Source organism: Miniopterus schreibersii (genome assembly GCF_964146895.1).
Source record: "Miniopterus schreibersii genome assembly, chromosome: 5".
Lineage (NCBI taxonomy): Eukaryota > Metazoa > Chordata > Mammalia > Chiroptera > Miniopteridae > Miniopterus > Miniopterus schreibersii.
In genome coordinates, this window is record NC_138106.1 from 23,317,282 (window position 1) to 23,893,997 (window position 576,716).

Below are 576,716 nucleotides of genomic sequence, written 5' to 3' on the forward strand. Positions count from 1 at the left end.
TTACAGGCAATCAACAGTTGAGTAGAGAATGCTGAGAGTCAAATCAGTAATTGAATATGAGCAAAAACCACCCAACCAGAAAAACAAAAAGAACAAAGAATCCAGAAATATGAGGATAGTGCAAGGAGTCTCTGGGATAACTTCAAGTGACCCAACATTCATGTTATTGGGATAACAGAAGGAGAAGAAAGACAGCAAGAAATCGAAAACCTATTTGAAAAAATAATTACAGAAAAATTCCCCTACCTGGGGAAAGAAATAGACTTACAAGTCCAGGAAGCACAGAGGGCCCCAAACAAGAGGAACTCAAAGAGGCCCACAGCAAGACACATCATAATTAAAATGCCAAAGGTTAAAGACAAAGAGAATCTTAAAAGCAGCAAGAGAAAAGCAATTAGTTACCTACAATGGAGCACCCACACAGCTGTCAGTTGATTTCTCAACAGAAACCTTGCAGGCCAGAAGAGAGTGGCAAGAAATATTCAAAGTGATAAAAAACAAGAACCTACAACCAAGATTGCTCTACTCAGCAAAGCTATCATTTAGAATTGAAGGTCAGATAAAGAGCTTCTCAGACAAGGAAAAACTAAAGGAGTTCACCACCACCAGACCAGTACTACATGAACAGTTGAAGGGTCTTCTTTAAGAAGAAGCTAATGAACAAAAGAACCTGACAAACAAAATAGATCCAGAGACATTCACGCATGCAACAGAAGATCATATTTCAGAGGGAAGAGGGAAGGGGGGTGGAAGGTGGGAAGAGATTAACCAAAGAAGTTATATGCATATATGCATAACCCATGGACACAGACAATAACAGAGTGAAGGCCTGGGGAGGGGGTGGGAGCGAGGTAGAGAGGATCAATTGGGGGGAAAAATGGGACACCTGTAATACTTTCAACAATAAAGATAAATTAAAAAAAAAAAAATCCCAGCAGGTAGGTATAGAGAAGTCGATTATAAATTTTCTACATCCATGTTTATAGCAACTTTATTTATAATTTCCCCAAAGTGGAATCAACCCAGGTACCCATCAACACCAGGCATATGCATACAATGCCACATTATTCAGCAATAAAAATGTTATATTTATTAAAGTTATGAATACTCATAAAAAATTGTGAATGTTCACAAATGACATGATCAACCTTAAAATTCAGGTTAGCTTTTATGTTATCCCTGCAATTTCATTTTTATGATTGGTTCAAAATAAGCAATTAATTACCAGTTTACCCAGTTTTGTCCTATTTTAAAGGTAAGAGCAAACACTATTTCTAGCCTCCCACATCACTGAAATAAAACTGTAAACCTCTGTCAAGTTTTAGTCATCTGTTAGGTTTTCTTTTATGTGTAGATAGGCTATGTCCTCTGTATTTAAAAAGCTTTACGTAATTTTAAATGTTCCTATCTTTTATTTCATATCTACATTTCCCTCTCTAGTGCCATGAACTGGCCTTTGGCTTGAGCAGTTTCTTTCATTCCCTGTGTTCCACACCTCCTCCCACCTTAGTTCTGGTTCCATTCATTAACCTCAACCAATAGGGAGCAATAGCATGGACCTTGAGAATATCATGCTAAGGTAAATAAGTCAGACAGAAAAAGTTAAAGACCATATGACTTCACTTATATGTGGGATATAAAACTGAAAGCAACAAATGAATAACTAAGAAAAACAAACAAACAAAAGCTCATAGACACAGACAAGAGTATAGTCGTTTACCAGAGAGAAGGGGGGTGGAGGGATAGCAAAATGTAAAGGGTATCAAATACATGGTAACAGCAGAATACCTAACTTTGGGTGGTGGGCACACAGTGCAGTATACAGAGGATGTATCATGGAATTGTACACATGAAACCTGTATTATTAACTAAGGTCACCCAAATAAATTTAACAAATAAAAGTAAAAAAATTACATCCGAATTTTCCAGTATTCATTTTAGTATTCACACATATCAGAATTCACTTCATGAAACATAAGTTTTTAGGAGGAAAATATAGGTTTAAAGCTCATTTAACTCATAAGTTTTCCAAGTTAATGCAGAACCAGTGAACTAAGAGACTACTCCCAGTTATCATGGTCACCACATTTTGAGAGTTTTTTTCCCAATAAAAAAATTGTATTTACTTAGAAGCATTCAGAATATCAACAAAACAGCCGCAACTTTGTTTTTTTGGTGTTTTTTTTGCAGTTACAGAGTGGTATTCAGTTAACAGAACAATTATTTTGTATAAGCTGCATCAGAGACAACTGAAAATGAAAAACACCACCATCCCCATATATAACTAATTTGTGCTATGCACCAACAGGGGCTGATTTCCAATTTCCATGCCAATTTAAAACTCCCATACTGCACCAGGCAAGGGTAATGGCTATGGAAAATACCACCAGGACAGGGCTCTCTGAAGCACAGTTGGTAGTGTGTCAACTATACAAAAACAAAAAACAAAAAAAGACACTGTAGTGTTTAAAAATAAATATTACAGAGCCTTACAATTTAATATTTTTCCTTAAAGGAGTGATTTGTGTACAGGGAGGCTGAATGCTTTTAGATAAGAGAAAGAAAACTGCACCAAAACCAACTTATTCATCATTGTCATGTTCTTCATCTTCTTCTTCCTCCCCTTTCTCCGTTCTTTTGCTCTTTTTAGCCTCAGTGACTCCCTTTGCTGGCCGCACCAGGCTTTCCTTTAGCTTGGCATGCAGCAACACACTTGTCATGCTTCTCCTTCAGCTTAGCAGCCTTCTTTTCAATTAAGATTGCTTGTCTGTCATCTGCAGCAGTGGGGCTCCATACTCTCCCAGCTTCTTTGCAGCATCACCAATGGATAGGCCTGGATTCTCCCCTTTGACTTTTGGGCAAGAGTCAGAACAAGAAAGAGGCCAAAGGAGGCCTCTTGGGTGCACTAGGATTCTTGAATTTCTTTTTTGTTTCCCTTTTAGGAGGAATATACGTTTTCATCTCTTTCATAACGGGCCTTGTCGGCCTTTGCCATGTCTTCAGATTTTCCTTTCTCTTTAGTAGACATGGTTTTCCACCTCTCTGAGCTGACTGAAACATCTCGGTGCTTCTTCTTGTGCATAAAGAAAACATATGATGACATTCTGCCTCTTGGCTTCTTAGGGTCTTCTTTGGCTATGTTTAATTACTCTCCTCAGCCAGCATACAGTCAACCAGTGCCATCCAGGTTGCACTCGCCCCAATGCTGTCTCTATGGAGCTCAGTGTACTGCAGAATATTTTGAGATTTTTATGACCACTCTAGTCTATTAATATGTTACCAATGCCAGCTTTGCATCAGAGGATAAAGAAATGAATGGTAGCCCCACTTCTACAGTCACCGACCCATAAAGTATGTAGGACCTTGCACTGGGTGCAAGAGTCTTAAGTTACTAACCTCTTTAAGACACAATTGAACTTCCCAATAAAACGAGAGAACAGTGTATAGTGATACCATTTTATGTTATTAGCAAATTTCCCTGATGTTTTCAGAGTACACACACAAAAAGGGTTACAATAATATTGTAATTATTTTCCAAAATGTTGGAGAATCTATAGCTACAATATAAAGTCAGACTGATAGCTGAAGTTCTACTTTTAGGTTTACACTACATTATTTGAATTAAGTTTAAAAAAAACCTAATCCAGCAAAAATCCACGTGTTGCATGTCATTATATCTCATTAACTGCTCTGCTGGTTCCCAGTAAACTGAGGCAAACACCTCTGAAAAATTCTAATCCAGGGCTTTGGATAGCTACTAGGTTGCCAGCACAAAACTGAAAACTTGTTGCAAGACATGTTTTGGAGGGAATATAACATCAGCTTTTTCCACAAACATTGCATTGTTAAGAATTTCTAATTGTGTCAATTTGGGCAACATGATTTCTCAAAAAGTAGTTTGTTTTACTCCAACTTCAAAATGTGGAGATTCCAGCTTCTGCTTCAAATATAGAAATCTGGAAACATCGCAATGCTACCACTTTTACAACAACAAAGAAGTTGGATAATCTTCAAAAACACATCATCAGCAGTTGATGGGTGATGGGTAAATCTGTAACCATGAACTCTAAGTTAAATTAGAAGAATGCAAGGAGACACAGGACACCAATATTTGCTCATGTGGATTAAACAAACACCGGTGGCATGCAAGCCAGTAAGAATTCTGATAAAATTTGTAATAAATTGCTAAAGGCTGAGTGTGGGATATAATGGCAGTAACCCTGGGAACAAGACAAAAGGGGAATTTTCACCTACACACAAAGTCCTCTCAAGCATAGGACTGGGGATTGGTTAGTCTTAAGAAATCCTGCCTGCTGATGCTGGCGTAGTGGAAAGAGATAGATGCCACTGCAAGAAAGGCACAATATTCCACCTTCTCTCTCAACTCCCCCGCAGAGAAAAGGCCTTCAAACCCTGGGAAAAGGCAGTGAACTCTGGTGTCTTTGGGAAGCTGCAGACCTATGGAAGCTGCAGGACAGGGCAGGAATATGTCTTGCATCCAGACAATGAGAAGGGTTACCCTCCAGCTGGATAGGGGAAGAATAACTGAGAAGGCCAGGCCGCAACCCAGAGATAGAGCACCTGTGTAAAATAGACCTGTCTGAACCAGAACAACAGAGAACATTTGCTCCCACCAAACTGGCTAAGAAGCATTGAGAAACAGGAAACAGGTCTACTGATAACAGAGTTCAAGAGCATGGAGGCCTCTCAGGCACAAAAGAAAAGATAACACCTGCAGCTAAGGGTGGAGCAGGCACTGAGAAAAGCACATTCTGTAACCCTGTGCTTCCCCTCTCTTGTTTGGAAGTGAAGGCTTTTCAAAGGTAATGTAACTATGGAGAACTTTGAGGCTTGTAGTGCAATTAGGGTAATCATAGCAACAACAAAATCCAAATAAAGTTTAGCTCCTGACTTGATTGATGTAACATTTCACAATAAAGGACTAGCAGGAGCCAAGACATACCCATTTCCAAGACAAATACCATTCATCTTAGTCTCTGCGATCTAACAAAAGATATGCTACTTTACTTTATTCAATTTACATTTTTTTAAAACTTATTTTTCAATTATAGTTAACATACAATATTATGTTAGCTTCAGGTGTACAACACAGTGATTATACATTTGTATACCTTAGTAGGCAGTCACTCCCATGTCTGGTACTCATCTGACACTAGTTATTAATTTTCCAAATAATAGTTACTAATATATATCCATTAGATCATGTATGACATATGAGCCTTCTCTATTTACCTATTTAATCAATGTATTAATTTTATATTTATTGATTAAAATGTTATATTGAAGCCAAAACTTTAGTGATGCAATTAGAAATATATTCATGTTATGAAGCTTGAATACCAGGAGGCATTCTATAAGAGAAATGTCAGCCCATGCTTATACATATTGAAGGAATTAAAATTCTTCATAAGTTATTTTAAATCAAGACAATGAGAGAAAAATCATATACTTATCTCAAAAAAAATGAAAAATGAAATAATATTTATAAGAAGCCTGCTGATAAAATATAAAGTTTAAAGACTGTGAATCGAATATAAAGACTTGCCTTTAGGAAAGTCTTATCTGTGTGTTCTAGTAATTTCTGACTGAACATTTCTAAAAGCACTAAGAAAGAGGATAAATATTTCCACAAATAAATATAAAATCTTAACTTGAACTATTATCAGGACTCAGGTTGTGAAGGTCAAAATTGTGTTAAGGAAAAAAATGTATCTAATGTTATCAAGGTTAAATATTTGACAACCTATAAAACTCATTGCCAAATAAAATTCATAGTGCATTATTTAAAAAATAAACAAAATTAATCTAATCATGATTTAAAAATTATACCAGAGCAAAAGCTACTGACAATGCAATTTAAGAAGTGAAGTGCTTGAAAATTAAATAGAACAGGGTCTTATTATTACTGGCCATCACGGTGCTATACATTTTAAGGATGAATCTTCACTTCACAGATGGTTTATGTTTTCTTGCTTTTGTTTTTTTTAATACCCTATCCTCTTAATTTTTGGTATCTAATGTTCCATATCAAAAATAAAAAAGCAACTGATACTTATTTTCTACTTATTTTGTAAATTGAACTGTTTTATAATATTAACTATAATAGAGTGACATTATAGAGTTTTATATTTGGAGCTTTTCCCAATTGTATATTTTGTCTATTACACTGTTTAATCCATTTAAATTGAAATGTTTTTTAAGACAATAAACATGAAATAGTATAGTTTATTGTTCGGTTATTTTTTGTTATTTTTATTATGTTTGCATTGTCCATGGTACAAATTACCATGTTTAGCACACAGAAGAAATCAATAAATGTTAGAAAAAGTTAACTAATAAACACAACTAAACCTAATACAACCTGCCCCCAAAAATCATTTATTCTTTCTGCTGATGTTAGGAAGATTATACTGCAAAAAACTGTAAGAAGAAATTGACTTCTCTTACTGATCTTATAAAATTTAAACAGGCTGATATCTATAAGAAATGTAAGTTTAAATTTTTTAAAACATTAATTTTACACAAATATATGCACCCCTATGTTCATTGCAGAATTATTCATGGTGGACAAGACATGGAAATAACTGAAGTGTCCTTCAATAGATGATTGGATAAAGAAGTTGTGGTACATATGTACAATGGAATACTACTCAGCCATAAGAAAAAATGAAAAGTGAAGATGTATAAAATCCCAGAAATAAATATGATTTTATCTAAAAGGCAAAATGTAACTTGGGATCATTTAATAATATGTTTTAGCTCACTGGAAACAAAACATTAAAACCAGAAAACTGACATGAATACACATTATCAAGATTATGTTATTATCATAAAAATAGGATGCTCTCTATATCAGAATAGACAAATTGTATACATTTGAGAGAGTACCACTGTCTCTCTAAACTGACTACTTGATAAGAATTGTCAATGATTTTGGTTACACTCCCCTCGTGGTACCTCAAGTGCTATTCTCTATTACATGTCCTTAATGGTCGTCTGAACAGATGGTATATTTAACAACTTCCAGCAAAAAAGGCTGGTAAAAACATACCTGAATTTCACCCTCCTGTGCATTTCTTGTTTTCTGGTCTCAAACGTGAAACATAGATTAGGTTGAGTGACAATAACTCAATCACATAACCCAAGAAGTCCTGTGTGTGTGTACGAGCATGCAGTGTGCACACATGTTCAAAAACGAATGCAAGTACTCTAAATAGTATCCATTATCCTTTTCTTCTTATATAGCATTTTTCATCTCTTTTAAAACAGGCATTTTTGGAGAATATGAGAAAAAGATGCTGGAAAACAAATCATTAGAATGTATATATTCAGTTTATGAGATGAAAAAGACACCTGAGATATTACATTAAGTCAAGTACTTTCAACATGAGGAAAACTAATATTAAGAATTCAAGTTAAATAAGAAAATAGTCAAAAATATTAGTAGCCATTATAAAATTGAGGGGAAAATAATTACCCCCTCAATCTTGAAATGATTTGTTCAACTTAAAACAATAATTAAATCATGAATGAAGCATTTGATTATATTGATGGTCATAATATCCACACCCCTAGACACAAGTTGTCCTAATGAGCAAGCACTGGACATAAATATGACTGTCCCTAATCATAATTGACTGCTAACTAAAAGTATTTAAGAATATGGAATCATTTGCATTCTATATAACTTTTTTATTAAAAATTAGCAATACGAAATAAATGTATTTTCAGTTATAATTTAGGTTCATGAAAAGCAAGGCATTCTGTTTAAAGTTTACCTTAGACTTTTTCAGAAAGTGCACATTACTAAAACATAAGGATACTTTCCTGTTCCTCAAAGATTTCCTGTACCAAAAGCATACAGTATTTTTTGGCGGGGAGGGGAGGACTTCTGATGGAAAAAAATGTACCTATCTGATGTATAAATGAAATATTTCTTTGTACCAGTATATTATTTAAAATATAATTAGAATTACACCTCTATTTTCCAGATTGGATATTAAGGAGATAAACTAGAGAAACAAATTTAGGAGTTTTTAGTTAGAGATGACAATTGAAGGCTGAGTTCTCCGAGGGACAGGATGTTGAGGAAGGAGAAGAGTTCCAAAGTAATTCTGAAAGTCAATAAAACACATTATAATATATATATATTTTTTGCTATTCTATCTTTTAAGATTTAGCCCATTATTGCCTTAACAATCACAAAAAATATGAAGAGCCTACTTTCTCCTAAAATGATTCAAGATCTTTTACTGACACTATTTCTATAGTTACCATCCTCAAAATCTATTCACCATCCTTCTTGTTTCCATTCTTGCATGGAGTGTTTTTCTTATCTAAGCTCTTTTAAGAGTTTTCATTGTATCAGTATTTCTATAACCACTTAAAAATACATTTAAAATTAGGTAAATCTTATTTTGTTCCCTAGTGGTGTGTAGTACTTAGCCATGAATATTGTGTGCTAAATAACATAATCTTTAATGTTTACCGAATGCTGCCAAGTGGATTTTTCATTCCCACTTTACAGATGGTTGCACTGAGACTGAGAGTAATGTCTACCCCAAAATAACCCAGCAAAATTTGGGTGCAATCCTACATTGATATATAATTTGAGAAACTTTCTACATTATATGTTTTCTCCCCTTATACCATGAAACATTTAGTTTTTCTTTAAAGTCCACTCTGAAAACAGAGCAGATACTTAATAAACAATTGTTAGTTGACTGGTAAGTTAATGAACATGAGTCTAGGATAGCAAAAATGAAGCTGTTCTATTTGATAAGTAACTAGCTTGGAGGAATAATCATTGTGCATACAGGAATTTATTCTGAACTATTTAAGTCACAATTAAAACCCAATGAATCAGAGTTTATGAGCCCAGAGTAATAAAACTCTGAAACCAAAAGACTGGTTGCTAATGTTAGCATGTAAAAAATATATAAAAGCAAATATTGAAGAAGGTGTTCAAAAAGGACACCATTGATTAATTTTAAATTGTGCGTAATGCCTCTTGTATAATATTTTTTCTCATTATTTTATTTTAACCAAAAAAGAAAAAAAAGAAAAAAGAAAAGAAATGAACAGTTGTTCTGAGATACAAGTGGAGAAAACAAGGTTCAATGTACACAGTAAGTGGAAGAGCCAGAGGTTTTTCTATCTCGGAAGGCCATGCTCTTTGCTTTAAAGCATGAGTAATTTTGAAGTTTAGCCTATCATATATTTGGAGCAGGAAATAATACATCTGTGTATAACCTGGGCATGAATAATTTATTTAACACTATCTGAATTACCTGGGTGAAGTCCCAGAGTTCACCAGGTCATTTTTATTTATAACAATATTATCTTGATAGTGAAAGTGTGCATGCAGGAATCACATGTTATAATAGTGACTAGTTTCCGATAAAGCACTTTGCCAGGGAAAGTATATATTTCATTTCTCTCTCAACTAGCAAGACTAGAGATGTGAAAAAGAGGTGACAGTTTTTGAATTAAGTAGATAATAAAAATGAATGCAACAGGTAAATACTGTTGCATATCTAGGGGTGTTTGTATAGTCTATCTAAGACAGCCCACCCACCTCCAAAATTTTTAAAATAATCTATATTCAAATAAACCTGTGGATTTCCAAATGCCAGCTCTAATGTTTAATGATCGACTCTTCCTAACTATGCTACTGTTACATCTTCTAAGATTTTTCATGGACAGGTGTTCCCTTTTGCTGACTAGATTTTTTTACCCTATCTCTTTATCACTAATGATTAACTAAATCATACTTATGGAAGTTGCATTAAAACAAATATTTAACTAAACAACTTTATATGATCAAACCAGTACTCACTGCTTCCAAGGTAACCCAAGAGCTTATGACGTATTACAATATCTCCCTGATATGTGCTGAACTTGGAGAGCAAAGAGCAGACAACTATTAAATAGTTTATAAAATAATGTAAAAAAAAAAAAAAATCTGGATCTTAAAGTATGCATTTCAAGTCTGTGGGGAAATTAAAGATTTATTTAATAAATAGTGTTAGAAATCAAAAGTAATCACCTGGAGAGAAAAAATATTAGATTTAGACCTAACCCCTATTCCAAAATAAATCCCAGATAAATAAAAAAATTTAACATTAAAAAAACACACATAAAAGTACTAGAAGAAAACAAGTTCTCTTATCCATTTTCTTCTACTTATTAAAGAATAAAAACTGAATAGAGAATGCATCTAAGTGTATTTCAAAACTCAAAAGCTATAAAGATTGAAAAATAAAATATATAAAAATATAATATCTTTTTGCCCTAAACTCTTTAAACAAAAAGAAGATTAAAAGACAAATTGAGAAAAAGTTGGGCAATTCTTATCAAAGCTCACAGTTTAATTTCTGGAATTAAAAAAAGTTCCTACAAGTCAATAAGAAATAGACTGATGGCTCAATCAAAAAAATGGCAAGAGATGTGAACTGGCATTACCCAGAAAAAAAAAAAAAATGGCTATGAGAAAATAAACAGGCTCAAAATCATTCATGATAAGAGTATAAAAATTAAAACTGTCAGATCATGTTTCTCCCTTGAGCAATAAAATAACTGGATAACACTGCAAGAGGGTGTATAGAAAACTCTTTCTCGTATGGGCAGCTGGGTAGAAAATTGGTGCCAACTTGGTAAACAGCAATTTTGAGAATATTTATTAAAATTTAAAATGTGTGTTTGTTGACCCAGCAATTACACCCATAGGTCTTTCTTTTATACATGTATAATTGCACACACTCAAATGATGAGTATTCACTGCAGTTTTGTTTGTAATAACAAAAATTGAAATCTATGTTTATTTTATAACTAGTTAAATAACTTACGGTGCACATACAAAAAAGAATATTGCACATCCATTAAAAAAAAACACACAGATATGTAATGACTCAATTGGCAGTTCCTCCAAGGGGAAAAAGCAAGGAGCAAAATAGTGTGCATAATATGCAGCATGTACGTGTATTACCAGATTTGGGGGGAAACACTAGGTCTGCTGAAAACCACATATATAGAGAGAGATAAATAAAAATCACATATATATTTATAACTTGTATATTGTGTGTATATATGCAACACACACACAAACTCTCACCCAGCATTGTTTCTAGAGTATTTACTTTAGTACTGCTAAACTCTATGAGGCATTCACTTTGGTAATTTGCTTGGTACAGAAAAAAGGACTAGAATCAGAATTAGAAGCTCTTTATACAAGTCTCTCAGGTTTTATATTTATCAACCCTATAATCTTGGTTATAGGGTCAGTTTATAAACTGACTGTCTCAGTTTACCTAAAGTATAAAGCAAAGATAAAATCTTATTTTTTTATGAAAAACTGTGTTATAGTAAATCAGGTCATGGGCCACACCCAAGTCTAAGGTTTTGTTGGTAGTTCTTGGCTCTTTGTCCTTGATAAGTTACTTAACCTATCTACACTTAATTTTCACAATTTACAACATAATTTATAAAATAACAGGATCTACCTCTTAGCAGTGCCAATGAAGACAATGACTCAGAAAGGTTAAGTGATTTAGTCAGAGATATAAGATTATTACAAATAGATCTGTTGTATGATTAATTTTAATAACATTCAAAACATAAAGTATATTCTCAAACAGAATTTCCTTTATAGAAATGTAAAATGATAAATACACACATAAGTTTTCTTAAATTGTTCTTGATTACCACGAACTTTTAGTTATCATTATATAATGTAAAAGGGACTTGAATACTTAGGAATTAAAAGTATATTGACTTTAGAGGGATTTTTAAAACTTTACTTAAACCTGTGAAAGCTGAAACATAATGCCATTCTTTTTTAAAAAAATATGTTTTTATTGATTTCAGAAAGTTAAGGAGAGTGAGAGACAGAAACATCGATAATGAGAGAGTCACTGATTGGCTGCCTCCTGCACGCACCCTACTGAAGATTGAACTCAAAACCTGGGCATGTGCCCTGACCAGGAATCAAACCAGTGACCTCCTGGGTCATGCCAGAGGGACTCATGTCACTTGTTTTTTTTTAATTTATCTTTATTGTTGAAAGTATTACAGATATCCCCCCCTTTTTCCCCCATTGATCCCCTCCAACCTGCAACCATCCTCCCACCAAGACTTCACTACAGTATTGTCTGTATCCTTGGGTTATGCATATATGCATATAAGTTCTTTGACTAATCTCTCCCCACCCACTCCCTCACCCCCACCTTCTCATTGAGATTCATCAGTCTGTTCCATGCTTCTGTCTCTGGACCTATTTTGTTCCTCAGTCTACTTTGTTTATTAGATTCCACATGTAAGTTAGATCATGTAAAACAGAATCAGTAAGAATCAGGAAACCTGAAAAGGCGAGTAGCAACTGATGAAATCGAAGCAGCAATAAAAAAAATCTCCCAGCAAATAAAAACAAAAGCCTTGTTCCGGACGGCTTCACAGGGGAGCTTTCTAATTCTTTAAGTTTTGTAGGGTTAGTTTACTAAAAATTTTTCTTGCTTTTTGAAGTAGTGTTATGAACTTCCCTCTTAGAACTGCTTTCACTGTGTCCCATAGATTTTGGATTGTGTGTTTGTTTCCAGGAAGTTTTTTCTTTCTTTCTTGATCTTATTGGCAACCCATTCTTTGTTGAATAACATATTATTTAGCCTCCATGTGTTTGAATGTTTTTGAGTGTTTTCACTCTAGTTGATTTCTAATTTCATGCCATTGTGATGTGAGATGCTTAATATGGTTTCAATCTTCTTGAACTTGTAGAGACTGGTTTTGTGTCCTTACATGTGGTTTATCTTTGAGAATGACCCATGTGCACTTGAGAGAAATGTATATTCTGCAGCTTTGGGGTGAAATGTTCTGTAAAGATCAATTAAATCCATCTGATCTAGTGTGCCACTTAGAGTCACTGTTTTCTGTATTGACTTTTTGTCTGGAAGATCCATCCACTGAAATCAGTGGGGTGTTCAAGTCCATGACTATGAGTGTATTACTGTTAATCTCTCCCTTAAAGTCCTTAAGGTTATTACTGGTAGGTCCTTTTTTATTGCCATTTTAATTCTTTATGCCTATGTTTCTCTACTTCTTATTACAGCAGTCCCTTTAATGTTTCCTGCAGTGCTGGTTTGGTGGTGATAAACTTCTTTAGCCTCTTTTTGACTGGGAAGCTCTTTATTTCACCATCTATCTTGAATGATAGCCTTGCTAGATAGAGTAGTCTTGGTTTCAGATCCTTGTTTTGCATTACCTTGAATACTTCATGCCATTCCCTTCTGGCCTGTAGAGTTTCTGATGAGAATTCAGCTGACAGCCTTATGGGAGTTCCTTTGTAGGTAACAATTGCCTTTCTCTTGCTGCCTTTAATATTCTCTATTTGTCTTGAATTTTTGGCAATTTAATTATGATGTGTCTGGGCGTGGGTCTCCTTGGATTCTTCTTGCTTGAGATTCTCTGTGCTTCCTGAACTCGTGTGAATTTTCCCTTCACCAAGTTAGGGAAGTTTTCTGTCATTCTTTCTTTAAACAGGTTCTCTAACTTGCTTACTTTCTACCTCTCCTGGTACTCCTATGATGTGAATATTGTTGTCTTTCATGCTGTCCCACAGCTCCTTAGACTGTTCTCCTGTTTTTTAATTGTTTTTTGTTTTGGGCTCTCTGATTGATTTTTTTCTACCGTCTTCTAATTTGCTGATCTGATCCTCAGCTCCCTCCAATCTGCTGTTTATTCCTTCCAATGTATTCTTGATTTCTGCTGTGTCATTCTTCATTTCTGATTGGTCATTTTTCATAGTTTTCATATCTTTTTTCATGCTGTTGAGCACCCTTACAATCAGTATTCTGAGCTCCATATCTGATAGATTGCTTATCTCCCTTTCATTTAGTTCTTTTTTTTTTGTTGTTCTTTCATTTGGGGCCTGTTCTTTGGTCTCCTCATTTTGGCTGCCTATTGTGGTTTGTTTATATGTATTAGATAGGCCTGCTAGGGCTCTCAGTCTTTTTGGAAGGTCTCTGGTGCAAGCCAATGTCAGATGCTGTTTGTGACCAGTTGTGAATACTCTAGAGCTATCAATAACACATGGCTTGAGATCCCCTCTGTTGGGGTTTGGGTGCATTTGGACAGGACCACGATGCACATCAAAGTTTGCTTTTCCAAGGCCTGGTTGCAGAAGCAGATCAGGCAAACACTCAAAGCACTCCGAGGTCTGCCTCTGCCTACAGGTTAATCAATCTGATTCTCTTTATGAGCCTCAGGCTGCAGAAACTCCACGGACTAAGGTGAGAGGTTTTCCAGCAAGGTGGGGCAATTGCCTACCCATCAGGCAAAAGCTGCTTAGGAGGTAAATGTCTGCCTCAGCAATATGGGGGAATAACTCAGCACAGGAATCCAGAGGGGTGCCCTCTGAGCTCTATATCCAGAGCTCACAACACTAGATTCTCCTCCCATAGTTGCAGTCCACTCTGCCCTCCGTCTGCTGGAGCCCAAGGTGAGTGGCTGCACATGCAACTTTGTGCATCGGCAACCTAAGAGGGTGCCTGTATTTCCAGACGCCTTTCCCTGGCAGACAGAAATCCAGCTGCTTTTTGCAGCCAGATGTTATGTGGGCACCTTTCTCAGTTCTGATGCTCTTGGCTGGGAAGCCATGCCTGGGGTTTACGCCCCAGAGTCTCAGTGGGAACCCCCCACAGCTGAGATATCCCTCAGGACCTTCAGCTGCTGCCTGTGGGAGGCAAGCCAGTACCTCTTGCACCTTCCACTTCCTACCAGTCACTATGCAGTCTCCATTTTTCCTCCTTGGTTATGAGGGTGCACTCCAGCTCATCTTCAGTTGCAGTCGATTATTCAGGATGGTTTTTCTATATTTTACTAATAATTCCAGTTTGGTCCCGAGAGAGTATGAGTATAGCTTCCACTCCATCCACTGCCATCTTTAATCACATCATTCATTTTGATGGTATACTTTTCCAGCGTCTTTTTATGAAGTATTATTTACCAAAATGATTTTAAAAGTAAAAATAAGTAGGATTTAATTTTTTCTTGGATTCCTGTTGGAGAGGGGGTTTAGAGGTAAGTTTCAGGATAACTGACAATAAATGACACAATATGGTCTGGAAATTAGTAAATTCAACAGGTATGTTAGTTTTGGTCAAGAGGATATGTCCCTTTCTATGCATTCTTTGACTTTAAATTGTTTTTGGAATATGTGAAATAACTTTATTTTCCTCAAATGAAAACAGTACAATAAATGCTACATAATAAACATAAACTTTAGGAATTACTCTGGCTAGAACGCATTGGCAATTCACAGTCGCTTTGACTAAGAAACTGTACCCTAACTCTTTGTATGAGTTAGGGTACAGTTTCTTAGTCAAAGAATTCATATTTAGAGCACCAGTGTAGAAGGAAGGCATCCAGTGCCAAATCCAATTCAAGGCTACCATATTTTTTCCTTAAATCTGTCACATTCAACTAATAAGTTCATTTAATCAGGATGAACTTGTGCCTCACTCTTATTATCCAAAACATACATTTTCACATTCATAAACATTGGTCTTAAATCAAAGTTAGGTTATGAAAAGTCATTGAACAAAGAGAAGAAACTAAAGGGAAGAGACTGCAGTACCTTATGCCCATAATTACAAATTACAATTGTTTTATACTTTGTTTAAATTACAATTAAACAAAGTATAAAAGCTTCATTGATATATAAAAAACAAAAATAAGTAGTATTTTTAGATTTAAAAAGTCATAAAATTACATTTGTAGTGGACTAAAAAATAAATTATTTCCATTTATGTATAAGGTGATTCCAGTAAAAGACTATGAAGTGAAATAAACATCACTCCAGGACAGTCAACAGACATTTATTTAAGGACAAAATAAATTATTCAAATGCATGTTACTTACAAACCATACCTTAGAATTTACAAACTTATATTTGAAAAAAATTTCAAAATCTACTGAGCATTCTTAATCACTGAGTTAGAACAGTTAAACACTGAATCTATGCAGTCATTGATGACAAATATAGATCAAGGCTATTTAATAAATCAAAAAAAAATTTATGTTTACTCTTGTTAAGCAAATATGAATGAAATAAAGCCATGAGTTAGTGTTGTTGAGTAGTGTGTTCTGGTTTTGAACAGGTTTGCTGGGTAAAGATCTGAATTGGATGATGTTTGATATCACTGTCTACTCTCTACTACCTATTCAGTTCACAACACCTAGAATAAGCATATCTTGATATCCTAAATGATTGTGAATTGCAGGAGTTACATAACTTTCAGAAATAACATGGCAATATGCATAGTATTCTGTAGCTTTGGCAAAAGTCTCATAAATTTCTTCAAAATCAACATAAAAGGCAATCTGACTGTGGTTTATAAAGATGACCTGCATAGTATTCTTTAGTCCCTTTGTCAAAATTGTTAAGACTGTTATATTTTTGAAAAGTAGAATCAATTCATTGTAATTATTGAATGCTATGTCTCTCAGTGGAATGTCTTCAGATGTGGAACTTTAGCTCAACATTGAAACAAGGACATGTAAGAAGCTCAAAGAAAATAATTTGTTTTTACCAAAAGAAATCAGATTTGAAGGCACCCATACTATCAAAATAGTCAAACTATTGGAAGTTATCAACAGATGTCGCAAGGCATTTTCTGAGGCTTTCTGCTTTTAAGGTTTTGAAAAAAATCAAATGGAGAATGATTTTCAATTTTTAAATGAGTAATAACTATTTTCTCAATACATTAATATGAACCAAATATTTCGTTAGAACTGTATAGAGACAAAACTTATTCAAAAGCACACTTAAAATGTGAACATCTTATTGTATGAGAATTGTACTGTAAATAAAGTATATAGAAACTACAAAAGCACTGTGAGTATAAACCTAATAAGACTCACCTATATTTGCTGGCCAGGGTCATCAACTCCTCCCAGATTCAGCTGTGAAGACTTTTGCAAACATATTCTGTCCAAACTAATGCTGTTTCAGTGTTTACCAAAGTTACGTGGTCAAAAAAACGCCTGTGCAATTGTTAAGCATATAGATATCAGGACTCACCTGTATTTTTACAGGCCAAACCTGTATTTTTAGCAACTATACTATGTGATTCCGTGAATGGGTACATTTGAGAAACAGGACTTTGGTTTCCCCTGCCCCTCTTAATAATCATTTTTTTTCTACTCAGTTTTCTAAGTAAAATTCTTCCAGTTGAAATTTCTGTTCTCTTTGAATTGTCCAATTTTTTACAGACCTGTGCTTTCTAGAATTCCAGATATGGTGCACTGATGACATCCTAACTGAGAACTGAAAAAAACCGCACACAGAATACAAGAAAAAAATGAAAGATTTCCTATTTTGGTTCATTATATCAGGTAATGGAGTAAAAGAAAAGAAAATTATGTATTAGCACTTCTGGTGTCACCTCTCTAGGCATAACATAGTAATAATACCAGTACTCTTACCTCCCAACTTATGATGTACTTTGCTCAAAAACAAAGAAATGGTTCAAGCATTTTGATACTGATTCAACATCTTTGAATCAAAACAAGAACAATATTACCACCAAACAAACAACATTGTATAATTTCACTACTTAGAAAAGCAAATTCACTAATTTAAAAAGGAATTTTAGGCTACCAAGTAGTTACTGATTTCTGAGTGCAAAAGAATGCATTATAATTCACACACGTTTTGGTTATCAACACTTACTGAGGTTAAATGTACAGTGAATATAGTTCTCATTGAGTAATGTGGTCTCAGTAATTTTAACTAACTTTTATCTTCACAAATTCTAAATTATTGAATTATTTTAACAATGGTTACAGAAAATTGTCCAAACTATGCAATACCTGAAATTTCTGATGCCCAGAATAGGCATTACCACAGAAGCAACCTCCTGTCTTATTATCAGCAAGGTTTACTTATGTTTTACTAAAATGAAGGACCTTTAAAAAGCTACATAGGAAGTACTTGGAGTATGCATCAAAACAGACGCCTAGACCTAGCCCCAGAAATAATGGATTCAAATCTTAAAGGCAGTGGGCCAGAAATCTGCATTTCAACTAGATTCTTAGGCAATTCATATGCTAAAACAATTTGAGGAATCTATATTTTAAGAATTCTAAAGCTGATCAAGCTGATTCTTCTATTATCACTAAGGTCACAGGGACTGTCATAGTGCAGAGGCACAGATATGTGACAGTGTTATGTTGACTATCTATAAAAACATTTTCCCCAAAATAAACAAATAATAAGGCAATCACTAGAAAACCTCCCTCAGAACCATCTGACACTAATTTTTTAGCTACTCCTTTGGAGGACTTACTAAAACCACAAACTGAAAGAAGCAATGATGTTTTCCTTGAATGCCACATTGCTAAAGCAGTCACTTGCTTTAGTCAATTGCTAAAGTGTGTGTGTGTGTGTGTGTGTGTATCTTCTCCCCTATGCCCCTCCACTCACAGAATCAGTTTTTCAAGAGTATTTTCTGGCTGGCAAAAATGAGTCTGTGGTAAGGGAGAGAGGATATTATACACATAGGCACAGTAATTTAAAATTTAAAAATTGTAACACTGTTACAAATATTGTCGCAAATATCAAGGAAACTTAGAGAAAAGACCAGATAACTAAGAAGTAACAACACATTGTTTTGTTGAAATACTTTTATTCTTCACCTGTTTACACATAATATTTCGTTACTGCTTACCATCCTCCCCTTTCTCCTCTCTCTCCTGACACCTGACTTTTCATCCCACGTACACATTTTCCTCCTCCTTGTATTTCCTAATCTGCTTGTAACATGACCCTTTATGTTCAGGTGAACAGCTCATCGGATTTTTACAGTATGTACTTTAAAGATTTGAAGGACAAAATTTGACACAAAGCTGATTCCACTTGGTAACAAGCCATATTATAACAGCATTATCCTGAGCTTGTCTTAAATTGATCTTTGTCCAGTACAAAAATCCTGTGATAATCAGCTATAAAAATGATGAGATAACACATGCAATTATGGGTCACCTTTTCCCTGTGTGGTGGAAAATGTGCTTTCATGAGGCACATGTACTAATTAAAAAAAATAACACAACAAAAAGCTCAGAATACAAAATACATTTGGGGTGGATATATATATAGAAGGCTAAACATTTTATTCATTTCATTTATTCAACTTTTTGCTTGTATTTTTTAAAATACTTTTAAGAATGGCTGATGAAGAGGAGCAGTCAGCACTGGTTTGCACAGAAATCGGTGCCCTATGAAGCCATTTACTAAAGAGCACCGTGACAGCCTGAAAGAGTCAATGCATCTCATAAAGAGAGGTTTCCAGGAAGCATAGAGAGGGTCTAGCAGAATATTTATGCTATGCCATTTTAAAATAAGCTAATTAATTTATTAACGTGGCTCCTTCTTTCATACCTTTTGAAAACAGAATGGTTTTAAAATTGAATAATCATTTTAGCAAGGTGAATCCTTCAGAGATAACAGCAAAAAACCTTGAAGAGATGCGATGAAAATTATGGCAAAGCACTAATTAAAAATTGAGCACATGTTCCAATATGAATGCTCCTACTCATAAAATTACATAATAGAAAATTACATAAATTTTTTATCTTGATCATTTTATTTGTTTTTAAATTTTGAATAATGACTTTTAGATCTATGCATATTCATATATTGTTAAAATTATGAAATTACTGTACCATTCACAATGGTTTTATTCCCTAGTTTTAATTTCCATATTTAGAAGTTTCCCTTAAGTCTCCGAAAACTATATATATACACACTATAAGTAGTATGTATGTGTGCATATGAAATAGATATATAGGTATATTTTAGTAGATATACTAATTATATAGGCATTTTTATATACGTAATAGGCACATAAGCATGTGTGTGTATACATACATATATATGTATATATGTATATGTAGAAGCGGTGCGGGGGGGGGGGTTCATGTAGACTTTGACTCCATATCTTAGTATAATGTAGGTTCTCAATAAAGTTAATGAGTGAATCATGTTCCAAAAGTAAGCACTAAACTTTAACAGTTAAATCTTTATACATCATTAAAAATAAACTATTCTACTTCAACAAAGTGTTGATGTTTCAGCTATAATCAAATATAAAATTTTCTTGGAATCTCATGCCATAGGCTTTATCATTTTCTTGTGATTAATTTTTACATATTTTAAACTCTACATAAAAATCTTAGTACTGTTTAACAGCCCTAATGAATTTTACTCTCGAATAATTAAAACAGATACCTCCCCATCATATACCTTTTTATGCAAATTTTTTATTTGATATATTTTCCATTAGCTCCAGTTTAAAATCATGCTAATGATGTTCTTCAAAGAAATATCATATCCATTAAAATCCAGGTTCCACATAACCTAAATGTATTTTCAATTCACTGTACAATAAGGACTACTACCTATTACATAATTGAAGCTAAAATACACCATAATAGGACTTTTCTTTTTCTAACTTCAAGGCAATTTACCATGAGCATCCATCCTTCAAACTGATCCTTCACATGTTCTGCTTCACAGGATGTTATAAATAGGCCATAAGACTGCAAATTCTCATTCAGGTAAAACTTTTTACTTTTTATTTTAGTGACTATAATGGTAATATAATATGCAACACAAATTATATAAACCTAATAAATGTGATTCATTTATTTTAAAAAGTTAAAATTATGCTTCCAAGCACTGCTCTAAGAACCAGAAATATCAAGACAGATATGATTCACGTTCCACTATAAATTAGACGATTATATTAACAAGAATATGATGTTATTTACCTAATGATACAACACTATCCATAGTACATCTTGAGATACAAGCATTTAAAATTAGCAAAAGATTCAGTTTACCTGGCATAAAACAGCTGTAAAGATATTACAAAGTATATACTAAATATATAATACCAAGTTTTATACTAAGATATCATCTAGCTTTATTATTTTATGTGTCAGTGATTTTACATGATCTCAAATTCCTGCCCTGAGCACCTGGAGACCAGGCCACTGATCAATACTGACCGCCCATCTCCCCAACCCCGATCAATCAGAGGATATTATCATCTTAGTTAAATACCAGGGAATGTTATAAATCTCTCTGAACAAATTCCTTCATACTGCCCTGTTTCACTTCCCCTGTCAGGCTTTGTTCCTGATCTTCACAAATTCTCCCACTCATGCTAATAAACTTCCAGGTTTCTCAGTATTGTTAAACTACTGGAATTAAAAGCAAACAAAAAGAATGGACTCCTTGGCTAACATCAGTCAGTCACCTGCGCTGGTCCGAGATAGGGGTGGGTGGGAGGGGAGCGGGGACAGAGGAAGGCACCAGCAGGAAGGGGGCAGTGAGGAATCCCAGAGCTACAGGAACTTTTTCTCCAGAAAAAGCCCAGCCCCGCTCAGAGGCAAAAGCAGAAGGAAGTCCAGGCTCCCATGGTCTTACCCATGAGGGCATGCAGCCTTCCAAGCTCAGCAAGCAGTGCAAGAAGAACATGGCTGGGCCAGGGCGCAGGAACACAGCCAAGACCAACAGCCCTTGGGCAACTCTGAGGCTCACTGGCAGGAACACACAGGACCACAGCATGGGCACCTGGGCCCTGGGGTGAGGACTGCAGCTCCTTTCTGCCTTAGCTGGCTCACCCTTAGGGATCCTGATTGGCTGGGCAGCTGCCACAGGTCTGGGCACCAGGAGCCTTTGTGTTTTGGCACAACTGGTTTGTTGTGGGTAAATTTACCTTGTTTAAACCCTTCGGCAGTGACAGGGGCAGTTGAGCATGACTGGCTTTTCTGGCCAAGTTCTTGGTAATTTCGTTTCTTCATGTCACAGTTTCCTGGCATGTTGTATTTACTGTGGTGGGGGGAGAAAGAAAAGTAGAAATCTTAACTATTTGTAGGAGACATTTTCTACTTAAATCGTGGTACTGTTTAACTTCATTTATTATCTTTGCAACGAAAGAAAAATCAAGATTGTTAAACTTGATTCTGCATAAGGCAATTAAAAAGCACTTTTTTTCAAAACAAACAAACCAAAGAAAACAGAAATCCTGGGAAAGTCCCATCGTCTGGCTTCTCTGTGTCTAAACTTGAAATGCTGAAGGCTGCTGAAAAAATTCACTTGTCCAGGATCAGCACTGACACTGCAAATTCCACAGTGCCCCCAGTCACAACCACCCCGCCTCTGCCCAGGGCTGCGTCCAAAGCCCCACAGGAGGGGCTAACTCCAAGATCTCCAAGTTTAATTGTGTCCTTAAGGATGCTCGAGCATCCCCGTATTTCTCAAATGAGCTTTTCCAACCAACTACTATGCGATCCTAAACTCAATGGGAAAACATTAAAAAGTTTCAGCCAGGGAAGTAATATAATCAAGCTTGCGTGTTAGAAAACTCTCTCTAAATGCATGTAAGGGGATCCAGTGCTTCGTGTCCAGACCGAAGCTCTTGCAGGAACTCGCATGGCTTGAATCTAGACGACAGCGAGCCAGCGAAAGAGCCAGCTCTGGAGTAGGCCGCGGACGTTCTCTGCTAAGAGCCGGGTGTTACAGACAATGGAAAAAGACAAAAAACAAAAAGTAAACTAATAAAAAGTTACAACGCCTACCTTCGAAAGTGAAGAGTAGTGTGAACAAAGGACGAACAAGCAAGGACAATGCCACGGGTGGCGAGCCGAGCGTGGGGGCGGGCGGTAGGCGGCGAAACTTCCGGCTGGCGACGCCCCTGGGAACTGCGGTTCCCGTAACACCTGGGAGGCGCGGAGCCGGCGTCGCACGCAGCGCTGGCGCCAGGAGCCCAGGCAGAGGGCCGGGACTCCGCAGAGAAGCCAAGGAGGCACCGAGCCCGTGCGGCAGAAACAACCCGGAGCAGGACGCTCGGCGGGGCCCCTGCACTCCGGCTGCTGGGCGCTGCTCTGGGCTCTGCTCTGGGCTCTGAGCTCCGGCTTCCGCCCGGACTGCCTCCTGCACCCTGGCACATGCCCCGCACGCCAGCTACGTCCACCCTCCCACCTTTGACCTCCACTTCCGGTTCCGCCCCAGGGTCCGAGGTGCTCCCCGGGCCTCCAGGGCCTCCGTCCCTGCTGCTCTGGGGCAGGGTTGAGGTGAGTGTGTCCCCGCAGATGCGCAGGGAAGGGGCTGGCCAGGTGGAGGTGGGCCCGGGGTCCCTGCGGGGTCCCTGCGGTGCGGGCCGAGGAGGGCGGGAAGGGGAGGCGCAGGCTCTGTGTTCCTTAGGAGCCCCGCGGCCTGAGGAGGAAGCGGGTGCGGCCGGCGCGGCCCGAGGAAACGGTGCGTGGGGCCTGGTCCGACCGGCCTGGTGCTAAGACAGGATTTCGGCGTTTCGCTGAGACAAAGGGGAGCTCTCTTGGTGGTGTGTGGAGAATGAACAGCAGGGTGTCGCTTTCCGAAGAAGAGACATCTCTTGCAAGAGTTGAGCGGCATGATGGTGATTGGACTCAGGGGAATAGTAAGGAAGGTGGCAGGGAGTGGGTTCCGGAGATGGACGGGTAGATAGGTAGTGACACAAACCAAATGCAGGCAAGAGTCAGCTTGTGGCCGTCTTCTCGGCCACAGCATCCGGTTCCGCGTCTGCTGGGAAACCAGACACCCGGATGGCTTCAGGTGCGACCGCAGCAGGAACTGGCTTAAGTTAGGGTGTGTTCCTCTTCCATCGCTGTCTTACTGATTGCAGTGCATTCAGCGTCTGGCAGAGGGGTTGGAAAACAAAGGAAATATTTATTCTGTTTTGAATGGTTTAGTTATTATCATTTATTTTGAAATTCCCAATAACATCAAAGGAAACATACGTGATTTTTACATTTGTTAAGAGGGACCCCAGCTTTCTAAAAGACATGGAAGCACTGTATCAAAGGATTATGTAGTAAGTGGTGGTGTCCAGTTCTTCTCATTTTTCCATCCCATGTAAAGATTTATGATCATTTATGATTAATGTTTTACAATTGTGTGGGTTTTTTGTTTTGTGTTGTTTTTAATATAGTGAGAGTAACTTTACTGTTCCACTTAAAAGAAGAAACCTTTGGTGGTGGGGTTAGTGTCAGGGAAAGGAGGGAGAGAGCTAGTGATTTGATTGCTTCATTAAACTTTTTTATTTTGAAATCATTGTCGATTCACATGTAGTTTTAAGAAATACTACAGAGATACTGCATGTATCCTTTACCCAGTTCCCTGCGATGGTGACATCTTGAAAAAAGCTATAGTACAATACTACGACTAAGATACTGCTACTGATGCAATCAAGGTGCAGAACATTTCCATAATCGCAGGGATCCCACATGTTGTCTTTTTATAGGCACACGGCACTTCGCTACCAATCCCTACCTTCTCTTAACTCCCAGCAGCAACTACTTATCTATTCTCCATTTCTATATTTAGTCATTTCAATAGTGTTACATAAATGGAATCACACAATAAGTTATGTTTGAGAATTGGCATTTTTCATTCAGCATAATTCTCTGGAGATTTATCCAAATTGTATGTATCAGTAGTTTGTTCCTTTGTATTTTTTAGTAGCTTTCCATGCTATAGGTATACCACAGGTCATTTAACCATTCACCAGTTAGACGTCTGAGTTGTTTCCAGTGCTGGGTTATTGCAAATAGAAATATTCATATACAGTTTTTTGTGTGAACATAAGTCTCTATTTCTCTGGGATAAGTGCCCAGGAGTGCAATTTCTGAGTAAATGAGAACCCTCCCCCTCCCCTTCATGTGTCTGTGGAGACCAAGTGGTTCCGGAAACCTGGACTTCTAGCTCCATGTGCAACTACCATTTGGATTGTTTTTCCCTTAGAGATACAGAATCATTTTTCTTTGACTGCTTTCAAGATATTTTTCTTTGTCTTCAGTTTTCATCTTAATTATGCTGTCGTGGTATGGATTTCCATGCCTTTCTTCTGTTTAGGGGCCCACTTATTTCTTGAATTTGTAGGTTTATGTCTCTTGTTACATTTGCAAAGTTTTTAGTTATTATTTCTTCAAGTAGTTTTTTAGGCCTACCATCTCTTGCCTGTCCTTCTAGGACTCTGATGACAAAAATGTTAGATCTTTTGTGATAGCCCACAGGTTCCTGAGGTTCTGTTTTTTGTTTTTATTTTTTTACACTCCATTTTTTTTCCTGTTTATATTTGGTAATTTTCATTGTTCCATCATTCATGTTATTGATACTTACTTTTGTATCTTCCATTCTAGAATGGAGTTCATTCACTGTGATTTTAATTTTTGTTACTATGTTTTTTGGTTTTAAAATTTCCATTTGGTGATTCTTTATATGTTATTTCTTTAGCAAAAGTTTCTATTTGTTGAGGCTTTCAATTTTTTTCGTTTCACTCAAGAAAGATTATAAATGCTTGTTGAAGTATTTTTATCGTGGCCACTTAAAAAGTCTTTGACAGTTCATTCTAACATCTCTGCCATCTCAGTGTTGGTATCCATTAGTTATCTTTTTTCATTTAGTTGGAGATCTTTCTGGTACTTGGTTGATGAGTGATCTGATGTTGAAACTTGAATATTTTATATTATGAGATTTTACATTTTACTTAAACCTTCTATTTTAGTTGGCTTTTTTTTTTTTTTTTTTTTTTGACACTGCTCACTGCATTGGGGGAAAAGAAAGGTACCTTCTCATTACATCTTGGTAGAGGTAGAAGTCCAGGTTTCCCCACTTGGCTTTCATTGACACATGAAGGGGAGGATTCTCATTTTACTGAGAGGCAGTGGGAGTCAGTGGGATTTCTGACTCCCTGAGTGGTCTCTACTGATGCTACAGTGTGTGTGTGTATGTATGTGTGTGATAGTAAACATTTTGACTCCTTTAAGACTTCTTTGACACCATGCCAGAGGGGAAAGAGAGAGGGAGTTGGGCATCTTATTACTACCCAGTGAGGGTTCAAGTCTAGCCTCCCCATGAGGTCTCTGAGACCATTCCAACCAGATTGTAGAGGTCTTGCATTACATAATTGTGAGGGTAGAAGTCTATGTTTCCCCCTGAAACTGTGCTAGTGTGGGTGGGCTTGGGCCATGGTTTCTTTTTATTTTTCTGCAATACAGTATTTATTTTCTAAAACTACTTTTTTGGTCTTCTTAGGCTGCCCTTTTCTAGGGATGCATTTCTGTCAAAAAGTTAATTGCTTATGGCCATGTGATATGAATGGACTGAATATCAATATGTAGAGTTAAGTAGGATATCATATTATACTAGAGGAGAGAAAATGTACACTAAAATAAATTGTAGTGGAGATTGAGACTCAGAATCTCCATTAATTCACAGCTACTGCCACCAGTACTTAGATTCCTGGGGTAGGAGGAACATGGAAGTGCTGAGAGAATAAAGAAACCTAATCATGTAGCACTAGTCATGTGGGATCAATCATTTAAAGTCTCTCATCTCATTTTGTTCATCTAAAGAATGAAGGGGTAGGATTGGTTAATCTCAGTGATCTCTTCTATTAGTGTAGCTATTCAATTCTATTATGTGATTCTACACACAAGAAGAAATTATAATGACCCTTTCCCATTGAGCTTAGTGAAATTAAAAGAAATTTACTAATGTTTAGTTGGGCAAAGAGTAATGTGATTCAGAAATTATTCAATATTAGTGATAAAATTTGAGGATACATTTTCAATCAATGTAAGTTTTAAATAAATTATAAAATTGCTAAAAGTTGATGAATCTGTTAGAACCAATCAAACTTGTTGTTGTACATAACTACATCATTTATCTTAAAAAAAAGCACCTTTATTATCCATTAGTAAATCATTACGAATCTAATATACATGGGAGAACTAAAAACCCAACTCTGGAAAGGACAAATTCCACAGATACTCTTCATGTGATAGAGAACACTCTTTGGTATCAGTAAGATATAGTCCATTTAAGTTACGTGTAGCTGAATACTAAGCTGTTTATATTTCCTTAGTTACTCACTTATAGTGTGACCTCAGACAACTCACATTTCTATCTCCTCAATTGTACAATGATGGCAGTTTTGCAAGTCTGCTTTAGATAATCCATTTTAGCTTTAAAGCTTTGTGATTCAAATTAACCTGTTAGTGATGTAGTTATTTGTAGTAAAACGCCATGGGTCAAACTCCATAACTAAAAGAATGTGTTAATCTCCTTTATCACAGCCACACCCAGTTTTATTTGCCACACTGCTTTACCTTCATGCCCTTTCTGGCACCTTTACTTTATAGTTCCTGAAAGTCCTCTACTTGAAACCTTCACAACTCACATGCACAATTGTCTCTTGGACCTGATTACCTCTTGAAACTGCTCCATTTCCATAATATTAAACTCAGAATATTTCCCTGCTATTCTCATATTCCCTTCATTTCTTCTCCCCCAATTCCACTGACTTCACATTTTTCTTCTTCATGTTGTTAAGTCCCATGATTCTAAATACTACAGAAACATCACGTAATTGTCAGTTGAATCCCCTAAAAAGTTAAATAAACAATTTCAGAGAAGCCCTCAACTGTACTAATCAATTACTTTATTTATGCACAGTCAAATTTCAATTCACTATTAGATCTAAAAGCATGGTCACGTTTTTAATAATTAATTAAAAAATCCTTGTTTCTACTGAGCTCCCATTTAAACTTTCATAACGCCAAGTTTATTGAACTTACTAGACTATCATTCAATGTTTCATTTTCTTATACATTATCGTTAGGTTTTTGCATTGAATATCTGCTCCCATCCCTTCCATGAAACTCAAGTCTCAAAGCTCAGACCATGGAGTTAAGAACGTGCATGGTGGAATCAGTGCCAGACAGTAGAAGAAATAATCTACTAAGATAGACAAAAAGGTGGTAGACATCTATCAGTAATAATTAATGAATAATAACTAATAGCTTCAGTTTTTATTGCTGGCTTTATACCAAACCTGTGCTAGGTGCTTTACATATACTCAGTTCTTTAATAATTTTTATAAAAATCCTACATTGTACGTTCTAATATTTATTAGAGCAAAAACTTGCCTGAAGTTTTTTAAGTGGTGAAATGGAAAATAACACTAAGTTATTTTGGGCTTCTATTATAAACATGTTCACATTATAGGTAGTATACTTTATTTATAATAACATGAAAGAAAGATTTTAAAATCCTGAGTTAAAAGTAATGATACACACAGGTGAACTTTAAATGGAAAATAATTATTTACAAAGAATGCTTTCTAAATATGAAATTAGAGATTAGATTTTAGGTACAGAAAATCCTGAATGTAATAATATATCTCACACAATATATATTGTTAAGATGCTTTAGAAACTTAGCATTAACACTACTTAGGGCTAGGACTGGTGAGGCAAAAAAGACACAATGCAAAATTTAAGGAAGCACCCACTCTCTGGTTCCTGCAAGTGCAGGGTCAGCATTTGTACTGGAAAGTGAGTACCTCCTTAAATTTTGTGCCTTAGGCATTTTGCTTGCCTCACCCTAGTCCAGGTCCTACCATTTGTCAAATTCAATAACATGCTCTAAAAATCTTACAAAAAGTAATGGAGCATAGAAATTAGAAACTCCTGCTAAGGTATAATAATGTTATATGTGCATAGACTCTAAGACCATATTGCTTCATCATCAAATTGTATACAGTGTAAATGTAGTTTAAAATATTAAGTAGCCAAGATGAGAATGGTTAGATAAATCAGAATGTATATTATACAACCATTAAAAGCATATTTAAATAAAGTTAGTGATATTGCAAAATTAGCATGTATAATATTAAGCAAAGTAAGGAAGTTCCGATCCAAATTATGTAATATACATATATATTTGAATATATAGAGACGTGCATTTTAAAAAAACAGCAAATTTATCAAAATGTAAGTTTTTCATTTTGGTTTATAATCTTCCTGGAGTTTTAAATATTTCACTGTATATTCTATATATCCAACATTTTCTTAATAATCCTGGATTAAGAGGAACAAAATAATTTTAAAAATGTGTTTATTGAATACCTAGTATGTTCCAAATACAAAATATTTTGGGATTAAAGGTAAATAAAACATAGTCCCTGCCTTCTTCAAATCCCACTGTCTAGCAAAGGAGACAGTTCACACACATACAAACAGTTATGATGTAATATAGTAGAATGCATGCTGTAATGCAGAAAAACTCCCTATGTGATAGCAAAATAATATGTTCACTTGACAAAATACAATTCTGTGTGAAAACCATGAGTTGCGTGGAACTACTCAACCCAAAGCATATTTTACCTTTTTTTCTTCTTAGACAGTTTTCACTACAAGTAGTATTCACTTCTGGAAAGTTATCAGTTGATGCCTAAACTTTAATGTGTGCTTCTCTATACAGCAAAGAATGATCAATGAAAAAGAGGAAATGAATGATTGAACATTTAGTTGATAATCATTGTAATGTTACTTCTGCCCATTCAAAGAATGTAATGTTTATTCTCTTTCATTTCTATACATGTTTCAAGAGAAGTTTTATGGCTTCCAAAATTATCCACAGCACATAGTTAGTGAAGATGTGCCTTGTACTTTTACTGACCTCAGGCACTAATTAAAATTACTTATTTCCTTGTGGCTGGGTGTCTCTGATTTTTATGTTAAACATACCTCTTTCTTATAGGTACATTTGCCGTTCTGTTTTTAATACCAAATAACACAAACATCTATTATGGCATCAACATTAATTTTCCTATTATTTTTAACCTCAGTAGAAGCTCCTAAAATCTCAGAGAGCCACTATCTTATTAGTGAACTTAAATGGCTTTTAATTAGTTATAGTGCTAATTTTTTAAAATTAATTGACTCTTTATGACTACTCAACCCTTACAAATATGTTAATTTCTACTAGCTGAAAGTGAAACAAGTGCTTTAAACTCATATAACCTATTTTTGAATAAAGTATGTATTCTGTTGCATTACAACGTAGATTTATGATACAACATAGGTTTACAGAGTATCATAAATACAGATTTAAAATTTTACAGTTTGAAACAGATAGAACACATGAAAAAGGCCATTCTAATCTTTATCTTATTCACCCTAATCGCTAATATTTAAGCACCAACTTATGGTGCTTAAATATTTATCACTAAAAATCAAACAAATAACCAGCTACCCGATTATAAAGTCCTGTCTCATCTCAGTGTGTCTCCTTTGAGACTATCAGTTACGTCATCTCATTCATGCCAAATTTTAAACACCCTCCCATTTCCAGTTTTTACTGTAGTCTAATCTCACAAGTATAATCTCTGTTGTACATTCTGGGGAAGTTCTTCCTGTCTCTCGTCTAGAAAAGCTTATTATTCTATTCCAGCACCTTCCAAAATTTAGCCCGGTCTGTCCAAATCTGTGGAGTCCCAACCAACAGAAACAAACCATGTCAGTGTTGCCAGTTAGTTTGGGAAAATTTTCTACTATACATCTCCTTGGTCTTTGCTTTCCCTCCTTAGCCAGCACCATTTCTTAAGTCTTTTTTTTCAGTTATTCGGACTCTTTCTAGAAGTACTTACTTGGCAGGTGGATGGATCCTAAAATGAAAGATAGGTAGAAAATTTGTTCCAATATTACCATCAGCAGAAGCAATAAGTAAAGGCACCTTCAAGTTTCTACTATAGAACTCATGTTTATTCATCAGAGGTCAGGAATGGCTTGAGTAAACTGATGAAATTTATTAAAGACATTAAACTGTCCCTGAGAGCATTAACTTCTTGAAGGTGTCTCTAGATATTTGTTACAATCATGAAAGCCCCTAACATCAGGTATTTGTATACTATCACAAGAATAGTATATATATTATTTTATAGTACTTTTAGTTAGGGCTCATTACAGCACTGTCTTGTTTTCAAAACTTCTTTACAGCTTTTCTTAAGTCTACATCCTCAACATATACTTCCAACTAATCAGAATTTATGACAGAGTTCACATGGGCTCCACCCTTCATGTGACCTTGGGGGGAAAAAAGCAAGCTAATTTTATAACCATACACTCTCATAATCTTTGTGGTAGTGAAAGTAGCATACATTTTACAGACAATGGAGATATATTATTGCACCAAAATGTAAATTTCAGAAATATTATTCAAACCTGTAATCCATTATCCCTACCTATGCAAGCTCTGAAAGTTATAAGCATACATCAACAAAACAGCAATACAGAGACAGACATACAGACTTTTTTGTCTTTTAGGAAAACCTTTGGTTGGTTAAGACTGACACATACAATCTTATGTAGCCGAATAACTTCTCTTTTTTCTTTTCTCTTGAACTTGTTTCTCATTCCTGATGCTTGGCTCAAGCAGAGATCATTAAGCCACGGTTTAATGGAATGATATGAAACACGCATGTTCCATATCAACACCTAGCCATTCTGTCTTAGTCCATTTGGGTTGCCATAAAAAATTACCATTGACTGGTTGGCTTATAAGCAACAGAAATTTATTTCTCACAGTTCTAGAGTCTGGGAAGTTCAAGATCAGGGCACCAGGAGGTTTGATATCTGGTGAGATCCTGCTTCCTGATTAATAGACTGAAGTCTTCTCACTGTGTCCTCACATGGCAGAAGGTGAAATGGTGCTCTCTGGGGTCTTTGAGGCCACAAGATGGTCTCTACCCTTGTGATCTAATCACCTCCCACAGGCCCATCTAACACCATCTCATTGGGCTTTACATATGAGTTAGCGGGGTAGGGGGACATGAACATTTAGTCTATAGTACATCCATAAAGAGAAGGCCAGCCCACCTACTGGATGTATTCTCAGGCTTAATATAATGATTCCAACAATATGAACCCACAAGATAAAGCCTTCCACAGGTGTTCTACCAGTTTTTGGAGCACAAATCCAGAGTGAATCACTTTTATAAATTTTTGCACTCTTTATTGATGCTATATAGTAGTGGTTCATATGTATTTTTTATTTAGATTCTTGTTAGAAATATGTACTGATTTAAAATTTCTTTTTTATACCCAGACAATTCATTGTTAGCAAATTCCCTGAATAAATATTAGGCACTTGTGTTACAATAGAGCTTTCCCCTTTAAATGAATAACCTGCTAACTTGTATAGTGACAAAGTATGAAAGACAAAGTGCAGTTGAAAATCTTTCCCACTAGCATTTCTCCCCCTTAGGAGAACTATCATACAGATGAGGGGATAATGATATTCATTACCTTATGCTTTAGAAGTGTATCAGAAATGTTCCCTTATACAATTGTTTTGTGATCATCTCATATGTATTTAAATATGCTTAAAAAGTCATGATTTCATCTCACCCTTTCTAGCCCATAACATAACATTTCTTAAATGGCTAGTTAGAATGGCAAAACGCATTGCTTTAAGGAGCCATAGCACTGAAGCTCTGCTCTACTAACACTGAATAATTAATGTGGGTTCCTTCAAAACCTTGATTTTGGAAAAAAATAGTATATTTGAAAGTTTGGAACATTTCATATCATGTAAAACATTAATTACATTTTTTCATAACTACATTCTGTATTTTTTTCCTCCAGTCGACACTGGTGAGCATATTATCTTAAAGGGCAGATTTGGCTCTCCCATGAGCCTCAGAAACACCATTTTGAGTAATAGGAACAGAATTCTGTAAAGCTGAATACGGAATATGACCTTCTGAACAAGGAATTTAACTTTTTGTGAGGAAGGCAAGATCATTACTTGTTGCTATCTTACTGAAATGGGAAAAAGGTCTCAATATGTTTTGATCCTTGTTTTTACAGGTACATGCAGTATCTGTCTCTTCTCCAGTGCCTGATATCACCATAGACTTTTCTATGAAGAGAGAATCCATTACTACCTGATTTTTGTTTGGGGTAAATGGAATTGCCTTCCATTATTGATTTGAAATAAAAGTTTAAAGACAAGCTGCATTAAAAACAAATAAAACTTTTCAAAGGCACTAATGCAACTTGGAATATCAAACTAATAAATTGAAATAAAAAATGTAATGATTCAGTATTGAAAAAGCTTTTCAAACACAGATGTCTGTTTCTTGGAAGGTATAACCTCAGATGTAAAATAATCCACAAATATAAGATTATTAATCAAAATAAATGTTTTTGATAAAAAAAGGAATATATTAATGCAAACCATTAGAAAAATTTAGGGCAGCATATTTATGTGGAATTCAAGTTTTATGGTTTTAATTTGGTACCTGTGTTCTCTCACACTCACAAGAATACCCGTCAGTCAGAGTTCACTGTTAACCATTAACTACCGTTCAGAATTTAGAGAGGACCTTGTGATTTTAAGGAAGCAGGAGCCAGCCCTAGCTTCATTTGTGGTGAAGATAGATGTCCCAGGAATTTTCTTTCTCAAGGACTCTATATATTGATGCAAAGATTATGCTTTGATCTCATAACACCTTGATCAAAACACCTTAATAACTGACATTTAGGCATATTAATATTGGTTTGCCATTTTGTAATCAATAACTTTGCCTCTAGGTCTGTTAAGTTTTGCTGAATTGAAATTCATCTTATCCTGTGACTCTTGGGTCTTTGTGAGTTCCCTCTGATTTATTATCTGCAGCAATTTTAGAAAGTGGGAAATTTTTATCACACTTTCGAGGTCACTTTATTCGCTCAGCTGTGGTTCCTCACATCATCTTTTTTTAATTTTGGACATTATTGCTTTATTCTTATTAGTCAGTTGAATTTTCAGTCTTTTGTTTTCTGTTAAATATATTTATTTTACACACACACACAAATACACACCTGCCAAATCTTCAGGCACACTCTTTAATAACTCACTTGTCCCTTCTTTTCAGTCTTATTCCAGTCTATTAATATAGTTTTAGCCAACAACTCAAAACCAGTATTTGACTGAGTTATGTAAGAGTTTTTTACTGTACAAACTTAACCATTTGTTCCTGTGCATTACCAGTAACACTATTATTTCTGTATGCTTTGAACTGCTCAACATGACTTCCTTTTACCAAATTATTATTTTGTGCTTTATTATAAAATATTGACTTGATAATCGTGCTCTTGTAATCTCCTATTTCAATAGCTACTGTTATAGTTTGTCCCAAATGGCCACCCACCTGCCTAAAATACATGTTTAAGAGTGTATGTGAACTGAGTCATCATCCTCTTATTTCCATCACAATGTTCTTTCTCTTTCCTCTGAAGCAGTTTCTATTTTTGAAGTCTTAAACTTCTCCATTGCATAAATATTGTTCAGAACCTTTCACAAGAAGTGAGCATCGTTCAGTTGTTATTATACAATTACATACAGTATTAAGTCCAAAAACACTAATTACTTTTATTTGATGTCAACATTTGTATCAAGGCCTCCCTGCGGAAGTGATTTTTAAGCTAAGACTTTTAGACAGTAGGAACCCATTCTGGAGGTGGGAAGTAACTTGAATATTTTAAGCAATTGATAGTGTAGCTGGAGCTTAGTGAATGAAGGGAAGAGTGAATAATGAGGAAGGGGTAGAGAGAAGGATTTGGTAGATGGAGACCATGCATCTCCCAAATCCTGAATATATTGCAGATTTTGTACTTTCTAAGAGAGGACTATGGGGAGTAGTTGAAGGGTTTTTAAGGAGGTGATTAGAATTGCATTTTTAAATGATTAGTTTTGCTGCTGTTGAAAAATTGTTTATGTGGGTAGGGTCAAGAGTAAATATGCTTAGAATAATTAGCTATTGCTGTAGTTTAGGAATAAATTATGATGGATTGAAGCATGGTTTCTTAGAGATGGAAATAATTCCAGAAATATAGGTATCCCAAAAAAATGCATATATAAACTTTGATTATAAAGGCAGTATTTATTAAAATACATTTTATTTTCAAAATTGAGCTATCAGCTGTTTTGGACACCCCATGTTTGGTATAGAGAATCATTAGGCTATTATCTTGTCCCTTTCATGGATTCCTGAAAGTATACCTAAATCATTCTGGCCAAATGTGATTATATAAGGTACTCCTCAAGAGAAATAACTGTGTGGATTATTATGCTGATGACAAATGTTTTCCATTATGAAATGATTGTATTATGCTTATGATTTTTACCTTAAGAACCTCTAAGTTCTAAGAATCAGAATATTGCTGACTCCTATAGATTTACTGCCAAAGATCCGTAATTATTTATTGAAATTCATAGAATATTACAGAATGATGAGAGCAGTGATAGCAACCTGGAAGATTCTGGAAAAATCTGATCCCCAACTATGCAACCACTACAGCCTGAGTCTGTCTCTCATCTCAGTGTAAGTGCGTCCTATTCTACCATTCCTAAAAGGCTACCTGGAAACAGTGATTATGAAACAGTCCAGAGATAATGATGGCAATACAACCAAATTCAAGGCCCTGGAGTTTATTTCCATGAAATATTCTTCAATGAATATTTTAAACCATGATGATAAGAGATTCTATTTTTTTTCCTTGCAAAAGGAGTGCTTAATGATTCAGAAGCAGTTTGAACAAGTCGGCGTTTTTCCAAATCCAGAACCCTTTTCAAAAAATTGCAAGTGTGAATAATTATAACTGTGTCTTTATGTGATCTGCAGCTAAGGCTTTTAAGTGTAGGATTGTGGTTATTCTTTCGTTCTAATAATTTCCATACATTGCTGTTCTACACTCTTTCTTAGTAGTTGAGTTGAGCCTATTCACAGACTGAAACAGAAATGAGCTATGATCAAGGAGCTAAGGTCATATTTTTCAGCATTTCAAAAGGTCTTTGCTCAGGGCTGACCTCGGTGTTGAGGATATCAGATTAGATAACGTATGACTTTCTGTCAAACAGAAATTTAACTCTTTCTTAGTTCCTATTATGTGTTCTGTCTATAGCCATAGTTTTTATACCTTTCAAGAATTTTGCGTGTGTATGTCACAAATCTCCCCAAAACTAGTGTATCATTTCCTTGAGATCATATAGTTCTGTATTCACAATGGCTTGCCTTGAAGCAGTCAATGTCCAATAACTCTGTGCAAGATATGGTACTATATATTCTTGTCACTACCCCAGCAACCTCTTAATAGGAAACTTTGCATCATTCCCAGAATACACCTAAAAGTTACATTTTAATCATAATTTAGGGGGCATGATATAATTTTGTTCATAAAATTATTGTATCTTTGTTCCCTGTATTATTGCAAGTTTAAAATTTAAAGTTATGGAATTAAATTCTTCGTGCAAAACAAGAACAGATAAAAAATAAGGGGAACATTACTGGTGAAGAAACAGGACAAAGGTGACTGAGAAAACTCATGCAGCAGTATCACAGACAGCAATGTTAACTTTAAGGAAGAAGAAGTCTATAGAAGCTTATCCAGAAAACTTCCAAAAATATTTTTAAATGACACATGTATTATTGTAGGCTCTTTTTCTCCTATTTCTGTTCAAACACCTAAATTATGAAAATAGTAGATTTTTCTGCTCAACACTGTTGTGACTGTGTCTGCATAGGAAAAGCAAAGAGAGTTGAGACCCGTGTTTCAAATAACATCAGCTAGATTAAATAACCCTGTGGATTAGAAAGGAGTGGGGATGTTTTTAAACATCACACTCTCATCCTGTATGTGGAGTCAGTCTTTATTGGCATTTTGTCTGTTGCCGGGGGCTGCAGTTAAAAGACAAAATCTGCTAATGGGATTCATGGCGCAGATTCTACTGTGGTAGCTCTGAATGAAAAAATTCATTTTTCTTAATAACATTCCTTTGCTTGTAAATGCTCTAAGTCTTATTTATTATTCTCTACTGCTTAGCATGCACGTGTGCTCAGAGAAAAAAATATAAGCAATTCTGATAAATAAAATATATTCATAACGCCCAATAAAAGAGAGTAAATGTAAGATTGTAAATAGAAAAGTACGTGAGGTCAACTTCAGTACTTCCTGTACCATTCCCACTGAAAAATCAGAGTCTCAGGTCCTACCTACATCAACACAAATAATTCTAGGCAATGTGTATAATCCTCAATAATAAGAGTGCTTGCAAAATATGAATAGAGTATGAAAGGTTATTCATAGTTATGAAAGAATCTTTACTCATTTGTTTTATGTCCTTCTACCAACTTACATTCACTCGCCTTCCATCTAATGAATGGTAGAATAACTCTTAATTTTTAATATTTTAGTATGTGCACAACTCATTTCCTATTTTTACATTCAGCAACACATTGAAGCTGCCCTTTTGTTCTCCTTCATGGCTCAAGGTACATGTAGAATGAACCAAACAGAAGATTGAACATAAACTATATGATTCCAATCAGAATATCTTATCATTGGCATGGAGGCTAGATACCTGCTGACATTTGTAAAATATGGGTTATTTGGCTACGTACAGCACAAAGAACGTGTCCTATAGAATCATGAATAGATACTGCCTTTTCTTAAGCTGCAGATGCCTCACATTTTTGGCTCAGCCAGAATCAACTTCTGTTATTTTGCTCTGAATAAAACTTATGGTAGGATCTACAATATTTTACCATCCTGCATAGGAAATTAAGGGTAACTCCTCATTATTTTTGGCACATGAGTTTTCTCACTCTCTCTGACTTGAAGGGAATGATTTAAGATGGATAGGGGTAACAAACATCATAATTGAATCTTCACAGCATCCCTGGGCCCAGCATAGGACCCTACTAAATATTTCTATCAAAAGCAAAAGTGATGTCTTTTGCTAAATTTACCATTCTCATCTTCAAGATACTTACTACTCTGAAGAGCACTCTGGTTAAAAATGGACTGAACATCAGAAATCATGTTGCTGATAAGAATTTTAACATTAGAACTTCATTATTACATTGATGTAGTTTTCCCACTGATAAGATCTTGATACTATAAAATTTTATAATCTGCCCTCTACTGGGATGAATTTCAAACTCTTTAGTATGTGTTTAAGCTCTTCTCACTGTGGTCCTATTTTGCCTTACTAATCTGTTCTTTAACCATTCCCTCTAACTCACCAAACTTCTCCCACTTTTTTTTTTTTTTTACATTTAATGCCCTGTATACCCTATGCTTTTGTCAAAGCTGTGTAGTACCCTCTCGACTTGGCATCTTACCTTAGAGCCGTTTGTACTACAGGGTCTCTATTTAGGACCCCAATTCAGGATAGAGAAGAATGGGAATGTTATATGCACACTCTTCCACAGTCCCAAATAACTCCTGGCATTTCTAGTTTAGGTCTCTGAAAACTTTCATAGAGCAAAAAGTGTAGGACCAAACAGGAATGCCTCTCTCATTGTTAGAAAGTAGAAAGTTTCTTTGCAACCTGAAGCAATACTGAAATTATTTCCTGAAGATAATGATGTTGACAATGGTGATGATGATGATAAATATCTCATAGTGACCATCATTTATTGAACAATTACTATGTGACAGCCATTGATTTAAATGTTTTACGTACATTATTGCTGATACCTCTTAAAAGGTCTAAAATGAAACTGATGGGTTTTGATTTCAACATGTTTTCATCCTACCCTCCAGTAATGCTGTCTTAATAAAAGTCACCACCATTCACTCAGTTCTTCAAGCCCAAACTGCAAACCATCCTTGATTCTTTCCTTTGCTTCATGGCTCATGTTCATTTAGTGACATACCCCATTGTCTCTATAACTTCAGCTAATGGTTCGCATCAACAGTTGTCTCTCTTCACTGCTACTAGCTAGTCCAAGCCACTAGTACCTTTAGGCTGGAATATGGAGAAAATAAAAGTGACACTAGTAAATGCAATGTGACATCCTGGGTTGGACCCTGGAACAGAAAATGAATCTTAATGCAAAAACTGCCCAAATTTAAATACTGTCTGTATTTTAGCTAATAGTATTGCTCTAATGTTAATTTCTGAGTTTTGACAAATACACCATTTGTCTGTGAGATGTTAACATTAGGGGTGTCTGATTAAAGGATACACAGGGAACTTTCTTTACTATCTTTGCAACTTTTCTGTACATCTAAAATTATAGCAAACAATAAACATTTTTAAAAACCTTTTCTTTGCTGACATTCTATTCCTTTCAGTCTATTCTTGATAGCAGCTAGAAGTGATCTTTTAATAATATAAATCTGACCATGTAACTTAAAAAGTTTAAGCAGCTCAGAAAGATTAAAAGAGCCTGTCCAAGATTATGTACGTATTAATGGCTGGACAGGGATTCTCACCCAGATTTGAAGGATTTATTGTTTCTTAAGCATTATGCTACTGGGTTCTCTATATGAATTCAGGAGTTATAAGGAAGAATTTAATGTCTCCCATTTTACATATATCCCATTCAGGGTTTAAATTTGTTCTGATTTAAAGTTCTAAAAAATCCTTATCAATACCAAATAAGCTATTAGGCCAGGAGAGTGAGAAAGAGTCCTTTAAGCTTTTCAGCTACAATTCAGTATAAAAGGTTTGAGATAATACATGATTTGACATTTTCGCCTGGTATGAGAAAAGGTCTTCCTGTGAAGTTATTGCAGTTACAGTTGCCTTCACTATGATGGCTTGCAGGAATAGGCATTCAAAAGAGACAGACTTATGTATACAGACAACAGACTGATGGATGCCAGAGGGGAGTGGGTTGAGGGGCTGGGTGATAAATGTGAAGGGACTAGAAGTATGAATTGGTAGTTACAAAATAGTCACAGGGATGTAAAGTAAAGCACTGGAAGTATAGTCAACAATATTGTAATAACTATGTATGGTGCCAGGTAGGTACCTGAAATATGGGGAGGAACACTTTGTAAAGTAGATGATTGTCTAACCGCTACCTACCTATACACCTGCAAGTAACAAAATAATGTTGAATGCAAACTGTATTTGAAAAATAAATAAAAAATAATGGAAAGTACACAAAAAAAGGACATACCAGCAGAATGGCTATTAGCAGAGGTCCCACATTCTGAGTATGGAGCTTCATTCTCTCCTCTCATGTAAAGCAATAGCTGGATCATGAAGACATCCTCTTAAAGTTTAGCCTCACCCCACATTCTAGAAGATAGTGGAGAACTGAAACTATATAAAAACTTCAAGGATTTTCAAACTACATAATTATTAGGACAAAATGGAACACCAGCATCCCAAGTCCTGTTTTTGTAGGAACAAAGGCATTTAGTAGTTAAACCTGTTATCTCTGGTTATCTGTGGGATCCTCTTTAGACTTAGCTTTCTATTAAATCATAGCAGCTTTATTAGAGAAGCTTGGACCAAAGGATGAGATTAGAAGCAGCAGTCATCTTTTCTTATCCAGTCATCCCTCTATCTGATAATAGCAGGAGGCAGAGGAAATCTAAGTCCCTACAGTATTCATTTAACAAATATTTTTAGTTGTTGGATTTTTTTAAAAGTATCTTTTGTTTGTTTTTGACACTAGTCTTTTAAGATAAGAGCATAATCCATAATGAAATATTGACTCAGAGTAGAGGAGATCCTCACCTATTTAAAACAAATTTGGTTATACCACAATTTCAGAACTATAAATAAAGGAACGACAAAGTACCTAATAATAGGCAGTACAAAAGTCTTTGTGTTTCTTAGATATCAGTGCTCTATAAAGCTCCAATAAAACTTACACTTTGCAAGCATTTTTAAGGCATGAGGAAGCTTTCTTTGGGAGTTATTATTACCATATCTGCCCTTAGTACAGCCTCATGTTTTCACACAGCTGGTTATTGGGAAAAAATTCAAGCTGAAATATTTACTAACTTTTACAGTGAGTCAAGAGATGAAATACAATTATGTTCATAGCTTTTTTAAGGTGTATATTAACTTTTTAATGTATTGGCATAACATTTTTATGAATGGAAATAGTAAAAGTATGTGGGATATTGGTACAAATATATTCATATCTATACATGTGACTATTTTACTTCAAAATCTCAATATGTTAAATAGTCCTAACATAAAATATGTTTAGATTTTAATTTTATATAAGCCTACTTCATGTTTGAGGAATTTATTATCTTTACATCCCTGATTCCACTGACTATCAAGATACTCTTATGTTACATCTTCTAAGACATGCTGGGTTACATGCAATTTATTTGCTTTGACAACAGTTTGGAATTCTGCAATCTTTTTTTACAACATGTTCTAAAATACTTGATTTATACTCCAAATGCACTAAAATATGTTTACTCAAAAAATGATTCAGTTTAGGACTTTTTTTATAATTAGAGTTCAAACACAAATATACTTTAAAGATAATATAAAATATTAACAGGATTATGCAATTTTACAAAAAGTCAAACATCCAAGGCAGCCAAGGTGGAGTACCACAGTGGCAAGCTTCCAGATACCCAAAACAGACTTTGAATTTTTACACGGCTATACATAGTTTTGATGAAAACAAATGCTTTCAGTTTATAAAAATCTATATGTATTTGCCTTAAATGTTTCTTATTAGCCTAAATTTATGACCAATTAAAGTCTCACTGATTATCATATCCTTTGGTACAATAGAAGAGAGTATGATCATAGTAACATTTCCAAGATTCAGACTTTAATAAGAACACAGATGCTCTTATTTCTCTGTTTAAAGTCTGACTTTACCTAAGTGAAAATGCGGTTAGCTGTGCATTAAAACTTGGATTTTGCAAGGTAGTGATATATTTTATACATTCATCCATAAGGTCATCCACCCAATTCTTTATTCATTATCTAATTTTACCCCACCTTCAGGAGTCTGAAATATAGGAATAGAGCTAGTCATATCTTGTCACTCTAAGTAAAATCTTGTACTTTGGGCTGGTATAGAAGAGATGAAAATATTTTAAATTGAATATCTATCTAAAGGAAGGTGGTGTGTATAATACTTGTATGTATGCCTTGTTTTATTTAATACTCGGCTGGATTAACATTCCAGTAGAATTTTCAATAAAGTGATAGAACCTTCAGCTAAACAATTTTAGCAAAGACAGTATTAACAAAGACTCCTGAATTATTGCTCTTATCTGTAAACATTTAAGCAACTGCGCCAAGCTTCACTAATACTACATCTGCATACTACTAGGCATGCTCCTTTTTCTGTTTTGGCTGCTAATGAAGAAGATAAAACCAGGGTTTATCCTCCCTCCCTCCCTCCCTTCCTTCCTTCCTTCCTTCCTTCCTTCCTTCCTTCCTTCCTTCCTTCCTTCCTTCCTTCCTTCCTTCCTTCCTTCCTTCCTTCCTTCCTCCATTAGTTTCTCCCCAGAGATATACTACTGCTTCCTCAATCTTATTTCTTTGAGGTCAATATGTATATAACCAATAAAGAAATCCGAGAAAAGTAGTTATTGCATTCCCCATGCTGTCATACTCCTTAACCACCTTTCTTGCACTCCAAAGTCCTCCATCACTTTTCATTATTTCTCTGGGTCACATACCAAAAAGCTATCAGTTTTTGCAAGAACTAATAAGCCACACATATTTTAGAACTTCATTCAGTCAACAAATGTTTATCTAGTGTTTTTTGTCAAGGCTGGATGTTATAAATGAAAGGAAGAACGGTAATAATGTTGCTCTTCTAGAAACATAGTAAGATCCATGGAACTCAGAAGTTTTATCTGAATCTATTTCTCATAGCTGTGCAAAATATAGCCCCAAACACTGGGCTACAAAACACCTTGAAGACAGCCTGTGTTCTCAAGCACTTACAATATAATTGAAAAGCCAGAACTCTTGGCACAGACAGGAAAAGTGGCTGAAGGACACTTAAATTGAAATATTCCAACTTGCCCAAATTACCATAGAGTATATATTGTGCAAAGCTCTTTGAGAGAATATTCAGAATTTATTGATTCTGTATCACAAGGCCTGCTGGACAAAGGAAGTTTGAAACTAAATTTTGATGCCCATAGGAGATGTATATTTTTAGAAAAATTAAAAAATAACCACAGTGATTTGTACAAACATAGAAATTAGCAAGCTGCATATACTGAAAGATGATGTATTTGCTTGGTTTCTACTAAAGATACTTGCTGAGAACAGTAATTCCCGCAGTGGGGGTTGTTCAGTGGGCATGTCAGAATTATGTCAATAGCTTTTGCCAACTGCCTACCTATTGCCTTTCCTCTCCATTTTCTGTTTGCAACATTTCTTACATTTCTTTCCATTATTCTATGCTGCTCCCTTGGAAATGAGTGGAGCTGTTTATGTTGCAATTAGGATAGGTAGAGACTATTTTGCAAAAAAGTTCCCCAGAATCACGATCTCTACCCTGCTTTTAGCACAAAGGATTTGTAGACATTTTAACTTACATTTTTGAAATGAGTGAATGTGGTATCTCAGAACCAGGTATCCATGTTTGAATTAACATGAAATGAGGCGATTTATTGTCAAACTCAAGCCTGGTTTCTTTAACAAATAAAACACTAGCAACTAGTTTTTATATGTTGTTCAGAATTCCACAGTGTATCTCACCCCATTTTGAACCTTAAAACCTCTTTTTTTTTAAATTACAGCTGTGCAATAATGCATTATGCGAACTGTCACTTATTTGATAAAGATGTTAGTAAATAAAATATATACCCAGAATTCATTTGAACAGTGTTCAGCTATCAGTTATCTACATTTATAAAGAGAAGGAAAGTATATGATCCAAATTAAACTATTTCAATATCACACTGTTAAGATTCAAATCATAAATACAAGTAGAAGAGAACGATATTGCAGGTAATAAAAAATTCTTTTAAACTACATATGTTTGGCTCTGGAATAGTATCTCTGGGATACATTACATAATAAATCACCTTCAGTTTTTGATAAATAATTAAATATTCTTAAATAAGTATTAATAATCAGGTTATATTACTTAAATGAATTCTGATACGGGGCTCAGGAGAAAGTTATATTAACATGGCCTAAAAATTAACTGGGTGGTAATGAAGAGTTCTTATATTTGTACAGGAAAAGTTACTAATTAAAAAAGAAAGGAAGACTTCATCATTCGTTTTACACATCTATATCATGAATTAAAATGAATGTTTTAATATTAATTGTTACCTTAGTTTATTCTTGTGATTTCTTTTGCATCAGAATTTACTTTAAAGGAAGTTGGTTTAGTTACTCTTAAGGTTGGATTTCATGTCCATTGACTGTGTTAACAGATGGTAACTGAAGTGCCTTAGAATCATCTTGAAAGATATAGTGAACCGATATGGGATTGAGGCTCTTCCAAAGATAGAACACCAAAAGGTTAAGACAGACGAGAGTCTAGTTCAAACTCGCTGTGTTAAACCTTCATCACCCGGCCTTCAGAAAGGGAGAGCATTTTCATTTTCCTCCCTTCTCTTGCCATTGTCCATCTTGCTGAGAAAGGTTTTTGTGAAGGAAAAGTGAGGGATTCATGAGTCTGATTATTCCACAGACAGGTTATGCGTACCTATTGGTATTTTCTAATCCACTTCCCTTATATCGACAGCTAAAAAAGTAAAGCATATAATGAACTGTTCATTAGAAATGGAAGTACAGATTTCACTTCTGAACTCAAACCTGGTTAAAGAGAGAACAAGTAGGGAAGACCCAACTCAATTTACTACATATAAAATGTCTGATTTGGATAGACTTTAGGGTTTCTTTTTCATCCAATTACAGTATGTGGTTAATAATTTACATATTAACCGGCTTGTTTTTGTTGTGAAGTTGGTTACCAAAGGCCAAAAAAAGAGACATTTTTAATAAATCCTTTCACCAGAATTCTGTGGGGAAGCAAACAAACTTGGCATTCTAAGCAACAATGTACCAGCTGACTTAGTCAGAAGGTTTACACTGTGAATAAAGGAAAGCTACTGAAAGTGGGTGGATTCAGGAAGAGGTGGTGGTCTTCGTACAATTTTTTTTTTTTATTTGTATTTTAATTTTTTAGTTATACCAATAGTTTAGATGCCACAGCAAAGACAAAGCTTTTCAGAGGAGGAAAAGCAAGGCTTTGAGGTTTTTAAAGAAAGCTTCCATATTTTCAAAGCGTTGGCTGATTTTCTTTGGATTCCCAGAAATAGTTCTAGTTTTATTTTTATAGGTTCTAACTTTTTTCACCATTTTTATAAATTACTTTACAATGAACGGAGATATGTTGAATTATTTTCTCAGTCTAGGAATAAAGATAAGCGAATTGGACATTTTATCATTGGGTACAAGGACTCCCATCCATCCCTGGTCTTGCCTTGGCACCTACTTTGAGCTCAGTGAATGTGCCCTTAGTCACAGGAATATCTGTCCTGAACCAGAAACAGAAGTAGAAGTGGGGCTGTCAGCAGCAGTGAAAGGAATAGGGCTAGGGGGAGAGAACTTCCTCCCATTTCTCCATGCAGTCAGATGATATCTTTGTTTCAGCATCTTTTTTTCAAAGCTAACTTTGCCACCCCCAGGTAAGGAAAATTGTGCTCTTGTTTTAAATGCTATCAAAAATCATTATGTTCTCCCATTACTCAAACAAACTAACTCTAAACTTAAAAGTTTATAGTAAAATGTGTCAAAATGCTATATTCACATACAATAAAGTATTAGTCATGTGGTATCTTTCATTAGAACAACCCACTAATTATTACAGTTTAATTAAAGTATTCAGGGTTTTTATTATTTTTTATTTTTTACTGGTCATTAGCACATCCTTTTTGATGAAACTGATTTTGATACAATTTTGTGCAGTGCAGCTTCTATCTATGCACTGTACTACTCATTTTATAAACAAGTGGGTGGATTAAGTATACTGAAAAACATTGAATTAGGTGTGCTGGGCCTTTTTTGTTGCTGGGTGGTAAGGAGCAAAGTCTTCTTACTAAAGTTCATTTGTGTTTTAATGTTTAAAGATAATGTAAGAGTCGGATAAGCCACAAATTTATTATTATGCCTCTTTGGCTATATATCATTGAAGGTTCACCACAAGTATTATTTTCTATTAGAATTTTAAAAGCAGTTGAAAAGTTATCTGTAGCAATACAATAGAGAAGAAACAATCAGATTCTCAAAAATATGTATGTTATTTTCATGAATAAGTATTATCAAAATTAAAGAAGCTACCCGAGCGATTACCTCTTCATAACTAGCAACCCCTGGTGTACACCTTCTTTCTTGATTTGAAAAAATGTCCCCTCCAATTTAGATTTTGTAAAAGCATACTAAAAATGACCATTTCTGTTTATTATCATTACTTATATTATTATACATTTTAAACGAAGGATGATCTTAAAGGAAGTAAAATACGATGATGAATGTCTTTAGTTTCTTTACTTCTCTTCCATTTACCTTCAAGATTTCACTTTTTCTACACACCTAGAAAAATTACGAAGGTCTTATCAAATTAATAAATCTACTGAAATTGTTTTACCTATAAAATTTATTCTAGAAATAGAAAAATGAAGGAGCACTTGTTTTCCATTTGACTTATGTTGCATATTTATGAGATCAGTTTCTTTACTTTAAAGACTTAAAATAAATCACAATTTGACTGGAATTTCTCCTCTATGACTTAAGTAACAAAATGAAACAAATTGGAAGATAAAAGAACTTTTAAATTCAGAAATATTAATTACAGTGTTACTTTTTACACGTGACTCATGATTTCATCCAGCTTCACTTGGACAGTAGCTAGACAGAAGCAAGGAAAATAAATGCACAAAACTGAAATTGTTATACATGTGAGAAAATGCCTAATTTACATGTAAGTATAATCCAGCATATATAAACTATATACATGCATATACAGTGTATATACACATATAATAGTACTATATATATATGTATACACACATACACACACACACATATGATTGTGTTATTGCTCCTATTACTTTTAAAAGGCCTATAGGATTTTAAACGGAATACTTATATGGTGAAATCAGTGATAGCTATTTATGCTCTGTTCACCTGAACTTTCACAGTTGAGGATTTTGAGCTAAATATAGGTTATAACTAGCTCAAATCACCTAAAATGGAGAGTTCTTTTATCACCATTTCTTCTCATATTATCTGGACTCGTTATAGTCAGGTGTCTATATTGTGAAGCATTTCATTAGTGTCATAGCCATTTTACAAAAATGCAACATTTATTGGCTTAGACAATGTAATTTTCAAAGGATAGGGCTGCATGAACAATGAATTTACACTCAATAAATCAAAATAATGTGTTTCAGTAAAATCTTTATCTTCTGCAATTGTATTATCAGTGGTCATAATGCTAAACACAAATATTTTCAGGTATCAAGGGTTTACGACTAACATTTCTAGGTAAAGAAAACTTTTTAAACTCAGTCATTAAACTTTTCTTGTGATCTCTCTCTCTAAACTTTTATTTAAAATATGGTTGCCATCATCCTCATATTTTTAGTATTTTGCAATTAGATGAAATAATATAGCTTTTTAAATAAAAACATAAAAACAATCACAAATAATACTGTATATGATATGTTAAAACTATTACTGAATCAGACCAGTATTTCACTTTCAATCATGTTTCACTCACCATCTTATAAAGGGACATTACAATACATTTTATTATTTTTAAATATTATTACTAAAATTTATAATAAAAACAATGAAATACTAGCAAATATCTCCTGGATCTGGGTCTGCTTCAGTAGAATTGACCATCACTGTGAAGTGAACAGCAATGTGCCTTTTTCTCAAAACTAAGCATTTAATGCAGCAAAAAACATGGAACAAGTTCTAATTATAGTACCTGTATTAATACCCATGGTACTTTAAGAAAACATATCTGGCATTATAAATTAAAGTTAACTTAAGTAATTCTAGTACACAACAAAAATAAGTGGCCTAGCCAAGGGGTAGAAAACTCCACGTATGCAAATAATTATCTTCTTTAATACAAAATTTCATTCTCATAAATTTATTTTCACTAAATAAATTTATTTCTCATTCAAGGGTAAAATTATTACCTATATTTAAGACAGCCTTACTTTCTGTATTTAATAAATAAAATATAAACATCACAATTATCAAGTTATATTGTAATTCAGTATGGTTTATGGATACTCATTTTTCAAATGTCAAAAGCACCAGGATCATTAGGGATTGCACTTTAACCTGATCTGTATAATTTACCATGTTATGAATGTGTACACAGCTCTTAAGGAAACGATGAGCACTGTCAGAAGTATCTAGCTCTGCACTTCGAGTTTTTATTATGCACATGCTTTCTACTATTCACTAGAATATTTAATTAAGAGGAATGAGAACATGATAAATCGCTAGTTTAGAGGGACTCCATAGATAGGTCTTAAAACACTTAAAGTTTATTACTGACTTTCCGTGCCTTAGGAAAAGACTTTACGTGAAGGAAGGAGAAATGTTTAAAAGGAATGGGGATGGAGGAAAGTGAGGTTACTATGAAAAAGTTGACATATGGGAAAGTGAAAGGGAGAAAAACACAATGACGCCTGTTTAATAGTGGGTCTGATTCTCTTGCATAAGAAGAGCTGCATTTCAATATTGCATGTAGAGAAATAGTGAATCATGCCTGTGGGCTTTCCTTCATCTGAAGTAGTTCCAAAATATACAGCAAATAATGGAGGGCAAAAGTTTTAGGTACAGTGTGCCAAATGGAAAGCAGCCCTGAAAAATTGCTTTTTTATATTGATATACTTGTGTTTCTTATTTGATCCATATCTATATCGATACTCATGTATAACTATTCAAGATATAGATTAAGTATAGACATTCGCAGGGCTTTTTTTTTTTTTTTTTTCAAGTACAGTGCCTTAGTTTTATATGTTACACAGCTTTAGAAGCTGCTAGTCTCCTTTCATATGGAAAACAATGTGATGTAAGGCATCAGTGACTTGTGAATTACATTCAACACAAAATGGTCATTTCTAAGGGCAGCTTGAAGAAACACTAGCAGAGAACACGGGTCACTGCACAGTTCTGCAGGCACGGGGTCTGTGAATCTCTGGAGCTCTGCTGCCCTCTAATGGCACAATGAGATCAGTGCCTCCAAGCTATCAGTTTAGCTTCTTTCATAAACAAGATACTGGCACCTTAAAAATCCGATTTTCTTTGGTTTTGCTCACATAGAAATGGATCATAACTTGGATTATTGTCAGATTAATTTTGAAACATTTTTATGTCATAAAGGATGAAAAACATTCAACATCCTCTTTCTTAGTTCAACCTTGCCTGGGCCAATTGCAGTATGTGGTTGAAAAAAACAGTAGCTAAATATAAGTGACAACTTTCACAGATAACAGAATTCTGACAGCCAGATTGGCTCCAAGGCCTTAGATTTTTATTGGGGTATGTGTGTGTGTGTATGTGTAATTTTAGTGCACACTTTTTTTATAAGAATAGCAATATTTTCCTTTTTATCATTTACTATCTTAAGATGCCTGGATCTTTGATTACCTCCTCTTAATTAATTCTGTACTTCTTAGCAATCCAGTTACCTTATTTTTTCCCAGTTACATCCTGCCTAGGAATAGTGGTGTATCATCGGGATACTGTTTGAAATACATAATCCAAGAGACAAGAAGTGAACTGTATAAATCAGATTTTTTAAAGTCCCAATTGCATCATGGTATGGGATGGGGCAGGGAGTTATAAGATTTATCAACATCACAGTGCATCAGACTTGTTAATAAACTAGCTTTCTGTATAACAAGTAAAAGAACGCTTTTTTAATGTGATCACGAAAGGCATGGCATAGCTGGAGTTTAAGGTTCAAGCTTTGTATCTTCTATATATAATGTATTATGTTTTTCAAAAACATTTTATTAGGAAAGCTATACCGGACGCATAATCACTATACAATGATTAAACATTACCTTTACAATTTATAACTGAAATTACAGAATAAATATATGCACATTTCTTCTGAATCTGTGTGTGAGAGAAAACATTAAAAGTGCTTCCTACAAAGCTGTTAGTGATATATACCCAGTTGCTTTTTTGTTTTTTGTTTTTGTTTTTTTAATATTATATATATATATATATATATATAAGAAAGTGCAGATGTTCTCCAAAATATCTTGGCATCAGGATGAAGTGTCACAAAGAGGATGCTCATCCCTAGGTGTGTGCCTCCGGCTTTGAAACCACCAGGCCTCCACTTCTGTAGGATCCAGCCTAGAATATGACTTTTCCTGGGTGGTAGGAAAGATGTTGTGAGCTGTACACTAGAGGTGAAGGGAGGGTAGAGCTATGGAGAGGAGACAAATGGATCAAACCCGAAATAATTAGATTGATTTGAATGGTAGTAGTGTGTGTGCGCGCACGCACACACCTCCGTGGTATCTGTGTGTGTGTGTGTGTATGTGTGTGCTCCTGCCCCAGAAGCAAGAGGCTGCAGGTTTGGGGACCTGCGTGCAAGGATTTGTGATTTGCTCATGGGTATGTATGGGAGAGAAAAAGAGTGGGTGAGAACATTCGAGCAAGACCCGCCCCCTCCCTCCCCGTCTGCAGTTTCCAGGCATGCAGCAAACTGCATTGTTAATACATGTACAGAATCTGTGCCATGATGGAAGAGGAAAGAGAGCCACGAAGGTCAGTGTTTTCTCAGCTCCCTGTCGAACAAAACTGAACTAAAAGAAAAGTTACTGAAAATAAAAAGATACGTTGAATTTTACTTAATTAGGATCAGTACAACGATCCCCAATATACCTTATACATGGCACAGTCAAAGTCTCAAGTTTCAGTATAAAAAAAATAATGATAACATTTGCTGGCAAAAGTCTGCGAAGGCACTTCATTGATTAATGATCTGAGTATGGCCCTTCCTCCAAACCACATCGGAGACGGGAGCTCATACATCTGTATTTTCTAGTTATCATGCGGTTTTAGTTCTGTTCACGGCAGGAAAGTTTGTGAGAATGGATTATTGGGGAAAGTGTAAAGGGGACAAGGGATATATTTTTCATTTTTTTCTTTTGGGAAAAAAAAAAGTACTAATTTATTTTATTTATTTATTTTTTTTCTGTTAGAACCTATATGCTGTCTTCTCCAGGACTTCGAGGTAATCCGGCTTGGTTTGAAGTTTGGCCCTTAACTCGAGGTAATCATTTTTTTGGGTTTGGTGGTCTGTGAAGCCCTTTCCAGCCGAGAAGAGAAGGGTTTCTTTAAGCCTGGCGTCCTGCTGTAAGTCTGGGTATTGCATGCCAGGAGGGTGCACGTGCAGTTCCTTTAATTTGGGCACTGTGCCATAGAGACAGTCCACGAACCCCACTGTGCAGGGGGCGGGCTGTGGCCTCTCACGGTCGAGCAGCAAACTGCCACCGCTACAGCCTCCCCCGGGAGGAAACAGCACCACCCCACCATTCTTCTCATGGTGGCGGAACCCAGCCAAGTCTCCCCCAGTTCCTGCCACTACCCCTGAGACTCCACCCACGGCTGGGTGGTGAGGGTGAGGGTGGTGATGGTTGCCTGTCACTATGGTGTTGAGCTGGGAGCTGGACACCGCCAGGGCCCACTCCTTCTCTTTCTCCAGCAAGGTCCGGTAGTTGCTGTGGTTCTCCTTGGGTGTCTCAGCGAACTGCTCGCTTGCCAGGAGAACCTCACCCACCGCCGGCGGTTGTGCCCCAGCACCCCCGCGCTCTGCACCCCCTGCTTCCTGGGCCGACGCAGCGGCCGCCTCCTCCTCCTCACGCGGCTTATAGATGGGGTTGTTGCACATCTGGGTCACCGGGTGCGGGATGTACTCATACACGTGACCCACAGGAGGGGCCTTTTCTGGGGAGGAAAGAGTGGGTCGACCACCCCCTCCGCTCCCACCTCCACCTCCTCCACCATCCTCAAAAAGCCGGTGGCACTGCATCTGGATTCCAGTAAGGTCCACGCCTTCCTGCCGCTTGCTCCTGAAGGGCAGCTTCTTCCGGCGCCGGCGGAGCACATAGGCAAAGAGGCCTGCAGCAACGAAGACTGCTGAGAAAAACAGAACCAGCAGGCTGAGAATCAACACAGAAAGTGGCACAGGGCCCCCGGTGGGAGAGAACTCATAAGGTGATGCGCTTGTAGGCCCCCCGGGAAGGTGAGGATCCCCAGGCTGGGCCGGTGACGCTCCAGCAGGTGCAGTGCGCAGCATCTCCGGGCAGAGGACTTCCAGCTCGATGGTGCGCACGTCACGGTGAGTGAGGTTCTCCGGGCTCCGGCAAAGCACATCACCCACTACACTGACTGAGCTGATGGTTTCGATCCACTGTTTGAAGGGGACCAGGTCACAGGTACAGTCCCAAGGATTCTCATTAAGGTCTATCTGGACAATGGCATTCAAGTGTTCTAGAACACCGGCCACGGGAAGGTAGAGGAAGTAGTTTTTCCTCAAGTTGAGCCGAGCCAGGGATGTGCCTGCAAAGGCATCCGTTGGCAGAGTCCTCAACAAGTTATTGTTGAGGAATAGCAGCTTCAAGTTGGGCATGAGGCTGAAGGCTGCAGGCTGGATTTCCCGGATGACATTGAACTCGAAGTACAAGTAGTGCAAACTCTGTAGGCCTCGGAACATGCCCGGTGTCAGTTTCTCGATATCATTGCCATTGAGAAAGAGGCTCTTTAGATTGGGCAGGTTGATGAAGGCCCCATCCTGGACATAAGAAATACGATTGTTCCCGAGATGCAAGAGATCCAATGAAGAGAAATTCCAAAAATCGGAGCGGTATATTTTCTGAATCAGATTGCTGCTCAGGTACAGTTTCTTGGCATTCAGCGGCCTTGGAAGAAGTTCAGAAATATTATTAAATCCTCGCTCTTTGCAGTTGACAGTCAAGCCAAGGTCATTGATGTGCAAATTACAGGTACACCCAGTAGGGCAAATAATAGGAATGGGTGGTCTGGTCTGGTAAGGGGCGATGGGAGGTTGGTTTGGACCAGGATAGAAAGCTTGGGATGTGGAGGGTGGCCTTGGTGTTCGGGGCTGTTTGGTGGGCTTAGGCTGTTTATTGGAGGACTTGTATTCAACAGAAGAAGCAGTAAAATGGACGGAGGACAACATTGAGGAAGGCTTCGTTGGCCATGCATTCTCCTTGTTTGATGACAAGTGGGGAATCCCCAGACTAGCCTCTACCTCAGAGTCAGACAACAAGGGACAGAGTTCTGTCTTCCTGATTTCTCGCAGGTCCTTTCCATGGAAGTGGAAAGGGGTCTCACAGGTGATGTCTCCCACCAGGGCAGTGTAAGGAATGCGCTCCAGCCAGCTCTTCAGTTGCACAATCTCACAGGTACAGTTCCAGGGATTTTCTTCCAGCTGGAGTTCCATGAGACTTCTGCCAATGTGGTCTAGCATTCCTCGATAAAAAAGAACCTTCAACCTGTTTCCACGTAGGTCCAAATGTGTTAAGGAGACAGCCTTAAATAAATTGGTTGGAAGCATGGGGATGAGATTATCATTTAAAATCAGAACCCTCAGTTTACTTAGGTTCCGAAACGCACCACTCTCAATACGTTTAATTACATTGTAATCTGCTTGCAGATATTCGAGACTTTCCAAGCCAAGAAAAGTGTCATTTCTGAAGACATCTAGTTTGTTCTCATGTAGATACAGCCTCTTTAAAATCTTTAGACCATTGAAAGCTCCTGTTTGAATGTCCTGCAAGGCATTGTTCCCGAGGTTAATAGACACAGCATTATTCAAATGAAGAAAACTGTTGGTATACAATTTCCGCATTGAATTCCTCTGCAGATACAGTTTAAAAGGTCTGGACCAGAACTCGGTAATCTGACTAATATTTGTAAATCCTTTACTGTCACAATGTATATGAAAGAGGCTTTCTTTGACTTCACAGTAGCATGGATCAAAACAGGGCTCATCTATTTCCTCTGAGTCCTCTATCAGGGGAATCGGGGTAGTCCATCCTAGAGCAATTGTGCTTAGAAGAATAATCCACAGCATCTTCCCTCGGTGAAGCATCTCAGCTATGGAAGGTTTCATCATTCGTGGTTGATTACAAAACTGCAACAGAAATAAAGATGCAGATTTTTAGCTGTTAGTCATATGCACTATTCTAATTGACTCCTACGTTGGGGCTTTTTAAGAGTGAAATAAAAACCTTAGCAATTGTTCAGCTTACACTGAAAACAACATCTCAACATGCCTAATTTGTCCTATATTTTAAACTTAGGAAACTGAAATACTGTACCATGTGATGACATTATCCTGCCATACTTGGTAAAGGGCATGTCATACAAACAAAAGAAGCCTTCATTGCCACTTACAGCAGGCAAGGGAACTGGTATACAGTGATGCCTTTTAGGTACAGGAAGATTCAGTAAAAATGGCAATAATTTGGCCATTACACCTGCTTCCTGGTTGCTTGTTAAAACTCACATTGATATCAGAAGTGCCCATTATAGATCTGATTGGAACTCTGATGGGGAAAAAATATTCCTTAAATTATAGGTTTCTACTCATGAGAAGACATGATTAAAATAAAAGTTATTAGATTAAAGAGTGAGCTCATTGCCCAATATCAGATGTTGAGGTATATAAAATGATTGATATGTTAGGAAATCTTAAGATTTTTCCTAAGAAGTGATCACATCATGCCTACTTATAGTGTCTGCTCAGTAACACACTATACCCCCATCTCCTTTGCCCAAACACAGATTATTAACTTCTCCTTTAGTTAAATATTTTCTATATATGTGTATCATTTGGCTATTTAAACCTCTTAGAAGTGATTATCCTTTCTAAAGAACAAGCCCGTGCACTTGTCAGAGCTAAAGATAGTGAGAGTGGAAGGGTGCTGGACCTAGGAGTGTCTGTATTAACAGCTTATCTGTGCCTTCAAGATCAGCTGAAGAACCCTGTCAAAAGCTGGAACTAGAACAGCAGGTGGCTGTTTAGAAGACAGTTGGGTAGTTAAAGCCGAGAAAGGGGGAAACCTTGACACTTACCTGCTGATAAATGATCTATCACATGAGATACATTTCAAGGAAACACATCATTCCTTTTCAATCAGGAGAAACAAATACAGTGCACAATACTAATAATACAGAGCCTTCCCCATGACTTTTTTTTCCCTTACCTAATGTCATCAGTATATGAAAATGCATACATAAATAAATTATAATAATGCAGCTTTATTAGATTGCCCTTTTGGAGTCACTGAAATGTCCATCGAAATTGAAAGGTTGTTTTTAATCAATAAAAAGCAACTGGAGTTTTTAGCATATATTTTCTCTCCACACTTAGATACATGCATTAAGGAAATATTCAGTCAACCCTCTAACTTAAAACACGATGTTATAATTTATAGGGAGAGTGAAAAGAATAAATCTGCACATTCAACTTGAATATAATGTACACAGCTGTAAGGAAAGGAGAGCCAGTGAGAAAGCAAAGAGAAATCAGCCTCAGGCATGCAATACTCAATTTTTAGAAACAATTAAATGGAAAAGAGAGAGAGAGGGAGTGAAGGCAGATGAGACTACATTGCAGTATCAGTTTCCCTTATAAAATATTAAAATTTACTTTAGTTCTTTCTCCACCATTTTTTAATTTAAATGATTTTCTTATTTTTGAAGTCCCTGAGATTTAGGTAAACAAGGATGTATATGTCTTTGACTTACCTATTTTGCAGGAGATTTTTTATTTTTTATTTTTAGCATTGAACATTGGGGGGAGGGGAAGAACAGCTTGGAGTTTAAGGATTCTCCCTCTCCCTCTCCCTCTCCCTCCTTCCTTTTGCTGAAGCTCGAGCAAAGGGGGATAAATGGGATGGGGGAGACTAAAAGAAAAAAAGGCAGCAAGCTTGAGACGTGCTGGGAATGCAATGGGCCCTTCAATGGGCTGCTTTTGGATGCAGAACTGCCACTTGGCACACTCAGTAGAGGAGGGAGGAGAGGGGCTGCTGCAGGCTTCCAGCTCCGTTGTAGCTGCTGCTGCTGCTGCTGCCGAGGCTGCTTTCTCTGGGTACCGGCAGCTCAGCATTGAATTGGGCGCTGGGTGGAAGGCAGGGAGGAAGGCAGGCTCAATCACAGTGCAGAATCTCAGACTTCTCTTGCGCTGCCCTTTTTTTTTTTCTTAATATGTGCTGTAACCCTGGAACCGGCTTTTCACGTCACGCAAATAAGCTCCAAGAAGGGGAACGCGCACAGCATGGGGCCGGGCACGAGCACTAGGAAGCCCAGACTAAATATGTGTGTGTGTGTGTGTGTGTGTGTGTGTGTGTGTGTGTGTGTAGCAGAGAGAGAGGAACTAGAGAGGTTGAGCTAAATTATCAACATAAGCAAGGAAGAAGAGGCCAACCTACCCGGAAACATTCCTTTAGTGGGAAAGGCAGAGGTGCTAGAGGGGAGAGGTGTAAGCATTTCTTTTTTCTTTTTCTTATTTTAACTCTCAAGGAAACTATCACCTGACTGCTTTGCTCCTCTAGTTTCCAAAGCTCCTTTCTCTAGCGTAGACAGGGTTCAAAACTATGACTGTCTTTTGGAATTATCCTTTTCATAGCACAGACACTTCTCTCCAAGGAGGGGTAAAAAGAAATTCTGGTCCCCCAAACAGAAGAGCTGAATCTAGCTAATTCTGCTTGGGTGTCCCGAATCAGAGCTCAGGCATGCCAGCGACTTGGACAGAGTTTGTCCTGCATTTTGCTTCGATCTCTTTGCACCAGGAATCCTTTTATTGCGCTGCAGCCCAAAGCCTTTGATTGTCCCTGGATTCAACAGCCATGTGTTCCCTTCTACCTTTTTAAGAACAGAGAGAAGCCAGCAGTCTGGTGGAGATGATGAACACTTGAGTAACAATGACACATTTCACTTTCCTCCACAGAGAAAGACCTCAACGGGGTGGGGAGAGCAGTTTATAAATATATATGTGTGTGTATGCATACACACACACACATATATATTTGGTCCAACTATTTTGGGAAAGTGGATGGTAGGGAATCATGAGGTGGGGATGATTGAGGGAAGATGTTGCAGTATAGAGAGGCTACCAGATTATAGTTCACACAAGGCCTTTTTAAGGGGAATTTTTAAAGGCTCAGTGGACAGTTCCTGCAGTCCTACCTGCTTGGGGGGAAATGCATCTTAGTGGAGAAACTGGATAGGGGCAGGTGTGCGGCAAACAAGTCCACTTAGCTAGCGGGAACTGTGTGTCCTCAAGGCACACCCTCAACACACACACTGACACACAACAATCCTGTCACCAACTCATGGGGAAGGGAGTGACTCTGGTTGCTAAAATCCTTCACTGAACCTCAATTGCCCAAGGGCTCAAAGTTAGCCAGTAGAGGTGGCTTTCCCCTAAAGTTATTTTTACAAAACCAAATTTTAAAGAAAAACACAGTTTATGTGTCAATTTCTTACCATCCTAAAAATATGTATGTAAATCACCCAAGTCAACAAAACATCCCTTTAATGTCACTCATAGTACATTTGCATGATATTTTGCATTTAAAATGACCACACAAGTGTTGGTTGCTCCCTGGTAGCTAAGATTGGAAGCAGCGGTCAGAAACCAAGTAAGCAGGTGGGCAGGATTCTGGAACACACTAGGTCCCTAATACCCCAGACCCACCCTCTTTCTCAGATAGGTCTCAGGCCAACACCGACAGCCTGAGCTCAGAACCAGAGCAATCCCGTCTCCATCACCAGCTGCCAGCCTCCCCCCTCCCACGCACGCGCGCGCTCGCGCGCGCTCTCTCACCACCTTTTGTACCCAATGTGCAGAGGCGGTTACTGTTTCACGGATTTTATCGCAACCCATGATGCGATGGAGTCGATGGGTAACCGGGGAACCTCCCTCAGCATCCCAGTGACGGTAAAAGGGCCCTCCTGCAACCCTTCCCTGTTCTTTCTTGAACTACAACCCCATAAATTCTTGCTTTGGGCCATGTCCTAAAGGATATTTCACCCGTGTCCTTTCCTTTATCTTAGTACAGCGTGTGTAAGCGACAGGAAGAGCTCCAAAAGTTGCGATGCAGGGCCCTGGGTCCCCGGGTCTGGCCGCTTCCCGCTGGGAGCGCCCGGCGTCGTTTGTGCGCGGGGAGGACAAGAAGCCCTTTCTCCCAGTGCGCCGGGTCCTGCCTCCCTCCCTCTCGCCTGGTCGCCAAGCCCACCAGTTCCCACGTCTCCAAGATGAAATGTTCCAATATGGAAGCAAAACTATCTCCCCTGGAACAGTAATTAAAATGCTGCATCATTCATTTTCTGACGAGCTCTGAGCCTTCTACAGATCGCTTTCTAGTCTGCTGTCGCCAGGCGAGACCCACAGTGGGTCGGTGGAGATGGAAAATGATGGAAAGCCCGAGCCGTCTTCCTTACCACACGAGCGCGCGGCACTGGGGGAGGGGCCCTTGGCTCCTGCACCTGGCCTAGTTGGTGGAGTTACTTACGGTTTCCTCCCGCAGAAAAGGGGTCCGCGGTTATGTGGGTCTCCAGCACCTCTCCTTCTACCATCGTCCTTACAGCTAAAGGATCCAGTTCAAAAAATGCAACAACCCCCTGGCACCTGTGAGCGTACAGAAGCCACCGCGGTCAACTCCATGCGCTCTACAGTGCACATCCTACATTCAAGAAACACTGGTTTCAATCAGGCAAAGTAGGGAAGGGTGGCGGCGGGTACCTATCAGGGCAGAGCGCTCGCGACCTCCCAGGTTTGCTCCGGGGGACTTCCCAGCGGGAGCCGCAAACTCTCCGGAAGGCTGAATTGTATCCATCGTGCCGTAGCCGAGCAGTTCCTCCTCCAGCCACCAACTTCTAGAAAGGCCACGAAATCACGCCTGTAATCCTGAGCGTTTCCGCCTTAGGCTCGGGGGACGGTCGCTGCAGACCAGCGGCGAGCGGGGCGCTCCCCTCGCGCGGCGAGGCCGGTGGCGGAGCCCACGGCCACCGCTCCCCACGCCCGGTGGCAGCCAGGCAGCGCCAGTGTCCCAGAACTGGGTTTTGTTTGTTTGTTGTTGTTGTTTGTTTTTTAAATTTAAAATCTCCGTGCTCTCGCTTCAGCGGTGAGCTCCGCGGTCCCGGAGAGCCCTGGTCGGCGTCTGGGTCTCTCGCGCTCCCGAAAGGCGGTCCCTCCGGCGCGATCCCCGCCCGCGGCCTCCTCGGTCCCGCATGGGACTAGCCCTCGCCTTCTCCAGGTGTCTTTGCTCTTGATTCTTTGGGTACGTGGGAGTGGGGTTGGGTGGTGTGTAGACGAGAGAAGAAGAGGGTGGGAGGGGCGGGAAGGACGCAGGGAGGGGGCGACTCGATCCCAGATCCCAGCATTGGCCAGACGGAAGGGGTGGGGGTGGGGAGGAAGGAGAGAAAGAGGGTACAGATACAGCAGTATGGCTGTGCACCGGATTCGACTGGGAACTGGGGGCGCGGGCAAGGCTCGGAGGGGCCGCGACGCCGCTGGCAGAGAGGGAGCCCCTGACAGCTCGCCGGGCGAGCGCCCTCACTTCCCGGCGGGGGCGGGGAAGGGGACCTCGGGGCGCTCAGGCCAAGGAGACGCTCGCGCCGCCAGCATCTCTGAGGGCTGACCTGCTTTAAAAGTGCCACTTTAATGGCCTAGGAAATAACTAAAATCGGATTACACGTTACTTACCAACGTCTGCACCCACACTGGGAGCGCCAGGTCGGGTGTTAGGAGGCAATACGCGGAGCGCCAAGCTGGAACCCGAATGCAAACCCATCAGCCGCCCCAAAATCGCGCACGGAGGGAGAGGCGCTCGGGAGCCCCCAGATCAGCCCATCGCCGGAGCCTCCGCCAGCCCCCCCGCACCCCCGGCCCCTCCTCCGCGCCAACTGTGTAAATCAGTCGCCGCAGTCCTCTCGCCGGCATCGCAGGCAAATCCCTGCTTAGGCAGCGAGCGAGGCTCCTCTCCTCTCCTCTCCTCTCCCTCTCCCTCTCCCCCCGTCGGTCACAATCCGGCAGCTCTACAAAGAGAAACCCTGTAAAACTGAGTGACAGGAAGTCAGCATTCTCTATCTGTGGATTGATTTTAACTTTATTTGCAAATGAGAGATGGCTGTTTGGAAAATTACAGCCCAGGCCCGAGGAGGGGCGGGCGGGGTGACCACATCCAGGGCGTCCGAGCTGCCGGGTGGGCGGTGTCGCCAGCGCCCCAAGCCCTTCCCGAGGGGTTCGCAGGAGCCCCCTCTCATGCTACACAGGCGACCGGGGAAGTACACATTTCCTCATCTGTTTACACTTGCGAGGCAGAGGAGAGAAAGCTGGCGTGAGGGCAGGTGGGGGGCATGTGCGGGAGAGATGCTGGATACCGTTTCTTGACAAATTAAATAAAGGCACTAGAACAATTATTGCCCCTATGTGGAAGCATCATTGCACCGTTACATACCCACGGGAGGCGACCACTGCCCCCACCGCGGCCGTCCTAATGCAGTCACTCAGTGCTCCTTTCAGCCTGCAGTGTGAGCCCGCGCAGCTCTAACGGGTCCCTTTCATCAGCCACCGCGCGGAGCAGGGCTGGCCCCCGCCACCTCCCGGCCCAAGGCCGAAGGCCGAAGGCCGAAGGGAGGCAGTCCCGGGAGCCCTCCCCCTCTCTCGCCATTCCTTTCTGAAGTGAATGCAATAAATTGTCCAAGACAGCGAAGTTGTGCAGTTATTGTAATTGTAGACATAAAATGAACTCGACCTTATTTTCAAAAGCTTTCAAAGGAACTCTAACTCAGCCTTTGCAAAGAAACAGTGCACTCTTCTAATTTATATACGAAAGCCTTTGAGAAACAGGGCTGGAGGTATGATTTTAGCACTTATTTAATAGATTTTCTATATACCATGTTATACTATTTTGTTACTTTATATTATATACATAAAATGACATAAGTCTAGTGGCCATATTACCTTTATTAAAAGAGAGGAAGGGATAGGACTGGTCACTTAAAGCCAGGGGCCTGTGGAATTTTTGGAGTGTGTGTGTGTGTACCAAATTCAGTAAGGCAGCTGTGCTGTTATGCTTAAAGTTTGAGTACAGAGTTTAGAATGCTTTTTTTAAATACGTTTGCAATGTTTCAATTTTTTTATTCCAAAATACTCAGTGTTCTTTAAAATTATTTAGATTAACAAGGTATCTACAAGGACCCAGAAAGTTTTAAAAGCACCATGATATCAAAACTCATTCTTTTAAACATAGCTTTTATGATCTACTGACATGAATTCCAAAGCTCTCTTCAGTATCTTCTTTTGAAGAAATGCCTCCATGAATTTTACATATGTGAAGACATGTATATGAAAAGGACATTCCTTGGATTTTTCACTCACCGAGTCTCCAAGTTGAGATGTATCCAGGAAAGGTTGCAAAAAAGATCTGTTCCTATAACAAATCAGTCTGATTTAGGAGAAACCAAGCTACATCAGTAGACGGATGAGTCACAGAGATGTTTCTGGCCTTTTCAGGTAGTTGCTTCACTGGAGGAGAATCACGCCCGGGTACACCATATTCTGTGTGGGCAAGTGTGAAATCACACACATGCCCCTGAGCCTCCTGGTTAGAGGGTATAGAGCAATCCTGAAGGAAATCATCCCTAAAATAGCTGAATCCCTTCAACTTTTGGGGACTATTTTTATTTGATTTGATTTTCAAGGTTATTTGTTGATGAGAGAACTCTGAATATGTTAATAGATTTACTCTGAGCAGATGCTGGTATGACCTGATGGTTCTGGGGAGCTATGGAAGGTTAAATAGCCAGGATGGGCTGTTAATGTTAAAGGTGAGTACTTCCAACACAAATGTGTCAGGCCAGATGAAAATGTTGCGGGGTAAGTAATTGTGATGGACCTCTGAGTGACTCTATGTTCTGGCTTTTTAGTGCATTCTGCAAAGGCATTTATTTACATGCCCATAATTTTATTTTAAGCAAACAATTTACATTGTGAAAAAGAACTCTCATGGGGGAAAAAAAGTGTCCTTTATTGATGATGCAGAATAGATAAAATGAATACAGAGAAATAACATACAAGATGTACTTTTCAGTCAACAACAAAAATTCTGTTTATATTGCTGATTGACATGCATATTTTTAGTTACAAAGACATTACAGTGTTTCACACTTTTTTAAATGACTGTCATTTTCCAGGCAGGGACAGTGGTATTAAAGAGAGTCAAGGAGGCATATATTTTTGTCTAGCATATATTTTACCCACTCTGATTTAAATAAAATAAATGAATGCATCTTTTGAAAGATTTACTGCTAATTTAAGTAGTACTAGAGATCTTGTTGAATAATGGAGCATTCACCCAAAAAAGTTCCAAATTCTATGGCAATTTATGACTCTACACAGGATGCCTAAGTTATCTCTCTATTGTATTCATCTGTTTTTAACCATTACACAAGGATTCATGAAGCCTACTTCTTTCTTTCTTTGTCGATTCCAAATCATGTTTAGGCCAATAAAATACATGCTTGGTAATTATCAAAAAACTAACCTTATCCTTATTTGATTAACTTTTGATACCGCTATTGAAACAATTGTAAATATAGTTACATGTATCATTTTATAAATGGAGGTATTGCCTGCAAAAAATAAGAAATTAAAAATATGATAAAAATGAAATTAAATGTTTTTCCTTTTGTCTTATTTTGGAACGTGTTAGTATTTATTGTAAGAATTCAAAGAATTGAACAGTTCTAACTGAGGGCTATGTGGGTACATGAATGCTTATTTCAGGATCTTTCTGTGCCTTCCTGGAAGAAACATGTTTGCGACATTTCATGTCATGTTTAAAAGTTCCAGAGCAAGTGATAAAACTTTTTTACAAAAGTGTTTTATAAAATTTAGTGAGTCAACATAAATTTGTCAGCGATAGCTGCATTATTATTATAAGAAACTATAAATATGGCAAAATTACAAGATATTCAATTAGACATGAATCTTTTCTATCTTGTTTCACTAAAACATTTAGATACACATTACAGGCATCTGCTTAAGGAAATATCAATTTATTTTTGAAGTAAACATGCATTTTTAATAGTTAAGTGAACTATTTTAGGACTCCCAGAGTTAATCTGTGGAATATGAACAAAGTTTTCAAAGTTGTATTTGTCATCTGGATTAAGTATAGAAAGTTATTGTTTCCTTTATAGGAGACTTTGTAAAATTATTTTGAATTAATAGGTTGTAGATGTTAAGATTAAAACTACTGAGAAGAGGGGGAAAGGCTTAAAAGACAAAGATATGGAGAAATTAATATTTGTTGAATTGTACTGTTGAATAATACATTAGAAAATAAATAATAGGTGGAAATGTAGTGGAAAGATGTACATTACATAAGTTTTAACAGTGAAGAAATTTTTGAATGTATATAATGAGAGAAGGGAATGAGAATTATTTTATAACATCACAGAATCTCAGCATTAGGAGGGACTTGAAAAGTTACCCAGTCTGAATAACTATGTGGTGTTCAAGTCCCTACTTCACTATCCCTTGCCAAGTTGTTATCCAGACTAAGCTTTAATTGCCTATAATGTGGAACTTAGTACATTTCTGAGTAGCCCATTTTTATTTTTGGACAAATCTAATTGATAGAAAAAAACTTAAGCAAGCTGAATAAAGTTTTCTTTTACTTCCCGTTAATTTGTTTTAGTTACCTCTTGAGGGTCTGTTTAAAAACATAAGGTAATAAGCTTTCTACTTATTTGAGTTAGGTTTATAATCAAGCAGAGAAACTCACCTGGCAGGTAGAAATGCAGAAACAACCTTTAAGAGATGAGTTCTGGCTCTGGAAGAAGTCACTTAAATTGATCAGATAACTGAAACCATGAAGCTATAGAATTTGTAACTCCTAACACAACAAAATGTTGGACGGCATTAAAATACTTGAAAGTTGTTACTGAAATATTCAAAATATTTTACTTGCTTTTCATGTAAATACATTTTGGGCCACATTTGAAGTTTGAGGAGTTTGCTCTTAATCTTCTAACTTAAAATCAACTGCCGCCTCACAGAAGCATCCTATACTGGCATCAGCTAAAAAGCCCAGAAAGCCCGAACAATACACATGGACATTTAGAAGAAGTAAAAATTTCTCCTGGCCTTTGGATTTTTGAAAGTTATTTGAGAAAGTGAATATGAAATGAGTATCTTAAAGTGAGGCTGGTTTCAATATAAAGCCTGATGAAAAATTCCCCACCAATCATGGGACAAGAAAAGGTTTTAATATGATTGTGTGCTGGAATTTATATAACAAAAAATCTTATGTACCTCCTTGCATTTTAAGGATAGAACAAGAATATTATGAAACACTGAAAATATATCTGAAGGTAAGCAATTCCTGAAGTGACTAAAATTCAAAAAAGTAAAGTTTCTTTGAATTTACCTGCCTTTCCTGTATCACTCTACTGAGATACTAAGGCATAGACTTTAATTTAGCTTTTGTGTTCACTCTGAATTGCTCTCCGCATTTCCGTGTTGTTTAACAATGAATGTTTAATGATTCCCATATCTGTAGGTCTTTCTTTTGAGTACTGAAATTGGTGTTTTATGGGTTTTCTTTTTCACATTTGGGTGTCGAAAGGTAAATTTATGATTCCTTGAGTTCCAGAATTTTCTCATCATATCCAACAAAACACACAGTTCACAGGTGAATGATCTGAATTTTATTTCCTTTGATGATAGTGTTTTTAAGAATTTGGTGAATGGGGAAATGTTTATTTCAAATGTTATTTTTAACAAATATTTTAAATAACAACAAGAAAAAAATAAACATGTGGCATAGCTAAGATACCATTCACTGTTTTTTAAGGATGTCAAAATGATCAAATAATGCAGAACCTATGATGCTATAAATTTACCCCCTCCAAAAAACTCATCTAGTTCCTTTTAGAAAGCTTCACCAAAAATTTGAATAAAATATATAGATATTTGCATATTTTCACATGTATTTTAATGTTGACCCTTAAGATTTTCAAAGGATAATCTGATCTAAAACTAATCTTATTTCTTGTTTCAGTTGGATATTTTCATTGAAAGGGTAGTGTTGTAATGTTTCATGAGATCAAGACAGTGACAGAGTGTTTGCTAACTTCCCCTGCCTCCCATTTTGAAACACTTTATGATTGATTTTGTAATATTTTATTTGAAATGCCATGGAAAGTAGTCCTAATATGCCTACATATATACAAAGGAGACATGTTTCTCTCTGTATGTACGTGGGTTGGGAGTATACAAAATTGGAAATTGATGGAGTCTTTATAAAATCTTTTAATTGTTTTGTCTCTAAAATTGTTTTGTCTCTATAAAGGGAAACATAGCTAGTTTCACAGATTCTGTAGTATAACAAAATAGGTATCCATGAGATGTTAGAATTGAACTATATATTATAAATACCCTTTCATTGATATTGGATGATAATATTCATTATGTTAAAAACTTTTGAAACACTCATTTCACAAAGAATCAGATAGATAGTCTTTAGGAACTGATCTTTTTCTATGGGCTTAAAAGTAAGTACCCTGGAAAAATAACTCTGGTAAACAATTTAATAGGCTGACATCAATCAACTTCCCATGTACAAGCACTTTCTATCATTTATAAAAAGGTTATTTTTAAAATTCTACTATTTTTAGCTCTTATGGGAAAATATATGAAAATACAAAATATCCAATTCTTGAATACTTTTAATATTCCTTAGAATCTTTGGTAATCTAGTTTAAGAAAAGGGGGGTTAAAAATGATTTACACTGTTATCTCATGGAAATTCAAAGACTGAGACAAGTACAACCAGACTTCATGGGAAACATAATTGGAAATTAAGCCACACTTTGTCTCTCTCAGGGTCCACATAGTCTTCCTGTCACCTCCCTCACTTACCATCTGTTCTCTACAGCAGCAAGGACAGTTCTTAAAACAAAAGTCTGATGTTATCGTATAGTATTCTTTTGGTGGCTTCCCATCTCTCTAGGTAAAAGCCAATCTTCTGACACAGGTTCACAAGCCCTATGTGATCTTCTTGCTCACTCTAGATGTAATTTCATACCCTTTTACTTGCTCTCCTGATCCCACTATCCCAGGCATATTTCCCCCTTACTATTCCTTTGACTCACCAATCACACACCTGTCACAGGGCCTTTGCACCCACTATGCACTCTGCCCAGAACAGCCTTTCTACAAATATCGGCATGGCTGGTGCCTTCACTGCATCCCATAGGCTTCTCTGACCATGCTACCCAGGTAGTAATCGCCCCCCCCCCATTACTTTTAAACTTCATAACCTGACTTATTTTTATATCTACAGTTTTATGACCTAATGAAATATAGTTTGTACACTTGTGCATATTTACTATCTCTCTCCCATCACAAGAATAAGCTTCATGAACACAGGGACTTTTCTTTATTCATTGGGATCTCCCTGGCATCTAGAACAGTGCCCAGTATACCTAATAGGAATTCCATATCAACGTATTGAAGGAATTGAACGAAGGAATGTTCTCTCTAATCTCTACTTCTTTTTGAATCTGCACCATTTTTGTTTCTTTCTAAGTAAGCTGCTTTCTCTGCATCAGCTAGCACAGAGCTCAGAATTGCTACATGGCCTTCCAGCTGCAGTATTCTCCACCAACTGGCAACTTCTCTCTCTTATTTTAGTTCAAGTTCCTGAAAATCTAATTGGACCGGCTTAACTTTCCAGTAAGGCCACAAAAACCGCAAGTTTCTGGCTAGTCTCTGGATGTACTCTTTTTGGTAAGGTATTCATGCTCCTGGTCTGATAAAGCTGAGCAACTTCACTGCATGGATGATTAGGAGGGAAGGGCTCTGGGCCGGCAGCCAGGCAACACAAACATGTCTAGTACATAAAGCCATTGCAGCCACCTTGACACCAAAGCTCTTTATTTTTCCAAATCCTGCTTATGAGTATGACATCACTCCTCAATGCAGCGTCCCTTCCTGATCAAATGACTTCTCTAACTTTTCTTCCTTATGTTTCTTTGTTAGATATAACTATGCATCTACAAAGCTTCTCTGATTAATATATCCATGTCTCTGCCTTGATCCTAAGGGCAAAGAAATATCCTGGCAGTGCCATTTCCCCTAGGCTGTTCCACTTATACTTTTAAAACGCAAAAAAAAAAAAGGAATCCCATGTGTTTTTTTCAGAGATCCTGTTGTGGACACACCCTAAGGTGACTCCCAATGTGTCACACCTTTGCATAATCCCCTCTTCTTTAGTTTAATGTGGGAGGAATCTGTGACTTGCTTCTACCCAATAGAAAATGACAAAGATGAAGGAATTTTGCAGATGTAATCAAATTTCCAAATCAGTTGATTTTGCATTCATCAAAATGGAGATTATTCTGGGTCAGCCTAATTGTATCAGTTAAAAGTCCTTTAAAAAGAGACCAATGCCCTCCAGGGTATGAAGACCCATTTTTCTGGTGGCCTTGAAGAAGCCCAGGAAACAAATCCTGCCAAGAACCTGGCTGAATTTAGAAACACATTCTTCCACCTGGCTGGCGTGGCTCAGCGGTTGGACATCGACCTATGACCCAGGAGATCCGGGTTTGATTCCAGGTCTGGGCACGTGCCCAGATTGTGGGCTTGATCCTCAGCACTGGGGCCCTGGGAAGCAGCCGATTGATGACTCTCTCATCATTGATGTTTCTGTCTGTCTCTCTCCCTTTCTCTTCCTCTCTCTGAAATCAATAATTTTTTTTTAAAAGGAAACACATTCTTCCCTAATCAGTTCTCCAGATAAGAACACAGCCCAATTGATACCTAGATTGCAACCTGTGAGACTCTGAGCAGAGGATTCGTCTAAGCCATGCATAGCCTGTTAAACTACAGAAACTGTGAGATAATAAACCCGCTAAGGTTATGGTAATTTGTTATGTAACCGTAGAACATGAACACAGATTCTTCATCCTAGATCACTGTAAAAGACATATTTCGAGTCCCCATGTTATTTTAGTCCTTGAGACTCCACTCTGTTACTTTGACTTGGGCCTTTTTACTTTCTTTGAGCTTTACATGCTAAATAGTAGAAGCAGAAATATTTACTTCACTTCCTTAGTATATTCCTATTTGGAAAGTTACTCTTTTCCTATATTTTCTGCTGTCTCAGTGTCTTAAGACCAACTTTAGACCTTCTTTCAGAGAACACCACATGACCATAATGCTTTCTTCTGCCCCTAGCCACACAGCCATCTCTTTTGCATATAGTGTCAACAGCTATCATTTTCAGCTTTTACTTCTGATGAGCATAGACACAATGTCCTTGGCTATGAAATTTACATGTCTATTCCTCTTATTAATGTCTGTGTTTTTTTCTGCTTATGCATGTGAATATTTAGTTTTTAATAAATTCATTCTTGAAATTCTGGTGAGATTTTGGACTTACGAAATCATTTTTTTAATGATTTTAACATTTATAATGGAAAATTTTATCCCATAATTTATCTGTTTGTTACAGCTAAATGTTCATATGTTAAATTTACTTGGTAAAAGCTGGGCATATCTGTGTTCTGTCGGTGTTAATTACTATTTTATGAGAAGTTTCCAAGCATCCTTTGTTCTGCTTACAATCTTCAACTGTATATTTGAGTGTCTTGTCTTTCTAAGAAGTTCTATATAACACTAACCATAATGCAGAATATAAGTCATATAATTTAAGAGTCAGTTAACTCCTAAATAGATTTTTATATTCCACAGTGCTCGAATTTGAGGGTATAGAGACATGATGAGTTAAGATTCTTTTTAATCCCACCAGTACATAAATTTTCAGAGACTTTACAAAGTCATAAAAGTCATGGCTTAAATATTTGGTACATGTACTCTCCACTTAAAAGAAAAATCTTACTTTACTTTAGAATATTTTTAATGCTATGTGTTTGAAAAGTCAATGTGTTTATCACTTACATGGAAGTAAACAATTGAGATGAAATATTGATGAAACAAATTTCTTCTATGTTTATCCTGCCAGAAATTCTCAAACACTGATTTGAAATTGTAGTTATTAAGAATTTCTATTTCCCAAGGGGACTCCACGGGGTATGTAATCAAGTTCTGATCCTCATTTGCTTGGAAAAATATACAATCCCTGTAGATGGATCTTTTATTCAATAGTTTCAGAGTCAACTTTTAATTTTGAAGGAAAAGTGAAACCCCCAATTTTGATGCCTGGTATAAGTAGGAATAGGAATGGGAAATAAGGATAGTGACGCATGTTCATTCTGAACTGTAGGGAGTAAGGAAACATCATTGGATGTTTTTAAATCACGTTTTTAAATGCATAGCACCGTAGATAATTTTTTAAATGCTCTATGCAATTAATTAAGCCTATATCTCATTCAGGTATACAAATTATCCTCTTTAAGGGAAAGAAGCTTTGGGAGATATATAGAGGGAAATTAATTTGAGGAGCTTTGGTTGAAATATTAAAGTCATATGAACATCTTATCACACGAACTATAACAAAAACTCCGTTTCCTTGTTATACTCAAGTCAGTATAATGCATCGAGAAGGAACACAGTAAACATTTCCAGAGGTAAGGTTTGTAATTTTTTAAAGTAGCGAAACATGTTTGACACGCATGCTATGTGTTAGTTCAGAGGTATCAGATTCTCTTTTGGAAAGCTGCCTGTGAGCTAAATACCCAAATCCTGGAAACTCCTGGTAGAATCTGGTGTTAATTACTTTCCTTTGGGATGAGTCAAGAAGTAGATAATTAATCTTCCGTCTCTTATTTGTACCTACGTGAAATCACAATTTTTACTTTATTGTGAAGTATGAAAAAAATAGAACATTCATAGGCAACAGAATGAGGGTTTTTGCGTGCTTTTTGTCATGTGTACAGGAAAATGTAAATAAAAACAGCATGCTGCTTTAACAAAGAATGTGCTGACCTGGTTCTACCGAGGTGTTCCACGATTGCTGTAGCTGCCCTAGGCGCCTCCAGGTGGCGCCCGAGTGCCCGTTCTGGCCGCGCGGCGGCCGCCCGGGGGCCAGCAGCCGGGAGGGCGAGCTGGGAGCGGCCGCGCTGAAGCCGGCGCGGCGGAGACGCGGGTGGCCGGGGGCTCGGGCTCGGGCTCGGGCTCGGGCTCGCGGGGCGCCCGCGGCCGGGCCCCGCCCAGCACCCGAGTTCAGCGTTGCTGAGCGCGCCGGAGGAAGTTCCGCGGGCGGCGGCGGGAGCGCACGTGCCCTGTAGTGTTTCGGAGCGGCGCGGACCCCGGCGGCCGAGCGGGTACGTGCGGGCCGGCGGGCGGGCGGGCGCGAAAGTCCCGAGGAGCCGCGCCGGGTGGGCCCGCGGGCAGCTCTCTCCCGCGCCCGCGCCCGCGCCCGCGCCCGCCCGGAGCCGGCCCGCATCGCGCGCTCCGCTCCGCCGGGCGCGGGGGGCGCGGCCTCTGGCGCCGGCGGCGCAGCTGAAGCTGCAGGAACTGCGGGCGACGGGGGGAGCCGGGCGACGGCCCGCCGGGGAGCGCCTGAGGACCGCACCAGAATACTTTCTATGGCTCTTTGTCGGAGAGAAAAGGGGGGAAGTAAGCCTAAACCAGAGTACCCTGTAGTCTTACCAGATAGGACTTTTAAAGAAAATAGCAATATAGATAGATAGATGATGATAGATAGATGATAGATAGATAGATAGATAGATAGATAGATAGATAGATAGATAGATAGATAGATATAGATACATAGATGATAGATAGATGATAGATAGATAGATAGATAGAGATAGATAGATGATAGATAGATGATAGATAGATAGATAGATAGATAGATAGATAGATAGATAGATAGATAGATGATAGATGGATAGATAGAGGATAGATAGATAGATATGTACATGGTGTCCCAAAAAAATGTATAACATCCAATAATCACATTTTTAAACGCTGATGGCTCAATTGATGTTTCTTTCTTTTTAGCTTTAACCCATTGGAATTAATAATGGCTTAAAAGTGTGTATACATTTGGGGAGGACACTCTGTATATACATTTAACTACTGTAGACTAGATGTTAAATCATTCTACCTGTGGGTGCAGACATAAGTACACCTGTAAGATACGAATGCTTTTTACATCGATGTGCTAGAAAGAATGCTGTGTAGCTATGCAAACACTGTGATGAAAAATACATGTGTATTTACATTTCGTATGGTCTAATATGCCATGTGAATGTTTTATGTATGTGTAAGTAATATATATATGTTACCTAGAATTATTGTACAGTTATAAAAGTGATTGTGGTGTATAGGGGCAGATTTTTGTGCCTCCACAGACAATATTTCTAGCTAGATAACTTAGCATGAAGATCATCTTTTGACAGAAAAAAAAATTTTTTTAAAGTGTACTTGTATTTTACATTTCTACAGTTTCATTCAGCACTTAGTTTTCTCTGCTTTTAACTTCTGGGGAAAAGTGTTGTTTTTTATATCTGAAGATAAAATATTGGCTGAAGTGATTATATGGAAATAGGATGCATAGATATACAAATATAGAATCTCTGGACTTAAGGTTATTATAGCTGCAATCCACAAGAGCGCTGAACACTTGAGAGTTCTGACTGGGAATTTATGTTAGAAATTAGCCAGAAAATTGAAAGATTCGAAAGTTCAGAACTAAACTGGAAATAAAAGAGACTTAGGTTTTACTTAGTATTATTACTCTGAAACTAACGTTAGTCTACTTATAAACTTGCCTGTATTCTCTCGTAACAAATGTGTACATGAAGCAGATACAAAATTTTATGTTTTGCCATTTCTTGAAAGCAAATATGACACAATTCAACATAAGAAATATGAATTGGGAGCTATGTAAGATAATATACTAAACACAGCCTGAGATACCAAGAAAACGTAGAACAGTCTTTGCTTTCAAAAAGCTGCCAGTCAAATGACTGTAATGGACATGTTCATGAATGTGATTGTACAGTAAAATACAAATCAAAATAAGTGCTCTTCTTTTGAGGGCATGCACAAGGTGTATAGCACTTAGACGGACAGAGAAATCTGACTTAGGGATTTTAGTAAGGTCTTTCTGTTGGGAGGCACTCCTCTCAGGGTGGAAAGAGCAGTTTCGGTGGGTGAGGTTGGTAATGGTCAGTCAGATATTTAGTTTGTGGTGGATACTGCCTTCTTCACTGGTCTCAGATGTGAGTAGTAATAGATAACATTCTACAGGTAGGTATGGCCATATTGGATATGGCCCTGAACATCAGGCTGAAAATTTTGGATTTCTTCATTAGGTTCATACCCACTACCACTAACAATACAGCCATTTGGTACTCTTTTTAGAAACACTGAGTGCTGTGCATAATAGTGAGAGCCAGTACAAAGTTTTACAATAATTTTATAATTCACTTATTGAGTGTCTACCATTTTAGAATATAGGTTCTAAGACATGGAAGTCTTTTACAATATCATATGCATAGAATCTAGAAATTTCTTGAAAAATGTTTATCTGCCATAGGAGTGAGTAATGGATGATAAAATGATGATAAGGCCAGGATTCTATTTTATTTACATTTAGTTTTTCTAATAGTCATCACTGATTCACATCCTCAAAGTTCACCAAGTCTTTGAAGCTGCTGCTCCAGCTGATTCCCTTATGGCTCAGGTAGCACAAAGCAATATCCCTGGAATAACCACTATTGATGTTTAATCTTACTCTGTTTTTAACCTCTTACATTAATAGTCTTGCCTTCACAATTTTAAAAGGATTATTAAGACAATTACACACTGCATGATTACTCAGGCTGAATTCACCAATTCATCCTTGTGTCTCTGCAGTAGACTTATAATGGAGCTATAACACATGTTAAGCAAGTGAATTCAGAGAAACAGTTGAAGAGTTTGAGGAATGCCTTTGTACTCTGCAATATACATTTACTTTCTTATATGAATGCTCCAAATACTTGGTTGTTTGCAACTTAATTCACGCTCTCTAGAGTCTCTTTATAATCCTAGGGGTGCAAAGTGACCATTTGCGAGATCCTTAGCTGTTTGGTACCATAGTTTGGGGGTGCACTAGGGTAGCACGCTTGGGGTCCCAGCTTAGTATACATAGGTAGGTCTTTTCTCTGTCCCTGTGTAAACAATGACAGTGACAAGCATATGTAAAGAAACTAGTAAAGAAACAAAAAAATATTTGAAAGGATACTAAATAAAAATAAACAGGCATTTTAAAGGAACTTATCAATGTGGCTCACTCAACTAAGTTATAAATGCATGTATGGTGTTGAACACATAAAAGGTGAAGTCATCAGTGTCATTGAACCAGCAACATTAAAAAATAAACACCTGGAGTTTCGTCTTTTGCCCAAGAGAGACCTTTCTACTGTGATGATGATTTATATATCTTAATTTACTTTAATTCATATAAAGAATACAAGGGTGGAGTTTCTCAGTTTAAAAATGTATGTTGATGGGGTTCATATGTGTGAGTCAAACTGAGGATGCAGGATTTGTTTCACTTTGAGCTAATCTGCACAGGGTCAGGTTTTTTCTCACATCAGTGTCAGTGACAAATTTCTACACCAGTCAGTGACAAATTTCTATTCCGCTGGACCTGCTAATGCTTTATTTTTAGCTTTTTGAAGGGAGGCAGTAAAATACAGTAACCCAAGACTTTCACCTGTTCTAAGCCCTGGAGACATGGCTTGACCTGGAGACTAATGGATTAGGGGAAGCATATCTTGTTCAAATAAAACTGGATATTCAGTTTCAGAGAAACATACTGTAGTACGCACTGCAGGTTTTCCCCCTAGTGGTTAACTTAAAGCTATTGTGTTTCTTCTACCAACTAGAATAGACTTTTCTTCATACACTGGAGCTAGTTTGGTCAAGATTCTCTAACTTATACTTTTAAAAACTTGTTTCAGGAGAGTGTGTGATTTTGTTTAAATAATCCTTTTTTTTTTTTAAGATATCTTTATTGATTTCAGGGAGAGGAAGGGAGAGGGAGAGAGAGATAGAAGCATCAGTGATGAGAGAGTCATTGATCGGCTGCCCCCTGCATGCCCCCGAGTGGGGATCGAGCCGCAACCCGGGCATGTGCCTCGAATGGGAACTGAACTTTGGTCTCCTGGATCCTAGGTGGATGCTCAACCGCTGAGCCACGCCGGCCAAGCCGACTGATCCTTTTGAAGATACGAATACCATGTCTTGGAAGACATGCTGGGCACTTTTCTTTATTGTTTGGAAGGCTCAGCATTCAAAAATATGCAAATATAAAATATTCACAAATAATGAGCATTTTCTACTCCTGGATCCCATACTGTGCTCATCTTTCTTAGTGTAGAGGAAAGCTCTCTAATTCCTTCGGTGTCCTGATGTCACTATGGTCAGTGTCACTGAATCAGTTTAACATGATTTTTAGCCTTTTCAACCACACTGGAAACCCCTTAAAGGGAGGAAATCAATTTTGTGCTCCCTTTGAATCTCTCTGTTATACTAAAGACACTGCCAGCCACAGTGAGCACTGAAGTTTGTTTGTTGACAGTTAAATGAAGATTAAATTCTTTTTTTTCACACAAATTCAAATAAGTAGATATAGACATATAGCAGTGATTTCTAACGGGGAAAATGGAAGTCTTTATAGAAGCTCTGTATACTGGGGGTGTTACACTCGGCACCCCATGGTAGAAAGAGAAAGTTCCTTATCCTCAAATCAACTGTTTGAAACAAGACATCTTTTTAAAAATAATATTTGAAATATGGAGGTATCTAGAAAGGCACAAAGCTTGCCTTCACTTGGTAAAGCTATTTCCATCTGGAATAGATGCCTCTGGCATACCTATGTCCCTGGGGTGTTGTGTAACTGCAGGTAGAATATTGAGAAGTCAGAACTGCTGAGAGTTGGGGCAAATCAGAAGAGCTCCTAGCAGCAAGAATTAACCTTAGGGAACATTAGGGACATTGACATGCGTTAGAACTGTTCTGGGGGGGGAGAAATCATGTACCTGTATTTTCAATAATGAGTATATTTCTAAGCATACAACAACCTGCCACCAAAATGTATGAAAATGAGAATTTAGTAGCAGCAAACTTCTATTTCAGCAAATGCTGGAGGAAAATAACAAAGGATTTGTGACTGCATTGCTACCAGGAATGAAGGGCTACTCTTGTGTTCCTGTTCCAAAGGCTAACAGTAGAGTTCTTGGTTCCTAAGATGTGCTCTTTTCTGGTCTTGGGCTCACTGACGGTGGAAGTAGGAGGGAGAGGGTGGACAGCAGGAGCTGCAGCTGTGGGCGCTCAGATCTTTGTCACCTGGCACGAAGTTAGTGCTGGCGGCTCTGGAGCTCCAGCGCAGAACACCAGGGAGAGAGTGCCAGCCGGCTGGTGTTTCTCACCCGCTTGCGGGCCTGACTCGGCTTCATTCTTCAGCTCGCTGCTGAAGTGTTGCTTCCTTCAGGGAGCGTTGCCCAGCCTCTAGAACACCCTTAGCACCCTTCTTGCCGCTGTCACGGCCTCATGGTCTCATCGTTGCCGTCACGCTTAGCGCTTGAAGACCTGCCTCCCTAGTCTAAAGGCGAGAGCCGAGTCTTGTCCAGTGTTGCTCAGTGTCTGTTTCTGGTTTACTGTATGTTTGTGAATATTGATGAATCTTATCTGTTGCATGATGTTTAAATGACTGTGTGTGGGCTTTGATGTCAGTAAGAGTGTGTTTGTTAAAGTCCCCTGTGAGATGAGAAGTAACTAAACTCAGACTCAGTGTCTTCATCTGGTATCTGGGGCACCTGTACACCTTCCCAGTCAGGCCAGGGCACGTGCCCAGGCTGTGGGCTCCATCCCCGGTGGGGGGCATGCAGGAGGCAGCAGATCAATGTTTCGCTCCCACTTCAGTGTTTTTCTCTCTCTTTCTCTCCTTTTCTCTCTCTCTCTAAAAGTCCATTTTAAAAATTTAAATACTAAATTGAACAGAAACGGCAGAGGGTAAAGGTTGACCGAGCTACTTAGGATGCACTTTAAAGTAGGTCGATTCCCAAAGTGGGTCCTTGATCCTGTGTATTGTAATTATAAGTACACTACCTTCACTAAGAAATCGGATGGGAATTTTGATTTTACTATTTTTAAAAACGATTTTTTTTCTTTGGCTTTTTAAGAGTGGTATCTTAGGAATAGCTCCTACTTTCTCTGCATTGCCACTGGATTTTTTCCTAGCCTTTCATACTGGATAGCTGTTGATGAAATGGATCTTGTCTTCTATATAGGAGTGCTCCCTCATTCAAAAAGGACTTTCAGGGAACAGTTTTTGAGTGAATTAATTTTTGACCCATATTTTAATTATATTTAATAGATGACAGAAACATTTTATAACTTTTAAAAAAAGTCATTTATTGAAAACATTTGTTACAAACTCTTTAAAATAATACCAAAGGTTTTAGGACATTTTTTATTTTCTGTATTGTGTGTATTAGATGTGACTTTCTAAAGAAAACATTTCTCATATCTAATACCAGTGTTTTCTAAAACTGTGTTTTTTCAGAAACTAGTAAACTCCTTGATATTAATGTCTTTAAAATTATTATTAAAAGTATCAAATTTCTTGCAGTCAGCAACAGAAAAACTTTCCATTGTACCAATTAATTTTATGGATCTGTTAATGTTAATGAATAATAAAATATATGAAAGCTACATATTTTACTGATAGGAAAAATGTCATACTTAGTTTATTAATAGGCTTTCTCTTATTAAATATAACCTGTAAGTTTTCTATAGCTGTATTTTGAATTTTTCCTTAACACCTAATCTTAAAATCTTAGAGGGTTAAAGAGATTGAAAAATGATTTTCTGGATGAGACAAGATCTCTAAAATTTCAAAACACTTTCAAGGTAGCTAGATCGTAACTTCCCTTGCTAATCCGTCACCATGTGCTGTTACCTGCATTGCTGTGAAATTCTTCGTTAAACCCTTTTCAAAATCTCTCCCGCTGCGATATAAGCCCACGTCTTTTTGCTTGATCTTAGTAGAGACTGAGATAAGCTAGTCACTGTCCTTTTAATACATGTCATTTAGATATTAGAAGTTATTACAGAAATCATCTTCTGCAAATATTGCAGATGAGTTACCTGTGCACCTGTGTTTTCCTGATGATTTTCTTCTGCAGAGGGAAGTGTTGCATGCTTCGCATTCAGGTAGCTACAAGAGGGGCTTGTCCAGGCCTCCTTGCTTTCTTATTTCTACTTTTAAAAATCATCTCCCCTAGTTTTGATTTTATCTAAATTTTTTTAGCTGTCATTTCTTGACCTGATCCACTTCCACTTTTGACCAGCCGCAATCAGAAATGAAAAACTTGGCAGCTGAATCCTTAAAAAGCGCTTTACAGTATGATTTCATATATTCATGATTTTATATGTGAACTTCAGAGACACCTATCATCGCTGCCTTTTAGGCATGCAGTATTCACATGCAGATCTTTGTGCAAAATATTAAGTGGGTTTATAAATAATGCAAAAGAGTGAACCTTGCCCTTGAGGTATGTATGCATGCAACAGTAACATTAACATCAACACCCACTTGCTGTGTATTGAATCCCAATAACAATCCTGATGCTCCATAATACTATGGATAGAATGGAAGAAACAAGATAAAACAAGATATTGTCGGATGAAATGACCATGCTGATCAGTTAACCTGGTTCCTGAGTAATGATTTTTTGTCAAAGTAAAGACCACTTCTACCCTTTAGCTTAAAACTTTAACCTGATATTGCTGTCCCTTCAATATGTCATCTTTCGTCATTTCACCATCATTTTGCACTACCCAGTTCTAGTTACCAAAATTTTTCTAGTTACCAATGTTTTTTTCCTCATTTTTTTCACTTTGTAAGACACCTTCTATTCTGGCATGTTTATGGATTTTTCAGTTTGGTAAGGTTGCTGGGGTCTCAGTGACTGCCACTCTTTTACACAGAGTCTTCTAGCCAGTGTCAAATGAGCTTATTATACGTATATCTCGTCTGCAGGGAGTGAGACTCACCGCAGGCTGGCTTTGCCGAACTCGCACCTGTGTATTAACGTTGGGTATAATCCAGGCACTAAATGATTCTGCTATATACTTATGATTTCATAAGTCAACTTCAGAGACACTATTCGTATCTACCACTACATTTTCTAAGCATACATCTTTTTCAGCTTTGAAGATATATTTTTCAGTTGTTCCTATTCTGGAAAACAAGCGTGGAGAGTCACCCTATCCTTTGTAGTACTGCAAGGCTGGGCAAGTGACGAAAGGCCAAAGAGATAGTGTACTGAGTTTGTGAGCCATGAAAACCCGTGTCGTAAGGAAGAAAGACTGTCTGATTCGATGACCCACAGAGCGTGGCATCGAGAAGAATATGAGGAATCCAGGTTTGTGTAATTGCTGGGCTGGATATCAGAAAGTGATGCTTTGCAGATGACTCTGCCATATTGTTAACTTTCATTTACTGCTGATAAACAAACCGCCGAGCTTGAGGAATTGCTCTGTTTGATTTTGCCTAAAACTGTACTTAAGCAGGTCAATTACTGATTTGGGTTTTATTATGAAAAGCATTGTTGAGGAGGAAATTCCCTGTATGGAAATTTCCTGTAGGGAATGAAATGTTCCAAAATTGTTATTGTGAAATGCTTTCTGAGGGTCCGGTAACAAATTAAATTCTATCATAACTAATGTGTTACAAAGATAAATGTAAAATGCAGGAGACTGATAGAAACAAAAGAATGTCAGCCAATAAAACTCCAGGAAATACGCTTTCTTTTTAAATCACAGTGATGACACAGATATCTTAATTGATGTCTGCGGCTTCACTTTGATAGAGTGGTCTATTAATAACTATGTGTGCATGAAGGCTCATTTTCAGATATTAAATCTGAACAGAATGCACCAAATTATATTGCCGAAGGCAAGAGTAAGGCCTGGGAAACAGAAGAAATACTTTCACCCGATGCCCCATTTTTGTTTTGTTTTTATTTCTATACAAGGCACTCACTCCCCTGTTTTCTTTCTTTCCTGCTCCGTCCCACATCTGGAACAGTTTGGCTAAAGACGGCCCTGAGTAAAGAACTCCATTAAGATTAGGACACTGAAAATAAGGTTGTGGCGGTGGGGCAGGGAAGGCAGCTGAAAGGGTTTGTTTGCATTCCAAAATAGATCCTCTGCACCTGCAAGAAGACTTTTGCCATCACAGTCAACTCCTTATTATTTAGAGAGCTCTCCCTTTGTGGAGATTTGGCTGTAGCCCCAGGCTTGCTTCCCTGGAACACCTAACTTTGCTCTTGGCTGCCAGCAGCATGGTCTCCTTAGGAAGAACTCATTTCGGCACTGTGGAGGACAGTGTTCGAGTACAAAGGCAAGTATAAAGGATTTGGGTGCACTGTGTTCTGCTCTCAACAATGTGCCTCTTTCCCCACCTTTTTATTAAAAGGGATTTTGAGATTTGTGTACCTTTAACATATTTCAGTGCAGTGCATACTCAAATGTACTTCATGAGGTCTCCCTTAGCTTCATACTTAACATTTAACCATCAATTATTTCACCCTGGTTACATGCATTAGAGAGTCAAATATTTGTTTTCCTTTCAGTGCTACCCTCAAAGGACTATTAGCTTTGCTACCTTCCCTGGAGAAGTTTTAGTACTTCATTAAAAGAAAGTGTAACATTCAGAAATGATTCTCTCACTCGTCCAGTGGGAGGATACAACACGTGATGGCATTCTGGATTCCTCATCTTTGGAAGTATTTATTTGTAAAATCTGAATATCTTTAAATATTGAAAAGTCAACCATAAATGGCTCCAAACCAATTAAACAGCCATAATCACTATAGTAGGGAAAGGACCTTTTTACATTCCCTTTCTTGGTATAGTCTCCCTAGGAATGTTTACACAAAACCAAAACCCCATCCTAGACAAGATTCTGTTTATCTAAAGATAGTGATATAATGGGACATACTTAATGTGAATGCTTGTCTGTTTCATCCATAGGTGAAAACATATCCGAGCTATGGACTCTCAGTATTTATAAAGACATTAAAAGTGTTATAATCTAGTATCCAAGGGGAGGAGGAAATGGTATGGGATGAAACTGTTGAGAGAACTTGGTCTCAGTTAGTTTAGCATCTTCTGTATCAATTCAAAGTTTGAACATTTATTTATTGGACACAGGAGGCTTCCCCGTGGTTTCTGCATGGGATAATAGGAATATTGCTTTTGTGCTCCAGAAAGATAATTCTAGCAACAATGTGAAGGATAAGTTAGAAAAAAAAATCTTGTTGGGAGAAAATATAGACAGAGCGAGGTGAGTAGCAGTAGTGATGGAAAGGAAGGGGAAGATTTAGAAGGCCATTTTAGAAGTAGATCAATAGGCAATGGAAAGTGAGGAGTTAAAATTGACTACAGGATTTCTAGGTCATAACATTGGGTAATTAATGATGCCATTAATCGTAATATAGAGTAACCACTAAGCTTTATTGAAAGGAAATTTCAGATTTCAAGGGGAAATCAGGATAGTGGAGTAGAGATAGTGAGTTTGTAGTGGGTCATGCTTAGTTTGTTACCTGTTGGACATATATGTTTCTTAACCTTAGTACTATTGACATTTTGGGCTGGATAATTCTTTGCTGTAGGAAGAATTTTAGGATGTCTGGCGATGCTAATAACAGCCCCCTCTCACTTGTACCAACTAAAAATGTTTCCAGACTGTTCCAAGTATACACTGAGGCAGGGACAAATCACCTTCAGTTGGGAACCACTGATACAGGGATAAAAAGGAGGGTGGTACAATTATGTGACAAGAGTTTAGGATACTGATGAGACATGAAATCAATATTTAGATTTATCAGTAGTGGCAACTTAAACAATGTGAGTAGGTGAAATTGTGCAGGGGAAGAATACAGATGATTATATAATTGACCCGTGAGCAACATAGGTTTGAACTGCACTAGTGCACTTACATGTGGATTTTTTTCAATAAATACCTCTACTGTTTTCTGTCTGCGTTTAGGAGTCTGCGGGTGAGGAGGGCCGACTGTATACATTGATCTATGCCATTGTATATGGGGAACTTGAGCATCCATGGATTTTGGCATCTGTGGGGGTTTCTGCAACAAATCTTCCATAGATACCCAAGGAAAACTAAGTTTTACGGAGTCAAAACATACACAGTTTTTTGACTGCATGGGGGGGTCAGCACCCCTAACCCTCGTGTTGTTCAAGGGTTAACTGTAAAGTAATTTTGTTTGAACAGTTCCAGAGACTCAGAATTACTAAACTCACAGGGTAAAGTGAGGCAGCCCATTTTATTTTTGGATACTTTCAAATATTTTTATTGTTATTATTGTTCTATGTTGTTGCATTTTAGCCAAATTTCTTATATTGAGTCAAAATTAATCTTTCTGTAACTCTTCGCTTTGGTTCTGTGGTATTGTGACTTATAAGGAATATATTTTTTATATATATTTGGTCTTCATCCATAGTTCCTGGCTCACAGTTCCCAAAACATTAGAAATTTCTGACCAATAAGAGCAGTGGGAGCATCTGTTATATAATATTTGGTTTCTTGTCCTCAGTTTCTGAAAATGGTTGAGCCTTTAGTTGAAATGTATGTCTTATTCATAACAAGCCTTTACCAGCAAACTGAGTTTAAGTTAATGAGGGTACCTTTTGGAAAACACCTAAAGGTGGGGTCTGGTTGCTGGGGAACCAACCATGGATACAGAGTTGAACTTTCAGTTCCACTTCATCATTTCCAGAGAAGGGGAAAGGGCTAGAGTTTGAATCAATCACCAGTGACCAGTGAGTTACATGACTATGTAATGAAACCTCTGTAAAAACCCCAAAAGAGAGAGCTTGGAGAGCTTCCACTGGGGACCCAGAATGCTTCCATTCTCCACTGTGCTGGGCCCTAAACTCCGTGAGGACAAGAAGCTCCTTTGTTTGGGACCTCTCCCTATGTATCTCTTTATCCGGCTGTTGATACATATCCTTTAATATTCTTTGTATTCAATTGGTAATCTAGTCAGTAAACAAATTCTTTTTGAGTTCTAGGAGCAGTTTTAGTAAATTAATCAAACTGAAGGTGGAAGTTGTAGGAACCTCTGATGTATATAGGTAGCCCGTCAGAAGCACAGGCCACAATCTGGACTTGTGATTGACATACTGAGTTGGAGGGAATCGCTGGAACCTCCAGTTTGTAGATCAGGTCTAAAGCACAGGTAACCTGCGCTTGCAGTTGGCCTCTGAAGTGGATGACGGTCTTGTGGGGCTGAGCCCATAACCTGTGAAATCTTATGCCCTCTCTGGATAGATAGTGTCAGAATTGAGTTGAATTGTAGTACACCCAGTTGTTGTCCCAAGAAGTGCTTTTTGATGTGGGAACCGCCCCTCCCCACATTGGTATTGGTGCCAGAACCTATTTAGGTCCTAATTTTGGTTTCATGGAACACAAAATAAGTCCATTGGGACAAGTCAAATTATTTTTCCTAAATCCTTTCATGTATTTTAATACAGCTATTGAATTATTTTCTAAAATTTACTATTATTGCCTCCTGGATAAATATCCTTAAGATTTTTAACTTGCCATTTGTTATATTTTGAGACTTTTTGCAGTATGAGCACTCTATTAGAAAGTGACCTTTGAAATATCCTTTTAAAAGTATAAGCAGAGAACTGAACAAACTCCATGTTTGACCTGTTCAGTTTAGAGGAAAACAAGCCTGCCGGTTCCTGGCTTTTGTCACAGTATTTTTATTAAAACATCTCAAAATTGCATTAGCTTTTCTGTCAGCCACAGTATACCATCCTCTTTCTGTTATTTTTATTTTGCATGAACTTTCTGTTAAATCGCATCCCATATCATCTACTCGCGATGCTTTTTTGTTTCTAACTCAAGCATGGAAATTTATTTTCACCCTTTTAAAAGTGCATTCTTCTTTCATTTAGCCCATGATTTCAACCTGTCTGCTTTTGGATTATGATTTCATCATCCACCGTTTTTATTGTTTCTCCCAGTTTCATGCCTTCTGCACAGTTGACCAGCAAACCCCACCGACACATTCATCCAAGTCATTAATAAAAAAAATGAGTAGGTTAAGTCCAGAGTTAATGGGATTACATAGTGCTGTGGATTTTCTTATCGGTGCTCTTCCAGCTATATTTTACTTACAGGGCTTTTTATTTTCATGAAGTACGATAGAAATGAGAATCATATGAATAAACATTATGTTCAACCTTTCCCAAACAAAACTTCCAAACATAATCCTCATATAAGAAATGGTAAGGTTAATTATGTTCCATTTATATACTGGAATGGCATATTGTCACATGGAGAAATGATTTTATTAAGTGATAAAGGCAAGCTATAAATTTGAATACCAAATATGGCATCACTATATATAGATAATATAGATATAAATATAGACCACTTTTTAGATATATCTATAGAGAACACCAGGACCTTAATGATAGTTGCCTCTAAAGTGGTCATTATGATTGATATTTTTTATTACTATTTTCTACTCTTAAATGTTACGTGAATTTGCCACCTTTATATGAACAACATAAATATTAAAGTATACGTCTGTATTATATATTTTTGAATCAATAAAATTAAAAATAGAATCGGGAGGAAAATGCTTGTGTTTCTGATGACCAAAAGCCTGACCTTTAATGAAAGGAGACATCTTTCCAAGGACGCCACAGGTTTTCAGTATTCCCTAAGAAGGGGAGCTGGAGTTGTACTAGATTTCCCATCAGCAACACTCTGCCCCTGCTTACGGATGTCTTAGATGACAGATGTGGCTAGATAGGCCACAACAAGCTGTCAGATGGGGAAACATACCTTCCTACCTTTTTAACAGGATTGTTATAAAGCTCAAATGAGATGATAAATATGAAAATTTGTACACGATACTTATGCAAGGGTAAGTTGGTGATGAAAGGTGTTTAAGTTGTAGTTAGTTTAATTTAAATAAGCATTGTGTTTCATCAATATATAGTAGGAATGCCTGACTGCTCTACAGGGGAAGTTCCTTGAAGGCAGGACCATGTCGTATTAATATATACATCTCCCAATACTTCCCACATGACCTTATACCCAGGAGTAAATATCTTATGCATGGATAGTGGATGAGTCTCATTGCTGTCAATATTTGCAAAATCATGATGATTTTTTATCAAGATAAGATAAATGGAATGATACATAGCGCTATTATAAATGATCAAGAACTAACAGTGCTCTTCTGCCATCTTGGCAAAGCAGATGATCTGTTGATATTATTGCTGACTGATAAAGAGCATTTGATGTCCTCCTCTTCTGCTTCCGAATTTTAGGCGCTCACTGAGATTTTATGTTTGATCCCGTTCATCTTTATATCTGTATCATTTTTATTTTATCGATTCGTGTGATCTAAAATGTCTTCTCTGTGCTGATGACTTAAATTCGCCTTGACTTTTTTCAGTCCTACATTTCTTGACTCTTTGCTAACCATCTCTTCTGGTTATCTTCATATACTCAAACTCAACATTTATAAAACCCGACCAGATCCGCAGCCCTGCACTGAGCACCCACCATGCAAATGCACATGCAACACGCCCAGTCCTTTAGGTGTCTTTTCCCCTAAGAACACTCATCTTTCCTGGTCACCTAGAACCCTTGTTCCACTTGGTCCCCTTTTTCTATCCATTATCCCCATCATAACAAAAAGTTTTAAAATCTCAATGATTTCATCTCTAATGATATGCCTAGAATACTTTTTTCCCCTTATTTAGTTCTAAAACCAAGTTCAAGCCTTCATAATCAATAATCTGATCATCACAATACTGGATTCTAGCTGTCAAATCAGAATAACTCTTGTTTTATTCTCAGTTCAAAATCCTTTAATGACTACCCTTTAACAAAACAGGTATTAGTGCGGTAGATGATTTTAAGCATTCCATTTTGAAGTTGTGCTGGGACTTTTCTAGACTTTTGCTACAATTCGTGGAAAAATCAGATTCTAGGAATCATATATTCTGGTCTGTGACCTTCTAGCCATCCAGTGCCTTGGTCTCAATTTTCTGCAGCTGTGCAGAGTTAAAGTGCCTACTAGTATCTGGTACACAGAGTTAGAGTTTAAAATAACTACTACTTCTTACCCCACCCCTTAAGTCCTTCATACTACTTTCCACTCTTCAAGAACAAATCTCCATGAAGATGTGATCTGAGCACGGTTTCCCTGTAAACCCTTCAGGGTGTAATTTGCACATTTATAGAAGACTATGTAGATTTAAAGCCATTTAAACTAATAGTCCATCTTTACTTAGAAAATGATCTCTCCTCCCTGAGACCATTTCTTTGAAGGAGTCAATCTCTGGTTTGAAACAAACAGAGAACTCTAGTCAGAGTCCATAAGGAAAGAGTTTTTGCAACCTTGACACGAAGTTAGCGCCCAAGGAATTCTCTCTGTGTTCTGCCTGGGGTTAAGGGTTCAAGGGAAGCCTCAGGGATTTAGTTGACTTAGTTGCCCCAAAGACCATTTGTGAAATTCAACAAATCAAAATTAACCCGAGGCAGAGGTCATTTATTTGTCATTTATTAATTTTATTTTAATATCTTGGAAGTGTTGAGAGAAAATGTGAGAGGAGGATCAGACTTTTGTAGTGGAGACTATTAACCATCTCCTTAGTTGACAATTATCAGATGAAGGGTGAGCCACAGAGCAGGGATAGGTAGGATAAAAGGACGTAGTTCTTTTTTGACCCGGGTGTTATTTAGAAGTGTGTTGTTCAGTCTTCGCGTATTTTGGGATTTCCCAGGTGACTTTATGCTATTAATTTTTAGTTTAACTCCATTGTGGTTTGAGAGCCGATATTGTGTTTTCTCTTGTTTTAAATTTGTTGAAGGTCTCTTTCTTTTAAGGTTGGCCTTGATCAGACATGCGCCAAACCAGGAGTTTTATAATTCATAAAATTATATAAAGATATTTCAAACAGTATAATTTAATTTTGTATATAAAGGCATACTCCCACATGGCTCCAATAGGTGACAGTTGCATTTCCATTGATGAGTGATTTTTATTTTCACGTGTAAAGTATTTCTTCTGAATTCTTATAATCAGCAAACACCATTCTTCTTTAATTCCCGAGTCTACTATACTTATGGAAAATAAATTAATTGTAAATAAATTCTGCAATATGATCCCACATTCTTTTTTTCTGCTTGGTATTTCAACTTAAAAATATACTATAGAAATACTTACTGAGCAATATTGAAAGAATATGTAATACAAGTTTTAGAGCATTTCATTATTTTTTAATCATCTATATATAATTTTTAAACTTGTTTTTTGAATGAATTATTTTGGAAAGTAACTGCTCCTTTAAGTGATATCACAGAGCTTTCAAGTACCTTATGTTAACTGGACATTCCGGGTTAAATAGCTTACACAGTGGTTCCTCAAAGTACAGTCCCTATACCAGCAGATGACCATCACTGGAAATTTGTTTGAAATTGAAATTTTCAGGCTCATTCCCTAGAGGCACTGTATCTGAACCTCCTGGGGAGAAGTCTGGCAGTCTCTTTTATTAGCCCTCCTGGTGATTCTGACACAGCTAAACTTTGAGGACCAGGAGTTTGTAGCATCAAATGCAGGCAATAGATACAAATTAACAAAGAAGGCCTTGATTTTTTTTAAATGTGAATTTCTTTTCTTCTAAATTTCTGTTATTTGAATTTTTTCTGTCAGGTTTCTATTAGTGCCCATGATTTCTGTTTTCAACATTGCTAAAGTGTCCTTAACTGGATGTCTTTATTGATTTCAGAGAGAGGAAGTGAGGGGAAGAGAAAGATAGAAACATCAATGATGAGAGAGTCATTGATTGGCTTCCTCCTGCACGCCCCTATTGGGGATCAAACCTGCAACCCAGGCATGTGCCCTGACCAGAATCAAACCATGACCTCCTGGTTCATAGGTCGGTGCTCAACCACTCAGCAACACCGGCCAGGTCTGAACTGGAATTTTTAACAAGTTTCTACTATGTTTACTTTTTCTTTTTCAAAATTTTATTTATTTATTTATTTTAAATTTATATTTTTTGTTGAAAGTGTTACAGATGTCCTTTTTCCCCCATTGTGCCCCTCCACCCTGTACCCCCAGTTCCAGGCCTTCACTACACTATTGTTTGTGTCCATGGGTTATGTATATATGCATATAATGAGTTCTTACGTTATTCTCCCCAACCCCCACCCACCCACCCCTGCCTTCCGTCTGAGATTCCTCAGCCTTTTCCATGCCTCTATGTCTCTGGATCTATTTTGTTCATTGGTTTATTTTATTCATTAGATTCCACATATGAGTAAGATCATGTGATACTTGTCTTTCTCTGACTGGCATATTTCGCTTAGCATAATACCCCTCAGGTCCTACCATGTTGTCTCAATTGGTAAGGGACCCTTCTTTTTTATAGCTGCATAGTATTTCACTGTGTAAATGCCTGAGAAGATGCTTGATATTTCAGTCTCTTAATGAGTCTCAAGCTGTAGAAGCTCCTTTCTCAGTTCTGGTGCTCTGGGCTCAGAAGCCAGCTTAGGGGTTAGGCTCCAGAGTCCTCAGTGGGAACCCCCCACAGCTGAGATATCCCTCAGGACCTTCAGCTGCTGCCTGTGGGGGCCTGGCCAGCTCTCTGGTGCATCTGCACTACCTACCAGTTTCTATATAGTCTCTGCTTTACATCTTTGGTTATGAGGATGCTCTCCAGTTAGTCTTCAGTTGATTATTCAGGATGGTTTGTCTATATTTTAGTTGTAATTCCAGTTTGGTCCTGGGAGGGTGTCAGTGTAGCTTCCAATCAATCTGCCACCCTAGTATGTTTTCTTTTGTTCTCTCCCTGAACTTAAATTTCTATTCAGTAGTGACAAATCTGAGTTTAATTTTTTGCTATGCCATTAATTATGTTAGTTTGGGAAAGTGGCTTGATTTTTCTGAGTCTTAATTTCATTGTCTGTAAAATGGAAATAATGTTACTTTGTAGATATTTTATGAGGACTAAATGATGTAATTTATGTCAGTTAGTGAAGTGCCTGGCACATAGTAAGATCCATGTTAATCTATCATCTGCCTCTCTTGATATGAAAGTAACTTCAGTCTGTTGGATAGGATACAAATATTAGTAATCGTCAGTATTATGGTGATAGACGATATTTGTAACGTTGATTTTCAGGGACAATATATTTTAACATAACTGAAACATGGCCCTTTATGTTTTTTTCTAATGCTTTTGAATTGTCTTAAAGGTATTACTATATACCAAGTGTTTGTTTTGTTAGTGATTCTGGACCAACCTTAATGGTAAATCATTGGGTTCCAATATTACCAATTATTTTTTACATTTTCCCCCTCACTTAAGACAACTTTATCTCTCAGCCATAGCATGGTGTGCATGTGTATCCTCATTTTAAAACTCTTACCCCCCTTTTCCTTCCTTTGACTGATTTTCTAGTTTCTTTTATCATCTTATGCCTCAGTAATTACAGCATCCTTAGTTCAGCTAAAATGAGCAAGTATATCATTATGTTTAAAGTGTGGAGCAGTACAGGAAGCTGGGAGATCATGGGTTGTTTGGATTTTGTTTGATAAAAATTATTCTGGTTGTACTGTGCTTCTATAGAACAACAGAAATGTCATTGAAAACAGCATCAAACTCCACCTTTGGTTTTAAGTTAACTTTCTTAGTATGACAAAAAAATTCACAGCTTGTTGATTGGGTTTTCTGAAATGATAAAACAAAGTGAGAAAAACTGTGAAAAGAATGACTACTGGAGACAATAAAAAAAAATCCTTAGTTGATGAAAATGATAGAGAACCAATAATTAGACTAACTTTAGAAAGTTGAAAGGTATGCATTTTAACTTCTTTAAAAACTGATATCTTCCTTTTGTCTTAAAACATAGATGTGGCCCTAGCCGGTCTGGCTCGGTGGTCAGAGCATCGTCCGTCGGACGGAAGGGTTCCAGGTCTGATTCCAGCCAAGGGCACATACCTCGGTTTCAGGTTTGATCCCTGGCCCTGGTAGGGGTGCGTGTGGGAGGCAACCAATTGATGTGTCTACTTCGCATTGATGTTTCTCTCTCTCCTTTCCACTCTCTCTGAAAAGCAATGGAAGATATATCCTCAGGTGAGGATTTAAACAAAACAAAACAACATAGATGTGTCTGCTGCCTTATAATTTTTTAACTTCCTATCCCAAATTTTTAAGTCTCTATAGCTCATTGCTTTACAGTCAGATTGTTCAGTGCTTTCTATTTCCATTTCCATCTTCCCTCTTCTTAATTTCATGAATTCTCATTTCTATCCCACACCTCTATAGACCACTGCTCTCATGAAAGGTCAGCCCTTGCATAGGCAGGACTGATCTTCATATATCACTTGCCCTTAACACAGTGTATTGGGTTATAAACAGTGTGGAAAGAGACCCCAGAGACTACTTAGTTGAAGCATTTATTTTACAGATGAGGAACCCAAAACCTAGAGAGGCTAAGAGACCTACTTAAGGTCCCTTAACAAGATGTGTTTTTAGAAGTGCTATAAGTTATGAGACCCAAAGAGCCATTGGTCAGTTGAAGTTTATATGCTATTCTGGAGCTAAGGAAAATGGGTGTGTGTGGTTTGGGATTTATAAGGGCAGGAAGGTGATTCACATGGGCATGGGAAAGCAATTGTTTGGTATACAAATGTTTCCTGGGCCGCCTTTAACAATGGGACACAGAGAGGACTTTCATCCCAAGATCCTTGCTAGGTTCGTCTCTATCACACACTTATTTGTGATGTTATCTTCCTTCCTGGAGCAGGCCCTCTATCTAAATTTCTTTTAGGGAGTTAGGGGGAAGGTCAGAGGTTTTTATTGAGTCTTTTGTTCCTTAGTAAGCAGATTAAATCAATACCCGAAAAGGCCTATTTTGGAGTGGTAAACTTTGCTTCCTTTCACAGCACAGCAAGAGACAAACAGGAATTCTCTGCCCTGAGTCCTCCCTGCTACATGTAGGAGTTGCATAATCCTCCATACTAGAACACTTACTACATACTTTTAATAGAAGTTGATATTTGAGGCATTAATTAATGTTTGCAAATGAAGAGATATTTCCCATCATGATTCTCATTAATAATGGAAATCCTAAGAATGATCTTTTCAGTCTTTCTTTGTGTATCTGGGAAATCGAATTCTTCCAGCTAATAATTCCAACATTGACAGAACTAGAAACAACTTCTAAATATAATCCAATACAATCAAAATTAACATTTCTTTGAAAGTATATAATATTGAAAAAAATGCAAATTCTGATTTCAAATCCCATTTTCTGCCTATTTTATACTAAATTTCTCCTACTTCTCAAGTTATTTTCTTTCTTTTGTTGAGGTGTCCAACTTTTTAAATTTCTCCCATATTTAAATCACAGATTTACATCTATTTCTAAAAGCCTGTATGAAAATCATCTTAAGAAGAAATCCATTTTATCTCTGTCAGTAACAAGATTAATCTCTTTTTTTTCTTCATTCAACTTGTCAAGAACTTACGAGAAAAGTGAGAGACTAGATCCAGTTGGTTCATAGGCCTGAGATGAGTTTGATGAGTGTGTTATCGGTGTTGGTCACTGATATTAAGGAATGGTCCACATTATTTTACTTAAAGTTGATTCTATTTTTTATTATTTTATAGTCTCTGAAAAGTTTTCAGACGCACTGGAGGTCATTTTGGTTGACCTACATATTAAATGGAAAGAAATGTCTGAGTTGAAATTTACTGTGCTAAGCTTTGTGCATATTATTCATGGGAGTGCAAGTGAAACACAGAATACTTTGTAAAGACGTGAAAAGGGGAAGAAGTTTGAAAGTATTTCAGAAAACACACACACAATAAATAATATAGAAAGATTAAAACTTCCAAAGGCAATGAGTTATAATTTTGCCAGACAAAAATACTTTGTGAGAGTTTTTATAAAGTTAGATGAAGATGAAATGTAAGACATTAATATTTTGTATTAACTTTCCAAAGACAAAAGAAATCATGCTGTGCTTCTGTTAGAGCTGCAAATCCTTAAATCGTTATGGTGCTCATTGAAACTTGTTCTGAATTTAAATCTCTGTAATAGTGTGCCTGAGTAATACTGAAAATAGGGGTTTGTTACTGTTAAATGAGTTCTTTCCAAAATGTGTTTAAAAAAACAGAAAAATCTGTTAATTTGTGTGTCTCCAATGTACTTTTTGAAATTTTTACCCAGAGATACCCAGGAGTGTATAATGTTTAAAACATCCAAAGAATATCCATGGCATGAAAATATGTCAATCATAAAGATTACGTCCACTTTAGAATGATCTTTGAAATGTACATTATAAAACTCAAAACACCATAGGGAAAAATTGAAAATCATTCAATTTAACCATTACCTTCAATTAATAGAAAGTAAATGTTAAAATTTAATGTGATTAATTCCTTGACCTGACTGCTTGTAGTTCAATACTGAGATGCCATATGCAGTTCTAAATCAGTAAATTAAATTGTAAAGTCAGAATATCAATCTTTAATTTCCTCTGAGCTTCATTTTTTTCACTTTACTCATCACAAAAATATGTGAAGTAAAACTGTTAAAAAAGGTTTTAGTAAATGTATTTATCTTTACTGATTGCAGAACATTTTCCTGACTGCCAGTGTTCTAACAACAACAAAATTAATAAATATTTTTTAAATAGGAAGAGATCTCACAAATGTACAAACCCCGCCACAGCATAAGGCATTTTCTGGTGACTTTCTCTGCTTTTACCTCTGTCCAGTCGATTTCTTCTGTTCTTGGAACGTCATTTTACTTTTTTAGGCACTACCAATTCAGGCAAATTTTAAATTAGGTAAAGCTTATCATTGCTGTTGCCTTTGTCACCTTTTCCTTTTCTCTTTTTACACTCGCTCTCCATCCCTGCTCTGTAGAGCAATAGCAGTGATGTTGTAAAATTTAGATCTCTCTCTATTCTCAGTTCATATGACTCCTCTCATTGTTTGCCATGGTCCAGCCACACTGGCATCCTCCCTGTCAGTTGAAAACACGAAATTCTTTCTTGTCTCTGAGACTGTGCCCTTCTTCTTACCTCGGCTGGCAATACGCTGCCACCTGCCTCTCCATGTACATGTACTGGCCCTTTGCTTGTCCCGTCTCAGCTCAGCTACCCTGCCTGTGAGTGGTCTTTTATGTAAACCAAATACGTGCTTCCTATATGTCTACTTTATCACTTCATAGTTGATATTCCTTCAAAGTACGTATCATTCCCGGCCGGGTGTGGCTCAGCAGTTGAGCATCGACCCAGGATCCAGGAGATCGGGGTTCGAGTCCCGGTCAGGGCACATGCCCAGGGTGCAGGCTCCATTCTTATCAGGGGCGTGCAGGAGGCGGCCGGTCAATGGCAACTCTGTCATCGTTGATGTTTCTATCTCTCTTTCTCCTCTCCCTTCCTCTCTCTGAAATCAATGAAGATATATTAATTTAAAAAAACACACACAAAAAAAACAAAGTGCATATCATGATGTGAAATCACCAGTTGTGGGTAAGAACTCTGTATGTCTTGCTCACCTCTGACTCCCATGTCCTGAAACGGCGTTTGCTATGGAAATAGGTCCTTCATGACTGTTAGATAAATAAGTGAATAATTCTCGTTCTGTTATGTTCTTTTTATTCAGTTCAGGTACTTCTCTAAACATCTGCTGAGCATACAGTGTTCCAGTTATTTTCCTAAGTGTTAGTGATACAGTGAAGAAAATACAGCCTCAGCTTCCAGGACATTCATGATTTAGAGGAGAAAGACATGTTTAATGATGTGTTAATACAAGTAGGATTTTGATAGGAGAGGAGGTCATTATAGGTTGAGAAACATATGAAAAGGCTGGTGTGAAAGAACCTGATATGTTGCAAAAACGGTGATACTCATTGAGATTCGAGCGTAACTTTACCCACTTTGAATTGTTCCAATAATGGAAGAAAGTCACAGGATATAAGAAGCAAGGAAAGACAAGAAAATGCGACAGTTAATGAATTACTAGAAGGACTATAAAGGAAAAATTTTCAATAATGAAGCTCAAATTTGAATGTGCCTATGAATAATCTAAAATCTTATTATCTTGCTTGCAAGATAGTCTCATGACCTTCAGAGATTACAACACTTCTCCACTCACCCCACCTGAATACAAATAAATGAAAATAAAAAAACAAATAAACAAAAAAGCCATGCAAGCAAACAAAAATTAAATTAAAAAAACAACAACAAACAAAACACTGTGAAAGACAAGACGCACCAAACAATTAAGGGTATGATTTTATTCTGGCTATTACAATTGGGAGAACGTTCATCACTGTGGAACATCTCAGAAAAGGACCCAGCTATGGTTTTCATAAAACAATGGTGTTATTGAGAAAGTACAGAGATGGGTTTTATCTTAGAATATGCATGTGCAGGGTGGCCTCTTGCAGTTTTTTGGTTCAAAATTAACTTTCTAACTACCTGAAATCATGTCATGTCTGATTAAGTCATTATGTAATTCTGACCCTGTATCTCATACTGAATTTTAATAGGACCAAAAGGGTCCTATTAATAGCTATGATGCTCCATAACTATTTACTAATGATGACTATAATGATTTACAATATAGCAGAAATAATATTACTAGATATTAATAGTCTTTCAAATTTCATTTAAAGTTCATATGTAAAATCTATTTCTTAGAAATGAGTAACCATATCCATTTAGAAAGGACTACATCAATGGTCCTCAGCAGGGAGTAATTTCACTCTCCAAGGGACATTTGTCAATATCTGAAAACATTCTTGATTATGACTACATAATTTGGGGGTACTACTGGCATCTAGTGGGTAGAGGCTACTAAACATCCTACAGTGAACAGAACAGTCTCTTAATACAGAGAATTATTTGGCTCCAAAAATGTCGATAGTATTGAGGTTGTGAGTCCCTGGGCTAAGTAAGTTTATAAACAGATAGAGCAAATATGTGGGTAGATATCTAGATAGTGTGTATCAGTATGTGTGTTAGTGATTCTCTGGAAATTCTGAAATTCTGCCCCTCCTCTTATTGGCTAGAAAGCTCTAACAATGGATGACCATCTCCTCTGAGAATGCTGCAATATTGGTTGGCAGTTGTTCTCTAATGACATGAATATTCTCTAGTTCCAAATAGAATGAGCAAAGGAATGACCTTCGTTCTGAGATTAGACCCCCTGTCCAAAATAATCACAAAAATGGATGATGGAATACAGATGACACAGTACAAAGTTAAACGTTCAAGTTCCAGAACATCATTACGTGTGACCCCTTCACACTTTGTCAGTGTGGAGTGAAGCGATAAAAAGAAGGCAACTTTGAAAGTTATGTCATTAAAACATTTCTCAGAAATAATTTTTCTCTTGGCATATTTCAGAGAGAGTTTCTTCTTGTCTTTAACTTAGAAATTCGTATGCATAGACATGCAACCACCTGAAGACAACATTTCAGGTTGGGGGATAGTAATTGTCTACCACAGGAAGTGATCAAAGACAGTCAAAGAAAACGTAGTCAGTGAAGTTGGAGGCAGTTCAAAACAAAATTAGAATGGCTACACTCCTATATCTGACATATTTTGGATTGTATCAAGAAAGATACTTCATAAGTTGTAGTCACCCACATCAGAGCATTTGTAAAGACAAAATACACAAAACAAAGCCAGTGGAAAGTGTCAATTATCTGAAAGTTAAGCAAGAACAAAGAGAAAAGATGACACTGGGAGGAAATAATTTCTACTGTGTGTGCACATGCGCATGTATAAACTGATTTAGTTAGTTCCTTCTGAATTATAATTTACAAGACATATTGACAGTTGAAATTCATAAACCATCTCTATACCCAGGCAGTGTTTTCTAAATTAGAGTTTTCTTTCTTCACATATTTTTTCTTTTCATTCTCTTTTTCCCCACCTCCCATCCATGTCCTTAGTTATTTTCTAAAATACTTGGACTGTGTACAGTTCTCCTAAGGTTGACTCTGATCACTTTGTAGAACTGGTTTTAACACAGGTAAAGTCAACAGGGAGACCCATAAAGAGCAAGCACTGGAAATGTAGCTTCTGGCTTTCTTCTCACATGTCATGAAGGGATGCTACCCAGTTATGCTAAATATTACAGTTTTAATTTTAAAAATAACCAGAATTTATATTTTAAACAAAATCACCCAAATTTTTAAAAAGTTCTCCCTCTCTCTCTCTCTCTCTCTCTCTCTCTCTCTCTGTGTCTTTTCCTTTTTCCCTTTCCTGTTTTCTTCAGGATATAATGAATGTATCATCCATATCTGGGAGCACTAGTTTGAAACTTTTGATCAAAGTGTTTGATGTTTTTCAAAAAGGGTACTATAAGTAAGACTGTATTAATGTTATATTAGAAATCTATTAGGAATCTCTTCAAATGGTTGGCACTAGAATTGATATGCCAAGAACAGCATTTTCATTAAAGAACCAGAATGTGGCTCTGAGAAACTGTCTAGCCAAGCAAATAAATCTTGCATAGAATCCCCAGAATGCTATTGTTGACTGAGGCAGAGGCTTGCAAGATTTTATTTATAAGAGTTGTACTTCAATCTGTCAACTGTGGACTTTGAGAAGGGTTTAGGTAAGACATTTGAAGCAATTAGTGTGTATTCTCAGGTTCAGAAGTGTCTCCCTTCATTATTATTCTCTAAACACTGAAATCTCTAATTTTCTAAACATCTTTTTTCTTTTTTATTGCATGAAGTGGATAGATAAACTCAGTAAGCCAAATCAGTAGACACAAAGGAAGGAGAAGAGGCACCCACTATATGTTCTCCAGGCCTTTTAGAAAACACAGAGTTGTTCCTTTGACCACATACATGCGCATCTATAAGAAAGGTGATACTGTGGACGTCAAGGGAATGGGCACTGTTCAAAAAGGATCGCCCCACAAATGTTGCCATGGCAAAACTGGAAGAGTCTACAGTGTCACCCAGCATGTGGTGGGCATTGCTGTGAACAAACAAGTTAAGGGCAAGATTCTTGCCAAGTAAATTAATGTCAATATTGAGCATATTAAGCCCTCTAAGAACAGAGGGAGCTTGCTGAACTGTTTGAAGGAACATGATCAGGAAACAGAGGAAGCCAAAGAAAAAGGTACCTGGGTTCAGCTGAAGCATCAGCCTGCTCCACCCAGAGAAGCACCCTTTGTGAGAACCATGGAAACGAGCCTGAGCTGCCGGAACCCATTCCCTATGAATTCATGGCATGATAAGTGTAAAAGAAAAGAAAATCTCTGTACTGATAAAGTGTTTCTCTTAATTGAGTAGAACTGTGGTGCCCCTTCCCCCCAAAATAATTAAGGAAAACTTTGTGTCCTAAAAAAATAAAAATAAACATTTTTGACCCCTCAAATGTATAGAATCTAATGATGAAAGTCAGTTATAAGTAAGTGAAGTCTTAAAATTGCTTTGGTAGAAATATGCCAATAATAATAGGGAAAAGCCAATTTGATTTGGAACTTAGTTGAGTTCTAGGAGGGAAAAAAATCATCCAGGAATTGTCCCTTGAGTGAACCTGAACAATAAATAGTTATTTTTGGCCAAAATAGAATGGAATACTTAGGAGGGATACAGTCAGCATGGGTGAGGACAATTTGTCCACCTTTGAACGACTAAAGACAATCAACCTGCACGTAACTCAAAAGTTAATTTTACTCACTAAAATTTAGTTCATAAACATTTGTTGAGCTTTCTTGTTTTTATTCATGTCAATAAATAAATAACTTTACAATTTTGATTATACCTGTCAGAGTAAAGCTTTCATACTTTAATGTACATCATAATCATCTGGAGGGTTTGTTAAAATACAGAGGGCTGTCCTTCATCTCTGTTTCTAATTTATTGGTGGGGACCAACTTTGGCACTTGTCCCAAGTGATCCTGATGCTGCTGGTGGTCCAGGGACTACACTTTGAAACACCACCTCCTGTATAGAATACCAGACTAAGTGGTCTGTCCAGGGCTCAGGCAAGGACATTTTCAGTGAACCATTTCCTCTTTTTGAAGCTGCTCATTTGTAAATCAAAGAGTTTGGACTGCATAGTATCTATGACAAAGGAATATAGGCACCCCATATAGGCTGATAATGAGTATCTTCTCAAATGGAAAATGTTGTTTTTGGAAAAATGAGTTTTTATGAGAAAAGGTCAAAGAAGTAAAACAAAATAATCTGTACTCTGACTCAAGCAATTCAGTTCAATCCTTAAACTTAATATCCAATCAGCAAAACAAAACCCCAGCCAGACCCACTATCCTTTGATGATAGTTTAATGAATATTGTTTCTCACTTGGTTATTATCATATCCTCTCAGAACTGCAACCTAATTTTTTTTCCTTTGTTATTACTATTTTAATTTCTTTATCTTTATTGTTGAAAATATTACAGATGTCCCTTTGTCCCCTTTTTATCCCCAGTGAATTGATCCCCTCCATCCTGCTCCATCCCACCCTCAGGCTTTCCCCATACCAATGTCTGTGTCCATGGGTTATGCTTATAAACATATAAGTTCTTTGATTAATCTCTCCCCACCCATTTCCCCCTCCCTGCCTTCCCTCTGAGACCCCTCAGGCTGTTCCATGCTTCTATGTCTGTGGATCCATTTTGTTCATCAGTTTATTTTGTTTATTATATTCCACATATAAGTGAGATCATGTGGTACTTGTCTTTCTCTGCCTGGCTTGTTTCACTTAGCATAACACTCTCCAGGTCCCTCCATACTGTCCCAAAGGGTAAAAGATCCTTCTTTTTTACAGCTGCATAGTATTCCATGGTGTGAATGTGCCACAGCTTTTTTATCATCTACTGATGGGCACTTGGACTGTTTCCAGATCTTAGCTATTGTAAATTGCGCTGCTATGAACATAGGGGTGCATAAGTTCTTTGTAATTGGTGTTTGAGGTTCCTTAGGATATATTCCTAGGAGTGGGATCACTGGGTCACATGGCAGGTCAATTTTTAATTTTTTGAGGAAACTCCATACTGCTTTCCACAGTGGCTGCACCAGTCTGCATTCCCATCAGCAGTGTACTAGGGTCCCCTTTCTCCACACCCTCGCCAGCACTTGTTTGTTGATTTGTTGCTGGAGCCATTCTCACAGGTGTGAAGTGATACCTCATTGTGGTTTTAATTTGCATCTCTCTGATGATTATCGACATTGAGCATTTTTTCATATGTCTCTTAGCCATTTGTATGTCCTCTTTGGAGAAGTGTCAATTTAGGTCCTTGCTCATTTTATAATTGGATTGTTTGTCTTCCTTTAGTTAAGTTGTATGAGTTCATTATATATTTTGGATATTAACCCTTTATCTGATGTGTCGTTGGCAAATATGTTCTCCCAGACAGTGGGCTCCCTTTTCGTTTTGTTGATGGTTTCTTTTGCTGTGTAGAAGCTTTTTATTTTGATGCAGTCCCATTTGTTTATTTTCTCCTTAGTTTCTCTTGCCCTAGGAGATGTATCAGCAAACCTATTGCTATAAGAGATGTCAGAGATTTTGCTGCCTAGATTTTCCTCTAGTATTTTTATGGTTTCATGTCTTACATTTAAGTATTTTATCCATTTTGAATTGACTTTTGTGTATGGTGTAAGTTGGTGGTCTAGTTTCATTTTTTTGCATGTACCTGTCCAATGTTCCCAACACCATTTATTGAAGAGACTGTCTTTACTCCATTGTATGTTCCTCCCTCCTTTGTCAAAAATAAATTGACCATAATGTCATGGGTCAAATTCTGGGTTCTCTGTTCTGTTTCACTGATCTATATGTCTGTTCTTCGGCCAGTACCAGGCTGTTTTGATTACAGTGGCTTTGTAGTATTACTTGATATCTGGTATTGTGATCCCTCCAACATTGTTTTTCTTTCTCAAGATTGCTGTGGCTATTTGGGGTGTTTTTTGGTTCCATATAAATTTTTGAAATGTTTGTTCTAGGTCTGTGAAATATGCTGTTGGTATTTTAATAGAGATTGCATTGAATTTATAGATTGCTTTGGGTAGTATGGACATTTTAATGATGTTAATTCTTCCAATCCATGAACATGGTATATTTTCCCATTTGTTTATATCTTCCTCTGTTTCTTTTCTCAGTGTCTATAGTTTTCCTAGTAAAGGTCTTTTATACCTGTGGTTAAGTTTATTCCTAGGTATCTTATTTTATTAGTTGCAATGGTAAATGGGATTTTTTTATTAGTTTCTCTTTCTGAGAGTTCATTATTGGTGTATAAAAATGCCATCGATTTCTGGGTGTTAATTTTGTATCCTGCTGTCTTGCTGAATTCATTTTTTAAATCTAGTATTTTTTTGGTGGAGTCTATAGGATTCTCTATGTAAAATATCATGTCATCTGCAAATAATGACAGTTTTGTTTCCTCCTTTCCAATTTGGATATCTTTTATGTTTTCTTCCTGTCTAATGGGTGTGGCTAGGACTTCCAGTACTGTGTTGAATGAGTGGTGAAAGTGGACACCCCTGTCTTGTTCCTGTTCTTAAGGGAAATGGTTTTAGTTTTTGCCCATTGAGTATGATATTGGCTGTAGGTTTATCATATATGGCCTTTATTACGTTGAGGTATGAACCCTCTACTCCCACTTTGCTGAGATTTTTTATCAAAAATGGGTGTTGGATTTTATCGAATGCTTTTTCTGCACCTATTGATATGATCATGTGATTTTTGTCTTTCAATTTGTTTATGTGATGTATCACGTTTATTGATTTGGGAATATTGTACCAACCTTGCATCCCTGGAATAAATCCCACTTGGTCATGGTGTATGATCTTTTGAATAAATTGCTGGATCCGATTTGCTAATATTTTCTTGAGGATTTTAGCATCTATGTTCATCAGGGATATTGGCCTGTAATTCTCTTTCTTTGTAGTGTCTTTATCTGGTTTTGGAATTAGGCTAATTCTGGCCTAGTAAAAAGAGTTTGGAATTGTTCTTTCCTCTTGGATTTTGAAATAGTTTGAGGAGGATAGGTGTTAATTCTTCTTTAAATGTTTGGTAAGACTCCCCTGTGATGCCATCTGGTCCAGGGCTTTTGTGTGCTGGGAGCCCTTTGATTACTGCTTCAACTTCATCAGCAGTTATCAGCCTATTTAGGCTTTATGACTCTTCCTGATTGAGTTTTGGAAGGTTGTATTTTTCTGGGAATTTATCCATTTCATCCAGGTTGTCCAGCTTGGTGGCATATAGTTGTTCATAGTATTTTCTTACAATCCTTTGTATTTCTGTTAGGTCAGTTGTTATTTCACCTCTTTCATTTCTGATTTTGTTTATTTGGGTCCTCTCTTTGTTTCTTGATGAGTCTGGCTAAAGGTTCATCAATCTTGTTCATCTTTTCAGAGAACCAGCTCTTGGTTTCATTGATCTGTTGTATTGTTTTTTTAGTATTTATGTCATTTATTTCTGCTCTGATCTTTATTATTTCTTTCCTTCTACTTACTCAGGGCTTTTCTTGTTGTTCTCTTTCTAAGTTTTTAAGTTGTAGGGTTAGAGAGTCTATTAGAAGTTTTTCTTGTTTTTTGAGGTAGTGCTTGTAGTGCTGTGAACTTCCCTCTCAGGACAGCTTTCATTGTGTCTCATAGATTTGGAGTTGTGTGTTCATTTTCATTTGTTCCCAGGAAGTTTTTGATTTCTTTCTTGATCTCTTTGGTAACCCATTCATTGTTTAAAACATGCTTTTGCCTCAATGTGTTTAAGTGCTTCTTAGTGTTTTTATTGTAGTTGATTTTTAATTTCATGCCACTGTGGTATTCTCATATGCTTGATATGATTTCAATCTTCTTGAACTTGTAGAGACTTGTTTTGTGTCCTAACATGTGGTCTATCTTTGAGGATGTCCCGTGTGCACTTGAGAAGAATGTATATTCTACAGATTTGGGGTAGAATGTTCTGTAAATGTCAATTAAATCCATCTAATCTAGTGTGTCATTTAGGGTCACTGTTTCCTTGTTGATTTTTTGTCTGGAAGTTTTTTTATAAATTTAGGTGCTCCTATATTGGGTGCATATGTGTTTATCAGGGTTATATCCTCTCCTTGGATTGATCCCTTTAGTATTATTTAATGACCTCTCTTGTTATGGCCTTCATTTTGAAGTCTATTTTGTCTGATATGAGTATTGCTACCCCAGGTTTTTATTTCATTTCCATTTGCATGGGAAATTTTTCCCATCCCTTCACTCTCATCCTGTGTGAATCTTTTGTTCTGAGGGGGGTCTCTTGTAGACAGCATATATTTGGGTCATGTTTTCTTATCTATTCATCCACCCTGTATCTTTTTATTGGGGCATTTAATACATTTACATTTAAAGTTATTATTGAAAGATAGTTATCTACTGCCATTTTGTTTCTTTATGCCTATGTTTCTCATTCTCTTTATTTCTACTTCTAAGTCTTCATTTCAAATCCTTGTTTTGCATTACCTTGAATACTTCATGCCATTCCCTTCTGGCCTGTAGGGTTTCTGATGAGAAGTCAGATGACAGCCTTATGGGAGCTCCTTTGTAGGTAACATTGCTTTTCTCTAAGATTCTCTCTTTGTCTTAGATTCTTGGCATTTTAATTATGATGTGTCTAAGTGTGGGCCTATTTGGATTCTTCTTGCTTGGGACTCTCTGTGCTTCCTGAACTTGTGTGACTTTTTCCTTGGCCAGGTTAGGGAAGTTTTCTGCCATTATTTCATCAAACAGGTTCTCTAACCCCTGCTTACTTTCAACCTTCTCTGGCACTCCTATAATACAAATATTGTTATGTTTCATGCTGTCCCACAGCTCCCTTAGACTGTGCTCCTGTTTTTTGTTTTTTGGTTTTGGGTCCCTGATTGAGTGATTTTTCTACCCTGTCTTCTAATTCAGTGATCTGATCCTCAGCTTCCTCTAATCTGCCGTTTATTCCTTCCAATGTATTCTTTATTTCTGCTATGTCATTCTTCATTTCTGATTGGTCATTTTTCACAGTTTCTATATCTTTTTCCATGCTGTTGAGCATCCTTACAATCAGTATTATGAATTCTATATCTAAGAGATTGCTTATCTCCGTTTCATTTAGTTCTTTTTCTGGAGACTTGTTCTTTCATTTGGGGCTTGTTTTTGGTATCCCCATTTTGGCTACATTTTTGGGTATGTTTTTAAGTGTTAGGTAGATCTGCTAGGACTCTCAGTTTTTGGAGGGTCTCTGGTACTGGCCAGTATCAGACACAGTTTGTGACTGGCCCTGAGTGGAGCTTCAATGACTCTAGGCTTGAGGTCTCCACTGCTGGGCTGGGTGTGTTTGGACAGGATTAAGATGTACAAGACTGTTTTTCTAAGTCCCTGATCCCAAAGCAGATCAGGCAAAGACTCAAGGCACCTGGAGGTCTCCCTCTGCCGCAAACTGATTACTCTGATTCTCTTAATGAGCCTCAGGCTGTAGAAGCTCCACAGGGTGGGGTGGTTGGTTGTTAGCAGTCTCTTAACAAGCCTCAGGCTGTAGAAACTCCTCTGTGCGGGATGAGAGGCTTTCCAGCAGGGTGGGGCAATTGCTTCCCCCCTCAGGCAAAAACAGAAAATTCCCAGCCGGAGAAAGATGTCCTCCACAGTCTGGGGAAATGACTCAGCACAGGAATCCAGATGGGCGTCCGCTGATCTCACTCTCAAGAGCCCACAACCCAGACTCTCCCCAAACAGCTCCAGTCTACTCTGCTCCCCCTCCCCCGGAGCCCAAGGTGAGTGGCTGCACATGAAACTTTGTACATTGGCCCTTTAAGAGGGGTGTGCAGTTCCAGCCGCCTCTCCCTGGCAGACAGAAACCCAGCTGCTTGTCACAGCCAGATGTTATGTGGGCACCTTTCTGAGGTCTGGTGCTCTTGGCTGGGAAGCCCAGCCTGGGGTTTAGGTCCCAGAGTCCTCAGTGGGAACCCCCACAGCTGACATATCCCTCCCAACCTTCAGCTGCTGCCTGTGGGAGCCCAGCCAGCCCTCTCGTGTCTGCACTTCCTACTAGTCTCTGTGCATCTCCACTTTTCCTCTTTGGTTATGAGGGTGCTCCCCAGCTCGTCTTCAGTTGGTTTTCAGGATGGTTTTTCTGTGTTTTAGTTGTAAATCTACATTGGTCGTGGGAGAGTGACAGTGTAGCTTCCACTCAGTCCACTGTCATCTTGGATCTCCTACAACCTACTTTTTAGAGTGTGTTTTCCAACCTCCAGTCTTTCTCTCCCTGAAAGTTCTGGTATTAATAGGTATTTCTGCATCTCATATTTCCGTTGAGATCCTAGTACTCTACAGAGGTTGCCACCTCTTAGCTGCTGGCTGAGTCACCTTTTGATAGATTATTTCTGAATTCTCAAGCAACTCTAGCTTTCCTGTGGTCTGTATGCAAACTTGGTAGTAGGGGAACTCAAGTTCTTCTGGCCAATGGCCAGAAGAAAGTGACTTTAGACTTCAGGTCATAAAATGATGGTTGGGCCAGTGGAGGGAGCTATTTACTTGAGAATCACTGACTTTTTTCGGTATACAACATGCAGAAGCACACTTTTCATTGCTAGTGAAGAGCCTAGTGCTAAAACATATTGCTCTGAGTCAGCATTTGCACTGAGCTGAACTGCTCATTTCTTTGAATTTGGAGAGTAAAATCACCTTATATCAATGCCTCAAAGGATTGTATTTGCAGTTGGCCTTTGCAACTAAGTAGAAGTTTGGTAGGAACTTGGCTTGAAAGGAGGTGAAAATGGGATGTGAGAAATGCTATTTGCTGAATGCAATAATTCCTTATTGAGTAAGTGAGGTTGAGGGTGCTCAGCCCTAACTCATATAAGGTATAAAGTATTTAATAAGAAGAGTGAAAAACAGTCTTTCTGTCTTTGTGCATATGTCTCTATAGTTTATAGATACATATAGTTTGGAGTTCCACAGTTAAGCAGTCATTTTAACAGAATGAGTAGATTTAAGTTGATTAAATATGCAGTAGTATTTGAGGACTGATGAGTAATGCCACTAATCCAAAGAAGACCAGGTGTGTGAATAAAAATGAATATTTAATGATGGCTGATAAAAATGTGAGGCTTCCATAATATGAAATTTACCTTTAAACTCAAGTTTAAAGTTTTGCTATATTCCTACCGTAAAATGCTTTTCTGTGACATGATATGGTTTATGATAGTTCAGAATCTGATGAACTTGTAATTTATAAATGTTTTCTTTACTGAATATGTGTGAGATTGTTAATGATAAACACTGCTTAGTTTGTAAGTCATTCAATGGTTTGCTTCTATTTATCCAACTATATAAACTTTTAGCATAGTTTATTAGTATTTAATTGAAAATGATAGCCCAAAGGAATGGAGAAAAAATAGATTGGTCATCAGGAGATGTTAGGTCCTAGAGCTGGCTTCTCACTGGACTTCAACCCTTAATTTAAAATTATATGTTTCAACTTGTAGGCCTTTTTATTTTCCATATACATATGGAAAATATTTTTTATTTTTTCAAATGATCTTTCTTAGAGTCAGGCTACTTGGTATACCAAAGTAAACTGCAAAAGTGCCCATATTTTAAAAGCACATTGTTTCAAAAGCAGATTTATATGTGAAAAATATTCTAAATTTAAAATTATATGGTTAAGAAACAGATATTTTATCTTATAATTTTTGTCACTTAGTCATTTAAGAATATCACTAATATAATTTTTACTAGTATGATTTTAATTTTGTTTAGTTATTGAAATTACTATTTTCTCTTAATTCACATAATGTACTTTTATAATTCTTACAATCTAGAAAAACAAACAAAACAAAAAACTAAAATATCCAAGAAAAAGATTATGGTTTAGTTAGAATTAAAAATATATATATATATATATGTCTAGGTTTATATAATGTCGAAGAACTTTATATTATGCATCAAATAGTGCTAAATTTTATTTTTCAGTAAGAAAACTCTAAATGTGATCACGATAAAATTATTGATGGAAACAGAAATGCTTAACCACAATTTTAGTAAGCTGAAACCAGGTTTTTGAAATCCTCGTAATGCCTCTAAAATATTATTATGCCATTATTATTTAGACCAAGAGAGCCTTATAAACTGCTTTTCCATTTAATCTAGTAGATTAAGCTCTATGAATCCTTTGGTTGTGATTTACTATTGATAGCTAGTGGTTGTCTGTGATTAAAAAAAAAAAAAATCAAGTTCAGAAGCCTTTGCAGAGGAATCTGTTTGGTTTTGTAAGGTGCTCTCTTCCTATGAAAAGATTAGAAATATGGCCTGTGATTTGCCTCTCTTGCTGAGAGGGTTATTCATGATAATATACAGATTTGGATTTTGAATCACATTGCAGGCAATCAGAGATGTCACTATACATCTTATATTTTGTGTGTTGGTAAATGTATAGTTTTTTGTATATCTCATCCCCAGGAAGCATTAATATGATATTCTTAAAGTCAAGTTTAGGAGAAAATAATGGAGAATTATGGGCATAGTCATTATTCATTATTATTAGCTTTTATACAAAGTAATGTCTGAAAATGTTAGTTGGGCTTACTTGACAACTTCTTTCTTCTATGTTTTCTTGTGTCATTTAAAAAAAAAAGTTATTTGAATTTAGGACTAGAACCCCTAGCTTCTTATGTAAAGAAAGTTCTAAGTCTGATTGTTATCTCTTAATTTTATATGCTTCCTAATGAATTCAGAATCATAACTCTTAAAACTTCACCTTGGCAGCATGATTTCAATTTTATTGTCTCTTCTGCTGGCCTGAAATCACTAATGAGAGCCTGAATGTCACAAGACAATGAGGATTGGCCATCAGTTGCAGAGCTTAGTCAACTGTGTAATGAAGTCCTGTTTGTTTGCTTCCTTTTGTGTAGGACTTGGTGAATCTCAGCACATTTCAGCAGCTTAGTGATATTGCTCATTTCATCACTTCTCCTAAACTTTTTGCATCATTTTACTAACCATTACTGAACTTTGTTTCATTTTGTATACCTACCAAGGCAGTGCCAAAGTAATTGGAACTAGAGCAGCTAATAGGCACTAAAACTGGATAACAACACTACTGCAGGGGAAAGCATCAAAGATGCTAAGAAATTAGAATCTACATTTACCATATTTCTTTACACTTTTAAAAAATATTTCAAGACTAAAGTAAAAGGCAAATAGATGCTTAGTATTAAGAAAACAAATGCCCGTCCTTTGTGGTTCAGTTGGTTGAATGTGGTCCCGTGCACCAAGAGGTCGGGGGTTCGATTCCCGGTGAGGGCACATGCCCAGGTCGCAGGCTAGATCCCCGGTGGGGGGCGGGCAGGAGGCAGCGGTGGAAGTTTCTCTCTCATCAATGTTTCTATCTCTCTCCCCCTCTCCATTCCTCTTTCTCTGAAATCAATAAAAATATATTTAAAAAAATAAGTAAATGAATGCATATATAAGGGATTATAGAATAATATGTGTAAATCCCCTTTTGATATATCTCTCCTAGTCCTATTTTAAGGAGTCTCTTTTTTTGTTTCCTTTCCAATGTTTTTTCTGTGTGGGCTCAAGGCCAGACATAATTTGAACTAAAGAAAAAGAAATAAGGTGTCATATATTTTACAGAGGAATCCTCTCACCGAAATGTAATGTCCCTCAAATTTGTAATTAAGATGTATTTTATGGTTTTGATTTTAATAAGTCTGAAGTGTTCCCTAAGACAAACATAGCATATTTTATTTAACCATTCATTATTTATGGACATTGAGTATTTTTCAGTCTTACCAAAAGCGCTGTGAATAACATACTTTGTAGATATATTGAGGTATAAAGATATTTCTGTAAGATAGATTCCTTTCTGGAAAAAAGAATATGCACATTTAATTTTTGCTAAAAAATATATATATATTTTAAAAATGTAAGAACAGAGAATAAAGCAGGAGAGATTAATTAACAAAGCAAAGCTCTTCACAACCGAAGTAGAGAAGAAAGAGAGTTATTTCTGAAGTTATTTGAGAGATTTTATTATTAATTTGGGCTTAAAATTTAAAATGTTATTATAGCTAATTACTTCATTTTACCTTATGCCACTATTCACCTTTTTTTCTTTATGCTACAGCCGTTCCCAGTCTCCTCCTGGTCACTCACATTACATAAATGATCACTTTCTGATGATAGCATGTTTCTAAAGCTGATTATCTGCTTTTTATCAGTCTCTTTTCATTAGAATATAAGGTATCTGAGGACAAATAATGCATTCTTCTTCTACTTTTTTCTTCTCCTTTTATTATTATTATTTTTTCTATTTCCCTAGAAATAAGAATTACATCTAATATATATCAAGTATTCAGTTGCCCATTGGGGAAAAAAAAGTTAATCTGCTAAATACCGATGGTTTTCATGGTTCCCTACAGTTCACATTTTTATGAACTGAGGTTGACTACTTCACCAAAATGCGACAGATCCCGATTCATAAATCTCTTTCATTTCCTCTATACAATAGTGGTGTTTTGGTGAATTTAATCTCTGCAGATGTGTGTCCCCGCCTGTGTTGCCGAATCTGTTGTGCGCCCCCATCTAAGTGAGCCGCGCCCGGTCCCCTTCCTGGGTCCTGTCTCCTGTCTCAGTTATGAAAGCCGCCCCCCCCCCCCCCCCAAGTCACCTCAGCCAGAACCTTCGCGTCGCCTTTGGCACCTCTGCTCTTTTTAACTCCACGGATCACCAACTCCTGCCAAGGCCGTCTAATAATATATCCATTCTCCCCCTTAATTCTTGCGTCACTGCTGTGTTTCAAGGGTTCATTGTCTGTTTTCTGGCTCAGTGCGAGGCTGTCTGAACTGTCAACTTCAAAGTTCTCTCTTTTAGCAATACTATTATGATGAATAATTTCAAACATATGTGAAAGCAGGGAGAAAAGTATGATGAATCTCCACAACACCTATTTGAAAATATTATTTTGCCTTAATGCCAGGAAGACATTCTGTGAGTCTGTCTACTTTTCATTTACTCTCCCCCACACCATTTTTGATAGTCGTGTGTTTTTAGGTTATATAGACGTGGTGTACTATTTAACTTCCTTATAACTATCATTTAATTTCAGGTATAATTGATACTTAAACTACTCAGGGCAGGGCTTATTGGGGGATTTTGGCCAGGGCAGAGGAATTGAGCACAAAAGTAAAAAAGGAACAATATTCTTTGTTCACAGTAGTTTGTAGCTTATTGACTGGAGAGTAAGTTTGGTTGTAAATAAGATATTTGGCTCACATTTTCTTTCCTGGAGTTTGATAAACATATCATTCTATTGTTTTCTGGCATGTTAAGTTTAAATAATCTGGTAGTAACCTGATTTCTTTTTTAAGTCACTTGTTCTTTTTGCTTATAAGAAAAAAATAGTCTTGTTTTTTAAGCCCAATGGCTTTACCAGTGTGTCTTGTTTTAGCTCTTCTAAGTCAATTTTTCCAGGTACATAGTCTGCCATTTCAATATGTTGTTCCAAGTCTTCTTGTATTTCAGAAAAATGTTTCTTAAATTTTATTTTTTAATGTTTATTACATTTCATTGCTTTGATTTTATCAGTCTGTGTTTCTCAATATCTTTTAAGTACTTTGTATCTATTTAGTCTCTTCTTTTTAATTAAAACAATTTACTTCTTTCCATCTTCTACTTCTCTTAAAAGGAAATAGAAAACTTCTAGTTTAATTTCTATTTCTGAAATGGTTTCTTTTCTTCTGATTATTTTTAAAATTATGTAAGGTCTCTTTGCAATTCTATCTCCTCCACTCACATCATATGTGAGTTTTTCTAATTCAAATGGTTCTTTGTCTTTCATTGTTCTATCATTTTATTGAGTTTCTTTAGCTTGTTTTGAAATAAAAAGTCAAGTGGTTGTTTTTCTTCATATGCTTCTCTTTGTTACAGGTAAGTTATTCTGCTCTTACTCTTATTTCATTTGTAATATATTTGCATGGGCTTTCCGACAATTCTTTTCTATTTCTTATGTACAAATAAAACATTCTTCCTTTGTGTACTTGTATTGAAGAATATATATCAGCTTTCCTACCTCCATGGCTCTAGAACTTCTTCTCTTGCTGTTATATTGAAAAATTATAGCCGTGTATTTTTGAAACCTGTTGGCTTTCTTTTTCTTTCCCAATTCTAGCTGAACTTTCTCAATTTAGATTCAATATTCTATAGCTTCTCTGAATGTGTGGCTGTTTTGGAAAGGATATCTGGTTAGTGGTTTTCATGGTCCGTAGGACCCAGCCTCTTGCATCACAGGCTTTGCACAGTCCCCTTACACAGGCCTGTGCGTCAGAATGTGCACAACCCTGAACCAGTTTTCGCTGCTGTTTTCTGATTAGCTGGCTAAGTTTTTAGAGAGTATCACCTAGAGGTGACATGAAGGTTCTCAGGCTCGCAGGTCTATTCAAATTCCCTTTATGATCCCCCTTTTTCTTTCCTCAGAGCTGTTGATACCATGTGGATCTTGTTTAGTCTGTTTTGTTGTTGTGTATGTGTCTGTTTTCTAACAGCTTTGTTGAGATATAATTCATATATGATAAAATTCACATTTTAAAGTGTACAATTCAGTAATTTTTAGCATATTCATGAAGTGCAACTACAGTGATCTAATCTTAGAAAAATTGTGTCACCTCAACAAGAAACCCATTAGGATTCATTCCACATAACCCTTTACTGCCATTCACTGGCAACCAGAAATTTCCTGTCTGCTCCATAGATTGGCCTACTCTGGACATTTCATAAAAACAAAGTCATAAAATGTGTGTGTGTATGTGTGTGTGTAATTGGCTTACGTCGCTTAGCATGTTTTCAAGGCTCTTCCGTGTTGTATTATTTTTGTAATGCCGAATAATATTCCATTCTATGGATATACCACATTTTGTTTACGTGTTCTTCAGATGATGAACGTTTAGTTGTTGTATCTAAGTCATAACTTTACTTTTCAATTTCTCCTTAGAGAATTTTATTGCTCCTAGATTTCTAAGATTTTATTGTACCAAACTTTTAGTCACCTCATCAAGTTTTATTTTACCTAAAGAAAGGCTATTTTAAATCTATTTAAAAATGCAAATTCAGAGAAAAATACTAGTATAAGTGAAAGTAAAAATAAAAAGTAAGATTTAAATATAATTCAAAAAGTTGTAATTTAGAAACCATAGGAGGTTATAAGACTCTAATTTAAATGGGCTGTATTGTGAAGCTGTGTTTCTTCAGTAGGAATTTTCAGACAGTTATTGGATGACAACCTATTAGAAATGTTATAGAGAGGTCCCTGCATTAGTCTGGAAGTTAGACAAAAATCATCAAAGCCATGTATGAACCAATGCAGTTTCCACATCATATTGACATTATTCTTTCTTGCCAGTGGTATTTGACTAATCCTTAATCGAAAATAAACATTCTAACAGAAAGGATCCATCTTTCAGAACAAGCTATAAGTCAAATATAAATCAGCTAAGAAATCTGCTCTGGTTCTAAAATTTAAATCAAAACTTAAATCAGTTTCAGAATTTTCAGGAAAACAAAATTATGTTCTAGTTATTGAGAAAGACTTGTCAGAATAGTATTTTACAAATCATTTAACTGGAATCTAAGGTGAGTATACACAGCAGGAGAAAAATGATATTTTGTCATATGGCACTAAAAATGTTTAAAATACAGATTATTTCTGAACAAAGTAGTTGTTTGAACCATTTAAGTAGTGATATAAAACAGAAACATACTGAGAATGGTTCACTTAAAAATATATATATACTATATAAATATATATTTCAAAGAATGTATTATCAAAATACAGCCTTAATAACTCTTGAACTTTCAGGGTTCAAAGTGACCTACTGAAATTTAAACTTTGCTAGCTTGTTTTTTTACCCTTAGTCTATTTCTGTCAACTTTAGCAATGTGGAGCATACTGAATTGTAGTATTTCCATTAATACCTTTTGTTGACTGGGGCTGAAACAGGCTCAGACCCACTACATGTCTTTGGCAACTAAGAAGGAAATCCTTTCATATTTTATTTCTGAAAGGTATTCTTTTAAGAGAATATAAAATACCCTACATGTCAAGAATTATATTTAGAAGTGTCTCTGAAGGATTTGATTGCCTTATTGAAACCCTGCACTGGTTTCAGTGAAATCATCTTGAGATATACAAATACTTTACAGAGTGTTTCTTATTTTGGAGTAAAAATAGAGATATCTTGAGCTATGACCACAGTAGAGTGATATTACCTGATACTCTCTTCAACAAACTGACAGTAAAAAATACTTTTTTCCTTAATCAATATCCATTAAGTTATATTTCCTAATTTCTCTTAGGGGCACAATTGTGTTAAACAATGCTTCATGCTTATAAAATTTAAGATATTTCTAGCACACAAAAAGACACATTCTTTGGATTCACAATGCATGCTTTGAATATATAGTGCAAACAGCTTCCTTTTCAGAAGTAAAGTTGGACTTGCTTTTGAAAAGGGCTATCAATATTTATTTTATTATTTACATTAGTATTATTTTTAACAATTTATTTTATTATTTTTTAAGGCTAGAAACTGTCAGATGCATAGCCTATATCTCAAAAAAGGAGGGGATGTTGTTGAGGGGATATTGCAGGCAGTCCCCACCATGTATCCTCTTTTGTTTTGTTCCTTTCTTAATCTGAAGTAATTACATTCTATGCTAGTTTACACATTCACCTGATGGATTTTAAAAAAGTATCATAATAGCCTGGCCAGCATGGTTCAGTGGTTGAGCATCAACCTAGGATCTAGGAGATCACTGTTTGATTCCCGGTCAGGGCACATGCCTGGGTTGCGGGCTCGATCCCCGCATCAGGAAGCAGCTGATCAATGACTCTCTCATCACTGATGTTTCTCTCTCTCTCTCTCCCTTCCTCTCTCTGAAATCAATAAAGACATATTTAAGAAAAAAAGTATCATAATATATGTTTAAGACCCTCTCCCATGTACGTCTTTAGCAATTACTTATTATATTTCAAGTTAGTTCAATGAATTTTATAGTTATTGAGCACTTAATGTTCTGTATGGTGCTCTGTTAATAAATGTGTGGGCAAGGTGGACGGAACATGGCTACCACAGATACTGGGGTTGAGTCATTGCAAAAGAGCTCCACAAGTTAGAGAGTCTTGAATAAAAATAAATAAATGCAATACTAAAGAACACACGGTCATTTCTGCTCATCACACCCCATAATCTTAAACATTTGCTCTCATGATTGACACAGTTCAGTTCCCAGGAAAGCTTCATTAACTATCTTGGCACTTGTTCTTAAAGCCAAGGGTAACTGCATCCAGTGTTTTGAAGATTTCTGGCCTACACCACTGCCAATGTCAAAGACTGACATACTGCTTTGGAGTGCAAAGAAAATTTGAGGGGTAGAAGCACTTAAAAGAAAAAAACAAATTAATTCATGTTTAAAATCCTTTCTTTCAGCTAACATGAGTAGTTTAGATTCTTACATAATGAATGTATTATTTTTCTTGAATGCCGAGTGTTGATTTTTTTGCATCTCTTTGTTCCTAAATTTGTGATTCTTAAATATTTAATAATTAGTATACACTTAACTTTAAATAAATTTAGGTCTAAACGTAATATGCATAAAGCATGATACCAATTCTTTACGTAGGTGAGGAGATGGACACTGATGATGAACTGCATATATATAGAGAGAGAGAATGAAAGTGTACTTGTGCATCCTAACAGCAGCAGCTTACCAGACAGCATCCAGACATGTGGAATGATAGCTATAATTATTTATCTTTGATATATTGCTAACTCAGTCTTTGAAAAAGATAACTTGACACATATTTTTTATTATTTCATTAGGAAGGTAAATTCACTAAGGTAAGAGGGTAGAACATGTATTTTACAGCTTGTTAGTTTAAGTTATAGTTTTAAATATTAAAATATATGATATGTGGGTCTGCATTTGTACTCATGTCCCAGGTCCTATTAATGCCAGGAGCAGACAAGATTTGCTCTTTTAGGAGACAGCAGTTTAGTTGAGGAGAAAATGTTCACAACCACCCAAGCATGTATCTGTGAAGAGCTCTAATGGCATGTTCCAAAATGCCAGGTACGCCTAGTCATGACAAAAAGTAGACTAATATGACAAAATATACTATATTCATTAGTGCATTCCTTGTGTTACAAACATGAATATTCATTGTGGATTATTTGACAAATAGAGGAAGGTATAAAATTTTACAGATAAAAATACCCACAATGCCAACATCTTGAGAAAACTACGGTTAATATTTTAGTTGCAGTTTTCCAATTTTATTTAGTTGTGATTATTTTCTATATATAAAATATTTACCTTTTTGACTTGTTTTCCATGCAGGAAACCAAATTTTCACTTTGAAAAATGCGTACAGTAAAAACACTAAAAATGGCCTAGAATTTAAATAACAACTCAATATTTACAGCATAGTTTTTAATATACTACTCCTGTGTATGCATGTGCAGTTACATATTAAATATAAGGATATATTGAAGGAATACCACTGGTCTGAGATTCAACAGGATATGCAAAGGGGGCTAACTAACAATATCACATCCTAAGCTATATATTTATATTTTTTCAATTAAAATCAAAGCAACACAATGGATCAAGTAATCCAATATGAATTTTCATTATCAAAAAATATTAATTAAGTTTGTTGGCTATTAAAATGCCTCTTATGCTGCTCTAAGCAAACTAATAACTTTGAGAGAGGCAAACAGAACAAAACAAAACTTTGGTTTGAATAATTCACTGAGCCTAGTAGCTCAATTGTATATTTTAGGTATTATTAGCAAGTGCTTGAAGAAAAAAGCATGGCTGTATGTTTTCAGCTTCTCTCGACTCAGGAAAAAGATTCCGCCTGCACTCTTGATGAAGGATGTGTGCTCAAGAGGTATTTCCTGGTGCTGGAAAAGAGCAAAAACACAGCTGAAGGTAGAATTACAGAATTAAGCCTCACACCTTAGGCCGTAGAATTGACTTTGACTTTAGGGTCCAAACAGAATAAAAAGTTCTGTAAATACATTAATATGACATTTTTGGTAAACTATAAATTATTATCTACCTCCTGATTTTTTGGACTTAGATTCAATATATTTTTATTTTCAGTTTAAGATTTATTATTCCCATTGGCCTTGAGACCATACATGTCTGAGGATGTCTTTGAATTTCTTGCATGAATAGAAAATAACTTGAAGGGACATACAACTTCTGATTTTTAACATTATTTTAAAAATCCTATCACATTCTATTTTCTTCAGAAAAAGGATCTGAAATTAACCTGTTATTTATTTTTCTGTAAGAAAGACTCAGATTTATTTATCTTTATAAATCAACATTTGTTAGGCTACCTATGTTTATATCTTTGTGGGGGTTTTTTTCTTAGAATGTAGTTATAATTTGGACCTGCATCCTCTTTAATCTGAAAAATTTTATGATTAATCTATAATATAGATGATTGCTTCTGCTTCAGTTCTTCTCATCTCCGTTTTGGACGCATGTTCCTGGAAACATCGCCACGTTCCCTGTCCCTTTTCCTTGCTCTCGGCCGTGGGGAGTGCAAGTTCCTACGTGATCTCTGCACTCGATTCCTCGGTTCCTCACGGAGTCTGCTTGTCTGTCCTGGGCTCTGTGCGCCTGCTGTCTGAGCACAGGGATTGATCCGGAGTCCTTGGGACATTTTTCCACCCTTTTTCTTACCTAGGACATAAGTCTCATTTTATACTCTCCTAATTCCCAGTGATATATTTCTAAACTGGTCACTTGCCTCTCACTCTCAGTTCTTCAATCAAACTCTTCTTACAGTAGTTAAAACATTCTTCAATACATATTTTGAAAATATTTTAAAGCTATACCAAAAGTAATGATAAAATAACCACAGCCTCTCCAGACAAAATGAGGGTATCAAATATATTTTGATTTTATTTAAAATTGGAAACACTAGCCCGGCCAGGCGTGGCTCAGCGGTTGAGTGTCGACCTGGGATCCAGGCGATTGGGGTTCGATTCCCGGTCAGAGCACATGCCCGGGTTGCGGGCTTGATCAATGACTCTCTCATCACTGATGTTTCTATCTCTTTCTCTCCCTCCCCTTTCCTCTCTCTGAAATTAATAAAGATACATTTAAAAAATAAATAAATAAAATAAAATTGGAAACACTAATCAGATGTTTCATAATGTCTTCTCTCTGTATTATTTGCTACATAATGTATTGGACTTCTGAAAATGTTAAATATCATTCTGTTTATCTCCTTCATTTAGAATTACCAGGTGATGAAACCCTGGAGAGATTAAGTTATTTACCTCTACCTCTGAAGTAGTTAATAGATATGGAACTTTTGTACCTTGCTCAAGGATTTCATACTAAAATATTACCTCATCTTGGGTGAGAGATGTTTGGCAGGTGTATCATTTTTAGACTTTGCTTTCCCTCGATTTCCAATTATTTTAGCACATCTTCTAAGAAAACTGGGTAGAGTGGTTCTAACAGAAAGGCAGTGGTAAGTATCTCTGGTCCTTGTTTAGCTGGGTGTCATAGGACTGGACTAACATTGGCAAATATTTAATCATCTGTCAGCCTCTCGTGGGTGACTCTGAACTAATCAATATCCAATCATGCATTTATGCCATCTGTATTCAGTGCAGCTTCAACTGTGGGCCTGATTCTATTTAGATTGGTTTTGAATCTATTCTGCTCTGTACTCCTGTTATCGCTGTTGTGTATCTCTTATTACTGTAGTTTTCTGAATTCTTCTTGTCTTCCTATCAGGCTCTCTCCTTCAATGCTGACTTAAGATGTCTTTAAAAAAAAAAAATCTGATCATAACCACAAAGCAAAAGCCTGGTTTCAGAGATGTAAACCACCAATTAAGACTGAGGATTGCAAAATTGAAAAAAACCATAGATATCTTCTAATCCAGGGCTATAAAGTTCTTCTAATCAAAACCTAGGCATCTCTGAGATTCTTTCTGGAATATTGTGAGGTCAAGACTAATTTCATAATGATTTTAGGTGTTATTTATTTTTAACTTTTATTCTCACATGATTATATAGTGGGTTCTCCAGAGGCCACCTGATTTAGTGCCAAAGATTTGTCCAGCTGCCTTCTACTGAGCCAATAAAGAGATTTATGGAAGGGTAAAATAATGTCATGCTACCGAGCCACACCAACCAGGGCAATAAACACATTAAAAAAAAAATTCTCAGTTTGAACTTCTAATGGAGTAGAAGTCATCATCCACTATAAGCCCTGTGTTTGATTTCTGACTTTAACATTTACAAGCTGTACAACTTAGGGTGAGTTAATTAACCATGCTAAGCCTTCTGTTTCTAAACAGAGGACTAAAATAGGATCAACTAAACATGAAAAATGTTATTTATTATTAATAAGTAAGATTTAGGATATTTATGCTCCCTTTTCTTTTAGAAATTGTGAAATCGTTTTGTAAACGGTAAAGTTTTATAATATTTTAGCTTATTGTCATTAGCATTCAAGTCTATAGATGCCCTAAACTAAGTTCAAAGACATAATTTCCAGAATTAGCATTCCAGGAGTCATGTTAAATTGTCCACTGTTTCTGTGCCTAAGAATAACACTACTTTACCTCATGGCTCTCCATTTTCTAAATGTGAATCTAGAGTTATGGAAAATTACACGTCTCCCAGCATTCTAAAAAAATATTTCTAATACATAATATCTGCTCAGTCACAGAACCACTCAAATAAGCAAAGTAATGAACTATTGATTATTTGCATAAAACATTTAAGAAAATTCTCTATTATTTCTTTAAAGATTTCCCTTTTTAATGTTCTTTTAGGACTTCAGATTGTAAAGTTTCCATTAAGTCTTATTTTCTTTAATGATCATCACTTCTCTTAATCTCACTTTAAAGAGAGGGGTGAATCCTGGGGTAGCAACCTGCAACAACTAATTACAGGTAACAAAGTGATTATAAGATGGGCTCTATTCAAAACCAGGAATCCTGAATGCATAACTCAGGGGAATTCCTTTGAAAAAAGAGAAGATGGAACATAGCAAAATACATTTTCAGTGGTAAAGATCTTTGCTTTGGGCTTATCTTTTGTATTATAACTTTAGTACATATGACAAAAGGATTTAGTTTTTAACTAAAAATAAACATAATTTAAGCAAAGACAATAATAACTTTGTGCTTCACTAACTTTTGTATAAAAGGTTCATATTAAAACACTATTCATTGTAATCGTCTCACCAAATCAGATTGCGTCTTTCACTGTATTGCTCACATTGGTAGAGAGGAGAGGCACCCATCCTCACAGTGTCTATTGTATTCTGCACAATGGCATGTTTTGCCTGATGACTTTTAGGAACAGTTCACATCTAGATGGGCAAAGAGCAAATTGGTCAACACTGGAATTAAATCCCTGCTTTTATCACTAACAGTGAAATGCTTTAACATATTTAAGGAAAGTAAATACATATGAAGCAAATCTTTGAATTTTAACTCATTTTATAGCGTGGATGTACAGAGAAAAAGGAACTGCTTTATTTTTGCTATAGTAATCTGTGCATATTTCTCCGGAACCCCAACCTTGGAACAGTGTGTGTGCAGCTGGGGAGGGGGAGGTGGGAGGAGAGGAGTGTCTCCCCAAGTGCTTTTGTAAAAAATAATTAAATTATTTAAAGTATCATTTAGTAGTTTGTTTATTTTGGCACAATTTAATTTCTCAAATTACCTCTTTGCCCCTAAAACCACTATCATCCATATAAACTAGGAGTGAGGTTTTTGTGTCTTTGTAAATCGGAAGATAAGGGGACATTGCGTTGGTCTTTGGGAGTGAAGAGACATTGTGTTGGTTTTTGAATGTGTAAAAGCACCTACAGGCCTCCAGGGCGATAACGCTTTTCTACTTGCTCAGGACACATCCTGCAGGTGATTTTGCTCTATTCTTTTGGGGTGGGTACTGAAGACCCTACCGCCATCCTCCTGTTAAGGACTCACCTTCCCCTCCACACTTGACCTGCCAACCATTGGGGTGTGATAGATGTGAGCTCAGGACATCATGGCAAAGCCATGGGGGGGGGGTGTCCTCTGGCTCTCAATTTACTTCCAGTTCATACACGAAGCTAAATCAGCCTGAGAAAGGTAAATTTCAGCTTCTCTCTCCTTGAATACACTTTAGGTTATTTATGAAATACCCTGCAAAGTCACCTCCTGACCATGGTTTAGGTAGGTAGTCAGGAGAGATTTTCCTGCTGTTGCTACTTTTTCCAGCAAAGCATTTCTTTTTCTATAATTTTTTTCAGGATTAAAATGAGGTGAATTTTTCTCTTACTTCTAAGTCATATTTCTCTTCTTCCTGAGTTGAGCCAAGACTTAACGTCAGACATGGAAGGAGACGTTTTTGACAGTGACTCTGCAGGCCTGTTCTTGGTGATTTACATTAAAAAAAACCTGGTAAAGTATTTTTTAAGACAGTAGCCAGGCTTTCAAATTCAACATGTATGTATATATGCTTGTAAAAAAAAAAAAGTACAGGATTAAGACAAAATAGAAATGTCTCAAGATATTCAAACTCTGGATGCTGACGTAACAGACCACTGTTATCTATGCTATTACTTTTCTTTATTTCCACAGTTTGCATTCCTTTATTGATCAGAAAAAAAATGTACTAAAATATCTCTTTATTTTTAGAAATACCACTAAAATGACTACTCCCAGGAACCTCTAGAGCCCACCTCACTTAAATAACATAGAATAGAAAATGGAACAAATGAAAAATAAGACATGATAGGGATTATTGGCTCATAGTTGAGAACTTGTTTAGGATAACTGTAACTTATAGATGTAATTTATGAACATTGAATCTATGTGTGGAATTCTAAACAAACAAACAACAAAAACAATCTTTTTTCTTTCCCCAACATGGTAATCTCTGATTGAAGTACACCACCAGTTAGCTGGTCCTCCGTAATAGTGAGATAGTTTATGTAAAGAAGATATAAGAATCTCATTTGTGTCCCCAAAAAAGAAAAACTTTAATCAGAACAAAAGAGATTTTTCAAAAGGTAGCATCTTTCTGAAATCCCTTTTTAATCTCTGAAATGAAAGGGATGGGCAAATGATCTCTGAGTTCCCGTTCGACCTGGTGCTCTGATAGCGAGCAGGCCGGCTCCTTAACGAGGATAATGCTGCGCCGAGTCAGGATAAGAGGTTTGGTGATAGAAAATATGAGAAACCCCTGTTAATCAGCAGACTGAAGGAGCCTGGGACTGGCTTACGACTGATTATTTTTCAGAATTAACTAAACCCAGTAAACTAAAACTGTAGCTGAGTTGAAATGATGCTAAAACTCTGTGTACATGTGAAACCAAGGGTTTCAGTATTTCAGTTTTAACATTAGATTATATTGCACATTTGTAATTATTTAATATAGTTAGAATGCTGTGGTTTTATCAAAATTCAAGGATCTGGTCTTATGCACTTCCGTGTCCTCAGCTCCTACCACAAAATCGAATGCTTTTATTAAAGTACTGGCTTTTTAAAAATTGTTTTTAATTATTTATGCTGATTTTAAAAGTTATTTTTAAAAACATAAAAACACGTTGCATAACTTACCAAACAAGGCACAATTATTCAAATGTTTAGAGAGATGAAATAGAGGCATATAGGGCTTCGTGCCCTTTCTATTGCTGATGAAGGCTTTTCTAGTCTTACCCTATTTACCATGACCAACTAAGCTCGTATTGGATTCGTACACAGCACATGTCTTCTGTGAATGAATGGAAAGGAGTGTGGTCTCGGGTTTTCCATCTAGGCATGTATGTTAAGGTTGATCACCAGCAGCTCAGCATTAAGGTTTTATATTCGAGTGTTGTCATAAATATTATGGATAGTTTCTGATTTATTTATCATGGTCTTTTATTCCTGCTTTAGTCTTCTTTTTAACCAGTCAAGGTTTATTTTTCCAAGGATATGATTATCTATTTATGCATCTTTATCTTTCACCTAGAAGAGATTTTGAAAATATAACCACTCTTTCACCCTTTGGCTTCTGGATGAGTCGTTTCCTGTTTCTCTTCAGATCAAACTCATGTCCTCTACATTGAAATCCACCAAATAACTGCATAGCAGATAGTTTATCCATTCAGTCTTTGCATGAAAGAAACAGAAGTTGTTTATGTGAAACCACCAATACAGGGGATATAGCAAATGCATGGAACCCTTCCGGCATTTTCAAAAAAACAGAGAACCTTGCCACTGATTTCAGAATATCCAGGTCCTGTGGTCTCTGATGCCGGCTTCAAGCAAACAACACAGCAGTGTGGGTAGAAAGGACTTGATATTTTTAAAAATACCAAATAATTCTGTAAACAAATCTAAATCTCCGCCACTTCCAACCATAAAAGGCCATCAAATTGCTCTAAGATTTAAAACGGCCAGTATGACAAACAGAATTCTCATATATTTAATCTATGGCAATAATTATAGGACAGAAAGCATATTGATCTTGGAAGATTGCCCTAAAAATTACTGCAACTCTTTTTTGCTCAGGAAAGGCATTTTATAAAAACATGGTCATTTCTGTCTTTACTCCATAAGTAGAATTTATTTTTCTTTATTTTTATGTTTTGTTTTCCTTTGCAACTTACATTTGTGTTTTCATTCCTTTCTCAATTAGAAACTCACTAATTCAGAAGCAAGAAATACTCCAAAATTAATAGAGAAATCAGGTCAGATTTAGAAAGTGTTAACAGAGGAAACAGAATTAAAAAAAATTTATATTCAGGAAGTTAGAGTCACATTTGTAGAATAAGAAGTCTGCTATAAAAAGAGGCAAAGAACACTAAAAATTATTGTGTATTAAGAATACCATTGCTAAAATAAAACAAATAACTAATGAAAGAGCTAGATAAAGGAATAAAAATACCAAATAAATTAGTCATCTAGAAAATTGAAGCAAAATATTGCCCCACCATCATTGTTTTTGTTTTTGTGGTAATTGTCGTACGTTAAATAAAAATACTCCCAAATTATAATTCATTTAAGACATACTCTTCAATCATGTTATTGACAAACAGAATAATTATAAAGATATTAAACCACTTTATAAAAAGTTTTTTTTAAGCCTTCTAAAATACTCCTGGATTAAAGTGAAAAGCAAAACTCTATTTACAAAATAATTAGAATGAAAATGCTACCAATCTACACTCACAAAGCAAGGCCTGTACAGGGTTTAAGAGAAAACTGTTATCTTTCAACATATTCCTTATGTTCACACTAAAAACGTGTGAACCAAGCACTCAACAACAGTTAACAGCTGAAAAGAGAATAGCGAATGAAACCAAAGGAAGATGTTGGGTTAGTATGTCGAAATTAACAGCATTCTTATACCTAATGGAAGAAAACATTAAGGAAGAGAGAGAAAGACAGACTTCCTAATAGAAATAGGAACTATATATATTTTAAAATATATCTTTATTGATTTCAGAGAGAGGAAGGGAAAGGGAGAGAGAGAGAGGAACATCAATGATAAGTCATTGATCGGCCGTCACCTTGCATGCCCCCTAAACATTGGTACTTGGTCCACAGTTCCACTGTTGCTTAAAACCATTTTAATACATTTGAAAAATACTCTCAATTGCCTTCATCATTACTTTAAAATTTTATTTTATTTTTAATGTTGGTAAAGTTGCACTTCATTAAAACATGAGATTTTCTAATTCTGGATATGTTAAATTATGGCCATTTACTGTTCTCACATGACAATGAATCCTTTACCTCTTTCTGAGTAAGGTAGAAACTATATTGTTCTGGACCTTATCTTGTTTAATCTGTTCTCAAGTTATACTTTTACTGGGGATTATGCACTCAAGCAAGTGTTTTTCCTTTTTTCTTTACTTTTCTTTTTTAAAGGAGAAGAACCTTTAAAAAAATGTGTAATTGTTGCATTTATGTTAAGAACTGCATCACAAAGAATAAGCACAATTGGAGAGACTACTTAGTATGTGAGAGTGAATGGTGTTGGCTTTCCCAACTTTCAGAACTTAGCGATTAATAATTATTCAACAAATAATTGTAGAATGAGTAAATATGATTTCCCCTGAGTTAGCTTAATGTCTTGGGAGAGATTAATTGGCGGACGGGCAGAGAGGAGAATCACTTGAGCCTGCCTCCTGCACCCTTCTACCCTTTGGACCAGAATGTGATCAAATGTATCTTTCTCTTTCCCATCACAGTCTTTTCACAACTTGTAATCCTTTTATTTGCTACTTTGCTTATTTTGTGTCTGCCATCTCTACTGGGGTTTACTCTCTGGGTGAGCTGAGGGCCATGTCTACTTTGTCCAAATTTTTAGCCTGGTAAATGTGAAGAGGAAGCACTTAATTAAAACATGTTGATGGAATGAATTAGCTTTGTATAGGTATGTTTTGATTCTATTAGAAAAGGGAAAGTGAATCTACATTAGAAACTTTTTTTTTTTTTTTTTGGTCTGGTGTGTCTACCTGGTCTGTGCACCAGCCTTTCCATGAACTCACATTGGCCATCAACTCTTCAGTGTGTTTTCAATGACAATTCCCCTCAACAAAACTGTAATATTTGGTTACTAGGCTAATTATTTAACTGAATATGTAGTGGCATTTGCAACTGCCACTCTGGAACTACTGAAAACTAGTTGCCTAAAAGCCAGTTGCCTCTCAGATATTTTGTTGGGGAATTTTTGCTTGCAAGTCTGGATCCATGTTAGACGTCTCAGTAATTGAAGAATTCCTAAGTTGAGGGACCCTAACTTTTTATCTGCATTGAAAATTTGACAGGAGACAGCGTGAGAAAGGCACCTAGACTAGTAAGAGAAGAATATCTCCTACAGTTACCAAGAATAGTATAGTTGAGAGAAACAATCTCATGACTACTGGGCTTTCTCCAAAAATAGGAGATGGCCTCTGATAGCTGAAGCAGTTGTCAGCTGTGTAGAGTACACAGAAAGTGCAAAACCGAGAATAATTGGTATAGCAATTATTCAATGCAAAAGCAAATGAAGATTTCATATGGTGCAAATAAAGTGCTTTCTAAGGCGCATCAGGTGGCCCTTGAAAGATTTCAGCCATAGAAGCACGCGGAAAAGCTGACACTTGTGCTCTCACTGTTCTTGACTGAGCTTCGGAGAGCCTCTCGGGTGGTCTGGCTTCTCTACACCTTCAGTGTCCCTGCAGAGTTAGCCTCTCATCATCCCTTCCTGGGGCTTTTGTAACTGTTTACCCTCTGGTCTACCTCGAAACTGCTTGCCCTTTGGTCTTCCTCTTTGTGGTCATTCCCCTTGTTAATCGTCTTCCACATTAGTTACTTTTTAAAAAAGGTATTTACACTCCCCATTAGCTTACAGAAGTAAATCAGAATTCCTTAGACTGGCAGATAGGCCTTTTCCTACGTTGGTCAACCTCCACCTTTGTCCAGTTTCTTGCCTTCAGTCATACCCCTTGTCTTCTCCCCCATAAACATTATGCTGTTTATATGTTTCTCACTGATTTACAAACATGAGACTTTTTCTTTGACTCTGCCTTTCGCCAGGTCCCTTTTCTCCCCCCTCTTTGGAGTCACTTCCCCCGTCTTCACTTGGCAAGCTCTGCTTTCAAGTGCTATTTAAATGCCATATCTACTGTGAGGCTTCTTCTGACTCACACAGAGATGAGTCCTCCGAAGCATGACATTTACACCCCTGTCATAGGAAGACTCACTTATATTGTAACTCGTTTGTTTACTTGCCCATCTTCACTGCTAGTCTGAGGACTCAGTAAATTTTCTCCGCCAACTACTTCGTCTTTGTAAACCTGGCTTCTCTGCTGATCCTCATCAGGCTTTTGTTGAGTGAACAAATTACCTTGGGAGACCAGCTCCTCATAAAATAAAGAACAATAATTTTTCAGCCTTATTGGAAGAATTCTCTTGGAAAAAAATGGTCTAGAGTATTCAAACCAAATTAAATAACATATTGTTAAAACAAAAATCTTACAGCAAGCACAGTCAGACTAGAATCCCAGAAGGAGTGCACAGCAGGCTTGAAACAATTGCGTACTGGTTTGAGCGCTTCCTACCATTTTAGGTAGAAATATTGAATGACATCTTGAGGAGCGTATGGACTATCCTAGTAAAGAGGTGTTAACTCACCAAGGCTTTAGCTTCCACAGATGTAAGTGCTACTAATAGATTCTTCCAGATTTGGTGTCTGGAAAAAATCTAAACACATGGATTTAAAGTGAATGTGAATTAATTGGTGGCTTGGGAAGATTTTATAGATGAATAAATGCAGAGGGCTGAAATGGAAACTTGAGCACCAACAATATTTTTGGAATTGTCAGAAGAAAGCCATTTCCTGCACAAATTTAAGTCTGCTAGAGTGAGTTGATGGATGAGGGCCCCATCTAGCTATTTAATTATTTACTTACTTACCATTTATCTCCTACTATTTACCTGATTGTGCTTAAAGGGCATTATAGAAGCATATTTGCATATGATACTCTAGCATCATATTTAACTTAAGACATTATCATCATTATCATCTGAAACTTGCCTGGATCTCCCAGACCCAATACATGCATTTTTCGCCCTCTTGAGCTATTATACTGGTACATTAAGCCATTTCCTGGCTGAGTCTAAAGCAAAACAACTTAGAGATTTGGAAAATTACCAGGTTCCAATGCACATACCCAGGGCTATTGGCAGATTATGTCCTAGGAATAATTCTGGAAACCCATATTTCCCAAATTTAAATTCTAATATTAAACTCTAATACTCCAGGGTACTGATTAACTTGGGCTTTTACATACGTATTTCCTAGTACAAATGTGTACATTTACACATAATTTTTTAATCTAGAGCATTTTGACTTTAATAAGCAGGTGTAATATCATATAAGCATTAATTCATTTCTTAATTGAGGACTAGGAAAATCCTAAAATAAGTTTCTTTATATGTGGTGATTCTATTCAATTAATTAAATTCTAGAATGTGAAGTCTGAGAGGGTATTAAGTTGTGCTTATGTTTCTTTGCATGTATCAGAATTCACAATTCAACTTAATTATATTATATTTAAAATAGGATACATTTTCACAATTGTAATTTTTAGATAACCAGTATTAAAATATTAAAATTGGTGATAGTTTTAAATATTTAATGGACAGTCTCCCTAAAGTCAGAAAAGTATATCTATAATGAAAACTTTGATACAAATCTATGTCAAATATAAATACTATCAGTTGTATATAATATAGACTATAACATGAAAGGAAACAAAAAATAAAGCCTTTTGGTAACTGCTTAAAACAAGTATTGCCACTGTGTATGCAATAATTCCGTTTAGTTGTGTTGAACTGTTATTTTTTGGGTACCTTGTTCTTTACATGCTACTTGGTATAATCTGTGTGGCAGCCACAACTCCATAATATGATGTGACAGAAAACACATAGGAAAAATCTATTCACTTAATGTGTCTAGAATGCTTATTTTCAGTTTAAATCAGAGCTTTGCGTTATGAGTAGAGTTTACAGATGGAGGCAAGAGTAGGGCTGCTGGTTTACAGGCTGCTGTCCCTTTGGAACACTTTTATTTTATCTTAATAGACTGTTTTGCGCACTTTTTTTTCTTTAATGCAATTTAAAGAACTTATATTCATGTATGTATTTCTTAGTAAATCACATTTCCTAGGTACAATTTTTTAACATAGTTGGAAGCTTACGCTGTTGACTTATGAAAATTCCATTTACCAGCTTCATATTTTTGTAGGGTTAAATGTGTAACTGATTTACTCACAGAATCTGTCACTGGGGCATTATAGGATGGTCTGTTGTGCTGTATCTCCCAAGAATGTCTGTAATTTTGATGAAATATGCTTTATTTCAGCAAATTTAATCTATGTACTCTTTATTTTAAAAGAGATTTTGTAAGTGAACTAAAACAAAAGATTTTATATTTTTGTATTAAGAATTATGTTTTATGAAAGCAAATAGTAATTGTCTTATGAACAACAAATATCACAATATTGATTTTGTAATATATTTTAACATAGTACATTTTAATAACTGAAATGGTAATTTTTTGCATTGCTCTTAATGCCTGGGGCTTTTTCCTATTCAGCACCAGCAGAATAGGAAGTAAAGTCAGAACTATGAAGTGGAAGTGATTATGGTTCTATCTTACAATAAGAACAATGTAATAATGTAGTGATTAGTGGTGATTTCTTTTGTATAAGCCCTAGGGATACAATTCTACTATATCATACCCCTGCTAATCATAGACTCTTGGCTGGTAGGAAACAAAGATGAATGTTAGGAGAACCTTTGTTCGATTAACTCTAGTAAAGAAAAACTCACTATTTCATGAGTTCTCAATTTCTCTTGAGATGTTGACAACTCCATTAGCAGAATATAGTATTGAAATGTGTCAGATGTGCCTGAGTCAAAGATCTCCAAAATTAATTTTGAACTCCAGCTAAAAATAAATAAAAAAATAATGAACTCAAGTCTTTGAAAGTGATTAGTTCTGATTACATTCTGTAGTGCTAACACAAGTTAAATCAACTTTTTTTTTTTTTTTTTTTTTATGGAAGTAAAATATCTAACAATATAAACAATAGATGACATCTTTCATTTTGAGAGAATGAATAACACTTCTCACTCCACTGCTTTGCCCTGGCTTAAACTGTTAAGATTTATTGAGTAACATCAGTACTACATGTTTCATCCATTATGAAACAGACATGCTTTGAAGTCCTTAGGTTCTGCATTAACCAAGCTCTCATGTGTCTGCCTTCATAAAACTAGATGAAGAATATTATTTGCTAATTTATCATTTCAATAAGAAAGTTTAAAAGATAATCTCTGTGTATGATTACAGGTTGTCAGTGTATTTCTGTAGACATACTATGTACTTGTAAAAATTAAGTAGTCATTTATTAAAAATACTCATAATTTTATTAAGTCTATAATTTATATTCTGCTTGAGGTCGTTGGTCTTTGAGATAGTTAGATAACAATTACTTTAGATAAAAGTAGTCAGATTGACCTCAATTTCCTAATGAGGTAAAACACAAGTAGTAAGAGAAACACAAAACTATTATAAATCATATTTTTAGGGGATAGAAAATTTGTAAATCAATATTTCTAAGCCTTGTAAAAATGAGTTACAGGTAAAGAAGGAAATTATTTGTTGTCCTCAACATTGTTTCTTTCAATTTACCGTTTGCTCCAATTTCAGAATGTATTTATTTATTTACAGCATGTATTTATCTACAGCATGCATTTATTTATTTATTATGTTAGTATTTATTGCAGTATATATCTTCTGAGATACCCAGTTATTTCTCTCAGGAAGCTTGGAATACAGAAAATTAGGGACCACATGAAAACAAAGAGCTACAGTAATAACAATATGTGATAATTGCATATATATGTATGCATGTACTGTGCATTTTAAATCTTTTAAACAGATAAATACATTGTAATAAATAATTTAATATTTATAATAAAAAATGTCATATACATTTTAACTGTGAAGTCATATAGCACCTCACTTTTCTCTTCTGCAAAAATGTATGGTAAAAATAAGACCTAACTTACTGACATAGAGTTATCTTTTTTTTTTAATCCCCACCTGAGGATGTTTTTGTTGATTTTTAGGAGAGAGAGAGAGAGAGACATCGATGTGCCAGAGAAACATCAATGGGTTGCCTCCCTGTAAGTTCCCTGACCAGGATTGATCCCTCAACCTGGAATCGAACCCACAGTCGTTTTGGTGTATGGACGACACTCCAACCAGCTGAGCCACCTTACCTGGGCTAGAGTTGTCTTGAGATTAAAATGAAATAATAAAAGCTTGTATCACAGACTTGTTAAGTAATCATCAATTATTATTAAATATTTCTAATAAATTAGTTTCTATCAATACTTCCTAAATGTAGCTCTTATTTCTGTCTTCTATGGATTTTAATTAAAATTATATGTAATTTTTTTGTCTATTAATGCCACATTTTAATTTTCTTCCACCATCCCTTCAGCCATACATTGAATATGCACACTGAAAATATTCTTATTTTCTTTAGTAGTATAGTACAGAGTGAAGAATGTTGGGTAAACAGGCAATAAGATTGGAAATAATAGAAAAGATCTCTGTCCTCAAGAAGGCAGCATTTTTGCAGTAAAAACAATATTCACTAGACATTACAAAACGGTTTCTACTAACTGGGAGAATAGTCTTGCATAAGTTACTTCATTATAAGCTTTACTTTCTTTTGTAAAAATAGAGGCAATGTGCTAGATGGCCTTTAAGTGTTATAATTCTAAGAGTCCTACAGTATAAATGGAATAGACAAGTGTATTACAAAAAGCTTAAGGAAAATTCAGCAACCAACCTAAAGCAAGCATATTTAAATTATAGAAGCAAATGAGTTTATGTTTAATTATTCACTTTAAAGAAAAAAATAACAACTAATGATCTTCTTTCTAAAAGTGCATGCATGCATTCATTCTGCAGATGAATTATAATTTTGCAGCAGCTCTGCTGTCTCATCTACCTTGGGTTCAAAGCCATGCCCTGGTTCTCTTTAGAGATCACAATATTTTGGGATTTATCCCAGCTAATAATCAATGCAAGACCCTGTGGCAAAACCTCAACACAGATGGATGCTGAGCTTGAGATGTCTGCAGAATTTCACTACCTCTGGTTTAGCTATTAATAAATAAATGCCTGGGTAGTTTAATACAAAGGACTGAAAGCAAGTAGAGGTGATGGCCCCAAGATATATCAAAAATGGTAAGTGCTAAAAACCTAGAAATGTAGCTGTTGATGATCTGGGATAGTGTTCCAGCACAGTGAGCCCCAGAAACCGGCAGCCAGATACCGAAGTGGGAATGATCACTTCTAGATTTTTACATCAATAGGGGAAAAAAGTCTTTGCACAGGAACTACAGAAGTATATTAGCAGTGTGGCATGAAACAGTCATTTTCAAAGGCAACAGGAATTTGTGATTTTGTGATAACTATTAATGCACAGCCATGATAGATTTTATATACCAGAGGAGATGATCTTTGCTGACCGTGGCCCTGAGATCAAGAGTTTATAAAATTTGTTAACTTTCTCAGTTTAACCTCATTGTATTACCTAATTTTTCTCATTAAATCTTCTTTTGGGATGATTGCTTGTAAGAACATGGAGGACATAGACCAATGATCTAATCTTTCTGTCCCTTTGTAGCCTAGGAAAGGCTTGTCAAAGTAATTAGTACAGGATGGGCCCGCAGTAACAAAGCTTTATATTTAGAAATGCCCTCAGACACATTTACATACCCTTTTCTTATAACACTTTCATTATGAAAACAAAACAGATGATACTCATGTTTTACATAGGAAAAAAACCTGAAGTTCACAGATTTTACATGATTTGTTTGAGGTCAGCAGCTCCTAAATAATAGAGCTTTATCCATCATATCCATGATTTTCCCCCATTTCAGCAGGTCTGCTGACATATGCTCTGAAACCCTAAATGGTGTGACATCGCTGACAAGGAGGTGAGCCAGAATGCCAGGCCACAGCTAAGTAAAATTTGATGGGGTTCATATTATGATGGGGCTCAGAGTGAGGATGTTGAAAATAAAAATATATCATTTGTTTTTTATCTTTATTGTTGAGAGTATTTCAGGTGTCCCCCCTTTTCCCCCACTGTTCCCCTCCACCCTGTTCCTGCCCCGCCCTAAGCCTTTACCACCTTACTGTCTGTGTCCATGGGCAATACGTATATGCATATAAGTGCTTTGATTAATCTATTCCTGCCCCCCTCCCCACTTCCCTTTGAGGTTCACCAAGCTGTTCCATGCTTCCATGCCTCTGGATCTATTTTGTTCATCAGTTTATTTAGTTCATTAGACTCCACATAGTGAAGTGAGATCATGTGATATTTGTCTTTCTCTGACTGGTTTATTTCCCTGAGCATAATAATCTCCAGGTCCCTCCATGCTGTCGCAAAGGGTAAGAGATCCTTCTTTTTTATAGCTGCATAGTATTTCATTAAAATATTATTCTACTGAACACTTTAAATGGGAATATACTTTGTCTCTGGAGAGCCTATGTAAAGAGATTCCTAGCTTAATTTATGTCAGTTTCTTTTGGCATTAAAAATAAGATAATTTTAGAAGAGGAAAGTGGGAGAGGAGAGAGAGAGAGGAAATTATGTGAGGAAGAATACTTAACAGTATATGTAGTGGACCAATAAATAAACTATCTTCTGGCAGATAGGTGACAAGTTATTTCTTTCTCCTGAATAGGTCACATCCTCATTTGTAAAATGGGTATAGTAATGTGAAATATTTTCTTGTACTAAGTGGAAAGGTTGATATAGTTTACATATACTTAGCCTTTCATGTATTAACTCTGTATAACTTAAATAAGACTAAGATAAGCCATTTGGATATCTTTGTTGCTATACCTAAAATAATCTTGCAATAGTTAGGGTGACCTTAATGATAGTAGACTTAGGTTATGTAACTAATTCCTCTTGGATGATGGCTACTGCAAGCTATGTTCTCTAGGAGTTTCACTCTGTTCCAGCAAACCTGAAAAATACATGGACATTGCTTTGTGCCCAGAGAGTTAGCCAAAGTTGCTTGGACACTCTCAGATTTACTTATATGTTTGGTTCTCTCATTAGAGAGCAAATCGCTGTGATAACTCTAGATATGAAGGTTAGCACTAAAGCATAAAGTTTGGAACAATCTACAAAATCCAGGGTTATGGGCACCTAATTTCTAGCTCTAATGATATACAAGTTAGGAAATATATCACGGTTTATCTTCCTCGCCATACCTCCCCTTTAGTTAATGTATTCTGTCCTAGGCTTTCCTGTCACCTCTCTAGAATCCTGAAGCCCTGTCTATGCCTGAATGCCCTTGGTTCCCTTTGTTTTGTTCTCTATCTGACATATTACAATTTTAGGATCATAAATGACAACTTAATTGTAAAATTCTTATGAAAATATTAACTTTATCTTTCTTACCCAAACTGAATTGATGTTTTTCTCTTCCATTGTAAACTCTCAATAAAAGCATTGGTAAAATAATTCATGCTAAGATCATTATAGTTACTCCTAAGTGAATGTGTAACCTTAAGTACTTGCACTTAAGTAGGGTATTGACTAAACCCCAACTAATAGTGAAATTTCCTGTATCAGCACATATTGTGCTTTGGTAGGATGTGCTTTCATATGTGAGCATATATAATCAGCATCCCTCAAGCACACTGTCTTGGCTAATCACCTTTCCACCCGCTCTGTAAAGCCAGCTCTTCCTCCAGCTCCAAGATGTCCATTAGAGAGCCGGCTGCTGTCGGCCTACCAGGCGTGCAGCCAGTTGGCTATAAACCTGCAGGTTTTAGTGCCAGAATGTCACCGATCCTCTCGAAGTTGTTTAGTAAAGTGTGGACTGAGATTGCCTACAATATTTGCTTTCTTCTCCTTACAGAAATATGTCATGAGAATAAATGAGATAATTTAGGGAAAGCACTTTGAGATCCTAGGGAAAAAATGCATTTTATTTATTCAGGTTATTGCTGTTTTTAGTATTATTAATAAATGTTACATTGAAGTTGGCCTAAAGGTAAGGTCTGAGACTTTACTATTACTGTATTTGAATATAAAATTTCTGCAAGATTGGTTGCAGTTTGCTTTCAGGCGACCCAGATATGGTGGGATCTCTCAGTTTATTGCATTTCAAGTTGGGGAATAGCTTCCCTTTCTAAATCTGTTTGTAATGTAAACAATTTGCTTTGTAAATAAACGGCATTTTTCATAGTTGACAGGCTGTAATTTCCAATATAAATGTAAGCTAAATTGATGAATTCATTAGAAAGCATATAGAAAGGTAATACTCATTTATTTTCAAGGGATGCATACTATGTGAATGCCTACTTTGTTTTCAGTTTTATTGTTTTCATTCTGTGCAAAACAACAAAGAAAACACAAATACCAATGGAAAAAAATAGACAAATAAAAGCTTGTGAATGGGGGAAAAACAACTCTTGCCAAAGAAAAAACTGTATTAATTTGAATGAACTCTTCCCTTTTTTGTGCCTGTACAGAAGGCAGATCCTTTTCTGTTCTGTTGTCTCAGATTAGCTCTCCTACTTCCCCTATTGTCCAAACCCTACAGAAAGATACTAGTCGAGGCTGCTCAACTTAAGAGTATAAACACAAGCTCTGAACAGCAGGAGGTCTGAGCCACTACTCTGACCTCATGACAGGCCCGATTTTTTCCCTTTAATCATCTCCTTCATTCTCATTGGGTCGTTTGTATCTGACAGAGAACAGCCTGCCTCCTAGAATAGGAACGTTTTTATTTATCCCTGAATCAGACCCTCTTGGAAGGAGAACTCCCTCCTCAAGAACAAGTTAGGGATTTGTTTTTACACTTGACATTTCCAGATTGACAAAAGATAGTTTTTCTTTATCTTAATTATTGTTTTTCTGTGAATAGGCTGAATTCCACAAAGTGTCACAGTGAGTTCCTTATTTGAAATGTTAAAACATTATGAAAATAATTGTAACCCACCAAAATAATGTCTTAGCAAAATTCATATAATAAACAAAAATATAGCAAAGGTTCTGAAATAATCCTTATATAGACATAAGGATTCAGTTCTCTTTGAATTCAAGTGTATATATCAAGTGATACTCTCCCAAATATTGGGAAATGATACGAATTATCTTTATGAATAATTATAATAATACCATTTCATGTCTGCATTCTAGTAGCACTATCAATATAATGTATTTATATTATTAGAGTTAGAAATGCTTATTCAAATCTGCATTACTTTATCAGAAAATATAAAAATGATGCCAAAATCTGTTTTAAGAAAATGAACCTAAAACTACAGACATTTGTAGTTTATATTTCCAAATAGTTGGCAAAAATAGAGAAAGAATATATATACACACACTGATAAGAAGATGAGTATTTTAAAATTGTGTGGGAATTTATTATTATAAGCAAGGGTTTATTTTTTTCTATGCTTGAGTTACATTTGGGTGGGAAATTATTCATCTAAGAAACCATCAATTCTATTCGACCTCTAGAATCTCTTGTAGTTCAAGGCTCTCCAAACTTTGGGACATTTTTTGATTTCTTCTAAATTACTGATTGTGTATAGATGCTCATTACAATGCTTCCAAACATAAGATTTGGGGGCAGGGAGTGAAGAGTAAGCTGAGAGTCTCCTGCTATGCCCTCTCTATTGGACGTGACTGCAATCTGCAGAGGGGGAATATGAGGGCCATCTTTCTCCAAGCTTCTTTTATATTATGAACAGCTTATTTTATACTATGTTGAAGGCAGAGTGTTGCAATAGCTGCTGACCTATGCTCAAAACATACAAATTTTTAAAATTTATTGTTGAAGGATCTTTGATTTAGTATATTATTTCTGTTTCTTAATAGCAGATCCATGAGTATTAGAACAGAAACACAGATACACACACACATGTAGGTGTGCATATAAACTGCTTTATTTATTTGAATATTTATAATTATATAGCAATATTTCATCTATAATTTGATTTTGACCTAAATACAGTAATTTTTAAGTAAGAAACATATATTCAAAGAAATATTTTATGAATATAGGATCCCTTCTGTGACAGTGTAGGCTTTTCTCCTCAAACATTTAGGGAGTGACACTCACATTTTTGTCTACATAAATGATTCCCCTATGTATATAGTCAGTGGAACTACCAATGTGTTTTTTTCCCATCACATAGAGCCCAGTGTTTTTGTCGGTGAAAAAAAAGAATGAAAAGAAGTATAAAAAACATGATTTTCATCAGTGAGCAAAAAAAAAAAAAAAAAAAAGTTTTTAGTTAGAAATTCATTGCTATAAATTAAAACAAGTAGAAAGTAACTAAATGCTGGAGAAATTCAAGAGATTAAAATGTGAGAATTTGAGTAAATGATGGGGTCCTTGAAGAAAATGATGCATCAGCCTGGCCAGGAAGGATATCCAGATGTTAATTGATACAGAGAATACAGAATTGATACAGAGAAAGAAAGAAGATTAAGATGAAGACAATTTTAAAAGGAAACCTATGCAGGGGGATAGTGAAAATACTGGCATGACTGTAACTGTGTGTGTATCTTGGAGACTAATTGCTTATTCTGCCTTGGGTAGGATAGGTTAAACCAGATCATGGCAACTCGTGAAATCTAGACAGAAAAGTTTAGACTTGATGTAGCTGGCAATAGGACACTATTGCAGATTATGGGAAAGAATAGCAATGATTTCAGAAGATTAAATCAGTGATAGGAATAGAAACTTTTGAGAAAGAAGTTTCTGGAAATGGAACCAGATTTCAGGTATTGAAAAGATAATGAATGGGTTGATGGCATTAAGGAAATAATGAGGCATATACCATAGTTTGAAGGGTTTTGTCACTGCTAGAAAACCACTGAACACTGAGAAAAAAAAGAAATTGAAAGCACTCCCCCATTTCCTTTGATTTGTTTAACATTGAAGGACTTCTTCATGTGTGTATAGTAGAAATGAAAGGAGACCTTGAAGAAAACCTGTTGGAAATGTTAAAGATGGACTAGAAAGAAGCCAGGGCTGGGTTTCCAGAGACACCTGGAATTGATGAGTTTAGAACATTGTAGGGAAGAAAGAGAACTGAGTGAAAATTATAAAGTAGATGTAGGAACAGTGGTTTCTAGGAGTCTGTGAAATAGAAATTCCTAGTTATAATGATTGCTGATTTTCAAATGATAACCGAGAGTACAAGAACTTCTTGAATTGCTTTCTAAATCTTCTGCAGTAATAAAGTTGTGCTTAAATTAGTTTTAGTGGATACCTATGTATGTTAATTCTATGAAAATAGATGCCACATATACATATATGAGAACTTTATAGAAACCAGAATACATGAAAATTGAAAACCACTTTTCCAAATGAAAATGGATGATAGAGTTTATGTATTATTGCTTATTCCAAGCAAGCATTAGAAAACATTTAACTTATTCAACATAATTCTGAAAAGTTTAATTTTCTTTGTTATAAAAGTAATCTTTTACACTTAAACTTAACTTATGAAATATTTTGTTCTGCAGACCTGGGGGAACATCATTTTCTTTTGACATAAACTTCAAAATTAAAAAAAGGAAGAACTATTACTTGATGGAGCTGAGAGGAAAATTTAAAATATATTATTACATTTACAGTAATAATAACATAGCCCTAATAGCATAAAACAGGATCCTAATTAATGAATTGCTGACATTCCAGTTTTGCAGTTATGATTTTTCATGATATGTCTTTTATCCTTATATAAACAAAAATTAGGGAAAAAAAGGCAGGTTTAAGAGAAGTGGTGATGACCATGTCAGGATAAGACATCTAAGCTGAGGTTTATCAGTGAGCATTTGCTTCATGCTAAGCACCATGGAAGTTCTTGTAAATATCAATGCTTTGGCAATCAGAACCGCCTTCGGTTAAGTATGCCATGGTATATCTATGCACTTCGTAAACCATGTGGCGTGTTTATATCAATATTCAAGTTTTTACATCTTACAACATTGTACAGTAATTTATGAGTAATTTATGGGAATTTCAAAGACAATTTTGATTACACATGATTTTTCCATGGTGATTTTATATCATAATTTCCATAGTACAGACAACTATATATATACATATATATACACACATACATATAATATATACATGTATATATATATGTATTTATTAGAACAAAAAATATTTAGTAAATGTATACATGAACCAGAACGAACGTTTCTAGACCATTGTTTCTGACACGGTAGTACTCAGTCTGTGTCATTACTACCTAAGCTGTTACTGAAATAGCAGATTCCTGGGTCCACCTCAGACCAACTGAATCAGAATTTTTGAGGGCTTGACCCGTGGATCTGCATGTTTAACAAACCCATGGCTGATTTCTATGCACACTAAAATTTAGAAGCCTCATGTTATATTCTTAGTCCCAAACATTCCCACGTTGCCCACAGAAGGGTTACGTTAGCAGCTGTGTAAGGTTTTCCCTTGTTTATTCCAGCTATAACATGATGTGAGAGATTCCCCCACATACGAATCAGGAAGAAAACTGTCTTGAGAAGAAAAATCCGAACTGTTGGAAGCAATTGTTTTCTTTTTCTCTTCTTTGTTTTTGAAGAGTGTCTCTTAGGAAGGCAAACCTAAAGTGCTTCTCTTGCCCTCACATGAAGAAAATTTTGTACAATCAAATTAGGTAAATAGCTTCAAGAAGAGATGGCACATTTGTCTGTGTTTTGTACTGATTTCTGCTTCCTCTATCTGCACAGTCCATCTCAGTGATTAGTGGAAGTTCGGTCCTCTTTTGTAATGGCCTCTGAACTGCAGTCATGGAAATCATCTTAAAAGGTCATCTTGTCCTTCCCTTGACCTCCAAGCCTCATATATTTGAAATTCTATTTTTAAAAGATTTCCACAATTGCTATGCTCTGAAATCCCTTGGGAACCCATTTAGCATTGAGCAGCCTTTTCCATTATCAAAAGCTTCTTTCTTTCGTCCCTTGTTTTGCTATTAAAATCTATTTTTGTCTGTTACGTTTACAACAAAAATGAAAATAGCTGATCGCCACCTCTGCGGAATAACCTGTCTTTGAAGACCATTAAAAAAGACTTCAAGCAGCTCTCCTTTATCCTAAGTAACATAAATCTTTTTAACCCTTCTTGGAGTTCTCATTTTCTAACTTTTCAATCATTTATGCTCCTCAATCCTAAACTGTCTTCGCCCTTCTTAAGTTCTGGGCCGTGAAACTAGACACAGTAGGATCTCAGCAGTGCTGAATATAACAGGAGGATTACCTTGCTGTCTTATTTACTCTACTTCTACTTATGCATCCTGGAGAACTCTGAGAGGTGCAGATAAGATGTAAATGGGTGTCCTGATGCTTGTGGTCTTGAATAATTTCACAGCTCTTTTCGTAAAGATATGGATGTCCTTCCCAGGAACCCGGGCAGTTTGTATCATAGGTAATTACTTTCCGCCTATCTATAGCATTCTAAGTTTCAATTAGATGAATTATTCTGCACATCTACTGGTAAAGCCATTACTGCAAAAAAAGTTGTTTGAGCAGATCAAACAGCTCTGCATTTTAACAAAGAGAGAAAGGGCCATTTTATAAATATCCTGTGCAGAGGCTAGCATCCCTTAGGGGTATGAAATACAGTAATACAGTCCTGCTTTCCCAAGCTAATATACACGGTCCAGCATTCTCTTTATATTTTTCTCTTATATCCTTACCTTGCTTAGTTATTTTAAATTCTAACGTAAAAATTTACCTTGAGAATAGCTTTCATTCACCAACTGCAGTGAAATTTTAAGCAAATAGTTTTTAAAATAGAACATAAAGTCATAAAAAGTATAAATCAGATTTACACCTGTTTCATTAATTTAACTAAGGCAGAGGACTTACTTTTATTTTTGCTTATTTTTTGTTGTTTCATATTGGAAATGGCCAAAAAATTGTATGTTCACTATTCTATAAAGATATATTAAATACTTATTGTGTCAGTGCATGCAGTTAGTTTGGCTACATTCTTTTCACTCTCAAATTGGCATATGGGAACTTAGGGGAATTCTAAGGAGAGATTGCATGTTTGAGGAGCATCTGAAAAACACAGATGCCATCGTGCCATTCCCACACCTTTAATAAAACCCACTGCCCCAAGCATAAAATCTACACTCTTTTATATACACTTTATAATTTGACCCCATGCTATGCCAAACTAGTCTCCTTTCCAGTTTCTCAGGCCGCCCCCCAAAATTTTATTTTTTAGTTTATGCCATTGTACCCTTGTTCTCTTAAATGTCTCCCAATATGGATGAAAACTGATATAATCATACCTTTATTAAGGTGCAGTTCGTACATTTAATGCATTTGTGAAATTTCTCTCAGTTCCCATTAGCAGAATCTTGTTTCATTCTTTATGTTCTTATGGCAATTAAAAAAAATGCTTGCTATAAAATTTAACACTTTTAACATTTTTTGTTTAGTAATCTGTCCTTCGCTCTAGAAAATATGTCTTTAGATTTCAGGACTATATAATCATCCATCCATCCATTCATTCATTCAATATTTTAGGACAGACTAGTAGTCAAGTATTATTTTGAGTGATATAACACTGATGAAGAAAAAAGAACCATGTTTTTATGGTGCTTTTATTCTTTCTTTTTTTGAAAGGAGATGGCACATAAGTACAATAAATAAGTTTATTTCAGGTTGTTATAGAAATAAAACAATAATGTAATAAAAGGCATTTTAGACTTGGTACAAATTAAGGGAAATGTTCAGAAAGATCATATCTGAGTATGTGATCCTTAAAGTGGAGCTTGAGTGATGAGAATGTGTTAGCTGAATAAAGACCCGGGAGAAGAGAGTTCTAGACAAAGGAAACAGCAAATAATGAGGCCTAAGCATCAGGAGTGAACTTGGTGCTTTAAGGAATCGAAAGAAGGCCAGTGCCACTAGGATACAGTAAAGGTGGAGGAACATAGAGATCATGCAGCAGAGGTAGCCAAGACCACATGAACCATAATAAGTTCAGTACATTTTTTAAAATAATAATTGGAATTGATATTAATTTAATATGTTTTAACTGTGTAATAAAGAATACCAGATAAAAAGAAAATGGATTAATAGATTTATATCCATTACCTTTAAACACAAGTTGATCTAATGAAAAAAATAAAGTGACTAACAAAATAGATCCAGAGACATGGAAGCATGCAACAGACTGATGTATTTCAAAGGGAAAGGAGGGGGGGGGTAGGAAGAGATTAACCAAAGAATTTATAGGCATATATGCATAACCCATGGTCGGGCAAAGTGAGGTGAAGGCCTGGGGGGTGGGGGGGGCGGGCGGGAGCAGGGTGGAGGGGGTCAATGAGGGGAAATAAGGGAACATCTGTAATACTTTCAACAATAAAGATAATTTTTTTTAAAAAGTAGATTTAAAGTTGTGAGTAGGCAAAACACAGCTTATTCTTTTATTATTATTAATTATTGTATTATTTTCCATATGAACACCTCTAAACCTACTTTTTCCAACCCTGTATTTCAACCCAATAAGGGCCAAGTACTGTTATACATAGTATAGTGTAGTGTAGTGTAGTGTAGTATATAGTATCCATATCAGAGACAATATACTTTCTGCACCATAATTTTTTAAAAATGTGTCTGAAGCTATACAAAATGTTACCATAGACATGTTAGTCATGCACAAAAGAACCTTTGATATCAAAGGAAGAGACACATAAAGATGTGAAAACAAGTTGGGGAATTTGTGAATATTAATCTTTCTATGGACATAGTCAAAATGTATTAGACTATCTCACTTAAAGGTAGGAACTATATGTGTTTTATTAGTCTTTGTATAATATTTGACTATCTTTTACACAGATATTTAATTAAATAAATTCATACACCAAATTATGTCCTAAAAGTTCACCTTTGATTAAAAAATTAAATTATTTTTTAAAATCTCAAAGATTGAAATATAACTTTTTTCTAATTAGTCTCATCAAAGCAATGTTAAATAATTTTTGCTATTTTTCTATACAATGGATTTAGATCAACTCCAAAATAATTCTGTGTATTATTTTTTCTTTTATAGAAAATAATTATTGAGGATGACCTATCATAATTAAGAAGCAAAAATATCACAAAATAATATTCTAAAGACTGCAAAAATTCAACATTACAGGATTGTTTTCCCTCATTAAGCATTAGGCAGATGGTGGAGATCACTGTGGTTCCTGATGAGTAGAAAGTAAGAACATTTCCATGTTGTACCCATGGAGAAGCGTCAGCTCACAAGCACTTTTTTTTACTGGAATATTTGATAGAACCTAACATTGCACTTTTATAGTGAAGTGTTTATGCTCAAATAATCTCCAATTGGAGGTTTTCTCATGATGCTTGATCCATATCGGAGGCCGGGAATTCCTAGCAATATTTCATTAGGCTTGTCAACCAAATCTATTCATAAATGAGAATAAATGAGCATGTCAGCATAAGTTATTGTGGTAATTTGTGAAACTGTTAATGAGATATTTTCAGAGCTCATAAAAGGGAAGAGCTATGTCATTAAATTACTGCACAATAATTTGTTTTGATACAGTAAGTGAGCCGATATTTTATCAAAAACGACACCCTGATGCATCAGTGAACTGAAGATGAACAATTAAATGTTCCAATGAAAGAGGTCTGATGTTATTTAGAAGTAGTTAAAACTTACAAAGGAACATGGAGTTAAAAAATAAAAAAGTCATTATTTTTAATTAATAGGATGTTTTTAACTTTTGGAAAGTAATTCATGAATATTATAAAACATATCAGTAATAAGAACTATCTAGCTCTCTGTTGTCCCTGTGCGGCAAGGCTGCTGGGGAAACAAGATGGGCAAGCCCCAGACCTCTTGCAGGTGATCCGCCGCTGGGCTCTGTCCTGGTGCTCCTCCCCCTCCCCCAAGGCCACTGGCACTGCCAGCCCCTGTGCCCAAGAAGCTGCTGCTGATGGCCGGGCTCCAGCACTGCTACACCTCGGCCAGGGGCTACACTGTCACCCTGGGCAACTTTGATGCCATCTCTAAGACCCACAGCTGTCTCACCCGGGATCTCTGGAAAGAGACTGTGTTCAGGAAGCCCCCCATCAGAAATTCACTGACCGTCCTGTAAAGACCCGCATCGGAGTTTCTGTGCAGAGGACCCAGGCTCCAGCTGTGGCCACCACATCATTTTATACAAAAAAAATCAAGTGAATTAAGCCTGTTTAAAAAAAGAAAAAGATACACTCAAACATTTAAACATTTTACACTATAGCAAGCATGTGGCGTTCTTGACCCAAACATTGCTTACAGGATACTCAAGGGATAAATAAGGCTTACTCGGGACAAAACAGGCACAGACAGATACCCGTGGCTGTTAAATTCGGGCTTTGCTGTGCTGTCCTGAAGGGAAAGGACACAGACACAAGAGAAAGAAGAATATGAGAGTTTGTCTCAAGTGGGCAGTGTCTAAAAATAAACTGTATAAGCAGTCTAGCAGGGTGGTAACGTGAGCAGATAGCACACATTCTATCAGAAGAAGGGAAAAATAAAATCTATGGGAATGGAAAACATCTCCAGCTGAGTGGAGACAAGGGAAGCCCAGTGTTTTACTAGATACTGGCACTGACAGGTTTTTAGGGTTTATGAAGAAACCGGTTCATTAAACTTGTCCTCTTCAGCCCTGTGGTTTCATATGTGTAGTACCCAGGAACACAGTTCAATGTATGATATATCTAAGAGCATTAGTTAGACACCAAGTCCTCAAGGTTTGCACACTTCGAAGGCAATGCAGAAAATATTTACAGCCTTTGTGTGTGTGTGTGTGTGTGTGAGGTGTCACTGAGTCAACCCTAAGGCTTGGTGACCCTATGGATGTCTACAGTGTCCAGTCCTCAACAGCCCTGCTCAGGTCCTGCAGACCCATGCCTGAGGCTTCTTTTATGGAGTCGATCCGTTTCACATTTGGTCTTCCTCTTTTCCTGCTGCTTTCTGTTTTTCCCAGAATTGTTATCTTTTCCAGCAAATTCGGCCTTCTCATGATGTGCCTGAAGTAGGGCAGCTTCAGTTCTGTCATTTTTGCCTGCAGCAGTCTCAGGCATAGTTTGCTATAGGACGCGCGTGTTCATGTTTCTGCTGCTGCAGAGTATCTGTAGAGCTCTCCTCTCCCACATTTCAAATGAATCCGTTTTTTCCCTATCACCCTTTCTACATTCTGTTGCATCTGCACATAGTAAAGAGGGTGTAGATGACCTTAGCCTTGGTCTTGACACATCTTTACTCTTGCTCTTTCCGAATTCTTCCATTGCTGCCATCCCAACGATCAGCCTTCTCTTGATTCCTTGGCTACATTTGAATTGATGACTGAACAAGGTAAGCAAAATCTTTAAAAATATCAGTGTCTTCATCGTCTATATTAAAGTTGTGTATTTGTTTTGTAGTCATGATTTTTGTTGCTCAAATGCAGTCCTGCTTGAGCACTTTCTTTTTTCACTTTAATCGTAAGTCATATGAAAGTATTACTACTTTCTGCCAACATAATGGTGCTATATGCATATCTTAAGTTATTGATATTTCTTCCACCAATTTTCACTCCTCCTTCCTCTGGGTCTAGTCCTGTTTTTTGTATGATATATTTTGTGTGAAGATTAAACAAACAGGGAGATAAATGCAGCCTCCGGGTATGGGGACTTAAGAGTCCAAACAGGAAAACAGGATATAGGTAGATCTTCATGATATATTAGTTTACATATAGCTCATAAATAGACTTTCCTTTTAACTGTAGTTTCATTTTGTCTACTTTAATGTACAAGGTAGATGAACACCTTTCTAAAATCTCTCCTACCTGTGGCTTTTATATAACTCAAGAAGAAGATCATTACTGGCTCTCTTCCCTAATAAAACCTAGGTCAGACCCATAAGGCTCGGAGTTGACTAATCTTAAACCTGAGTGATGAGAGTAATCATCATTGATTTGATCAGAAAATACCTATTGGGTGCTTAATGGGATCAAGGCCTTAGGTAAGAAGCTAGGGATGCACTTAGATATAAGAGATTGCCTGATCTATAGAACCTAAAATTTAAGTGGGGAGATAGGTGACACACAAAAAAAGAAAAGTGATTTATAAGCTAATGGAGTGCATTAAAAAGCACCATAATTCTTTAGGAAGGCCACAGACATAAAGGTATGGGATAGTTACAAAGGCTGTGTGGAGAGGAATGGCTTCAGTTGGGACATAAAGAAAAGGCAGTAATAATTTTAGCATGTTTTACGGTTGTGCAAAAATTATACGAATGTTGTTTAATTTGCTTTTTTAGAAAAATCACGAACATTATTAACATTTTGAATATTTTTTTAAGCTACTGAACCTCAAGGAATTTCGCAATGGAGCTGGGGATCAAACTCGGGCACTCTGTTCTGTTGCTTATCCTGTTTGTGACCCAATGCCATTCAGTAGAGGACTTAGACCATCAGGAAGGCCCTTTCTGGGAAACTTCATTACCAAAGTCATGGAGGTATTCTAAGGGTAAAGAGCATGGGGCCTGGCATTCAGATCCTGGCCCTGTTCCATTTTAGCTTTTGGCCTCTAACAAAGACCACACCTGCACTTCATCTATAAACCATAAAAATAATCTGACTCATTCGTAGGGTGGTTTTGAGGATTAAATAAAATAATACCTGCAAAGTGCTTAGAGTAGTATTTAGCTTGTATTAGGCTAATAGTTCTCAAGTTTGGGCTTTTAGGGCCCTTTCATAAACTTAAAAATTATGTGCACCCTAGGTAATTTTTATGTGGGTTATAGCTTACCATATAAGAATTTTAAAATATTCTTTATTAATTAAAGTTTTAATAATAAACCTATTACAAGCTAAAATAAATAAAATTTTAAAGAAGAAATAACGATATTTTTCAGACAAAAATATTTAGTGAAAAGAGTGGCATTGTCACCTTGTTATATTTCTGCAAGTCCTTACTGTTTGCCTTAATAAAACAGAGCTGGATTATCACATCTTCTTCTGCATGTGGTCTTCTTTGATAATATACAAAAAGTCAACAAATGAAAGCTTCTTAAAGGTTAATTGAAATGTAGAATGTGAAACAATATATAAATGAACTTTTTAAACACTGTCATATCAAAGTCCATTGACCTATCATGTACTTTGAATGGATATTTTACCAATGCTCAGTTTTACAGCATTGTGTGGTCATTTGAAAAATGTTGTTTAACTGAATTAGGTGGATCTTCCAGATGTTGACACATTTCATTATACTCTATCAGAAAATCACATTCAGTGATGTCACCCACCACTAATCACATTAGAAAGGTCTTCAATTATGGGGAAGTTCTTAAGCTTATGAGATAAATGCAAGTTTTTTATATTTCTTGTTTTTGCTTAACATCTTGAATTTCATTACTAACAAATAACATCGGTTTTCCTTGAAGTATAAACTTTCTTTGTCTATTTTTGAGAAAATTGCCAAATACACATCTGAGGAATTTTAGTTTATCTGTCAATTGTTTTTTCAAGTAAAAATGATTTTTCAAGTAAAAAGCAGCTAGTACCACTCTCAATTCAAATAATTACACAACTGATATGTCTGGAGATGACTTTAGTACGCAGAAGTGCTTATGCAAACTTTCCACTTGATCACATGGAAAAGTAAAAAAGACATTCAAGGATTGTGGTTCAATAAAACTAATTTTTGCTAATTAGTGGATACTCTTAAGTGAATCTTTCTTTTTTCTTTTAACTGTGTGTGTGCTGGTACAAGATTCAGTCTTAATTTGTGCAAAAACACTATCCGTTTTCTCCACCATTGCTTTTGCACTCTATCACAAATGTAAAGCTACATTTTCATATTACAAAAAGTAATGTTGACCTCATGAACCCCATGCAAGTGTCTTGGGGCCCTCCAGGATTTTTACCCTTCTTTGAGAACCACTGTGCTAAGCATTCATTTTAGCTGTTATCACCATTAAAGAGGAAGAGCCATACTCCATGCAAGAGTAGATAAATGTGAATGGCAGATTCATGTAGGAAATACCCTTGGAGATGTAAGAGCCAGATTGTAAAGTTCTGTTGTATAAGGGGTTCTGTTGTATTAAAAACATTAAACAAAACAAGACCTGGCATTTTACTTGCTTTTCAAGCTGTATCAGGATGTCCCCATAAAGCAAAGAGAAATGATCCTATCCAAAATGTGTACATCAGTCAAGTGGATAGAGGCCATGTAACTAAATAGTCCTCACAGTGTTTGTGACTTTGGGCTGTTCGCTTTTGTTCAAATGTGCTACTTTCATGTATGTAGTTTTGTCAGCGTAGATGTGCTTGTCTTTACATGATATGTATCTTTTATGGCACCCAGCCTAAAGCACACGTTAATTACCTATACTTACTGAACAATTACCGACTCCTATGCAACACCTATTTTATAGTCAAACTCCCTGTGTACTTCAGTAACATAAACCCAGGAAGAGTGACTTTGTTCTTAATAGATGTAATTTTTAAAAAAATATATCTATTGATTTCAGAGAGAGGGAAGGATTGAGAGAGAGAGAGAAACGTCAATGACGAGAGAGTCATTGACCAGTTGCCTCCTGCACACCCCCAACTGGGGATCGATCCCGCAACCCGGGCATGTGCCCTGACCAGGAACCGAACCCTGATCGCCTGAATCCTAGGTTGACGCTCAACTGCTGAGCCACGCCCAGCCAGGCAATAGATGTAATTTTTGAAAGGTATAACTAGGTGGCATTTCTTTTATATGCTTCTAAAAGGGGAGCATTATCTTATCCCTTCTATATGATCTCCTATTTACAATTACATTTATCTGGAAAGGAAAATGCATCATGGTGTTCACCTCCATTAGATTAATTGTACTGAAACCATCTTTAAAATTTAGAATTAACTTATTTATATAGAACTTTGTATTTTACAGTAAATATTTTGGCTACATCATCTCATTCACCAGTCTTAAGAATCCTGTCAAATCTGATTTTTATCTTCATTTAACTGTCCTTTCTAAATGACTCTCAGGTCTCAAAGCTGAGAACTGAGAATCAAGTCTTTGGCATAGACCTTCTGATTTTTGTTTAGTCCTAAAACAAATATACCATGGTTACCTTCATTTTATATTGAAAATAAACAATTTATCCCCCCACTGTATACAATAAAAATGTTAAAACCTTCCCCCAAATATACTTTTTATATTTATTTCTGATATGGTCAAATTATATTGTAAAAGTAGAGTAAAAATAGGTGCAGCTCAGCCTCTGGTTGCCAGCAGAGGTTGCTCTTAAGTTAGTAATTACCCTGAGATTACACTATATCAAGAATATTAAACAGCTGATTGGAAGCTATGTTATTTAATTATGCAAAAGTTAGATTTACATTGAATGATAACTACTTGAGTGACTCTCACATATGTCGATCTCCACATCATCAGAAATTGTGCTTTTTATAAAGATATCTCTGTAGCAGAGCAAAAGTTGCCTTTCTTGAAAAGAAGACAGCTTATGGATTGCCAGGAGCTAAGAATTGCTCATTTTAAAGAATCAGAAAAAAATTGAGGCACATTGAGATAGAATTATAAAAACATATACATATTCTAATCATAGCATTTCTTTGGTTGACTAAAAAATGTGCAAATCAGTGCACATCTGTTTAAATAAATATAAAAATACAGGTAATGGCACATATATGAGAAAATATTTCATTATATATATTTTTAAAATTTTAAAAAATACTTGCTAATAACAGATAAAACTAACCATTGATATAGAATAGACTATTTTTGCATATGTACATGAAGGCACCAAGTTCATTTAACAAAGAACAATTTGTAGAGTTTGAATTCCCTTGTGGTAATTCAGATATATAAAATTAATTAAACTAAATATTTCATTAAAATGGTACTTTAAAAAGCTATTTTATTTTAGAAGTTTTAAAATGTTAGAGAACATTAAGAAATATAACTTTTATTTTTGTGAAGAATTTGAAGATTTGGAAACTATAGTAATACGATTTTTTTTTTTTACAAATATGCATTTGAAACCAAGAAGCATTTAGGGGGTCAACAGTCTTTTGCTGTAAAGACCTAGATAGTACATATTCTAAGTTATGCAGTTCATATTTTCTCTATCATAATTCTTTAACTGCCATTGTAGCACAAAAACAGTCATAGATCATATGCAAAAGAATAAATATGGCTTTGTTCCAATAAAACTAGAGTCACAAAACAACTGCTGGATCAGATTTGGCTTGTGAGGTGCAGTTGGCCAATCCTTAATCTGTGTCATAACACAGGAAGAAAACGAAATGATTTTTGTCAATAAATTTTTATTTTGATACATTCTCATTGTTTACAGCATCTGTAGGCACATGACATCTATCTTTCTATTTATGTTACTGTTAGATTAATTTGTTTCCATTATCGATATTTTCACCTGATGCCATGGATTATATATTTTTATATACTTTTTCACATTCCAGTGTTACTGTTTTTGGAAAAAGGTGTGGATGGTCCTTCTCTGTTGCTAGTGGGGGTGGAGTCCTTATGATATGTCGAGAAAAAGAATTTTCTGAGACTGGCACGGGAGGATGAGTGATTTTTATTTGCATGGAATTACATCCCTCGGTTTCTAAAGTCCCATTTCCCTTAATCCAGTCCTAGAAGCTGTGCAGCTGGGGCTTCAGCAGAGCTAGGAGCAAAGCTAGCGTCCAAAGTTCCCCTTCTGTGGTGGAGTTGGGTAGGGTTTAGCATTAGGCCAGTTGCAGTCCATTAGTCCAGAAATAAATATATTTTTAGCATCATCCGCATACAGCCATTAATGATGATTAAATCCCAAGAGAGGAAAGGTAGAAAGAGAGAAAAAACACACACAAACAAACACTCTTTGAGCTTCGGGGAAGCTCGTTTGGGAGGATGGTGAAAAGAGAATGTGGAGCAGAGTCAGAGAGGGAATGGCCTGCGTTCAGGTAAAAGGAACTCTAGGGACGTGCAGTGTTGGGCAAAATGATCTTTTTCAAGACTGAGGACTGGGTCAGTAGCGACAAATACCGCAGCAAGATTTGCAGGAACTAAAACCTAGCAGAGCACATCTGATTAGTCAACAGGAAAGTAATTTGAGATTTAAAGTGCAGGTTCATATACTTGTAGGTGAATAAGCCAGACTGAAGAGATTAAGAAGAGGAGGGGATTGTAATAAAACTAGTGGACACAGAACACTCAGCTGAGGATTCTCTGGAGAAATGTTTGCATTTTTGCCTTTTAATGCTGAGCATCTCACTAGCCCCCTCACCGGGATTTATTTCACCCAGCATCTTTCTTTTTTTATTTTTCTCTTCTTTCATTTCAAGCCACTGTAGCTGATTAGGGAGCCAGGGTTACGTGCCTGTTTCCTAACAGCAGTGGAGGCTGGAATCATAAAGCAAGAAAGTTCTTCTAGCACATGAAGTGTGTTCAAAGGCACTGGGCAACCGAAAGGACCTTAGCAATGTCTACTGTGACAGTGCGTGTCCATCCCTGTTTCAGTGGAGTATAGAGCTCATTTTGGGAAATCGTGTAAAATACAGCTGCTCAGTTCAGGAGAGTCTCAAGGATTAAGACTATTTGGCAAATGATGGTACACTCAAGGAAGCAAACTATGAAATAGTACATTGTTCCCAGAAGATTGGCCTGCCAGTAATATATGGAAGCGAAAGAAGGAAAGAATCAATTAAAGTAGTTAAGAGATTTTTGCAACAGTCAAGATGTCTCATGAGTCCTGCTTCTCAGTCACGGAGGCAGCAGCGTTGAAAAAAGGTGGGGACAGGCCCATGATATACATACTGTGTACATAGTTTTAAAGAACTTGGCAACTGACTTGAGGGTAAGTGAAAAGAAATGGTCCAAAAGTTTAGGCTGGTTTACTATATTAATTATATGAAAAGAAGAGAGCCAGGTGACAAATTCAATTTTTGTCTTGATAGGGTTTGGGGTAGAACATTCTGGTAGACATTCAGTTTTGGGGCATAAACATTGGTGAAAAAGGGGCTAAGTGTATGATAAGTCGAGCATTTAAAAATACAAATTTTGGGATTGAAATTAGAAGAGAAACACCTTTTTCTCTGAGGCCAAATATAAGAATAAAAGATAAATAGGGTAAAAGTAGTTTCCTGAGTTTGGGAAAATATTACCTGGAAAAGCTCACACTGGAAGTTATTACTAAAATGTGCATATGTTAATTGGGAATTTTAAAAGACATGGGATATGTAAATTTTGGTACTGCTTCCTTGGGAGTATGCTAAGTAATGAGAGAGAAAAAATGTGTGAATTAAATCATGTTTTGCATTAGTGAGTTCCCAGTAAGAGATGAATGCCATGTTGGTTTTTTTTAGGGTAGTTTGGCTTAATGCATTTAAATCTTGAATCAACAATAATTCATGTCCTGGAAGCAGAGAAAAGGCAACAAACTCTGGGGAAATGTTTTCAGTGGTGGAAACAAAGGTCATGATGAATTCTGGAGTTGATCATGGAGATTAAAGAACTGAGTAATGTGGCAGGAGTGAGAGGAGTACATACTGAGAATTTTTTTTTTTTTTAAAAAGGCAAGTTTAATGAACCTGAAAGAAAAAAGAAAGATGAAAGAAAGAAAGAAAGAAAAGAAAGAAAGAAAGAAAGAAAGAAAGAAAGAAAGAAAGAAAGAAAGAAAGAAAGAAAGAAAGAAAGAAAAGAAAGAAAGAAAAGAAAGAAAGAAAAGGGTTTATAATAATGAAGGGAAGGCACCTCATTTGAGATCTCGATGGAGGAGAGGTTCTGTGTGATGCCCATGCTGATGAGAGTACGATGTGGGGCTTGTAGGACATACTATGACTCTGGGTTTTCATTTGATCCTAGGTCTTCTCTTGATTCAACTGTTTTCTCTTTCAGATTATATATATTGTATATAACAGGTGTCAAGGAAAGAAGCTTCTAGGTAGGAAGTGATTGGCAGTAGGAAAAATGGCATTGAAAAGAAGATGGGGAAGATGGAAAAAAATAAAAATCATCCAGGGGCTCATTTTCCTTTAGCTAAAGTAACATAGCATGAAGTGAGGGGTCACCTTCCCCACTGGGTGCTGCTGGGGATGGAGCTCTCACGATATCCTGAGAAAAAGAATTTTCTGAGACTCGAAAGGGGAAAGGAGTGATTTCTTTTTGCATGGAACTAAATACCCAAGTTTCCAAAATCTCATTTCCCTTAGTCCAGTCACAGAAGTATAGGCGGGGTTTCAGTAAAACTAAAATCAGAGTCAGTGTTCAGAGTTTCCTTTCCACGTTGGAGCCGGTCTCATTCGGCACCAGGCCAGCTGCAGTCCACCAGCCCACTGTGTGTGCGGGGGTCCACCCGGCCAGGGCCATGTGGGCGAATGCAGGGGAGCAGCAGCGAGAGCCCCACAAGCCTGGTCACATGAATTCCCACAAAGTCAGGAGCACAAGAGCATAGGAGAGCGCACTCCTTTTTAGGGGGTTACCTATCTCAAATCTCAGCAGGCTTGTAGTGACCATGCACATTCTGGTCAATGACCTCTGTTCCCAGGTGTGACCGACAGCAAACACCTTCCCTATGTCACCCCAACGTTACTGGACATGCGCCTATTTCCCCTTTGCCCAGTCCCCTTCCCCCAGTGTTTTGCAGGGAACATGCCTACAATGTCTGACTTTTCCTTTGCTCTTTTCCTTTTATTAATAACTAGCTAATTACAATGGTATCGAAAGGAGTCACATTTCTGAGATATTCTATTGTTTAGTAGATGGGAAGGTTACTAAACCTCTAGAATGATCACAACCCTTTTATTTGAATATGAGTGCTCAGGGAGAGGCTGAGCTTTCATAGTTGCAAGCGCACAAATTTATAAGAAGTGTTAGAGGTTTAAATAGGGTGAAACTGAGAGGGTGAAAGTTAAGAAGTTATTATTTTACAGTTTGGGCACCCACCTTTTCTACCCACATCCCCTTTAAGGATATGTCTCCTAATTGATATTAGAAGCCAAGGGGAAGGAGAGTTCTTAAAGAAATCATTTCGAAGTCCATGTTCTCTTGTTCTAAGAATGCCTATGTATGAAATGAGACAAACATGCATATATGTATTGAGTAGGGATATACTTTTAGAATATAAGATTGTATGAATGTATAACTTTATTCAACAATAATGTATCACCCAATCATCTGTTGTACTTTCATCTTCACCTACTTTTTAAAAAATACCCTGAATTCTCAATTCTACTATTTTCTGTTCACAAAACATATTCCTTTGTATAATCCTGAGCATGAACCACTATTCTTGCTTTTTTTCAGTATGACAGGCTTTTCCCACCCTGCCTCTCCCCAATCCTAAATGTTGAAATCATAGATATCATTTATGAAACCTATTTATTATTTTCTGAATTCTTCAACCAAACACACATGATGTCTCTTTCTCTTGATCCCCGCCAGCAGTTGTCAATATTTTCATGTTTACTATATTCTGATTTTTGTGCACTTTTATTTCTTGCATACTAAATTGTAAATGTATTCATCTTTGTATACCCTGAAGGGCTTAACATGGAGTTTTATAGATAATAAGCTCCCAAATTTGTTTGCTATTACAGAGTCTATAGTTTTTCATTTGACACTATGTCTCCTTTTTGTTTATTCAACTATATCTTCAGATTATAGCAGATATTATCCAATGTATTAATATAGTGTCATCTATTTTCTTTATATGTCTCTATAGCTCAGGGAATGTTTTAAATGCAGTAAAGATAATCTTTGTTCTGGATGATAGTTATATTAACTCACTAGGAAATTTACCGTTAAATTTTTCTATGGCCTATGGTGATATTTAATAAAAAGAATGGCAGTAACGCCCTGGCTGGCGTGGCTCAGTGGTTAGAGTGTTGACCTGTGCACCGGAGGGTCACAGGTTTGATTCCTAGTCACCGGCACGTACCTGGGTTGCAGGTTTGACCCCCACCCCTGGTCGGGGTGGGTGCAGGAGACAACCAATCGATCTGTCTCTCTCACATCAATGTTTCTCTCTTTCTCTCCTCCCCCCTCCTCCCATTCTCTCTAAAATCAATGGAAAACACGGCCTCACTAGTAAGGTAAGGATCAAAAATAAAAAAGAATGGCAGTAACAATAGTGATAATGTACTTTGTTTCCCAGAGTCTCCAGTACCACTCACTTAAATGACTTAAAAGACCCATGTCTCCTCCAACAAATATAAATATTTAATAAATCACAAACATCTAAAATTAGTTTATAGAATGTTTACAAAGGGCTTTTATACCCATGACTCTACATTCAGTGGATATGGCTTCCAGGAAGGGTGTAACCTTGGGAGAGATGGGTCTGCAACTCAATCCATTACCAGCTGATGGCTGTAGGCTTTCTGCTCACAGCTCTTCTAATAACTGGGGCACAAGAAGGAGCCTCTGAGCAGAATGCCTCTATATCCATGACAAAGTTTCATGACCAAAATCACGTAGTTACTGAAAGAACCTAGATTCAAACCAATCATGTTTATCTCCAAAACCTGTGTTTTTAACTGCTCTACTGAAATCCCTTGTCTCCCTCTCTTCTGCAGGTCCAGTAGGCTGAAAGCCTTTACCCCCAGCCTCACCATCACTCCCACTGGCAGTGTCATTGCTCTTTCACTGCCCTCCACTGATCGTAGGTCAGGACTATAGAAAGATAACCGTCACATATTCATGAGACCATTCTATTGAACTTCATACTTTCAATTCGAGAGCACTTGGAGTTTATATTATGTGTATATAAATATATTTGTTGACTTATTGAATCAAACATTTATTAAGTAACTACTATTTGCCAACAACTTAAAACCTTAGCTTGTGAATAGAATTAATAGGATAGCAGAATGGTCTTGATTCATAGCTTTTTAGTTCACTGGTTCTTTAAATTGATCACAGTTGCCTTGCTTTTAGATACCTGAAAATAAGGTCAGACCACATATTCTTTGCTTACCCACTTCTACTCTAAAAACCATCTCCTTTCCCTGGTACCCACTAGCATCTTCAGACTATGTACCTGGACTCCCTATCTCAAGTGGGGTTTCTTTCTCAATGTTCTTGTCCCATGGTGGATAAGAGTCATTGTTTTGTCCTGATTTTTGGTGAACCATAGGACTCAACTAAGTATCTTTCCCATAGGACTCGTAGGTGTTCACATAAATAAAATCTTAATTAGTCATGGTTCCCCACCAGTTTTGCACCTACCCAGACTTCGGGTGTGTCCTATTCTTAAAAATCCACTCTGGGACCTGGATATGGTGAAATGAATTTGATAGAACTTTATGGTAATTATAAGACAAATGTTTTTACTGTGATGGCCATTGGTTATTTGGAATTTTCCATTGTAGTTTTAGACATTTCAAAATGAATTGAAATGTATTGTAAAAGTTATTCCAGGGGAAATTGGTCTTGCTCTCTTTCACTGATACTTTTCTTCACCTTTCTGCATCTATTATGGGCAGAGTTTGGCTATTAAACTTGCAGACAACTCACAGCCCAAATGTGTCAACAACTCTTTCACGGGTGTTATTCTTGATTCTTACACAACACTCCCAACTTCCTTCTTCTTTCTCTTCCCTACTATATAACTGAAAAACACAAACACTCATTTTTCCAATCTTTTTACTCATAGGAGAGGCCACGTTACACAGTTCTGGCCAGTGTCTGCTGAGAAATTTCTGAAAAAGCTTTCTCTTTTCTGATCAAATATCCAGATATAATAGACACAGACCTCTCCTCTTAATTCTTGCCCTGAATGCTGACCTCATGCCTTAAGCTGAGCTAACTATTTTTTGACCACAAAGAGAACGTTAATCTAATCACTGGTCTCGTCCTGGCATTGCAAGCTATAAAACCAACACCAGCTCATGGCTACCTTTAATCTTCTTGTTATGAAAGAAAAATTAACCCCTATGTTGTAGCCACTGTTGGTCTGGTGTTCTGTCATTTTTGGGTGAAAATATGCCTGTTACAAACAATTGAGTATAAATTAAATAGTACTTTATAAATTTATAATGAGAAACTTATCAAACTTATCAGAATACTTATTTCAATGTATTGAGCTGTATCCTTGTAGGAGAGAAAACAAAACTATAAATTGCCTGGAAAGTATGGATTCTTCACAAATGGATTTTTTTTAGAAGAAAAGAATGTCTAATGACAACAGAGTAAGATAACCTGACCCACCACTGCCACAGTAGGAGTAGCTTTGCCTATGGAATGAAAGAGTCCATTGGATGGGAATATGTTTACTCAGAACTATGGTAGGATGAGCCCTGAACATTTTTGCCACTGTGACTCTTTCTTTGTCTAACTTGGTTTCAGCACTAACCAGCCAAATAATGTTGGGCAAGTTTCTTTTCCGCTGTGCCTCAGTTTCATATGATAATAGTGATATTTATTTCATAGTGTTTGTGTGAGAGTGAAATATAAGATACTTTTAAAAGTTTAGAATACTTCCTGGAATGCAGTAAGTGCACAATAATTTTAGATTTATCTCATGTCTAGCTAATTCTCTTTCTTAGAGACATATACTTTTTCTATATATTTTAATGTACCAGTAAAGATAGCATCAGGTCTTGTAACCTCAGATCCCTTCTGCTTTCTTAAGATGTTTTGCATGCCTTTGCTCTGATTAATTATACATTGATATGATTAACAAATTTAATGTCCAGAGAGGAATTATTTTTCTTCTCAACTATTTTTCAATTTAATATCTAGATAAATTTGTGCACTTTTGGGAAAAAATGGAGAAATACTGTTTATACACATGCATATAGGTATATTTCCTCATAAATTTTGGGGTGATCCAGTATACAGTGGATGCCATGAAGTTAGGAGGCAGGGACTTATATTAAGGGTAGTTCAGAAGTTCTTCTAAGTGGCAAAGGAATTGTCAAAGCTCCCTGTTCACAGCCTGTCGCAAAGTGCTTCCTGCCCAGCACTCTCCCTGCTGTCCAGCAGGGCTCCAGTGTTCAGAGATAACCCTTTGTCAACCATGAGTCTTCTGCGCACTTTAAAAAGTCCCCCACAAAACTTTAAAATGAAATAATGAGGCCAGTTAAGAATTCTGAGAGGCCTCCAGATGAAAAGACCTGTGAAAAGTGTCACAAATTGAGGCAAAATGTTTTTTAACTGCATTTAAAAAAAAAAAAAAATTAACATTACCAACCTCATGCTTCAAATTGATGAAAGCTCATTCAGAATAATGGGTGACAGTCTGCCAAGATTAAGTACAAAACTGAACTGCAACCTCGCTGAATAACATAAATTTAAAAATCATATTTAAAACCTAAAAATCTGAATGAAGAAAACAGAATAATGCACATAAGGACTAATGGTCAAGGCTGAGATTCTGTTAGGTATTAAAGATGATGTTATTTTGTTTCATTGTGAAATTTATATTCACTTGTTCCTATTTAAAGTCTCTTTACTCTTCACATTAATATCGAATGTAAGAATGGCATAGCTGGCTTTTTAAAATAAGCAGATTTTTAAAAAATTAAGTACTTTTTAAATCCTTAAAGTTCCTGAAAATCCTTTTCAGAGAAACTACACATCCCACTGAAAGATGGGAAAATGTTTCTGTGTAAAACCAGTGTTTCTGATAACTCCAGTGTGGTAAATGTAAGGGTCCATGTCCCAAGACTGTGTTCATCAGCTATTTGGTGAAAGGCAGTGGGCATAGAAAGATGGTGATGATGACCATGGCAGTGCTTGCTGCAACAAACTTGCTACCAATACTTTAGCACTTTTTATAATCCAGAAAATATGTTAAGTAATTAACATACATTTCTCAATTAATTTAACCAACAAATAAAGTAATTTTACTTTCTGCAGTTTCTAGATAAAATTGAAGCTTAAAAGTGTTGTTATTGAGAGTAATTTAGTCAATAAATTCATTTAAACTCAGATCTTTGGACCGAAAAATCTGTGCTTTTAGCCAGTGACAATATACTTCATTATGCATATGAAATGAATAAATAGAGCTTGCTTCTCACTGTTTACTGTCTACATTCATTCAGGTTTTTCAGACCCACCTAAATATTAACAAATGCTAAGTACTTTCAAATACTCTGCTTTTTATCCCCTTTAACATTTTATAGGGATTATAAATGCTTTTGAGAATTTAAGCATCTAAGTGAAAACCCCATCGTAACTTCCTGAAGTAGAAATAGTAGAGATGCTAGAGTCAGGGGTCTTATCTTAAAGAGAACTTGGTGAGATATGGGCAGAATTTCAAGTTACCTTTAGACATGCATTACTAAAGGTTTTGCTTTTGCAAAATATGTACTATCTCTATCTCTTCAGCCTCTACTATCAGTAGCTAACTAGTTGCCATCACTTACTAAACTAATGACCAGAAATTGTATAATTTTCATTATGGTAACACTTCATTTCCAAAACTGATATACGGTGTTGGGCAAAAGTAGGTTTACAGCTGTGAGTACACAAAACGCAGAGTTTACTCTTGTATCACTATTTTTTCATTATTGTATTATTTCTTATCTGAACAGCTGTAAACCTACCTTTGCCCCACCCTGGATGTGTTGCTCAGGACAGGTTAGAGTATGTTGAAGAATCAACTAAACCCAAATGTTGACGGCCTCATACTTTAAATGTTAATTCTTCACAGAGACATAATCTGATTCATGCCCGGTGTCTCTGCTGGGTGTCTCTCCTCCAAGCACTGCCTCATGTACTTAAGCTCTTTCCATCTTTCAGCCATGCTCTTGGAAGAGCTTGCTTACAAGTCACCGTGGCAGAAGAGAGGGGCAGAAGGTCTGACGGAGTGTTTTAAATGGCCAGAGCAGTGAGTCTCTTACATCTCTCTGTCTGTGTTTCATTGGCAGGCACATGACCAATGTGATAGCCAGGGTGACTAAGAAACCTAGAAGAGCACGTAAGAATAGCCTCTGCCACAGTTTCTTTTTGAATGATCGTATTGAACTCCAAAGTCTGATGAGACCCATCAAAGAACTGTACTGTTAACATAACTGGAACAGTTTTGGACCAGAAAATCTGTGAGACCCACCTCTCGACACTTGACTGTGTTATGTCAAAGCACACAATGCCAATTATGTTCAATTATGCTCTTCTGTGCCCCTTAGAAGCTGCAGTGACAAGATTAACCTTTATTAAACTAGCTTATAAAATCATGATTTTATGCACAGAAAAGAGGGACCAAGGTGGTATAGTAGAATAGGTGTTGGGAAAGTGGGAGGCCTGTGCTGCAGGGCCAGATCTAACTGTGATAACACCTAACGCAATATGCGACCCGCGCTCGCCTCAGTGTCTTCATGTGTAAAATGAGGAGGGCAGCGGAAGTGTTCTCCAGATGCTCTTCTGCCCCTAGAATTCTGTGGCTTCAGCTGTCCCCGGGGGCAGGGCAGCGATGGTCAAAGGCATAAACTCTGGTGTCAGGAGGCCTTGGTTTTAATTCTGGCTTAGCACTTATTAGCAGCATGAATTAAACCTTTCATGTTCTTCAGTTTTCTCTTTCACAAAGTATTGCCTCATATGTTTTTTGAGAAGATTCAATTACTTAGTACATGGACATCAATATGCCTAGAAGATAATATTTAATATTTTTTGCTATTATCTCCCTCTATTAAAGACACTGAAAGAAAGCTCGGTGGCTTGTCAGAAGTAACAGCTATTTGAGAGCAAAATTGCAAATATAATCCTTGATTTTAGTTCTATTTCTACTAGACAACGTTATTGCTAAAAATTCTAAATATTTCTATAAAATCCTTGCTTCAGAAGTGATTTTTTTCTATACAAATGAAAATGTAACAGAAAATATGAAAATGTAATCATCCCGTCTATAGGAAAATATTTACAGGTTTTTCTGCAAGTGTCTATATACCTATAACTGTGGGGGTAAATGTTGAGATCTTTTGAAAAAAAAAATTATTGAATGCTTAGCAATAGGTCTTAATTCAGACCTAAATTTATAAAATGAGATTTGAAATCTGAAATACCCAAAACTGTACAAGGTGGCCTGTAAAGCAATTGCAGAGACAGGATAATGGGGTATTTTTTCTGATTGTGAACATAGCTCCGTTCCTTTGATTCATTAATGTTTTTTAATTCCAGTGTTTTAGCAGTGTTTATTGCACTTGCTTAAAAAACTAATTGTTACAAATAAAACTAGTCATATTTTAAAATAAGCATATAGTATTTCTTTTACAGAACTTAAAGAGAAAGACATTTAGTGCTAGCTCCTTATGATAAGTTTCTCACTTGCTTTCAAGTTTAATTTTCACAGTCAAGCTCAAGAAAGGGTATTTTTACCCCCTGGTTCAGACAAGAGAATGAGCTCACACAGCTTGTGCATAGCAGGCCCAGGATTTATTTAAGCCCAAATGCTAAATCCTGGGTTAATTCTGCTGAGCATCAGCCTCTCCCTTACTGTCCAAAACAGCTAGGGCTTGATGGAATAAAAGAGGCATCCTATGATGGATCCGAAAGAGTGTGGGGTCTGGAATTAGAAGGTCTGACTTTGAGGCTTAGATTTGCTCTCATTGCCCTCAAAGCTGCTGAAATTTTCCCACAAAGAGACTGTTCTTCTGAAAAATGTATATGAGTAGCTGTATTTGGAAATAGTAAAATGTCATGCATGTTTCCAAAAATGCCATGCACATTTTTCAAGTTGGAAAATAGTAGTCACTCTTAATTTTTCTCTCTCCTTCATTGTCTAAATGTAGGTAGTTTCCAAATATTATTTATTCTAATCGTTATGCAGATTTGAAACCTTTCCCTACTTTCTATTCTGACTTCCACTGCCTTGGTTGGCATCTCCACTGATTCTTGTCAGATCTATCACAGTAACCTTCTAAATGGCTCTTTACTTCCCAAGCCTTCAGGCCACAAGCAGCAGCATTAATCTGGTTTGCCTTCTTCAAATAGAAATATTAATTTAAATGTAATCTACACACCCAATACATCACAATACCTAAAAAAACCCTCTCACAAGCCTAGCGACATCATATTAAAAAGTGGAACCCTGCAGTCAGAAAGACTTGGGTTAGCGACTGGCGCAACCATTTAACTAATTGTGTTTGAGTTTAAACGAATTATTATTACTTTAAAGAACAGGATCCCTATCTGTAAATGGGATCATAAAGAAATGTTATGACAGTTCGAGTAAGTATATGTAAAACACCACAGTGTTGGGAACACGGGAGGTATTTAAAAATGGTAATTGAGGTTTTTCTAACACATTGCTGCCCACCCTTACCATCAATAAAACAGATTTTCAGCATCTTTCAAGTGTCTGGTCCTTTCTTATCCACTTGCTCGTGCCATTTGCTCTGCCTGAAATACCCTGTTCTACACTGGTTACTAAATAAATTCCTCCTGCTCCATAAAGATTATATCTTACCTTTTTGGTGAATCATTCTCTAACATTTGGAAAGCATTTGTTTTGCTCATAGTTCGTTGTCACTTGAGGTAGGCTCCTGGGTAAGAAGGCACTCTCTCATCTCTCTGGCACCTAGATTATTTATGTATTCACTGAATATTTGCTAAATGAATGCAATATTATCTTTCCACAAATGCCTATATTATAGAATTTTGCCCAAATTCAGTGGTAACTTTCACTTTTTATCCTAGTCATTTCCTAAAATCTAGCATTTTTACCTCTTTTATTCTGATTCTTCAAGAATTTATCCCCAAACATTTTACCACATTAAAAAGTTCCAGAAAAATATTGCCATGAGTATGAAAGGGCTTTGATTTGTTTGCTTTTGTTATTTTTAAATGGCAAAATGGATATTTAAATGGTAGCAAAAAAGTGAAAAATAGGTACATCAAATATAATAGACAAAAGTAATGATTTATTATACAGGGACAAAGTTATATGGTAGAAATAATACAAGCTTATAAGACAGTCTGCCTAGGCCATCTCTTGTAAGAGATTTGTGATTCTTGGTAAGCTTAGTAAAACATTTTTATTTAAGTTACTTGAATGGAATTAATAATAACTAAGGTTAATATGAAGATTAAAGGTAAAGTAAATACGTGAAGTTAGCAGATAGTACTTGGAATGGAGTAGGCGTTGTTGAATTGTCAAATCTCACCCACATCCTCCCCACTTCTACTGAAATTGAAACAATTTCTTCAGATTTATTAAAAAAAACATAAAAATTCAAATAAGTAAGCAAAGGATAAGAAGAGACAATTTGCAGAAGATGCATTAATTAATCAACATAAATATATAATATTCAATTTCTGTAAAAACTAAAAATGTGAATTAAAGTTACCTTGACAGAACATTTTATAGTTATAAAAATTGCAATGTTTTTAAACATAAAACAACTAATTCTAGAATGGTTTTGATGAACCTAGTGTATTAATTTATTGCTGTTTGCACTATAAAGGTATATTACCCCTTTTAAAAGGCAGCTTATTATATGTAACAAGACCTATAATGGTATCTATGACCTTTAGCTTGATATATTTCTTCCACTTTGCTCTCATTAAATAATTTATGGAAATAGAAGGCTATAAACATTAAGCTGTTCTCCAGGATTGGAAAAAACTTGATAGAATCAGCCAGAATGCCCAGTGTTAGAATGATTTAATAAATAAATACTGCCATCATTTATTATATAGAAATATTATTTGAGCATTAAAATTAGAACAGGAATATTATATAGTCCCGCTCTGTTTAAATAAAATATTATGTTAGCGAAGAATGCAATTTAAATTTTTCTAGTAGCCACATTATGAAAGAGGTAAAATTTATCTTAGTAATATATTTATTTAAGCAAATATCCAGAATATTTTTATTTCAAATTGTAATTAATGTAAAGGACATCAATAAGATATATATACACATATACATATACAATACATAAGTGTGTGTGTATATATATATATATATATATATATATATTTTTTTTTTTTTTTTTTTTTTTTTTTTTTTTGGCTACTAAGTCTTTGAAACCTGGTGCATATTTTACACTTACCACACATTTTAATTTGGACTGACCACTTTTCTAGTCTTAATAGCCAAACTACTATCACTTTGGATGGGGAAGATTATTGGTGTATATTCAAAAGAAACAGAAATATTCTTAACATCATAAACACTATTATTTCAACTATTAAGATGAAGTATTCGTTTCATAATTAGTGCACAAAAGAGTAAAAAGAAGAGAATGAAAATTTGACTCTGTACACAAATTTAAATATTCTCGTATTTTCACTGTTTTTTCAATACAAAAGTTTTAAGCCTTCAAACAAGTTCCTAATTTGTAAGTTATAGTCATTCTGATTATATGCCTTAAAAGAAAATAATGGTGAGCTTTCATTTGGATTACATTCACCTTTTAACACTGTCTCTATGGAATTAATAAGTCTTCCCAATTCAGAACTGTTTGATATGCAAAATAGCCTGAACATTTTCACATAGAATAGCAAATAAATGACCTTTCTGGATTAGGCCAGTCTTACAGCCCACTTTTTCCACAGTTCCAACAGTCTATATTTGGTTGATCCTATAAGTAAGTAAAGTAAAGAAATACATTCAGAACCCTGTTTTAAAAATGTCTAGCATTGTGCCTTGCACATTTTAGACACAGAATGCATCATTGTTCATTTTATTTGGTTTGTTGCTTCTTGCCGTTGAATTGGAGATAGATTTGTTGAAACTTTTTTCTTGGTAAGATTTGCTTTTTCTTAATCTATTTCACTGTGATGCTTCCTGAGGAAGGAAAGCCAGAAACATGGGTCACAAAAGTGTGAGAGCTTTTGACAGCACTGGAGGTGAACACAGAATTCTTCCATATAACCATTTTTCAGCTAAACTAGTCTACATGAATAAAATATGTCAAGATTTTTGAATTTGGTTTTTTATCATTTTATTGAGGTATGATTAAAATGTAAAAAGCTGTTCATATTTCATATGTACAATTGGAGGTATTTAAGGGTGAGTATACACTCATGAAACCATCACCACCATCAATGTGGACACAGACGTTCCATCGTCTTTAAAACTTTCCTCCTGCCCCTTTAAGTTCTACCCTCTTTTAAGTATTGTTAGTTATAGACACTATGTTATATAGATCTCCAGAATTTATTTATCTTGAATAACTGAAACATTGTACCCTTTGACCATCACCTCCCCATTTCCTCTTCCCCACCAACCCTGAGTTGTAAGAGTTCCTTATGTATTTTTGAAATTATTAGATACGTGCTTTGCGTATATTTTCTCCCATTCTGTGGGTTGCCTTTGCTGTGCAAAAGTTTTTCTAGTTTGGTGCAATACCACCTAGTTATTTTTGCGTTTTTTGTTGTGCTTTTGGTTTTTTGTATTCAAAAAAATCGCTGTCAAGACCAATGTCAAGGAGCTTTTTTCAGTGTTTTCTTCTAAATGTTTCACTGCTTCAGGTCCTTAATCCATTTTGAGTTGATTTTTGTGTATGGTAAGATATTTCAATCTTTTGAATGTGGATGTATCATTTTCCCAATATCATTTACTGAAGGGACTACACTTTCCCAATTTTGTTTTCAAGGAGCTGTTTGGCAGATTAGTTGGCCATATATGCATGGTGGTTGTTTTTTCTTGAAGTCTCTATTTTGTTCCATTTGTTTGTATATCTGTTTTTATGCCAACACAATACTCTGTGGATTACCAAAGCTTTGTAATAGAATTAGAAATCAGTAGCTGTGATGCGTTCAGCTTTGTTCTTCTTTTTCCAAATTACTTTGGCTATTTGGAGTCTTGAGGTTCCATATGAATTATAGGATTGATTTTTCTGTTTCTCTGAGAAGTGCCATTAGAATTTTGTCAGAGATTGAATTGCATATGTAGATTAATTTGAGTAGTATGGACACTGTAGCAATATTAATTCTTTCAATCCATGAACATGAGATATCTGTTTGTCTTCAAATTCTTTCATCAGCTATTTATAGTTTTCAATGTGTAGACCTTTTATGAGTTAAATTTATTCTTAAATATTTTATTATTTTGATTCTATTATAAAGGGGATTGTTTTCTTAATTTCTTCTTTGGACATGTGATGTTAGCATACAGAAACATGACTACTCTTTGTATATTTATTTTGTATCCTGCAAACTTACTAAATTTATTAGTTTTAACAGTGTTTTAGATTATTTTTTAGCCTTTTTATATATAAAATCATGTAATCAGTGCAAAGCGTTTCCCACCTTTATTCCGGTTTGGATGCCTTATTCATTATTCGTATTCATCCATCATTTCCGTCTCCCTGCCCCCGCGGGCCCTGCCGCACTGCTGACCGCGGGCCGTGAGAACGGGCCTCTCACCGTGTCCGCGGTCGTAGGGGAAACGTTGTTTCGCTTCTCCCGGTTTAGTGCAGTGTGACCGTGGGCTCAGCGTGATGCCATGACCTGGATTATGCAAAGGCTCATTCCTTCTGCACCTGCTTCGCTGAAAGTTTTTCATCTAAGCTCTCACTGGCCCTCGCCATCCGGGCCGCGTCGAGTCCCGAAGGCCGGTGGCACCAGGCGCTCCTGCTGCCTGGGGGGGGGGGGGGGCCTGCAGGGGTCTAAGTCCCCCCATCCCCCCAGGACCGCTCCAGGAGCAACTGCGAGGTGTCCTAGACGGGCGGGCGGGCGGCGGGCGCGGGAGCGAAGCCTCGGGCTGGGGAAGCCCCTTCCCGGCGGAGCCGCGGGGCCTGTGGCCCCCAGATCACCCCGGGAGCCCCGCGCGGTGGGCGGGGTCTCAGCCTGCGGAGCTGCGATTCTCAGCAAGCCCGCGCCCCACGGGCCCCCCTGGGCGCCTCGAGGGAGCTGCCCCGGGCCCGCGGGGCCTGGGTCACTGTCTTATTTTTATAGAAGGCACTTCACCACTTTCGTACCTTTTTGAAGGCCCGCCAGGGAGCCTCAGTGCAGCCGCGAGGTGAGCGAAGTCAGGTCTGTTTGTGGGGGTGGCCTTGGGACCCTGGAGACGGCGGGACTGGAGGCAGAGATGGGGGGAATCCACACCGCGCGTGGGCTGGGGACCATGGGGCCCGGGGGGCACGGAGCTTGGGCAGCAGCCCGGCGCTGCCCCAGCCGGCCCTGCCCTCGGCGCCCAGTGGCCCGCCGGTCTGAGCGGGGGTGCGGGTGCCGGTGTGGGTGCGGGTGTGGGTGCGGGCCCGCCATGTGCGGGGGCCTGCAGCTCCCGGGCCGTATCCCTGTGTGTCTCGGGGCCATGGCCTCCAAGCCGAGGCCTGCGTTCCCGGGAGAAGGAGAGGGCACCCCGGGCACCCCCATCCCTCCCGGCGGAGGCGCCGTTGGTCACTTCACACGTCTCCGCGTGAAGACGCAGAGCCGCTGTCCGCGGGTGGAACACGGCAGGGGCCGCCCCGCGCTCTGCAGGCTTGGGCTCTCCCGGGCGCCTGGACCCCACCCTCACCGGCCTCTGGTCCCTGACCTTGGGGGCCACCCCACAGCCGCTCCTTGGCCCGGCATCGCCCCTCTGTGAAGTCACGCGTCACTAGAGCCACCCTGACCGGGTCCTTGGTGATGCGCCTGGGGCAGTGGCACAGGGCACCTCCTGCTGAACCGCGCCAGCCCTGGGCCGGGCCTGGCCTCCTGCGCCCGCCGGCTGCGACTCCCCGGCCACGCGGGCGCCAGCGCGGCTCCCCCTGCTGGGCTCCCCCTGAGCCTGCGGCCCCCAGCCTGCGGCTCCCCCTGCTGGGCTCCCCCTGAGCCGGCGGCCCCCAGCCTGCGGCTCCCCCTGCTGGGCTCCCCCTGAGCCGGCGGCCCCCAGCCTGCGGCTCCCCCTGCTGGGCTCCCCCTGAGCCTGCGGCTCCCAGCCTGCGGCTCCCCCTGCTGGGCTCCCCCTGAGCCTGCGGCTCCCAGCCTGCGGCTCCCCCTGCTGGGCTCCCCCTGAGCCGGCGGCCCCCAGCCTGCGGCTCCCCCTGCTGGGCTCCCCCTGAGCCTGCGGCCCCCAGCCTGCGGCTCCCCCTGCTGGGCTCCCCCTGAGCCTGCGGCTCCCAGCCTGCGGCTCCCCCTGCTGGGCTCCCCCTGAGCCTGCGGCTCCCAGCCTGCGGCTCCCCCTCCTGGGCTCCCCCTGAGCCTGCGGCCCCCAGCCTGCGGCTCCCCCTGCTGGGCTCCCCCTGAGCCTGCGGCCCCCAGCCTGCGGCTCCCCCTGAGCCTGCGGCTCCCCTGCGCTGGGGGAGCCCCGGGGGAGCCCAGTGCCTGCTGTTCTGGGGGGCGAGGTGGGCAGGGGAGCCTGGGGACCCCGGCGGAGGCCTGGCCACCAGCAGCGTCAGGCAGAGGGAGACGCGCCTGACCTTTTCTGCCAGCGAAGCCCCCTTTCTTTGGACTTTGAACCAAAGAACATGGACTATTATTTGAGGGTGTGGACCATCTTACGTTCAAAACACAAACACCCCCTTTGCTGCTGATGATCGCACCATTCCTGAGCTGTCTGGGATGTGCTGTGTGTTTTTGTTTCTTTGTACAGTAAATGTAATTCATCTCTGACCCATTTTATGTGAATTAAAGTCTCTGGTTTTAACTGGGGGAAAAAATAAAGGAACGAATGTTGAATTTTGTCAAATGCTCTTTTTTCCATCTATTGAGATGATTATTTAATTTTTGCCCTTCATTATGTTAATGTGGTATATCATATTTATTGATTTGTGAATGAACCATCCTTGCATCTCAGGGACAAATCCCACTTGATCAAGGTGTATGATCGTTTCAATGTGCTGTTGAACTCAGTTTGCTTATAATTTGTTGAGTACTTTTGCATGTATGCTTATCTGGGATATTGGCCTGTAATTTTCTTTTCTGACAGTGTTGGTATCAGGGTAATGCTGATCTCACAAGGTGAGTTTGGGAATATTTCCTCCTTTATCTTGCGGCGAGCTCCCTCCTCTTTCCGGTGATCCCAGCTGTCTCCACTGCCTGAACCATCTGACTCCCTCAGCGTACTGGGTTTGGTGAGACGGAATTGAACCTCCTGGGCAGTGCCTCCTGATGCCGGGGAAGCCAGGCGCTCACTCAGCTTTCACTCTTCTCCACAGGAGAAATAACTGGCCGAGGGGTCTCCCTGGTCACTGAGCTGCGGCACCTTGGAAGAAGGGCGACGCCAATAAAACGAAACTGTTCTTATTACCTTCTTTCTGCATCTGTTTTTGAATGTTTTGCTGTACAGAGGTGCTTGAACCTTTCAGTCGCACGCTGGGACTCCCATAATATTATTCTTGTCTGTGAGTTGTTCAGATTATTGTTTCCGTGAGGAGTTGGGGGCTGGAACTTCCTAATGCACTATTTTGTAACATCACCGTGAGCATTTCTGTGCCTTTCATGTTTTATTAATGATTATTTATTTATTAGTGATCTATAAAAATATTTCTTTAAATTGCAATATAATTCCTGTTTTGTAGGAATTACATTCCTATGTGATTTTAATTTGTTTTCCAAACCAAGTTTCAAGATGCTTGAGGACAAGACCATTCTCTCCTCTTCACAACCCCAAATTTCCTCACATGGTGCGATGCCTCATAAAGTCTTCAAGTGTATTAATTTGATTTGATCTATAAACACTAAAGTAAATGCAGGTAGTAAAAGCACGATAATTAAATTTATGTTTTTCATAGACAGTGCGATGACACAGCTTTTAAGTAATTTTATATAATGTGCTATAAAACGTCTAATACTGAATAATCAGGCATTTCATTAAGAAAGAAAAAGCAGAAAAAGTAAAAAGATGGCGATGATACAGTGTTATGTTATTTGAAAATGTTGATTAAGTTAAATAAAAGTGTTTCTTTATCGCTCTCTGTGTAGAAAAGTTTTTTTATCACAGCAACTGATTTTCAAGTGGACTATGCCTTCAGACCAGTTGGTGATACTTGATTCCCTTTGCATCCACCTGCTGCAATGCTTCTGATATTTTCAGTCTCAGTTTTATTACTGGTTTCCTCTGCTCCCCTCCTCTTTACCACCGCAGTGTTAGGTCATTGTTCAAAAGAATAGTCAGAACCGAGTTTATCTAAGCTAAAGCAGATTTAGATTGTAAAGAATACTCTACTAGAATTTATAAGCATCCCCGGTTCCAGAAACCTGGTTTCATTTGTAAACCCCCAGAGTGCAAAGCCAGAAGGAGATTACACATATTTTATAAAAGGGGAACTGCTGACACCCTAACCCACTATTTATTTCCTTGTGAAAACTTAGTAGTATGTATGTGTATGTGTATATATAGGTATATATGTAGATATATATCCATAACAGACACTGCTATATGTCTAGTAATTAGTTTTTAAGTGACTGATTAAATATATTTTTTTCTTACAACACAAAGTTGACTTTCCCCAAGAGCTATCATAATTTAGGCAGATTTTTAAATAGAGTCTCTTCATTATACTTTTTTTTTTCAGTCATCTTAGAAAAAATATAATAACATTAGTAAGATGTTTTCTTCTCGAAATAAAAAACTTTAGAAGATTTTTAAGCTGTTTAAAGATCAAATTTAAAGGAAATTATAAACTGGCTAATTAGTTATGGATAATATAACAATGCAGTAATAAAAAGATAGATAATAAATTGATTGATTGATGAATGGATTAATTGATAGGTGCTGGTGAATTTCATTAGTGTGGATCCACTGGGTTTCCATTCAGTTGTTTTAAATGCTGAAACAGGTTTTCAGGTTGGAACTTATAAATATCGTATGCACTGCAATAGTAGAGGTGTTGCTGGTGAAAATAGGATGCTTCCACGGAACCGTGAGAAATGCATTTCAGGGACCCATGCAGAGGAGTACTTGAGCCATGGTGGTAAGATTTATTGGAACGAAAAAAAGGACTGCCCTAGGTGCTCTGTGTCTCAGACCAGGTGGCTCAGCGCCTTCTCACTGCAGAAGTCCAGCTTCTGGGATCTCAGACCTGCACCCGCGCCTGTCAGGCCCAGGAGGGCCAAGATCCAAAGATGCAGAAATCCTCTGTCTCGTTTCCCCATCTGTACCCCCAGAGCCAAGGCCAGATGACACCCGGGGCTGAGACCAGTGCTGCGCTTGGGCCAACAGCCGCCAGGCTCACAGAGCCACTAGGGAGAAAGGGAACAGGAAGAAACAAACTCCCGCCTTTGTTAAGCTTTGATTAAGTCTCCTCAGGCTTGGGAAAGGGCAGGCTTTTATTCACACTAACCAGTCTTCTTCCCAGTTCTTTGCTGGTTTGTGCTGGGCTCTTCCCCTGCCTAACCAACCCCTTTCCTGAATCTTCCAGGGTAGAATCGCCTTGATGATTGCCATTTGTCTCCTACCGGCAGGCCTCAGTTCTGTCATCTGGCTTCTACCCTTCAAGCCTCGACAGAGGCTTTTCCCTTCTCCGTCTACCCCTCAGCACCCAGCCGCTGCAAAGCTGCCGCTTCCTGCTGAAGCAGGCTTAGTGTCTGATTCCTTTGGCTCCCTTCCTTCATCAGTAACTATCTAGCTACCTATGCTAACGGTAGCATTTAAAAAGAAGACCCTAAATTCCTCATGGCAATGAAGCATATATTCTAATAGATGTCTTAGTGTAAATAAAGTTTTGCTTCGTGCATGACCTGGTAACTGTGCTGAATTTCCTTGCCCGGATCAGTACTAATGTTTCAGTTCTGCTCTCAGAAAATCAAGTGTTAGGCCTTAAAATATCAGAAATTAAATGTAAGGGGTTTTTTTTTTGTTTGTTTTTGTTTATTTTAGAAAATAATCAGGGGGTAGGAAACATGCCAGTTGTACTTCTTCTAAATGATATGACTTCAGATTTTTGCCTTCACAGAGTTACCTACTTTGATTGAGAACATAATTCCAATATCTGGTTTTGGTCTGATCCGGTGGTTTTGATTTCTACATTCTCAGATAATACTGAAGCTTCCTGAATATGCCCACTTATCAAGACACAAGGTAATTAAAAAACTTCTAAATGTATAATTTTCAAAATATACATTATCTCCCAGGGTTTGGTCCTAGGTCATCCATTCTTTCCTATCAACTGTATCCCTCTAGATGACCTATTCAGTCCCATAACTTCTAATATCATCTATGCTAAACAATTTACAGCCTCTATTTCTCTTCTCAGCTTCAAATTCGTACGTCTAAATGTCTGCTAGATTACTTTACGTGGGTCTCAAAACCTAATCATGCTGTTACCTTCCCTCTTTCTTTTTCCAGTCTTCCTCCTATCACTAAAGGACATCATACCCACTCTATGGATTAATCTAACCTAGGAATTATCATTACTTTTCTTTCTCTCAGCTCCCATCCCTTACCCAGCAGCAAAGCCTGTTGTTTCTTACCAAAATGCACCTTATTTGCATCTACCTTAGTCCAAGAAATCCTCACTCACCTGGGCTAATGCAATCGTCTATGTAATGGTTCGCCTGGTTCTACTTTTGCTCCCTAATTAGCACAGAGCAGCCAGAGTGATGTTTTAAAATTCACTGCATCCTCCTGCTCAGAAGCCTCCAATGGCTTCTCATTGCACTTAGAATAAAATCCAAGCTCCATCCAAGCCTCTACATGACATGGTCGCCGCCGCTCTCTCCAGTCCCAGGCTTCCCTCTCTTACCTTCTCCCCGCCTTCCCTCTGACCGCGCTGGGACACTTCAGGTGATTGGAAACACCCAACTTATTTCCACCGTTGAAGCTTTGCTGCTTTTCCCTCTACTTGGAGCTCCCCGGCCCCCGATCCGCGTCCGCGTGGTTTCTTATTTTTATTCTGGTCCCAGCCCAAAAGCCATCTTCTCTGAGACACCGTCCCTGACAATCTGTCCAAGGCTCTCTCAGCTCTCTCCACTTACCCACTTTTATCTTGACCATAGCACTCGTCAGGACTTGAATTTATCTTACTTGTATATTATTTTTTATTCTTTAATATATAAACTCTATTTGAACAGTGACCTTTTCTGCCCTTTCGTCACTGTCTTTAACCCCTAGAAGAATAATTAGATTATACTTAGTATTTATACTGGGAAGGTATTGGCACATAAGAGACAGACAGAGAGACAGTTTGGTGACAATATGGTATGGAAGTGATTGACATTTAATCCATATTCCCCGAATCTGGTTTAGGTAGATGCTGGTCTACCTAAAGTACTCTTAGATAAAAAGTATTCCACAGGTAAATGAGTTTGTAGGATTCTATTAGAGAATTATAAAATGTTTTAGTCTATTATTCTATAAAATTTTGCAGCAAAGAAACTTATTTAATGATACTTAATTAAATGAATCCCAAAATTAGTTGGCCTGGGAAATATTTTTTCCACATTTAACATATTAACCTTTGAAAATACTGGTCTAAATCAACACAGTATCCCCCTGGAAAATAAGGTAGCAAGAGGGCAACATCTTTTTATGAAAGTTTTTTTGTTTTTTGTTTTTTTTAATAAAGACTCAATAAATAAGAAAAATATCTTTGTTTTGGGGAATGTAATAGGGAATTAGAAATAACTGCATTGAGAGAAGAGAAAAAATATGCAGGTAAGTTACCAAGAGTAGAAATCCACAAAACAATAATAGCAAAATTTTTAAAAAATAATAAAAAAGAGGATATTTTCAATTAGTTCCAGATTTAGAAGAATATTAGAATATTATTGGGAATTTTTGAACAGAAAGTAACATAGTCAGATAAAAAAAAGGGTAATTATCCAACTTGTTTTTTAGGAAGTCTGAAAAAGATTGGAAAACATCAATGTGAGCATCCTGGTTATAGTTAGGGAAAGCGAGGTAAAATCGGAAATTCAAAGTTAAGTCAAGGAGGAGATTAAACTGAGAGGAATAAGTGTATAAAATCTATATTTAACTACATTGTGGATAGAGGGTTTTGAAAAGCTGCTCTTTAAAAAAAATGATTTTCAGCTACTTAAAATTTTACCAACATGGCTGTAGGGCTTTGAACTTTCATTACATATTTATATTTTGCTTTAAGGCTTAGATGAAGAGCACATATGTATGTTTCAAAAGGTTTATCATAGATAGGGAGTGTATTTTAACTCCCAAATGAAAAATATATATTTATTTTGAATTCCCATGTCTCTATATCGCTCTCCACAGACACTGTTATATTTTTAAACTTCATTCCTGGAAGCACTGCAGATGTCAGATCAGTTTAAAAAGCCAAAGAGCACCTCTGGGAATGACATGGCAGCAACTGCAATCGTATTTGGCCGAATTAAGAGTGTATGCCAAGGATGCCAAAAATCACAGTAACCTGGCAGGTATGTAGCTATTATTCAACTGTATGATCACTACTGGTTTCTCTACTGGAAAACTGTTGGCCGTTTGTGCAATGAAATGGAGCACATGATTTAGGCAGAGTAGCTCTCTATTTTGATGTCGGTAGTAGTTTATTGGGGATTGTACCCAATCACAAAATAGCATTTCTCCGGAAAACCATTTGAAAAAACTAAACATAAAAAAGCTTTTTAACAAAGTTATATTATAGCTCAGAAACAAAAATGGGAAAATATCAATTTAGGGATAATTTTTGGCTACAAAATTGAATATTTAGAATGGTATTTATGTTCTGGAATACTTCTGTATTTCCTTCTTTCTAGTAAACATATTGCATGATCTTAGTGTTTACTAAAGAATATTTCAATTTTAGATGTGTATTATGTAAGAAAACTAATCACATAATTTTAAATAATTTTCTCTAAAATGTTCACGGTTCCGGGATCTCTGCTTTCTCACCTGCATACTGGTCTTAAGGTCAATGATGTAGTTTAGAAAGAATCCACTCTCATAGTTCTTAAAATCCCAAATTGGCCAAAGCTGTCTAAATGTGGAAATGCAGTGTGTGTTCTTAAATTTAGGAGAGTTAATAATATGTATAAATAGTCTTTTTCTCTGGATATACATCATTCTCCTCCTAACTCATAATGTTCAGTGGACTATATTATATATATAATTTAAAAAAAAATAAATTATGAACCCTGTTAGAGCTCTCATCACCTGATTTCCCAAGTTCCTTTTTCCTTTGTTTCTGTAGAAAAAATATTCTATTTATATGTTTTGGTGTCAATAATTTCAAATTTCTAAAATTGTCAAAGTAGACATTTTTGACAATTTAAAAAGATTTCCTATAAAAAATTTTGAAAAACAAGTGACCAAAATTTAGAAAAAACCCTTTACAACATAGTTCAGTATCACTGTACATGCATATGTTTTGACAAATGTATGCACCCATGTAGCCATCATCCCAATCAAAATAGCAAGTATTTCTATCACCCCAAAGAGCTCCCTAGGTAACCACTGATTGACTTTTCATTATTACAGATAATTTTCACTATATTAAAATTTTGAATAAGTGTAAACATATAGAATGTATTTGGGGAGTGACAGTTGCCAAAACCTACTTAGCCATTCTAATCCATGCGCAAATTTGGAAGTACAAGGGAGTTAACACTCTATAGAATAAAAAGGGGTCTTGACAAATAGGAACAACAGCCAGTAAGTAAATACTTCCTTTTTCCATTCCTGGAGTAGATAAATCTTAAACATGCTCTACATAGCTCCTCAGAGAGTCTCCAATGGAATCTACCCCGGGCTTCTACTCAATCACCATCCTAGGATTGATTGGGTTTCCCTCTTTGCTTTTCTCACCCTCCCTAGTTGCCCAGTTCCCTGCTATAATTTATTTGAAAACATTTTCCAAAATAAGCTTCCATGAAAGCCTCTTTTAGCCTTTCCTTTTTGGGCCAAACCATGCTAAGATAAAGCATATAAAGTAAGTGCTCAGGCATAACCACACAAGAAAATGAGAAGATCTCTCAGATTTTCCAACCCCCCGAGAGTATTTTAGTACAGCTGAAAACTATTTCTTCACATGAATAGTTCTGGGAATGGTACTTGACAAGAAAATATATGTATTTTCTACATATTGTGTATGCTGCTCCAAGTATGTCCTGTAGATCATTTGTTAATTTTGCTAGTCAAATTCAAGTTGTCCATATTGGTATATTATGCTATCAGTGGTATTACTGCCATCATTTAGAAATCTGTAGGAGAAATGTGTGTTTTAGTGGTTACAGTTATGGTGGCGGCTGTTGTCATTTTGTTAGTGAAGGAGTCTAGAGACACTAAACATTATTGCAATGTCTAAGAGAGTGCCCAACAATAAACAGAATGCCATCTGACTGAACCTAAATCCTAACTTTCTTTTACGTGCACCAAGTACCTGATCAGTATTTTGTACTACACTGAGTTTCCCGAGCATACGGTTACCTTAAAGAATAAGGGAAGATAAAGTCAACGCAGGAGGCAGGGTGGAATCAGGAACTGGGTCCTTGATGAACTCACTCAGGGCTGAAGGAACTGATGCAAAAATTGCTCTCATTTGTGCGCTGGTTATGTGGGCTAATACGTGTTCTCATTGGGTAAGCCCGTTTCACTTGTTGAGTTTTTTCAATATATTCAGCCAGAGACAACCTAAAGGTTCTACACAAAGATTTTTATAATGATTATATTGTATCTTTTATTGTCTGCATGAATTATCACTCAGTTATTATTCCTATAGAAAAATGTAAGAAAATCTTAAGATTGTTACATTTATTTTAAATATAGGACCTTTAATAAGCTTCCTAAACAAAGTACAATCAATTTACTTCCTAGTTATATAATTATACACTCACTGATAATTATTTACCATTTTCAAAAACTGTACATGAAGTATTGAATTTATCAAATGCATGTTGAACATTGAGATTATGACATTATTTGTAAAAGGCTCTATTGTACTTTTATAATTTTAAAATCATCTATGCATTCTGAGACATTATATTATTCATTTGATAGCTTTTTATTTGCTATTTAAAAAATGTCTTTTAATTGAGGTGTCCTAAATGATTTCCTTTTTTATACTACATTCATTGGTTTCCATGCTTTCCTATGCCATGCAAAGTTTAAGTAGCATCTGATTTTTCAAAATTACCAGGAGAAATGTATTATTTTATAATTTAAAAATATCTTTTGTCTCTCATGATTACCCTAAGTCTATTTCTTAATTTTATTTAATTTTCTCCTAATTATAATTGCCACATTTTTACACATATTGTTTCCTACTTTATTTTAATGATCCTGTTCTTTAATATATTTACCAGTTCTGTTTTTTTATGCTTTTATAAAATCCCTTAAGCTCTACCATTATTTTATTATTTCTAAACAAAATGTGGTTTATAGTATATTACTATTTTGTTTAACATAACCCTTAATTAATATATCTTTATAAATGTGCCATAATTTGCTATTTGCTTAGTTTGAATTACTTATGCTATTTCTAAATTTCCTCTTTATTGTTATTACATATAACATTGTGATAAATATCATTATGAACACTTCCTTGTGAATTTCTTAGATTATTTTCTGTGGGAAAATCCCTATAAGAAAAATTGCTAGTCTAAATACCTTCTCTCTTCCTTTTGCCACTTTTGTTATGCATTGGTAAATTAATTGCCTCTGAGAAAGTTTGTAGAATATCCATTAGTATACATTTATAAGTTTGCTTCTGAAGCATGTGGAAATAGACTTAGATAATATTTGACTTTTTTTCCAGCTATCACTTATTAAAGATATAAATGGGACTGAGTGACCCTATAATTCCTTTTTTGCAGTTTAAAAAATGATTGAATGAGTTAAAAAAAATGAATTTCAAAGATACTTAGTTTTAGAATTCTCTTAACATGGAGAAAAAACATAGATATGAAAATAGTAAATTTCCGTAGAGATTTTGGTGCTATCCACAGAAGAAATAATTTAAGTGATTTAGCCCTGAGTTACAAACTTTGAACTCTAATTTTTCTGTAAAGTCATGCCTTTACTTTATTATATAAATAGGGGAAGGGAAATGTATCTAAAGTTGTTAATCCTTTCTCTGAGATAAGTGAAGGAATATCATTGGGGAGAAGCAGAATGAGGCTGTTCTCTGTACTTTAATAACCTCTCCCCTCAACTTTCAGTTTCTCTTCTTGTCAAATTCTCTGTACTCTCTCCAAGGACACTCTTAACAGTGGAAAAACACATTTCCACATAATTTAGAATTAAAAAAAAACACAGCTCTCCTGGCCTGCCTTGACGTAGGCCTTCAGTTTTGTGTATTGTAATGGTGGCTTAGGAGGAGGGAAGATAATTTTATACTGACACTCTCAATTGCTTATGTATTTTTTTGTTTTCTGATAGAAGAGATGGGAATATATAAGCTGTTGGCTTTGGAGTTAGAAATGCCTGTGTTCAAATTTGCTTTTGCTACATATTAATTTAGTGACTTTGGGAAAGCTAATTAATATCCCTCAGTCTCAGAAAGATTTATTGGTAGGATGGAGATTTATATGAATTCATTTTCAATCTATTGTTTATTTCTTTGAAAATATGTTTTCACTGTTCAGTTGTGTGTGTGGTACGTGTTTGTGTGTGTTTGTGCTCACAATTTAATAGGTTCGAGAATCGTAAACATGTACAGCAGACACTTTTTCTGAGAGAACTTATTGAAGGGAAACTCAGATACAAATTTCAGATCTATCATCCATTAGCTATATGACCTTGGATAAGTTACTGAATTTCTCTTCTGTTTTATACCCATCTCCTTTCCATGTACTGCCCAGGTGAAGAAATGGCTTAGGTAAAGTGAGTTTTATTCATGGAGCTGATTTTTTATCTCTTCCAGATCTTTTATTATACCCTTGCTAACCATCTCATTATGCACACGGCTAAGGTCAGAGAAAGGATGTCAAACAGCAAAACTGTCCTTTATCTTTCTTTGTCATTACTACCCATGCAGTATATGCTTTACATTTACACTAAACTACCACTTATTTATGTTTCTTTCTTCTGCCTGTCAATACTGGTCTAACAATGATATGTAATTTCTTGTTTAAAATTGTATACCAGCCTGCTTAGAACACGTTAAACTATTCCTGCAGAGCACCGGGCGAACCAGCCCCCAAGAGACATCTGTACTGAATCAAAAGCTCCCCAGAGCTATGAATATTTTTTTGTTTTGTTTCAGTAGTTTCGGGTTTTTTTCCTTCATAATCTTTACTTGGGAAAAAATTGCATTGAACTCACAATCAAGCTTATTCTGCTCTTCCCAACACAATAGTAGAAATGAAATAAAATATATAGCTAGCATATTGTCGATCCACAGCTACAGTAATGCTTGTGAATGTGGCATTTACATGCCTGATAGATGTTTGCTTATGTAATTATTTAGAATTACATTTTCCATTGCTTTTCTATAATGTCTATTATCAGGAAACCAAAAGCTACAAATTTACCTCTGAATAAATTTTTCATTAATAAAAGTATTATAAATGAATAGTCATTTTTATTTTTTTATCATCAATTACATCGGATTGTGACATTAAATGTCTGCCGTTAAGGTCAACCACCTGACTCTGCATCACCTTCTAAACATGAGTCCTTCATACCCTTCCTCCACCAAGGACTACTTTCTGTAAAATATTTTTTTCTTCCTCAGTAAATTGCATTTTATATATAAACTGTTATTCACTCTCAAACTGTTGTTTATTACTTATGTACAATATTTCATTTTTCAATTGATATAATTTTCTGTTAAAAATTATTTGGGTATGTTGGTTTGGGATGAAATGCATCATATTTTTCCCATTAAAATGAGTAGAGATTCACACACATACATATACATACACACACACAAACATATGAGCATATGTGTACCTGTATATATGCAAAATTTTTAGGAACAAATAAAACTTGTTAACTGAAAAATATAAATTTTATCCTTGAGAGATTCAGAAGCCAGTCTAGCTTTTATTGTCTATAAATGTAACATCCTTATTAAATGTCATAAATGAACCTTTACATTAAATGTCACTAGTTATTAAATTTCATGAAAAGCATGCTACATACATGTTACAAAGTATACATATAAAGGCATGTGTATAACTGCTGTTATAAATTTCAGATATTATTTGTCAAGTAAATTATATATGAATCTTAACAAGTGTTTTAAAAATCCATAATTTAAAAGTGACAAAGTTTGATAATAATGTATCTGAGTTAAATTTAAATATGTGAAACAGAAGACCAATAACACGGAGCCTATTTTTTCTTCCTAGAAATTTGGATTTTTAAAAGAATTTTAGTCTAGTAATTTAATTGCTTTATTCTGGTAGAGAAGTGAAAATTCAAAATTATCCATTGTGTTATCTACTTAAAGTGAATTTTTTAAAGAAACAAATTGTTTTAACATGGAATTTATTGCCAGTGAATTTGAAAATCTTTTCATATACTTATTGACCACTTATTTTTCTTCTGTGAATTGTTTATACACATTGCTTATTTTACTTTGTTTTGTTTTTTTGTAACAGTACCATAGTGCTTTTTAAAATTTCCATTCCCCTATCGCCTCCCCTTTGGCAACAATCAGCTTATTCTCTATATTTATGGGTCTATTTCTGTTTTGTATATTCATTTATTTTAGGGTTGTTTTTTGTTTTAGATTCTACATATAAGCGAGATCATACAGTACTTGTCTTTCTTTATCTGACTTATTTCACTTAGCATAATATCCTCTAGGTTTACCCATGTTATCACAAAAGTGATTTTTTTCTACACCCCATTATTTACAATAATGGTTTCTTCTATACAACCCTCCTTAGAATACATATTCTTTGGGGGCACTAGGGAAGTCATGAAGGCTTTAACAGCACTTATGTCTTTGTCATTGTAAACATAAATAAGCTAAAATTTGGATAGTGACCTTGTCCATTCATCTCTCCATTCATCTGTCCATCCATCCATCCACCCATCCATCCATCTCTATCTCTCTATCTACCTATTGTCTATCTACATTAGGTTTATTCAATTCTTAAGAAAACATATTTACTTGAAGTTCTTTAAATGTAATAAAGTGAAATCAACCTTGCTTGAAGAAAGGCTCCATAAATCTTTTTGAATGCTTCTATACATTATTAATGCTTAGGTTATTTAATTGCAGTAGCTTAATTTGTTGAATAAAAATAGGCATAGTTTTACTGTATTTTTTAACAAGTTGTTGACTTCATCAACATCTCAGATAGAGGCTATAAATGTTAAAACATAAACCCTTGAAATAACCAATTTACCAAAATCAGAGAAGAGTAACAAGAAATGTTCAGAGATTTTGTTAACTCATGAAGGAAACATAGATATTTTAAACATGGGAAATATTCACTGAAGCTAACTGCAAAGTTAAGACTAAGATACCAATTTAATGGCTTTGGCATTAGAAGAACTTGACTCTTGCTCTGATAGCAATAATAATATTGAATGCTAATATTAATTACTATTTCTACTCTCATAGCTAGCATTTGCTAAACACTTAAACTGGCCATACATTGTGCTAAACTTTTTGCCTTAAGAATTTTATTTGATTTTTGCATTCCCAATGTGGAAAATACAACTATTGCCCTCTTTTTTACCAAGGAGGAAGTAAGCTGAAAAAATTAAAATAAATTTACCAACAGTTTCCAGCTGATAAACTGAGATTTTGGGATCCAAAGCCAGGTTGCTTGACTATAGAATCTACTTTCCTAACCACAATTATCTATTATTCTAGAAATAATCAACTTTTTAGGTCCTTGTTTGTTTTTTGAATCTGTTAAACAAGATTATTGTATTAATAATACCCAAAACATATAGCTTTCTTAAGTATTACAATGTCAGTAAACATTTAAGGAGAAAACCTTTAGTTAAAAATTCTTTCTAGTGGTAGCACAGTGTGTAACCTAAATATTTGTACCCAAATACTCCGTGCTTTTCCTTGACTATTGTATAAGGAATTAGAAAAATCATTTTATGAATGTGTAAAGAACACTAAATATGCAAAATAGTCTCTTTTAATTCCATGTTCCTCATTTATTGTTTTGTAATAATGTTTTCTAATTTCAGCCCAGTTATCCATTTTGAGATTTCTTTTTTGACATCAAAAGCACTCAAGTGATAAATGAAAGATCTAAGATGTTTAACGAAATGTAATTTAATTCAACTGAAATTATGAAAAAAGAAACAAAATTTCATGTAATTCTTGATATACTTAGGTCAGTCTCAGCATTATAGCTCTCAGAGACTTTCCAAAAAGGTAGATATCTTACTGATGGCATTAAAAGTTGTGTTTTTTTTTTGTTTTTTGTTTTTTAATTTGAAAAAAGCAAGGGAATCACTATATAAGAATTTTAAAGTTTTTTGTTGTCTTTTTTATTTCTCCTTTCTGGTTGGCTGATAGAATGACCCCTATCACTGTTTTACTTATAAAATCAATTACTAGGTAAGGGATTAAAATTTGAGAGATAAATTCTAGATGATATTTTTAAATATTCCACACCCTGGGTTTAAGACTTGATCCTTTAGTCTAGAGTAACATTTCAGTGTGTTAATGATAGAAAACAATCTAAACTGTTCTACACATATGAAAGCCGTCTTGTTCCTTTCCCAGTACATGAAAAACCTTTTCTTTGATATTTCTGTGGTAGCAAGTAGTAAACTTTATTTCTCAACAATATATAAAGTGAATTGGAGTTTTTATTTTCCAACAGCTAAATAGTTAAACTAGGCAAAACTAAAATGGGGAAGAGTTTTAGTCAAAATAACATATTTCAAGTCTGGGATTTGCTTTCCCTGATCACAGTTAAACAATGCTAGTTTTATGGGGAATAAGAATAATTTCAGCACACTGCTGTGTCTTTGGGGTTCCTTTTCATTATTATTTTAAACAGCTGTGGTAGAAAGCACATTTCAGATATAAAATGTGTCCTAGGTTTATTATATCCCTTTTTTACTGATTGTAGACACATTATCTAAAATATTATGCATAAACATTTGATGGCTATATGTTTATTAATGCATTTTATTTCTATTATAACACATTTATATTTAAAATGCACTCAAAGTTAAATAAACTCCTAGATGAATTAATGTCATCCTGACATACCATCACTTATCTAAACTCACTTGATATAACTTGTTATTCTAATTAAATTTGCTCAAAACATCATTAACTGTAATTTATGAGTAATGTTTTTATTAGTAGGTTGCACATGGCTAAGTCAGTTACAGTGATTTTAATAACTTTATTTGGGATAAATTTTTGCTAGAAATTTAAATTATCAAATAAATTAAAAATTATCAAAGAACTGAAAAATATTAATTCAGTTCATAATACATCATATCTGTTATATTTGTTCCATGCCTACTATCAAAAAGCTTTTAGCTAACATAAAATTATCTTTTGTGTGTATGTTTTAAAATTGAGTCAATTTTTTTAAGTGTGAAATTGAATAGGCTTACAGACTCCACACTTAGAAAGATTACTCAGCAGAGGGCAGAGTGCCTGAGGTATATATGTTGAAGTCATAACTACAGGGGTAGGCAAAAGTAGGTTTGCAGTTGTTTGTATGTAAAATAATACAATCATTAATATATAATAATACAATAATGAACTCTATGTTTTGCATACTCACAACTGTAAACCTACTTTTGTCCACCACTGAACATAAACAGAAAGGGGGGTGAATGTTCAGATATGTATTCAGCATGAAAGAACTACCTTCTACACTATAGCCTGTTCATGCGAGGGGCCTGACAAGGGTGGGACACAGATGGTTAGAGTACAGCTGGAATAATTAAAAACACTTGAACATCAATGACATCAATGCTGGACAACTTACAGTCACAAATTTTAAAGAGAAATAAAATAGTAAAAGATCAGATCCCTTAGGCTCCTTCAGCAACCTAAGCAGTTTCTGGAATCCTTGCTTTTGGAGGAACTAATTTTTATCAGGCACAAAAAGGGGTGTCTATCAAGAGTATGAGAAGATAAGCCCCAGACTGGGAAAAAACATTTACAAAACACATTTCTAAGAAAAGACTGTTATCCAAAATATTCGAAGAAGTTATAAAACCCAACAATTAGAAAATAACTCATTTTTTAAAATAGGCAAAATATCTAAACAGACACCTCACCAAAGAAGGAAACATTTGGCAAACAATCATATGAAAAGATGCTCCACATCATATATCATCGGGGAAATGCAAATTCAAACAGCAATGAGATACCACTGCACACCTATAGCATTGCCAGAACCTGGAGCACTGACAACACCAAGTGCTGGTGAGGATCTAGAGCAACAGGAACTCTAATCCATTGCTCGTGGAAATATGAAATAGTACAGCCACGCTGGAAGAAAGTTCATTGTTTCTTATAAAATTAAACATATGCTTACCATACAGTTCAGCAATCATGCTCCTCGGTATTTACCCAAATGAGTTAATAACTTATGCCCACACAAAAACCTACACACAGATGTCTATAGAAGCTTTATTCATAATTTCCAAAACTAGCAAGCAACCACGATATCCTTCAGTAAGTGAGTGGATAAAGTATTTCATCGTCTGCTTCTACCACAGTGTATGACGGAGTGTTATCAAGCCATGAGAAGATATTGAGCAGACTTTAGTGCATGTTACTAAGGAAAAGAAGTCAATCTGAAAAGGTGTACACTATATGATTACAGCTATATGACATTCTGGAAAAGCAAAACTATGGAGGCAGAAGGAAGCTCAGTCCTGGCCAGAGTCTGAGGGAAGGAAGGAATAAGCAGGCAGAGCACAGAGGATTTTAAGGCAGTGGAACTAATCTGTATGAAGATAATGTAATGGGGACACATGTCATTACACATTTGTTAAAACCCACAGAATGAAAAACCACCACATGTGGACTCTAGTGTAAAATATGGATTTGGAATTATGATGATGTGTCAGTGTAGGTTCATTGATGATAACAAATACAGCAGTCTGGTGGGGATGTTGATGGTGGTTGATAGGGGGGAGGCTGTACATGTGTGGGGTAGGGGTAGATGAGAACTCTGTACTTTCCACTCAGTTTTCTGTCAACATAAAACTGCTCTAGAAAATGAGGTCTGTGGAGGGAGTGAGGGAGAAAGGAAAGGTAGGAGAGAAGGAGAGAGGAAAAGAGGGAGGCAGGGTGGGAGAGAGAGCCAGGCAGAGAGAGAGAGAGCCAGAGACTAAGAGAGAGAGCCAGAGAGCCAGGGAGAGAGAGAGCGAGCGAGCGAGATTGAGATCGAGAGCGAGAGAGAGGGAGAGAGAGAGAGAGGGAGAGGGAGAGATGGTGGCTCTTGGGGAGTAAGGCCAACCAATGAAGCCCAGAAAAATTAAATCAGAAATCAACATAGGCAAAAGTGATAGAAATTTTGCCACACTTCTGGAAATCAGGTCGGCAATAGACACATTCCTGTTGGACTAGGAAATATGAATTATTCAAACCCAATTATGAGACCCCTTAGGCTCTTTCAAACTTTTTAGATCACGACCCACATAAAAAGTACATTTTACATTGTAATCTATTATACACAGACACACATCAAACACCTGCACACACAATTGAAAGGAAACATTTACTAAGCAATTTTAAACTTAATACATGCATTGCACTCTGATATTTTCCATTTAATTCAACATTATCAAGAAATATGTGGAACACAATTCAGTTAACTGATTATTTATTTATTTATTTATTTATATTTTTTGCTACTCCAGTTTACCAAACATTGCTTGGAAGCCAGTGTAGTGATCCCATCAGAAAATGTGTTAGGGCCAGTCACACAAACGATCGCTGCTCCTTGGTGTTTTCCAGGCCCCAGAATGGAGGACAAAACTAACATGCTCTTCTGTCTGCCTGGACATTTAAGCACCAAGGGACATCCTCGGGTTCAGTGCACACATGGAGAACAGGGCTTGGTAAAGACCCCATCTTCCTCCTCTGGGCAGCCGCGCGTCTCTAGAGACAGTCAGGGAGCCCTGACTTGCCAGCGCTTCCGTGGGAAGGGTGGGGGGCCAGGAGCGCCCCCGAGGGCAGGCAGCGAGGAGGGCCGCGCCCCAGGCCCGGTTACCAGAGGGAGGGCGCTGTACACGGGAAAGGGCCGAAGGAGCCTGTGCTGGGCCTGCGGGGCAACGCGCAGTGGCTGTCGCTGGTGGCACTTTACCCCCGTGTGCTACACTGTAGGGATTTGACTCTGTAAAAAGACAGGGTGCCAGGCCGGGCGTGGCTCAGCAGTTGAGTATCAACCTAGGATCCAGGAGATTGGGGTTTGATTCCCGGTCAGGGCACAGGCCCAGGTTGTGGGCTCCATCCCCAGTCGGGGGCGTGCAGGAGGCAGCCGATCAATGACTCTCTCATCACTGATGTTTCTCTCTCTCTCTCTCTCCCTTCCTGTCTGAGATCAATAAAGATATATTAAATTAAAAAAAAAAAAAAAAGACAAGGACAAGGTTTGCATAGGTGTATTCAATGCTTTATTTCTTCCCATGGCCACTGAGGAGAATTTTACCGTTATGTACTCAGGATTTTCTGTCTTTCATTTCTTTTTTCTACCACCGGGAGCCCTTGAGAGCTTCTCCCACCACCCAGGGACTGCCCTGCACGAGCTGGGAGTTGCAGCTTCAGTTGCTTTGCCCCAGACCAAGGCCACATCAGAGGAGCAGCGGAACTCGCACTCAGGGCATTGGTGGTAGAGAATCATCTCCACCAGCTCCCTAACTGACAGAGAAAGGGGACGGGAGCTAGCGAGATGGGAGCCTGCCCCGGGCGAGTCAGGAAAGTGCTCTTCTGAGCTTGAGAGGGAGAGAGGATTCTAAGGAGACTATCCTGCTTATGAGGGGAAGAACAAAAGACAAAGACATTTTATGGCATGTTGCCCTAAAAAATAACTCTATTGGTGATCTCTTCAGAAATTGCAAGAAGATTTAAATTACTTGCAATCGTATTTTGGTAACCAAATTGTGTTGTCGTTTCATTGTTATATTAGTAGTAGTAGAAATAATAATTACTACTACTATTATTATTTTCAGAGTACTATGTCAGGACTTTTCTACAAACTGACAGGAGTTAACTACAAACTAAAAATTGAAGGTGTTAAAATCTCATATAGTTATTTTTTGAAGACCATGCAATGCTTAGGATTGCTCTTTAATGCACCTTTGGGTCTCAACTCACAGTCTGAAGTTGCTGGTAAAGGGACAGATTTAGAATATTAGTAAACCTAAATACAGCTCAGGAATAAATTCAAGGAAGCTAAATTCACTTATTGAAAACACATTTTTAAATATGAGTCATTTCTTTTTTTCTTTTTAGGAATGCAATTCAAAGTTCTAAAAGCAATATACAGTGACACTCAACAACCACTGAAAAAATTAAGCCTCAAAACTTAAAGTAACAAAGCAGATAGCCATGAGGATTTAGATATATTTCAATTTTACAAAGTTTTCTTTTTAATCTCTCAGTAGTTGATGGCATTATTAAACATATTTTACTATCTACCAGTTCCATCAAAAAGTAGAGAAGACAGGGAATATGAATGGAGGTCTCTATTCCTTATGGATTATATTGACTGATATACTATAGTGTTTTATGTATCTCTGCTGAGAAATGGATATCTTTATTTTGTCTTTTTCATCTGATTTATAACACTATTGAATTCAGAAATTGCACTTAATCCAATATGATTCCTCATCTGTCTCTCAATTTAAAAATAACAACCAAAACAAAATCAAAATCAATGACTGTTTAAAAAAATGGACTCAGTTATAGCCCTCCTCATATAAGAAAATAAAAAATGAAAAGCATTTTCTTTACACAAATATCACCTGGCCGAGAGAATCAAATGGCAGGTTACTGGTTTGGGAGATACCAATGTCCAATTCAGCATTATATTTTGTTTTTAGTTGTGAAATCTTAATATTAGTAAAAATGTCATGTGACACACAATCATAAACCTTCCTTTGGTGTGATAACTGAAGTGAAATCACACCAGTCGTGTGCTGGGTTGGGCTGGGGTGGAGAATTGTGCTTCCTCCTTGGAGGCATTCTATGTCAGTGTTTCTCAAAGACTGTTCTAAGGATTATCTCCATTAATCACTTGTTAAAAAAAATTTCTTAATCCTATCTCTAGTCCTACTGACAAAGAAACTTTAGGAGTTAGGACTCAGAACCTACATTTTTAAAAAGTACCTCTTAAATAAGAAATACTGGCCTGTGTTTCAGAATATTCACATATTCCATAAGAATCTTTACCTTATTTTAAGTGACTAGATTAACAGTCAAGAATGTTTCAATTAATAATAGCAGATAATTTACAACTACACAAAGTAGAATTTAAATTATATGTTTAATTCATTTTGAAATGTCTTAATATTTTAAGAAATATAACACTATTTTCTTATAATACAGAAATACGTATTAAATATTTTATTGTTTAATAGTAATTTAGAATGTAATCAGTTATAACTAATATGTTATATTAAAATTTAATTTTTAACATTTAAAAATATACTAACATTATATATTCCAAAGTGGGTTAGTGTTTAATGTCCCCTACTAAAGATTTGTGCCAAGGAATTAATTTTTAAAGAGATGATAGAGATTATCAGGTATTATGGGTAGAGGCGGTTTTGGGATTCACTAGCCCAAAACTTGCACTTCAGTGATGAGAAAAGAGAAGCCCTGGAGGCAGCAGAGCTAGGACCGGTGCTTGGCTCCCAGAACATTTTCCATTAGTGTCATCCTGACTTGTCATACATGTGCCTTTCAAATCAGGAAGAAACTGTGCCTAAGAACATAGAATTTGTAGTCAGCGAGATCTGGACTTGAACACCAACTAATCTATTTTTGTAACATTAGAAAAGTTATTTAATTCCCTGTTTCTCAGTTCCTCAGCATATTGGGGAAAATAGAACCTACCTCATTAGATGGATATAAATATTAAATGAGACACATGAGACACACGTACTGCTATCTACCTTATATATTTATATATACTTATAAATATTTATAGTTTGGATGTAATATCATGTTCAATGGTTATACATTCAAGCAGTTGAAAAAAATCAAAGCAATATGAAAAGCTATGCAGTAAAAATTCTCCCAACTTGCCCCCACAAGTATCCTTCCCCTTATCTATAGATAAGTCACACTTATTTGTTAGCATGTTTCTGCTTCTAGATTTTCTTTATGCAAATACTAGTAAGTATGAATTAATATCTATTCTTATTTTTCTTCATACATTAATGATGGCCACACTGTTTTATATGTTTTTTTGTTTTAACTGAACATTATCTTCATGTGAAAATACAGAGAATATCTTCATTTCTTTTTTATAGTGGTAAACATTTTTATGGTAATTAGCATGCATGAGACACTGTTTTAAAGGTTTCAGGTGTTTTTCATATATTAAGACATATGTTATGGCATATTTTTCAACACCATACTAGGTAATGTGTATTTGTTTCCTCCCCATTTATAGATGAAGAAGCCATGTTCATGGATCTTACCCCAAACCTCAAAAATATCAAGGGGTAAAGTAGGAATTTGAACTTGTTAGTCTTGCTGAATCACATGGCAAGTGTTTTGTAAGAAACTGCCAAACTGTCTTTCAAAACCATTTTTAGTTCTTACCAGCAATGAAAGAAATTGCTCCAAAATCTTGCTAGAATTTGCCATTGTCAAATGTTTGCATTTTGGCCATTCTAATAAGTGTGTAGTTGTGTCTTACGATTGTTGCAGTTTGCAGTTTCTTAATCACAAATGATGTTGAGCATCTTTTCACATGTTTGTATGCCAGTGGAATATCTTCTTTGGTGGGGTATCTGTTTAGATCTTTTGCTCATTTTTTCAATTGGGTTATTTGGTTTTATTTTATTGTTGAGCTTAAGAATTTTTCATATATTTTGTATAACAGTTCTTTATCAGATATTTGTTTCACAGACCTTTTCTCCTAGTCTGTGGCTTTTTTAAAATTTTATTCCCTTAACAGTGTCTTTTGCACAACAGTTTTTAATTTCATTAAAGTCCAGCTATTGATTTTTTTACTTTTATGGATCATGCTTTTTATGTTGTAGATAAAAACCCATTATTACACCCAAGGTCACCCAGGTTCTCCTTTGTGCATCAAGGTAGCAACAGTTCAGAAGATCTGGTGGAGAATTTCCATGCGGCGCTGGCTCTGTCTTCAGGGAAGGCAGGGATTCTAGTCTGTGACTTAGAGCAGAGCCTTCGCGCAAACATCAGGAAGGGGATACATATTTGATCATGAGACCACTCATTTATTTTAAAAACTGATGCTGTCAGGGTGGAAAAAAGTAAATTTCTCTATTGGGATACAGTATAACTATTTTATAAGAGTTTGAACAATATGTCACATGAAAGGCAAAAATATTTTAGGGACAGTGAGAACATCAACCAAACTCCAGGGCCTTCTCAAAAAAGAATACAATTTTTGAAATATTGACATTAATAACCCTTTCCCTATAAACGTAACCTAAAGAAGGCAGGTGTCTCTTCTCATTTGAGAGTTTTCCCCCATGTTGTTCTGTAGGGAAAGTGAAAATACACAGGCTTTCTCGGCACCTTCTGCAGGCCAAGGCCGCAGTTATGTGAACATGATCCAGCACAGTCATCAGATGCCCTGTTAGCTGTTGTCCCGCAGTTTGAAGTCTGTCCCCCAAGGGTCCGATTATTCCCCTGGGGTGCAGTTTTGCTGCGCGTGCCCGGCGTATGCCCGGCTGGCCGCCAGGGAGACGGTTTGCTTCTCTGTGCGTCAGCCTGGCCATCAGCGCAATCAAGTAAACGTCTCATCCCCCTTCGGCTCCACGGCCTTCTTGGGACTGTCCCTGGATCTAGAGTGAACCTCCCTGGCCCTGAGTGGCCGCTACACTTGGCATAGTCCTTGGCACGACAAGTTCTTACAATGGAATTGAGCTAATTAAGAAATATAAGGCCTGCCCCACAAACTCAATCATTCTACAGCCCACCTTCATTTTACAAGAGGAAATAACAAATCTTTGTGATTTTCTTGGGGTTGTCTGGAAAAGCTCAAAGATAATGTTGGCTATGAAAGATAACGTGAAATTTTTATTTTATTTCAGTTTTTAACTTAGGATCTGACCTTGGGAAGGAAAAATCAAAAGAACTGTCAAAGGAGATTTGGTTATTTAATAAAGTTAAGATCTTAGATGCCTCAGAAACTGTACTTGTGTACCTGTTTAATCAAGGTGATGTAATGTTTTAAAATAAACATAGAACAAAGTAGCAATTTTATAAGGAACTCTAGTTTTTCACAAAAGAGAAAACTTTGTTCTCTGTGTTTTTATTCAGTGTGGTCATATTTATTGTAAGTAATCAAGGATATAAAAAATGCACAAAGTAGAGAAAATTATCCTAGAGAGACCTGGTATCTCATCTCTATCTGGGCAAATTACACAGCAGGTAAAGAATATTTCTTTAAATTGATTTTAGAGAGAAGAACAGAGAGAGATAAAGAGAGGGAGAAAGAGAGAGATGTGAGTGACAAACATCGATCCGTTGCCTCCTTCATGTGCCCCGACCCAGGGACTGAACCCGCAACCTGGGCATGTGCCCTGACCAGGAATCAAACCCACCACCTTTTGGTGCACAGGACTGTGCTCCAACCAACTGAGCCATACTGGCCAGGCCAGAAGGCAAAGAGTAATTTTTTTAACATTCCATATTAACAATTCTAAGACCAATTTATCATTTTAGTGGAGATAAAGTCAAATGTAATATTTGGCAGTAAAGAATACAGGCTTCTTCCTTATGACCTATCAAAACAGGGCGATCTTTGGCAAAATTTTAACGCATTTCATTGCTTTTTCAGACCTTAATATCTGCAGGTATTAATTTAAACTAAAGCAGACAAAAATTTCCATTCTTCACACCTACAACTTTTAGGGCTATCCAGTTTTGTGTTTCATTGAACTCTCACATTCTAGACTGCAGACAACTTAAGAATAACTGCTTTTTATTTTGATGAACAAAACATATGCCATTGCTTTGTCTCCACATTCGTATGTCACTGCCACCGTTGTCCCAAGTATAGTCTCAACTAACTATTAATTATAACTTTTACCAAAATAACTAACTTCAATTTTGTACGGCAAACTGAGAAGCAGGTAATTGGTATCTCTCATATATAAGTATTTTACTATACCACCAAAGCTGACCCAAAGTGCCTACAAGTCAAGTGACACCATTTTAAATTTGCAAATATGAACTCATTCATTATCATAACCCAAAGATATGGCCACTTTATAGTACATGAAGATAACAAAAACTGTATAAATTTAAAATAATGTTTAACAATCATTGCTTCAATATTGAATTATACTCTGAAATTAAGATTCCAACAATTATCCATGGTTTTAAGCTGCCTCAGAATCTTGAAATTTATGGTTAGTCTGACATAATACAAATATAATTACTGTTATTAACAAAGTTTGTTATAATTATGATTCAATTTAGTCAAATACAAATTTACTTTTTTATAACATTAAACATTATGTAAGAGTAATATTAGCTTATTTGATTAATAAATCAGTATAATAAGTTTAGGTAGTTTAGATTAACTAGTCTCTTCATGAAATAATAATCCAAAATCTTTAAAAAATAAAATGTATGCTCACATTGAACCCATACTGATAAACCCAAGGCAAAGACATAGAGATATGATTTATATTTTTAACCAAAAGTATTAAATAAGCCTGATTTGTTCAAAGAATTGCTTTAACTATGTGATTTGAATTTTTTAAATGTGTCTGAGATAGCAGTTTCCATAAGAATTATTTTTAAGATGTACAGCATCCTTAAGGTATTAGAAGCTCACTTTCCTTATTTTCTGTGAATTTCAGGAACATTACATTTATACGCGTGTATTTATCTTTACAAAACAATCAGAGCCGAGCTACTTTAAGAAACCTAATCATCTCATTTGTTTTAATGCCCTCTGGTGGTAGGAAAAGACGTCACTCTCACACCAGGAAAGGTAAAAGCTTGTCTGAATTCCGGACACCCAGAGAGCTTATAGTTTTAGTTCTGCATCAGTCCAAGTCAGAAGTAAACCATAACCACAGAACCCACCAGTTCAGATATCAAAAAGCTATTTCCCTTTCCAGTGGATACAGTATTCTTCAGAGACTTGAGTTCATAAGTAGATAACAAGCATATAAGAAAACTAACATAACAATGTCATCCTCTCTCACCCAACTGAAAGTAGATCACCATCATCCATCTGACAGAGATCTTCAAATGCTCAAACCATAAAACCAAATTCGCAAGTACTGCAGCCATCAGTGGGAACGGTTTATCAGCTATGCACAAGTAAGATGCAAACGTAAATTTGCTAGGAAAAAAATTAAAAAGCACAACTGGAAAGTCAGGAAATGTAAGGTTCTGGACTTCACTTTGAAAGCCAAAAAAAAGAGACTTGCTTGGGCTTAAAGCGCCCATGAGGTGTAATTTTCTGGCAATGCAATTTTTCTTGACTTCATCAAGTAAGTTTACTTGGGCATCAAAGTAAATGACCCCCACAGTTGTTAAGGGTTAAAAAACATGACTGTCATGCAAATATAAAGTAAACCGGTATCAAAGATTGTATTCAACTTAATGAGGGAACCAATACCATGATAAAGCCATACCAAGAAGCATTTAAGTAGCTAGAATGTTAAGATGAAGATAACATAAGATTGCTGGGTTCGATTCAAACTGGTTAATGTCCACAACCTGTAAGCTTTGGGGAGATCTTTTGCAACAGAAAAAAAAAAAAAAAAAGCCTAAATTTCTACCAATCAAAAATTCACACATTAAGCTCAGATCCTTTATATTTGTTAAAGAGCCCAGGAAATAGGAAGTCCGGAGAGTCAAGCCCAGCGCTGCACTGCAGAACGCTTAGTACTCCCCATGTTCTGTCTGTCTTCTTTATCTCCACATTTTATGTAGTTTTCTTTATCAGGACCTTTCTATTTCAGATTGTTCCTTTTTTATTATTTGTTTTCTTATGGTTTTATTTTAAATGTCATTAGATGTAGTAAATAGAATTTTTCTATGTGTCCAAGGGTCATTTTTTCCATTTTCAATTTTTTATTCATTACATTTACTTTATTGATTTTTTTCCTTCAGTGTCCAATGTTCCCTGAGTCTTCATTCACATAATGGGTGAAATATGCTGATTTGTGTAAGGGACTAGCAATAGTCCTTATTGTGACATTAGGGGTATCCCCTTAATACCTAATTTTTGCAGTTTTTCCAAAGAGGGCTTTGTAAACATTAGCTAATAAAGTCAACCGTAGTCCCTTAAAACTGTCTAATTACATGTGATTCTGTATATATCATTCTCAAATATGACATTCCAGTTAAAGCCTTGATAATATGATCAATTTTCCCAGGTATGTTCTAAGAAGAACACATTCTCATTGAATTTATGCAAATAACTATATTGCCCTGTAAGGATGCTTAAAGAGAATATTTAATGAATTCTAGAAGGATCAGACTGGGAGAAAAGATAAATGTTTTACCTCTGTGTGCAAAAGTATAATCTACAAAATTTGTATAAGCTATAGACAGCTTAAGAAAATGAGAAAAGGGGTTCCTTAAATCTGAAGAATAGAACATGAAAGAACAAGTAATGTTCCAAAAAGATTCATAAAACTTACAATAATTATTTATTATTTTATTTAATCCCAGGTAATTCTTACTTTTCTTGATCTTAGATTAGTAGTTTCATGAGCCCAGCAACTTCTCCACCAGAATTCTAGAAATCCTTACTCAGCCCAGTGGTATAATTTCAAAGCTATTAATGCTATCAGAAGCATATACTTCAGAATACCTGCTATATAATCTTTTCCATGGGTCTCTGAAACAGTGCCTTTTGTTGAAGATGAAGCATTCTGACTTGTAGCTGATTGCAAAAAGTTTTGGGAAAGCATCAGAATACAATAATTATTATCTTGAGTTGAAAAATCTAAATAGAGCTCATTAAAATAATGCAATTGACAAGGAAACTTTGTTGTTTCTATGATGTACAACATTTTAAATAATAAGTAGAATTATAAGTGATAATATTATACCACTGTTTTGTACTATCAGACAAAGTATCATAAGGACATATTATGGGCAGCAAGGGCATTACAATTTTCCTAGGAATTTTATATAATTCCCAAAATATTTATAGTGCTAACATAAATATCCAAACAGTGTAACCAAGAGAAGGTTAAGCATCTCTTCTTACTTGACAATGCTTTTCATGCCAGTCAGAATATCAAATAAACCAATTACTTAAAAACATGTCGCTTTTTACAAGGTAAAAAAAAACAAACTATTTGAGAATTTTAAGGGCCCTCTGGGGAACCTCAAAGTCAGCTCAAGACCAATATTTTATTTAGGATTTTATTTTAGAAATGCAAAATATCAAAAGTTGTCAAAAATGTCAAAAGTTTTAAACGATTAAATAGGGTCACAGGTCACTATAAAACAATTCCTAGTTATCTAGTCACCCAAAGCGAGAATAAAATATTTATGAAATATAAGTAGGAGGTAACATGACTGTAGAACAAACAAACAAAAACAAATCTTTTAACAGATAACTTATTTCTCTTAAATAATGGGGAAATGGTAACAACATAAAGCACAGGAAATCATTCTGATAAGACACTGAATTTTTCCTTCCTAGGCAGATGAGTCAATAGGTAAATAAAAAGCTTTTATTCTCTTATTAACAGCATACCAATTGTCTTTTTAAGAGCGAGAAAACCAAGTTTTGTCTCATACACTTTTGATATTAAAGCTTATCAAAAATATAATTAACCTTAGCTCTCTTGATCACATAAGATATTCTCCCCACCCCACCTTTTTTATTTTCTTTACAGTAGACCCCTTATAGCTTTCTATAGCTATATAGGCTTTTCTCTTACACTTTCCTTTTTCTCACTTTGGAACAAACTCTAACCTCTAAACAACTACTTTAGGGCAAAAGTACTCTTTAACCCTTAACAAAAACACATCCTATATTCCTTGAATATTTTTTATGGTGGTTAATTTTGTGTGTCAACTTGACTGAGGCATAGGATACCCTGATTAAATATTATTTGTGTGTGTGTGTGTGTGTGTGTGTGTGTGGTTGTTCCTTGATGAGAGTAGGATTTGAATTAGTGGATTGCATAAAGTAGATTGCCTTCCAAAATGTAACTGGGCATTGTCCAGTCCATCGAGTACTTGAGCGGAACAGAATGGCACAATAAGAACAAATTCACTCTGCCTGACTGATGAACATCAGTCATCTCCTGCCCTCTACTGAAACTTAGATCATTCATCATTGGCTCTCCTAGTTCTCAGAACAATACTACCTGCTTTTCTGGGTTTCCAACCTGGGTTTCATGATCATGTGGAAGATCATGAAACTTATTAGCCTTCCTAATTGCAGCCAATTCGTGATAAAAAGTTTACAAGATACATACATACTTATATATTTTTTATTATATATCTATAATGTTGTCTCTCTGGAGAACCTTTACTAATATACTTTTTATACAAAGGTTTTTCCCTTCATCCTTGTTGTTTACAGTAGTTTCATTTGTATATTTTGTTTATAATTTTATTAGTGACCTTCATTTTACAGAGAAAACTAGGAAATAGATGATTATGAATCAGCAGTCATATCCAACATTCTGTAGTAGATTAGCAAATGTTATGACTATATCATTTCACAATTTCTAGAGACATATACTTCTTTATAGTACAATTTTTCAGCGTGATAGAACATGTTTATTAACTGACCCAAATTTCCTTACTCTTCACAAGAAGTCAATATATATATATATTTCTTATGTTTAGTAACTAATGCATCAGCATTTTAACTTATTTTGAAATAATCTCGGTATAGTTTTTAATATCTATTACTTAGAACAGCTCTAAGGTTTCAAGTTATCGAAAAGATTTTTGAAACTACTTTTAGGCAGACATATAATAAAACAAAATTATTGTTGAAATAAAGTTTGTCAGGGAAATGACTCAATTTTATTAAAATTAAATCTATAAATGTTATAATCTTAAACATCTAGTAGATATAATATTAGCTCATTTGACTAGTAAGCTTGGGTAGAATACAAATGTATGGCTGTATGATAGGTAATGCTGGCAACTCTGAGGGCACACCAGCTTTATTGAACCAACAATAGTCAACTACTCTAGTTTACCAAAGGTTTATCTAAATCACATGAATTTGAAAAGCATTTAGATTAGTTCCTATGTTTCTGAGAGTTTTAGAAATATATAACTTATATAAAGGCTTATTTTCTCTAAGTGAATTAGAATAGAGCTCCTTTATTAATTTAGTGGAAAAATATCACATATACATAACATATACTGATAGACAAATGCAAATAGAGATCTTTATGACTTTCATTATAAAATTTTAGTAATGAATAAGTCATAAATACAGTAATAAAAATTTACTACTTTAAATATGAGTTGGTTCTCTTCTTCGACCACTTTATATTTTTATCTGAATTGTGCTTCTAGCAGATGGAAGAAGTTGTTACCGGCTCAATATGAGAGCTAAAACTTTCCATGAATATTTCTGAAGACTTTCTAAAGATTTTTTTGTCATGATATACAGTTTTATGGAGGTTATGGACTAAATTTTGTTACCAACTATCCCCCATTTTTTGCTTTTTATGAGGGTTCCTGAGTCCCTCTGAGGCCCCGAGCCCCTGAGAGGCCCTGAGGAGGTAGAGTAACAGGGTGGCCTAAAGTTTCAGTAACTATAGGGTGCTGAGGAGCTGAAGTAGGAAATGAAGGTCTTAATAGAGTCTGTTTGGAAGACATATGTTTTCTCAAAGGAGCCATTAAACTTATAAACTATCCAGTAAGTGCTTTTATGGCTTAATCATGGGCACAAAAGGTGTCCCCAGAGAGGGCACAGAAGATATAGCCCATATACTCAAAATCAGCCAATGAGAGAGAAAGCAAGGACCCTCACTGCTAAAGTCAGGAATGAGACAAGAGTCCCATTATTTAGACTAAAACAAAATTCCTAAGAGCTGGCAATGGTCATTAAGATATCAGCTGCAAATGTGATATCCGGGCTGCCCACATTTCTGCCTGGTTGGCTAAAAATTCTTAGGCCCCCAACCTGCCCTCTAATCACATCTTACAATCCGCTCCTCAACCCCACCCCAGGAAGGCAGAAAACCAGAGAGAACACTCTACAGATCCAAGCCAAGTTCTTAGGACACCACACTGAGATAGAAGGAAAAGCTCATCCAGTTTTATTGGTGACTCACAAACTCACCAGTGAGCTATAACAACAGGCTTTAAGACCTATGCCTGTGTTCTGCCCAATTATTCTCCTCCTTATGACAAGCAACAACACAAAAGAGACAAAGAGGACACCAGGTATATACATATATTATGAGTCACAATATTCAAGGAACTAGCTCTAACCTTAAGTTTTCTGCTGTAAATCTAACTTTTGAAAAATCCCTTTTAGAAAAGACAGGGAGGGTCTCTTGCTGCCCTTGCTCAACCAGATCCCAAACAGAGATCCAGGAGTCTGACTGGTAAAAACAGTTTACTTTTGCTGGACTGGCCAGAGGTCTTGGGATCTTAGCTGCATTCCCTGGAGCTAGCAGAAGAGTCCCAACAATCCTAGCAGTCAACAAAACTGTTAGAAAGAAAAACGCTTTCCTTTTCCAACTTGGATCCAGTGATGGGGGCCTGCAAATTAACTGACAATAGTTAGATTAACAAGAGAAGAGACAAAGTTTATTCACATTTACATATGGGAGTTAGTGATAACTCATTGAATGGCTAGAGATAAAGGTTTATATACCAAACTTAACAGAAGATGGGAGGGTTTAGGGCATCAATTGGAAGCTATAAAAGGTTATATTGGGCTTTTTTAATGTTAATTGTAATGGGCGGTCTGTCTCTGTGGCATAGGACATTTCCTCAGAGAAAGGTTAATAGCAGCTATATTTCCAGGAGGTTCTGCTTTAGTCAGATAAGAGAAGTTCAAATAAGATTTCTTTGTGCATCCTCTGTAACTCAAGTGGTTTTCCATTATATGTTTAAACCAACTCTGTAGTCTCAGTGGGTCCCCATGTTGCTGGCGGAAATGGGATTCTCGCAGTGTCACGAGGAAAGTATTTTGGGAACCACACATGGGAGGATGAGGTCTGGTGGAAAGATAAGATATATCGAAAATGGAGCCAACAGAAAGGACTGTCCTGAGTTCAGCTCTATCCAGCTGTGGAAGAAGTTCAGCCTTGTCTTCATCAAGCCCCCAGGAAAGGCCAAGGACCAGAAATCCTGTGCCACTGGTTCTTAGTTCATGCCAAAGCTTAGCCCAGTTCAACCTTAGTCTCTGCCCAGCCAGCATAGTCTCTGTTCCCAGCTGAGCTCTGGCTGAAGCCCCATTATTTCATCCGAACCCATGCGTGGAGCTTCCTGGCTACCTGGCCCAGGTGACCACTAGGCCTGTATATACGGCTATTATAAAGAGAGAGAATGCTCAAATGAGCAGGGCCACTCTTGCGAGTGAGAGAGTTTGCCTTTGTTAAACTTGAGTGACTGTGTGTTACCTCGTCTTTGGGAAGGAGCAGGTGCTCTTTTAAACTAACCAACAATTTCCCAGTCCTTCACAGGCTGTGGGGGCCCTCCTCCTAGCCATCCATTGCCTAGATCTTTTGGGTGTCTGTATCCCTTATCCAATCTGATCCTTACCCCAGATTCACAGGCCTTTATGATCTACGTCTTGGCTCCTGTTGTGCCTGCGCCAAGCAGAGGAGTTTCCCCTTTATTGTTTCTCTCTCCCTCAGGGGTCCTGGCTAAGATCCTTCCTGCCTGCGTCCTGGATTAGGTCCCGAGGGAGTGAGTGAAGCTGTAGCTTCCTCGTGAAGCAGGCTTACGGTCCTGTTCAGCTCCCCATGCATTAGGCTTCTTAGTGTCTGACTCCCTTTATCCCTTCCTTTATTAATGTCTAGCCACCTACTCTGACCCTGACAGGGGCTTGATATGACACTCAGAACTCTTTAGTTAGGTTGGTTAAATTTAAACAATAGAACAAAAGCATGCAAATTCTGGGGTAGAGTTGAGAATTAAAAACAAAATTAATTGTTCAGGACATAACACAGGAAAAAAAAGTAGTAAATTATTATAAATATACAAATACATTCTAGGAAAATTTTCTCCAATATTCCTTTTCTCAGTTTATCTGAACATATGAAATAACGATAGATATAAATGAATCGAATGCTAGCTAATTCTTTTCAACAATAGAAATGTAAATAATACTGATATGTTAATATTTTGAGTGCTTGAATTAAAAAAATATTTTACAAGAAGACTTAAAAAATTTTAATAAAGATTAAGTCTTAAGAAGAGAATGGTGACCATGACAAGAACTTGAGTGTGACTCTTTCTGCTCAAATTCTATTATGAATAATACACTTGGCAGAATATCTGGAGATATATATATATATATATATATATATATATATACACACACACATACGTATATATATGTATGTATATACGTATACCTCACAATTGCTTTTATTATTTATACTACTGTTATAATACGAAATTTCAAATTTGGAACATGATGAGAAAATTTCAAATAGAATGATATATGCATTTTTTTGTGTTACACATTTTTTCAATAGATAAAATGACAATTTCCTGATAATGAACTAAAGCTTGGCAGTCTGAGTCTTCCCTTTAGTTATGCTTTGCTAAAATTTACTTTGTTTCCAAAAGTCAAAGAGTATCCTTGTAAAGACACTATTGGAAGGACACGCTCTTGCCTGTTTGTGGCTGTGTTCATGATAAAATATGGAACACAACCTTCCTGTTAGTATATTACACTTCCCCTTACGCTTTCTTTTAAATATTTTTTAGACTCGTGCTCATAAAATCTAAGTCTTACTGCAGTAGGACAAAATGCTGCCTGAGATTGAGTCTCTGTGAGAGGGAACAGCCGAAAGGAGAGGGGAGAGGGGCGAGTGGGACGGGAAGGTGGGGCGAGGCGGGAACACGGGCCCACGGCGCTCAGGAGGCCGACAGTGCACTCGGGGGACAGAGGTGGCGAGCAGCGCAGGTGTTGGCAGCTCAGTGCAATCGGAAAGAAGGCTGACAGTAAAGGACATGTGACTTTCTTTTGTTTCTGTTTATCTTCACCGGGTGTTTGCTCTGCAGCGTACTGAGTCTTGCATTTTCAAAGGGAAATTGGGGTCCGTCACTCTCTCATTCACTGCTCTCTGTCTTTAGAGGGCACAGAGGAGGCATTTGTTGTCATTGACATATTGTTGGCCTATTATTGTCGTTCTTATCAGATGCTTTTGGTAATTTCTTTTTGAAATCCAGAGTCTGTACATCTACAGCTGCTTTTTGTTTTCTCTTTGCACTAAGTTACTGAAAAGCTTTGCTTTCCCTTTCGCTATTTCCTCACACCGATCTCTACTCATTCTGAGATTTTGTGCAATTCTGTGTCACAAATACCGGTGAGTTATGTTTGCCTTTCTTTCTTGTCACACTTGGATATTTTGTTGCTGGAAAATCACCACCACTCCTGATGGCATATACTTTTCTATCAAACCAATTTAGTAATTATTTGAAAATATTTTTGGAACACCTGTTAAGGTAATATTAGAAGGTAATTTTCATATAAAGGTAAAGTGGGCTGTGTGTTTACTAACTCTCATGAGGTGGGTTTCCTCAGGTGCTATTTAGTATTTAGCTGTTAGCTGTATTTATGGGACTCTCATGTGGTATCGGTTTTGTGTCCACTTACTGGGTCCCTTGATTTTAAAGTTTCTTAAGTGCAGTGTAAATCTTCTACAGATTGTTTGGAGCTGAAGGCAGCCGGGAACCTGCAGGCAGCTCAAGAGAAACGTCTGCCCCTTCTTAACTTCCTAGAAGTATTTGAATTAGAGGCCTTGCCATAATGAGATTATCCAAGAGAACCTGTCTGTCTGGCAGGCCAAATTATTGATTGCTGATATGTGCTCTCCCTGCAGCTGCGGAAGCCCCAAGGTGCCTCACCTCAACCCTAGCTCAGAGTGTCTCCTATACCTCAGTTTCCCTTTCTGTCTCTGACCCTCTCCTGTGTGTGGGGTTCTCATACATATGTATCTAATTAAATTTGATCACTTTCTCCTGCTAATCTGTCTCTTAAAGTTAAATAATTTAACTTTAAGAAATGGAAAATGTTTGATTATTAGACCAGCTGAAAGAACCTTAAGGGTAGAAGAAAGTTTCTTCCTCCCCGACAGCAGAAAATCCTGAATATGTAGCCAAGTCATCACTGGTATTTTAGATTAGCTTTTAAAATATTATATATATATATATATATAATTATATATATATATATAATTTATATTATATATATAATTTATATTATATATATTATAATTTATATTATATATATATAGATATAATTTATTTTTAGGGGAATTCCTTACTATAGTTAATGAGTTTGAATTTATCTTTATATGTTTTTAGATACACTTTAAATTCTTCTCAAATAAAACTGATTTATGATTAAAATACTTTATTTACTAAAACATTTACATTACATTCTTTCTATATTCCAAATCCCCTTGTCATTTTTTAAACCACATAACTCTTTTTAACCTCATAATTTTTTTTTCAAAAAAATTGATCTCTCTATTTTTAAAATAGAGTAATAATTTTTCAAATATTCACTACTTCAAGATACTACCAGGTTTTTTTAATTTGTCTAGAAATAATTAGAAATAATTTAACAAAAATGTTACTTTTACAAAATCTAAAAGGACATAGCAAAATATACTCCTGCCCCTTCTTAACTACGTAGACTTAAGATTATTAGAGCGGAGGCCTGGCTGGTGTCACTCAGGGGATTGGGTGCCGTCCTGTGCACTGAAGGGCGCTGGCCGGGCTGAGGGCTCAGGCCTCGGTGGGGGTGGGAGGCAGCCGTCAATGTTTTGCTCTGACGTTTCTTTCTCTTTACCCTTTTTCCTTCCTCTCTCTCTAAAAGTCATTGAAATATCTTTTTAAAAAAAAAATTAGAGCTGGAAAATATGCCTTAAAAATCTTTATGTTATTTCTTTTCAAGTCCGAGTATGAAACATTTCCACCATTACTGAACATTTTAAAGAGGTTCTATTCATTGCATGGTTCTTTTTATTTTTTTAAAACTATGTTTTTATTGATTTCAGAGAGAGGAAGGGAGAGGGAGAGAGAGAGAGAAACATCAGTGATGAGAGAGTCACTGATCGGCTGCCTCCTGCACGCCCCCGACTGGGGATCGAGCCCGCAACCCGGGCATGTGCCCTGACCGGGAATCGAACCCCGATCTCCTGGATCCTAGGTCTACGCCCAACCACTGAGCCGTGATGGCCGGCTGCTTTTTGTTTTCAAATTCAGTATTTTTAAGATAACTAGGACATTTAGTAAGACTTGGATCACTAAACAAAAGTTGTAGATGAAAATCCAATCTATTTATATTTACATTACTTTTAAGTATAAAAATATAGAGTATAGGCACATATATATGCATTCATATTTATACTGAAAATAGTTTTGAATTTTAAACTGAAGTAAATAATTTAACTTTAAGAAATAGAAAATGTTTTTTTAAAGCTTCCTGCAAAATTAATTATGATATCATTATCTACATTTAAGTATTACAAAACATATCAGCTTAACACTTCTTTTTTCTTCTAATCTTTATTTCATTTTTTCCATCACCACTTATCCCCTCTTTGCCCTCTACTCCCTCCAATCCCCCTGCAATAATCACCGTGCTGCTGGCCATGTCCAGGAAACTGAGCACTTTTTATCTATGAATTCCACTTTGTAATTCTCATATAAACTAAATTAATACTTCTCTGAAGTAGAACAGTGCCTGACGTTTACACGGAAATGTTTATCAAATAAGCAAGCAGGTGCAAAAATGCTTTCCCAACCGGAACTGTATGTGCATATAAACTGATTTTTAAATGATAGTTTCCCTTTCAACTCTTAGGATGATAATACATTTCTGTATGTGGAACAGTGCTGCTTTGTACTTGTTTTCCTACTGCAACTATTTAAATATGTCCTTTTATTCTTTAAAATAGGCAGTGCTCTGGAGTGGGTAATTGAATTATGTGCTTTTTCTACTTATATTTAAGTGTATATATGAGAAAAGAGAGAGAAATATCCAGCTTGCTTCACTATATTTCTTTCTTTCCCAAACCCTGAACTAAATGGCTTTCCTGTGTGGATGTAACCAGTTTCTGTCTCAAAATAATACTTTGGTTACAAAACTCTAATGCCCAAATTTTTATATAATCAACTTATTTGAGTAAAGACATGATTATCTGTCTTGCTTGAATTACATGATCTGATAAACTAGTTTACCTTCCAGGAAAACACTAGTGAAATGGAAAGGTAATAAGTAAGTTTTAAAACCCTGCATTAAAATTATATATAGGATGTCTGCTTATTTATGGGCCATCACCAGTGTAGCTTCCTAATGTCATCTGTAATGAAATAATGTGTCAGAAAGTGATTTGTAACTTATAAAATAATCATAAAACAGAAAGTAGGTGACAAAAGTAGTCATTACAGCTGTTTACTAAATATGTTCCACCCTCCTGCTTCTGGACATACAATAGAATTGTCCTTTGTTGTCTCTTTGAAGCTAAATAAATGGCCAAAACAGGAACTTTATAAGCCAGTGCATGGTTTTTCACCTTCCCTTTCCAGCTTCCCTTTCTCCTGACTCTATCTACCAGCCCAGGTTACACAAAACCTATATATAGCATGTATTATAAACATGACAGAAGAAAGAAGACTGTAAAGATCTGTTGACCTTTGATTTGAAAGATTCTTCTTTGAGTGATAATGTCTGAAGAACGTCAGATTATGTTTCTTTCCATATAGATCCAATCCTACAACTTTTAGAAAATTGGACACTTATTCATGTGATCTTAGATTTTAAGGGCTGTTTAATGGCCATCCTCTTTTAGAAAATGTATAAATAAAGCATAGACAAGAAATATAATTACAAGCTGGTACATAAATACTAGATATTAATTTGTATAAGTAATTATTATATGATTAAATATACATTAATTTATTCATATGTAATACCTGTATATAATTAAGGTTTATGAATACCAAAAATGAAAATAAAGATTGGGTGAGAAGATGTTGAAAAAAGTATAAACATGATATCTACTTTTTCTTTTACTTTTCAAGATTTCTCCAAAGACCACAAAGTTATTGTTTATGTTCGGTTCTCTAGAAGCACAACTGCAATGGAAAATCTTATGCTCATAATTTATTAAGGGGGTGTTCTCAGGAGAAATTAGTAAGTGTATGAGAGAAGCAGGATAGGGATTGGAAAGGAGATGCACAAGATGTCATTTTAGATATAGTCTAGGTTATAATCCCTTAGGAGCTTTAGAGAATAAATGGCAAGGTGGTGTGTCATGACTTGGGATCAAGAAGCAGGGTTTTTGTACATCTCCAACAGTGAAGTTTGTAATTGACTATGAGTCACAGCATGGAGGAAGGGAGAGGGTGCCTTCTTTATTCCTACTTACTTTTAGGAAGCTGAATGTGTGGTTAATTTTACATGTCATCTTGTCTGGGCCACTGGTTACCCAGACATTTGGTCAAACATTATCCTGGGTGTGTCTGTGAGGATCTTTCTAAATGATATTAATATTTGAATCAATAGAGTAAAGCAGATTGCCCTGACTGGTCTGGATGGGCCTCATCAAATCAGGTGAAGGCCAGAATAGAACATAAAGGCTCAACCTCTAATGAGTAAGCAGTAACTACGATATGACTGTTTTTAGCAGGGACATTCAGTTTTTTCCTGCCTTCAGACTTGAACTGAAACACCAACGCTTCCCTGATCTCAAGTCTGCTGGTCCACAGACTGGAACTACACTATCGGCTTTCTTGTTTCTCAGATCTTCAATCTACTATAGGAACTACACCATCAACATGCCTGAGTCTTCAGCTTGCCAGCTGCAAATCTTGGGGCCTGTCAGACTTTATAATTGGGTGAGCCAATTCCTTGTTAAAACTCTTTCTAGATAGATAGATAGATAGATAGATAGATAGATAGATAGATAGATAGATGATAGATGAGATAGAGAGAGAGACAGATAGATAGATATAGGTACATGTAGATAGAGATATAGATGATATAGATATATAGATAAAGATATATAGATATAGATGCTATAGATATAAATATCTATCTATACAGGGTTGGGCAAAAGTAGATTTACAGTTGTAAGTATGCAAAGCATACTTATTCTTGTATTGTTATAAATTACTGTATTTTTTTCCATACAAAAACAACTCTAAACCTATTTTGTCCCACCCTGTTTTATCTATCTTATTGGTTTTGTTTCTCTGAAAAACCTAGACTAATTTACCGATAGATAGATTCCGCGGAATCCACCAGAAAACGTCGGTCCTTTTGAGGCAATGGCAGAAGCACACCAGGAGGCAGTAAGAACAGTCTCGGGGCATCTGGTTGGGGCAGCAACGGCATGTGCTGGAAGCTTGCACCCTGTTTTCATTAGAGGACCCAAGTCTCCCCAGGCTGTCCTGTATATTATTATAGATGAAGGACATATATGCTTTATATAGTCTAGGAAACCGCCTGCATATAACATCCAAATAGCTTCTCCATCTAGTCTTTCTCCCCCAATCCATGCTCCAGTCAGTCTTTTGTGAAGGTTGTAGTTTTGTATATGCACTTATAAAAATCTTGACTTTTTCAACTTTATCTTATAGCAAACTTTGTTTCATATTAATTTTATTCCCTCATTTAGCTCAAATCTATTCTCAAATAATTTTTAAGATTTTAAATTCACTTAATTTTTATGCAGTTCTCTATCTTTTACCCTTAGCAAAGCTATTCCCTATGTCATATTACTGCAGTGTTCTTCTTGGAGACTTATATCTCAAAAAAATTCAGAAAGACATATAAAAATACCAAAAATACCATAGATAAGTCAAAATATGATCAGTCTGTTAATTAATGCTGAAAACACTTGTATCTTAGCAAAGATTGTGGTACTCAGTTACCTGTTATTGCGAGCGCAAAAGCTAGCTCCCTTTGAAAATGATAAAGTCAAAGAAGACGACCCTACAAGAGGTTGGGACTGGCAGCTGCTAGAGATCCTCTTGTCAATGTCCTATTTCTTCATATAAGAAAGCTGAGGAAGAGAGTAGAAAATGAACTGAGAAGTGGACAATATGTGTGAGATAACTTTTTACTTTACATTTTTAACACCTTGATCAGCAATTATTTTTACTTGGAGTTCAGTATAAAGTCATTTATATACAATACATTTTTAATGTTGAAACCTTATTGCTCATGGCTCTAAACTCAACTCAGAAAATGCCTCAGATGCAATTTTCTAGTAAATGTTTTATTTAAAAGAATGCATTGTTTATAGAGAACAGACTATTATGAAAAAAATATAGCCATGGATTTTTTAAATAGTCTATCATTTCTAATTTAAAAAATAATAATAACAATGGTGGTGGCAAACAATATCATCAGCATAAGCATATTGACATATTTGTTCTCCACACAATCCCATGAGTTCATTCCTTTTACATATGAGCAAACTGGGACCTGACCCCAGTCACTCTGGCTCAGAAAATTGACTTTGCAACTAGTATATTCATCTGTAAGACAAATTTACTCTGTACACCTAACTGTTGCTTAAAATGGTTGAATATACATTTAAGCCATTTTCATATATATTTACCTAGAAACTTACGAACTCATAAGTACTCTTTCCCTGCTTTTCTTGTTTGTTTGCTTGTTTGTTTTTCTGAGAACATCAAACACTGAGCATTTATTAGCTATAGTCTCATGATCAAGTGGAAAAATCCTGTGCTTCAGCACAACTCTATTATTTTTTGAGTAATGCAGTCTGCTATTTGAAGATGGAGATGATGGTTCTGATCTGCTGTCTAAGGGCATACGCGTGGGTTGATTTTGCAGTTAATGAGGGATTGTATGAGCTATAACAATCCTTCTAAGAAGAGAGAGCAATGGCACAGAAGTTGGGAGTGGGGGTTGGCTTTAACTTCAACTTTGTAAGTAGCCATCTGTCTTTAGCCAAGTCACCTAAATCTATAAGAATCATTTTCCTCTTCTTAAAATGAGGACGTTGGAGTTTTGACCTAGATCAACTTGAAGATTCCCTCTAGGTATATTCTAACATTCTATGATCCTAGAATCTAAGCCTCATTAGTAGTGGGTAATAGTCAAAATGAGGCCCAAATGAAATACATTTGGTTGTTTTCTATATATAGCAGATACTGTTGGCTTTGAGATTTCCATTTTTAATTTCTATTTTGAGATCATCTTTTTCCTGCTCTATGATCTTTCAGAAATCTTACTGTTAGAAAAGAACCAATGTGCATGGAGAACAGAATTTGTTGAATATTTTTAAAGTTATTTAACAAGTTAAAGTACAAGGATTTAAGAAGTTAAGTGCCTAAATTTCAAAAACAAACCTTAAGTCAGCCACTCAATCAGTTGTTTCCTGCTGAACTAGAATGGCAAATAAAATACATTATCATACCTTATCCATGTAGGCAAGTTATGCAATGTGTCAAAAGAGAAGAATGACTTTGGACCCACCCTCTGGAAAAGATACCCTTACTTGGCCTTCTTTGCCGTGATCCTTGAACAGTGTGCCCCAGTAGTTGGACGCTGGCTGGAAAACACTGAATTAGTGGGAGGTAGGGGAGGTCTCTGCAACAGATGAAGCAAAATGAACTTTTCTGCCGAGGAAAGCAGCTTAGTTACAACTCTTTGAGCTTAGACATCAATCCATCTGCAAGCAGGACAAGTGTGGGTGATATATGGAAAGGATATTTTAAAATCTGCTTGAGCTTGCCAAACTGGAGATTCGCCCAGGAAAGAGAGCCTCAGAAAAAATCATGATGGAAACAAGCAAATTTTATTATGTTTATGCAGAACCACAGAGCCATAGAAACTAATTGGACAGACTACCATTGCTAAGCAGATAAAAATTTCATCATTAATAATTTCTATGACAAAAAACCTCATTTAACTATTTTTCTCTAATATCTGTGGCAGAAATTCAATAAGTATGTGCATTAGTTTTGTGTGATAGCGTGATGGAAAAATAGTTTCCTCACATGCCCTTATAAAGCTAAACCTGCTCTCTTGTAACTTGCTGAACCTATTAAATCAGTTTTCAAGCATTGCTATGCTGACAAATAGAAGTGGTGGGAGCATATTTTTCTAAAATTGGAAGCATTTCATGTTGAATGCTCAAGCAAATCATAAAAGCCAAGTCCTTCATTCCTTTCAAATGAAGGTATATTTGACATATTGAATTATGCAAAATATTTGTGACACTAAATAGTAATAATATACCTCTTCTTTAATACAAACAGAATCTTTTTGCCAGTAAAGTGAAGCACCTTATTAAAAATAATATTAATGCTCGCTGGCAGTGCATATTATTGTCTTTTGCAGACATCAGTTGAATCACTGTGATTTATTCCAAATGAGATATTTTTATTGAAAATGTATCACATAGACAAGCTAAACCATTTTCAGTAATATTGTAGCAGCTTCAAAAGGAGATACCATGGTGTTAAAGAGAAGCACATGATTCTTGGCGTCAGTGCCAGAGAGCTGTAGTTTTAATGTGTTGAATCAATTACAAGTGATGACATGAATAATTTGATTTTACAATAGCAACTTAATTAGAAAGGAGACATTTTTTTCTCAAGGACTTTGCCAAAATTTTATAACAAAATTATAAAGAATTAAAATTTTCCAAAAAGTTTTTGGGTAACTTATTTTTAATAAAAATTTAACGTGTAGTGATTAAGTTCATCAGTAATATAAGACTTTTAAGTTAGCAAATGTATTGCAAATGCAGTCTAGAATTTATATTTATCTATGGAGAAATATTTAATATTTAACTATTGAGAAGGTTATCCTAAATCTTATTTATTTAAAGGATTCTAGCATCTCAAATTACAATGCTGCTTTAGGACAGATCATATTTGTTAACAATTGAGATATTAAAATAATGGAATTCATAGCACCCTAAATATGATAAAATTTACCAAAAGTTTTATTAGCCTATGCTTTCTTGGAATGCATCAGTATTGATGCACTCACTTCAAATGACCAGCAATAACACTCTGAGCCCAAGAATCATAGATCACTGCTGATAACCAGACAGCAATTACTACTGCACGTTGCCAGTGAAGCTATTGTTTCCCTAGTTGCACCATGGAATACATTCTGACCAGCTATAACAAATTGATAGAAGCTACATTCAAATGAAAAATGATATTTAAGAAAGACACACATTGATAAAATGTTAGAAAGTAACTTCTTTTACCATTATTTGGCATTCTTAAACCACCTCTAAAGGTAGTATAGTTTCTACTTTACTGTCTTTACAGAGTGGCATAGTACATTCTTTAGGAATAGATTTGTTGTAGAGAATATTACTTAGTTTTGGTAACTCTAATTCAAAGTGTAATTGAATAATTCTGTAGTTGTTGAATGTCTGCCCTTCAGCAACTAGCATCCTTAAGATTATAAGCTCCATGAGTACAGCCTTGGTCCCTAACACAGGGCTTTTTTAACACTGGATAAGAGATTGTTCCTTAAGTTCAGTGACTGTGGGCCCCCAGCCACTAAGTGAGAGGGAAAGGAATTCAAGTTCAAGCTGCTAAGTCCATGTTCAGTCTTTTTAGGAACTGTTTAGAATTAGCAAGTGACAGGGTATGAGCATCGAATTCATGGATATATTTCTCAGTGAATTCAAACATTACTATTGAATAAACTATGTGTATAGTGAGTGGCTTGACCAAATAACTTGATTTGTTCTTGTGACATGATTTTATGGTTAGCTATTTATGGAAATGCTTTTAAGTTACTGTTTATGCTGTATACCATGATTCTAGAGAGTTCATGGCTACGGCCACTGATTCAATTCTCAAAGGGAAAATTAGATTTTCTAGGGAAATTTTCCCCCAGTAGAGTTTATACACCCAACTCCAGTTGAAAATGCCTGTCTTTTTCTAAAGGAAAAATCTGGGACCCGATGTAAACAAACTTCAACCATATCCCATCTCTAACCCTAAATCACCTGTTGACTAGTTGGGCCACTGTTAAGGAACTGTCTTAAATATTGTCTAAACTTCTTTCCAGTTTGAAATTAATAGCTTTCAAGTATGTATAGTTTGTCTCTTTTCATTATGAAAACAAGTCAATGAACTCAATATTGACATACCAGTTTGAGATGAAGAAGGTGATGCTGAGAGAAAATTCAAGCCTAAGTCTTCCCAAGTTAACACAATTTAAGTTATCATTCAATAAAATAAAGACAACATTAAATATACAATTGCTCATAGTATTTTATGAACATTTGATAGAAAATATTATGATTAATGTGATTTGTAAGCTGAGAAGTAATGTCTACAACATAAGCTATTATTAGTGTCATTTCATCCAGGCTTCCAAGTACTGTACCTGGGGACAAACATCCTGAGTTGATTTGAAAATCTACAAATATAAAAATTATGCATGCTTCAGGATTATAAGAGCTCTCAAATATTTGGGACTTAACTCTTATGATTCTGTGATGTTTTATTCTTTAAATAGTGTAATCTTTTCAAAATATAACAGTGAATATTATTAGCACCGTGTAAATGGAACTCTCTGGGCATTTTAGGAGGCCTGGATAAACATTCCCTGGAGGTGAAGACTAGTCAGGCCAGGACTATACCTCTTAGAGCTTCATCTAGGAAAGGGGATCATATAACATGTAAGGTCATATTTGTGACCCAGCATTTATTATTATTATTTTTTGTATGTTTGCCCTCTATATTTGGCAAAATTGATGCCAAACAGAATCCAAGATTGAATTTCCGTGCACCCTTGGCAATAAGAGACAGACATTTAACCAAGTGAAATGAACCTCCACAGTGCTTCAATTCAGCAGGGGGTAGGGGGTGGAAAGGAACAAGCAGGATTTTTGAGAAAGCCAGACATGATAATATGGCAGGGCTTGGCATGGACACTGAGTCAGAGAAGTAACTATCATAGAATTGCTGGGGCAAGAGTCCCATGTTCACGGATTATAGTGCCTGTGCTGGAATCAAGCCTGTGAGTGGTTTAGTGGTGTGGTTTGGGTATCATTTCTGGCAGCATAATTGCTAAACCAAATTTTCTGGCCCTCCTGGAACTTCTGAGGGCTAATTTATATTGTTTCATAAAGCCATCCTCTGTTTCACTTACTTTACTCTCTTCTTGCCACTAATAAACCAGACAAAAATAAGCCTATCTCGCACAGCAGGCTTGTGCTGGGGACAATAATTAGCCCCCAAAGACTCTCATCTCCTAATCTTTGGAACCTATGAATATATGAAAGGGATTTTGCAGATTTGATTAAGATTACAGACTTAGAATAGGGAAATTTTCCTGGATTATCCAGGTGGACCCAATCTAATCACATAAATCTTTAAAAGCAGCGATCTTTTTCTGGCTAGTTCCAGAGAGCAAAAGACAGACAAATGTGACAGAAGGAGGAGGAGGGATTTTAAGCCTGAGAATAAACCTATCTTCTGTTGTTGGCTTTGAAGATGAAGGGAAGGTGCCATGAACCAAAAAACGCAGGCAACCTGCCCGACAGGTGTGGCTCAGTTGGTTGACCCACTTCCCATGCTCCGGGGGTCCCGCTCCCACTCCGGGCCAGGGCACACCCGGGGTTCAGGCTCCATCCCGGTAGGGGCGTGCAGGAGGCAGCTCACGGATGCTTCTCTCTCACTGATTTTCTATCCCTCTCTATTTCCCTTCCTCTCTCTGAAATCAATTTTGTAAAAAAAGAAAGACATAAGGAAAAAAACACAAAAAAACAGGAATCTCCTGAAGCCTGGGAATGGCACAGGGCTGACAGTCAGCAAGGGAATGGGGACCTTAGTCCTACTACTGAATGAAACCGAGTTCTGCTAATAACCTGAATGACCAAGAAAACAAAATTTACTCTAGAGCCCACCAGGTTGTAACACACAAAACTGTACAATAATAAATTTGTGATTTTTGAAGCCACTGGGTTTGTGGTTATATAAAAAGCTAATACAAAGCTAGAGCAAATTCAGTAGTTCACGGAGCAGTGTCTGACTGGCAATATTTTCCGGCGTCTGTACAAAGCCAGGAAAGTGAAGTCAGTCTCTGGAGACACTGATAGCATGGAGAGCCAGATTCAGAGTCCCAACACTGGTAATCATTTATTCTTGCACGGTCTATTACGTTACCGATCATCAGGTGTGCTGCTGGATTACGGAGCCAGGACCCAGTCCACATGGCCCACCAGGACTGTCACTTACGCCTTGATCCTTACAACCAGCTTCATGTTCGACTCTTCTTTGCTATGGATCCTGCCAAATTCTGTTCCTGTCACTCATTCTTTTGTTTGCTGCCTTGAACCTGACCACAACTCTACTGGCTGTCACCTTGGCTATGACATAATCCAGCCCCAGCTTGACTATGATTTTGATTCTTCCGCAGACTGCTTTGTTCCACTGTCTCCTCAGCCTGCATCTGACCCTCGCCTCGACCTCTGGGCCCAGATTCTAAGTCAGAAAGGTCTCGGTGCCTAATATCAAGAAGCAAAGTATGGGGCAGAAATAAGCAGTGGGATTGGTATATGGCGAAATTTGGAGGAGATAAGATGAAATGCAAGATAAGGGTTGAATCAGAAGGTACTGAAATTAGTCAGCGCTAGCAACACTGGACAGTTCAACTGACAGTTTACTTGCTATATATAAATTTGGATAATACTAGCACTTCATAGATTGCTGATAATACTGTGTAAAATAATATACTTAAAGCTCTTAGTATAGTTCCTGGAACATAGTTAATGTTTTATAAGCGATACCTATTTTTATTGCTATAGGGCGGGTGCCAGTGCACTTAGCACACACAGAAAGCACACCGAGGGAGGGGAAAGGCAGGTTTGTCTTCTTAACATTTTTTTCTGTGAGTTGAGCTGTTGTTTTTATAAACAGTCTTGATTTTGAAATATACCTGTTGCAACAGTAAAAACTATGTTTATGCCTTTTACATTTTGTTTCATGATTTATAAAATGGGGGACAATACAGTACCTACTTAATAGGGTTACAAGATTTAATGACCTGTATCATTAATAATTAGAAAATATATGCCAAGTTTCCTTTTTGTAAGTTGCCTGGCTAGTAATAATGTTTACCAAATGCAAATATGATCGGTATTCTTTTTTATTAGCCCATTCCCCTACCCAAGCCTTCCTCTTCCCACACGTCCAAGAACCCTGTTTAAATAATAGCTATACAATAACTTGGATGCTCTGGTGCAATTAATCATTTGAAATGGCAGCCAAAGTGGATCAGGAGGAGACTCAACCCTGTTTTGTTCCTCTTTTGGCTGGAGCATTAGGAAATAAGATATTCGGGGCTGTGAAAAATTACTTTAGTCTACGAGAAGGAAGCCATAATACCATCTAAAATGAGAAAAGACATAGATTAAAACATGTGGATTTTTTTAATCTCCTAAAGAATTATAAGTATAAAATGGAAAAATGAAGGCCTAGCCTAGATCCAGTAGGACTTGGGTTTAAATTCTATTTTTCTTACTTACTATGTGACTTTTGGCAAATCAATTAACTGCTCTGAAGTTTAGTTTCCTCACCTATAAGCGTCCACCTCAAGGGATTGCGGTTCCTATTAAATGTAAACACATTTTTCATGCTGTCTGGCACATAGTAGGCATAATATCAGCAATTTTTCTGTCTTTTCTGATTTTTAGGTACATAAATAAGGTGCATACCACAGGTACATCCTAAATATTAATCTGTCTGTCTTTGGGGATCTTCCTTACCCTCTTCACATTGTTGACTAAGGCCGTGTTATCTGTCTTCAGCTTGTCTGTGAGTAACAGAAACAAGGACTTCCATGTACGCATGTGACAGGAAGGTTCAGCTATATGCTACGGAGCGGACTAAGGTCACGTAAAAGTAGAGTTCCAAGTAGAAGAAGGGAACCTGGAGGGTAAGGGGTAACTGATTGGAAAAAGGAGAAGAGGGACCCTAGACATTGATGGAAAAAGATGAACTAGCACCTTTGTTTTCAAGGACAAGAGTCACAAGGAGAAGGGGCTGAGTACCAACATTTATCCACGTTAAGATTCTTCACCACCAGCTAGAGACAAAACTGTCCAGTAGCCCTGGGCCATTAAGTGTATCACGGGGAGAGACTGAAGGAGTTAGTATATTGGTGACTAAAATGAAACCAAACACAATTAGAGGTGATTTCAGTATAAACCATAGCAGCTGTGTATACGCTACCAAGGATAATTCTTGTCTGGATCTTGCTCAAAAGAAATCAGAGACAGACCAGAGAAAGATGACTGAGGCTTCATCCTCAAGTGAACCTGATACCGGGACATGGAAAACCTTAAACTCATTTAGTTCATAAATTTGAGTGACTATGAGTGCTTCACATAGGCACAAACTATAAAATTATTAATAAATATTATATAATATTTTAAAGGCATATTTTATTTGTAAATTATCCTAATGAAATTATTATATTTTTGCTGATATATTTGGATACATGTATATAATAATTGTTTTAGCATATACGACTTCTATATGTTCCTTTATTGTGCTGTTGTTTTACTATTTTAGGCATCAGAACCAAATAAAACAAAGATATATCATTTTACATTGATAGCTGTTTTATATGCATCTTTGTAGTCACCTAAGGTAAAAGTAGCCACTTTAAAGTAGCCCCTGAGTTCTTTGATGAAAATTCTTTTAATTTTATCAAATACATTCAATTTTATAAGACATATTGAAAACTCACAATATACCCAGTGCTATTGATTGTGCCAAGACAATAACAATAGAAGAGATATGTTTTTACAAGTGCTGTGTTTAATGTAGGAATATGTGTAAAATTATAATAGAAAATTCTATGAAAGTGTTTCTGTGCTCATATGTTATGATGTTAAAAACACACACAACTAATGTATGCTTCTCCACTTTGCAGAAATGTTCCTTTTTCATACTTTAGAAATATATCAACTGAAAATTATAAAGATTATGAAGACTTTTGTCTTGATGTTTTACTTCATGGTGTTTTAAACTAATTATTCAGAGTTCAATTTTTTGTAATAGTAGATTACACTGTATTATTCTATTTATATACAAAATCCAACACTGGCGGATTTAAACTAAAGTCTCAGGTATTAGGGAAATGATTGCATTTGGGGAGGAGGAAAGTGCTAGGATGAAGAGATGCAAAGGGACTTCTCTGGTCCTGGTCTGTTTCTTGACTGAGATGATTGCTACATGTTGTTCTCTGATAATTTGTTGCATTATAGAGTTGTTTTGTACACTTTTCTGTGAATTATAATTCATAATATAAATAAATAGTAGAAATGCATTTTAAATAAATATTTTGGCTACAAAGATTAAGGCATCCTACTAATACAGAAAGTGTACTAATCCACTTGCTTAGTTAGGTGCTGCACTTGTATGTGTGTACAGAAACCCGTAGTAACAATCTCCTTTATGTCCACCTGGCAGCACCCTAACTTTTTCTGGCCAATAGAGGTTATTTAGAAAATTACTTTTTCAAGTGAATTAAATCAGCCAAATAGATTTGTATAGCCTTTCATGCCAAATGTAACTGGTAAAGCTGCCTCTACATTTAGGATTAGACAATGGAGGCTGACTTGTTTGAAAAATTGAGTTTCATCTGCCAAAAAAGGAAAACAGTGCCATTAAAAAAAAATCCAAACACAATGATGATCACTTGTATTTCAGAGAAATTGTATACAGGTCCTGGAGTAAATTCTCCCTTTTCTTTTTTTTATGAACTCCTCTTGGCAGATGACACCTATTCTTGCAGAGGTACATGAATATTATATTGAAAATACATTCCTCAGAAAAATGCAGAATATGTTGCTTTGTTCAGGAATTTGGTGCTCTATCAAGACATATGAAGTCTGTATAGATTTCTTGTGTTATTGCCAGTAAAATTAGCAGTCTATGTCTAACACTATGAACTCCCTACAAATTCCCTCTGTCATATCTTTACTATTGAAGGAAGTACAATAGAGGGTGGGAAAATGATCTGGTTGAGTGACCACAAATATCTACAATGAAGACAATTATGAATTACTTTCCTAATTAAAATAAGCATAAAGTCTACACATTTAGAATATAAAAATTAGCCAACTCAATCAAATATTTGTTTAGAATTTTTATTTCTTTATTATTTAAAAATAAACAGGTTTTAAATTGATCTTCATTTAAAAAACAACAACTCAACACTAACTTGTTTTAGGGAGAATTCATTCTTTCGATCACAGGATAAATATAAGCCACCCCTGGTATGGTTTATTATTTAATATGCTACAAAACAATTTTAGTCTGAAATTACGTAAACTGAGATCATAAAGAAATACAGTTTCAAGCCAGGATTCCAAATACCTTGTTGTATAATTACTTTAGTATTCAAGAACTTAATAGATGTTCACAATACCTTCTAGATGTCACACACACACACACACACACACACACACATATTTCTCAAGGAATTCTAAAGATTTTCTAAAAATTTTATTATAATAGTTAATCATGGTGGGGGAGGTCATCAGTTGCACTCTCAGAAATTTGAAATATTAGCAAAAGAATCTTTCAGCAATGCCAGTGCTGCTAAGGAGTTAAACCATTGCAGCTACTCGCAGATGAGGCACCTAAGTCTAAGTAGGAAGAATGTGGGCAGAAGTAAAAATGGAAGAAAAATTTTCTCCACTGATTATTTGAAACAGTGACCATAAAGTTTCCAGACTATAAAAAGGAGCAAAAAATTTTAAAGACTTTCAAAGAACAAACAACAAACAAAACCTTTCAGTCCAGGGCAGAGACATTTGTCTTACCTCAACCAAAACCTTCTGTACGAGTATATATTTGCGTGTTTGCAAACCATGAAATGTAAAAGGGAAACAAAAACAACTAGTATTATCATTTGCAGACATCTTTATTGTTCAGGGGCTTTTGAAACTTGAACTTCTTTCAAATACTTTGTTCCTCTGGTCCTTTGGTGAACTAACATGTATTTAGGCTTCAATAGTAGTTAATTATCTGAACCTAATTTCAGTTAATACCTTTGCCTGAAAGTAAAGGAGACTATGTTCATAATCAACAGCTATGCTGCCATCCCTTTCCAAATTTCCTCGCACCACCCCCACATTTGGCTCTGAGTGGTTTTGATTAAGTCGTTTTGTTCCAAAGTGAGAAAGAAGATTATAGACATGGGGTGTTATTTTGAGGAACACTCCAGAAAATTTACTAAGACTTGAAGCAGACACAGATATGAGAATACAAGGAGTGGTTTATTTCAGGAAATCTGGATACTTGAGAAGACTGATAAAGGCTTTTAAATAAGGTAGATCCCAGCCTCTAAATATCCATGGTATTATTATTATTTTTTGGAGTAAGTGTTGTAGGACGTGAAATTGGCTCATCATTTCTAAGAAAGATGCAATGAAAAGGAAACTGGCGCTAATGGTGCATCTGTTCTTTCACTAAACGCTCTCTATTTGCATACCTGCTATCACCAGCTAATATACCTCTATACATGCATCTTCTTCTTTCTTTTTTTTTCTTTTTTTGAGTTGAGTCCGATATTGTGTTAACAAACAGCACAGGACTTAGTTTCATTAGTTTAGTTTTGTTTTTTGTTGTGGTAAAAAGACATAACATAAAATTTGCCATTGAACTATTTTTAAGGGTACAGTGCTAACCACATGCACCCTGTTGCACAATAGATCTCTAGAACTTCATCTTGCAAAACTGAAACGCTTTATCTGTGGAAAAACTCCCCTTTCCCCCCTTCCCTCAGCCCCTGGCAACCAACATTGTATTTTCTGTTTCTAAAAGTCTAGACTACTTGAGATGCTTTATAGATTTAGAATCATGCTGTACTTGTCCTTTTGTGACTGGCTTATTTCACTGACAATAATATTCTCGTTTCATCCATTTCGTAACATGTGACCAAATTTCCTTCATTTTTAAGGTTGAATAATATCCCATTGTGTGTACATCCCACATTTTCTTTAGCCATTAATCCATCGATGGACATTTATTTGCTTAATTAATGTGGACAAGAATGAGGCCATGGAGGTTATTATAATATTTTCAATTAGAAATAATGTGGGAATTTAAATACTATGAGAATGTAAAGCCACAACGGGGTATGGTCAGTAATTGAATATGGGGGCAAAGGAAAGAAAAAAGGTAGTAATTATATCCTTATTTCTGACTCAGTTTGGTAGGTGGACTGGAAATAATAAAGCAGGGGAAATGTAATGCCAACTGAGGGAGGGTTATATTTTACGTAGGGTAGTTAAGGAAGCAGCTCTAGGAAGGTGGCATTGAAACAATGAGCCAAAGGCATTGTTTAAACAGGCCATCCAGATATCTGGGTAAAGAATATTACAGGAAAAGGGAAGAGCAAATGCAAAGGCCCTGTGCTGTGTGCAAGTGTGGAATGTTTCAGCTTTTGCAAGGAGGCTGGGTGGGTGAGGGGGGGAGCAGTAGGAGGAAAGGGTAGAGAGATAGTAGGGTTCCAAAACATGTAAGGCTGTGCAGGCCTTTGCAAGTTATTTAACATTTATTCTGGATGAGACAAGTTTCCATTGAGGAGTTTTGAAAATAGGAATACTACTATATGACTTATGTCCTAATAGCATAACTCTGGCTATCCATTGAGAATAGACAAATGGGTAAGATTGGATAGAGGGAGTTCAGTTGGAGACTATTGTAATAATTCAAGTTAGAAATGGTGGTTTGGGCCAAAGGTAGAAGTGGAAGTAGTAAGAAGTGATGGGAATTGTTTAATATACGGAAGATAAAAATGAATGATTTGACTGGAGAATTGGAAAATGGTTATTAAAGAAAAACTTCAAGGATATCCAAGTACATTGGACCCCTTATTTGTGGTTTCACTTCCCACAGTGAGTTACTCATGCTCGACTGCAGCCCAAAAATATTAAATGGAAAATTTCAAAAATAAACAATTTATAAATTTTATATTGTGCCCCATTCCGAGTAGCACGATGAAATATTGTGCTGTCCTGTCCCATTGCTCCTGGGATATAAATCACCCCTTTGTCCAGGATATCCATGCTCGCATATGCTACTCTCCCTACCAATTAGGCACTTGGTAAAGCTGTCTTAAGTTATAAGATCAACTGTCGCAGTATCCCAGTATGTGTTCAACTAATCCTTATTTTACTTAATAATGCACATTTACATAAGTTTTATCACAGTATATTTTTATAATTGTTCTATCTTTAGTTATTGTTAATCTCTTACTGTGCTTAATTTATAGATTACACTTTATCATAGAAAAACTGTATATGTAGGGTTTAGTACTATTCATGGTTTCATGCATTCACTGGAGATCTTAGAACATTGCTGTGGATAAGGGTAGACTACAACATGTAGGCATAAACAACTGAAATAACTGAATGACTGTTTACCTGAATAATGGGGAAGAAGACTGGAAGGTGCAGCTTTATCAGGGGTTTTCCAGGGTAGGGTGGGGGTGGGTCAGGTTCTCAGTGTCAGGCATGCTATATTTGAGATGTTTGTTAAAACATCCAAGTAGTGATGTTAAAAACAAAATTGTATTTATGAATCTAGAGTTCAGGGAAAAGATTTGGCTGCAAATATAAATTTGGGAGAGATTATGTAGATACCATGAGTTTGAACAAATTGCCTAAGAAGTTAATGAAAATGGAAGAGTAAATAGGTCAAAGGATTGAAACTTGAACCATTCCAATATTTAGAAGTCATAGAGTTGAAACAGGAGACAGAAAAGGAGACTGAGAAGATAAAGTCAGAGATGTAGGAAAAAGATCTCTATCTACTGGGCCATTTCTGTTAGCATACAAATGTTTTGGTATTTCTTCCATACTATTTCCATACTTTCCTCCAGCTCTTACCACAATTTTTTTTTCCATCTCTTTAAGCAACACTTCTTGAAAGAGAAGTATTTTCTCATTGTCTCCAATTTCTCTCTTACAATTGTCTCTTGAACTCACTCAATCAGGTTTTTGTTCTACCAATCCACCAGAAATACTCTTTTCAAGGTGCCTAATGACATCCTCATTGCTCAAGCAATGGTTAATTCTCAGCTCTCATTTAACTTGGCCCATTAGTGACATTTGATACAATTATATAGTCTTCCTTCTTTTTCTTTTTTAATATATCTTTATTGATTTCAGAGAGAGGAAAGGAGAGGGAGAGAGATAGAAACATCAATAATGAGAGAGTCATTGATCAAGCCCGCAACTGGGCACGTGCCCTGACCTGGAATCGAACCCTGATCTCCCAGATCCTAGGTCGACGCTCAACCGCTGAGCCATGCCCGGCCGGGCTCTTCCTTCTTTTTTAAATGTTGGCTTTACTTGGCACCTTGTCCACCCACTCCTATCCTGCACAATTCCTAACCAAAGCCTTGGTTTCCTGAATATTACTATCTTTCTCTCCTTATTTTCCTTCTACCTCTCTAATGGCTCCTTTTCATTTTCATTTTCTGGTTCCTCTTCATTTCCTTCATTTCCTCATGGCTTAGGCCTTGGAATCCTTATTTTTCAAATCTACAATCACTTTCTACATAATCGTCTAGTTTCACAAATCTATCTGCTAATGGTTCCAAAATTTATGTCTCTATTTTAGACATTGTCTTTGAACTATAGACTTCTGTATAGAGCTTCCTAATAAGTATCTCCATTTAAATGTCTGTCTTCTTAGTTTATTCAAAACTGATCTCATGACATTTGTCTCAGATAGATCTGTTACCGAAGGCAGTTTCCACTGCCTGCCTTAAGGAAAGCCAATACTCATGAGACAGGTGCAGGTGAAAAGAAAATAGGTTTGTTCAGTTGCCAGTGACCCAAGAAGATGGAGGACTCCTGTCTTAAAAACCATCTTAACAACTCTGGTCAAGCCGGTGACTTTTATAAGGAAAGGGAGGGAAATAGGGGTGTTCAAGCAGCATTCTACTTGGTTTCAATAAGAATCTTGGTTTCAGCATGTTGAATTGATCTGCATCATTTGAATTCCTTTGGTCTATCAGCTCCTATATAGGCAAGAATTTAAACTGCCGGTCCCTGCAATGTACTAAAATAGAGGCTAAAATAGAGGTTGTTAGCAAAAAATTTTCTTTTTCCTGCTTTTATTTCAACAGGTTTGTTAGTACATTTATTTTGGTTAATACAAGATTATATATTCTTTGTTCTCTGTTACAGATCCACACTCAGTCTTCCATATCTCGGTAATGACAACTCCATTCTTCCAGTGCTCAATTAAAAATCCATACGTCACACTTGACTTCTTTCTCTCACATCCCATATTTGATACATCAGCAACTCAACCTTCAATATATCTTGAAATTATTCTATTATTCTGCTCAATATCCTCCAATGGCTTTCCTTTGCATTCTGAATATAAACTAATAGCCTTAAATGATCCACCAAGCCCACAAGATCTGACTTCCTATTTATTATCACTCTGATGTTTTTTCCACATTCTCATTTACTTGACCTCAGCTCCATTGACCTTTATGCTGTTCCTCAAACATATCAGGCATGTTCTTGAATTATGATATTTGCAGTTGCTGCTCTTTCTTCTGGAAAGTTCTTCCTCAGATATCCACATGACATTGTGCCTACCTTTTTTCAGGCCTTTACTAAAATATCATTTTCTCAGTGAGACCTTTCCTGACCACCCTAGCTAAATTTGCCTGCATTAATTTCCTTTTTAGTAAACTGATAAATTGTGTATTTTATTTAGTGCTCCCTGTTTATTATTTCTACATCTGAGCTAAAAAATGTGTTTCATATCCCGGGTTCTAGACCAATGGCTGATGTGTAAGATTCAATTGATAGTTGCTGAAAATTGAGTACTATACCTAACCTCTTTCTCTCACATTATCAGCATCTCCCTCTTTTCTAGATCGTCCCTACCAGCATACAAACAGAATTTTAATATCTCTCATCTTAAGAAAAGAACCTCCCTTAAATCTCTGACTTTCCCTCATTACCACCTGCTTTCTCTGCTACTTTAATAGCAAAACTCAACATAAAAGATATCTCTGTATAGTTACTATTTCCTCTTTTCAACATTTTATGTTATATATTACTCAAATAAGGCTTCCTATTCCCTTGCCTCTGTTGGCTTTTTTGTTGCCAAAATAACATTCACTTCTTTGTCTTCTTTGTATTCAAACCTCCTAGCAGCATTCAACACAGTTGAACATTTTCTCCTTCTGGACACACACTATTCTTTTGGCTTTTTGGATGACACATTTATACCTCTTATCTCAGATTTTGCTCTTCTGTATCACTCTGTCCTTTGTATGTCTGATTGGCGGAACCGAGGTCACATGCCTGATCTTCAACTCCAAAGAAGGTGGGAAAGTGAATTTTTAGACTTATCTTTTAGTCAGAAGGGACTCATAATTGGCAAATTAAAAAATGGATATATGTTCAAATGTGCTGGAGGCTAAACTATGACAAAAGTTCACTACATCTCCTCAGATCTAATTCATTATGGAAGATTCTCTGCCTTATTTTAAAAATATCTCTTATATCCATCTGTGCCTTTAGCTCTACTGCATCACCTCAATTCAAGCTAACATCATCTCTTATCTGGAACTAAAATAGCTACCAGATCTTCTGTGGCCACATTGTCCCCTTCTCAGTATATTCTCTACACAGTAACTAGAATGATCTTTTTAAAAATGTATCACTATTTAGGTTCCAGATCATTCATTAAATAAGAAAACACATATAAAACCACTTTGTTATTTTAAGAAGTTTTTTTAAAACCTAAGGTGCAGAGGGTCACAAATGTTCTTTGTAAATTATAAGCTATTAGATGAATTAAAGTTAAATTATTGTTATAAAAAGTGTTGACATCTAATACTTAGAAGGCTCAGTGGTTTTTCACTGTTCTTTCAGTAAGTCTAAATCCTCACCACATCATACAAGGTTCTATTTTATCTGGTTCTGTTAACTTTATATAAGCCTCAAGGGCATTCCATAATTTTCCTAATTTTATGAGGTTTTCTATCCTGATTTTTTTACCTTGTTCTTCATTTTCCTACAATATTCTGCTCCTGACAATGTGCCATTGTCATCAGGCTAGTTTCTTGTTACCACTCAGTTCTCATTTCAAAGGAATTACTTCAGATAAATGTTTCCATGCTACTCAAAATAATTAGCCCCTCATCCTATCAGCCAGTCATTTTTTTAACCTTTTTCACATCATTAATTAATTAATTTTTAAATTTTGGGGGATTAATTTTTAAATTTTAAAGTTAATAGGATCATTAACTGGATCAGTCAGTCATTTTAATCTATCACTGTTTTATTTTTTCCTTTGTCACTTAAATTGACCTCTGCTTTTTCTACTCTCCTCTCTCTAGAATGAAAGCTACACATGTCCGCACCATTTCACCATAGCCTAAACATGGCACATAGTAGGCACCCAATAAATTATATCAATTTTTCCATTTCTGCTTTAATTTAATATTTAATTGAAAAGTGCATAGGAACTCAGTTCTTGGAACATGGGTTTGGTCAGCAGCCTCCAGGATGACCACCAATGATCTTCACCTCCTGGCATGTGTGCTCCCTGTACTTCCCCTTCCCTTGAGTATGGCTGAATTATTGACCTGCTTCTAATGAATAGGATAATGCAGGCTGATGGGTCATCACTTCTGAGGTTAGGTTATAAAAACACTGTGACTTCTGCTTTGGGTGCCCTCTAATGTACTCTCATTCGCTTGCTCTGAGGGAATCTAGCTGCCATGTTGTGAGGAGCCCATATGCAAAAGAACTGATATTTTCAGTCCTAAGCCACCAAAGACCTAAGATCTGCCAACATCTGCATGAGTGAGTTTGGAAGGGATCTTTCCCGAGTCAGGCTTTGAGGTGACTGCAGCCATGAAACCACTGAGACAAGCAGTATACAAGTTCCTGACACAAAGAACTGTGAGATAATCGATATGTTTTATTTGAAACAATTAAGCTTGGGGAAATGTATTGCACAACTATAGTTAACAAATAAAAGGGAAAACATCTTCCATATAGTGGATTTGTGTGGGGTGTTTAATGGGAGATTTGTAATCAGAAACCAGAATAAGGAAAGAAAATTAAAACCCTGCAATTCAGAGAGGGCCACAGCATAGAAAACTGCAATATCTATTTTATTTTATTTACTTTTAAATGTTGCCTTGTTTCCACCACTTTTTAGATGCCAAAGCATTTTTAAAAATACCTTTCAGCTTTTTCCCCCAGCCACCTACTTAGCTGTAAGTGTAATAGAGGGACACAGAGATGAACTGGAGCATTAATTTGAACAAACAGCAAACAATTGCTAGATTAGCTATAGTATTATATTTTAATACAATCTAAGAAGAAAGTACATCTTGCATAATGTAGTTTTTCTATATATGGGTTCTGATTATAAAATACAATTCTGATTCGTAAAGAAATATTTTCATGGGATCTAAAGTAAATTCAGTTGTTTATTTCCAGTCAGAATATCTGAGACATTTCAACTGAACTTCGAATATTCATATAAACTTCATTGTTTATATAGGAAAGTAAACAGTTTGATTACCCTTTACAAAGATTACTGTTTGAAAAGTTATCTTTCTGAAAGTATTGATAAGTGTGTATTTCAAGAGCATTAAATTATGAAACTGAAAATTATATGAGTTGTCAGTTCATTATGCTAGGAAGATTTGAAGGGTGAATTAGATTTTATAAAACACATTGAATGTACTATATATTTTCACCACATCTTTAAATTACTTCAAATGTATGAAGAGAAAAAAATCATTTTAATTTTCTGTCTCCAAAATGCAATTTTATTTCTGGGCTCATTCAGCAGAGGAGAAATAATTTTGACATTTGTAGTTTCAATATATGGCTTAATATAAGAATAAAAGTCTTTGTGGGAAATTTGTGTTTGTGTTTATGTTGAACAGTTTAAAAGTATGAGAACTACTTTTACAGTTCAGAAAAAAATCAGACATTTGGAACTGAACTGAAGGTCTGAATTAACAGAATGGGGAACCTCTGCTCATACGATTAATATAGACTTGCCTGTGATATTACTTGTAAGCACAAGTATAACATCACAGCACCTATTTCAAGAAAAGTCCATGCCTAGGGTCTTGCCAATAAAGACTAGGCGATAAGGGGTGATGGGGTAGTGGGGGAAATGACTTATTTTTAGCAACTCTTAAACGGGCAACTCATATGCATCTAATAAAATTTTTATATTAAAACAAGTTTAGTCTATAGTGGTAATCATACATTTATCTTGACTTTTAAATTGTATAACCTTTTATTTTGAAATATGTAAGTTTGTTTTATGAATTATGTCACGTTATTTACAGTAGACAGAGTAGATCTACTCAGTTGAGGATTATATCAATATCATAATGGGTGTTCTATAATAAACATTTCAACTCAATTGTCCTTTGTGACTAATGACCACAAAGTTTTTGCTTAAGGATATAAATTTGAGACTATAATTTACCAGTGTGAAAAAGTTAAGCATGAAAGGCAAATGTGAATTCATTAATGCAACTCAGTTAATGTTTAGAACATATTTTAAGATTAAAAAATAACAGTTACATAAGAAAAATAATCAATTTTCATATATTCTCATCATGTACTTAAAAACACTTAAAATTTCTTTAATGATAATGATCACAATTATATATATTGTCAGTACTAGGGTATATCCAGAAGTTAACAATATTATAATCTATCATGAAATGCAATTAGTGCATCCAGTGGTTATAGAAATAAAAATATAAGTTAATGTAATATACATACTATTTTTCACAGTTGATACTTTGTTTATAATTCTTTGTTTTTAAAATATTTTTTTTACATTTATCTGTTCATAATTTTTTGTTGCAGCTGGGAAAGAATTTTCTTTATATCTGAGTTAAATTCACCATTTGGGAATAGAATGTTTCTCAGAAAGATTAAAGCAGCACTTTGAGCCATTGAAAGTATAATATTATTTTGTAAAAAACATTTTAAGAGGTTTATATAAAGTAAATTGTATCTATAGTCAAGATAAAGTAAGAATTGTGCTTCCAGAGATCACTGCATACATTTTTGTTGAAAGGAATTTCTCTGTGGTTTAGTTTTATTAAATTATGTGAGTTATGAGCTTTTGCATTTTCTTTGGAGTCATCTATCATTGACCATGTCACACATGGAATTTGATGATACTGTACACCAGGGGCATAGTGTGCTCCACAGGGGCATTGTGGGGATCACTGAGACTCAGCCCATACTCACAGAGATTCCCAATCTAGTAATAGTAATAATAATGATAGTTATATTATTATTATTAAAACATTGCTTTTATAGACTTAGGGTTCTTTGATATCATCTTCCTTGAGTGTATAAAATATTGTATCCCATTAGAATGCCATTACTTTTGAAGATTAATTAATCTTCTGTGATGATATGTTTGTAATAATTTCCTATAACCCTGCACTGACTGAAGAGAGAGAGAGAAAGAGAGAGAGAGAGAGAGAGAGAGAGAGAGAGAGAAATCTATGTGAGAAAGAAACATTGATTCGGTTGCCTCTCGTAAGTACCCAACCTGGATGGAAACTGCAACCTACGTATGTGCCCTGATGGAATTGAACCCCCAGCCTTTTGGTGTCTGGGATGAGGCTCCAGCCAACTAAGCCACCCAGCCAGGGCCAGAAGTTGTAATGGAAGCATTTAGTTCTAGGATTTTATGGCTTTGGAGTGAACCACTAATTATTGACTGTATTTAATACCAAAAATAAAAATAAATAAAGAATACAATTCAGGAAAAGCAAATCATTCACATAATTTATAAAATTCTATGGTTGTCAGAATTTGCTACTTACATACGATTTTGCACCACAGAGTGGTAAAGACCTCCACCAAGATTCTGCAGTGTTCTTTTTCTTTCCTATTGAAACATCACAGGTAAAAATTCATTATATAATTATTCTTGTGTTTATATTTATTATTAAATCAAACAACTGCATTTGTTTTTTGTTTGTTTGTTTTCCAAAAACTCCAGGGACAATCAAAACAAACAAAAGATATATTCTGAATTTTTAGAAGTTTATTATAAAAAACTCATTTTTAATTTCATCCTCACAAACACAAGTATTCACTTTGGAATTCTCCTAGATTGATGTTTACCAGAAGATCCATCCATTAAGGATAACTTGAGTTATATTTTGATAGCATGCTTGCAGGAAATTACCATGTTTACCATTTTACTAGGTGTAGGGCTACCTGTGTAAGGTGACCATTTCTATTTTGTCTGTAGATTACAAATTGTGCTTACCTGCGTGGCATTTTCCAATCATGCCATACCAATTTTTGATATAAAGTCTCATTGATTAGTTTTTGTCTCTTGGGTTCAGGATGTCTTGCTGTTGTCCTCCATTCTGGTGACAGCAGCTATGAGTGCTATCTCTTGTCTCTTTGTGGATAGTAATAAACAAAATAAACCGATGAACAAAATGGATCCAAAGACATAGAAGCATGGAACAGACTGAGGGATCTCAGAGGGAAGGAGGGGAGGGGGGAGGGGGTGAGGAGAGATCAATCAAAGAACTTATATGTTTATAAGCATAACCCATGGACACAGACATTGGTATGGGGAAGGCCTGGAAGTGGGGTGGATGCTGGGTGGAGGGGATCAATGGAGGAGAAAAGGGGACATCTGTAATACTTTCAACAATAAAGATAAATTTTAAAAAAGAATGTACTTGTCTAATAGCTTTTGTTGAAATTTTGGGACAGAAATTTTCTGGATGTGTCTGTCTTATAAATTTTTTTAGAAATCATTATTGCAGTTATCACTATTTTGAATCATGATAATTATTTCATCCTGCAACTACAAAATGTGCAACTCATGATTATTCAAACAATCACAAATTACTATTAACATAGAACTTTACTATCAGATCAGTAATTAGCTACCAGTGCGATCTCGAACTAAACACTTCATTCTGCTTTTGCTTTCTGGCCTCTGTTTTCATCTTTGTCTCTTTCCACTTAACTTTCCAAGAATGTGTCTTTCTTTGTAATGCTGTCCTATTAAATATGTGAAATATTTTCAAAAGAAGGTTTATAAACACAAATATCTGGATAAGTTTTTCTCAATATTGTATTTTAATTATGATTGAGAATCTATAACATACCAAGAATCCATTAAATGCTTCCTTATTATATATATTAGCAATCAAATAGGGATGTAAATCATAATATTTTGTTTTTCCTTTATTATTATGTTATTATATATCTTACTATATTATAAAGAATTTCAGTTGTTGGAAACTTATATTAGCTCTATTGTTAGGTAACTTGGAGAAATACCCACACACAAATACAGATAGAAACAAAACATCTGAAATCTAAATAAAATATTTCATTCACCTTAGTAGTCATTTTTACGGCTAGATAGTATCTGCAGAAGATCGTTTGTTACATTTGAATTGTATGACTACAGATCTGATTAGAGAAGGAAAACTCTTGAAGTATTCTGGGAACATGTTGAATCATCTGCAAAAAGCTATGGGAAATAAGTTACATAATCAATTACTACCATCTATTAGTATGAATAACTACTAAAGCATTTTGTGCGAAGCTTCTTTGTAGAGCAAAACAATAGTATTACATATTCTTTACCAAAGAATATCATCTTCATTTTTACTTGAATTTAATAGGAAATATGGCTCTTTGAAGAATAACTTGATTTTAAGTTTACGTCAAATAAAAGTATCTCTCTTGTCCTGCAAAATCTGAATCTTTGATCTTTCCAATTGCAACTCATTGTAACTCCATATAAATATTCTGTGAATGCCCTAGCCAGTCTGACTCAGTGGTTAAAGCATCGGCCTACGTGCTGAAGGGTCTCAGGTTCGATTCCAGCCAAGGGCACATATATTGGTTGCAAGCTCGATCCCCGGCCCTCATCAGGGTGCATGCAGAGAGACATTGATGTGTCTCTCTCACATCGATGTTTCTCTCTGTGTCCCTTCCACTCTCTCTGAAAAGCAATGGAAAAAAATATCCTTGGGTAAGGATAAATAAATAAATAAATAAATAAATAAATATGCTATGAACTAGATATTAACAAAGTAAAGAAAATTTGATGTTGATATTACATAAATTGATTTTTTTAGCATCAACTTGCTAAAAGCAAGCTTTCTTTATACTACATATATTTTATAACATGTCATTAAAAATGAACTAAAATAGCCTTGGAATAAAAGGAGTTTTTAGAGGTCATTATCTAGTTGACTGAAAGTACTGCAACTAAATCATCTCTGACAGATTGGCTTTTTTCCTACATTTATAGACCTCTAGAGACAGAGAGGTTCTATATCTTCAACAGTTCTCACTGTGAGAAATGTTTAATTACTCCTAACCTAAAATGTTCATGTTTCAGTTTCAGATGATAATGATGATGGTGATGATGGCGATGATGATGATTATAATTAATATTTGAGTTCTGGTCTCAGTATAGCTGAAGAACAAACTTTCTCCATCTTGTACTGATAATTTTTTTATTTATGAATTTATTATTAAGTTACACCACAGTTTTTTCACATATTTTAAATCCTTTTATTATTTCCTTACCATTTCAACTTTTCTATGAGAAATTGTTATTCTTTGCAGAGTGACTTCTACTTTGCATATAGTAGATATAAATATAGATATAAATTCAGATATAAATATAGATATAAATATAGCTATAAGTATAGATATAAATTCATATATCATGTCTGCAAATTTCAGCCTGATTATGTTACCACCTCATTAGAAATCTGCTAAATATATTATTAGCAAGTTTGGAGAGTATGTTTTGGATGGGATATTTTCAAAACTGGCAGTTAGCATACCCCAATTTTGTTTTTTTGGAGCTCAAGGGCAACCTTAAAAGAAAGAGACTATCATCTTTCAACAGCATTGAAAAATGAATCTAAATTCTCATCAAATTTAGTGACTATGTTTGGAATGGTGTGAGTTAAATTATGTGCTAGATGAAGTATACAAAATTCATTTGAAGGGTATGGTCTAGAAACACCTAAAAGACAGTCACTCAGCTGAGCAGCAAACATGAGGCACTGTAAGAAAATTTTCATAGAAGATTTGACTTTGGGTGGTGGGCTCACAGTGCAATATACAGATCTTGTATCATAGAAAGGTACACTTGAAACTTATATGATTCTATTAAACAATGTCACCCCAATATAAAAAACACAGAAAACTTTTATATTTAATGCAGAGGGACAATGTGTATTAAAATGTCATGACCATTATCATAGGAATGAGGTGTTGTTATTGACTGGGAATGGGTATGAGGGAGCCTGCTGGGAAGCTGGAAATATGCTCAAATGTGGCTTATGATATAAGGGCATATAAATAAATATGTAAAAACTTACTTAAATGGCTTATGCATCTTGCTGAATGTCACACCTCCATTCAAAAAAAAAAGAAATCATGCACAGAGAAAATAAATAAGGGTTTAAATAAAAATCACAACAGCAGATGCTCAAAATTGCAGGTACTGATTTTCAACTGCACTCTTTACAATAGTGGCAACTCTAGGTAGCAAGTTGCAGAGTAAATGACCTTAGAGGTTTGTTCATGTAATCATAGCTAATGATTTCTCAGAGCAATAACAACCCAGCTAATACATACATGTGTGCATGTGTGTTTATATAAGTGTAGATGTGTGTATGCCTACTTTATTGTAAAAACTTTATTGCAAACAAGAAATAGCCAAAAGTATAAAATTAAAACCAACATAAACCAGTTCAAAATCATATTCAACAAATCATTGCTCCAATGTTTCATCTTAATCTGCTCGCTTGAAAGCATCATTATATACTTCAAATTTGTTCACAGCTTCCACTGGGGAAATATTTAGTATATTGGATTATGAAAAATTCATCTTTATGGGTATTATCATTAATAAAAGTCTTGCAATATACAGCCTGCTACATTCTTAGGGCTGAAAGTTTTTTCACATCATTAAAATCATAAGATAAAATAAGATTATATTAATGGGTGAAATTTAGGGAACAGAGTACTTTATTTAATATTTCTTTCAGCTTTATTGAGGTATATTTAACAAAACTATAATATTTTTAAAGTGTATAATGATGACTTGATATACATATGCATTGTGAAAAGATTCCCAATATCACATTAATTAACCCATCCATCACTTCACATATTTACCTTTTTCCTTTTGGGTGAAAACATTTAAATTCTACTTTGTGGTTTTAAATTACTTATTTCTTATAATTAGTGATGTTGACCAACTTATCATTTACCTATTGGCTATTTGTATGCCTTTTTTGGGAACATGTCTATTCAGGTACTATGCCTATTTTGTAATTGTCTTTCTTTTTTCTTCTGCTTTTGAGTTGCATATGTTAGCTGTATTATTAACCCCTTATTAAATAAGCGGTTTGCAAGTATTTTTCCCATTCTACAGGTTGCCTTTCCATTTTGTTGAAGGTTTTCTTTGCTGTGCAGAAGCTTTTTAGTTTGATGTAGCCCCACTTGTTCATTTTTGCTTTTGTTGCCTTTGCTCATGGTGTTGAATCCTATATATATATATGGCCAAGGCCAACGTCAACACACTTTTCTCTGCTATGTTTTCTTCTAGGAGTTTTATGATGTCATGCCTTACATTTAACTCTTCAGTCCATGTTCAGCCTACCACATTGCATATGTCAGGGGTTTGTTCCTTTTTATTGCTGAGAAGTTTACCTCAATTTGTTCATCCGTTCACCTGGTCCAGTTTTTGGTTATGAAAAAAGCTACTGTAAACATTAGTATATAAGTCATTGTGCGGACATTCTGTCTTCATTTATGTAGAGTAAGTAGTACCTAGGCGTGACGTTTCTGGGTTGTAAGTTATATTTCATTTTACATGGAAGTGCCAAATTGTTTTCCATATTGGCTGTACCATTTTCTATCACCCCCAGCAATGTATGAGTGCTCCACTTGATCAGCAATGAAAATTCTCAAGGATTTTTTTCCTTTTTTTTGTTTTTGTTCTTTGTCTTTTGTGTTCCATTCCAGTAGGTGTACGGCTATCTCACTGAGTTTTCAGCGGCATTTCTCTAATGGAGCTACTTGCACTCATGCAGGGTCATAGGCAAAGGAGACCTGCCTGAAAGAAGGAAAATCAGTGAAGATGAGAAGTAGAGATGTGGAGAGAATACTCTCAGAGTTTCCTCCAGCCATCTCCACAAAGAAATGTTTCAAGTTTTTAGGTCCATCAAAGTTCTTTGTACATTTTTGAGTGATTTAGCCAATCCCTATAATAAACACTATTTTGTTTATGTGTATAAACTAGTTTGAGTTGCCAAATGTTTTACCAAGAATCCAAATTAATACCCAAAGTTAGGAGTTGTAGGGATCAAATTATTTCAACATATAAAACATTATTTTATTGGGAGATTAAAAAAATTTTTTTTTAAATATATCTTTATTGATTTCAGAGAGAGGGAAGGAGAGGGAGAGAGAGAGTAGAAACATCAATGATGAGAGTCATTGATCAGCTGCCGCCTGCACGCCCCCGACTGGGGACTGAGCCCAGGTCGATGCTCAACTGCTGAGCCACGCTGGCTGGGATATTGGGAGGTTTTTGATAACAGATTCAATCTCCTTCCTAATTATAGATCTTCTTAGTCTTTCTGTTTCCTATTATGTCTTGATAGGTTGTATGTTTCTAGGAACTTACTCATTTACTACAGAATCAAAATGAATAAAATACATAGGAATAAATTCAACCTCCAGAACTGCAAAAGAATAAATTTGTGTGTTTTAAGCCAGTAGATTTGTGGTAATTTGTTCCAGTAGCAGTAAGATACTAATACATAAAACAATACAGATTAATGTGAAAAGCATCCTGGTAAGTGAAAGAGAATCTGTAGCTGGATAAATTAAATTGAGTGTTGTATTTTGCATATTCATATACCCATCCCGATGTCAAATCTAATCAATGTGATTAGCGTGAGATTCATGCTATGTTTGTTTATTTTTTTCCTTTTCCTCACCTGTCATTATCCCTGCCTTCTTCTCTGATTGTAAACTTTATTTCCAATATTTATGCACCAATTTTCTATTCTGGGGTTGAATATTGTATTGAGGCTGCTACTAAGAGGATATCACCTATAGTCAGGGTTTATTTTTCCTTTTTCTACTCAGCCCTTCTTTAAACTTCTTTCTTCTCTAACATATTTGGAGTTTTTTCCCCCCATTAGCTCAGAACTTTTTGGAATTCAGTGGTCTCTAAATAAGAAAATCCATTGGGTAAAAATATGATCTTAGTATTTCTGTTTATTCTTTCTAAAAATAAAAAAAAAATGAGTTTATATTTACTGATATTTAGTATTGCTAGAATTGACACTAGTGCACTTAGATGGGCCATTTATCAGATGGCCAAGCATGATAGCCTTAGTAAGGAAGGTGGCCTGAGGGAAGTATGAGCATTCAACTGTAAAAATGGGCTTGATTTACTTTAAGTGGATTTCGTCCACTACCTAGACTTATAGATTTTATAAACTTAAATAAAATTTTAAAAGAAATTCAATATTTAACAATGATATGGATCCAAGGTCTTGAAAGTCAGCTGAACATACAAATATTTGCTGGTAATTTAGATCTTTAAATGTTTGCTAGTAAGAAGTATCAGAAGATTTTTTGAGTTTAAAAATGAGCTACTAATTTACAAATAATATTTTTTAATATCTGCTGATCTTTCTATCATAGAAAGTGTTTTTGTAGTATAATAACTAGAAAATATTTTATAAAAAATAAATGGAATCGCTTCTTTCTACGAAAAAGTGAAGTTTTAACAATGAGTGCTAAAGTAAGTTGTTTTTGTTTTTCAAAAAAATTTTGTGTTAAACAGTTCTGGATATGTAGGTTTAGAGAATGTTCTGTCACCTTTACATTTATTGGAAAAAATGTAAGCACATTATCATAAAAACTGACATATTTAAATTTAAAACAAACAAATGTTGTTATACAGGATTATCTAACTTTAACAAAAATCACTCAAAAGAAAACTGTAAGTGCATTTTAAGGAAAAATATTTTTAAAATATTAAATAAAGCTTGTTAGTGTGCAAAAACAACTGATTAAACTCAAGGATGAAAAGTTTTCAGCCATATTTCATAGATACCTGCATGGTTGGTGGTTGAGATTTAAAAAATGGTAACATGACTCTTTAAAATTCCCCCTTTAAGAAGCTCTAAAACACATTTTGTACATTTTAAGAGTATAAAAAATAACCACTTAGAAATTATTAGAAGAATGTCAGAGAAAAATTAACAAGAATTAATATATAAACAAAAAGGATTTTTTGTAATTTATATTGTGTTTGAAATGTGTATAAGTTAAACATCACTTTGATGCTATTAGGCCCATAATTTATTACTTCAAAATAGAAACAGACCCATAGATACAGAGAAGAGACTGACAGCTGTCAGAGGAGAGGGGAGGCGGGGGGGGGGGGTGTGTGTGAAAAAAGTAAAGGGATTAAGCAAAACAGTATGGAGATTACCAGAGGGAAAGGAGGGTCGGGGGAGCTAGGAGAGGGTAAAGGGGGGTAAATGGTGATGGAAGGAAACTTGACTTGGGGTGAACACACAATACAACATAGAGATGATGTGTTACAGCCGTGGCTGCTGTGCTCAGTGATGAGAGTGTTGGCCCATGCGCCGAAGGGTCGCACGCAGGTTCAGTTCCAGGCCCTGGTCTGGCGCTTGTAGGAGGCAACCAATCAATGTGTCTCTCTCACACCAATGTTTCTCTCTCTCTGTCTCCCCTTCTCCTCCCCTCTCCCTCCCTCCCTTCCACTCTCTCTAAAAAATCAATGGAAAAAATATCCTTGAGTGAGAATTAACCAAAAAAAAAAGATGATGTATTATAGAATTGCACCCCTGAAAACGATATACTTTTATTAACCAATGTCACCCCAAAAAATTCAATTAAAATGTATGTTTATGTTATTTTTGTATTTATAAACCACATTCTTATAAAATTGTATATTATTTTACAAATTCTCCAATATGCATAGTGCTAGGCTAATACATGGACTAAATTAACATTAAATTACCTAGCTTCCAGCTGAGGTAGATGCGCAAAATTATTAAATAGAACCTCATGTTTCCTTCTCTCCAACAGTTCCTAGATATGGGCATAATTTAGAAAAATAAAAGATATTGGGGAAAACATTAGAATGAAGAGTTGTTTATATTTCTTCAATATTCTTCCCACATTTTTGGATGTATTACTTATTTCTCTTACTTGTAAACTCTTCTGAGGTTCTCTATACTGCTGAATTAAGCTATATCTATGTTTGTAGAGAGTAAGAAATGTGGAAACTTAAAAAGGGTTGTTATCACTGCACTTCGTAAAATGTCTAGTGTTTTAGAGGAGGATTTTAGCCAAGAACTTTCTTTATAATTGGGCAGATATCTGTCTCATTCATAGTGGATGCCCTATTATAGTTTTTATCTCCCTGGTTTAAAACACTGACGCTCTTTTTGGCTTGGCAGCATTCTCCTCTATTTGTGTTTAGTTTCAGTAATTGTGCTCATATCTACATGTAAAACAAATCTCATTTGATTACCAAATCAGCTTATTTGTATACAGAACCCCAAGGGATTAGAATTTAGTCCCTCCGGTACTTAGCATTTCTTGTGAGTCAGGAACAAAGCTAAAGCAAATTGATGATCAGAGACACCAATGCTTAAAATCGTGGGTAGAGCTGACGGATACACTCTTTGTTCTAGTAAAAGCTTGTAGACACATTATTTTTCCCCTCAGTAACTTCCAAGAGAGACTGAGAATGAACACAGCGCTAATGCCAATGGAAGAATTTTAGCCATTAGCAAGAGTGTATTGATGGTCTCCTATTAATTCTTTAAACTCCTAAATTTAAATGAATGGTGCTCAGCAGGAATTTCTACTCGCTTTGCTTATTTTGAAATAAAAAGACGCATACGTTATCTCTATGGCTGTCTTCGCTGCATAGTTTCATCTTTGTGCAATTATCTGAAAGGAAGAAAATGGCCTTATTTGCTAATCTTCAGTTCCAGTTCCAGTGTTTGCACTGTGCTTGGATTTTTGTGCATGTCTATATTCGTATATACTTAATCTTCTTCCCCTCTTGAATTGGGAAGGAGTCAGAACTGGTGATGACTCATTAGAAAGTGCATGGTAAAAGGCTGACATTTACTATACATATGAAGGGCAACTAAAGTAAACACTGGCTACAAAATTCAATAAAACCAAAGCAAGAAAAGGGAGATAAGAGGCAAAAACAAGCTTTTAGGAGACCTATGTGTGGCTAGGGTTAAAATAGATTTTTGTAAAAATGGTAAATTTGGAAAGCATTTCATTAGCTTGGAGGCAAGTGGGTATAGAATTTTTTTATGCCATATCCACAATCAATGAGTTTGTCATAATGAGACTGGTTCAGTAACATATGATGTATATTTTTTCAACTGGCTTGCGTAATATTCCTAAGAATTTTTTTTAAAAAATTAGTCTCGAGGTCAAAGATGGTTTCTTTGCTTTATTTGCCAATGATATGCAATCATTAGTATATGTTAATATATAACAGGCCATTACCCTGTTTCAACTATTTCCCAGAAGTGTATATAGGCATCGACGGGTAAGGCTACGTCTTCTTTACAAATAAGTGAATTGCTGTAGCTTAGTGCAATTCCCGGTCCTCCCATGATCTTTCAAAATGGATTTGCTGTCATGTTACTAGGTAGATGTGAAAACAGACTCTTGTCGCTCAGATTTTAAGTCGGTGGGCTTTCCCTTTTACCTCCTAGTAATTCATGACCTCAAGCCACAGGCCAATACTGGTTAATGCTATGGGGGCTGCACCTTTCTCTTGCCACTGTGCTCAGAATTTGGGGGTTATATGGTCCCTACTTTTAATTCCTAAATCTGGGCCAATCTTGAATCTGCTGAATTATATCTTTCTAGGTCTCAGTATTTGGCTCTTTTTTTTAGATTTTTCAGCTTTGTACCAGTTTAACTTTGGACCATCACCTGCTTTGCCAGGAGTCTCAGCATGTCCTATTTCCTACAGTGTTAATCAGGACCATGGCGGTGTATCTCCAAACATTTCCTCTTCTCTGCTTCTTCTCCCTAGCAGAAGCTGCCATCATAGTTTTCCTAAACTATGGAAGGAGCCTCTTCAATAGTCTCCCTCTTCCAGTCTTACCACACAGTAGTCTGTCTTCCACCTGATAACATTTGTCATCTTTTTCCAAAAAAATCAAATCGCGTTACTAATCTGCTTCAAAACAGTTCAATATCTTCTCATATGGGCAAATTTTATTCTCCAAAAGTGGTGTCCACATTCTGATCTTGTAATGTGACTTGATATTTCTAACACTTAAAGGTGGGAGTTTGTGTCCCCTCCCTTTAAATCTGGATGGTACTATGATTTCAGTGGAAGTGACATTATAGGTAATAAAGTTAGATAAAACCATTCCTGGATACTCTCTTGGACACTTGTTTTTGAGCCCAGTCCCTATGTCTGAATAAGCCCAGGCAGCCTGTGGAGAAACCCATATGGAGAGGAACTGAGGCCACCAGCCTCAGCTAAGTTCACAACCAATTACCAGTATTATTTTGCCAACCATTTGAGGGAGCCACCTTGACACCTGGAATGGAGATGGGCTATCTACATCAAGCCCTGTTGAGACTGCAGAATTAAGAGCAAAGGAAATTGTTGTTGATGTTTGAAGTCACTATGTTTTGGAAAAGCTTTATTTTTAAATGCAGCAATATAAAACTAACACAGGTTTTGGTACTTCGGAGTGGAATGCTGCTGTAAAAGCCCTAAGACATGTAGCACTGGCTTTGGGACAGGACATATGAGGAAGCTAGAAGGCCTGGCAAAATGTTAACAAAAGCCTAAGATCCTTGAGGAGTCTGCCTTTGACAGCTCAAAGAAAAATAAGAAAAATATGATTGGAAGATGTTTGTAGAGATGGAGATGTTGGCAACAATATTACCTGAAGTAACAAGGAAGATAGAAAATTTTCCAGCGAACTCAATGATCAAGCTAAAGGTATTTTCAGGAAAAATATTTAAGGTGTCACCTGGATTTTTTTTTCATTGCCTGTGATATAATGTGAGAAGAGAGAAATGAGCTAAATATGAAACCTTAAAAATAAAGAATCCAGAATTTTTTTAGTTTCAAACAAAATCTGTTTCTCTTCCTAAATCTCTCTAGGTGGCAAATGATGCTCAAATTAAGGCCTGGCTTAAGAAAGAAGATTAAATGTACTGTAAAATTTATATTAATTTCTAAGATCTGAGATGGTTCTTTGTAGAACCTTTCAGACAGACAAAAGCCCTTCTAAAGATCATAATGGTATAATTTGCAGTATTCTCCATTATACTATAAGGCTTATAATCTTCTCAAGGATGTGACCCCACAGCAGTGACTTCCTTGAGGTCAAGGAAGGTAATCACTTATCTGGGAAAGATTTGTGGCTATAGCTTTAGTCCAGGGAAGTGAATTATAAATCAATGTATAGAGAGCCCACCAAAATGCTAAAGGAACTGTATCTGCTTGTAATAAAAGAAAAAGAAATATCACAACATGAGAAAAGGCCCTGTACCCTCAAAGTTTTAGAAGCAGGACATAAGCTTATGAAGCCTTAGGGAAAGGAAGGTGGACTCAGAGGAAAAGATCAAGAGCTCACTGAGTTGAGCCGAGAGCCATGGAAAATAGCTTCCGAGGACTAGGACTGAGCTTTAACCAAGGAACTGGCAATGTGTGCCTGGCCGGATTTCAGAATTGATATGGTCTAGTGACTGCTGTGTTTCTTCCCTTTTCATGCAATTTGCAATGGGAGTGTCTACAGCAGTTATTCAATGCCTGTTCCACCATTTTCTTTTGAGTATTTGGACACCTAGAACAATTATCCGTTTAGGTTGGATGTGTCACACGTCGTCACATCGTAAAAAAGAGTGCTCAAAGAACTGTATATGAGTAACTGTATATAAGGAATATCACCTATACATTGATCTAATTTAGATAATTGGATTCTTTTTTTTTAAATTCTCACCTGAGGACATGTTTTCATTGATATTTAGAGAGATTGGGAAGGAAAAAGAGAGAAACATTGATGTGAGAGAAAAAAATCAATTGGTTGCCTCTTAGTAGGCACCTTGATACGAGATTGAACTTGCAACCTAGGTCCGTGCTCTGATCCGGAATCAAACCCACAACCTTTTGGTGTATGGGACAGTGCTCCAACCAACTGAACCATCTGGCCAGGGCTAGATAATTGGATTCTTGACTTTGAACTGATAGAATTATGGAATTGAGACTTTTCAGTCTTGGGAAAGGTAAAGAATATAATTTCCATGTGAAAGGCATATACATGTAGCCAGAAGAGAAACTGGCAGACTGTATTTTTCAAAGATGGCTTTAACAAGACCTCCTATCTCAAAATTTTCCTGTTACAGTATGACTTTGATACTTCTCCCATCAAGAGCCATTTCCTTCCCTTGAATCTGGGCAGATTGTGACAATATGACTTTTAAGATAAGGTTATAGAGTGTGATACATCTTTCCAGTTTACTTAGAATGTTTGCTCCTAAAACCTAACTTCTATGTTTGTATAATCCTAAGAGAGTGCCCTGTGAAGAAGAACCTGGGCCCCTGGCTTACAGTCTTGACTGAGCTCCAGTTGCCAGCGCCAATATGGCAGTCATGTGAGTAATCTATCTTAAAGCTCCCAGCCCCCAGTTAAGCTTCCAGCTGATGCTGCAGATTTGTGAGCAAAGTAAATTAATATTGTGATTTAAGTCACTAAGTTTTTGAGTGTCCTGTTATATAAAATAACCATGTCATACAACACTGAACATAGAATAAAATAAAACACCTACCCTATCATATGAGGCCCTGTAAGATCTAGTTTCTATCTATTCCCCAACCTTATGTCATACTATTCTTTACTGCGCTCTCTTTGTTAATCACACTGACTTCTCCTGTTCCCTACAATCTAGCTAGTACTTGTCTTTAAACTTTGTCCTTGTCACTCCCCTGATAAAAAATATTCTTTCTTTTGATCTTGTAATTCAGATTGAAGTTTATGGATTACCAAGAACTCCATCTCATTTACCTATTTCTTTTTATCATGGCAAATCTATCTACCTATCTATACAACATCTATCTATCATCTATCCATCCATCTATCTATCATCTATCTATCTATCATCTATCATCTATCTATCTATCTGTCATCTATCTATCTATCATCTAGCTATCTAATCTATCTATCTATCTATGTATCTATCTACCCATCCATCTATCATCTATCTATCTATCTACCCATCCATCTATCATCTATCTATCTATCTATCTATCTATCTATCTATCTATCTATCTATCTATCTATCTATCTATCATCTATCTATCTATCTATCTATCTATCTATCATCTATCATCTATCTATCATCTATCTATCTATCATCTATCTATCTATCTATCTATCATCTATCATCTATCTATCATCTATCTATCTATCATCTATCTATCATCTATCTATCTATCATCTATCTATCTATCTGTCTGTCTATCTATCTATCTATCTATCTATCTATCTATCTATCTATCTATCTATCTAATCTATCTGTCATCTATCATCATCTATCATTCATCTATTGTCTACCCTATCCCTCCCACTACTAGAACAAGCTCTAGAACAGGGACATTATTATTTTTATTTTCTTCTCCATCTTCATTACCTTGGCATATAGTATTAGTTGGGCTAATGAATCAATGGAAATAAGTATTATACCATAGAGACAAATAGAAATCTAAGATTTAATACATTTTTCTAGAAAAAAACAGTACTTTCTTTTTTTATTAAATCCATTAAATTGACTTAGAAAAATGTTCACTATTTTGTGATATTGTGTAAAAATAAGTTGATTTCTATACCACCAGAATCATCTCTATAAGTTTTTTCATATAAAAAAATAGAAAATATATCAAATTTTCAGATAAAGCTAGACATATTTAGTCACTTGGTTTTTTCTCTCTTGATATAATATTTTACTTTCCATAAGACAAAAAAACACAATTCTGAAATTTTTCTTTTTAATATTATGTTTGGAGTTTAGTATTAAACTAAAAATTATTTTCTAGAGAGGAAACATGTTCAGGTAATAGTCAATAAAATAAAAGACTCCATTTTCAGGAATTTTGGATATGGACCTTGGCATAATAGTGATACAGCTTTACATTTAATCAATGTGTCAAATAGAAAAATGATTTTAATTTATTTAGTTGGAATTTACTTTTTTTTGTACTCCAAAGCCTGGGTAACTGAGTACACAGATACAGTTAGAATAATCCTTCTCACTTAGAATTAGCCATATAAGTAAGAGGAATTGCCCTAGTGATTTTCTCCCTAGGAGGAGCAGTAAGCTGAAGTCTCATTAGTATCTAATTCTGAAAGAGGATCTATTTATATTATAACTTAATATTTGCAACTTACTTCACTATTCCTTGGGATTTTCTTTTTTCTTTTTTTAAATATATCTTTATTGAGTTCAGAGAGAGGGAGGGAGAGGGAGAGAGAGAAACATCAATGATCGGCTGCCTCCTGCACGCCCCCTAGTGGGGATTGAGCCCACAACCCGGGCATGTACCCTGACCAGGAATCGAACCCCGATCGCCTGGATCCTAGTCGATGCTCAACCGCTGAGCCACGCCCGGCGGGGCCCTTGGGATTTTCTTAGATATATCCTTCATGAGAGAGGTACACCAACTTCTTCAAATTTGGGAAGCATGAAGAAGAAGTCACAGCCTAGGGCCCTCAGACAAACTTCTACTCTAATCTACATCCCTGTTCTCAGCAACCTCTATTATTAGCTCTTGCACAAGAATCTCTTGGGATTAGTAGTTGTAGACTCTAACTGGCTATTATTTTTTGCTCATTTTCTTACTTATTTGACAAGAGTGAGAGGTTGAACCTTCAATAGATTTTACACTTATGTCTTATTCAGTTAACAAAATCATAATATATTCCACTTAAGTACAAACACAGCGGCAGCAATGATTACTTAATTCTAATTTCTAACTCACTGTAAATAAGTCAGCCCCCACTTTAACTAATTTCCAATGTACATAAATATTAACATATTAAGTTTATCACAGTGCCTCTCTCCGTGATGGGCAAAGAGATTATATTTACTCTCAGTTTCACAAGATGCCCCATTAATTTCCCTACTGTCCCCTTAAGCTATTATATACAGCCGCTTTCCCCATCACCTGCTTCCCACTCTTTATCTTTGTCTTCAGGCCCTTGCTTGGCCTTGTTCCTCTATTGGTGGCATCTCCTTTGGTGATTTAGCTTCCTTCAATTTCCTTACCTTCAGATAATCTCATAGCATACTTCATCACTCTCCATATATGTAATTTGCCTCATGCCATACTATATTTGTAAAATACATAAAAAATTGGTAGTATTTTTATTTTATAGGTGATGAAACTGAAGTGTAGAAGATAAATGAATGCCCAGAGGCCATGATTTGTGAGCCTTGTAGTTGGTTTAATGGGAAGAAAGTAGAGGTAAAATGTCAGAGTAGAGAAGTTAGAGAGATCTGAGATGAGTGATAGAGACCTAGGAAAGAGGGAGTTAAATGGTCCAGGGCACAAAATGACCTAAGGAACAGTAGAAATAAAAAAGAGGTGAAGACCTTAAAATTGATGATTTCTGTGTTCTGATAACTTCAAAGTACATACAAATTTGAAATCTCTATCTGCTCATTCATGGGGATGGATGAAAACACATAAACAAACAAACCAAAACTCATACAGAATATTTCTCTCTTCCTGAAACTTCCAAAATTCACAAATTTCCTAAAGTGTAGAGAGAAAGAAATAATATGAACATCTTAATTTTATATCAGTGATCGCCATTTCTGTTTATCTCTCTAAATACATTTCATAAACTCAATTTAATATATTATTTAACCTTATCTACCTAACATGATATTGTTGAGCCGACACATTCTACTTATTAAATATTAATCACACATATTTTGTTGGCCTATGATTATGCACTTCTTATACTTAACTTATTTGGGAAGAAAAGTGACTTCAATAAAAATCATAGTTTCTAGTATTAGCACTTGCATGGTCATATCATCAGCAGTGGACTTAAGGTTGCTATTACTATACTTTTCCAAAAGTTATCAATTTTCCCTGGTCCTCTCTGTTAGCCTCCAGGTTGGGCATCTGCACAGCCCTTTCTTCTTTCTTGTTTACAAGGCCAATGGGAACAGCTGCAGAGCTTGTATATGAGGCAAGTCCAAGGGATGCCCCTGGCATTCGGAAGTGCAGAATCTGCACAAATCTATCTAATGGCCCTGCGTCAGTCCCATAAAGCACAGTTTCTATTAGGCCTCTCAGCAGAATGTACTCTAATCACTACAAAGAGAAAACAAACTTATTCCTGATAATAAACAGGGTATTTATTTGATCGGTGTCTACCGTGAGGCAAGCTGTGTTATAAATGTTGGGCAGTCAAAAGTAAATAGTACAGACCAGACCCACTTTCATGGAACTTACATCCTAGTATGGGGAGGGGCAAATAATAAAATAGAAAATACAACACAAGATTGGGAGTAGTAAGCTCTATGAAGGAAAATAAAGAAGGGTAATGGGATAGACAGACATGGATGCTGTTTTAAGGAAAAGAAATGTCTCTTTGGAGTGGAGATATAAGCAGAAAGGCTACTCTGTACGAGGATATAGAAACAGAAAGCTGTTCAAGTGGACAAGTAAGCCTGCCATGCAAGTATGTGGAGGAATAGTATTTTGGGATGGGGAACAGCAAGTGCAAATGACCTGAGACAAGAGTGTACTCGCAGTAGTTAAGGAATAGCAAGGGAAATATTGTGGCTGAGGTGAAGTAGGTAACTAGTAAAATGGTAGGGAATGAAGACAGAGAAAGCTAGGGATAAGGCCAAGTAGTGACTTATAAGCAAAATGAGACTGAAGAATTTATTCTAAGTGTGATGGGAAATTATGCAAAGGTTTTGAACAGAGAAGTAACATTATCTGATTTGCCACCTAATATTATAATTCTTGCTGCTATGGGAAAAATAGATTGAGAGATGCAAGACAGTAAGCAATGAGGCAAGTTGGGAGGCTACAGAAATTGTCCCTCTTAGATATGATAATGATTTCTATTGGGTTGTTGTTGGTGGTGGTGGAGGTGGTGAGCAGAGTGAAAATAAGAACATATGTTTGAGGCAGCTCCGATTACCCTTTGCTCTGACTACTAATCACAAGGGCATTACATATGAAGTTTAAGTGATAAAAAAGAATGAAACGTGATTGCAGTGTTTTAATCCTGAGCAAATACATAGTGGTGGAGCCATTTTCTTCCATAAGAAACATTGGAAAACGAGGAAGTTGAGGCAGAAAATAATAGGAATCAAGAGATTTTGCTTTGTGTGTTGAGTTGTGGTGCCTAACACAGCCGGTTAGAGATTATATGGTTTATATTGGGTCAATTGAGCTAATCTGGGATTGTTGTTTCCCAAAATTCCCTTCCCTGAATAGTGTTGGATGGGCCGTAAGAGGCTTGAAAGGCGGACATTTATTGCCAGCAGCACAATGCAGGGGATGGGTTTTGTTTGAAGTGTGCACATGTGGTCACCTACCTCTGCTGACTCATCTTGCTGGTGTGAGGCAGCAACCAACTCTCAGAAACCTGAGGAATATAAAAAAGAAAACAAGCAGGTAGCACTTGCAACATATTTTTCACTGTTTGTATTATAATGGGCAGGTGCATAGTGAAAACAAACCATATCATTAAATAATGTGACAAGAGATTTAAGTCATGATTAAAGAAAAATGCTTGGCCAGAAAGGATACCAAACACTTTTCTACAAAACTTCCATCAATCCTGATCCTGGCAGTGCCTTTAAGAGGCTAGAGAGTAAGATCTGCTGCAATTTTGCTGGGCCAGTTAAAAATAGCCCCAGGCCAGACACATGCCATCCATCAGAATTAAGTGGATCACTCAGCACCTGCTTCCTGTACCCTGTCTTCTGTTACTCCATGTGCTTTTCCAGATACTGATGGGCCCTTGGCCCTTGCTTCTAGGTGTAACAGTGATCTCTGCCCAGGGAAAAGGTAATGATCTCTGGAATAAGATATGCAAGCTGGGCATATATTTATCATCTCAGGATTGAACTTCCATTGCTAATAATAGCTATCTTGTATTGGAGTTCTCACTTTGTGCCAAGGGCTCGCAACAGACATTCCAGATTTTATCTAATTTAATCCTGGCACAGTGGTATAAGACAAGGTCTAGTATAATTCCCATTTTGTATTTGAATAAATTTAGTTGTAAAAAAAATTAAGTACATTTTTAAGGTCTCACAGTAAATGGCAGAATAATAAGGACTTGGTTAAGTGCCACCTGCCTCTAATGACTGAGCTGACTTACTATATTAAATTGCTCCCATGGGCTAAGAAGAAGCTTGCGAAAAACTTCTTTCTTAGAGATTTCTGGGAATATAAGACTGGTTACATTGAAATTGAATTCTGATGTGGGCCCTGGATTCTTTGAAATCTTGAAGGAAAAAGTAGAAGCTGCAGTAACTCTTGTGATGCTTCAAAGGAAATAAGATTCTGTTTTGAAATAGAGATAACAGATATATCTTTAAGACAGACTCTTTTATTCTTGAATGAACCATATGACGAAGTAAATAAAAAGCTGATTCCAGCCCAGCTGGCGTGGCTCAGCCGTTGAGCATCAACCTATGATCTAGGAGATCGCTGTTCGATTCCCGGTCAGGGCACATGCCCGGGTTGCGGGCTCGATCCCCAGTAGGGGGGGAGCAGGGGGCAGCCAATCAAAGGCTCTCTCATCATTGATGTTTCTATCTCTCTCTCTTCCTCTCTATGAAATCAATAAAGACATCTTTTTTAAAAAAAGATGGATCACTCATCTTTAAAAAAAAGCTGATTTCACCATCAGAAAAGCTATTCCAGACTCTTCATTATAAGCTGTAAAAATGTTCTGTATCATAATAATAAAATATGGTCACGGTGGTACATCTCTGCAGACTGACATCTGATATTTTTGTTAATGGAATGTGATTTGATTGTTCTGAAAAACAACAGCTTGTCCTGTGGAGAATTCTGAGTGCCTGCTGATGGAAATAGAAGCTGAAAACCGAGAGCAAGGAAGACGTTTTCCTGAGAGTCCTTCTGGGACCCTGAGTCCAAGCAGTGGTGAGCTTGGCGGCTCAGGTGAGCTATAGAACTGCAGCAACAATAGCTGGCACAGAAAGGCAAAAGGTACAGTCCACCAGGAAGATGTCCCCATCGTAGGCATGTATGTACTGAAAACATATAGCCACCAATAATATAGAGCAAAACTATTAGAAATAGAATTTCACACAAGAATAGGTTTTTAAAAGTCCAGTAAACAGAGACTATCAAATTTTCCCCCAAAATACTCATAGAATATTAGTAGTAAAATGAATAAAATACAAGCGAAATTCATATGTTATGTTAATTGAAACCAGTACAATAAAATTAGAGTTTAAAAGCAAAAATAGCCAAAATTAATGTTTTAGAATTAAAAATACCTTTCTTTACTATTTTTGTTAAAGAGGAAATCAAACTAAATTATAGGTGATTTGGAAATGAAACTTACTACATACCAAATTGTATTTTAAAATCATCCTTGAAAGGAATTTTATAGCAGTAAATGCATTTTTTAACAAACCTGACAATAAATGAAACTTGCATTCACCTCAAGGAGCTAGCAAAACAACAAAATATACCCTAACAATGCTGAGAACCAAAATCAACATAATCTATGTTTACTATGTTAAACTATATCTAAGCATACCTTTTGTCTCTCTATTAAAAATACTGAGAAAAGGCAAACATAATTCCATTACTTTATCTAGGAAAGGTAGGTAAGACTGTGAACCAACTGAAATAGCTTTTTTTTGTTTTTAAATATATCTTTATTGATTTCAGAGAGAGGAAGGGAGAGAGAGATAGAAACATCAATGATGAGAGTCATCGATCAGCTGCCTCCTGCACGTCTCTAACTGGGGATCGAGCCCGAAACCTGGGCATGTGCCCTGACCGGGAATCGAACCCCAATCGCCTGGATCCTAGGTTGAGCCACACCCGGCCAGGCCTAAAATAGCTTTTAAGCAAGACTAATGGCTTGTTAATGAAGACTCATTTTAAGAGCCTCATTTCATGGTGACCATCAATCTAAAACTATTATACTTTGTTCAGTTTCTCTTCTGGTAAAATCCACTTTAAACTCATTCAGTCCAGGCACTAAAACCTAATGAACATGTTTTCCTCCCTCTCACTTTCTCTTTCTGAGACACAACACTAGTACTCTATCAAGGTGGTATTCCTTACTGCCTTAGGGATAATAAACTTAGCTTTGGTAGATGGATGATATTTCTGGAGGGATTTTAGGAAGTTAGTCATCTGAAAGAAAATAAATATAGACATATTTATAAAATTTTAATATTAAAAATAACTATTTTTAATATAAAATATTTTTATATTTAGAATATTTATACATAAATATAAAACATTTTTATAAATATAAAAAATATTTAAATGAGGGAGAAGTAACAAATGTTTTTCACAGAAAAATTCAAAGTAATGTATGGAGATATTCATCCTCCATGAGGTGAAGCTAATTCCTGTTCCTTCCTTGCATCTCCCCATTGAAGATGACCTAGACTTGCTGATATCTTCTAAAGAACTGTATAAGGAAAGGGCAACATGCTAAATTTACAGTGGAGAAAACCGGCAAATACCTTAACCAAATGATGAAGGTTAAGGTCACCAGTGATGCAATGAAAGCATCCTTACTTCCTAATACTAGTGATGAGAAGGGCACTTCCTTCTGTGGTATTCTTCCTGATATTCCATAGCACCAAGCTAATCATGAAAAAAGTAAGAGACAGACCTATATTTGGGGACACTCAACAGGGTACTGCCCAGTGCACCTCAAGATTGTCAAGGTCCTGAAAATCAATAGAGACTAAAAAACTACCACAGATGAGAGGACACAGTGGAAATGTGGCACAACTGTATGTATTGGGGTAGCCTGGTTTGAATCCTGGAACAGTAAGAGGACACCAAAGGAAAACATAAAACCCAAATAAGTCTGCAGTTTAATTATAGAAGTATTCAAAAAAATATTTAAACTAAAAACAAAAGTGAAAGACAAGCCATAATTTTGATTAGAAACAAAGAGAAAAAATTAATTGGTACTTAAAGAGGGGCATAACCAAAGATTAGAGTTGATTTAAAATTGGCTCCATCAGAAATTTTATTCTACATATTTAAAAATTTGAATGAAATAAAAATTTTCTTAAATAATAATTTAAAATACCAGAACTTAATCAAGTATATTGCAAAGGCCATGCGATTAGAAACTAGATTTAAATGAAAGGGAATAAAAACCTGCCATCAGTAAAGGGTAAATTACATTTCTACCCAGGAAATATAAACTCTTCAAATAAGCTATTATTAGAACTAGTTGAAGTAAGAACATACACATAGGTGGTTTTTTTGTGATACTCTGTAAAATAATGTTAAGAGAAAATTATAGTTAATAAAAATACAAAATATGTAGAAAATTTCTAAACATGAAATCCTTAAGATTTTTGTGAAAAAGAAAGAAAATCTTTATTGAAGAACTCAAATAAAACGTGCAAAAATATAAGGATACTGATATGTGGCAAATGAATCTGTGCATCAAATACAACTCTAATCACAATAATAAACAATTTAGCATGGAAATTGGTTAGCTATTTTCAAAGTTTATCTGGAAGAGTTACTGTGTAAGGAAAACCATAAATATGTTGAAAGGTTGGAAATAAATTACTGAAAGTGTGTGGTGCCTCTGGCATAGACCAAACATATTATATTAATTAAAACAACATAGGGGAAGAGTAGTGCATGTATATACACTGGAAACATACAATTTGCATAAAGATGGTATGGATACGCTAAGAAGGAAAACACTGACTTAAGTTTCTAGTCTCTGAGATTTGAAGATTTAGAGTTTAATAGGGGGGACTCACATGGCCCTGACCAAGTTCTGTTTAGCAGGAAAGATCACCAGAGGCCATAGAAGGGAACTCTTCAGGAGTGAAGGTGACATTATCTCCAAAGCCTCAGGGTTGTTTACTGGCCAGGGCTGGTTCAATGATATGTGTTCCTGAAACTGGAAGGCCTTTTGGACCCAGTCAGGTTGACACTGTGGCTTTGGTATCGGTTAGGGTTCTACAGGAAACAGAACCAACTGACAATTTAGCATGGAAATTGGTTAGTGATTTTCAAAGTTTACCTGGAAGAGTGAATGTGAAAGGAAAATCCTGCTTATGCTGAAATGTTGAAAATATTTTTATATAAATGTTGAAAATACATCAAGATATATTTAACGAATTTTAAAATACAATTAACATTACATGGATTTAATGACGATGTTATTTCGCACAGCTAAATCAGCGTTTGCAGGATAAAAATGGCACTGCCTGACGTAGCACAGGCCGTCTGAGTTGGCACATGGGCCCTTCTGCGCTCAGGTGATGACTCAGCTCCCCCTCTAGTATTCTCCATTCACATCACCATGAAACCTCCTTTGGAACAGAACAGGTTAGCATCTTTTAAGCTTGACTTCTTAAGTATGCATATTATAAATGGAGAAAGAGCATATAATTAATGTTCTGAAACTACCTCTATTCTTTTCTCATTTTCTCAGGGCCATTAAAGTATTCCCTCAGGTCACCAACTCATTTCCAAACTGACATGCAATGTGGGCACTGGAATCCCCTGACAGTCCTTGTTTATAATGACCATACAGGTAACCTGGTGTAAGCTTATATATATATAACTAAAATGAAGAGGGAACTTAAACTATTTTCATTAAGAACCGACAATGAGCAGAAGATATTTGCACACCTCATTTTGTTTAAGAAACACCAACCCGCAGCAAAAGTGAAAATATTTTAAAGGAAAGGACGTATAGGTTTTCATCAATTTGCTCATACACTAAGGAAAGCATGAGAGATGCTATAATGCTATTTAATACTGGAGCAGCTTTTATTACAGACATTGAAAACTAGAGCACAGAGTCAAAAACAAGTCTTTATTTCAAAAGAATCCACCATCCTATAAGCAGCCTAACAAATTTAATAAAATAAACACATTAATAATCAGTTTTGCATAGTACAGAATTATGAAGGAATTGAACAGAATATGGAAGATATATTTTCTCTATGGAAAATGCTCTTAGCCAACCAAAAAATAAAAACAAAAGTTACTACATCAAATAGTTATGTAGCATAGGGTTACAAGTCTGTTTATGAATAGATGCCAAAGCAAGTGGTAAAAATAATAAGTACTTTAAAAATTCTGAAGGAGTTTGATTAGAGGAAATTATATGATATAAGGTACAAGAATTTGCTCTAGTAAAGATTCTTATAATAATGGACCACAGTAAAATTCTGATTACTATAACACCAAATCCATGTAGGAAAAAAAACACTGGCCAAATCATTATATTTTATCAAAAAATGGGATCTTACATTTTAACTTTACTTAGACATGTTTTGATGCTTGCTTAACAGCTTGAGAGAGGATTAATTTAGATAATTATATTTATAAGATGATAGAATTACTAAAACAGTTAGGAAATGATGATCCTTCTGGGTAATTTATCTCTGATTTGAACATATTCCAGGTACTAACAATCTCTACTGTTTAACCAACTGTTCTAGAACAGACCATGGAATTTGCCTGGGGTGAGGATGACTGAGAATGATGACTTGGACTGAATTCTGGGTTACTTTTACTTTGATTTCCTCCCAAAGAAGCCAATAAACAGACTGGCTGATGTAATGAGATAAGAAAGTAGGTGTGTGGATACAAGGCACACTCTGACTCTTACACACACCCAGGTGCTTCAGGTTGGTGGTCTTAGCAAAGCACTGGGATGAGATGAGCTGAGCCAGAGTGTGGGTGTGTAAGTGCAAAAACTTTTATGTCCCCAATAGTCATGCTAGCACCCAGAAACAACTTACATTATCTTAAAAGGAAATAATTCCATCATTTCAGAATCTGCATTCCCATGTCATCTCTGCAGGGCCTGGAAAGCGCACATTTATGCACACTTAGGCATAGTTGGGCCTATCATACCACTAATATCCTGTTCCCCTTTATACCAGTACATGAAAAAATTGCTTCTTGAAACAAAGGAAGAATACAGGTACAAGCAATAAGGAAAACGAGAAAGAAAGAAAAAACATGATACATTTTTAAATAAATAAACTTTAGATTATTATCCCACCATAGAATACTCTGCAAGTTTTTTATTATTTTGAAATTTTATTAGTAGTCACAATGTACTCAGAAAATTTAGTATACAAATAAATGTTGTTATCACAAATGCAATAATGGCATATTCATATCATGATTCGATATATGAATTTCATCTGATATGGTAGCATCTTTTACATTTCCCCTTCCTCTCAGAATAGTCTGAGAGGCACGTTATAAAATAGATTCCCTTTAGTTCATGACTTGTTCAGTTGCAAATTCATGTAAACTACAGGATCAGTTTGGCACCTGCTGTGATCATGAGTCTACTGCTGTTTCTCTAATCAGAAAACATTCCTATTAGATAAACCATCTGGCTTGAAAAGCATCCCTTTTGCATTCAAAATGGTTTTGTTAGAATTCAGCCAAAGTATATTTTTAAAGGAAAGATGTGTCAGCAAGACCATCCTGTTTACTGATGGAAAAGTCTTCTATTAAAATACCATTTATGGAATAAAAGTCATACAATGGAAATATTACACAACATGAATATATCCTAGTACATGTGAAAATGTGGGTGGCGGCAATCTTTGCTAAGCCCATCCACTGAAATCTGTTGAAATTTAATCAGACTTAATCATCATGGGAACAGAGCCCACTAAATCGCCTGCTATTCTGATTGCAATCATTTTCACTGAAGTGTGACATATCGAGAATGTTGCTTCATGACTATCGGTGCTACCTGTAAGTACTAGGGAACTACTTGGTTAGTGACTGAATCATGTTTATTCTTGTGGATGTGAGTCATTTTTATTTATGCTCATATTATTCAGGCAATTAATATATTTTACATCATTTAGTCAAGTAACAGTAAAAATATAATTCTACTTTAAAAATAATTCATGGAACCCAAAATACCTAGTTTTAATATTTTGAGTGAATTTTGGGCACCTACTAACAGGAGAAAAAATAAAATATTGTAGCATGAGTGTCTTAAAGTAAAGCTTGGCACTCTCAAGGAAAAATGTAGAAGCTAAATATGCTACTTTTCTATCTTTTCTCATCAGTTAATATGTTTATCACTATTCTATTGTATGCACATACTTGGTAGCATGTTTTTAGCTATGTCTCAAAAAAATAGAGACGTAGTTCCTGACTTCAAAGAGTTTGCACCTATTTCAAGAAGCTAGACTAATAGATAAAATAACTGCCCAGTCATGAAGTAATGCCTGTGGATTTTTGAGGTTCAATTGAAAATATCATAAAGATCATAAAAGGGAAAATCAGAATGACGGAGGTAGAACTTAAAATTGTTTTCATGGTCCAATTTGTGTTAGAAGGATAGAAGGCAAAAAGGCAAGACACGTGAAGGTAATACAAATAGAAGAGCAGAAACATGGGATACAGAGAAAATGAACTTTTATATAGCACATGATGGGATTTAAATTTGGATATGTTAAACTTAAGGTATTGATAGCTATCCAGAGTCCTTGTAATGTGAATAAAATAATTTAGCATTTGCCCACACAAATTAACACTCTTATTTTTTGCTTTTACTTTCTCAATTGGACTATAAGGTCCTTGCCCACAGGGCATATATAGGGTGGGACAAAAGCAGGTTTCCAGTTGTGAGTAGAACACAAAGTTCATCCCTGTGTTATTACTTATTAATTATGGTATTATTTTCCATACAGACGACTGTAAACCTACTTTTGCCCCCCCCCCTGTATTATATTCTGGAGTACATGGTAATTTATGATGCCTCGAACATTGTGGCACTTGCATGGTGCTGTTTCAGAAAATGAATGTTTGAATGGGTACATACTAAGTGCTGGTCATGTGGTTTTTGTGTGTGTGATTAAAAACGCCTCTGTCATTTTATGCTAAAAATACAAAATCTTTTTTCTTGGCAATGCTTGAGTATAAAGTACCTTTATTGAATTGGTGTAAAGATATGATTATTGCTAAAGTAAAATAATATATAAAGATTAAATTGGATGGTCCTGGAGAATCCTAACAACCTCTTCAAATTGCCTTTCTCATCCTACCTTTTACCATTTCCAATTTTGGGGGACTTTAAATTCCCACCATTAAAATCACTCTTTTGGGAAATACAATGGATGTGAAATCATTGTGTCCGGGAGACTACCAAGAGCATTCTATATTTTTGAAACTGTTATGGATCATCTGGATCTAGAAATAGGTGTTGGAATGCTCTGTCATCATGCTATTAACAGGGACATTTTCATCAGATTTGTTAACAGCTTTGAAAGCAGAGAAGAAATGTTTTTGGTTCTGAAGAAAAATGATGAAATGCAGTTAAATTTCAGTAGGCAGGAGAAAGACATTATCAGTTGCTAGGACTTGGAGAGGAGCACCATAAGAAATCAAGCAAAAGGAGAGGCAAACTGTGCCAAAACAGGTCTACCTGCATATTCAGTGTGTGTGTGTGTGTGGTATGTGTTAGGTAAAAATCCTGTCACGCATAAGTGAGCTAGAAAAGTACAAAGATAATAAATAAAATAATAAATTATAAATTTATAGTAAGGAAAAATTATTTTCAATAATTGATGCTTATATTCAACCTCAATATAAACATCTTCTATTTTCTATTAAGGAGCACTTTAAGAGTGGGTACTCAATAAATTTACTTAGCCAAAAAACTTGTTTCTGATAGACATACAGGCTAATAAAACTGACATGTCATTTATTGATTATTTACATAAGCCAGGTACTGTGCCAAGTGCTTATATATTCATATTTTATTATTTATTTCTCACTGTACTCCTGCAGTATTTTATAGATAAGGAGACTGTCACAGAGAGATTTAGGAGCCTCTGCAATGCCATAGAGCAGAGCATCTGAACGTAGTCACTCAGCAGCCCCATGCATGCTGATGCCAGTCTTGAAACAAAGGTGGAAGCAGGTCACTCCTGTTGTTGGTTTTATTGTTATGGTTGATATTTTTCAGATCTAGTGAACTTTTAAATCAGGATACGGCTCAGTAGAGTACAATCATTAAAGTTGTTGGAGTGAACAAAAAGTAAGTGTTACCACTTGAAGGATGAGAATCCTGTTTGAGGCAAGGCTTCTTGAAAGTGATGGGTGCACCCAGAGTGTGCACCTAATTCACGGCGTCTGAATCAGTGGCATTCAAGCTTCAAGAGCTTGTTGAGTGTTCATAGGAATTTACTGTTGGATTGGATTCTTCTGATCCTGCCATAAATAAACAGACCCGACATGAAAGTATTCATGACTGAGCAAGTGAATAATAATATGTTTTAACCATGGTTATGTGCTCATGTTTTTAAATCATTGTGAATTTCCATGCTGTCGCAAGCAGAATGGTTTGGTGGTTGGCATCACAGTCTCTGGTATTTGTGCCTGATTTTGAATCCCAGGTCTGTTACTTTCTAGGTGCACGACCTAGGATAAGCCACCTAACCAATTTGTGCCTCCCTATTTCATCAAGGGTAGGCTTCAGCATTAAATGAGTCAAGCACTTAAACACAAGGAACAGCGCCTGACACACAGTGAGCACTCACTATTGTTAGTCACTGTTTCATGGTTTTTCTGTAGACACTCTTAAATGAGCTAGATAGACATACTGGTTACTTGAAACTCTCCCCACCCCATGCTGCCCCTCACCAAGGTTCTTCTCCCAGCTGAGAGTCAGAAGTTCCAACGAGAGACCTTACACGACTGTCTTGCAACTGCGAATGGTGTGGAGGCACAGATTGAAGTCAGGCTGGATCACATGATCTTAACTGTGAAAATAATCTCTTTCTTCACTCAGTTTTTTGACTTGCTTTATGAACAAGCTTTGAATCTTGCTGTGGAATGTAATCCTCAACCGTGAGTATAATATCCACTCCAGCCGCCGTCAATATGAATCTCTAAGTGAGAAGCTGCTTACGTAGCAAAGTTCCAGGAATAAAATGTACCTCCCTTGAGGAATTGGAATATTCTCACTTCACTGACAAGAGCCTCATATAACTGATTGTCTCCTTGCTTTTAATGATATGCAAAACATTGGGTACGTGTGTTTTTAAATAGGGTAGATAAAAGATGCAAGTTATCAAGAGAGTTGCAGGCACATAACCTTCTGTGACAGAGGTAAGTGCCCATGAGGTGGTAATTACAGTATAACTTTGAGGTCACTTTTTTTTTCATTTAGAGAAGAAAATATTTTTTACATTATCACAAAAGAAACTGTGAATACATTTACACCCACCTTAGTGGATGTCATATTTTTTATATTTAGTTCCTAACAGATTTTATTAGTTTCTGTTGTTGGTAGAATTGTGTTTCCCCAAAAGGAAGTTGAAGTTCTAACCACAGGTACTTGAAAACATAACCTTATTTGAAAATAGGGCCTTTGCAGATGTAATTGAGTTAAGATATGGTCATAGAGGATTAGGGTCTTCCCTAAGTCAAATGACTGGTCATTCTTATAGTCAGAGGCAGGTTTGGACACACACACAGAAGGAAGATGGACCTGTGAGGATGGAGGCAGAAACTGGAATGATGCAGCTACATCCAAGGAGTGCCCACAACCATCAGGAGCTAGGAAGAGGTGAGAAAGGATTCTTCCCTGGAGCCTTCAGAGAGAGTGTGACAGGGCCAACATTGGGATTTCAGACTTCTAGACCCCAGAACTGTGAGAGAAAACATTTCTTTTGCTTTAATCCAGCAGTTGGTGGTGATTTTTTATTTTATGGCAGCCCTAGGAAACTAATAACTGTTTGCATCATCCACAAAGCTTCAACCAAAATGGCCTTCTTTTAGATCCTCAAACACATCAAGTATTTTCCTGCCTTGAGTCCTTTGCACAGGCTGTTCACTCTACCTGGAGTGTCCTTCCCTAGATCCCTCCATGGCTGGCTTTTACTTTTCATTGAGGACTCACACAGGCCGGAGACCTTCCCTGAGAACCTCAGTAGGAGTAGCCAGCCACTCACTCCTCACCGTGTCAGCCTGATTGAATTCCTACAGAGAAATAATATTGGATAGTTTTCTTTATTACCGTTTTTTCCTCTCTGGGGGCTTATTTATTTATTTTTTTGATCCCCTGCCGCCAGAATATAAACTCTGTGGGGAAAAGAATTACATGCATTTGTTCATTACCAAGAATAGAGCCTGATGCATATAGCCATTGTATTTTTTTTACCCCCTTGAAACAGAATACTGTGATGTCAGAGGATAAGGTCCTGGAATTTGTTAGTTGTCTCAGTCTTATAAATGGTTATTGTACATCTCTATGAGCATGACATTTATTATATTTCTAGCTTTTCCATTTTAGTTAGGAAAATTGGACTTGAAAAAATTATTTCACAGATATTCTTTTATATCTGAATAACTCGCAGATATTGCCACAGTATTGATACTGAAAAGTACATTTTCCACTGTGTGGTTGCTCTTAATTTTTCCAAGTTAGCTACTGACAGGGAAATAAGCTTTTAGCAGATTTTCCTTCTTTTAGACAACAAATTTCTAAAGGTGAGAGTTCAGTTCATATTCTGCACTGTTCAGTGAACTCTCCAAGAACACAAAGTGCAACCTGACTTGCTTTTTCTTGGTGACCCTAATGCGGGCAGGAGTATTGCGGACTTGCTCTTTCTTGGTGACCCTGATGTAGGCAGGAGTAATGCGGACTTGGTCTTTCTTGGTGACCCTAATGTAGGCAGGAGTAATGTGGACTTGCTCTTTCTTGGTGACCCTAATGCAGGCAGGAGTAATGTGGACTTGCTCTTTCTTGGTGACCCTCATGTAGGCAGGAGTAATGTGGACTTGCTCTTTCTTGGTGACCCTCATGTAGGCAGGCATAATGCGTGAATATGCAACTGTGCTTGTGAAGGAGGAAAATGCATTGGACAGAGCTGAGAACTACTAGAATTTCCACGCAGGGCTTCTCATAGATATTTCTAACACAAGTGGCCTTCTCGATTTGTTAACTTGGCTGAAATGTCTGCCTATAGTTTTATAGGGTATGGTGCTAATGGCTTCCCTAAAATGTTTTGGATATTTTAGATATTTTTCAGTCTTGAAACCACCATTACAAGTTTTTGTTATATTTTTGACACTCATCAGAATATGTTTTTGGATTTTTTAAAATTGTATTTCAAATTTGCAATATCCTTCTGTGTCATTTTGTCATATGGAACAGTTTGATCTGCATGCATTTGTTAAGTAGTTTATTTATTTCAATGGATACCTTAAGATTGTCCTCCAATATTAATTTGCTTTTCTTAAAAATCTATTTTTAACTTTGTACTCCCTTTGTTACTATATATGTAAGTTTTAGATAAAAAGCTTGTTAGAAAGGGTAATGGAAGGAAATATTTCATTTATAATAGCCACATGATCATAAAATAACTCAGAATAATCTAAATAAGAAATATAGCAACATTCTATGAAAAGACTTTTATAATGTGACTAAAGCACCCAAAACAAAATTTGGATTATTAAAAAGGAATGCCATCTAATTTCATAGAGAGGCATAATATTAGAAGGATCTCAACTAATCTTAAATCAATGTGCAAGTCGTAATGCTTGTAGTCTAACAATAGAATATTTTTTATTAATGCTAGACAAGTTGATTAGAAAATTTATGTGGATAAATGAATGTTTAAGATTAGCTAGAAAATTTCTGAAAGGTAAGAGTAATCAGGTAGACTTGAATACTTGAAGATATTCAAGCATATTATGAAATATTATAGATGTTAATAATTAAAGTAGTATAGTACTGATTCATAAATAGAAAAATGATAAATTAAAAAGAGTCCAGATATAATGCAAATATGTATGGGAATTAAGTGCATGAGAAAAGTGATATTTTATATCCATGGAGAAAATATAGATTAGTTAATAATTGTGTTAGTCAATTAGGTACATTAAAAATAGTTTGTGCTACAACCTCATTTCTTGTAACATAATCAATTGCAGTTGGAGCAAATAATAAAATTAGGAAGATGAAAGGAGAAAAGAATGAGAAGAGAAAACTATAAATTTGTTAGAAAAAAATTATTTTATATATATTTAAAAAACAATTTTGAAATGGGAAAGGCCTCTGTAAATATTAATGAAAAATCACAAGAATTGACACCACCTGCATTAACATAACTAATTGTTAGGATTGAGAAATGAGACCACCTGTGTCAACATAATTTAATGGTTTGCTGCATAAAATTCTTGCCCAGGAAGATAAGACTAAAAAATCAATAAATAACTTTACTGTTTGCTTTAGGAAATTCCTGCAAATCAATTAATCTGGGCAAACAGTTTGCTCACCTGGATGAACAGCTCACTTATCAGAACACCAAGAATTGCTTCAATACCCTCACTTTGCTATGTCCACCAATCGTAAACCACAATGTCAAAAACTTTGCCTAATTCCAATCAGTTCTCTACCTTGAAAGACACAACCTTAAACCACTTGAGTCTAGAACCATAAACACTTTACATATGATTTCCAAACATCTGCCTTTTGAGACACTCCTAAAATTGTCTCAGGTAATGTACTCTCTTTCTGTAGTATTAAATTCAAATTTTCTCTAATAAGAGGTTTTTCTGGTGGTCCATTGTTTAGAGTTGATGACCCAAAGCAATTCTAAAACTTAATATAGAAGACAATATACAAAATCAATAGAAAAATGGTAAAGTGGGAAGTTTTGATATGACAAGTGACAAAGTTTTGAATAGGAATCATAGACAACATTTTACTTACCTGAAAATTTACAGCCTTAATTAATGAGAAAAACAGTTCTAAAGGGCTACCTACATGCAAAAAGTTTACATCAAATGAAATAAAAAATGGTTTTAAAGTACATGAATATTAGCTCAACATAAATTGTATTAGCAGAAACACATATTAAAACTATAAGGAAATTCTATTTTTCACCTTTGAGATTGACAAAGGTCGAAAAGGAGTGTACATGTGGGGAAGCGCTGTTGAGTTTATCTGAGTGCGGCTTCTATGGAGTGTAACATGGCAACATTTACTACAGTTTTAAATGCTCATTGGCTTTGACCAAGGAATTCTACTTCCAGGAGCTTACCCTCCAGACAGGTGCCCATAGGTTATTTGTCTTAGCTATTCCTGAAAAGAGCAAAGGATTAAAACATTTTAAATATCCATTATCATTGTATAATTAAAAGTGACATTTTAAAGGCAGCGATTATGAAAAGGATATGTACTGATGTCCAAATTATGATGTTTTTAAAAAATTATTTCAATAGAGTGTGATTTTTATGCTCTGATTCTAATCATATAGATACATCATTCAAAAGATCTGTGTAAAAACCGTTGCCACTGAAGTTACCTAAATGGTTTAGGGAGAGAAGTCCTTTCCACTGCAAACCCTTTTGAACTCTTTATCCAAATATATGCATTTATTAATTATCCACTCATTCTGAACACCAATGAAATTGAAAATGGGAGCTTGTTTCACTAAAAACTGTGAGGCAGCACTGCTTTAGAACCAATCCAGTAAATACACTTACAGGGAGTAAGAGGTTCTTTTTCCGCCTCTGCGTGCTGGACACTGAGCACAGGCCCATTGAGTCTGTGGAGAAGGGAGGCCCCTTCCATCCGGCGCACTTGCAGCAGCATGTCGGTGCCCACAGCAAACAGCAGTGGGGCCCAGATGGAGTCAATGGACCGACGCCGAAGCCTGGCAGGGCCGCGACATGCAGGCGGCAGAAAGCCTGTCAGTGATGAACAAAAGACAAGGCCCCCAGAAGAATGAGAAGAAGGCGAACTCACCTGGCCGCTGTCAAGACTGTTCATGAACGTGTGTGAGATCCCTCTGCAACCCTACCCCTGAGTAACCCCTGAACGCGGGAAGCCTTGGCACAAAACTGGAGGTTTTGCAAAAGCAAGTTAGGATGTAATATTAAGATGGAGCTTGTGCTGCGCAGGCTACTGAGGTCAGAAGATAGAGGATCATAGTAAGGTACCTAAAGTAAAAAGAAAAATTCTTTTTGGTTTTTAATAACAAAAAATATATATATCAAAATTACATAGGAGCGCATGCTTAGGGTCAGGTCCTCAGATATTCATGAATTTTAGTACAATTAATAAAAAAATGGCTTCTATAAGCAAAAGAAACACCAGGTAAATTTCAGAATATTCTGTCTTCTAACCCAGATGCTCAGGATAGAGTTCCAAAGGAGTGTTTTTGAATAACCCTCCTTCACTGAGCAAGGAAGGGCTAGCAATGGGAGTGATAGGAAACAGGTGGCCCTTGAATATTTCACCAGTTCCCCCACTCCAGCCTGCTTATTCGGTTTCATTTTACTTTCATCTTCACTGTTCTATCCACCACAATACTCCTTGATTCAGTCACACTATTGTCTTGAATCCTGTTCAAAGTCATTTTGCCCAGTCAGCTGCAGGGAGCATGACTGGCAGGAGCCACTGGACCCTTTCTTCCCAGTCTCTGCTCACCTGAGGACCAAGCACCTGGAGGTCTCTTCAAAGCAGCCCAGCACCACAGGATGCAGCACATTGCTCCTCTGCCTCCACCACCCATCTCTTCACACCTCAGTTCTGCCTCTCGTCAGGGCTAAAATAACCCATACCCTAGGAGATTATTATTACTTGGGAAAATCAAGCAATAAGCAACTTGAAATTAATTTCCTATCATGTAAACATTATATTAAGTAAAGATGTAACAGAAAGAGTTAGATGGAGTGGCGATTTCAGCCTATAGTTAATTTTGTTTTTCTAAATCCCTTTAGTATTTATTACCTTTACAGATCTTGGAATTAGGGGCAGGAAAATGCTTTTCATTTTTTATTGTTTTGTATTTTCTCAATATATATTGGTGACTGTATTTTAAGTGCCAGTTTTCTTTGGAAGTCTGAAAGCCTTTTGAAATAACAAGATTAAATTTTTCTATCAAAGCTTCTTGTATTGAAAAAATGTTTAGTGCAGGAAACAGGAGAATGTTTTATATTGTTGAATTCTGTCCCAGTCGATGCTTTATTAAGTGATCTCCATTCATCAAAGGTACTACACTAACTGTGGACTCATGTCTTGACTTGAAACACATATCCCCCTGTACTGAGTGAATAGTGTCTCCCCAAATTCATGCCCTCCTGGACTCAGAATGTGACCTCATTTCATAATAAGGCAGCCATGTGAAATGGAGGCAGAGATGGTAGTGATGTGTCTGGAAACCAAGTAACACAAAGGGTTGCCAGGAACCACCAGAAGCGAGGAAAGAGGCATGAGACAGTTTTTTTCCTCTCAGAGCTTCCAGACACAACCTTGCCAACAGCTAGTATTCAGAATTCTAGCATCCACAACTAAGAGAGAATAAATTTCTGTTGTCTTAAGCAACCCAGTTTGTGGTCCTTAGTTATGACAGCCCTAGGGAATTATTGCACCCTCTCAAAAAATATGCAATATAAGCACACATTTTATATTCTATTTAATTTTATTATAATGCCAAAATTTTTGCCTCTGCTGAGCAACATTATTGAAGGCAACTAACACTTATTGAACATTTTGGAATTGCCAGGCACTGTGCATTAATAATCCTCACAGACACTGTGGAATAGACATTATCATCCCAAGTTTACAGATTAGGATACCCTGGTCTGTAAAAGGGGGAGGTGTCTTGTAGTATTAAGTAGATGAATCAGTATTGAAATTCACTTCTGTTTAACCCCAGTATTTATAGTCTACTTGCCCATTTATGAGAAAAGTAAATTATTCTAATGTATAACAAGATTTTAAATCACACAGAGCAAAGAAAAGAACACTCACCCTTTATCAGTGTGCAACCTATGTGTATTTAATTTTCTTCTCCAACCCTGCATGATGTTATGCAAGGTGTCATCAATCAGAATGAGCTTACAAATTCATTTAGAAGCACAAGCACATTCAAGCATGCCATATAGTCAATTCCGTTTTCAATGAGAGTTCTCTCTGATACCACAAGGCTTTTATGTTAAGGCAAGTCTAATGACAAGACCATAACTTCAGGTACTGACCAAAACTGCAAGCAGAAGAGCAATAGGAAAGCTCCCCTAAAGATGGTCTTACAAAGTGGAAACAGTTGAACAAATGCATTATTCTCTTTGTTTTTAAGTACACTTTGCCTTTTACTCTGTACTAGTTCATGTCTGTGATCCTTAATGACAGACTGATTTAGAGCAAAGTAATTATTACCTTTCAAAAAGAGCATTTGTTATAATGATGGGTCCAACAATAGTGTTGTGGCAGTTCATTGAAAGTATAATAAGAGTGTTTGGGTAGAGGAGAGAGAATGTGTTGCTTATCTCAAAGGTAAGCTGCATCCAATGCTGGGATTCAGACCTATTGGATATGTCAAGGGAATTCATGTAGCAGGGGACTGGAGAGGCTTTTGGCAGAGAATTTGTTTTAAGGAATGATGGAGATATCAGAGAACAGGCCTCCTCTACTAACAAAACTTTAGATCTAAAAAAAAAGATGTATTAGTTTGCTAAGGCTGTCACTACAAAGTACACAGGCTGGGTGGCTAATGCAACAGAAATTTATTTTCTCATAGATCTGGATGCTGGAAATTTGAGATTAGGGTGCCAGCAAGCTTCATTTCTTCTAAGATCTTTCTCCTTGGCTTATAATGACCATCTTCTTTTTTATGTCTTTATATGGTCTACCCTCTGTACGTGTACATGCCCAAATTTCCTCTTCCTATAACGACACCCATAATATTGAAATAGAGCCCACCCTAGTGACCTCATTTTAACTTAAATACCTCTTTAAAGGGTTTATCTCCAAATGCAGTCATCTCTGAGCTATTGGGGCCTAGATCTTCAACATATGAATTTCGAGGAGATAAAATTCAGCTCATAATAGGAGGAATGATTCTCAGTACAATATTATATTTGTCAAAAAATTAGTTCCTGATACAGATGATTCTAGATTTATGTCTGATTTCTCTGGAGGGTTTGAAAGATATAGACTCTGAGGCACTATAATAATCCTATGATAAAACCTAAAAGCCAAAGTGAGAGAAGCATTGTTCACTTCTGCACTGAATATAGTGTCCATGGATAATCCACTAGGTTCAGTGTTGAAAATGCTGAAGGAATAAAAGATTTCCACTGACACTAGCAAGGGCTTAGCTCCCAACTGTTTTTCACCAAACCTTTCCAAAACCCAGTTAATCACAGATTTGTCCTGTTGCCCCTGCATCTTGTCCCATGATTAACACACAACCTCGTTTTCTTCATCTTTTCAAGAATTTGAAAAGTGAAATTTCTCTAAAAATAAACATTGGACTTTACCTGGACATCCTCAATTTTTCTTATAAAGTCTTTAAACTTCTTGCTCACCATAAGACATTCATGTGCTTTTCCTGTATTTCCATATTTTAATAAATGTGAGCTATTGGCTATTTTTCTTATTCTGCAAGAACCACACTTGCTCTCTAAGATATCTGTTTCAGCAGGGATGAAAGTTCCTGGCAGAGGAAGAGGCAACAATAACGCTGAGTAAAGGTGACAGTGCCAGTGGCAGCCGCAGAGACTGTGAAAGTGATGGCAATGCAGGTTGGAAACAGTTCAGTCATGGGTGACAGATGTAAGTCAAAGTTCCTTTCTATGGTTTTCAAGCAGAGTGGTCTTGGCAATAGACACCCCTGTGGGAAGCTGAATCTGGAGATGAAAAAGAGGAAAGGATCTATGTGGTTACAGGACTTACCCATGAGAATATGTAAAGGAGCCTTTTGGGATATACATACGTTTAGGACACTTTAACAAGGACTGAAGTTTCAGTGACAGGAAAAGGAGGGGGCAATGGAGATGAATGGATCGTTATTGCTGATGTGACCCAAGACAACAACTTTGTATTGCCATTCTTGGGAATGGTGTTCTTAGAGCCATGTTCTAGAGGGGCTATTCTATAGAATTATACATTCCGCCATACTCTACATTCATACAGTGTTCTACAGAAATGGTCTTTGTCTGGAACAGTACAATTGCTCATGGCCATAAAATATGACTCAATATCAAATCTTGATTTAGGTTGTCCTTAAGAAACACCTTAGATGTACACACGAATCCATTTTCACAGGTATTATTATATTTTTATTGTTTTATCCTCACAAATCCTTTTAGGTAAATATTTTATTGTTCACGACTAAATAACTCTTCAATTTCTTTCATGAGGAAGAAATTGAAGAGTTGTTTTTCTGTTTCTACTACAACATATTTCAATAGCACAATTCCTAGCACATAGTGTATGTTAAATAAATATTTTATAAGCATGATAAAATAGGTATTTTAGATCTTCATAAATATGATAACTCTATTCATCGTCAGCCACACCAGTAAGAAGAATAGAGAACTGCCTGTGTTTCTCAATTTCATGGAGATAAGAAATTCCCCTGGGGCCCCCAAACTACCTGATAGCCAAGAAAAGATAATACTTAACTTAGTACGATACTCAATTGCAAATAAATAATTTTTTTGTCTTCTTCTAGTAGGCTGATAAAGGAGGCAGAATTAGAAACTAATTTCCCCATTTGAAGACAAAATTCATTCATTTATTTAACGAATATGTATTGAACATTTACTGTGTGCCAGGTACAGCCTCAGTGCTGATGAATTAGCATTGGAAAAACTAATCTCTGCACTTAGGGAACTTACATTTTGTATTTAATCACTCTTTTAGGGTTTGTATTACAGCGATTTGACTTTGGTAATCATCATCTAGTTGCTTCTATGACTTGTTGAGATAGTGTATAAGTCATGAATTGTCCTCTTAAAAATGACAGAATTCTAATTCACACTAGCTTAAAAAAGAAAGCATTTATTGAACAAACATGGCCTTGTTTAATGTCAGACTGTCTGCATGGGGCTTCCAGATGTCCAGGTTTGCATTCTATCAGTTTTTAATCCCAGGGAAAAGAACAACTCTTCCTATAGCTCTAACAAAAGTTCCAGGTAATACTATTATTGGTCATAATTGGTTCGTATGTTTATTCGTGAATAAATCACTGACATCCAAGCAGTGACCTCCTGTCTTGAGCCAGTGGAGGGACTAGTCTCACCAGAGCAACATAAACTCCTAATAGACAAAGAAAAGTTACATTTTGTTACCACGTAAGTGAGATTTAAGGTTGGATCTAGAAAAAACAACAGAACTATATTCCAGCTCTTGATGCACACTGAAATCAAATGACTTCACCTTGAATTTTAGTGACTTTGGAACCAAAGCCAAATTGAGTCTTAGATTTCTAAATCCTAGGCCAGAATTATTTAATTATACTTCACTGTCAGTTTTTATTATGGAGAGTAAATAAGATCATGAGCTAATTGTACCTTGAAAAAGGAATGATGTGCTGAATGAATGGCTATTATAAATGATCTCTAGGCAATAATCTTGAAAGTTTCAGATGTCCCGATTCTATTTGTACACTTAAAATTATTCAGTCTTAGTGACAGTATTCAGTTATTTGAAGAGTATGCTATAAGTACATTTTTATTCAATGGGTTTGATAATGATCACTTACAGATAATAATAATCTTCTGGGCCAAGACAATGAGAAGGCTCTTCATAGTGACATCATTTTAATATAGCAAAGAAAAAAATACAGTTAAATTTTTACATTAAAACAATTTGAAACATTCAGGCACAATTAATTACATTATAATTTTTAGAAAATTATGTTTTATTTTCTACTATAAATTAAGAAGTTCTTAAGAAACATGATGGAAGTTTAACATTTTTAACATAAATATATCCTTTAAAATTATTTTTATAATCAAAATCATTAATCTAAGGGAGCACTTACATGAAAAATTAGTCTTACTATAACTAAAATTTGGCAAGCCAGAACTTTGATGAAGTAAGTATTGGACTCTTAACTATATAGAAAAGAAAGTGGCCATAAAAAGTGTCAGGTCCTTCCAAAACAGTTAACAGTTTGAAGAACTATTCAGAGTAATGGTTTATCCATGTATGTAATAAAAATATCAGTTTTCAAGTATATAACCGTATACATACTGATCAAGTTTGTTTCACATATGTAACAATTATGTTAACTGTTTTATTTATGACCTGGTTGAATTTTTCCTGTAAATTAACTATTCAAGACAGTATAACTTCTTAACTAGTATATATTCCATGGTTTTTTAAAAAACTTTGGTGTTCTAGAAATTGTTTCCTCCATGATTTAACCAGGAAATCATTCAATAGCCACAACATTTATCAGAAACAAACAAACTCTATATGAAGAGAATGCAGGAGGAGCTAACACTCAAAACCTAAAATGGATGGAATGAATATCCACAGCAGTAGATATTCATCAAGAACGGCATATAGATGAAACTAAATAAAAGATATCGCTAACAAATAATGGGCCCCTGCATCTCAGGAGATCCAACAAAAATTCCTCTTTGAACATAAAGCAAAGTATTTAAGGTAAAGTGAAAAATTAAATGCCTTCCGCGCAGCAATGATGTCAAGAGTGAGTTGTCTAGGTAGAAGAGAAAGGGCTAGAGGAGTGTATATAACTGAGTCACAGGAAACAGTTTGCTCTGTGCAGATGGAAGAAAAACAATCCTTGCATGAATGGTCAGGGGAGAGAACTGTAGTTGCCTACTCTCACTGACAAAGAGTAGAAGCTCAAAACACTCAACTTCAAAATCTTGAATCACAGGAAAATCTCCCCTTAGCCTGAAACACATTCCAACACCATTTGAAATATGAACTTCCTGCAGTAAAGGAGTCCAGAAAAATAAGTGGGGAGAGGTCATAAGAATTAAACAAAAAAATGAAATATAACAATATTTATTTTAAGTGTCACTACTGAACAGGCTGAGCATGTTATACCTAAATATTTCTGCTTGAATTGTAATAACTGAGTAAGAATTAATCTCATTCAGTCCATAGTGAACTTGCCTTTTGAAAACTCTCTTTACTGAAGTAGAACATTTAGACAAAAAAAAAAAAAAAATCAAGTGAAAATGTACTTGAAGACTCTGGAGCAGTAACATGAGAGAATAGCACGGGATCATTCTTCTGGGGGAAAAGGTAGAGTTCAAGGGATGGGTTAGGAGCCCTTTTCTTCAAAGACATGTTGATTCTGGAATCATGTATATATGCTTGTTTATAACTATATATAACTATATATTCATAGTAACTATATTCTTTTTGTGGAAGGAAAACTGATGCCTGAGATTTAGGAGTACAGGAGAGAGTTTCTACATACCTCACTTTTTATACTTTTCAAATTTTTAATTATGTAAATGAATTACTTCTTTAAAAGCTTGACTTAGTAACTTGGTTCTTTTAAATAAAATTGGAGTAAAAATCGATTTATAAGAATTCTTTGATAATATAAAATATGTCAAGCTTTCAGCAACAATAATTTAGTGAAACAAAGATGAAAGAAGCCATCACCAAAGTTATTTTGTTGCCTTCAAAATTTATCTTCAAAGTTGCTATCAACATTATTCATATTGTCAGTTCCATTTAAAATATTCTGTCGATTTCTTTTTTATTAACATATGAATCAGAATTCCTTACTTTATATCCTCACTTTGTGGATTCATGTTTGAATGAGGGCTGCCTGATTTCTTTGAAGTTTCCATTCTCAGAAGAAAATGATACTGTTGCGATTAATGTGATATAGGACAAAACTTTTCTTCAAGTTTCTATTTCATTTTTTTTAGAAAAAAAAATTACTTGGTAAGCATCATTCACATAATATCTTTGGCAAAAATTTATCTTGATATCTGCAATAACATATATGTTCAGGCATGTATTTTGGTCTGAAAGCTGATTCAGTAAGGTGATATAAGAAAGGAGATAGTAAAAAAAGAATCCCCCAGGCTAACTTCAGCATCAGATAATTATTTAATAATAAAGTGTTACTAATTTCTCTTTAAACTTGTTAACTTACACTCTTATCGTTGAACAGGGTTGATCTTTTCAACAGTTATTGGTTTAGTGTGTGCTTGATACCATATTGTATGTTGCACACACAAAGCAGGTAAAACCTTATACTTTCTAGAAAGATGTTTATAGATTAGTGGGGACAGTAAACAACTCAAACAATCATTGCTGTTTAATGTAAGTGCTTGAAGAATAAATGTACAGATGCCATGTGATTGTGGAAGGCTGAGGTGGGAGGTTTAATTACTTGTATTATTCTAGAACAATAGTAACGGTTTCCAAGGAGAAAAAAATACCTGTTACTACATTCAAAGGTTAAGTAAGATATTTCCACTTTCCTCACCTAAATAGACTTTCCCTTTCTTAATTATTTTTTTACTTGCTATGAAAATGAGTGTTTCTCATTACATCTGCTACACTTGTAATTATATCTGATACTGTGATAAAACTGAAAATTTTTCTCTCTTTCGGTATTAATTTTCTTTCTCGTCTCTTCTGGTACCCTTAAATTATCCTACATTATCTGTCTTTTGTTTTAAAATGGTACCTTTTTAGAGGTATCGTTTACTGTTCAAAATATTTCTCTTCAACGACTCTTAAATTAGAAACACAGAGACCATTGACTATAACATTCATTCTTCTTATATAAATATCATAAAGACTTAAACTAAGCCACATTGATTTTTTCCTCTCTCTTTTATGGAGAAATTTTTGAGCATATACAAAAGTAGTAAACATTTTTTTAATGAACCCAGATAAACTTATTGCCGTCCCTTAACTATTATCTGACTGATTCTGCCCCATACATACCCAATTCATACCTAGCCAACTTCCCATCCTTCTATATTACTCAAAGTTAATCACAGATATTATATAATTTAATTCAAAAATATTATAGTATCTATTTTAAAGATAATTTTATTTCATTAAAACATCATAACTAAATATTGAATATTTTAACAAAACATTAAGTTTGTAATATAAAATACTTTATCAATGTTCAAATTTTAATTTGTCTCATAATTTTTACTTTGGATAAGTTGACATGTTGCTACATTTACTGTCAATCAGGACTTAGAAAAAGGCCACATATTAATAAAGCAAGCATGTATTAATGAATGTACTTGGTGTAAATAAAGGCTAAAGTACATAACTTAAAAGAGTTATCCATAAGATGTTTTCTCCATTGCTAAGTTATGTAAAATTTATTTCCACAAAAAGATACTTATTTTGTTTGACTTGGGTATTTTTTTTTCTGGCATCTTCTGAATTCAGAACTTTTTGTAAAGACTTAACATTCTAGCAGACTACTTGCCAATAAACAAAACATACTGTATTTATTTATTTTTAATTGCATTTAAGTAGAAAACTCAAAATCTGAATTAAAAACATGTAGCACTGTAAGGTTCATATTTTTCATTTTCACTTTTCAAAAATAAGTACAAATCTTAGAACTCAAGTATTTGGTATGTAAAGTTTGTTTATATGCTCATAAGCAAGTTACAGAATCATTATTTTACTGAGAAATTATAGACTTCTATGTGTATGTGTTCAGACACTTTTTGTGTGTTATTCAAAATATTGTCATATTTTTACTATGCAGTACACTGTGAACATTGTATAATCATTAAAGAAACAATGGAAATTATATAAAATAAATACAAATATTCCATGTATTTGCATACTGTATGAGCAGTTTTGGATGTTTTTCTAATAGCTTTTCAGTAGAAACAACACTTTGTCCTATGACTTTAATTCTCTGATGGATCTAAGAAAAGTTTTTGTTCTTTAGTTTCTTCAGCTTTTTTCTTGTTGTGAAGGTAGTAAGAATAACACCTTCCGAGTTCTTTACACATCAAAGTTAACTTTGGAAGTCTCCGCCTTTATTTTTGAAGGATATCTTTGTTGGGTATAGAATTCTGTGCTGGGAATAATTTTCTTCAGTCTTTTAATATATTGTGCATTATTGTGTAGTTTTCAAAGTAGTTTATTGAAAAGTAAGTGTAAGTAATGTATTGTCATTCTGCTTTTAATATTTTGCCTCTGGAAAACCCACCAACCTCAGTCCAATTGCATATCCTAAAGCAGCCCTTTGACTCAGCTCCAAGCCTGTTAAACCATGGTCTAAGGGCAATTTGCCTGTCCAGGAACCTAACAGTAGGCATGTCTATCCATAACCTTGGAGCCAATACCATTGGGACACTTAACTATAATTGGAGAATTGCAGGAGTCCCAGTATGGACTAACTTAAGAATTAAAAGCTTCAGAGGTCCTATACTTTTATATGGTTCGCTCCCCAGAAACTCCACCAGCTTCTCACTCTGTAGAATCTAGTAACCTCCCCTCAACCTTTCAAAAGGGGAGCGAAATAAACTATTTTGAAATATGCTGAGAAGTCCTTCCTCATTGTGGTTTTGTAATGAAGACCAGGCCTCAATGGGGAGTACTTTACCAAAGTATTACCTGAATGGGAAGGGCAACCCCCTCTAGCTTTCACCCTAGTGGGATAAGAAAGCTGAGAAGGATTTGTGAAAGTCATAGCTCAGGGATACAAGCACACTAAATGACTGAGGTTAAGTTGTAGGTTTAGAATATGGTTGTTTCCCCAGCACTATTTCTACATCAATAGGGCACAGTTAGCTGCCATTACTTTGACTCATGCTTAAGTACTTAGAGCTTTATGTGCCATTGTTTTGGAACTACCAATGCCATCACAGTGAAAAAGGCAATAACATATTACTATTATTAGGAATATTGTCTTACCCTCTTGGGTGTCCCTGCAACAATATTGAGAACACCTAGGTATCTATAGACTATATTTTGAGAAGCACTAATTCTTATTTAAAAATCACCAAGACTTAAGACTAATGTTGCTACTGTAATATTGAATAGAGTACTATTTGTTAAAGTAGTTGATAACAAGCTTAGACCATCAGACTTATACAGCAAATTTGGACTTTCACAAAACAGGTGTAACACATCAAGTTGGTCCAAGTTAATTCTTTTATGTTTGGGGAGCTATCATAGAATTATTGCCAATGCAGAACTTGTAAGCAGGGAATTCTTGTTTGAAGAGTTAAGGAAACTTTTGCAAGTGTCTTAACTTTATAATGGTTTACATGAGCACCTTATCTTCATTATATCACTCAAGGGGAACAATCTGGAAAGCTTTAGACCAAGGTATTTTTCTGAATATACGAGATTTTCCAACTTTTATTAAAGTTTTTACAACTTGGAGTAAAGAATAAACTTGTAGGTAAAGTCTCTAGAGCCATAATTATATTTTCATTGGTTTTGGTTTTTATTCTGATTTACTGGGCTCTGGGGAGACCACCAAAATTGTTCAGTATGTCACAGCTCCCACAGGATAGTATTCTATCCTATTGACTGGAATGTAAATTAATTCACTTGAGCCATGGAGTGTTCACCTGCAGTGCAGTACTTCTAGCTCTGCATTATAATGTATAGTTTTATTTATTTATTTATGGATAATAAAAAAGAGAACATATTTTCTCATATTGTGTTTCATGTATTTGCTCTGATTATTTTCATTCTACACAGTTAGAAACTAGTAGCTGTATAGTTTAAACTATTATTTCAGCTACTTGCAATGAATCGGTATTTTTATGTTTGTCTTTTTAAAAATTTAGATGTGAATCAGTATCAAACCATCATTCAGATACATAGATAAACTTATAAATTCTCTGAAATCATATCTCAAGGGAATACATTAAGTAAATGACTAAAACTCTCCATAGAGAAAACTAAAGAGAATATCAGTGTTATATATCAAACTTTTGAAATATTTGAGATATTTGAGATTTTTGCTTTTACAGAGATCTTATATGAAACAACTATTGGGAATTAAGAGATACTGATTGGGCTTTTCTAGTAAACATTATAGGAATGAATGTATGTGAAAAAATACTATAATCAGTTTCAAAAAACACTTTCTATGTGTTTTATGTATGTTACCTCATTTAATTCTCACAACAAGTCTACAGGTATTTTTTATCTGTGATTTTTAGATAAGGGCAATGAGATTCAGAATGAATTACTAATTGCCCAAGATCAGGTAGCCAGGAAATGGTGGAGCCATACTTCAGGCCCTGGCAATCTAATCTCAGAATCTATAAACATAGACTGCATGCCGTTTTTGAAGTTAAAATAGTCTGGAAGTGACAATGAAATACTGAGAGAATACTAACAAAATTATCTCCTTGCCCAGAGACACACAAAGTCTAGAAGAATGAATGACGTCTTCCCCTTAAGAAAGCATCTTGTGCGTGAGGGGTGAGGGCTGGGGGGTGGGGAAGGTGGAAAAGACTTAACTTCAGGTGAGGACGGGAAGGGGGAATTCTGTGAAGAGTTTCAGATTAAAGGACTTTCTCCTTATAACGAACTGGGGTTTCAGAGGTCACTAAAGTGGTTGAGAGGAAATATAATAATAACATATTTACAATCAAAATTCCAATAGTTTCTTGGTTGAATTTAGATAAATTGGTCTAAATTCTTATAAATGTGTAAAAATTCAGATCAAGATGCTCAAGCCAATTCTGAAAAAAGAAATTAAATTGAAGGCAGAAGGGAGTTTTCACAATAAATTATTGAGTATGATTATTTTCTACTTTGGTAAACATTTCCAGTTGTTTTCCAAAGAAAGTATGACAACTTTGTAAATAAAATAACAACAAAAAAACAAAAACAGCTGTGATATAAATTCCAGAGAAGGATACATTTTGATGGCTAATAAAATGAAATAGTTTTTACTAACAGGTATCAAGTTGAAGGTCTTGGACCATATGGAAATTTTTTCCATCATGGATTTTTAATTATATTATTCAGTGTCTACCTTTTCCTGCCTAATTTGTTGCCTCTGAATGTAGCAGAAAAAAGTACTGCATAGGAGCCCACGTTAGTAACGGCCAATTCCCTTTGGCCATTGACTTGTGCACTTAATGTAAAATAAAAAAAAATTAAAAATCTATACTCTACTTGGAAATATTGCATCAGAGAGATTGAATTTAGTATAGTGATATTTTGTTTGCTTTGTTTTGGACTATGCCACTACTTTCTTGCACAAGAGGAAAGCAACTTACTCTAGGCAAGGATTTGAAAAACTATGGGTAGTTGAAATCTAACTTGATTTGAGACTTTCTAATGATGAACGTCAAAACTGTGGCAATTAGTAAAAAACAGATCGAATTTCAAATATTCTTAAGCCTTACCATAAAATAGCCCATGGGAAACACATGCTTTCCATTGGTGCATTAAAGACTGTCTTTAAATGTCTAAATGATGAAACAGAATAGTGGGAGAGGGAGGAAAGACAAAAAAAAGGGTAAAGTGAGAAAAAGAAAGAGGGAGACCGTGTAACAGAATTAATCTTATAATTGGGGTATTTGAGTATAAGATTATCAAATGGAGAATCTAAATTATATAAATCAATTTATTCATCGAGAAAAGTACCCCTCCCCAAGCTACAATAAAAGAGTGTTTAAATAAATATGTCAATACCATGTGAATTGTTGATATCCTGCAGGACTTGAGAGAGGAAATGAAGGGTTCACAATACATGCTTTGTCAGAATCAGAAAGTCCTTTGTAGTGAATGATTATACATCAGATGTTCTAAATTTATCCAAAAGTAGCAATGACATTTACTGTTATTTGTCACTGAAAAGTATAATTTCACTGAAGAAAAAACATGGGAAAACTGAAAAGGGCAAATGTTAACATTCTCAGAAAGGACGAATTAACACTTGTACAATAAATGCATTAATTAGATGATGTTATAGTTACTCAACTACTCTTTAAAAGATCATTTGTTTAGGTTCCTAACTTGTAAATAGACCTTTTGTGTGTGCTGACTCTAAAAGAAACCTATTTCAATCTTCAGAAGAATGTGTGATACCTTAAATAGCACTAGCATGAAGAGTGTCATGCCCATATAATCTGGGCAATCTTTTGAACAAAGAAGGACTTTAGTTATTATTCCTTGAATAGTAATTACCAAAATATAAGAACTATGCATTTATATAAATATTGCTAAATAAAGTATATAAATATGTTGTTCCTTGAAATGAACTCATCTAAAATGCTAAAAGATGTCAGAAACAGAGATCACAATCTGCTAGCCTCAAAAAGAACCTAGTCGTGAGTGTGTGTGTTTGTGTATGTGAGCGAAAATCTTGTTAAAATTATCTTCAGTAGTTCACTGACATTGATTTCCTGGAAAGAATTATATATAGCCCCAGGTTTTGTAAGAGTAAATATAAATTAAAAAAAAAATCCTGGTTAAAAAATAAAAAAAGTAGAGAGACTCCTATCCCTGCCCCTTTTCTTTCAAAGCATTTCATTAAAAAAATTATAATTGTAAATTCTTTCATGGCCCTTGGACATGCACAAAATCTGCTTGAAACCTCAATAAGCCTCTTGTCAGCTTTACAAATCAGAAAAGTCTTTGCCAAGGACCCAGGAGCCATCTCTTCAAGATGTAATCATCCCCTATCTCTTAACTTCTATGGTAGGGTAGGAGTCTAACTTCAGTGAGCTCCTTGCTCCAAAATTATCACCTGTCATAAAGATATGAGTTTAATTTTCTTTTTAATAAAACCAGTTAACTAACTCAAATGGTCATCCCATTTTCAGGTGAATTTAGAATGAACTATATGTGACAAATGGTGGTGTTAGTCCCTCTTGCTTGAGAACTGGTGATTGTTTATCTTGAGAACACTTATGTAATGGGTTATATCTTCTTAAGTATATAAAAGAGTGAGACTCCTTTCTGTCCTGACAATCCCTTAGATTGCCTGTGGTGTGGGTAGTATTTGTTTCAGTGCTAGTTCAGTAAGAGAACTGTTTTCTTCCTCTTCTGCCTTTGTGGAGCATTTTCCTGGGTTGGGAGGAAATTTCGTTTTTTAATTCTATTTCCCTAACAGTGTGTAGTAGAAAGCTTGACATACAAATACCTACTAATTGGCTAAAGATATTTTAATAATATAAACAAATATTTATATAAAAATATTTTCTCCTACACGATAATTTTATTTGCATGATTTTCTGTATTAACTTTTAATCTTTTCATTTAACATCAAATTTAATTCAATCTCTAGGATGAAAAACAGAACAGCAACAAACTAGAGAACTTCTGTTTGGGGTAGGGTGATTAGAGAAAAAGAAGTGATGAAAATGTGAGAGAAGAAAAATGTCCCTTTTCCTTTCTAGGTTCTTAGGCTGGTCTAATTTTTAAATTGACATAAGACCGTTTAACAGGAGAAAAACAAGTTTAATTTTATATACACACAAAACACAAGATATGAGGCTCAGATAAATGACCAAAGCAAGCAGCTTTTCTACCTTTTAGGCAGAGAAACAATAAATTTGTGAAGAACTGAGAAGACAAATAAGTTTGAGCTTGGGGTAGTAAATTAGTTAAAAGTAACAAGGTTTGTGTATATATCCTTCTTGGCCCCCAAATTCCCATCTCTGGTGACAAGGACATCTTCTACCCTCATGGTACAGTGGGGTAACTTTCACATGGAAAATTAATTTCCTGGTTTCAGGGAGACAAAGGAGGTAAGAATGTCCTTCTTGTACTGGTTGTTTCTTAAGTAACTTTAATTCAAAATGATCAATATGCCAAAGTGGCACATTTTGGGGTGGCATGTTCTGTTCTTCAGAAACAAAAGTACTATTTAGATTGTGAAACATTAAGGAACTGCCTAAAGGGTAATGGGAAAGTTGGAAAATAAAGCAGCAATGGTTTAAAACCATTAGGTACAACAGACTATTCATGATACTGGAATTTTTAAAACTTACTCTGGAAAGAAGGAATTTATAAATGTAAAATAAGGACATGGGGGCCAAAGGATAATGAGACTGTAAAATAAATAGTGGAAGTAAAAATAGGATAAAATGACTAAGATGAGCAGGAACCTTTCTGAGGATCCCGAACTTGTGTAAAAAAAAAAACCACCACTGTAAGTGTAGACAGCTGCAGAGCTGAACAGAATGATGTTATTGTATGGGTTATATAATGGTTAAGATTAAATCAATAATTAGCATTCAGTTGGTTACCATAAATCATTACACATCCTATGCATTTTCTCATGCTTATTTAATATATTGAGTCAAGGCACAGGGAAAACTAAATAGGAAAATATATTTTAACAATTTTTTCTTGAATACCTATAGAAGGCGAGGTACTAAGAAAAGATAAAAAAGACAATATAATCTCTGCCTTCAAATATAACATTCTACTTAAAATATACACTAGTCTGCTAGATATTCAATCAGAATGTATTAAATAATTGTGATAGAGAAAAAAATATTGTGAGCACTGGCCATCAGAGTGTAATTCTGGGAAATCTTAATGGTAGCGTAACTAAAGGCTTAATTTAGCGACAATAGCATAGCCGCTAACAAGAGTAATAGTCAAGCAAACAAATTTTAAATGAACACTAACTTTGAGCAAATCTGCTTTCCTGTGAAATCTCCAAGATGAGTCACTTAGGAAACTTACAATAAGATAATACTTTGTACTTACTAGAAGCGCTAAAATTTAAGGCTAAGAATACGAAGCGTTGTATAGCAACTGTAACACACACACTTTTTAAAGTTTCTTTAACTTTGTTGAAAATATTACAGATGTCCCCTTTTTATCCCCACTGAATTGATCCCCTCCATCACACATCCATCCCACCCCCAGGTTTTCCCCATACCAATGTCTGTGTCCATGGGTTATGCTTATAAACATATAAGTTCTTTGATTAATCTCTCCCCACCCATTTCCCCCTCCCCGCCTTCCCTCTGAGATCCCTCAGGCTGTTCCATGCTTCTATGTCTCTGGATCCATTTTGTTCATCAGTTTATTATATGATATTTGTCTTTCTCTGACTGGCTTATTTCACTTAGCATAATACTTGCTATTTCCCTCCATGCTGTTCCAAAGGATAAAAGGTCCTTCCTCTTTATAGCTACATAGTACTCCATGGTGTAAATGTGCCACAGCTTTTTTATCAGCTCATCTACTGATGGGCATTTGGGCTGTTTCCAGATCTTAGCTATTGTAAATTGTGTTGCTACAAACATAGGGGTGCATAAGTTCTTTGTGATTGCTGTTTTGGGTTCCTTAGGATATATTCCTAGAAGTGGGATCACTGGGTCAAATGGGAGGTCAATTTTTAATTTTTTGAGGAACCTCCATACTGCTTTCCACAGTGGCTGCACCAGTCTGCATTCCCACCAGCAGTGCACTAGGGTCCCCTTTCTCCACACCCTCGCCAGCACTTGTCCTTTGCTGATTTGTTGATGGTGCCATTCTGACAGATGTGAAGTGACACCTCATTGTGGTTTTAATTTGCATCTCTCTGATGATCAGTGACTGAGCATTTTTTCATATGTCTCTTAGCCATTTGTATGTCCTCTTTGGAGATGTGTCTATTTAGGTCCTTTGCCCATTTTTTTAATTAGACCGTTTGTCTTCCTTTTGTTAAGTTGTATGAGTTCCTTATATATTTTGGATATTAACCCTTTATCCGATGTGTCGTTGGCAAATATGTTCTCCCATACAGTGGCCTCCCTTTTTGTTTTGTTGATGGTTTCTTTTGCTGTGCAGAGGCCTTTTATTTCGATGTCGTCCCATTTGTTTATTTTCTCCTTCCTTTGTCTTGCCCTAGGAGATGTATCAGCAAACCTATTGCTAGGAGAGATGTCTGAGATTTTGCTGCCTATGTTTTCCTCTAAGACTTTTATGGTTTCATACCTTATATTTGAGTCTTTTATCCATTTTGAATTGACTTTTGTGTATGGTATAAGTTGGTGGTCTAGTTTCATTTTTTTGCATGTATATGTCCAATGTTCCCCACATCATTTATTGAAGAGATTGTCTTGACTCCATGGTATGTTCCTTCCTCCTTTGTCAAATATTAATTGACCATAATGGCATAGGTCAGATTCTGGGTTCTCTGTTCTATTCCACTGATCTGTCTGTTCTTGTGCGAGTACCACGCTGTGTTGATTACAGTGGCTTTCTGTAGTATAACTTGATAGCTGGTATTGTGATCCCTCCAACTTTGTTCTTCTTTTTCAAGATTGCTGTGGCTATTCGGGGTGTTTTTTGGTTTCATATAAATTTTCAAAGTGTTTGTTCTAGATCTGTGAAATATGCTGTTGGTATTTTAATAGGGATTGCATTGAATTTATAGATTGCTTTGGGTAGTATGGACATTTTAATGATGTTAATTCTTCCAATCCACGAACATGGTATATTTTTTCATTTGTTTATATCTTACTCTATTTCTTTTTTCAGTGTCCTGTAGTGTTCTGAGTAAAGGTCTTTTACATCTTTTGTTAAGTTTATTCCTAGGTACCTTATTTTTTTTAGTTGCAATGGTAAATGGGATTGTTTTCTTAGTTTCTCCTTCTGAGAGTTCATTATTGGTGTATAAAAATTTCATCCATTTCTGGGTGTTAATTTTGTATCCTGCTGCCTTGTTGAATTTATTTATTAAAACTAGTAGTTTTTTGGTGGAGTCTTTAGGATTCTCTAGGTACAATATCATGTCATCTGCAAATAATGAGAGTATTGCTTCCTCCTTTCCAGTTTGGATGCCTTTTATGTTTTCTTCTTGTCTGATTGCTGTGGCTAGGACTTCCAGTCCTGAGTTGAATAAGAGTGGTGAACGTGGACACCCCTGTCTTGTTCCTGTTCTTAGAGGAAATGGTTTTAGTTTTTGCCCATTGAGTATGATGCTGTAGGTTTGTCATATATAGCCTTTATTATGTTGAGGTATGATCCTTCTATTCCCACTTTGCTGACAGTTTTTATCAAAAACGGGTGTTAGATTTTATCAAATGCTTTTTCCTAACCTATTGATATGATCATGTGATTTTTGTCTTTCAATTTGTTTATGTGATATATCACGTTTATTGATTTGGGAATATTGTACCAACCTTGCATCCCTGGAATAAATCCCACTTGGTCATGATGTATGATCTTTTTAATATATTGCTGGATCCAATTTACTAATATTTTGTTGAGGATTTTAGCATCTATGTTCATCAGAGATATTGGCCTGTAATTCTCTTTCTTTGTAGTGTCTTTATCTGGTTTTGGAATTAGGTTAATGCTGGCCTTGTAAAAAGAGTTTGAAAGTGTTTCTTCCTCTTGGATTTTTTGAAATAGTTTGAGGATAGGTGTTAATTCTTTGAATGTTTGGTAAAACTCCCCTGTGAAGCCATCTGGGCCAGGGCTTTTGTGTGCTGGGAGCCCTTTAATTACTGCTTCAATTTCATCAGCAGTTATCAGCCTATTTAGGCTTTCTGACTCTTCCTGATTGAATTTTGGAAGGTTGTATTTTTCTAGGAATTTGTCCATTTCATCCAGGTTGTCCAGCTTGGTGGCATATAGTTGTTCATAGTATTTTCTTACAATTCTTTGTATTTCTGTTGGGTCAGTTGTCATTTTTCATAGTTTCCATATCTTTTTTCATGCTGTGGAGCATCCTTACAGTCAGTATTCTGAACTCTATATCTGATAGATTGCTTAGCTCCATTTCATTTAGTTCTTTTTCTGGAGGCTTCTCTTGTTCTTTCATTTGGGGCTTGCTTTTTGATCTCCCCATTTTGGCTACTTTTTTGGGTTTGTTTTTAAGTGTTAGGTAGATCTGCTAGGACTTTCAGTCTTTTTGGAGGGTCTTTGGTACAGGCTAATGTCAGACACAGTTTGTGACTGGCCCTGAGTACCCTGTTTGGAGCTCTCAACAACTCTAGGCTTGAGGTCTCCACTGCTATGGCTGGGTGCATTTGGACAGGACCAAGTTGCACACCAAAGTCTCCTTTTCTAAGGCCTGGGTCCTGAAGCAGATCAAGCAAAGGCTCAGAGCACCCTGAGCTCTACCTCTGCCTGCAGACTGATTAATCTGATTCTCTTAATGAGCCACAGGCTATAGAAGCTCCACAGGGTGGGGACGCTTGTTGTTATCAGTCTCTTAACAAGCCACAGGCTGTAGAAACTCCTCTGGGCAGGGCTTGAGGCTTTCCAGCAGGGTGGGGCAATTGCTTCCCCTTCATTGCAAAGCAGAAAATTCACCGCTGGGAGAAAGATGTCCTCCACAGTCTAGGGGAACGACTCTCCCCAGACTCTCCCCACACAGCTCCAGTCCACTTCACACCCCCTCCGCAGGAGCCCAAGGTGAGTGGCTGCATATGAAACTTTGGGCGTTGGCTCTTTAAGATGTGCCTGCATTTCCAGCTGCCTCTCCCTGGCAGACAGAAACTGCTGCTTTTCAGAGCCAGATGTTATGTGGGCACCTTTCTCAGGTCTGGCACTCTGGGCTGGGAAGCCCAGCCTGGGGTTTAGGCCCCAGAGTCCTCAGTGGGACCCCCCACATCTGAGATACCCCTCTAGGCCTTCAGCTGCTGCCTGTGGGAGCCCAGCAGCCCTCTCGCTTCCACACTTCCTACCAGTCTCTATGTGGTCTCCACTTTTCCTCCTTGGTTATGAGGGTGCTCCCCAGCTCGTCTGCAGTTGGTTTTCAGGATGGATTCTATATTTTAGTTGTAAATCCAGATTGGTCGTGGGAGAGTGTCAGTGTAGCTTCCACCACCATCTTGAATCCCCCAACCTGAATCTCCTCAGTTGTCAAAAAAAGGAAACTGACGAGTCTCTACTCAGGCCTCAAAACTTTTCTTTTTTCTTTTGGGGAATGCCCACCCACTGACACACTTTTGACAGAAGAATTAAATGGCACAACCATTCTGGGAAACTATCATGCCTACTAAAGTATATCCTTTGACCCAGTAATTCCACTCCTATGATTACATCCAACAGATTTGCATATGATTACCATAAGTGGTGCACCAGAATGTTTATAACAGGGCATAAGAGAAACAGCTTCAATGTCAATTGATAGTAAAATGGATTAACAATTGTTGTGATATTTCCATTGAATCCTATGGTTATCATTGGAAGGCAGTTTTACCTTTGGGGTGTTTGACCATGTCTGAAGACATTTTCTATTGTCACACCTGGGGAGGTGCTATTGACTTCTAATGGGTAGATATCAGGATGCTGTTAAAGATCCTACCATGCACAAGGCAGCACCCCATGTAATTATCTGTCCCCAAATGTGACCAATGCAATATTGAGAAACCCTGCCCGGCCGGGCATGGCTCAGCCATTGAGCATCGACCTAGGATCCAGGCTATTGGGGTTCAATTCCAGGTCAGGGCACATGCCCGGGTGGCGGGCTCGATCCCCAGTCAGGGGCATGCAGGGGGCAGCCGATCAATGACTCATCATTGATGTTTCTCTCTCTCTCTCCCTCCCTCTCCTTTCCTCAATATAGATATATTGAGAAACCCTGCTGTAGGACTATGAAGTAAACTATGTCTCCCTCTCCCTTCCTCTCTCTGAAATCAGTAAAAACATTAAAAAAAATAGTGGTAATGTTCTAACCTGCATGATCGCTGGTTACATGTTTTCCTTTTAATTATTTATCTATTTTTTATTCCTATACATTTTTATTTCTATATTTTTTTAGTGAAAAACATTAAAAGTTTACTACATTAAATATTCCTCCTCTTAAAGCCCTTCTGGCTATTATGCTGTCAATGGTAAAGCCATTCCAGACTATAGATCTTATTCCTGGGAATTATAAAAAATATAAATTCTTTTTACTTTATCCTGCAGAGTGATTCAGCTTTTTCTAGTCACTGTACCCAAGCTCAGCTCCAGATCAACTTTTACATATCAAAGGAAAAGACCATCTCTTTTTTTAGCATCACGAATGACTAGACTTTGAAAATTATTAAAGGACATTCAGATTAATTTTATACGATGCTCCAACATAGTAATTTGTTTTCTTTATGTTAAATAGATGTATAAATCAAGAATCATCTACTTTCAAATATATGTACCGTGTGTGTGTTTTTTAACTTTGCTGAACAGATTGCTGCTGAATATACAATAATTTCAGAGAAGTGGCAGACATCTAAATAATTATTATTTTATTCCTGAATATAGTTATAACCACATTTGATATGATAGATATTGAAAGAAGAAAAGTAAGTGCATACAGGGTGGGGCAATAGTACATGTACAGTTCTTCACATGGAAAATAATACAATAGTTAATAAATAATAATACAGGAATAAACTGTGTTTCCAATACTCACAACTGTAAACTTACTTTTGCCCTTTCCTGTATTTATGTGTATATTCCAAAATTTCTTTTATTTCAATGGCAGCATAAAAAAATAACAATATAATCCTTAGTATTATGCTAAATAGAAATAATTACATATTCTCTAAAACATCTCTCATCATTAATTAAGGCCAGATAATAATTCTTTTATGTGACTTTAGGACAAAAGAGAAATACATAGTGATAATTTAAATAACTTAGGAAGAGCAAGAGAACAAAATTCAGTTCTATTTTTCAGTAAATTTGACTATCATTTTATATATGTGAAACTAACACTACCAGGTTACCTTTCACTTCAAGGCACAAAAAGAACAGAAAAACACTAATGAGCTGTGCAGATGAGATTGTTTCTAAATTCATGCTATTTAACCTTGATTGGGTCTGCAGTGCAGCCTAGAAACCCCTCTGTGTTCGTCCTATCAGCTGCTGCTTCTTTTCCTCAGAAAAGCAGTTTCATTTGTTCTTCCCTTCTCCTAACGATGATTCTACCAGGACCCTGAGTCAAACCCTGAAGAGGGCTTCATTGTCTACTCATTACAACTAGGATTGTCAGGTGGGCTCTCCCCTACAATTCAACTACCAAACCTGAACAATGATCTGTAATTTCACTCATCTTATTCTTTTTCTCTCCTCTAAAATAACATAGAAATAGATTTCCCTACTCTAAAAGCAATCCTTTCTATAAGCCACCAAAAATGTATTACCTTTTTCTCCTTAAGGACCACACTATCTATTACTCATCTACGATCTCTATGTATCTTCAACTTCTCTCTCTACTATATTCTTCTCATAGCATCTAAATATGCTCATCTCTGATACGGACACATTGTCTTTGTTCTCCAGCTCTCCTGCAGTGTCTATCCTAGCCTTCTCCAAACTCCTTCAAACTGTGGATTTCTTCTGTGTCCCTAACTCTTCCCTCCCACTCATACCACAATTTACTGTTACATGGCTTCATTTCTCACTTTTCCCCTGAAACTAGTAAGTGCTATCACATATATCTTTATTTTTGAGAAATACAATTTTAGTTTAATCAAATCCCTGAGTCATTTTACATTGTATTCTTCCTTCTTGAAATACATCTGTCACCATATCCCAGGTCCCCCTACAGTCTTGCTACATTTGATCAGGTTCCTTATAGAATATTTTTCCTCCTTACATCTCTCATTGTATTAGAATTTTATACATCCTCTGAACTGCCATCAATTCTGATGGTTATAACTAGATAGCCAAATATTACTAATTTAATGAATTTCAGACTCATGCATATAGTGAATACAAAATGTCACACAGAGTTAGCTCAAGACCAACATCAAAACTCACGACAGTTCATCCCTTGCCTCTCCTTACGTATGTCCTACCCCAGGGAATACCATTGTCCTCTATGCCATTGCCAAAACCAGAAGTCCAGTATCATCCTTGTGTCCTTTCCTTTGCTTTTCACAATAAGCAGATTTCTAATTCCTAAATTCCTGTTGATTCTACTTTCTTTCTAATTATATTTTAAAAATTTCCACTTACCTCCATTTCCTCTGTCGTGTTCTTAATTCAGGTAATATCCATCCCCTCTGACAACTTAAAAGGTCTCTAACAAACATTTCCCCATATTTCCAGGGCTATTCTTTTTCTATATTGACTAAGCATAATTTTTCCAATACACTAAATATGTCATGTCACCATAAATAACTTCCTATTAGTATTAGGAGTAAGACCAACTTCTTAAAATTTAAGGAGCCAAGTTGATATATTGTTAAGGGGAAATCACAACCTATAGGAAAGGGTGATTCCAAAGAGCATACTTGATAGCAGTTACTGGGAAAATAATTCTTACCAACTTGAGATTCTTTAGTTAAACCAGTAATAGTTTAGTCTCTTTCTCTGTGTGTGTGTGCATGCTCACGTGTGTGTACTGTGTGTGTTAACAGTTTCCCTTCAGGAGTGAGAGTAACCAAATTGGTTTGATAATTGAGGAGAAAAAGGAAGTCATCTTTTATCAAGAAATCATTTATGAAGGAGGTTATCTGTCTCTAGAAAGTTGGAAAGCAAGGGAAGCTCATGGCAGACCTCACTACTCAGATCTGAGGGAAGGGGTTTCCAAGAAGTTTGGCCAATGTCTTTTTTATGTGGTGCAGTATATACTGAGAATGGGTGCATGTTGATCTGTCTCATTGCTAATGTAGGGTTGGCTCTGAGACTACAGGGAGATGGATTGTTTAAATGATCAGGCAGAGAAAGTATAAAAGCAAGCCTATTTCACTTCGCACTTCATTGAAGTTAAAAAGATAGACCCATTCAAGTCTACAGCCTAAATATGGAAAATTCTCTATGCATAAAGACATTCATTATAGCATTTTTTAAAGAGATAAGTCCTCTGTATCTTGGACTAACAGGCATACAGACTCTCCTGGCTGTTCCCCTGCTTCTTAGTAAATAGCCTCACTATTCCTTCAGTTGGTAGAGTCAAAATCTTATAGTTATTTTGACTTTTCCTCTTACACTTTTCTAGTGTAAGAGGAAAGCTAGTCAGCTTTAACTCTACATAGATTATAAACTTGATTCTTTCTGTATTTTTCACGCTTACATGACAAGTCACTCTGCTCTCTCTCCATTGTGTACGATCATAGTCAATGCACAGGGAATTTTTTTCTGAAAATATTGATTGAAAATTACATATGCATATATTCACAGAAAGACTGTATGAAAATGCTTCCATTTTATTTTAGTCAGCAATAAAAAAAACAATTTAAAAGGAAACAACTTATCTACCTATATGCATAAGCCATGGACACAGGCAGTACTGTGAGGAAGGCCTGGAGCAGGGGGAGGTGCAGGGTAGAGGGGCTCCGTGGGGAAAACGGGGACATCTGTCAGACTTGCAACAGTAAAGATACATTTTTAGAGAAGGAAATCCCCATTACTCAGTGAACTTAGAGCGATCCTTGACCATACACTCCTTTCCTCGCAACAACTCTTCTCATTTATGGATGTGGGAATTTTCCTCTTCCTTCATGGTTTATTTGAAATATTCTCTTGTAAGAAGTTTTCTCTCCTTCTTCCAAAGAAATGCTATTTCTCCCTCCCCGAATCTCCACGTGTACTCCCCAGTTCTCTCTCTCTCGAGCTGAACACCTTTCTTTCCTGACATTTGAGCTATTGTTCTGAATATGTTTCTTCCTCTGTCAAATTATAAACTCCTCAAAGACACCTTCTGTTCAATATTAAGCCACTGTAGGCTACGCTGTTGTCATTTAAGAATCCCTTCCTCCCTACCAGTGAGTTCATGTGGTTATAAAGTGAAATCTTTAAATAAAACCATCATAAGACACACATGCACCACATATATAGCATGTATCACATCTGAGTCTCCCATTTAGTCTTAATTGGTAAATATTTTATATAAACGAGTAAAAGAATAAACCCATAGATGAAAGAATTAAAAATTCAATGAAGAGTAAAATATTTCCAGCTGGGTGGACTATAAAACAGTAAAATAAAAACGTTTATATTTTATGGTGATGCATTTTAAATTTTTATATATGTATAAACAGAAAACGCAAGATTAAGGGTCATATATTAATACCGATAATAATTTATTACCTGTGCATGCTATAATTGGTTTGTTTAAAGAAGGCACATTATAATCACATTAACTCACTTCAGGGTGTTTAATGTAACAATACCGTACCCTGCTGTGTCTTATTACTTAAATGGAGTTGCAATTTGGCTTTCCTGCTGACTATTGAATTGTATTTTCTAGACAAAGACAAATAGTAACTTACATCAAATTATTCTTGTTTATCTAAGGAGAACATTGATCAATACCACATGATCTGAGGCCAGCTACCTCTTTTTCTCCAATCACACTGCATTTGAATAAGAGTAAAGATATTTGGCATTTTCCAATAATGGCTCAATTTAATTTATGGCACATTGAACAGCTCTGATTTGCTGTGCTGGGAGAATCTGAGTAAACAACGTAGTTGGGTAGCATAATATTTGCCTAACACTTTGCATATTAGATAAGACATCACATTTATTATTGTATTCAATTCTCAAGAGAAAGAATATCATTAGTAATAATGACCCATTAAGTATGTAGGGCAGATATGATTAATCACAATTTATGGTTTTCGACAATGAATTGTAGACATCTAGGACTTAAACAGTAAGTCTCAACATTTAACTCTGTGCATTTGCACTATAGACTATTATGCTTCAAAATGACAATATTATGCTTGCTTTCTTCATCTCACTGTCGAAATCAAGTTCTACATGTAAATAAAGTGTCCAACACCCTACCCTAACCTTGTAATATCCTGACCATAACTTAATGCCATACACTTAATCTTATCATCACTCAATACAGAATTTGGAAATTCAAAAGGTCAAGACTATACGTGTGTACGATTTCTTGCCTGAAAGCTCTCTTATGCCATTAGCTTGACTCTGGCTGATCAAACCCGAAACACTTCCTACTATCCCGGTCTTTCAGCCCTTTCTTAGTTTCTCTCATTTCCCTGGAAGATAATGCCATACAGTAACTCTCTGTAATCACTCTCTGTCCGAAAGCATGAAACTCTTTTCCCTTTTGCAGTTTTGTGCTCCACCTTGCGATGCACTGTGGGTATGTGGGGAACCATCAGGGGGTTGACTCCCTTGAAATCCGTGTTCTGGGTCCCCATTCGGCCTCGTGCCGTATGCACCTCATCATAAACCAGGGGCACCTCTCTCGCGCTCCCCTGGGCATTTATTACAAACTCAGCCTCACCCCCAGGTTCCCTTTCGGGAGATGACTTGGTGATTTTATTTCAGAGAAAAAGGGGAGGCCTTCACTTGAGCTCCGCCTTCCTTCTCCAGTCCCATGTCTGCAGGTATATTTGCATTCCTAAGTGCTCTTAAAACTATATTTTCTCTCTCACTTAAGTAAATGGTTTTTCTTCACCTTGCTAGGTGATTAAGTTTTCACCTATCAGTGGATTTCATTCTCTTGTGTTTCCCGGAAAACTTTGTCTCACATATTATCTCTTTTCACTTTATACCCTTAAGCTCACCTTTCATATCGACTATATATGTCAAAGACTTTTAATGATTGAGAATATATCAAAGTCGTTTAATGCTTCCATTGCTAAAGAATAAATAAATCTGACCAAATTGGGGGAAAAGCAATAAAAAATATAAAACAACACCGACAAAAGCCTCCTTCAACTTTTATCCTGTGTTATTTTATCTTCTTTACTCTCCTCATTTCCCCTCCTCTTTTCCCTTCCACTGACTCTTGGAAACAGCTATTTTATTCAGTAATGTTTCTCTAAGAAAGCTTCAGTTCTAAGTGTTTCTATTTTATCTCTCCTTTCATTGTGGTTGTGATTAATGCCAGTCACTGACTTTTATCAGCTCTTCCGCTTTCTGCTGATACGGTGGAATTGCATTTCCTCGCCTCCTTAGACTTAGGTGTGTTGTGCCTTGCCATTGAAATGCATATCAGAGCTGTCAGTGCCTTCCTCTCCCCTAGGATCCCTTGGCCATTTTAGTGGACAAAGACTCTTGTGTCTGCACTGCCAAAATTCAGATCTGTGACGCTCTTTGGGCTGCTGGAGCCCAAAAAGCCTTGAATTTTTTATCACCACAGTGGAAACCCTAAAAAGTAACTGACAAGTAGAGAGATACAATAGTACAAGTTCTGTGCCCCCACAGTCAAGACAAGTTTCAGAGTTGACTTGCCCAGTCTCCACAGCTACCCTGATAATGGAGCCAAAATTTCAAGGCACTTTGCTTAATATTGCAACATTTCTTGGCTTCGTTTCCTTTCAGTCCCACTTCCCCACTCCGCTTCTGCTTTCATCTGCGAACATTTACTACTTACATTACTTTCACATGAACCATTAGCTCCAGGGCTACTTCTAAGGAACCCAACCTGAAAGAAAATGAGTGTGGAATTGACATGTGTCCTATTCAGGCTGAAGGAACCTGTGTGAGATTTGCCACCTATTTTTTTTTCTTTACTGTGGCAACTGGCAATATTTTAGACAGTGACTGCTCTGTTGGCCTGGAGCATAGAGTGAGGAAAATGTGGAGCAGAGCCCACAGTTAACTCATGATGGACATGCAGCTTGAGAGAAAAAAGAAACTTTGTCATTTAAAGCTGTTGAGCTATCTTATTATTTTTTCTCTATGGCATAACCTAGCCCATCCTTATGCTTTGGACATGAGTTCACACTCCTCTTTTATCAATTTATGTATTATCAATATAGGCTAGGATATGCTATGGTAATAAATAACAAAATTTAATTTCTTATAATGAGAAAGATTCACTTTTCCCTGCCACTGGGCTCTTGTTCCATTTCTAGGTCTTCAACTTGGCTTTCCCATTCTCAGATTTTTATCCCCAGGCTGGTACCTTAACTTCACTCAAGTCTAGCTGGTGCTGTCCACAAAATATAACAGAAGCCACATAAATAATTTAAAATTTCCTAGACACCATGTTTAAAAAAATAGAGCCAAGTGAAATTTATTTTCATATAGATAGGTAGATGATAGATGATGATAGATAGATGGATAGATAGATGATAGATAGATAGGTAGATAGATAGATGATATAGATAGATAGATAGATAGATGATAGATAGATAGATAGATAGATAGATAGATAGATAGATAGATGATAGATAGATAGATAGATAGATGATAGATAGATAGATAGATAGATAGATGATAGATAGATAGATAGATAGATAGATAGATAGATAGATAGATAGATAGATAGATGATAGATGATAGATAGATAGATAGATGATAGGTAGATAGATAGATAGGTAGGTAGGTAGGTAGATAGATAGATAGATGATAGATAGATAGATAGATAGATAGATAGATAGATAGATGATAGATAGATAGATGATAGATAGATAGATGATAGGTAGATGATAGGTAGATAGATAGATAGATAGATAGATAGATAGATAGATAGATAGATAGATAGATAGATGATAGATAGATAGATAGATGATGATAGATAGATGATAGATATAGATTTTAGAGGGAGAGAGAGGAAGGGAGAGAGAAACATTGATTTGTTGTTCAACTTATTTGTGCATTCATTGGTCATTTCTTGTATGTGCCCTGAAGATTGTGTTTAGGATGGAGTCCCCAGACATCACAAGGGCATCACGGGGAGAAAAGATGACCAGGACAGAGGTACAGCTCTGCCAGAAAGGAGAAACGCATTGTCTAGCTAACCAAGCAGGCCCACTACCCAGAGGTTTTCTTTTTAACTCTAAAATTTATCTTTGGTTTCCATTGCTACTGTTATGTTCCTGGTCCCCCTTGAACACTGGTGTTTCCTTGGCATTAGTTTGCTACTAGGTTCTTTATAACTAACTGTAAATTTTGTTTTGTTTCTCTCTTCACTACCATCTATAACCTGATGACTCATGGCTCCAGCCAGAATATCCGTAACATTTCTTTGCCTCCTGCATTTTAGGTGGTCACTTGAAAATGCTCCTGATTCAGTGTATCTTTACCACCAGATTTACTTGTTTTTTTACGTGAACTTCTGATACTTCAGAATAATACAGAAATTTTTGCCGCGCTTGTGCTATAGCAGTTATTGTATGTTGTAGCAGAATAATTTATATCTAACAGTATTTTTACAATTTTTAGTTACCCAAATAATTATTTCTTTTTTTAAATTCAGAGCTATAAAGTTTACTCCTAACAACATTGGTGCAATTTTAATGTGTTTAAATGATAAATATAATATGACAATGACTGAAAACCTACCAAACTTTCAGGAAAAGTGGGATTTTTGTTTTTAATGTGCAGGAATCCATTTGTTGCTGTTATTGTTGTAATGCCAAGAACCACAGCTTTGCCACACTTATTGGTCTCTTTCTAGCCTCTCTTGAACAGTTTCTAGAAGGTTGGAAGGAGTTTCTAGAAATTTGGTAAAGAAGATGCTTATCAGTTATCTCAGAGGAGCAGACAGAAAGTCTACAAAATATTATGTTAGAATGATTTGAAAGCATGACCAATGTAAATTTTCCAAAACGGGAACACATTACTCCAGTCAGTAGGTTATTTGGAGCAACATTCTTTAAGATAATTCTCTTAAAATTGTTTACCTTCATTTACTCATTAATTTCATGTCTAGTATCCTACTCTAATGAAATAAACAAAAATTCAGTGAAACTACACAGAAAGATATTATTCAGAATAGTCATTATATTGAGGCTTTAGAAACATGCTGTTTTTCCATCAATATAGATAATTTAAGTAAGATGGATCACTATACATTTTTTAAAAATTTATTTTTATTGTTGAAAGTATTACAGGTGTTCCCCCTTTTCCTCCCATTACCCCACCCACCCCCCTGCCTTCACCACACTGTTGTCTCTGTCCATGGGTTATGCATATATGCATATAAGTTCTTTGGTTAATCTCTTCCCTCCCTCCAACATACAAATTTTAATTATGCTTATAAAAAAGTTCAAATATCAGGGGACGTATATTTGTTACAATATTAAATTTTTAAAAATCTAGTAGAAATATTTTTAAAATCCTAAAATTTCTATGGAACCATAAAAGACCCAAAATAGCCAAAAGCAATCTTGAGAAAGATGAACAAAGCTGGAAGGAAAGGTTGGTAAAGGGTACAAACTTTGGAAAAATTAACTAGATGAGGGGAATTCTTTCACAATGTATACTTATATCCAGTAACAACGATGTGTAGTTTAAATATCTTACAATTTTATATGTTAAATTTACCTCAATAAAGCTAAAGTATTTTTAAATTTCAAAGAAAACATAGTACTTAACCAAGCATAGGGATGACAGTTTAGTCACTGGAAATGACCCCAGATTCACTATTGAAAACTGTTGTGCCCTCCTTCTCTCCATAGTCTTCATGAGGTCACATTCTGGCAGATGCAATAGTGTCATTATCACCACTTTTGATGTAACTTTTCATAGACTTCTTTCCCCTCTATAATTAATTGCCTTGATAGTCAATAAGCATTTATTATTTATTATGCAAAATCACTGTGCATATTTTCTGGGGTTACAGAACTGGAGAAAAGTATTTTACTGATTAAAATAAGAGTAACAATTATAATAACTGACATTTGTTGAACTCAGATATACTATGTGTGTTAAAAACATTGTCTCATTTAATCCTCACAATCTCAATTTTTAGAAGACAAAAACTCTTAGATAAATTAAAAAATAAGAATAAACATAGTGTTGTGAAAGATGTGGACTGTTACTTTCATCCACTGCTGGCAATTATCCAAATGATAAAGTCCATTTAGAAAACAAGTTGGCAGTTTTTGTTTTGTTTGTAAGTGAAAACATGCAGTTATCACATGTCCCATTCATTCAACACCTAGGTATTTGTAACGGAGAAATAAAACACAAAGACGTGTCCAAATGTTCATAGCAGCTTTATTTATAATAATTCCCAACTGGAAAATATTCAATTGTCAAAAAATAAAATTATGAACATACAGAAGATGAATTAGTTTAAAAATATTAAATATTTTGAAGAATTTTAAAAATAAGGTAAAACTTTTATTATATTATTAAGTGATCCTATTTATGAGGTATTCCTATGAAAATTAACTGGGAAGCTTGTTTTTCTTTGTTTCTTAGACTTGGGGTAGAGTTTGTAGGTGATGAAGGTAAATGTAACCAGAGAGACAATGTTATGACTCCCTAAAGGCAGGCCATTCCCTGGGCTCAGGAGACCCACTGTGACAGTCCTGTGAGGGCTTTGGTAGACAGTGACCATGTTTGCACAATTTGCCAAATACTCCACCAGGACTCTGTCTCTACTTATGATCTGGGCATCAGAAAAAAATCACAGTGGTTACCTTGACAACAGGAGATTAAAGCCGAGCTTCTCCCCCATCTAGAAATTGGTTCTTGGCTTTCAACCAAGAAGATATTAACTTGGTATTTATAGTTTACATAGCACCCCAGGATCCCAGATTTTATACAACAATAGATTCTTAAAGCTTCATCAGCATAAATGAAACAGTGAGTGGCTATTTAAGGTTTATTAAATGATCTTTGTCTGAAGTTATCTTTGCTTTTAATTAAATGTCTTATATCCATTCACTTGTTTTCCTTAGGGACACATGCATATATTCATTTGGCTGTGTATGAAGTTGTTTACTATAAAGTATTATTTCTACACCAAATTTCCCATTTAAATTAAAATGCTATTTTATTTAAAGTGGAGGGATTTTAATTTATTCATTTAAAAGATCAAGTTGGAAAGTATTTTTGTTCACTGCTTAATTTTGTTTCAAACTCCTTAAATATTTTTTAATTATACTATTAGACTGTTTGTGAGCAAATTCACTGTGAGTACTGCCTGAGGATAGTGAGTTAATATATAAATGGAAAGTCCCACTGTGCTGGGATACTGTGACATTTTAATGCCAAACAAAATATGTTGGCATTCTGACCTTCAGGTTTCTTGCAGCATATGGGAAACTTGCAAATTTTCAGCACCAGGCCTAACTTAATAGAGACAGATTCAAAGAACAAAAGAAATAGAGAAGCCAGTGCATTTTCTGATTAATAGAACTTTCATTATTCATACCAAACTTGACCTAAACTATAGCATTGATTCTTAATTAACATTGGAAAACCATTTCTGGAAAGAAAACAAAAAACACAAACAAAACAAAAAACCAGAAACAACAACAAAAAAGAGGAACAAAAAGAAAAGACATGTTCTCACAATGGAAAATAATTTAAATCCTATAAATTCATTAATTTAGCCACGGCACCTAGACAGAGAAGTTGTTTCTTGATTTCCAGAGTAAAAGGAGAGAATTATAACATTTTAGAGTTATGTTTTAGACCATGATACTGTATTCTAAATTATATTTTTAGTCACAAGAATTAAAATTTTGCTGTTGAATAATTATCGAATATGTGAGCTGTTCCATTCCAAGATTTGTTACCCACTAATAGACTTGTATATACATTTTGTGTCCTTAACTTGAGTATATATTTCTTATGGTAAAGCATTCACGTCACTTTTATTTTTACAATCTCATCTCCCATCTCCCTGAATGAAGCATAAATGCCTTCTATCTATCTAGATCTGTCATCATTCTTCCTCCAGTTTATATCAAAGTAGCCTTCCTAAAGTTGAACTCTGACCCCATTATTTTCCTATTCTAGGTAAAATAAAGAAGACTTAAGGTACATCACTTAACTCAGAACGCTGCTTAAGGTTCATGCCATTTCCCCACAGATAAACTGTGGCAAGGAATCAATACAGTTGAAATCAGTTAAATTCACAGTGAGATTCCTTGACAAGTCTGTCACCTGCTTGAAATGACCAAGCAGAAAATTAGTCACACATAGGGAATTTGTGTAGCAGGTCTCTCAAGGAGCCTATGTAAGTAATTTTGGATTTTAAAAGGTTTAGAGTAACTTACCCTCAAGTGTGTCCACTTGTGTTAGCTTCTACAATATCATATTAAGGCAAGCATGGGATTTTCCAAAGTTAGAAGATTCTTGCAGTTGTTTTGTCTGTGACTGTATAGCAGAGCTTGTAAGGGAGCATGGAGAAGTCTGCCAAGGAGAAAACAGAATTGGAATTACTTGCTTTAGGGGAGCTTCCAGATATCCTTCTTAACAAATTTAAAGCGCTCTTAATTTTCTAATGGATGATGGCAAAAATTTTTCACTCACTTTAAAAGTCCTATATGTCTTTTACCATAACTCTAAAATGTGTCTTATAATTTGGTCAAAGTGAAAAACTAGTGTTTCTGATGTAATCTCTGATATTCAGTATCTCTACATGTTCAAATACATGTTACATACATGAACTTTGGTGCAGTACTTGGGGTGTAGCTCATGTCATATTTGTTTGTGACTCTGGAACAACCTTTGTCAACCAGGGTTCTGAGAAAATTAAGCACCGCTATTTTTCTCAGGTCTCCCAAAGAAGGTACATAGCAAGTGCCATTTTAGATGCAAAAAAGATGAGTTAATTTATTATACAGAATGGATGCTTCGGGCATTAGAGAAATTCTGTCATGGGAACTCAGTTGAGAAGGTTTGTTTTGAAACCAAATTAAATGCAACTTGTGCATCAGCTTTCAAAAATAGAAGAGAAATCCAATGTTAGCCCTCCCCCCGCTTTTAGGTCTACATAAAGGGGACATTTTGAAGACACTGGGTTTACCAGATGTCACAGCAGCTGCATTTTTCCCTGCAGACATGCCTACTACCAAAAAAACTTGGTGCTGATGCTCCACCGGAAGTATTTTCCTTTTTATTTATTTATTTTTAATTGTGGTAAGAACATAACATGATATCTACTCTCATAACATATTTTTAATTGCACAACACAGTATTTTTAACTATAGGCACAATATTGTATAGCTGCTCTCCAGAATTTATCTTGTATAACTGAAATTTTATATCTGTTGAATATCAACTCCCCATTTCTTCCTTCCCCCAGTCCTTGGCAACCACTATTTTGCTCTCTGTTTCTATGAGTTTGATGATTTTATATACCTTATATATTTGGGATAATGCAGTATTTGTTTTTATGACAAATTAAAAAATGCCAAAGGACTTGGCCATTTGTATGTCTTCTTTGGAGAAATGTCTAACAGGCATATGCAGAGATGCTAGACATCACTAACAAAAAGGGAAATAAAAATCAAAGCTCCAATGAGATGTCATCTCACACCTATTGAGGTGACTATTATAAAAAAAAAAAAAAAAAAGACAATACATGTTGACAAGGATGTAGAGAAATTGAAACACTTGTGCACTGTTAGTGAGAATGTAATGTTGTATTATTGCTATGAAAAACATAGCATCACAGGAACACCCTATTCATCTCCCTAAGACTCTTCCTTAGAAGTGTTTCATTTTATACTCCTGTGATCTATAAATGTCTTGAAACCTCTGTCCTCTAATGGAGAGTCAAGTTTCTTTCTCTTGTTCATCAAAAAGCGTTATTTCCCTCCTCATCTCTAACTACCTGTGGTTTTATTCCCTCCCTGAACCTAGATTCTATAATCAGTAAGCTGGCCTATTTAAGAGCTGCCTTTAAGATAACTCACTAGGTCTTCATGGCTTATCTTTTCTAGCTCTGAATTTAAAATGATGATGATGATGATGATGATGATGTTTGCTTCCATTGTGAGGTATCAAATCTTTGCTTTATGCGGCTTTGCATATAGCAAAAATGCTCAAACATTTTTGAACAGATACATACAAAATTGTGAAATACTTGATAATATCTGAAATAGCGTTCAGAGCTGAACTATTCCTTTAATCCACCATGCTGGCCCCAAAAGCACGCTGGGGATTACTGTATTGAAAACAGCTTGCTTTTCACTTAAATGTAGAAATGCTACCCAATCCCTCTTTCATTGCATTTTCATCATCTAACAGGAAACACATTCCTCATTATTTAGCCTTTGCTTTCACTTCACTCTATGTTTACAAAGCTTGGTTCCATTTTCCATGCTCTTATTTATGACAGTTTAGGTAAACATCCTTCCTGGTTTGATTAATTCTTGGAACTATTTCTAGTTTTCACTCTTAGGCAGTTCTATCCCCAGATTTATTCTCAACCTTGAAGTGGTTGAGAATAAATCCAATAATAGAGACTATATTTATTCACTCCTCTGTTACCAGTGTCTAGCTAAGTGCCCAGCACAAATATGTTTAGTTTGCTTTCATTTGATCACAACAAATCTTTCACCCACTTCAAAAGCCATTATTTAAATTTTCACTTTTCATTACATTTTATCATTTAAATAACCAATTTAAACCAACTGTAGAAGAAAGTAAATAATCTGAGAAATTTTTCTGGTTCAGAGAAGTATAGAACTCTTTCAACTTTGGCTGTGTCAAGAAATAACATCTGATTTTAAGGAATTTTTTTCATGAGAGAGGCAACTAATACACAAAGAAAATGGGACATCTAAGAAATAAAGACATAACTGTAGTGTAGACATTGAATAGGTAAAGGCTAAATTAGGCAGAAGGTGTATATTTAAACCATCAGAGAAAATTATTTTATGAGTCAGCATCAGTTATGAAATTGTAGGTGTTTATTCTAGGATGATATTTTGTCCCACAGCACACCAAGTAGAAAGCTGAAATGTCTTTTGTGGGTTGGCATCTCGATTGAACATACTTTATACTACCAAATAATAATTTATGTATTGAGGATACCAAGTGCTGCTGAGAATGTGGAGTAGCAGGAAGCTTTCATTCCTTACAGGCTGGGATGTAAAAGGTACAGACATTGCAGAAGAGAGTCTGGAGGCATCTTATAAAACCAAGCATACTCTTACATAGGATCTAGCAACCCCGCTCCTTAGCCTTTACTCCAAAGAGTTGAAAACATGTTTTGCACATGAATGCTTAGAGAAGTTTTATTCATAATTGCCCAAATTTGGAAACAACCAAGACACTCTTCAGTAGTAAGTGGACAAAAAAATATGGTACATCCAGACAATGGAATATTATCCAGTGATAAAAAGATACAAATATTTCTAAAAAAGAAAATTTTAAAAATAAATGAGCTATCAAGCTGTAAAAATATATGGGAGAAATGTTAAATGCATATTACTGAATGAGAGAAGCTAGTCTGAAAAGGCTACATACCATTTGATTCCAACTATATGACATTCTTGAAAAGGCAAAACTATGGAGACAGTAAAAAGAACAGTGGTTGCCAAACTTTGGGTTTGGAGGGGATTAATAGGCAAAGCACAGGGGATTGTTAGGGTAATGAAAATACTGTATATGATACTATAATGATGAATGCATGTCATTAAACATTTTTCAAACCCACAGACCCATAGTATGTACAACAAGAGAAAATAATATGAACTATGGATTTTAGGTGACTATGATGTGTTAATATAGAGTCATCATTTGTAACAAATATACCACTCTGGTGGGAGGTGTTGATAATGGGGAAGGCTATGCATGTGTGGGGCCAGGGAGTATATGGGAAATCTCTTACCCTCCTCTCAATTTTGCTGTGAATCTCAAACTGCTCTCTAAAAATAAAGTCTTAATTAAAAAAAAATAAAAATGTGGCCTTGAATAAAAATCTCTATCTGTTTTAGATCAAATATTAATTATACTGTTCAAATCCAATCTATCCTTTCCATTTTTCCATCTTATCAATTACTGATAGAGATTTGCTCTTTAATGTTATTTTACTTTATTTGAAATTCTTTGTTTGTTTTTATTTGAATATGTTTAAAAGTGTCCTATTATCCTGTGGAATTAAATATTTTATATTTAGGTCCCACCCTTTTTATTTTGGGCAAAGCTTTTCTGAAATTTATTTGACTGTTGTTAATATCGCTACACAACCATTTATTTGGCAAATTTTTTATATAGCTCACTGTTCATTTGACCAGTTTTTTTAATGTCCTTATGGTTTTTTCGAAAGAATAGATACCTGCATTTTCTTAAAATCTAGTCTGACAATCTTTTTTTTTTTTTAAATATATTTTTATTGATTTCAGAGGGAGGAAAGGAGAGGGAGAGAGAGATAGAAACATCAATGATGAGAGAGTCATTGATCGAGCCCACAACCCGGGCATGTGCCCTGACCGGGAATCGAACCCGATCGCCTGGATCCCAGGTCGACGCTCAACTGCTGAGCCACGCCCCGCCGGGCTAGTCTGACAACCTTTAACTGGTTAGTTTACTGAATTTATTGTGATATTGAGGCATATTTGAACTTATTCCTGGTATGCATATACTATTTCAATCTTTTTTCTCCTTTGTCATGTTCTTCTTCCAATCTTGCCCCCATCTGCTTTTTCGTTTAGATTTTCAAGGTACTATTTTTTGGTAATTACATTTTTTTCCCTTTATTATTTAGAGAGGAGAATTATATTCTTCATGTATATAATTTTAATAATTATTTGAATAGTAATATTAACTTAAAGAAATCTAAAGTTAATCAACATCTTTAACTTCTGTTTAAACAGTAGAAATATAATATTATAGTTATGGTCTATTTTCAACCCAGACATTGTTAATGTTAATTTGTACTGTAAATATTGACTCAGTTTTATGCTCTTAGTTACAATATTTATACTTATTTTTCATTCTTAAATATTCAGTTTTTATCTGAGAACATTCTTCTTCTTCCTAAATACATGTCTTAGAATTTTTTTTATTGGTCTTTTGGTGGAAGAGGAAGTTATTTCTAGTTGGGAGGGATACTAAGACTTTGAAAAACCCTGGCTGGAGTCTGCATGAGAAAGAAGCTGTGACCTCAGGAAAGCAGCTTTCTCCAGCCGAGAGGATGCCCACTGTGGGCTATGGGTTTAGAGCTGTCTTCCTGAAACATCCTCAGGCACTGGTGTGATAAATTCTTTATTCCTGAACATTGATCTTGGCAGTTCATTTCAGTGACCACCTCACAAAGGATTTCATGTTGGCAGTTCTTTTCTATCATCACAGAGAACTATGTGATAGATATGTTTGTTTGGAATCACAGAACAAGGATTCCATTGTATTCTGGCTTCTAACTGTTGCTGAGAAAAGAGTAATCAGCTTAATTGCATTATTTTAGATGATCTATTGTTTGGTCCAGCTACTTTTAAAATCTCTGTCCCTCTCAAAAAAAGGAGAAAAAAAAAAGCTTCTTAAAACTTTTTTTATTTGTGTGTGTTTTGCAATTACACTATGATGTTTCAGGTGGGGAATGTTTTCATTTGGGGAGTGGGCGCTTTCTATATATGAGGTTTTTTTCTTTTTCTCAATTTTAGGAACACTTAAGCAATTATCTTTTCAGTGTCATATTTTCTCTCTGTTATAGCCTTCTGTACATCCAAATGGACATATGTTAGACCAAACTTTGTCTTAAGATGCCTTTATCTTAAGATGTTTCTTAAGATGCCTTTCATATTTCCCTTAGCTTTGTCTCTCTGGATTGCATTTTGCATAATTGATTTTGCTCTATTGTAATTTTTATTAATTCTCTTTTAGCTGTGTTTAATTTGTTGTTTAATCCACCCACAGAGATTTTTTTATTTAAATTATTATTTATTTGTAAAAGTTCTATTTTTTCATTTGGCAAAGTTGATTTGTTTCCCCTTGTCTCATATCATTTTTTTCTCTTCTAGTTTTTAAAATATTATACATGATTGCTTTATATTCTGTATCTAGTAAATCTTAGCTCTGATTTAAAATAGGATTGTGAACTTTTCTCTTCCCTGTCTGTTAGCTTTGATACATGGGGCATTGTTTCATGAAATGCTTGAAAAATTGAATGTGAACTGCCTGACCTTACAACTGTGTGGTTTTTTAAAAGAGCAAATAGAAGTGCAGTTTCACTAGAGAGCACCTGCCTTGGTCTTGCTAGACAACTAGGTGGCACTTTAAATAAAAATCTGTGATATTTTTCAGACCAAATAGTGTTAATTTAAATAAAAACCCCTCAAATTTGATGATTCTATGATTGCAAATTCCAAGGGAATATTGGGTGATTGTCCTTCAAGTAGGATTTTTTTCTCATTTATTCTTACACTGAAACTATAACTATTTAAGGTCTCAGATCTATGTTGAGGTATTTCATTATATTAGAAATAATATTGGAAATAAGCTCTAGGTCCTTTTCTCGATATCCTGTGCAGTCCCCAAATTAGATGATTGAGGCTTCCAGGTTTTGGCAGAAACATGACTTTGATTCCTAAATGCCTTCTAAGTTTCTTGTATTCACTTTGTTTCTGGGATCTATGGATTTATTATTTTAAATGTTTAGCAATTCATTAAAAATTACACACATGCACATATACCCTCTATCTCTATTTACATAATCCAATTATTTCAGATACTGCAATAAGAATAATTCAGGTATGTATATTCAACTATATTTCTACAAATGTTCCATTCATCAATATAAATATCACATCTATACACTTCAAACATTCTCAAAATTGTCTCCTTATATGGATGAAACATGATATGGCCTTCATCAGACTTTCCAAGATTCATTGATTTTTTAGGTCACCTCTTTAAAGTTTAAAGTGTAAAGAAAACGAAAGTTTTAGTTTCAATTCTGCTGATAGTCTAATAATACATATTATAAATTATTAATAAAGTCATTACATAATGAAGTTTAAAAGTAAGCTCTAACATCATTGTGGGAATGTAATAAATTTGATATAGAAATCAAAAATCTTCAGAATAATAATCTATTCTCCTAGCTTCATATATTTTGCTTAAGATAAAATAAAGAGAATTTACACTAAGCTATGCAATAAAATATAACTAATGACTATTTCAGACTTCTCAAATTTATGTAAAATATATAAAATATGTGTATAGTAATAGTGATGCTTATATTTTAAAAAAACAAACAGCAATTAGGAAAAAACTCAAAACAATAATGTCTTTATTTCAGTCAGTTCTCTTAAGATAATTAAAATAAATATAAAATTTTAATGTAACTCAAAATAATTGAAAGGATGAAGTACAAAAAAATTTTTAAAAATTAAGTGTGCCATGCTACATTGTCCTATGCTATGGGGAAACTGCATTTAACTCTAGGAAGTCAAGAAATGTGATAAACAGGGTCTTGTCATTCTGATCCACATCATTCTTCAGATGAAGTAGCTGGATGCTTCATGATATTTCTGCTTTATATTGTGATGGTATTTTGTTTTATTCTTCATGAGTTATCTCCAAAATGTCAGAGCTACTTAACACTTTCAGTAGATAATGATAACCTTTAAAATTACTTATGTCTCATAAAGATATATAAAAATGTAAAATAGGAGTCCAATTTTCAGAATTCTGGCAAGAAAGTATTAGAAACAAGTGATTTGAAATTCCAAATACTTTGTTGTGAAGAGGTTGGCTGCAGTTGAATCTGCAGAAGAGTGTTCCAAAGGCTTGAGTAATGTTGGTAGCTCATAGAGACAGAAACAAGAGCTGCAGTGGGCAGAGCTCTTCCTCTGGAAGGCAGCTCTGCCTTCTGGTAATGTGTGTTGTGATATAACAACGTTAAGCTGGGGAAGGGATATCCCAATTGGTATATGGAGGACAACTCTGGGGAATCTAAAGGCAACAAATTTTCAGGTTCAAAGAAGCATGCATGCAGGCAGTACCATTAGAAATTTATAACACATAACTGGAGTTCAGAGAGAAGCTCCAGTCTGTGGGGGGGAAGGTGGAATGAGCAATAATAAGGCCTGGCATGTACATGCATATATGGCAGGCTACCATGTAGAAACTTGGAGTCATCAGTACAAAACTGTAACCAGTAAACAGGGTGTATGGTAGGAATGGGATTGCAGGTCTAGGACAAAAGCTCAGTCATCAGAATTGGGACATGAAGAACAAAATTATATTAGCCTATAGGTCAATGATCTTTAGCATTAACCCTGATTGTGTTGGAGTATAGTACATACCAAGATTAAAGCCTGTAGACCAAAGGTAATATATTAGAATGAAATGGCAATGACAAGGCCACAAGGAATGATGGGAACTAAAATGAACTCCAGAGTGCATGCCTCATAGGAAGGAGGCAGTTCTTACTGGCGCCAAGGGATCATTTGCATGTAGGTTCAGTGGACACATCTTTATTTATTTTCCAGAGAAGACACATATTTTTGTTTTTTGATAAATTGTATGGCAATTTAATTTTAACAGTTAAGTTATTGTTTTTTAGACTGAAATCTCTTCTACTCCATCCCATTTGTTTTCTCTACACTGAAGATCACCAGCTTGCTTTTCTTTAGAATTAAGGATGTTTCACTGATGGCAGAGATTGGGAAAAGTGTGGCATTACACCAAGGATTCACTAAGTAATTCCAGTCAGACTCATTGAAAACTCAAAAGCTAATTTGGATCCATATTAATCACAACAAGAGTTGCTCCCCTGTCCTATTTGTGAAGAAGTAGATCTCACTTTTCAAATCAGAATCAAAACAATTTGGGAAGACATACATGCAATCAAATTCAACAGACATTTACTGAGCAACATCAGAGTCTTAAGCTCACTGCTTCAGCAGTTGCTAACGACTTGTGTATTCCTTTTGCACTGTGTTAATATCTTTATAGGCATTGTTGTTGCACTTGTCAATTGCTTGCTCAGTAAATAACTTCTTTGGCTTTGCTTTTCTATACCTGAATTTACCTTTTATTTTGTCTTTCAACCTAGATTTAACCAGGCTTAGAAACACCCTTCCTCCTCACCGATATCCTTACCAGAGTACCCTTCTTCTAATAAAATTACAGAAATTTCACAGAAGTGTACAGAAACATAGCATTGGAGTGACTGGTTGTATTTCAAGAAATGGGTTTCAGGGTGAGAATTACTGACTAAACCATATCCTTTCCCCTTCTCTTGTCAAAGCTTTAACCCTTCTGCCTGTGCACTCCAGGCTTGATCCCAGGGCCTTGTGTGCCCATATCTATAGTATTTTGATAGTTAAAATTTACCCAGACCTTTTCTTTCTTCTTCCTAGTGGATGAAATAGTGTATTTTTGTATGTTAGTAATGCAAGAAATTGCCATTTAGCTGTTTAGCCTAAGCCTGCCTTAATACTTTGAAAGAGAGAAAAGAACTGTGTAATTTTATTTAGGATTCTACAGTTGCAACATCACTACTAGTAGAGATCGGTAAACCTTCAGAAAGGGGTTGTGCAAACCTAACAATTTTGTTTGTTTGTTTTGTTGAGGGAGGAGGTTATAATAAATTATTATTTATTTATTTATTTATTTTTTAATTAAAAATTTTAATGTTAACATTATTGCAGATGTTCCCCCCCCGCCTTTGCCAACCTCCACCCATCCCCGCCTTCCCATCACTTGGCCTTCACTATATTTCCGTGTCCATGGGGTATACATATATTTTTTTAGCTAATCTCTTCACCTATTTTATCCAGTTTTAATTTTTCCCAAATATTCCTGAACATTATTCAGGTTTTTAAAACGATAAATAAGCAAAGGTGCCCTCAGAATATTTAAAGGATAGCAAGTTAAACATGCTGCTTGCAATTTTTACGTAGAGGCTCTGAAAAGCATAGAAATAATAGATATTGGACAAAAAAATACACTAAACATTTTATTTAAAAGTCCAGAAAAATAGTATATTTTATCAGTCCAGAGTTGCATTGCTTTATCTTTAAAGAAATTATTTTTTACTTAGCCTTCAATTAAATAAATTTGGTTTGGCATTTAAATACACTAGTTTCACCAATAAGAAACAATTTTTAACAAATAGGGTTTGAAATATCAGATCCATTATAAGATTAAATAACATACTGAGAAATACAGGATAGATTCTTAAAGTACAAATGAGAGTAACTAAAATGAATTACTAATTTTAATATAAAATTTTTATTTATTATGAGCAAGGTATTATAGTAAGTTGTTTATAGAAATTACCTAGTTAAATCCTTTGCACAAGCTCATGAGGCATGTATAATAACACCTGTACAGCAGTATTTAGACATATTTATTTTCTTAGAAGATGTATCTCCTTTTATACAGACACATGCTTTCTTGATTTAATAATATGGTAAGTCACTAGTGCAGTGGTAGCAAATAAGACCCTATCCTATGATCAGTTTTCAAGTCAATGACTTCCGGCTTTTATTTGACTGATTAGGATAGTGGAGTGAAGGGTAAGAAATAATTTTTAATATTAGATTCATGGGATGATTTTAGTGTTTACAGAGGGAAAGATAGGAGACAAAAAACTTGGAGAGAAAAGATCTTAATGGGGAAGAAACAAGTCATGAAATTGGCACGTTGAGTAAGTTTTTTCTATGTGGTGTGCAACATAAAACCTGGTCACGTCCCCACGGTATCTTCAGTAAACCATGCAATCCCTGTGAATGCAGAGTAGAGTTGGATCCATTTGGTGGGTAGGATAATAACAGCTGATATTTAGTGAATTTTTATCCTGAACCAAATATATAATCACCTTCATTCCTCCCCCTAAAAATGTTTTTAATGGTATTATTATTAGCCCTATTTTTAGATGAAGAAGCTGATTCTCTGAGAGGTTTCATCAATGGAGAGTGGGGATTTTAACCAAAGCCCTGTGACTCCTGAGATGAAAATGTTAATTATTGAATGATTCTGCTATTGTGAGACCTAGTTGAAAACAAGATCTACCCTCATGATCCTGTCAAGGTAGCTGGTAGATAACCTTTTTTTAACAGATGAGCAAACTGAAGCTTAGAAATTAAATAATTAACACAAGCTTACTTAGCTAATGTAGGGATGGGTCAGAACTTAATTCATATCTATTTCAAAGGCCTCTGAATTTTTCATTTACCATATTTTAGATAAATGTGTTCAATCTTTCTTAATTAGGCAACAGTTTTACTCCCTTAAAAAGTGTTCATTGTAATTTTGGTCTGGTTGATTTGCTCTAGGTTAACTGATGCATATAATAGTTCCTCTACTAATGAGTTTAACTCCATTTTTTAAAATATGTCTTTATTGATTTCAGAGAGAGGAAAGGAGAGCAAGAGAGAGAGAGATAGAAACATCAATGATGAGAGTCATTGATCGGCTGCCTCCTGTATGTCCTCTACTGGGGATTGAGCCCACAACATGGGCATTTGCCCTGACTGGGAACCCAACCTTGATCTCCTGGACCATAAGTAGATGCTCAACCACTGAACCACTCTGGCCAGGCGTAACGCCATTTTTGATGTTTGACTGTTAATAGCTTTAAAGCCCCGCCACTCCTCTTGCTCTCCTGCTCCATCTGTATCTAGGCAAACTATCATGAAGCCCAGATACTACCTCCTTTGGCAACTGCAAGGTCAGACCATGCAACTGAGGTCAGCGCTAGTGAGAACCTTCATCAAGCTACTACTCCTAATAACTATAAAAGTCAAGCCACTTTCTTTCCCAGCTCTCTCTCTCTTTTTTTTTTTAATATATCTTTGTTGATTTCAGAGAGAGGAAAGGAGAGGGAGAGAGAGATAGAGACATCAATGACGAGAGAGTCCTTGATCGGCTGCCTCCTGCACGCCTCCGACTGGGGATCGAGCCCACAACCCAGGCACGTGCCCTGACCGGGAACCAAACCCCAATCTCCTGGATCCTAGGTCAATGCTCAACCACTGAGCCACCCCCGGCTGGGCTTTCCCAGCTCTCTAAAGCAATTTTCTGACCAGCTTGGGAGCTAGCACTGTTCTCTTAAGCTGCTTCATGAGTAACTAGAGCTTTTCATATCTTCTGGGTGAGTGTATGTTTTTGGTGTCATCAGTTTTGACATAAGAATTAAATTTTAGATGGGGTTCTAGCTTGTCTCAACAGAATGACAACAGTTTCCAGTATATTTTTAAAAAACTCAAGCATAAAGGGAATTTGCTTAAAGGATATGTGCCAGTTCATAATATTAACGAGAGGCTGGAAAACCAAGCTAAGAAACTGGGCAACTAACAAGGGCATCTAGATAGCAGGAAAGAGAGCCAATATTATATGCATCAGGGACAGTCTGATTAGGATTTTGCTGCTGGCACTAATGCCACTGACTACTTATCACTGTCTTCATTCCTGAACTATCATAGCACTGATTGCAAAATACTGCAGGGGAAAGTCTTCATATACCCAGATCACTTGGTCACTTTTTCAAAAATAAAACATGGAGATATGAGCATTTAATTATTTACATTCTAATCCGCCACAAAGTAGGGAGAAGTTTTAAATGACTTCTTCTGATTGAGTAATATCTTCCATTAAGACATGCACAATTAATAATAACCTCAAAGAAAAAAGGTTGTTCTGATTCCTGAGAACATAAGAATATGTGTACCACCACATGATATCTCTATTCAGTATTTTTGACCAGTAACACTATTTCTAAGTGCTTACCATTTCTTCCTGAACTTCTTTCTTAATTCAGCTCTATGAGGCTATTATATTACAGTTAACTATTATTTTACTTATGTTTCTTTTTTTTACACATTGATTTTCCTCTTCTTTTCCCCAAATAAAGACACATTTCAAGTTCTTCTCTTTTCCTTTCTTTCTGCTGGAGAGATAGCACTCATCTTCTTGACCTAAACTGTTATCTACAGGGATCGTACTAAGTCTGCATCTCTAACTAAATATTTTTCTTTAGATTTTGTCTTTCATTTTTATTTCTCTTCTCGATATTTACATCCGGATTTTCTCCTACAAGTTCAAAGTTAAAATGCCTAGGAGGACCTAACCATCTTCTCCCAAATTTAGTTCTTCCTTAAGGTTTACTTATCTCTGCATGCTACCTGCTTTTCTAATCACCCAGCTGCCACCACGGAGTATGCTTGCTTCCTCATGGCCTGTGCCACCAAGTGTTGTCAACGGCTGCACAGACATTTTGCCAAATTATTATAAAAAGATTTATGCATATCAGAGCACATAAGCCAAATTAGACTTTCCTGGAAGTGGCTGAAGACAATTTTGACTGAGGGTTTTATTGAATTCATGTGTTTGCATTTCAAAAAGAAATTTTTTTTTTTATGAAATGAATTATTTGAGGAGAAATGTACAATCTCGGTTTAGAAGAAATATTTGTCTAATTTCAAAGGTTATCCCTAGAAATACAACGTAGGAGAGCTAAACCTCATCTTTTCATGCGCTGGAAATAACTATACTACTTTGACTTTATTTTAAAATGTAAATTTGTTTAGATATTGTATTAGATACCTCATCTATGCTACTTGCTATCCTTTCTTCCCTCCCAACTATCATTATAGGTAGTGGTCTTAATTTCTTAGAAGACAGTCCCATGAGATGAAAGCACGCAGGTGTGCAGATAAGTATTAGCCAGCTTTTCAGTGCGCTCCTGCACCGGCCCTCCCTCCTCTCCTGCTTCACTTCCTTTCTCCCTGGCTCTGGTTTTATGGGTTTTCACTCCTTGGCAAATGAAAGCCCATGCTTCAGACTTTGCTTTCTGGGCATTCGAGGCTAATGCTGGTGCCCTGCCTCTTCAATGAATAGCCCAAGGAGGTTATTTAGAAGAAATTTGGCTTAAAGAACAAAATCATCTGAAGACTCAAGGCTCAGATGGATGTGGGAGGTAGGGAGGTAAAGGAATGTTGTTTTAGGAAGAGAAACTGTAAGCATACTATTTATGATAAAAATTATATACCTATGCTGATTAACTATAGTTAAAAGAGAATTAATCTACTTGTGACACTAAAGTAGAAAATGTTTATGATGGCTTTATTTTCTAGACACCAAAATGCCCATATTTATGTTACCTTCTAAGAACTCACGAAATGTGATGCTTTCATTTGAATAAAAGTAATGCCAAAGTTATGCTGAAGCCAGATCTCCTTTTTAGAGTAAATCGTGTATCCTCAAACTATCAATCATAAGAGTAAACATAAATCACCAAAATAAGAAAGAGAATTTCATGCAACACAAACCAATTGCTACTTAATAATATCAATGATTTTGCAGAAGTCATTATCCAACCAGTTTATATATTGTGACTTATCTTTGATTTATTTCCTTCAGATTTGTGATATTATTGAGATATTCAGACGTTATCTCTCTCATTACCACTATCTTTGTGAAATGACTGGGACTGCTTACTTGTACAGGTTAGTGAGAAAATATAATTAAATGAACTATAATGAAAAATAATTCAGGCTTTAAAAACTGAGTTTTTTTAATGTTATAATCAAACCACATTTATCATAGTAAAATTTTAATACTTATACATTTGCACTTAAATGAGAAGATGAAAAAGTATTTTTTCTCATTGTGCTACTTGGCAAAATACTCTATGGCAAACTCTATAAAAACTTTATATAAGAAAGTTGGGGTTGAGTTGTTTTAAAATAATAAACTTTCTGCTTTCTAGTAAACAAAAAAAGGAACCTTATATAGAAATCCATCCATAATGTCAGTCATTGTGAAATTAATTCTTGAAATTAATTTTGGTATGATAAGATTAAATTTACTCTAAAAAAGAGAGCATCAAGTAAATTGGAGACAAAGTATTTTCTCAAGACATAAAGCAAAAACAACAACACATCCTATATTTTAAATTCCTGGCATTTTTTTAAAAAAATATATCTTTATTGATTTCAAAGAGAGGAAAGGAGAGGGAGAGAGACAGATAGAAACATCAATGATGAGAAAGTCATTGATCGAGCCCACAACCCGGGCATGTTACCTGACCGGGAATCGAACCCCGATCGCCTGGATCCTAGGTTGACGCTCAACTGCTGAGCCACACCCGGCTGGGCAAATTCCTGGCATGTTTTAATGTTAACCTTTATTGAGACAGTATTTGGCTTGTGAGATATCCCATGTAACTTACCTCCCAGTTATGCAAAAAGTGGCATAGAATTAGGAAAATGTATGTTAAGTTTAATGTATTTAACAGGTAAAAATCAATGGACAGGAAGTAAAAAAAGTACTAACGTTAAAATAAAGAATGATAATTATATTTGCTCAAAATTTTAAAGATTTTTCTTACCAAAAGACACCTTAAAAGATATTCCATGTGAAATGTATTTAGAATATATAGATTGTAAAAAGGACTTATATCCAGAATATATACATCATCCTACAAATAAACAATAAAAAGGGGAATAACCCAGTTTAAAAACATGACAAAAGACTTAAAGAGACACTTAAAAATGTAAGTTAATAGTCAATAAATATATGAAAAAATGGCCAACATCTTTAGTCAATAAGGATATGCAAAATAAGGCAACAAAGAGATATTATTCACACCTCTAGAAAGGCTAACCCTCCCCCTAAAAAATAATATGAAATGTTCTCAAGCATGTAGACCAATTGGAACTCTAAATATTGCTCATGTGTGTGATATTAGGGATGTCGTAACCAAGTACTGCGAAGGGGATGGCTTAAACAACAGAAATCCACTGTCTCACATTCTGGAGACCAGACCTGTGAAGTAAAGGTCTTGGCAGGGTTCCTTCTGAGACCGGTGAGGGAAAGATCTCTTTCAGAGATCTCTCTCTTTGGCTTATGGTTTCTCCCTCCCCACGTATGTCTGTTTCTGAATTCTCCCTTTTTACAAGGATACCAATCATATTGGATTAGGGACCACCCTAATGACCTCGTTTTAATGTAGCTAATTATATCTACAACAACTCTACTGCTAAAGAAGATTGCATGCTGAGGTAATGGGGACTAGAATGCAATATATAAATTTTGGAAGCACACAATTAAATTTATAACTGGTATGACAGTGGTATAATCACTTTATATAAATGTTTGCAGTTAAATATATCTTTGTTCTAAAGCCAACAATTTCACACTTAGATGTGTCCTTAAAATATATGAAATCATATTTTGCCAAAAGACTTGTACAAAAATGTTTATAGCAGTCTCATTCATAATAGCTGGAAACTGGGAATAATCCCAAATATCCATCAACGGGAAAAAGGTTAAACAAACTATGGAATATCCGTACAATGACATATTACTCAACAGTGAAAATAAATGAACTAAATGCAACATCATGGATCACTGCAAAAACATTATGTTAAATATAAAAACCAAGGACAAAGGTTTTTAATCTTTATGTTTCCATTTAGGTGAAATTTAACAGCAAACAAAATCTATCATTTTACAAATTAGAAAGTTGTTTCCTGGAGAGTGAGAGAGGGAGATTGACTAGAAAGAGCAAAAGGGAATATTCAGAAGTGATGAAAATGTTGTCTAGTTTCGGATGGTGATCACACAATTACACAACTGTAAGAACTCAACAAATCAAATACCTATAGTCTGATGTATATTATTATTGTGTTAATCAGACCTAAATTATATGCAAACACATATATATGCAAATTCAGCTAAATATATATTTAGTTAAACTAGAACTGATCCTTCTAACTCCATATTGCTAAAATTCAAACGTAAAAAAAGGAAGGTTAACAGTGCAAATCATGGTTGACATTTTTCTGCTTTAAGCTTATTTTATAATATAATTTTGTACAAAGAAAATAATTAGTGAATTTTAATGAAAGTGCAATTCAAGCTTCTATAACAAGGGGAATCCATAAATCTATTTAAAACGTTGGCATTCATGGTTCTTCCTTTGAAAATAACTCTGAAATAGCAACTGCTGTAGATAACTTGAAATTTAAAGTGCAGAAAAGCAAACACAGTTTCCACAGGCTTTACAAATTTCAACTTCAACTTAGGTGTTAATTCATCTACTAAGGCTCCGATGTCAGGATAGGGTGAGTTATGCGGAGGGCACAAATAACCCTGTATTTCCAGTGGCTAAACGAAGGTTTACTTCTCCCTTGGTCCACATGTCTAATAGTGATGCTGGTGTCATTGGTCATCAGAGGCACTTGGTGAAGAGTCTTTTCCATTCACTAGCACAGGGGAAGTGAGACCGTAGGGTCTCTGGCAGAAGTGAGGTGCATGGCTTTCCCCTGCAGATCACTGGCCAGGACGAGTGATATGGCTGTGTCCCGCCTCAGGGAGAGGGAGGCATAGCCTCTCCTGTCCTGAAAAGTGACACGGGGTCAGACATTGGTGAACAATGGTAACATCTTTCATACTCGGATGACAGGAAAGGCAGATTCTGGGGGCCCTAGAAATTAGAGAAATTTCTTTCCAAACCAGTGAAGAAAAAAGAAACTATATTTGGTTTATATAGTTAGAAAGCCCTCCAGTTACTGGTATTCGTAAATAAGTAATTTATCAACAAACTTTTAAGAACTAAAATGATTTGTGTAATGTTTCCTAAATTTCCACTAAAACATCAACTACTCTGCTCACAACTACAGCACAAAATTTAAAAGGGCAAAATAAAGTATACAATGTGTAATACTCTTTCTTTGGCTCATTGGAAGACCCTCAGTTGTCCAAGTGTTCTAACGATCCCAGCCCTTGAAAGAATTTTCAATAAATTGAGAAAAGTCAAAATATAAAATTTCAAGATTCCTTCTTTTTTGCTTCAACTACTTTTGATCAAATGTTAAAAAATTATATATCGTAGAACTCTAACTTTAACTGAAAAGCACAACAAAAATAAATTCACAGCCTTATGACCCCAATGATTATTATAGTGGTTTTATTATTTCCATGATTGCATTACAACCATTGTACATTAGCAGACAATTTTTACATATTATTAAGCACAGCATAGATATAGTTAACCTTTTTTCTTTTTCACTGGCCAATATATTAGAAGTATTTTCAGGGTATTTTACAGTATAGTTAAGCAGATTACTATGAAGTCTGTAAATCCATAAAAGAAATAACAAATTGTAAGTCTCTGTGACAAAGATGTCTAGTTTTTTTACTACAATATCATTCTTTCTTAAGAAGTTAAAAAAAAAATACATATACAGGCGTTGGCAAAAGTAAGTTTACAGTTGTGACTATGCAAAACAGTTAATTATTGCATTATTACTTATTTATTAATTATTATATTATTTGCACTATTTGTCTCAATATTATTGCTATTGTGTCTTATCCTTACTTAAGATTTATCTTTTAGGGGTAGTGATGGCTGTTAATTTAACCTACTTTTACCCACCCACTTAGGAAAGCAAAGTATCCAAGTAAGAATTCTATTTCCCAGTCTTCCTTGCAATTCAGGGCTATTAGGTTTTGACCAGTAAGAGGTAAGATTTTTTTAATGGCATTTCTGGGAATGATTCTTAAAACAGAAATGATTGGTTCCTTATTTACCCCTTTCCCCATCTGAAATTTATACATGATGACCCAGTTGGAGAACATTTGAAATATCAACCTAAAATAAACCTCCACTCTGGACGACAAGGCCTAGACTGAAATGCCTTGGGATAAAAACTACTAACTTGTTTATTCATTATTTACTTTGTTTGATTTTATTTTATTTTTGTTTTGTCACATGTTTTTGAACCTAAAACTAGCAAATGTAGGTCTAGAATTCCCCAGCAAAAAAACATGTATCAACACTGTTTAAACTTCTAGAAATGCATATGTTAAAAAAAACGCAGTGGTACAAAAAGGTATACAAGAAAATTAGAACTGTTCGCATTCCATTTCCTCTTCCCAACATAATATCAGTTAAAAGTTTTGTTTTGTTGCTCCAAATAAATATTTGTCTACAAATATAGATAAAAACATACAGATATAGATGGATAACTATATACATGCATGTGTGTTAGCTATTTTAGTAGTTTTCATATATATAGATAGAGATTGATGTAGATATAGATATATTCATATGCACATTTTTTCTGATTTTGCTAAATATTAATTTATATGTTGTGAAGAATAAGAAGAGCTCATTTCACTTTTTCTATTCTTCCTCTCTCCTTTACCTCCTTAATTTGTTATTTTTAACATTTTTTGTGTAACAGTATATAAATACTTACATTTTTAATCTTGATATTTCAAGTTTATTCAATATTTGTTAATTCTCCACTAAGTAAATTGAGAAAATTAATAGAGTTCCAATATCTACTATTTTTCACTCTGCCTCCCAATGTTTTATTATTGTGACATGTACGTGTATATTATATGTTATGTCATATATAATATAATATATGGCATTTAATATCTGTAACACATGTAGTTTTATATGAATGATTTCAGAACTGCTCATTGTTCTTTGATCACAACTTATCACTTTTATTTTGAGTTGTATGAATTTTCCTAGTAGTTATATCTAAAGAGGCTTTTACATTTAGAGGTGTTTTTCTACTCCCTGTATATTTTAACACACTTGGGCAAGCACTCCTTTGTTGGGTCTTCATAATTTTACAGTCACTGCTTCATTGTCTTCCAGGATTTTCCCTGGATCATCATGGCTCTGGAGAACACTGAGGTATGACTTCCCTTATTTGTGTATCTAAATGTTTGAGAAATTCTTTATCCTTAAAATTTATCTGTCTCTGCATAGATGACTAGGAATCAGTTTTCCTTAATTTAGTAGGTCTTTTCAACCTCAGAAAATTTAATTCTTTCTTAATTTCAGAAAAAATTTTCAAGATTTTGTTGTCAATATTTGCCCATACTGTTTATATTTTGTTTATATCATAGGCATCATTTTCTTTATAGTCAGTTTTTCCTATCTTTTAATAATAATTCTGAAATATAAAATAATACTTGATTGTTGGTTTATGCTTGCAGGTAAAGGAACAGTTTGCATTATTTAAGTAATTTCACTTCATTTTCCTCATAGTTTAAGAAGATTGTTAGGTAAACAAAAGTTAAACCTAAACAATTTATATTCAAATTATTTCTCAGGGTCTGAGAATAATTTGGGGAGGATTTTGTATATTGAAATGCCTTTATTGACATATAATAGATAATTTGGTTGGATATATAATCTGGATGGAAGTTATTTTCTCTCAAATTCTGAATATTTCACTTAATCTTCTTTAGTTTCTGGAGTTGCTGTTTAAAAGTCTCATGTTCTTCTCTCTACAGATTCTTTATATTAATAGCTAATATTGTTTCTTTCTAAAAGCTTTTAGAATAGTTTCTTTATTGTGTACTCTAACACTTGAGGATGATAGGTATTGACATATATCTTTTTTATTTATTTTGTTAGGCATTCAGCGATCCTTTAAAATCTGGAAATTCATGTATTTCAGTTCTTATGACACTTTAACATTACTTGCTTCATATATTTCTTTCCTCCATTTTAGTTTATCTTTCTGGAACTCCTGTTATTTGTATTTGAAACATCAGAAATAGTTCTTTAAAAACTTTCATCCTTACTTGCCATATTTTAAATTTTCTTTGCTCTCCTTTCTAGAAGATTCTTCAATTTTATCTTTTCCCCATTTATACCATAAAATTATTGATTTTTCAGAGATCTTTTTTTTTTAATCCGTACTGTTTTACATGGAATCATGATCTTTTCTTACATATGCAATACTTTTATTGATAGAAAATATTTTACCCTCTGTAGTGAATAAAACTCCTGATTTGTGATCCTGAAAAGAAATTACCTGACAGTGCTGAGTCAGTGAGTGTGTTTAGGGGTCTAACTACTTATTAAACAAACTTTCAAACTATCCTGATTTAGTTTAACCTCACTTTCACCCCTTTCTGAGACATACCAGATGCTAACAATCCCTGAGCCTTTAGGTCTCTGTGGTATAAACTGGGTTGCTGTATTGTTAATACCATGGCTTTAGAATTGAGCTTTAGAATTTGGCTTCCTTGGGAATATTAAGTCACCATTCATAAATCTGTCAATAGAGCTTAAAATTGTTTGGATATGTCCTTTCCAGTTTGTGTCCTTTTAGGTGCTTTGTGACTTAAAAAAATTAAACCCCATTTTCTGTCATTTTAATAGGGTTTGGCGTAATGAAACAAATACAAATATATGCCTTTATTCTATCTTCTTTAACTAGACAACCTCTTATTAAATCTTTTGATAAAAATGGCTACTGAGTATTTTTTAAAATTTTGGTATGTAGTTGTCACTCTTATGTATGAAATGCAAACAAAATAAAAGAGAGAGAAAACCTTAAATGTAAGTAGGCTTCCAAGATAGAAGAGGGGGGAAAAGAGACATGCGCATTTTCTCATCTTGAAAGTGAGGATTATGTGACTTGGGTTAGTAAAGTCCATAGTAAGAAAAATTAAATTCTTCAGTACCTCATTTATATTTTAATATAAATATTTAATTGTTTAATTGAATTCAGCTCAAAGAAGTGGTCTGAACCATTCTGATCTAAATTAAGAAAAACCGGCCCTGAGTTTCAGGTTCGATCCCCTGCCCTGGTTGGGGTGCGTGCGGGAGGCACCCAGCCCAGGCTTTTCTTTCACATCGATGTTTCTCCCCCTCTCACTCTCTCTTTCTCTCTCCCTCCCCCCATCCCTCCCTTCCACTCTAAAAATCAATGAAAAAAGTAAAAATATCCTTGAGTGAGGATTAACAAAATTAATTAATCAAGAAGAACCATTATAATCTTTAAAAATTTCCAAGTGTTGCAATAATGCCTCATAGGGATGAAAATAACCAGTGTCATCAGTTCTGTCTACACAAGTTTTAAGAAAAGCTTAGAGAAAATGCTCTGGGTTAATCCCAATGTTTTGTCTTTCACTCCGTCTCCTTCTCCCTCTCTTACCCCTTTCCTCCTATCGTCTTTCTTCTCCCTCTCTCAGTCTCTCTGAATCTTTTCTTTCTCAGACATGGAATTTGGCATCTGAATGTGAGCACATGTAAAATGTGAGAAGGAAAGGAGAAACTGAATGTTATGGATTTGAAACTTCTTGACAAAACACAGCTACTTATGTTGGAGGGCATTTTATTGAAAACAAATTCCCATAAGCAGCACCTGGAGTCCAATAGTTTTCAAGCTGACAACACCCTGTGAGCACCCTGACTGAATATTTAACAACTGTGATAAATGTCAATTATGTAAATGGTAAAATGATATACTCTAGATTTATGTAGCAGAAACTGAACTCATAGTGGGGAAAATCCACATAAATAATTGTTTGTGGAATATTTAATTTCTTAATGAAATGTTCTAGAAAATTTTAATAAATGTGAATGCAAACAACTATTTTCCATTAGAGAATAATTAATAAATACAGATGGACTAAAAGCTGACATGTGTGATACAGAAGAAGTTAATAATGGAATTTCAATTTTCTGACCACAAAATGAAATTATATACATAACACTAGTTTCTCTTTGTAAAATGCCTGCCTCCCTATCTCCTCCTCCCCCCACAAAAAATTGAAAGGAGCTAAGGATCTGTGTTTTATGATGCTAAACATCTAGATGAGAATTAGATTTTTCAGTTGAAATTCTAAATGTTTACAAATATTTTGATGCTTTTTGTTGAGTACACCAAACCCATAACTTAAAATTTCTCTGAAAGATTTTAATTTTCACCTGGGTGTTGTCCTAAAACATCTCAATTTGTTCAAAAGTTAATCATTCAAGTCTTTTTTTCTCTCTCTCTTTAACAGATATACACAGAGTAGCCCCAGATCCTGTTCAGCGTCAGTCTTAATCATATTTCCTTGGCGCCCAGGTTCTTAATGGGGTATGACTAGGGTCATGTTCTTCAAGGATATGTTTGGTTTGGAAGTGATGGTGTTTTTCAAACTGTAAATTTATGCACTGCCTGAGACTGATACATTCCTAGAAGTAGGGAGTCCCTCTTTCCCTCAGTCTCCTAATCTATCTTTAGCAACACTGCACTAAAAATCAATTGTGCCCTAGAAACTTATCTTATGCAAGAAAAAAAGTTATATACTATTACTTTAGAGTTAACTTTAATACTGTATGTCTTATTAGGCATATAACATGATGGCTATGATCAAAACAAAATTAGATTAGTGCATGCAAATATCATACATTTTCAACTTTTAACAGTACAAAAACAATTTTGAATAGTAGTATTTTTAAGCCATTAAGTTAATAATTTCAGACTTTGTTTATTTATGTAATTAACTGTATCTTTAAAAAGATGTAAAGCCTAAAGATGAGGGAACAACATGAAAGAAATCTAAGAATTGCAGAAGACATGAAATATTTAAATGTAGGATAAAATTAATCGTCAGTCTACACAACAATATTACCTCAAATTAATTGAGTGCTAATTTTATACCAAGCACTGTTCTAGCTTTTCTTCCTATGGATTGAGAAAACATAAATGTATCTGATTTAAGCATTTCCTTCTGCTTGCTTCAGACTTCATCGACTGTACCTAAGTTGTTGTTTTTAAATCACTAATGTAATAACAGTAAAAATACCATTCTCAGAGGGTTGATTGGAAAAAGTAATGAGTTATTATAAAGAGTTAATGCAGGTAAGTGTTTAGAACAGTGCCAGGTCTATAGCAAGCACTCAGTAAATTCAGCCTGATACTGTTTTTGACTACATATCAGAATTTAAAGATTTTTTTATTATTCTGTGATATTTTTAAAGATACTGGATTATGCATTATTCAGCAAATCTGATTAATGCTTTAAATTAGACTGAAATAATTTAGCCGTTAACAATAATAGTGAACTTAACTGTTAATTATAAGTTGTTAATGCAATCTTAACATTTTAGTGTTATGATGTCGTCCATTATCATCATTTAATAGTATCTGATTGTTTATACCTCATTTCATCTAGCACTTAGAAGATTGTTTACTCCAAGTGTCATATCTTTATTCAAATAGCTTTTACTTTTTTCTCCTCAATATTCCTTTGAGATGCCTGAATTAGAACACTCATATCCATTTTATTGATAATTAATCTAAAATTCTGTTTGATTTCAAACTTCCCCACAAACTATCTCACAATAGTTCATATTGCTTTTAGGCATTTGTCTTAAAGGTAACATTCTGTGACAGATCCTCTTGTACTTTCTACTACATTTTATTTTGGAACATTTGTTTCTCTTTAATGCCACACAGATGCTTTCAAAATAATATCTGAACTTGGTTTTCCTTTGCAAATGCTATGCATTCAGCCATCCAGTGGCTTGCAAATAGTCCAGACTGTACAAGCACATTAGCTTTCTTAGTACATTCCATCAGTACTCCTCTCCTTTTTTCTGTTTCCCACTGGCCCTGTTTCTGTGGACACCAAAATCTATCTTCTAAGTCAGCACCCATTTAGAGATACCAATTTCTTCATATTTCTCTTCCCTGTGCCCAATGCCTATCTCCTATTTATTGCCTCCTGTGCACTTTATCATTTACCATTTTGGAGTGGACTCTCCCTTGAAATTCTTCTTGCATTCTTACTACTTGTCAATGTTGTACTCATTTTTCAGTACTTAATTCCAGCTTTATACACTCTACTTTCTCTAGGAGTGTCTCTTTTCCTCTTTCCTTTGCTTGAGTACTTCAACCTAATACAAGCTTTTTCTTTTGTGAAAATCTATAATATTAAGTTCAAACTACAAAATGAGTTACACTGTCTTGAGTTATTATTATGATTATATTTTAAACTTCTCAGAAGGTGGTTATGTAATTTGACTCAAACAAATTGCTTTAGAAGTTATTAAAGACAGGCCTACAATAAGTGGCCAATGAATGCTTCTTGTTTAACTCATCCTGGAATCACAAATGGATGCTAAAAGAGTAAACATATCTTAAGTAGTATAGTTAGAACTCAATGTCTATTTTATAAAGCTAGTTCAATGCACAATTCTTGTGAAAATAATTAGAATTAATTATTAATTGATTTTTAAGTTACTTTTATGTTTTTTATAGTGTTTTCATCCTACTTTTCTTTGAATTTTGCTGTTCTATTTTCTTTTTCAGTCACAACATTTGATACTTTGAATTACATCTTAATGTCATTCAGCAACAGGAGACGTGAAAACAAACAAACATTACTCAAGGGCGAAAAGAGCTATGATGTGGTAAAAAAAATAATAATAGCAATCTTTAAATCTCTAATATTTACCAATTCTACACAAGGTTCTTTTCAGAAAGGAAGCTATCACACAAAAATAGTATGTATCAAAAAAGTAGACTTTGGTTTCTTCAGTGGTAGGTAGAGATAAGTTTTGGTATCTTTTGGAACAAATTCAATCTAATCCATGTTTTCTTATATACTTCTTTCTTCATTTTGACTGTCAAATATCTTTCTGAGCCCTCACTAGCCTGTTATTCTTGCTCTTATAATATCACTGAGATTTTATCTGATTTTGTGTTCTTCTCAATGAAAATTTTCAGGACAGAGTTGATGCATGTTGAGGAAACAGTAATGACTGACATTATCTTTACACTTGATTCACATTTAATTTACATTTACAAACAAACCCCTTCCTTAGTCCAACTTTAGTGCCTACTCAACTTCACAGACAGAGAGAGTCCTCTAAGGTAACAAACAGAAATTAATCTACTTGCATATTTGTGCTGCAGTTAAATTTATGATTATGTGGAGTAATTATCAAATTTGATGGAGAAAACTATTTTAATGCATATAATCTTGTGAAGAAAGCAATTAGAATTGGAACTTCTTTCAGCTGCAAAGAAGGTGACTTGGGATTTTCCTTTGCCTTTACATAGTTTATTCATGATTACAACAAACTAATCAGTTATAATCAGTACATTAGCATTCTTATCCTGTATGAATTCTTCTATGAAGGTAGATTCAATATCTAGGTTCTACTACCTGACTTCAGTGTTCCCAACAGAGTTCATTTCTCAAGATGTGATTTACTGTCTTCTAGGTGAATATAGTATTAACTATAACATTGATTTCACTATAAATATCAAAAAATGTTTTGAACTCATATTGTCTTCCACTCAGATTATTCTCTCCAGGATACTTATACTTGATATAGTGATTTGTTAATGACTAAGGTTCTGATCAGTTGATTTCTGGGTGTCAACATTTTTAGTTTTCTTTGATGAATCAAGTTTTATGTTGCAGAAAACTATTTCCCATGTGAAAGCTTACACAAGCATATTCTGCATCTGTACATCAATGGCTTCTCTGGTTTAAATGGAAAGCACAGATTTTTGGAAAATGAAATACAAGCTTATGCCATAAAGAAGTTGAATAGCTGGACCATAATGGATCAGTAATGAGTCATTAGTGACTAAGGTGAGGGGAAAATTGCTGTAAAGTAATAAATGGCTTTTCAGCACATGCAACATTCTGCAAGAACCAAATGTCAATGGGAATCCAGGTGCCAAGGCTTCCTGTGAGTTTACAAACTATTCAGAAGAACACAAACAATTTATACCTTATAGCAGAGAATAAAACTGAATGCTTAAAATCCCAAAATCTCATTAAGCCTAAGCTACTTAGGTGGTAGAACAGTATAAACAGTTAAAATCATGTAGCTTACTGATTACTCACAGCTCTTTCTAAAGTCAGACATATAATCATATTTGAAAACAGTTGCTGGCAGTGCTCTTGATTTCTTTGAAACTGGTTCTCTTTTCAGAAAGGTAATCAGAGACCTTAAATTCTCTGACAGAGCCATGTATATCTTATTCTGAGAGGCACTAAGTATGTTCAGGAAGTATTTGTTAAAAGCAAGAATATTTTAAAAACTAATTTATAACCATTACAGCAACGGTTCTGTTTAGTTAGAAAGGATGTGACCTATGGAACTAGAGCAGGGTTCTGGAGGATCTTGCTGGACCAGGCATTACCTTTTATTTTCTGGAAAGTTGAAAGTTCTGTGGGCTCTAAGAGAAGGGAAAGGAAGAGAGCCTGGGGAACAGAGTGACTCTCAGGACCCAGAGAAGCAACTATGTATTGTCCAGGAAGTTTTTCAGTATTATAATCACCATTATTGGCCTGATGGCACAATGGCTGAACATCAGCCCTTCAGCAAACATAAAAATTTGCCCAACAAATAATTTGTGAGTGCTGATGTTACCACATGTCATTGTCACCAGATGTCCTCAATGAAGCTGACACCTTTTATTTCCAATAGATATTTCTTATCTTCACAGATTAAAGTATAAAGGCTCAGTCAAGTTATATGACAATTTACATTTAGGAAATGGCAAGACAGGACTTTAGCACATAAAATATTTTGTCATGCCCAATGTTTTTTACACTATCTCTGCTGAGAATAAAAGCCCCCCAAACAGAACCTTGTATAAGGGATTTAAGTGCAAGTACAACCTGGGGAAGGAGTGGAGGTCTGCTTAGTACAGGGGGAGAGAAGGGGAAGTGTGTATCCTTGGAAACCCTTGTAACACTTTGTTCCTTATTCTTCTAAAAAAATAAAGCTTTACAGATATCCAATAAAATACTTTGTATGAAATATATTTAAATAAGGCTTAGTTATGGCAGGTTGTTCAGCAGAAATGGGTGCTCTAGACAGAGAGGCTCCCTTATGAATGACAGTGAGCCTTAACTGAGCTCACTAAGGAGTTCTTTGAGGTCAGCCGCAGAGCCAGCCTGCTACCGTGTGAGTCCTAACTACACCCTTCACTAGGCTTGGTACATTGGACACATCACTTAATCTCTCTGAGTCTTAGTTCCCTTGTCTATAATTCAGGGATATTTTTCTTAACTCAATTGCTGTGAAAATTTTGTGAGATGAATTATATTTGGAGCTTAGCACAATGTCTGGCCAAAAAAATAAGCACTAAAAATGTTAGTCCTTACTATTGCTATTTTTGCATAAAGAAAAGGAACAGAGAAAGTCTTATCTTCAGAACCTTAGCAGCTGCCATAGAACTTTTTCTAGAGTGGATATTTGACAAATGTTTCTTGAACAAATGACCAATGAGTGGTATTATGAAAGTAATACCACTTGTTGTTTTAATGTGACTTCCCACTCACCTGAATTATCTATTAGAGTTAGGGTTGCATAATTTTTCCCCCCTTATTGATGTGTAGAAGTTCTAGAGTTCTTCACATAGTAACCTGAAGGATAATAGGTTTCAAGATTATGGCAGGTGATAAATGATAATAATTTTATAATGATAAATTCTAAATTTACTTCACTTTATATAGGTGTACCTATAAAGCATTTACATCAAATAATGTAGTATAACATGATATATAGTATGACAGAGTATAAATAAGCTAAAGCTTAATTAAATTATAGCATGCAGTAACATTCAATATTTATTATATGCTAAGCAAATTGACAAGAGCTATAGCATGAGCTATCAACCATGATCTCAGCCCTTAAGAGTACCACTCTAAGTTACCAGATAAAACAGTCTTATTTATTTACTAATCAATGTATGCATTCTTTCAATTAATCTACCAACATTTCCTGGATGTTTGTAATGTGCCATGCACACTCTACTCACTGAGAATACAGTAATAATAAAACAATGTTCTTGCTTCCAAGGTGCTCCCAGTGCTGTGGGAGATATAGACATGTAAATAATCAGTTAAAATTAAATGTGTTAAGTATTATAAGAGAGAGATGGAAACACATGGAGCAGAATGTGATAGATCATTAAGACAAATTGAATGTAACTGGTAAAGAGTTTTAGGAGTTCACAGACTAGACAGTTAAGGTCTTGTTTCTGAGGTCTAACCAATACATCACAGTAAATGATATTAATACAATTGAAGGTCAGCTAGAGTAATCTTCCTGGAGGGAATGGATCTAAATCAGACCTTAATGAACAGTATTTATTTGTCAACTAGAAGGGAAGGAATATACCATTTGATTCCTTGACCCAGTTGTTTTACATTCAACTGTCTATTATAACTATCCACCTGCAAACTGAGTTCTGCATATTCTCCAATTTGTACTGTGAGTCATAGAACCTTTGTGGCAAGGGTCCTCAATGTTATATGGATGAACTTTTCATTATTCATTGTCTAGAAGGTGTCCTTGGCATTTAGTTCTTAATATTTGTCTTCCCAGTGATTGGATTATTAACTTTCTGCCTCTTTTATATTTATATTTTAAAAGTGTCTCACTTCTAGGACCACTTATTTCTCCTAGTTTTATCCATTTCATATACTTTTTATTACACAGCACTTCAAAAAATTTAAATACTATTATTATATTCAAAGTCCCCTCTTTTAAGACCATGCATCCAAAATTTCTTTAACTATATCCATATAGCACAGTTTCTAGGTCTTTGACCATTTGACAAAGATAAATATTTTTCTCAGTGGTAAGGATAAATTTGAGATTCTTCATAAGACCTTGGGGTGTCTGCCACATTTGCTGATGGCTCTTTTTAGAATAAAGTGCCTGTAAGGCCTCTTTGTCCCCAGCTTTTTTGTTGTTGTTGTTATTCCCATCATTTTTCATATTCTTTGTTTTAATTCCCCATTTTCTGTTACAATTGCTTTGCCACTTTAGGTTAATTGCCAGTCTTTTCTAATTGTGATTATGGTGATATTATATTTTTATCTTAGTAGTTGGTTTATTAGAAAGAAAAGAGCTTAAACTCAGCTGTGCCCATGTTACCTCTCTGGACCTCTATTTGCTCTTCTGTAAAATAAGGAGCCTTGATTAGATAAATTCTCAAGTTGACCTTCACTCTAAAATAATTATTCCATGTATCTATTATTCTATTGGAACAACTGGGGACATCAGAGGTAACTAGTCTCTTTGTTGACTATACAATATCAATATTACATAACAGCAATAAAGACAAAACAACAACAATAAAGATAATTTCTAGTAGAAGCAATTATTTTGATCTTTGTTCCTGGCTGGATTTCAATAGAGTGTGGATAATTTATAGCAGAGAGAGAGCAGTAGGGGGAGGAGGAAGGCCAACGTGACCTTGTGATGAGGAGCTCAGCAATTGTTCCCAGATGAAAGAGAAAAATAAGGACCAATAAACACCACGTCATAGAGTAATAGACAGCGAAGAAAAGAAAGGATGACCATTGGTAAATAATGGGGTGGTTCTACTATCTCTTGCCATTCTTTATTCTGTTCATGACATGAATGTAGCCTCATAAATTACTTTCTAAAGCTGAAAGTGTTTTTCTTGAAAAGAGATTCATCATCTGTGATTCTGATTCCCTTACTGAAATGAATGGAATCAATTGCATAACCTGTAATAATGCTGAATAAAAATTACCTTTTGAGATCATAACCTTTTCCAAATAGCATAATAATTGAAATGCTACCTTGCTACATGACAATTGTGAGAATCTTACTTTCTCTTCTATTCCATATAAGACCTCAAAATCTCTCAGTGACACAATGAATAAATAAGCTAAATACCCTGCAGCTTCATCTCCTTTCCCCTGAGCAGGTCCAGTTATCTCAATTATGCAAATGCTGTGATGTTATTTGGTAATTTAGAAAATTATTAATTATATATTTCACCCAATAATTATATATAAAAGATTATAAATATATGAGATTATAAATACAAGCATATACTTTATAAACATAAGTAATGCATGCATATACATATATATGTGCATACACGCATGCTACAAGCATGTGTGCTTTTTTAGTTTATGTAGTCCTTTTCTGAGTGCTTACTTAATCTTCGCATTCACAATTAGTCTATGGGGTATTATCACTATTTCATAGACGAGAAGTATGAGGGACAAAAACAGTGAAGTGATTTGACCAAAGTCACACGGAAAAGTGATGAAGGAAGCAGTGTGACTCCAGAGACATTAGTCTATGTCATTTCTCATTTCTATTTATCCATGTAAACGTATTCCATAAATCTATATACTGTACTGAATATTGATCTCCTATTTACTCTGATCTACTATGAAATTAATAAACTTAACCAAACCTAATGTGGGCTTAGTAATGTTACATGGACTCGTTTGGGCTTGGGTAGAAGAAAGGTGTAGAAAATGGTGGATACAACAAGTTTCCACCAAGACTTAAAACTTGAAGTTTAAAACTAAAAATTAACCACATTCTTTTTCTTCTCAGATACATCACCCTTTACTGTGCTTTAATGTGTGTGCAGGAGGAAAGAATCATCTTCCCAAGGAGTTTTGCTTTCTAAATCTCAGGCATATCTTCAGGGTACAAATAGAAAATAAAATATAATTCATAATTCTCATCACAAATCATCTTCAGTCTTATTTTCCTTAGAAGGAGGTTGAAGGTCTGAGAGGGAAGCAGAAGGAAGAGTTATATCATTCAAAACTAAGGGTAAGAAGGAGAGTGATGAAGGAAAGTGACTTTGCTAGTCTTTCCTCACAGTTCATCATCTCAGATGGAAGTGGTCATCTAGGTCTACTGAGAATACAAGCAGGTGCTAGCAAAATTCCAGTGTGTTACCATCCCAAAGGACTCAATATTTTATCTTCAATTATCTTATTATCTTAACTTTTCTTCCTTCAAGGCATGAGAAAAGGAGTAGATAATTGTTAATGAAACTCTCATATGTCCACGAGAACACTGGTATGAGCCCATCTCTAAGCTATTCTAGTTCAGCAGATACCAGGAATATAACTCAGAACAATTAAAAATATAATATTTGGCAGCGAGGCCCAAGAATGAGATTTTTATTACCTATCCAGGTGACTACAATGTGCATTCAGAGCCCTTTGTGTATTTCCGCTATAGTTAGATATTGTAACCACTTTTTAGTAGCTAGGATGCAAAGTCAAGAAAGTTGGTTTTCTGGGAGGAGAAGCAGGAGATTGGAAGGAAATGATGACCATTTTCTATGAACATAGCTCATGTGGCCTTGGAGAATCTCTACCCTGCTCATGTCTTTAGTATCATTCTGTGTGCTTCTCCTACTCCTTTACTGTTGTCCGAGGATGAATTGTTGATGAATGATGAACTGTTCATTCTCAATTTATCAAACTTAATGTCTTAGGGATTTCACACATACTAGTTCCAATGCCTAGGATCTACTTTGTCCTACTCTTTACCTGAGTAGTGTAATATTTTTGTTCAAATTTTATTATATCACTTAGCTAAGTGGGAATCACTTTCCCCAGAATAGTCTTCCCTACATTGTCCCAAATTAGCAGCAAAGACTGTAGGGAAAGTAAAAATACTTAAGCTTTCTTGCCACCTTCTCAAGGCAGAAGGCAGAAGGCCCCAGTTATGTAAACATGATATAGCACAGTCATAACAGATGTCCTATTAGCTGACTGGTGTCTGACCCATGTTGACTGAGAGCCACTATTGTCCTGGTTCCTGTAAGACTGGCCCAGGACCTTCAGAGGTGCAGGTTTGCAGGTTTGGGGTTTGTCCCCCCGGGGTGTAGTTTACCCCTGTGTGTATGCCCAGCTGGTCACCACTGGGAAGATGGTTTGTTTTTATGTACTTCAGCTGAATAAACTAAATGTCTCATCTTCCTTTGGCTCCATGCTTTTCTGTGGACTGTCCCCAGATCTAGAGTGGACCTCCCTGGCCCTGAGTGGCCATGACAGTTGGCATAGTCCTGGCTATAGTCCTTGGCATTACACTTGGCCGCAATCCTCAGCATTACTAAGACAAAGAGATATTTGGCAGGAGTTTGAAATGCAAAAGAGAAGCAGCAGATATACATTTTTTTTTCATTTTCACACTCAAACAGTTGATGCAAGGAAAATGTGTGCAGGTGCTATTGCAGTTCACACAGGTTTTTTCTTCTCAGCTCACTCACCTTGTTCGCAAGCAGCAGCAGTAGGGCCTATGACTCCTTCAGAAAACACCAGATCCTACTGTAGCTCCCTCTAATCCTATACTTAGGTGCATGTTGAGCTCCGTGACAAGGATTCCAGCTTTTCCCGAAAGTAATTTGAGTCACTGAAGTTGGCAGCTTGAAGGTGGTGAGAAACTGATGCACCCTCCAGTCCATCTTCACCCGTTCCAGTGTGTCCTCACTCCCCACTTCACATCCATCTTTCCTTCCCAACTCTGCACTGCTGACTTCAGCCTCAGCCTCAGATGCAAAGACAGAAGACTTATGTAGGCTTAATCAGCTCCCACATTGTGTGAGCCCAAATCTCTATAAGAAATCGTTGGTATATTCCAGTCATTCTGTTCCTTCAAATAAACACTGATTAATAGACCTAGCTTTGCTCTTCCTTCAGGATTCCACTTAAATATGCCTCCTGGAGGGGTCTTCCCATTGTTATCCAGAATGTTATCTTCTCACCCCTCTAGTTACACTTTAGCTCATCATCTTGTTTATTTTTTCCAAGCTCTTACCATCGCTTATATTCATTTTATTAATTTTCCTTGCTCTTTAACTGTCTCCCTCATGACTATGTATACTCTACAAGAGAAGTTACATCTGTTCTTTTTATGACTTCATCTCCAGTATCTGTCACAGTGCCTGGCATACAGCAAATGTTCATTAAATATTTTTGTACCTGTGAATGAATGAAAAAGTGAAAGGATAGATACTTTTTTAAATGGTAGTTCTGAGGTTCATATGAATAAAAGATTCAAAAAGAGATTGGTGGCTGGCTGACCAGATAGGGGACTATTGAAAGAAATAAAGGCCTGAAGGGGCAGGGTGGAAAATGAAGGTGAATGATCTGAGACATGGATGAAAAAGATGAGATCGGTTAGCCTGACTCCTCTCTGGAGAAGATGGTGAAAAAAAGAAGGAAGAATCAAGATAAGAGATACCTCATTCAATTGCAGAAGCAGAATCACTAGGAGTGATATGTAAGGAAGTCCTTGCAGTGGTTTAAGCACACGCAGTGTGGGAGCTCATCAAGCCGACATAAGGCTTCCATCTTTGCATCTTTTTTTTGTTTAAAATATTACAGATGTTCCTTTTTCTCCCCAGTGACCCATTCCACCCCGTCCTACCCCCCACTCCAGTCCCTCTCCACACTATTGTCCATGTCCTTGGGTTGTGCATATATGTGTATAAATTCTTTGGTTACTCTCTCCCCCTCCACCCACCCACCCTCCTCCATCCCTCTGAGATTCGTCAGTCTGATCTGTGCTTCCATGTCATTGAATCTATTCTGTTCATCAGTTTATTAAGTTCTTTAGATTCCACGTATAAGTGAAATCATGTGATGTTTGTCTTTCTCTGCCTGACTTATTTCACTTAGCATGATTTTCTCCAGGTCCATCCATACTGTCTCCAAGGGTACGAGATCCTTTTTCTTTACAGCTGCGTAGTATTCCATGGTGTGAATGTCCCACAGCTTTTTAATCCACTCATCTACTGATGGACACTTGGACTGTTTCCAGATCTTAGCTATTGTAAACTGTGCTGCTATGAACATAGGGGTGCATGTATTCTTTCTTATGGGTTGAAGTCAGCAGTGCAGGAAGTTGGATGGGTGTGAAGTGGGAGAGTAAGGATGCACTGGAACACGAGGATGGACTGGAGCTGGTGTCAGTTTCTGATTCCTCATTTCTTGTGGCGGAAAGAGTGATGCTTCAACAGATTAAAGATGAACAGGTTTTAGGGAGTAAGATATTGATTTTGAAGTTTTCAATTTAGATGGAAATTTCTGGATTAAAGTCAGGATTGGTGACACACACACTACATTAGATATATCAGACAGCGGTGTTAGTTAAAGCCATGACAGTAATTAAAATAATCCAGACAGATTGTAGAATTGAGTTAGGAAGTCCAAGGAATCCTTAAATATTTATGATGTAGGAGGGCTAGTAAAAATATAAAGCTTAAGAGATTGAAAAAGATTTTCCATGCTTTGAGTATAAAGTGAAATTGTTTCAGGTCAGCAAACTGCACAAACATTAATAGTAAACGAAGAATCAACACTTCATTGTCTGAACCAACAGCCTCAGAACTTGGCCAAAACTATGAGTATTTGATATCCTTTGTCTTCTTTTCTTTTTCCCCCTCAGCCCTTCTGCCAACATACTCATTTTAATGTTCCAAACTCCCTTTAGTAAGTTTAAATCCGAGTAGAAAAACTACATTGTCTGTATCAATAGTTCTCAAACTGGGGCAATTTTGCTCCTGAGAATACATTTGGCAACGTTAAGGGATAATTTTTATCACCCCTGGCATCTGGTCAGCAGAGGTCAGGATGCTGCTAAGCAACCCACAATGCACAGGACAGCAGTCCCTGCACCCAACAAAGGAAAGTCCATCCCCAAAATGTCCACAGTGCTGAGATTGAGAATCACCCGTTTGGAGAAATATTTTGCAAATAACTGTTTTAGAACACGATTTGCACAAGTTTCATAGAATTTTCATAGATTTTGTGCATTTACATGTATATACATGTAAATACATAAAGTCAACTATGTGGTCAAACTGGTTGATAAAAAAAATAAATAGGTTTATATGTTTCAGTATTCCTCAGAGTCTTAAATGTATTGGACATTTTAAATCTCTTAAATAGCATTCTGCATGCCCTGTTTCCCAAACTTAATTGACCTTGGAGCCTGTTTCTGATTAAACACGTTCAGGAACTAATATTCTGCAAGAAAACTTTGGGAAAAACTATTTTGGAGCCTGAGAATTGAATCTTAGGCTGTAAGGGACACAACAATATCAGTATTGCCTCTAAAATGTTTACTATAAGATGAGCATTCAGAATTGTCATTTAATCTGAGGTCTGCTTGGTCTCTTAACCCAAGGCTAAGAAGCAGTTAGTTTTGCAGGGTTTTAACTTAAGACCTAGTTATTAACAAGGTTTTGATTCTGATAAAACATATAACTTTAAGAATGTATTAAAAATTCAAAACATAATATCTATGCTATAAATTTTCATAGAAAATTAAGAAATAGGTAATGTAAAAATTATAAACCAGACCAATGAATTTAACCAAGTATTGTAGTTATTTCCAAAAATATGAATTAAGTAAATCAATCTATTTTTTTAAAAAGTTTAACATTATACTAAAAGATAGTATTCAAGCTAGGTAGAAAAAAAATCATACTTAAAATTGTGTCTTGCATTGACTTGCCATCTCCATAAACACATGTCAAATTTAATCACTGGGTGAAATCATTGACCAGATTTCAGTGTATTTTGGATTAACTTGGACATCAGTGGAAAAACACGAATACATTTAAAATGCACTTTTTACTGTGATAGCAGTACTGCATTATTGGCACTTCTTTTGTGAAGCAAGGCATCTTATTTGTCAAATGATGCTATCGCTTAATCCTTATTTTTATTTGAAAAAATAGTTTAAGTCATTGACTGAGAAGTGTATCAGTAAACATGGAAGTTTTTGTTGTTGTGTTTATTTATATATATATATATCTTTATTGATTTCAGAGAGAGGAAGGGAGAGGGAGGAGATAGAAACATCAATGATGAGAGAGTCATTGATCGGCTGCCTCCTGCACGCCCCCGACTGGGGATCGAGTCAGCAACCTGGGCGTGTGCCCTGACCCAGAATCAAACCACGATCTCCTGGATCCTAGGTAGACGCTCAACCACTGAGCCACACCCGGCTGGGCAACATGGAAGGTTTTTTGTTTTGTTTTTGTATCAAGTTTAAATTAATTTTAGAATCTTGTGGTGTAAATGTTAAAGAAGAAAACAAAATCTGGAAAGAATCTAGAGAATGAAGCCATGAGTGATGCCAATACTAAATGGCCTAGAAAATAAGATATATAAAGAAGGCTTAAACAGATCATTGGTTTAAAACAGAGAATCCTAAGGAATGAGTTACTCTATTTGAGCCCCAAACATATAAAAGTGTACTTAAGTTTTACCAACAAAAAAGATTAAATGTAGAGATGAACTGTGTTGTTACACATTTGAATCATTCTGAGGTTGGTGCTTTTATAGCATTTTGAGGGCAAGGTGTTAAATTTTATTTAGTGCTACTTGAATTAAAAATGTTATTTATTTTTCTCTCTATACACAGCCTTTTATGACTTTAATAAATGTTTTTCTAAATGTATATTGAAAAAAGTGGTTTAATGAAAAGTTATGCAGCAATGGCAGAATGAAAATATTTCAAAAGATTTTACAGGATGAAGGTAGGCATCTGTGTGTATAAGGATAGAGAACTATTCATGGAGGATTACTATAGTTCAGTGCCAGAACTCAGCAGTTTATGCTCTAAAAGTCTATTTTATATGTAGGAGAAGTAGTTTTTTGTTTGTGGTTTTTTTTGACAGACTAAAATTAACCAAAACAAGAAGACTGATGCATAAAATCCTACTACCAATATATTAATTGACAACAGGGCATGTACCTGTCACATATACAACAATTTTCATGTTGGTCTGATCATGCATTCTTTCTCAAAAATGAGGGTCATGTGAAGAGTAAAACTATATTTTTGTTTGGTGAATATAAATTATAAAAAAGTAAGTTAGTGCACTAGACAGGCCAGTTTATACTCTGGTAACACATTACACCTTAAAATCTTGGTGGTTTAGTATAAGAGTTAATTTCTCTCTTGAAGAGGTGGAGGAATATATATTTGTTCTCAAATATTTAGTTGAAAGTGATATATACCACTTCTGCTCACAGCTGATTGGCCAGAATGAGTCATATTGCCTAATTCAAAGGCTGAGAAATGTGGAAATGTATACACATATTTGGGGAGCTGTAATGACTTTGTCCTGGTTAGATCAGTTGATTATTTAATAGCATAAGTTAAGATAGACTGCTGAAATGATTCCTATGGTTGTGTGGAAACTGTCAATGATTTAAACAGCTTAGAAAGGGGACTAATTCTTCTTTTTTCAAAAGCTCTGGAGTGGATACTCTACATTTTCCACTGTGAAATTCTACATTTTCTATAGTTCAATATCTGACCATCCCATTTTCTTTTTATTAATTTATCTTTATTGTTGAAAGTATTACAGATGTCCCCTCCCCCCCCCCCATTGACCCCTTCCATCAGGCCTTCAGGGCACTATTGTCTGTCCATGGGTTATCCATATAGGCATATAAATTCTTTAGTTAATCTCTCCCACACCTTTCCTCGGAAATTTGTTTCACTTTCAACTGAGGTAGTCCACTTAATGTTTATACTTTAAAATGTTTTACACCAAAGTCAGCTAATTTGGTATCCATTATATTTTTGGGGGGTAACTTAATAATCATATCTGTGATTTTATTCATTATATGTTGACTTCATTTTTGAACTGAATGGGAGAGTGAGGGTGCAGGTAGATAAAATGAATTATGAACCATTAAATATTTTAATCAAACTTTCAATTAGTCAATTACTATTCTGTAAAGAAAAGCTATAGAATTTAGAAGAAAAATATTTATGTTATATTGCCTAACAACTGAGTCATTGTCATTGAATTGATTAATTCAGTGTTTAAAAAAATTTTTTTAAACAAATCTGTAAGCAAATTGGTTAAGTATGTCCTTTCATTATTTTCAAGATACAGCTTATAAATACAATATTTTCTAAATAATATTATTTATATTTAATCAAAGAAGCACTCATAAAATTTCACAACATATTGCCTATAATAGAAAATAATTAGAATTAACCTAAATGTTCATTAGGAAGAAGCCTTTAATCCTATTATGGCTCATCCATAGAACTGAGTATAATAAGGTATTTTCAAAGAATGGATTATATCTATATAAATTATGTGAAATAAGTGTAAAACAAGATGTTTAACAATAGAATATATAACATTATCCCATTTTATTCTGAGATCAGATAAATTGATGTGTAACATATGTGAATACACGAATAGAAAAAAACTGATGAAATAGTCACCAAATTCTGTATTTAGTGGATGCAATTTCTTAACATATTCTGTAATATTTAAACTTTATATAAGGAAATCACATTACCTTTGTAATTTAAAAAATCAATGAACTTATACTTAAAGAGACAACTAATATATTTGACTAGAGAGAAATTAGGTAAAATGATAGTAAGCATATTATTTTAGAGTTACAGACTTTGAATAAAGTGTTATAATTCAAAGTTAAAATATCTATGAAACTTGACCAAGTAAAACACCTTCTTTTCCTAGGATTGCACCCTGTAGTCTACGTATTAGTTACCTAGTACTGCATAACAAATTACCTCAAAATTTAGCAGCTTAAACAATATTTATTGTCTCAGTTTCTGTGGGTCAGGAACCTGAAAACAGTTTAGCTGGTTGGATCTGGACAGCATCTCCGGAGGTTGCAGCTAAGCTGTAGGTGAGACTGCAGACTCACCTGAAGGCTTGACGGGACAGGGAGCAGACCTGCTTCCAAGCTCACTCATGTGATGGTGGCAGGCTGAATTTCCTCAATGGCTGTTTGCCAAAGATTTCAGTATTTTGCCACATGAACCTCTCCACAGGCCTCCACTTTGTATATATGTAATGGCAACTTACTTTTTCCAGGGCAAGTCACCCTAGAGAGAGCACATACCCTAGCAGGAGCTGCAGCTTTTATTAATTTTATCTTGGAAGTGACATACCATTGTTCCCATCATATGCTATATGTATGACATATTATATTCAATTATTGTAAGGAGTTATGGAATGCATCAAATTAGTACAGTCAGTACTAATTAGCCCTGGCCAGTGTGGCTCAGTTGGTTAGGCATTGTTCTGTGCACCAAGGTTGCCAGTTCTATTGCTGGTCAGGGCACATGCGGGTTGTGGGCTCAGTCCCTGGAAGGGGGTGTGCAGAAGGAAGCCAATGGATGTTTCACTCTTACATCAATGTTTCTCTCTCTCCCTCTCCCTTCCTTTCTTTCTAAAAATCAACCAAAAACACTAGTCAGAGCAGGTTTGAATAACAGGAGGCAGAGATCATTGTGTTATCATAGCCACTTAGAGACTGCCTACCACATCTACTTTATCCAGCTTTCTTTCTCTCCATATTTATCATCTTCTCATAAGCCAAATATACACTGGTTTATTTATTTACTGGATGGGCACCATGAGGGTAGAAACACTTTCTGTTTTATTTGTCACTGATGTCTGGAATAATACATGGCTTACAGTAAGTATCTTTTGAATGACTGAATGAATGAAGAATTAGTGAAACTATATACTGCATTTTGAGGCATTGCTTAATAGCAGGAATTATTAAAATTTTATTTAGTTGAGTTTGTGTTTTCATCATTTTACTCAATTGCTTATTGTTTTACTCAAAAACATTTTTGTAAGAGTTTGCATTTTAGCTTGAGTTAGTTCAGAGCCTTTGTATTTTTGAGGGAATGAAATAAAAGTGGTGAAGAAATCTATTCAATTCATTATTCCATTAGAAAAATAATACATAATGTCATATTGGAAAAATGTCAATAATGATTTTGTTAATAGAAAAGAGAAAACACACACACAAGTATATGTGATTTCATTATATATAAAATATTTTGAAAAAAACTTAATATATTTGTAGTTTCAATTCGAAGTATATTTTTGACAGAGCAGAATAAAATCATCTTAATTTTTATTTGAGCTATATGTTTTCAGCCAAAGAACAATTATAATTATTAAATTACTAAACACATTATAATGTTGAAAATAAATGTTGGCAAAAAATTATAATTTAAATTATAGTGGGAAAATTCTGAAAAGCCAGCATTATTAAAAACTGCTGAAAATTCAAAATCTAAGTAGATGACTACACACCTGGCTTAGAGGAAAAAATAGAATAATAGGCTAAATAAAGAAGACATTGAACACTAAGAATTTAATTCTTCAAAGAAGAGACTCTGGAATTATTCCAAACATTTCTGAAGATGTGAAAATAAATTAGTGTCTATTGGGCAGAACATAGCTGTATCAAGGTCTTCTAAAGAGAGGATATGCTTCAGTTGGACAAACTGCCCTGTGTCTATTCTGTTTGTCAGTGTTCATACTGTATTGAGCCTTAAATATTATTTAAAATATCATATGTGTTATTATATATTAGTTTATATTTAATTGGATTAGGTAAATTTTAGCATTTTTTTGTTTTCCCCTACATATTTTTCTTGCATGTTTGGTCATGTGCTATCACTCAAGCAATACCCTTTTTTCCTTAAATTTTAATTTCTTAAAATTATATAATTATAATCTAGGCCTCTTTACTTCTAAATAACTCACAACCTCATCACGACTTATAAGGTCAATTCTCAATAAATGTTTGACTAAATACAGGAATAACCCAGCCTACCAACCCCATTGCCTCATTGTGTTTTACTCCTGCTTCTATGTCTCTGGGCAATTTTATGATGAATTTCCTAGTGCTGATTCTACGTAATACACAACAATGTGGGTATAAATGGAAACTTAGCATTCAATTCTTCTTCCTTGCAAACTTTTTCTTTTTTTAAATCTTCCCGTAGCACACAGATTTTACTCAAATATTTACTACAATGTCTTTCCTTTATGTTTATTTCATTTTAACATTTTCTCCCTAAGGTATGAACCCAGTCAATATCTAGCGTATATTTATATATGAGATGCTATTTACTCATTACAAAAAACAACAATCATCTATGAGTGCAGATGTAGGCCTAAGCTGGTCAGTGGGATACAATGATGAACAGAATATAATCTTCATACTTTGGAGATCATAGAAATGTTGCCAAATAAGACAAATAATGCACTGACTGTAGGCGTTGTGAGAGAACAGAGGAATATTTGTCTCTGTCTGGTAATGTCAGAAATGGTGTCTTGGATAAGGTAATATGCAAATTGAATTTTAAAAGAAGAATAAGAAATTTCCAGAAAGAAAATAATGGAATTAAGAAAAGAATATGCAGTACTAGCTCTATTAAGAAACCTCCGTTAACTAATTGGATTAACTGCCCCTCTGTGAATCGCCGTAACAGCCCCAAAGCAGACTTGGGATAGAAGATCACCTTTCAGTGAGGTGAGTGTCACCATTACTCTTTTTGTGGAATTTTCAGTCCTTAAGGAGATGAGGTGGGCACTAATAAAATGATCCCAAAATTGTAACATTGCAATTGCAGTGGAGTAAGATCCATGAAGATAAATGCCATGAGAATGGAGGAATACCAATTGCTGGGACCAGGGAAGGTTTTCCTGAGGAAATTAAACACATAGAGGGGAAAGTGCATTTAAACAGGGGACAAAACATGTGAAAGACCCAGAGGTGAAGACTGAGGTTCAGTTAAACAATTGAAAGAAGACAAATGTGGTAGAACATAGAAACTAATAATCATGTAAGACCATAGAAGGTTTTTTAGAACACTTTTGTTAACACTGAAACATTTGAATAAGAATCTTGACCTGATTAGACTTGCTTTGTGAACTAATTGCATTAGTAGATATGGGCAAGAATGGATGCAGACAGACAAGTTAATAGAACTGTATTGCGATAGCCTAGATAGAAGATTATAGTAGCTTTTCCTAGGGGTGAGCATGTGGAGAATAAAGAAAAGAGCCTAGAGATTTGTAAAAGGAAAGGATCACAAGAATCACTGTGAATATGAAACGAGAGAATATAAAGTATAAACAATGATTTCTAGCATTCTATCTTGAGAAAGTGAATATATGCTAATACTTTTCAGAGTTAAGTACCATTTATGAAGAATCGAGTTTGCTGGGAGAAGATACGGAGTTATTTGTTTTATGTGTAGAGATGAAAATTGATTTTCTCTGAATTATGGAGCATTTCTGATTCCTGGGGTGAGATGGTGGTGGTAATCAAATCAGAAATAAGAGATTCGTAATGGCTTAGAACAGAAGATGTGAGGTGTCCATTTTTCTACCACTAAGGTGTCCATTTTAAAACCACTAAGTGTGGTTTTACTGGGGATGAGTTGAAGGATGGTGGGGAGCATTTTACGCAATAGTACCTTGGAATCCCAGAATCATGTAGCAAGAACCAGAGAGGTCTAGGGCTTTTTCTAGTTTCTGGTCTAACAGCCAGATTTGGAACTGTAAAAGGAAGATGGGTTGTTTAGACAATTAAAAAATTAGAAAATTTTGGTCTGAAATTGGAATACTAGATTAAAATTTCTACAGTAGAGGGTATTAGGTTAATATCAAGGTTTAAGTGTTGGCCATGGATATAAATATGTTGCACCTATTATTTGAAACTAGCTCTTTTTCCAGCCAATGGCTTTTTTTTTCAATGTGACTTTGAGCAGGTGACATAAATACTTGGACTTACATGTCCTATCTATAAAATGGAGATGATAAATAGCTTTGTCACAGCCTTGTGAGTTTTAAATTGATTAATATGTAAAATGTGTAGCAAGTACTTAGTACATGGTAAATTCAGCATTCATGTTATTTTATTATAAATAGTATATGGATTCTTCCCCCCCCCCCATATTTATACTATAATATACCTGGAGTTAAAAAAATTTTACCCACTTAGCAGAATAAAATGATACAACCAATTTTACTACATGTTTCCTTCATAAATCTTTCTCTGAGGGATAAGAAAATAGTAATACTCTTCTTAACAACTTAATAGCAGTCTTTCAATTGTACTAGAATTCTAATGGATATAAATAACAAAATGATTGTCTACCTGTTAGAAACATGTCTTTAGTATATTTCCATAGGTACACCTTATGGTCTCATAACTTTCCTAGTTTCTCCTCCTTATTGTTATAATAATTACTAGCAGTTAGATGCCACTTGACATTTTCAGTATTAACTTTTTTTTGAATCAAGAGCACAATTAAGTTGACATTAAGTCTTTAAATTGACATTAAGCCTTTGCATATATGAACAGGGCCCCTATAAATAAAAACAGAGAGAGAAAATACCACTCTTGAACCACTTACCACTTCCAAATTATCTGCTACATAGATTAACTCATTTAACCATCATAAAATACCTGTAACCTAGGCATTAAGCTGAGGAAACAAATGCCTGTAGAAAAAAAGAATGTGTCCTTGCTCAGCCAGGCATAACTCAGAGGTTGAGCATCGACCTAGGATCCAGGAGATAGCGGTTTGATTCCAGGTCAGGACACATGCCCAGGTTGCAGGCTCGGTCCCCAGCAGGGGGTGTGCAGGAGGCAGCTGATCAATGACTTCTCTCATCATTGATGTTTCTATCTCTCTCTCCTTTCCTCTTTTAGAAATCAATAAAGATATATTTTTTTAAAAAAAAGAAAAGAAAAAAGGAATGTGTCCAATAGAACATGGCTACTAAGTAGTGGGCACACTATTCAAATCCAACCATCTATCTGGTTTCAACATTTGATTTGTTACTAGATTTTTTATTTATTTATAGAAGAATTTGAGCTATCTGTGGTGGAGGTTAGGTGTATTTTAAAAAAGAAAAAAGTATTCATTTTTTGAAAGATCTTCTAGTAGCATTTGTGTATCAGCAAATTTGTATATCAGCAAATATTCTTCAGGGAAATAAAATGCTCTGTGTTGAAAACACATGGCATACACATCTACAGACTTCATAGTAAGTGTGGCAGAAATTAGAGGAGTCGCAAATGATATTTTTAGAAATGCACTTATGACAGATCAAATTCCTGAAGACTAGAAAACGGTTGTCATAACACACTTAGCAAAAAGGCATTAAGTGATGACAGGTACAGGAACAGAAAATCGGTTAGCTTAACATAAATTATGGGGGAAACTACATTAGAAAACCAAGTAGAGAGAATAAATGCTTACAGAGACATGCCACATTCAAAATGAAAAATAAAATTGCTTCAGTGTTGCTTCTATAACTTATTTTGGTTATCATTTCAGACACAAGTTCCAATTACCTGTGGGATACACACTGACATTTATATTTATAATAGTTTCCCACCTAAAATAATGCATTTGTAGTTTCCAATACAGCAAAAATGGTCATGGCTTAAAATAGAGAATCACATATAGATATCAGTAGTGATCTTCCAATTAAATATATTAGTATGACTTTGTGCTTGGTCTCCTCATAAATATGTTTGGTCCACCAGTTTTCTAATAGGAAAGTACTAGATGTATAGACTAATTATGCTGCGTATCCAACCACTCCAAACTCAGTGGTTTAACACAAAAAGTACTTGTTTTCATGCTACTGTGACCTCTACGCTTGGCAGGAAATCTGTGCTTCAAGCTTTGGGTCTCCTTGGGCTTGGCTGTGATGACTCTACTTTAGGTGTGTTCATCTTGGGGCCCAAAGGGTATAGGTACAGCTACCCATCTGTGTTGGTTAATTTTAGGTGTCAATTAAACCTGAGCCATGGAGTATCCAGATATTTGCCATCTAATTGTAGGTCACCGAGAAAATGTATACTTGATCATGATAATGAATCTGATAATAGCTCATAGGATATAAGTTACATATAGATAGAACAGGTTATAAGCTACACTACAGAATTTCACAGACTAATAGAAACTACTTACTTAAAGTACATTATTTCATTTATCAGTTCCTGTATCCCTCCAATCCCCCAACCACAGTATGGCTTAGAGGAGAAAACATATTGTTTTAAATTTATATTAAAAAGCAAAATACTGTATAAAGCCTTTAGATTGTTTTATCAAGGCCATGTTGTAAGTTAGTTTATCAAATCATTTCTTTAAAAGTCTGGTTCTTGCTTACTTTTTGAGGCTTATCTTCTGCCCTTATATACCATGGTCTCTAGCTACAAAGACACTGCTTCTTGTTTGTTTGTTTTTTTCCTTTCACTGGAGTTTGTTTGCCAATTACTCTTTATATATTGTGGGTTGTTGGATGACAGAGATGATTCATTTTTTATCCTATGATTATTTATAAAATATATGGCCAACATATTTTGTCAGATATTATTGTACACACAAGAGACAGAAAGATATTGGCTATAGTTTTTGTCTTGATCCTAGTAGTACTGATCTATAGCAGATGCTAAATATATATTTCTTTATTGTTGTTATGTACCAAATAAATAGCTTTGAATACATATTTCTTGAAATTTCCTTTTTAACATTTAAAGCTTAATTTTAAGTTGATAGAACTTTATTCCTAGACAAAAATGTATTTGATATCAGAAAATATCTCTATAGTAGGCAGAATTTTGTTTCCATGACTTTTGTCCTTGGTTTCACATCAATGAATATGTTACATTATATAGCAAAAATAAAACTTTGCAGATGTAATTAAGGTTGCTAATGAGTTGACTTCAAGATAGAAGGCTTCCACCTATTATTTATTGCTGGTTTAAAAATGGAGGGAACCACTTAAAAATCATAAGGAAATAAATTCTGCCAATAACTAGTGATCTCAAAAAGGACCTCAAAGCTTAGATTGACTTGCAGCTCTGCTGACATTTTTATTTTGGCCTTGTAAGGTGTTGGGAAGAGACTCCATTTATGCTATGTCAGACTATTGACCTCCCAAAACTGTCAGATTATAAATGGGCATAGTTGTAAGCTGTTATTTTTGTGGTAATTTTTTATGCATTAATAGAAACCTAATACATGATCTAAATCAATGTTCATTACTATTATGGTTTTAGTTTCTTAGACAACGCTTCAATGTTGAGATTTAGTATATAAAAATTGATAAAATTATTTAATTATATTTATTTGTATGCTTAATTTAAAAAACTTAGTAATTACACTATATTTATTTTTAGTAAAAGCATAATCAATGTATTAACAGTACACAAATATTTTTATGTTTCTAAAAGAGGTTTTGTGTTATAATAGAAAAAGAACTGCAACAGCTACCTAAATAACAGACTTCAAGTCCAATACTAGCCATGTGATACAGAGCAAATATCTTGTTTTCTTTGCATGCTATGTATTTTTGTATTTAAAATGGTAATCATACTAGGTCTTTTCTCATAAGTTCTAATGATATAATATGTAAAAATATACTTTGTGGAGTATAAAACATAATGTAAATGTGACTTATTATTAGATTACTGTTGAGTAAAATATTAATGTTTATTTTTTCTTAATTAATTCAGAATAGTTTCCATAATTCCATAGAAATTAGGTTTCATAATTGGTTGTAGCTTTTCCAAAAAGGTAAATGGATTGATAGATGGGTAGGTGGATAGCTTTAAGTATATGTATTTAGATTTTAAAAATCATTGTGTTCTAAGGAAGATTTAAAATATATTTAGAAAACCCCTTGTTCTGCATAAATGGCTTTAGAGGGTTAATATCATTGCAAATGTCTTATTCATTAAATGCCACTGTGTAATTTATATACTTTTTTTTAAAGCAAAGTTGCTCAAGCAGCAAATCCAAAGTGACAAGGCTCTTTATATCATATATGCAGCATTATTAATTTTGCAGCATTTCAAGGAGATGCTAAAAATAGTATGTCATTAAATCACAAATGTACAGTTTCCTGAAGTCTAGGTACTCACAAGTCTAAACTCACAAAGAAAAGATGAAGGCAATAAAAAGCTCATTAATATAAATAATAGAGTGAGTAAAATGTATATTCCCTTAGGCAGTACAATTATTGGTCAATAACTCCATATCAGTTGTGTAAGTTATCTCTATTTTAGTACCTCACACCCTGTCCTTTAATCTGGTAATTCTGTTTCTACACCTGGAACTTTCAGGCAAGCAAACTAACCTTGTAAAGATTTAATACAATCCATACACATTTCAGTGTTTTCATTAAATCTTTATTAATACTGAATTTTAAAATTTTAAGATTATCATTTCCTTTTTCATGTGCATTAGGGTGCTGTTTTATATATTTATTGTGATTGGGTTTGCTGAACATTTTTCAGCTGTAGGTTGATAGTATTCATCAGAGATATTCCTTGGCCATGGTTTCTCCCAGTCTTTGCTCTCCTCCTGTCAGCCCGTTTTCCTTGTGCCTCATTTTATTGCTCCGCCTTCAAGCGCACTGATTGCTTTGCACCTCTGAAGTTCTCGGGTCTTCTCTTTTTTAAGTTGTGGTCTTTTTGCTGTCTTCTAGTTCTCCCCTCACCACATTCATAGTTCTGTTTATACTCGTGAGCATTTGGGGCATATATATTCTAGCTATTTTAAGATACTTATCTACTAATTCCCTCATCTCTGTCATTTCTGCATCTCTTTCATTTGATTTATTTTTCTGCTGGTTATAGGCCATATTTTCCCCCTGCTTCTTTGGATACCTACTGATTTTGCATTGGATCTGAACAGTATGAATTTTACATTATTGGGTGATGGATTTTGTTTAATTTCTTTGTAGAGGTTTAGACTTTTCTCTGGCATGTAGGTAAGTTACTTGCCAGTGATCTGATCCTTTTGGAATAGCCTTTAAGCATTGTTAGGGTGAGTTCAGAGAAGTTTTTAGTATGCAGCTGATCTGACCTGACTTCTAAAGTGTTACTCATATGGAGACCATCTGATGTCACATAAATTTAAATGTTTTTCTGATTTTAGTGCTTTTCAAGCTCTAGAATTTTAGATTGATATTACCCCAACCCCTTGTAGAAGGCCATTCCATTCCAGTAAAGACCAGTAAAAAGGTAAATATTTAAAGAGATCTCCCTGTAGTTATCTGAAGCTCACTCTCTCTGTGCTGTTGACTCCTCTCTGGTATTTTCCCCAATGCATTTGAGCCTGCTCTGCATCCTTTATCTCTGACTTCTGGCTCTTCAGCTCATTGTGATTGCTTGCCTTTGTTTGGTTTCTCCCACCCTGCTCCATAACCTGGATCTGCTTTCAGAAAGTAACCTATGTTATCATAAGGCTGGCTTATTTGCTTCCTTTCTCTCAAAGATCACAGTCTTGTTTTGGCTGTTCTCTAATGTCTGAAACCTATTATTTCATAGATATATACAAAATAGTTGTTTACAGTAGTAGGGCCATTCTCATAGCAGTGCTTTATGGCCAGAAATGGAAGTCATTAAAAAATAATAATTTTCCAATCTCTGTCCCCCATGCGCCACCCCCAGTGGTTCTCACCAAGAAGTTATATTCTTCATCCTCTGTTGAAATGAGCACCAGAAAAACAAATGTGTTTCTATAGTCAAGGATAACTGTTACCTAATTATGAGCTCACATTTCTTGTCACTTGGGCAACAGTATTTGCCAGGCCCTTCAAAGTTCATGGTAAACTCCTTGAGGGCAAATGGCAGGATGGCAGACATAGGTAATCACCCATGGTGACTTGCAATTAGTGACTGATTAGTAGTTGATTCCCCCTTCCTCCCAGACCATTAACCATAACAGCAGGTGAGTACTCATGCCTCTTTCACTGAAAAGGTCCAGAGATGATACTATATCATAGACATAGGATACTCAGTACCCAGCTCTTTGCTTTAAAATACTATTAAGCACCAACATGAAACAGAACTCCTTAGAGCAGCAATTTTCAATCTTTTTCATCTCATGGCATACATAAACTAATTGCTAAGATTCTGTGGCACACCAGAAATATCTATTTTTTTTTTGCTGATCTCACAAAAAATAGGTATACTTTTGATTGATTTACAAAAAAATACATAATAATAGTAATTACCTACCCTTTTTGCTCCAAAGTGACTTTTTAAAAAATCAGGTGCCTGTATTTGTATATAAGGATTTTTGACACCAAGAATTAACCAATCAGACACAACCTTATGCTACATGACCAATAAAATTCAACTCTATTATATGACCTATATATTTATGGTTCAAAACTAGGTGTTCACACTGGATGGCAATTGTTATGTTGGCTGTTGTCTTTTTTTTTTTTTTATTTCACAGTCTAAGGGAAAAGGTCAGTGCCCTTTACTAAATAGTCAGGTATTACATGTTTTAAGAATTCTTGGGGCATACTGGTTGAAAATTACTGCCTCAAAGCAATGGCTGATTTCAAATATGGGACACAGCAAGTAAAAAAAGATGGACCTGAAAATTCTTGTTATAGTAGAAAGTAAAAAAATACTAAACAGTAATAATAAAGCTGATATGACTATACTATTAGATAAAGCAGACTTCAGGACATGGAGTATTTATTACCAGGTTTAAGAAATAATCATAATGATAAAAGAGTTAATTTAACAAGAAGTTCTAAACTATTAAACTTGTATGTACCTAATAACAGAATTCAACAAAACATGAAGTAACAACTCTCAGAAGTAAAGGGACAACTAGAGAAATCCTTCATTACTGTTGCACATACTGTATGATTTTTATTTACATATATTTTTAGAACATTAAAGACTAATCTAAGGAAAATCTCAATAATGGTTGCTCTTGGTGGTTTGACTATAAAGGTTTGACTATAAAGAGAATGTGACATTTTCTCAGGGTGATGAAAATACTTTTTTTTTTTTTTTTTACTGGGATGATTGTTTAGCAAAAGTACACATTTGTCAAACTCCTTGGGCAATGCACTTAAATATGTGCATTTTATTCCATGCAAATTCTCAACAAAACCTCAAAGCACTGCCCAGTATTCTACATAATGCCCTTTTATCACTTACCACGTTTAATATTGAATTTTCTACATATTTATATGTATTATTTCCCTGTTGGAATTATAGAGTCTTTCCTGAGTTATTTATTTACCTTTGCAGTTCATTTACTTTGCCCATTTTAGATAGTCAAAGAATATCAATTGAGCAAATAAAAATTAACTGTAAGTACTGAGTCCAACATTTTAAATTGGACTAACCTTGTTTTGTGTTGTACAGCAGGGGCTGGGAAATGGTGCCCCACAGGCTAAATTCACCCACTGCTTGATTTTGCATGGTCTACAAGCTAGATATGGTGTCTGCATTGTAAAAGGTTGGGGGGGGAAATCAAAGGAAGAAAATATTGTGTGACAAGTGAAAATGTATATGATATCCAAATATATAAAGTTTTCTTATAACACAAGAACGTAAAAGGGTGAGAAAAGATATACCATGCAAACACTGAAGATGGTAGAGCTGATATGGCTCGAGGCCTCAGGGCACAGGGTATATTACCAGATATGCATAAGGAGAATTCTTAAAGGTAAAAGTTGAAAGTGTCACTGCCAGTGCTCAGACAGGGCCCAGGAATCTGATTGTAACAAGCCCTCTGTAAAAAAAAGCTTCAGTAGGGTAATTGGAATAACAAAGTAGGTTCTAGTCATGAGCCACACAAATAATCAGCCGTTTCACAAAATGCAAAGTAACAGATGGGGTCATACAACAGATTTAGTAAGAGGAGTATAAGTGATTATGTGGGCTGCAGAAGTGGATACAATTTAGAAGCCTGTGAGGTAAGGAGATAACTGGTTTCTGCCTACACAGTTTTAGCAGCTTTGCAAAGATGAGATTTATAAATACTTTATAAATTAAAAAAATTAACTACAGCATCACTAAACTGAAAGTACCACCTACATACACCGCTTGCACAGTTCTCTATTAATAGTGAGTGAAACATTAGCTGCCAAAGCCTCAGAATAAATTATTATGGTATTAGAGCTTGCAGAGATGAGTTATTGCCCCTCATGTGCGCATTACTTGTAACAAAAAAATACAAGTCAATCTCTTGTAGAGTCCAAAAGCTACACAGCTACAGTGACATAAGAGCTTAGACTTAACGGCCTTATGAATGTTTTAGAGAAATGGGGTGGAGAAGATAAAATGGATAATAATTTTTAAAAAGATGAGATATTCTTCAGTACATCTTGATTCTATTTTGGTCTCTCAGCTACTTCTAAGAGTACAAGCAGGCATTTCTTGTTTTAAAATAAACTCATTATTCTATGACATTATTTATTAAGAAGGGAATAAATCCAGTATTAATTACATGAAAGATTATACTTAGAAAATGTTGAGGTCCACACTTAATTAATTGTGATCTAACACTGCAATGTGGATGAAAGCAGGTTTCAGGTCAGGATCACCTGTTTATAATTAATACAATGATGATATTACTGGCAAATAGCAAACCCATTGGGAATGGCTTAATCAAAAAGGAAGATGTATTACCAGAATGAAATATATGAGTAATTCAGTTTACAAGGACCTCAGGTGCCCAAGCCTCAGGAAAGGTATAAGAACCACCAACATAATTGCCCTTAGGGTTGTCTATTCAATAATTACTTTGGGTGGTTTTCTGGTTCAGTGTTGCTGCTGACCAACCTGCTCTCATTGCTGAAAATGGATGCCTTTAGTTTTCAAGTTTAGAATCGTCTATCGTAGAGAGGTGCCATAATGGAGATTAAATGTCTGGATTTCTTGCTAAGGAACTATTTGGCTTAGCTGGTGCCAGTAGGTTACCTCTCCTAGTCTAACCACAATGGGCCCTGCAGCCCTGTCCAGAAAAAGAGGTCTCTCTGTTCTAACCTGACAAGTAGTCATTAGTCAAACCAGAAAACGCAGTACTAAGGTCAAATTGACAAAATACCAGTTGTCTAAAAACCTCCCTCATCCATAAAACAAGAATGTTTTTGCTTGCCCTGGTTACAACTTTATAGGGTTGTTGAGCAGAAAAATGAAATGATGTATGTTAGTGATATTTCCAATTTTTGTTGGTACCAATCATATGAACTTCCCGACTATAGTTAAAGAATTTCTTATTGGGATGCTAAGCTTGCTGCACATACTATAGAAGCTAAAATACTCGATTCTCACATCCCAAGACTCCCTAACCAGGCTCGGACATTGACTCGGGTGGGCCACTCAGGGACATCCCACAGGGACTGTACATCTTGATGGAGATTTTTATGTTGGTCCGCGGCAGTTCAGGCAGTCCTGTCAACTGGGCCTCATCTTAGTCCGTGCCCACTGGTGCTGTGGCAGGATTCAGTGCCTATTACATTGCTTCTTCCCCTGACCAAGTTTAAGCAACCTGGTTATTACCCTAGCCCATGTCCCCACTCACTTTCAAGCCTGGCTCTTCCAACTCTTGGTATTCTTTTTTCTATGCTCTTCATTGAAACATATAAATTCAACATATTTTTCAAGAAATTTATTTTCCACTTAGGCAGAAAAAATTTAGATCCACTTGAACTGGTTTCTGTTGCTTGCAACTTAGAACTCTAATAATTACTGAAAACTAGTAAGGAGTGAAAGTGCTCATAAAATACAATTCATCAATGTAGAATTTTATTTTTAATTATAGCCCTCAGTCCACCCACCTAGAAAGCTATTGAGAAAATAACAGTAAGAAAGTGAGCTCAGTACGAGTCCATGTTCCTTTTTTTCCTTTTTATTATATATTTATATACTTATAGTTTACTTTTAATAGTGGTTTCAGGTGTACAGCATAGTGGTTAGACAATCATGTACTTTACAAAGTGTTTCCCATGATATTTCCAGTACCCATCTGGCACTATACATAGTTATCACAATTTATTGACTGTATTCCCTATGCTCTACTTTATATCCCTGTGGCTCTTTTGCAGCTACCAATTTGTACTTCTTAATCTCTTTACCTTTCACCCAGCCCTCCAATGCCCCTCCCATCTGGCAGCCACCAGTCCGCTTTTTGTGTCTGAGTCTGTTTTAATTTGTTTATTTTGTTCTTTAGATTCCACATATACATGAAATCATATGGGAGTTCATGCCCTTTTAAAATTAATATTTAGATGCATTTGTCAGAATTCATTAGAAGGATACTCAGGATGTATGCATTGAACTGTATATAAATTTTGCTTCAAAAACAACAACAAAAAACACAGGAAAAAATATTGAACTCTGGTTAATAGTATGCATTTGAAGTATTTGTGGGAATATACTGATGTCTGAAACTTTATTTGAAATGCATCAAAAATAAGAGAGAAATTTATGTTTAGAGGGTGTGTAGATGAATGTAGATGAAGGGATATGTGAAAAAGCAAGCATAGTAAAATATTAATTGCAACAGAAACATAGTATGCATGTTAATTTTTACTGTAAAGTTGTTTCAGTTTTTCTGTGTGTTTGAAAGTTATTCTAATGAAGTGTTGGAACAATAAAAACATCTAATGAATCAGCACTTCCTAACATAAAGAATGCATCCTCAACTAATATTTCTATGCATTTGAGAATCTAGAAGAATCTCTGTTCTTACTGTTTTTGTGATAGTATTTTACATTGATTTAAAGTCATGTCTCTTTGGAGTTTCTAACTTCAATGTTTACCATCCTCACTGTTTACAATGGATAATTTCTACTATCCCTTTCAAGTTTTTAATTACACAATGAATAGTTATACATTTTAGAAATACAGAAAAGCAAAATCTGAAAATATAAATGATCTATATACTCACTACTGAGAAATACTTGGTATACATTCTTCTAGAATTTGCGTTAATAAATGCCCGTTTAAAAGTTGGAGAGACTGAAGCAAATATATGGGAAGCATGTATCTATGTCATTTAATAAATCTGGGCAGAAACACTGCTTTTTAAAATCCAAATTTGTCATTTCCCACCTCAACCTTATCATGACCGATGTTGGTTTTTAACCTTCCGATATCTCATTGACCTATTCCATGGGTATTTTATGTTTTACTGATTTTTCTCAGCTAGTACAGGACTGTACATGTGCTTCATATTACAATATTATTGGATTGTACCATTTCAATAGCTTAGGGACTGTGTTGTTTACCATGTACTGCTTAATAGGCACTGTTATGAAAAGTACCACAAATATAAGTAAAGGAAATAAAATTTATTTTAAGAAATAGTAAACAGGTCATTTTGTTGAGTGGTTAAGATATGTAACTTCTCTGAGCCACAGTTCTTGAACTTTATTAGCTTTTAAAAAAGTAAAATAAGATGCTTGTCACACCTCTTTCAGTGCCTGTCACATGCTCAGTAAATATAAGTGATAATTGCTATTAGTATGTTTCTTTTGATTTGCACATTGTTAGTATATTGACAGAATAAAGTACGCAAAAAATGTTTCTGCTCAAAAGAAGTTACATTTTCCTATAAATATTTTACACATCATTGATATTTTTATTAAGTCCTTTTTTCATTGATAATGCAGTCCTATCTTCAGCTTCGACAAGTTATGACCCTCCCTCTCCACAGTCTGAATTTTTTGAATCTCAGTAAATGAGATTCTTAAATTTAAGAACCTGAGATAATGGACCTCACCTAATGTTTTAGATTCTTTGGTAAGGCACAATTTTTTTTTTTACCTCTATACTGGACTAGTGACTCCCATACTCCATTTGTGTTAATAAGTCTTTAAAGAAAGTAAAGGTGCCCTGACTGGTATGGCTCAGTTCGTTGAGCATAGTCCTGTGCACTGAAAGGTTGCCAGTTGAATTCCGGATCAGGGCACATACCCAGGTTGTAGGTTTGATTCCGGTCAGGGTGCTTCGGGGAGGCTACCTATTGATGTTTCTCTCTCTCCCTCTCCTATCATCTCTCTCTCTGAGTCAATAAAAGCATATTTTAAAAAAAAATAAAGGCTTTGTTCCTCAAATTATATATATATATAATTTCTTTTTGAATTAAAGCTTTTCATCTGTCGTGTAACAGCAGTTACTAATCTATTCAAATCCTGTATAAAATTATCTTTCCATCAATATTTGCTATAATTTTTCAATCACAAAGAAGAGCAAATGATATATAAATTTTGCTCTCCCCCTTATCTAGTGGAATTTCTCTTCCAACCCACCTTATGTTAGTCAACTGACATGTGGCAAGTACCAGCCTCACAGATGGATCACTAATGGCAATCACACAATTTCTGAGTTTTGCAACACAGGTGCTTAGATTGGCTTTGCTTGCCTGCCAGCAATATACAGATTTTTGGCAGATGCCCACGACTGTAAAAAGAAGCAAAGAGAGAGCACATACCCATTCAGCTGACACTCACCCTTCTCCACAATGGGCCCTATAGTTGAGCCAGACTTGCTGTTATTACTGCCTCTTAGTCTCTGGATCGCTGTCATGTTCTTGACCTCCATGTGCAACTTTGCAAGGGAACCATTTTGGTTTCATTACAAATGAGCAAATTTAATATGGGGATAATGTGTTCCATCATACAATATTTACTAACAACAAAAGAGTAAAAAATATTTACTTCTCAGCAAAAGCTGAGAAACTTGGAAACAGAATATTTTCTTCCAAATCCATAATGAAATTTTTTGAACACAAAAACAAAAGTACATATAAATAAGGGTTTAAAAAAATAAATTGTCATATGTTTGCTATTAGTTTTCAAATTAAACCTTTGATTTTTCAACCATACCTTTGCCCTTTGTACTTGAAGATGTATCTAGAGAAAGAGATTGCTATTTATATGTATGTGGATGGGTTTGAAAATACTGCTTCTGGGTTATTTTTCAGCATAAGTGTGTATATGAAAGTTTGTCTTTAGTGAGAATTTATGCACTAGGCTGTTTTCCAGGAAACTCAATATGAATTAGGGATATACTCACCCTTGAGGAACTCATGGTAGAATTGAAGAGAATGTCAGTGTGACACCTTATACTAAAAAGTATAACTAAAGTGAAGTAGTACTGCTAGGGGAAATATACTTGTCCCTGATGAGGCTCAAGGAAAGCCATAGAAAGAAACTGACATACTTAGGGCTTATAAAATGGACAGTCCTTCATTAGGAAAGTGTGCAGATGTAGGTAGTTCAAACAAAGAAGGCTGAAAGAGGTTTGTTTTGAAAATGGGATTTATGTATGCTTGTCAAGATTAACTGGAGATGTGGTTGGATAAATAATCTTACATCAGAAATAAAGATCTAATAATTTACCCTAAAGAGTATGAGGTTTATTTAAATATAGGCAAAGTAACTTGTAGGCATGACCACAGCAGAACACTTGAATTACACCCCCAAGGAACAAACATGTTCCGCTTCCTGAGTTTTCCCATCTCAGCTGCCCTGTGTCACTAAACCACTGCATGCTGCGTTAATTAAACCAAAAACCTTAGAGTCATTCTCAAGTCCTCCTTTTTCTTCACAATCATATTCAATACACTTGAAAGCTTTGATCATTTTCCTTTCAAAACATTCTGTCTTCTCATGTGAATCTTCACTGTGATTACTGACTTTCAGGCCACACTCATTTCCTGTCTGGACTGTTTCAAAAGCCTTCTGATTGGTCTCCCTGCTTCTGCTTGTACTGCCTTCCCTAAGTGTCTATTTGTCACACAGCAGTCACAATAATCTTATCAAATCTAAATCTGAGCATGCCATCCCTACGCGTATTACCCTTCTAATAGCTCTCCACTGAATTTAAGGCAAAATGCAAATTCCTAATGCTCTCATAAGACCCTACAAAATTCAACTTTATCTCCTGTCGTTCCTGCTGTCCTTGCTAAGCTCCAATCTTTTTGTCAGACATAATAAGCATATTTTTGCCTTGGTGTCTTTGCCCTATAGCTTAGAACATTCTTTCTCAGATTATTTGAATTGTGGTCTCCGAGAAGAAAGATTCATTTGAAGTGAACCCCAGAAAGAATTTATTTCCGGAGATGGACTCCCAATGAAGGAGGGCCCAAATTTTATAAATAATAACAGCTTAGTGGCCATTTGCTTACAGGAGTTCCTCACATACTCTGTATACCAAGAAGAACCTCAGACTGAACTCTCAGCCTCCCCCGCCATGCCCTGATTATTTATATCTGGCTGAGTCAACTTTACAAGGAAGTTCCTGCCCCATCCAATCAAAACTGCTCCACAATAACCTATCAGAAATGTGTGGTTTACACCAATCAGAAAGTGTATAAATTTGGACACCTCATTTACGTAAAATGGACTTAATTGGAAACCTGGGCAGGACCTTTTGCCTTGTTTTCCCTTTGTCTTGGCTGAACACAATTTAGGTTGCAACCTGAATCTGTGTCTCCTAGGCTGCAACTCCTTTTGCTCAAATAAATGCTTTTCATTCTTTATTACAATCTGAAATTAATTTGGGGTTACAGCATGAAGGTCTTGGTCTTTTTATTTTCATCTCCGATTTAGGTCACACTGACTTGGGGGACCATTTATGACCTCTCAAACTAAGTCATCCTCTAGGCATACGTCATCACAGTGCTCTCTATAGTAAGGCCTATGAGTAGTTGGGAATGGAAATCAGGAACTTGTGACAGAATGAAAAACAGTGCACTACTTTCTTTATAGAGATTGTTTTGCTGTGTAACAAAACTGTCAACAGTAATATCTAATGTGCAAGAGTCATACTGGTTTTATTCAGAAACTACAGAAGCCAGTATGGTGGAAATTCCAGGAAGAAATAGCTTTATCTTGATCAGAAAACAGGCCTAATTAATATAGCTTATTTATTTATTATTATTTTTCATTACAGTTGACATTCAATATTATTTTATGTTAGTTTCAGGTGTACAGTATAGTGGTCAGACAATCATCTACTTTACAAAGTGTTCCCCTCGATATTTCCAGTACCCACCAGGCACCATAAATAGGTATCACAATATTATTTACTGTATTTCCTATGCTGAACTTGACATCCCCATGACTATTTTGTAACTACCAATTTGTACTTCTTAATCCCTTCACCTTTTTCATGGGCATGGTATTCTGACTTTTTGCCTTTTCTTACCCTCCTGCTACATCTTATCAATAGAAAAATGGAGGAAGGGCGTATGTATGTGTCACATGGAGGTCAAAGGAGTTCTGTTAGTGCGTGGTTGTGATGCCACAATGTCGGGGCTACTTTTCCTTTATCTTATGAGAGGAAGAAATGACCTTGGCTAGGCAGGTCCTCGCGTCCATTTTATCCATTCCAACAGCCTACAATATAGATACATTCTGCAACTGACTGAAGGAAACTGTAAGTGCCCGTTTTAACATTCCATTATGGAAATTAAAGACTATAAATTGTATTTTCACTTCAAGAGTTCTACTGGCTACTTTTTGTTTTTCCTGTAAAAAGAATCCATGCCTGGTTGAGATCCCAGAGTTATGCACCGCAGAGCATGGAAGAGCCACTTTGGCCTGGAAATGTTAAGGGCAGGTGTGGCCAGTTATCCATAGACATTGAAGAACCTCAGTAAGTCCCTTGCCAAATGTATAATTTTGAAAAGCACAGCCTTCGTGGATTAGTTAGTTGCAAAATGCTGCTCCAAGTGGTTGAAGGTATTAACACATTGGGTGGAATTATTTCGCATCATTCGTTATGTTGCTGAACAATGCCTGCCAAAAGCAACAGTATGGATATTCAGTTGTTGTTTTTGCACTTTTTCCTCCTGAGAATAATTAAACAACAGGTTTGGTTATCTTCTTATTTTTATTCAGTGACTTACTGATTGATTGATTGCATTTATTGGAGTGACATTGGTTTGCAGAACAATACAGGTTTCAAGTGTGCAGCTCGATAAAGCATCCTCTGCACACTGCATCGTGTGCCCACTGCCCCAAGCAGTCTCTTTCCATCCTGATTCCCCCCGGCCTTTGCCCACCTCCACCTGTGCTCCAACCCCTTCCCTCTGGTTATCACCACACTATGTCTGTGTCTGTGTGTTATGTATATATGTTTTTTGCTGCCTTTTAAAAATGACAGGTTATTATTTGTTTCAAATATGTAATATACATATGCTAAAAAAGTATAAAAGGCACTCAAAGACAGAACATGTAAAATAGGTTTTCAGTTCCAATATCTATCACAACCATCCAGTTCCTTCCTCATTCATTCACTGTTGTTATTTTGAAGTGTGCTTCCAGAGATAATTGTTTTTCAATAGAAATTATAATACATCCATAATATTATGCACATTGATTTCTTCCAATTCAAAAACCTTGGAGATTTTCCATATCAGCACATAAAGATTTATCTCATCTAACTGCAGCATGGTATTCCACTTAGCAAGTTGATTTTATTAGATCTCCTTTCCAAATCTTTTCTGTTCATCTTTCTCTTTTATTTCTTTTTACTTTCTTTACTTTTATTTCATTTAATTTTCAATCCTATTATGCTGTCACTGTGTTTTCAGCCAGGATAATTTTCTTTAGTATTTCTCCTAATGTGGGCTTCATATCTGAGATTATTTCTTTCTTGCCTATGATTTACTCACTCATGTGTTGTCTTTCTCTGTTACCTACCACATCTTTCTTAAACTCACGTATCTCTGCTATGAAGTATTGGGCATACTATCTCTTGTTTTATTATTAAAGTTTTAAAAATTATTTGGCAATTTATTTGGTTATAATTTTTATTTGCTCCATGAAATGTTTGTTTTCTTAATGATTGTTTTTGTCCACCCTTTATTTTAGTGTTTTCTTCCTTTTTTTCCTAGCATTTTTCTGTAAATCCTGTGCTGGTTTCTGAATTTCAATGAGTTGAATTCTGAGACCAATAATTTGCAGAAATTTTGTGTGAGGCAGGAATTTTTCTTAAGATATTATTGAATTAGGACATGATTCTTTTAGTTTATTATTGAAGTAAATTATATTCAAAATATTTTTATATTTAATTAGCATTTAAAATATTTTAGCTTAGTGATCTCCACATGTTCATCTTGACCTTCATCAACGAGGGTTATCTTAAAACAATGAAAAGAGGCATTGGGTGAATTTCATATGTGTGAGCAACAAGAATCTATTTATCTCAGCAGCACTATGCCTCTTGACTCTTACTTAAACATACCTCAATGAAACATAACAGGAGTCTTTAAATTCTACTGAACATATAATTATATAAAGTATGTCTGAGAGTTATTGAGCCTATGATAAAGAAATAAAATCACTGGTAGAGTGCTACTCAAAATAAAAATGTAGTTCTGTGATTCAGCAAAATAATTTTATAGCTCTTTGATTGTTACCTGATGGTGTTGACATACATTTTGATTGTCTTTTTCTATAGAACAATTGATACCAATAGTGTGCTCACCAGATGGTATCACAGTACTGGAGTTACTCTTTCTAGGTGATATACCTCTATGAGATTCTAATGAACAATTTGTGTCACACTGATTTCCCTACAGTTTTTGAGAATGCAGTTTATGTTTTCCTTCTTTTCTCAGCATAGGAATTTGAGCACTGGCATCACACATAACACCAACCTATACCCCTGTACATTTTCAGGATTTTAAAAAACTTTGTCCCTACAGGTCAGCAGCATTTGGGTCTACCATTTAAAATATTCACATTTCTAGTACTGAGAACTGAGTTAGGCAAAGAGCAAAACAGACCTCTGAAGGTAAATCCTGGTGCATCCTAGGGACATGTGAGGCTGAAATAAAGTGAAATAAAACAAACAAGTAAAATGAAAAATAAATTGAAATAGGACACTGCTAAGGCAATTTTATGTCTATCACACCTATCTTGAGAAGAAACTTTCTGGAACCCAGATAAATATATTTTTGTGGCAGGATCTTCCATTAGAATTTTTTCTTAGACCCTACCATATGGTGATTTGTCCATTGATATGTGAAAACAATATTAAATATAATCTGTCTCCTCTTTTTTTTAACTGTTTCTTAAGGATTAGACCAGGAATTTCTACCTATTTCTGCCTAAATTGATCTCAACATTTATATCACATACCACTGTGTTGGCATAGGGCTATGGAAAAATAATTAATCCAAAAGGAATGACTATACCCAAAGAATACCTGCTTTTGAAATTGTTAGTGCATAAATAATTAGAAATTTTTAGAATATTTATGAATAATAAAAATTTATTTTAAAAGATTAAAGGGATTTTTCTATTTATGGAACTATAACAACAAATCATAAAGAAAGAATAAGTAGAAATAATTAAAACTACATGAGATGCAAAACAAAAATTACAAAATTTAATACAAATGATGGTAGTAGTAAAGTAATGGATTAGAGCTAAAAGGCAAATCTGGGAGAAGGGCAAACACTGGAGGGGAAACTTCCCAAGTCAGAGTATTTCTGAGGGAAGCAATAAAGAAAATAAATTTTAATTATGTTTTATTAATTTTTAGAGAGAGAGGAAGAGAGAAGGAGAAAGAAACATGGATCGGCTGCCTCCTGTAGCCCCTTACAGGGGATCAAGCCCACAACCAGGGCATGTGCCCTGACGGGGAATCCAGCTGATGACCTTTTGGTGCATGGGAGGAAGGTGAGCCAACTGAGCTACACAGGCCAGGGCAGGAAAGTCTAAAGTGGGACATACTCAAGTAAAGGGACCCAAGTATAATAGGACCACAGGAAGTGAGAATAGACAGAGCAAAAATAATAGACGTATACCTGAAAATTGTCACAAAATAAAGATATACTTCAATGAGCAGATTGAGAATACCTTTGAAAACCTAGGGAAAATTATGTTAGATTAATCATAATTAGATATATCTTGGTGACATTTTATATATTTGTATTAGTTTCCTATGGCTGCTGTAACATATTAACACAAACTTGATGGCTTAAACAATTCAAATTTATTCCATTCCAGCTCCAGAGGTTAGAAGTTTGAAGTCAGTTTCACCGTGTCGAAACCAAGGTGTCAGTAGGGCCACCTTCCCTCCATAGGCTCCAGGGAAGAATTCATTTGTCTCATCTCCATTCTGGTGGCTGCTGGCATTCCTTAGCTCCTGGCCGAATCTCTCCAATCTCTGCCTCTGTGATCACGTTGCCTTCCTTCTCCTCTCTGCCTTTCAAATCTCCCTCTGCCTCTGTCTTATAAGAATACATGTGACTGTATTTAGTTCCTTCCTGGGTAATGCAATATTATCTCCCTCTCTCAAGATTTTCAGCTTAATCACTTCTGCAAAATTATTTTATGCAAATTAAGGTAACATTTACAAGTTCCAGGGATTGGAAAGTTGATGTCTTTTTCGGGGGGGGGTCATTATTCAGCCTGTAAATTATATGTATATATAAATCTTACAAGTATCCAAACAGAGATATAGATTATATTCACGGAAACAAAACTCTAATTGTTTTTACACTTTTATTCTGTAGATAATTCTATGGAGTTGAATAAGATATATTTAAATGGTAATATAAATTTAACCAAATATTCATTTATTTGCAAAGGCAATCAAAAGATTTTCTTAGCTATAAAAAATCTGGTTTACTTTTCCTAAAGAAAAATTTTGTTGAATTACAGATGGAAGGGAGATGAGTCAAGGTTAGAAATTTAGGAAGAAGGAAGTTCTGTGTTGTTTTTTTTAAGGTCTGGCAATAAGCACTATAGCTTAACAGAAACTTAAACATCAAATTACGTCTCAGTGCTGGAGTGCTGGCTCTGCTCAGTCCAGATTTACACCCAATCTCTAGGTAATCTCCTTCAGCCCAATGGCTTTATATAACATCTTGATGTTAGAGACAAATTTATATCTCTAATCTAGACATCTTCCTTCAACTCAACTCTCATTTAAGAAAGTTTTTTCTCTCTCTCTTTCTTAGATATCTAATAGGCATCTGAAAGCTAATACACCCTCACCCAAACTTTTGTTTCTTCATTTAGATCTGCTGGACCTACAGCTTTTCCTTGTCTCAGAATTTGAAAAACCTATTCAATCAGTTATTTAGACAGAAAAATCTTTGTTTATGTCTCTAAATTTACATTTTTGAATGAACACATTAAGTGAATAAAGAGTGAATGAAAATTTATCTCAGTATATCTTGAAACATGTTTTAAAATATATATGTTATGCAAGCATATGCATTTTTTGTAGTAGACAAAAATTCTTTTATAAACTTAAAGACTTATCTTTGGTCAGTAATGGTTACAATTTTTTTCTTTTTTATATTTTCTAATATATATATTTTTAATGAACACATTTAAAAAATTTGGACCTATACTATAAACATTTCTTTATAGATAAATAAAACATAAAAAGATATGATAATTAATTGGGATACAGATAGGCAACCAACACATTGTTTTTGAAGACAGAGGGCCACAGGTATCTGTCCTCTTATATGGTACAAGTTCTTCTCTAAAGCTGCCTTTAAAATCTTTTGAGTAGAAATGCATTATATGGGAAAATGTCCCAAAATATTATACCATTGAACTTCTTCAGATGAGATCCAGTCAAATTTACTGAAATGGACAACTTATGCATTGGATTGATACTATAATGTGATACTTTACATTAGGGCATTAACATACAATAATCTAAATTTTTCTTCTTTCAAGGAATAGTGACAGTTAATAAAAAGGCTGAAAAGATGATTAAAAGACATTATAGAAATGTTTTCCAAGTACTGAAAAATGTATATGAAATGGGATTTCATATAGCAGTGGTCGACAGTGATGAAGAAGCTTAGGTGTTCTGGAATTTGACACAGTCTGTGGTAGCCTTAAAGCTACTCTAAGAGAAATATGTAGCTGCCTCTCTAATGGCTTTAATGCCAGGTGAATTGAAGGAGAGGACACGGTACTTACTCTGTTTTTGAAATCTTCAAAAATCTAAAAGGAAAGAAGGAATAGTGTTCTGTTAGAATTCTCACTTAATATTTTGCACATGACTTCAAAGAGACAACTCCAAGGGAGATTATTAAAATTTTATCTGTCATGATCATGTGAAAATGTTAATTCACTTACCAAAGAGAATATTATAGACACATTTGGTTTAAAGTTGAAATGCCACAGCAGATGTTAGCATGTGAGTTTTTCACTCACTTATTACCTTGCACAAAGATAGTAACTTCAAAATTAGCATATTACAACCTTGTAAAACAAAGATAACACATTTCAACTAAAGAAAACCAGGAAAATATCTTTAAGAACAGTGGGAAAGGAAGAGTCCTCTTGGATGAAAAATGTTATTTTGTGCCTGGGGCTCTAGACTAAAGGCTCGTTTCCACTGATGTGGTAAAAACCATAGCTAAACAAAGTTTTGTTCCTCTAAAAAGCTCATATGTTTCTGAGAATCATATTTTCTAGAGTCTGTTCCCGAAGGCCTAACAGTATAATGAAAATCTGCATTATAGATGTAAATGTAATTCTTTATATCACTAGTGACTTCTAGACCACAGCATATGGATCTGTAGCTCTTCCTTTGCTTTAATGAAAAAAGAAAAGAAAGAAGAGAGAAGAGAAAAAGGAAAGGAAAGTTATGTGTGAAATGAATTTTGTTCATAATCATCTATCAGGAAAACAATATCGCCATGAAAACGTAAATTCAGTGTAGAAAGGAAGAGGAAAAATGTTGTGAAATATGCAAATTATTATCTGCCTAAGATCTAAAAGATACTAGGGGAAAACTACCAAAAAAAAAAAAAAAAGATATTCAACACCTCATAAATTCAAGTTCTGCCATCCTCATCATTAAGTTATTAAGAGAATCACTGTTTCTGAAGGATATCTGCTATAAGAAAAATATTTGTATTTTCCTGATATGGCAATAGAAAATTGATAGAAATGTGTTTGAGTTCTAGGCACTCTAAGAAGTCTTGGATGTTGGTTTAGGCTGTTAAAGTAAAATTTCACTGGACAAAGTCAACATGCAGGGAAGATTTTATTCAAGACTACTGCAATGGAGAGAAATTGAACTCCTCTGAAACAAAAGCTGTGAGGGTTTTTAAGTGCTGAGGTGAGCTAGTAGAAAAGTACTGAAGGACACTGAGGAAGGGTTGATCAATGAATTGTGTTGAACACATTGACTTATTATTGAAATGGCAAATATTTTTCTCTATGTTTGGTAATTGGCTCCCATCAAAGTCAGGATCCTACCTTCCACAGAGACTGGCAGATGAAGGTACTACCTTTTTTTTGTTAATCCTCACTGGAGGATATTTTTTTCCATGTTTTTGAGAATCATATTTTTAGAGAAAGTGGAAGGGCGGGGGGAGGGAGAAAGGGAGGAAAAGAGAAAGAAAGAGAAATATCGCGATGTGAGAAAGACACCTCAATTGGTTGCCTCCTGCATGGGCCCCAACTGGGCGAAGATCCTGCAACCCAGGTGCATGCTCTTGACTGGAAATTGAACCTCGACTCCTTGGTCCAAGGGCAGATTCTCTAACCACTGAGCCAAACTGGTGAGGGGAAGACTCTATCTTTTTTAATATTTAGCTTCAAAGAAATCATTCCCAGATACTTGAGAAACACATTTCCTGTGCAGTAAATCTGACAAGAGGGTGGGGAATTTGCATACATTTCAATGGGCAGAAAAAGAATTAACATTAGTAAGATTTCTAAAGTAAGTGCTCTAAGAAATGGGAGGTCAGAGGACTACAGTCAGGAAGAAATCTGTCCAAAGTTAGTCAGGTTCAGGGGAACATTAAGGCTATCTTAGTCAAGGCAATGACTTTGAATTTATATTCCAGGCTGAATTAACTCTACCAGTAATATTTCTCTGGTGTTTTTTTTGTTTGTTTGTTGTGTTTTTTTCCTCCCTTTTGGGTAAATTGGGAGTAATTATCCTAGATAGATAATACATACATACATAGATGATGATAGATAGATAATAGATAGATGATAGATAAATGATAGATAGATAGATGATAGTTAGATAATATTCTTGGCATATTCATTTCAAGGATTTTAGAGTTCTTAACATTGTTACATACATTTTTATAGTTTATTCTCCAGAAACTGCAAACCAGTAATGCCTTCCGCATAATTTGATTGACAATATTCCTCACTCAGTTACTAACAATATAATGTTTATTATTTCTCTCTTCAGTTAATTTGTGAAAAAACTGTTTTCCAATTATAGTAGCACTTGCCAATGACATATCAAAATGTGTATTTCATCATAACTGGCTCTAATATGATTAATAACATGTCTTAATATTATTTTTATAATTATGTATTTATATACAATAAACATATGTATTTATATTTATAAAATATATTTTATATCTTACCTTAGTTTTTAATACTTGATTAGATGGCCATTGTATGACTATAATGCATTCTCCTTTTTTGTAATATGTCAAAATCTCTTTTTAAACCTCTTGTGAATAATTCAGTGAAATTTTTTAAAGTGATCTCAGGCTGGCCATTAATAGACTCCGATATGTATAAATGCATGCATGTATGCATCTATCCGTGTGCGAGTGTGTGTATGTGTTTAAATGTGGTGGTCTTTGCTTTACTCTTTGAGAGTCTGAAGGTTCCACCAAGATTGTGTTGGTAAAGAGCATTATTGGTTTACCTTTACATTAAGTACATTAGGTGAAAAAACTTTTATTTCCTGTTTTTCTTACTATTCTAATTTGAAAATAAACTATATAGAGAACACTTGCAAGAGGAATTTTACTAACTGTTGAATTTGTCGTCTTTCTTCAGCAATGTTGGAAGCTTCCGATTATTAGAATATTCTGCTAAAATGTCACAGTGAAAATCATGTTAAGCTTTCTGTGGAATTTAATTACTGGCCCAGAAATGAATTACTCTATATTTATTTTTTTTTTATTGTTTATTTTTTAAAAATATATCTCTATTGATTTCAGAGAGAGGAAAGGAGATGGAGAGAGAGATGCAGAAACATCAATGATGAGAGTCATTGATCGGCTGCAGCCCGCAACCCGGGCATGTGCCCTGACCGGGAATCGAACCCCGATCGCCTGGATCCTAGGTCGACCCTCAACCGCTGAGCCACGCCCGGCCGGGCGAATTACTCTACCTTTAAAAATTATACCTTCCATCCTGGCATTGCCTATGTCAGAGTATGACCCATGAAAAGGAGGTTCAAGTGATTTCAAAAAACGCAGTGAACCCTGGAAGAATGGTGCCTGAAACCAAGGTGGTGGTGCAGAATGGAGAGCCTGGGAACTCACCTATCGTTTGTATGTGTATTTTTCCTCTCCTCAAGATGAAGGAAGAACCATACATAAAAAATGTCCATTTATAGCAATACTGAAGTGATATCAAAACTGACTTGGCCCGTGTAAAAACTCTAACCAGAGGAAGCTGGTAAAGGACCATGAACTCTGAGTGAGGATGGCAGACCCATGCCAGCTCTAACTAGAGACACACTTAGGAGAAATGAGCAATGGGATGTGCTTTAACCAACAGTGCGCAGGCCTGTACATTCATTTCGTCCTATCTTGAGTGCTAGTTTTCAATTCTTTTTTTATTTGTTTACTGATTTTTAGAGAGGAAAGGAGAGGGAGAGAGAGAAACATTGATGTGAGAGTGAAACATCCATGGGCTGCCTCCTGCACTCCCCCTACCCGGGATGGCGCCTGAAACCAGGGTGTGTGCCCTGACCAGGAATGGAACCAGCAACCTTTGGGTGCACTGGACTATGCCCAACTAACTGAGCCACATGGCCAGGGCTAGTTTTCAATTCTTATTTAGCATAATCAACATGTACTCCCATTTTCTGAAACTTAACATCCTCCAACTTCTCGCCTTTAGTGAACTATAGTGAATTTATTCACTAGATATGTTCCATTGCTATGCAAGTAGGAACATGTAGCTTTGTAAGTTTTTAAGTTACAAAAATAGTATAATCTTGCTGTTGGAATTAGAAATATTTGTTTCTTGCAATTGAACATTTTTACTATGAAAATTGAACTATTTTTCCTAATATTTTTGGGTCTAGCCAGATTTTTCTATCCCAGATGATACATAACTTCTGATTAGACTTTTTCTCATCCACATTTTTTTTTTTTTTTTTTGAGTTACAGAAAGAGTAATTTATCGATGTACATGTTTGGGGAGGGTCAAGGAATGGGGAGTTACAAAAGGGTAAGAGTTGAAAGAATAAAGAATATAATTTGAGGATTCTAAGCATATATATTTCTAAAAACATAAAACAGACGTATATTGTTTTGCATTTTATCTCTTAGTAGCAACATTTTGTTTCTATCCAAGTGACCAAGCCTTTCATTTTACGATTCCCTCCTGCTTTATGTTAAAAACAAAGGAGAATTGCTCTTCTGTTTCTTTTTTAAATGAATACTGACATTAAATTCATAAATTAATTAGGGGAAGCAGTATTGCAAATTATAATATACAGTGTTTCAAGACTTCATTGATTTTTAAAAAATGCCCTTTTATGAGTGGTGATGAAAAGAAATGGGAAACCGCCTGACCAGGCGTGGCTCATTGGTTGAGAATCGACCTAGGATCCAGGAGATCGTAGTTCAATTCCCGGTCAGGGCACATGCCCGGGTTGCGGGCTCGATCCCCAGTGGGGAGCGTGCAGGAGGCAGCTGATCAATGACTCTTGTCATTGATGTTTCTCTCTCTCTCTCCCTCTCACTTCTTCTATCTGAAATCAATAAAGATATATTTAAAAGAAAAAAGAAAAAGGAAATAAATAGGCAACCCAAAACCAAATACAGATACATTTTAGGAAATAAATATTAAAGTTATTTGGGAAAGAAAAAGTTTGAAGTCACTAATTATTTTTATATGCATATAATTAATTGTCAAACTTTATATTGTGAAAATTTAATTGAACATATTCTAGACAGTTGGGTTTTGGAATGCTAGGTACAATGCTAAGTGATAGGTGTGAGAAAGATATTATCCTTCTGGCATTTTTGTTAAACTTTGTAATAGCTTTCTTACTAGGTGTGTAAGAGAGCTACTGATATTTTCACCTTGATTTACAGGAAAATTAACATTTTACCAAGGGTAAATCTATTAATTAGAGACCTGCACAGCTTTCTTTCTTGCTAGTATAATCATTAAATTGACTTTTCCAGTCCATCATGTAATTGTTCCAGCGATGGAATCCTGCTTTCCATTCTTGTTCTGCTTCATCAATATTTCCTGTTAAACATGGAATAAATTGAATTAATCTAAATTTTAATCCTTGTTTACATTAATTAAAAAATAATTTTGATTACAGATGCCATTTTTTCCAAGTACACTACATCACATTTTTTTATCCTTTGTTATTATCAACTTTTCTTACTACCTGAATAGCTTTTAATAATTGTTTATATATTACATGAAAATGCAAATAATATACTAGTATAAAATGTATATAAAATTCAAAAATTTATCATACATAAAATGAAAAATGCATGTATATATTATATGCCAAATTATACTACATTTCATATATTTGTTTTTGTTTCTAAAAATATGTAGTTAATATTCTCTTTTCATGATTCTCCTACTCATAACAAAAATTTAATTTAGTGCATCTTACTTACATATATAATTATACTTCAGGATATTATTCCTGATGAAAGTGTTTATATCACAATAATTGTTTGCATAAAGATAACTTTGCAATCGGCATTCTATATAGATTTTGCATTCTTTTATCAATATATTTTAATTCCAAACAATGCTTAGTCATTAAAAGCATTTTATTGGAACTACTATAGGAGACAAGTTTATGAATTGCTTTGCAAATGAGAAAGGTGACTAAGACAATCTCTGCTTTCCAGTAATTTGCAAAATGCTAGTATGTGTCAAAGGGAGAGGAGTGTTTAAGTAAAAAATAATGTGAAGCAATGAACCAAAAATGTTCTGTCTATGTACTACAAGAACCTTAAAATCTTGACTTATTTGAAAGTGTATTACATTAAAGAAAAAAGTTTGTGAACAACAGAAACTCTTAAAATGCTAGCTTTTAAAATTATATATGATTCTAACATAAATAGATATAAGTCTAGAAGATGATTTAAATTGTTTAAATTTGTAAGTATTTTATATACTTGTAGTACTCTTACTGTTTTAATAAGCTTCCAGGGTACTGAGCTGGTCATTGGTTTACAAACAAAATTTTAAGTTATTTCTATTTTTCTAAAAATAAGGACATAGAATTTTTTTAATATATACTTTGGAATTTAAAAAAATAATTATATATTTGTAAGATATTAGAGAAGAGAGTTCATGTGATCTCATACTATATTATTATATACATGAAAAAGTGTCTTCCTTTTATTCATACTAGTAATAATGGAGCATTTTCAGTGATTCATTTTTAGTTTATATAAAAATCAAGCTACTTCAAACATTCGTACAGCTGTCAAAATATTCTCTGGAATTGATAATAAATCTAGGTTTGAAGTGTTCATAATGCTTGGAAAATGGACAAATATTTAAAAATTCATTAAAAAGTCTTATATTTATGTAAAAATGACTTTTAAAGGTCAATGACTATAATTTCTTTGTGAAAAATAGAACTTTTCCAGAATCAAAGAAACATTAGATGGGAAGAAAGATCAAATATTGTAAACAAATTATCCATTCTTATGTAATTTTTTATGACAACTAATGTGGTTTAAATATTACTTACATGAAATAAGGACCTATCGCTCAGAAAGGACAAAACTTTTGCTATAACAAATAAATTATTGGTAATTTAGCATTTAGAACATAAATTTTAATTCTTAGAGGAAATGTCCTAGATATGATTTTTTCCTTGCTGTTGGAATAATTCCAAATCGATTGCTTCATATACATGCAAGTTTATTTCCTTATGTGTCATAATCAAACATCTATACAGTTTAGTGTATTGAAATGCTTAACCGTATATTGTACAAATGCCCTGTAACCCTGGTTTACATCTTTCATTTAGAAGTACTGAACATTGAACAAGCCAATAAAATATAGAATGTTTAATTATTTTCTAACAGAATGCAGGGAAACAGAATGCACCATAATTTAAAAAAATAATAATAAAAACTGAGTCCCATGACATGAGTCAAAACCAAAATGAGAACTGTTCCTCCCTCCCCCCCTCTCCTAAATGAGGATGCTGTTTAAGCGTCTATAGATCTACCATTGGTGAGATGGACATAAAAAGGTGCTATGATGGGAAATAAAGAAAAGAACATCAGTATAGGCATGGGTTGAAATTCCAGCTTGAGCACTTATTATATTAGTGACATAAAAAATTCATAACTTCTCAAATTAGTTTTCCACTATAATGGGGATAGTATTCCCTATTTTGCAGTGTTACTGTCAAGGATAAATGAGATGGTGTCTGCATTATGAAATCAAGCTCTATGCACCCATTGGGAGCTCCACTAATGAATTTACTGACCTCGTTACAAAAATTTATTCCTAATTTGGCTCTTTATTGAATCCATGTACAGCTAGATCAATACCAGTAGTTCATAAACATATTGACCCTTTTTTTCCCAAGACTTTTGTAATATTTATTTTGCTCACATTGTTGTCTCACTTGGGGGGGAAAAAAGGTCAGTCTTTCTTCCCTATAGAAAGAATCATAATAATAATAATGTCATATTTTGTGTTGTTGATTTTACAAAAAAGTAACATTTCACTGGAGCTGAGTCTATTTAATCAAGTCTGAGGAGTTAGGAGAGAACACAGAGAGGTAAATCAACCCAAATTTGCTAATGAAGGTCAAGTTTGAGAAGAGACTAAATTGACATTGAATTGTGCTGAGCATTATAATAAAAAAACACAACTCATATTTTATGTATTTTGAGAGTTCCTTGAAAATCTCTTCTTACTACTTGCTTATTTCCATATTTGTTGACCAATTATTAAAATTGTGTAAGAAAGCATAATTCTTTATGCAGTGATTTAGAAGGTGTTAGCTGTCCTGTTATAATTGTTGAGTGTGTGGTGAGTGACTTATTATAAACTCAGGCTACGCTTTGAGAAGATTTCATGCTTTTAAAGGGAAACAAAAAGATAATTTGATTTAATTATAGGTTACCCAAAGATTTGTTGTTGTTCTGTTCTGTTCTGTTTTCCTTTTAACAAGGAATGGAAAATCCAGAATATGGAAACAGCACTACCATTTGATTTTTTCCTCCAAGCCAGTTTTCTACTCTCATTTTTGGTTCCCATTCCTGCTGACTAATTAGCAAGTACCAGTACATGCTTCTTCAAAGTGGTATCTCAGCTCTTAAATTTATATGCAGTCTTCTTTAGTTTTGGCAAGTAGTAATGCTTCATTATTTACTCAGAGGAATCACTAGATCCTAATATTTTTTTTTTATTGGTAAGATATGAAAGTCAAAGATTTTGTTTTCTTTTATATAAATTTACTTTTCTACTTTTAGTGACAATGTTGGTATCTTACTGACCTTGAATGGATCATTTCTCTGTTGTTTTTCTTTTTCAAATGATTCTGAGACATTATACAGTTATATTCTCAACAAAAACTCTGAATTTGATAACATTTGAAACAAATCCAGTACACTTTATTTCTTGAAGATGCATGCAATAACAGCATAGGCACGTACTAAAGTATGGTTTGAAAGTTAAGTGCTAGAATTCTTGTGTTTAAACAAGTCTTACAGATTGTTCTATTTAAGAACATTTATTGCTCAAACTTCCCCAAGTGGTACTTATATAGCTTATTGGGTTTCCATTGTGAGTAAGGTAAGTATTACACTTCTCCTTTTAAAAAGATCCAGTCAGTAGTCCTTCTTTGAAATTTTCTTTTACTGGTAGAGCTGCATTTTTAAAAAATAGTATTTTCGTAAAAACTTCCACCAGGTCATCTGAATAATTTCAATTTTCAAAACATCAAAAATTGAAATGTTTGAAGTTTTGCAACTTGAAAAATATAAGCTATGATAAGAACATGTGCATTTAACATTTTTTAAACCTCTTCATTATTTATTATTTATAAAGACTAAAAAAATGTAATTTAAAATTGCTTTTGTTTAAGTATAATTTTTTAAATTAAGAAGTACACTGTTGATGTTATAAAATCACATGCATTTACTTTAAAATTTATATATTTAATGCAACTTTTTTTGGAGGAATTATCTGAGAAAAATAGTATTACAATATTCAATTAAGTTTTCAAGACACATGGAACTGTCCCCAGAGCATGATACTAACCCAGAGCAGGTATGATATCTCCACACAGTGTTATTCAAACTAGAAAGCTGTTCAGTACTGCATAAGAAGTAGCAAAAGCCAGCCAAAATTTTTGAATTTTGTTTATTAAATCTGCTTTATAGTAGTTGAGTATTTAGAGATAGAGATGCTGAAGTACATCTTCAGAAATTGCTGATATTCAAATTTTATTTTATCAACAAATAAATTGCAAGAGACCATATGTGCCTGAACCAGAATGGCACAGTTTGGCTTATAATAAATTAGTCATTTACAATCCCACCAACCAGGCTCTTATTTTTTCTTAGATTATGACCTTCTCATTTAAAAATATTTGAAGTAGAGATTAAGAATGTGAAGTGTGCGATGTGTTAAATGGTACCTCTTCTGGTCTCTTGGCAGTTTAAATGCACTACTTCATTGTTATTCACACCCACAGGACACAAGGGCAGCTCTGTATCTCTGCCAAGGGAAGCAGAGCCCATCTCTGCATATATATTATGTCACAGAACATTTGGTCATACACAGAACACTGGTATATCAGAAACATTTCCCAAACAGATGGAGTACATAATTATAATTTTGGTGAGTAATGTCTGATAATCAAAAGGCATATTAAACAGTCAAATACAGCTCTGAGGTGCCCATATTTGCATGAAACCAACCTCTTCCCTCTCTAAATAAGAAACTAAAACATCTACTATATTGTGATATTTAATATATAGTGTGAAAATTACAGTGTTATGTTGAACAGAATGGAAAGGTATAAAGGAACTGACCAGCAATATGTCTGATGGTTGAAAGTCAATTACTTTTATTTGAGTAAATTAAGGTAGAAAATTGACTAGAAAAGCCACATGGGTTATAAACAGCTGAACGTTTTAAATCCAGGCATTGAATTAAGTAGGTATGTTATTTTCCCCCCAAAAGATGTGATCATTCAAATTAGATGTTCAAGTTGATTTAAATAGATTTGGCTAATGAATTTTGAAATAATATGATAATCTGAACAAATTTTCCTAGTATTTCCTTATATAAATCCAGGTAATCACTTCCTGGAGATTGGTTAACTAAATTAGTATCCCTTCATTGTATTATGTAATATGTGTACATGTTCTTAGATAAATATCTCCAAGTTCAGAATATTTAAAAATAATTGGTTTGTCTTTTTTAACATAAACTTGAGGAGTTTTTTTCCCTTTAGAAATTAAGGCCTCCACTATTTACCAATACATTTGTTTTTACCTCTTTTTGAGTATAAGTTACATTTTGTTCTAATTTCAGTTGTATGAATTACTTATTTTATATATTTATTTTTTATTACCCATTAATTAATTAAACAAAGATTGGCTGAATAGCAATAGGCCCTATATTAGTTATGCTGTTTTATGTTCTTGTAGGGAAATTTTTCTGTTTCTTTTTTTTTTTTTAAATTTAACTACTAAAGTTCTGCTCAAATAGTAAGCCCTCAAAACACATCCAAACTTGCTGGAAGAAAGTTGTTAATATAATGGATGCATTGGAATCAAGTAATTATAAAGTCACAGATTAACATCATCAATGTGCCTTGGATAGTCTAACTTTTCCCCTTTTTAAATAATCCACATCCAATTATTTAACCAAATATTAAAAACACACACCTGTCATTTCCAAGACTTTGGGGAAAAAGAGTGTCCAGAATCGGCATTGTTGAGCACGTAGCTTAGTATATACTTTTGGTGACTCTGTATTCAAGGTTAAATATTTTTGTTCAGTGCTTTTGAAGGCAGGCCAACTTATACTACTATTCTGGGTCCCATTTGGATATCTAAAAAATTAAAGAAAGACATTATAGCTCTACTGAAATCATTGCTAGATAAAAATGTTCTCAAAAACCAACAAGAGCTGTTTAAAATGTCAGAAAACATTTGTGGATTTGTTTTGATGATTTCAAGAATAAATGAGCTTGATTGGATGTTTTCAGCACCTTGAAGCACTATGTTAGTTAAAACTGTAGGAAGTAAAATTTGAAGACCTTTTTACATGCATTTATGCTTAACATACAAGGAGAAAAATACATTTTCTATTCAATAATGCTGTGTTTCTTTACAACATGATCAAAGGGTAATGTTCTTTGTGTTTCATCTTTTCCCCTTACCCCAGGCCCAGCCTTACACAGTGCACATGAATACCATCTATTCAATAGCTCTCACATTTATTTCATTCTGTTTTTAATCCTCACTGACTGAGTTGGAGACTGATTACAAATATCCTTATTATGTAATAACCTCATTACTGTAGGAAACTGCCTTCCATCTCACTTTTAAGCTGATCTTACCTTCTTGAAGATCTGTTCACATCTTAAAATCCTTTTAAAAACTCCCAGTGGGTTTAGATAAAGGTTAATTAACATGATGCAACTCACATTTCCAAGCTTATTTTCAGATATTCTATTCAGATGCCAGCCAACAGGAATGAGGGAAATTCTGCAGTAATTTCCTCTTTTGTTTTACCTCTTTGCCTTTGCCCCAGCTATTACTTCTGCTTGAATTTTTTTCATTCCCTACCATTGTGTGTCTAAGTCAATTCAGAACTTTCATATTTTCTTTTTGTGTGGATATTTCTTATATCTTTCGCTGTGGTTTTAAAATCAATAATACTTGACTCTTTTTTTAAAAAAAATTAATAGTTTAGTATTCATTTACACCTTTGTAGCACTCAATAATATATTATTATCTAGGTCATACAAATAGAAACTCAAAGCAGTGAACACTGCGAAAGTGGCTCCAAGTCAAAAATCCATAGATTTTCTTATCATATAATTTTAAGCTATAGTTATGAGTCAGACATTGCTCTAGGCTCTAGAAATACAAATAATTATGGGAAACATAATATCCCTCAGGGAATTTACAAACAAAAATATCCATGAAAACAAAGAACCAACAATGGATGGTAGCCTAAACCAAGCATAAACAAAGGGATACAAATCATCAGAAGAGGGAGCAGTCACTAAGTTTGAAAGGAAATTACTTGAAGGGATGAGACTCTAGCTGAAGTAAGGAGAAGAAATAAGGAACTGAGCTAAAAGGAAAAGTTGGAAAAGCTAAAGAGAGGAAACAGAATCAACGCAGGCACAAATAATGAGTGTTCCATCTTAGTTCAAAGGATTTCAGGATAGAGGAGATGCTATTAGAGTTATAGCTTTAGGATATAGGTATTAGTCTTATCACATTAAGACCTGAAAGTCTAGAAAAATGGTTTAGACTTTAGCTTGTAGATATTTACTATTCTTGAGGAATTTGTGATGAAATGGCTGCTGTGAACATAACATTTTAGAATTATTGACCTTGGGGTGATATCTAGAATAATCAAGAAACCTATAAAGAAGTCACAAGTACTTTCACCATAAACAGAAGACTAAAGTGCTGGGATTAGCAAGTCATTCTTTTCTCTTAGATTCATTCTGCCTTAAGCAAAGTCATATAAGAAAAATTCCAGTTGTATTTTCTGAAAAGTTAGGCACATAAAAATCTTCATCATTCATACCTTCTGAAGATTATTAATGGATAGAAAGTTGAGAGTAGTGATAGCAGATACAAGATTTTTCACCCCCCAAAGGCCTGTGAACCTAGTAAATTTTGAAAAAGGAAGCCAGCATTTGTCTAGCATGACTATGTATAGGTAGATTTTGCCATCAAGAACTTGCATCAAACATCATAAATTCATATTTTATCATAGAAGCAGACATATTCAACCATGAATTGAAAAGCTTTAGTGATAAACAGCTTCTTGATGGACTAGTTGATTTTATGCAGGAATTGGATGATTTAATAAGAATTATTAATAAGCAGAACTATTCAAGCTAAACCCATATCATAACAGGATTGGAACCTCTTGCTTTAGGGTATTATTTGAGAGAGGTCATGAAGAAAATTTCTCCAGTTCACAGATGGCACACTTGTCTAGGTGAATTATGGAGTCTTTCCCCTTTCCTTTAAAGCTTTGGAAACTAACAAGTACAGCTGCTGGAGGCTGGATTTTAAACCAGGAGAACCATTGGTCTGATTCGGTACAGCAATTCTTATGTTCCTAAATTGCCTGCTTTCTTTCTAATTCCACTCTAATTAACTTATGGCACCATTTTAACTGCACATTCATTTCTGGCTTCTGCAAATGGAGTCTTAAACAGAGCTGACTTGTACTTGAGTTCAAGAGGGAGGCAGTAATGACACTGCCAGAGTTGATTTAACAAACTTTGTCCTACGAAATAACTCATGACACTCCAAATTACAATTCAGAGATAATAAAATTCCTTTGCCTATGGATGCAGATATAGTTTCATAAAGTGATTGAAATAGCTATTAAAGTGATGGAGCATTTTATTCTATAATTTGAAAAAATCTCCAAAGACTTTAAAACTTAACCAGAGTTATAATCCTCTTCATATCTGGATCAATTAAAAACTTTGTGAAATATAACATATTTTCCAGATACACAATTTTGAAACACTATATAATTTTAATTTCAAAGTTATAAGATACATTTAAACATTTTGACATTTCTATTTTTCAAAATGTTTTTCTGTTCTTGTCACAAAATAAAGACTTTAAAGTGATAATACCTAAAAATTTCCATGAAGAGTAATTTTTCCTTTGTTTTTATTATTATATTATTTTTGTACATTGTGGTACATAAAAGTAGTCTATAGATTATCTATTATACTTTTCTTCTTATGTAGATTTGAAAAGTGTTAAGTTTTAGCTTATTTAACCAAAAATGGCAGATTATCTTTGTAACATCTGTTTCAGAAAATTACTTGCTTGTCATTGATATGCGAGCCCAGATTTGATAACTCACTTCATAAATATATATTTTCTAAATGACATTAATTGACTCAGGATGCCTGATATGAAGTAATATGCATTCATCTCCATACATCAAGTTTTCTTGGGGTTATAAATCCCAATATTGCCTATTATAACTAACACTGAAATTAAGATTCTTTTTGACTAAGGATTCAGAGACAGTGATGTCTAAGTAGGCTATACAACTATTTTAAAGTGAATAATTCCTGTATGCTTTACAATCCAGTAAAATAAAGACATGATTAATAGATGTAAATTAAAAGGCCACCTAAAATATTCTACTCTCATAAAAAGGGCTAAAGAGTAAGTTTATATTGGATAATTTCTTAAATATGCAAATATTCATGGATTCATATTCCATGTCATGCTATACTTAGACCAAATTGTATTTTAATTTAAAGAGTAGAAGGGCTATAAGAGAATCTGAATTTAGAAAAATTCATTCATTGATTCAACAAATATTGAGTGCATGCTATATCAGGCTTCTTTTACTCACAGAAGATTCAACAAAGGCAGATTAGACAGAAATTCCTGCCTCTTGCAGTTTTCTTTGAGGGAGATAGACAATAAACAAGATAAATAGGGAAAATATATTAGACAGTAATAGCTGTTAGAGATAATAAAATGGAGAGCAGGAATAACAGGAAATGGCCAATAAGTATCAGTAGGGAAGGGAAGGGAAGTGGGGAGGGGGTGTATAATAATGAATTTGATTGGGCACTTTCAACAGTTCTGGTGAGGTAACCTCTAAATCTTTGGAATTTCCCACCACAACTGATTATTTATGCTAACAAAGTGACTCAAGGTGGGTACTTGGTGGCTTTTGCTCATGACATGACTCAGCATGGAGCTGAGAATCTTAGTGAAGGAATGGCAATAGATAAAAGACCATCCATGTGATTAGAGGAGTGGAGACTTTGAGCCACATGATATAAGCCAGACCTCCTGGAAGGGGAGAGGGCTGAAGATTGAGTTCAACCATATAGCCAATAATTCAATCATTCATGTCTATATATTGAAACCCCAATAAAACTCTGAGCTTCAAGCTCAAGTGAGCTCCCTGGGATGGCAGTACTCCAAGGGCACATTACCATGATTGATGGCATGAAGGTAGTGCATCTTCAAATATATAGAAGCTTTGCTTTTGGAACACTGTCAGTACCAGATCCTGTTCTATATATCCCTTTCTTTGGTCCTGATGTATATCCTTTGTTGTGTTAAAAATGTAATTATAATTATAGCACTTTCCTGAGTTCTGTAAGTCATTCTAACACATTATCAAATCTTATGGAGTCCACAAGGACCCTGAATTTGTATCTAGCTAGTCTGAAGTGAGAGTGGCCTGGGGACCCTAAACTTGAAACTGGTGTGAGAAGTCTTGGGTTGACTTGGAGTGTGAAGGACTGAGCCCTTAACTTTTACTTAGGCTAACTCTGGGTAGGGGAAATCTGCACTATGTGATAAGAAAGGGACTTTTAAATGAAGACTTAAAGGAGTGGAGTGAGTCATGCAGTTTTTTTGGAGGAAGAGCATTTCAACAGAAGTAATAGAAAGCAAAGGCTATGTATGAGAGAGGTGAGTGCCTGGAGTTTTCCAAGGAAAGCATGTAGGAGAATGTGGCTAGAGTAGAGCCAACTAGGGTGGAAGTCATCTGATGTGAGGTTAAAGAGGTGACAGGAGGGCCACATTATTTAGTGACCTGCAGGTCCTTGTAAGCTTTTTACATAAGTGAGAGAAGAATTAATTGGAAGATTTGCACAAAGAAAGTGCAAGATCTCCGTTACATTTCCTAAAATAAGTCATCTGGCTGCAGTTCTGGGAACAGACTGCAAGAAATCCAAGGCCAGACGCAGAGAGACCAGCTAAGAGACTACTGGAATAATTTAGGTTAGAGATGATGGTTGCTTGAACTAGGGAGGTATTAGTAGAAATTGAGAGAAATGGTCAGATCTTGAAATATTTTGAAGGTACAGCCCTTGCAATTAACTGGCCAATAGATTAGATATGGAGAGAAAGAGAACAGTCAAGAGTGATGCTGAGGATTCTGGCCTGAAAAATTGGAAGGATGAATGGAATTGTCATGAATGAGATAAAAAATGCTGCAAGAAGAGCATGTTTGGAGGAAAATTTCAAGAATTCATCTCTTTATGTGTTAATTTGAGATTCAAATAGAGGCAGCAAGTAACCAACTAGAATTTAGTGAGGGTTAATCTTTATTTCACTGAGGGAATCTATGCATTCTAAATAGATTCACAAGCTCTTTAATGCAATGTTCCCCCAGGAGCAGTAAAATGTGATAAATTTACAAATTTTAATACAGAAATGACATTTAAAAATATATAAAATGCAATAAATTATTTCATAGGATATATAACACCTGTCCCCTTCCAGATTGTAGCTCCTTGTCCTATACTTTTTCTACCATATTTTCAAACAAGCCTTCTTGATGTCTCAATTAACATACCCCGTCTCTGTCCTCATATTAAAATTTATTTTGCCCTAGCTGGTTTGACTCAGTGGATAGAGTGTCGGCCATGCACTGAAGGGTCCTGGGTTCGATTCTGGCCAAGGACATGTGCCTCGGTTTCAGGCTTCATCCCCAGCCCCGGTCAAGGTACAGGAGGCAGCCAAGAGATGTATCTGTCTCACATCGCTGTTTATCTGTCTCACATCGATGTTTCTCTCTCTCTCTCCCCCTTCCACTCTCTCTGAAAAGCAATGGAAAAAATATCCTGGGGTGAGGATTAAAAATATATATATTTTTAACTGTGCTTTTTTTCTTCTATTAGAGATGCTGTGGTCTGAATGCTTAAGTCCTCCTGTATTTGAAGCTGAAACATTTGGGAGGTGTGTAAGTCCTGAGGGCAGAGCCCTTACACATTGGACGGGTGCTTCATAAAGGAGGCTCCAGAGGGATCCCTTACCCCTTCTACCATATGAGGACACAGTGAGAAGAAACCAGCTATGAATCAAGAAGGCTCTTACCAGAAGGTGATTAGGACATGCTGGTGTCCTAATCTTGGACTTTCAGCTTCTAGAACTGTGAGCAATGAATTTCTGTTGTTTATAAGCTACCTGGTCTGTGGTATGATAGCAGCTTGAATGGACTAAGACTGAGATTAAGCTCCATGGAAACCATGATTTGATTGCTTTGGTTACAACCTGGAACTGTGCCTGACTTATAGTATTTTAGGCAAGAAATATGACTAAAATAAGTAAGAAACATCACAACTGGTAGTTCAGGTAATCTTATTTTCCTTTACAGTAAATGTTCACATTTAAAAACTACCACCACATAGAAAATCATATTTCACAGATAATCATTTACCCAATTTCAAGAAAGTCAGTATTCTGAGTCAAATAATGTAAAATTTTGCTTCAAATAAGTTTTTACTATGACCATAAGACATGATGGGACAGTTTTAACATGTGCCTTACATGGAAACTCTTTTTTACCATGATAGTTTAAAATTGAAATGAAACTAATTGATAACATGGCATATAACACATGCCTAAAGGATTCACTTATAAAAGAGTGAGATGTGCAGATTTAGTACCCTTAGAAAACATTAGGACAAATAGAGCAAAAATGAGCAAAGAGAAAATAAAAAGGAGACATTGAGTTAGTTTCAGGATTAATAGTAATAGCAGCAAGTTAAAAATTTCACAAGTTATTTCTATTATTTTGTCACCTTTAAATAAAGAATAAACAAAGCAGTTTTCATATAGTAAAAATTACTCTTTAAGTATAAGATGATGAATGTGAATTCATAACATAATCTGTTTTAGAAAATATGGACACACACGTGAAAGTGACACCAATAAATAGCTAAAGATAAATAAGTTCCTATTTTTCCCAAGATCATATTCTCTGCTTCATTTGCATACAGAAAACTCCTTGGAGTAAATACAGACATCAAACAGTAGTTTCTGATTCCTTCCAGGGGAAATTTTTGTGACTGCAATACATTTATGTACTTGACCCAGTTCAGTTACTGATTTTGTTTAAGTGTCCTAAAATCTGTGCAATCTTTAAAACTGACCCAAAGAGAGCATTCTTAAATTAAATTATTAATAATAACATTTATTCTTAATTATATGACCAACCAAAATTAGTTTAATACCCATAGGATTCTATTAAAACAACTTAGTATTAATTTGTTAATGCTTTTCCAATATTTCAATCATACTGGCTCCATTTTAATCTACAAGGCTAATCCTAGGTTGATTGATTAGTTTTATAAAACTTCTTATACAGAACTTCATGTTTTTTTACAGGCTTCTACGGTGGATTTTTAAAGAGAAATAAGATAATTTAAGTAATTTTTCTTTGCATACATATCCACATACACACACAAGCATGCTCATTTCTGTTTATCTGAGTGTTGTATATTACATAGGTGTGTATATACATGTATGTGTGTATATGTGTATGTATTCTGCAACTTGAATATTAAAGATACCAAAAACAATTTAACAAATATCATTTACATAAAAATTTAATTTAGGTTATAACAAGCTATTGCAACTCACTATAAAGAGTGTCAAATTATATAATTAACAACTATATTTTGAGCATTCTGCATGCTCAGCATCTATCATAAGCCTAAAAAGGAAGTTCAAAAATGCTTGTTGAAATGAGAGCTAAGTGAATACCCTTCAGAACTTTGGATATATTTTGTATTAGCTCAGTATCAGTTATAAAATACTAATTTCCATAGTATTAGAAGAGAGAAATTCACTTTATTCTCATATGTTAAGATGGAAAAATGTCTTCAAAACATTACTCTTCTAAGATTAAAAACTTGAAAACTCACATTGATTCTTCAAGTGCCTAAAGATATAATACTATGTTTGACTTCAAAGCCCTATGTCAAATGAGGAATAATCATATGCATGAGTTTCTTCTAATCCTATTCACAGATTGAAACTCGGCCCTTTTCAAGGTTCACTTGTGTCCTCCATCTAGGCTCACTGCAGTTTGTTAGGAAGGTTTCTTGACTGTACTGTTTTCCCTCTGGATGTAATAAAGGCAAAAATATCAGTTACTAGAGCAATGTGGAGTGTATAATAATGTAATTGTGCATAGAGAATTCTTTATAAGTGGATTACTTTCAATTTAGGATATATTTAATGCAACTATCTAAATCTAGTTCATTTTTGTTACTTGCTTCCTCCCGTCTCCTGACATTTCCATTGCAAATTATAGAAATGAGGGAAGTAATTATTGAAGAACAATTCCCTAGATTCATTAGTTTGTTAAGTTTCCTCCTAACTTTAACAGGTTTGTTTTTCTAGACAGAAATCCGGGTACCTAAGGGGCAGGACTGTATTACTACACTGAGGAAGTTTGCAATAATTCAGAAATTCTCTAACAATGATTACTTGAATCTAAATATACTGTAGAAATAGAGCCCATGGTCAAGTTGGTAATGAAATTTTTATTATTTTATCATTCATGACTAATGGATTGCAATACATTCTCAGCTTCTTCACAGAGAAATAGGAATATAGATCTTTATGAAAGAGGAGGGGAAGGGGAGGGGAGGGGAGGGGAGGGGAGGGGAAGGGAGGGGAGGGGAGGGGAGGGGAGGGGAGGGGAGGGGAGGGGAGGGGAGGGGAGGGGAGGGGAGGGGAGGGGAGGCCAGAATCCCAAAGGAAATATATAAACCATATGATCCTATTATTAAATTTGCTCAAAAGGCAAAATACATCCATGGGCTAAAACTCCTAGGGAAGGAAAACAAAAAGAGTGGGATATTTCTTTTCACTCAACTCTAATAAAAAAAAGTAATTACATTTTAGTTTAAAAAATACCGTTAGAAAGATGAGATATACTTAGCTGTACATCATCTTTCAACTTTAAGAATAATTAGCAACAGCAGTAACTAGAGGCCTACAGAATATGGGATGAGATATCAGCACTAGCAATAAGCGAAGTCCAATTACAATACAGCTAGACATGTGCTATGGAAGTGGATGCCTGGTAAGTTAGGAAGAAATATCCAGTCTAAAGAATGACTTAAAAGAATAAAGCTAAATACAGCATATAGGTAAACATACTTAAGTTCTCCCTGGTGTCAGGAACTTTGTCTAATCATTTTTTAAAAAAATTTTATTGAACAAAGAGCCTGGCAGAGGTTATCAGTCAGTGCTGTTAAATTCAATCATACGTAAGGGGGAAATAAGGAGTAAAAAAATTACTAACACACAGACATGATTTTCCTTTTCACCCAAATCTAAATCTTCCAACACACTTTCACCTTTTCTGAGATATGTAGTTTTTTCTGTAAATTTATGTCCACTTTAAAACACATTTTCTATGTTTTATTAGAACATTTATATCTGAATTAGTATTTAAAAGAGGTTTTTGTACTTAACCCACTCTCCTAAATACTTCATTCACTAAAATAGTTAGACAGAAGCATGCAAACAAATCGATTCCCAGCGCACATATTTGGCACCTAGGTTGAATTGTACAACTTCAGGTGTTCATCAGTTGAAAGGGCAAAAGGTTGACAGACAAAAGATTTCAAAGATCTTTATAGTACTGTTGGTATGATGAATGAACAAAACTTTCATGGTCTGGAAGATTATTCTTTCTTATTTCCTCTTAATTTTGGGGGCAGAAGAGTTTGCTTGATTAGCTGGAGAGTTAAAGAGGAATACTAGGTAACGCTTAGCCTTCTCCAGCTCTCCAGAAAATGATGAACTGGACTGAATACTAGATTGATCCAGAGAGAAGCAGAAACCTTCCTTTCTTCCCTCCCCTCCCCTCCCCTCCCCTCCCCTCCCCTCCCCTCCCCTCCCCTCCCCTCCCTTCCTCCCTTCCTCCCTTCCTTCCTGTCTTCCTTCCCTTTCCTGTCTTCCTTCCTATATGTGTGTGTGTACAATTCCTTTTATATACTCTCTCCTTGCCTCCTTTCTTTCCTTCCATCTTTTCTTCTTTTACTAGCTTAGTAAGTGCATCCAGGTATCTTGCCTAATTTCTAAATGTGAAAATTATTATATTTGTACCAACTTTTGTTTTCTAGTGACAGCAGAATTACTACTGTTATTTTTATTGTACTTAATTTTGTTTCCTAGTGTTTGTAGAGCAACTATTATCATCGGGATGCAATCACATGAATCCCAGAAGGACTGTAGCCCAAAGGTCTGTAGAAAGTTCAAATGCACTTCTGCATAATGACACCAGAGCATTTATGTTAATAAGGGGGCAGAGAGCATTAGCTATGGACAGGGAAATAATCCCAAACTTGAAACAAATTAGTTTCTTTTTTTGAGTCCTCCAAATTCTGTCAGTTTTGTTCTTATTCATGTTGGTTTGCTCTAGTCTGTGCCATAAAATTTATGGCATCAAGCCCACAGTTTCAGGAATAAGCCTAGGAAATGCCAAGAAAAAGTCCTGAAAACTTGGTTTTGTAATAGCATACAAGAGTCTTAAAATAGCTTAATTTTAAGGGAACACTTGAACATTCTAAGGGACTTGGAAAATCAAATGCTCTAAGAGAATTTTACAAAAACCTTAAATTACTGCAACTTCTTTTTTCAATGGGTAGTTTGAGCTTATCAGATAACTCTTCTTGAATTCAAAGTTATTTCCTTTATATCACTATTCACTGGAGGTCCCTATAATTGACTAATCACCTTCGTTAGACTGGAAAACTCCATGAGAGCAGAGAACATGCCTGTTTTTACTAGCAGAGTCAGTGCTCAAAAAAAGCTGCTTGGTAAACGTTTTACCCATTGGGGGGCTTGCTGAAGAAAGGAGACTGTTACACTGATTGTATTTGAACACAGTGTAATTTCATTTATGAATATATAAATGTAAAGATCTCCAATGTGCAAAGAAAATATTTAGGCAATACGAAGAATATAGTATGAATTAAAATTTTTAAAATATCTATGGATATTTGATTTTATTTTTATATTTACAAGACACTGCTTCTAGGGAAAATAAGGTGAAAGAAAAAAATGAGCCATATTAAAGTGCATAGATAACAATGACACTATTTTTGGAGGAACTTGTTAGCACACAAATATTTTAAGTAAGTTTTATTTGCAATATAGAACAAAGTCCCAAATCATGTTTAGTAAATTTGCCAAAGTGAGCACTCAAGCTTATTGTGTTTTTATGGTTATCACAGAAAAAAAATCTTATTTCATTTTAATGATTAACTTTATATAGTTTAACTAATTGATGAGAACCTCTGACCCTAGTGATATTAAATCTATACTAACATTAGAGAGATAACAGTAAATATGTTTGCTACCTACCATGCAAAATACCACGTTGTTTTTCAATAATTCTTCTATTATATTATTTGACCAATAATTATTAAATTGAAAATTATCCCATATTTTTCATACTGAAAACTTTTATGATGTTCCATTTAAGTCTTAAATTACTCATTGAAGAATCATATTTTATTAGCATATAGTAGAAGAGGGTAAAGGGGGGATACATGGTGATGGAAGGAGGCTTGACTCGGGGTGGTGAACAGACAATACAATATATAGATGATGTGTTGTAGAATTGTACACCTGAAACTTATATAATTTAGTTAACCAACTTGACTCCAATAAATTCAATTTAAAGAAAATAAAAATAAAGATAACTTCTTCATGTGTGAGACAATGCAGTTATTCCAGGATCTGGAGAGGTATCAATCACATCTTAGCTAATGTTATGCTGAATTTTTTTGAATCCATAATAAAATATTGAACACAATTTTTTCCAGGAAGCTGTTTATTATTCAGTCATTGAATTTTATTGCCTAGTGTGTACCAGAAACTCCTCCATGGGTAATAGATATGGCAGTGAACAGAATTATGTCCCTGATCTCAGAGACCCATCAATTTAATCTGTGGAGATAGAACAAATAAACAGTGTAATAAATATTTAAAGTTCAGATGGTAATATTGTCTATGAAGAAAGACAAGAGGTATAACCAAATATCTGTAAAGAACACGTGATAATTCATAACTGGCTGTTGAGTCATAGAAAATTGCTATGAGAGGAACTGAAGAAGAGCAATGAAAGCAAACCTCACTTCCTGCACTGCGCCTTGGCTACAGCTTTCTGGCGCTTACCTAGAAAGAGAAATGTGAGAAGGAGGAACAGAGCGGACTTTGCAGTTCTCATAGATTCTAAATACAGCTCAGGCAATTTCTTCCAGACTCTACTTCAGTGACAATGATGCATGTAACTTCCGAATGACCTACTGATTGCAGCCAAGTCAGTCACAGAATTTTACTTCTTATGTCCAAGGCACGCCATAATAAAAACTACAAAGATAATTATTCACTCCTGGGAAGTATGATTTAATAACGTGTGAATTTAAAGGAAGTGTTCCCTGGAAGCTATTTTATGGACTGTATGCAAAAATATCTAAGGTAATGCTAAAGAATTGAAAGTACTGTTTCCATTAAATTTTATGCTGTTTTATGATTAGAACTACATAAGTAGTTATCTCGTTATGATCAGATATATTTTCAAAATGTTATATAAATATATAATTATGAAATTTGAAATATAATTATGGAATATGTGTAAAATTAATAAATACATTTTTAAAATTACAAATCTGAATATGTTCTCCACCTGAGAATGAAATAAAGTTTATTTTCTATATAGAGAACGGTAGTTTTATAAAGATAAGCAGTATTCCAAAAACATATTCATTTTATAGTTTAAAGATATTTTTCTGACACTACGAGCTCTAAAGCATAACTTCAGTTACCATCATTTAAAAATAATTTTAATATCAAGAAATGAGGTAGGAGAAATATTTATTAAAAATATGATTGGTTACATGACCTTGGGCATTTTGTCTAAAATCACCAATCTTCAGTTTATTTGTAAAATAGGGATATTAATGCATTTTACATAGAGTGACTATAAAGTATATATAAAATATCTATGCGGAAATTTTAGAGCCATGATGGATCTCACTGAAATATTTAATAAATGGAAGCTATGAATATGAGGAGGGCGACAGGGCAATAGTGAAGATTGTAATGAACAGTCCATCCCGGCTGCTGCTTGTAGGCTTTCCACAGCAGGATACATATCACTGGGTATGTTTTCCCGATAAAGCTGTGAGGTAGGTTTTATTATCTTCTTCTACTGGCCAAGCTCTTTCTAATCCAGAATGGCTTGTTGGAAGTTTAACAAGAAAAGACTTGCTTTTGTGGAGATGAAAGAAAAACCGAGATATCCACATGTAAGTGTGTGCTTAGATTTTCGGGTTTTAATGTGATTTATTTCAATACTTTTAGGATTAAGAAGTAGTTAAAATGAAATTGCATTTCATCTTTTAAAACTGTAATTTAAATAATCTTCATCCCAACTCTTTCTTAAAAGCACATTCCGTCAGACATGCATCTACCAGTAGCTTATATTATCTGTATAGTGATGAGAATATTATCCATGAGACGGCTTTTAATATGTATTTATTGTTATGTTGTGTCTCTTTACTATACCATTATCTTCTCTTCTATTGCTAACCTGCTCTTTTGTCTGTGTAGTTTGAAAACATATTTTAGGTGCATTTCTGCTTCCTACATTATACATCAGTGCTTCTCAACAGGAAGGAAAATAAAGACAAGGAAATGGTGTTGATAAGGAGACACATCTAATTAGGGGTCAGAGCAAGTTATTTGGGAAACTTTGTAAAATTACACATGCCTCCCTAGAGATTTTTGATAAAGATACCTGTCCTATGTCCTACCTTTAAAATTCCTGTCATTGTGACCGGAAGCAAGTAAGACCTTGTTATTCAAATATTTGCAATAAATAAAGACAAATCAAGCTGTCATTTAGATTCTGGTTTTACTAAGGCCTCACCTTAACTCATCCTCTCTCCTCTATCCTCTCTCTTGACAAACTTATCCATTCTCAGTTTTAATTATTCTTACCCATGGTGGATTCACATGTCTCCACATTTCTTTCATCAACAACAGCTTGCTGGGCTTTGGCTGTGAAATCCCAACCACTGTGTATACACCTCTATTTATCTGCCTTCCATCAACTCTACGGGACCACAACACCACACTTAACCTCCACAAAAGCACACACTTTCTGTGTTCTGATTTAATTAATGTCCTCAACCTGCTCCCAATATCACATTACACCCGAAGGGGCTGCAAAACACATGGTTTGGAATCAGGCTTTGCTACCAGACTCTACTACTAAAAATTGGTTGAGCTTGCACAAAGGTATTGAACTTCTCAGAGCCTGTTTATCCATATATTTTTAATAAGTGGTCTCAAGGAGACCAGGATAGCTGGAGTATAGCAAAAAGGGAGAGAATCTTAACAGATGTAGCAAAGAACATGACTTATAGGTCCTCTTAGACAATGATGTAAAATCTGGATTTTATTCTAGATAAAATATGAAGTCACTAGAGAGCTATTATCTAGGCAGTGATAAGATCTGACTTACATCTTGAAAAGATAACTCCAACCACAGTGAGGAGAATAAGCTATAGAGACACAGTGGTGGGATCATGGAGACTGGCTATTGCAGTAAATCAAAACGGATACATTGGTGACATAAAATAGGCTTGAATCTGAAAATAGTCCAATCTAAGTAAGTTTTAGATCTAAGGGTTGAGCTGAAAGAATTTGCTAATGTGGAATAGAGAAAGTAAGGATTTAAATATAGAAAAGTTTGGGGTTTTGAGCATCTTGCAAAGGTAGGAGACATTCAGATATATAAACAAAATCCATGAGCATATATAAGGAGTATAATATCATAGATATAGATGAGATTACCTAGAGAAAATTATAGGGAAATAACAGGAAAGAGATCTAAGAACTAAGATCTGGAGAGCTTTAGAGGTAAGATGAGAAGGATAATTCAATTATTTATTCACTTATCGAATAATTACTCATTGATTATTTATTATGTGCCGCCCAACAATATTCCAGGTATACAGTTCTAAATAAAATATATAAAACCCTCTGATGGTTTTTTTGGTGGGAGAGAGATGATGATTAACATTAATCAGCTAAATAGTATGTGCAAAGAGGGCAAAAATAAGCAGAAAAAGAAAAGGTTAAGTGTATAGAGTATTGATAATGTGCTAAGGTAATGAAGAGAGGATCCAATGAGAAGGTGACTTTTGAGTGACCTGAAGAAAATGAAAGATATATTCATGCAAATATCTGGAGAAGGAGGCAAAGAGACCAGAGAGGGAGACTCGGTGCAAAAGCTCTGAGTATACCTAATACGGAAGTGTGCTGGTAAGTTCAAGAAACAGCAAGGGAAGCTGTGTAGCTGGTGTGGAACTGAGATGAAGGCTAATGAAAAAATTCAGGTGGGAGACGATGGTGGTTTAAACCTAAATAGTAGCAGTACAAATGGTAAAGAGTGCTTAAATTCTGGATATTTTCTAACTCAATCTGTTTATTTGTTTGTCTTAAGCTATTGTACAGACATTATGTTCTTTACCTAGGAAATTCAGTATGTATCTCTCTCCACCTAAAAAGGACATATTTCTACTTAGCCAAAACAATACTGTCAAACCTAATAAATTTAACAATTATTTCTTAATATCACTTAATGCCCAGACTATATTTACAACTGTGTTAGATGAAAAGATATGTAACGGATATATTAATAACTTATAAGCAATGAGTACTCTTGAAGTGAGCTCTGGCTTGGTTATGTTTTTAAAGGTCAAGTTAACATTATTTACTGACAGACAGAATGTGGTAAATGATAAAAAGGGAGGCAGCATTGTTGATCCTTGAGGATTTTGGCATAAGCAACTGGAAGAATGAAGTGATTTTTAACTGAGATAGGGAAGCATGGGGGGAGAATATTAAAGAAAAATTACACATACTTAAAGTTTGTGATGCTTACTAAATATCTAAGTGAGTATGCGCATAAGATCCAGGAGTTCAGGGAGAGGTCTGGGCTGCAGATATAACTTTGGAAGCCATCAGTATGTAGATGGCCGTTAAAGGCATGAAACTGGATGGGATCACTTATGAAATGAATAATGTATGAAAAAGAGAACATGTCCAAAGACTGACTTTTGGAGCACTACAACATTCAGAGCTGAGAAAAAGAGGAGAAACACCAAAAAAGATTAAAATATCAGGTTCAAAAAGATTAGACATTACCTGGTGATTGCTGGGTTCCCAGAACCCAACAAAAGAAGATGCTTCAAGGAGGAGGAAATGCGTGGAGTTTAAACACAGGTTGAGTAAGGTGATTGAGAAACGACAGCAGGACTTGGGGAAGTGGAAGTCACAGTTGACAATTAGGAGGGCAGTCACCATGAGGTGAATGAGACAGTGGAACAGCTTAAATATTGAATGAGAGGAGAAAAGTAGGCAACTGGTAGAGACAGCTCATTTAGAGAGTTTTGCTGTCAAAGACAGTAGGAAAATGAGGAAGCAACTACATTGAACAATGTGAGGTCTTTTTTTTTCAAGATTAGAGATATTGTATATTAGTAAAATAATGGGAATGATAGAGAAGAAAAAATGATGATGAAGAAGAGACGAAAAAATTTAAAAGCTAAATTCTTGCATAGTCATGAGTGAATGGGCTCCACAGAATCCCATGCAGAGTAGAGATGGGAGACTGAATACATTTTACAGAAGGAGGAAGGTAGAGTACTTAGGCATGATTTTGATAGGTTGGTGGATATGGTGAGCTGATCGAGTCTGGGTGTATTTTTTTCAGTATAAATCAAAGTTTATACTGAAAATGAAAGCTTATACTGAAAATGTAAGTTTATGACTGGAGGAGGAATTTTTAAGCTTTGAGGAGAGACAAAATATAAATATTCTGTAGAAAAAATTGGGAAATGAATTAAGTAGGGACATTTAATACTAGGCAACATTAAAGATCTTCTTGAGTTTGAGGTCTTCAATTTATTAGCACTGTGTGTATGTGCGTGTGTATTTACAGGCATATTAAACTGTTTGATTGCAATTATACACTTAGACATAAATAGGGCTGTAATTCCTGCAGGTGGGAAAGATTGAATAAAAAGAGTTAAATCATTGGATGGATTATTGGTATGACTGAAATAATTTAAAATGATTGCATGATTTATGATAGAGAGAAGGAAAGTAAGCTAGATGCTAAAAATCTCCAGCGAATTAGTAGGATTCACTTGGATTTAAGATGACTGCAGAAAGATAGGGAAGTGGAATAGCATAGTCTGATATCATCTGATAGAATCTGCTTCAGTGAATTGACTTATTCTGAGAAGGGAGGAATAATGTTAAAAATGGTAATAAGAACTCAGGTAGACATATATGTATATACAACTCTGTGGTACACGCACGGTGAAATAAAAACAGTATTCCTTAAATGGACTGAAGGTGAAAAAGAGTCTTCAGAATCAACCCGACATCAGTTAAAGCCCAAGTGTGAAGGAAATGTCCAGAAGTTGAAACACTGCAGTGAAGTTTGTTAGACTGGGAATCCCAGAAGGAACAGTTGAAGGGTATGGAAGTTTGGAAAGGTGAAACTGATTCGTGTTTATTTCTGTATAGGTTATTAAAAGAACACAAATATATTTCCAAGCAAAATTTTAAGCACATGGTTATGTTTCTTAGTGGCCTAAGATGTTTTGTGACATATTTTGAATATCTTGATGCATGCACACTCATATGTATATAGGCAGATGGAGAGAAATGTATCTCTCTTCATATAATTTTGGAGATCTAAGATACAGCACAGATGGATGACAACAATGACCTAAATGGTTAAATATAAAGGGCATGTTTTTAGTGCTCTGTCAGTGTTTTACCTTTCTTTTTGACAAACTTACTTTTGCTGCCTTCAGAAACATCACAAACTTGTTTTCTTTTTTTTTTTTCCTTTCTAATTTTCTAGCCATTCCTTCTTACTCTGAATTTTAGGCACCTTTTTTTCTTTCTTCATCCCTAACACTGGGTGTTGATAGTTATCCTAGGACTGCGAGTCTTCTCATTCTACATAAAATATCTTAGTGATCATACCCAATCTGATTGATTAAATTACCATTTCTATCCAAGTACCTTCTCAACCTATCCCCATAGATGTCTCAGAGGCACTAACTCAATGTATGAGGGACTGAACTTGTCAGTTGTACCCTGTCCTCCACAACCGCCTAACTCAGTAAGAGGCTCTGGCTAGTCAAGTCAGAAAACTGGATAACATTCAATAATTTCCCTTTCTTCTCACGCACTCTCCATGTCTAATGAATCACTTAACACTGTGACTTATGTCCACTGAACCTCTCAAGCCCATTGTCAGCTTGGTCTTTTAATTCCCAACATAACCTTGCTAATCTAGGTCACTGCTATTGCTGCCCTGGACCATTGCAACAAACCTCCAAATCATTCTTCCAGTCACTTTTATTGCTCATCTCTAAGCCATCCTCTCCTCAGCAGACAGGATGATCTTGCTAAAATTCAAATTTGATAGCATTGTCTGCTGATTTAAACAAGAAAAGAAACAAAACAAAATGTTTCCACATGGAAATATAACCCCCAAATAGCAGAGTTACAAAATTTATGACCTGGTTTCTGCATACCTCTCCATATTCATGTCTCCCCACACCTGTCTTCTTACTTTCTCTTGCTCTCTCTGTCACATCTGGATCTTTGCAAACATTATCTCCTCTTACCAAAGGACTCCGATTCTTTGAGAAACATTTCCATAAGACTTTAGGACTGCATTGCTGTTCTTCTGTATTTTATTCCACAGAAGTTAGCCATGTTACACTCCTTATCCCTCTGAATGGTAAATTGCGTATTTCTTTCTCCCTTCCAGCATTAAGTGGTCTCCACCTTGATGATAGGTCTGTGCTTTATTCTACACGATATTTTTACTGACTCAGAACACTTAGCACAGTGCCTGATACATAATTGGTTTTCAATGAGTATTTGTTCAATGAATAAAATTATAAAATATTATGGAGGTGTGGAGTAAAATTTAAAATATTTGATTTCTGCCTGGCCGGGGGTGGCTCAGCAGTTGAGCATCGAACTAGGATCCAGGCGATCGGGGTTCGATTCCCGGTCAGGGCACATGCCCAGTTGCGGGCTCGATCAACGACTCTCTCATCATTGATGTTTCTATCTCTCTCCCTCTCCTTTCCTCTCTCTGAAATCAATAAAGATATATTTAAATATATAGATATATACTTGATTTCTATAATGATCATTTATGTTCATAATATTGGATAAACCAAAAAGGGGCTAGAACAAGATGCCCAAATAATGATACAATCTCATCTTTATCATAGAAATTATGTAGCTTATTTTAATCTGCCTGAATAATATTCAAAATGATGAAATATTGCTATGATTGTTCTAATGACCAAATTGGGTTCTTTCCATATATTGATTATGAAAAACCCAGTTGTTAAATTAGAGAGAAAATAGCTTGACTAGAACACTGTAACTTTAGAAACAACTATAAATAATGATGCTATGTTTTTGGCAGGATAAGTTAAATAGATATTATCAAACTTTTACTTTAAAACAACAATGATACATCATATTTTCCTTAATCATGATTTTTTCCCCTTTGGTTGATAAAATGGCAATGAAAACTCAAATAGTACATAACTTTCATTTTTTTCTTATTTTTGAGATAAATATTACAGAACAACAGCAACAAAAAGTTTTGTTAGGTTCCTCACTTTAGCTTATTCAATATTCCAGCATTTGATATATTTTTATAAGTTTAGAAAAAGAATTCTTCAGATTTAGATAAATTATAGTTGAATTATAATATTTATTTGTTTACCTTTCTGACATCATGTAATATTCTTTTTTGTTTCTTTTTTTGCTGCAATCTCTTGTAATAAAGACCATTTTAAAGTAAAGGAATATTTTCTAGGAGCTTGTTTGTTCAGTAAGTTTCCTTAGGAAATATAGTTGAAGTTTTCCCTATCTGAAAACAATCATATTCAATACACTTGAAAATATTTATAGTTGTTTTTTTAAAAAATTATCACTGCACAGTACGCTGAGATACTAATTTAAAAATGACTGAGATAAAATTGAGGAGAAATAAAGTATTTTTATTGATTTTTAGAGAGAGAAGAAGGGAGAGGGTGAGAGAAAAACATTAATTGGCTGCTTCCTGCACGCCCCCTACCTGGGGATCTAGCCCACAACCTGGGCATGTGCCCTGGCTGGGAATCGAACCGGTAATCTTTCTGTACACAGGACGATACTCAACCAACTGAGCCACACCGGCCAGGGCAGGAAAAATTTTATTATTAGAATTTTTAAAGTAAAAGGTATTTTACTCACTGTGGAATTTCTAAGGTTAAGATTCTGTTGAGGTAAATTTCATTAAGAAAAACTGACTACCTGATATAGTCCTGCCTGTTTTAAATAATGTTCAGTATTCTCGCACCAGCTATTGAAAAAGGAGTGATGGAATGTCAGATGCTGTTTATGAATTCATATATGCTGATGAAAAAATGACTTCAAGGAATTTTTTTGGACTTGCCAAGTACATACTTATTCTTTGTATACCAGTTACAAACATCATTAAAAACAATAAAAATTTGCATATTCCTTTTAGTAACTTTTATGTTTAATTTATAATACTCCAGGGATATTTTATGAACAAATGCTACATAATCCATTGTGATTAGATTCTCTTTAAGAAATATATTTTATTTTAATTAAATACCAATTTGGTCTTCTTTTATAAACCTAATAAATAAATATTTAATTTTAAAGGTTATGGTCATATTGTGGTCACTTTATTTTGCTATACCTTAAGAAGGCCGATTTTGAATAGCATTTAGATTCCTATGCTTATATTTCTAAAATGCCATTCATATAAATAAAACAGAGGCAGGTGCTATAAAAATGCTGAACATAACCTTATATTTAAGTTAAGAAAGTTAAGTGTAAGAAAAAAGAAAACTATCATCAACTATGGAGTGATAGACTTATGTACTTCTTTTGATTTTATATATTAATTTTCAACACTAGGAAAGCCAAAGACTATTTTTACCTTTTATATTTAAAAAGTTAATCTATATGTATTTTTTAAATTATTATAAAATTATTTCCTTTTATGGTAAATGAGTGTTCATAATATTATTTAGTATTTAGCTTGTGGAAGACAAAACCATTATAAACTTTTATTTTTCTATAGTGTAAAAATGTTTTGCCTTTATTTTCTGTGGACTATTTGGTGGTTTGAATGGGTAACATAAAGCCAATATGAGTGAAAATATTGAAGTCCACATACAAAAAAATAGCAAAGTCTAATTTTCATGTGGTTTTAATTTTTAAAATGTATAAAATATTCAACTTTTATATCAATATCACACTGTTGCCAAATTTGAATGTTTGTGGGTCTCTTTTGTGGCATAGTAAATACAACTCAAATACTGAAAAAACACTTTTAAAAAAATTTTATATAATAAAAATTTAGGATGAATGAGTAAATTTTGAAGATTTTTTTGACATTCATGATGCTTTAAAATATGTTACTTCCCATTACATATGTATCTGTATAATCTCAGGTGTGTAAATATTTAGATCCATTGCTCATATTTAGAATAAGTTTATCGGAGCAATTTTTATATTCCCAGAGTAGGATACTTTCATTTTACAGTACCTTCCAAGGTAAAGTACTTAATATGATACTATATACAGTTCTCCAAGAGAGGTAGCATGGTTTTTAAGACTATCAAATTTATAATAGTAAAAGCTGACTTTAAGCATATCTAGTAGAGCATGACCCTTATTTAAATTTCCTTAACTGTCAAATTTAAAAAATATATTGTTATCAAACTAAACATTATTATCTGAACTTATTGAAAATGCCACTATTTCTTTGGTCTTTCATAGAGGTCAGCAGAATTTTTTTTATGTTTATGATTCCTAGTAATGTTAAAATTATCATTCTTAATTATGATTGCTAGGTGATAGACATTGTAGTACTTGATTTAAATATAATCTTGGGTGGGTGGAAGTGGAAGAGAATATAGGAGGGATAAATGGTGATGGAAACAAATAAATTAAAAACTTAAAAATAGATAAATAAATAAATACCTTATTTTCATTCCAATTACAGAAGTTGAGATTTGGGGGACACAAATCATCTCTTTTAGGTAGGTTATATTCTTATTTACTGAATTTTAAAAAATAGATATCTGACAGTAAGAATTAGTCTTATCATCTATAGTTACACTCAGTATGAACTACAGATATTTTTCTAAGTTGTGATTTTTTAGCAGCAGGTTCAAGTTTATAGAGAAAGCATTTAAGAGGGTTTTGCATATTGTCTTTCTAACGTTTGTTCCTGTTTTGTCCTTGGGTGTGTTGTGTGGTCAGCTTTCCACTTTGAGGCTTAATACAGGGACAACGAACACCACTAGACAAACTGGCACTGGGAGTAAGGATGCATAGTGTCGTCAGCTCTGCTTCAGTGGCCATCTGGAGAACTGAGTTCTTCCATTTAAAATTAGTAGTAACTTGTTAGACTTTGGTTTCCTTAGCAGTATTTGAGGCAAGCTGTTCTTCCCTTTATCTCTTAAAATGTGCTTTGTTCTTTAGTACACCATTACATAAAGAACTGCTGTGGTGCTTGTATCTTATAAGACAATCTGTGGCAAGATCAGGGATAAAACTGAGGGGAAATTTCTAGAACAGAAAAATCAGACTCAAGGTTAATACATGAAAGCATTCACTAAGTGATGGTTTCCTCTTTTCCTTTCTATTTTACTTGTTTTAAATTAAATTGACTGACATTAATTTCACAGCAATTATGAAGCTGCTCTAGCACAATATTGATAACTAAAATAAATACAATAAATCTTTTATTTTTTAAATCAACCATGGAAACAGCAGCTCTGTTAAATTTTAATTAGTATAATATAAAAACACAAGCAATGAAACAATGTTACTCAAAATTGGAATACTCAAATTGCAAATTTATCTAACTTTAGAGATTTAGATCTCTCCCTTCAATAAGCAGTTGCCATCCCCACAGAAGAGCTGAAATTAGAAATGATTTTGCCATATTTTTTCTAGACCATGTTCACTGTTGTCTTTCATTTGAAGGTACTAGAAGTGTTCAGGATGCCCTTCATAATGTCATAGGATTTCCACAATTCTCTAACTGCTCAATCATCTTTACTTTCATCCTCAGCATTCCATGATGGTCCTCTCTACACATTTTTTTTTGGGGGGGGGGGGTTAGGATTATGGTTTTAAACTTCACTTTGGCTATTTCAAAGCTCACTTTGACTATTTACCAATAAAATTTAAAAGATATATTAATATGTAGGTAGAACTTTTTAGATGTTGAATTAATTTATTACACTCTTCTTTTGGATGTTAAATTATCAAATATTTGTGTTGATCCCCTTACTATAATGTTTTATTCTCTTTTCTGTTTCTTTCTTATTGAATGAATAATTTTTAGTTCTTAAATTATTAAAGACTGAAGGTCAATTTTGATTTTGTATCACCTATTTTTCTTTAGTAGATACCTGGTGACATTTATATCCAAGGATAGGTTTACAATGGGAGAATTTATATATGGTATACCAATATTTTGTAAAGTCAATACTACTTTACAAAATGAAGGTTATTAACCCTCAAACACAATTAGTTGAGAGCATGTTCTGTTTAAACCATAATTGGCCCACCAATTAAATTCACTTATTTATACCAAAATCTTTCCTAACCCCCAAAAAGGAGACAGAAAGTTAAGACATAACATTGAAATAAATTTCTAGGCTCAAAATGGTGCTTGGAGATGCTATGTCAGCAAACCAAAACAGAGATAACTTTCATGTTCCTCCCATAAATGCTCCACTTGACCAGAACACAGAATATCCAGTCAGCCAGTCCCCAAGCATCAAGCCAATTCTGGGCTCTCTATTTATTTTTGTTGTTCCTTAATCTCTCTAAATAAGGTCAGATATGCAACCCCAACAGTCATGTCCTGTCACTGCATTGCTGCTTCTATAGGTGCTTCTAAAACTCTCTGTTGCTCAAACATCCCTTGGGAAGCGCGCTCCAGCGCTGGCGAGGCACTGTTCTCGCCCAACCCAGAGACTATTTTCCCTGAGTAAAGGGCTTCCAGCTCATTACTGAATTGTCTTATTTTTGTCATTCGATGACAATAAATATAAATGTATATGTTTTAAACAAATTTTCTGTAGAAGTTTCAACATAAGAAAGGGCAATTGTAAAGATAAAATTCAATTTCATATTTAGAAGTCAATAATTTTTCTTACTTTAATATTACTTATTCATTATATGTAAATGATCTCCATTGTACTACTAATGGTAGAAAGAAAATGTAATTAAATAGAAAAAGATATAAACAACCAATAGGGTTCTATACAATAATTTGGGTAGAGATTTAAAATTCTATCTTAATTTATACACAGTTTATTATAATACTAACTAACTAACAGAAGAATATCTGGACCTAAAGTTGATGGAGATGACAAGATCAAAACCGGTGCATGTTTGAATTTTAAACATTTTTATCATTGTTAGGCTTCTATAACTTCCACAATGGTTGCTTTGTAATAAAACCCCTTATATTAACAAGGTCTAAATAACTTATTTTCTAATAACTCAAACTGATAAGTAGATAGAACATTGTAAATTGTTATTTTCATAATAATTTAAAAATAAAACCTGAGATTGCAAAGTCTAGTTTTAGAAACAGAATTAGTTTGAAAATTCTACCAATAGTTCCTGGCTTATGTTATTTTCCATTCATTCTTTATTTCAGGGTTAATTAATGAGTATATTTTATGCAATGTTCATTTTCCAGAGGTTTTCTTTTCTTAAAGAAAAAAATAAAACAAAACTCAAACCCAAAACTAAACTATAAAATATACTCAAACACATATTCATAGCGTTAGAGATTCAGGCTAAGGAAGAAGGAAACCTTATTTCTATTAGAATATTAATATTTAGATTAACTTTTGTCCTTATGATATTAATCTTTACTTGCCCCAGCTCACTTAGCATTTTAATGTAAACCCTAAACATACAAGCTGAGCTTTCCTAGCCCTAGAACCAATCCTGAGAACTGTAGACATCAGAAATACAGGGTGTCCCTTGAGACCCCCATTCCCCAGTCCCTGCTGTCCTGACCCAGTTGCAAGAGCCAGCTCTCAGTTCGGTGTTCTTTATTTTTCTGCTCTTCCCACCAACCATGGGCCCTTGACTGATGTCCCTCTGACACCTTTCTCAGTTTTGCTAAACCCTACTGCTAGGGGCTATTTTCAGTTTTCTGTAGTAAATGTGACTTGCGGTTAGAATGACCAGATTTAGAAACAAAAAGACAACAAAAACAAAAACAGAACACCCAGTCAAATGTGAATTTCAACTGAGCAAGTAACTTTTTTAAATTAAGTACGCTCCATGCAAATGTGTGGGGCATACACTAAAAAAACAAATAAAACAAAACAAAAATGTTGTCAAGCTGATTTAATTTAACTGGGTATTCTGTACTTTATCCGGCAACCCTCCTTTGATATGTGTGTAGAAATATGTGATGTGTTTTACATATATTTTCTCAAATTTCCATGACAACCCAGGAGGTAGGTATTAGCAGTCCCATACTAAACATAAGGAAGCTAAGGACAAAAGGGATTCGATTATTTTCTATTCCACTGGTACACAAAAATTCTAATAGAAGTGGAACAAAGTACAGGGAAGATGTACTTGATTTCCATCAGACCACAGGGTTCAAATTGGATCTCTGGCTCTACTAATAAATATCTGTGGAATTTTGAGCAGCTTAAGCTCTGTAAACCTCAGTATCCTTGTCACCACCTGTTGATGATGATCATATTTCCCTAAAGAGCTGTCATAATCAAAGTGAAGTCCTGCACACAGAGCTAGCACATGTTAGCAGTTAATACATTTTAATTAATATTATTATTAACACAAGCAACACAATAGGCTTAAAGTGATTAATCAAAGGCCATTTGGTCATTAGTTTCTTTTCTTTTTAATCTTCACCCAAGGATATGTTTTCATTGATTTGAGAGAGAGAGAGAGAGAGAGAGAGAGAGAGAGGGAAACATCCATGTGAAAAAGAAATGCTGATCAGTTGCCTCCAGTAAACACCCCGACCTGGGATTGAACCCACAACCTGTGTATGTGCCCTGACCAGAATCAAACCAGCCGCCTTCTGGTTCACCAACCGAGTCGCACTGGCTAGGACAGTCAGTACTCTCTTAAGAGTAGCCCGACCACATAACAAGGCTAAACAATAAGAATATTATTATATTGAATAACATATTTAATAATATTAGTATTATCATTATGTGCAAACAGTATTCTTCAAGGGCTCAGTTATTTTTATTATAACATGTTCATTTTATTTTAACAACTTAATTTTCCTGACATTGCATATTTCCCTGAATGCTAAAGGACACTACATAGCATATTACCTGGTCGCAGGGTCAATATTTTATTTTATTTTATTTTTTAAATATATCTTTATTGATTTCAGAGAGAGGAAAGGAAAGGGAGAGAGAGAGAGAAATATCAATGATAAGAGTCACTGATCGAGCCCGCAACCCGGGCATGTGCCCTGACCAGGAATCGAACCCCGATCGCCTGGATCCTAGGTCGACACTCGAATGCTGAGCCACGCCTGGCCGGGCAGGGTCAATATTTTATTACTACTTTTACTAGTTCACATATTGGAGGTTATTTCCCAACCTGCTTGTCTTGCTGTTAGTCTCTGCCTTCTGGGACTGTTATAAAGTTGCTTCCTCCCTTAGTTCTCAGAAAACTGCCCCTTCTGATTTGTCTCTCATCTTAAAAAATAAGACCAATTCTTTAGAATTTAGGGCACATTACAAGTCAATAGGTTCCACATGATAAAATACAACCCTTTATGTGGAATAAATAAAAGGTGGGCAAAACTAGGTTTACAGTTGTCAGTACACAAAACAGAATTTATTCTTGTATTATTTATTTATTAATTATTATATCATTATTATTATCATTATTATTTACCTACCTTTGCCCACTCCTGTATCAAATAAATATTTCATGATAGCTTTTTTTGGTGTTCAAAAAATTAGGGTGGTGGTTTTATTTCACCTTTGTTTCTCATCTCTTGAATCCTTTAGTTTGTGTCCCACAAAATCCACGTTACTGACTGCCTGATTTCTAACCAAGTGGCTTGCATTGTATGTAGATACATTATTTTCTTAAAATAAAATAAAGAATGGAAGAAAATCAGGTAGATGATTATAATGATGACACAAAACCAAATTAGCCACATTAATCATTGTACCATTCCCATCAACGCACAAACATACTACAGTATCTCCCATATGGAAGCAAAAACAATCAAAACCCCTCACACCCTCTGTTGTCCCCACATCCTTTCGTTTGATTTCCCCCTCCACTTCAGAGTAAAGCTCTTTGGAAAAGTTGATTCAAACTGCAACTCTAATTCCTCTCCTCCCATTCCCTTTGGAATCTCCATTCAGGGTTTTGTTCCCACCATTCCTTCAAAATATCACATGTCTTTGCCACCAATAACCTTCACATTTCCAAATCCACAGATCTTTCTACACAGTTTCATATAGTTTTCATTATACTTGTCCTGTATTTGATAAAGATATTAGCTCCTGCCTTGAAATGCTTTCTGCTTTTGGCCCTGGGAGATATTCTGTTCTCTTAGTTGCCCTTCCAACTCTTTGACTACCCATTCTCTCTGCTGGTTTCCTTTCCTTCTCCTGACGTCTAACCTTGGAGTGCTCAGACATCTGCTCTGTCTACAACCTCCACAGATGACATAATCCTGTCTCATGGCTTTAAACACCATCCTCCTCTGTTAGATATCAAATTATACCTCTAGACCCTACCTCTCTCTTGATGCCAGACTTCAGTGTCTGAATAGCTATTTTATTACTCCAGGTGTCTGCAAAATAGGCACCTTAAGCTTAAAGTGTAATTTTGACTGCAGAACCCCAACTATATCCTACCATAGTCATTCTAATCTTGGGAAATGGCACCTCTGCTCTTCTGGCAGCTCGGGTCAAACCCCTTGGAGCACCCTTGTCTCTTCTTATTACCTCATAGCCTACATCCAATCTACCAGCAAGTCGTGTCAGAGCTTTCAAAGTACATCCTGAATCAGACCATTTCTTTCCACTTAAAATCCAAGACACGGTTATTTCGCGCCTAGATTTCTACATGGCCTCTTAGCTCTTCTCTCTGTTTCACATTATGTACCCATAAGAGAGACGCTTATAAAATTTAGCCTAATTGTGGCTCAACTGCCCCAAATCTCTCATGGTTTACTGTATGACTAAGAATAGATTCCAAGGAGTTGCCTAAGCCTCAAACCCTATATATCGTGGCCCTCTATGCTTCTCTGATTTTAGCTTCTACCACTCACCACACACAGACTAGCTTTCTTGTCTTCCTTCAGCATCTTAAGTACTTCAGTCTTAGGCATGTCCTCGCTGCTTTCTCTTCTGAGAAAACTTTCCCAAGATACCTACATGATAACTTTCTCCCAGATATCCAAATGATTAACTCGGTAACTGTGCTTTAGTATAACTTTGTCAGAGGCCTTTCATGACAACTCTACAAGTGATTTCACATTCCACTCACATCATGCTCTGCGTCTCTACTATGCTTAATATATATGGTCATTGTAAAATATATTATATATTTATTTGTTTATTGTCTTTTTCCTTCTAATAGATTGTAAGACCCTGGAAGGTAGGAATTTTGTTTTTCTCCTCAATGCGTTTATTTTATTTTTTTTATTACCTGCATATATTTTTATTACTGCTGTATCCTTACACCTAGGTAATGCTTGGTGCATAGAGACTTTCAAATATATTTATTGAATTACTTAAATGGAAGAATGAATTATCAAATCAACATAGTACATGACCCATCCACACACACAAAAATTTTAACTTGTGCTTAGCAAGTGCTCTACAAAAATGTAGATATTCATTTGATAAAATGTGTAATTTTTCATACATCCAGAAACATCAGTGTTATGGATTTTAAGAAAAATATGAAAACTAAGACATGTGACAACATTGGATTATTATTTTGGTTTGTAATGGATTATTAGATAAATATATTTTAATTAATATTTTAACTCTAATAAAATAAATATTATTTTGATATCAATCCTTTCAGACTGATACACCAACAATAATTCAATTTAATTTGTAGAAGATAGAGACTCGCTTTTACATAACAGAGGTCTATGGACAAGTTAGTATTAACATTTTATTTATAATAAATCTATAGATCATCCCAATAGGTTAATAGTACCTATCATGATAATAGGAAAAGTCCAAGCAATATATTAACATATAAAAAATAAAAGAGGGTGAAATTATGCTTTTTAGCACTCTGACCTTGAGTGTTATTGACTGGGATTGCAAATTGGAGCAAGAATAACTTTTTGGAATTCATCAATCAGACCAAACACATTTTAGTTATATTTGATTTTGGAACAGTAAAAAACACATATCATTTTATACAGTAAAAATATTTAAGGTCACTCTATTTTGTTCTTTGTGAAATTTGAAGTTATTATTTTGTGTCTGACAAGTCTTTTAAAGTATTACATTTATATTATGACTTTAATTAAAAAATAATTGATTAATTAATTCTAATGTCAGACTGAAGTTAAGATTTACAAATGTTATAGTTTTTCCAAATACAGAATGCACTTGGGAAAACACAGAGAACAAATCACATTATTTCTAAGCATAAGGATCCAATAAATAGGATTTTTCATTTCTTTAATGATCCCCCTTATACTACAAAAGCATTAGTTTCCTCCCTCTTCACTGTGATGGAGTATCTTGAAGCACTTAGTCAAACATATTTTAGTTTTATAGCTATCCTCATAGATGGAGCCCTTTGGGGATCTGGTTTCTCCTTCTCATTCCACAGTCACCCATGGTAAAATATTGCTGCACTCTGAAATGGTTTTGCAAGTGATCTTATGTACACTTTAAATTGCCCCATAATGTAATTCTTCCTTTTCAAATAAGTTACACTAATGCATATATGGTTTTTTTCACCTACAATTATATTCTATCTGGTAAACTTTAAGTACTTTAACAGAAACACTCCAGCTAACATTTATTGTTTTATTCCTTGTAAAATAATTCCTCACCTAATTCCTAAGAGGGTTAAAAAATCTTGAAGTAATAGAACATTAGTGCCATCATGACAGTGATAAAATAAATCCAAGGGGATTTGAACCTTCGCCCTTTTGCAAAGTCATCAAAATGTTCCAGTTAGGTTAATTATGATAATGTACCACAATAATTATAGAACCAGAGGGTAAGGATTTTTTCTTTACTCAGGAAACCACATGAACTCTAGTTGTCAGAAAATCTAATTGTAAGCCTGATAATAATTAGACTAGATGGCCAGATAACAGACCTTCACAAACTTAAACTTGTCTCTATATGTCATGATGTCTAATTTTAGTCTGTTCTCTGTCCTTACTTCTGTAACATTAACCAGGCAAGTATCAGCATGTTAGGATATTAAAATTATTAGTTTGCAACCAAATGTATTTTCTGAGTATATTTAATGAGTGCTTTCAATAATTCATAGTGAAAGCAGTCTAGTAAGTGGATAATAGAAGGAAATGAAAGTTAATAGTGTTGAGTCATAGTTAATCTTTGTTCTGTTACCTATTAGCTCCAATTCCCTTTTCTTCTATGGACCACACTTTTATCTTCTGGGGGAAAAAATGTTAGATAATGTCATCATTTCAGCATTTTTTTATTCTAATAGAATCCATATGTTTCATACTTCATTAGTGTAATGGTACCATTCATGTTAAAACTACCTTTAACTGCTATTCTTTTGGCATATTTAAGAAATCTCTTACTAAGAAATGTGTTGTCATGAAGGCCTAGAATATTATTTTTTAAGTTGAAAAGTATAATAAAAAATAAATTTAAGTGTAACTTGAATATTATTTTCTTGGTGAAGAAAATTGCATAAAATCTATATAAGCAGTACAGACCCATGCTAAATTCCTATACAGAGATTTAGGAAAAAGGAGCACTGGGTCTCCACTTACGTTTTCTTTGACTTTTCCTCAGTTTTTCTATTACCTTTTGGAAACATAAAATGATTCCAGGTAAGAAAAATGAATACACAAAGGAAATATAAATATACCCATTTGAAAAATAAGTGGGATTAAAATATTGTTTATTCAATTACTTTATTTCTTATGTCATATATAAGTAAACAAGATAGAAATATACCTATTAAATCCTAAATATTATTAAATCAACTTCACAGATACATATTAAAATTTGTTATTATTGGGTGTATTTCTAGTAGTATAATGAAGTTATGGTTATATACATGAGACACCCATCCCTCAGTGTGTATATATGTAAATATACCCCCTAAATAATTCAAATCAGAAAGTTCACTGCACATTTAGCACTAAGTATTCCTGATTAACTGTTTTATCATAATGAAATGTCTCTCTTTGTCCTGAAATTGGTTTTGTCTAATATTAAAATAGGCACATCAAGTTTCCCTTGATATGTTTGCATAATATATATTGTTTTACCCAACCCACCCACCTTTACTTAAAAGCTTTCCTTACAGTTGGTATAATTAATCCAATTAGCATTTAGTGTAAATATCAATGTGGTTTTGTTTAAATCTACCTTCTTGCTATTTTTTATGCATTTTTAATTTTTTATTATTTTTATTACAGTTCGCATTCAACACTTTTTTGCATTAGTCAGGGGTCCAGCACATTGGATAGACATTCATGTAGGTTACCAAGTGTTCCTTCTGATAATTCAAGTGCCCACCATAGTTATTACAGCACTGTTAACTGTATTCCTTATGCTATATTTTACATCCCATGCCTGTTTTGTAACTACCAATTAGTACTTCTTAATCCCATCACCTTTTCTGACCCTGTTCCCCAACATCCCTCCCCTCTGGCCTCCATCAGTCTGTTCTCTTAATCTGTTTCCTTTTTGTTCTTTAGATTCCATATATAAGTGATACCATATGGTATTTGTCTTTCTTTGAACTATTAGTTGTCACTTCCATCTTGCTTTTTTTTAAAAAAATGTATCCTTCATATGACTCCTTTGCAGCTTTTTTATATTAACTGAAAATCTTTTGTTATTCGTTTTTGTATAGATTTTTTAAAAATATGTTTTTATTGATTTTAGAGCGAGAGGAAGGGATAGGCAGAGACAGATACATCCATGAGGAGGAAACATGGATCTGCTGCCTCCTGCACACCCCCTACCTGGAATCGAGCCTGCAAGCAGTGCATGTGCCCTGACAGTAATCGAACCTGTGAGCTGTTGGTGCATGGGATGACACTCGACCAACTGAGCCACACCAGCTGGGCTGTATAGATGTTTTAGAGGAAATCTTGCAGAGTATAGTCTCTTACTAGAACCAGATTAAATTAGAAAACCACAATAAGATATCTAGAAATTATCCCAGTATTTGCAAGTTAAATAACAGACTACTGAAGAACTCAGTGATTAAGTAAAAAATCACAAAGAAAAATTCAAAATTATTCTGAAGCTAATCATAATGAAACATACAGTTTATACTTGACATTATTTAAGAAGAAAAATTTATTAACACATTTTATAAACCATAAACTTGAAAACTAAATTTTCTGAATGATAATTATAACTAATAGCTCAACTTTTTTACTTTCTTAATGTATCATATTTGGGTAATGTGGAAGTAGAAATCTTCTTCTTATTAACATTTGGAATGAATAATTCTTTGCTGTGGTGCCATCCTGTGCATTACAAGGTGTTCAGCAGCTTCCTTGGCCTTTACCTTAGTAACACAACATTCCTAAACATGGCACTCAAAAACAGCTCCAGGCATTATTCCCTGGACTGAGAACCACGGAGTTATATTTCTACACCTAACACTTACCAACTTTGTTTCCATTGGAGTTTATTTAACCATTCTACGCTCCTATATTTGTTGATAAGTATGATTTGAAGAAAAGATAATGCACACCAGGAGATTAACATTGTGTTTGCCATGTCAACTCTCAACAAATATGAAGTTATCTGTTCTCAACTGTGTAAATATGGACTGTAAAAAAACTCACCAACTAAAATGGCATCTTGCTATGGTTAAACTACTTAAAAAGTTTGCTTTAATCTTTTGGTTTATAATCTTGTTTATATGAATTTATCATTATAATTAAAATGTGTCAACCTTCATTTATTTCCCATTAACATACGTTAATCATAGAAGTAGACTAGGATTAAACAATCCATTTTATTGTGTCAAAGATTCTCTTTTCCCTGGCCAGTGTGGCTCAGTTGGTTGAGCACCATCCCATGCACCAAAAGGTTGCTGGTTCGATTCCAGCTGGGGTACATGCCCAGGCTTCGGGCTCAATTCCCAGTAGGGGCATAAAGGAGGCAGCCTATTGACATTTCTCTCTCTCCCTCTCCCTCCTTTCTCTCTAAAAGTCAATTAAAACAAAAAAAAGATTCTACTTTTTGATCTGTCCATCTGAGCGCCATAAACAAGACATTTACCACATCTGATTCCCAGTGTTCTCTATTATGACATGAGAAAATATAAAGTCCCTGATGATTTCAACATGCAAAATATGAAGTCCTTTAAAAATTATAAGCATCAATAATTTTAAGAAATCCTTCTTAAATTATTTATAACCTCTAAAATGATAAGAAAGAATTGAAAACATCATTTGCAACATTTTAAACAAAAATAAAATTAAGGAAAAAAAAACACAAGAAAAAAACACAAAATCTAACCATGTATATAAAAAACAACCAAAACATTTTTAATGATTTAATATGAATATAGCCTTTAGGGGGAGAACAGAATGAGATATAAGTAATTTAAATGCAACTCTAGAAATAAAATGATCTTTCTTAAGTAGAAATTCAAATCAATGTTGAAAGGCATAATATATTACATATCAAGATATTGCACAACTTCAAATAATAATAGCCCACGTATCTTATAAAAAATTATATTTTTTACTCATACTAGCTTTTACAGATTCTCATTCAAGCATTAACTAAATATTTGTTTAGTAAATATACCCAAGTCATTACTTTAATGAGTATCACCATAATTTTTCTTTCAAGAAGCTAGTGTAGTTTAGTTTAGGAGGCTCAGGATACAATGAAAGGTAGTATATGGACAAGGTACAGTCAATAACTTTTGTGAGAGTGAAAACGTGGTCTGAAGCAATTACAACTCTAGGAATTAAAGATATGCTTGATGAAACATGAAGTTGCTGAGGAGCTTAAAAAAATAGTAGGACTTGTTGTTTTTTTAAAGGAGAGGGGTAGATGTCCTAAACAGGGCATAGAGCAAGAGCAAGGCTATGCTTGAAATCCTTGGGATTGGTAAGATCACCATCCTACCAAGCGGCCAGATGTTGCTGGGAATATGGTTTGCAGCCGGATTAGATAGGCCTCTCAATGCCAGATGGAAGGCTTTTAGCTTTTATACACAGCAGATTAGGATACTTTTGTTTAGAATGACATCATACAAGTATTTTGTAACATGGAGAAAAACAAATTTGAAATGGGAATTGGAAAAGAAAACCAGAAAGTAATAATATTACTACCAACATTTAAAAAAATATGACAGTATGACAGATTGGATTAATGCCACAATTAATCGGTAAGTTTCTGTAAGCACTACTTTTAATATAGATGCCCAATTTCTATTTTTTATTATTCTAATTCATACAAATGTATGAAATGTATGAAATTTATTTTTGGTTTACAAACGCAGTTAAAGGGAAAAAAATTTTCTATACACATACATTTTTATATTTAGAAAACATACAAATTAGAGTATATTCAAACAGATTATTTTTTCCTGATTCTTGCAGACATATAACACTATTTATAACATATGAGGGAAAATATGCTATTTTGTAAATTTTCTGATTATCTATTATCAGCCATACGACTCCTCAACTGGAAGGCAGCTATGCTAATCGTGAGGAGCCCTGTAGCTCCTGTCCAACACATGTCACCTAAAAGTTCTGAGTAAACCTATTAGGGGGGGAAAATTCAATGAAATAGAAAACTGTATTTTGGGTAATCTAAGGACCAACCCCATCACCATCTTGTCCTTTGATTTTCCTGAGCAGGCATGCTTTTCTTTGAGTATCAGGTACCACTGTTCCCCTGCTTAAGAGAATGAGAAGATACATTCCTACTCTTTTCTAACCCTGTGAACATTAAGAACTTTCAGGTTAAAAAACATGGTCATAGTTATTTTAGTTCTCAAGGTAAACATCTATTTCCCTACAAACTCTGGCTTACATTGCTAAAGTGCTCTGCTGTATTTCGGAAATGTTATCAGAAAATATTTTTCATAAAAGTTCTTTGATTATTTTTTTTAAGCACACTGATGCAAGGAATTGAAATTCACTACATAGTAAAAAACAAAACCAGCTTAAAGTACAAAGGGAATACATATTGAAAATGTCTCTGTGCTTTTAATGAAGCCTACACCAAGCACCAAGAAAAGCTAAGCAAAACAAAACAAAACAAATAAAACAAACAAAACAAGAACAATTACTAAAATTGGCACTTACCCATATTTTGCAAAATTTGCCCAGCGTTTCATTATGGATCTACTCAAAATTTCCTCAGCTTTTGTGTAGTTTGCTCTTCTTTCCAGAGGTAGACCAAAGACAAATTCAATTTCATAGCCATGCATCACTCCCATCCATTCAGGCCACGGAAGTTTGGAGGATCGGTGTTCAAAATAGTAGAAAAAGGCATTACTTCCCAAATCTGCGAACTTTTTGGTGAACTCCAAGGCGGGGCATATGAAATTGTAATCCCCAACCACATCATCCAAGGCCTCGCGGTAGTTTTCAGCTCTTTGATCGTCTAACCAGTCCATGTAATGGAAAAGAATCGATTCCCTTCCAAATTCACTCACTTCTGGAAAAAACATTTTTAAACTTTCTTGAAATTCTTTTCTACTTATGAGACTGTTATTATCTTTGCTGAAACCGGGAGCTCCATATACTAAAAACGCTGTTCCTTCATCTTTATTAACACCCACCAAGATCTGGGTTTTTTTAAACTCTCCAAGTCTGAGTAGTGTGTCCGGCATGTCAGTGAGAAAATCGCCATCCACAGTTGGACCAAAAGTTATCGACAAGAGAGAATTGGAGGCGACAACAAATACTTCATTCAGAAGAATTTCCTGGGGATCTTTACTTCGAAGGCATTTGATTATCTCGGTCTCATTTTCTCTAAAGCAACCAATAAATTTAGCTAAGGTCAATGTTCTATTCCTAGCTTCATAAAGAGGTGTTACTGCCCAAGGGGCATTAGAAGATCCACTTTGCAGAATTGCTCTGGTAAACAATGGGTGGCTTCTATGGGAAAGTAAGTGAAGGCCAACTGAAGCTGCTCCTGCACTTTCTCCAAAGAGAGTTACACTTTTAGGATTTCCACCAAAGGCTGCTATATTTTTTTGGACCCACTGAAGTGCCAACTGTTGGTCAAACAAACCCATGTTCCCCGGTGCCTCTGAATTTCCTGGTAAAGCTAAAAATCCTAGGGCACCCACCCTATAGTTCATTGAAACTACAATAACTCTTTCAACCCGGGCCAGAAACTTGCCATCATAAACAGGTAAAGATGATGTTCCAGTTTGAAAACCACCACCGTAGATCCATATCATTACAGCCGCATTTTTTGGTTTAGGTACAGGAACCCATACATTCAGATATAAACAATCTTCACTGAGGTCAGTATTTGGATTCCACATCTCTGATCCAATGAAGCCTGGAAAAGTTTGATCTATGTTCTGATAGCAAGAATTTGCATATTTTGTGGCATTCCAAATATTGGACCACTTGGTCAAGGATTGTGGCTTTTTGAACCGAAGCGTACCAAGAGGTGGCTGTGCATAGGGAATTCCAAGAAAGGCTGCAACTGTGCCGCCAAGAACTGGCAAGTGCATCCCTCTGACTTTACCATTCTTGGTTGTAATGATGATGTCTTCCTCAGTGTGTGCTTTCCCAGTAAGTATCCAGAGCAGGAGAAACTGCAGAAGAAATTGGATGCACATGATTGTACCCTTGCTCTGCATATTAGTTTCTGAAAGAGAGGTAAGTAGGAAGTGTTAACAACCCCATGCATCTGGCCTTATATTTTATTGATAATAACTAACTAAAAGATAGTAGTTCATATTAATCCTACAAATGATGAAAACTAATAGATCTGCAGCCACTGCAAAGGTTTATGTAAAAAGAAACAAACATAAAGCAGTTGGAAACATTTTAGTCTTTAATTTCAAAAACAAATAAGTGGAATGAAAAAGTAGAAACTATTTTACTTTGGAAAAATTCATCATAAAACTTCTGTAAGGAAGATTTAGTATTTTATAGAGGATATTTGTCTCAAGCATGTATGTACACTTCTTACCATACACAGCGCCACCATAGTGGCATTAAGTGATAGTCTGTTTATTACAGATATAATTTCTACCTTGGTTAGAGGAGGAAATAAAAGCCCATGTATTCTATGAAGTATGTACAGTTCTAATCACAGCTGGCTGGCTCTTAACAGAACTGAGATTAGGTTAAGAACCTTTAAGGGTCCTTAGTCTTCTATTATTGTCTTTTTCAGTTTCCATGGTCCCTTCTGTGGTCTTTTTTGCCGGTATACAATCTCAATCTATGGTAAGAAGAGATTTTGGACAATCTATTCATTGCATATTAAGTTACAAAAAATACACTACTTCCCTTTTATCCTACACATTGTGAAAACTAACAAATCCGTTACCCTTATGAAATCTACGGAAAAAAATTGGAAAGAGAGGTCTGCGGATATGTACAAGTTGAATTCTCTGAAACTGAATAACCATGAAGTCTTCCCTACCTGAATTAAAATGTCAATGGAGAGAACAAGTGGCTAATAATATAATTCATGGGAGGAGATACTGATTTAGAAGGAATTTTACACTCAGGGATTATTCAATGAAAATATGTTAATTTGTTATTTATTAAAGTATGCGCAATTAGTGAGGTTAAATATGTTAGCATGAGCAATATAATTCCAACTCACCTTCATGCTACCTATTGGAGAGTGTTACATGCCATATTATTAAATCTAAATTTTAATATTAAAATATGCACGTGTCCACATATTTATTTTTAGTGTAAGCTAACATTTTTATATTTAGCTGCAGTAATTTATTTAAATAAGTATTATTTTGCCCCTTTCATAACCTGTTATTCTCAAACCTAACTCGTTGCTCTGTAGTTTTATCATTAAGAGGTGTTTATATTATTAATATATACCATTACATGGTTAAACATTCTAAAGAGAAAGAAAGGTGGCTATGAAAATGTTAGTCTATATCTTTAAATCTTTATCAATAATTAAAATATTCAATAACATTTTATTTTTAATTAATTTTAGTGCAAATTGACTACTATCCCATTAAATAAACACTTTAAACACTGAGAACACTTAACACGTTTATCATAAAAAGTGGGGTGAATTTTCAAACCAAATACAACTAACTATCTGAATTTAGATCAGTTAATTTATTATCATAATGTTTAATACTTGAAAGAAGGGCAGGAGTTATTGTTTGGAATTACAAAAGGAAATGAAAGATGGGAATGAGAAGGGGGAAAAGCCTGAAACATAACTACTATAGTGTTCAAAGTTTATCAAATGCTCCAGGATATAAAAGCATACTGGAAATTTTGGAAGAACATTATAAACTTTTAAAAATACAACTTTCTAAATAAAAAAGGTAAAATAATTTCCTTCATTTTGATTTTTAATTCAATTTTGAAAGCAGTATCAGAATCCCTTGACCAATTTTAAAAAGAAAATTGCAATGTTGCAGTTTAAGATATAGGTGTAAGAAAATGATTGATATAAAGAGCTACATATTTGCTCATAATTGGATATCAACCAAATTTTCAAAATAATTGGCCGTCTAAGAACTTCTTAAAGAATGGTCAAGCAAATATTGGTGATAGTTTTCTCTGATATAGAGTAATTTTCCTGTATTTTAAATAGTTATAATAGGATATATATTTTATATAAAAATAATGGCTCTTAAAATAGTGGGCAAAGAGCTACATAGATAATATGATCTAGCACAGGCTCTGCTAAAATGAATTTGGTCAAATCAAAACAACTAAGCCTTTATACTAACCTAAAAAGCTTGTTTTGTTGCAGACAAAGTGAAGTGGTGAACTGAGGAAGTCTGTTTATAAATAGACTATACCACTGTCTTTCAGGGATCCTTCAAACACCCATTAGGCACTGAAAGGATGTATGCAGATAGAAGACTCTTTATTAGGTATGAGAAACATAAGATCTCTATCTGTCCTCAACTTGGAAGAACATTCACAAACTTTTCCTTATGTGAATAATTTGAACATTTAATATTAGACAGATATCTTGAGTCTTCTTTGAAAGTTGAATCTGTTTTTAGGTTGACATCTATTCAATTATAATTCTTTAACATCTGAGATCGTTTAAATAACAATGCATGCATTTTGCCATAAAAGCATTAAAATGAAGACAACATACAATTTAAATATGTATTATTAATTGTTGCCAAGAAATTAATCAAAGCATAAACTAAATTTGTAAATAAGATGTTACTTAAAAGATATTATTAGCTTATATTTAAAAACTGAAATGTGGAATAGATCCTAAATATTTTCTTACAATTGAAGAAGCAGGAAATTAAAAATAAACAATGACAACAAATCTAGGAGAATGAAACAAAACTTTGAAAATCCAATTATAAATTTTATTTGGCATCCAAAAAGCCATGTTATTTCCAACTTACAGAGAATGCTGAAGATTTTCATTTAGAGGATAAAGCCACTTTCTAAAAGCTCATGTTCATCCTTTTAAAAAGTAACTATTTATACAGGTGAAATATAATTATATTTATCACAACTACAAGACAGTTTGTATTATGGAAGGCATTACACAGACTAGTTATAGTTGCTCATAATTGAGCCTATTACCATGCAACATACATATTCAAATTTGGAAGGCACACTCTAAAAATTTTTAAAAATACAAATAGAAATAAACAACAAAATAACTTTGCTCACATTTAGTTTGCTTTTAATCATTTGTATAATTTATAGTCAATGATTAATCTTCTGGTTAAACAAGCATCGATATCAAAATCGAGGTAAGTTTACAAGGTTAGAATATGAGCAGAAGTCTATATTTTCTTATCGTCTCTATAATAATAAAAATAAGAGTAAATGTAAAATATTTTGCTATAATTTACACAAACATTGAAAGAGAACAAACAAGGCAAAGGGGGCAAAAGTTTTGGAAATCAAATTAGCAAATGGATTTTAGATATAAGAAACTTAGACCTTTCCTTTGCCAATGGATACCACTCAAGTTTCAGATGGCAAAATGTTAAGAAAAGTGCAATACTGTAGACAATGAGGACTAATCTTTTCATGCAACTGAGAAAAATAGAGTCAAACCGGTCACAGATCACTTCAGTCACTCTTCCTAAGACATTCACTAAACAGTGCATTTAAGGGTAAAACAGCACAAAATGTTTTCGCTTAGGAAGTGTACTGAGACCGGAACAGCGATTCCACAAGTGCTACGGTTCTTTATAGAAAGTTGAATAAATTCGTTACTCCCCGAATACTGTAAGGATCCGGCGCACGTGCCTGCTCGCCCGCTGCATCCGTCTGTCTGCGATGACCGTCCCCGCAGAGCAGCGAGGGGGCACAGCCAGCACGTGAAGAGATCAGCAGCCTGCCACAGAACGAGTTTCTCAGGAACTTGCAACCCTACTCAAAGCTGTAAATGCGGAGCAACTTACCCGGCTCAGTGCAACAAAAGATGCTAAAGTTTGCAAGCAGCGGAAAGCACGGACTGCCTCGGGGAGCGGCGGCGCGCAGCTGGCTGCAGCCCGGGATCCCAGCGCTCTGACATTACAATCAACTGGGGCTGGCAACGCTCGCGAGACTTGGCGCGCCGGCCGGGAGCGGCGGGGCTTCGCGCTCCGACATCTGTTCAGGGGCTGAGCGGACGGGCCGCAGTGATTCATTCACAAGAGGACGGCGGCTTCGTGGGTGAGGGTCGCGGGCGCCGTCCAACACAGGGGGAGAAAGGACTAGCAGCTTCTGTAACAGAAGCGGGCCTTGAACAGAAAATGAACGTTGTTGTTTTTTTTTAACACTACCAAAACTTTTAAGATTGTTTTCCCTCTGTTACAATTATGTATTTTTCTTAGGCTCCTTTTAAGACTTAATGATGGACCTGTTGTTCTAAAACATGCTGTTACTGAAATCTTTGTACCTTCCATCTGTGCTGGTCATAAAAGAATGTGAAAGATAAATCAAGAAACAGCACAATTATTCTGCATGGAAAGGTATGAAAAAGTATTAGTTATATTAACTGAATGAATGTCTCTGATACGTATGTCCTTTCAACCCTCACACCCCGACGCTTATTTAATTCATACAAATCTCAGTAATTTCCTTTTCAGAGGCCCTGCAGGCAGTCAAGCGTAATAAGAAGTCACAATTTTCTGGTGAAGACAAAGAAAATACAAAAAACAATCTTCACCAAACTCTATGGAAAAGGCATGTTTGTCAGCTGCAAGTGTGCACATTCTCAAGAATGTATTATTTTTCTTGAATTAGATATTTGGAAAAATGAAAAACAATATAACTGTTTAATGCCTAACTTCTCAATACAGTTGCATCCTTTATAATTTTCCAATAATTGCTTTCACTTTTAAATCCCTCGCTCTTGGCTCGCTATGGACTAACCAGCAGACATGTAATTGTAGGTATATCCATTTTTGCTTTTTAATATTGCTTAAGATTTCAAACATGCAATATAAGAACCATCATTTGTAACTGATTCTACTTTATGCCAGTCATTTTAATTGACGGTTTCCACAAATTATTTTATTTTACTCCAACAAATATGAGTTAAATATTATTAATCACAATTTTAGTTGATGAAGATACTACTTATAAAGATCAGACACTTGTTATATATCCTATCACTAATTGCTGTTAGAATCAGAATTTTAACCTAGATTTGTCTGATGTCATTTCATATCAACTGTTTCCAGGATAATAGCCATTTTGATCTCTTAAAGTTATCTATTCTGGGAGAGTTGTTACTTAAGAGGTATTTATTAGATAATAAGCTTCACATTTCACAATCATAATAATTTATCATTTATTTAGAACATAGTTTACTTAATGACAACCTACTTACATGAATGTTACAGACTACATGGTCTATCTAAAGTAGTACACTGACAATTATGGAATTATTGTCTAATATCCACTCACTACTGTGTAAAATATATCATATATATATACATATTTTATTTTCAACCAGAAACTAAACAATAACATGTTTTAAGCAGATTTTTATTTTTAGCATGTTTCAACTGGCTAACATCAACTGATTAGAAAACCTGACAATTTTTCCTCTGCTCAAGTTTTTCTTCAATGAACCTCCTTTAGCTGCTGCCCCTTAGTTCATTTTCTCTCATGATTTCTCGCCGTGCCACATTATATGATGCTTTATTTCAGTGCATGTTTTCTTTCTGTCTTATTCGAGGGTTTCTTTTCTTGTGGCTGAACATACATACGCTGCTTTGGTTCTGTGACTCCGTCACCTTTTCACACATGCCCAGCGGGAGAATGTAGATCACAGGAAGTGTCTCCTTTCAGGGTTAGTAGGCGAGTGTTGCCTGACAGCCTGCTAGGTAGATGACCATGCCATGTGCAGCATGCCTTGTAAGTGACGCTGCTGAAATACCACACCACTCTACACAGATTTGACACTACTCACATTTTGCAACCATATATGTTGAAGTTCAGGCAAGACAATCATGATGGTCTTGACCATGATTAGATCCTGTTGTCCTATCACAGTGACTTTTTGCTTTTGAGGTTTAGTGTAACTTAGTTACTATTGGACTGGTTGTTTTCTCGATAGCAGCATTCAAGGAAATTTGAGACAGTGTGGGAAATATTAATTTATAGTATATATTAGTCTTCCTTAAGCACACCAATGCCACAAATTGCCTTGTTTTATTAGATTTTTATAAGAGCAATGCCTTCTCTAAAGAAACGATGAATTACAAAAAGTACATCTACATTTTACATATCACAGAGATGAAAAATATCATGAAATAAATATCATGAAGTATTCCATTCTAGTTTTTTAATCTATGTACATTGTTATAGTTAAAGAGTTGTATATAGCAATAGTCAAATAAGTTATTATCGTAATTTTGTTTCCTGTTTTTAATATATTTGATATTTTTATTAAAAAATTAATGACTGATATATTATCAATGAGTATACCATAATTTATTGCAGCATTTGTTATGTATATGATGACACTAATAATTTCTTTTTTTAAGTTATCTTTATTGTTGAAAGTATTACAGGTGTTCCATTTTTCCCCCTCCAACTGACCCCCTCCACCTCGCTCCCATCCCCTCCCCAGGCCTTCACCCTGTTATTGTCTGTGTCCATGGGTTATGCATATATGCATATAACTTCTTTGGTTAATCTCTTCCCACCCTCCACCCCTCTTCCCTCTTTCCTCTGAAATATGATCATCTGTTGCCTGCATCAATGTCTCAGGATCTATTGAGTTAATCAGATTCTTTTGTTCGTTAGCTTCTTCTTAAAGAAGACCCTTCAAGATTTTCTGTAGTGCTGGTCTGGTGGTGACGAACTCCTTTCGCTTTTCCTTATCTGTGAAGCTCTTTATCTGACCTTCAGTTCTAAATGACAGCTTTGCTGGGTAGAACAATCTTGGTTGTAGTTCTTTGTTTTTTGTCACTTTGAATATTTCTTGCCACTCCCTTCTGGCCTGCAAAGTTTCTGTTGAAAAATCAGCTGACAGTCATATGGGTGCTCCCTTGTAACTAACTGCTTTTCTCTTGCTGCTTTTAAGATTCTCTCTTTGTCTTTAACCTTTGGCATTTTCATTATGATGTGTCTTGCTGTGGGCCTCTTTGGGTTCCTCTTGTTTGGGACCCTCTGTGCTGCCTGGACTTGTAAGTCTATTTCTTTCCCCAGGTAGGGGAAGTTTTTTGTAATTATTTTTTCAAATAAGTTTTCAATTTCTTGCTCTCTTTCCTCTCCTTCTGGCACCCCAATAATACGAACGTGGGGCCTCTTGAAGTTATCCCAGAGGCTCCTTATGCTATCTTCATATTTCTGGATTCTTTTTTCTTTTTGCTCTTCTGGTTGGGTGTTTATTTCCTCGTGTTCCAAACTGCTGATTTCATTCTCAGCGTCTTCTACTCTACTATTGATTCCCTGTAAATTATTCTTCATTTCAGTTCATGTAGCCTTCATTTCAAATTGGTGCTTTATTATGTCATTGATGGTCTCAGTTATTTTCGTAATACTCTTACTTATATGCTTGAGCATCCTTATATACAAAATTCTGAACTCTGTTAGGTTGCTTGGATCTATTTCATTTAGTTCCTTTTCTGGAGATTTTTCTGTTCTTTCCTTTGTGACATGTTTCTTTGCCTCCGCATTTTGGCTGCTTCCTGGTGTTTGTTTCTATGTATTAGGTAGAGCTGCTATGTCTCCTGGAATTTGTAGAGTGGCTTTGTGTAGTAGGTGTCCTGTAGGGCCCAGTGGCTCAGCCTCCCCAGTCACCTGAGCTGGGCCTTCTAGGTGCTCCCCTATGTGGGCTGTGTGCACTGTCCTGTTGTAGCTGAGCTTGGTTGCTGTTGGCGTCCCTGGGAGGAATTGACCCCCAGGCCAGTCAGCTGTGAGGACCAGCTGCAACTACAGCCAGAGAACTGCTGTGCTGGAGACACCCCTATGGAGCAGGACTTACTTCAGTGGAGCTTTGGTGCTCACCAAGTGCACGCCTTGAATGTGTCACTCATGGATGTGGTAGGGTTGTAATCCAGCGTGGTCGAGTCTGACCACCAGGTGCACTGTCTCTGCGGCCTCTGGGGAGGTGCAAAGTCAGCCTGTGCCAGTGCCTTGCCCAGGGCCCCCCAGCATGAGCTACTCAGCAAACCGTTGTTGGCTGCTCCTTGTGCTGGGCTTGGCGGTGTCCAGGAGGCCAAGCTATGAGCCAATGCAGCTGCCACTAGTGCCAGGCCTGGGGCCCCTTATCAAGCTGTGTGGGGCCCCCTGCTGCTTGTTTGAGAGATTTTAGGAAAGTGCTAAGCATGAGGTTCGAAACACCACTTGCACAGAAAAGCCCCTGGAAATGGCCTGGATGAGCTGCAGGTGGGGAGGGGCGGGGCCTCCGGCAATCACGGGGCGGGGCCAAAGGCGTGAGTCAGGTGCCGAGGAATCAAATATGGCGCCTGCCTGCCGGCTGTGTGCGGGGAGGACTCGCCAAAGGAGCCGTGGCCTCTGCCTGCTCTTCTGCCTGGGAGGAAGCCGCCCCTCCGCCTCTCGCCCGGATCTCAGGCAGGTTAGTTCCCCCCCGAGTGTCCCGGGTCCTTTCAGGCTGCTGCCCGGCGCTGGGCTCAGGGGGAGCGTCCGAGTGAGTCTGTGCCGGGCCCTTTAGGAGGAGCTGCTGGGGCTCCCGCAGCCTCCGCGACCCTCAGAGACAGTCCCCACTGGTTTCACTGCCCAAAGGTGTGGGGACGTCTCTTCCGGGCCTTGGAGCCCTGGGCTGGGGGCCTGCTGTGGGGCTGGGACCCCTCGCTCCTCCGGGAAACCCCCACCGCCGAGATTCCCTCCTGGGTTTAAGCTGCAGCACCGGGTGTGGGCCCGCCGCCGCGTCTCTGATTCAGCCCCGATCCTCCCGCGTCTCCGCCCCTCCTATGCGTCTTGATGCTCCTTCAGTTCCCTGGTTGTGGGGCTTCTGTTCAGCTGGATGTCAGGAGGCTCTGAGTGCTGGTGGTTCTGTGTTTTAGGTGTGATTTTGATGTGGTTGCGGGAGGCGGCGGGTGCAGCAGTTACCTACGCTGCCATCTTGTTTCCTCTCCCAGAAACTGACACTAATAATTTTAACTATTAACTACTGTGTGCGTACACTGTTCTAAGCACTTTGAATATATTTTAATATATTAACTTATTTAAAACTCAAAACCACCTTTTAAGTAAGTGCTATTATTATTCCTGTTTTACAGTTGAGGAAATGTAGCCAGAAAGGGTTTAAGTAAGTTGCCAAAAATCATACAGGTAATAAAAATATTTTCGAATACAATTTTATGCAAACGCTATTATAATTGGCATTTTTGTATATAGATATTTAAGTGTAACTTTTGATTATTTTCTTAATATGTTTTTCCCAAAGTGGAATAACTCAGGATGACTAGTATGAAGTAGTATGGCTTTCTGCAGTCTTCTAAGCCCCTCCCAAAACTGTAGAATAAGAATAGGTTTTCAAGAAGTCTTGCAAAAAGAGGAAAATGTTCTTAATCAGAATAAATCTGAACAAATCTCTGGAGCCAAGAGACCATACATTCATACCTGGGTGTGGCAGGCATTTAAGGTGGATTTCTTGACCGATTTTTAGCAGTGAACCCAACTCTGCAGGCAATACAATTGTTTCATAGTATTGTTTCACAGGTGGCAGCCAATATGGACGTGCCTGCAGGCAGTGGCATCAGTAAGAGACAAAACAAAGATCTTTTGGAGTCAAAGGGGCATGAATGATGGGGAGTCTCAAGTAGCTTTGTGCTGTTTCTATAAGGATACAGGTAGCTCATGTAAAGACGTTCTGGAAAGAGGTTGATAGACACCAACAACTTGGTTAGCGTCTAGAACGCTAGACTCTGAGAAAAATAATAAATTTTTTAAAAAGCCACACCTTCTGAGGAAACGTGGAACCAAGCTGACTTCTGTCAAGTTACAAAGGCAGGGGAATCAAAGCAGGAAATGAACTCTGAAACTAAAGTACACAGGGCTTGAGCAAAGAAAGGAGGAGACACATTTTTTTAACATGAATAAAGAGAGAAAGAAAAGCAGCACTCTCCCTTGTTTGTAATCTAATTTATTGAATTGGCTTAAGTTTATTCTTGCCAAACACTTGATTAATCTTGGAGTTCTACTCTCAGAAAAAAATTGTAAATTAGCATGCCACTGAGTCAATCCGAGTGCTCTTTAGAAATCAAGGTTTGGACAACATCCTTGGGCTTTGGTGTTCATAGATCTGGGGTGGGAGCTTTGAAACTGGCCTCCTAGATGAGATTACTCCAGGAAATTCAGACTACATTCTGAGAAGCAGAGTCCTGGGATCTGGCTCCTCAGGAAATTGTTATTCTATCATGTATATGGTTTATTTTTTTCTCCTTCTTAGTGATATTGAAGTACACCTTTTACTTAAAGTTAATTAGGAAATGTGTCAAAAATAATATTTGTAGTCTACTTTCATATCATTGACACTGTCGAATATTTTTCTTTAAGTTTAATTGTATTGCCTGTATATTAATCAGTTTTATGGATGTTCTATAATTTATCTAACTCACTTTTGTTGTAAAGATAGATTGCTTTAAAGTTCTCATGGAAAGAGCAATATAAAAATAGATATAACAATTATAAATATTTTACATATTTCTTATTTTTCATGAAGTGATTACTTAAAATCAGAATTTTTCCAAAGGTATATACACTTTTATGGCTAAGACACATATCACTAACTACTAGCACAAAATATTATCAGTTTATACTCCCACCGGCAGTTTAAGAAAACGTGTATCCCTTTCATGATCAAAAGACAGACACTAGTATGGTGGTTACTGGAGAGAAAGAGGGTAACCTCTCGGGGTAGTAAAAGGTAAAGAGGGCCAAATATATGGTGACGGAAGAAATTCTGACTTTGAGTGATGGGCACACAATGCAATATACAGATGATGTATCATAGAATTGTACACTTGAAACCTGTGTAGTTTCATTAATCAATATCACCCCAATAAATTTAACGGAAAAAAAGAGCTATCAAGCCATGAAAAGGCATGGGAGAAACTTAAATGCATATTACTAAGTACAAGAAGGCTACAAACTAATGATTTTACTACATGATATTCCTGAATAGGCGAAACTAAGGATATAGTTAAAAAAAATATCAGTGGCTGCGAGTTTTTGGGTGGAAGGAGGGATAAATAGGTGGAACACAGAGGATTTTTTAGGGCAGTGATACTATAATATAGAATCATACTCTGATGATACTATAATGGTGGAAACCCAGAGAATGTACAACACCAATAGTGAAACCTAATGTGTACTATGGACTTTTGGTGATGATGACGTGTCAATATAGGTTCATCCATTGCAACAAATGTACCACTCTGGTGGGGGAATGTTGGTAACAGGAATGCTATGCATGTGTGGGGGCAAGGAGTATATGGGAAATCTTTGCATTTTACTCTTAATTTTGCTGTGAATCCCAAAGTGCTCTAGAAATAAATTCTATTAAATAAAATATACAATAGATCATTGTATATTTTCCCATTTTTTTCATTTCATTTGATTAAATATGACTTTACATTTCATCCATTTGCTTATTATTGTGATCAATCATATTGTCATGTGCTTATTAATTTCCAAAAAGGTAAACTTGTATTTAGATATAATTTTCAACTTATAGAAAAGTTTCAAAATAGTATAAGGCCCTCTCATGTACCATTATCCAGACTCATCACATTTTAATATTTTGACCCATTTTCAATATCATGGTGTCTTTCTTCATATATATGTATATGATAATAAATATGTATGTACATATATGTGCCTATTTTTTTCGGAATTATTTTACTGTTATTTGCCATAATTATGCTTCTTTATCCATAAATACTCCTGTAAGATCTATGGAAATCACCTGCTCTCTGGCTGTATATAAAAAATTCAATCAGTAGTCTAATACATAGAATACTGTACAAAATTAAATAGCCCTGTTACTGAGGGACAACTCTAATTTAAAGAAGAAAACTAATATATGTAGAAAGAATAATATGTTAGATACAATAATTTCACAGACCCTGATGAAAATATTAATTTAGGTAAGAATAAACAATTGGTATTAAAATCTTTAGGTGTATGATTGATGGAGAACTGGACATTCGATATTCCTATGAAACCACACAGATTACCTTCGGAATTCTGTAACGTAAACAAAGGGTCAAATTTAGCATTATGGATGATGGAATCAATGGAATATTGGGCACACAACAGCACTTAGTCTACTTAAATTTTTTAAAACTGATCTTTTATCATCAAGCTTTAAGATATGACTTACACTTTATATGAAATAATGAAAATAAATAAACAAAATCAATTATATCACAATGAAGTAACCAGGCAGCTGAAAGTGGGACATTCTGGCCTGGTCATTTTAACAAAACAGTGAAGAAAGGTTTTTTGTGAGACTATATAACACATCAAGAACGAAATCAGATGCAGTGCATGGTGCAGAGTGGTTTTAATGTCAGAAAGGATATTTTGGGGGTCAATTTTGGAATTATGAATAATTTCTGAGTATTAGATTAAATGAGAATAACTATGGTAAAAATTCTTGATTAAAATAAGTGGATCACAGAACATTATGAAAATATGATCCCATTATGTTATGCACACACACACACAGAGAAATGTTTGGAAGGACATGAATTAAGATATTGATGGTTATTGTTATATAGTGAGTACATAAAATGTATACTTCTAACTGTCTGCTTTTTTATTTTCTAATTTTCAGTAATGCAAATGTAATGTTCCTATAATTATTATTTATATACACCCAAATAGAAAGTAAAATTTAAGTAAAGAACAGTAAAAAGTTCTGCCCTGCACTTCACGCTCAGATGATCTAAGAATTTTTATCTTGTGTTCATTGTTTTGGAGACCTGAGAGGAGGTAAAGCTGCCCATTTGATATTAGTGAAATGATATAAACTTTATGGCAAAATAGGTTAAAGACAATAAAAAGAAAAAAATGTTGCAGTTTGAAGAAGCTGGAACAGAGAATTTAGGGTGGGGCAAGGTAAATAAGGTGAGAGGCAGATATAAGTTAAGAGAAGGGAGTAATGTGAGGAGCTGCCCTAAGAGTAGAAATATTGGGGCGTTACATGCACAGGGATGACTTTGGGGAAGGTTCAATATTTGTGGTGAGGTGCAAATCCTTCCTGAGAATCCTTAGATTTGTTAGTAGAGACTAACATTGTTTTTCAGTGATCTGAAGCAATCATGTGTGCGTGTGTGTGTGTGTGTGTGTGCGCGTGTGCGTGCACATGCACACCCTAGAGAGACACTGACTGCAAACTTAGGCAGAACGGGGCCTAAAATGAGGAAAAAAGATTTATGTAATATAAAATTAAATAGTTATGCTACTGTATTGTGAGTTAGAAAATTGAACATTTTACCTTCTTCCCCCATTTCTATAACTTGAAAACTTTCCACTTTGCATGTAACATTTTTAAATAAAAGTAAGCGTTTATAAAATAATTTTGATGATTATAAGAGCACATTTTGGAGTCATACATTTACTTCTGAGATGAATTTAAAAGAGCAGTCTGGGGTGGAGGGGATCAATGGGGGAAAAAAGGGGGACATCTGTAACACTTTCAACAACAAGGATCAATAAAATAAAATATAAATAACAAAAAGAGCAATCCCCTACCAGGTTCTTGTTTTCATTCCCAGGGTAATCTCTCCTCGTTTTTCCCCGACAGTCTTCTGTCCTCTTTGCTATATTTCTGGATACCCCTCTTTCTTCTTTTGCTTTGAAACTATTTTATTACCCCAAGATGACTTTGCAAAGGCCAACAATTAAACCTTGTTTTGGGGGAGAGCAGGGAAATAGTCAAAGCCACAATGCTGGAATTGCGAACTGCTGAGATTGACCTATGTTTTGCAACAGGGTTACAAATGCATTGCCAAATAGTCTGACATTTAGCTAAGCACTGGATTGCCGGGCGTAACTGCAGTTACTAAATATAATCAGGCAATTAATAATTAATCTTGCTGTGTTTTAGTACAATCTGTATCTTAATATTGTTTTTCAGTCTGTTCATATTTGGTGAACACATTCACAGAAAGATTTTACCATACAAAGAAAATGTGTTCAGAGCATATTCCTAAATAAAGAGAAGCTTATTTTGCTGAACACGAGAAAACTTACATCTTATTAAGAGAGTTTGCTGCCTTCAGGCAATGTTTCTACCTTTGATTTCCACTTTAAACTTATCAGATGGCACTTTAGTCCTTTCCTGTTATCATTGTTCTGATGTCAGATTTCTGGCTCTCTTTCAATGATCAATATGATATAAGATATAGCTTAATGCTGCAAATTCCAAGAAACATGACTTGAAAGGGAGACCTATCTAGACCTGATAAAATATTTTTCTACAAACAGATAGATATACATATCTAACTTATTTTTATAATCATTAGAACTATGGATGTATAAACTTTATGGATATAGAAAAGTGTTTACTTTATCTAACACATCTGAATAGGCCAGAGTAATTGGTCAGACAAAAAAGAGAAGGTGCTTTTAGATAAAAAAGCTTACTATAGTTTCCTATGTTAATTTTTAGTTGTGCCTCCCTCTTGTATTTGAGTTGATAAAATTGATGTCATCTTGCTTATCTTTGTATTCGCAGCATCTTGTGAATTCCTTGGCACCACAGCAGATACTGTATACAATTTGGTAGTTGCTTTAATGTATAAAAAAATGTAGGAAACATAATTTTTCTCAAAACCATTTTAAATGTACAATGTGCCTACTTCTCTAAGAGTTTCATTGTTAGAAAGAGAAAGCACATTTAAACAAAAAACAAGAAATGATTCACATTACTGGTGATATCTTTTGCAACCACTCATCTGTTACAGGTATTTATCTACTACAGGGATTTGTCAGGCCCTTTCCCCACGGTGTTTTCTAAACCAGTTCTATTCCAGCTGGATACACTCAATAAAACAATTTATTTGAAGGTTAGACATGTCTCTTTTGTCTAAGAAATGCAGTAGAAGATCTGGAATATGAAATTCAGAAAGATGTTCCTGAACCAGTCACATATTCCCAAGGTGGGTTATGCTGATTGTGGTAGGCATGAAATACAGTGGCAAGGAGAGACTTCACGGAACATACAGGTACACCGTGCTCGTAGCTCTTATTCAATGGCAATTATAACTGAAATCAACATCTTACTATTCTTGCTTTGACAGAAATGTGTATAAAACTCCACCACACCCAAGCTTTACAACAGCCGATTATTTATGATATTTTGAAAGCAAATCATTTATTTTCTCTTCATAATTATTAATAGTGTTGTTTTTTACTCAGATTTTTAAAAATCTTTATTATTGATAGTCTTACAGATGTCTCCCCCCTTTTTTTCCCATTGCCCCCTCTACCTGGTTCCGGCCCCACCCCAGGCCTTCCCCACCCTATTGTCTGTGTTCATGGACAATGCATATAATGCATATAAGTTCTTTGGTTACTCTCAAAAATTTAAAGACAAATTATATAGGCCCCTGAGAGGTGAAAATGAATCAGTGAGATATAGTATACATATATCTAAGTGATAAAGAATAAATATGAACTCAGAGTTTTCAGTAACATCTTTTTATGTAATGATATAGCCGTTAATGACTTGTATATATTCAATCCAAGTGAAGAAAATTATCCTCTGTTATGAGGTCACTCTATAAACAAAACAAGATTTTCAAAATCTCATTAGAGTGATTACTTTTCATCATATTTTCTTCAGTGCATTGCCAGAGCATTTCTTCACCTAGCAGGATAAGCCTGACATAGGAAGGATTTATTGACTCTGTAGTCTGGACTGTGACATCGTGATGAACACAAATCCTGTTTCTTGCTACTCACACTTCACCTTACAGGGTTGCAGCTGTGCTTAGCAACAGAATGCCAGATGGCACGGAGACATCAATTGATTAGTACTCAAGAACAATGTCACCTACCAGAACGAACTACAGACAAATTGACAAAGACAATGCTATGTTTGCAGGCCTGAAGGATGAAGCCCTTTAAATAGGTTTATGCCTGCAATTTTTAAATGTGTGCCTTTTGGAAACTTTTGTTCTAAGAGAAGATATAATCTTAATTATGTAACTATGCATGTTTTGCTGGAAACTTTTGTTTAATGCATAATCCTCTTTACTTGTCTTTGCATCTAGAAGTATAACATAACATTTTAAAGCTATTTGTTTCCTGTCATTGCAAATCCAGAATTATCCAAACTCTCTTTTTAAAATGCATCCTTTGCCATCTTTTTTGTGGTAATCAGTTAACATTATAATATTGGACCAAAGACCGTGGCAGATAGAATTGCCTGAAGAATTCTGGAATTCACAAGCTGTCAGCATGAGTTATCTTTTCACAAAGAATGTCTTTTGTGAATGTCTTGTTTTTATAGAAGGCATTTATTTTATCACATTTGGCATTATTTTATGGAGCATATCTTGAATTGTTTGTAATCAAACCTTGGCTATAAGCTATATCCGATGGCCTTAGAATGGATGCCAGTATTTGAAAAATACATACTCTGGGTTACTCAGCTTAGCTTCAGTAAATAAGTCATATTTATTTCTCAAAAAGTATTCCTGGGAAACTTCTTGATTGTTGTATCTTCTCAGATTTATTGGAAAAGATGCTAGTGCAATAGTGAAAACTTTACTTTTACAAATATAGTGTATCTCTGCTTTTATACAAGCATGGATTGCCTGTAACTGTTTTTTCAGATAAGTAGTGTGCATTTACTTAAGTGCAAATATAATATCGCTTTGGTCTCAAAATTGGTCTACTTACCCAAGATGTTAACAAAGTGCCTCACTTCTGCAAGAGAGTGCTTTACTGGGAAGATCTAAGAAAGATTATTAGAAAAAAGAAGAGCATGAACCCTGACTCCTGAAAATATCTATATTATATACAACTGACCTCATTGCCTCTTGGAGCATCCATTCCTGCTGATGATAGTGACACAGGAGTGGACTTTACATTTGCTTATTAAATGCAATTTGATCTCTTTGGGTTTAAAAATAGTTATTTTCCCTTAAGTAGTCAATATAAAGTTTAAGCATACTATTAAGACCATTCTCTGCCTCAAGGGGTCTTTTCTCACTTTGACTTTCTAGTTTGATACCTTTGTTTAAAGTCAAGCTTTTTAACCTTTAATGGGAGGCATTGTCCACACACATCTTGTCCTCACTGAACTCTGCCCTGAGAGTCACTCCTGAATCGCTGTCTGCTCAGGTGCACCTACCTGGTTTGGTCTGTTTTTAATTTTTATTTATTTATTTTAATTTTTTGTTGTTAAAAATATTACAGATGTCCCTTTTTCTCCCCATTGACCCATTCCACCCCATCCCACCCCACCCCATCCCCTTCCCCAGTCCCTCACCACACCATTGTTTGTCCTTGGGTTGTGCATATATGTGTATGAATTCTTTGGTTAATCTCTCCTTCTCTGCCCACCTGCCCTCCTCCATCCCTCTGAGATTCACAGCCTGATCCATGGCCTGGTTTTAGGCCATCAGCAGGCTGGTGCTCACTGATGATGACTGGGTAGCTTCCCACTGCCTCAGATCACAAGGTTATGATCCTGCTACTTCCTTATTCCAACTTGGGGCACCTTACAGGTCACCTTTCCTCAGCATGGCGATGTGCTCAAAGACTGACTGAAGAGCATCTGTAGCTCTTGCATATTTTAAGCAGTCTCTGAGATAGATGTATGAGGCTCCATTTCCTCTGCCTATGAATGTCAAGCTGCTACTTCTATTCTTGTGCAGCTATACAGTGTCTCAGGTACCAGGTCTTCTCTTTTAGCTTGCTCTTTGCCCCATCATGCATTTTCTTTATTCACCCACCCCAACCCCAAAGTGAGGGCTTTGGTCACTTCTCCAAGGCCTACTCAATATCTTAACAAGCTTTCTATTCTATATATTTATATTCTTATCACTGCTCACACATTTATTTCTTTTCTAAGTCACAGTAAAGCTGTCTTGATATTTATATATATATGTCCCTTCTACACTTTGGCTTTGACAAAAAGCTATGCTCAGACCTCTAAATTGTATCTTGATATTTGAAAAGAATCTTTTAAAATGTAGGAAAAAAATAAAGTCTATTATTTTCCTGTAAGCTAAAAAATAATGTCTATTCTGAAACCCAAAACAGATCAATACTTTATTTAGGCTATATTTGTTTTGTTGTTTTTTTGTTTTGTTTTTAAATTTTATTTTTGTTTAAAAAATTACAGATGTCCCTTTTTCTCTCCAATGACCCATTCCACCCCATCCCATCCCCCTCCCCAGTCTCTCTCCCCACCATTGTCCATGTCCTTGGGTTGTGCACATATGCATACAAATTCTTTGGTTACTCTCTCCCCCTCTACCCATTAATAAACAGATGAACAGAATAGATTCAATGACACAGAAGCATAGGTTATATTTGAACTTCCTTGATGCAAGGTATATCATTATTTCAATGGGTATGGAAGGCAGGGTACAACTGAGATTATTGAGAATAGAATTGTTTTTATCTGCAAAAATATTATCTCAATGTCATCCTACCACAGTAAAACTTTTTTCCCTGAAAAAGTCACTTAATCTTTTGTAAGGGTGCCATTTCATCCTAGAAGCTGATAGCTAAATGTTGTCAAACTTAATTTTTCTATCACTTGCTATTTTTCCAACAGCAGAACATAGTAGAGGACACCATGTCTTACCCTAAAACAGTGGTTCTCAAAGTAATTGTGCATCAGAATCACCTGCAGAGCTTGTTAAAGCAGATTTCTGGGCACTGCTCCCAGAGTTTCTGATTCAGTAGGTCTACAGTTGGTGCACGAACATTATTTTCCTTCTCTAGTAGCTTTGCCACCAGCACAGGCAAAGCTTTCTTTGAGCAGTTGTATATCACTATCCAGTTGTAAGTCACAACTGCATCTGATTCAAGAGGGATGCCAGTTTCCTCCCATGGTAAAAAATGACAAGACTGTTCTCTGGCTTCCCAAGACACCTCCAAAGTGACTTAGTGTCCACATTACCAGCTACACATTTTCTTTCTGGCCTGCACGCAGAGACCAGTTTTTTCTTACAAATTCCAACCTCTTTAAATATTCTCTAGGCCACAACACTTAAGAACTGAGCTGTGCAAATGCATATTCTGTACCTGAAAAGAGGTTCCATAGTTTGATGGAAATTCAAAGTCCAAGAAAGAAGCGTTCAAGATTTTTTTCCATGTCCTTCCCCTTCCTTTCTTTTTTCTTTCTTTCTTTTTTTACTCTGAATAACCGTTTTTTTCTTTGATGCGATTTTTTCCCCCTAAAGGGTCATGACCTTGTGTTCAAATGACTGTGATTCTATTTTTTTTTATTAATCTAGGGATTGGTAATGGCTCTGGTACTGATAATAATCTCCATAAGTAACAGGCACACTTCTATTGTTGAGCAGTTAAGGTCTTTATCTTTTATATGTCATTCTAACTTCATAAGTCTTTTGGTGTTATTCAAAAGGCACACAGGAGGTCTAGAAGTAAATATTGGAGCTCCCAAGTTTGCCACCCTGCATGGTGCTCTGAAAAACCTTGCAGCATAAGTGAGAATCTCTTCCAGGTAATGATTCGTGGGCAACCTGCAGGAAATTGTTGATGATGGCCCTTAACAGGCAACTATGTGAAGGAACGTAACCTACATGACTCCTCAGCCCAGCACACGAGGCACATGCTCACGCAGGAACTGCTGTGCCTCAAGCATTGGCATGGATCCCAGGTAGCTCTGCGGCGGTGGTGTGACCCGTGCTGGCCAGGCTTGTAATGCTGCATTTGCTTCTCCAGGAGTCTTACTTCTTATTACAGGTTTCAGTGTCTTCTAAACCCCATTCCAGGCCAGATGAGATACATCTTCCTGGGGCTAAATTACATATCTTCCTCTATCACCTCTCCAATTCTTGTTGTGACATAAGCTTAGGTATCAACATGTTAAGTGCCTTCACTTTTGCTTTCCAGAAACACTTCCTTCTTTTAACAAAGCTCAAATTTTACAACTCAAAAACTTTGACTTTGAAATAGACTCTCAGAAGCCCATATTATAATGATATATTTCTGTCTCTTCTGTTTCTCAATAAAATAAACTGAATTTTTTGAGGCAATGTGAGTAGCCCAGGTGGATTCCATAACCTTAAGTATAGAAAGGCAATCACCTTGTTTGTTTCTATAATTCCAGATAAAGAATAGCCAAGGCTTGATAGTATAAAATGGCAAAAGCAATATTTCAGTAAATAATACTTTAATATCAGATACATGCTGCAATTTCGCCCTCTTAGTTGTAAGAACATGATAACCCAGGTCATTGCTTCTTTCTGTGATAGACACAGGGTCTTACTGAGCATTCTAGCACCAGTGCTTAATACAGTGGTTTGAATATAAAAAGTCTTACTATATTTTAGTTGAATAGCTTAACAGAAGAGGGATATGTATGTACTAGGGCACCTTGGTCACTTTAAGTTTTTACATTCATATGGAAAATGACAATCTAAGATATTGGGGATTAATTTATGGCAGAAATTCTTAAAGTTAATTCATGTAAATAGAAATAAACACACTACATGTTAATTTAAATACATCTTAAAGCAAATTAACTAGATTTTTCAGATTATAAAACAAGTTAGAAGAGTAGCATTAACATTTTGAAAGAATTTTAAGTGTTTGTCTTAATAGAAGACAGATTTTCATATCTGCTTCAGATTTAATCTGTTGTGATTTCATGTTATGTGGCCTCTGGAAAATTCCACTATACATTCATGAGATAATGAGTGTAAAAAAGACAAATGAAGTCTCAATGTTATGAAAAGAGTCTTGACTTTATAGAACCCTTGAAAGGGCCTCAAAGAAAACCAGGGATTGTCACACCATGTTTTGAAAACTGTTGGCCTGATTATTTCTTGCTTGTTTTCTTGTTTTGTTATAGCCACTAAACACAATACCTCAACATAAGGAAAATTAGAGCAAGTAAAGAGTAAAGAAAGAAAATTAAGAAAAATACAGGAATAAACTGTCTCTTCTCTTCATGTCTACTTAATTCATCCTCTCATAATTTTTTCTGTATATTTTTTAAATGTTTCTTAACCAAAGTATATTTAACTTGAAGTATAAACTGAAGGAAAAAATATGTAGCTTCCACATTTTCTATTGACCCAGTAAGGAATTATTACATTCCTTTACATCAGAAAATGACTATTTATGGACCACATAAAAAAATCAAAATGTTATCAATTTATAAGATCCAGTTTTAATATTGATTGTCACAGTTTGTATCAATGCAAGTCCTGATAGTATTTAGAATTTTTTTAAATGGATATATAAAATTTATTTATGTCTCCAAATTTATACTTTATTTCAGCAACTCTCAAATGTTCCTATGTAAAAAGTGTTCATAATTCATTTTAGAAATATAAAACTGAAAGACAGTTGGCACATAATTTCACTCATAATTCATCATCATTGTTTTATGGACTTAAAGCTTAGTAATGACTGCCAATACAATAAATATGTAGCTAGGTGAGAATTTCTTATATATAATTTTGAAATATCAAGTCTAAAATGAAGTTAACAGAATTAGGAATATTTGTGTGTGTTCCTTTTGGTCCCTTATCTCCTCCATTGAATTTTTAGAAAATGTATCTGTGTGTGTATGGTGGTATGTGTGTGAGGCACACACACAAAGACATAGAGACAGGCAGTAAATATAAATAAGTTAGGACTTAGAATATGCTAAAGCCTATGTGTTTTTCTCCATGTGTAAACAGAGAAACTCTGAAATCATATGTTAAGACTCAGACTTTGGAAAATTAGAGATTTAAATATTTTATAATTAAAGAACCAAGACATAGATTGTTGTGATCCATGTTTCTAACAGTGATTTGTATTCATATTATGTCAAGTGATTTATCTGCCTTCCTTGGGAATCATCACTCAGCATTCCAAGTCACTAGTTTCCTGTTAATATCATCTTAAAGTCCTTTACAGCTCAAGTTGATTAGCTTTGTGCCTTTGGAATAAAAGACTTTTGTTTTTTCCTGAATGGTCTATTTTACCTGCTATTCTGTTTCAAGGAGAATTAACATAGCATCACAATACATATATCTTAATACAAATATTTCATTTTTTACTTTAAACAATATTTTCTCCTTGTAACAAAATAAAGTTTTTCTTCTTACTGCCTGGAGAGCACTGTGGTTGAAAATTAAAATTGTATTGAGGTCTAAAGAGCTAGTTTTGTAAACATCTTTAAGCCTAGAGTATTTCAACTCTTTTTGTTAAAATGAATAAACTCTAAATTAATATTTTCCATCAAAAATTTCTCTAAGAAATATTTAACCTTAAAGCTTAAAGACTAAAATCAAATATAATAAATTTGTTTTCTGGGGAATACATCATCTTTTAAGCTAAACAGCATCACTAAACATTACTAAAAGAAACTCACCATATAAATGTCTTACAACAGAAGGCCGTGTCATTCTCAGAATGTGCAAGTGGTATGTGATCATGAACATCTCATTATAAGCATCTGCTCAAAGTTTCCAGATTCATGCCATGATTTCTACATATTGAATCATTTATCATGGTGCCATCTGCTTAAAAAACATAGTTGCCAACATGGATGGATTACCAAGAAAATAAATTATTTTGTGCCTTTATGTAAATGCTTTTGATGATATATGCATGTGAATTTTAAGAGCATTAGCTTTTAAGAGCAAAATAACATTGTAAAGATGGCATAACCATGAAAATAAATATAATCACAATCAAAGCAATAACCCTTAACAAAAATCATCACCAACTATCAGTTGTTCTTGTCAGTTCATGAAAAAAAAAGTATGAAAAAACAACAAAGAATAATTAAGGGGCAAAAATCTAGATTTTTTTTCTCTCCCCATTTGTGTTGGTATCATTTGGTCATAAAGTTATTTCCTTAGAAACAAAGTATATATACATGGTTGGTTTATTTGTATATAAGTACAGCTATTGTCCCTTAGCACTTAATAAGAATTATGTTATAAGTGATCAAAAATGGAAATAGAATGTAGCTTACCAAAGCTTTTATATCTCACAATTCTTTGAAAACATAACCTTACATTGGAACTCATAGAAATTCTGCCTGTAAGGGTTTTTGAAGTCATCTTGTCCAATTTCTTTTTTTATAGTTGGAAAATTGTTATCCAGAGTAGTTCAATATTTACTCAGACAAAGATAGTTATATTAGTGATAGTTCTCCAGATAAACAGACCATTAGGATATATATGTATGTAGAGATTTATTTTAAGAAATTAGCTCACATGATTGTAGAGATGAAAGTCCAAATTCTGCAGGGTAGGCCGGCAGGCTTCCCACCCAGGAAAGACTTGCAGCCCAAGTTCAAAGGTGATCTGCTGACAGAATTTCTTCTTGCTCATGGAAGGTCAGTCTTTGTTCCATTTATACCATCAACTAATTGGAGGAGGCTCAACCACATTATGAGGTTAACCTGCTTTGCTCAAATGTTTAAATGTTAATCTCAACCAAAGAACACCTTCACAGTAACCTGCAGAATAATGTTTGAGCAAATATTTGTGCACTAGGCCCTAGCCAAGTTGACACATAAAGAATAAGCCATCATGCTAGTGTATATGCTGTGCCTTCAATGTTCTATTAACAATGATCAGGGAACTGTGTGGGTATTTACACAAGTGTTTATTATACACTGCCCTCCCTTTAATAAATCCAGTATGAAATTTCCATTGCAAACTGTACTTCTAGAAAAAAATGCGATAAGTACATGACTTCTTTATCAACTAAACTAAGAAGACTACTGAGTTAAATAACCAATTTAAGGATGCTATATAAATATTAAATAATAAGTTTGTCTAGAATTTTCACACTGCTTATAAAACTTAAATATAACCTCAACCCTGGGCCTATTTTGAAAAAAAAAAACAACAAAAAAACACACATTAATGTATTAGAGTAAGAGTAATTACTAAAATATTTGTGCCACAAATGACAAATGTTGAAAGTTCTCAAATAGACTTGATGATAAAATATTTTAACTAAAGGTAAACGTCAGCCCTTAGTATACAATTATTTTACATTCCTGTATCTTTATTCCTGCCATTCCTCTTCTGCTTTACAGAACATTATTACTCTCTAAAACAAAACATAACCATCTACTGAGCTTCTAATTATTTGCTGGTTGCTCCTTTCCTCCATGCTCCCAGTATTTCAATCCCACCACTTCCTGTGACATAGTTAACAAGTTTAAGTGAATCAATGTTATTTTCTAGAACAAATATTCTAACATTATTTAGATCCTTATAAGATGCACTTATATTATTAAAGTACTAAGTCAAAAATTCCTGGAACTGTGAAAGGGAACCTTTCAGTTTTTTTAGGATTAGTCCTGGGCAATTTTATTAACCAAATTAGGTAGGATTCAATTTCGTAGTGAGCATAAGATCTCACTATGACATCTATATTTGTTATTTTTTTATTTATTAAAAAAGTAATATCTGCCCAATGTTATATTTTAAGATATAATATCAAAGATTCTTTCACAGTTTTCTCATTTACTAACAGTGAAATTGATTTTGACATTAATTTTAATCCAGGTAGAATCAAATATATTTGGGATGTATAATATTGATATCTCTAGTTGTAAAATATCTCATAAAAGGTATTATGTTTTATTCAGCTCTTTTTTGGTGGCACATGTCATCTGTTGTCATAGGTACTACTCAATACTTGCTATTTTAAAAACACTAAATAAATCATAGATACTGTGTGACTGTTATTAAGGAATTTTATTTTGGATTTCTACCAAGGCTAAACATAATATAATGACAAGTTTATTTTTCTATGCCTTCAAGACCATTTATAAACACCCATTTTGCAAACACAGTCTATACTTCACTAAATTTAGGGACCCCATGTTGTCCCTGTTTCTTCACATCAGAAAGAATTCTGATTTAAGTATCTCTCATTAGAGAGTATTTAGTAATGGAAATGGATTCATCAGCAATGATTTTTTAAAATTTACGTAACAGAAATAACAAAATAAATTGGCAAGAATAAATGTAAATTCATGGTGATTATCAACTGCTACACTTGACATTTAGGTACTTTTATTTTGGAATTATAATAAATTAAAAACATGTACCTTACATGCAGATAGAATCACATGCTATTATAAACACATCCATTTATGTTCTCCAGCCTGATCCTCTTCCCAAAAGTCCCTGAGACATTTAGGTCGTTTATTAGTTTTAACATTAAGATAATTTAATTGGTCCAGTTCGATTTTTCAGCAGGAGCACCAAGGTCATGACATGCCTTAGTTTAGGAACTGGCAATTGTCCAGTCCTCGTATAGTTAAATGTGAGTGGAAAGTAAGGAAAATGACTTTATGGCTTCATCTGAAAAAAATTTGGGGGTGGGGGGAGGGGGCGTGTCTGTTTATAAGACAGCATCTTTTAAGTGTATTTGCATAGGGAAGCCACTAGGGGTTGCAAATTCAGTGTATTCCTTATCTATTGCTGTGTGGCACCTTACCACGAACCTAAAGGCTTAAAACAACACAAATCTATTACCTCAAAGTTTTTGCAGCCCAGTTTAGTTGGCTTATTTGCTTAAGGTCTCATAAGGTTGCAATAAAGGTCTAGCTTATCTGGAGGCTGGACTGAGCAAGAATGTTTTCACATTCACTCAGGTTTTTGGAAACATTCATTTCTTTGCTGCTGTAGAATTTAAGTGCCCAAGGTGCTGGTTGGCTAGAGGCTGGAGGTCATTCTCAGCTGCTAGTGGATGCCCTCAGATCGCAGTGACTGCGGCTGTCCCTAGTCATGTTGGCTTCCCTGGGAAGTCATTTCACTGCACCGAGCCAGGAAGGGGAGTCTCAAGAGCAAGCCTGCTAGCAAGATGGAGTTTTATTTAAAGTAACAAACCACAGGAGTGACATCCATCACCTACCTTTGCCAAATGCTATTGATTAGATACAAGTGACAAGTCCCTATCGACACTCAGAAAGAGAATTACACAAAAGCATGAAGCTCAGTTGGCCGGGATCATGGCTGGGATCTGTCAGCCACAGTCAGGAGGGACAGGTTTTATCGGCCCCAGGTGAAAACAGCAGAAGTAAAAGTTTCTGTCAAGTCCTACAAGACTAGCAAATGATGACACTAAGACTTAAAAATAAACCTTTTTTGTTCCCAGAATGTAAACCCCAATGTGATGAAAAGTTTGATATCTGGCTCTTTTTCTTGGCTCCATGACTTCTATTCCACAACACAGCATCATGAGCCAGTTTAGTCCTGGCTCCAGTCCCCACACCAGCTCCATCCTTGGCCTTTACCCAGTGTTCACTACCGCATCTTGTTGGCCGATGAATTGTTTCAGATGCCTGCACCCCACACCTGCTTCTGAAATTTAACATACAGAGAGGCAGAGCATGGGAAATGGGCCCTCTGAATACTCTCTGGCAAAAGAGAGTCTAAGGCAAGCAGAAAATAACTCAATAGAGAGCAGAGGAAAAACCTACTGGAGAACAGAGAAAATAATATGATTAAAATGAAGAAAAGTGCATTAAAAAGGAGCCTCTCTTCCTTATACTCTACATGTTATATCTTGGATTTTTAAATTGCAGGTATGGCTATAAATACAAAATTGTAGGTGGCAAATTAGTGCCCTGAAGGGTGCATATTTTAAGAATGTAAAAGTGAAGTAGACTGCTGTTTATTTTTCTTCCTTCGGGCAGAATGACAGAGATGGTCCTGGGTAGATGGTGAGCAAGGATGTAACATAGAAATTAGGATGGAAGGGCAAGAAGTCCAGCTGGAGCCCAAACTAATCATCAACATGAAGGGAACAGAAATCAAGGTATAGTCATGAGGTATACTGAAGTCAGGAACCAGAGAGACAGTTCCAGAGAAACAGCTAAACAGTGAGGCTTTTGGAGTGTTATCCTGGGAAATTACCTAAAAACTAGGCTGTGCTTAAGGATGGTTCCTTGCTGTTCGATTAGCTGGCTTCATGTGTCAGGAGTATAACATCAGACTGGCAGACAGAAGATGTGTATCCTGCAGCATCAGGAAATCCTGAATGCCCTTTGCTTTAGTCATTCTACATGAGGCTATATTCATTCGTCACATAGAGCAGTTAATAAGAAATAAAAATACCTGCTTTTGTGGAATTTCTATTCTAGTTAAGGGATTCCAACTCTAGCATAATAAGCACATGTATTATATACAGATAGGTGATAAGTCCCATGGGAAACAAGTAACAGGGCAAGGGAGTCAAGAAGTGTTAATTATTGGAAAGTGACAGTTAAAAGCTCTTGAAGGAAGTAAAGGTATGAACTAAACACATACGCTGTGAGGTGGGTCCTACTTGCTGTGTCTGAAGAATTGCAAAGGGGCAATTGCACCTGGAGTGGACCAAGCGGAGGGGTAGTTAGTTGGAGACGAGGGCAGAAAGGCCTTATTTGGCAGGACCTTGTAGGTCATCAACAGGATTTGGGCATTGACTCTACGTGAAATGAGAAGCCATTGGAGAATTTAGATAAACAGCCTAGAGATCTCATTAGTGGGGTGTTACACCTATAAACAGGCTTCAGTGTCCTCCACTGTGACAAATTCCTGTCTCTACACTTCCCTACCTCCAACTAACAGTAATCTTATTAGACATACAGAAGCCTCCTGATCTAGTAATTCCAGCAGCAGATAATTGCTTGTGTTCCTTTAACATAATATACGGGGATTGACAAATACCCTTTTAACCAAGCAGCACCTTATGGATGTACTTTATAATTTTATCTTTTTTATGTTGATGTTTTGGTATTGTAATAACATTTTTAAAACCTGTCTAAGTCTGCAAAGAACTCTTTTGATGAATTTGTAAATCACCACAATCCAGTGCTAGTGATCTGAGTTACATCAGGTTCAGGACTAAGGTCAGTGATGCCTATCATACATATGCTGATTTCACATATTTGCCATCTACAGAACATAACCCTCCTTCATACTTCTGATTTCAGCGTTCTCTAAACATGTCTCTCCTCTTCTTTTCTCCTTACTTTTACTTTCACAGGTATAGCCAATTATCTGGCTGCTGGGCAAAGGCTATTTTTATGTATTTTTCTACTTGACTGAGCTCATCTACCAAAGGATAGATTTTGTCACTTTGGGGATTTTGTCTCTTCTTCTATCTCCATTTCAAACCAGTGTAAGACAGAGAATAGAATGAAAGTGCTTGCTCTACAGACTTAAACACTTTCCCAGTTGGGCTCTCCCTGGCCTGGCCTCAGGGTCAGCCAGTCCATTTGACTCTCATTTAAACTAATGTAGCCTTGGAAAGGAGACATTTGGGCCTTTTCTTGGACATTTTGGCCTTTTCTTGTCTGTTTCCCAATTTGTTAAGAAATGTTGGGAGTGGTGAGAGATGTTTATTAGGCCTCTTCAAATCCTATATACTCTTCTTCATAGATTAAAATTTTACGTTGGTTTTAAGGTACAAGAAATTCGGAGCTATGGTAACTACAAGAAGGAGATATTGAGAAGCCATGAGTTTCCATTGTTTTCAGCTATGTGCTGCAATTTTCCTTACAAATCTTATTCTTACAACAGTAATATGCTGCTACTAGGAGACAATGTTGCCACATTGTATAGTCTTCAAGGCTTAAACCATTTTGATTGAGCTAGAGGAAGTAGGCATATGATTTATGTCTCTGTGTTTTTTAAAAAAAAAGATGTGTAAAATTCCATCTTAAAATGCAAACAAAAAGCATCAACATAGATCACTCTATTTTTAGTTGAAAAAAATTATGTATAAGGAATTTATACATGGGTTTTAATTGTACAATTCAATGAGTTTCAACCAATGTGTAACCCATAAAATCAACACCCCTACTGAGACAGAGAATACTTCTAGCAATTCAAAGATTCAAGTAAGTTTCACAGAATATGATCTTTCAAGGGGATAAGGTAAGATCAAAGTGGGGACAGACCCAATTTAAAAACTCTCAGGGTATCCAGGGTTAAGTATAGTTTAAAAAGTGTCCTTCCTCACAAATCACACGTTGGGTAGAAGGTCAGAATCAGAGCATGTGTCCTACCTCTGCCTTTAAAGTGTTGATTATGAGAGTGTGTAGTGAAAATCAATGCTCTAAGATTGGAAAAACAGGTGAAAAACCTAAAATATATAATGAAATAAGCTCCCAGAAACAATATGGCACTTACTTTTGTGTTTCTCTACACATATTTCCTTGTTGGAAACTTAACCATACACTCAGACTTCATTTGTTGACTTGAAGGCAGAAATCTTCCCCTGAGATCTTTAGCCGCAGTGGTAGACCAAACTGCTGGGTAGGTGTGGTGTAGCTGGATGATCAGGGTGTCTCTCCATATTATCAGCTGTCTCTCATGTAAAGCGTAATGGGTGAGTAAAGAGCTATCAGTGTGGTTCCTCTTTGTCGAAGAGCTTTTACCACTCTTGCAATGTTTGCTGCCCACCTCCTGCTTTATTGAAATATAATTTACATATATATAATATTATGTAAGTTTAAGGTGTACACCATGGAGATTTGATACAAGTATATATTGTGAAATGTATTCCACAAAGTTACTTAACACATTTCATCATCTCACATAATTACCATTTGTGCGTGTGTGTTTTGAGAATACATGAGATCTATTCTCTTAGCAGCTTCATGTATATAATACAATATTGTTAAGTATAGTCATTATACTGTCATTGAGATCCCTGTAACTTATTCATATTAGAATCAGAAGTTTGTACCTTTTGACCAGCATATTCCCGTTTCTCACGCCCAGCTCCTGACAACCACCATTCTTCTCTCTGTAAGTTTGGCTCTTTAGAACTTATATATAAGTGATATCATGCAGTGTTTGCCTTTCTCTGTTTGGCTTATTTTACTTTGCATAATGTTGAGATATTTACTTTTTCATACGGAAGGAAATATAAATTCACTCTGAAGGTGAAAAAATTACTCATACTTTCTAGATATTCCAGCTGAATTTTTATAGCCAGATATAATTTGATATTTTGTTTTTTGCTCTCCTAAGATAACGTAGCAATCTGCAAAGTTTACAAAAGTGGAAATTTCTTTAGTAAAACAGCACTAATGATTTTGCCTTAGAAAACAAAACAATCAACCAAAAAACAAAACAAAACTCAAACAAAAAAACATAAGAGCAAATTAAATAAAATTTTAAATAATATATTATCAAAAGAAACAGTAAGGAATATTAAGCTTAAGGGAAGATTCTTCTAAATATAGAGTGCTATGCTATGCCTGTTAGATGATGATGATGATGATGATGACAAAGACAAGGGTGAGAGCAGAACTTAATGGCTCCCTCCTAGTGCCAGCCTCTGAACTAAATGCTTTGAATGCATTGTCCCGTTACATACTCACCACAACTCTAAGATATAGGTACCATTATTATCCTTGGTTTGCAGTTACATAAACTAAGACTTACATTAAAGAAGTAATGCCTGAGGTGGGCCAAATGAAAAGTGGTAGACCCAAGGTTCAAAATTAAAAATCATGACTCCAAGTACCTTGAGCTCAATTTCCATGGCATGTGTGTCCATGTATGAGCCATGAACCATCTACATCAACATCAGTGGAAATGTAAGGTATTTGGCCTCACAGGAAACCTCTCTGCTTATGTCCAATGCTAATAATTAAAATTGACCAAACTTACAGTAAAACTTATAACATTATTTCAGTGCATATGCTCTTTAAACAGCCAATATATATCTGCAAAGACAGAGAATTGTAACAAAGAGCCATTTCATCTATAAAATACATTTTTGGAATGGGATAGAAATAACTTGTGTCTACTTCATGGTCTATGCAAATTGCCTAAATATGATGACATCAAAAGAGAATGATTTGTTTTTACTATATACAAAGTTCTTATAAATGTATTGTAATCCAGTGGTTCTCAACTATTTGCCTGTCTGTCCACACACCTAAGTAATAAAATGCACTCCTATCAGTAAAATGGCTGGCTAAGGCAGTGGCTGAAAAGGGGTAAGGAAGAGGTTGTATGTGAAAAAGAACACATTGGTCGAGGAAGTAGTTAATATAAATGATCTTCCTAGATCATTCTGATATAACCTTTTGCTTAGTTGAGAATCCTTGATGTCATTTTTGTAAACTGCTACTGCTAATTTCAATAATGTGCTATTTTGAATCTTGGCTAGGGGGAAAAAATCACAGAATATATTACTGGTGATATTTATAAAAATATTTATCAATCAAACATCACATACATAGTAACTGAACCACACAGCTTTCAGAAACTAGCCAAGATGAGTGTCCATTTTATCTTATTTTATTAAAAGGGAATAAAAAATACCTTACTATTCAATGAGGGGAAAAGTATATTCTTTCAACACAAAATTGTGGGTTAATATATTTTATTGTGTAGTCAATATTTAAGAGAAAAAGAGGTTTATAATATATTGACCATGCTGATATAGCATATTATTTTTGATAAGGATATATAATTTAAGGAAATTGGTAAATTATTTCAGAGATTATTTTATATTCTATCACTATAAGTTCTAAATATTTTGACGCTGAAAAATTAATGATCAGTTCTGGTTTAGACTGAAAGATGTCCTCACATTAAATGCCAGGTATCTGAGTTATTCATTTTGAATAAACCACAATGCCAAATGTTGCCACAGAGTGTATAGGAAATTGTCATATCAATTACAAAATCAGTAACGACCCATATGTTATAAAGTCATAATTGTGAAGGCTGGGTCATTACTGAGGAACATGAGTTTTATATGTTCATGAATAGGTCGTTGACATAACTCTTTTCCCCTTTTTGGATCTATAAAAAACAGTGATATGGCCCTGGCCAGTGTGGCTCACTAGTTAGAGTGTTGGCCTGTGCACAGAAAGGTCTTAGGTTTGATTCCCATTCAAGGGTCAAGGGTCAAGGACATGTACCTGGGTTGCAGGTTGCATCCCTGGCCTGAGTTGGGCTCTTGCAGGAAGCAACCAAGTGATGTGTCTCTCTCACATTGATGTTTCTCTCTCTCCCTCTCTCCCTCCCTCTCTCCTTTCCACTGTCTAAAAATTAATGGAAAAAATATCCTTGGTTGAGGATTAACACACAAAAAAATAGTGATATAAAAAAAAACCTACTTTTTGGTTACATTTCAAGATTTTTGAGTTAAGAAAATAACTTATTGCAAATGAATACACTCTGCACATCTCCATAATCATAGCTCTACATCTCCATAGGAGTGCAAGATTATCACAATTCAGTGTGAAAAACCATCATTTTTTTGTAACTTTTATACAGCCACTAGGAATCTTCTCTCTATTGCAGTGCTCTGTGAGCATCAATTATCAACCCTACTGAACTATAAGTTCTTTGAAGGTAGAATCATAGTGTTCATCTTTGTTTTTATGTTTGTAGCATAGAGACTTGAAACAGCGGTAGATTTTAAGTAAAAATGTACTTTTCTGTGCCTGCTCTTTCCATAAATGACCTTAGCAGAGAGGCTATATAAACAGGTATTCCATTTCCATGATACAAACCATGGGAGATCCAGAATCTGTGGTTTCTGCAAGTCATTATCACAGAACTATGCTATTTATAGTTGTCATAAAAATTTGTCTCAATAACAGAAAAATTTTAAAAGCATTTTCTCATGTGGATATGATGGCATTAGGATTTTTCAAGTTTCTTCTCTCCAATACATTGTGAGAATTATTTAATATGCTTATCCATCACCTACCACATGCAAAGTTCTAAGAAATGGGAGAGGAAAATATAAACATGTGCCCTGCAGACCTTACTGAGCAACTCAGAACTAAAGCTATCAGAATTCATTCAGCCTTAGGATACCAAGTGAGGAAGGGAACATTGCAATTTAGGACAGAGGGAGTAAGAGATGGAGTCAGGAATATAAGACATTGCTCTTTGTGCCCCACCAGAGCAAACATTAGCAGTTCCATCTCTGAGGCTCAGACCTCAGACATACCCCTGTCCTCACAAATCTCTTCTTTAAATCTTCCACATCTAATACAAAGGCAATTCTATTCTTCTAATGATTTGGGGACAAAAATAGTGCCATCTTTGATTCTTGTCTAACTCCAAGTATAAACCATAAGTATTCTTATAGGAGGCACCTTCAAAATAGTTTCATGTCTGCCCACTTTTATCACAAGGGTGCCAGCTTTCATCATCTTTCACATGGATTATTGAAAGAGCCTTGTCAGTGATACACTTGTTCTGCTTCAATCTACTGTTTTTTAAATCCTCACCAGAGGATATTTTTTCTATTGGTTTTCAGAGAGAGTGGAAGGGGGAGAGAGAAACATCGATGTGAGAGAGACACATATCAATTGGTTGCCTCAAAACTGAGGTATGTGCCCTTGGTGGGAATTGAACTAGGAATCCTTCAGTCTGAGAAGCAGCTCTAACCACTGAGCCAAACCCGCTAGGACTACTTCAGTCTATTTTTAATGCAACAGTAACTTCTGTGACTTCATCTCTACCTCATCTTCTATCCTCTCTTTGTTCATATAGCTGTAGTCACATTAAAAGTCTATAATTATAAACAATTTTCCAAGCTTTAGTTTATCATCTCTATCTCAAGAAATTACTTCATTAGACAAAACATACATGTAAATGTTTGCTATTATAATTTCTAATACATTTTAAATATTAGCAGCTATTAATTTTATTGTTGCTTATTATTAAATTGACTAGTCAGTAGAGACAAAACATGACATTCATAGAGACTATTACTTTTATTGTTCTATTTCTAGTTGTTGCTGTAAGTTAATATGATACCGTTAGAATTAAACAATACTTGTCTTTTATAGGGCACTTAGTTTTAAAAGTTGTTACTAATTTTACAAAAATCTGGTACAAGTAGACAAACAATAACATTGAGACTCAAGATTTAGATCTTAGGTGACTGAAAAGGTGCATAAATAACACCCTTTAAGGAAAGCTGCATTGTAAGCTACAGGCACAGGGACTTGACATAATGTGTGACTCCTACATGTTTATAGACTGAGTGAGGAGTGACAAGAGGCTCTTAACCTCCACATACACTGAAGTTGAAGGGAGTTATTAAGAGGATGTTGCAACAAATCTGTCGTCTTCCTTTATTATTTATTTGCAATTTTTCATATTTAATCCCTGTCCTTGTATTTTTTTTAAAAAATGTATCTTTATTGACTTCAGAGAGAGGAGAGGAGATAGAAACATCAATGATGAGAGAGTCATTGATCGGCTGCAGCCCACAACCCGGGCATGTGCCCTGACCTGGAATTGAACCCTGATCGCCTGGATCCTAGGTCGATGTTCAACCACTGAACCACACCCAGCTGGGCAAGTCCTTGTATTTTTTACCTGAAAGGAAGTAAAGAAGGGACTTGGAAAAAACAACTTACTCCATGATGACATGTTGTACCTTATTTTCAGACTGTTTCTTGCTCTATAGATTCATTTTTATGGTATTTTTATTCTTTCTTCTTAAACAATAGATAGAAGGCAGTTCATGACAAAGAACCAATCACATTTTAAAAAAATCATGCCCTGTGTGCAGTAGGGAGAACACTAATGGTCAACTGGCACCAATTCAACATCAACAGGAATCCCCAAACTGGGATGTGGTGAAGAAGGAAACTTTATTCACTGCAAAACAGCTTAATTGTAATACAGCACGGCTGTGAAAACAGCAGGGCTATGAGGCAACTGTGGGCCAGGCCCCCTCTCTGGTTAGACAACTCTACTCTGCTCTTCACAGTCCTGCTTTGCCCTGAGCTGGTCTGCTCCACTCTGCTCCAGGGGGACAGCTCTGTGTTTCAGCTCCAGCTGGGGCAATGCAGTCTTCAGTGGAAAGGGAAAGTGCACTCACAGAGCCAGAAAGGAGCTGCCTTATATAGACAAAAGTTCTCACCCTTGGTCCCTGATGGGCCCATCCTCATGAAGATGATGACTCCACATCCTCGCTCTTTGATTGATACCAGGGTCAATGTCCTGGTTGGTCAAAATGGAGTCACTCTGATTGGTCAGTGAAGATGCTGATGAAGATACAGCTGCTCAGCTCTGATTGAATGGGGAAAGCCTCAGTCCTATTGGTTGAAGTAGGATTCCAGAAACTTTCTAAGGGCTGGCTCAGGTGGCAGAAACACAGCATGGGCACGCAGTTCATGCAGAGGCAAATAGTTCAGTGCAGGCTTCTCCCTGAAGTGTAGTCTTCCTTGTGTAGAAATGGCTGTTAGGCTCTGTTCTTTTAAATTTGAGTCCAGTTAAGGTACCAGGATCCCTTTTCAGTAGGTATCTTCTTTCTCAGGGCCCACACTATCAATTTCACTTTTATATTACTTATTACTTATTTGAAAGAAGCATTATTGGGATTATTGTCTCATCTAGGTAATTTTAAAGTTGATGAAGAATTTCTACTCTCTACATTTAAAAAATGAGACATCTCATATACTCTATGTTCTAATTAGTCAATTATTTATGAAATGGTAGTATAATTACTAAAAAAAATAAATATTTATAACAAGGTACCTAAATAATCTCCTACCAAGAAAGAATTAAGCTGTGTGTATAATTTTATAAAACATGCTTTTCTATATGGGTATTTGAGCTCTGCAAGAGGAAAGATACATTTTTGATAAATAATAATAAAAATACATTTTCATTTAAAACTCTCCATAATAAGAAATTCCTAACCTAGGTGCTTTATGAGAATTAATGTAAAAATGTAATTTTGTAGACAAATATAAGTTTTGTTATACATGGATGTAAAATATATCTATTATAAGGCAGATTGTTTTTCTCCATTGTGTTGTATAACATTTATGTAGCAAAAGTGCACATCTTAGTTTATCCTGGAGTCTATTTCTATTTTCTTAATAAAAATTATATTTAAACATAAAAATTAGAGTTGAATGCTATATTTATTGCTAAGGAAACTGTGATCATTATTTGTTAATAAGAAAACACTATGTAATGGGGACTTTAGAAGATGAGTAGAGTAGAAAAATATAGAGTAAAATAATTAACTTTTAGACTAAAATAATTTTCCAGTGTTAACATGTTACATAGCTTCCTATAATGTTTCCATGTGTTGTTATTAATTTAAAAGAAGCATGACCACAGGACAATATGTAAACTTAATTAGAAACAGATTCTTGTCTTCTACAGGAAAAGTGCATAAAATGAGTACCTTTTAAAAACACAGATGCTTTTAAATTAAAATTCTTAATAAAGTATTATCTGATTACATATTTTAACTGGGACATTAGAGACAAGTATATTTTTTCAACTTGAAACACTATAAACTATAGAATGTGTTTTCATTTACATACATATATAAATATATATATTTTCATCTCTATACATGCATACATATACACATTTATGTGCATATACAATGTATATATATGCATATCAAAAGTGTATACATGCAAATGTAGTGTGTATATATACATATTTATGTAGTGTGTGTATATATATACCTGATAATTGATGAAGATGTTTAAGAATTAAATTTGTGGCACTCATCATCTAACTACCTTACATTAAAGAGGTAGCAGATTTGACAGGATTGATGGCAATACTTTCAATTTTCATTACTCAATTGACAAAACAATGAATTAAAACCTAGATAATTTGAGCCCATACTATGTGATGGTGGGTTAAATACAAAATAATATGTGGTCCTAGACATCAAATTCTCATAATCACGTTGTAGAAGTTAAACATGAGCATACCTGCAGTGAACTGGAAGTCGGATTTGTGCTAGAGTAGGCCGAGCCAGTAAAATCATTGCCAGCTGTGATTGATAAAGGGGCCTGACGTGGAAGCTGAATTCAAATAAAGATATTAGGTATTATCTGGACCACTTGAATTCTCTTTCTCCAGAAATGACCTTAGAGATGTGGAGATAAGGACATGCATTTGGAAGCAGAGCTAAAAGATAAACAGAAATGGCAGTGCATAGACATGTGCACTGGTCAAAACCACAAGGGAATGAAGCAAGCCATGCACAAACAGAAGCTGAAATTAGGCAAAAGCCACGAAGTGCAGAATATATATGCAGAGGAAAAGGTGTGGGTCAATCCCACCCATAGGGAGGGTATAGGTTAAGATAAAAAAGAATTGCCGCAATAAAGGAAGCATAGCATTTTCCTACTATTGTGGATTACTTGAAACACATTCTAGGATTCATGAAACAGTTTAAATTCAAGCTGTGGGGGCTAGTCAAGTCCTGCTCCTGGATATCATGACATGAGATGAGGCTTTGTGGCTGACAGTCCTGCCCTTTCAGTTTCCATGTGTATGTTTACAATGAAACACCTGTCTCACTACTATATATGGTTACCTTAAGTATTAGTTTTCCATTGCTGCTCTAACAAATTACCTCAAAATTTATAGCTTAAAACAACACAAAATTATATTTTAAATTTCTAGAGGACAGAATTCCTGAAATGGGTCTTATAGGGCTAAAATCAAGATGTTGTCAGGGCTGCGTGTCTCCCCAAAAGAGGACTCTAGGGGGAATTAATTCCCTTGCCTTTTGGATCTTCTAGCCTTCCAATCCTTCTGAGTCAGACTCTCCTGCCTCCCTTTTACAATGACCCTTATGATTGCCTTAGACCCACCTGGATGACCCACTATAATCTCTCCATCTCAAGAAACTTAGTCACATCTGCAAAGTCTCTTTGCCACAGGAGGTAACATATTCACAGGCTTTTTAAATTAGGTGGTGGACCTTTTCGAGGACCTTTATTCTCCCTAACACATCTCACACAAAGAAACTCCAGGAACTAACTGACAAACAGTATTACCGAGAGCTATGTCATGGGAATTTCTTACTAGGGGAAGTCCTTGGGGTTTGGCCTGCCAGAGAAGTTGTTATAGAAAAGATGCGAGTCTGGTAGAATGTTGATGATTAGGCAAGTTTTTATTGTCAAAGAAGAGGATGATTCAATTCCAGGGTGCATGAGGAGAAAAAAACAGCACAAACAAAAATTTGGATGAAGATAAGTTCAAAAGAAATATGTTTCAATCAGCTGGTGGAAGCTGAATACTCAGATAAGAGAATAGATGAAAGGGCAGCTAGCGGGACAAGTCAGATTTGGAGAAAATGTGGAATGTTTTAAAAGTCTAACAAAAACTTTTTCATTTGAAGCCATAATGATTAATAGTCCAATATGATAACAGTGGCAGTCTGTGGTACAGAAATGTTGGAGAGAGAATTCCAGGTAGCTATTGCAGTGTGAAGTCATGAAGTACTAAGTCTTACCTGAGCTGTGGAGGTAACAAATACAATGAAAATTAAAATGAAGATATAAAAATGCTGAATTTTGCTTTAAATGTAAGGGAAAAAAAGTATATGTGGAATACAGGAATATAAAATATTTATTTGGTAAGCCTAGCTAGATGTCATGAACACATTCTATTTTTATTATTTTTTAAATGTCAACATTTATTGTCAATCAGTATGAGGAAATAATGGTTGGAAAAATCATAGCAGCAAATATAAAGTGATATTAATATTTAATTTTTATTCATACTCAGATATAAATATAAATTTATATTTCTCATGTTTACATGTGAACATGAGTAAATATTGCTAATATTCAAGATAAAAAACTAAAGTTTCACACCAAAATGAGCAGCGTGGCTTTTACATTTTGATTCTGTTTAGAAGGCTTCTTTGTTCCTCTTAGCTTGGTACTGAGAGTTTCATCTTCACATATAGCTGAAATCAGAGCTTGCTCTAGTTCTATGAGATTAATATGCTATATCACCAAGAGGGTAAGAAAGAAAGAATTCTGTTTGGCTTATGAAGCCCTCTTTTTGAGCCATCCTCGCACTTCTAATGTAGAAGTAATATATTCATGTCAACCCAGGACACCTAACCACAAATGTAAGAAAATAACAGTGACTATCTGAAAACAAGATCTATCTTAAATACCATTTTTGTTAATTAGACAGTAGAAAATAAGACACTCTGTAAGAAATGATGGGAAGCAGTTCAAAGAATGATTTGCTCTGTGCTAGGTACTTGACATGGTTTAGTTCTCACAACAAGACTGCATTCTAATGTGAGAAAACAGTTTCAGAGAGATCAAATGTTTGTGGTCACATAGTTGATGATATTTGGTTTTTATTTGATTCAATTTGAACTAATTCTAGGATGGACAAGCACAAGTCACAAGGTAAAGCACAATTCTCAGCAGCTAAATTGTTCCATTAGTTGCATTGATGCATGTCAGTCAGAGTTTCCCATCTAATTAGTCATAGGGTATATTTTAAATTTAAACATCGTATGGCATCTAAAAAGACTAAGAGTCTAGAAGGAATCAATAATTTCTGCACCCCAATCAACATTAAAAAAGAACAGCAAAGACAAAGCAGTGTATCAGTCAGATTGCTGGTCTACCTCAGTGGTTCTTAAACCAGTCTGAACATTTGAATCATCTAGCTTATTTTTTCAATAGATCAATATTTGGACCCCTCTATAGTAGCCCCCCTTTATCTGCAGTTTTGCCTTCTGTAGTTTCAATCTCCTGCAGTCTGAAAATATTGGAAAATTCTAGAAATAAACAATTCATAAGCTTTCAATTGTGTGCCGTTCTGAGTAGCACAGTGAAATCTTATGTCATCCTGCTTCATCACACCGGGGACATAGCTTATCCCTCTGTATATGCTGCCCACCCATTAATCACTTAGTCACTGTTTGGGTTATCAGAAAGAAAGAGACCACTTTTACATACATTTTATTAAAGTCTATTGTTATAATTCTTCTATTTTACTATTGTCATTGTCAATCTCTTACTGTTACTAAATTTAAATTAAACTTTATCACAGGTATGCATGTATAGGTAAAACCTATATACATATGATCCGGTATTATCTGTAATTTCAGGTATCCGTTGGGGGTCTTGAGACATATCCCCTATAGATAAAGGGGGACTAATGTACCATGAACCTCTGATTTAATTGGTCTGTCATGAAGATGAATGATCTATATTTTTAAATATCACTGTGTATTTATAACTATTATGGATGCTGCTATATGAACCTCATTAAAAACTGTGAGGAAATAATGTTTCTCCCTGGCTGGCAGTTGTACAATATTTATTGCTGGTACAGTAAATTATTAGGTTAAGAATGAATTCTTCAATGGAGAATAGACATGCTAGCCATTATAGAACATGAAACGTTCTTACTGCATGCCAAAAGAAAGCTCTGGGGCCATATGCTAAGAAGATAAGCATGGATTACTTTTTATGAAGACCACAGCAACTAATGCTGTTTAAATAATGTGTCTTTTCATTCTATGATTATCTATTTTTAAGTCTTGCTTGTTTTTCAGTAGTAGCAGTGAATGAAAATATTTTCAGATTACAAATTTCCAAATAGGCAACGTTGAAAACATTGTATTTGGTTGGTCATTTATTAAAAAGTGAGCAGCCTGAGGGAAGGAAAAGTATGAGGAAGTTTTGCCTTTGTTATTGTGATTTACAGTTGTCGAAGGTCATGTCTGGGTTGTGTTTTCTAAGATGGCTTAAATTTTTATATGTTCCTTCCAGGCTTCGCAGACTGTTGCTAGTCATCCCGTTAAACTTACATCAAAGAGACAAAGGGAAAGCCCAAAAGGACATAACTGTTCTTGGACTGGTTCCTTCTAAAGAGTGTTCACTTAGGTTTTTGTTTATAATTTAACTGTTAGCATTACTATTGCTGACAAACCTTTATAAAGACGAGAAATAAGACACTGCAGCTTGTGTATGGGTCCCTCTACAGGCCAGCATTTCCTAATCTGTGGTTTGTATTTGGGGATTTACTAGCTCTTGTGGTTAACAAAATTAGATGGGTGATGGACGATCAAACAGATTATTGTTCCAAGTTCAGGAATACCACCCACTGTGTCAGAAAATCATTCAGGATAATGGTTTCTTTTAAAAAATAATTGAAGCTATAAAGTCCATGTTTTTACTGGTAATGCTGGGTAAATAAGAGTACACCTTGTGAGTCATATGTGATGTTAATAGGGATCCATCAGTAGGTGTTTCTTTTTGACCTTTTACACATAAAAATGAATTAGAAAACTAGTACTTTTTTAAAAAAGAATTTGCTCTTCTGCATAATAAAAACAGTATTTTGAAGCCTACTTGAGATGAAAGATCTCAAGAATGTCATCTTCTGGAGGAGGAACTCGCAGGAATAAATGCTGTCAAACCAGTGAGTTCTCTTGCCCCTTTGCCATTTATAACACCCTCATAAAAAATATGCGTTTCGTTGAAATTCAACCAAATTCGTGATCCACAGCTATGCCCTGTCTACTGAGCCTGTTTCATAGGAGGGCAGACTGGCACTTATTGTGGTCCTTAATCATTTTGACAATTTTTCATTGATATCGTATTGTAAACTCACCTGCCAGTAGAAGAGCCCCTTATGATTTTAATGTCCCTAGTATTTTTGACAGCTAGAGTTAAATAATTTCATTCATAATTAGGCCTTTGTTCACATATTAACTGCTCTTAAGGATCAACTCTTTCTGTTCTCAGAAATGTAGTCATAAGTTGCTGATGTGGTATCTCTTTGTCAAGCAGGAGGAGATAAGTTCAGGGTCACAACAAGGAAAATTTATGAATGTTTTCAAAGTAGTTACTACCAGCTGCTGGCACGTAGGAGTCCAATGCAAAAGAAAGTGTACCTGTGACTAAGTAAACACAGACCTCTCTCAGTTCCCTGAGACTCCCCCTCTCTCCTCCTCCCCTTTAAAACACTTCTGCTTGGGCTGGAACTTTGGAGATGGTCTTTGAACATTAGTCTGCCATCTTTCCAGGCAGCCAGCTTCCTGAATAAAGCAACCTGTCCTTTCCATCCCACACTTGTCTCTCAAGTGTTGGCTTTCTAGCAGCGAGCAACTGAACTCGGGTTTTTGGTAACATGCTTATCCTTTATAATTATTTCAGTTTTTCCCCATTCTATTTAAACTGCTAGTAATCCATTTCAATGATTGACCTTGTTAAGAGTTTGAGTGTTCTACATTCATCTTCACTCATTTTTATTTTTTTATTTTTTCCACCTGTTACAGTGGAAAGGGGTGTTTTACCCTAAGAGCCATCCTTACACCTGTGCTATGAATCCCATCTCCTCTGTCATTACAGAAAGTACATTGTGCGATAGGTGTCAATACTTGCGTTGACTGGTCCAAAGGCCTCTTTGACCCTTGGACATGTGGCTCTCTACATTAAATACAAAGAATCAATTTACATTAAGTTATTGGTTACAATTTTACCAAGAATTTTTTTTTAGGAATCAAAGAATCACTTTATGTCAAACACTCAATAGAATTTCACTCAAAACCCAATTTAAAGTGTCTGTTGTCTATTCCTCAGCCTCTTTCCACTGTTGCCAACAATATGTTCTTTTTCCTTCCTACATAAAGAGCACAACAATTTCCACTCCCAGGTATTTCCCATTGTGTTTCAAACTCTCTCTTTTTCATCCAGGCAAAATGAGCTGTCAGATTTCTTTTAAATGCATACTTGCTTCATCTCTTAAAACTCTTCTCTGTTAAGTAGGAAGCCACTCTTTTGTCAATAATGACTTGCACTCAATTGTTTAAAGATCTTCCCTTTACTAGAAACCACTCTCCTTATAAAGGAATAGATAATTACAAATGTCCAAAAGAAATTTTAGCTATAAAATTATTCCATTTCAGTACTGTCCTAAACCTTTTGTTCTTTGGTTCTATCCCAACCACTTTTACACATGCTTTAACTGCTCCCACTGTAAGAGATAATCACACATTTGAACCCACACCCGCATACATACTTCCAATCCAAAGGCTACATTGCCATCTATAAGCAGGTAACCCACTAATTCTATCCTCTATATGCTTAATGAACAGCACATATAGTTCAAAATAAGAATGTCCAAAATCATATTTACAATTTTTTCCACAAAAAGATGTCACCTAAGTAAGCACCTGAAAAATTTATTCCAAATATTGTAATCTCCTGGAATTGAGGAAGCCAAAATAGTAGATAGGAGTAGACAGAAAGCCATTCAGGGAATCTAGTGACAGTGAGGAGTGGGCTGCAGGTGGCCATATGTTCACCTTATTTTATAAACACCGATTTTCATGGTAGCTATTCATTGGATCATTTCTATGCATATTGAATATTGAATATTGACTATTGAAATATTGAAAACTATCCTCACCTCAAGTACACAAGGGCTCTCAGAAGAGGCATCACTTGCTGTTATTATGTACAGACCAAAGGTTCCTATAGAAAATGTCAAACACGATTAGGACATGCTTTAATTTTTAAGAAGTACTGTTCCAGGACTTCACTAGAAGTCATTCTCATCAACATTCTATGAATAGAAAATGTCAGAAAGTAAAAGTGTGACAAAGAAAAATTGATCTTCTAGATTTCTACAAAGTGAACATCCTCAAAGGCCCTAATCCAGAAATTTTATTTCCAGGATACCCTGAGAGGGAGAGGTTGCAGAGGGATTTGCCATATTTTGGATGGTGCATAGAACAAGTGACATAATCTAAGTCTGCAAGGTATTTGACACTTTAGGAAAATATTGTGCTTTTGAAATCAAAGATCTGTGAGAACACAGGAAACATGCTGATAGGCTGCACATGCCCTTAGTTCCACGGCCCTGTGCCTTCTCGCTACGGAAGTGCATTAAAACAGTCAAGAATTGTATGGCTGTGGGTAAACCATGACAGTCTGAATAGGATCGTTATTAATAATTGTCACAATATATCTTGAATTCAGAATGCCTTGAGGTGTTTATCAGGAAGTTGCTGGTTTTTGGCACCAAATTTGAAGAGCAAATATAATTAAGTAGTTATGGCTAATGGCAATAAATAAAAATGCCTTTATTGTCTCAAAGAGTTTTATTATTTTGGATACTGGAAGATAGTGCTTCCCCATCTCCTTCATGACATGGTATGCAAAGAAAATAATATTTGTATGGGGACATAAGAGTTATCGTTTTTTCGTGTATACTCTAGAACCTTTATTTTTAAGTTGTGCACTTATTTAATTTAACTAATTATTTTTTTATTGTTGAGAGTATTACAGATATCCCTCATTTTCCCCCGTTACCCCTCTCCACAAAATATTAACGTCATTAAGTATAATCTACATATAGTAATGTAAATAAGATACTTGCATCAGTAAAATTAGGGAACGCCTGGACCGCCATGGCTCAACAGTTGAACATGGACCTATGACCTAGGATATCATGGTTCAATTCCCGGTCAGGGCACACGCTCGGGTTACCAGCTGAATCCCCAGTGGGGGGCATGCAGAAGGCAGACAATCAATGACTCTCTCATCACTGTTGTTTCTCTCTCTCTCCCTCTCCCTTCCTCTCTCTGAAATCAATAAAAACATATTTAAAAATATAGATAAAATAAAATAATATAATTAAATTAAATTAGGGAACACCTGGGAAGGTATTTTCATTGATGTCACCCATAATATTTTGAAATAGATTTTAACACTAATGGGTGCCACACAAAAAAGAATACCATGCTGTATGGCTTCCTATTTCTAAAATCAGACAAAATAAGCCTCTCATGTTCCATCAGTGTTTAGAACCAACTGTTTCTACCCTACTGGATTTTTGTTTGACAAAGCCATTTTTCACCCAGTAGAAGTGGTAGATGGCCTTTAAAGATTTCAAAAGAAACTTAGCTTTAAAAATTAAATTTTTTTCTTGATTATATCAATAGAACATACTCCCCAGTTGGAAACAAGGGACAGAAGAAAGAGTTATTAGTTTTATCCAGTTGCCTAAAAAGGGAAAATGACATCTCTCTCAATAAGACCAAGACATATATGTATATACATATATTAGTAATTTTTTGATAGACAGCATTAGTAATTCTTTAGTAGGCAGCATTATGAAAAAGAAAGCCTTGTTGCTTGGTTGTTTTAATTCTGTGTTGTAAAAATTGTTAAACAAATTTAAGAATTTGAATGAATAATATAATAAATTTACCTCGCACCCATGAAACAGATTTAATAATTATCCATGTGTGTCCAATCTTATTTCATTAATTTCTTTTCCCCTTGTCTCCACAATAGTGTATTTTTAAGTAAATACTAGGCATAAAGTCACTTTTTTGTGTAATACTGAAATATGTGTATCTACAAGAAAATAAAAAATAATAACTTAGTTTTATGTTGTTGTCTGAGTCAGATTCAAAAGGGTTTTCTGCATTGTATTTGGCTGGTGAGTCTCTTACATCTTTTTTAATGTTTTCTTTTAATTTATTTGTTCCAGAAATGGAATGGATTTCTCACATGTTGAATTTTTCATCTCTTGAGTAACAGGAGTAATTGCCAACAGGCAGAGTTTCTCTTCAGGGTGATGAAGACATTCTGGAATTAGATAGTAGCAGTGACTGTATGACCTTGGGACTATACTAAAACTGTTACACTGCAAATTGTTACATAGTGAATTTTTTAATGTGGATTATGTTTTTTTTAAAGGGTATTAAAATGAGAACATTTAACTGGTATAGAATTAAGATATCTTCTGGCCCAGTGGTTTCCAAACTGACTGATTATTGAAATCACAAGAAAGGGTTTCTGTATAATATAGGTATTTCTACACATTCTTATTTCATATGTCTGAGGTGAGACACAGAAATATTATATTTTAAAAGAGATTGGTTAATTATGATTAGTATTTGGGTTTCAGAACCATGAAGAGCAAAATAAAGCCCAAAGAAAAGTGGCACGCCCAGGATAAAAAAGCTGGAAGCAGCAGCTGGAACCAGAAGCCAAGCCTTTCAGTTTCTTATCCTTGATCTTTTCACAGTGCTGTGCTGTTTCCCATTCATTACAGGTGGCTTCAAACCAGTTAAACCTGTATCCATTGCCCTTTATGTCTCTTGTATATCACATGGTGACCCAGGAAAAGCCATCTAAGCGAGGTTTCCTTCTCATTTATCCTGGGCCAGAGTTCCATCTCTACCTGGTTTCTGCCCCCTTCCCTTCAGAATCCCTGCTTCTCTCATTGGTCTGGAACAAGAGAGCAGTGGGATTGACGTTGCAAATTTGGGCAATCATGCTGAGGGAGAGGAAGTAAGTTTTAAAAAACCTTCAACTCTGTTTCAACACGATTGATTTCGCTATATCATTTTCGTTGCCCTTTTCTCCTGTTTGTCTGATTTTTCAGGCCTCTCTCTATTTCTCTCTCTTTTTTTCTTTTCTCTGCTCTGAGACCATGTTCTTAGTCCCTGGAAAGAAGGTCAAGCAATGCAGATTTGATATTACTATATTCTATAATACATGTTATTAGTGCCTATGCAAATACTTTGTCACTAAAACCAATATGTTGTTGTATGTCTACGAAGAAGGGGAAGAAATAAAGGAGAAGCTCGGGGGAATTATCAATGTGATTTTTACTTTGACCTTTCTGATTATAGGATCTTCATCCTAGGTGTCCTGAAGACCACGTCTGCCAGAAAGCAGTCTAGCATTCTTTACAGAACTCATAAAAGGAGTATGAGGCTGTGATTTAATGTGGCGATTAATTTAATTACATGAGCTAATAATTGTAAAGTGCTTAAAATATGTGTGACACATAATGCTTTATAAGTATTAGTTATCATTGTTATCACTAGTATTTCCAGCAGAGTCACAACAGATTTCTTCCTGTGGTATAATAGTGCCCCAGTTCTTGAAACCACAAGGTTTGCTTCCCTGTGGGCAAAGTATAGGTGATATTAGGGGGTGATACAAAGGGCTCTGGGATAGAAAACCAGAGCTGGAGACAGGCACATAAGCTGATAAAGACCAGAACATTCAATATGCAAAGCACCAAGGACTCCCAATCCTTTCCTGCCAAAATATGTCTGCATACAACTTCCCTCAGACACCCTCTTGGGAGGGAAGCAGAGAAGAGCAAGGCTATTGGAGAGACAGCATTTTTTTCTGCAGAGACTGAACATGAAATGAAAGGACTGTTTAAATGAAAGTGTAAGTAAAGGGACTTACTGCAGTTATTCCTTGAAAACATGTTGTATTTGTTGTTTTCTTCTGAGCATCTATTACACATTCTTCCTGAAGTTGCCTCATTGGGTGACTCATCTTCTCACACTCCCAGTCCATAAGGACAGACCGATTAACAGATATAGTCTATATTGCAGATCAGTGCATCTCTTTCCCCTAGGAATAAAAATTAGCTGTAGGCATCTGATTTAAGCCAGTTCAAAATGAGAGTGATATTACTCCAAGAATAGGATAATAATGTTGCTACTAGAAAAGAAATTGCATTTGTAATTTGCTTTGTACGTATTGAATGTGAGTGTAGCTGAGATTTAAGGAATTAAATAAAGCATACATATGGTTTCATTTTGGTGGTTCCATTGCTTAACTATATATGAGTGTTTTTGTTAGAGCTGTGATTCTATTTTGTAGAATTAATATTAGCAGATGGTATTTTTCTCATGTGGAATTCAATGCAAAAGACAAGAGCTTAACTTGATAGCTATTCTTTCTAAATGAGCACACCTGCATCAAAGATTATTCTGAAGCAGCGTGTTTGAACTCAAAATCCTCTCACATGAAATTTATTTTTAGTAGTTATATGTGACTAAGAGTAATATACCCATCTAGATCATAAGCACCTTCTGGACAGAGATTTGTGCTGCATGTTGTATCCCTCGTTATAGGATAAAATTAATTTCCCACTCAAATATATTTAGCAAACTACATGTATAAGTTTTTGTGTGGATGTATGTTTTCTTTTTTTTCCCTTTTTTTGTATATATACTTAAGAGTGGGATTGTTGAATTAAATCTAATTTTATATAAGATTATAGTAATTGTATGCACTGGTGTATCCTCCACCTTCATCATTGGAAACATCAGTTGCCTTTGATATGAACGTCAAACAGACAGTGTTAGGGAAATTCAAACAACCATTGAAATAAATGTTTAGGCCCAAGATGGAGCTGTTTCTGGCTGAGACTCCACGCCAACAAACTGAAACTTAGGTAACATTTTTGGTCCTGTAAATGCACCACTTAACCAGATACACAGTATATCCAGCCAGCCAATCCCCAACAGCCAAGAATCTGCAATTATTTTTGTGTTTCAAATGAGCTCAGATATGCAACCCCAGCCAATCAACTTAAGCCAAATACATTTTCCTTATTTCCTGATTGTCTTCCTCTATAAAAGCTGCAACCTTCTCCCTTGCATTGAAGTTCTCCAGATGCTTGAGAGTGGAGACTGCCCCCTTCGTACACATTTATTAGGGTGCGTATTCAAGTCTTTAAGTGATGAGAATACATGTCAAGAATGTTCAGAGACACGTATATCAATTGGCCAACCCTGTGGTCACCTCAAGCAGCAAGAACAGACAGCTCACAGGGCAACATTTCTGGAACTAATACTGATTAAGAGAAACTGCAGCAGGCATTCACTCGCCAGACAACTGGAACACCGGCTTGACAGTTTTTGTTACCCTCCTCCCATTTTTTCCCTCTGCTCATATAAATATTTACATGTCTTTCAAGACATGGCTGTCACATGTTTTCAGCTAGTGTTTGATGAGATAAAGCAGAAACTGGGATTCCAATTCAGAACATATGAGAACAGAGCCAGTATTTCTAATGACTACTCCAACTTTTCTTCTTTGTTTCTAACACAACTTTATACTTCATAATGTTGTCAAAATTTGTTGTTGAAATGCCAATTCCCACTAGTTTTTACAGCCAGAAGTTATGAGGACTTCTCTTCCTGGCACTGATAGCCTGGGCTAGGGGGCCTGGTGTGGGGCTGGGACCCCTCAATCCTCAGGAGGCACCTCCCTAATTCTCCCATTTCAAGTGAATAATTCAGTTTTTTTTTGTACATTTACAGAGTTGTACAACCACCACTACAATCTAATTTTGGAACATTTTTATTACTCTAAAAAAAATCAGTACAAATTAGCAGTCGCTCTCCATTTCTATTCCTACCCTCAGGCTTAGTCAACCTCGAATCTACTTTTTATCTCATGCATTTGCCACTTCTGAATATTTTATATCAATGTGATAATATAATTTGTGGCTTTTTTTACCTGGCTTTTTACATTTAGTATCATATTTTCAAGATTTATCTTTTTGTAGCATGCTTGACTTGATTCCTTTTTCATGGCTAAATAACATTCCATTGTATGGGTATATTACATTTTGTTTATACATTCATCCATTAATAAATATTTGAGCTTTTTGCACACTTTTGGGTCATGACGAATAATGCTACTATGAATATTCATGTATAAGTTTCTGTGTGGATGTACGTTTTCCTTTTTTTTTGGTATATATACTTAGAAATGGAATTGTTGAATTAAATCTAATTTTATATAAGATTATAGTAGTTATATTAGTTTAGAAATTCAGCAGGAATTAATTTAGAACATTTATTGAATTCCTTTATGCCTTCATATTTTAAAAAAATTAAATGTTTCTTCTGCTTTTCATGAACTGTACTAAAAATGGAAGAATAGATAGACATTAATATATATTTCAGGGAGACATTTTAAATTGTACTCATCTATGAAAAATCCATGTGGATTTGTTATTGGGAAATAAGCTATTGATTTTTTCTTGTTTTTCCCAAAGAAATGCCATGAAAGATAAAAATTAGAGCCATGAAAAATTAGTTGAAGAATGGGAAATTGATAAGATTTCCATGAGGAAATTATACAGCATCAAACAAAAATCAGTCAATTACCTGTGTGCCCAGTTTGTGTTGATTTTATAGTTTTCATCAAGTAACTGCTATATATTAAAATGTTGTAATCTTATTGTTGAATTCCTTTAAAATGAATATTTTTAGATTCTGTTAATGAGTCATTTGGATGTATGTATATCCATAAGTGTGTTTGTCTATCTCTCTCTCTACATACACACACATATACATGTATTCACTCATGGAAAATATATAATGGATTGAAAAGAAAATATAACTTCAAGGTAATAATTGGCATTTCTTATTGTTGTTTCTATTGTTTATTTTACTTTTAATTCTATTCTTATATGTTCTTGTTTTTGTATTTGTTTTAGCTTTATAAAAAATTACATGGGGAAAGAACATATGATTAAGATATGAAAGAAAATGGGTCCTCAGATGCTGAGCAAAAGATGAAAAAACTGTAGGATTATTATCTTCATTTTACAGAGTAGAAAGTCAATATAACTAAAGTGATAGAATAGGCTTAAAAGTTATGGCATGTATTTCAAAGTTTCAGATAACAATAGAAAATTTAAAAATAATATTAATATAATAATTTGCTCCTAGAGCTATGAAGACGAAAATAGAATGAGATCTTCCATATAGGAACAAGTATCCATCAGCCATTGCAGTGAAATAAATCATCTCACCATTCAATGACTTGAAGCATCAATAGTGTAGTTCAATTCACATGTCTGCTGGTCATGATCTACTCTGAGTGACTCTGGACAGCTCTGTTCAAGCTGCACTTCTGCTTAGGCTTAGCTACTGCTGTGGGTTTAGCTTATATCTGCTCCCCATGTCTCTCATCCTCCTTGGACCAGCACACTGGTTGGGCCAAATTCTTTTCGTGGCGAAGATAGAAACAGGGCATTTAATTCACATCTCATTGGCCAGAGTAAGTTTATGGCCAAGCCAAAATAGTAAGAAGTGGAAAGGCACATGTTAAAGATGACACAGATATGAGGGTCAATAATTTAGTTTACTATATTGTAATCATCAGAGAAACTTAAGCCAGAAACAATGAAAGGATAACATCTTTGGGGTGTGGTATTAGAAAAGAGGAAAATCGAGGTTGGAGACTGTTCCTTTTCATCCCAAATCATTCTGTGCTATAATGATTCATAGAACATTTGCATGTATTACTTTGTTGAACATGGAGGGAAAGCATACAAGAACAAAGCACATGTATGATTAACTACCTGGAAAAAAGAAAAATAAATGACTACTATTTTAAATTGATATTTGCATATAATGTCAAATATGAAGAGAGAAAATAAATGGCTACTATTTTAAATTGACATTTGCATATAATTGCAATTAGAAAATGTGAAGAATTCCAGAAACCAAATATAAGGTACTCTATATTTTATGCATATGTCATATTAAATCACTGGAACCATAATTAATGTTTTATTTTTTACCAAAGGTTTTTACTAGAAAAATATTTATATAAGAAAAAATATGGTAAAGGATTTTAATTAAAAATATGTTGAAAATAGTATAAAACTGTATGTTATTCTTATATTTAATATAAATTATATATATTTAGGATGATTTTATGAGGGTATCTTTCATTTATTGTATTAAGTTCACACTGCAATTATGCCAGTTAAATATTAAATTATTTACAATAAACAACACAGAAACACAAGTTCATGATTGGTAGAGAAATAATTTATTTGAGGCGTCTTGTAATACCTATTTACTTTTGCAAAGCCTTCTAATTTCTATAAGGAAAATACTTTTCAGAAGAGCCAACAAATACAGAAAGTAGTTTGACAAAATGCACATATAGATTAATAAAATTACATAGAGTTAAGTTGAAATCCTTGCTCTGTTTTAAATATTATGAGTCTTCAGTTATAGCCAATCTTTTTTGAGCATTTACTATGTTCCGGATCCTGTAGCAGATGCTTCACATGCATTATTAACGATAATCTTCATGATGGCTCTGTAAGGCAAGTGCTTATGTTTTTACCATTTCAAAGATGCATAAATTGAGTTTTTCAGGGAGATCATTGAATTTACAAAGGTGATGCAAAGAGTAAATGTTAAGGTGGCAATTACACTGAATTTTTCTCTCTCCAAATTCTTGTTCTTAGCAATGATGCAAGAACACCTCTCTCAATGTATCTGTTATATTCATATTACAAAGAACTTTGTACATTTTTTGCCCTCAAGGACCTGCAAGCCATTCCTTTGAAATGTAATCATCGATAGTGCTTCAGTCTTCTAGTCTCTGTTAGAGGGTAGAAGATTAATTTTGGTGGGTACCTCCTACCAAGTAATAAAATACCACCTGTCATGAAGATATGACATTAGTCTAGTTTTACTTTGGGTAAAGCCAATCTGTAAACACAGGTGGCCTAAGATTTTTCCCCAATTCAGTTTTTAAAACTCTCCACCCTTTGATTCAGTGGAGGTGAAACAACTCCTCCCATATTGCAATACCCTTGGTTGAAAACTTCCTTGCCTATTTAATTTTGTCCAGTGCAATTTTTCTTTGACATTACTCAAAATATTTTACTGTGGAGACCTAAATTTTACATATGTTTTAGAGGGGTTTTTTTTTGCATTATACTTGAAATATATAAATATTTATGATAGGTACAAAATTAAATCTTGTGCTTTTGGATTAAGTGGGCAAAAAGACCCTGAGGCCTTCTAAACTCTCTAAACCTTGCTCTTGGAATTTGTATCATCATTTTACATTTTTCCTGAAAGAAAATCATAACAACAATAATAACAACAATTAAAGGAAGATGAAAAATAACAAGCTCATCAAAATTTATATTCTATAATTCAGGAATTGAATAATTAGCCTATAAACTATTATATTAAATGCCTTGTTAGTAAACTTTAAATATGTCTTTCTATTTTAATACTAACATGTAAACTACTTTATACTAGAGTAATAAGTTATCTTACAAAAACAGATATAGCAAATAACAGGGGATATTTTGTTGTGGAAAATAAGAATGCAGATATGGGTTGGTTTGCTTTGGACACTCGCTGTACCTTTGAGAGTTATTACAATGCCTACCATCAAGTCCACTGAAATGTTGTAATTAATAATAATAATAATAATTATTTACCAGACCAAATTGTTGGTCAGTTAAGGACTGCTAAAATTCAATTTTTTCTGTTTTAAGAATTTGAAGTTTGAGGTTCAGAAAGGGATTTTCAGGAGAAATTCAAATACATTTTGAGAAAGAATTCTCATATGGTAAGATCTATTGAAAGCAGTAGAAACACAAGTAGAAACAGCCTCGTTCAAAGACTAAATGTAACTCTTTTTCTACAAAAATGTTAACAAACAAAATAATGCTTCCTTTCTTTCTTCAGATAACATGGCGTCTCATGATTTAGCCAAATGAACTTCCAACTTTCAACCTATCCAATGCCCCATATAGCATACCTGATGTCATGTGTTTCGGCTTTGGGAGCCCCTTGGCTCAGTAACCACAGGCACTTTCTTTCTGGATATGGGTTTGCGCCTTCTGTCTGACTCAGACTTGGCTTGCACGGGAGCAGAATTCTTTAAGGAGTGCACTTGAATCAGGGGCATCTGCTGCTTTTGACCTGCTCTCAACATAAAGGCTAAGGAAAATTTCCACAGAGCAAGGCTGACGGTAAATATTTTTATAGACTTCTCTCAAATCCTGCCAACTGGTTTATGAAGCCATCATCCATTCTCTTCCAGAAAGTCATGTATGTCATATCCCATCCCCATTACTAAAACTGTCAAGAAATGCGCTGGGTCAGAGATATTACCCTACTTGCAAGCTAATAAGTTAGCCTGTGACAGTTTTATAAATGCTGAGAGAAGACACAAAACTCCTGGATTAGAAATGAGGGACAGATTATCTCTCATAGCAACAGCAGTAGTCGGAGAATCAGCATTTTTGCACTGGTTCCCAGAGATATAACTCCCACAGGGTGAAGAAAAGAGAGCATATACTACTTGGATATGCAATGGGTTGTGCTATAGGAAAGGGACATGGACATTAGAGATTCCTAATATTTTATAAAAGGCAGTAAGCATGCCCATCTTTTGCTCTAGAGGAAGACAGTATCTCTAGCTTCCGAGGCTGTTGGTTTACACAAATCTATAAATAAAAGAGTCTGAAGCAGCAAGGATGTATTATATCAAACAGTACTGTCTCTCAAACCATAGGCTTGTCAACATTCCCTCCTACAGGCATTTATCTTCTAACCACATCCAATTTGATATTCAGACTGTTCGCTGTTTATTTCTTTGTTGGACTTTCATCTGCCTTACTTTTCATGGTAGCTTAGTATCATAAAAATGACTGTGCAAGCTGAAACTGTACACAACATAATTAATATTCAGTGGGAAAATGGCATTGTTTCTTGACCTTTAAAAATGTTTGTCAAAATACTAAAAGCTGTGTTAGTGTTGGTTATAAATACATAAGGAAAGAATAGTAAAACTAATACTCATTTAGTATAGTTTAATTTTAACATTAGAAACATTGAGAGTTAAAGTGTTTTATTTCTTTGTAAAAAATTCCCTATCAAGTAGTTGAACAGTACTTGCCTTCTCCTCATCTTATAACTTACAATATAGAGTGAACACTTTTGTTATCTTAACAAATTTCACACTTTCTAAGTTTGGGTTACCTTCCAAAATTTGTCCTTTATACTTTCAATGTTTTAAAAATATTTTCAAGAGTTACTTGAATATGACATTTTTGCTGGTGTCACTTTCTCTAGGACACCTACATTCATTTTAAACACTATCGCTTTCTTCATTTATGTTACTAGGTTTACCTTCATTAAGTTCCTCTGGTTGCATGTTGAGTCATGCAAACAAAAGACTTGTCAACAGTTCCACAGGCATTTATCTTTTAATCACATCCAATTTCATGTTCAGCAATTTTACTGTTTATTTATCTGTTAGACTTTTATCTTTGCTGCCAATTCCCTCTTGTGATTATCCATTTTTGAAAATATCTGTAGGTTTATTACTGCTGGACCAGGAGGCAACACAATTTCATACACAGATTTGCTATCTGTGCATGAAATGAATAAAAGATACATAGCAACCAATCAGCAGCAGGCTTTGAAATAAGTAGCACGATTGGACACTGGTACACGTTTGTTACTTACACAGTGGTTATGGAATGAAAACCTAGTAGTAAAATTTGCACTTTATGCAGTTACTCACAGTTAATATTCCTTGGTTACTGAAACCTGAGAGAGAGTGTTTGTGCTCTGTCTTGAAAATTTCTGAGGAAGTTAGAGTTTACTCTAAGCCTGCCAACCTTCCCTTTCTCTATATGGAGTGTTTTATCCCACTGGATTATTCTGCACACCAGTTGACAGATTTGTGAGATTCTTTAGAATGTGCATTCGCCACCGTGATCACAGTCAATAGACTTGAGAACCTCTGCCAAACTATTTAATTCTCCCAAAAATTTCAGAAATAATTTCTGATGCAACAAATTTGCAAAATAATGTCAATACAAGTGCCATTTATTTTGAAATGATTTATCTTTTGAAGAACTCCAGATGATATATAATATAAAGTCTCCTTATATACTCTCCACATACTTGGTAAACTTACAGAAATGTATGTATTTTCTAATTAGAAACAAATGTATGGAATATGACTGTGTCTTTTACAAAACCATTTGAATAATAACATTTTAATAATTTTAAAACAATTGTTTAAATTTATGAGACTGTTTCCCTTGTAGTTATATTTTTTAGTGTCATTTCCCCTAATTATAACTGTTGTAACTAGGATCAGTTACACACAAAAAAACAGTATTGCAAATATTAATATTTAAAATAGGAAAAGTATTAAACAAAAATTACAATAATTAGGTTTGAGTTTTGGTATTCTAACAACTGTGCATTTTGAAAGGAGGACCATTTTTTCTGTATTTTATTGCTTAATACAGATTTACTCCATATAATTAGTCATGATCCGATAAGGACAAATAAAAGTAGCTTATTGTTTTAAAAATAATGCCAAGTACATTGTCACAAAATGTCTATTGAGATTGATGTTTTTAAAATAAAATTATTTTCAAATAATATCTTCTGCAGTGAAACAAGTAAAAGAATTCCTTATATTTTGTTTCATGAAGGATGATTTTGTTCATAACTATACATTTTGGGGAAAAATCTGTTATTCCAACTTTGATTTTTTTTTTCAAAATAAATTACTTTCAAATATATGAAAGACTATAAAGAGGCCTCTGAATAATGACAGTAACAGTAGAAATTAAATAAACTTGATAGCTTGTATTTGTTTTATTGCTAACATATTTTATGACTCAACAGCATTGCAGTGTTTTTCTAATTTTTGCTACAAAAGGAAAGTAAAACAACAGTTTATTGTGGCAATACTTCATACTGGCCTACTTCTGTAAATTGTCTTTAAGCTCTAGGGTACAGAGGAGAACATTCATGTTTTTAAATTGGATACAAAAGCAGTTTCTATCTCGTAGCTGTTGTAGCATAAATTGTCAAGTAGAGACTATTAGATATGTCTAAACATATTGCACTCAGCAAATTATAAACACTATTTTTTTCGGTGTGCTTTACCTGAGGTGAGCTTATTAAGATTTTTATTGAATATTTTAAAGATACAATGTAAATTACCAAACATGTTCAGTTTCCAAAAACATGGTTCTCCAGGTATGTGATGGAAGCTCAGTGCTGTTCCTTCAACATGCCTTTTTATTTATTTATTTTTAATCCTCACCGAGGATATGCTTTTTATTAATTTGAGGGAGAGAGAAAGGGGGAGAAAGAGGGAGAGAGAAACATCGATGTGAGAGAGAAGCATCCATGTGAGACAGAGCATCCATGTGAGACAGAAGCATCCACGTGAGACAGAAGCCTCCATAGGTTGCCTCCTGTAGGAGTCAAACCTGCAAGCTGGGCGTGTGCCGGGACTGGAACTCAATGCACAGCCTTTGGCGTGTGGGGCTGCACGCCCACCCACAGACCCCCAGCCAGGCCATATATCTTCCTAGGATGGGAGGGGATCAGGCAGTGTTCCTTGGGGGGGGGAGGAGGAAAGAGAAAATAGAAGAGAGGAAATTAAAGGAAGGGAGGGAGGGAGGGAGGGAGGGAGAAAGAGAGGGAGGAAAAAAAAGAAAAGAAGAATTAAGCAATTATGAACAGGTATATAGAGGATGTGGAAATACAGGCAGACACTTCAGAAAGTAAAATAATGCTTTCATGCCCCCGCCGGGGAGTCTTAGTGGTTGAGGGTGGACCCGTGAGCCCAGCGGTCCAGAGCTGATTTCCCTCGGGGTTCATGCCTGGCTGTGGGCTGGGTCCCCGGTGGGGGGAGCGCAGGAGGCAGCCCATCGAAGTTTCTCTCATCTCATCAATGTTTCTCTTTCTATCCATTTCTCTTCCTCTTTCTCTGAATCAATACAAACATATTTTTTAAAAATGAATGCTTTCATAATTAACCTCCATAAGTAACCTTCACAATTCAGTACCTTAAAAGTTCTGTTATGTGGTGTGAAGGCAGCCAAAAGATTATTTCTGACACATTCTTTCCACTACATAGGAAAATTCCTGTTGTCGTGGTTACAATCCAGTTTTTAGATAAACATTTAGTGGAATGGGACAAACTCCCATGGTGTCCCTCTCTATATAGGAAGGTACTAATTAAAAATTTGTTCCTTTTATATTTTCTATTTTAAAAAAACAGATTTTTTTTATTTCTGTAGATGCTCATTTTAATATTCATAATTTGGGAGCTAAGAGAAAGGGGATGTTGTGGGGTTTTTAATCTTTGTCTCTATATTTTCATTTTTATACTGAAATAACAATAAGTAAAAATGATCGTTATATTAGATTGGTTAATTCAGATTAAAAGAAAAATAATAATCCAGTATAATGATTAGCATTACTCTTTCCTACCTATGTACAGATACACTCTTTTGAGTAGTTATACTTACACAGAACCATTTTTATTCTATGTGAATTAATTTCATAACTTCTCATTATAATGTAGGATTAACCATACAAATTTTAACATTGTTTATATTGCTTTACTTAGTCCAAATTGCCAGTACCACTTCTGATTTTAATTTTTCTCATGGAGCCACCTTATGAATGGCAAACATAATACAAATCCTGCTGGTTTCATCATGTATTTTCAACTAGACTTTCAACTCTCAGAAGAATATTTGCTCTACCGCTAGTCAGTAAATGTCTGATGAAAGGATTTCTCTTTATTGGCTTTCATTTGATCTACGCTCACAACTCCCATAAGTTTTTCTTACATTTTTTTTCTCTACTGGGAACTTGAGACATGCAGCTCTTGAGAGTTAATGAGGACGTGCTCTCTCATAAGATATCAGCCATCAGCAGATGGTAACTGCCATAAAATTGCATTTATTATAGTAGTAGCATGCATACTTCTGCATTAATCTTGGTTAGCTTCTCATTCCAATGCAGATTTATTTGTTCTAATGATAGTTCAACAAGAAGGATGAATGGAAAGAGCATGTATCTCTCTTCATCACGGAACACTATGCGTTCTAAATGTAATTCCTTAAGTGTATCAAGACTCTTTCTAGAGGAAATCTCAAGCACTACACAGCACATCCATTCATTTCTCATAATAACACCTCTGTCAAATAGAGAGGCAGGTCTGTTTACAGAATGCCTTGAAAAGGGGCAGCCTGTGAAGTTCAAGTAGAAGTTTAAAGAAAGCACTTAAAAGTTGTAACGCCTAGGTGGTTCTTTTAATCATGCTGCTCTGGGCCTGTGGTTTTGATAGTTGTAGGTTGCCTCTGTTAAAGGAAGTCCATGCTACTGGTCTAAGCTATAGTCTTAGGTGATTGGCATTCAAAAGAAGTTTAAGAGTTTAATTTTTTTAAGCCTATGCCTGTGTGTAAAATACATCATTTTATTAATTTTTGTTAATAAAATGTATTAATTTTTTTTATATATATTAAAATTTCTAATGGATAAAAGGAATTCTCTTAGGTAAGGGTCAGGGTCATGCCTTATGAATGCCTGTTAATTATCCTATTGCTCAGTCCTCATACTTTCACAGTTAGCTGAAGAGCTACCATTTCTATGAAGGTTTTTCTGAAAAATAAACCTGCATTAGTTTCTCTCTCTCTCTCTCTCTCTCTCAAAATGTCTTTCAAATAATCAAAATTTTTATTTCTTCTTTACTGGCACCAGACAGACCCAAGACAAATATAGAGTCCATAAACTTTCCCCCCACCTCTCTTTGAAAGTAGATGTAACATTTTGCATTTAGAGAGTGTGTATTCAAATGAATTTTTACAGTGGCAGGTAAGAAGAGACTGATGTGCTTTAAAATATAGAGTTTGTTATTGAGTCCAGGGTCTAAAGGTGTTTAAATGCAAATTATTATATTATTATTTAAATAGGTATTAGCCAAACAATGACAACAATAAATTTCAGTGTTTAAATCTGCCCTTAGCGATTTTATTAGGCAGCTAGGGCAACAATAACAAGATACCACAGGCTAGCGAGCTTAAATTACAGAAATTTATTTCTCACAGTTCTAGAGTTTGAAGTACAAGATCAAGATGCCAGCAGGGTTAGTTCCTGGTGAGGTTTCACTCTCCATGGTATGCAGACAACCACCTTCACATTGTGTCCTCACGTGGAGAGAGAGGATTCAGGTCGTTCTTCTTATAACACCAGTCTTATTGCATAAGGGTCCTACCCTTATAACCTTATTTATCTTTAATTATTTCTCTACAGGCGTTATATCCAAATACACTCACTTTGGGGTTAGAGCTTAACATATAAACTTTGAGAAAACACAATATGTATATATATTACTGTCAAAAATCACTTCTAAACTAAATTAATGCTAGACTGCTAAACAAGATCCAAATAGAAAAATATATGTCTGATTTATGAAATGTGTCTCTTTAAGTCAGATAACTTAGTAGAGTTGACAATAAGCAGCTGTAATTTAGGATATAATTGCATTAGGAAAATGGAAATCCAGTTTGCTCTTATAACAACAAGCAATTGAGGGGGAGCCCCATAAGCAATTTGAGGAGCCCTCGTCACAGACTGGCTCTGCAGCATTACACCCATTCTGTTAGGTAGACATCCTTAGGATCACCCCCGGTCCTCTGCTTTTCAGCAGGACCTAAGCAGACAGGCAAAGGCCTCGTTGCCTTTGTAACATTGCCTTTGTAGTACAGCACATACTCCTGTTCATGAAGAGGCTGAGATCATGTGATTGGTACAATTTTCTTTTTTTTCTTGCCCACCATTTACCTCTTTTAACCACCTGGTGTTAAAGAGTGCTTAACAATATGGTTGTGTCAAGAGGAATAGGAAAACGTCTTAAGTTACTTTAAGGTAACTGAGCATGTTATCTGCTACCCTGAACCGGGGACACAGACAGAGATAACAAGGGGATTTTGAAGATGGAGCTCAGAGGCTTCGCTCTAGTGCTCACAGGTTTGGGTGTGTCAGTTTGACGCCTGCAAAAGGAGAATATCATGTAACAGCCTCATGAAACTGCCAGAGGAGTAAACACCATGTCCCTAATACAGTTGCTTGCACGTGATAAAGACAATAAAGATTGCTGGTTCCCCTCCGTAGTATTGTAATTCTGTGCTAGAGTTTCATTTCAAGACTGCACTCTAGAGCAGGAGTTTCCCTAGGGACATGGTTGAAAAATTTGAGTTGTATTTGACTCGTTATAATTTTAACGCTCCAAGGGTAGTAATCATGTAAAAGCAAGCAAACAAACAAACAAACCGGCACATGCTTTATTGATTGCATTTTAGGAAAAATCGCTGCTCATATTTTTAACAGAAATCAGAGAGTAGTTAGTGAGTTTTCTGAGAGAGTGATTAAAAGACAGCCTTATAGTAAAATCTAGTTTAAAAAGACTTCAAAAGTAACAGAATGACATAAATATAATGAATCACTGCTGAGTCTGTCTTATCAATGGAAAACACTCTTTATTTCAGGATCTAGTTTCAGATGGTAACTCTATCATTGGGGTTGGTGTTCTAAGTGGATGAAAACCATGTCTTGAAATGTTACTCTGGAGTTAATATTAAAGAATGTATACCCTAATCTTTAAATTAACTTTTCTTTAGTGTTTATGGATTCCTTGACTTCCCCCCCTAAATCCTTGTCTATATCATTTGACACAACATGAAGAAATAACAGTAATTGGTTGATGGGTTTAAGTGCTGCATTACCAGTGAAAAGTTTTGGCTGCATAAAGAACTTCTCCTGCACAGATTATAATATACTCATAGTAATTTTCAGGCTGGTTGGAAATTTGAAGTGCTTTGCTGAATCTGAAAATTATTATGTAATCAGTTGCATACCTTTGCATATTTTTTATTCCACGTCAGTAAACCCAAATCAATTGCCAGAAGCAGGCAACCTTGACGAAAATGTAAAAATAAGTTAAGTTTTCTTGGTCACTTACCAAGAATAAATTTTCCCTCTACTTAGTTCACACCATTCCCCAGGTGCCCAATATTTCATTTTCTGAAGCTCTCTCCTGAGGTCAGTGTTTGGAGGTTGACCAGGTCCTATTCTTCTAGACAGCACTTTCTTCTCTGTATATTAACATAAGTGCTTAAAAGCATGAACTTTGGATTGAGACAAAATTGTATCTAAATTTCAACAGTAATCTTACTAGTTATGTTTCCTTGTGCAAGTCTCAGTTTTCTATCTGTAAAACAGTGTATTAATTATTTAACAAATGAGCATTGCCTCAGAGTACTGTACCAAAAGGAAAATTTTGAGTTATAAATATTATATTGAAGGGAGGCAAAAATAATTTTTTGTACTTCAAGATTGATTACTTAGAAAACATAAATCAACTATATAAGTACTAAAAACAGATAATTCAGAAAATTTACTAATTTTAAAATAAAAAGGCATTGGGGAGGTAAAGGGACATTCCTAATATTTTAAATTAAAAAAAAATTACAGAAAAAGGCAAAACAAATGCTTTTATATGTGTGTGTGTGTGTGTGTGTGTGTGTGTGTATAATAACAAATGTAATGGCTAATGTTTCCCATTAACATTAATCATAACAAAAAACCTAGGTATGTACTTAACAAAAATTATTTGGATCTCTAGAACATAAACTACTCTAACCTGAAATATAAAAAAGATGTAAATGAATGGAAACTCATGCAACTTTTTTTTTCCTTTCATATAAAGGTCCCCATGGTATATTTCAATATTTAGGAAACATAGATTTATACACAAATGACATTTCAATAGTGATTACAGCCCCTTCCTCTGGCAGTTACTTTTAATAAAATAATGTAAAATTCCTGTGAAAAATAATGAAGCAAAAAATTATTTTAAAACGTGTGATAATATTCAGAAAAATTTTAAAAATAGAGCAAGAAAGAAAAATTAATTCTTTCATTTATTTAAATGTTACAAAAATTAACCTAGCTTGAAACTAACATGTGAAGGCATACATATATTAATTAAACATAATTGGAAGGTCAAATATATATGATAAAATTATGGGTGCAAAAGAAAAAGACATTCCAAATCATTGGGGGGGGGGAGGGGGAGTAGTCATTAATGACAAGTGACCAACCGTTTATAGAATAACCTGGAACTTTACTTCATTACCTGTAGCAGAAGTAATTCCAGATGGATCAAATATTTAAATGTCAAATGAGACCAGAAGTCTATTAGAAGAAGAAGAAACATGGTTTTTCAAAGGATAAACCTGAAATGAAGACAGGATTTTCAGACATAACAACATATTTAAAAAGATGACAAATCTCACAAAAGACAGATTTGACTCTATCTAATTACATTTTACAAGATAAAAAAATTAAAGCACAAAAAGTAATACTAAAATTTAGAAAGCAATCACAAGCTGGAAAAATATTGTAGATTACATATCAAAGGTAAAACACTAATTATCTTAATATGCAAAGAATTATTAAAAACTAAAAAACAGAGAAAAACTGTTGCCAAACGATACTTCACACACAGAGAATAGCACAGGAACTTACAAACATCTAAAACGATGATGATTTTACAATAGAAACAAAATCCAAATTAAATGAGAAAAATGTGACACATATGATGGGCATATGATTTTATAATATTGGTAATAGTATTTGAGAGGAAAATACACTCACAAATTGTTGCTGGGACTGTAAGTTGGTGACAAAAATAGTTGTCAAGCACAATTAGGAACATATTGTGAACTATAAAATGCCCATATCCTTTGGCCCAATAATCGTTATCATTTGCAGAAAAGTAATATAGATTTCATATATATTATATATCTGCATATGTGTAAGTTTTATATAGTCTCTGTGTAGAGCCATATATTCATAAGGATTGCCTAGAATTAAAAGAAATTTTGAACAGTGATACTTTCCACACTAAACCCAGGACTTGGGAGTGTTGCAATGTGCATTCAAGGAAAAGCAAACAACACAGTGAGATCTTCAGTCTTCATAGTGTATTCATCAGTGCTTTTATTCATTTATCCATTTATTTATTTTACTTGTATACTCTTCAGTGTTTCTACTTTTTTAACATAAGCTTAGATCATTCTTTAAGTTGTTTTTTTTTAATCTCAGTATTTCTTAGGTTCACCTTCGTTTATAACACATAGTAATTATCAATCACTATTCTGCTCTCGTGAAGTAGTTGATCAGTTATTTTTAATAATATGGCGAGCACCCGTGAGTTCAAAACCATGCATCAAGGTTAGAACTTTGACAATAAACAGCACCTAATTTAAAGTCTCAGCACAAACCGTACAGCTACGTCCCACCAAAACTACCTACAATCGGAAGTCTTATGTTTAGCATTTCCTTGTTATCCTCTTTATATAATCTTACTGTCTCTCTCTATATATATATCCCTAAAATATGTTTTTTTGCATTATAAAAAGATTGGCAAATAATACAAATGTGGAGACAATTCTAAACTTCATATTTGATTTCTAAGATTCACTCCTATTTTGAAACACTGCTATGGTTCAATTGATAACTGCTGTTAAATACCCCATTGCAGGGGTACACCACAGCACATTCACCTATTCTGCTGATTGGCAGTAGAATCTTCCCTAGGTTTTCACTGTTGTGAACCGCTTCCATGAACATTCTTGAACGTGTTTGCTGTTTGGCAGGGAATATTCAGCTACAGGAGAAACGGTATGTTTTCCGATGCGTTTGTTCCAGTTTACACTTCCACCAGCAGTGTCGCAGAGTCCCTGTGACTGACATCCCCAACACTTCATCTCTATTCAGTCGATTTTTCTAATTAATTGGTTGAAAACAATATTTTTTATGGTCTTGACTTGCATTTTTCTGATCAACATGGATGTTGAGTATCTTGCCTGTTTGTTGGCCATGTGCGTTTTCTCTTGTGTAAAATGCTTGGTTATTTCTCTTGCCTATTTCTGTATTGGGTAATTTGTTCATTTCGTACCGATCTGTGTTACTTATATATATTTTACATCTAAATTGTAAATATTTTTTTAGTTCCTAATTTGCCATTTTTACTTTCTAAAGATTTTTGATATAAAAAATATCTTAAATGTAATTAAAGGAAACACATTCATCTTGTAGAACCCATCTTTTTGTGTCTTGTGTAAGAACTTTTTTATACCCCAAAGTTTACACATATATTTTCAAGTTTTGTTTTTGTTATTTGTCCATAATCTGTCTGGGTTAATTTTTGTGTAGTGTAAAGAATGTATCTATTTTTCACCTTTTTCCACATGTATGACGCATTTCGAAGGTCAACTTGATGAATTGTTTCTACCTTCACCATTTGATTGCTTTTCTAATTAAAAATAAAAGCAAAGGGAAATAACAAACACAATCTTAGGGTCTAGGATTAGATCTCTTTTCCACATGGACACCAGTCTACTTAAATAGATACTCTTTGATCATTTCAAACAATTCTATGGTCTTTATCTGGAACCACCTTCAAAATGACTATTAGAATGGGAAAGGTTTACATGTCCATATGTGTTATTTTCTTTATATTTCCATCAATTCTGACATGAGTGAACTAAGAAAATTCAAGGTAGGGCACTTATATATCAAATTATAAAGTAGAATTCCAGATGCTTAATTCTCTAATAGAAATATTAACATATAATAGCATTGTAACTTTTAATGTGTTTTTATTTTTAGGCACTCTTCAAACAGTCATGCATGCGTGACCTCATTTTATTCACACAACATGCAATAGAGAGGTTTGACTATAGTCCCAAACTTGCACGTGAAGAAGATAAAATGGATCTTGTAGTTTGCCTGCATCATATAGGTCATGTTTGAAGTGACTTTAACCTGATTCTCTATTGTTCAAAAGCACACGTTCTTTCCCATTATGTGAAATTATTTTTCTATTAACCCTTAATCATTTTTGCTGTTCCCCCATCCTCTATTGCCTATCACTATTACTAGGTTTTACCTCTGTAGGTGAATGAACAAATTTATGCTCAGTCTGGACATTTCTCAGGTATGGTGCCTTTGTTAGACCCTAGAATCTTTTCTCACATGTTGCTAAGAATGAACCACAAAAATAGGAGGTAGGATACCTGAGTGCAAAGTTACAAAAGATCTAATATCAAATAAAAGGTATTGATTTCCAGTATTCAACCCAGATTTCAAATGTGATGTCTTGTTTTAATGTTTATTTTAATATGGAAGATGAAAAATGTATAGATCAAGATATGAGGATCAATGTAGCAAATGTATTATTCTATATAAATTTCACCAAGAATATATAAAAAAACACATCTAACCCTCCTAACATGGAAGTTATTTCCTTTTAGGAAAAAGAGTTTTTGAAAGGACTATTGATTTTTAAACAAAAATATCTTTTTTTTCAGATTTTGTAGAGCAATAAGCAAATAATAATGAGGATGTAATTTCAACATTAAAATGTGACTATTAAATGAAGAAATAATTTCCTCCAGATGCCACCATACTTCACTAGCCCATCAGGCCCAGTATGACACTGATCCTTTCCCACTGTTTGAGCACGGATGCTCGGCAATGCCCTTGCTTGCAGATTCTGTCTTGGATGGCTCCATATGCTACTCCTCACTCCAAATTTCCTGGCAGTATAATTACTGTCCTCTGACAGAGGGTTGGCCGAGGCAGTCATCATCTCAAAGGGAGTAGCTAGCTACTTACTGAGCTTTAGGTAAAGCTGCCTGACACCTCGTCAATCCTCTACGCTGACACGAAAGAATCCACACTGAATCAGTGTCTGTTCACTGCTTTGGTACACAAAATCATTGCTATGACTGCTGCTTAGATATCAAAATGAGAAGCCTTTCACTGTTTCTCACACATACTAACATTTTTGTGAAAGGGAAAATCAAATAATTTACATATGAGCATAATAGCTTCTTCTCTCACGCTCCTAACCCCCACCCAGTGCCTTAAGATTATTTTTACTGCCCTATAGGTATGTAAACATGTAAATAATTTCTTGTGTGTGTGAAGAAAAGGGTAAGAAATGAATTCGAGTGGGCTGGTGGAGTTTTGGTTTTTTAAGTTGGAATATATAATAGATAATATCTCTGAGGTAATGAGAAATACTTTTGCTATATTTGCAATTAACATTGACCAAAGGTGCCAGGTGATACAACATACCTGTTTCAAACTTCCGTTTTAACTCCATTGAATAACAGCTATCCAGCTTTATCCTGGTGATCAGGGTTAATTATTTCTGACAGCATGATCACACTTTCCATTGCCTCTTTATCTCTTGGCAAGAAAAGCCTAGAAGTTTCTAGGTGGTTTGCCATAGTTTAAATCTAAATGGGACACTTACTCTGTACCCAGCAGAAGTGATCTTCCTTGGGGAACCAGGATCTCCACTCTCATAGTGCCTAAAATTGTGTATAAGAGAACCAAAATTCTCTAAGTGGGTCACTATTGGGACCAGTTATACATTCACCTCTCATTTTTCAGTTCATGTACTCCGAGGGCCAGCAGCCTCCAGGTATTAGGGTATGTGATACAGGCAATGGGTTCCATGTACAGATGGATATATACACTGCCTCCTTCCTCTGTAATGAAGTGGGTTACTTGATATGATGCAATATTATATTGGAATAATGTTATGATGAGTGACTCTACCTCTCAGATATGAGTTCTAGATAAACTGCTGTGAGCAGGAAAGGCCTAATCGGACCTAGAACATGTTTCAGTTCAGGTCAAGATGGATCACTGTCATTCCAGAATGGGAAGAATCCAATGCAATCAACATCACACCACATGTGATGTTTTCTGCTCCTCACAAAAGGCGATGCTATATGAGGGCCTTAGCCTATCTATCAATCTGCAGATGGTAGACTGGACTGTTGGTACAGTAGCCATTTCAACTTTGGTGAGTGGGAGCCCATGTTGTTGGGCCCATGCATAGTCAGTGTCCCTCCCATCATGGCTACTCTACTCATGTGCTCACTGTGATGACTGGCAACGTGGTTAGATGATGTCAGTTGGCTCAGCCATTCAGTATACTTGGGTATTTTGTTTAGATACTACTGGATGGTCTCTGCCGGCCATTGCCATACAAATTTAATTCTTCACATTTTGTACCCAATCCCATGGGCCCATTCACATACTTATACCAAAGACTTCTATGAAAAGTTTATTACTCACATAATGATGTTTTCCGTGGAGATCAGAGAGGCTCTCTTGCAGGTTCAAAACTAGGTTGAGAGAGAGAGTAAGGAGCCTAGACTCGGATTTTTATTGTGGCTAAGGGATGGGGCCAGGATAAGGGAGCACCTGGGCTTTTCTATAAGCTTACCAAAATGTAGGACACATGGGGAGGGGGAGGGAGTGAGATTTATAAACTGTCAGCAAACAACAACAAAAATGGTGTCAGACTCTATATTAAAAAGGTTTTTATGGGGAGTTATGGCTCCATGGCCATTTTATTTCTTATGACCCAGCAGCATAAAAGGAGCTCTGTTTCAAATAGTGCACCAACTTCATTTTTTTATGTTTGGTAACAAAATGACCTTACTTAAAACTGTAAAGGCCTACTTCCTTTTATTGGGGCTTTCCATATACCCCACCCAGGGTGTTGTATTCCCATTGATACCTTTAGTATTGTAGGGTCTGCTGAGTCATATGGTACATGCAACATGGCTGCTTTGCACCCCAACCTGAACCTGCTGCTTAAAATTTGCGCCATCCCTGTAAATGCTGCAGATACAGCAGTGAACTCCCTGCCCTCAAGGAGCTTAAAGTATAAATGTGATAACTAGTCACTGAGTGAGATAATTTCAGATGTTAATAAATATTACAGGATAAATAAAACCAGAGGGGTTACAGGAGAGGTAGTATTGGTGTAGGGATTTTCTCTCAAGGGAAAGTGTTTCTCAGGAGGAGACATTGGAGCTGAAAGCTGAATGAAGAGAAGTGAACCTATGAAGATCTAAGGCAAGATCATTCTTGATGGGACAGAGCAAGTGAGCTGAAAATATATTGGACATTTTTGAAGCATTGAAACAGCTCAAATGTTAAGTAGACTTAGTAAAATTTATCAAATGACTTCAGTTTATAATCAGAAAAATAATTTCGGTGATATGTTTACATTCTTTCTCAACAGTAAAGTAGACTTTTCTGTAGATACACTCAAAGGAGTATAACAAAATAATTTGGAACCAGATGTTACACTTCATTTTAATAATCCCTTTTCAATAGGTAATAAGGTAACTCTGTATCTTTTGAGAATCGACAGTGTACATCTTTGTTCCAACGACTATCTTCAAAAAGCAATTATGCATGTTAAAATACAAAATTCAACCAAGTAAATTTCAAGATCTAACTGATTTTATGAAGCAATTCATGAATCAGGTAGCATCCCATCTAGCAACTAGAAGAGTGCTCCTAAGGGTTGTGCCAAAAGACAAGATCATTGATACAAAATACAATTAATCAAAGGCAAATTTTAAGCAGCAAAAGTATATACTGTACTTTAACCTGTTGATTGAAAAATTTGATTCAAGACAAGGTAAATAAACATTTTTGAGTTAAAACATTCATTTCCATTAAATATCACTTCCTTGAAATGTGCAAAGAACATTTGAATTCTATTTACCAATTCTTACTTAAAAAATGTTCTAAATTGCTTATAGATTATCAATTTAAATACATTTTTAAAAGCCCCTGAGTCTGTTCTGCACTTTATTTCTAGTTGTGGAATGAACTATAAAATTGCAGTTATCTTTAATTACTTTCACAAAAGAGAAAGGACAACTGGTTGTGCTTTGGAGAGGCCAAAGAGTTGAGGGTTCATAACACAATGTATCTGTTTTCATATATGGTCAGTTCAATTTCTAAGACACTACTGCTCCAGTCAGCATATCAATATTTCTGACAGAATGAGAGAAAATTTAAAAATATTCAGTCATTTCAATTTTGTAAGATATGTTGATTTCTTAATTTGTAGCTCTACTCTTCTTTGTTTCCATGGGGTCAAGATGATGAAATACAGCTTAGTGGCCAGGGTCTATACCTGTGAAAGAATTAGTAGAAATTTGAGCAAAAAAGCATTAAGCACAGGTTGCTACATAGGAGTAGGAAGGATGCATACATACATAACATGAATTATATTTCTAGAAATAGTGTAGAACTATAAATTTTTGCCTGAAGATTTAGATGATTTCTTGATCTCCTGGGAATCTCTAGGGTGCTTTTTATTGATGATACAGAAATAAAAGTGGTCATTAAATTCTGCAACACTAAAAATGGTATATGAATGGGAAGAAGTGAGCACCATGTATCATTTTGGATAATGATGAAAGTTAATATATGACTTTGATACACTGACTTACCAAGGACATCAAGTTATTTCATAATAAATATCAAGTCTTCCTGCATTTCTCTATGGACCACATTTAATACCATACAATAAATCAGGGTTACTACAATGAGATTCCATATTCTAGATTATATGATAATCTGAATTACATTCATGCCATACAGCTGAATTTGGGGAGGTTACTTGTTATATAAAAGGTACATAATAGGATAGTCACATTTTTAGCACTTTCATTTTGAATATTTGAATTTTTGTGGCAAACAGATGGGCAAGAGGAATTAAATTTTAAAATAATTTCAAGTGACTTGTTCATAAATGTGAAGTATTGAAATAGTATATTATATAAAAAATAATACCAATCACTTCATAACTGAAAGCCATTGTAAGAAACATCTTATATTTCCAGAAAATCCTGGCTTTCAAGGAAATCTAGTCTAAGAAAAATCTAAAGCTAATGAAATTCAGCTTTGTTGCAGATAAAATATATTTACAGAGAAGTGGCTGTTAATAATGGGAAATGGGATAAAGAAGGTTTTATATGGAGCTATGGAAACACAGATCCAATAATATAAAGAACTTTTCATGTATAATCTAAAGAGATTCATCTTTCCTTTAGAGTTACTAAGAATATATTAATAACCCACACGAAAGAATGATCATTGACCAGGTTTATGCATATCAACATCTATTATATACAGGGACATCAATTTATCATATTCCACTGCATTTTTCTATTGTTAAAAGAAAAGCAATTGTATTTATTTGTTTGCTTTTAGTGGTTAAGTACATAAATTTCAGGTCTTAGTTACCAATTATTATTTTGGACTTATTTTTTGGGGAAAAACCCTAGAATAGAAAACTTGTAAATAGAGACAAATTGCCTTAGTGATGAATTTCTTAACTGAATAAATTTAAGACATAAATGTTACAGTTGGGATAAATTATGTTTATTGTGTAGATTCAGAGAAGAGATACCATTCACATTCCCTTTTTTTTAATCCTCACCAGAAGATATATATGTTTATTGATTTTACAAAAAGGAAGGGAGAGAGAAATATTGATGTGAGAGAGAAATATTAATTGGTTGTCTCATTTGTGCCCCAACTGGGGACCTAAGTATGTGTCCTAATCGGGAATCAAACCTGCGACCTTCTGGTGTACAGGATGACGCTCCAACCAACTGAGCCACACTGGCCAGAGCCACATTTCCCTCTTCCTATACCAATTTGATTGCTAAGAATTATATGTGAGTAATCACTTTTATCTATTTTTTTAACATTTCATTTCAAAAATGAGTATTTACAAATGTATAATTCAAGTCATTTATACTATACATTTGTGTCATATTTATTTATAAAATACTAATAATTTAAAATATGTACAAATGTAGTCATGTGGCACCTATGACCTTTAGGCCAATGACAAACTGCATATTTGGCAGTGGTATACCATATAGCTCAGGTGCATAGTAGGCGCTATGCCATCTAGGTTTGTGTAAGTGCACTCTATGATGTTGACACAATAGCAAAATCACCTAACAATGCATTACTCAGAACATATCCCAGTTGTTAAATGACACATGACTGTACATATACACATATATTCTAGTTTATGCTGTTAAATTTAGACAAGCAAGATGAAATCTTAAACCATATGTATTTATTTGACTTGTGTTCATGTGTTTTCTCAGTCATAAGCATATATGTGTACACATTCACATTTATAGCTCAGTGACATAAATTAAATTGACATGAATTGTTTCTGCCTTCAGCTCATGGAAATATAGAATTCTATCTGTGCTGACAGTTTGCTCCACAGCCAAATTGGGCATCATGTCAAATGTTTGTCTTCTCATTTCAAATTGAGAGCCAATTTTCTGTCTTTTCTAAGACAGAATATATGCTAAACTCCATCTCAGCCTAGTTGCTTCAATGACCATTTTCTCTTTGCATGACGAAATCTTATTACGTGGGGAGATGTCTCACAGGAGATAAAAGATGGGAGATGATGCACAAGAAGATTTGATTTAGAAATATGGAGTGAATATAGAAGAGTGTAGGAAGTGGTTCGGAGCTCAGAGTAGAGAAGAGCTTCAATTATACTAGAAAATAAGAAGCAAATGTAGTTATGGAAAATGTAGGACTGAACTGAATTAAATATGTATAGGTAAATTTCACTTTAAAATTTTATCAAGTGTATTAGGCACTGCAAAAGCAATAACAGACAGACTGACATCTATTACACTAATTTGACTGAAATAAGTAGAAATTCGATCTGGCCTAACAAGAGAAAGCTAGGATGTGAGAATCAGTCACTTACAGTCTCATCTTATTTTTCTGACTTATAGATATGTATTTGAACAATTCATTTTCACTTGTACTCATTGAACACTAAATAAATTCTATGACAAGAAGAGATGTTTTACATGACCTCAAAATCCTTTCAGCATTCGTATTTGAAAACAGTAAATGAAAGCACCCAACAGAGAGGGAGAGAAAGAAATGACTATGGATTTTATGAGTCATTAGGAAATTTTGTGGCTGAGCAACATCATAGAGTATAGTTCACTAATCCTAGAGGATACAGCCTACTGTACACCTAGGGTATACGGTGTTCCACTGTGTACGGCATATGTAGTTTGTCACGACAGAAACATCATTGTGCAGCACGTGACTGTACTTGAGATTAATGAGAAAACAGAAAGCTACCTGTGAATGTATAAATAACGATGAATAAGATTTAATGATGTAAGACCTATAGGCTTTTACCTATAGAGATAGGTCAAGTGCCAAAAGGATATTGCATGTTATTTAATCTGGTGAATTTACTTAGTTTAAACTGGTGAGTTTAAACTCATTTTACACAAAATTTATACATCACTTCTGAACTCTAAGTCCTAAATTTTTTAGACTAGAAATTCACTGCCTACAATAATTAATTGCCCATTTTTTTCTTTTCCCTCTGTGTCTGTACTTTTTAAACTAGGTACTCATACAAAGGGCAGAGTAAATATAATGCATTTCCCAGGGATTTGAATTAAAAAGGAGTCATAGTTTGATTCAGCATCAGACATCAGTACATTATGGAGTAAGATTCAAAAACTCCATGCATTTTTAAGACAAAGCTTATGATTGTAAAGATACATTATCTTATGCTCCCAAGCTCCTGAAAGTTTCATTTTGAGAAGCAAGATGTTGACTTATGTGTTTGGGATTTGTCTGTTGAAGGAAGAGTTTTTCATGGCAAAACAGTATTCTTTTTACTGTTTCCTATTCTCATCACATTCAATATTCAACAAATATAAATATGAGCATGATAGTGTTTACAATATCCACTTATTCTTTCCTTTCTGGGGTAGCAGGAGAATACATTTTCAGCTTCTTTGAAATCAATCAGGGTCATGTGGCAAGTTTTGGTCAATCAAATATGAAATAGAGTGAAAAATGACACTTTTATTCTGAGACTACAAAAATATATTTTATAATTAGATAGGACCCTTATTCTTTACTTCAGGAATGGAGGAGAGTAGGGCTTTAGTTGGTGCAGCTAAAGGTCACTGTGCAGAGCAGAGTGTCACATTAACTTGTGAATGAGCACATTTGTAGGGCCATTATAACATAACGAATATATGCATTGCTAGGTTTTAGGCATGGTTCCATGTCCTTGGAATTCATTGAGGGCCAAAATGAGGTGAAATTCCCTCCCCTGCTGGAGTTTATTGTAGATAGGATCACAACATTTGTAGTAAATATATTGGAAATAAGTAAGGTGTTGGGGAAGGGGAAGAAAGGAGAGTATAATTAATATAATGGTTATAGTAGGTAGAATAATGGCTCCCCAAGATGTCATGTCCTAGTCACTGAGAACCATGAATATGTTACCTTACATGTCAAAGGGGACATTACAAAATATAATTAGGTTTAAGAACCTTGAAATGGGAGTTTATCCTAGATTATCCGGGTGGGTTAAATGCAAGCATGAGTTCTCATAAGAGAGTCAGGGGGTAGAGTCAGCTAAGAAGATGTGAAGATGTAGCCATGGTTGTAATGATACAGAGACAAGAGCCAAAGATTGTGGTGGACTCTGGAAGCCAGGAAAGGCAAGGAAGTCACTTTATCCCTAGAAGATTCAGAGAAATGCAATCTTGCCCACCCATTTTAGACTCTGACCTCCAGAACTGTAATATAATGCATCTGTGTTGTTTTCAGCCCCTAAGTTTGTGTTAATTTATAGCAACAATAGGGAAAGAATACAATTAGCTAAAAAGAGGTGCTAGAAGATGAGGTAACCTGACCTCACTGATAAACTGAGGCTTTGCCTTCCATGAAGTCTATTGGCATTGATGGGCCTTGTAGTGAAGGTGATAAAGGGATTGTATGTGTTGGAAGACATACTTGTAACTCTTTCTATTCCAACTCCATTAGGCTTTTTCACACACAAAAATGTTTTGCTTTGTTTCTTTTGTTTGTTTTTTAATAGCAAAACCACGAATCTTAGCCTACTTTGTCCTCTTGCTATTTGTCACTACTCATTTTATGCCTTAAGATTCTTCTCTCTTCTGCAACACCAACCAGAATTTGTAGAAGGTCAAGTTCCCCCAATTCTCCAATCTTATAACAGCTTCCAGAAATAATAAAAGAAACAACAATTTAGAGGGTTTCTCTTTTGAAAACCAGATGAGAGATAATGAAAAAGTTTAGAGATTGTTCAAATTTGTTTAGCCTGGATTGCATGTCTATTTTTAAGGGTTCTCAATTGACATGGTAGTTGAAAGACAAATGAGTCTTTTGATACTGGCTTATGAACCTTTCACTCAAAATTAAGCCTCTTCTTAAGAAATGAAATTGGGTCTAAAGACAATCACAAAATGGAAAATCAGTGCCTTCTAGGTTTATGGCAATTGGTGCTACTGGTCTGAGTGAGACTGTTTACCAGTCCTCCATTTAGAAACAGATTGATTTCCTCTCAGTATTTCCTCATAGAGCATTATTCCATTTTGGTCATCAAGCTTATACCAAATACACACTTCCATTTTAATCCAATTAAACATGTATTTACCAAGTGTACAGCCCTCATCTATTTATTTCGGGAGAGAAACCCCCACCTGTTCCTGCCAAATGAAAAATATATATTGTGATATGTACTTGGGTCACAAGAATGATTCTTAAAGGCCTCACATTTAAGTACTTTCCTTATTTCTCCATATGTTATGCAAAATGGTATTTGAAGATAGGGATACATATGTACCAAGATTGACAGTGGTCATCATAGCTTTTCATGGAAACTTTCACAGCTTGTTTTGAAGAGGTAGTGGGTGTTTTGTTTTTGTTTTTAAATTGATTAATTTTATAAGGTATGAAGTGTTGAGATCCCAAAAACTGAATATCTGAATAATAAAAAAGTGGAATCTTATAACTTGTACCATCTTGAGAAACATTCAGCTTATAAATATGTAAACAAGATTCAACAACTGCAGCATTCTTCCAGCCTCACCAGATGTGCTTTCAAAGGACTGTTTGGAGCCCTTCTTTCATGCTTTTTCCTTTTTTTCTGTTTTCTGCTGCCTGAAATATCGGGGAATGGGCAAGTGATTGCCTCACATGATTTCCTTCTACCTATGAAATATGCATGAGATCTGTTCTTACTAAAAGTTTATGTTTGCCTAGAGGTTTAGCATCTTTCGAGGGTCTTAGCCTCAACAGCTTCATTAGACCTCCTGGAAAACAGATTTGCATAAGAAATGAGAACCCAATTTAAATAATCCACATGTCTTATAAGAACTCTTTATAAAGGAAAGTGTTCTTCTTTCCTAAATAACATTCAAATGAGAGTGAATTTAAAAATTTTGAATGAAAACTGTCCTCCACTCAGAGAAACATTCTTTTATTTGTTAAAATGTTTTAGGATATTTTTTAATTCTATGATTTTAAATTGCATGAATCTTCGTAATATCACTCTTACTCATGCCTATTCTAATCTTAAAAAATATCTTTGATTATTCCACACATTGACCTTTAATCTCAGGACATTAACAAAAAATGTATTATGCTTAAATGTGTAACAATTTTATATTCATGTATAGTGTAATGTAATAGATTAAAATAAGAATATTCTATGTTCAATCATAACATAGTAAATAATACATATTCTATGTCATATGAAAGATATTTACTTATGCATTAACCTTGAGAATGGAGAGGCTTTATGGAAATCATTTTGTAAGTTAATGATTTCTTTGTTTCAGTGATTTATTCCGCAGCATTTATTGAGTGCCAACTAAGTTACAACACTATTCTAGGTTCTTGAGATGCATATGTGAGTAAAAATTACAAAAATTATCTACTAGAGATAATTTTTTTGGAGGGGAGGCAGTCTATACACATAAACTTAATTCTAAAATGTTTAAATGTTGTAATATGTTAGAAGGTAATGAATATCAGGAGAAAACAAGCAGAGTAGGCTACGGAGTGGGGCCTAGGAGGGAGCTGCTATGTAGATTTCTAGTGCTTATACATTGTAACAATAACTGGTACAAAAGTCCTAAGGTGATCATGATTCTGGCCTGTTCATGGAAAAGCAAGGAGGGCATTGTGTGTAGAGTGAGATGACAAATGACAGTAAGAAATGAAGTTGGAGAGAGGTAGCAATGTTGGAGGTATGCACATAGGGCCTATTTGATGTGCCTTTTATTAAAATAGAAATCCAATGGAATGTGTGGAGCAGAATAATGATATGTCTGAGTTATTGTCCAGAGGATTACTCTAATGATTCTCTTGTTGAGAGCAGACTGTATTTGGAATTGTAATAATCAGGTCTGAGGAAATGATAGCTCACATCTAGTTGGTAAAACTGGTGAAAGTAAGAAGTAGGATTTTGTTTATGTTTTGAAGGTCGGAATTTTTTATTGATTGAATGTTACATGAAAAAGGAGTCAAGAATGAGCATAAGAGTTATGGTCTGATAAAGTGGACGTATAGAATTGCCATCAGCTGAGATGGTGTAAACTACAGCTGGAATAGATTTGAGAGGGAGGTTAACTTTGTACATGTTCGGTTTCAGGTAGCCTCTGATTATTTAAGTGGAAAGTCACATAAACATTTATCCTAGTCTGGAGTTTAGGTGATACATCTGGGCTCAAAATATAAATTTGGGAGCCATTAGATGATAGATGGTATTTAAAGTCATAAGAAAGTATACATTTTCCAAGGAAAGTAATGTAGTATTAGAGGTATTTTTTAAAGGGAGGCAAAAGACTGAGCCTCAAAACTCCAACAATGAAAGGTTAAAGAGATGAAGAAAAACCAGTGTTAAAGACTGAGAAAGAGTGACCAAGGTAGGAAAAAAGAGAATGTGTGGTGTCCTGAAAGCCAAGTCTAAAAACTCATTTGCTTTATTCACTTATTTTATTTTTATTTTATTCTCAGTGGAAGAAAGTGAAAGGTATGCAAATACAAATGAAAGTTCCAAAATAACTAAAAATTAAATACTGGATTTAACTCCGTGGAATACATTTATGACCTTAACAAGACTGATTGAGGTGATTTGGTGGGGTGAAAACCTGTCTGAAATGAGTTTGAGAGAAATGGTAGGAAAGTATTTGGAGATAGTAGAAATATAATGCAAGTTGGATTTCTTTTATAATGAAAGAAGAAATGGCATCATATAGTATGCTGATGGGATATATATAAGAAAAAATGTTATTATGTAGGAGGGAGAGAGAGATATTCAGAGTGAAGACTTCAACAGAGGAGAAACAATGGGATCCAATGCATAGCAAAGGGTTTTGCCTTAGGTAGGAATTCTATGGCTGTTTACAGCAATCAGATGGAAGGTAGAGTACTTTTTATGAGTTCAAATGCTTTTATATAAATGTGATGGTGGAAATTCGCAAGCTTCTCATTTGACTGCTTTTATTTTCTCAGTTAAAAGGAAATGGGCATAAGAAGTAAGAGGGGGGAAATATTGGAGATTTGATGACAGTAGATATAATGTTAAACAGACTAAAAACGTAGAGGAATGAGTGAACCAGACAAATATACTGTAATATACTATAATTATAGGACAAACCAAGGATCTGCTTAAGGTTTTTAGACATAAATTTAATGTGCCATCAGTTAGCACATATCCCAAAGTCTAGTAAGGAACTTGGCACATAGGAAGTCACCATTAAAGATCTGATGAATGAATACAAAATGCTTGAAATTCTCTAACAGTTATGACAGTTAATCTGTATCATGGGGATGACCTTTGCATGTTTGATTTTCTACTTATTCTTGTTTTCCAAAGGCCAATTTTTGCACGAATCATGAAGAGAATAAGAGCTCCTCTATTCTAGTTGCTGGGGACACCATCTTGAGATCTGCATAAAAAAAGTCTGTTGATAAATATTTCTAGGGAAGCAGAACAGGAGGAGTTTATTTGGGGTGAAGGGTTGAATTGGATGTAATTTCAAGAAAGGACTCGATTGGTCTTATAGGTAGTTGGAATATACCTTGAAAATTGTCACAACTGAGACACAGTTGGTGGAACTTTAAACCCCTTTATCACCCAGATATTGGATATGGGCTGCCCAGGGAGAGGGTGTGACTTTGTTCAAGGCAACATTTTGCAGCCTAGGGCAATTCCTGAAGGACTAACATGTCAGATAAAATATGTTAAGAAAGTTTTTAGAGAATAGAGAGATCATTTTCACTTAATCGACTCTCCACTTCCTTATAAATATCTGGAATACTTTAGTAATATAAATACCTCTTGTTCCACGGTGATGACATTTAATACAAAACTTTCAATATTTTTTCAAGACTAGTCTCTAAAGTATAGAAAAAACTAGAATCATTGAGGCAGATAAAGATTATAGGACACTTATTCAGGTGTCCAGTAGTTGGAAACAATAATCCAGGCTTTTGTTTCTAGGTTCTCTAACTCCACTTATTAAAATAAAAAACAAACAAAAAGTAAATAAATAAATAAATAAATAAATAAATAAATAAATAAATAAATACAATAGTATCTAGTTGTGATCCACCAATTTGATTTTATAGCCCCAGATGAGTGGGTTTCAATCTACGTTTAGAAAAAAGATTGACTGAAAAAAAAATTAGAAAGGACACACCTACTCTTCACCCCTTACCAAGGATTCACTAAGTTTTCTGGACACAGGTTCTGTCCATTGTTAAAAATGATTGCTCTCACCAATGCCAGCAGGCATCATTCAATCCATTGAGGGCCTGAGTGGAACAAAACAGTAGCTAAAGGGCGAATTTGCTCTCTCTGCTTGAGCTGAGACACCCATCTTCTCCTACGCTCAGCATTAGGACTCCTGGTTCTCAGGCTTTCAGTCTCGTACCTGGACTCACACCATCACCTGCACTACCCGTCACCCCCATCCCATTCTCAGACCTTTAAACTAAGATTTACAACATTGGCTCCCCTAGTTCTCAGGCCTTCAGACTCAGCCTGAATTACACCATCAGGTTTCCTGATGAATCTAATATTAAAAATTTAATAGTTAATGTAATGATCTTAGAAAAATTAGACAAGTTTCCATTTTATACAAAGTTCATATTTTTAAAAACAGAGTAATATGTCTGCAGTTGATTTTGTAGTAGGATAATTGTTTTAAAATGCATGCCAAACTAATTTGGAGGGCAAAAAAAGCAACACTGAGTCACAGGTAATTTAGTTTATAAAGTCTTCCTTTTTACTATGGTTCAATACATTTTCATTTTCAAAAATGGGCCATAATGCTTTATTGCAGGAAAAATTCAGTAAGTCTTCTTTCCAATAAAATAGATTTTAAAAATATCATGAGCCCAGTAAACAGCTACACTCTAAGAATTATTTAGGGGGGAAAAAATCTTCATATTAACATTTGTTCAGATTAAATACAAAAAGTATAGTATTTCTGAGTACCACACATTACACCAAATATTTTACTTGATATTAAGAAAATAAGATTGAGCAAACAGATAATATATAACTCAAAACACACACTGAGAACTATTGTGAATCTTCCAATAATAGCATTCATTATATCTGAGCAAATATACTGAAATATTTTCTCTTTGAATTCATACACCTACTTTTAAAATGTGATTTTTTTCTTTTTCAACTTTTATATAATTGAAAAGGTTACATTAAATCCAACAGAGAAGATGTAAAATTGATAAGATTTTATTGAATAAAAATTTAATTTTTTTAGGTTTTTAGAAATTATTCTGAGAAAGATCACCTTAACAATGGTCACGATTTTCTGCGTTAATACAGAAGATTCAAAAATGTAGCTATGTAGTTTATAATTTGAATTAGTTTGTATATCGCTAGCATTGTTTATAAATATTTGTTTTCCACTCGAAATAGTACATTGCTACTTACTATTTGGTTTGTTATTTTTGAATTAATTAATTGCTAGCTTTACTTGACAAAAAAATATGATTGAAATATATTTCATATTCATATTAAAATAATATACTTGTCTTCATACCATGACATAAATATCATCAAATAGATGCAGGCCTTTCTTATTCACTCCCCTCTTTATGTTTTACTGTGTATAGGACATTTCTTTGTAGAAAGAAAAGTCCTCTAGGACTTATCTTTCCAAGAAAGTTGGGAAAATCTGTAGGCTAGAACAATTGCAGTAGACCAATTCTCCCACTAAAACATTTAGAAAAGTTGTATAAAAACTAAAAATCATCAGTTTAAATACATTAGGGTCCTGCTGGAAGAAGGAGAAGAGGGTTCCAGATTATGGATAGCAGAGATAGATGCTGACAATTGTAAACCACAGTCCCCCGGGAGTATTTGCTGATTCTTAGGACAGGCAAGAGACAGAGAACTTGACTGGCCTGGACCAGGGATTGCTTCTGATGACAGAAACCAGATGCTGCTGCTGCTTTTCATTCTTCTTTTAAGTATATTTATTCTCTTGCTATAAAATCTGTTCAGACAAACAAGAAATTTAGAACTTTAGAGGCTTCAAGCATATTTTCCCTTTAAAAAATATCTGCTAAATTATAAAGCTGTGTGAAGGAGAGGCTCAATAAATGACTCGGAAAGACAGTTTAAAAGGAAAGGAGATTTTTGGGAGCCATATGTTACTGAAGAGATAAGAACTCGCAGAGAAAGGGAGCTCTGTGTGTGTGCCTTGCTCCAAACTAAAAACCCTGGAGGTTGGGCCCTGGATTGGGTAGGGAGAGCTAGTGCCCAGCCACAACTTGACTTAGTTTTATTCCCAACTGAGTTAGAATGATAAGGCCCCCCTTATATTTCTCTCTATAAAAGGATAAGCTCTCTGTGAAACACAATAACATTATCTATAGCGTCTACAATTTTTTAATACAGTTTCTAATGATTAGATAAAAATAATTTGGCAAGCCCAGAGTGAGAACCATTTGAGCAAAAACAAAAACAAAAACCATACAAACAAACAAGCAAAAAAAGAGAATTTATGCACATATTAAACTAACTAAATAAATAGACAAACACAAAAGGGCCATAAGCTATGTAGATACTGATCAATACTTTAATTAAAAGTGAATTTACTTAAGATGAATTTTAAAGTTATGAAAATAAAAAAGATAGAGAATTCCATCAGATTACTGAAATCTATAATAAAAGAGAATCAAATAGCATTTTTAGAATTTTTAGAATTTGGAATCAACCATTCATTAGATGGGTTTATCAGTAGAGGACAGGATTAATAAATGGGCAGCAAGGTCAGTAGAAACATCTAAAATGAAACACACAGATAAATACAAATAGGAAAGGGTGAATAGAGATTAAAAAATAAACAAACCAAAAAACATGGGATACATAGGGAATAAGTTTAAATAAAAGAACTAGATTTCCAGAAGGAGAGAAGAGATGAAAGAATATGTAAAGATGAAATGATGAAATATTTGTAAAACCCATGAAAGATCGCAATCCCTATATTTAAGTATTAAACAAATAAGTGGAGAAGAAAACTAGACACATAATAATAAAGCTATTGCAAAAACAAAGACAAACCTTTTAAGATTTTGAGATTTTAACAATATGAAAAAAGGAACAAAAAATAACAAAAGTCATTTTGAGGAACCTACATACTTGTCCATAGTGGCTGCATCAATTTATGTTTCCATTAAAGCTCTATAGCAGTTTCCTTTACCACATCCTTGTCAATACTTGTTATTTTTTTTAAAAAAATATTTTTGGATAATAGTCATCCTTACAGATGTTAAGTGATATTTCACTGAGGTTTTAATTTCTATTTTTCCTGAAGATTAGTGATTTTTAGCTCCTTTTCACAGTCTGTTAGCCAAATGTCTTTTTGGAAAAAATGACTATTTAGTTCCTTTGCCATTTATTAATCAGATTATTCTGGTGCTTTGCTATTAAGTTATAGGAACTCCTTCTATGTTCTGGATATGTAACCCTGTATTAGTTATATGGTTTGCAAATGGAACTATCATATGATCCAACAATCCCACTTCTGTGTATATATCAAAAGGAATTGAAATCAGGATCTTAAAGAGACATCTGCATTCCATGTCTATTGCAGCTTTATTCACAATAACCAAGACATAGAAGCAATTTACATGTCCATCTATGGATAAATAAACAAAGAAAATGTGGTATATACATACAATGGAATCTTAGCCTTCAAAGAAGGAAGTCCCGCCATTTGCGACAACATGGATAAACCTGGAGGACAGTATGCTAAATGAAATAAGAACAAATACTACATGATACCACTTAAATGAGGAATCTAAAATAGCTAAACTCAGAAGCAGAACAAAGATGAAAGATTTATACAAGCAGATCTAGGTTATTATCAAATTATAGCAATCGTAAAGGGTGCTTTTAGCACAAGGATATAAAAAGACACCAATGGAGCCCTGGCCAGTGTGGCTCGGTTGGGTGAGAGTTGTCCTGTGCAATGAAAGGTTGCTAGTTCAGTCCCTGGTCAGGGCACATACTCACAGTCAGGGCACATACCCATGTTGTGGGTTGGATCACTGGTCGGGGAGCATCCAATCAATGTTTCTCTCTCACGTCGATGTTATACTCTCTAACTCTCCCTCTCTCTTCTTCTCTCTCTAAAACCAATAGAAAGAATATTTTTTAAAAAATACACCCATGGAACAGAATGGGATGTCCAGACACAGATCACACATATATAGTCACACCTGATTTATGATCAAAGAAACAGTTGTGTAGTGGATAAAAGATAGTATTTTAAATAAATGTTACTTTGGAAAAATAATGAATCTTTTACTGCTCCCTCACACCTACACACAAAGACATTATAAATGGATTATTGATCTAAATGTAAAAATGAAATGATAAATCTTTTAGAAGAAAAATTGACTAAATAGTTTCATGTTCTGGGATTAGACAATTTTTTTAACTAATATTCAAACAGTAATAAACCAAAACAAAGGTAATACAGAATACATTGAAATTAAGAACTTTTTAATTTCACAACACATATTTTAAGGTGAAAAGCAAACCACAGTTGGGAGAAGGTAATATCTTTTAATATTTCCAAGGATCCTTTAGACAAATCAATAAGAAAAAGAAGGCAGGGAACCCAAAAGTGGAAAAAAAAAATTGAAAGATTTTGTACAAATGAGGATAACTCTTATCCACACTGCAATACACGTGTGAAAGGTGTACATACCAGAATGGCTAAAATGAAAAACAAAACAAAAAAAAACAGACAAACAAAGCAAAACAAAACAAATAGACTAAAAGAAATGTTGGCAAGGATTTAGAGCAGCCAGAAACCTGACGCACTGTTGGTAAGAGTATAAATTGTTAAAATCTCTCTGGAAAATTGCTTGGCAGTTATCTGTTCAAGTTAAAAATTCTCATTCCCTATTCTCCAGCAATTACACTTCTATGTAAATACCCTACAACATCCATATATATGTTTACCATAAGTTATAAATAATTTTTTCCATAACAGCACTAACCACACATTGGAAACAACCCAACTATGATCAGCAATAGAATTAATATATTGTGGTATATTCATACAACACAACGGAAGATACACACCAAATGCACAAAACTACACCAATGTGTGATAGGATAAATTTTGCAGAAATGAGGTTGAGTGAAAAAAACAAACAAAAATCCCCACAAAAATAAAAAACCAAAAAGGCAGCCACACAAAGTGCATGCATACAACTCTATTTATTTATGTGTAGGAACAGAGTTGCTTTACCGCAATGTTAGAAGTGAGGATGATGGTTACTTTCAGAGGGGATACTGTTAGGAAGGGGCCATAAGAGGGTATATGGGATACTGGTAATGTTCTGTTTTTTTATCTGTATGTTGGTTGTAATGTGTGTGCTCACTTTATCAAATTATATCCCAGTGATTTCTGCATCTTTCTGTGTGTATGTTATACTTCAAAAGAGTTTACAAGAAAAAGAAAAGCACTATACCTGACATATAGTAAGTAAATGGATAGCATTATTAAAATTTGCAAGCATTATTAATAATCTTTAATAGTCACAGGTCATGCCCCTAAGAAGTGCTGGATATTCTGACCCAGAAAGAATTCTCACTTCCTTAACACTTCTGCAAATAAATGATGTGATTACTGGTACGAACACTAGTAATACAGCTATAAAAGTGAAAAGAAAGTGGATACTTTGTCAAAGTTGCCACTGGATTTCATGGACAAAAGTTTACCTGGAATACAGGAATTCATCTAAATCAGTGATTTTCCATATGTTATTCCCAGGCCAGCGGCATCAGTATCAGCTGGTGTTATACCCAGATCTACTGAATCCTAAACTCTGTGTTTCAACAAGTCATCCAAGTAATTATGATACATGCTAACTTTTAAGATCCACTAATTTAAAACAAACCTGCTATCATGCTAATCAAAATAAGTCAGACAGAAAAAGTTTAAGAACTATATGGTTTCCCATATATGTGGGATAGAAAACAGAAAGCAACACATAAATAAGATAACCAACCAAACAAAAATTCATAGACACAGATGACACTATGATGGTTACCAGAGTGAAAGTGGGGGTAGTGAAGGGTTGAGGGGTCAAGTGTATGGTGATGGAAGGAGATTTGACTTTGGGTGGTGGGCACACAATGCAATATATGGATGATGTATCATAGAATTCTACAATTGAAATCTATATAATTTTCTTAACCGCCACCTTTATGAATTTAATTTTAAAGTTTAAAAAGATAAATAAAACAAACCTACAGGTACTCTACAATTTTCTGTGTGTGTGTTTTTGTTGTTGTTGTTTGTTATTTGATTTTCCATTTAATGAAAGTTGTCAGGTACATTGTTGATGATCAATGACTATCTTTTGAATGAACAAATAGTGGTTTGCATTTAAATTATGTGTAACTTTTTAATGAATTGTATTTAATTGTAATCCCATGCATAGAAATGGATCAACAAAATTTGAATAATGTTCATGCTGTTTTTCTCTATTTTATTTCAATATCATGCACTGACATGAGAAAAGGAAAAGAGAGAAATCTACTTTTTGTTAGCACTTGAGTAGGACATTGCGAAAGAGATTTTGATGTAGTTTCTAAAGTTTCAAAAAGAACTCTTGACAGAACTTCTTGATTATAGATCATGCTTTGGACACATGTTAAAAGAAATGTGGAACAAAATAAATCACTCAAAACATTGACTTGTGAGGATCTTTACTTAAAAAAACCCACAAAAACAAAAAAAAACACCTCTTTAATGTAATAAAAGGTTTAAAAAGCCCACAAAATACACAGTGTATTACTATAAACCATTCATGAATTAAAGTGAAATACCAAAAGCTATATCAGGGAGTGAAGCTAATACAATCAGAGAAAAATGATCAGTTTACTTAAATATGAATTCTTAACACTTTCTGAATAAACTTCAGATGTAGCATCAGTCTCATAGAATAGAAGAGTAAGCAAAGTTTGATCATAAGGTGTTTTAATTCATGACTCCATGAAAATTTCATGAGCACCAAAGTGAGTTATCATTAAAATGTTTTCTGTTTTGAAGCCAGGGTCTCAGATCATTAAGCAGCTACTTAGGTATAAACCTTGCAATTAAAAACATCAAAATTGATGTGCAGCTAGAGTCCTTCGCTTAGTAGCTGGATGTTAATCAAACTTTGGTTCACTGTTGCTAAACTGAACATGTTTGTGAGAAGGTTTTAGTTTTCTTTCCCATATCATGAATAGTGACTTGAATTCTACATGAAATAGAAATTATAATACTCAATGGTTTTTGAAAGAGATATTTAATAATAAAGTCACTCTATTTTATAATAACTTGTATTATTAAAACAAAGAAGATACCATTGAGCTGTATTTACTTCTTCCTATTATATCAACCACTTCGCTTATGAGTTAATGTCATGGAGATGCAAGAAAAATATGACATTTGAAGATTTTAATTTAAGCGCTTGTTTAAGCACTTAAGTTACTCCTTTGGGTAATTTATTCATAGCCTACACCAAAACCCTTTCCCTCTAAGAAGGAATATCAATATTAGCCAAGTATTAGTAGGTCAAGGTTGTGTTTGAAGGATTAACTTGTAATATTCTAAAATATAATGTATCCCTACAGCTTGTATGTTTATCCTCAGACACTTTTCCAGTATTAACTCACTAGTATCATCAGTTCTCTTCTTTGGTCTATGATAACTTGAAGTCAGTGCCTTGGAAGCTTGAGCAACTCCTTTAAGAACAGATGGTATTCTTTAAATAACAAGGTGATTCATATAAAATTGCCATTTAGTAGATCAAAAATTACTGAGCATGATAATTGTTTATTGTTCAACCTGATGATAAACATGAGATTTATCAGTTAAACTGATATCAGTTTAAAGATTTTTCAGCTTTATTGAGGAATAATTAACAAAAAGAATTTAATACATTTAAAGTGTACAGCATGCTGATTTGATATACGTAAACAATGTGAAAGGACTCTGCCTGTTGGGTTAATTAACATGTCACCTCACAAACCCTCGCATATTTACCTTGTTTTGGTGAGGACATTTAGGTTCTATTCTCTTAGCAAATTTCAATTATACCATATACTGTTATCAACTATAGTCACTGTGTTATGCAGGGATGGGTAAAAGTAGGTTTACAGTTGCACTTGACCTTCTTTTGAGAGTTGTTAAAGCAATTGTAATAATTATAACCTGTGTGTCTTTTTCCATAAGAACTGTAAACCTACCTTTGCTCACTCTTGTATATTAGATCCTCAGAACTTATTCACTTTATAAATGAAAGTTTGTGCCCTTTACCAATCTCTTCCATTTCTCTATCTTCTAGCCCATTTTACTCTGTTTCTATGATTTTATCAGTTTAAAAGATATTTTTAAAAAATATATGTAGTATGTGTCAAAAATTATGCTACAAATTAATACCACAATTAAAAAAATATCTGACAGAGAACATTGTCTTATAAACAAAGTTATAATGCTTAAACTTGTGTTCATTATTTTTAATATTTTTACAATCATGTACATATTCAGATCTAGAACAAAAGAGGAAAAGGAAAATTTATAGTTGAGTCAGACGAGCTGGCAAATGGGGATCAGGGAAGAAGGAAACTAATGTGGCTGCCTGGTCCAGATCAGGTGAGACTCTTAACAGTCCACTCTAATGAACCCAGACATCTCACACTAATGCTCACTCCCTCTCTTTTATAAAATAATATTTTGTTATTTTATCGTTTTATTGGCTCTTTTATTTAAGTATATTCAAACAAGCCTCTTTAAACTTTATTTTTCATCTTCTTTTATATCTCTTTTTTTTCCATCCTAGCTAAGGTGTTTTTAGATATGCTACATTAATTTTTACTTCAACATCTACAAAATATAACATTAAATATATACAAAAATATATAAAACATATATGTAAGGCATAAACATAATGTAAAATGAGCAATTGTAAATCCATATCATATCCCGTGAGCTAGAACATAACCAGTATTTTCTATCTACCATGTGCTTCTTTCAGGTCCAATACCTTTGTCTCCATTGCAGGTATAATTTCTATTTAAAATTAGTGTTTATTCGTGCTTCCCATTTGAAAAAATAGTATTTATGTACGTGCCTAAATATTACATTGTTTAGTTTTTATTTCTTTGGACTTTGTTAAAATTTTAATATGCTTTGTGTAATCTTTTGGGAAAATTTTAGCATTAGTCTGGTTTAGTAATGACTCTTAAGCCCCTCACTCCACTCACACTGAGAGTCTAGCTGGGTTGAGGTTTGGGGATTTGCAAGTGACATAAAGTAAGTGCCAGTAAATTCAGAACCAAGTAGTTAGGTGCTAGCAACAGAGAAGAACCACAATTACCATGATACAGTAAATGATTTGTTATGGAGAGTGAAGGAGTTAGTTGTCATTGTTGGTGCTCCTGCCTGTGGCTTTAATAACTGCATATATGGTGTGCTTGCTCTTTCCTGAGCTGGGAAAACAATAGGAAGAGGTCTGACACAGAAAGGAGTTTTGTTTTGTTTTTTACTTAACACTTCTAAAGTGATTCCATGTTGTTGTGGATGATTGTAATTTATTTGTGTTCACTGATGTAGAAAGTTCTATCATATTAATATGCCACAATTTATTTACTTGTTGGTTAATAGTTGGTGTGTTTTCTGTCTTCCTTTATCTACTTTTTTAAATAAATAATGCAGATCTGGGCATTCTTATACATGTTTTTTGTTGGATATATGCAAGAATTTCTCTGAGCTACAGACCTAGGAACAGAACTAATGTGTCATATTTGAACCTTTAACTTTATCATATGCTTTTACTTTGTGATCCAAAATGGTTATAGCAATTTACCCTCCTAACAGCAATTTATAAAATGACAAATGAACATTGTCCTTAAGATATTGAACCTTAAAGCCAGACTTCCCGGGATTATTTTTTTTGAATTAAAATATAGAACTGAAGTACACTTAGAAAACTGCACACATTATAAGTGTACAGCTTGGTGAATCTCATAAATGAACCTACTTTTCTAAAGAGCAGGTTAAGGACCTGAGCATTGCTAGAATCTGCAGGGCTCTCCTCGTGGTCTTTTCCAGTATTACCCTCCATGTCTTCAGAGGAAATGCTACCTTTACTTCTAATCTCATAGATTAGGTTTGCCTGTTTATAAATTTTATACCATAGTATAGAACATATACTCTTCGGTGCCTGGATTTTATTGCTCTATCTATGTTGTTGAATATAATAGTGGTCCATTCTTTCTCATACACAAATGATATGTTGTGAAGTAGAGGACCAGACTCCCCAGTATGAATCCTGGGTCCAATAATTTTGGGGTATAAACAGGGTGAATTACTCAACATACTTGTCCATCAGTTTCTTCATGTGTAAAGTTAGAATAATACTACTATCTAACACTTATTTAACTGCTGGGATTGTTGCCAACAGATAACCCTTAGCTATCAGCCTGATTCAGGGGGCCTCAGCTAAAGAGAGTTGCCTCACTCAGTCCCTTTCCCCTCCAGTCCCTTTCCCTAGGGTGTCTGGCATCCAGTGGCTGACCAACACAGGGGAATAAAGTCCCAGGTCTCTGTCACCTCAACTCAGTTCTCCTGGTCATTGTATTTTGAGAACTCTCCATATGGTAGGCTAAGGGGGTCTCTTGAGATTACATCACAGTATTTGATTCCTCCTTCTGCTCAATCTGACTTCCTTTTTCCCCATAGGTGTTGTTCACAGGGGCAATCATAATTAAGCCTCCTTCATGTTAACCTGCATCTCCAAGTCAGCTTCCTTGTGCATGAACCCAACCTGCCACATTACTCTAAGGGAATTTTATTTATGAGGATCAAGTAAGTTAATATATGTAACACACTGGAGCACTGCTAATTACCATCCAGTTTAATCAAAGGAAGACCAGGAAGGCTCTTGGAAGAAAATAACCTCCACATTAAGACATGAATGCTGAGCAACTCTTAGCAAGACTAAGCTGTAGTGGGTGGAAGAATGAATGTTTCAGGTGTTCAAAACAGCACGTGCAAAAACTTCGAAAGAACTAGAAAGACTTTCAGGGTGGCCTGAGTATATTTGGGGAGGAGACAGTGTGTTCAGAAACAAGACCTGACAGGTAAGCAAGAGTTAGCTCGGTAGTCTCATCAACTGCCTAGAGATTTAGATCTTGTATTAAAAGGATGGAAATGGCCAAAAAGAAGCCATTACAGGACTTCATAAAGATCAGTGTTGTGTATTTCCAAGATTGCTCTAGCTCCAGAGAAATGTATAAATTAGACAACAGGTATTAGTTGGAAAATTTTAGCATTAGTCTGGTTTAGTAATGACTCTCTAGCCCCTCACTCCGCTGACTTTGAAAGTCTACCTGGGTTGAGGTTTGGGGATTTGCAAGTGACATAAAGTAAGTGCCAGTAATTCAGAACCAAGTAGTTAGGTGCTAGCAACAGAGAGGAACCACAATTACCATGATACAGTAAATGATTTGTTTCGGAGAGTGACAGAGTCAATTGTCATTGTTGATGCTCCTGCCTGTGGCTTCAATAACTGCATATATGCTGTGCTTGCTCTTTCTTGAGTTAGAAAATCAACAAAAAGAGATTTGACACAGAATGGAGAAGTTTCAATTAATTTTTAGATATGTATTAAACTATCTATTTGAAAATACACACAAATGTTTTCTTTTTAATAAGATTGTATGAAAAAGATTTAGGTGATAGGTGAACATTTTGGTATTATACACATTTTAATGTTATGAGTACATATTTATTAATTTAAATTGAGAGAATGAACAAAAAGCAAATACCAAAGATTCTGTCACTTGTATCAAAAGGTATTTTTATGGCTGTGATATATTGGACAATGGAAAATTATTCAGTGCTAAAAGGAAATGAGCTAGCATGCTATGAAAAGACATGAAGGACATTTAAATTCATATTACTAAGTGAAAGAAGCCAATCCTAAAAGGCTACATACTTTATAATTCCAACTATATGACACTCTGGACAAGGCAAAACTGTAAAAGATTAATGGGTACTGTAAGTTAGGAGAGAGGGACAAATGAACAAGGAGATCTCAGAGGATTTTTAAGGCAGAGAAACTACTCCGTATGATACTATAATGATGAATACATTAAATGTGTCCTTATACATTTGTCCAAACCCATTGAATGTACAACACCAAGAGTGAACCCTGAGCTTTGTAAACTATGAACTTTAGGTAATAATGATGTGATAATGTAGGTTTATCAGTTATAATAAATTTGGTGAGGAATGTTGTTGATGTAGGGGAAGCTATGCATGTGGGGGTGGGCATGGGGTATAGGGGAAATTTCTCTGTACCTTCTGCTGAATATTGCTGTGAACCTAAAACAGGTCTAAAAAATATATTAATAAAGGTATTTTATGTACTCTAAGCTTTAGTAAAGATCACTGTTTATATGACATATATCAATGGGACAATTACATAAGCTGTTTGCCAGTTATCTTTCTATTTTGCATCCATTCAAACACAATCAAACAAATATCGTGTATTAAATAGCAATTATAACTATAACCTCAATGAAAATGTCCGTGAGCAAATTTATGAAGAATTTCTGCCATATGGCTCTTAACATTTTGGTGGCAAGAATCACACTGTAAAGAATTAACATAATAGAGAGTAAACTATGCACTTTATTAGAAGGTAAGCCCTAAAGATAAGAAATTAAATAGATCATGGTGGAGGGAATTGGGAGTGTAAGGGATGAAGTTTGATTGGAATTTTAACGAGGACAGCAGTATGCCTCATTGAAAAGAGCATTTGAGCAAAGACTTGGAAAAGGTGCAACTTTTAGCTGAGCCTAAGGAAATAAGCAGTCATGGCTGAGACTTGCCCAAACACTTAGCTAACTCATTGGGTCTATCCAGAGTCCTCCATGAATGCACAACATTCTTTTTCAAAATTCTATTTTCAAAGCAAAGAATATCTTCCTCCTCTGTCAGGAACCCATTACTCCTTACATGTAGCAGAAATCCCTGGTGACAAGTCTAATAAGATGCTGTTTCAAGTTTGAAGCAGTGATGTGATTTTCACCACATTTTTATTTTAAATTGGTCATAAATCTGGTGTCTGGTGAAATAACAAAGAAGGTGAACCCACCTGTTTGTTGCCTATGAGTCAGATATCACTGTTGTCTGATGATTTCTAAGACATTTTAAACATTTTTTCTTTCACAGATGACCTTTCTATCACAGAATTGCTGTGTCTCATGGAAATAAATGTGCCTGATTTTTATTTGAATTTATACTTACTAATTGAGAATGAATTCTAGATAGGTAAATATAAATGACTGTAAAATATTACATTTTCATTCAACTTTAAGTGCAAATAATATTTGCTCACATTAATTACCAACCATTAAGAAATTAATAAACCTATCCAGCAGATGGCAGTGTTACTCTAATTTGTAGATATTTAATAGATTATTTTGGTCAAAGCAGGGGGTGGAGGGTACCATTTAATTTAAAGGGAATCATTGCTCAAGTATAAAGAAATATGATACCCATCTAGGCAGAAATTTAATAATGTGCATAGACTATATCAAGAAATTTTTATGTGTAGAAATGACAAATTGAATAATAAATATACAGAGTAAGAACACTATTAACTTCAGACTTTTCTAAGGCAATTATACATGCTACAATAGTAAAGGAAACTATTGAAAATATATCTTTAAATATACATTTTCTAAGATGAGAAGAGTAATACAAACTTTAAAATACAAGTAAAAGAAGGAGGTAAAAGAATAATACTTTTTCGTATAAACAAAGGATAAATCACAGTAAAATACAAATACCAGAAAAAAAAGAAAAAGAAATTTAACAAATTCAAATATAAAAATAACTACATCATACTTATGATTCTGGTTTTGATGAAGTAGCTAGAAGCAATTCATCTATCCTACTGGGAAAATTAGAAAGAAACTGATAAGAAATTTAGGATCCATTCAAGAACATAAGAGAGATACTGTAGAAACTAGGACAGGAAGGGGCCAAGAATCAGGAGCCAAGGAAAGCATGAGAAAATGAGCTGATTTTCTGAAGCCAATTTTTCTATTCAATGTTCAGGACATGAGGCTGAGAATAGGAGCCTTTGTGGGCAGAGGGAGGCTGCTGAAGGAAATAGACAAGAGAGTCGAGCTTTTTTGGTGGTCTCATTGGTTTAGAAAGACAAAATCACAGACTTTGAAGAACAAAGGCTCAATAAAAAGAGTGAGATGACGAACTGAACTTGATACACAGATAGTTTTCAAAAAATAATTGTGCCCTGGCCAAGTGGCTCAGTTGACCACAAGGTTGCAGTTTAAATTGCTGGTCAGGGCACATACCTAGGTTTTGGGTTCCTTTCCTAGTCAGGGGTATATAGGAGGCAACAGATCAATGTTTCCCTCTTACATAGATGTTTCTCTCTCTCTCCTTAGTGAGGCATTTTCTATGTATTCCAAAGAGCCTTGGATATAGTAAGACGCTCACTTTGCATTCCAGCTACTTATCCTGGCAGTTCACCATTGTGGATACTCAGGTAATTGGACCAGAAACCATACAATGAGTTCACTACAAGAGATAATAGCCTATCTAAGGTCTCAAATTATGAGAGAAAGAGGGAGAGAGATGGAGAGAGAGGGGGAAAGATCCAATCTATCTGGCATGTATTTTTTTAAAAAATATATCTTTATTGATTTCAGAGAGAGGAAAGGAGAGGGAGAGAGAGAGAGATAGAAACATCAATGATGAGAGAGTCATTGATTGGCTGCCTCCTATGCTCCTCCTGCTAGGGATTGAGCCCCCAACCTGGGCATGTGCCCTGATCGGGAATTGAACTTCGATTGTCTGGATCCTAGGTTAACAGCTCAACCGCTGAACCACGCCCGACCGGGCTGGCATGTATTTTTATTGTAACACTCCTCTCTCTCCACTCTCTCTCTGTCTCTCTCACACGCGCGCGCACACACACACACACACACACACACACACACAGATCCATCTACAACAAAAAAGTATTCTCTAGACTTTAAATATATGATTTTTACATTAAAAATTAAATAGATAAAATAAATGATTGGTAGGTCCCTTCTGAGGCTCAAATTAATGCTCTGGAATATGAGGGCAAGAAAATCTCAAAGCACAAAAGAGTACATTAAAATGAAGTAATCATGAAAGAAACAATTTATGAAAAAACGTTAAAGGATAGATCTGAAAAGAGAAAATGGAACAGATGTAGGAGAGACAATAATTGAACAATTTATGAAAACTAAATTTCCTTTCAGTGGGAAATATCTGAGTCTACACATTAAAAGGTGTCACTATTACTCAAAGTAAACTAAGAAAACACACAGAGAAGACAAAGTTTAGTAAAATTGCTGAACTCTAGATAAGAAGATAGTTTTACTTCCTCCTTTCCAATTTGGATACCTTTTATGTTTTCTTCCTGTCTGATGGCTATAGCGAGGACTTCCAGTACTATGTTGAATATGAGTGGTGAAAGTGGACATCCCTGTCTTGTTCCTGTTCTTAAGGGAAATGGTTTTAGTTTTTGCCCATTGAGTATGATGTTGGCCGTAGGTCTGTCATATATGGCCTTTATTATGTTGAGGTATGATCCCTCTATTCCCACCTTGCTGAGAGTTTTTATCAGAAATGGGTGCTGGATTTTGCCTAATGCTTTTTCTGTGTCTATTGATACGATCATATGATTTATGTCCTTCATTTTATTTATGTGATGTATAACATTTATTGATTTGCAGATGTACCAGCCTTGCATCCCCGGAATAAATCCCACTTGGTCATGATGTATGATCTTTTTAATGTATTGCTGGATTCAGTTTGCTAGTATTTTAGTGAGGATTTTAGCATTTATGTTCATCAGGGATATTGGCCTGTAATTTTCTTTCTTTGTAGTATCTTTATCTGGTTTTGAGATTAGGATGATGCTGGCCTCATAAAAAGAGTTTGGGAGTTTTCCCACCTCTTGAATTTTCTGGAATAGTTTGAATAGGTGTTAATTCTTCTTTGAATGTTTGGTAAAACTCACCTGTAAATCCATCTGGTCCAGGACTTTTGTTTGCTGGGAATTTTTTTATTACTGCTTCAATTTAATTAGTTGTTATCAGCCTATTCAGGTTTTCTGCCTCTTCTTGATTCAGCTTTGGAAGGTTGTATGCTTCTAGGAATTTGTCCATTTCCCCCATGTTGTCCAATTTGTTGGCATATAGTTGCTCATAATATTTTCTTACAATCCTTTGTGTTTCTGTTGGGTCAGTTGTTATACCACCTCTTTCATTTCTGATTTTATTTATTTGGGTCCTCTCTCTTTGTTTCTTAGTGAGTCTGGCTAAAGGTGCATCAATCTTATTTACCTTTTCAAAGAACCAGCTCTTGGTTTCATTGATTTTTTGTATTGTTTTTTTAGTCTCTATGTCATTAATTTCTGCTCTGATTTTTATTGTTTCCTTCCTTCTACTTCCTCGGGGCTTTTCTTGTTGTTCTCGTTCTAGTTCTTTTAGTTGTTATGTTAGATGGTTCATTAGATCTTTTTCTTGTTTCTTGAGATAGGCCTGTAATGCTGTGAATTTTCCTCTCAGGACTGCTTTCTCCATGTCCCATAGGTTTTGGGTTGTTGTCTGTTCATTTTCATTACTTTCCATGAAGTATTTGATTTCTTCCTTGATCTCCTTGGTAACCCATTCATTGTTTAATAACATGCTATTTAGCCTCCATGTGTTTGAATATTTTTGAGTTTTTTTATAGTGGTTGATTTCTAGTTTCATGGCATTGTGATCTGAGAAGATGCTTGATATGATTTCAGTCTTCTTATATTTGTAGAGACTTGCCTTGTGCTCTAACATGTATTTTTGAGAATGTTCCATGTGCACTTGAGAAGAACGTGTATTCTGCTGCTTTGGGGTGAAATGTTCTGTAAATGTCGATTAAATCCATTAGGTCTAGTGAGTAGTTTAAGGTCTGCATTTCCCTATTGATTTTTTGTCTTTTTTTTTTTTTTTAATATATCTTTATTGATTTCAGAGAGAGGAAAGGAGAGGGAGAGAGAGAGACAGAAACATCAATGATGAGAGAGTCATTGATTGGCTGCAGCCCGCAACCCTGGCATGTGCCCTGACCGGGAACCGAACCCTGATCGCCTGGATCCTAGGTCAATGCTTTAACCACTGAGCCACGCCCAGCCAGGCTGATTTTTTGTCTTGATGATCTGTCCAGTCCTGGCAGTGGGGTGTTAAAGTCCCCCACTCTGATTAGTGTTGCTGTCAATCTCCCCGTTAAAGTCCACCAATTTTTTTTTTTTTTATATATTTAGGTGCTCCTATACTGGGTGCATAAAGGTTTATAAGAGTTATTTCCTCCTGTTGTATTGATCCCTTTAGTATTATGTAGTGACCATCTTTGTCTCTTGTTATGGTCTTTATTTTGAAGTCTATTTTGTCAGAAATAAGAATTGCTACTCCAGCTTTCTTTGCCTTTCCATTTGCACTGAATATTTTACTCCATCCCTTCACTTTTAGCCTGTGTGAATCTTTTGCTCTCAGGTGGGTCTCTTGTAGACAGCATATATTTGGGTCCTGTTTTCTTATCCATTCAGCTACTCAATGTCTCTTGATTGGACCATTTATTCTGTTTACATTTAAGGTTACTATTGATATCAACTTATTTAATGCCCTTTTCCCCCTTTATGCTGATGTACCTTTCTCTTCCGTTTTCTTAAAGCAGTCTTTTTAGCATTTTTTACAATGCTGGTTTGGTGGTACTGAATTCCTTTAGCCTCTTTTTGTCTGGGAAGCTCTTTATTTCCCCTTCAATTTTAAATGACAGCCTTGCTAGATAAAGCAATCTTGGTTGCATGTTCTTGCTTTTCATTACTTTGAGAACTTCATGCCACTCCCTTCTGTCCTGAAGAGTTTCTGTTGAGAAATCAGCTGTCAGCCTTATGGGGGTTCCCTTGTAGGTCACTGCTTGTCTCTCTCTTGCAGTTCTTAATATTTTCTCTTTGTCCTTGCCATTTCCCATTTGCCATTTTAATTATGATGTGTCTTGGAGTGGGTCTCTTTGGGTCCCTCTTGTTTGAAACCCTCTGTGCTTCCTGAACTTGTGTGGCTTTCTCCCTGGCCAGCATAGGGAAGTTTTCTGTCATTATTTCCTCCACCAAGTTCTTTATCCCTTGCTCTATTTCCTCCCCCTCTGGCTCTCCTATAATGCAAATGTTGTTTCGCTTCACATTGTCCCAAAGCGCCCTTCGACTGTCCTCATGCTTTTTAAGTGTCTTTCTTTTACTGCTCTGATTGAATGATTTTTTCTACCTTGTCTTCTAAGTCACTTATTCTATCCTCTGCTTCATTGAGCTTGTTTTTAATTCCTTCCAGTGCATTCGTGATATCAGATACAGCATTCTTTATCTTGTCTGAGTTTTGTTTATGTTATGTATTTCTTTTTTCATGTTTTCACTTAGGTCCTTGATCTTATCATCTAGCATCTTCTAAAGTTTCTAGAACATCTTCATAATCAATACTCTGAACTCTCTGATAACTTGCTTAACTCCATCTCATCAAAGTCTTTTTCTGGTGATTTTTCCTTTTCTTTAATTTGGGAGTTGTTTCTTTGTCTCCCCATTTTGGTAGGTCTTAGTATCTATTTATTAGGTATATTTGCTGTCTCCCAGTCTTGTGGGGAGAGATTTTGTATTGTGAGACCAGTGGGTCCCAGAGATTTGTTTTCGTTATATTTCTGAGCTTTTTGCTCTAGGCGTCTCCCTTTTGTGGGTGTCCCTTTTGTGGGTTCTTTGGATTCTCCTATTGTGATTGAGTCTAGAGGGTTGTTGACCAGTCCTTGGGAGGACTCTCTTCTCAGGTTGGCTAACTGTGTGTCTCAGCCCCAACCTCGTTGTGTAAGCTGTTGTATGGGTGCTGGCAAGGCAGGACAATACCCAACTAAACTTCCAGGAAACAAGGGGTATCTTACAAAATATCTTGACAGTCACAATGAAGACAACCTAAGTGAAAATAGAACTGGGAGCAGGAAGGGAGAACACAAGTTCTAGAGAAAAAAAAAAATAGCTTAAAAAAAGAAAGAAAAAGAAAAGTAAAGCTTAGAGAGAGAGAAGTATATTGTTGTTAACAGTGACTAAAATTTAGAAAATAATAATAATAAAATAAAATGGAAAAAATAGAGAAGCTACTGGGAGATAATAGAGGCAGAGAAAAGATTCTGAAAGAAGGGCCAGAAAACAATTAAGGGAGAGAATAGGAATAGGATAATAGTTGAAAATGAAAAACTAAAAATACATTAAAGAGAATAAGAGAAACTAACAATCTAACAAAAAGACAGAAATACAGAAGGGAGGAAAACAAAAGCAAGAAGGAAAAGAAGAAGAAGAAAAAAGAAAAAAGAAAAAAAAAGTTATGCCAATGGATCTAGAGCAAAGAGAGAGAGATGAAGCCCAGGCAAGGAGTATATCCAATAAGAGATTTGGGGAAAACTATAGAGAAAAGTAGTAAACTTGTTGGTTATAATGATAAAGTCCCAGCCATTAAGCAGGAATATCAAGAAAGTCTTGATATTAGAAGCAAGGATAAAACAAAACAAAGCAAAGAAACAAAGCAAAAGAGAGAAACAAAACAAAAACAAGCTAAGCAAATCAAAATTCTTTAAAAAAATAAAATAAGAAAAATTAATTAAAAATTAAAAAAAATTTTTTTGAATAATGATAAAATTTAAAAAGGAGAAAAAAGAAATGATTTTTTCCCCCTTTCTCTTCTTCCTAAGGGAAAAAGAGAAGAGAAAAAAAAAGACAATCAGGTGAGTTTCTTCTGGGCCGCTTGTGTTGTCTGAGGGTCACTGTTTTGTGTGCTGATTTCCGTTCTCCTGGGAGGTGCTTGTGTATCACCCCAGCGTGAGGAGCCGTCTAGGTTTGGCTCTGGTGTCCTTAGGTAGATGGTTGATCTGAGGCTCTCCGTGGACCACCTCCTCTTGTCAGCTAGTTTGCAACCTTGTAGTTACCTGGTCTTACTCCAGAGTCTTCTGTAGAGTCTTTAGGGTGCAGGGTGGCTAGTGTAGCCCAGGGTGTCACTCCCCTTAGAGGTTTCGCTGTCAGGCACTCACTCTGCGGGAGTTAGTCTCTGCTCCACTGCTAGCTCCTCATTCTCTACCCTGTCCTCTGATTCTAGTCCCCCAGGCTCTGACCTGCTGCAGCTTCAGATTGATTTCAGCCTGTTGCCTTTTCTGTATGGGCCGTTTCAGCAGCCTGGGCTCAGTGGGTTCGATTAAAAACACATTCTGGTGAGCGCTTTGCCTGCCCTGCCCCCAGCAGGGGTTTTCAGCATTTCCCCCAGTTCCCAAACAACAGTCCCTGAGAGTCTTATTCCTGTAATGTCCTCCTGTGAGCTGCTCTCCCTTCCCCCTCAGGACTGTGCCCTGCGGGGGTGTCTGGGGCCTCAGTGAGCGGGACCCGCCCCTTTCCTGTTGGGGGCGGTGCTCCCAGGCTCTGCCCCTCCCTGCTCAGCTCTGGTTGGCTGGTCGCACCAGGCCCGTCCCCTCAGACTGTCTACTTTGAAGAGAAGTCAATCCCAGCCTCCACTGGTCTGTGCGCAGTGCATGCTGGGAAGGTGGGAGCCAGTTTCAAGATCAGACTCACAAACACAAAAAGCAACAGAGAGGCAGAGAGTCCACCCTGCAAGGTCCCGACGTCCTTGCACCAAGACGCCCAGTGGGTGGGGACCCAGAGTCAGCATCCTGCAGCTCTCCACACCACTGGTCTCAGCAAAGCTGGGGCGGCTTCCCGCGCCACCACGGCGCCCCTCAGGGCTGGTCGCAGATCCCAGCCTCTCAGCACTGAGAGCTCAGGGCGAGAGGACACCCTCAGGGCTGGTCGCAGATCCCAGCCTCTCGGCCTGGGGAGCTCAGGGCGGGAGGACACCCTCAGGGCTGGTCGCAGATCCCAGCCTCTCGGCCTGGGGAGCTCAGGGCGGGAGGACACCCTCAGGGCTGGTCACCGATCCCAGCCTCTCGGCCTGGGGAGCTCAGGGCGGGAGGACACCCTCAGGGCTGGTCGCAGATCCCAGCCTCTCAGCACTGAGAGCTCAGGGCGAGAGGACACCCTCAGGGCTGGTCGCAGATCCCAGCCTCTCGGCCTGGGGAGCTCAGGGCGGGAGGACACCCTCAGGGCTGGTCACCGATCCCAGCCTCTCGGCCTGGGGAGCTCAGGGTGGGAGGACACCCTCAGGGCTGGTCGCAGATCCCAGCCTCTCTGCGAGGGGAGCTCAGGGTGAGAGGGCACCCTCAGGGCTGGTCGCAGATCCCAGCCTCTCTGCGAGGGGAGCTCAGGGCGGGAGGACACCCTCAGGGCTGGTCGCAGATCCCAGCCTCTCGGCCTGGGGAGCTCAGGGCGGGAGGACACCCTCAGGGCTGGTCGCAGATCCCAGCCTCTCTGCGAGGGGAGCTCAGGGCGGGAGGGCTCCTCCCCTCCCCCGCGCCACGCAGACTCAGAGCTTTCTGGGGCTCAACACAGTGCCCCACAGGGAGGCAGAGGGTCCCCGTGTGCGGCTGCTCAGCGCAGTCCTCTGGTCCCTCACCACTCAGGTGCGACATGCTTTGGGACAGCCTTCCCTATGGTCGGCACCCCGAGCATTAGACGCGAGTCGCAGCCGCCATTAGAGGCCCTGTTTCCTAGGAAGGCGCCGACCCCTCCTCGCGGACTCACCGCTCCCTTGGGGCCCTCTGCCCTGTGCGGGGGCGCCCCTTCCCCTCTCTGCTCCGGGTGTGGGGTCCCCGCGTTTGGATGCCGTCCGCACTCCCGAGGGAGGGAGCTTTGCAGCCTCTGGGCCTGGAGCCCAGCGCAGGCTTCAGGGGACTCCCCCTTCCTGCGCCCCCCTCTCTTACCGGACTCCGGGATGTGTCTTCAGTGCTCCCCACTCGCACTCCGGCCACTCAGGTATGTGTCTCTGGTTTTCCCAGCTGGCTCCGTAGGATTTTAGGAGGAAATCGGGTCCATGGCTGGGAGCGGGGGCCTCTGCTGCTGCTCACAGGGCCGCCATCTTCCCTCTCAGTCCTTAATATTTTAAATGTGTTTTGTATTTATGAGTACGCATTTATATATTTATAAAATATAGATGCTTTATAATGATAATAAACACTAGCATGTTGATAGTTTATATATATTTAAAAGTTGATATTTTAGGTAAGTAGTATCATAATGCACATTTGTTTTATAATATAGGGATTAGAAATTTTTATTCTATTTATTCACCCTAAACATTAATATAATTATATATATTGTTATGCAAAAATAATAAAATTATTTTACTCAATAAAAGGAAACCAAGCATTTTCTTCTGAAAACTATAATTCAATGATGAAATAAAAAGAACTTATTTTGAATTACACTATTAACAAAGATATAGATTTTTTTATCCCATTAAAAAAATTATAAAAGCAGAAGAACAGATAGAACAATTAGCATTCCAACCATTCTTACTTTTTTCTAACTTTGATGGCAATAATTTTTTTTTAATTTTCAGAAAATTCTATTTTATTATTATTGTTCTTTACTGATATAACATAGATCAGTTCTGATTAATTACATTATTGTAAACAATTGAGATTCTATGGCTTTAAGTTTATCTACCTTCAAAGATCAAATAGAAAGCAAGTAGTATTGTTTTGTTTGGGTGATCAAATTTGATTAAACAATTATGCAGAATGTTTCGACATATGGTAGGTAATGATAAATTTGAGAAATAATGTTTATTTCATAAGACCGCATAATGAATATATACTCATCTTGAAAATTTGCAAAGTACAGACATTTCTAACTAAGCAAATTGCCCATAAGCTATCACCTCAAAATTATCCGTGTGGATAGTGTGATGTGGCCGCTTAATTCATGGGACATTTAATCCTTAACAAAGTACAAATCAGGTTTCCTCAGGTCCGTGTTCAACTGGAAGGGAACATAGAACTCAGGGTTTACCACAAGGCTATGAACTACTATTAACTTTCTTATCTTTCTTTACAAAAATCCATCAAAGACAATATGATTCCTTCCAACATTAACTGACATCACATTATGACCAAATCTTGAAAGAAATAAAATAAATTTCTAGAAATTCTAATTCTTGTTTAACAAAATTTGTACCCTAAAAATCTTCAGGACTTTATGCCTCAGATTAAAATTATTTAAATTATTGATTTATGTTTACAAATTTGAGATACATTGCAATTTTATAGAAAGAACAAAAACTAAAGATTTAACCAATGTCTACACATTTTACACAAAAATAGTTCGCTAAAATAGAGCAAGGATTAGAAATTTAAATATAGGTAGCCTTGTAATCAGTGAAACAATCTGAGTGTAAGAAACTTGGGGGTGGGGTGGGTGGTAATGAGTAGAGAGTGGCATTGACTCATCTAAAGGGCCATACTTGTCAGTTCAAACAGATGACTGCCTTGGGGCAATGCAGGTCCAGTATTAGCATTACCAGATAGTCTCATTTTTCAAGAGAAATGGAAAACCTGGGTCTTTAAATGAAATATCCTGGTTTTTTATATTTTGACCAAACAGACTACTGTGTGTCAGCTGGCATACATCTTCCTCTAAGGCACCTGGTTGTGACAGCTTAATGAATTGTTTACCATGGGAATAAGGTTTGCCAACATTACAGTGCTTGTAAAGGAAAATTTAAGCATATAATATTACAACCTATATTTGGAATTTACATGTCCAAAATTATTTTATGACCTCTTCCTCTTAAAAGTAAACAACAATATTTAAAAAACAATAAACACAACTCCCTGCATACCACTTGATCAAGCCCTTTGTTATTTTCAGACTGCCCCCAGACTGAGTTGTAGATACTGAGTTGAAACTCCTAAACTTTCCTTCCCAGACCCCCTGTTCTTGAGTCGAAGGAGAAATATTATTTTGTTTCCTATGTCGTAAAACAGGTTTTTAGCACTGTAAGATATTTTCCTCCTGAGCACCTCAAGGTGCTCCACTATTTGTATCCTGTAGATACAGATCTTAGATATGTAGATGTATAGAAAATTCATAGAGGATTCCAAGGAGGAAGAAAGCTTTCTGTTTTGACTCATAGGCTAATGTTATTTTTATTTGTTTTAAAAATATGCTCAGTAATTCCATCAAAGTAAGTTCCATCCAAATGACATTAGTAAACGAATATGTCTCAAAATAGTCTTGCCTTTCTTTAGTGTTTATGTGGGTAGAAGAATTTTTCTTTGTGAATCACAGTTGAAAGGTGGCTGCCAGAGGATAGCCTTATGCACTTTCTAGTGTCTGGTATAAGATGAATTCGTGGGACTCAGCTGGACTGAAATAGGCTTTTCTTCAATCCTGCCTATTGTCCAGCATCTGGCTACACAAAGGGTCCCTTTTGTCTCTGTTGCTCTTAGGTGGAATTTCTTCTTGTCCTTTATATTAGGGCACTGCCCATTCCACTGAGCCTCACCATGTTCTCTTTGAACAGGAGAAATAAAGCCTTTCAAGTGTGACTGGATGATGGCACGAGACTCTGGAGCTTAATAAGGCACAGGGTTTGATTCTTCTGGCCAGTGCAGATTATGCCTCAAGAGACTTTGAGCAAATGGGAGTGGGGTGGGGATGGGTAAGGCAATGAACAGGTAACTCCCATATGTTTCCCAGGAATCCAAACTCGTGTGCACCAGAGTGAAGAACATATGTGTCAGCAGTTGTTTTTTGAATCACAGTAATTCTGGTTACAGTAGTTACCATAAGTCCTACAATCCTTGTGTAAATTAATGACTGTTTTCTTTATATTCCAGTGAAGTTTAAGTTTTGTTAAAAACTATTTTTCAGTATTTTTTAAAAAATAGTGTGGGGTATTATAAAGGAATTCTAGTCTGATACCATCTTTATACAGAACTTAAATTATATTTAAAATTCCACAGTATGGCATTTTTTTACTAAAAAAATTACATGTAAACAAAAGTGTTATAAATAAAAATTAATACTAGCCAATGCACACTGGAATAGAGAAAATATACATGGTTGAAATGTATAAAAAACAATTAATATAGCATAGTTTTTATTTAAAAAATGGAATTTCAGTTTCCCTCTCACTAAGAGATTATCCACAGGAAAATTGCTGTAATTTGTGTGCGATGGATTCCCAGCAGTTCCTTTGCTGACTCATTGACTGACTAACAAGTAGACTAATTTAAGTTTAATATCTCTTCAGCTCATCTTTTATTAGTGGTGTGAAAGAGCATTAAAAAGGCCAAAAGTCAGGCAACAAGAGAGAGAAATAATATCTGGACAACCTACTGAAGTGTTCCAAGAATACTGAATATATGAGAAGCATACATATTCAAGTTACCTCATTCTAAAAGAAAGTCACTCCCGGGTTTGTGTTTTAAGCTAACTAGTAATCTAAATGCTTACATATATGTCTAACTGAGTAACTAAATCTGGGCAAATAAACAGAAGAACTGTTCAATTTCAGCCCACATTTCTTTAATATATTTTTTTACTTAAAACTTCAGCAAAATTATATTGCAATGGTGCACTTAGAGGTATTTGCAAATTAATCTGTCAAATTATCATCATTCCTAAATGATTGGGTCCTGGTACATAAATAAGGGATCAAAATGTATTTAGTAAACTTATAGAAAAAGATGAAAATTCTAGAAATGACTTCAAATTTTGGTTGAAAAAAAGCAAGTTGTAAACTATTAAATAAATGACAAAGACAATTTTAAATCTAGCAATGTAAAAAAAGAAATTGTTCCTAAGGCTTTTGGTTTAAAGATGGAAACCAGGAAACTTGTTTATACCTTTGGTTGTGAAATACTGAATAATGATAATAGCTTCTAGGCAGATTATCAAGTTTGTTAAGAATGTTTGTGTCATACAGATAAAGAGGAAATAAGACAATAGTTATTAGAAAGGCCATTCTGGTCACTGGTTTGAAGGTTTGCAGTACTTATCATTGGTCTTGGGATCAATGATTCCAAGACAACTCAACTACTGTGACTACAAGTGTTATCAGACTAATTGGAGAAATTGGCACTGATGCAGTAAATGAGGTTGAACTAGAGCAGCTTTAAAATGTCAACACCTTTGTAGAACATTTGGGTTAAAAGGAAAAAAAAAATCTCTTACATTACATAAATGTAATACGGAAATATTACAGAAATATAAAAATCCTATGGATGATATACGCCCAGTACAGTACTATTGTGGACGAATGAGCAGTGAGTGTACAGGCTGTGGGCTCTTGGTTGCATCAGTTAATTCTTTTGAGGTTATTGTCTCACCTATTAAAAGAAGAAAGAGTATTTTCCTCTCAGGTTTGGAATACAAATCCTTTTCTTGATGATCATTAAAATTATAAGTCACTATTCAAATGAGATTTTTTTTTTTATAGGTTACAAAGGTCTTTGCCTGTGTGGTGTTATATGATGAGACATTCTGACTTCATTCCAAAAGATTTTCTCAACTATTTTACAGATGACAATGCTCCAGTGTGTATCTCTGGATTATGTCTACTTTTTCAGAAGGTTAATAGATATTAAACTAGTGGCTCTATTCAATGAAGTTTGGGAAATGTAGGAATAAATACATTAAATTATTTCTTTACGACTTCTTAGAGCCTTTAATATGCTAATGACCTTTGTGACTTTCCAAGGACATGTGGGCAATAGAATCTGTTTGATCTCAAAAATGTTTGACCACAGAATCTCTCTTTCATCATAAATAGTTTGAGGGATTAATGTGTAAAGAACACCTTTTTTGAGGTTATTGTCTCACCTATTAATGCTGTAGTTATCAGATGCCCTTGTTTTAAGAAGCAGCTGTATTGCTTTGCAAAGTTTGTGATGAGGGGCAAGGGCTAAGATGATCGCCTGGTTTCAAATCCTAAACTTCCATTTACTCACCATGTGACTTGCTTGCTCTTTGTTATGTTATGTTTGTTTTGTTATGTTATGTACTTTATGTATGTTATGTTACAGGTATAAAGTTCTCTGAATAGTGCCTGATATAAAAATATGAGTTAGCAATTATTTTTAAATAAAATGAAATATTTAAAAATAAAACCTTGGTTAGTAGTATGTTGATTCTTACCAGTCATGTATATTTTTGTCAAAAACTAATTTTTTTTCATGAGAATCATCATATGTTTGTCAAGAGATCTTAAAACATAGGTTTTGATTCTCTTATTTTCAAAGCTCATGTAGATTTCCTCAATTGACATCATATTTAGAAATTCTGCCCTTGAATTATCTTTTAGTCAGCTGTAAGCAAAAGTTTGAGTGAGAGAAGTGATATTTAGCAAAGATTGACTAAGGGCATTCTGGTTCCAGATCAAATACTCTTAACTACAGATTATATGCTATGCTTCCTTTACTGTAAGCACCTTCAGATCCTTTTCGTCATGGACAAAATTAATTCATACACAGTGTTGAGTTTGTAGAACAAAGAATGTAAAAGCAATAATTACAAAGGGAAAATTATTAGAAAGAAGAGGTATCAAAATTCTTTACATTATATATCAGTTACTAGAAAAAAAATCCTATTTGAAAACTTTAAAAAATAAAAATAAAAACCATTCTTACATGTATGAGGTGATATTTCATTCTGCTTTCATTTGAATTTCTTTGATGATTCATGATGAGCATTTTTTTATGTATCTGTCGGCCATTTGGAAGTCTTTAAAAAATGTCTAACCAGGTCCTTCATCCTTTTATTAGTTGGGTTATTTGATTATTTGCTATTGAGCTGTAGGAGTTCCTTATATCTTTTGGATATTACCCCCTTATCAGATATCTGGATGAAAAATATTTTCTCCCATTCCATAGGCTGCCTCTTCATCGTGATTGTTTCCTTTGCTGTACAGAGCTTTTAATTTTGATGTCTCACACTTGTTATTTGTTTGTGTTTTTGATGTCATATCCAAGAAATGTTCTACTTGACCAATGTCATGAAGTTCTCCTCTATGTATTCTTCTAAGGGTTATGCAGTTTGGTGTCTTATGTTTACATTTTTAATCTATTTTTTTAATCCTCACCTGATTATAGTTTTCCACTGAATTTAGTTAGAGTAGAAAGGAGGAAGGGAAAAAAAGGGAGAGAGAGAAACAGAGAGACATCAATATGAGAGAGACACATCCATTGGTTGCCTCCCACATGCTCTCCAGTCGGTGGAAGGATCAAACCTGAAACCCAGGTACCTGCCCTTGACTGGGAATTGAACCTGCAACCCTTTGGTGTGTGGGCCAATGATATAATCACTGGACAACACCAGCCAAAGCAACATTTTTAATCTCTTTTGAGTTGTTTTTTGTGTATATGTAAGGGTTCATTTTATTCTTTTACATGTGGATAGCCATTTTCCCAGTACCATTTATTAAAAGATCATCTCTCCCTCGTTGTTTATTTTTGCCACCTTTGGTCAAGATTAGTTGACTGTATATGTGTGGGTTTATTACAAAAAAACAAAAGATAGCAAGTTGACAAGGATGTGAAGAAACTACAATCCATGTACACAGTTGGTATGAATGCTAAATGGTGTAGCTGCTATGGAAAACTGTATGGAGTTTTCTCAAAATAAACAAACAAATAAATAAGACCACCATATGCCCCTGCAATTCCACTTCTGGGTACATATCCAAAACAATTGAAATCAGGTATCAAAGTGGTATCTGCATTCCCATGTTTACATTGCAGCATTATTCACAATAGCCAAGATACCAAAACAACATACATGTCTGTCAGTGGTTAATGAACAATAAATTTGGTGTGTACACACAATGGGATCTTATGCAGCCTTTAAAGTAGAAAATCCTTTCATATGTGACAACGTGGATGAAACTGGAGAGCATTATGATAAGTGAGGTAAGCCAGTCACAGAAGAACAGACACAGCATAATTCTACTTATATGGTATATTTAAAATAGTCAAACTCATGGAATTAGAGAGTAGAATGGTAGTTTACAGAAGCTTGGGGAGGGGGAAATGGGAGTTGCTGTTCAATGGATATAAAGCATCAATTATACAAGGTAGATAAGTTCTAGAGATCTACTCCATAACATTAGATGTATAGTTAACAGTACTGTTTTGTTCTGTGCACTTAAAATGTATTAAGAGAGTAGATTTCACGTGTTTTTACCACAATAAAAAAGTTATCATTTTTGTTATTTTTTTTTATAAACAAGACTGGGCAAAACTGTAGAGCTAACTAAGCTTGCCTCAATTTTTCCTATTAGATACGTAGCTGTGGAGAACCTCAGCAGCATCACCAGGACTAAGCTTGCCTGCCTTAGGCAATGCATCTCATCTAGAGCCCTCAAATCTCACTTCCTCATGGCCGCATGTCTGCTGGCTAAGGAATTAATCTGTGAGTAATTAGTTCATGTTCTCTTTCTGAGTGAAATAGGTACTTTTCATTATTGTTTCCGTAGTGTCTTATTCAAAATGATGCTAGTGGGAAAAATTCTAGGATTGTAGATTAATTTTGAGGGTATGACATTTCTCTGTCCTTTCTTATTCAACAAAGTGATTTGAGTCAGTAAATGCTATGTGCCAAGCATGGGTGATATGAAGAATAATATCAGTTCTAAACATAGCTGCCTGCTGAATGGAGTACAGATGAAACCAAAAATGGAGAGAGTAAGAGTCAATAGATTTTGGTTGTATCAATAAGCTATTATTGTGATTATTTAATTAATGCATTTTAAAAAATATATATTTTTATTGATTTCAGAGAGAGGAAAGGAGAGGGAGAGAGAGAGATAGAAACATCAATGATGAGAGATAATTGATCGGCTAACATCAATAATTGATCGGCTCCCTCCTGCACACCTCCAATTGGGGATCGAGCCCACAACCCAGGCATGTGCCCTGACCAGGAATCGAACCCTGATCACCTGGACCCTAGGTTGATGCTCAACCGCTGAGCCATGCCTGGCTGGGCAATGCAATTTTTCAGTGCAAACAAAAATTTGACAAATGTTTTTCCCTTACCAAATTAAAATATTACAGTCTTGGATTTGAAGTGGACATGAATGGTTGCTAATAAGACTACTTGCCTTGATAAGCAAGAATCTACTTTATGTCATGTGATTGCAAATATCATGTATGTAGCCTTTGCTTAAATATTACTGATAGTGGGCTGAACTGTTAGAGAATTATTCAATATATAGAGATAAAAATTTATCTCCTTGACTTATCTGACCATTTTGTGCTCTAGAGTAAAAGGAGAACTCTACTCCTTTCCCATGACAGCTCTTTAAAGTAATTTACACTTTAATGTTAGGATCAATGCTTCTAAGACAACTTGATCAGCAAGACTATGCATTGTCAAGTAATTAGAGAAATAGGTATTGGCACATTGAATACAGAGGGACTTGAGCAGTATAAGAAAATAAAGACTTAGATGATGCCTCTCCCTCACCCAACAGTTCTCTTCTCTTTGCTAAACAGCTCTAATTCCAACAACATTTTTTATATGATATAGTTGACAGTCCTCTTAACATTCTCTATCACCTTCCAGATTCTAGTTTTTAGAGCAATTTTTAAAATATTTCTATTAAAGTGTGCTACTCAGACACACAGGTGTGGTCAATCTTATACAGAAGAGAATGATCCAGGTAGTCTCCTTCAAGGTCATATGACTCTTGAATTGTCTTACAATGAGATAACTAATACAACATTTTTATATAAATTATTTAGCAACCTAGTTAACACATTTTTAAATTAGTCAACTCATTATTTTATTCTGATGGAAGACATTTTATTTTTTTAGTTTTCTATGTATACTTTTATTTGTCATTCCATATTAATTTTCTATGTTAAATATGTTGTTAATATTAATATTTTTATTCAATTCATTGGCTAATATTACCAACTCAATTTCATCAACAAATTTTAATCATGTTTTCTAGGTTATCATGTAAGTTAAATATGTATTGACTATCATAGAGTCCTTTGACTCTTCTCTAGTTTGATCGCATTATGATAATCAACTTTTAATATTATAACCACACATATAGTTATAATTTCACCTATTTATTGTCAAGATTTTGCTATTCAATTATTCCTTCAAGGATAATATGGTAAACTATATCCAGTGACCTACTGAACTCAAAATACAGTAATACTATGTTATTTTCTTGAAATCTGAAGCAAACTCTTGAAATATAAAACTAATCTGCTTTAAGGCAGACTGAAATGGAGCAAAGGATAGAGTATTCATGGCCTTAACAACAACAAAAAGAAAAAAATGATGTTCTATTGGCATAAACTGATTTCTTCAAATTTGTCTCTAGACCTCACCTTGTAATTTAATGGACCTTGTTCTATCGTGGTTCTTGATACTTGGCCTTATTAACCTTACCTGATCGATTTCCTCTTTTTTCTTTCCAACATTATCCGATTTCATTTTCTTCCCACTCCTCTTTCTCTGATCTTGTCTACAGAGTTAATTCCATGATTTGTCTTCCATGATGACCTTTTAGTAACACTCAGTCTTTTAGACTGACTCCAACTACAAAATTATGCCCCACGTCTAGATGCTGGTATCGTTTTTCCAAACTTGTTCTTGCTGAATTCTAAACTTTCAGGTTGTGATTACATATGGTGTATTTAAATTTTTATTTTGATATAATTAAAAAATGGCCTTAAAATGCTTAATCGAATATATATAAACTGGCACAATATCAGGATTTTTGATATTTGTATCAAATTGGTATAAGGTATCTTTGGGCTAGAGTGATTATCCTAATTAATGTGATGTCAGCCTTTGTCAGTATTGCGTACTAAGAGATTTCAGCCACATTTTTACCCACTTCTGCCAGGCTCACGTCACTACTTCACTTCAATGTTTTTTAGGAATTTTTGAGAGTGTATGATTTAAGAGAGAGTGAGGTCCAAATGACTTTCGTCTGTGAATCCTTTTGGAGCCAATAGTTTCTATCTGATCCACTTCTACTTATTTTACAGACTAAGCCATAATATAAAAGTTGTTTAGTTAATATATATGTGTATATACTTTAAGTGAATGAGCTTATTCCAACAAGCATTTGTGAGAACTATTAGATAACTAAGATGGGCATAAATTATTTCAGAACTAATTTAAAGTAATGGTTCTTAAATTTTTATGTTAATCAGAATAACCTATGATACATTTTTAATATAAATTACTGCCCCCCACACACATACACATAAAAATTCTTAAAAGGTAATGTCAAGCAATAAGGCCTATTAATCAGATTTTTAGTAGTTCTCAAGCAATATCTGATTACTGTTCTCCAAAATTTGAGTGAGTACAATTTTTTTCAATACTATATAAAAACTAATGTGCATAAAAAAGTTAGAGTTAAATAAAGGAGCAATGACTTATAGAGGACTAGAAAGAAAAGGGGGCAAGCACATTGAGGGAGAACCTTAGTTACAATTACAAAACTGAGATTAGGGTATACACTATGGACCCAAATAGACATTTTGAGACATTTTGGAGATTAAAATAAAAGGAATAAAAATTGGTTAATTTTACAACCAAGTTTAGTTTAGTGGAGAGATAACAAGTTCAATATAAGGAGATTTCTAACAAAGATATTTATATGAGTTACTTTAATTATTTCATGAAATGAAAAATAGAACTGCTAAACGATATGACACAATCATTTTAAAGAAAATGATAACCATAAATTGCAACAAAACGTTGTACATTTGGGAACTTGATAATGTATTTAGTTAAGCATTATGTTCTATATTGGCCTACTCAGTGCACTATATTGCTAAATATTTTCAAAGATCTGCTGAATAGTTCACATAACAAGGAGCTCACAAGTTTCTGAAGAGAATGGGGTTAGGGACAAGTCTGATTTTTTACTTGAACATTTGCTTTGTTTCTTTTTAGACTTCACATAAATCTTTTTTAACCTTATTAATATTCTGCATAGCACATTACTTTAAATAATTGTTTTTCTATATATTCCTTTTGATGGGAATCTCAAGAGTGGAAAAATTGATATATCCTACCTTAGATTTTTCTCATTCTAATAACAGTTTTCATGTTGTATATAACAATTAGACTCAATCCTCATCTTACAAGTTATTCAATAGTCTTCGTAGCTATGTGGGTCTGAGTGTTTCTTTTGTTAGTTATATTGTATATTGTCTTTAATTGTCAGAATATTTTGTGTTCATTTAGCAATTCTATTTTTCACTTTATCTTTTTAAGGTGAAATGGAAAAATCTTAAGTGCACATTGTCTAAGTTAAGACAAATGACTTTACCTGTGCAATAAAAATTATGAAATATTCAGAATTGAGTGTTCATAAAATTAAAACTAAATTTTGTGGGAACAACTAAAGAAGTATTTAGATTTATTTTCTTTTATGCTTATACTAGAAAAAAGCATCCGTATTTTCCCAAGTGTAGACATCACAGTAACAGATTGGACATCACTAACACTTTATGCATTATTCGATTTTGTCCGTTTTTTTTATGACCTGTCACTGATGAGTTCAGGAGACTAAAGTTATATAACAGGCATTGTTAGTTGAAGGCAAACTGATTTTTAATTTTTTTACCAGAGTAATACAAGAAATAAAGCATCAGCAATGTCCAAGGCTACATACTAAGTACCATTCATTATTATACTATGCTGATGTCCAGTATATACAAGCAATGGTGGTCCCTTTCTTGCTCAAGCCTTTATAATCCTCAGTGGGACTTTCACTGGACAGACAGGGCTCTAAAAGCTGGAGACAGCATTGCATAGAGCTTCCTCTTATTCTGAATTTTGTGTATGAAGACCTATAATTTACTAGCTCTGCCATAACAAAATACCACAAATGGTATTAAGCAACATAAATTTATTTTCTCAGCTCTAGAAGTTCAAAATCAGGTATCAGCAAGGCTGATTTCTTTTGAAGGTTGTGAAGATAAATATATTCCATGCCTCTCCCTTAGCTTCTGGTGAGTTTGTAGCAACCTCTGATATGATCTGACGTTTAGAAGCATCGTACATTCATCTTTACATGGTGTTATCTCTATGTGTTTGTACCCAAATTTCCTCCTTTTAAAATGACAACAGTCATATGGGTATGGATTCTCCCTAAAGTTCTCATTTTAACCTGATTTCCTCTGAAATTCTCAATCTTCAAATCAGATCTCATTCTGAAGTACTGGGGTTTAGGATTTTAACATAAGAATTTTTGTTGTTGTTCTTGGGTGGAAGGTAAGGGGTACAGTTCAACCCATGATAAGACGTATTGTATTTTCTTCTTCTGTGATGCAACAGTGTAAGGCCTGTACAATATTAGCAAGCTTTATGAGTACAGACCACTTGGTGTCATGAATTTTCCAACTTTCGTAGTAGCCAAAAGCAGAATTTATAATGCCTATAGCCAAGCAATTCTATCTATGCAATCTTGCACCTAGAATGTTTATATAATTTTACAGCTTCATAAAAGAAGAGCAAGGACATCCAGACCCACAAATAAGCTGAGAGCCACATCGGCTCCAATATCTAACTAGCTTAGAAATGTTGTAAGCAACCCCTAACTCCCTTGGAAGGAAGAAGTCTGTTTCCTGACCTGGTTTTTGTCTCTGCCTCATTTATCCTGTTGATTCTCCAAAGCCCAAGAATTGAATTATTGAATTTTTGCTCTGTGGTAGCAGCCAAATGCATTCTTGGTTTTTGCATCAGACTATCTGCTTGGTTGTGCTTTGAGTTCTCATATCCCTAAGCTCTGCTAGTCCCTTGATAGTATCATTCCCCAACCATCATCCATAAAGCAGAAATATTATTTCAGAATTTTTCTGAGCTCTAAATTGCTTTCTTTTTTTTTTTTTTTTGGTCTCCTACTAGCCTTTATGTTTACAATTTTCCTTTAGTAGCAAACCTACCTTTTTTTCAATGGTTGGCATGTTTTAAGGGGCATTTTTTGCTCTGAATTTCTTATGCTCTTTCAAATTGCCTCGTTTTGGAGTTTTGGTGACTGACAAACTACTTCAGCCTTTCACCCTTAGGATCTGGAGCAAACTTCTCTGAGATTTCGATGGTACTGGGCTTGCTCACTCTTGTGGCTGTCATACTTTCTCTGGGGCTAGCAACCATCACCCCTATGCTGCCCTCTACAGGTTTTAAAACACATGTCTCGGTGACTTCTGAAGATGCTGAACTGTGATACTTCACAGGAATCCTACTTACTTGAAAACTGGCAGAACTCAGCCACCAACATTCCTTGTGACCTGCCACTGCCCCTAGAAGAGATGTTTTCCACTATTGTGTGGTGTACGTGGGTTGGATAGACACTACTTTCAAAGCCAACAGCATTGATACAACTTGAGTGTATACTTTTATGGTCATTACCTGTCCTATATAGTAATTATAGTTACATGCCATATTATAAACTAAATGTTTGTGTTCCCCAAAAAGTCATGGGTTGAAATATTGACCACCCAATATTATGGTATTAGGAGTTGAAGCCTTTGAGAGGTAATTAGGTCATGATGGTGGAGCCCTCATGAATGAGACTAGGGCTCTTACAAATAAGACCCAGAGAGTTCTCTCATTTTGCCACCATGTAATGACATTGTAAGAAGATGGTTTGTCATGAACCAGGACGCAAATTCTTACCAACACCACATCTGCTGGATCTTGGACTTCTTCGCTTCAAACAATAGTGAGAAACAGATGTTGTGTTGTTTAAGTCACTCAGTCTATGATATTTTTGTTATAGCAGTCCAACTAGACCAAGACACACCATCAATGCCATAGGTGCTGATATAAAATGAGGTTTACTGAGAAAAAAACTAATAGAGAAGTAATAAAGCACCTTATTTACTAAACTTAATAAGCTTGCACAGCTTTTTTCAGACATAGATGGACTGTCTGCATTAAGGTCAACTTTTCAGTTAACAGGGATCTTTTCCCATTATTCTCACTGTATTTAGAGGGACAGTGGATGAGACACCTCTATGTGATTAAATAATAATACAAGCTCCCTCATAAAGGAGGGAGGTTTATCTTTTTATTTGAGAAAGAAGAGCCTCTAGTATTAGCAACTAGAATCAACCTGTTCTTCTAGTGAACTAACTGAACTAGCTAAGCCAACTTTCTACTAAGTTACTAAAAGTTTGTGTGTGTGTGTGTGTGTGTGTGTGTGTGTGTGTGTGTAAATGAGGGAGTGAGGAATGAGCCTCCATGGCATCCAAATCTGTCTCTTCTTACCAAGTTACAGAACTAAATATATATGAAGAATAATGTAGTTTAGAAATGTGTATCTCTGATACATCTTTAAGAAAGAAATCTATATCATCACTATTATAACATTATTGATCAATCTCTTGTACAGGTATAATTGAGCAATCTTACTTGACTGCATGCCAAACCATGGAATATTATGGTTGAGTTCAATTTCACTGGATATTGACACCCTTTTTGTTATAATAGTCTAATTTCCCAAAGAGCAGCAGTAGAAGAAGCAAGTGGGCCTTAAAGAGATGTAGGACAATAGTTTTTAGTGTTCCTTTTCACTTTAAATTGCCCTGAAGGATCAAGGTAAGAAATACAAAATAAAATATATCAGAGCCATTAGGAGACTTTGGAACATTTTAGAAATGTCTGTTCCCTCAGAGTAACTAATGGTCCTTCATGTTACATAAGTATGTTCATCAATTAACAAAGGCACATATGCTACATTAGTCCACTAGTTAAGTTCTTCAGGAGATTCTTTTATATTTTACAAATACCATAATTGTTATCATGTGAAGTATGTTTAAGCATTATTTATTTGTCTATTTTAAAAGATAAATTAAACCAATTTATATTAAGCCATTAGTGGTAACAGAAGTGTTTCTTTCTTTCTTTTTTTTTTTAAATACCACATGTCATACCAAATACAGAAGCTTTTGTATGTACAGAATTAAAAGTATTCCCTGGAAAATAGCCTACAGTTAGAGTAAGGCTTTGTAATGTCAAAGCTCTAAATTAAACATGATATCTTGCTTAATAAAAGACTTACCTGTCTTTTATTCTACCTACAGATATTTATTTACTAATGTCCATAAAATAAAACCTTAAGCTATGCACTAGTAATGACTTCTTGGGAATCTTCTTCCTCCGAATATGAATAGCTATATTTTAATGTCTTCTTACCTTCTGTGTTTTCTTTTTTCTTTTTTTCTTTTTATCTTCATTTGAGGATATTTCTTACTGATTTTTTTTTTAGAAAGAGAAAGGGAGATGTAGAGAGAGGGGGAGAAAAACAGATTATATGAGGGAGAAACATGGATCCTTTGCCTCCCTGACCAGGACCAAACCTGTAACCTGGATATGTGCCCTGACCAGGAATCATATCTGCAACCCTTCTGTACACAGCACAGTGCTCCAACCAACTGAACCACATGAGCCAGGGCTTATCTTATCTTATGTGCTTAACACTATGTTCTATCTAAAGATGGATCAATGTAATACACCAAATTGACAAGAGAAAGGATAAAAATCATATGATCTTATAAATAGATGCAGAAAGAGCATTTGATAAGATACAACATCCATTTATGATTAAAACTCTCAATAAAATAGGAATAGAAAGAAAGTACCTCAACATAATAAGGGCCATATATGACAAACCCTCAGCCAATATTATATTCAATGGTGAAAAACTGAAAACTTTTTTCTCTAAAATCAGGAGCATGACAAGGATGCCCACTCACCACTCTTATTTAATGTAGTTCTGGAAGCACTAGCCAGAGCAATCAGGCAAGAGAAAGAAATAAAAGTCATCCAAAGTGGGGATGAAGGAGTAAAAGTGTCACTTTTTGAAGATGACATGATTCTTTATATAAAAAAACCCTAAAGACTCCACACAAAAAACACTATTAGAAACAATAAACAAATACAGTAAAGTTGGTGGCAGGATACAAAATCTATGTACAAAAATCTGCATTCCTATATACTAACAAGGAAATTTCAGAATTTATTTGGTATACCACTACCTTACTTCACATTACACTGCAGAGTTACATTAATCAAAGCAACATGTTATTGGCAGAAACACAGACACCTAGACCAATAGAACAGAACTGAGAGCCCAGAAAGAAAATCACACGTATATGATGAAATAATTTTTGACAAAGGAGCCAAAAACATGCAATGGAGAAAAGAAAGCCTCTTCAATAAGTGTTGTTGGGATCATTGGAAAGCCACTTGCAAAAGAATGAAACTGGATTACAGTTTGTCCCCATGTATAAAAATTAACTCAAAGTGGATCAAAGACCTAAATATAAGATCCAAAACATAGAAGAAAACATATGGACCTTGGTCTCAGGGAATATTTTAATGAATTTGACCCCAAAGGCAAGGGAAGTAAAGACAAAAATAAATGAATGGGACTATATCAAAGTTAAAAGCTTCTGTATAGCAGAAAAAAACCCACAGCGAAACAAAAAGGCAACCAACCGAATGGGAAGATATATTTGCAAAGGATAGCTAGAGCAAGGGGTTAATATCCCAAATATATAAAGAACTCATACAACTCAACACCAAACAATCCAACTAAAAATTGGGCAGAAGACCTGAACAAACACTTTTCCCAAGAAGACAAACAGATGGCCAACAGATATATAAAAAGATGCTCAGCCTCATCAGCCATAAGGAAAATGCAAATCAAAACTACAATGAAATACCACCTCACACCTAGTAACAAGTGTTGGAGAGGTTGTGGAGAAAAGGGAATCCTCATTCACTGCTGGTGGAAATGTAAACTGGTACAGTCACTGTGGAAAACAGGATGGAAGTTCTACAAAAAATTAAGAGTAATGTTACCATATGAGCCAGCAATCCCTCTTCTGGGTATCCACCCCCCCCCAAAAAAAAAATTTGAAAACATTTATTTGCAAGGTATATGCACTCCTATGTTCATTGCAGCATTAATCATGGTGGGCAAGACATGGAAACAACCAACGTGTCCTTTGATAGAAGACTGGATAAAGAAGATATGGCACATATATATACAATGGAATACTGCTCAGCCATAGGAAAAAGATGAAATATTGCCATTTTTGACAACATGGATAAACCTTGAGAATATGATGCTAAGAGAAATAAGTCAGACAGAAAAAGCTAAGAGCCATATGATTTCACTCATATATGGGTTATAAAACTGAAACTCATGGAAACAGAACAGTGTGTTGGTTACCAGAGGAAAGGAGGGGCAAGAGTGGGGAGTAAAGGGTAAAGGGCTCTAAATATATGGTGATGGAAATTGATTTGACTTTGGGTGGTGGGCACACAGTGCAATATACAAATCATTGAAATGTACACTTGAAACCTATATAATCTTATTAACCAATGCCACCCAAATAAATTTAATTTTTTAAAAAAAATATTGTATTAGATTTTTATAAAATTATAACATGTTACGTGGTGAAAGGCAATCTCCCATTCCTTTACTCTCATCTATTTTCATATTCAGGACTACTTTCCCCTTGTTCACATATTTATGTTTCAGTGTACTTTGTTTCTCCCTCAGGCTTTATAAATTACCCACACTATTTCTTCTGTGGACACTGTGTTATGCTACATTTCTTAGAGCAATCAGGCCTCTCCCCAGGTGAGGCTATATATTTTTTTCCATGGGAAAATAGAAATATATGTTACTATTTTGGGGACTGATTTTTATTTTACACTTGTGCATAGCTCTCGCCCTGACTCACAGTTTGTAGTTACTTTCTTGAATCACATCTAAAAATGTGATTAAAATTAAATAAAAACACCATTTAGAATCAATTCAATATTTCTACCTCAGACACATTGTACATATTTGGGAGACTTTGATGCTCTTAATCTCACTAACATGTAGAAGATTTTTCATTTCATATATAACTTGATCCTGCAAAAACATTTTATAATATATTACACATATTTTTATTAACTCTTTCTAAATTTGTTTGGTTTTATTGTATTTTCCAAGTGTACCTTCATCTGACTTATGATTCATTTGTATATAGTTATCCTTGGCTTAGCCAGTCCAACCACCCAGCAGAATAAAACCATTTACACAGAAGAATATGACTTTATAATATAAAATCATAGCATTCCTGAAATTGCTTTTGTATAATGAATTGAATTGAGTGTTTACTGTGCTTCCTAATTCCACGTGCACTTTCTCTTGTTATCTAGCACTACTTGTCACTGTCCATGTTGATTCTTGCCAATCAGGTGTTAGAAGTTTTGGGATGTCTGTGAAAAAGACACATACTTTTTATCGGTTTCTAGAGGTTGGAAACTGGGTTTAAAATGATGATGAAAATAGAATATCAGGTCTGTTACATATAAATCAGAAGCTTAAGTTTAGTGGGGTTATGGCATGGAGCATACAGGATCTTGACACTAGTCCTGTATAAGAAAGAATTTTGGGAGTAAACTCACAACTTACCACCCAGGTTTCTAAAGATGAATCCTGTCTCATACCCTGCTGAGTAAAAGGATGGGCCTTTATTTCAATTTTAGGGAGTTGATATGATCACTATTTAATAAATCACACAGGCCTTCTCCTCTCTGGAGAAACTATGCTGGAAGGTTAAAACATTATTTTTAGTGTTCCTTAAAAAAGTGAAGTTTCCATCCCAAGTAAGGAGAGTGGCAGTAATGATGGTTTTCATTACAAGAAACCAACATATTTCCATAAATGCCCCATTTTTAAAACATTGGGTAATTAGTTGACTAAAGGAATGTGAATATGTTATTTAGCATCACATCCTTTTATAAACAGTTTATGGCCTCCTAGTTCTAACCTTAGTGAAAAATTAAAAGGACACATCAATTTGGAGCTTCAGATGTGATCTTGGTCCAGAAAAACCCCAGATGGTTTACCTCTGGTCACATCAGAGACAACAACCCCTGGGGAATATATGAGATAGCATATCTTTGCTGAGTGTGCTCACTGCCAAAGGCAATTATTTCACAATGGTTACCCCAAAAGGCTAGTTTCATGTGAAATGAATTACAGTGTTCATACTTCCAGAGTGGCCTCTAAAGTCATCTTTGGCCAAAGAATGTAGAACAGAGAATTAGATGTTTGGTGTTGAGCCATATCAGTTTTTATCTATACTGTTGTTGTTTTTATAAGGTTATAAGACAAAATTTTATATACAATCAGTAGACATATATTAGAAAATAATGATATCAAAATATTATGCTAGTGATATGGACCATATTTTTAATTTCTTGAAGTTTTATTTACTAAAATACTTTAAAAAATCTCTCCTAACACAAAACTGTCCCTGAATTATAAACACCCAGAGCAATTAGAAGACCTTTATTCTGTAGAATTGAATTACATATAAAATATTAATAACATTTTATAAACATGAATGTCAAGAGAAATAACACATTTTTTTAGTATTAGGAATCTGTAGCATTTGTGGAATTTCTAGGCTCTATGCTTTTATTCCTATTACCTTCTGTGGTGTTTTGACAACCTCAGTGCGTGTTAACACTATCAACAGAGAACAGAGGGAAATGAGACCACCCTCAAATTCACCAATTTTCTATTTTCTTATATTAGTCAAACATTTCTAAAGAAATAGGCTGAAAGGCAGGCTGAAGTAAGTAGCAGGACTGTACTTACCTTGAACATAGGGAACCTTGTAGAAGAATCCTGGCATGATACGTAGTGTAGATGTAAGAAATTTTCAAACCTTGAGAACTTTTAGAAGAATTTATTTGAACCGAACTGATGACATATGCCCAGGAGCAAGATCTCAAATGCTCCAGAGAATAACAGTTTTACAGCTTCATTTGTGCATTTGAAATTAAGGAGCCAAAGTAGGGAAGATCTGAGAAAGCAAGGTGGGGGCTGTATTATAGGATGGTTAACAAGATTATGTGCTCTCTTGGGGATTCATAGCCCCTTCGAGGGGTATTACTTCTGGTATTTCAAAGGTATGTTAACCTAGATGCACAGAATGATGGACAGCACTGGTTTAAAAACTTTCGCTAAAGTTATAGGCCTGGGGCATGACTACCCACCATGACTTGCCCAGTTAGGAATTTATGGTCAGATCACACTGTGAGGTTACTTTGCATAGAACCCTGTGTTTTTGCCCAAAATAGGAAAGATGATGAGGATCCAAGTAAGGGGATGAAAATAGACATGGATAGAAGAAATTTATTTCAGATATAATTAAGGATCCAAATAAGAAGCTTGCTTGGGTGTTTGTAGTAAAAAGGAGAGTTATATCTTCCATTTTTATCATTGGTTAATGTATAACAAAAAATGTCATAATAGAGACCAAATTAAGTGATGGAGACTCTGGGTTAGATAGTGGGAGAGAGTTAAGATTAATTAATTTAATATTGGATTTGAGTTTGGTATACCCAAAGCATATGTTGATACATAGTTTTCCTTTCCCAAATCATTCTCAATAGCGAGTGATTAAAGGAAAAGTCATCCAATACTATTCAACTGATCTTTTGACCTAAACATTGTCTCTTCCAGGTTGCACTAAAAATATTGCCAGAAAATGGGTCATCATTCTTAACTACAGTTATAAAGGCTTCTAACATCACTTTGCTCATAAGAAGATGTTAAAATCATTATTTATTTGCCTACATGCTTTTCCAAATAGGTTGTTACCAGAAATAAAAGCTTTTCTTCAAAATGATACAACTCAGAACTAGAAGAAAGACAGGAAAATATGGATAAAAATTAGCTCGCTCTCTTTTCTGAGTCTACTTTAGCCTCTGTTTTTCATCTTATACAGAGAGGTACAATGTTTTCCTCTATTCACATAACTGTAACTTAGAATTTCATATTTTGAATATACAATTAGTAAAAAGAAGAGGAGTAACAAAATACTCTCAGCAGTTTTTGAAAATTTCCTATCTTAAATATTTCCATTGTTTTGGACCATAATCACAAGTGCTAGAACAAAGACTGTTGACTAGGCATTGTAAGCACTGCTTTTCATTGTAATGTTAAATCATTGGTTGGCATTTTTTTTTGTATCTGCATGCATGCTCGTGTGTGTGTGTGTGTGTGTGTGTGTGTGTGTGTGTGTGTGTGTGTGCACGGGCTCGTGTGCATGCACGGTTTTATATGTCTATTTTAGGCCATGTGTTTTTCATGACTATAAAAAGGTCAAAATACTATTTTAAATATAATCTCAGAGAGTTTTTATTCTCATATTTGAAAATCCACACTATTATGTGTGATAGGAAGCCCGTGAAAGTTTTCAAATGGTCTCCACAATTTAGTGGCCCAGGGAAGCTCTCACCCTTACAAGAATTAGTAGCATTAGCATTACTGTAAACTTGTTAGAAATACAAGATCCCAGCCCCACTCCTGAGCTACTGAATCAGAAACTGTGTTTTAACAAGATTCCCAAACAAATGGGTACACAATAAAGTTTGAGAATTCTACTCTAAGCCAAGTGCTATGTGAATCAAACATTTCTCATAAACACATTTCCCTTTCTTTTGGGTTATAAATGTACGTCCACATGACAAATTCTGCGCGAAACTAACGCTGATAATTTTGGTGTTAATTTTTTAATACCTGGACAAATGATATTTTAAAAAGAGGCCTGGCATCAAAAAGAGCTAATGAATTTTGTCTTACAGTTGAAGTTAAGACATGTGGTCATCCATACACTGCTGCATTCAATTCCAGACTGCATTTCATGGGTTTGTAGTTTCCTTTTTCATCTGTATAGAGAATGAACAACTTTGATGTGTGTTTTTATTTTATTTTATGAAAAATAAAATAAGAGCGTAATGAAGGATTGTGCAATGGGTTATTATTTCTTAACATATTCGTATTGGGTTTTGAGGGTTTGAAGTCACTTCCCAAGACCTTGTAAATTTTTTGATGTTCTTAGAACTACATCAAAGCAACAGTGGCGATTAGCTTGGAATTAGGGAATAGTTTGGACTAAAAGGAAAAAAAGAAGAAAATGTTAATTTCAAAGTATTGTGTGTTGTGTGTGTGTGTGTGCATACAGTTTTTAGAAAGAAAAACATATTTCTGTATTAGTATACTACAAAAACTTGCTTAGTGCTAATTTAAATTTATGATAGATTGATTTATTATGGTATAAATTAAGTTCAGCCCTGATCACTATTCATTAAGGTAATTAGAATTCATTGTGTAATTTGTTCAGTAGAAATGTAGGAGGCAAAATTATCATTATAGATAGTTTACTCATTACCTCTTATCCTAAAAACCCTTTAATTACATATTTCATTTTTTATTCATTGACAGCAATTGTCCATAGGTTCTGAGTAATTCATAAATCTATATTTACAGAAATGTTTTTTCCAGTTAACACTGGCCATATTATGAATCCAAACCTTTAAAATATATATTTATCATGAATATGTGCCATCAGACATTTGAAAATTAGAGCAGTAAATTTGTCATCAGTTCACTCTGATTTACTGAATAGAGATTTGTTTCTTTTGTGGATGAAAACTGTGGCTTTATTTTTCATTTCCTTTCTCTCTTTCTTTCCTTCTCACACCTTGGCCTCTGTATATAACATCAATATAGATTGAGTTCATGTCATTCTGTGTAATGCAGTCAATCTCCTTGCCTTCTGCTCTCCTCATTATGTTCTTTCATCATTCTTCCCGTCTTTCTTAGACACAAACACAGAGATAAATATGTACTGAAAAATGTTTCTAGTATTTCTTCTATGATAGACTAGAGCTAGGAGAAGGAATTCCAATTACTAGAGAGTATTATGTAAGAATATGTGTCTCTTTAATGTATGGGTAAGAAAGAAATACTAAATTGTGCATTTTATTAGAAAAGCTATTGCATTGATGTTATTTGTAGATCCTAGAGAAGTAACACATTGATTAGAGAAGGAAAGAAAGCACTGAATTAGCTTCATCATTATAATATACTGCTTTGTACTCAGGCCTAAACAGCATATAGTATAAAAATAATTAAGAATACCAATATGTCATATAACATTGGATGCAAGTTTTGCTTATTTATAACACTAAACTCTGTTTACTGCCTAGATAGGGTTGCTGCAGTTTATATGTTTATAAGATAAAGGGTTCTTCTTCTGACAAAATTTAGAACTCCGTATAACTCTAACTTAACATTGTTTACCTTCAAACATTTCTCATAAACACATTTCCCTTTCTTTTGGGTTATAAATGTGGTAAGGAAAACAGAGTATTTAGAAGAAAACATCAGTGAAAAGATATTTCTATCAAGAAAAGATCTAGTGCTTATTTTTAATCCATCCCAGAACTCATAAATGGGAAAATAAGCATTCCAGAGGCAACTGTGAAGGAAGGAAAAGTAGGACAAATGATAGAATGGGTAAGGAGTTAGGAATCTGAGTAGAATGAAGAAGCATGCTCAGAATGAACACATGAAACCTAATAAACTTGTTACACAAGAGGCATTATGATATTAATCAGTTCTAAGATAAGTGTGATTTTTAGACTGTCTGCATCAGCTCTGGCCGCAGCTTAGAAATGTAGAACATTGGGTTTCGTTCTCAAACTTACTAAAAGAGAATCTCTTCAGGTGGGGCCCAGAAATCTGTGCTTTAACAAGCTTTCCAGTTGATGCATATTAAAGTTCTAAAAGTGTTGTATTAGATTCTAAAAATTTCAAAGTTGTTTCCCATTGGTACCCAACCCCTGCCAGATAGTAGAAGATCAGTGAATATTTCTTGAAAGAAAGAATCCCCCAGAAAGGCTGCTAGATACTATGTTTGGATCACTGTGGCATAAAAATAAGACATTTATAATAAACAAGATGTGAAAGTTTTACTCTAGACTACTAAAGCCATATATTATATGTTTGCCTTCTTTACAGTTTCTTGCACTAATTATTTATTATACAGGGCATTCATAAGTCTGGAAACAGGTAATACTATTTTTCCTATAGAGTGACATTGTGCTTGATGGCATTGTGGAGGTTCATCCACACTTCACCACCTTAGGGACATCCTGTATACTCTTTACCCAGATACGCATACTTGAAACAGAGCTTATAGTGTGTTGCTCAGGGTTAGGGTGAGGGTGAGGGTTAGCATTAGGCTTAGGGTCTCCACCGGCTTGACAATAGTACTTTCTCTGTCATTCAGTCCATGATCCTCCATCTGGTTCATTCTATGAATACTCTTATGCATTTTCAAGTGTTGTTCACACTGTTAACTATCTTTTATCACAGTTTACTATGCCAAAGAGTCCAGTCAAGAAAATGATTAAAAATAATTGTTATAGTTACCTTAAATTGTTTGAAAGCACTATTTAAGTTATAATTTTTAATGTGTTTCACATAAAAAAGACAATGATTATCCATACCCTGGGAGAAAGACTATGCATAATTGTTACATTCTAGAAAACATTGACTATTCCAAGTTTTAGCCCTTGCCTCTGCCATTCCTAAGTATAAATATTAGGCATAAATGAAATAACTCAGATTTGGGTAATAAAGAAGAAATGGTACCAAAAGAAAAGGACAGGTTACTCAAATTCTGTAGCCAGCCTCTAGGTGAGTTCAAGGGCTTGCTTTATATGAAAGCACACATTCATCCATTTTTAAGAATTATGCAGTATTAAATTATTATGGGTGCTGTATTAAGAGATGTAGAGCAAGTAGAATCAAGCGTTTACTTATGGCATGCATTCTCAACAGGAGTGATAGTGCACCCAAGGGAGCAAAAGCCAGCTCTTGAGGCAAAGTCTAACTCTTTATATGTAACATAAACAGGCCTGTAAGTATTTTCTGTGGCATTAAAATTTCAGGAGGGAGATGATTAGAAAAAAATAAATGTTTCTAAAGGCTCCATGGGGGTGGTGATAATGGAAAAAGAAGGTTGAGAAATGGTGGTTTGAAGGAAGATTAAACACAGTGGTATCAGTGGCAACTCCAGAATTTCTATATTGCTAGGAAATGGAGCATCAGAATGACAATCTGGTTAGAAATGAAACAAGGCTAAGAAGTAGTTGCAGAAAAAAAGTTAGGCAACATTGCTTGAAGTTTTGTTCTATTTGCATATTGTGATAATCAGAATTCTACAATGGCTCCCAAGACTCCTGACTCTTGGTGTACATGGCCTGTATAATTGAATCTTTTTGAGTGTAGGCAGGATCTGCAAATATGATGGATGTTTCTCTCATGATGAGATTACATGGCAAGGGTGAAAGCATTGTGCAAATAAAATTAAGGTCCAAATCAGTTGACCTTGAATCCGTCAAAAGTAGGATTATGCTCAGTGAGCCTGCCTTAATTAGATGGAGTCATTAAGAGAGGGTAAAGAATCCGAGACATCCTCCTGGTCATCTTGAAGAAACCAAACAACCATTTTGTGAACTGCCTATGAAAAGAGATGACCTCAGGAGCTGAAGGCATCAGTCCTACAGTGGCAAAAAAAATGCATTCTGCCAACATCCACATAAGCTTGGAAGAAAGCTGTGAGCTTCAGAGACCAGAGAAAAACCAGCTAAACTGTTCCTGGACACTGGCCCAGGGAAACTGAGAAAATAAATGAGTATTTTTAAGGTGGTAAACTTGAAACAATTTGTCACAAAAGCTGTAGAAAACTCATGCACACTCTAAGTACATAATTTTAAATTTAGATTTGTGTGCTTTTATATATATTTGGAGATTGATATGGGTAGTAAACCTACCTCTCACACCTGTGTTTCCACTGACAAGAAGTTTTAAAGAAAAAATACTGGGTCAGAAGTGAAGTGGTAGTTAGTGGCCCTTTTTAAGTATCGCCTAGATAAACATTCTGATGGTGAGGGCAAGTGGATTTTTTTTTTTTTTTAAATTGTGAAAACTCACATAGTACTTAAAAATTTTAAATATGTTTCTAAAAACATGAATTGATTTGTCTTTCAACCTAAGGTAGGTATTATTAAGTACACTTGAGAGTGGAGAACAGTTGCATCTATGCAACCAAATTGGCTAGCTCAAGATGTGACAGTGCTTGAGTAGTGGCTCAAAACCTAGAACTTAGATCTTCTGAGGGATTAGACTTTTCCTCCTACGCTTTCCTACTTGGGTCTCATTCTAATAACAGTTTATTTATTCAGTTAGAATCCAACCTTCAACTGATGTATGTTATTGCTTACCAGAAAATTGTACTTTAGGAGAAGCGAAGAGGAAAATCATGTTTTATTGTAAAGGCATATAAAAATAGATGACTGGGATAAATATATACAGCTATGTTTAGTAATTTTATTTTATGATAAATGCTGTTAATTCCCTTAAATGGCCCTAGCCATGATATATTTTAACTGAAAATATACCCTATAGTAGCAGTTCCTTCATAAAATAAAATAAAAATGATTTTCTATTCAATTTTAGATTTGTAACTATATTATTTATTAAGACGTTCTAAGCCAGAGGAGATTCTCTCTCCCTAAAACTTATAAACAAACAAACAAAAACTTGAGCCCTTCTGTGCTATATAGAGAAGCTCCACATTCTATGTATGAGAATATCCATTTACTTATCAATATTTAATAAATGCCTTTCCCAAACATTATAATTATTCATTTTCTCAAAAATTATGTGTTTATATACCTCAATTCCTAAATTTCACATTATACATCACACAGTGCATACACACTTTTCAAGATGGATACATGCTTCTATTTCTGATGTTCACTCTGAAGAATTGAAAGAGATCCCTACATAAGCTGAGTGCATGGTATCTTTTAAGTTATTTATAGCTTACACATAGCAATGACACTTTGAGCCCCTCTAGGAATCTCTCTTATAGAAATGCCTGGGGGATATTGAGCTACTACAGTACACAGTGTGTTCCTTTGAAAGATTTTGAGTCATCCAGGATAGGCAGGATCTATATTATCAACTTTGATAAGTGCTTCTGTAGAGGCATTTGAAGCAAAAAGATCTTGTTCTAGCCTGTCTCCATAAGGGACCACAGAATGTGGAACTACAGGACTATAGACTGGGAAATCATTAAAAACATCACTTATATCTTAGAAAGAAACTTCTTTGAGAATCTGAATCTACATTCGCAAATACTTCCTAAAGTTCATAAGTTTTGATATATGGAAAGTTTGGCCTCACAAAAAGTTTAGACACTTTGTATTTCTTCCCCTTAAAATTATTTCATTTGCCCTCCTAAAATAAAAACGTAGAGAGAAAAATATTGTATTCATTTCCAATTACTGATGTAACAAATCACTGCAAACTTAGTGACTTAAAATAGCATAAATTTATAATGTTATAGACCAATTGTCTGACATGGATCTCACTGGGCTAGAATCAAAATTTCATCAAGGATGATTCCTTGCTCCTTAGATTCTAGAGGCTGCCAGCATCTTTGGTTCCTAGCTATATTACTTCAATCTTTGCTTCCATTGTCAGATCACCTTTGTTTTTTCTCTGATCTCACTCTTATCTCTTATAAGGACCCTTATGATTATATTGAGAGACCTAGATAATTTTCTTAATCCTAATCTAAATCCTAACTGCAATGTTTCTTTTGCCATAAAAGGTAATATTCACTGGTTCTGGAGATTAGGACCTGAACATCTTTGGGGGCAATTATTCAGTCTGTTACAAGCATTAAAGGTTAATTTCATGAGAACAGCTTGGGAGTCACCAGTTGGTGACCATCCAAAAAGAGTCCATAACAAAGATAAATACTTAGAGGGATGCTGCTAGGGAATTCACTGGGGAGCCAGCTGCTTGGTTGAGCTGAAAGAGGAAATACAATACGAATTCATGAATTGGAGACCAAGAGCTATTAATCTGATTGTTCTCAGACCTCTGAGAATTTTGTTTAAAAAAAAAAGAAGTGGAATTTACAATGATTAGAGGACTACCGTGTCTCAAGACTCATTTTTTTGTTTTTTCAGCTGAGGTATTGGGGGCCATATGACTACTGGTAATGCAGGGTAGAGAAGTGTTGATGTGGATAGAATGTATATATCAAGACATGGTGATGAAGTTTAGAAGAGCTCACTGGTTAGCTACCATATGTGGTAATAGGAGGGGGTCTTTCTTCAGGACATGGAGGGCTTCAATTTCCATAGAGGTATCAATAACATGGGATATTTCTAGATTGCAGGTGTAGAACTACACTCATGATTACTTGGTTTCTTTTTTTGTTGTTATTTTTGTTTTATATTGTTAGTAAAGAAAATGCTTAATAGTGTAGTGCAATAAACGTAAGGTATTGACATTTTTTGTCCTGGACTTCAGCCAATATACCCTCCTAAAAATTATTGAATAATGGCAATTATAGGTAACTTTTTATGCTTTTTATAAACTTCCAAGTGTTTTATATTTATTAATTCATATAATTTTCCAATATAATCTTATGTGGTAGCTGCTATTTTAATATGCACGCTTACATAGCGAATAAAAGAATTGTTTTTTGAACCCAAGCAATTTGGCTTTAGAACTGATATTCTTAAGTTAACAACTGACACTATACTGTTCACATAAAACTTCACCAAAATCTATTCCTAAAAATCCAGACAGGAATTAGTTGAAAAAACTAAAGTGCAAAATGAATGAAGTGATGGAAATTAACACAATTATCAAAGAATATAAAAATACATAAATATGATGACCTACTGTCACATAAAGCAAAAAAGTTCCGTGGAAAACTTAGCATTCCATGTGAGAGCACTGGTGGCTCTCTAGGAGTGGTGTGGCCAGAAGCTAAATTCTATTTGTCTGAAAAAATGAAGGCACTCTACAGAGTTACCTCTGCTTTCAAGTCTTATTAGAAAATCATAAAAAAATATGATAAGCTGATCTTGAAGTTAAGAAAATATTAGCTGGTTAAAAATAGTAACATGACATTCCAAAAAAAATGTTCTGTCATTATTTCCACAACTTCCTTTTCTGCATACCTACTACTTAACGACTAAAAGCTCTGCCATTTCTTGCCCTGGCCCCACTTCTCCCCAGCTATCCATCTACACGTGCAAATTCCATGCACACTTTTTTCCATACTCTAATTGATCTAACAAAAATGCTTTTTTCTGGAGCATTTTTGCCTTGGGTATTAAAATGCCAACGTGAAAACCTTCCACTAAGACTGGAATTCTAGATGATCTGGGTCAGTTTTTGAATGCTTTTGGTTCTCAGCTCACAAACTTACCTTCTCTGTTTATACTACTTATTGTTAATGGCCTAGTCTTAGGCCGGAATTTATTTCTGTCTGTTATTCTTCACTTTACTGAAAATTAGAGTAAAACAAGTTAAGTTCTAAAGACAGGTAGAGTATGATTTCATAGGCCTCTTGAAATTTATGTACTAAATGTCCTGGCTGCACACTGTCCATATGATCTTTATCGAGCAAGAACACTTTCCTTATAGTTGGTTTTTGTTACTCAATTGCCTTCTCTCTACAGTATCAGGCTTTAAAAGCATAAACATTTTTGCTAAAAGAATCCTTCTTATTAGGGTTTTACAATATGAGAGTTCATGTTTTTGTTTATTGAAAATATAAGTTGTAGTTTTAATACATGTTATTATGACCATGCTATTAAAGCTGTCAGGTAACATCCTTGTTAATTTATTTTTATTCCCTCCAGTTTAATTTCTCCTATTTTGTAACAGATCCTTCTGTGCCTAGTAAAGTATTACAAGTGAGTTTTGCTATATTTATGATGATTAATACCATAGTGACTACAAAGAACTGAAAGTGAGTCCATAGTGGCTAATAGTATGGGCTCTAGTTATTAATACTGAAAATCAATTTAGCTGAGAGAGGAAAACTGGAATTTAAAGCAAGCTGCCTCCATGGGCCTTTTTCCAATTAAAGTAGCTCAGTGCATCTTCAAAAGAAAATAGTTAAAGGAATATAGATTAAGAAAAAAATTAAGTGCTCCAGACACCTTTAGTAAAAATAAATTTAATTTTTCTTTCTTAGCTAACAAGCTATTTTATCTTAAGTATCTCAAGAACAGGAGACCAAAGTGAGTAGTTCAATTTATTTTGGCAACATTTCCTTGTAATTATGGTGAAGTAGAGAACTTGACTTCAAATTATTTCCTGACCACTAAGTAGGACACACTGTCTTTTTTTATGTGAAAATTTATATTTGATTTACCTTGTAAATTATTATAGGGTCATCATTCCAAGGATTGCTTTCTACAGAATTATTTCTCAGATACTTCAAAATTATTAAACTGAATGCTACCACTCAGAGGTAATTTAAAAAAACAAAACAAACAAAACAGATTTATAAAGCTGTGAGTTAGTGTCTTTACATACTTAAAAATAAAAACATGATAAACTTTATTTGGATAATAAACTACCATGTGGAATTATAAATTAAGGAGATATGTTTCTCATGTTTTACAGGATTGGGGGCAGTTTCACCCTCACCCCCCACCCCCCATTGCCCCTCTTTGCCCTCCCTTCTTACTCTATGTCTATTTGTGAATAGAGATATATCAATGAATCTTGTAAAGGGACCACATTTTCTATCTGATTGTTTTTTATCAGTTCAGTTGTCTTCTGTAATGTATATATATCTCACTGTTGGATCTGGAATCTGTACCTTACACACAACTTAATAAATGGACCTTAACTGTTGCATATGCTAGCGGAAGACAGGAGACTGCTGAGTCAGAGATAAAGAACTGTATAACTCACGGCACAGCGAGCAGCATGACCATCAGCATACGCATGTCAGCTTTCTGCCCTTAAGTCTTACGGGGGCAACATGAAGCTGCCCAGTGGCCCATGGCTGCAGCAGTCCCGCTGCATGCACAGTGGGTTTCTTCACAATGGACGGACACTGACACTGATCTACATCAAGCAGTAAGCAAAGCTACTTTTTGTTTCATAATCCCTCATCTCTCAAGGTTGCTTGCTGCAAACACAACCCTGAGAAATGGCACAGGTAAAGGGCCGTCAGGGCCTTGTAGTCTTGGTATACTCAGGAAGATATAGGAAGACAAGAAGCCTAAAGTATATTTCCAGGACTCATATATTATTGCCCTTTCACCAAAATAGTAGATACAATTGATGACTAACTTGTTATACAGCTGTAGTATACTTCAGAAGAAATTTTAGAGTTCTAGTGATGCACTACTGATGTATGACTATATATCTTTAAATGAATTTGTTCTATTTTATTTATTTAAAAAAATTTTATATCTTTATTGATTTCAGAGAGAGGAAAGGAGAGGGAGAGAGAGAGACAGAAACATCAATGATGAGAGAGTCATTGATAGAGCCCACAACCCGGGCATGTGCCCTGACTGGGAATCGAACCCAATTGCCTGGATCCTAGGTTGACACTCAACCACTGAGCCACGCCCGGCCGGGCAAATTTGTTCTATTTTAGAAAAGAGACTTTGAATAAAATTTAAACAATAAGTATTATTGTTTTGTTTACATTTTAGAAATATAAAATTCTAATTATTGTGTGTATTCTTTTTAATAAAGCAACTGTTAAAATTATATAACGTGGTTTCATACTAGTCCAAGGTTTACAGGTAACTGAAAAAGATACTAGTACAAAAACAGAGCTACTATATATTTGCTTTTCTACCATTTCCCAAAAATAAAAACATTCTCTAGATGAATTTTGGAAGAAAATAGATAATCAACACTCATAGTTAAGACAGTTTGTTCATCTGCATACAAGAGAGCTAGATGACGCTAGGTGAGACTGTAGTCACTATAAGTAATAAAATTACATGTTTTGTAAATTTAAATAAGTAATAAAATTACATGTTTTGTAAATTTAAATAAAATTTTAAAAGGTATTCAGAGAGAGAGAGTGTGTACTCTAAAAAATATATGGCACTGTAAACTACTTTCAGTGCCAGACAAAATATGGGAATGTAGGTTTTATCCATTTTAATTTTGAAGAAGCTGAAGTTCAAATTATTGAAGTGGTCTAATTTCTAGGACTGAACAGTTGTTTGCAGAGACAACAATTTTAAAATTGAATCTTTGAAGGACTTCAAAAGATGAAAAATTACATTATTTCTTCCTCTTGGCTTGAAATACAAAGTATATAAATCAGAATAACTTGCAATTTATTGCTGGTCTATCAGTTGCCATATAAAATGACATATTAAAACCCACAGACTCTCTACACCTCAATGGTAACTGTCATGTCATATGGACATGTCTTACCTTCACATTGAGTTTATTAACTCCATGAGAGTAAAAATTGTTTAAATTAAAATTATTTATTGAAATATTATTTTATGTTTTCTCCCCCCTCCTTTCGATTAATCTGGTTACTAGAGATTGCAATTCCTGGCGTTGTAGATTTTGGCCAGGTTTGAAACAGAAGCAGCTGAGTCACATCTCTAAATGTACACAAGAGATTCTGCTCAGTAAGGACGGTAGGGGAGAGTGACAAAAATATTTGGAAACTGAGAAAAGAGGAGATTCTCCAAAACACTGTGAAGGTAACAGCAGTCTGTGGCTCCGTTTCTATTTCTTAATGAGGTCTTTGCCGACCTCATGCAAATTGCATATGTTGCTCCTCTCCTTAGGCCCTCTGTATTCCCTCCTATCCGTTATTACCACCTAGCATATCGTATACTTGCCACATTTGCTCTGGTCTTTGCGATCCTCTGTCTGCTTCCACTAAAAAGAAAGTCCCATGATGACAGGACTTTGTTTTGTTCATGGTTGTTTCCTATTTTAGTTGCCTTCCAAGGTAAAAGACTATTATACTTTAAAAAATGATAACTAGCAAAATAAATAATAAGAACATCAAAAAATCCGGAATTTTTTTTTTTACTTTTGAGTGGCAAAGTGGAAGATTAAAATAGCTCAGATGCAAAATTTTAATTCAGTAAATTTTATAGAGGTATAAACTGTATCCACGTACATTATGAATCAACAAATAACTGAGCTTATAATTAATTGGATTAATGCGTGACAAAGATGCAGTATATGAATACAGTAGCAGGCAACCTTTATACTGACGAACAGGATAATTAAAGAATGTTAACAGTCACGGGGCAGGAAAATGATTCACAATACGGTGCTTCACCCCTTTATAAGCAAGAGGGTGCAGCAAAGCTGCTTCACTCAGCACACCGAGAGAGAAAGCTCTATTTTGGTCAGACGTATTTTTAAAAGTCTATTTTGTAAGTTTCTTTTTCTTTTTCTATGAATATGTATATTTTAAGCAGAGGAGGGAAAGAATTTGAATTTCTTTAAAACTGTGCTAGATCAAGATCTTAAAAACCTATAAATGGTCAGCCCAAGTATTTTTTTAGTCCCTGAAAACAGAACACAAAAATAAAAGTGACTGTTTACTGAAACACATTTTCCATTGCTTCCCTTTTTAAAGTACACCTAAACATCATGAAAGCCGAGTAAAGTGATAATCTGTTTTTCTGTGTACTGCTTCAAATTAGTCCAAAGAGAATAAAATACTCCTCAACCTGTCAGAATCTAAAGGGGTATCTTTAGATCTTCACTTATCTCTAGTTGTTTTTTCTTTGTTTAAAAAAATATCTCTTTATTGATTTTAGAGAGAGGAAGGGAGAGGGAGAGAGAGAGAGAAACATCAATGATGAGTCACTGATTGGCTGCCTCCTGCAGCCCCCGACCGGGGATGGAGCCCGCAACCCGGGCATGTGCCCTGACTGGGAATCCAACCTCGATCTCCTGGATCCTAGGTCGGGCTCAACCACTGAGCAACACCAGCCGGGCATGTTTTTTTCTGTTTTTGAACTTCTGTCTAGCACACTGACAGAGAACTAACTATATCCTAAGTCCCATCTCTGTACTTCCTCTTCTATATTTCCAACCTCCTTCCCTGGGGAAGGCATTTCAGAATAGTAAATATATCCAAGATACTTGAAGGGACCATGAATTCTAGTTAATTTATTAAATCCATGTAATAGTCAGGGCAAATTTGCAAACATTTGAGGACTAATTTTTCTTTGAAAAAGATAAACAGTCCTGTGTCACTTAACAGTGGGTCACATTGTGAGAAATGCATCGTTAGGCAGGTTCATCATTGGGCCGATATCGTAAGAGTGTACTTAGGCTAACCCACATGGTATAGCCTCCCGCACACCCGGGCTATATGGTATAGCCTGTTGCTCCTAGGCTACAAATCTGTACAGCATGTTACTCTACTGAATATGGCAGGCAACTGTAACAGAATGGTATTTGTGTATCTAAAAGTATCTAAGCACAGAAAAGGTAGAGTAAAAATGTGCTATAAAAGATAAAAAATGGTGTACCTGTATAGGGTACTTACCATGAACAGAGCTTACAGCCCTGAAAGTTGCTCTGAGCGAGGGTCAGTGGTTGGTGGATGTGAAGGCCTAGGACATTGCTGTTCAATGTCCTACAAACACTGTCACAAGCCCTCCCTCTGCTTCCTGATGACAGGGTCAGAAATAGGACATGGAAGCTGTCAATGCTGCCCCAAGAACAGGGATGTGGGCTGGCTTCATTGGAAATATCAAGGAGAAACCGGCTGTGTAAGGTATAGAGGACCATAATGACAACTGTGGAGGGAGTAAAAGGAGGTCTGCGAACCAGTAGGAATGAGAAATCAAGATGAAGAGATAAAGAAATTCAGGAGACTGTCATGGCAATGCGGTTTTGTCCATTGCATGTTGAAGCAGTGGTCAGAATCACAATGTTGTATTTATTTAAAAAGAGAGTGTTTAATATGCAGAGGGTGTAGAAATGAGGACTCAATAGTGCTCTCTCTGACATTGAATTGATAGAAAAAATAAAGTTTATTTCTGCTTTACATCATTACAACCTGAAAATATTTCTAAACTGCAGGGACAGGCTGGCTTCACACTACCACAGAAAGGTTTTACTAAAGTGGCAGGAGCACTGAATACATGTTAAGGTAGTTCCTGTGGACCTGTGTCCTTCTACAATATCTTATGTCTTCAGCAAAAATTTATAGCAATACACTCTGAAGATCATCAACCTACATCTGGGAGGGCTGGAGAGCCCTCTGAATATGTAGTGCTTGGGGGACAGGCTCTTCTGTGTTGAAAGAGGTCAGTGGCTGATTGGGATGTAATCTCTTCACCCAAAATTGAGGTGCTGTGAGCAAGAGGGAATCTAAGCCCCACAAATACTGCTCCTGTCAGAGAGGGAAAAAATTATTTTGAACCATATGTGCTTTCATTTTTTTATGGGAAATTCAGCTCCATTGTGGTTTCATGGGTCCACTGTTGTATATGTGGTCCATTGTTAACTAAGACATTGTTATGCAGTGCACAAATGTAAAAAACAACACACACACAAAAAAGCCCTTGGTTTTTAAAATTAAAAATGCTTACAAAGTTGCATTTACATAACCCTAATCCCAATAATGAATAATACTTTTTAACATTGCCCTTGCTTTTTTCCTACTGGATCCAATAAACCCAATTAATGTAACCTAAATTTTTATGATTCACTCTCCTCTAGAAGGTATTTTTCTTTTAATAAGTCTAAAGGGATATATTGAAACAAAGAAATGAATGTCCATTCATAGAATAGAAATATTAGCAGATGATTTAAGTATGAAAGAAATAGTACTGAGATGAATCACTTCATGTAGGCAATTGCTGTGTGCTACACATAAATAAGATGATGATATCTGTTGTATGTTTTTCTCTTTTATTTTAACTTATCTTAATTTATTCACTGAGTTCCATAAATATTTGTTTTGAGGGGTCAGAGTGAACATACATGGTAGAATTAAAACATGTAGCACCTACTGCATGCATGGCATATTTCTAGGCACTAAGAATACAAATATAAGAAAAAACTAGATATACACACATTTTTTAGAAACATCTGTGATATGGAAAAATAGGAAGAACATTAAACTTGGGTAACTACAGAGAGACCTATATCTTAGAGTTAAATCAGTTTATCATGTTGAGATTCAAAACTCTCATCTGTGAAATGATAAGGTGGAAGTAGGTAATTTAAAGTGTATTCCATCCATAAGAATGTACATATAGGCTATTTATACAGGATGCCAATAAGGCTGGCTAGAAAAATTCAACTAAAATGTTTAGCTAATTGCAAAAGACAGGATTTAGTCTGGTATGAGAGTATAAAGTTTATGAGCTGCATACACAGGGGGAATTCGCACCTGTTTGCCGGCTGGCTCTTCTCTACTTCTCTACAAACCTTTCCATGTGGACACAAAAGGATGAGGGACACAGCCAGAGGCTGCAGGAGCTTCCCTTGTGGTTCAGGCCTCAGGGAGGAGAATAGCAAATGCTATAGAGACAGCAGGGGGTCAAAAGTCGTCTTCGCTACCACCCTTGTGGAAAAAGGCCCGAAGCTGCAGTGGGAAGGGTGCTGAACCTTATCAGTAACAGGACACAAGTAACCACGGCAGCCACAACAAGGTTGCAGCTCATTAAGAACAACCTTTTGTTGGGAGAGAAGGATCGTAATCACTGAAAAACTCCCATCAATTAGACCAAAGGGCACAGCCCTTACCTAAAAAGGATATTGAACAACAGCAGAGCAGCACAGGGGAGTGAGGAGAGGCTCACTCTCTAACTGAAGGTGCAGAGATGCCATAAAGCGAGTGCAGGAAAACACTGAGAAAAATACTGTGGAAAATCAGTCTCAATTTAACAGCCAGGTAACACCAGAGACATTTACCACCTTGCACGACTGTACTTCACTGAGAGTAACTGCAGCAAAAACAAATGCCAAAGACAGCTCAGGTTTTCAATGACTCAAAACCAACATAGAGAGAATACATATGTTCATTTCCAGGAGTGAGTAATATTTACTACATTTTCTATTGTCATACAGAATATGTCTGACATTCAACCAATAATGATGAGGCCCATGGAGAATCAAGAATAATGCACACACTTTCAAGAAACAAAGCAATGACCATTATCAGGTTCAGAAAAGAGCCAGATGTCAGTATTATCAGACAGGGGCTTCAAAATAATTATAATTAATATGTTAAAAATTATAGTGAAAAAACTGAACAACATACATGGGGGAATGGTTAATTTCAGCTGAGAGATGAGAAGAATCCCAAGGAAATGGATATGTTGTAAATGAACACACAGTAAAAGAGATGAAGAGTGGCTTAGAATTGAATCCCAAATTAACATAATCAAGGAAGCAATCATGAAAAGTGCTCAAGCTATAACAAAATTAAAATAGTAGTGAAAAAAACAGAACTATGGGACAGTATCAAATAGTCTTAAAAATTTGAGTCTCATAAGAAGAAAAAAAGAATAAATATTTGAAAAGATAATGTTTGAGAATTACAAAAACTTATAAAAGGCATCAAAACAAAGATCCAGTAACCTCAGAGAATATTAAAAGGGAACAAACAAACAAAATGTTCCTGGACTCATAATATTCAATTAGCTGAAAATTAATGAGAAAGAGGAAATTTTGAAGAAGAGATTCCTTATATACAGAGTATTAAAGATGAGAAATTCAGCACATTTCACCAGAAACTATACAATCCAGAATGTAGTTACTTACATTCTTAAAATTATCAAATATACACACATGAAAATTGATTAATCTAGAATCCTATACTCAGTGAATATGTCTTTCAAAAGTAAAGTATTGATTTTCTTAGAAATACAAAATCTGGGAAAATTTATTACAGTGACTTATCCTACAAAGTAATTAAGGCAATTCCTTCAGGCAAAGAAATGTCATACAAGAGAGAAATGTGGATCTACACAAAGAAATTAATAGTTATAGAAATGTCATTAGTAAAGGTAAATTTAATTTTGTTATATTTAATTCTTTTAAAATAATTGACTGATTAAAGCAGAAACAGTAGCCATGAATTTGTTGTTTATAACTCCTATAAAAGTAAGATATGTAACAAATATAGCACAAAAGACAAAAGGACAATTGGGAATATACAATTTTGTGTTTTTATACTACATAAAAAGGAGCATAACATTTGAAATTAGATTAAGACTAATTGAAAATGTATATTCTATACTCCTTTTCAAAAGAGATATAAAAAAATAGGCCAAAAGAAGAGCTACAGTAAAATGATAAAACATTCTCAAATACTCCAAAAAAGGCAGGAAGAGAGAGAACAAAATAAGAACAAGTGGAACAAATAAAAGAATAATTACATAGATAGCAGACTGTAATACAACTGTATCAATAGTTAACATAAATATAAGCAGTCTAAGCATGACTATTAAACAACAAAGATTATTTGAATTAATTGAAAAGCAAAATCCAACAGTTACCTAGATATCTACAAAAACTAACTTTAAATATATGAGCTGTCTTTGGGAATTTTCATGAGTTTATCATGTCTATGTGAATTCTCCATGTGCATGTATTAAACTTTGATTTTCTCCTGTTAAAAAAAAATAGTTTAAAATTAAAAAGATGTGAAATAATAAAACATGAAAACATAAATCAAAAGAAAACTGCAATGGCTATATTAATATCAAAGTATATTCAGAAGTTACTATTTCCAGAAATAAAGAAGAACATTATATAATGATGAAGGGTTTAATTCACTACAAAAATATAATAAACCTAAATGTATGTACATGTAACAACAGAACTTCAAAATATATTAATCATAAATTATAGAATTGAAAGAACAAACACAAAAACACAATTACACTTGTAGACTGCAATAACTAAGGGTTAAAAAGAAAGTCATCAAAAAATTAGCAAAAATTTTGAGTTGAATGAAAATAATATGCAACTTAAAAAATTTGATGGATTCAGCTAAAGGAGTGGCAGATGACAATTATAGCATTATAGGTTTATATTAGACAAAAAGAAATATCTCTAATAAGTTACCTAAATTTATACCTGAACATATTATAAAGGAAATATCAATAAAACACAAAGCAAGAGATTAAAAGAAATAATAAGAGCTGAAAACAAATTGAGAATGGAAAAATTAAAACAGAGAAAAAACACAATGAAATCAAAATTTAGTACTTTGAAAGAGTCAATAAAATTGATAAAACACTAGCCAAACCTAGGTGAGTGTGTGTGTAGGGGGGTGTGTGTGTGTGTGTGTGTGTGTGTGTGTGTGTGTATGTAGGAGGTGGTAGGTGAAAAAAAAGGCATGACATACAAGTATTAGAGATGAAATGGGGTACATTACTACAGAACCTATAGATATTAACAAGTTACTAAATGAATGCTAACACATTTAGCCACCTAGATGAAATGATCAAGTTTGTTAAAAAACAAAAATTTCCAAAGCTTATCAGGAAGAAACAAGCAGCACAGATACCCCAGTATATGTTAAATAAAGTTACTTTTTAATAAAAAATCTTTCAATAAGAACAATTTTAGGTTGTGATAGGTTTAGTTGCAAATAGTAGTAAACATTTAAGGAAGAAATAATACTGATCCTACACAAACTCTCCATAATATAAAAGTGCCAAACCTTCCCACATCATTTTATAGGACCAGCAATTAACCTGATTTCACAAGAAAGTAATATGGTAACTCAAGAAAATATAATTACAAATTAAAGTTCCCCATGAACATAAATGCACAAATATACAACATAATATTGGGTATTAAATCTAACCACATGCCTAAAATATAATGTATCATGAACAAATGCAAATTAGCATAATATGTCTAACTGGTTCAACATTCAATTTAACCAATGAAATTCACCACATAAAGAGATTAAAGATGAGGAATCATATGATCATCTCAATAGAAGAAACAAAATCATTTTACAAAATTCAATACTCATTTATGATAAGTACATTCAGAATACTAGCAATGGAAGGAAACTATTTACCAGATAAAGGGCATGTACAAAACTTACATTTAGCAACATACCTAATGAGGAAAGGCTGAAAACTGCTCTCCTGATGTCAGAAACGAGGTAAAAATATCCTCTCTCACCACTATTGTTCTATATTGCACTGAAAGTTTGACCTAGCACAATAGGACAGGAAAAATATAAAGTGTTTATAAGGGCTTTATTCATAATCTCCCAAACTGGAAACTGCCCAAATGTTCTTCAAATGATGAATGGATAAAATGCATTACATCTATACGATGAAATGGGAAGGAAAGTATAACTAATGCACATGATAACATCGGTTACTATCAAATGCATTATGTCAAATGGAAGCAGCTGTACTGAAAGGCTACATGCTGTACGCTTCTATTTTTATGACGTTCTGGAACAGGCAAAAGAATAAGGCCCCGAAACAGATCAGTGGTTGCCAAGGGCTGGGGCATCTACAAAGAGACATCGGGCATTATTGGGAGTAATGATAATATTTTATGCTTTGATTGTGGCAGTCACAACTGCATGCATGTGCCCAAACTCAAAGACTATACTAAAATGCTTAAATTTTATGCCATATATATTTTTTTGTTTAAAAATTCAAAGATATGTGTAAATCTAGACAAAAAGTAATATTGTCATCTAGAGATCAAAAATGTTAATAGCGAAATCACTCAAAGGATGGTGAATACTGACATCCTAGTCAAGCTCGCACATGTCTCAATTTACAATTATGATGATTTTTAGGTAACCACTCAAAGTTTTCATTTTAGTTGTGGCCTTCAAACATTTTTCATTTCTCCCTCTCTCTTTCTCTCTTACAAGCTTATTCCTAGGAACGAAAAGCTTTGGAAGGAATCAGTATTACTGAAAATGTCATGTGTGCCTGTTTGCTCTTTGTAAAGAATCAATAAAAATAATATCTCTATTTTGATTAAAATCAGCTGTCGAGACAAGTCTAACTCTATGGGATAAGCTAAAACAGACCACTTAGCAATTCCGGTTCAACATAAAATATTAGAATGAATAGGACAAATTCCATAGATTGACTAATTGACGGTTTTTACCTGTGTATTTCTTAAGTAGGGGAAGACCAGAAAAGCAAGCTAAATGGAAATATATATTGTAACGGTTACATAGTAAATAGAACAGGAAATAGTATTTTACAATACATTAATGTAATTTTAAATTACATGTTTTTAAATGCAAATTGACTTCTTACTTAAGTTAGAAACCTGTCAATCATCTTAGACCTCCACACTGCATCTGTGATTCATTTTTTCTGAACTATTTAATACTCTCTTTTTAGAACAGCTTTAGTAAGGTATAATTGATACATTAAAACCTGCACATGTTTATTATATACAAATTGGTGAGTTTGAATATATGCATACACCCATGACACTATCAATACAATAAAGGTGATACATAAATCAATTACATTTCCTTGTGCTTCTTGTGTGTGTGTGTGTGTGTGTGTGTGTGTATGTGTGTGTGTGGTAAAAATGCCTAACATGAGATCTGCCCTTTTAACTCTAATGAACAAAATATACTGACAAAATAAAACCAGATGCATGGATACATGGAACAGACTGGCAGAAGTCGGAAGGGAGTGGGGAGGGGTACTGGATAAAAGAAGGTGAAGAGAGTAGACCAATAACACATGGATAGCCCATGGACACAAACAATGAAGTGGTGAAGGCCAGGAGAGGGGTGGTGGGGGCTGAGAGGAGGTGGGAAAGGGGTGGGGAAATGGGGGACATATGCAATAGTGTCAACAATAAGAAAATTAAGACCACAATACTATATTGTTAACTATAGCCATCATGTTGCTTAGATACGTGAAAAGGAGGTCAACCTTATTAATCATCAGGGAAATGCAAGTCAAAAACTCAGTGAGACGTCTCCTTACATGTTAGGATGGCCTTTATGAAAAAAACAAAACTTAAGTGTCCAAGAAGATGCACAAAAAAGGGAACCTTTATATTCTTTTCTAAAAACAAAGATAAATTAATGGAAGGATAACAGAAAATTGACTTTAATACATTTATGAATATAGTTTCTCCTTAGGTTGAATTCTTAATTTTAGATTTATAGAATGCTTTTCTTCAAGATTTAAAATCATTGCAGATTTATTGTCCTTCTTTCTAGTTATGGATTTGTACACTGTTTTGTAGAGTATCTATACTGTTATCAAAAGAGTACATATGTGTTTATCATGTCATCGTAGTTTTTCTGTGATTTTAAAAATGCAGTGGGAGGGAATTTATCTGTACTGAAATGTTATTGCATTCATTGTGAATAGGTTAAATACTCTCATGTGAATTAGACTGGGCATCAGCAGTTAATGTTTATAGACAAAATGCAAAGTGCAAAACAAAAAATAACTCAACTTAGCAGAGCATTGATCACAAATGATGCAAAGGCCAGAAGAAAAAAAATATTTTTACAAGCCTTTCTCTTCAACCATATTTTTCACTTCAAATCTAAATCTGATATTTTTCTCTCCTTCCTCCATCTACAAATTGATCTAACCTTTCCTTACAATACTATTAAGTATCCTGTAAGGAATATTATGATTTAATAGGTAAGAAGACAGTCAAATAGCCTACGTGAATGAATAAGGCCAAGCCCTTGCCTAGTTGTTTTAAATGAGCCTGGGTTTGGAAGAAGCCTCCCAACCTGATCTTTTCATTCTCATTCTGCAACTAAGGTCCCACACAAGTCAATTTTTAAAGATTAAGATACATAGGTTTCCACTTAATAAAATATTTGGGGCCAGTTTTTCATTATATAACTATAAGCATTATACTTGATTCATTAACGAGATAATTTAACCCCCGCCCCCCATCCAAAAACCTGAAGGCAGAGGAAACTTTGGGATAAGGATTTTGATAAAATAGGAAAGGGGTTCTATTCCAAAGGATTTGAATTTGCCTGCAATGACACATTGAAGAATTTTTATGAAGTTGAAGAACAGTAGTTTACTAGAAATCAGAATGAGCTTACTAACTCATGCAAAATTGTATGCATTTTAGGACAGTTCAGAAACATTCAACTTATTTCTTATTTGCTGAAGTGACCCAGAGCATAAAAGTGTCGCACACTATAGATGTAATTTCAAGTACAATACAAGCAATTCAATTTTCCATTTTGATGGGGGGGGGGCGGGGAAGCAACCCAGCATTTTTTTCTATTCATATCATGGAAAATATTTCAACAATTTTAACCCTCATAACAGGAAAATTTATTCATTCTTTCTTTTTTATTTCCTATTTTTTTCTGTCATTCATTTTGTCAGTGGTGGGTCACTTTAAAAGGAGAGTAGGTATTTATTGGTACAGTTATTAACTTTAATGTAATAAATTCTAAGAAACAGAAAGTTTCTTTCCTTTAAAAATAAGATGACAGAGCAAGTCAGGCACATAATTAATATACAAAAAGTCTGCTGATTTTTCCAAATATTTAGCAATGTGTAAAATATATAAAGCTCTTTGGCAATAAAGTTGTAAATTTTCTGCTCCAAGCATATCTTCAAAACCAATTAAAACAAACATACACCAAAAGTTTTTATTAAAAATGCTGAGTCTCTTAAGTTAGTTGCTACTAAAATATTCATACTTAAGCACCAAATAACATGTCCAGGTCATTAGAAATGTATTGAGTTTTCCAAAGTCATGATTGGTTTGTTTGCTACTTTCTAGCAGTTCTTTCTGTTAAAACCTGCCACTTTTTTCTAGACAGTTTGCATATTTTGTTTGTGTTGTTAGTATGAATTTTAACATTGACAACATTGTATAGAAAATGTAGTATAAGTTATTACTATACATAAAAATTTCTGATGGCCTTTCAATTTGTTATAGCTTTAAGCTATTTATTGAATTAATTCATACATACAGTTATTTACAGAAGTATAAAAGATGACCAGATGAGTAGAGAAAATTGACCTTTCTAACTCTGTCAAGACTATGGTGGAGAATAAATATAAGCCAATCACAGATTTATATTGAGAACATTTAGTAGTTTTGCCTACTGATATTTGAATTGAAATCCGATAGAAAAATAAACGCTGCAAAACTCAAGGTTTTTCTTAGCAATTTCTTAGATAATAATAAACATTTAAATAAGTAATAATAGAGACAGCTCACAAGAAATGTATTTGAGGCTGAGTGATGAAGTAGTAGTTGATAGTAACTCTCCAGGGTTGGACACCTGAAAGTTTATTTAAAGTGTGGCAAAAAGACTACTTTTAAAATAACAAAATTTCTAGTTACCTAATCCAGTCCACCTGAATAGAGGTGGTTTTCAATTGGTGTACTAGTTTTCTGTTGCTGCTGTAAAAATTGCTGAAAATGTAGTGGCTTAAAACAACATAATAATGTATTATCCTACAGTGGTAAAGGTCCGAGTCTCAAATTGGCTAAAATCAAGATGTCAACAGAGCTGAGTTTCTTTTGAAACCTGTAAAAGCTCTAAAAACCTTCTCTTTTGCCTTTCTTGTTCACTTTCTTAAATGACTCTTGTGATTATATTTGGCCCACCCAGATAATCTAGGATGATTTCCTTATTTTGGTCAACTGATTAGCAACCTTAATTACATCAGCAACTCTGGTTGTACCTTGCCATGTAACAGCGTTCACAGTTTTCAGGGAGCAGGGCATGGTTCTCTTTTTTGGCAGGAGGGGCATTATTCTTCCTACCACAATAAATAATCATGCATGATCATAGTACAACAAGATATACTATGGTACTCAATATTATGATGGAGGAAATGAGAATTAATATATGTGAGGGGAATACAGAGGAACAAATGTCCTAATATGAAAAAGAGTTGAAGGAAAATTACACTAGGTGAGGAGATGATACTATTGTGTGCGGATTAAGTGTTTTTAACCATAATTGAGGGGAATATTCTGAATTAACTTTTATTTTGGATCAATTAAAGTCAAATTTATTTTGTTTAATATATATTTTTCTTTGTTTTCCAGCACCTAACATTCTTTACCATTTCTATTATGCTACATTTCATTATATATTTAACAAGATGGTTAATTTGTACATATTTTTACCTTTAAAAAGTTCTACTTTGAACTATCACCCAGTTAATATGTAATAATTAAGGAACGTTTTATTCATGTGATCTAGTGCGCAGATACTAGACATGGGGAAAATACAAAATTCATACTTGATGCCAAAAGTAAGTAAGGTCCAGATCCATGTGGAAATATTTCAGTATCCAATTGAAAATATTTCAGTGACCCTGGGTAAAGCTAAATGTCCTCAGACTCACAACCAAAGCCTAAGGTCCTATAGATCTAAATTACACTTTAGATTAAATGGGCCACTTTTCTCTTTTTGCTTATAATATCTGATTTTGGAGAAGGCATTGATTGCTGTCAAAGTAGAAGGAAGGAGAGGAGATGAAATGAGACAGAATTGCGAAACACTGCAAAGACAGTATCTATCTTTCTTGTTTTAACTTTTATAAACCTTTGAGTTAGGCTTGACATAGAAATTATAACGTGCTCACATGTGACTAGTTTTCTTTATAACATGAATAAAATTTAAAATTGTTATTCTTTTCTAATTCATCCTGTGCTTCCAGGAAACCCCATGCAGTGATATCCTGTTAAAGATATTGGCTTCTGAAAGTACCAGATGGTCTAAAAATAGAATACAGCTGTTAATTAGGTAATTGTCCAACTGGGAATAATAAGTAGTCATGATGTAAAATTGATTGGAGATTTTATTTGCTGAAAATATTATGAGAAGAAGCTCCAGGTGAACTTTATTTACTACTAATACAGATATTTTTAACATGATCTGATCCACCTATTGTAGTTTCTTAAGGGATAATACAAATGCATTCTTGATATATTATATAAACAGTTTGAACTGTAAAGAAAGTTTTTATGCAGGTTAGAGGTTTTTAAATTCAATGAGTATAATAGGGTATCTATTCTTTGTTTTGGGACTGTCTTCAATACATAGCAATAAACCTTTGTCTTTTTTTCTAGAATATATTACCAACACAAAAGATATGATCAAAGGTAATGGTATCCACAATTTTTCAACCCTCATACAGCTTTTTAGGTTTTTCCATATTGTTTTGAAATTCTCATTGTCACATGTAATAATTTTACATTAGAACAATGACATTGTAGATATCATTATGCTTTCTATAAACCATTATATGATGCACGTTTTACTGTTAATTCCATCTTTATAATAAAATATTTAATTGACTTATAATATTATATGCTATAGATGTGTATGTCCCTTAATTCAACAAATATTTAGTGTGAACTAGTATTTGACAAGAGAGCCAAAAATATTGTATGGAGAAAAGACAATCCCCTCAATAAATGGTGCTGGGAAAAATGGATATTCACATGTAAAAGAATGAAACTAGACCTCTATTTTACAATGCTTTCAAAAATTAACTAAAAATGAATTAAAGACTTAATTGTAAAACCTGAACTCATAACTCACCTATCTATATCTCCTTTATTTATTTTTAAAAGATCTGTTTTTTAAAACAATGCAAATAACTTGTCTTTCTCAGGAAATTCGACCACTTTCCTCACCCTGGAAACGACAAGATTTCAAGAAGAAAAAAAAGAATAATTTTATCAAATATTTGCTATTATTTATCCATCTGTAGCAACTTAATAAGTCCAAGGAAAGAATTCCCCCAGACTTGGGTCAGCTGAGATGCCAAGAGAGTTTTTATTAATTCTGTCTGCTCCAAAACACTTCATATTTGCTTATGAAGATTTCCTATATTTATTAATTTGATCTCAGTGTTCTTCAAATGTAACCCTTTGCCTAGTTCTATGGAATCATTATTTATCTCATTAGTAATGGATTTTTGGCTTACTGTTATACTTATTCAGGCTAGATATATTTTTCAGTCTTGTAATATGAGAAGCTATTGACAAAAGCATTATAATTTCACAATTTGAAATCTGTAGATAAAAAAGATAAAATTAAATCATCTTTTTGACCTATTAGAAAATGAATATCTTTGTTATGTTATCGTCTTTTAACATTTCAGATTTTGCATAGCAATATCTTTTTATGTAGTCAATACTCAAAGGCTTGCTGATTTTTATTTCTACATATTAAGGATTTCAATCATTTTCTGTTAATACACCTTTATTTTGTTGTTAAATAGTTATTTTCAGTAACACTTTATTTGGCGTTATTTTATTGTATAAAAACAGATTTTTTAAATATTTTAAACAAACAATGTGACAATTCCTTATGTGAGCCTTCAGCAAATGACTGGGTGTAAACCTATATGAAATATAAACCCATTTATATGAACAGTTTTTATCAAATGCTTTTAGTCATTTTCTAAAAGATCAAAATATATACTACAACTAATAAATACAAAGCTTTATGTAATTAAACATTTATTAAGATAGGTAGAGGCAATATGATGGCCATCACTGTTTAAATGTAAAAGGATTAAACTCTTACACAGTGGCTGTTTTCCAAACCCATGTACCTCTTCTTCTACAGACATAAAATTTTAGGGTGCCACGCTTGTAGCTCAGTGTGGCTATTTGAGTAAGCCCCGGAGTCTAATGTGAATGAGTGATGTGGGCAAGTTTCAGGGCCGATCAGAACACCTTGAGTGTGCCCTTCGCCACTCTCTTTCTTTCCTGTGTGTACAGGAGCGAGAACTCAGCAGCCCTGAGTCACTCAGTGGCGATGGCAGAGCTGTATATAGTCCTTCCAGGTCCTTCAACGTCTGCGTGAAACATATCACTCTTTGCCCTGTCCGTACTGTTGGGAAACCCATTCAGGAATGTCACATCTGAGAAAAGTAAACTTTCCAGTTTGAATCATTATGCTCTATTTGTTAGAGCAGATTAGTCTAATCTAATACAGAGTATTTAATCAAAAAATGTGTTGGACTCGAAATAAATAGAGGATCATTATTTGTATATAAGTATAGTATTTTTAGTTTTTATTTTCCTATTGTTAAGCAGTGAATAGGTTCAAGCTATAAGAAAGAAGGAGAAGCATTTATTTGAGCAAAAGAATTGCAATCTGAGAGACACAGACTCAGCAACTCAAGCTGTGCTCTGGAGAGAACAAAGAAAGGCAGCCTTTATAAAGGCAAAAACCACAAAATGTAATTCTTTCATGCCAATGCAGTATCCTGGCTAGGTCAGCAGGAATTGGTTACCTGCAATATGCAAATGAGAGGAAAAAACTACAAGGAAGGAAGTGAAGTCCACATGTGTCCATATAGCAGTTGTTCTGGAATGTTTATTGCTTGGCCTTCAGCTGAGTTTAGCAACAGTTTTAGCAACTTAATAGCAGCTCTGAGAACTGAGGGACAAGATGTGCACAGGCCCACTTTCCACAGTCTACTGACTTTTTTAAGTGACTATCTTAGCAATGCTTATTCCATTTTATTTTCTCCATTATCACTTTTTACACTAATGTAACTACAAAAAGTACTTACTACAATGTAATATAACAATTCCCTTCATTTATGCAGCTTTATGAATTTTGCTTAAAATGGTAGATGATGTTGAGAGATGATAACAAATCCAATACATGTTAATTTTTTTTTTTTTTTTCATTTAGAAAGATGTTGGAATTTTAATTTTTTTCAGACTTAACAGAATGGGCATATTATACTTTTATAAACCAAAATATAAACATATCTATGTTTTAAAATTAAGTATATCAGTCACACCATGAAGAGTAAATATTGTACTTGCATCTATATATTTGTTGATGTCCTCCAGCCAAAGAAAAGTATGTAGCTGAACGAACACTTGTGGTTGAGTAAAGTTGGATTTATTGACTCATTGCTAAGAGAGAGACCACATACGATGGGTAGCCATGGGACTTCTCAATAATACAAAATGTATTATAGAATTTGTGAAGTGATTTGGGGGAGGGTTAAACAAAGTAGAATTTTGCTCTGGATTGAATGCTTTCAGAAAGCTGGAGTTATTTTATATTTGGATATCTGAACAATTTTTATTTGGAGGATGAGAGTAATAGAGTTAAAGCCACAATTAAAAATGCAGCAGTCACGTACATTAGTCAGGAAATGGGTGGTTAGCCATTATTTTAGCTTATACAGTGTTATTGCTTTTTAGTCTGTGCTTAGACATGATTATCAAGTTATGTTTTTTATTCTTGTTCGATCATGCTCACAAGTGGCTTTGCCTGGTGCTTGTGTTTTGTGCACTTTTTTATTTATGTTCAGCAGGAGATCATCAGAGCTTAGTTGTGTCAGATCAACTCTTCTTCTCACAACACCAAGTCTTAATGGTCAGTGCTGAACCACCTATCTACTGTCAGGGATTATCTTTCTCTTTCATAGTCCCTGCTTTTGTCCAAGGGTAGATGAAGGGAAGAGTTAGGGTATTAACCTCACTATTGCCAAGATTTTGCTGATCAGGAAGTTGTTCACTGCACATTGCTTGTACTTGGAATAGAATTAGTTCTTCCCATTCATTTTGGTACATTTGAAATGAAAGTAACCTTTGCAAAACTAAACAGGATACTTTGGGCAACTGCATCAAAATGGCTGTTAGTATTTGTGATAGGCATTAAAGATAAGGCCTGAATTACCATACCTAGACAATAAAAACCTGTCCTAAATCCAGCTGTGCCATTTCTAAAGCTCCAGTAAGGAGTTATTTTTTATTTTTTATTTGTAGCCTAGTCACTGGCTATTCTATGTGACCTGAAGTATTTATATATGTGCAACAAGAAGTGTTTCCCCCTTGGCTAGATAAACAGAAATCAAGGGTTATGCATTTGTCCATATCAACTTTGGCTAATAAATTTTAAGTTTAAACTGGTTTATTGGGCTTTTAGAGCAGAGGTTATGTTCTCATTAGTAGGGCAAATAATTTTAGAAATATCCTATATCTCATCAGGACATAATCTATTATTGATTCCTTAAGGTGCAAAGATTCTTTGAATGGTAAACAGTTCCTGTAAAGCAGACTGGAATGTCTCTAAAGAGAAAATCTAACTATTGTAGCAAAAAGAAACCCAGTATTACTTTCCATTCCTGGTGGTGGGATGAGTTTTGCTGGTAAAATTGTAATTATTCAGTACAAATATCTGCTGATATAAGTTTTAAGTTCAGTATTAACAAGACTGAAGCTTGAATTAATTATGTGAGAAAGTCTTAAGTATCAGAAGATAACTTTGAAAAGTGTTTATCTCCTGAAATGTTTAAAGGTACGTCTATAAGGTTTTTTGGTCAGCAGGGTTAGGGAGAGGATGACATATTCAGCAAGTGGTTAAATTCAGAGCAAATGCAGGAGATTATAGTGTTAAAAGTAACAATTTGAAAGTAAGAAAGCGTGCATGGAGAAAACTTTTTGTTAATTAAAAGAGCAAGCCAAAATGTAATAAAATGCAAGATTAATGATAGAATTAAAAGAAAAGAGAGGCTACTGAAAGATTAGAAAATTAATCTTGTTCTCTCATCTCCCTCAAAAGCTGTCCACTCTTGCAATCAATTATCAGTTCTGTTGTTTTAGATAAAAGTAGTCCACTTCTACAGTTACTTTCTGGTGGGTTTCTAACAATCCTAAATTTGAAGTTTCCTAGAATTGACATACAGTTGTCATGAAAACAGTTATGTATGTCTTTTTAGTTGGAAATCAGAACTCAAAGGATAAACACTGTGGAGTTTTACTGTTGTGTCAGTTGCTAATAATAACTGATATGGGCCTTTTCCATTGCATTCAAGGTCAGGTGTTTTTACATATTTTTCAGAAGATGAAATCTCCCTGTTTTAGATCATACAAGAGCTATTTAGGTGATAATTTTTGACATGTAATTTGAATATATTTGTACTAAAACTGGAGGTATCATTGAGACCAGGTTTTCTCCTTACCAGGTATCTTTGTCTCGTGGAGTTGAAGAATGAAATCAAAGACAACAGAAGTGTAAGGGGAAAAGTACAAAGTCTTGTGTAAAGAAAGCAAAGCTCCCTGCCAGCGAGAGGGGTCCCAAAAAGGGTTGCTGCTGAAATTCACTAGTCTGGGTGTTTATATTTCCTATATTTGTTCTTCATTAGCTCATTCTAAGAATTCTACCTTAGGAACAGCCAATCCCTCTTTGTTTTTAGTTTCCCACTTCAGAGGGTCAGGTGTAGGGCAAAACTCGTTTTTCTCATATCCTGCTTGCCCAGAACATTTCACCTTTGCCTGGTTCCATTTACCTCAGGGTCCCCAACTCTACACTGCCTGGCCATTTCTGACTTTTCATCATGTGGCTCTCTGTCAGGATTTAGTCATGTTAGCAAGTAATAGAGTAGGACCTCGGAATTCTCAAATTTGGAGGGCAGCCTGTTATTAACTCAGGAAAATGCATGTTCCCTAGATGTGGTTGATACTATTACCGTCAGGATACAGGCAGTACTTTGGAACTTGTGTTAGACTTTAAGACTTTTGATGTTTATAATGGTAGAATTCCATCATTTATCTTTGCAGTTTCTGAACTTAGTGGGTAATAAAGAAAGTGGATTTCCTAAGCAAATGATAAAGTCTTTTGGAGTTCTTTAATGACAATGCCATTTAAAAGTATATCTCTGTTACTGACGTGATATAATGGGATACTCAGTGAGAGGACTACATAGGTGGGCGCAAGGAAAATGCCCAGACCATCCTGAGAAGCAATAATAACCAGAAGATAGTTATAGCCCATTGGGAAGTATTCAAATGGGCCTGAAGAGTTTGGTTCTTGTTTATGCCATACCTTTGTATTCTTGCCAAAATTACTTAATTGGCAAGTAGGACATTCATCAGAAAATACCCTTAATATTATTACCCCACCGAGTTTGGTTCAATATCATTGTCACTTTATTTGTGCTATTATGGATATTTTCAATAAGCATTTTTCTAAACTCCAACTTTCTTGGGGCTTTTCCTTAAGCAATTGCAAATTGTATACATTTTTTTCAATTTGTTGTACATTTCTATAGGTGGTTTCTGTAGCCATCATGAAATATCTGCTTTCAGAGTATTTTAATATCATCAGCTAACCCATAATCATACATATTAGGATAAATATATGGCCTTTTATCATATGTCAGCTAGAAGTGCTTGGTTAGGACGATTAATTGAATTGATTAAACTGATTCAATTTCTAGAATAATTTTATACTTCAATGGTAAATTCATATTAGTGATTACATAGCATGCTTGGTAATTTTAAGTTTTCTTTTGAAGTATGAACCATCAATAAACAAGTTTAAATAATGTTTGCTATCCACGGGTTTTTTTTAGAGAGTTTGCATATGTATGGATAGTATTCAATTAGACTAGAACAATTATTAGCTTATCTTCTTCATATTAGAGAAGGAAGGTAACTCTGTTTAGAGTGTTGCACCAATGGATAATGATATGTGAAGGGAAGACAACACTATTTCATAGAAGGAAAGGCAACTATTGGGGAAGTGGCATTTCCTGCCAGTACAAGAGTCTATATAGAGTAGAATATCATTAGGAGATCACAAAATACAAACATTGCAAGCTTTCACTAGTTTTGTTGCTATTGTCTATATACAAGGTGAATATGTCTTCGCTTTTGGTTTTAATGAAAGACTGAAATAAACAATAGCTCTTTGATGAGTCTCAAGAAATAAAGTCAAGGGCTCTAATAGTGTCTGCCCAAACATTTTATGAACAAAAATGGAAAAGTATTTTGTGAACCTAAAATCTTGGAAACCTGTCTATTTGTAGACTTAATTTACCATAATTATAAATTTATCTTTTGGACTAGAAAATTATTTCTGCTCTGCAAAAGACATTGTCAAAAGAATAAGAAAAGAGGGAGAAAATATTTTCAAAAACCACATCTGATAAAGACTGTCTTCCAAAATATACAAATAATTCTTAAAAATTAACAATACTGACATGAACCAAAGTCTGAATAAAAACTTCACAAAAGAACATACAGGTGGCAAAAAAGCATATGAAAAAATGCTCCCATCAGGGAAATGCAAATTAAAACAACAATGAGATACCACTACATACCTTTTAAAATGGCCAAAACCTGACCCTAGACAGTTTGAGTCAGTGGTTAGAGCATCAGCCTGCAGACTGAAGGGTCCTGGGTTTGATTCTGGACAAAGGCACATACCTTGGTTGCCGGCTTCATCCATGGCCCTGACAGCGGCTCTTGCAGGAGACAACCAATTGATGTGTCTCTCTCTCTCATCGATGATTCTCTCTCTTTCTCCCTTCCACTCTCTCTGAAAAGCAATGGAAAAAATGTCCTCGGGTGACGATTAAAAAAAAAAAAAACAAAAATGGCAAAAATCTGGGACACTGCTAACACCAAATGCTGGTGAGGACATGAAACAATGAGAATTCTCATTCTTTGTTGGTAAGAATGCAAAATGGTACTGCCACTTTGGAAGACAGTTCAACAGTTTCTTACAAAACTAAACCTACTTTTACAATATGATCCTGCAAATGTACTTCTTGGCATTTAACCAAAAGAGTTGAAAACTCATGCCCACAAAAACCTGCACAAGGACAGTTACAGCAGCCTTATTCATTCATAATTGCCAAACTTGGAAGCAACGAAGATGTCCTTCAGTAGGTGAATGGATAAGCAAAATGATACATCCAGGGAATGGAATTAAGATATTCAGTGCCAAAAAAATAAAAGCTATCAAGCAATGAAAAGACACGGATAAATCTTAAATGTCTATTACTAAATAGAAGAAGCCAATCTGAAAAGTCTACATACTGTATTCCAACCATATGACATTCTGGAAAGAGCAAAACTATGGAGGCAGTATAAAGATCAGTGGGTGTTGGGTTGGTGGAGGAGAAGGGAGATAGAGTACAGAGAATTTGGGGGGCAATAAAAATACTTTGTATTATACATAATGGTGGACATATGTCAAAGTCATTCTATATTTGTCAAAAGCCATAGAATATACACTATTGAGTCAACACTAATGTCAACTATGGACTGTGGGTGATTAAGATGTGTCAATATAGGTTCATCAATGGTAACAAATGAACCACTCTGGTGGAGGATGTTGCTAATGGGGGGCGCTAATGTATGTGTAATTTCCCCTCATCATACAATGAACTTAAAATACTCTAAAAAAATAAAACCTTAATAAAAACACATAAGCATTAGCGTATATTTAGGTTTACATATTTATACATTTTGGAAGCAATTATAATTTTGAGATTTCTAGACAAATCTATTCTTTCTCTTATGAAATGAATAGAAAAATCTTTGTGTTACCTAATGACTATTTTAAGATGATACAGGCACAAAATATGTCTTATTCAGAATTTGGGGTCTGAATTTGAGAAAGGTAAAGTTAAGAATAGGTTTAAACAAGACAAGATAATGAGAATATATTTAAAGAAAAAAGAAGTTATAGACATAAGCACATGATTATTAGTCTTCATCTGGGGCAGTGAGGGCTTTAGCAGAAGCTTGGTGGAACCTCCACTTCTTTCAGAAACCACAAGGGATATACTTGTAGTTGGGATTGGGATTATTGCATCTTTGAAAAGGGGGAGACTCCATACCATGGGGAACTATAGGTTTTCTCAGAAAGATAACTTATGAGACTTGGGCTTGTGTTCAGTAATTTTCATTAGTATTCACAGAAATGGAGTTTGGGCGTTGAGTAATGAAGCAAATTCCAAATTTTAATTAAAAGTCAGAAGAAGGGTTATATTACCGTGTTAAAGAAGCAGGATCCACTCACGTTAACCATTTTGATGATCTGTGTGGTCTGGACAATATTCTGTGTTCTTCAGTGGGGACACAGAAGTCCTACTCCCTGGGTAATGTTGCTGTAGCCTTGCTCCATTGTAGTCATAGTTGCTTCTCTGATATTAGTGCTCTAGAGTTCTGTGAATTTCTTATGTTTAACAGGAGAACACATGCATTATTTGTGATTAGCAGGCCATATGCTAGATGTCAGAGGCTGCTTTTTTCTTTCTTTGATATTGAATTTTAAAATTTTAATTTTCAGTAAACCACCATCCACCTTTTTGAAGAACTTTCTTAGCTGTACATGATAGCAATTTTCTCCATAAGGTTGTGGGAGAAGATTGTCAGTGATGTACTAGATTGCAATGGAATTACAATAGAATCTTGACAGGTTGTGGGAATGTATAGGATCCTAGAAAGCCAACAGACTGATGGCCTATTCATGTCAATTGTAGATGAAGAAACCTCCTTTAATTAAAGCTTTCGGCAGAAACTAGGTTAAAAGGCAGATGCCAATTAGTATTATAGTTTATGCATGTGTGTGGAGAAGGGTTGTGTTTGTGTGTATGTGTGTGTGTTTTCAGAAATCAATTTTAATCCAAGCCAATGTCCATTCCATAATACTCCTATCTTCCTGCCTATTCTCTCTTCATTTTTCATCAACTCTCTATCCTAGCTTTTCCCCACCTGTCAGCTGGGTGGAATGCCTTAAAATGCAAACCAAGTCTTAACTATTCCCAGCCTCAAAACCCATCAGTCATTTTCTACTGGACTTAGGATAAAATCCAGAATCTTTAATACTATCTTAAGGATTCTGCTATGCCTGGTTTTTGCCCTCTCCTCCAGCCACTCCTCTTTCTTATTCCACCAGCTTTCAGTCACCACCACCAAGCTCTTTTCTGTCCTCTACCTGTAATGCTCTTCTCCACCACAATATTTTACTTAGTTAGCTAATCTTCCAGTCAGTCATTCATTTATTAATGTGTCAGGTATTTATTGAATGCCAGTTCTGTGCCAGGCCTAGACACTGGGGATAATTTGGTGAATGAAATTAGCAATATCTCTTCTATTTCCTCATTCACCACCACTGAGTGCTACTGTACATCTGACTCTATGTGCTTTCCATGGGTTGCATATAACCATCTTTACCTATATGAAAGGAGAAGGGAGCACAATCTGTATCTTTTGCATATTTCTGTCAATTATTTTCACATCTGTGGTAGCAATATTACACTTTATTTTCCTCTTTGCATGCTTATGGACATTCTGCAAACTCTTTTTTACCCATTTCATCCAGGTTGTCCACCTTGGTGTCATATAGTTGTTCATAGTATTCTCTTACCACCCTTTGTATTTCTGTTGGGTCAGTTGTTATTTCACCGCTTTCATCTCTGATTTTGTTTATTTGGGTCCTCTCTCTTTGTTTCTTGATGAGTCTGGCTAAAGGTTCATCAATCTTGTTTATCTTTTCAAAGAACCAGCTCTTGGATTCATTGATCTTTTGTATTGTTTTTTTAGTCTCTATGTCATTTATTTCTGCTCTGATCTTTATTGTTTCTTTCCTTCTGGTTACTCTGGTTGTTGTTTTTTTTTTTTTTTTTATTGTCCTCTTTCTAAGTTTTTAAGTTGTGGGGTTAAAGAGTCTATTAGAAGTTTTTCTTGTTTTTTGAGGTAGGCTTGTAGTGCTATGAACTTCCCTCTCAGGACTGCTTTCATTGCGTCCCATAGATGTGGAGTTGTTGTGTGTTCATTTTCATTTGTTTCCAGGAAGTTTTTTATTTCTTTCTTAATCTCTTTGGTAACCCATTCATTGTTTAAAAACATGTTTTTCAGCCTCCATGTGTGTAAATGTTTCTTAGTGTTTATATTGTAGTTAATTTCTAATTTCATGCCTCTGTGATTTGAGAAGATGCTTGATATGATTTCATTCTTCTTGAACTTGTAGAGACTTGTTTTGTGTCCTAACATGTGGTCTATCTTTGAGAATGTCCCATGTGCACTTGAGAAGAATGTATATTCTGAAGCTTTGGGGTAGAATGTTCTGTAAATGTCGATTAAATCCATATGATCTAGTGTATCATTTAGGGCCACTGTTTCCTTCTTGATTTTTTGTCTGGAAGGCCTATCCAGTGAAGTCAGTGGGGTGTTAAAGTCCCCTAGTATGACTGTATTGCTGTCTATCTCTCAAAGTCCTCTAGAAGTTTTTTTATAAGTTTAAGTGCTCCTATATTGAGTGCATATATGTTTATCAGGGTTATATTTTCTTGCTGGATTGATCCCTTTAGTATTATGTAATGACCTTTCTTGTCTCTCATTATGGTCTTCATTTTGAAGTCTATTTTGTGCGATACGAGTATTGCTACCCCAGCTTTTTTTTTTTTCATTTCCATGTGCATGGAAATTTTTTTTTCCATCCCTTCACTCTCATCCTGTATGAGTCTTTTGTTCTGAGGTGGGTCTCTTTTAGACATCATATAGTTGGGTCATGTTTTCTTAACAAATGCCTTTTATTGGGGCGTTTAATCCATTTACATTTAAGGTTATTATTAAAAGTTACTTATCCACTGCCATTTTGTTTCTTTATGCCTATGTTTCTCATTCTTTTTATTTCTACTTCTAATTATAGCAGTCCCTTTAACACTTCCTGTAATGCTGGTTTTGTAGTGATAAAGTCTTTTAACCGTTTTTTGTCTCGGAAGCTCTTTATTTCCACATGCAGCTTGATTGATAATCTTGCTGGATAGAGTAGTCTTGGTTTCAGAAGCTTGTTTTGCATTACCTTGAACACTTCATGCCATTCCCTTCTGGCCTGAAGAGTTTTCCATGCGAAGTCAGATGACAACCTTATGGGAGCTCCTTTGTAGGTAACAGATTGCTTTTCTCTAGCTTCCTTTAAGATTCTCTCCTTGTCTTGGATTTTTGACATTTTAATTATGATATGTGTGGGCATGGGCCTCTTTGGATTCTTCTTGCTTGGGACTCTCTGTGTCTCCAGAACCTGTGTGCCTTTTTTCTTGTCCAGGTTAGGGAGTTTTCTGCCATAACTCATCAAACAGGTTCTCTAACCCCTGCTTACTTTCAACCTCCTTTGGCACTCCTATAATATGAATAATGTAACATTTTATGCTGTCCCACATCTCCCTTAGACTGTCCTCCTGTTTTTTAATTGTTTTTTGTTTTTGAGTCTCTGATTGAGTGATTTTTTTTCTACCCTGTCTTCTACTTCACTGATCCAATCCTCAGCTTCCTCTAATCTGCTGTTTATTCCTTCTAATGCATTCTTTATTCCTGCTATGTCGTTCTTCATTTCTGACTGGTCATTTTTAATAGTTTCCAAATATTTTTTCATGCTGTTGAGTATCCTTACAATCAGTAATCTGAACTCTGTATCTGAGAGATTGCTTATCTTTTTTTCATTTGTCTCTTTTTCTGGAGACTTCTCTTGTTCTTTCATTTGGGGGCTTGTTTTTTGCTCTCCCCATTTTGGCTGAGTGTTTGGTAGACTTGATAGGATTCTCAGTCTTTTTGGAGGGTCTCTGGTACAGGCCAATGTCAGACACAATTTGTGACTGGCCCTGAGTACCCTGTTTGGGGCTATCAACAACCCTAGGCTTGAGGTCTCCACTGCTGATGAGTTTGGAAAGGGGCGAGATGCACACCAAAGTCTGCTTTTCTAAGGCCCGGGTCCCAAAACAGATCAGGTAAAAGCTCAAAGCACCCTGAGGTCTGCCTCAGTCTGCAGGTTGGTTAATCTGATTCTCTTAATGAGCCTCAGGCTGTAGAAGCTCCACAGGGTGGGGTAGCTTGTTGTTGTCATTCTCTTAACAAGCCTCAGGCTGTAGAAACTCCTCTGTGCAGGGAGGAGAGGCTCTCTAGCAGTGTGGGGCAAATGCTTCCCCCCTCAGGCAAAAGCGGAAAATTTGCCTCCCAAGAAAGATGTTCCCCACAGTCTGGGAGATTGACTCTCCCCAGACTCTCCCCACACAGCTCCAGTCCACTCTGCCCTCCCTCCGCAGGAGCCCAAGGTGAGTGTCTGCACACAAAATGTTATGCATTGGATCTTTAAAAGGCGCCTGCAGTTCCAGCTGCTTCTCCCTGGCAGACAGAAACCCTGCTGCTTTTCACAGGGAGATGTTATTTGGGCACCTTTCTCAGTTCTGGGGCTCTTGGCTGGGAAGCCCAGCCTGGGGTTTAGGCCCCAGAGTCCTCAGTGGGAAGCCCCCCAGCTGAGCTCTCCCTCCCAACCTTCAGCTGCTGCCTGTGGGAGCCCAGCCAGCCCTCTGGCGTCCGCACTTCTACCAGTCTCTTTGCGGTCTCCATTTTTTCTCTTTGGTTATGAGGGTGCTCTCCAGCTTGTCTTCAGTGCGTTTTCAGGATGGTTTTCAGGATGGTTTTTCTGTTTTAGTTGTAAATCCAGATTAGCCCCGAGAGAGTGTCAGTGTAGCTTCCACTCAGCCCGCCGCCATCATGGATCTTTTTCAGTGTTTGCTTGAAGACTCTGCAAACTCTTACAGAAACTTCATCAAAGGTTACTTCTAATTTAGATATAGTGTTTGTGTTTGGCTTCAGTTCAAGTAACATTGAGATTTTTGGCAAAATAATGTGTTTTGAGTGAACATAAGGAAATTTGGATATTCAATTAGAATTAGTTTTTTCATTTATTAAAATGAATATCAGTATGCTCCAAAAGTTAGAAGTGAAGAATATAAATTTCTTATTCATAGCCTTATTACCAGTAACAAATAAAAGCAAATTTCAGTATAAACTATGACAAAAGTAGACTTTATTTATTATTAGTAGGGATAAAATTCCACTTTCCTAGCATGCTGCTGTGTCAGTCAGGGTTTTCCAGAGAAATAGAATCAATAATCAATAAGAGATCTCTCTGTGTCTCTAAATATATATAGTTATATTCATATTATTTTTATTTATATTATTTATATTTATATTTATATTATTTATATTTATACTATATATGTAATATATACTATATAAAATGAAAGTATACTATTTGTGTATTTGTATGCTCACATATTTAATACTATAATATAATCTATACTATAGCATAAGTATAATGTATGTGTGTGTATGTATATAAACATATATTTTACATATATAAGAGAGACAGACTATACATAGGTACACAAAGAAATTGGCTCATACACTTGTGGGAGGTGGCAAGTCCAAAATCTGCAGAGGAGGTAGACAGGTTGGAAACTCAGGCAGGGTTTGTGTCTTACTCTTTTGAGGTAGAATTTCTTCTTCTCCAGGACACCCGTTTTTGCTCTTAAGATTTTCAACTGATTAGATGAGGTCCACCCACATTGTTGAGTATAATGACCTTAAAGTCAATTGGCTGTAAAGGTTAATCACATCTACATAGCATCATTTAGACTAGTGTTTGACCAAGCAGCTGGGCAGCATAACCTAGCCAAGTGACTTATAAAATTAACCATGGTAGGTGCTAACCTTCCAAAAAGGTTCATTTGAGACACTATTTGTAACTACTTGTTAGTTATAGGATTTAAACATCTAGTTGGGTTCAAGTTGGGTTCAGAATCAGTGTCCCAAAATAGGGTACTTTACTAAATCTATAATTTGTATACAAAGTGTTTCTCCTTCTGAAATAAAAATCTATGAAATTAATTTATCTTAGATTTTCTTTGTGGCAAAAGGATAAAATTAGAAATTCTCTGTAAGGCTTCTAAAAAAAGATTTTATTGGCATGCAGTGAGGCAAAAAATAATAGTTATTGAAAAAAATCAGTCATTATACCTAAATGTACAATAAGATTTTTATTTCTAACCAACTTACTAGTCAAATTACCCAAGTAGTAACTTCTGTAGAAAGATATTGGATGATTTTTGGAAAGACTGTAGAAATGTTTAAGGAAAATACACTTCATAAGGGAATTTAATAGAAAATATTGTATTTCCAGGTATACAAATAAGGTCTTCTGTTATGAACTTTTTTCTTTCTTAAGACTAGTTACAAGGCATGAAAATGCTTTACATATCTTTTATGTTGGCATTAACAAAAAAACATGAACTAAACCAATTTCACTAAAATAGCATTGTCCCTTCCTTTAGAAATCAGAACTTTTAAAAAGATAAAATGAATACAACATAATATTATTTATCAAAAATATTATAGTCTGTATTGCCATAAACCTTTTCCAGAGTGTTCAGTACACTTGAGTAGGTCATGTGAAAATTTAAAAAGATAGTATATAGTACATTGTAATAAAAAAAATAGCTGAGTTTTGTTAGAATAAACAGAATAGCAAATCAGTTTTTTTATGAATATATCTTTACTGATTTCAGAGAGAGGAAAGTAGAGTTGAAACATCAATGATGAGAGAGTCATTGATCGGCTGCCTCCTGTACGCCCCTGACTGGGGATTGAGCCCAAAACCCAGGCATGTGCCCTGACTGAGAATCGAACCCTGATCTCTTGGATCCTAGGTTGATGCTCAACTGCTAAGCCATGCCCAGCTGGGCAACAAAGCAACTTTTAAAATATATATATATATTTTTTTCAGTACAATTTCAAAGTACACATAAAAATAATTCCATTCAAATATTATTTCTTCTTATATGTAGAGAAAGTCTGAGAACTAATTTCATTTAACAAGCACTAAACCAATAAATATGTCATGACTATGAGTAAGAATTCCAAATCTCTGTGATTTCATTGCAGAGAAAAGGTCATTATAATGAAAATAGATCATATTTGATTAAGTATTATTTTTCTTTTAGTGAAATAGAATTTTGTAAAAACATTACATAGACAATATTACACACCCGTGAATCTATCAGTAAAATTTTGGGCTTAGGTTATTTATGCCTAGATATCTATGCATTCTATTTTAATTGAATAAATTTGATTTATTTTAAATATGATTATTCATTTCTTAGTCTTTGAAGTCACTTTCTATTATTTATAAGTTATTTTCTCCAACATTTTGTTTACTAAAATGTGGCATAGCATCTATTAATAAAACATTTTTTATTTGGATGGAGAATCTTAGCTTTTTAATTTCTCTTGGGCATCAGAATGTTCATGCAGTCATCAGAGAACTTTAACATTTTGGTGCTTATGTAATCCAAAACAACAACAACAAAAACTTTTGAAGGAAAAGGTTTACAAAGACTTCCATTATCCTAACAAAAATAAAATTGTTTTGGGAACTTTTTCTCCAAGAAAATGTTCTTCTTTAGCATTGCACAAGGAACCTTGAGTAATTTTATACAGTAAATAACATCTTCAAAGACCATTTATAACAATCTTAACATTTCAGTAGTCTGCTTTTGAAGAGGGATATGTGCATGCCAATAAATAGTAACTTACTATAGAACAGATTTGGCAATGTGTTTTTGTCTATGGTATCATTAATATATACTTTACTTTCAGAATTTAGATAATGCTAAAATTTAAAATGAAAATTCTTGATGGTGATTAATTTGAAGTAACAGATAACACTACAACACATTTCACATGACATAATCATTTCTCAGTTTTTCAATTCTTGTTTTTTATAATGAAGAGCATAGTTTAAAATGTCAGATTCAATGATGTTCAGAATTCATTGTTTTTGAAGAGACTAATTTCATTTATTAAACTAAAAATGAGTCGCTTCAAATTGAATTATGATAATGTTTGAAAAATAGCCTTATTTTTAATTTGAAATATATTATTTAATAATTATACAATAATTTTTATGTACAGCATTAAATAAGTGTTCAAATATATAATATGTATGCCCATGTGATTCTTGTACTTAGAACATTCTATCATATGTGTATAATATACCTATATATATGAATGATCGGCCTTAGTTTGTCCTATTAAGTAAAGGTTCCAATCTTCCTAACTTTTGAATTGGACTAAAATTCTTTCAATCACAATTTTAGCTTATTAATTAAATACATATCACTCATATTTATTATTTTCAAATCCATTATATGTGAAATAGTCGATAAAAAAAACAATAATACACCATAGGCATTTAGAAAATAAGAAAAATAAAGAGCAAAAATAATAAAGGCTTCCTCACAGGATCGTCTTCTCTCTTGTGTGTATTAGGACAGGAGAATCCGCTTTTTCTACAAATAGAGCTCTCTTCCTGAAGGCGCTCCTGCCTGTGGCTGCCCACAGCACATACTTAGCATATGCTCTTCACCTCAGAAAGACGCCATCCTTCCTTACCTTTACAATATGATGCTCAGTCACAACTCAAAATAATTATCGTTATTATTGATGATCCTGAAGTACTTTATCCTTTCGTTCTTTATATTACTATCCAATAAAAGGCTCCTGGCCACTGCTTCCTTTTTTCCTGCCTCGTGTGGCCAGCATTAGTGTCTCATTGCCCGAGCTCTACGATACTCCTTTATGTAATGACATGCCCACATAAAAATATGTCTCTCTGAATTGGTTTTAAACATATAGCAAGCAAGCCCTGCATCTAATTTAGAAAATGAAAATTCTTCAGTGTTTAGAAAAGATAGGCTATACACATGAGTGAACTCAATAAGTGTCTGTGGAGTGAAAGTATATGGCATTCAAATTATGGAGGGAGAGAGGAATGTATTCTTTTTCTATGAATATAGAGATAGCTTAGGTTTCTGTCTACTCCTGAATTCACCATTGCCACCACTGCATTCTAATTCTCATGCTTATGACATTTAATGTTTTGCCTTCTAAATGGATATAACATTTCGCTATACATGGTATCATTAGATTACTTTTATCTTAAGTAGAAAGAATATTTTAGTTTTGAATTTCAAAAGGTCATTTTTCCCATAACTGACTAAACCACATCCTGTTCGAGTAATTTTACTTCCAGCTCCTTCTAGTGGAAATTGAATTAATTGAAGCACTGTTCTACTGCGTCGTATGATAGGCTTGGAAGGCCTGGCTGCAACTTTACGGCAGCCGAGGAAAACTATCAATACATCAGTGGCAGCATCCCCAGCCAAATATAGCTGTACATCTTTAAAAATTTTAGCGAAGATTAAAACTTTGTCTTTTCAGTTCATCACTCAGTTTAGCACGTAGAATAACGTGCTCTGGTGAATGATATAATAACTGGGAGGCTGTATCAACAAATGCCTGGGAGAAAAGCAATCCTTGTTAGGGTTATTATTTTTTTCCTTTTTAAAAGGCAAAGGGTCTCATAAGCAGATGCTTCTGAACACTGCTCTGTGATAAAGTAGTTCATAAAAGCATAGTCTCATCTGTAAACTTGGAATAATAATACTTCTGGTAAAAAGTTAAAGATGTCTTCTAAGATAGATGTTCAGTAATGCAAATAACTCATTATTTTTACTATTTTTGTACTGAAGCTAAGCTGATAATGCAGTTACCTGAATGCACCTAAAAATAAGCCTCAAGAATAGAGATTAAGGAGTTATACCTTGAGTCACTAACTAGTACATACCCCAAATTCATTTAATTCTTACTTATTTTATAACTCTGTATATACAGATAGATATAGATATCCTATCTCCTATACAGAAGATTCTGGTTGGATGCAAACACTGTCAATTGATGTATTTTTGTATCTGCTTAATAAGTTGCTCCAATGACATTAAATTCTATATTTCTCTGTATTTCTCACCTAATATATGTTCTGAGTTCTTCCTGGTGTACATAGAAACTTAGTTACTGACAGGCTGCAAAATCATTAAGACTGAATATCTTCTTATTACAAAGAGATATTCAATTAATGTTGATTAATGGTTTCACAAAAATCATGAAATATACACTTTTGGACAATGGAGATCACAATTTTGAAGATGAAGTTCATGTGTGAAGTATCAACATGCCTTTTCTTCCTTTACCTTTACAAACCCTTTATCCCTCCCTAGTCGTAGCGAATGTTACTGTAGTGCTCTCGCTGCGCTGCTCAGTTCCTTGAGCTCTCGCCCCACACAGCCTTCATTTCGTTGCCTGCACATTTGCAATCGTTTACTCTGCTCTGACGCTCTAGAATTTGACTGAATGTGACGTTCAGGGTCAAGAACTGAAGGAGAGCCTTCCTAAAATATCAAAGTGTGATACCCAAATGGCTACTGGATTCCCACATATCTTTGGGTACCCAAAATGCTTCTTTACATCTTTTGCTGCAAAGAACAGAGTGTCTTTTACCATGAAAAATGATCATTATGTTTTTGGGTTTTATCATTATAATGCACTATCCTTGTTTTAACTGCAAAAGACTCCAAAGGAGACTGTCAGTGAACCACGGTGTGACTCTACTTATCTTCTCACCTTGGGAAGTCATGCTACGTGATATTTATGTTCATTAATATTACAATGCAGTAGTTGTACAATCTAAATGCCTGACTAATACAGGGCCCGGTATTGTGACTCAGTCAATACTAAATGAATGCGAGCTGATGTCAACAACGTTGCTATTTTTCTATTGGCTTTAAATAGAAATCAAACAATTGGAGCGTTAGAGGAAGAGATAAAATCCAGTTCAAATTATTGCAAGTGCAATATACGTGTGTAAAGTTGACGTGCATAAGAGGTGATAAAGTATCTAATATCTGAATTAGAAAAAAGTAAATGCAGGGTGAAAAAATGTGCAAGAGGCTGCCACTGTCTAATATGGCCTTTGACCCTGTGAGAGAGGATGAGAAATATATGCTGGACAAAAAGTTACTGTGTGTGTGTATGTGTGTGTCTGTGTCATGAGACAAACTCCTCTTCAGCACATTGCATTTGAAAATCTCTTGTTGATTATGATATTTAGAGATTTTGGAGAAGAACGTAATACTAGAAAAATATAGAATGTTCTGCTGCTTTGCAATTCTAAGTGAGACCATTTTTAAAAACATAATTCTGAGGAATTCATAGCAAAGAGCATTTTATAAATGAGATGAAATGATAAGAAAATAGTTGGTGATGAAGAGATTTCACAAAGCTGGAGAAGCTAGTGACACCCAGAGTTGCAGCTGGTAAGTCTCCAGAGCATTGCGGTCAACTCATTAACCCAGCTTGATGGCGATTGTCCTGCGTGCTTCTCACAGCTGTTGGGACAGCCGAGCAGCTGTTACCTGCAAAAGATTGTATGAAGAGGTTGGTCTCCAGTAGACCACACAGTGCACTAGCTCTTAAAAAGAGAAGAATGCGGAGCCTGAGCAATGCAGCAACACAAGTAAAACGCACACTAAGTTAAACCTGAGGTGTTGATTGAAGAAACATTGGTAATTCGTGGGGATTAGTGTTCTGATTTCTCACACTTTTCTCTCTCTCAAGCCACTGAAGTCATTTCTGTAACCAATTTCTCACACCATTTAAAGGAAAAATAACTTTGAAAAATGTATAATTAATTGTGATTTGGTATCGTATGCAGATAAGTTGTCTTAATTACTCTTGTCATGATAACTCTTAAAACTAATTTTTTTAGGTTTTGTGAAAGAAAGAAATGAATCATTTTGAAATTGTTTTTATCTGAGACTTTAGGAAGAGTCTTTATTCCTTTAGTTCATTTTTAAACTTATGCCATTGAGCAGCTAGCTAAACGTTTATTAGTAATTTTCCACCCATCACGGGATTCTTGTTTCGAAGAGGCTATAAAGGGCTAATGTTACTGATAGCGGTACCACGTTTTCTTCTTCAGAGTCTGTAGATGTTGAATTTGTTTGAAAGGTATTAATGGTTTTCAAAGTGCTGGGTCAAATCTAGAGAATTTTGTTGTTCTGTGTGCCTTATAGTTTTATGTGAATTCTCTTTTTTAAAGCTTTTACTTCCATTTCATAATTTTTATTATTAGTAGTAATAAAGTATTTATCTTGATCTCTTTAATAATACAACTGGTAAGAACATTTTGTGAAGGCTTTTCAATAGGTATATTCACTTCCTAATAACCTGTTCAGTTTTGTACATGAAAGATGACATGACAAAACAACAGAGGTATTTTTCACTATATATATATGTACATATATATATTTTATTTTATTTTAAACTTTACAAATTGCCATGTTAATTTGTAAAGTTTAAAATAAAATAAAATTGACTTTCAGATGACTGAGCTTAAGACATAGAGTAGGGTTAAAGTTATCTATCTTACACTCTTACAAAGTAATTTTGTTATTATGATCATACTTTTGTCATTAAATATCTACTTGTTCCCTCATTATAATTTGCAGCTATTTTTTTTCTTCAGAGTTTAATCTCAATAAAATTTAATGTAAATATCTAATAATAGTGAACTGTCACTAATCCTTGTAATGTATGTTCTTGTTATAAGACATCCGTATTCTTATAAAATTTAGACATGTAATTGCTTTCAGTGAAGACACATTTAAAAAATGGAGATATGAAAATACGTATGTATTTACTTTTCTTGGATAAATACCTAGGAGTAGAGTTGCTAAGCCAAAGGGGAGATGCATGCTTAACTTTAAAAGAAAGTTAAACCATTCAGACCTAGGCTTTTCTTTTTGGATAGACTTAGATTACAAATTAATCTCTTCTCTTGATATAGGTCTATTTAGATTACCTATTTCTTCTTGAGTTTGTTTTGGAAATTTGTGTCTTTCTAAGAATCTGTCCATTATATTTAAATTACTTAATTTGTAAGTATATAGTTGTTGGAAATATTTCTTTAGACTTTGTATTACTGTACTGTCCATAGTTATGTCACTTCTTGTATTTCTAATTCTAATAATTTGAGTCTTCTCTCTTTTACTCTTGGTTTATCTGACTAAGTTTGGTCAATTTTATTAATCTTTTCGAAGAACCCACTTTGGTTTCATTGATTTTCTTTTACATGTTCTATTCTCTACTTCATTAATTTGGCTCTAATCTTTATTATTAGCTTTCTTGTGCTTGCTTTAGGTAAAGTTTGCTGTTCTCATGTCTTTTTGTTCCTCTCTTCCTCCCTTTCCACTTTGTTTTGTGTCAAGTGTATATTTTCTAATTTAGCTTTCTAATTTCTTTAATGGTTTTGCCACTATAGGATGTTTGTGTATGTGTGTCTGATTACTCTATGATTCCCCATATATATCCTAACTTAGCTTCAGATTTATACTATATTTAAAATGACATTTTAGCATCTTTTCTAATTATACAATTAACTTTACCTGTGTTCTTTGCTTATTTATGTGGATTCCTAATTAGGATCTGGGGTCACTTTCTGCCTCAAGAATTTCCATAAGTGTTCTGCTACCAAAAAAAAAAAAAAAAAAAAAAAAAAATCTGTTTTATTTAAGAAGGTTTTTACTTCACTTTCATTTTTTAAAGGTAGATTTTTCTGTTTATAGAACTCTTGGTTGACAGTTTTTATTTTTTCTTTGACTATTTTAAATATATTATCCCACTCTCTTCTGGCCTGCATTGTTTCTGCTGAGAAGTCAGCTTTTAATCCTATTGGGTTTTACTTATGATACCCAGTGATTAGAGCAAATATTTTCATTGAAGTATCAATCTGTTCCAATATTAGAGAAAACTGTGGATAAATTGGTTTTCTTGAGAAGTGCTTGTGTCTTTCTAGGGTGAGGTTAAGGCTCAAAGTTCGATCTGTTGCAATTTTTAAATTAAGGGAAACTATCCTTAATGAAAGGAGTGGTTCCACTGCTTCGTCACAGGCAGAGATCCAGAATAAAACATCCTAGTCTTAAACCTCATATCTATTTTATTGATCCTGCCTTATTTAGTCTTTTTTTTTTTCATTTTTATTTATTTATCTTTGGTTTAAGTCATGTACTTCTTTCTATACCACTTCTGACACTGTCTTGTCTTTTCTGTCCACTAAAAGAGTCTCTGAACAAGACTTTCTGCCTACAGTTTTGGTTTGTGTCCAGTTGTCTTCCACACTATAGTGTTATCTTACTGCTGTTCCAATTTAGAAATATTTTTCCCTGCTTACAACATTTGGATGAATTTCTATTGGTCCTTATGATAAAAATCAAACCCATGTACTGTTTAGAAGGTTTTCCAACATATGATTTCTGCACAGCTCTTTCTTTATCATATCTTCGTTCCCTTCCCTTCACACTCTAAGCCCCAGCTCTGCTGAACTCTTCATTGCACCATATTCACGCTTACCTCTCAGCTTTCGCGCATGTCTTCCTACTGTGAACCTACCTTTCCTTTTTTCTTCTTAGTTCATCTGTCCTGTCCCAGCTTCAACATCACTCTTTCTGAGAAATATATTATTCTCATCCCAGGTGCTCACGTAAAAATATAATTTTCTTGTAAAAACACTCATCTGTGGAGGAAGCAACCATTGTTCCTTTAGACACTGTTGTTTCCAGAAGCTACCGCAGTGCTCAACACAATATTATACCATTTAAAAATATTATCTCTAAAGACTGTAGTAAATCTTTGAATATTAAAATCAGAGAAATATTTGCTAACATCAGAGCAGAAATACCGACTCATATAAAGAACAACCTGTTTCAAACTAAATTTAGAGTTTGGTTGCTCTTTTATGTTTGCCAGCTGAAATTGACTCTTTTTATGGCAATAGTGTACATATGCAGCTTCCAATTATTTGGTCTGCCAAGTTTCAGTTTATGTAATTACAGATGAATTTTCAAACAAAATTTGGATTTTCATTATTTTAAACTTTGTGAAAAGAAAAAAATATAGTAGCTCTATTGCACAGTATTTCAAATGTACTGTGATAGCTGCTAAAAATTCCTTTCTGTCCTGGACTCATATACTGTGTCTTCCATCAAGAGATGGAGTTAATTTCCCATTTTCTTGTATCCGGACTGAACTTGCTTTGACCATTAAAATGGGCAGAAGTGTAACTCTTCAAATTGTGGCCTAGTTTGTGTGAGATCTGGTAGCTTCTACTGGATGACCACCTCTACTACTACTAGAGAAAGAGAAACCATGGAGAAGAAAATCAAGGCTCATAGCCAGATGAGTGAGGCCAGACACCCCGTTCCAGAAGAGTTCCAAGTTGAATGCAACCTCATGTTCACGCAGCCCAGGCAAAATACGTGCAGCAAAACCCTCCTTGAATTCTTGACCCATAGAAATAGGAGAAATAATATATAATAATTTTAACACTCTAAGCTTTGGGGAAGTTTGTCATAGATATCCGATGCATGCGTAATAAACATTCACTTTAAATAAGGCTATATTGTCTCAGCAATTCATAAATTGCTTATGTTCTTTATTTTTTCCTTACTTGAGGTAACAATTAAGGGAATTATAAATAATCTAATGTATATTCTCTCCTGGTAACTATTAATAATATTGTTATCCTTTTAAACTGCTCCTGCTCCCTGTCTCTCTTTTATTTTCTACCTGCGCTCATGATGTTCACACAATTTACTTCCCCTTGAAGGGTATTCCCTAGTTTCCCTTCTTTAATTTTTACTATACTTCCAAATTAATTTAGAGTCTACTCCTCAACAATTATTTGCTTACTTCACCCCACTGAGTCATTCCTTTCTTCCTCTGACCTCTCTCTATGTTCAGAGATAGGAACTATCACACTCGTATGTTCTGCTTTATTTCTCTGCCAACTGTTGCCCAGGCTAAGCAGGTAGGCCTTATCTTTACCATGTTCTATATCAAGAATCATGTGAATATTTGATAATACTTTTTTATAAGACTGATTCCTCTCTTTTCCTGACAGCTTATAAGTGTACAAAATATACAGAAGCAATATACAAACCATTGGAAGGATAAACAACTGTAGAAGTATCCACCATATTTCAGAATAATGTCCCTAATCATTTTTCTACCACTATTCTGTGGGTAGTAACTTTCTTCTTTCAATTCCTATTATAAAATTTAAATTATATATATATTTATATTTTTATATATTTATATATTTATAATATTTATATATATGTTTATTTATACATATACATAGTATATACTCATTTTCCAAAATTAAAAAGAAAAGATAAATACCTACATATTGATATATTGCTATCTCTTCTGGAATTTTTTTCTTTGTATTTTTTATTATGGCTTAACTGCTGAAACAATAAGACTTATTTATAATAACTTTGTATTTTTACAGGTAAGATGATTAATAAGTCAAGTATATTTTGGTGTCAAATGGGATAGTGTATATGAGCATGCCTTTTAGACAGAGAAAAAATATATTGTAATTATGTAATAGTAGTCTTATTGGGTTTATTATAGCTATTTTTATGAGTTCTGAAGTTAAAATGTTGCCAAAAAAATTGTTACTCATCTACGGAAAAGCAAAATATTTTATACACTCTTTTATCTGACACTCAACATTCCTTGAATATTATAGTCTCTAAATGAAATGCCATATTCTACTTAACAATAATATATCAGTCAAGGACCTGGCAGTCAAGATTGACCTGCTGTAGTCAAGGTTAAGGGGACTAAAAATAGTGAAGCATCCCAGGATGAGCAATATCCAAATACTTTATACTAGCTTATCTCATTGTCACTTTAGCCTGAATGGTAACAGTAAAAGTAAACTGTGTACTAGATACTGGCAGGGTCTAGTATAAGCTACAGCAATGTGAGAGGAGGTATTCAAAGGGAGACGTGGCCACTGGTAGAGGAACAGGCCATGACTGAGGGATGGAAGTAGGGAGATATGTCTCCCTCTATCTTCTTCCTCCCTCTGATCTCATTCTTGCACCTCCCACTTGTCAAAGCCAACCAGGTGCCAGAGGGAAAGGGATTCTTAATGATAAGGTTCATAGAGGAGAACCTCACAGAGTACAGAGCAGGTCAAAGAACAGGGGAAGATGAATTTGAAAGACAAAAATCTGGGCTTATCTTTTGTTTAGATGGAAGAAAATCAATCAGGTCAACATCTCAGAGGTAATGTAAAAATCTCATCAGCCTCCATATCTTTGCAGGGGGATTTCAATTCAATCATTAGTAGTAGATCTCATGTAAGGTAGAAGAAAAAAGCAGGAGATACTAAGTAATTATTGTTATAATCTTCACTTCTGCCTTTTGTCTTGAAGTCTAAGATGATATTCATATAGTCCTTCTACAGGCATTCGATGTTCCTTTACTCTCTCTCATCCAGGTCCTTGGTGTACTAGTTTTCCCTGGTATGTTTTAATGGGACAAGACTAACAAGAGGCAGCCCAGAGAATGCCCAAAGTCCTAAGTACAGTCCTACTTGCCTCCATTTGTTTCCTTGTAATGAAGATCAATCATATTAGTCAATACTTGGAGAATTTATCTTCTTGGTTCTTAAATTGAATTGAAAGCCTTTGCTAATTCAATAGCTGCAAAACAGGACATGTATTGATTTGCCATAGTTATGATACCACATCTGGTATCACAACTGTGAATAGTATCACTGCCTGAGTAAGTTTATGATAACCCAAAGTTCTTCTCTAAGATCCATTTGATTTTTGCACTGGTCAAACATGCAAATTAAATAGGGATGTGATAGGAAGTATCACTCTAGCATCATAATTCCTTCAGGTTTTTGATGATTGCACTACATCTGCAATTTTCTCAAGTATTCAGTATTGCTTTTGGTTATTGTTTTGGTGGGAGATAGGAAGCAGTTCTAACTGACCCTGTTTACAAAATTAGCCTTCAATATTCTTATGAGATTTTTTTCTCAGTTAATAAGTACATATCATCGTCATATATTTTGGAATGAGAAATAACTACAGCTTAATTCTATGGTCCCACCAAACCCTCTGTTAAATGTACTAAGGCTCAAACTCCATACTCAAACTCTATTTCTCACCTGAATTCCATAACCCCTGTGACTAGAAGACCATAGTAGCATTTTGGTTACCCAGGAAATAAGAAATAGTGTCAGTTCAGAGATAGGAGGTCTGAATGTTTCCTTATCTAGAATGAAGAGTCAACCTTGATATATATTCATCACTCCTTTTGAGAGTAACTTTGACCAAATAGAATTAAGAGTGCACATGTAGCATCCGCATTACAGTTCATTCTCAAAGGAACATGGCCTGTCCCTTAAGGGTCCCTGTGACTCTGAGCTGGCTTAGTATCATGGAAGATATGGCTAAATATAGGATAATCCAAACACCCCCAAACAGGATATTCTAGAATGGGCAGAGCTTAGGTTAAATAGCATGACCTTGCTCTTCTCCTTTCCTCCATTCTCTTGCTGGTGCCACTCTTTGGTTAACTTTAACCAAAAGATAGATGGCAAGGAAACACCAGTGATAGAGTCTTTGGATATCGACCT

General features: G+C 35.4%; 2 protein-coding genes, 1 long non-coding RNA gene and 1 pseudogene across 8 annotated transcripts; 2 read left to right on the forward strand and 2 right to left on the reverse strand.

Moving 5' to 3' along the window:
* Positions 1–50,839: 50,839 nt before the first annotated feature.
* Positions 50,840–59,743, reverse strand: SLITRK3 (SLIT and NTRK like family member 3). Of its 3 annotated transcripts, none has more exons than XM_081138797.1 (2): positions 59,436–59,743; positions 50,840–53,855 (listed from the first exon to the last, which is right to left on the reverse strand). In XM_081138797.1, the coding sequence occupies exon 2, from the start codon at positions 53,835–53,837 to the stop codon at positions 50,895–50,897; it is 2,943 nt and encodes a 980-aa protein (XP_080994923.1). In that variant the 5' UTR covers positions 53,838–53,855; positions 59,436–59,743; the 3' UTR covers positions 50,840–50,894. The 3 variants fall into 3 exon arrangements, with proteins under 3 accessions (XP_080994923.1, XP_080994924.1, XP_080994922.1); XM_081138798.1 differs by lacking the exon at positions 59,436–59,743 and adding an exon at positions 58,473–59,016; XM_081138796.1 differs by lacking the exon at positions 59,436–59,743 and adding an exon at positions 58,243–58,968.
* A 34,222-nt stretch (positions 59,744–93,965) lies between these two features.
* On the forward strand, positions 93,966–96,053 carry LOC308557941 (large ribosomal subunit protein eL21 pseudogene; annotated as a pseudogene). Its single transcript has 2 exons — positions 93,966–94,109; positions 95,554–96,053. The product of its transcript is annotated as a large ribosomal subunit protein eL21 pseudogene (transcript).
* Positions 96,054–168,256: 72,203 nt separating this feature from the next.
* Positions 168,257–374,930, forward strand: LOC308558067. 2 transcript variants are annotated; one of them, XR_013998943.1, is made up of 8 exons: positions 168,257–168,341; positions 170,490–170,653; positions 237,184–237,266; positions 243,706–243,834; positions 247,081–247,236; positions 247,343–247,444; positions 310,764–310,802; positions 372,191–374,930. It is a non-coding gene; the product is annotated as an uncharacterized lncRNA (long non-coding RNA). The 2 variants fall into 2 exon arrangements; XR_013998944.1 differs by lacking the exons at positions 243,706–243,834; positions 247,081–247,236; positions 247,343–247,444.
* On the reverse strand, positions 353,281–407,478 carry BCHE (butyrylcholinesterase). 2 transcript variants are annotated; one of them, XM_081139201.1, is made up of 6 exons: positions 407,280–407,478; positions 402,013–403,537; positions 366,198–366,364; positions 360,427–360,543; positions 355,255–355,278; positions 353,281–353,537 (listed from the first exon to the last, which is right to left on the reverse strand). In XM_081139201.1, the coding sequence occupies exons 2-5, from the start codon at positions 403,527–403,529 to the stop codon at positions 355,271–355,273; spliced, it is 1,809 nt and encodes a 602-aa protein (XP_080995327.1). In that variant the 5' UTR covers positions 403,530–403,537; positions 407,280–407,478; the 3' UTR covers positions 353,281–353,537; positions 355,255–355,270. The 2 variants fall into 2 exon arrangements, with proteins under 2 accessions (XP_080995327.1, XP_080995326.1); XM_081139200.1 differs by having other exon boundaries at positions 353,281–353,533; positions 407,280–407,477.
* Between the last annotated feature and the right edge of the window lie 169,238 nt (positions 407,479–576,716).

Excerpts from the sequence above, each read along its gene's own strand:
- SLITRK3 (XM_081138797.1), bottom strand. The coding sequence starts at position 53,837 with ATGATGAAACCTTCCATAGCTGAGATGCTTCACCGAGGGAAGATGCTG.
- BCHE (XM_081139201.1), bottom strand. The coding sequence starts at position 403,529 with ATGCAGAGCAAGGGTACAATCATGTGCATCCAATTTCTTCTGCAGTTT. Across the intron at positions 366,365-402,012 it reads GCAAATTTTGCAAAATATGG|ATATCCAAATGGGACCCAGA; the intron begins GTAAGTGCCAAT and ends TTAATTTTTTAG. Across the intron at positions 360,544-366,197 it reads CAAAGTCTTGGAAATGACAG|GAAATATTGATGAAGCAGAA; the intron begins GTGTGTGTTTTT and ends CATGTTTAACAG.